Below are 537,768 nucleotides of genomic sequence, written 5' to 3' on the forward strand. Positions count from 1 at the left end.
TCCCTGGAGGTGTCTATATGTAAGCCAGACATTCCATTGGCTGGAATGCTATTGAAAGGATTCAAGGAGTGGATGGCTAAATGAACTACTTGAAATATGTATCATGGTTCTGTGATTTTTCTGAAAAAAAAAAAAAAGGCATATTGAGTAAAGTGAATTTTAAACAAGTTTGAATGTCAGGAATAAACTTAGATCAATAGAGAACAGGATTATAGCTTAACTCTTTGCTAGTCTTAATATTTATCCTAGCCTGTGATTCTATCCTGTAGGAAGCTCCCTATCCATCCCATTGCTTTAACTTGCAATTTCCCCATTGTGTTTGACTCTATCCAATTACCATTCTCTCCTCAAAGGAATCTTGCTGACAAATTCAGATGTTGTTTCTTTATAACATAACAGAATCTATTTGTAGATTGCTCTTCCAGCTTCTAAGACTCTCTTCCTTTTAGTAATTTTTTCTTTGATACAGGCAAAATACTTCTATCCCAATCAAAGCTTCACATAGTTTTCTGAAGTAGGGTCTTTGCTTTTACCTTTCTTCTTTCTCAGTTGCTTTCAAGAGCTTCTTTCCCAACTTATGCAAAAACAAAACAATCAGCCAACACGTTTTTCCTAGCTTGTGTTCTAGTTTCTGTTTTGTTCTCTAGCTTCTTGAGTCATCACATTGCTCCTTTCCTCACTTCATGACATTCTCTGGATTCTTTCAATTTTGAAATAAGTAGGTTTAACACCTACAAAGCCACCCATTGTCTTTTGTTTCAAGTTCCTGCTGAAAGCTTATTCTTATGACCCTATTATTTTCTTTAAATTTGGTAGGAGATAAAAGTCAGTTAAAAAGATTCTAGAAGCAAAAAGAATAATGAATAAGCTCTCACCTAAAAGATGTAATGATGACCCTCTGAAGCTTGCTCATAGAGTAGGATATGGCTAGCACTCATGAGGAGATAGCATCTCATTAATTGCCTGGAGCACAGTTCTCTCTTCATTTTGCAAGCTTTAAAATGGAGTTAATATTTTATTATTGATATCTTTGTATATGAAATTATGGAGCCCAAGATTTGGTTTTCTAATATCACTAAGCTATAGAATATTTTATGTTTTAAGAGGTTTTTTTAAATGTTTCATAATCTCACTGTATGTTCACCATAAACCAGAGGAGTGGGCAAAACAAGTGTTATGATTTCCATTTACCAGGTTAGGTCACTGATGTCTAAAGAGATTACGGGGTTTTATGAAGACTGCAAGACTACATGATGCATCCAGAACTCAAGTTCAGGTCTTTTGTCTCCTGTCCCATCACTGCTCCCTAAAATTTAAATATCATTTCATTTCAAGTCAGACAGACCACTTTATCTGTAATCTTTAAAAATCTTTTCTCAGAATTCATTTCTCCGTCCAACATCTTTTAGTAAAAACCCAACATTGATTGCCATTTGTGTAAATCTTAAATGAAAAAAATCTGAAGATCTCTAGATCTAGAGACATTTAATTTGATTACAAATACATTTTTAAGTCACCTGTTTCTATTTGTTCTAGTGTAACTGTATGATTGGCTGCAACAGACATTCGATTGATAGAATTTGAGGAGCAGTTACTTATTTTCAGTATTTCACATGCACACGTTTGCTGAATACATTGAGGGAAGAATACATTTTAGCTAACTAGGGTATTTAGAAGTGGACAAGAGTAGCTCCAATCATAACTCTTTTTTCTATTTTAATTTCCATGTTCCAGAGAAGCTTGTTTATTTATCACCTATCTCAGACAAACAACCTACTATTTAAAGGGTTTTTAACTTCTCAGAGCCTGATGACTAATCAATCACTGTAAAGTTATTCCAACACGAAAAATAAACATTCTTTATAACTCTGAAGTATTTTTAACTTAATACCAAGGGTTCTCCCTAATGAAATAGCAATTTTTTATAGGAATAAGTGTAGTAAGTAAACTCTGAGTGAAAATTAGAATGAAAAGTTTACATATTTTTATGCTGACTATTGAAATAAGAACGGCAAGCACACACATTTTCACTTTCTTTGTATGAAATAAATATGTAGTTTTTTTAAAAAGAAGAATCTGAATCTTATGGCCCTCCCATGGAAAAATACAGCTTTCCCCTAATATTGTAAGTAAAGAGTTTCTGAAAAATAACAGAATAAAATATATTAAAAAAAAAACAAAAAGCTTTTACTCCAGGCTATTATAATGAAGAAAAAGTGTTACAAATGTGAACTAATGAAGTACAAAGTAATGAATATTTAATTTGTATAATTTACCAAAGTGCTTTTAGAAATCAGAGCTACATTCTTCATAAACATAATGTTCATTAGGCCTTAACTGTAGCTTGCATGCAATTACCATATCCTCCTATACAGCTTCAGCATCATATGGCATTGAGTAAAGCCCCTCTGAGAATATCTTGAGGGCAAAGAGAGAAAAAGAGAAGAAAAACTGTTAGGGCTGTGAAATTTGAATAGCTTAGCTTTGACAAGGAAAACATAGAAGATGCATACCTGGAGGGTGGGCAGCCAGCACTTGTGTAGCAAACAGAATGGCCTCCCCTGGGCTCCCTACCCTTCTGGCAACAGTGTCTTGAAGGGTTAAGCTAAACAAAATACAAAATTAGTTTGATGGCTTAGTAGGACACATTATCACATTCTTAAAAGTAAGAGGAGTGCTGCTTAAAATTTGACTGATAACATAGATTAAGCAGAGCAGTTTTCAGCAGAAACAAACTTGCAATGTGATATGAATTTTAATAAGAGCACTGATGTAGCTCACATAGACTTCAGAGCCCAAGAACCTTCACTCTTGGTCTATTATTATATAATGGAAGGTGATGATTTTTTCTCTTAAAGCACATCTCTTCTCCCTTTCTATTCCTTTATCAAGTTGGCAGCCAAAATGCCCCTGTCATTAGGAAGTGAGGTAAACTTTTTAAATTTTATTTGAGGAAAGTTTTTGAAATAGCTAAAGAAAATCAAACTTATCAGTAAAATACATGATATTCTAATATTTTTGAAATCTGGAAATCACTTTTAATAAGGTAAGTTTGACAGAAGAGATTTCATAACTTTGAAAACTCTCTTTCCCCTTTCCCTTTGCCTTGTTAATGTTTATCTTCATTATTCTGGGTCAACATAATTCAACATGCAAGAAATTATTCAATGTGGCCCTGCAGTTGATCCAGCCTCTAATTACTAATTTCAGCACAAGCCATCCAAGGAGAATCACAGAGCACTTTAAATGTAACAGAGATGCCCTCTTCCTTGGAAAATGGTCTGTATGTGATTATAATAAAAGCATAATAGCACTACCTGAGAGATGCAAAGAGTTTGAGGATAAAATGAAAGACCTGAGTCTAAATTAACATGGAAATCATTAGTGTATAGGCCTGCCAAGGATTTCCATTAAAAATGTTTACAGAAAAATAATTTGACAAATTATGTATTTTATGAGCAAAAATATGCAACCTGCTGCATTTGGCACTCTGTCCTTCCATTTGTGAAAGAAAGGTAAATTGCCTTTGCCATGAGTCACTGTAATTGGATTTCGATTCCTCCAACAGCACTGACGATTAGCTGAGATGCCCACCTGGAAGCACTGGGTGACAGCTGGCAGGTATGGCCTTCAGGGAGCTCGTGTCTATCAGGCTTAGATCCTATTCGAGTGAAGGGAGAATTCTCAGGAGAGCATTTTGGCAACTTTAAGTTATCATTTAAGAAATCTATTGGCAAACATCTTTCATTTAGCTTGTCGTTTGGAGAAGCAGGGAAATGCAAACTCACTTTAGAACAGGAATAAACTCATAATTGAGATGGCCAAAGTGAATGCATTATGCGACTAAGTCCTGGAGGAAGAATTTGATAGGATATTGGATTCTACACAATAAAAGGATTATGGAATTCTAGTGCCAGAGATTTTAAAAAAAAACAACCCTCTCACCTATCTTGACCTGAATAAATGAATTGGAGGATAAAGACTACCATCCAGATAATTTTATAGACCCCACAACATTTTATAGAATTGGAAGGAATCTTAAAGAACTTAAGGGCACTCAGTTTAAAGCATAAGCAGAAAGTCTAGTTGGGGACACCCAGTAGTCAAATGACAGCTTGTGCCATTATAGCGTAGGAATGAGTGAGATTGCCAAGGGACAGAGTGAGGAAAATCCTGAAGGCAGAGGAAAGTAAGAGAGAAAGAGGGGTGATATTCACTGTGTCTGAATTGAGGGGAGTGGAGGCAATTCATGTAATATGGTATTTATCTTCTCAAGTAGGAGGCAAGACGCCCATTTGCTGAAAGTGATGAGATGCACATGCACTTGCGAACTCTATATGAGTGGAAAAAGCAGGAAAGCTGTTTAACAAAAATTGCGTGAAGTTAGAGTCAGCTAGAGATAAACGATTGCCCAGCAGTCTTGATAGGCCCGCGGATGTTGGGTAATGTGGATTGGTTGTAACGGCAGCTGGCACGATTGTGTGGTTTTTTCCTAACAATGCTCAGCTGTCAATAGTAAGAGAAGAGTGATCTGATGATTGACATTACCCAAGGCTGGAAATGGCCATGATGGATATTTTCAGGTTCGGAGTGACCTTTAAAACACCAAATAGCAAGAGTTAACATATATGTAGGATGTACAGGGTAAAAAGATTTAGGCAAAATCAAGCTGTCCTCATAAACAGTTCTGACAGTCATGTGTCTCTTTTCCTTGACTGTACTTGTCAATTTTACAGTCTTATACAGTAGAGCTACTCTTAACTAATGTTATCTGGAATAGCCATTTGGTGGGTTAATTTAAAAAATTCTATTAAAGTGAAGAATCATAAAAAATTAGAGTATACAAACATCATTTTATTTTACCTTAAAACATGTTTATTCTCCAAAATGTTTAACGTAGAACATAGATTTTTTTTTAGGATATAAATCTAATCATATTCATAAGATCTTTTATCCCCTCTTTTACATAAACCGTACACATAATATATCATCTATAATTTCCATACACTGCATCTGAGTTCAAAATTCTTGTGGATTTCTCTAACTTTAAAATAAATGCCACAATGATGATGCTGTGATGGTTAATTTTAGGTGTCAGCTTGACTGGGCCACACAGAGCCCAGACATTTGGTCAAACATTATTCTGGATATGTCTGTGAGGGTGTTTCCGGATGAGATTAACATTTGAATTGGTCGACTCAAGTAAAGCAGATGGCCCTCCCTAATGTGGGTAGGCCTCATCCAATCAACTGAAGACTTGAATAGAACAAAAAGGCTGAGTACAGTAAGTTCCCTACATACGGAACGAGTTCCATTCTGAGAATGGTTCGTAAGTCCAATTTGTTCGTAAGTCCAACAAAGTTAGCCTGTAATAGGTTTATAATACTTTTCACACAAATAATACATAAAAAACAAACAAAAAATAAAGAAAACATTTTTAATCTTACAGTACAGTACCTTGAAAAGTACAGTAGTACAGTTCAACAGCTGGCATACAGGGGCTGGCATTGAGTGAACAGGCAAGAAGAGTTACTGACTGGAGGAGGGAGGAGAGGTGGGAGATGGTAGAGCTGAAGGATTTTCAGCAATAGGAGATGGAAGGCAAGCTGCAATTTCATTTACACTTGATGTTGATGGCCAGGTCCTTGTTCCTTGCTGGATTCAGTTCGATCTACCCTCTCGAAAAATGATCCAGTGATGTCTGGATAGTAGCTCTTTTTTTTCTCCTCATAAATGACACAGTAACACTGGATTGCATTCTGAATGGCTGCTGCAACCTCGGTGTACCATTCTACATTTGGATGCTGTGCCTCAAAAACTAACAGTGCCTCCTCAAATAAAGAAAATCCCCTTGCTATTTCCTGTGTCGTGAATCTCTTCAGTTCTTCAGTTACTTCTTCCTCTTGTCTCTCTTCGTCCTTTCTCTGGGGCTCCAATTCCATCAGGTCTTCATTAGTAAGCTCCTCGTGTTGCACAGCAAGGAGTTCAATGAACTCTGCAGATCTAGCTTGAAGTAAAGATACTGTACTACTGTACTCTATACAGTACTGTACAGTAAAGTACACAAAGCATAACCACTTGGAAAGGATGCACGCATGTGACAATGTACGCCAGACACATGAACTAATTTATGTGATTGGACATGCAAATGCCCTTTCACATCTTTGAAAGTTCGCAACTTGAGGTTTGTATGTAGGGGACTTGCTGTAAAAGGGAATTCCTCCTGCCCGACTGTTTGAGATAGGACCTTGGCATATTCTGATCTCTGGTCTCCAACTGAAATATTGACTCTTCTTGGGTCTTAACCCTGCTGGCTTTCAGACTGGAACTACAAATTAGCCCTCCAGTGTCTCCAGCTTGCCAACTGCAGATCCTGGGACTTCTCAGCTTTCATAATTCTCTGAGCCAATTTCCTAAATATCTTTCTATATATGTAATGTATACATACACTACTGGTTCTATTTCTCCAGAGAACCCTGACTAATACAGATGTCTAAATTTTTAGCAATTAATTATTCTTTATAACCCTGTCTTTCCAAAGCATTCCATTACTCATAAAAACAATTTTCTTTCTTCCCACACTCACATTTTACTAGTATACATGCTCTTTAATTAAAAGATGAAACTTTGATAACAGCTACACTGTCATGATCTGTTTGAGAATAAATTCAAGCTGTGGAAACAGAAGTATGTGGAAGATCCAGTGGAAGAAAAGAGTTCTGGCTATAAATGAGGGGAGAGGGTAAACCCAATCATGAACAAGCACGTTACCTTGAAAATCAAGGTAAGGTATTGTAACCCAGCCTGGTATGCTTCTCAAGATACTAGATCAACAACCTGTGGAGTGGTGTATTAGATCTTCCACTTCACTTTTGGAAAACCTGTCTTATTTGTGTAAAGGAAGACTGGGGAGCCAAGGCTTTGAGGTTTAATAAAGTCATCATCTGGTACTGCAATCTACTGCCAAAGATCCAAAACATTCCAGACCAGCTCAGGGTTTCATTTACTCCTTATTCAGGCCACCTTACTGGCGTCCACATATATTCTCTCTCTCTCTTTCTCTTTCTTAAAGTCTTCAGGACATATATCCTTCAAGGCCATAGCTTTTTAAATCTTTTCTTGTGGAACACTTTCTCTCCTGGTGAGAAATTCAGGTACCCATGCGGAATGGATTGTCGCCATTCATGCTGCCACCATCAAGACAACGTGGCTCACAAGATGTCTCGGTCTAGACCCATAATACACTGCAGTTTTGGTGAAAGGAGGAAAGGTGTTTTGAGGTGCTATGGAAACTAAACTAGGAAGAAATGATCAGAGCATCCAAGCTGGATAATGAACTTAGAAAAAAGGGAAGGACCAAGTGTTTGAAAGTGAACGGAAGAGGTAATGGTTAGAAAAGAATCTTTCCCTTGTGAGATAGCAGAATAAGTGATTGAAAGTGATGATGAGGCCTGTGGAAAGAATGAGGAAACACCACTTGGAAACATATTTGAAACGAATTTGGAAATCACAAGGCCAAGGATCTGTGAGGCGAGTGTGTTTAATATTTTCACATAATGAGCTTATTGTTGATTAAAATTTTCAGTTACTTTTTATGCTAGTGCTTTCAATAGTAGAAAATATTTTCATCATAATACATCTAAGAAAGCTAGGATTTTATGTTTCTGGATAATTACCCCAGATCTCTACTTCAGTTTATGGTGAGCCTATGTAGAAGCCAAAAAATCAGAAGTCTTAATTCATTGTGATTTTCTAATCTAGGAAGAATATAAAACAAGGTCCCTTGAATTCAGCTAATTGCCCATATACCTCAAGGTTAGACCACTTAAAATCACATGAAGGGAGGGCTTTTGAGAGGGAAGAGGTATCTTCCAGGGTATAATCTTCAAAAGTTCTTGTTTGCCTAAATATCTTTTGTTTCTGACTAATAAACTATTGCAATCTATGATCTAAATGTACCAAGTGTGGGGCTTAAATAGCCTATTGACAGTGTCGAGTTCAAAATATCTATTGCTCATTAGTAGAATATACATTAATAATTAATTCATTATGATTTAGAAATCATTTAAATAAGAATGAAGCCATTATTAAAGGTCATTATATAAGATGTCTGCATCATTGCCCTTGGGACCTCACTGTTTTTCAGGGGGATCAGTACTAGGAAGGCAGTAGGCAAATGTGGAAGTCAATAGAAACTTCAGCCTGGAAATCAGGAGAGAAAAGTAGGACCAAAGAATCAGTGATTGTTACGTGATCAATTAGGTTGATTTTGTTTCCAGGACATCAGTACTTCCATCGAGCTAAATAACAATTTCCTCCCCAGTCTTTAACTCACAGGCTTAAAAACAATGGTCAAAGACCCTTTTGGGACATATTCAACCTCCACTGCCCAGATATGACTTTAATTCCTGCATGACCCTGGTTCTTTTTCCTATTTTCCTAGCTGGTTATGTGAAAATCTTTCTTGTCCTTTCATGTGTTTGAGGTCTTCTGCTGGTGTTCAGTTGGTGTTCTGTGAAAATTGTTCCATTTGTAGATGTATTTTTGATGTATTTGTAGGAGGAGGTGAGTTCCACATCCTACTACTCCCATCTTGATTGGAGCCCCTGCATGACCCTGGTTCTGACAGCTTTAGAAAACTATAAAATTGCACACTGATAATAATTACCTAAAACTGCTGCCCACTCATTTGACTCTAATCTTGACACTGCAACTTCCTGTTGCCTGTAGCCTCTTGAGTCCCACATTACACCGTATACACCAGACACACTGGAAATAGAAGGAGACATTTGAGGCACTCCACTCCCAAACCAAGTCTTCAGTAAAAATGATGCTCCAACGTACAATCCAAACTTCTTTCTTTTAAAATATTCTTTTGAGAGTCAGGATCTTGGGGCTGGATTTACCACAGCTAAATAAAGATGAGGGGAAAAAAGCTATATATATATTTCCAAAGTGTGTGTATAAATATATATACGTGATATATGTATCATCTGTATAATTACTTTAAACTCCAAATTTCTTGTGCCAATATATAAATGACAGACGTGGTTTACATTTCCTAACTTATAAAATAAGAGGGATAAAGTATTTATTTCCCTAAGTGCTTTAAATCATAGCTAATGATAAGTAATTACAAGTAATTTCTCAAGATGAAAAACATCATTTAAAAACATAATTTTTTATGATTTAACTTTTTCATTGCTCTAAAGAGGGTGCAGACATATACCTTCTATTACTGTGGGCAAACCCCTTTCCTTAAGTCTCACTGTTTGAAATAAACTTTGTCTCAGTCTAGTTTGAGGAAAGCTCAGCCTTGACTGGTAACCTTGACTGTTACTACCTTTGTGTCATTTAAGAAAGGAAACTGTAGCAAAAAAAAAAAAAAAAAAAAAAAAAAAAAAAGATACAAGTGAGCTTATTTACAAAACAGAAACAGATTCACAGACTTAGAAAACAAACTTCTGGGGAAGTTCACCAAAGGGGAAAGGTCAGAGGGAAGGGATAAACTGGGAGTTTGGGATCAACATATACACACAACTTCACTACATTATTTAAAATAGATAGCCAACAAAGACCTACTGTATAGCACAGGGAACTCTGCTCAATATTCTGTAACAACCTAAATGGGAAAAGAATTTGAAAAAGAATAGATACATGTATATGTAAAAAAAAAAAAAAGAAAAAAATTGAATCAAATCAAAACCCTATAAATAAATCACATATGAAAACTGAGCAAATCATCATTGTCATATATATTAAAAAAATGACATTTCAAGTCAATGAAGAAAATATGTATCATACACTGAATAGCATTGTGACAATGTGGGAAACTATCTGAAAAAAAAAAGTTGGAAATAACCTCATATTTTATAACAAAATAAAATTCTGTTGAATTAAAAATAAAAAGCACAACAGTAATCGCTCTGGGTCACAAAGCACTCTTTGAACTTTTGTTACTAATCAAATAACAAAATGAAGCTAAGCCATAGTTTGGGGAGCCAAGAGTATGATATAGTGGTTAAGAACACAGGCTTTGGAGTCAGACAGACTACTGCCACAGGACACTGCATTATTATTCCAAAATATTGCCCATGGGGGATACGCAAATCCTATCACTTTCTTGGTCAGTGGAATGTGAGCGGGAGTGATCCAGGTCATGGTCAACCACCTGAGCTCTTTCTCCTCTGCTCTTTCTCCATTATTGGGGCCAATGATGTCCCAGATAAAGGCTACTCCTTCAGCTCTAATCCCTGAATGAAGGGGGAGTGAAGCAGGGCCACAATTCCCTTGTAACCAACACTAACATAAGTGAGAAATAAACTTTAATAAACTTTGTTAGTGTAATCCATTGAGATTTGGGGATATTCTTACCATTAAACTAGCCTGTTCAGAATGATACAGAAAATTGTCCTGGAAGTAGAATCTCTGCCGTTAAAAAATGCCTGAAATATGTGACCTGTTTTGGGACTGGTCAGAGGGTAGCAAAGAAACTGTCATTGCAGGCGGGAAGCCATTGAATGCAGTAGTGAAACAGTTAGCAAAACCGTTGCCCACAGTAGCTTGGAAAGCAGATAATGTATTTAATTAACTTGTAACTTTAGGTGATGAGATGGGAAAATAGAATGGTTGTAGCATAAACTGGTCACTATTGGTTGTATTTGATAAGGTACTTGAAGAAAGAGGTGAGCTCAAGAAAGAATCAATTGATTTATAAGAAGAAGTAAAAAGGAATAGAGAGAATCCAGAAATTCTGGGACTTGTGTTAAAAACCAAACATGACAAAACTGAGAAAAGCTTTGAGCTACAAGGACTGACTAAAACCCCAGTTCTTGGCAAAAACCAAATCAAGGGTGTGGCTTCCATGTTCTTTGTTGAAATCTGAATCAATTCAGCTGGTCTCCAGGAAATTCTTTCAAACGGAAAACATGGCTCAAGGAAAAGAGACTTCCAGACTATCCCACAGAAGCCTGATAGGCTCAAATTATTAGCTATTAAAGGGGACATATCTGGAAAAGAACTGGTGGTGTGACTACTGGCATATGGAACTGACTGGAATTAAGCAGATACAGAGCTAATCTTCTGTGGGCAAGAAGCAGGCAGCCAGAGCTGCACGACCTCTAAGGCGCACCATTTCCAATGTATTTTTTAGATGAAACCAAGGAGGAAAAGGAAAACAAAGGATCACCTGGAGGGCAGAGACAAGGTGACTGAGAACACTGAGAGCCGTCTCCTGGAGAGCTACTTCCAGGGAACAGAAACAGTTAATAGAGGAACGTTCCCCACCTCTAGGGTGAGGGACTCTTGCAAAAACTGCCCAGCGTCATTCCAGAATTCTTGTGGGCCAAGGACCGCTGTGTGGTTTCCCTTTGTCTTCTTTCCCAACGGGAGAATTTATTGCCATTATCCTGTTCCTATGCCGTCAGTCTATGCCAAATGTGCAGTGATATGCTGATAAATGTGGTACAATTTTCTCTAGTGAAAAAAGCCCCACTGTATAGCATCTGCCTCTTTCTGTGGTGTAAATACTCCAATGACGACCAATTTTAAACTACCAATGTGATGTTTGCAAAATTCCTGAAAATTTTAACAATCGACTCTCCTAAGGATAAGCTAGTTCCAACACACCACTGGTGTGAGGATGAAGCAGACATATTTAATTTGACTGACCAATTGATTGATTGTTCATAGGTCTCAACAACCACAGGAGCGATACCCAGACTAGGTACAGACCCTCACAAAATCCTAGACTTTCAGTCTGGTCTTATGTCAAGATAAAATTTGGGCGTTGACTCCAATAAAGGAAGAAGCAAATAGTTGTAACCCAGATTATAGACTTTGGTAAAGTGTGATTGTGTGCAAACTACGTGCTGCCTCTCTATGGAGGGATGATACATCCCCACCCCACTGAGGTCAGACTTGCTCAGGTGGCTTGCTTCAGGCTGTGAGAAGAAGGGACATGAACTTCTGAGCAGACCATAAGGTCCCAGAGAGGGCTGCCTCAACGGGTGGGATCCTGGAGTGAGCAGGGCAGGGAGCAGAGCCACACCAGACCCGCTGCCAACAAATAAAAAGTGCACCTCTGTAGTTAAGAGCCATGGAGTGTTTATTGTCTGATTGTTTTTATTTTTTGTTTTTAACTGCAGCATAGTCTGATGATATAGTTACTTAATAGCATTGCTAGGATAATTACTTCTTCTCTCAGCCTCTTCTGTAGGGAAGGGAATAATGATACCTACCTCATTAGGGTTTTTGTGATGACTGAAAAAGTTAAAATTTGAAAATGTCTGACACAGAGGAACCCAGGAAGTGAAATTTGTTGTGATCTGGGGATGAAGATGTTGATGATGTCCTATCCCTGGAATTTCGTACTGTGAAATGTTGTGGCGTGGGTAGTATGTAGTGAGAAGCATTAATCTTCAGGAAAAACCCCAAGGGAGCTTTCTGTTTAGAGAAATAATTGCCCATAAAAACCTCCAGATAATAAGCATTTTATCAGTATTAAATCTTGATGAAATCAAAATACCTGTGCTGGAGCCCAATATTATCACTTAAAATCCAGGTAACCTTGGGCAAGCACCTAGACCTTCTTGAGCCTCTATCTTTTCTATTAAATGAACAGGATAAAATCTGCCCCACCCAACTCAAGGGATCTTTATCAAAATGCATGAATTTTATCTGAAAGCGCTGTATAAACTGTCAAGTGCTATAGTAATGTAAGAGCTTATAAATACTTAACTTACTATCTACTTAGTTTTCCCTATTTATGTTCCACATTAAAAAACAACTCCTTTCTATTTCCTGCTTTTCTAAGGAAAAAGACTGAATCTTTTGTTGATATGTCAGTTTCTGCAAAGAAAAATGCCATTTGACTTGTGTGCGCTGAAAATATTATTCTAGTTCCCCCTTTACCAAAACAACCTAAAGGAATACATTCTGCCAGATCATCCCTAATGAGCTGGATGGAGCACGTGTGTTCCCACAGTGAGGAGATGAGGCCAGTTTCCTTTGTGTACCTTATAGGATGCAGTTCCAGAGTGGATACTCCAGCTTGTTTTTGTAAGAAAGTTGTAGCCTTTGAATGTTGCAGGCTAGTAACCACCTCTGACACTTTCCTGAGAGCTTCTAGAAAGTAAAAGTGGTACAAGAATTGGTATCACAGCCTCTGGGAAAATTCTTTTCAAATTGTGCCCAAATTGTGCCAATATATATCTGATTTTAATGGGTATGCAGTTTCATGATCAGACTTAATACTATTCTATATATTTCGAGAGGATTTTTTAATAAAGAAAAATAGATTTTAAGAAATGATCTTTGTATTAAATAAGTCTGGCGTCAGACTGACTTGAATTTATATCCTGTCCAGGCTGCTTACTAGCTGTGTGATCTTATGCAAGTTACTTCACCTCCCTGAACTTTAGTCTCTTCATCTGTAGACTAGGAATAATAATAGGATCTATCTCATAGAGCTGTATGAGGATAAATGAGCAATACAAGTGAAGTATTTAGCACATTCCTGGGCTCATAGTTAGAGTTCAATACAAATTCTGTCATACTTTACTGAGTTACTCATTTTTGCTTATGTAAACAAGGAAAGTGGTTTTGTTTTGTTTTGTGTTTAGACTTTTACTGCTTATTTGCTTTAGTAACTCTTTCTTCAAAATAGCCATTTTTTCCTATTTATTATTACTGGTATTCACAGCCACTAACTGGCCTAAAATGTTATTTGAATAGGCAACATTTCAGGCTTGGTTGTCTCTATCCTAAATTGTGTGATGAAGTACAGAAACACACACTACTCTCTCACACCAATACGAATCTATAGAGAATGCATCAGAAAAATTTTTTTTCAATTTTGTATATTGCTGTTCCCTGTTTATGTATTCATTTTATTGGTTGATTCATCTTTATTGTTAATTAAACCCTTAAATTACTATCCAAATTGGAATTCAAGTAAAATGTCAAAGGCATTTACATTTCAAAACTAGACATTCCACAAGTACAATTAATCTCAGAGCATTAAAATGAAAGAAAAAATCACATGAGTGTTAGAATCCTAGATCCAGCAAGAGAAGTAGCTTGTGAAATAAGCTGTGTGGTAGCGAGCTTTAGCCAGGGCATGAGGCAAAAAGTTCTACCTATGGAGAATGTTGGGGGTCCCCTGCTGAATGAATGGGGCTTGGGAAAATAAATAAGGCTGAGGAAAATAATGAAAATGAAACCTTCCTCCTTACCTCATTTTCAGACCAATTATAAATTATCTTTGATCATAATCTCCAATATTAGAAATTTCATCAGTTTATTTTTATCATGTGCTAGCATATTCTTGCTCCTTCCTGGGAATAAATGATCTGTTTTGGTCTAAGCCTTTCGTTTTGCAAAATTACTATTCCTTTTGCATCTCTCCTGCTGCTCCATATCACTACAGAATATTTGTTAAGTACAGGAAAAATTCATGTTTTCCTCCTGCTTGTCAGGTATAATGTGGAGGAAGAACTAATGAAAACCATTTTTCATGCTTATTCAACAGAGACCGTTAAAATGAAATGAATAAAATGCTTTTTGCTTAAATTGAAACCTGCCCAAATGTTTCTGTAGAGAGTCTTTTTTTTTTTTTCAAACTAAACAAGCTGACCTCCCATTTGTTTAGATAACCATTTCTCACATTTCCTTGGGAGTGACTTACTCAAGATGGTAAACTCAACATGTTGACTAGGTCTTTACAGCACCATTAACCATCTGGACTGTGAAAGAAGTGGTCCAATTCGAGGTGAGGAGCACAGACTCCGTGATGCAGTCTGTCACCTCATGTCACTCACAGCTGAAACTGCCTCCAAATTGGCTTCTGGATGAAGAAGAAAGGCAGACTCAGAAAGCAGGGTGGTATAGATGGGGTTCTGGTACCTCTGGCTTCATCCCTCAGTAGTGAGATGGTGTCCTGGTACCTCTGGCTTCATCCCTCAGTAGTGAGATGGTGTCCTGGTACCTCTGGCTTCATCCCTCAGTGGTATTCAGTTCATTCTTATTTTACTTGAGAACAGGTCTCTGCAGTAGGACTCTTTGCTCAAATCCATATTCTGAACTCCCTGAATCCGGGTATGATCCAGATTAGTGGCTGCAGACAGGGTTTAACAGGAGGAATGGGGAGAGACAGAGAACTGGGAAGCTGGCTCAGAGGCTGCTGGGCTTGTGTTGTTGAAACCAAGTTTGTGTGCCCAATGAACAGTGAGACCAAACAAACCGAAACACCTGAGCTTGGAGCAGAGAAAATTTACTGCAGGGCTAAGCAAGGAGAATGGGTGGCTCATGCTCAAAAAGCCCAAACTCCCTGATGGGCTTCAGCAAAGACTTTTTAAAGGCAAAATTGGCAGAGGGAAGGCTGCAGAGTGTGTGACTTTCTTCTGTTTGGTTGGTGGAGAGGTAACAGGGGGTGTTCCAGGAATCTCAATCATCAGCCTTCTGGTTCCAACCAGTCTGGGGTCCACAAGCTTTTGCTTAGCCTGAGATTACCGTCCTCCACCTGGGTGGGGGCCCCAGGTCCTGCAGAAGTTATGTATCAGATTGTTATGCACATCCCCTAAGGAGGACCCAGGACCCTGCCCGTTGCTGTATGATTGTTTCTTGACTGCCTTTCCTCTGTTTCTGCATTCCCACACTTCCTTAATTGTGGATTGTTTGAATCTGCCATTTGGAACTCAGGGAAGGCCTGGGAGGTTGAAGCCTTTTTCCTCCAAACAAGAAACAGGGGACAAAGAAAGACTTTTGTACCTGGGAGGGCCCCACAGGGTCCTGCTCAGTTTCATTTGCACTTGAGGAAAATTGGAACCATATCCTTCAGAGGCCAAGTGGGAATAAGATGAAATCTTGGCAAAGGAGGTGGGTGCTATGGGGGAACCAGGTATAGATAATGGGTTTGGAACCAAAGGAGTGAGAGCAAGTGAATTTAGAGTGGACTGTGGGAGGCCGAATCCACAGTGATTCATCAGTCTCAAGAGCATCTGTGGGAAAGGAGACCATTCAAATAATCAAGACTTTAATGGCAAGATCATGATCAATGAAAATGAGATTTCTTAAAACCCAACTTTCTATTTCACACCTGCCCTTGTATCTACTCAGCTGACCATGGCTTGAGAAAAACATACAAACACGCTAACTGGTTTAAGTTCATGAGCTCAAGTGGTTCCTCGGAGCAGCATGGAAGTAATATTCTACCCCCAATCCATTTACTCATCCACACTCTAGGTGATAAGTCATCATCTCTTCTCTCTTCATTCTAGCTCTAGGGGATAACTTTGATTCCTATTTCACTGAGAAAATAGAAGCAATCAGAGGATTGTCCCACATGTTCCCACCATCACCCCTTCCCACCCACCTACGTTTGTGCCCAGACACTTTGTCTTCTTTCTACTTCAGTAGATGAAACTATTATTTTCCACTCAGAGGTGAACCCCTCCCACCCTCCCACCGATGTATCAGATCATATTTCTTCTAATCTACCTGAGACATCATCCCAGGCATTCCCCCCTGCCCCTCCTGGGTATTCCTCTGTTCTCGTTCTGATGGATCATCCTCAACAGCATACATCCACTTTGAATTTCTCCATATCCCACTCCAACTACCACCTAATTTTGCTGCTCCCAAAAAACTTTTGGCTTTAGTCTTCCCCATTCCACAAAATGGCTCCTGTCAAGGTCAGCAATGACCTCCAAGTTGCTAAATCCAATGGTCAATTATCAATCCTTATCTAACTTGGTCTATCAGCAGGATTTGACAGTGTGGATTTGACTTTCACCTTGCAATACCCTTTTTGCTTGGTTTCTGGAACACTGTACACTGCTGATTTTTCTACTAATTCATAGCTGTTCTTCTCAAGCTCCTTTGTCTGTCCTTATTATTTATCATACTTATAAACATTGGAGTGCCTTAGAGTTCAGTCCTTGGAAATTTCCTCTTCTCTACCTGCATTCACTCTTTAATCTCTTGTGTCACATTGTTGTAAATACTATCACTATGTTGCTGGTTCCTAAATCTATTTGTCTCTTGAACTCTAGACGCATATACCCAACTGTCTATTCAACATCTCAACTTGGATATCCCATGAAAAATTTAGTGTTGTAAAACCAAACTCTTGCTATGCCCCTTGAACATGTTACTCCTGAATTCTTCTCTAATCAGTAAATAGTAACTCCATGCTTTCAATTTTCTTCCTATCTAAAATCCCTCATTTAAACCATCAGTATATCCAATGTTCCTACCTTCAAAATATATCCAGAATCTGACTCCTGCTACCAAAATGGTTCAAATAATTGTCATCTCCTTTCCTGGATAATTGCAATATTCTCTTACTGGCTTTGCTGCTTCTACATTTGTCCCAGTGGTAGACATTCCTAGTGTTCATTGAAATCTGGTTTTCCTTTCCTCCTGGGAGGACTGTATTTCTTGGATCTTCTGACTAGTTCTTCGCAATGGAGTGTTAGTAGAAGAAAAAGTCGTCTGTGGACTTTCCAGTTCACTTTCTCCTTCCTAATGAATATGTCAGCTGTGTTAAAATAATAAAGCCACAAGTAGAGGCTGGATCATCGTGGATCCAGCTGAATCACCATGCAGAGGATGGCCACCTAGAGCATCACCGGACAACTTACTTCACATTTCAAATGAATGTCAGTTAAATCATGTCTCTGTATTTCACTCAGAGTGAAAACCAAAGTCCTTAGAGTAGCCTACAAAACCTGTATAATTTTCACCATTAGCTCTCTGCCCTTATCTCCTACTACCCTTCCCTTTGCTCACTCTGTTCCAGGCACACTGCCTCTGCATTAGCCTTAGGACACCATGCACAATTTTGCCTCAAGGCCTTTGCTCTTACTGTTTCCTCTACCTGCAATGTTCCCAAGATATCTGTATTGCTTGCTTCTTCATCTTCCTTGGGTCTATTCAGAAATGATAGATTCTCAGAAAGGCCACAATTTATCTAAATTTGCAACAGCTTAGAACTCCCCAGCACTTTCTGTGCCTTAGTTTCCTCTTTAATATGTTTAGCTGTGTGGCATATTATATATTTTACTAGTTTGTTTATTTATTGCCTGTCTTCCCCAATTAGAATGAATGTTTCATCACAGCAGGGATAGTTATCTTTTCTTTTTTTTTCTAATGATCTTTCATCAGTGCCTAAAATAGTGCCTGGTACATAGTAGGCAGGCAATAAATGTTTGTGAAATGGATGAATAAATAAATGAAACCTTCTTTTTCCAACTGCAACATCTGAAGATGACAAATGCTTATTTACATGCTTTGGTTGGAATGGGTACAACATAATAGCAGAAATTCACATCCTGGCCTACCTATAATGCAAAGGTAATGCACAAAGAGTTCCAAATGAGAATCCGACTCTTCATATAATTTAGATCCAAGCCAAAGAGTGCAAGTTGTAAATTCTTAACTACTTACAATTAAAATAAACTGCAGTAGGCAAGGACTTAATATTTTTTTCTATAATTGAATCTATTCATTTTTATAATATACCTACAATGAAATCTGGAAAGGATATTACACAGTCCATTAGTATATAATAATCATGCAGAAAATATATTGCACAATAAATAGAGTAGGGAATGAGGCGGAGATTATGTGTGTGGTGTGTGCACATGTAAGTGGGCGGTCAGTAAGTGATAATGAATGTCCCCTTCATGTTAAAGCTGTCACCCATTGAAGTTTTTTGCTATTTACACAGAGTTATTTTCACATCCGCAGTTTAATCGGGAAAATTCAAGACTTTAATGTGAAAAATGACCAAGAAAGTTCTTGGGGATACAACATATTGCCAAAAATGCAAATGTTATTAAACAAAGGTTTTTCTTAAAAATATTTTTAATTGCCATTTTCCTAAAAATGTTTAATGAAGTCTGCTAAAGGGTTTCTGTAGTATATAAACAAGCTGCTATAATGAACCATTGGGGAAGAACTTTTTTCTTGGGTTTTATTTGGATTTAGAACCTAAGAGGTAAGAATATGCACTTGAATTGCATGGAAAATCAGACCAAATAGCATAAGGGCCTTCTGCCTAGCAAATGAGATGGAGTTTCTCCAGCCTACCAGCCCAGAAGTTACTTCTGACCAACACTGCCTTTATATTCAGAAATCAATTTTCAGCTGAATTTTTTGGAGTATAAGGATTGTTAAATTGATCTATGCCCTTGGGATTTTGTAAATATGAGCTATTTGCCAACCAAAAAAGACAATGCCTGTTTTTTTTTTAGAATTAGTTATGAGACAGTGTGGGAGTAGTAGAAGGACACCTGTGTTCTAGAACTTGTTCTGCAGTAAACAAAAATGACATCAATTTTTTAAGCAGTTTCTTTACCAAACAGGATGCAATGGCTATTTTTATTGACTCTTGGGGATTTTGTGAGCTCCAAAGAAGATAACAAATATTAAGGGCTATTCGCAACTCTCTAGAAAAATCCAAAATGATGTATATGTTGTCATTTATAGTTGGAGATTCTGGTCACTTTCCAGAGTGGACTTTCCCTCCAAACCTAGGCAGAGTCTGATCATCTTTACTCCACGCACAATAGTTTGTGGGATGATTTAGAGAGAAAGAAAGAGATTGTTTAGAATATAATTAGAATATAATATTCACTATCATCCTTTGGATTCAGGACAGATATGATGTCTAAGAACAAATGAAATCTTATAGTTTGTTTATTACATGAACAAATTTATCATTCAATCTTTTGTTCATTTCTTGTTGGCTCTCTAATTATGGCTGCTTGCTGAGCAATCATTAAGATCCTTGCTTGGTTCTTCTGACGTGGTCATTCAGATATGCCTAAGTGACCAAAATGTTTTTACACAACAAGCATTATCAGGTTTCTACATGTGAAGAAAATCTAAGGTAAGATTATAACTGGAAAATGCCTACCAAATGAGAAAGAATATAACCTCCAAAATGTCACATAAAAATATTCAAGACAAGAGTTGCTGGATTTTAGTGTATAAGGCTAGATAATTAGTAGGAAGTTTCTCTGTAGGGGATATGCATCTAGTGTTGGCAATCTGTGTATTTTCTGAAGTTTTTAGAAAAAGTAAATAAAAATTACATTCCTAACAACACGAACAATTATTTAAAATGATCTTTCCCCATTTCTCCTATTTGTTCTTCAACCTGTCCTAATTCTTCCCTTTACTCACTGTTTTTCTAGATCTATTATTTTCTTGCACAGAAAGCTCTTTGCATTTTCTAACGTATAAATGTCTGGTTTTTCTGGGTTTCTTTTTATTCTCTTCAGACCAATATGACAAAAAGCTTAGAGAGTTTACATAGAAACTTCCCATATAGTAGGAGAACCTGCTCCATTACTTAGACAAAGGCCCTTCTACAACTGGAAGTCTATAAACAAATACAGATTAATTTTTTTCCCTACTATGTTTGTAAGATATACAGAAAACCTGAGAATTTTTCACTGTGGCCCTCACACCTAATCTCTTTGCCTGCAGATGCTCTTCATCTGCAAATGTTGTGCATGATTTTAGCCCCTAACTCTTCCCTCCCACCCATTGGAATAAAGTTTATACTGTTGGCTGCTAAGCCACAGGATCAATCCTGCCTCTTCCAAGAACGTTCATTGACCAACTATTCCCAGAGGTAGATGAGCTTTAGTTGACCCTTCCACCTTAAGCCTTATATAAAGTTACACCCTCTTGCCCTGAGTTAGAATATTCCTTTAGAACCTTCTCGTGCATGGCATTTTTGCAAACAAGCTTATGCTAATGGTGCTTTGGTTGATTTTCTTCCATATGCTTATCCAAACAGAGTGGGAGCCACAAGAAGTAATGTACTGTTCTGTGGTGAGTTTGGTGGGCTGAATAATGGCTTCCAAATATATTGAGGTCCTAATCCCTGGAACTGGTGACTATTACTTTATATGGCAAAAGAGACTTTGCAGGTGTGATTAGGTTAAGGATCTTGAGATGTGGAAATTATCTTGGATTATCTGGGTGGACCCAATGTACTCACAAGTGTCTTTACAAGAAGGAGGCAGAGGGAGAATTCACACAGAAGAGGAGAAGGCAATGAGACTATGGAGATGGAGCATAGAATGATGCAACCAAGATCTCAGGAATGCTGGCAGCCACCAGAAGTGGGTAGAGGCAAGCAATCTCTTCTCCTTCAGAAACTCTCAAGGGAGTGTGTCTCTGCTGACACCTTGAATTTGGCCCAGTAAAACTGATTTTGAACTTCTGACCTCCAGAACTCAAAGGGAATGAATTTTTTTAAAAATTTTTATTTATTTATTTATTTTTGGTTGCATTGGGTCTTTGCTGCTGCACGTGGGTTTTCTTTAGTTGCGTAGAGCAGGGGCTACTCTTCGTTGTGGTGTGCAGGCTTCTCATTGCGATGGCTTCTCTTGTTATGGAGCAGGGCTTTAGGCATGCGGGCTTCAGTAGTTGTGGCACGCAGGCTCAGTAGTTGCGGCTCGCAGGCTCTAGGGCGCAGGCTCAGTAGTTGTGGCGCACGGGCTTAGCTGCTCCACGGCATGGGGGATCTTCCAGGACCAGGGATTGAACGGTGTCTCCTGCATTGGCAGGCAGATTCTTAACCACTGTGCCACCAGGGAAGTCCCATGAATGTTGTTTTTAAGCCACTGGGTTTGTGGAAATTTGTGGCAGCAGCCGTAAGAAACTAATTTGTATATAGAAAGTCCTAGTAAGTGGCAAACCAAATATTTTGGAGATCGGATATTGATAAAACCAACTGTGCATCGCTGGGGACATTCTTTATCACTTAATTACATTTCCATTTCCTTCTAAACTGGTCCATGTGTACTTATTTGTCATCTAAGAGAAGAAGAAAAGAGCTTTGTTTTTTGTGTTTTGTAGAATATAGTCTAGAAAAAATGTTTTTACACATCAAGTGTGCAGGCCCATTGCAAAAGAGAAAGTGGTAGATTGCACTACAGATCTCCAATATCTATCCCCTTGAAATCAGTCAAAGCCATGTGTCTTGCTTTAACTAATGACACGTGCCAAGAGGTCTCATGTGTCCCTCCCATGTGTAAGCTTAAGAGACAGTATTTGCTTCCTCCTTCTCTTTTCCTTTTGCAGGACTTACTAGCAGTGCTCTATGTCCCCAAATGAGGCTGACAGTGAAGAGCAGAGACCCCGCTGCCCACCGTAGGCATGGAGTGTGAGCAGGAAACACAAACAACAACAGCTTTGGTATTTCAAGCATAAGATTTGGTGACTCTGTGACTGTAGCACAATTTAGACCATCTCAACTGATATGCAGAAATAGCCTTTCTTGTCCCCAAATCCACCTCCAGTTTTTAATTCTGGAATCATCTCAAGCATTCATATATATTAGATAGAAAGCCCTGTCCATGTTTATTCCACAGTATCTCTCAAAATATCCTTTTCTATCCATGACCACTGCCAATACCTGTGTTCAGCAACTTCTCGTTTCACTCTTGAATCACTACAGTTAAAGTGTGTCCCTACATTCAGACCCTTCTCTGTAAGGTATCTCCTGCTAACAGCAGCCAGATCACTCTTCAGAAAATGCTGCCTACCTTACACACCACCCCACGCAAAATTCACAGTGGCTTACTCTGGATTGAATGTGTACCCTCCAAATTCATATGTTGAACTGCCCTCCCCCCCAGTGTTATAGTATTAGGAGGTGGAGCCTTTGGGAGGTAGTTAGGATTATATCAAGGCATGAGGGTGAAGCTCTCATGAATGGGATCAGTGCCCTCGAAGAGTCACGAGAGAGCTTGCTTCCTCTCTGCTGTCAGCCACGTGAGGATGTCGGCAATTTGCAACCCAGAAAGAGAGTTCTCACCCGAACGTGACCATCCTGATCTTGGACTTCTATGAGAAATAAATTTATGTTGTTTATAAACCACCCAGCATATGGTACTTTGTTATAGAAGCCTGAACTGACTAAGGCAGCTCCCCGTTACTTATAAATTAAATGTCTCATCCTTATCCCTCTTACAACGTAGCCATAGCTTTCTGTTCCAATTTTATCATCCTTTACATCATATTATTTTTTCTCCACATCAGCCAGGCAAGTCTCCTTGCTCTCAATGAAATGTGTCACACAACTTTAGTTTTCAGTTCTGTCTTTGGAATAATACTTTTTATCTTGTTGTGTTTAATCCTAATAGGTGAATACCGCCTAAGTCTGGTAATATTTTGAAGTTTATTTCAAGTATTAGGTAAAGGTTTTCTAGTTAAACAGCTAATGTCTTTGCCTGAGTGAGAAAGAAAAGAGAGCTGGTCTGCAGACCAACCCTTTCTGGACTTAGAGCAATTTATCAGCCTGATGTGTGATGGCCCTCTCAGTTCATGTAATCACAATGCATATATATATGATTTATCAGAGCTGCCACAAATTATTGCTATGCTTAATTTATTCAGAATCTAGTTCTCTATTTATGTATCTAAATGACATACTAAACTCAGGGAAAGAAAAAAATCTGTGTTCAATAAATTGAAACATGATTTGTTATATACCTCATAAAGTTTAGTGGCCTTTAGCTAGAGTCTATTTTTGATTGAACAAAGGGTTTAATTATTATAACCAACACCATTTCAGCATTATCTTCCCTTTGAAATATTGCAGTTAATTTTTCAGTCCAAGCAATTACTTATATGTAAAAAAAAATTGGCTACCTTTGAGGCTTAAATTAAAGATGATAAAAATTAGCCATCTAAAACCATTTCAATTTTATGAAAAATAAAACTGAGTGCAATGTTTCAGCTTGAAAGCTCAGATGATCTTTAGGGGAAATTAGTGATGTTGCTAATAGTGGTTCCAATTTATAAGACACTAGAAGGAAGCAATCAAAGAGACTAAAACAAGATAAATAATCCTTAAAATGGAACAATTAAATAAAGATCAGTTGTGACAAAAACCATAAGATAATTTTCCTAGGCTTTAAAAGGCAATGTCTTTCTTTTTGTTAATTAGAAATAATCTACATATTATAATATGCAACTATTTACCAGGCAACAGAGTGTTTTCTGTTTATATAAAAATGAATGCATTTCCAGGTGAACTTCTATTCAACAGGGAAGGTGGCTAGGGTGATAATTTCTCATTTCTCTTGGTGTAACTTTGATAATCTCCAGGCTCTCCATCATTTTCTTCTTCAAAATTAAACTACATATATAAACCATGTGCATCAGAATTCAAAGTAGTGCAATATATTTTTTCATTTGGTACAGATATTAAAATACCTGCTTATTTACACACACAGCAGAGTGTAAATATGAAATGAAAAAAAAGTCACATAGGGTTCTCTATGTGAGAGAACCCCTCATATATTCTCCTTCATAACACTCCTGCCTGTATTTCAAACCTCACGAAAGGAATACTATTTACTGTGAGCCTGACAGATGTTGAACGTGCTGCTGTTACCTCATTTACATATGCAGATTAAAATGCTTCACTTTGTTTTGCACTAGCTTGATCTCTTAATTTTGATAATCTCAAACTGTTGTTATTAGGTGTACATGAAAAAAATAGTCAATTATTTCATAAAGAAATTTATCCACATAATATTTATCTATTCCTACATAGAATATATTTTAAATGTATATATTACTTTATTCTCTGTTACATTATAGAGAGTCAGAATGATAATATTAGAAGCTCTCTTGATTCATATTGCTTTAAAATTCATGCAAATGGGCATAAATACTGGTTTTGCACTTTTATTTAGCATTTTCATGCATATTTATTCCCACATAAGTAAATACTTGTCACTTTCAAATTCCTTTTTTTCTTTCTGAGAAAGTAACAGGCCAGGAAATGAAACGGCAAGCAAAATAAATTTCTAGACTCCACATATTTACTTTATTGGGATAAATAAAGTGCTGCATTCTAGTATAACCTTCTTTCCTCAGGATATTACGGCTAGGAGAACGACAATAAGGGCTGCACTTACAGACCTTGGCTCGAGGTGGTCTTCAGTTTGTTCTTGGGGTACCAGCTCCCTGGTACCTCTTTCATCTCGGACCCAGAGATTCCTTCCCTGTCTGTGTCCCTTCTATGGGGTCTTCATGATCCTCGCTGAGGCCATTTGCATTCCTAGTCCTCAGTCATAGCGCCCAGGTATTTCATTCTGGATAGACCCCCAAATCTTGTAGGTAAAAGGAAAATTTTTCTAAACATGAGAGCTCTTTCAAACATTCTTTGTCTGCCTGGTCTTTTTGAAACCTCAGAAAGTACTCTTCCAGCTTCTGGCTCTCTTTTAAAGAACATATCCTAAATCCCTCCAAGAAGCAGGCTGGATGGCAGCAAGAGTTAATTGTGTGACTCTACCCTGTATCACAGTGTCTGCCTTCTCAACAATCGCTCACATCTGGACACATGTTTTCTCCCTGAGAGAGCACTTCCTGCCCTCTAGGTAGGGTATTTTCTTTCCCCTTGTAGGGGGTTCTTTGGTCTGTCTTTGTTATTTTGAAAGTCTGAATTCCAGGCCTCCACTGTTTCTGTAGGAGAGATAAAAAGCTCTCTTGTACACATGGTTGCTGGGAGTATTGTGCTGCACTGAAACTTCAGCCACACTGGCAGTCACTTCTTCCCCTTCACTTCTCAGAATCTGTAATCACATTCATTTTAGGTTGCCAAGTTGTTCTGTTTTGTTTTTTATTATGAAAGTCACTGATTGAATTTCCTCTATGAAGAAGGCATTGGGTAAAAAGACAGAGCTCATAAGAAGATACTAATCTAAAGAGGAGAGAGGAGATATGTGCAGACGAATATAACAAACGAAGTTAGCATAGGCTGTCTTATATATCAAAGGCCCGATAAAGAAAATTAGTGTAGCTGCTGCTTAGAGGAAAGAGAGGTCATCGAGGGCAGGAGTGGTTTCCGATGAGTTCTTAGAAAAGTATGTATCTAACTGGGTTTTGAAGGATAGATAACACTTTAGGTTTAGTGAAGGCAGAATCATACTTCAGGCCATGGAAATTTGGGGAGAAAATGTGAAGTAGGAACATATATGTATGGGAAACAAAGAATAAGCTGAATTTCAGAATGGATAGAGGATTTGTTTAGTAGGAAACAACACTGAAAATATTGGTGGGAGATGATTCATAGAAGACCTCGTATTGCAAGCATTTAGATTCTTAGGCCAAACTGTGTTCCAGTCAAACTGTGGTCCCATCCCATGAGATCTTAATAACGATTCTCACAAAATGGTTCCAGAGTTAAAATGTCTGAAAAGCACTCTATTACTCTTTTAGATACTCACAGTGCATTTTAGCACAGTAAAAGTTCTGAGAACTGCTGCAATAAAGAAATCTGTTAAACATTGTTTAACCCAGAACTTCTCAGACTTTTTTGACCATGGAACATGCCTTTTTTTCCCCCACGGAATACTTTTTGCCTTTAGCAAAACTACTGTCCTAGGGAACAAAGCTGCCTTAAGCCCTATACGGATTTTGCAGGAATTTGAGGAAGGAACTATTCCCCTATATAAATGGAGATCTACAACGCGGGATACCTGCATAATCCTGGAACCATTTGAATTTAGCAGGTTTTTTTTTTTTTTAACATTTTCTTTATAGAAATTGAGACTGTAAATATTAATGAATCGAGATATATTTATGACAAAACTTTCCTGTGCAAAACAATGGATCTAGGTGCTACGTGGAATGCATATACAAATATAATTGGTTACTACCCATAATAAACTTTAAGCATATGAGACGCATAAGACAATTTCATAAATAACTATAATATGAGGAAGAATATAATGTGTGAGAATAAAGTTACAACAAAGTGCTGTGGGGTGAAGATGTGGCAGAAGGGATGGACTTTCTCAAAAGAAGAGCATTTGGAATAAGAACATGGCTCAAGGAGGAACCAGGAGACACACTGGTGGAAACGGAGTGGGTGAAGAAACCATCTGTTTCTGACCACAAATATGGCAAACTAGCATCCTAACCCTCACACTTAGAGGGTTGAGTTTGACCTACACAGTGTTGCCAACGTTTAAAAATTCAGAGATTACATAAAATCTGGCTTTCTAGCACCTGTTGCAAATAACAAGACTTGTGAACAATAACCTGAAGCTGGGTAGAAACTTCCTCTTTAGGTAGAATTTGTGGACTCTAGGTTGCCATAGTCTCACCATAATCTGTTATCCTGGGACCAAGTGTCTGGAGCTAATTATCATCTAGGTGACAGCTGTTTTTCTTACAGTATAGGTAAGAAGAAAGTGAAACTTTTCTTGTATCCATGTTTCCATCAAAAGTGGGAAAATTAAGGACAGACATGCGGGTCACAAATTTCAAGAACAATGGTCAAGACCATGTTAGCTGCAGGAGATAAGAATACTCTTACATGTTTGATAGATGTAGAAATGCAACTGTTTTGAAAGAATGTAACACAAGAGACCACTTCAGTCATTTATGTCGTCTGCTTGCTCCCTGTAAGCATTTGAGCTTGACTCATGCTGTAAGAGAACAAGGAAAGTGCTCTCAGGGAGTCAAAGGGAGGAGAGGATTTCCAAAAACAAGGATCATCCTAGAAAGATCAAGTGGGTTAAGAGGATTGAAAAATGGCCATTGGACTTGAATATTTGGAGGCCATTGGTAAATGTAATGGTAAAAGTTCCCGTGGAATATGAGGGTGGAAGCCAATGATTGAGGAAGATGAAAAAGAGATGAAGGAACTAGAACCCATGAGAAATGCTTAATGCAGGGTTTCAGTGGAAGGTTTTTTGGTTTTGTTTTGATTGTTTGTTTTAAATGTAGAAGGGCTACATGAGTCTTCAGGCCACTATCCCTCTGCCTCTGGGGCATTCCCTGCCAAGGGAATCTCAAGCACAAAGATTGTGGTCAAATGGTAGAAAAATTATTGTTTTCATTAACCTGAGAGAACTTCCCAAACCTCTTAATGCAGAGCTTAAATTAACAACTACCTTATAGCATATAGTTTAGGTCTAATGCCAAATTGGAGCTTTCTACTTCTTTTTCCTTGTGTCCATGCCTATTATTCATCTCAGATTTGAGAATAGGATTTTACCATTGCATTGCAAGAAAAAGCGAATCTGAAGTTTATCCACTACTCCAAGGGTAAAAGGAACAAGATTGCAAGAGAGTAAAAATTTGCCCCAATGACTGGCTGCATAGTCTATGGTGGGAAAATGACCTATTCCTTTGAGAGATCAGAGAGGAGATGACCTGTACTTTTCTCTTTAAGAGTCGGGGTCTCTGTAGCTAAAAGGAGAAAAGGAAGCAGGAACAGGATGAGAAAGTATCTGAACTCTAAACTTCAGTACTTTCATTTTACTCGCTAGTAAAACGTGGCCCAAGGAATGTTTGGATCTGGGCAGAAGGCTATTCCCCACAAAAATAACTTATATTCAATGTACATGACACTTCCTGCCCCTCATGACTGTTCAAGATCACCAGTATGTCCTTATCAAGAGACAATATACTAAGTGCATAAACCAGTTGCAGAAAGACAAATGTTGCATGATCCCCCTTATATGAGGTATCTAAAATAGCCAAATTCATAGAAGCAAAGATTGGTGGAATGGTGGTTTCCAGGGGCTGGGAGAAGGGAGAAATGGTGAGTTACTAACCAATGGGTGTAAAGTTTCAGTTAAGCAAGATGATAGCCCTTGAGATCTTCGGGACAACACTGTGCAGCACAATGTATTGTACACTTAAAAACTTAGTAGGGTAGATCTTTTATTGTGTTCTTTTCACAATAAAATGAAATAAAATAAAATTTAAAATAAAATAAGACAGTAAAAAGACAGCTTAGCGTAGTGACGCTTCCAAAGCAACTGACTGCAGTTCTACCACTTGTGAGCCGTGCAACTTTGCCAAAGACGCTACTGTCTCTGAACCACCTTACGTCTACATGGAAGGCAGTTATGAGGACTGAATTTGACAGCAGATGTAAAGTATTAAATGTATGTTTAGCACATAATAGTATTCAATAAATTATACACATTTATACCACATATTTATATGTGATTTTATAAACCTTAACAGTGGTTTTTCCCAGACCATATTCTATGGAAACTACTTTCGATAAACTTATCTGAGAAAAATTGTTTCCTTACTGGGAAAGCAATGTATTTCACTGGGGGAAGAAACTGAGGTTGAGAAAGACTAAACACTAAACCAAAGCCTATAATTAATAAATGGCAGAACTGGAAATTGTCGTCTAGATGTGGGGTCAGTAAATTACCATCTGCTGGCCAAATCTGTAAATACAGTCTTACTGGAACATGTGCCCATTTTTTTATTGTCTGTGGTTGCTTCTGTGCTCCAATGGCAGAGTTGAGTAGTTGCTACAGAAACAGAATGGCCTGCAAAGTGTAAAATATTACTACCTGACCTTCCAAGAGAAAGCTTGCCAACACCTGGTCTAGAGTAGACTAGCGTAGGAATGAAGTATAGTGAGCAGACATTGGAATAATCCCTATCACCAACAATGTTCAGTGAGATTTCAAGTAATTCAAGTATTCTAAACCCTACCTTCTCATGTAAAAACCCCCAATCTTGCATTTTCTCTTCATTAACCGCTGTGGTGCCTTTTTAGATGCACATTTGTATGCTCAGCAGGTATCTGAATATTATATCCTTAGGAGCAAAAGTTTACACTGAATTGGAGTGGTTATAATAATTCATTTTCAGTTTCTGCTTTACCATTCACTTCTACAGGTATTTTACTGCTGGTTTATATCTTGAAAGTTCCCTTGGGTACCACGATTATGTTGAAGATGCTTCCAAACATGGCCATTCCTCATCCTGAGACCCTGCAGGGATTGAGCCTCCAGCCTTCTTTCTCTGTCTATTTGTAGCTTTCTCTGGAGACTCCGTAACAAGGAGGGCACAGCGTGATCAGAGTGATGCATTATCACAAAGTCAAATCAGATCCGAGACAAATGAAGAGTGAAAGAGATTAATGGACTCACTACTTAGAACACATGATAACCCAGTGATTTACAGTTTCCATTCAAAGGGGAAAAGTGAGATTGGAAGAGTCTGCGTAGACTTGTGATAATTTTGCTCTGGAAAGATTTACTATTCTGCCTTTTGCCTCTTTTCTGGACAAATGGCATTGCATGTTACCTGCTTGATTTAAGACTATTTAAATTTTTCTGAATTTAGTACTATCTTCCCTTCCTTCACAATTTCTTATAAATAAATTTGCACAAAATCAAGAGCAGGAGCAAATTGATTTAGGTCATTTGTTTCTTTGAAATGAAATAAAACTGCTCCTACTTCACAGAACTTCAGATAAAAGATGCCTGTTTCTGATGGGTTTTGCCTGACTGCCAAATTGGAAAAGAAAAATTGAGTCCCAACCCCATCATTTACCATCAACCATGTGACCTCAGCCAAGTTACTGTGCTTCTTACAGTTTCTTTATAAGTAAGATGGAGATAAAAACAGTAGTTTTCTCATATGCTTGCTGTAAGAATTAATGCAATAATGCATGGGAGGTGCTTGGCACAATGTCTAGCAAAAGTAAGAACTCAGTAATTTTATTTTTTTATTTTTTCAAAAATTTTTTTATTTTTATTTTTTATAATAACTTTCTTTTTTAATTGGAGTATAGTTATTCACAATATCATGTTAGTTTCAGGTGTACAGCACAGTGATTCAGTTATACATACATATACATATATATGTTCTTTTTCAGATTCTCTTCCCTTATAGGTTATAACAAGATATTGAGTGTAGTTCCCTGTGCTATACAGTAGGTCTTTGTTGGTTATCTTTTTTTTTTTAATTCAATGACACTTTTTATTTTAACTGTATCTATTTTTTAAATTAATATTTATTGGAGTATAGTTGCTTTACAATATCGTGTTAGTTTCTGCTGTACAGCAAAGTGAATCAGTTATATGTATACATAATATATCCACTCTTTTTTAGATTTCCTTCCCATTAGTACACCACAGAGCATTTAGCAGATTTCCCTGTGCTATACAGTAGGTTCTCATTAGTTATCTATTTTATACATAGTAGTGTCTACATATCAATTCCCAATTGCATATCAATCTCCCAATTTGTCCCCCTCCCCACCTTGGTAACCATAAGTTTGTTCTCTACATCTATGACTCTATTTCTGCTTTGCAAATAAGTTCACCTGTACCATTTTTCTAGATTCCACATATAAGTGAAATTATATGATATTTGTTTTTCTCTTTCTGACTTCACTCTGTATGACAATCTCTAGGTCCATGGCACTATTTCATTAAGAACTCGGTGATTTTAGACCAAGACATGCTTTCTCAATTCTTTAAGACCTGACAGCTGAAATGACTGAAGGAATTTTCTTTTTCATGTAAATTTCAACTGAGAGAAGGTGCTGGACAATGTAATCTTGGTTGATAAGGGAAAATTAAGGGAATGGAGCATTATTTTTTTAACCAACAAAATCCAGACTGAAGTGACCTTTGTTGTCCCTGCCATTACGGTGATATGTGTTTGTCTTCTGCTTCTTTACTGCATAAATACCTGAAAAGTCAAGCGTAGAATATCAGAAAATTCATTGTTTACATAATTTATCAAGAATTTCAAAATCCTTTAACTCAGAATTTCTTAACCTGGGCTGGGCATCCAGAGAATAGCTTTCTGGGGATCCACAAAAACCCTGAAGCTTTAGGTAACATTCTCTGTTTACATTCATTTTCTTGGGAGAAGTTTCATAGCTTTAATAAGATTCTCATTATGGTCTTTGATCTATAGATCAAAAGTAAAATTCAATGTAGTATCAGAGGGCCAAGAAACTTTAAGAACTTTGGAATTTTGTGAGTATATAACTCTAGCTAAGAACTCTGCACTTTACAATAATCTTTTTTTTTTTTTCAAGTAAAACTGATGAAAAAGCACTTCATACTGCGTAAAAGGCAACAAAACAGCCTAATAAAATAAATAATTACACATCTGTGGCACTGATGAGCCAGCTAAGTATGTTCAGGTGACACTTCTGTGGAAGGAAAGCTAATTCATTATAATTTAACAGCACTTTACAATAGATGCTTAACAAACCAGGTAATAAAACATAATCAGTAGAAGCCTTTTAGAAGCTAATGTTGGATATTGCAAAAACCCCTCATATTATTTAATGATTGTGTATCCCCTTCAATTAACCATTGCTACTCTCACTGAGAGGCAATAGGAATTGTAAATCCTCAACATTTTGCTCCAGTGTCTATTACTTTCAGTTGGGTTTACCATATGCATATGTAGCCTTTTGTAAAAGAGTTCCTTCTTTTCTAATCTGAAGGAAGTTCCTTGCTTAACTTGGGTGGTGGTGGAGGGGAGGGGGTGAGGCAGGCCTGGGGGGTTGCAATCAAATAATTAATCTCCAGCCTCCCCTGTCAAGAGTAGCCCTGGAAAGTTGATTGGAGAGCAGCTGCCATCTTTTGAGTAACTACTGTATTGCGTCTTCCCGAGACCAAACCTTCTATAATGGAAGTGTACAAAGTTTTATACACTACCAAATGTAAAATAGATAGCTAGTGGGAAGCAGCTGCATAGCACAGGGAGATCAGCTCGGTGCTTTGTGACCACGTAGAGGGGTGGGATAGGGAAGGTGAGAGGGAGACACAAGAGGGAGGGGATATGGGGATATATGTATACATATAGCTGATTCACTCTGTTATACAGCAGCACCTAACACAACAATGTAAAGCAATTATACTCTAACAAAGACGTTAAAAAAAAAAGGCAATACGGTCTATGGGAGCACAGAGGTTGTAATTTACTCTAATTGAGTCATGTTCTTGAACTACATAAGGGAAGGGTTTGTTTATGGCTTAGTCTTCCCAAAAGGAGAATACTCCGTATGCCTTCTTCTCTGGCCTCATTCCCCTTTTCTAGTTGAGAGACCCCACCCACTTTTTTTTCTTTAACATCTTTATTGGAGTATAATTGCTTTACAATGGTGTGTTAGTTTCTGCTTTATAACAAAGTGAATCAGTTATACATATACATATGTTCCCATATCTCTTCCCTCTTGCGTCTCTCTCCCTCCCACCCTCCCTATCCCACCCTCCCTATCCCACCCCTCTAGGTGGTCACAAACCACCGAGCTGATCTCCCTGTGCTATGCAGCTGCTTCCCACTAGCTATCTATTTTACGTTTGGTAGTGTATATATGTCCATGCCACTCTCTCACTTTGTCACAGCTTACCCTTCCCCCTCCCCATATCCTCAAGTCCATTCTCTAGTAGGTCTGTGTCTTTATTCCCGTCTTACCCCTAGGTTCTTCATGAGTTTTTTTCTTTTTCTTAGATTCCATATATATGTGTTGGCATACGGTATTTGTTTTTCTCTTTCTGACTTACTTCACTCTGTATGACAGACTCTAGGTTGATCCACCTCACTACAAATATCTCAGTTTCATTTCTTTCTATGGCTGAGTAATATTCCATTGTATATGATGGATAAAGAAGATGTGGCCCACCCACTTTTTGAGGAACTCTGTTATGCCCTGAAGGAAGTTATTCCTCCTTTCTGGTCCCTTCTTGTGTCCTGCAAAGTTGCAAGTTAAATGTGAAGGTGTCAGTCCTGTAAGTGCAGCTGAAAGGAGGTGCTCCAATACCAGACCAGTCTCCTGGTTAGAAAGTGGCACAGCTTATTGGCTCATTAGCTTTCCTAAAAAAAAGCAAGTCCATTTTGCCACGTTTCTATTTATTTTCTCATCATATGAAGAAAGAACAGAATTCCTATGATTATGACTTTGAACTTGCCTCTAGCAAAACAATAATATCACTGTTATTGTGCTAGTGTATTGGGAGAGTGTTTTTCCAGTTCATTTTGTCACCAAAACGTCTATTCCCTAAGATCTAGAATTATTTGAAAAACAATAACTGTCATTGTCATAATTTACATAGGAACAAACTGAAGGATTATAAACACAAGTTATTTATTTGACCCATCTCAGAAACCCAGAGACTGCACTTATTCTAAAACCACCTAAATATTTTCTACTAAACTAGTATTTGGATGCATGACAGAGACTATTCAATAAGAGTTACTTTTAAAAATTCAGACATCTTAGAAAAAAACCTTGTACATGTTTTTAAATTTCAATTTTTTAGGTTAATAAGGAAGTGCAATAATAATGTAGTCAGAGAGCAGTAGATTTGGATTTAGATTCTGGTGTGTGACAGGTGGCAGTGACCTTGGTCAGCTTATTTTATCTATCTGTAGTCTCTGTAACCCCCAGGTACCACGCTGCTGATAATATCTAGTAAGGGAATACTAAATGAAGTAACTGCTGAAAGTCCTGAGCACACAATGCCTATTGAATCAGTGTCATTTAATTCAATATAGTTTTTTATTTCTAAAGGAAATAAGGTGTTCAGCCTCCATTGTTTCTGATGTGGCCGTAAGGCTAAGTTAATGCCAAAAGTACAAGGTGGAAGTGATGTGTACCACTCCTAGGTCTTGTTATCAAAGGGATTATGAGGGCACTTCCCCAGTCCTCTCCCCACTTCTTGCTGACTGAAAGATAATGAGAGCTAGACTAACCAACTGGGACACACAAGTGGAAGCCATGATGAGGAAGGGAGAGCCACCCTACCAGTCTCAGACCCCTGTCTACATGTGGACTGTCATGTGATAGATAAACTTCCAGCTACGTTAAGCTGCTGTCTTATCTCTTTTTTCTTTTCCCTCCCTTCTTTCCGTCCTTCCTTCTTTTCTTTCTTTCCAGCAACTTAGGCTGTACTCTATTACAAAGTCCAAACACCAAACACAAGGGAAGGAGTTGTCAAGGAAGTCTCTGTTTTTCTTTTCTTAATGAACTTATTTATTATGAAGCCATTAAAGCACCTTTTAAGCATAAAATGGTATGAAAAAATGCTTGTTATATGAAAAAAGCAAAACCAAAATCATAATTAAAACCATTTTAAAAGCACCTAAATAAGAGAAAAAAAAAAAAGACTGGAGGGAAATATAATAAATATAGCCATGTTTGTATTTAAATAATGGCATTATGTTATTTGTTTTTTGCTGTGTTTTCTAAAATTTTCTAAATAAATTTATGTTATTTTGTATTGGGAAATATTTTAAAGATTTTCTAAGGACATAGTCAATCTGAAAAAATTTCTTTATGAAGATGTACATCACAATACTGTTTTAAATGAAGAGAATTTGGCATCTAACAGTAGGCAAGTGGTTAAATAAATTACATGAAGTGATATACAGGTCCCTAGCAAGAAGTAGGGATGGTAAGTCCTCCTGGGAGTAGGGACGGTGTGATTCACCCTCATCCTTGAACTCTCGGTACAATACCTGACACACAACAGGCAAAAGATATGTCCAACGAGTGGACAAAGGAATTAACTAATGAAAAAAGAAACGGTCCCACAATTCGCACATATTTTTACCACATGATGCTACTTAAAAGAGGATGCAATATTTTTAGTTGGACATCTTATACATACTGCTAAAGGAAAAAAAAAGTTTCTTAAGAAAAAAAAAGATTCTTTTCATCTGTAGACGTCTTCACATTATCCTACCAAGCTCACATTTTCCCTTTCCACATCACTCAGTGCTTCTTTGGTTTTATATTAGCTTTGTGCTGAAAATTGAAATTGGAATATTAGAACTCATTCGGGGAGCACACTAATTTAATTAAATATTAAAAGCCAGCTGGTTTTATGTTATGTGGGCAAATTAGAGAATTAATGATTTGGTACACTTTCTTGTTCCTGTCAAGCTACAAGAACATGAAGAATAGCTCATTCATACTCAGTTACAAAAGGTGAGATTGAAAAATTAGGTCTGCTCTATTAAAGTGTTTCCATCTAGAGTCTTTTGAGAATAGGGTAACTTATTTATAAAATGCCTGTGAAGGCATGAGTCCTGGGCCAATGTGAAAGAACCCAAGAGGCCTTATTATTAGGCACCTCGAGGAAAGCCTCACGTGGGAAAACTAATCCACTCGAGAATCTTGAAGTACTGTTATCTTTTTGCGCAACCTTGTCGGGAGTCAACTGGGTGCCTGTTGATGTCAATTGACTCTGTAAGCTGATCAGCTCCTGTAAGACTTGCGAAATATTTTCTCAGAAACACACACTGTGAAACACACTCATTTCACACTGTGAGTGACACGCAATCAGTAGAAAGGATTTTCAGTCTTTAGTAGTAAAGTAGCACTGTAGTAAAGATTTCCCAAACCTCTTGGTCTTATGAGTACATACATAATACACAACGCAATACAGTAAGAGAGCAGAGAGTACTCTATTCACCACAAGGTAAGATGCCAGACTTGGTGTCCAGTGTCCTTGGTTTGTTAGACTCACGATCGCCTCACTTATTCTGGATCTTTTCCATTTTCCTCTTATAGTAGTTATAATCTTTATTATTTCTGCCTCTAAAAGGATGATGGGGAGTGCTTCAGTTATATATTGCTGTATAACAAAACTTTGTGGCTTCAAACAAGCATTTTATTTGTGACGATCCTGCAATCTTTACTGAGCTCACTCCAGTGGCCTCTCAGGCAACTGCACTCAGTGTGGGCCACCTGGGGTTAGGCTTGGCTAAGACGTTGGAGCAGCTGGGACTCTCTCTTCCTGTAATCGCAGGACTCTTCTCCAGATGGCCTCCCTGCATGGTCTGTTCACCATGGTCCCTTAAGCAGAGTAGCTGGACATCTTATGAGGTGGCTCAAGGTTTCCAGGACCATAGACACAAAGGCTGTCAGGTCCAGAATTTGTACAGTAACATATTTGCCAAATTCTCTTGGCTAAAGCCAAACCATAGTTTTCTTTCAAATTCAAGGGAGGAGATGCTACAAGGGTGTAAACATGAAGGATGTGATTCACTGGGGGCTGCCAATGTAACTGACTACCTCGGTAAACTTAGACAATGTCCTGCTGGTTTAGTACCTACACCTTCTACATGTAGTGCTATTTCTTTCTTTCTTTTCTTTTTTAATTTTTAAATTTTATTTTATTTATTTTTTATACAGCAGGTTCTCATTAGTCATCAATTTTATACACATCACTGTATACATGTCAATCCCAATCGCCCGATTCATCACACCACCATCCCCACATCCCCCGCGGTTTTCCCCCCTTGGTGTCCATACGTTTGTTCTCTACATCTGTGTCTCAACTTCTGCCCTGCAAACCAGTTCACCTGTACCATTTTTCTAGGTTCCACATACATGCGTTAATATACGATATTTGTTTTTCTCTTTCTGACTTACTTCACTCTGTATGACAGTCTCTAGATCCATCCATGTCTCAACAAATGGCTCAATTTCGTTCCTTTTTATGGCTGAGTAATATTCCATTGTATATATGTACCACAACTTCTTTATCCATTCGTCTGTCGATGGGCATTTAGGTTGGTTCCATGACCTGGCTATTGTAAATAGTGCTGCAATGAACATTGGGGTGCATGTGTCCTTTTGAATTATGGTTTTCTCAGGGTATATGCCCAGTAGTGGGATTGCCAGATCATATGGTAATTCTATTTTTAGTTTTTTAAGGAGCCTCCATACTGTTCTCCATAGTGGCTGTATCAACTTACATTCCCACCAACAGTGCAAGAGGGTTCCCTTTCCTCCACACCCTCTCCAGCATTTGTTGTTTGTAGATTTTCTGATGATGTCCATTCTAACTGGTGTGAAGTGATACCTCATTGTAGTTTTGATTTGCAGTTCTCTAATAATTAGTGATGTTGAGCAGCTTTTCATGTGCTTCTTGGTCATCTGTATGTGTTCTTTGGAGAAATGTCTATTTAGGTTTTCTGCCCATTTTTGGATTGGGTTGTTTGTTTCTTTAATATTGAGCTGAATGAGCTCAATAACTTTGGAGATTAATCCTTTGTCCATTGATTCGTTTGCAAATATTTTCTCCCATTCTGTGGGTTGTCTTTTCGTGGTGTTTATGGTTTCCTTTGCTGTGCAAAAGCTTTGAAGTTTCATTAGGTCCCATTTTTAAATTTTTGTTTTTATTTCCATTCCTCTAGGAGGTGGATCAAAAAAGATCTTGCTGTGATTTATGTCAAAGAGTGTTCTTCCTATGTTTTCCTCTAAGAGTTTTATAGTGCCTGGTCTTACATTTAGGTCTCTAATCCATTTTGAGTTTATTTTTGTGTATGGTGTTAGGGAGTATTCTAATTTCATTCTTTTACAAGTAGCTGTCCAGTTTTCCCAGCACCACTTATTGAAGAGACTGTCTTTTCTCCATTGTATATCCTTGCCTCCTTTTTCATAGATTAGTTGACCATAGGTGCGTGGGTTTATCTCTGGGCTTTCTATCTTGTTCCATTGATCTATGTTTCTGTTTTTGTGCCAGTACCATATTGTCTTGATTACTGTAGCTTTGTAGTATAATCTGAAGTCAGGGAGTCTGATTCCTCCAGCTCCGTTTTTTTCTCTCAAGACTGCTTTGGCTATTTGGGGTCTTTTGTCTCTCCATACAAATTTTAAGATTTTTTGTTCTAGTTCCATAAAAAATGCCATTGGTAATTTGATAGGGATTGCATTGAATCTGTAGATTGCTTTGGGTAGTATAGTCACTTTCACAATATTGATTCTTCCAATCCAGGAACATGGTATATCTCTCCAACTGTTGGTATCATCTTTAATTTCTTTCATCAGTGTCTTATAGTTTTCTGCATACAGGTCTTTTGTCTCCCTAGGTAGGTTTATTCTTAGTATTTTATTCTTTTTGTTGCAATGGTAAATGGGAGTGTTTCCTTAATTTCTCTTTCAGATTTTTCATCATTAGTGTATAGGAATGCAAGAGATTTCTGTGCTTTAATTTTGTATCCTGCTACTTTACCAAATTCATTGATTAGCTCTAGTAGTTTTCTGGTGGCATTTTTAGGAGTCTCTATGTAATCTGCAAACAGTGAGGGTTTTACTTCTTTTCCAATTTGTATTCCTTTTATTTCTTTTTCTTCCCTGATTGCCATGGCTAGGACTTCCAAAACTATGTTGAATAATAGTGGTGCGAGTGGACATCCTTGTCTTGTTCCTGATCTTAGAGGAAATGCTTTCAGTTTTTCACCATTGAGAATGATGCTTGGGTTTGTCATATATGGCCTTTATTATGTTGAGGTAGGTTCCCTCTATGACCACTTTTTGGAGAGTTTTTATCATAAATGGGTGTTGAATTTTGTCAAAAGCTTTTTCTGCATCTATTGAGATTATCATATGGTTTTTATTCTTCAAGTTGTTAATATGGTGTATCACATTGATTGATTTGCATATATTGAAGAATCCTTCCATCCCTGGGATAAGTCTCACTTGATCATGGTGTATGATGCTTTTAATGTGTTGTTGGATTCTGTTTGCTAGTATTTTGTTGAGGATTTTTGCATCTATATTCATCAGTGATATTGGTCTGTAATTTTCTTTTTTTCTAGTATCTTTGTCTGGTTTTGGTATCAGGGTGATGATGGCCTCATAGAATGAGTTTGGGAGTGTTCCTTCCTCTGCAAATTTTTGGAAGAGTTTGAGAAGGATGGTTGTTAAGCCTTCTCTAAATGTTTGATAGAATTCACCTCTGAAGCCATCTGGTCCTGGACTTTTGCTTGTTGGATGATTTTTAATCACAGTTTCAATTTCATTGCTTGTGATTGCTCTGTTCATATTTTCTTTTTCTTCCTGGTTCAGTCGTGGAAGGTTATACCTTTCTAAGAATTTGTCCATTTCTTCCAGGTTGTCCATTTTATTGGCATAGAGTTGGTTGTAGTAGTGTCTTAGGATGCTTTGTGTTTCTATGGTGTCTGTTGTAACTTCTCCTTTTTCATTTCTAATTTTATTGATTTGAGTCCTCTCCCTCTTTTTCTGGATGAGTCTGGCTAATGGTTTATCAATTTTGTTTATCTTCTCAAAGAACCAGCTTTTAGTTTTATTGATCTTTGCTATTGTTTTCTTTGTTTCCATTTCATCTATTTCTGCTCTGATCTTTATGTTTTCTTTCCTTCTGCTAACTTTGGGTTTTGTTTGTTCGTCTTTCTCCAGTTCCTTTAGGTGTAACATTAGATTGTTTATTTGAGATTTTTGTTGTTTCTGGAGGTAGGCTTGTATAGTTATAAACTTCCCTCTTAGAACTGCTTTTGCTGCATCCCATAGGTTTTGGATCGTCGTGTTTTCATTGTCGTTTGTCTCTAGGTAGTTTTTGATTTCCTCTTTGATTTCTTCAGTGATCTCTTGGTTATTTAGTAACGTATTGTTTAGCCTCTATGTGCTTGTGTTTTTTATGCTTTTTTCCCTTTAATTCATTTCTGATCTCATAGCATTGTGGTCAGAAAAGATGCTTGATATGATTTCAATTTTCTTAAATTTACTGAGGCTTGATTTGTGACCCAAGATGTGATCTATCCTGGAGAATGTTTCGTGTGCACTTGAGAAGAAAGTGTAACCTGCTGTTTTTGGATGGAATGTCCTATAAATATCAATTAAATCTATCTGGTCTATTGTGGCATTTAAAGCTTCTGTTTCCTTATTAATTTTCTGTTTGGATGATCTGTCCATTGGTGTAAGTGAGGTGTTAAAGTCCCCCACTATTATTGTGTTACTGTCGATTTCCTCTTTTATAGCTGTTAGCAGTTGCCTTATGTATTGAGGTGCTCCTATGTTGGGTGCATATATATTTATAATTGTTATATCTTCTTCTTGGATTGATCCCTTGATCATTATGTAGTGTCCTTCCTTGTCTCTTGTAACATTCTTTATTTTAAAGTCTATTTTATCTGATATGAGTATAGCTACTCCAGCTTTCTTTTGATTTCCATTTGCATGGAATATCTTTTTCCATCCCCTCACTTTCAGTCTGTATGTGTCCCTAGGTATGAAGTGGGTCTCTTGTAGACAGCATATATATGGGTCTTGTTTTTGTATCCATTCAGCAAGCCTGTGTCTTTTGGTTGGAGCATTTAATCCATTCACATTTAAGGTAATTATCGATATGTATGTTCCTATGACCGTTTTCTTAATTGTTTTGGGTTTGGTTTTGTAGATCCTTTTCTTCTCTTGTGTTTCCCACTTAGAGAAGTTCCTTTAGCATTTGCTGTAGAGCTGGTTTTGTGGTGCTGAATTCTCTTAGCTTTTGCTTGTCTGTAAAGCTTTTGATTTCTCCATCGAATCTGAATGAGATCCTTGCCAGGTAGAGTAATCTTGGTTGTAGATTCTTCCCTTTCATCATTTTAAGTATATCATGCCACTCCCTTCTGGCTTGTAGAGTTTCTTCTGAGAAATCAGCTGTTAACTTTATGGGAGTTCCTTTGTATGTTATTTGTCATTTTTCCCTCGCTGCTTTCAATAATTTTTCTTTGTCTTTAATTTTTGCCAATTTGATTACTATGTGTCTCAGCATGTTTATCCTTGGGTTTATCCTGTATGGGACTAGCTGTGCTTCCTGGACTTGGGTCGCTATTTCCTTTCCCATGTTAGGGAAGTTTTCGACTATAATCTCTTCAAATATTTTCTCTCGTTCTTTCTCTCTCTCTTCTCCTTCTGGGGCCCTTATAATGAGAATGTTGTTGCGTTTAATGTTGTCCCACAGGTCTCTTAGGCTGTCTTCATTTCTTTTCATTCATTTTTCTTTATTCTGTTCCACAGCAGTGAATTCCACCATTCTGCTTTCCAGGTCACTTATCCATTCTTCTGCCTCAGTTATTCTGCTATTGATTCCTTCTAGTGTAGTTTTCTTTTCAGTTATTGCATTGTTCATCTCTGTTTGTTTGTTTTTAATTCTTCTAGGTCTTTGTTAAACATTTCTTGCATCTTCTCGATCTTTGCCTCCATTCTTTTTCCAAGGTCCTGGATCATCTTCACTATCATTATTCTGAATTCTTTTTCTGGAAGGTTACCTATCTCCATTTCATTTAGTTGTTTTTCTGGGGTTTTACCTTGTTCCTTCCTCTGGTACGTAGCCCTCTGCCTTTTCATCTTGTCTATCTTTCTGTGAATGTGGTTTTTGTTCCACAGCTGCAGGATTGTAGTTCTTCTTGCTTCTGCTATCTGCCCTCTGTAGTGCTATTTCTACTATCATGTTTTAAATAGCTGTGATCTTTTTTAACAATCATCACTAACAAGTTAAATCATTTTGCCTAAAGGTTGTATCATGGTGTTCCCATTCCTGAAGAAAACTCCTTTTTAATACTTTCTTAAGTTACTCTGGTTACTTTGGCTTGCATATAATGACTGGTAAGTTGACTGTTTTGGGTGGGTAAAGCTTTGGATAATTTTTAATTGATAGTTTTAGCTTGAGTTAACTAAGGGATAAATCTCCATAGTTAGGGTCATGTATCTTTTACTTGACTCAGAAATAATTCCTCGTGAGAGCAAAGCCAAACCTAGCATGACATCCTTACTGCTCTGAGCTGACACCATCATTTTAAATTGACTGTCTGATTATATTTCTTCTCATGGCTCCACATTTTCTTCTGGATAAAGACTATAATTTTTTAAGATGTCTTTTGTCACTACCCATGACCTCCCCTATTCTCCCTCATACCCTTCCTTTTGGCTTGAAGATTTCCTAATTATTTGTCAAGTCTCAGCTTATACAATGCTTCCTCTAGAAAACTGCCCCAGACCTGCTCTAAATCAGATTACATGCCCTAATGTGTACCCATGAATCATAAACTTCCCCTAGTTTTTATAAACTAACACTTGTCACACCATATTGTAATATTCTTCTTACATTCTGTACCTTTCTCCCCCACTAACCTCTAAGCCCTGTGAGGACAGATGCCATGTTTGTTTTGTTCATTCTTGTATTCTTAACATTTAATATGGAAATAGGAACACCATAAATACTTGTTGAGTGACTGAATGAATAAATCTCAGGACTACAATATCAATGGCTGGTGTTTTTAACTCTTCTTACTTGAGTCTGCAATACAGAAATAATGCTTGGTTTTCTTGTTCGCTTTAACTCCTTCTCACTCCCAAATCTCAAATCTCTCTAAATGCCAACAGTGTGAATAGGAATGTATAGAAGCCCTTTCAGGATATTTATGTTTTAAAAACAGAGTGCTTTTAAACTCAGACAAATCTCTGATTGATGGATTTAGACAGTGTAACAAAGGATAGTTTAATAAGAATCAGACAATGCCCAAAGGTTAAGGAGAAGGCAGTTGAGTGATCCATTGGGTGGGGAGTCTTCTCAGACTATTTAATTTTATCCCAAAGGTATATTTATTCTTTGTCTAGGGGTTGTGTCTGTCCCATGCTGCATCCTTTTCCTCCTGACATGTACTCTTTGCTATCATGGTACCACTAGACTGTTGTAACCATGAAAGTCATTCACAGAAAGATTCAAGAGATATTTTGTTTCTTGTGGTCTTTCAGATCACTTTCCAGATAGGGAAATTTATGGTAAGGTAGTGGACATTATTAATTGTCTTGCCATGTGTATTTGTTTTCTAAGACTGTTGTAACAAAGCACCACAAACTGAGTGGCTTAAACAACAGTGATTTATTATCTCATCAGATAGAAGTATGAGATCAAGGTGTTTGGCAGGGTTGGTTCCTTCTGAGGGCTGTGACAGCAAATCTGTTCCATGCTTCTCCTCATGTTTCTGGTGGTTTGCTGGCAGTCTTTGGCTTTCCTTGGCTTCTAGAAGCATCATCCCAATCTTTGCCTTCATCTTCATATGATATTCTCCCTATGTGTGAGTCTCTCTCCAACTTTTCCCTTTTAATAAGAACACCGGTCATATTGGATTAGGGTCCACCTTAATAACCTCATTTTTAACTTGGTTACCTCTGTAAAGACCACATCTTCAAATACACTCACATTCTGAGGTACTGGGAACTAGAACTTCAACATATGAATTTGGTGGGGATGCAACCCATAACACTGTGTACATTTTCTCTTTACTCTGTCCTAACGATAGAGCAATCATATCTACTCCTAGGAATCTCTCTCATGCAGACCACTAATCTGATTAATCTACAGACAGTCCCATGCTCTGGGCCACGGTGGGTTTAAGCCTACCAGTTCGGCATTATATGGCCACAGATTGCTTTATTTACTGCCATGTGGCCTAATGAGATGGCAAGAGATTTACTGACATTGTAGGAAAGAAGTTTCTTAGCTCTCAAGAAACAGCCACAAGAAGAGGTGAAAGGCCAGCTTTGTTTGTAAAGGGGCAGACAGTGCCTACTTCAGGCTTTGTGGGCCATGCAGTATCTGTTGCAACTACTCAACTCTGCCCTCACAGCGAGAAGGCAGCCATAGACACTACATAAATGGATGAGAGTACATTCCTTTATACAAACATGTGACAGGCTGGATTTAGCCCACGGGGCATAGTTTGTCAACCCCTGACATAAGATGTGAGAAGATGTTCTTTCTTCCATTCTGAGGATGAAGCTGACACTCAGTGGACAAGGATGAAGAAAACAGAAAATAAACTCTGGCTCCACTCAAACCACACCTAGTTATAACTCTAACTTTGGACTTTTTCAGTGACTTTAGTCAGTAAGTGCTCTTTATTATTCAAGTTGATTTGGGATGGATTTTCTTATGTTTACAAGCCAAAGCACTCTAACAGGTAAAGGAATTCATCCAGTCCAAAATAATACGAAAACTTAAGGGCAAACGTGAAAGCATAAGCTTGTCTCCTGGGCCTGACAGACTCTTCCTAAAATGAGAATGTTTAGGCTGAGCCTGAGACAAGTGAAATATGCATAAAGTCACAAGAGATTCTTACTCGGGGAAAAAAAAATATGTGGCAATTTATGAATCACTTGTGTAATCATTTGCACCCAGCTTCTTGAAATAAGCAGAAGAAAACATCCATAAAACAACTTGGATTCCCAGTTCTTGTACATAAATACATACCTCAGAGTGCATAGGCCAGTGCCCCAAGTAGATTCTCAACATATACTTGGTGATGATTGATTTCTCACTTCGAAATCTCCTTTGTTTTTTTGAAATGAGGTTAAAATATTTTTGCTATCTATGTATGATAAAAAAAGATATTCACTTTTCTGTTACTGGATATAAAGAAAGTAAAGCAAGCATCCTCACCAAGATAAATCATAGGTCAGAGAGAATATTTTTGCTTTTTAAGATTATTGCCAGCATACAGCAGAATCTTAGGGGTATAAAAGAAAAATATGAGCAAAATAGCCAATTCGATGTTTGAAAGACAAAGGAACTTAGAGGGAACATAAAAAATAATGATTTTTATTTTGCATACTCTTATGGTGCTATACAGTCTAAAAGGTGTGGTGAGGACAATTAGATGAAATCTTCCTTGAGGTGTAAAGAGAAATGCAGATTTAAGTCTCCTGGACAGGCATATTCTCAGCACTCAAAATGAAGAAAAGCATTTAGTTATAAATTACTCAAAGCACACACATCATACAAAGAGATATCACTCCTGACAACAAAGGAAAGCAGCTCACAAACGAATGAAGCCAAATTGTAGCAGTTTTACCTTTAGGCTTCATAAAATCAGTGCAAAAGGGCTTTGAAATTTCATAAGGATGTCAGTGATCCTGAAAAAAACTGACTTTAGGAAATGATTGTACTGCAAAGATCAAACAGAGGGTTCCATAGGTTTTCAGGAAGAAATAGTTAGTAAGTTACTGGTAAACTGCCATTTTTAGGGAGGAAACTGCTTGCCAATGTCAGGGTCCGGCTACCAAGGTGGCCTCACCATCCCCTTCATATTATGACCTTTGCATGGCTTTTTTCCCAAGGGGCTGTACAGGAGCAGCGTCCTCTAATGATGCATTAACAGGAAGTTTTGGAGAAACTTGCTGTGCACATGAGCATCACAAGACATGGCTTTGCAACTGTGGTTTTTAAGAGTGAGCAGAATTATTAATTGAAGAAATTAAACATGCTGTAAGAGAAAGTGTACTCATTCTTGAAGGATCCAGGCTTTAGCTCTAGCGTTTGCTGGAAGTAAGCCACTGATGAAAATGTTTCAGTGGTGTACATGTTGGGCACTGTTTCTCTCCATTTCTCCAGTTTCTTGCCAAAGAAAAACACCTGAATGCTGCTAACTCTCATTCAGAAGATAAAGGGAAAGGGTCCATGTGCCTGATTTGTATTTTGCACATGTATCAATTGCTCGGCTGCCGAGAGCGTCTGTTCTATCGGAAAGTGTGAGTAGAGTCCTCGTAGAAATTGTGAATTGGGCTAGCTTAGGAAATTCTGTAACTACTCTGAAAAAACAGGGTGCCCATAATGCACTTGTAAAATAATGATTTTTCTCATTATCCTTCCCAGTTCCCCTTCCCTCCCTACTTCCCATTGTTTTGCTCTCTTCCCCCACCTCCTCTTCTTTTCTTCCTGGAACAGTAGTGCTGCTGAATACTAATGAGGCAATTCTTGGCCCTACCCCATTCATTTATTTTCAGGCAATTAATTCAACTTTCTGACATCTAGCCAGAATGTTATGCAGGTAATTTGTGGGTCTGCTTAATTTCTCAGGACCCTGTGGTTATCAGCCAGCAAAGCTCATTGTGAAGATGAGCTAATCCAGCTGGTAGGCAACTTTGATTTCCACTGGTAATACCATCCCATCATTAAAGCCACTGAGTCCTTGAGCTTGGCAAGCTTCCCCTTTTGCATACTTCACTTTCTGATTACAAATGGTTTGCAGCTTCTACATGTTTGCCTCAAGAGCTCATTTTCTCCCCTGAAGGACACTGGGCCTGATGGCATCATTAGCAGTTTTTCAACATAAAATTTCACAGGGCTGTGATAGCCCTTCCTGGCTCTCCGATGTTGTGTATTTGTGACCAAGGCAAACCAGTGCATTCACTCATCCGCCCTGAAAGCATGTGGAATGCAGCATAATAAGTTCTTGGGGAGGTTGAAGGAAGGCAGAAATATAAAAGGGAAAAGACATGATTCAAGCTCTCAAGAATTTGCCGTGAGCTCCTTGAATCAGTGACCTATCCTGCTCATTGCTAGGCATATAATAGGTGCTCATTAAATCTGTGTTACTTTCTCTTGTGAATGAATGAATAAGATTGTGAGGTGGGAGAAAATAAAACATATACATGTGAAATATCTTAGAGAGTAATTATGGAACAATGTGTGATTTGTGGCAAGAATATATATCTTTAAAACTTTTGCTGAGGGCAATTAAATGGTAGTGTGGGGTAGTCAGGAACTCTTCTTAAAGAATTTGGCAAAGATCAGCTGGGAAGAAAAGAATCTTTCAGGAGAAGAAATAATTTGAGAAGACAGTCGAGGATCAAGTGAAGTAAAATTTGAAGGACTTTAAAGAGTTTAGAAGTTAAAAGAACAGGGCTTGGAGACTGGGTTTAAATCCCATTGTAGCCTTGATTGATGTCTGATCTTAGGAAACTTAATTACTTCTTTGGGCCTCAGTTTTCTCATTTGTAAAATGGGGATAAATCTACATCATAGAATTGCTGTCAGAATTAAATAGAAATAATAAGAGATAATTTAGCATGGGGTATAAAATATAATAAAAATAAAGAGTAAATACTAGGTTTATTAGTATTAGTTTGGAATGAATGGAGATTTCTAAGTCATGAAGATGAAAACGGTATGTAGGATAGTCAATAATTTTGAGGCATTGGAAACAGATATGATAAAAAATGGGAAACCACTGAAGACTTCATATCAGAGGAAAGAAAATGATATTTAAAGATGATATTACAAAAAGGCAAACTACTTGCTATAGGCAGGCAAACTAGCTAGTAGGACATAGTGATTGATTGGTGAAAAGGGGAAAGCATGGTAGCTAAAAAAATGAGAAAGAGAAGGTGAATATGAAAGATATTGCATAGGAAAATTTGGCAGAACTTGGTAATTGATTAGAAATGCAATGCTGCAGAATGTAAGAAGTTAAGTCAAAGATAGGGAGATAATGATAATCAAGGATCAGAAGAAAGGTGATTCCACCTATTATGATGGATTAATTAGTAAAGAGTTTTTATTTAGGGGCAAAATAAGACAAATGGATATATCAGATAAGGTGAAATTCAGTTAATCTAGATCTCTATGGATTTATTTTCTTTTTAATTTGCACACCACACATTTCACACTTCTTGGTATACAGTGCTATGAGTTTTGACAAATGCACAGAGTCATGTAAATACCACCACCTCAGCCTCACGCCCCACAGATTCCCTCATCCTGCCTCTATGCAGTTGACACCTCTACCCAGTCCTAATCTTTGGAAACAACTGATTGGTTCTTTGCCCATATAGTTGTGACTTTTCAAAATGGCAACATACAGTAGGTAGCATTTTGAGTCTGTCTTTTTCCATCATGCATGAGGCATTTGAAATACATCCATTTTGATGTAACATCAGTTCATTCCTTAATATTACTGAATAGTTTGTTTATCCATTCACGAGTTGAAGGATTTTGAGATTGTTTCCAGCTTTAAATTATTGTAAATGAGACTATTTTAAACATTTGCATACAGATTTTACTGTATGACCATATAGTGTTCTTTTCTCCTGGGTAAATATCTAGGAGTGGAATTTCTGAGTCATACAGTAAGTGAATGTTTAACTTTATAAGAAACCATCAAACCGCAAAATGGTTACCTCATTTTGCATTTCCTCCAGCAATGTATGAGAGTTCCAATTGCTTTGCAACCTTGGCAGCATTTGGAATTGTCTGTTTTGTTTTCCTTAGTCATTCAAATAGATATGTGGTAGTATCTATTTAACCGTGGTTTTAATTTGTATTTTTCTAGTGATAATCTATGTTGAACATCTTTTCATGAGCTTAATTATCATCCTTATATCTTCTTTGGTTAAGTGTCTGTTTAAATCATTTCCACTTTTTTATGAGGTTGTTTTCTTAATGTTGAGTTTTGAGAGTTCTTTATATAATCTGCTAATAAATCATTTGTCAGATATGTGAATTGCTAAGCCAGTATGTGGCTTGTCTTTTCATTCCCACAACAGTGTCTTTCTCAGACCCAGAGTTTTAAATTTTGATGATAGCCAGTTTATCAATTTTTTTCTTTTGTGAATCATGATTTTAGAGTCATATCTAAAAACTCTTTGTATTTTTGTCAAATGTTTTTATTGTATATATTGAGATGATCATGTGGCTTTTCTTCTTTAAACTGTTAATATCCTGAATTTCATTGATTTTCGAATGTGGAACCAAGCTTGCATTCCCAGCATAAACCCTACTTTGTTGTCATGTGTTATCCTTTTTACATATTGGTGGATTCAATTTTGATAGCATTTTGTTAAAGATTTTTGCTTATTTTCATGAGGAATATTGATCGGTAATATTCTTTTCTTGTAATGTTTTTGTCTTTTATTTTTTTATCAAGGTAATGCTGGTCTCACAAGATTAGTAAGTATTACCTTCTATTTTCTGTGAAAGATTGTGTAAAATTTATATTAATTCTTGTTTAAATATTCAGTAAAATTTTCCAGTAAATTCATCTGGCATGGAGTTTTCTTTGTTGTACAGCTTTTAACTACAAAATCAATTGCTTTAATAGATTTAGGACTATTCAAGTTACCTATTTCTTCTTGAGTGAGTTTTGATAGTTTGCATCTTTCAAGTGGTTCATCCACTTTAAGTTGTTGAATTTATGGACATAGAGTTATTCATAATATTCCCCGATTATCCTTTTCTACTGTTATACTTATAAAAATGTATCCTCTTTAATTCCTGATATTGGTAATTTATGTATTCTCTTTTTCTTGGCCACTTCAGGTAAGGATTAATAAATTTTATTGCTCTTTTCAAAGAACCACTTTTTTTGGTTTAATTTATTTCTTTATTGTTTTTCTGTTTTTAGGGTTTTTTTCCCCCTTTTACCTTTATTATTTCCTTTCTCCTGCTGACTTTGGGTTGGATTTGCTCTTCTTTTTCTAGTTTATTAATACGTAAGTTTAGGTTATTGATTTGGGACCTTTCTCTTTTTTCAATATAAGCCTTTCATGCTACATGAAAATACAGCAGAGAATATCTGAGTTTTCAGTAGTATCTAGTTAAAACTAAGCATTTGGACATGGATTTCATTTAATTTGAATGGAGTTTCTTTCAGTCAATGGGAAACAATGCTTCCCATAGTTTCAAATACACACAAAGCAGCAAAGAGTCATGTAAATGCTGCTACTAAATTTATTCAAGTGCTTCTTGAATACAAAAATAAGATGACCATTATGGAAAGAGACAAGTGAAATGAATCCTAGCCACCTCGGTTCTGTCCGCTAATCACGGAAGCAGGTACTTAAGGACATTCTCAGGATCAACTGAAACTTCAGGTTGAAAAACTTAAAAGTGCAACGTATGAAACTCATAAAAAATGATACACTTCACCCAGACTCTAGAATCAATAAGAATTTAATAAAGTTAATCAAATAATTGTAGTTCAATTGCACATAAATTTGAATTGTTTTCCCATTAAAGAATGTCTGTCTGTAAATTATTGCAGGGAAAGCCATTTTCAAGTTAATGTTTCAACCATTAGAAAATACAAAGGGCATTTTCCTTAATTAGACACAGCTCTCTTTCCTTCTAGTTTATCATTACCTTTGTTAGGTGGAATCAGATTAGTACTCAAATTTATTGACATGTGTGATTCAATGACACTATTTGTTTAGAGTTCATCATATACCTGGTGGAATAAACTCATTAATTATAAATGAATTGTTATGTAGTCATCATCTAAAATGAGTCAGTGCTGTTCTCCAGAGTCATTATAATGAATGTGAACACAGCTGGAATAAATATCTCTGTGAAGGTTACAGGCTTTATTCTGAAATATTTAAGGTTCCAGCTTCTTCTTATTTTTTGAAGACCTCTTGTTCAGGAAAAATGACTTGACCTCCCTTTGAAGAAGATTGTTACATGCATTTACTTTCTATTTTATCAAAGCTATGTATATTCCATTGTGGCATCTTAGGAACTATGGGAACATGGAAAAGCCAGGATTACCCTGGCTGTTTTTGTTTGGTCAGTTTTCTGTATTCAAGAGGATCTGGAGAAGAATGACCTTTGTGGTTTCTGACGGCTGCTAAGTGATATTGTTATGATACAAGATTCTCCTATCTTCAGTCCTCTCCCTGATTTCTCACTGTTTCCTTAAGAATGGGGAATCGTATGCCGCATTAAAGAGTCAACCTCATCTTTTTGGTTTTGAGATTTACAGTCCAGCTTGGAATTTGGTGCTACAATTCTTTCTAGTGTCTAAAGGCGAAAGAAGGTAGGACCTGAAAATGTAACGATGGGTGGAGAGATTCACCAGGATAGTGTTACAAAACACTGCTTTAGAATTATGCAAATGCATACAGTATTCCAGAACCTTGCTTTTAATCAATAGTCACCAATATGTCATTATGACATGCATGTTATATACCAATTAATGTTCAAAATTGGAGAATACAATCAATAATCAAAGGAATTATATTTCATCAGTGCACAAAACTATTCCATTTTTCTAGGATGTGATAGCAGATTAGCCCATTTCACAGTTAACACCACCATGGAAATGTCAGGAGAGAGTCCAGAGTGAAACAAATTGACTTAGCTTTACTGTGTTATATGTTATATAACTCAACCATGCAGCTTAAGCTCCTGGGTGTGAGAGTGATGAAATGATGTGTCTAGAAGGAATTCCTGGGATGCAAAATCACTTTTCATCACCGCCCCCTTCCCTACCTTTCAGACTATCTGACAAATTTGCCAGGACATATTTTTAGAATACAGTGATAGTCAGATACATTGAGTATGATGGGCATATGGTCACAGTGTGAAGCTTCTTTTAGGAAATGTTTTTCTTCATCTTATGAAAAAACATGGATATTGTATCAAGCAAGTGAATGGTTTCTGTTTTTTGAATCCTTGTTAATAAATATTAAATATTATTTATTCAAGTGGCAATACTTCATTAGACATAAAAAATTAAATATTGAACCGACAAGAAATTAAATGTAAATACTTATGTTTGTTAATGAAAAAGGATCAGGGAAAGGAGGGAGGCAAGGAATATATCTGTAAATAATATTTTTGTTTATAAAAATACCACTATGTATTGTTACATGTATTCACTCTCACTGGTGCCTTTATTCTCTGTCCTTCCCTCTTTCCTCACTCTCTCCTTTCTGGTTTTCCCCTTCCTCACAAGCCCCATCGCCTGGCCTGCTTCCTGTTGTCGAATACAGTGGCAGATTAATGCCTCTGTCCTCTGAGACTTTCCGTGATGCTCTTGTCTTCCCTGCAGGGGTGAAAACTACACCAATTATCACTCTAAATATTTATGTATTTGATAAGACATGGTCTTAGTGAGCTGAGTACGGAGTCTATTGCCTAAAAAATCAAAACAAAAAATAAGAGAAGCTCTTCACAGTTACAGATGGGTGGTTGATGCACATAGGAGAGAACAATTTATTGCTCTTCATTCATTCATTCAATAAATGTGTGTTTTAGTATCACTCTGTGCTTAACAGATGAAGGTACTGGGGATATAAAGAAGAATAAGGTTCTACGGGAGATTAAATGAGTTTTACATATCATTTTTCTTTGAGAAATCAGGAGAAACTTAAGAACAAACAAATTGAAAGTGGAATGAATGAATAACCTGAAGTAAGTTAGGTAAGTGTGGTTTTCAAAATGAAATGTCTGTTATAGTCTCCCCACAACATTCCTTCCGGAAGCGTGGGGGAGGAGTGTGGAGTAGGGACCAAGCCCTCAGACTCCCGAGTCACTGCAGTGTCCGTGCCCTAGCTTGTCATTTACTATCTGAGAGATGGTATGATTTCTGAGGGGAGTGATTTTCTCTGTTTCACTCACTGATGTAGCCTAAGTGACTGAAACAGTAGGTGTTCGATAAATGTGCAAAGAGTATTTGAAGAAAGAACTGAATTTGGGTTGTAACTTCACCCCTCTTCCTTGGTGTCTTCATGCGTAGAAGAAGTTTCTCCCTAATAGAGTTTGAGCCTTAAGTGAGGATGGAAAGCTTAGAAGAGTGTCTGGCACAGAGTAAGGGCTCAATAACTGTTAGCTCTGTTGCTCTTCAGCAACTGTTCATCATGCATGTACTTCCTGCCAGGCACCATGTTGGACAGTGAGTACATGAGAGTGAAACAAACAAGCATACACAGTCCTTGCCTTCCAGGGGGAGCGAGGGGCACAGACAGCAAACACACACACACACATGTATAATGACAAATTGTGATGAGTGCCAGGAAAGAAAAGAACATGGGAGGTAATAGGGAGGACAACCTAACTTGGATTATGAGTCAAGTGAGATGTCCTTGAAGAATGATATTTAAATTGATACCTGATGGTTGAGAAGAAATTAATACAGAGTAGGTGAGAGGCACGCTCCATAGACAAAAAGAATAGGGATGTAGGGGTGCAGGTCCCAAAGCAGTAAAGTGATTGGTGCATTCAAGAAGAAACGGCACTGTGTACCTGGACTGCACATCTCTAGACTTTTATACGAGAAAGAGAAAGACTCCTTTATTGTTAAGACCACTGCTGTTTCTGTTTTGTTGTTGTTATTAGCTCCCAAACTTAATCATAATTACTCTAAATGCCCTTCTCCCCCACCCTACCAGATTTTTTAACATCTCTAAAATCTGAATGCTTCTTACAACTAATGACATCTTACAATAATTACAGTGTTCTTGCCTTTCTTAGTGGAACATATAATTATGTAACCTATTTTAATTGATGGCAGTTTATATTTGATGAAATAAGGTGACATATTGTAACCTATAATACCAAACATTGTAAAATATACACAAAGATAAAAATAAATTTTTATGTAAAGAAAGTAAATATTTAAATATTTAATTAAAAATTTATTAGTGGCATAAAACTTCTTAGCTCTCATAATATACTTAGAACAATGTGGTTGAATATGTTTCATTATTTAAAAAATTTTTTGTTTATTTAAGTACTTGGTATTATGTCATAATTGAGAAAGATACTTCACAAGGATATGTACATCTAAACTAAAGAAGTTCAAGATGAGCTACACTTACTAAATCACAATATTCATTATTTAATCCCAACCAACAGTAAAGCCAACATTTTTGCTTAAAGCCAGCTCATAAATTTTCATCTTTCCTTGTGTCAATCAGTTGTTTTTGCAAACTAAATAGAAGAGGCTGAATTTTTACATTGGTTTAAACTCAGTGTAATTCATTCTATTTAGAAGATTTTTTTAAAGTTAGAAATTTGTTTGCAAGAGTTTCAAATATGCATATATGCAAATTTTTATAGAAGACACACTTACATTATTATTGTCAACAAAAACACAATCCATATTTCCCGACATCCATTTTTGACATGCGAACTTCGTGACATAAGTCTCTTTTGAAAAGCAGTTATATTTTTCATTTGTTGGCTGCCTTCTTGTCAGAGTTGGTAAGATTGTCATAATTTTCCCCTTGTAATGTGGCTAAGAGCTTTTCTCAGATGCTAAGGGGAGGATTAGCTCTACTATTTTCTTTTTCATTTGTGCTGCATTTTTAATCCTCTATCCGATGTGAGTGTATGTGTGTGTACTGGTGTGTGCACATGTGTACCTGCACAGTTCTTACTCAGGAATCACTTAGAACCACTTGTCCACTTTGTGAATGTTATTTTTAATTATTTATTTATTTATTTATGGCTGTGTTGTGTCTTCGTTTCTGTGTGAGGGCTTTCTCTAGTTGCAGCAAGTGGGGGTCACTCTTCATCGCGGTGCGCGGGCCCCTCACTACCGCGGCCTCTCTTGTTGCGAAGCACAGGCTCCAGACGCGCAGGCTCAGCAATTGTGGCTCACGGGCCTAGTCGCTCCGCGGCATGTGGGATCTTCCCAGACCAGGGCTCGAACCCGTGTCCCCTGCATTGGCAGGCAGACTCTCAACCACTGTGCCACCAGGGAAGCCCGTGGATGTTATTTTAATTAAAATGATATAATTAATACAAGTGTTTTCTTAGGTAAAGCATGCCTATATGTCAATACCCAGTGTATGAACACGGCCAATAGAATTGTGGTTTTCCCTGTGACATACCTGAATTGAAACCTGAGTAACAGACCTGGTGAAGGTACGGTGGTCTATTTGAATATTAAATATCAGTAAAGTCAAATTCCTTTCTTGTTTTTAGATAAAAATTAAATATTAATGAGTTCTAAAGTTTACTTCCCACATCCTAGTGGATTGATTGCCTAGTACACCTCTGGGGGTCAAGACACTCTGGAAACCCTGGTTTATAAGAGAAGTTCCTTAGCTTTGAATTCATAGTATTCCTCAAAGTGCTTCCCACTCACATCTCCACATTTATTCTTCATTTTTCTCTTTCACAAATCTCCAGAATTCTCTAATATATCTTCTTCTTCCAGGATACAGTGAAGATAGTGCTGTGTTTCTCCAACTTTAAAGTGCATACAAATCACTTGGGGATCTGGTTACAGTGCAGATTCTGAATCAGTAGGTCTGGGGTGGGGCCTGAGATTCCAAAACTCTAATAAACTCTCAGGTGATGCTGCTGCTGCTGGCCCATGGATGACTTTGAGTAAAAAGGAAATAGAGGTGAAAACACTGTCAGAAATACATTTTACTAATTCCTTAATTTGGGAAAGCCACACCTTGACTCTCAGGTTTTTCATACCTATCCTACAGTGTCCATTCATTTATTCATTTTTTAATTCATTCAACAAATATTTATTGAACACCTAATATGTATCAGACATTATGACAGTTGCTGACAAATATGAGGTTTCAGGTATCAAGGAGTTGAGTCTAGTGGATTGTTGGGTGAACTAAATGACTTATCTTAAATGGATGCACATATCAATATATTTATATGCATGCCTACATTTAAGTAGCATGGATACACAGATACATGTTTCATAACACACACACACATATATGTGTATACATACACACACCTTCCTACCTGAGGCCTTTGGTTCACATTGTCCCTTCAGAATGCAATATCCTACCCTCATCTCTTTCCTTGCCTAATTCTACCCCACTTTTCTTCGCCAAGCCTTTTCTTTTCCCTCCAAACTGAGCAAATGCTCTTTCTTCTTTTGTTCCTGCTTATTTTGTGCACCATTCATCAGACACATAGAAAATGATGAAAAGGTTATTACTTCTTTTTTGATAGTGGTGTTTGATTCTTAATCTTTTTAGGGGAGGGATAATGTCTCATATTTTTGAAATATAGTTCATCACATTTAGAAGAAGCTCAGTCAATATTTACCAACAATGACCATATTATTTTTAGTTTTTAAACATTATATAATGTGATGTCTAACACTAACTCAGATCTCTTTTTTATTATTCATTAGTTTTCAGTTAAATGGTAGTTTTGCTCACAAGTTATAGTATTTATATGATGAGGTGAACTCATAGAAACAGAGAGTAGAATGGTGGTTGCCAGGGGCAGGCGGGTAGGGGACATGGGGAGAGGGTGATAAAAGGGTACAAACTTTCAGTTATAAAGTGAATAAAGTCTGAGGAGCTAATGTATAACATGGTGACTATAGTTCATAATATTGTATTATATAAATGAAATTTGCTAAGACAGTAGGACATAAGTGTTCTCACCAAAAAAGAAAAAAAAAAGTATATATGTGAGGTTATGGATTAGGTGTTGGTTACTCAGTTGTGGAAACCTCTCACAATGTATATGTTTATCAAGTGATCACATTACACACTTTCAATATATTACAGTTTTATTTGTCAATTATACCTCGATAAACCTGAAAAAGAACTTAAAAGTATAGATTACAAATGACAAATGTTAAAGAAACCGTAATGAAACATACTTTAAATAAGATGTTGTTTTAATGGTTATCCATCTGATATCCATTCTATTATTGTTCCTTGAAGATCCAGACCATCTTTTATACTCTGATTAACTCAGAGTGCTCATCTTACTCTTATGTAGTAATCACACAATCCAATAGTTGAAAAATAAATATTAGAGACTTTATTTTTGACAATTCAAGTTTTTCATTATTATACTCAACCACATAGTACAAGAAAGAGACAAAACAGAAAAAAAAAAGAAAACGTAACAGGAAGGTCTTCCTTGCATTATGTCATTTTAAAATGAGCCTCATATTTTATGTCCTGTTCCTTTATTACTTAAAAAAAATTTTAATTAGAAAATTTTAAATGTTTGCTTTATTTTTTGAAATTTTTCTTTCTTTATACAATTTTTAAGGTTGCTTTCCACTTACAGTTATTACAAAATATTGGCTATATACCCCGTGTTGTACAATACATCCTTGAGCCTATCTTACACCCAACAGTTTGTACCTCACACTTCCCCACTCCTATATTGCCCCTCCCCACTCCCACTGGTAATATTAACGAGTCTGTTGTATTACTTAGATTCCACATATAAGTGACAGCATATGGTATTTGTCTTTCTCTGTCAGACATATTTCACCTAGCATAAAGCTTTCCAAGTCCATCCATGTTCCTACAAATGGCAAAATATCATTCTTCTTTTTTTTGGCTGTATAGTATTCCATTGTGTGTGTGTGTCTGTGTGTGTGTGTATATATATATACATACCATACCTTCTTCATCCACTCTCCTGTTGATGGACACATAGGTTGCTTCCATATCTTGGCAATTGTAAATAATGCTGCTATGAACATTGGGGTTTATGTATCATTTTGAATTAGTGTTTTTGAATTTTTCAGATATATACTCAGGAGTGGAATTGCTGAGTCATACGGTAAGTCTGTTTTAGTTTTTTAAGAAAACTCCACACTGTTTTCCACAGTGGTTGCACCAATTTACATTCCCACCAAGAGTATACAAGGATTCCTTTTTCTCTACATCCTCACCAATATTTGTTATTTGTAGACATTTTTTTTAAACATCTTTATTGGAGTATAATTGCTCTACAATGGTGTGTTAGTTTCTGCTTTATAACAAAGTGAATCAGCTACACATATACATATATCCCCATATCTCTTCCCTCTTGCCTCTCCCTCCCACCCTCCCTATCCCACCCCTCTAGGTGGTCACAAAGCACCAAGCTGATCTCCCTGTGCTATGCGGCTGCTTCCCACTAGCTATCTATTTTATGTTTGGTAGTGTATATATGTCCATGCCACTCCCTCACTTTGTCCCAGCTTACCCTTCCCCCTCCCCGTGTCCTCAAGTCCATTCTCTACGTCTGCGTCTTTATTCCTGTCCTGCCCCTAGGTTCTTCAGAACCATTTTTTTTTTTTTAGATTCCATATATATGTGTTAGCATACAGTATTTGTTTTTCTCTTTCTGACTTACTTCACTCTGTATGACAGACTCTAGGTCCATCCACCTCCTACAAATAACTCAATTTTGTTTCTTTTTATGGCTGAGTAATATTCCATTGTATATATGTGCCACATCTTCTTTATCCATTCATCTGTTGATGGACACTTAGGTTGCTTCCATGTCCTGGCTGTTGTAAATAGAGGAGAAATGAACATTGTGGTACATGAATCTTTTTGAATTATGGTTTTCTCAGGGTATATGCCCAGTAGTGAGATTGCTGGGTCGTATGGTAGTTCTATTTTTAGTTTTTTAAGGAACCTCCATACTGTTCTCCATAGTGGCTGTATCGATTTACATTCCCACCAACAGTGCAAGAAGGTTCCCTTTTCTCCACACCCTGTCAAGCATTTATTGTTTGTAGATTTTTTGATGATGACCATTCTGACTGGTGTGAGGTGATACCTCATTGTAGTTTTGATTTACATTTCTCTAATGATTAGTGATGTTGAGGATCCTTTCATGTGTTTGTTGGCAATCTGTATGTCTTCTTTGGAGAAATATCTATTTAGGTCTTCTGCCCATTTTTGGATTGGGTTGTTTGTTTTTTTGATATTGAGCTGCATGAGCTGCTTGTAAATTTTGGAGATTAATCCTTTGTCAGTTGCTTCATTTGCAAATACTTTCTCCCATTCTGAGGGTTGTCTTTTTGTCTTGTTTATGGTTTCCTTTGTTGTGCAAAAGCTTTTAAGTTTCATTAGGTCCCATTTGTTTATTTTTGTTTTTATTTCCATTTCTCTAGGAGGTGGGTCAAAAAGGATCTTGCTGTGATTTATGTCATAGAGTATTCTCCCTATGTTTTCCTCTAAGAGTTTGATAGTGTCTGGCCTTACATTTAGGTCTTTAATCCATTTTGAGTTTATTTTTGTGTATGGTGTTAGGGAGTGTTCTAATTTCATTTTTTACATGTAGCTATCCAGTTTTCCCAGCACTGCTATTGAAGAGGCTGTCTTTTCTCCATTGTATATTCTTGCCTACTTTATCAAAAATAAGGTGACCATATGTGTGTGGGTTGATCTCTGGGCTTTCTATCCTGTTCCATTGACCTATATTTCTGTTTTTGTGCCAGTACCGTACTGTCTTGATTACTGTAGATTTGTAGTAGAGTCTGAAGTCCAGGAGCCTGATTCCTCCAGCTCCATTTTTCTTTCTCAAGATTGCTTTGGCTATTTGGGCCTTTTGTGTTTCCATAAAAATTGTGCAATTTTTTGTTCTAGTTCTGTGAAAAATGCCATTGGTAGTTTGATAGGGATTGCATTGAATCTGTAGATTGCTTTGGGTAGTATAGTCATTTTCACAATGTTGATTCTTCCAATCCAAGAACATGGTATATCTCTCCATCTGTTGGTATCATCTTTAATTTCTTTCATCGGTGTCTTATAGTTTTCTGCATACAGGTCTTTTGTCTCCTTAGGTAGGTTTATTCCTAGGTATTTTATTCTTTATGTTGCAGTGGTAAATGGGAGAGTTTCCTTAATTTCTCTTTCAGATTTTTCATCATTAGTGTATAGGAATGCAAGAGATTTCTGTGCATTAATTTTGTATCTTGCTACTTTACCAAATTCATTGATTAGCTCTAGTAGTTTTCTGTTAGAGTCTTTAGGATTCTCTATGTATAGTATCATGTGATCTGCAAATAGTGACAGCTTTACTTCTTCTTTTCTGATTTGGATTCCTTTTATTTCTTTTTCTTCTCTGATTGCTGTGGCTAAAACTTCCAAAACTATGCTGAATAATAGTGGTAAGAGTGGACAACCTTGTCTTGTTCCTGATGTTAGAGGAAATGATTTCAGTTTTTCACCATTGAGAATGATGTTGGCTGTGGGTTTGTCATATATGGCCTTTATTATGTTGAGGTAAGTTCCCTCTATGCCTACTTTCTGGAGAGTTTTTATCATAAATGGGTGTTGAATTTTGTCGAAAGCTTTCTCTGCATCTATTGAGATGATCATATGATTTTTCTCCTTCAATTTGTTAATACGGTTTATCACATTGATTGATTTGCGTGTACTGAAGAATCCTTGCATTCCTGGCATAAACCCCATTTGATCATGGTGTATGATCCTTTTAATGTGCTGTTGGATTCTGTTTGCTAGTATTTTGTTGAGGATTTTTGCATCCATGTTCATCAGTGATATTGGCCTGTAGTTTTCTTTATTTGTGACATCTTTATCTGGTTTTGGTATCAGGGTGATGGTGGCCTCATAGAATGAGTTTGGGAGTGTTCTTCCCTCTGCTATATTTTGGAAGAGTTTGAGAAGAATAGGTGTTAGCTCTTCTCTAAATGTTTGATAGAATTCATCTGTGAAGCCTTCTGGTGCTGGGTTTTTGTTTGTTGGAAGATTTTTAATCACAGTCTCAATTTCAGTGCTTGTGATTGGTCTGTTTATATTTTCTAATTCTTCCTGGTTCAGTCTCAGAAGGTTGTGCTTTTCTAAGAATTTGTCCATTTCTTTCAGGTTGTCCACTCCATTGGCATATAGTTGATTGTAGTAATCTCTCATGATCTTCTGTATTTTTGCAGTGTCAGTGGTTACTTCTCCTTTTTCATTTCTAATTCTATCGATTTGAGTCTTCTCCCTTTTTTTCTTGATGAGTCTGCCTAATGGTTTATCAAATTTGTTTATCTTCTCAAAGAATCAGCTTTTAGTTTTATTGTTCTTTGCTATTTTTTCCTTCATTTGTTTTTCATTTATTTCTGTCTGTGCTTTATGATTTCTTTCTTTCTGCTAACTTTGGGGTTTTTTTGTTGTTGTTGTTCTCCTTTCTCTAATTGCTTTACGTGTAAGGTTAGGTTGTTTATTTGAGATGTTTCCTGTTTCTTTAGGTAGGATTGTATTGCTAACAACTTCCCTCTTAGAACTGCTTTTGTTGCATCCCATAGGTTTTGGGTCGTCGTGTTTTCATTGTCATTTGTTTCTAGGTATTTTTTGATTTCCTCTTTGATTTCTTCAGTGATCTCTTGGTTATTTAGTAGCGTATTGTTTAGCCTCCATGTGTTTGTATTTCTTACAGATTTTTTCTGTAATTGATATCTAGTCTCATAGTGTCATGGTCGGAAAAGATACTTGATCCAATTTCAATTTTCTTAAATTTACCAAGGCTTGATTTGTGACCCAAGATGTGATCTATCCTGGAGAGTGTTCTGTGTGCACTTGAGAAGAAAGTGTATTCTGTTTTTTTTGGATGGAATGCCCTATAAATATCAACTAAGTCCATCTTGTTTAATGTATCATTTAAAGCTTGTGTTTCCTTATTTACTTTCATTTGGGGTTATCCATCCATTGGTGAAAGTGGGGTGTTAAAGTCTGCTACTATGATTGTGTTACTGTCGATTTTCCCTTTTATGGCTGTTAGCATTTGCCTTATGTACTGAGATGCTCCTATATTGGGTGCATAAATATTTACAATTGTTCTATCTTCTTCTTGGATTGATCCCTTGGTCATTATGTAGTGTCCTTCTTTGTCTCTTGTAATTGTCTTTATTTTAAAGTCTATTTTGTCTGTTATGAGAATTGCTACTCCAGCTTTCTTTTGATTTCCATTTGCATGGACTGTCTTTTTCCATCCCCTCACTTTCAGTCTGTATGTGTCCCTATGTCTGAAGTGGGTCTCTTGTAGACAGCATATATATGGGTCTTGTTTTTGTATCTATTCAGCCACTCTATGTCTTTTGGTTGGAGCTTTTAATCCATTTACGTTTAAGGTAGTTATCGATATGTATGTTCCTATTACCATTTTCTTAATTGTTTTGGTTTTGTTATTGTAAATCTTTTCCTTCTCTTGTGCTTCCTGCCTAAAGAAGTTCCTTTAGCATTTGTTGCAGAGATGGTTTGGTGGTGCTGAATTCTCTTAGCTTTTTCTTGTCTGTAAAGGTTTTAATTTCTCCATCAAATCTGAATGAGATCCTTGCTGGGTAGAGAAATCTTGGTTGCAGGTTTTTCCCTTTCATCACTTTAAATATGTCCTGCCACTCCCTTCTGTCTTGCAGAGTTTCTGTTGAAAGATCAGCTGTTAACCTTATGGGGATTCTGATGTATGTTATTTGTTGTTTTTCACTTGCTGCTTTTAATATTTTTTCTTTGTTTTTAATTTTTGATAGTTTGATTAATATGTCTTGGTGTGTTTCTCCTTGGATTTATCCTGTATGGGACTCTCTGTGCTTCCTGGACTTGATTAACTGTTTCTTTTCCCATATTAGGGAAGTTTTCAACTATAGTCTCTTCAAATATTTTCTCTGTCCCTTTCTTTTTCTCTTCTTCTTCTGGGATCCCTATAATTCGAATGTTGGTGCATTTAATGTTGTGCCAGAGGTCTCTGAGACTGTCCTCAATTTTTGTCATTCTTTTATCTTTATTCTGCTCTGCAGTAGTTATTTCCACTATTGTACCTTCCAGGTCACTTATCCGTTCTTCTGCCTCAGTTATTCTGCTATTGATTCCTTCTAGAGAATTTTTAATTTCATGTATTGTGTTGTTCATCACTGTTTGTTTGCTCTTTAGTTCTTCTAGGTCCTTGTTAAATGTTTCTTTTATTTTGTCCATTCTATTTCTAAGGTTTTGGATCATCTTTACCATCATTATTCTGAATTCTTTTTCAGGTAGACTGCCTATTTCCTCTTCACTTGTTAGGTCTGGTGGGTTTTTGCCTTGCTCCTTTATCTGCTGTATGTTTCTCTGTCTTCTCATTGTGCTTATCTTACTGTGTTTGAGGTCTCCTTTTTGCAGGCTGCAGGTTCGTAGTTCCCATTGTTTTTGGTGTCTGCCCCCAGTGGCTATGTTTGGTTCAGTGGGTTGTATAGGCTTCCTGGTGGAGGGGACTAGTGCCTGTGTTCTGGTGGATGAGGCTGGATCTTGTCTTTCTGGTTGTCAGGACCATGTCCATTGGTGTTTTGGGGTGTCTGTGAACTTATTATGATTTTAGGCAGCCTCTCTGCTAATGGGTGGGGTTCTGTTCCTGTCTTGGTAGTTGTTGGCATAGGGTGTCCAGCACTGTAGCTTGTTGGTCGTTGAGTGGGGCTTGGTCTTAGCGTTGAGATGGCGATCTCTGGGAGAGTTTTTGCTGTTTGATATTACTTGGAGCCAGGAGGTCTCTGGTGGATGAAAGCCCTTAACTCAGCTCTCCCACCTCAGAGGCACAGGCCTGACACCTGGCCGGAGCACCAAGGCCCTGTTAGCCACACGGCTCAGAAGAAAAGGGAGAGAAAAAGAAAGAAAGAAAGAAAGAAAGAAAGAAAGAAAGAAAGAAAGAAAGAAAGAAAGAAAGAAAGAAAGAAAGAAAGAAAGAAAGAAAGAAAGAAAGAAAGAAAGAAAGAAAGAAAGAAAGAAGGAAAGAAAGAAACAAAGAAAGAAAGAAGGAAAGAAAGATATTAAAAAATAAAAAAATTATTAAAAATTAAAAAATTAGAAAGTAATAAAAAAAAAGGAGAGAAAGAAAGAAGAGAGCGACCAAACCAAAAAACAAATTCACCAATGATAACAAGCGCTAAAAACTATACTTAAAAAAACCTTCAAAAAGTGGACAGACAGAACCCTAGGACAAATGGTAAAAGCAAAGCTATACAAACAAAATCACACAAAGTCCACCACCTCAGTTTTGGGATGATTCGTTGTCTATTCGGGTATTGCAGAGATGCAGGGTGCATCAAGTTGATGGTGGAGATTTAATCCGCTGCTCCTGAGGCTGCTGGGAGAAATTTCCCTTTCTCTTCTTTGTTCTCACAGCTCGTGGGGCTCAGCTTTGGATTTGGCCCTGCCTCTGCATGTAGGTTGCCCTTTGGCATCTGTTCCCTGTTCAGACAGCATGGTGTTAAGGTAGCAGCTGATTGGGGGGTCTGGCTCACTCAGGCCAGGGGGAGGGAGGGGTACAGAATGTGGGGCGAGCCTGCAGCGGCAGAGGCCGGCACAGCGTTGCTACAGCCTGAGGCACACCATGTGTTCTCCCAGGGAAGTTGTCCATGGATCACGGGACCCTGGCAGTGGTGGGCTGCACAGGCTCCCGGGAGGGGAGGAGTGGATAGTGACCTGTGCTTGCACACAGGCTTCTTGGTGGCTGCAGCAGCAGCCTTAGCGTCTCATGCCCATCTCTGGGGTCCGCACTGATAGCCGTGGCTCTCGCCTATCTCTGGAGCTCGTTTACGTGGTGCTCTGAATCCCCTCTCCCCCCACACCCTGAAACAATGGTCTCTTGCCTCTTAGGCGGGTCCAGACTTTTTCCCGGACTCCCTCCCGGCTAGCTGTGGCGCACTAGCCCCCTTCAGGCTGTGTTCACACAGCCAACCCAAGTCCTCTCCGTGGGATCTGACCTCCGAAGCCAGAGCCTCAGCTCCCAGCCCCCCGCTTCCCCAGCGGGTGAGCAGACAAGCCTCTCAGGCTGGTGAGTGCTGGTCGGCACCGATCCTCTGTGCGGGAATCTCTCCACTTTGCCCTCTGCACCCCTGTTCCTGTGCTCTCATCGGTGGCTCCGAAGCTTCCCCAACTGCCCCCCTCCCCCCACCACCCCCCGGTCTCCGCCAGTGAAGGGGCTTCCTAATGTGTGGAAACTTTTCCTCCTTCACAGTTCCCTCCCAGAAGTGCAGGTCCCATCCCTATTCTTTTGTTTCTGATTTTTCTTTTTTCTTTTGCCCTACCCAGGTACGTGGGGGAGTTTCTTGCCTTCTGGGCAGTCTGAGGTCTTCTGCCAGCCTTCAGTAGGTGTTCTGTAGGTTGTTCCACATGTAGATGTATTTCTGATGTATTTGTGGGGGGATGGTGATCTCCACGTCTTAGTCCTCCTCCATCTTGAAGGTCTCCCTGTAGACTTTTTGATAATACCCATTCTGACAGGTGTGCGGTGATATCTCATTGTGATTTTGATCTGCATTTCCCTGATGATTAGCAATATTGAGCATCTTTTCATGTTTCTGTTGGCCATATGCAATAGTTGGGGGAAAATGTCTATTCAGTTCTTCTACTCTCTTTTTAATTGAGTTGTTTGTTTTTTTGATGTTGAATTGTATAAGCTATTTATATATGTTGGATATTAATCCTTTATCAGTCATATTATTTGCAAATATTTTCTCCCATTCAGTAAGTTGTCTTTTTGTTTTTGTGTTGTTTTCTTTTGCTGTGCAAAAGCATCTAAGTTTAATTAGATCCTATTTGTTCATTTTTGCCTCTACTTCCTTTACTTTAGGAGAAGTATCCAAAAAAACATTGCTGTGATTTATGTCAAAGAGTGTTCTGCCTATGTTTTTCTCTAGGAGTTTTATCATATCTGGTATTACATTTAGGTTTTTAACCCATTTTGAGTTTAGTTTTGTATATGGTGTTTGTTAGAGAACTTTCTAATTTCATTCCTTGACATTCAAGGAGTCAAACAAACTCTTTATGCCTCTTCAAGGTATCTTTCACGAATCATCTGTATGGGTGTGGCAGGAATGTAAGCCTTCATGACACACACCTTTATCACTGCAGGATCATCTTAAAATTCTATATCATCTTTCTTGGTTTAGAATCACACCAAATATCAAGTTTAGATCTAGTTGGTCTCCTATATTGAGAATTAGTGAGTGCATGGTTCATTCTCTTAAAAATAATATAATTTAAAAATTGGCGATACCTGTATATCATAAAAAAATCTAGACGGTCTACAGTGAAATCTAGTTCTCAGTCCATCCTGATTCATATGAACCAAAATTCATACCCCAAGATAATCCTTGCTGTCAGTTGTCATGTATTCTTTATCAGCTAGCTATTGATATATAACAAACCATCCCAAACCCAGTCACTTAAAATAGTAAGCATTTATAGTTTTATGAGCCAGCTGGGCAGTTTTCTGGTCTCAGCTGGGCTCAGTCATGCATCTTTGGTTGGGGGGGTGGTGTTGGTCAGTTTGTGGCTGGCCTGTGATGACCATGGCTGGGACAGGTAGGATGATGAGTACCCCAATGTAGCCTCTCCTTAGCGGGCTAACCCAGGCTTGTTCCCATGGTGGCAATGGCAGGGGTCTGAGAGAAAGAGAGCAGAAGCACAAAAGGCCTCATGAGGCCTAGGTTCTGAGCTGGCACACTGCCACTCCTGCTACATTCTAATACTTAGGGCCAGCCCAGATTCAAGGGCTGAGGAAATAGATTCCATGTCTTGATGGGAGGAGCTGTAAGTTACCTTGTAAAGGCACAGATACAGGGAGGGGTAAAGGATCAGAGATGCTTTTGCTATCACTCCACTGTACCTTCAAACTATATGTTATGAGATATATATATATATACACACACACACACATACATATTTATGTATGTGAGGGTTTTTTAATTTTGTCTTTTTTTTTTTTTTTTTTTGCTTTAAATGTTAACAAATAAACATTTATGAGCACATGCTGCCAGGCAGTATTTTAGGCACTTTTCTTGTATTTATTCATTTAATCCTTCCAAAAACTCTAAGAGATAGGTACTTAATTCTTGTTTGCATTTTACAAGTGAAGATGAAGAGATGTTAAGTAACTTACCTTAAGGTCAACCAATTAGTAGGAGTTTTAGCCAGGATTCATTCAAGCAGACTAACATGAGAACTTGAGTTCTTACCACTGTGGTACTCTGCTTTCCATGGACCTGATAACACATACTCTATTCATTATTCTGAACCTTGGTTTGTTCACTTAGAACTAGATCTTTGAGAGTGTCGCTAATTAGTACATATAGGGTTTTCTCATTATTTTCAATGAGTATACATGTTTGATTATATGGATGTATATAAATTATTTAACTAAGCCCTTACTGATGGACCTTTAGTCTGCCTCAAATCTTTTCTGTCACAAAGAACATCTCATTAAGTATCCCAGTATATTGGTTTATTACATGAAACCAGAGGGTCAGTTTTACTGCTGAAGACACAATGATTATGAATATTTACATCTTGAATATCACAGTATTAAAATTTAAAAGTAGAACTACTGCAACTATAAAAAAGGAATGAACAGAAATATGATAGCATTAGAAGATCTTACACAATGTTCTCAGTTATTTTCAAATAAAATGCTCAAGGAATAACTAGGGCATGGATAACCTGAATGATAACTAAACCTGTTTAAATTGATACTCATCAAACTTTATACTATATGAACAGCAAAAGCATTTTATTTCAAGTACCTATGTGATGAAATATTAGACAACATTCTGAACTGCATTCTATTAAAACTGGAATGAATACTGAAAGTATGAACAGAGAAAAACCTGAATCATTTGGGAAACATTATTCTAAAAAATTCTTAGGTAAAGAAGGATCTCAAAACTGCTTAAAATACAGAATATCTAGGAAAATAATCATGAGATACAGCCAAGGAAGAAAATTCACAGGATTTAAAGAGGAAAAATTACAATTACAAATTAATATTTAACTCAAGAAATTATAAAAAGAAGAAAAATATACCTATGTAGAGCAAGTAGAATAATTAATGAGCATAAAAGCAGTAATGAATGAATTAATAAATAAAGAACATTGAAAAACAAATGTAAGAATTGGTAGTTTGAATAAAATTATTCTTTGAAGAACCATAAAGACGATAACCAAAAAACAATAAGGGAGATAAGATACTAATGATTCTGATCAAGTGAAAAAAGAAAAAGCAAATAAAAAAATAAGCATTAAAAGTTAGAAATAATTGCAGATGTCAAGATTAATTTGGTTATAAAGATATATTTTGATTGCATTTATGATATATTTTGAAAACTTGGAAGAAATATCTAGGAAAATAGCAAAATTTAATAATATCATGAAAGAGATTACCAGAGTGAGCCAGAAGATCTTTTTTTAAAATGTGCTGGGTCCATACAGTTTCAAAGTGAAGTCTTTTCAACCTTCAAGGTACAGATTGTTCTTATGCTGCTGTACATCCTCCACTCTAAGAATCAAGCTTCTCACAATTCCATAGAATTGAAATCAGGACACATTGAATAGCATATAATGGCTACATTTAATGTTGTCTTATTTCAATTTTTATTTAAAAGTTTCTGTTAAATTAATAATGTACTCTACAATGGGTAAATTCATAAAAGTTGAGTATGCTATTCAAACAGAGATAAATGTCTGCAAATAATCCTGTCCCTTTCCCCCTCAACATGCACACTTCATGTCCATGGACTATAAACTTAGCTGTCCAAAGAAAATTTAAAACTAGTTGTTTCATAAGTGTGTAATTTTCTCCCAATAGACTGGAAATCTTAGGTGAGGGATGTGCCTTTTGTTCCTATTTTTACACCCTATTTTACACCTTACACCTACTTTACACCCACCATAGTGTAAAAACTAAAATTTGAACAAATACAAGATGATATGTGCTTTTGAGACAATGAACAGCAGAAGCAGTTAGTCCAAAAAACTTAGTTTTGAATTCTACCTCTGCCACTTTGTATCTGTGGGTTTAGGACAAATTAACTTCTAAGCTTTAGTTATTCTGTCAGCGGCAAAGCCCATTAACAATTCCTGGGGAATAAAAACAGAATCTGGGTAATAAAATGATATCTAAGCTTTTTTCCCTTTGTGCTTAGCCTAGTTTTACTTACTCGTAGGGGAACATGTGCAGAGGTCTCCGCAGCACTGAGAGGAGGCGCACGGCTGCACATGCCCAGAGAGAACTCCACTCCCTCCCCACCTGATGAGATCCCTCCAAAGCAGCCCCGCCCACGGCCTGCCTGGGAGAGCGTGGGCCTCATAGCCTGAGCGCGCATCTCCGTCATTCTCTGATCAAAGAACAAAGCTTTCCTTTGCTACGGAACAGAAGAAGGACCTTCCTTGGGTTCCAAATGGGGGAGGGTCGGTAACAAATTTATCTATAAAATGTGTATGATAATAACCTAGAAGGAAAGTATTAAACATGAGGATTGAAATATATAAATGGAAAGCATTTAGCATTTAACACAGTGGTGAGCACACAGTAAGAGCTCAATAAATGATCAGGAAGATGGTGACAGACTCTATTTATAATTTCAAGTTTGCATCCCCCTCGATGGGAATCTCCACGAGGGCACGGGAGTTTGTCTTGTTCATTGATTTATCAGTTATACTTAAAGTAGTGGTTAGCACATAGCAGGCATAGTATAAATACCTGTTGAATGAATGAATACATTTCTAGTATTTGCCAGACATGATTTGCTTAGTCTGTCTTAAAATAACTCAATGGTAAGTATTTTCATTATTGCAACACTGAGCAAGATTTTATTTCTTCTATGGTTAATAAAAGATTGGTTTAAAAGGATTTGATAAGTACACATTTATCTCTTATATGTGCCATACCTTTAGTTCTTCTGGCAGTTTTTCTCATTTGGTGTCAAAAAATATATATGTATTGCGCAAAATTTTCTATCAATATTTTGTAGTAATAAAAGAAGCTGAATGAAATACACTGGAGACCGACAGAAGAAAAAATATAGCCCAGCATCTGGGTAGCATGATTAATTTTTTTAACACAAACTTGTTCATTTAGTGTGTGCCTACATTCATCTTCCATCACTCCATTCTAATAATGAGTTTCAAAGATGAAAATAATTATTTCACCAAAAATATACTTAGTGCAGGGGCTGTATTAGTTTTCAAGAGGCATGAGCCATCATCTGCTTGCAAATGTCATCAAAATCCTTCCATTTAATGGTCATTTAAAAAGCCATCCCCCCCTTTATTCGGGATGAATGTGAAGGTGCCTATCCAGGGAGAGCACCAATCAATTTAGTAGTTAATGATTATTGTTTCCATTTCAGAGTGTTTACATTTTCCTCCAGCTTCTCCTAGTGTGGTATTGTACGATTTATGGGAGAAGTCACCACTCTTTCAGCATATGTGAGCATTTCTTTGCCTCTTCTTCGTGGAAACATTTAGTTTTAATTTAACAGAGAAACAACAACAACAACTAGAAATGTCTTTCCCCACCCCAGTGAACACAAAAAATTAATCATCTCAGAGAGTCTGCATTAGACCCAATGCTGCATAATGCAAATATGGCACAAAGTCTATCTTTACATTTATTTGCCAATGTGTACAGATATGCTTCATATAAATTAATCTTCCATTTCATTATAAGAAAAGAATTACATCTGTGGTCAAAAGTACTGGTGGTGGGGGGAGAGTTAATCTGATTTAGTGCAGCATGTGAAAAATTAATTGAAAGTCAGAACTCCATAGTGTTTATTATAAAGTAATTTCACACCAGCTCAAGATTAGCATGGTAATGGGTGACAATAGGTCATCACTATGTTAATTGAAAGACAGCACGCTTTATAAAGGGCAGGGAGAAAGAGAAGGAGAAAGAGAAGAAGAGAGAAAGAGAGAGATTATTTTAGTGGCACAGGATGTAATATGAGTAGGTGGTGGTATGGGATGAAGGGCATGGAAAGGATGGAACCTCAGTGAAAAAGATAGGCTTTTGCAAAATCAAAGGTCTCTCTTTGGGTAGCCTAAGCAAATATTATGCCTGGTGACATGAAACTTTGAGACTTTCTGAGATCCCTGGAAATTGAAATGTTTTCCAATTACTGCACCTTTTAGCTGCTGTCCTCTAACTGAAGACACTGGCTTGCTCTCTGGTAGTGATGCCGGAGCCAGTGGAGAAAAGGAAAATCCCAGCAGGTGCTTTAATTTCTCCTCACCTTTTGTCCTTGGAGGACACAGCTTGGCTCTCAGAGACTCAGCTCTCACCTGGACAGATTAGTGCAATAGCATTAGTGGTAAAGTAAAGGCATCTTTCGTTCACCAACCTTAATAAAGCCAAGGGTTAATGAAGCCAATAGTGGAGGACAAATAACAGAAAAATAACCTGTCATTTTGCCATCATGCTGACTGAGCGGCCAGGTCAGGCTCAGCCTTCTAGTTGAGGGCAGAATCCACTGAGCATCCATCTCTGCGGCAACCCGCGGCCCAGCACACTCTGCCAGTCTCACTGACGGGCTGTGCAACCCGGCCCACAGCCTGCACGTCAACGGCTGAAATAGGGCATCTGTGGTATTGGCAGAATGGGACGAGGTGCTAAAGAAGTTTCAGGGCCAGGAGAACAGGCACAGACACAGACCACACGCTGCGTGTAGTGAGAGTGAGAACTCTGCGTTGTTAACTAGGCATTGTCCACATCTGGGCTAGTGGCTCATTAATGATTTAAATAAGCATTTCCATCAGAGCAAACAAACAAACAAACAAACAAACAAACAAACCGAAAAGGTAGAACAATGGAACACCTATTTAATAAAGCTAGGAACTGGCTCAAAGACTTAATTCACAGAAACAGATAGGAGAGAAAGTAGCTGTTCCTGTAGCTGGACAGTGGGGAGTGTGGTGTGTATGTAAGTCCAGTGTATAGGCAGGAGAGGGTGGTGGCCGGAGCAACAGGAAATCAGTGACTTTTATTTATAAGGAGAAGAAATCATCTTTTAGAATTCCGCAGCTCTCTGTGGTACAAGCTGACGAGTGTGACTTTTCAGTGTGCCCTTTCTTCAGGAAAGTTTGCAACCCAGGCTGACATAAGCTGTTGTAATATGTTAATTTTGACCCAGCTCTGCTACAAATACTAACCATGATCTCTTAGACATTTTTACTAAAAAATATAGTCCTTTCAGACATAGCTTTAAGCACTAAGTATCCCCATGATGTGTACTAACCTTTCCAATGAAGGTCAAAATTAACAAAAACAAAAAGCAAAATGAGGAAAGAAAAAGTGGTGTAGAGAAATGGGAACACCATGGAGATTGTTAACCGGGAGGTTAGCATTCCAGGCCTAGTCCTTCCTCCTTCATCTTGCAGGAAGGAAGATTTGTTCTTTGGATGAGCATGGTGGGAGGTCAGCTGGAAATTACCTGGAAAAAATTGAGTAGAGATGAATTCAGAGAGAATGGGATGAATTTGGAATCTCCTGTCAAGGAACGAGGTGTATTAGAGGCTGGAAGGAAATGGGAAAAGCAGGCTGAGAGTGTCCTGTGACACTGGGTCGACAGCCACTTTTTCAAAGGCTGCCCATATGTCCAGGGGCTGACTACAATGGGTCACAAGCTCCAATGCCAATTCTACCTACTAGAAGCGAGTAAGAGTGAAGTAGGTGCTCCTGGGGATTGCAGTGAGCTGGGGAAACAGGTAGTGGCTATTCAGCCCCCATGGTTTGTTGCTACACAGAAGTATGGGCCAACTGTGCCTGTATCTTCTGACTTTTCAAGAGGAGACAGAAAAAGAAAATTTTACGTGTAATTTCCCAATTTCTAAGTGTGTATGACTAATTTAAATTGAAATTACTGTGTGGACCTAACAAGGACTGTCTGTGAGCAAGACACAGCTTTAGGCTCACAGTTTGCCACTGTGGTACAAGGGGTTTGGCCCTGACCCTCTCATTCTTTGGAATCTATTTGCTGGAAGATAGATGTCTATCCTTCAGTGTATGTGCTTGCAGAATTGTTGTTCATTATTATTATATATTATCATATTTTTAAATCTAAAGGTTAAATGAATTTTTCCCTCTATGATTAGTGACTCTCAATTGTCAATTCTCAGGTAAAATAAAAGGCAAAATGTGGAATATGGGTCCTGTGACACACAAAACTGAAGTGCTGAATGAGAAAGCAATGTTGAAACTCCAATGTTGTATCTTTTGTTCATTCTTAAAGAACAAATGTTCTTTGTTGTAGAGCAGGAATTCTTAATACTGGGCTCACTCATGAGCTTCAGCTGGGCTCTAAGTTCTCTGACATGGTACACATAATGTTGAATGTAAATGTGGATTGTGCACTTCCATTTTTGGAGGGAGAGTCCATAGCTTTCACTGGCTCCCAAAAGGAGTTCATATCTACCCCACAAAAGATTAGTATCTGCTGCTCTAGATCCTATTGATAATCTTCAACTATTTATGCTCCAGAAAAAAAGTACATTTTCTCTGTTTCATCTGTGTCACTTGAAGTTCACAGAAAAATTAAAATGACAAGGAGCTCTTCTATCACTCTCTTAGCATAAAATCTAGAGTCCCACATTTGATGAATGTGTCAGGTCACCAGGACAATTATTGGTAAGTTATTTCTGAACAGATCAAATTAGTTTTTCATACACTCAACTAGACATGCATTTAAAACTTGGTAGAATCCATACTTTCCTAGATTTTAAACTTTTTAGGTAATATGCTAGGTGAGCATTTGTCATTCTTTTTAGTTTCCCAGAATCTGAACCCCCTTCTTAGATTTTGAGAATACATGGAATTAATTAAAGGAATTAATTAAAATTCCTGCATAGAATGGGAATAAAGGGTAAAAACTCAGCTTTGAATAAGTTCAATCTATGATTATATTAAGGTAATCTTCCCAAATAACTTTCTTCAAGAAACTAAACGTACTCTGGAGGATATAACATCATCCAGAGCCTCAAGTTCTTTTGCAGTTTTTCACACACACAAAAGGTATGACAGACTTTAAAAATAATAGGATAAAAAAGGTAAAAACTAGCCAGAAATCAAGAGACAAAAACAAACAAACAAACAAAACCATTGAAACAGGTCCACAAGAAATATGGATATTGGAGTAGACTTAAAGTGAGTATGATTAATACAAGTTCCAAAAATTATATGACAATTGAAGAATTTTGGAAGAGAGCAGTAATACATCTTCCCTTACTAAAATGGAAAATCTAGAACTGACAAATATATACCTCCAAATAAGAGGTCAGCTGGTGTGTTTACTGGCAGATTAGATTCACCTGGAGAGAGAATTATTCATTTAAGTAAAGTACAGGTTAGGAGAAAATATCTTGACTAAATCAAAAAGGGACAATAGATTGGAAAGTTCAGGAAAAAGTGTTGGAGGTATGGGATGCCCCAAAAAAGTCTAACATATAAGTAATTGGGATTATAGAAGGAAGAGAGAGTGAGAGAGGAAGGAAAGGAGAGGGAGAAAGAGAGAAGGAGAGGGAAGCAGAGAGAGAATAAATGAATGGAAGAAAAGAAATATTGAAGGATCAATGTCAGAAAATTGTCCAAATGAAAAAAAGACATCAAGCAATAGGTTCAAGAGGTGCTATGATCTCAAAGCAGAATAAATACAAAGACAACTACATAGAGACATATAATAATACTGCCAAATACCAAAGACTAAGAAAAAAAATGTTAAAATAAGCCAGAGGAAAATGTTATAATACATTTTAAGGAGCAACAATAGGGCTGAGAGATGACTCATCAACAGAAATGATGCAAGTCAGAACACAAGATGTTATTTTCAAAGTGCTGAAGATTTTTATGTGCAGCAAAAGTAGGATTAAAATAGGGCAAAACAGATATGGGCCTCTGCTTCCAGTCAATATGAAGTATCAGGGACCATATTTACCCTCCTGTCTGAAACAAACAAACAAACAAATCCCCCAAATTGGAAAAGATAAATAAAACAAAAGTTTTGCAGACACTGGACATAAAGGCAATGAAAGAGTGATCCCTGAGAGATGTGAAACAAATGAAGTAAGCACTATAGTTACCCCAGCTTAATGACTTGAAAGATTTTCCAGCTGAGAGCACAGGGAGGAGAAACCCTCAAAAGTTAATGATAAAAAACACAAATAATCCAATAAGGAATGAGCAAAATATTTGAATAGACTTTTTCACTGAAGAATATATAGAAACTGCAAATAAGAACACAAAAGAGCTTACCATCACTAATCATTAGAGGAGAGACTATCAAAACCACAATTTTTATCTGACTACAAAACTATTAGAAAGGCTGAAATTAAACCAGCAGATCATACCAAGTGTTGGCAAGGATGTGGAGAGATTGGAGCTCTCATACACTTCTGGTGAGAGTGTAAAATGTCATAACTACTTTGGAAAAGTTTGGCAGTTTCTCAAGAAGTTGACATATGCCTACCATATGAATCAAACATGCCATTCCTAGATATTTACCTAAGAAAAATGAAAGCATGTACCCATACAAATATTTGTACACACATTTTCAAAGCACTTTTATTTTTATTAGCCTTAAACTAGAAACAGTCCAAGTGTCCATTAAAAGATAAATGGATAGATACTTTGTGATATATCCTTACAATGAAATACTACTCAGCAATTCAAAATAATGAACTATTGAAACACATAACAAAATAGATGATCTTAAAATAATTATGCTGAGTGAAAAAGGCCAGACAGAAAAGAATACATACTTGCATGATTCTATGTATATAAAAATCTAGAAAATGCAAGCTAATGTGACAAAGAGAAGATTAGTGATTGTTTGGAATGGGAGAGCATTTAGGGGCAGGAGGGAGATAATACAAGGGCCATATGAAAACTTTTGGGATTTATGGATATGTTCACTCTCTTGATTGTGGTATAGTTTCATGGGTGCATATGTATGTCAAAACTTATCAAACTGCATGCTATAAACTGAATATCTTCAGCTTTTTTTGTCAATTATACTTCAATTAAGACATTAAAAATAAAGGAAAATGGAAATATATTAAAAATACAATAATGAGATAATTCTTCACGAATATAATTGAACTAAAGAAAACACAAAAGGGATTTATTCAGGTGAAAGGAAAATTATCCCAGATGGAACAGACAGATGTAAAACAGAATGAAGAACGATAAAATGTGTAAATATGTGGGTAAGTGTAGATGAATAATTATTGATTAAAATAATAAAAACAATGTCAATGGCCATTAAAAATGTATGTAGTAATACATATAAACTGTAACATAAAGATGGGAGATGGCTAAATGGAGTTAAAATGTTCTAAGTTCCCTCCATTGTTTGGGAAGTTGTAAATTATATTAGACTTTAGTAAGTCAGCAATGCATATGGAATAAAATAGTAAACATAATAATAAAACTTATATAGAAGGAAATAATCACAACAATAATAAATTATTCTAATGAAGGCAAGAAAAGAGAAAAAATGGGACATAGCACAACCAGAACAAACAGAAAACAAGTAACAAGATGGTAGATTTAATGCCACATATGTCAGTAATTATATTTAAATTAATAGGACTAAATATTTCTATTAAAAATCAAAGGTAATATTGGTCTATTATAGTCTGGATAAAACAACAAAACTTAGCTATAGGCTGTTTGGTGTAGATTATGTAAAGATTAAAGTAAAGGGATGGAAAAAGATAACTTTACATACACTAACCAAAGCAGGCTAGTATCATTTTAATAATAAAAAACAAAGTAAATGTTAAGGTAGGAAGAAATACTAATGATAAAGAGAGACAAAAAGTGCTATTCTACCCAAAATTATCACAATTCTAAATTTGTATGGATCTAATAATATAGCCTCAAGATATGTGAAACAAAAATTGAAAGAACTAAAAGCAGAAAAAGTTGTAAACACAATCATGGAGAGAAATTTAACATACTGCTCTTTCTCTTCGTAAGTGGTAGAACAAGCAGCAAAATGATTAATAAAAACAAGAGATAGCAAGAATGTAGAGAAATTGTAACCTTTATACACAGCTAATAGGAATGTAAAATTGTGAAAACACTTTAAAAAACAGTCCAAAGTTCTTCAAAAGTTTACACATAGAATACCATATGCCCCAGAAATTTTATTCCTAAGTATATAATCAAGAGAAATAAAAATATAACCCACAGAAAAACTTGCATATGATTGTTCATAGCAGCAGTATTCATAATGGCCTCAAATTGGAAACAACTCAAATGTCCATCAAAAGATGAACGGGTACATAAAATGTGGCATATCACACAATGAGGTGTTATTTGGTCATAAAAAAGGAATCTAGTTCTAGTACACGCGACAGCATGGATGAATCAAAGAAAATTATGTTAAGTGAAAGAAGCCAGACCCAAAAGACTGCATATTGTATGATTCAATTTATATGATCTGTCTGGAATAGGCAAATCTATAGAGACTATAAATAAATTAGTTGTTGCCTATGGATGGGAAGATTGGGGAAATATAAACTTTTTTTTTCTGCAGAGATAAAAATGTTCTAAAATTAATTATGGTAATGGTTGCACAACTGTAAATATACTAAAAACCATTGAATTGCACCTTTAAGGGGCTCCATTGTATATTACGTGAATTTTATCTCAATAAAGCTCTTCTTTTTGTAAAAAGGCAATGGTTTCCACCTGGTTCTCATAGGACACTTGCTTTTGGAACTCACTGCCATGTGGCAAGAAAGCCCAAACTAGACACCTGGAGAGGCCACATGTAGGTGTGAAAACTAACACAAAATAAGAGGGTAAAGGAAATCAATGTATAATAGAGATTATTAAAAATGACAAACTTGGTTTCTTGAAAAGAATAATAAAACTGATAAATCTCTGGCAAGACTGATGAGGAAAAAAAAAAACTAAAGAAAGTTAAAGTTATCAAAAACAGAAACATGAAGGGGAACATTGCTATAGATCCTACAGACATTAAAAAAGATATTAAGATGTTCTAAAGCCCTTTAAACAAATATATTTGAAAATTTAAATGTAGACAAATTCCTAGAAAAAGTTTGCACATATTCAAGAAGAAATAATCCCATATTTATTAAATAAATTGAATCTATAAATAAAAGCCCTCTCTCTCACAATGAGAACTCCAAGTCCAAATATATTAATTGTTGAATTCTATCAAATATTTGAGAAAGAAATACTTTCAGTTTCAGACAAAAATATTCCAGAGAACAAAAAAGTGGCAATACAACTCATTTTATGAAGGCTGCATAACGTTCATACCAAATCCTGTAAATAACATTATAAGAAGGGACAATTACAGAACAATCTTTTTAAATATAGATGTAAAAATTCCTCATAAAGTATTACAAGACCAAGCCTAGAAATGATAATATTTAAGACCAAGCTGAGATTATTTCAGCAATGCAAGTTTCCTTTGACATACAACAGTTACTTGATATAACACGTTAATAGAATAAATGAGAAAAATCATACAATTATTTCAATATATGCAGAAAATGCACTTGACAAAATTGAACATCTATTTATAACTAAAAACTGCTGGTAGAGAGGAGGTTCAAGATGGTAGTGTAGGAAGATCTTGAACTCACCTTTTCCCACAAACACACCAAATCTATAGCTACATATAGAACAATTCCTCTGAAAAAGACCTGAAAACTAGCTAATGGCTCCTCTGCAACAAAGGATAAGAGGGCTACATTGAGATGAGTAGGAGAATCAGAGTCATGGTCTTGCCAAAAACCCCACCCCTGGAACCATGACCCACAGTTGGGAAAGATCTCACAATACGGAGCTTCTCCCTGAGGAATAAGGGATTTGTGCCTCACATCAGGCACCCCAACACTTGGAACCTGCATCAGAGAGATCAGCACCCAAAATGTCTCCCAGTTTTGCTAAAGCCGGAGGGCATGCCTCAGTCTTGTGCTCTCCCACTGCCTCACTAAACCTGGCAGGTGCATGCAGCCCACACAGGGGATGCCCCTTGAGTGCCTTTTCCATTCAAGGCTGTCTTCCTCTGTCCAGGACCCTGACCACTGAGGTTTTCAGTTCAAATATTGGTCCTTGTCCATCTCTCTGTCAGTGTGGCACCATCCAGTGGACTTCTCATTTGTCTCCCTCAACTCACTGCAGCCCCTCTGACCTCTTCCCTACACTTCAGCCAAGACGATTTTTAAAAGTGCATTGGGAGCCATTGAAGATTTTCAGTTCCAAGCACTTGAGGAGATCATTGATCAGATCTGCAAATTTACAAGACACTACCGAAAGAGAAAAAAAGGTAAGCCATAACTAGAAGATATTTGTAATACACATATCAACAAAAGGTTCATATCTTAATAAGAGAACTACAGACAACCCAAAAGAAACACAGGCAAAATTACTGAACAGGACCATCACTAAAGAGGATATCCAACTGGCTGATAAACGCATGACAAGTGCCGAACTTTATTATTCATTGAGAAAATAAAAATTAAATCCACAGTGATACATTTCTATATCCCCACCAGAATGGCTAAAATCAAAATACCTGTCATTACCAAGTGGGATATGGTTGATATTAAAAATTATTGGCAAGGAGGATACAGTCGAGCCTTCATATCAGTGGGTTCCACATCCACAGGCAGGAAGGGCTGACTGTACTTTGCCATTTTATGTAAGCATTTATGGATTTTGGTACCCATGTGGGGGTCCTGGAACCAATCCCCTGTGGATACCAAGGGACAACTGTGTATGATACCCTTATCACTGATGGTATAAATATAAACTGGTTAAATTACTTTGAAAAACTATTTGGCAATATCTTCTGAAGTTGAACATATGCACACTCTATAACCCAATAATTCTATGCTTCATTTTTATAACAGAAATATGTACGTTTGTGACCTAAAAGATATTCATAGCAACATTATTCTTTTTTTATATCTTTAAATTTTATTGAAGTATAGCTGATTTACAATGTGTTTAATTTCTGCTGTACAGCAAAATGACTCAGTTATACATATATATATATTCTTTTTCATATTCTTTTCCATTATGGTTTATCACAGGATATTGAAACATTATTCTTAATAAACAAAAACTGGAAACATCCCAAATGTTCATCAAAATAGAATGGATAAATAAATTGTGGCATACTTATATAATAAGTATCCTTTGAATATCTAAAAACCCTCTGAATTTCAGGACTCCCTATTCCTGTTTCAAAGTCATATGAATATTTTAAAGTCATATGTGTATAAATGGGAGGGGAGAGAGTGTAAAGCTTTTAAGGTATTCTCAAAGGTATCTGTGGCCCCAAATAGGCTAATTTCCGTTTCATGGGTTGATCCAATGAGTACGGGCTAGTGTTTCTCAAAGAATACTGATGAGTGTTTTAAGATGTTCAATGGAAATAGGAGCCCATGATCAAAAATGTTTAGGTAACACTGCTAAATACAACCTCTCTTTTGGAGATTAGCATACTTAAGGCTTTCATAGAAATCCTGCTGTGAAGAATCATGTATTATTTTCGTCATTTTAGTATCCGCAAACTAGTTTGACAAAGGAACTGAAATCCCCTTCCTCTGACTGTTTTTATTTGTTTATTTGTTTGTTTGTTGCTTTTGAAAGATATCTGATATCCCAGTGGACTGGTCTTTCTTTTGAAATATTTTGGAAAAACATTGATGTATAGCAATTCTTGGTGTGAGGTAATTAAATGAAAGACTTTATAAAAAATGCGTAATTGAGAGATGACTCAATTAATTAAGCTACTGAGTGCAAAACCCAGGCATTAGTTGAAATCATCCAGCTCTTGTTTATACACAATTGACTCAACAATCCTCTCTGGTTTTAAGAAATCCAATTCCTAGTCAGTGTGTATAGTAGACCTTCCTGATGTTTGGTTGGGCTGACTGAGGAGTTTAAGGCATAGAAAAGCAAACATCTTAAAAACTCTTGAGATTCTTGGTCTCAAAAGTCTTTCATCCCCTTGTGCACTAAAACTTTTCTAGCTAGCCACCTCTTGCCAAAGGCTCCTACTTCCTACCATGTGGCTCTGACCATTATCTCCCTCCCTCCCGTCTGTCCAGAGCTTTTCTCTCTCCAATTCACGTTTCCTGTTTTTAAACTATGGAGAGTGGTGTAGTCATCACCTGTCTTTTTCTATCTATGACCTAAGATCTCATCTTTTACTCTTGAAGGGCTTTCTGAGCTCTGTTCTAAACAAATTCCTCTTTTCTGTTTTTATTTTTTCTTTCTCATTAGTCAACAAGTATTTTTGAGTATCTCCCATGTACCAGGCATACTGGTATTTTTTGACTTTTTATTTGAGTTGTAGCTCTGTGTCATTGCAGCTTTCTCTGATTTCTGTTTCCTAACTCTATAGTTTTACATGCACACACACAGCTAGGTATTTATAAATCTTTTTCATAGAACACAACACTTTTTCTTGGGATATAACTAAGAAACATATGGACAAAATATGGAGAAAAATATGCAGTCATGACATTCCCTGTGTATAATGTTAAATCTTTCTTTAAGATACAATAGCTCACATGTTTTAATTCAACCATTTCTTATGTGTTATTGTTTGGCTTCCGGACATAGTAATTTTTTTCTTGGCCATAAGACTGACAAAAGTGTTTTATATTTATTACTTTATCCAATCTTCAATACCGTGAACTCACACAGAAAGAGAAGGAAGACAAATCACTTCTTTCCATCACCCATCTTTCTCACCTCTAAAAATAAATGATCACAAAGTTGTCTTTTCACTATGACCACTTTCATTTTGTGATTTAGAAATTATCTTCCTGAGAATGTGTGTTAGATTCATTCATTGGTTCATTCATTCACTGTTTCACTCACAAAGCATACCTTGAGCACCACCAGGAACTATGTGAGGCAATAGATCATAAAATCAGTCAGTGATGGTCTGTGCCAGAGGATTGTGGCTTTTCCCCTTTCAGGATGGTGCCTTCACTAATTTGGGTGATCTTTTATTACTGAAACAAAAGATAAACCTCAAATCTAATAATGTACCTAGAAATTTGATTGATAACCACAGTTTTAAGTCTGAGAAAATTTTCACTTAGAGATTGATGTATCTACAACTAGAGCATTCCTTTCCACATGACTATTTGACTTTTTTTTTTTTAATTTCAAAATTCCCTAAAAGACCTGATAGAAGTAAAGACCATCGAGTTAGATTGAACTTTACTTCATGGTAAGGGCACATTTATGAGCTGAATTTTCTTCCAGGATAATGAAATTTCATGTGAGGCATTTGGTGTTCTGGGATTCAAAAAGGTTATCAGCCAAGCATTTATAATAAAAGTCCCCCTGCTATTCCCTTGCATGCACTGGGAAGACGGGAGCGCTATCAGTTTGACATTTCTGTCAGAACTGGTATTTGAACCACTGGATGATTCTGACAAATGCCACTGCTGTCATTGGCTCACTTTTAATTATACCTGACTGAAGCTTCCAATGGCAGCAAGCAGAAAACTTAATTAGTTGGAGTTAGAGCCTGAGCTGGCTGGAGGATTCCCAAACAATGTATGGGCTTTCAGTGGAGAAGTGACCATGCTGAAATCCACCACCCTTGGCAGGAAGCTGTTCTGGCTGGACAGTTTTCAAAGCCTCTAAAGATTATTGACGAATTTAAATTGCTTTTGAGAGCACATTATATTTATTACATTTATCTATTTGTTTTTCCTCAGTAGTATATGACAGTAGGAGAAATAAACAAATACAAAAAGGAAAAGGAAAAAGGCCTGCTTAGAAAATCTTTATTTCCATGAGGTCTGGCAAAAGGAATATATATATATATATATATATATGTATACATATATATATATATATCTGTATACATATATATATGTAGGTGGATGCTCTGTTCAAGAAAACAACAAAGCAGAATGGAATTAATGCCTCTATCACATTTTTTTAACATCTTTATTGGAGTATTATTGCTTTACAATGGTGTGTTTGTTAGTTTCTGCTTTATAACAAAGTGAATCAGCTATACATATACATATATCCCCATATCCCCTCCCTTTTGCGTCTCCCTCCCACCCTCCCTATCCCACCCCTCTAGGTGGTCACAAAGCACCAAGCTGATCTCCCTGTGCTATGCAACTGCTTTCCACTAGCTATCTATTTTACGTTTGGTAGTGTATATATGTCCATGCTACTTTCTCACGTTGTCCCACCTTACCCTTCCCCCTCCACGTGTCCTCAGGTCTATTCCCTACATCTTTATTCCTGCACTGCCCCTAGGTTCTTCAGGACCATTTTTCTTTTTTTTTTAGATTCCATATATATGTGTTAGCATACGGTATTTATTTTTCTCTTTCTGACTTACTTCACTCTGTTTGACAGACTCTATGTGCATCCACCCCATTACAAATAACTCAACTTCATTTCTTTTTATGGCTGAGTAATATTCCATTGTATATATGTGCCACATCTTCTTTATCCATTCATCTTTCGAGGGACACTTTGGTTGCTCCCATGTCCTGGCTATTGTAAATAGAGCTGCAGTGAACATTGTGGTACATGCCTCTTTTTGAATTATGGTTTTCTGAGGGTATATGCCCAGTAATGGGATTGCTGGGTTGTATGGTAGTTCTACTTTTAGTTTTTTCAGGAACCTCCATACTGTTCTCCATAGTGGCTGTATCAATTTACATTCCCACCAACAGTGCAAGAGGGTTCCCTTTACTCCACACCTCTCCAGCATTTACTGTTTGTAGATTTTTTGATGTTGGCCATTCTGACTGGTGTGAGGTGATACCTCATTGTAGTCTTGATTTGCATTTCTCTAATGGTTAGTGATGCTGAGCATCCTTTCATGTGTTTGTTGGCAATCTGTATATCTTCTTTGGAGAAATGTCTATTTAGGTCTTCTGCCCATTTTTGGATTGGGTTTTTTGTTTTTTTGATATTGAGCTGCATGAGCTGCTTGTAAATTTTGGAGATTAATCCTTTGTCAGTTGCTTCATTTGCAAATATTTTCTCCCATTCTGAGGGTTGTCTTTTTGTATTTTTTATGGTTTCCTTTGTTGCACCAAAGCTTTTAAGTTTCATTAGATCCCATTTGTTTCTTTTGGTTTTTATTTCCCTTTCTCTAGGAGGTGGGTCAAAAAGGATCCTGCTGTGATTTATGTCATAGAGTATTCTCCCTATGTTTTCCTCTAAGAGTTTTATAGTGTCTGGCCTTACATTTAGGTCTTTAATCCATTTTGAGTTTATTTTTGTGTATGGTGTTAGGGAGTGTTCTAATTTCATTTTTCACATGTAGCTATCCAGCTTTCCCAGCACCGCTATTGAAGAGGCTGTCTTTTCTCCATTGCATATTCTTGCCTCCTTTATCAAAAATAAGGTGACCATATGTGCATGGGTTTATCTCTGGGCTTTCTATCCTGTTCCATTGTTCTATATTTCTGTTTTTGTGCCAGTACCATACGGTCTTGATTACTGTAGCTTTATAGTATAGTCTGAAGTCCAGGGGCCTAATTCCTCTAGCTCTGTTTTTCCTTTTCAAGATTGCTTTGGCTATTCAGGGTCTTTTGTGTTTCCATACAAATTGTGCAATTTTTTGTTCTGTGAAATATGCCATTGGTAGTTTGATAGGGATTGCATTGAATCTGTAGATTGCTTTCTCCATCTGTTTGTATCATCTTTAATTTCTCTCCTCAGTGTCTTATAGTTTTCTGCATACAGGTCTTTTGTCTCCTTAGGTATGTTTATTCCTAGGTATTTTATTCTTTTTGTTGCAATGGTAAATGGCAGTGCTTCCTTAATTTCTCTTTCAGATTTTTCATCATTAGTGTATAGGAATGCAAGAGATTTCTGTGCATTAATTTTGTATCCTGCTACTTTACCAAATTCATTGATTAGCTCTTGTAGTTTTCTGGTAGCATCTTTAGGATTCTCCATGTATAGTAACATGTCATCTGCCAACAGTGACACCTTTACTTCTTCTTTTCAGATTTGTATTATTTTTATTTCTTTTTCTCCTCTGATTGCTGTGGCTAAAACTTCCAAAACTATGTTGAATAATAGTTTTGAGGACAACATTGTCTTGTTCCTGATCTTAGAGGAAAAGGTTTCAGTTTTTCACCATTGAGAGTGATGTTGGCTGTGGGTCTGTCATATATGACCCTTATTATGTTGAAGTAAATTCCCTCTATGTCTATTTTCTGGAGAGTTTTTATCATAAATGCATGTTGAATTTTGTCCAAAGCTTTTTCTGCATCTATTGAGACGATCATATGGTTTTTCTCCCTCAATTTGTTTGTATGGTTTATCACATTGATTGATTTATGTATATTGAAGAATCCGTGTATTCCTGGGATAAACTCCACTTGATCATGGTGTATGATCCTTTTAATGTGCTGTTGGATTCTGTTTGCTAGTATTTTGTTGAGGATTCTTGCATCTATGTTCATCAGTGATATTGGCCTGTAGTTTTCTTTCTTTGTGACGTCTTTTCCTGGTTTTGGTATCAGGGTGATGGTGACCTCGAAGAATGAGTTTAGCAGTGTTCCTCTCTCTGCTATATTTTGGAAGAGTTTGAGAAGGATAGGTGTTAGCTCTTCTCTAAATATTTGATAGAATTTGCCTGTGAAGCCATCTGGTCCTGGACTTTTGTTTGTTGGAAAATTTTAATCACAGTCTCAATTTCAGTGCTTGTTATTGGTCGGTTTATATTTTCTATTTCTTCCTGGTTCAGTCTTGGAAAGTTGTGTTTGTCTAAGAATTTGTCCATTTCTTCCAGGTTGTCCATTTTATTGGCATATAGTTGATTGTAGTAATTTCTATGATCTTTTGTATTTCTGGAGTGTCAGTTGTTACTTCTCCTTTTTCATTTCTAATTCTACTGGTTTGAGTTTTCTCCCATTTCTTCTTGATGAGTCTGGCTAATGGTTTATCAATTTTGTTTATCTCCTCAAAGACTCAGCTTTTAGTATTACTGATCTTTGCTATTGTTTCCTTCACTTCTTTTTCATTTATTTCTGATCTGATCTTTATGATCTATTTCCTTCTGCGAACTTTGGGGGTTTTTTGTTCTTCTTTTTCTAATTGCTTTAGGTGTAAGGTTAGGTTGTTTATTTGAGATGTTTCTTGTTTCTTGAGGTAGGATTGTATTGCTATAAACTTCCCTCTTAGAACTGCTTTTGCTACATCCCATAGATTTTGGGTCATCGTGTTTTCATTGTCATTTGTTTCTAGGTATTTTTTGATTTCCTCTTTGATTTCTGCAGTGATCTCCTGGTTATTTAGTAGTGTATTGTATAGCCTCCATGTGTTTGTATTTCTTACAGATTTTTTCCTGTAATTGATATCTAATCTCATAGCGTTGTGGTTGGAAAAGATACTTGATCCAATTTCAATTTTCTTAAATTTACCAAGGCTTGATTTGTGACGCAAGATATGATCTATCCTGGAGAATATTCCATGAGCACTCGAGAAGAAAGTGTATTCTGTTGTTTTTGGATGGAATGTCCTACAAATATCAATTAATTCCATCTTTTTTAATGCATCATTTAAAGCTTGTGTTTCCTTATTTACTTTCATTTTGGATGACCTGTCCATTGGTGAAAGTGGGGTGTTAAAGTCCCCTACTATGTTTGTGTTACTGTCAATTTCCCCTTTTATGGCTGTTAGCATTTGCCTTATGTACTGAGGTGCTCCTATGTTGGGTGCATAAATATTTACAATTGTTGTATCTTCTTCTTGGATTGATCCCTTGATCATTATGTAGTGTCCTTCTTTGTCTTTTGTAATAGTCTTTATTTTAAAGTCTATTGTTTCTGATTTGAGAATTACTACTCCAGGTTTCTTTTGATTTCCATTTGCATGGAATATTTTTTTCCCACCCCTCACTTTCAATCTGTACATATCTCTAGGTCTAAAGTGGGTCTCTTGTAGACAGCATATATACGGGTCTTGTTTTGCATCCATTCAGCCATTTTATATCTTTTGGTTGGAGCATTTAATCCATTTACATTTAAGGTAGTTAGCAATATGTATGTTCCTACTACCATTTCCTTAATTGTTTTGGGTTTGTTATTGTAGGTCTTTTCCTTCTCTTGTGTTTCCTGCCTAGAGAAGTTCCTTTAGCATTTGGCGTAAAGCTGGTTTGGTGATGCTGAATTCTCTTGGTTTTTGCTTGTCTGTAAATGTTTTAATTTCTCTGTTGAATCTGAATGAGATCCTTACTGGGTAGAGTAATCTTGGTTGTAGGTTTTTCCCTTTCATCCCTTTAAATATGTCTTGCCACTCCATTCTGGTTTGCACAGTTTCTGCTAAAAGATCAGCTGTTAACCTTATGGGGATTCCCTTCTATGTTATTTGTTGTTTTTACCTTGTTGTTTTTAATATTTTCTCTTTGTATTTAATTTTTGATAGTTCAATTAGTATGCATCTTGGTGTTTTTCTCCTTGGATTTATCCTGTATGGAACTCTCTGTGCTTCCTGGGCTTGATTGACTGTTTCCTTTCCCACATTAGGGAAGTTTTCAACTATAATCTCTTCAAATATTTTCTCAGTCCCTTTCTTTTTCTCTTCTTTTTCTGGGACCCCTATAATTCAAATGTTGGTGTGTTTAATGTTGTGCCAGAGGTCTCTGAGACTGTCCTCAATTCTTTTCATTATTTTTTCTTTATCCTGCTCTGCAATAGTTATTTCCACTCTTTTATCTTCCAGGTCACTGATCCGTTCTTCTGCCTCAGTTATTCTGCTATTGATTCCTTCTAGAGAATATTTAATTTCATTTATTGTGTTGTTCATCATTGTTTGTTTGCTCTTTAGTTCTTCTAGGTCCTTGTTAAACGTTTCTTGTATTTTCTCCATTCTATTTCCAAGATTTTAGATTATCTTTATTATCATTACTCTGAATTCTTTTTCAGGTAGACTGCCTATTTCCTCTTCATTTGTTTGGTCTGGTGGGTTTTTACCTTGCTCCTTCATCTGCTGTGTGTTTCTCTGTCTTCTCATTTTGCTTAACTTACTGTTTTTGCATTCTCCTTTTTGCAGGCTGCAGGTTCGTAGTTCCTGTTGCTTTTGGTGTCTGCCCCCAGGGGCTAAGGTTGGTTTAGTGGGCTGTGTATGCTTCCTGGTGGAGGGGACGGTGCCTGTGTTCTGGTGGATGAGGCTGGATCTTGTCTTTGTGGTGGGCAGGACCACATCTTGTGGTGTGTTTTGGGGTGTCTGTGACCTTACTATGATTTTAGGCAGCCTCTCTGCTAATGGGTGGGGTTGTATTCCTGTCTTGCTAGTTGTTTGGCAAAGGGTGTCCAGCACTGGAGTTTGGTGGTTGTTGAGTGGAGCTGGGTTTTAGTGTTGAGATGGATATCTCTGGGAAAGCTTTCACCGTTTGATATTACGTGGAGCCGGGAGGTCTCTGGAGGTCTAATGTCCTGAAGTTGGCTCTCCCACCTGAGAGGCACAGGCCTGACACCTGGCCAGAGCACCTAGACACTGTCAGCCACACAACTGAGAAGAAAAGGGAGAAAAAAAGAAAGAAAGAAAGAAATAAAAAAAATAAAGTTATTAAAATAAAAGATAAAACAAGTATTAAAAATAAAAAAATTAAAAAGTAATACAAAAAAGAAAAAAAAAGGAAAGAAAGAAGAGAGCCACCAAACTAAGAAGAAATCCACCAGTGATAACAAGTGCTAAAAACTATACTATACTATACTAAAAAAAATAAATAAATAAATTAAAAACTGACAGAACCCTTGGAGAAATGGTAAAAGCAAAGCTATACAGACAAAATCACACAAAGAAGCATACACATACACACTCATATAAAGAAAAAAAGGAAAAAAATACATATATCTATATATATAAAAAAAAAAGGAAGAGAGCAACCAAATCAATAAACAAATCTACCAATGATAATAAACTTTAAATACTAAACTAAGATAAACGTAAAACCAGAAACAAATCAGTTGCAGAAAGCAATCCCCAAGTCTACAGTTGCTCCCAAAGTCCAGTGCCTCAATTTTGGGATGATTTGCTGTCTATTCCGGTATTCCAGAGATGCAAGGTACATCAAATTGATTGTGGAAATTTAATCCACTGCTCCTGAAGCTGCTGGGAGAGATTTCCCTTTCTCTTGTTTGTTTGCACAGCTCCTGGGGTTCAGCTTTGGATTTGGCCCCGCCTCTGCGTGTAGGTTGCCTGAGGGCATTTGTTTTTCCCTCAGAGAGGACGGGGTTAAGGTAGCAGCTGATTAGAGGGCTCTGGCTCACTCAGGCCAAGGGGAGGGAGGGGTATGGACTGCAGGGTGAGCCTGTGGCGGCAGAGGCCGGCATGACGTTGCAACAGACTGAATTCTCCCAGGGAAGTTGTCCCTGGATCATGGGGCCCTGGCAGTGGCGGGCTGCACAGGCTCCCAGGAAGGGAGGTGTGGATGGTGACCTGTGCTTGCACACAGGCTTCTTGGTGGTTGCAGCAGCAGCCTTAGCGTTTCGTGCCTGTCTCTGGTGTCCGCGCTGATAGCCACAGCTCGCTCCTGTCTCTGGAGTTCGTTTAGACGGTGTTCTGAATCCCCTCTCCTCACGCACCCCAAAACAATGGTCTTTTGCCTCTTAGGCAGTTCCAGACTTTTTCCCGGACTCCCTCCCGGCTAGCTGTGGTGCACTAGCCCCCTTCAGGCTGTGTTCACACAGCCAACCCCAGTCCTCTCCCTGGGATCCGACCTCTGAAGCCAGAGCCTCAGCTCCCAGCCCCCACCCTCCCCGGCGGGTGAGCAGACAAGCCTCTCAGGCTGGTGAGTGCTGGTCAGCACTGATCCTCCGTGCAGGAATCTGTCCACTTTGTCCTCTGCACCCCTGTTGCTGTGCTCTCCTCCATGGCTCTGAAGCTTCCCCCCACCACCCGCCCCCTCGTCTCTGCCAGTGAAGGGGCTTCCTAGTGTGTGGAAACTTTTCCTCCTTCACAGCTCCCTGCCAGAGGTGCAGGTCCTGTCCCTATTCTTTTGTCTCGTTTTTTCTTCCTTCTTTTGCCCTACCCAGGTACGTGGGGGAGTTTCTTGCCTTTTGGGATGTCTGAGGTCTTCTGCCAGCGTTCAGTCGGTGTTCTGTAGGAGTTTTTCCACATGTAGATGTATTTGCGGGGAGGAAGGTGATCTCCATGTCTTACTCCTCCGCCATCTTGAAGGTCTCTTCTCTATCACATCTTATATTCTCAATATTTGCTTTCAAGGTGTAAATATGTTTATACTTTTTACTTTACATTCCTATGGAAACCTGCCTTAGCAAGCTGTGATGTCAAACTGCTAATGTGCGACATTTAAAAATTAACATGACCCTTGCTTGCTGGTTAGAGTAAAGTCTCCTTTCATTCAAGGAGTAATCTCTCAGAATCGCTGTTCTGAACAGTATTACTGAGATCCCGCTTGACGTTATTACAGCTCATTGTAACTCAGACCCAGTTTACTCTGCTTTTTAAGTTACTCATGGGTTTGAGATACATCATTTGTCTTCACTCACACAGTCTAAGCAGTGCAGAAAGCGTTGTGCTGAATATTGAGTTTTGTGAAATGTCAAGGATGCTATTTTATTATAAATAAAATATGACGATGCTTGACAAGACTGACTGAACTTTTGATGACTCAGCCAAGACTTAGGATCTTCTTCTCTTGTCAGCTGCCTAGTTTGATTCTTTTGCCACTGTCATTGCTGCCTGTAAATCCAGTGACGCCTCAGGAACAGAACATTACGGGATGTGGATTGATTACTTGTATAAAATAACAGCCTACAGGGAATTCGACTTCTGAAGGAAGAAAGGGCAGTGCCGGGCTTTGAAATTTTCTCAAGAAGGTTCCTGTGGGAATAACTGTAATTCCTCACTTTCAGAAATACTAAAATGCTAGTACTTGGCCTAAGTTAGCTTCATTGCACACTGGAGTTTTTGGCCTTAGAACAAGATCTGGGTGGAGCCTGGTCTCAGCATTCTCAGCAACTTTGAAGAAGAACAAATCTTAGGTTTGGTTGTTTAGTCAAGAAATATTAATTTCCAGTGGTAAAATTACTACTGAGTTACTTCTCAATATTTTGCAGTATGTGAGCTAATTTTAAGCATTGTGTTTTTTTCATGCATGTGTTGCATTGGAATGCAGCAGTCTTTTTGAAGGCTAATGTGGTTAAGAGGTACTTAATTTTGATCATTTTATGAGTTTTCAAGGAACATGCTCCTGTACCTCGACTTTCTGGAGTCTGCTGATCCAAACTACGAAATAAAGTTGATGGAGTCCTTTTTCATCATCCCTTTGAAAATGGAATGGAATTAAAATTGGTACTTAAAATTAAATGAGGTGATGTTCCACGTATCAAGTAAATATGAAGTATTTAAAAGAAAATGCTACAGATGACAGAAAAGCACAAAAATTGTCCTGACATGAATAATTCACCAATTCTTGGATGGTATAAGTCACCTACTAATGTGCATTACTTGCCATTTAATAGTGGCTGTATCTGAAGAAATATGGAAATTGGAATATTTTAATAACTTTCTATATGAAAGATGATGAGACTGCCTAAATGATTAAGAGGAAGATATGTTATAATGAACTAAAGCCACTCGAGTGTAAGGTAATTTTAATTCAAATCTCCATCTGCTTATGTATAATTAAGACTCATTTAACAAGTTAATGCCTGACAGAGAGAACTGATAAGTTTGGTATTAAAGATCTTAAGAGAAGTAAATTAAACTGTCGGGTTGAACTGGTCTTTAGTTTTAATTTCTTACACCTTGATATGAATTTCAGGGTCCATTTCTTTATCCTCATTGTTCATTTAGTATGAAGTCAAAGACAAAGAGGGAGGGGAAATGGAATTATCCTTTTTATATTTTAATTTTGCAGCTCCCATCCTGTCTAAGGTGTGACAGCATCTTGACTGATATGAATATTTATACACCTCATATTGTTCATTGTATAGCATCTATATGCCATTAAGATGGTGATTTCAAAGCAACAAAAATATTTATGCACAGTTGAGATTGGCAGCAAGGTTAAATAACCTCAGAAAATAAGAGGAAAACCTTTAAAGTGCCAAAGGGACTGTTTTGATCTCTAGTGAATTTCACGAGCTGGCTGACTGCTCAACTTCCTACTTGAATTTTTTCTACAGTTACCGCCAAATAAGGTCCAGCCATCATAAATATGGTGTCAACCTTTTTGTCTTCTAGCATAAAAATTTAATTCACAGTGTATGACTTCTCATTTAGGAAGAAGATGAATGGATCTTCTATTTACACGCTTCTCAACACTTTCAGGACTAAATTCAAACAGTGGACTCAAGGATTCATGCAGCCTTCTTGGCAGGATTCTCACTGAGAAGCCATGGGTTTTTAGCAATGCCCGTGTGATGCCAGTGCCACTGGGGACTACAGAGTGAAGCCTCAGTCTTCTAGCTCATTGTCAGTCACCACATAGGGCTCTTGTCAGGTTACCGTGATTGACAACTTACACAGGTCACAAATTAAGTCACTGAAGCTTTTTTGAGTACTCTCAAGAAATTCATAGCTCTAATCACCTTCTATTGATAATATGCATTGTCTGATTCATTTCTTATAATTTAAAAGCTAGAAAGTATTCTATTGCTTAATTCTTTTATCTTATTTCCTCTAAAAGTTCAAGTTATTTGCTCAAGTTCACAAAGTTTGTAGAGAGCTATGTCTAGTATTTTGATTGCTAGTTCAGTACTCTTTCCACCATATCACACTGCCTCTTAGATATATCAAATAAACACTCTTTCATACACACATACTATTTATACAAATATGCATTTTTCCATATATATTTATTTACACAATTGAAATATCCATATATTAAAATGCCTCATTTTGTCTTTCATTACTTAGAAATATACCTCAAGAGGAAAGTAAATAGTTACTAGAACTTTCAAACTTTCCTATGTTAGGAAAGCAAAACTCATATATGAAAGAAATTGTGGTTAACCCTCCATGAAGTATATACTATTTTTCCTAAAAAGTGTTTAGAAAGCTGTGTCTCCAGCAACAAATTCAACAACTTCAACAAATTATTGAAAATTTGACTAGCCACTTAGCATGTTTATGTTCAATAGACCTATTCACCGCCAAATCCCTCCCTCAATAATAGGCCTCCCTTGGCATGTGTAGTCACTGCAACTGGGGATATTCCTCAGAAATAGTGAGATCCTAAGGTAAATATTTATTTTTTCATGCAAATAGATATTCTCATGCATTGTTTTTGAGAATGCAATTGTTAATAACTTTCGGGAGGTCATTTTAAGAACATGATTGAAAAGTCTTTTAAATGATCATATTCTTTAGTCCAGCAGGCTTACTCCTGGTTATTTATCCAAAAGAAGTAATCCAATACACACATAGAATACATACATACAAAGTATACATAGAATACACACTCAGAATATAGACATACATAGAATACGTACATAGATGTATGAACAAGTATGATTATTGAATCGTTATTTATTATACCAGCAGCAAATAGTAAGAGAAAGGAAAAAGGGCGATTGTTAAATAAGTTATGGTTCAGCCATATAATGGATACTCTAAACACTGAACGTACTACATATAAACATTTATTGTTACAGATGGATATTTAAAATATATTGTTAAGTCAAACATTAGGACATGAACATTTGTATCATATGATCTGATTTTGTAAAAAAAAGTTATACATATGCATAGAAAGTTTTAGAAGGACATTGTTTTAGGTGGGTTCTTCTGGTTGCAGTTAATGGAAACTTCTTCAGGTTAATATAATGGTGACCCATCACGAACATACACATGAACATAGGGAATATAGGAATCTCAATCACACAGTCAAACCTCATGTTAAAACAGAAGAAACTTTATACCAGTTATTACTAAAAAAGCATAAACTGCAATGGTCAAGCTTTATGGAGACAGAAACTAGATAACCACTCACAGGATTGTCCTACTTTGAGAACACATGCATCCCTACTATAGTTCTTCACCATTATGGAGACTCCTTTCTTTTCTCTGAGTGTCTATTGGCTTGAACATCAGCTAGTAATTAACTGATGACCTCCTCAAAGCTCCAGTTGAAATTTGATTGATCCACTTGATCACTATTCTTATTTGGACAATGTTTATATTCTAGGTTACTTCTTAGACAGATGGCTGGCCTGAAGTTTGGATACATTTGGGTTAGATGCCCACCCTCTGGTCCAATCAGTATGGTTAGAGGTGACCTATAAAGATGGACTACTTTATAAAGCCTGCCCAACGTCACTAATCATTAGAGAAATGCAAATCAAAAGTACAATGAGGTATCACCTCACACTGGTCAGAATGGCCATCATCAAAAAATCTACAAACAATAAATGCTGGAGAGGGTGTGGAGAAAAGGGAACTCCTTCCACTGTTGGTGGGAATGTAAACTGATACAGCCACTATGGAGAACAGTATGGAGGTTCCTTAAAAAACTAAAAATAGAGCTACCATATGACTCCAGCAATCCCACTACTGGGCATATACCCTGAGAAAACCATAATTCAAAAAGAGTCATGTACCACAGTGTTCATTGTAGCATTATTTACAATAGCCAGGATATGGAAGCAACCGAAGTGTCCATCGACAGATGAATAAAGATGAGGCACATATATACAATGGAATATTACTCAGCCATAAAAAGAAATGAAATTGAGTTATTTGTAGTGAGGTGGATGGACATAGAGTCTGTCAAACAGAGTGAAGTAAGTCAGAAAGAGAAAAACAAATACTGTATGCTAACACATATATATGGAATCTAAAAAAAAAAAAAAAAAGGTTCTGAAGAACCTAGGGGCAGGACAGGAATAAAGACGCAGATGTAGAGAATGGACTTGAGGACACGGGGAGGGGGAAGGGTAAGCTGGGACAAAGTGAGAGAGTAGTATTGACATATATACGCTACCAAATGTAAAATATCTAGTGGAAAGCAGCTGCATCGCACAGGGAGATCAGCTCTGTGCTTTGTGACCACCTAGAGGGGTGGGATAGGGAGGGTGGGAGGGAGATGCAAGAGGGAGGGGATATAGGGATATATGTATAGGTATAGCTGATTCACTTTGTTATACAGCAGAAACTAACACAACATTGTAAAGCAATTATACTCCAATAAAGATGTTAAAAAAAAAAAGATGGACTACTATAACTCAATAGCAAAAAAATAAATAATCCAATTAAAAATGAGCAAAGAACTTGAATAGGCATTTTTTCAAAGAAGTTATATGAATGGCCAACAAGTACATTAAAAAGTGCTCAACATAACTAATCATGAGAGAGATGCAAATCAAAATCACAATGAGTTATCATCTCAAGTGTGTTAGAATGGCTATTTAAAAAAACAAGAGATAACAAGTCCTGGCAAGAATGTGGACAAAAGGGAGCCCTCCTACACTGTTGGGGGGAATGTAAACTGGTGCAGCCACTATGGAGAACAAGATGGAAGCTCCTAAAAAATTTAAAGATATGACTACCACATGTTCTAGCAACCTGAATCATACCTGGTGTATATCTGAAGGAAAAAAAAAAATCACTATCTCAAGGAGATATCTTCACCCCCATGTTTACTGCAGTATTATTCACAGTAACCAAAACATGGAAACAACCTAAGTATCCATTGACAGATGAATGGATAAAGAAAATGTATATATGTATGTACACAATGGAATCTTTTTCAGCAATAAAGAAGAAAGTCCTGTCATTTGTGACAACATGAATGGACTTGGAGGGTATTATGCTAAGTGAAATAAGCCAGCCAGAGAAAGACAAATACTGTATGATCTCATTTATATGTAGAATCTAAAAAAGTTGAACTCATAGAAACAGCGAGTAGACTAGTGGCTCCCAGGGCCTGCGGGGTGGAGAAAATGGGAAGATATTGTTCAAAGGGTATAAACTGCCAGCTATAAGATGAATATGTTCTGGGAATCTAAGGTACAGCATGGTGACTATAGTTAACAGGACTGTATTGTATTCTTGAAAGTTGCTAAGGTAGTAGATTTTAATGTTCTCACCACACACAAAAATTGGTTATTATGTGAGGTGTTAATTAGTCTTATTGTGGTAGTCATTTTGCTATGTATACATGTATCAAATTAAAATGTACACTTTAAACTTAGTGTTATATGCCAGTTATAGATCAATAGAACTGGTAAAAATTTAAATAAGGAAAGAACAATAAGGGATGTTCTACTAAACTGGGTCAATTGTTTCAATAAACTGGATCGTTTGCATACTAAAAATAAATATTTCTTATAGTCTTTGGATGTTCTGAGTTGGCATGAATAATTAATACTGTAAGAAAATAAATTCTGCCCCCCCATTTTAAAAAATATCAAGTATTAGTAATTATGTGGAATACTGAGAACTCACACACTGCTAGTGGTAATATAAATTGTTATAATCACTGTTTCATATCTCTAAAGTTGAACATATGCATAATCTAAGACCCAGTAATTCAACTTCTAGGTATATGCCCAATGAACAAGTGTGTACCACGTATAGAAGAATGTTCAAAATATTAAGTGTAATAATCAGTAATTGAAAACAACCCAAATGTTTGTCGGCTATAGAATAGATATAGGAATTGTGGTCATCTCACAACAGAATACTGCATAGTGATGAAAATAAACAAACTACAAACACATATAACACCATGGATCAACCTCACGAAAAAAATGTTAAATAAAAGAAGCCAGATCCAAAGAATACACACTGTAGGATCCCATTTATACAAACTTTAAAATAGGCAAAATTAATCTGTTGTGTTAGAAGCCTGAATAGTGTTTACAGCTGGAAAGGATGGAGGGGTAATATTTGGGAGGTGGATTCTGGAATGCCGGCCAAGTGTTATTTCATGACCTGGATACTGGTTATACAGGTGTGCCCATTTTGTGATAATTTAGACTTTTCTATGTGTGTTTTATTTTGACACAAAAGTTTAAAATGTAAATCATTAGTAAATAATTTTAAAAAAACTACTTAGAAGGGAACTATGGATGCTTTAGGCACTCTGAAGCTTAGCTTGTCCAGGAGAGATGCACTGTAAGACTGACAGTGGTTATTTCTGATGGCCCATCGATGAGTCTCTATTAAAAATAGGCCTTTTCCCTAGTGTTTTTCCCCTTATAAGTTCCCTAGTGCTGTCAAAAATAGTTACCTCATCCCACATCTTTGTAATCATCAATACTTCCTTACTGGGCAAGTATAACAACCTAGCAACTATTTGGTTTCCTAAAATAATGATTTCAACAGGTACTTAACGCTAAGCAACTATAGATGATATATTGCATTCCTACATTACTAAGGTCTCATTTTCCATCTTCAAGGAGGTTATGAATATGTTCACACACAAACAAGAGAGTAACTCTATTCGAGAATCTTATTTGGGAGTTTGTTTACTGGAACCATATCTAGTACCAAGAACCGTATTAGTTAGTTAAAGCAGGAGAATAGAAATTGCTTAAAATAAAAGAGTTTAATAAAAGGAATTCACCAAGGGAGATGAAAAAGTGTGACTGAGACAATCCATAAATTAGAAACAGTGGGAAGACACTATCATTCCCAGGCAGGTGTTACAGGCATTCAGGGGCTAGGGTCCCTTGGAATCTGGAAGCTTGGTTGGCCTTGTCTGGTGGGAGATGTGGCCATGGAGGAGGTGCAGCTTCTGCCAGAGCTGTTGTCCCAGGAGAGAAGGAAGAGCCAGAGGAGGTGGAGGGTAGAGCCCAGGGAGGGTTGAGTTTCAGCCTCATTTGCTCTGTAAGTTCCTGGGATGGGCTTGGTCAATGTGTTCACATGGTCACATGTTTATGTAAAATTTGTAAAATTAAGATTATAACTGTAATCAGTTAAGACTTCTGCTTTTTTTCACTCAGCTTTCTCCCTGTCACATTTCCCTTCCTGTCAGGTGGTGATAGAATAGCCATGGACATTTTGGGGCTCAGACTAAAGAGAAGGTGACTTGACAGTATATATTTTTTTTGGTTTATTAGGATATGTTTTCATGTTTCGCAGTTACTTATGTGTATAATTAGGTTATTTCTAGCTGTCTTGGCATAGGAATAATTTATAGAAATATCCTCTGTCCTGACTCACTGTGTGACATTATACAAAAGAGGAGGGCCAGAACTCCTATTGGGCTGTGAATTTGTTCTTCACTTCCTAGCAGTGAAAATATATGAGTCGTGGGTGAGAAACAAGCTTTAAAATATACAGTTAGAAGCGAATCTAGGGTCAAATTTTAAAAATATTTTTCAGCTTATGTGAGAAAGAAACTTAAAAGAGGCTTTCCTTAAATTCACAACAATCCTAAAAATTTAGACGACATTACCAATAATGAGTTGAGAAAATGAAATATTTTAAACTATCAGGAATCAAATAATGTTGATCAACTATGATAAAGGAAATATTATCTTTTTATTCTCACCATACAGGTAATCATAAAATAATTGTCATACAAAGAGAAAATTAAAGTAGACAGCCAAAAACATAGGTGGAATGGATATTAAACCTGTTTGACAGATAATTAATAAAAATTAATTAAAAACTTTGTGATTTGACATTTATAAACTTTTTAAAATTTGTAGTTATTTGCATTTTCTTTCCACATTCTAAATACATATTTGGTTTTGTGCCTAATTTTGAATTCAGAATTTTAAAATTTATCTTTCTAATTAGAACTTTTGAGTGTTTAAGCCACAGGTCCCACAAAACCTGAAATATTCTCCTGAAAGAAGAAAAATGCCGTGACTTTTCCTTCCTTCTGTCCTCTATTCTTCTGTCATTGCCTCCATTGACTAAGACCAGCTGACCTGACAGCTTTAGGACATACAGTCCATGAGAATTTGAGGAGTAGGGGAAGAGAAATAGGACCAAGATGTCACAGCAAGGAAGTGGGTGAAAAGGGTCCTTTCATATTCTGCTGATAGCAGTTGAAATAAAAATTGTGCCACCTCTGTGGAGGGGTAGTATTTATGATCACAGCCATAGTAATTCCACTTCTAGAAACTTATCATGAAATGATATATTTATAAGTTTATTAATTAAGACATTGATTGCAATAGTTAAAATTAGAGACAGTATACATAAATAGGTGATAGATTAATATATTTATGGTACATCAATACAATGGAATATTATTCTCTTTAAAAAGGAAGACAATCAAAAGGAATGAGGAGACTATTTATGGACTGATACGAAATGATACTAAGTAAAAAGTGGTTGTTCAGCTATGCTGTCATTGATGTAAATAAGGTTCATAATCCTTCAACTGAAATTCTAAAATTTATAAGTTTCTGAAAACAGAACTTTTTTTCATAAATAATTGGGTTGCAAAACTTGAACTGAACTTGCAAGGGGATATTTATAACTTAAATAGTCATATGTTACAGTAAAAAATATTAATGTATTTAATTTTGGGGTGCTTTCTCAGATGCTACTGGGAATGTTTCTAAAACCTGTTCTCTAGTCTTGAAGGTGGCTCTAAAGAATCTGCGGAGCTGGGAGGGCATGTGAATGGGATGATCTAACCTTCCATTCTCAATGAGGCAGAGATGTGATATTTGCAAACCAGGTCCGCCATATAAGCAGGACAGAGCACAGGAGGAGGAAGGGCAATGGCAATTTGACATACCCGTCACCTCCTTGACACCAACAGGTTCCTGTTCACTGTTCCTCTCCTGGTAACCAGACCTTTGTGGCCATGGAAGGGCCTTGGTAAAAGACAGGGAACCAGTGGATGGTACTATGGGCGCCCCCAACATGTATTCCTCGAGTTCCCATCTCCTATTCTGAATTCCATATCTCCTTTTTATATTGCCCATTAGACACTTTTCCCTGTATTGTCCTATTGGCACCCTAAAATCAACATACCTGAGACTGAATTATTCACCTTTTCTGCCAGAACATCTTTCTCATGCTAGGCATGTCCTGCTGAGTGGTACCATCATTCACTTAGTCCCCAACCAGAAAGCTGGACAACTCCTCAAACTCTTCCCCCATCTGCTTATCTTCCATTCTATTTTCCTTTCAGTTCCCAAGACTCAGCTATTCTACTTCCCTAGCAGGATTGCCAGATAAAATTTAGGATGCCTAATTAAATGAAAGTTTCAGTAAAACAAGTAACTTATATAAGTATGTCCCCAATGTATACTTACATCAAAAAAATTATTCACTTTTTTCTTTCTGAAATTCAAATTTAACTGGGCATCCTGTATTTTATTTTCTAAATCTGTAACCCTAGTCCTTAACATCTGTCAAATCCTTTCTCTGTACTCACTGACTCTTTCTTTGTCCAAGCTCTTGTCTCTTCTCTTCTGTATCATTGGAACAACCTCCTAACTGATTGTCCTTCTTCCAAATGTTTCCCCACCCAATATAAATTGCTAACAGACTGATCTTTCTAAAACATACATTTGATCACTTTAACTCTCCCACTTCTTTGCACATGAAACCCTTCATGACTTGGTCCCTGCCTAACTGTCCTATCCTTCTTCTAATTTAATTCTACACGTTATGTGGAGAAACTAGTCAATATGTCTGCTAGATGACCACAGAGGCTCTCCCTCAAGTAGCCCAGCAACAAGCTTTCTCATACTAGGAGGGCTGTAACCTTGACTGCAAAGCTAAGAGTTATCCAGTTGGAGGATGATTCCTTTCCCTTTTCATCTTCCCTATAAATACGCAAGTGTCCATGTATATGCCCCGTAGTGGGATTGCTGGGTCGTATGGTAGTTCTATTTTTAGTTTTTTAAGGAACCTCCATACTGTTCTCCATAGTGGCTGTATCAATTTACATTCCCACCAACAGTGCAAGAAGGTTCCCTTTCTTCCATACCCTCTCCAGCATTTATTGTTTGTAGATTTTTTGATGATGGCCATTCTGACCAGTGTGAGGTGATACCTCATTGTAGTTTTGATTTGCATTTCTCTAATGATTAGTGATGTTGAGCATCCTTTCATGTGTTTGTTGGCAATCTGTATATCTTCTTTGGAGAAATGTCTATTTAGGTCTTCTGCCCATTTTTGGATTGGGTTGTTTGTTTTTTTGATATTGAGCTGCATGAGCTGCTTATATATTTTGAAGATTAATCCTTTGTCAGTTGCTTTGTTTGCAAATTTTTTCTCCCATTTTCTGAGGGTTGTCTTTTCATCTTGTTTACGGTTTCCTTTGTTGTGCAAAAGCTTTGAAGTTTCATTAGGTCCCATTTGTTTATTTTTGTTTTTATTTCCATTTCTCTAGGAGGTGGGTCAAAAAGGATCTTGCTGTGATTTATGTCATAGAGTGTTCTGCCTATGTTTTCCTCTAAGAGTTTTATAGTATCTGGCCTTATATTTAGGTCTTTAATCAATTTTGAGTTTATTATACCTGGAAAAAACCATAATTCAAAAAGAGTCATGTACCACAATGTTCATTGCAGCACTATTTACAATAGCCAGGACATGGAAGCAAGCTAAGTGTCCATTGACAGATGAATGGATAAGGACGTTGTGATACATATATACAATGGAATATTACTCAGTCATAAAAAGAAACGAAATTGAGTTATTTGTAGTGAGGTGAATGGATTGCTTTCTTATTTTTCCTTTTGAAAAATCTTTATTTTCTTCACTGGTAGATGATGAATTTACTTAAGATAGCTCCATAAGAAATTGTGGTATGGCTGCAACAAAAGGAAATTTGGAATAAAATGTTTCATTATTTATTGCCAAGTTTTAGAATGTTAGAAATAAAATGGGTGTCAGAAAGCACTTATTCCAATATTCTCATTTTACAGATGAGAAAATGGAGGCTCATAGAAGGGACATACTGGCTCAAGATCACAAAATTGATGAGAATTGTTCTATGCATGAATCATTACTCAAGGCTGTGAGACCAGGGAAGGCTTCCCAAAGATGGTGATAACCCGTAAATTCCCACTCCCCTTAACCCTCCTGTGTTCCTCACTCTGTCACCCTACACTAATAGCTTTATACAGTTAGATTTCTTTTCACATGCTCACATTTCATCTTCCCAAGACAAGAAGTTTATTAATGCCCCATGTAAAGAATCTAACACAGTGAACATTGTAGGCTCTCAAATATGTTTCCTTCTCTTGACTGTTTTGTACTATTTCTATTTTTTTGTGTCCTCCATCTGATTGATTTTCTAATTAGCATTCTATTTCAAAAATGAAGTCAGACTAAATTAAATGGACACAAATAGAAATCTATGCTCTACTCACTGACACTACCATAATGAGAACATCAGGGTAGAGCTAGTTTCTGGAAATATTTGAGTACATTTTGCTTCACAGAGTACCTCACAAATTTTCCGAGATGTGTTGGGAAGCTGCATCCCATCTAATCTATTCTTATCACCATCAACGAGGTAAAGTTGAATAAGTGTCTTGGTTTATTAAATTGCTTATTCAGACATATTTTAGGATTGAATATCTAGCATTGACAATGTTTCATATTAAAATACCAGGCTTTAAGAATTTGTGACAGTTCTATAAATGGATATCCAATAGATTCTTTACAAGTGTCACTTTTCTGATCATGGACATGGCAGGCAGCATAATGGAAAGAGGTGATAATAAACTTGAGGCAGAATTTAGTTATATATTGGTTAGCTCTAGAGAAACAATCATAGACTTATTGATCAAAATCAAAAATCTACCACCGTAATCCTCATCACAGACAACACACAATTCAAAAAATAGGCTGACTGGTAAAACAGAGCAAAATGAAGAAAGTCAGTGAAACCGTGAAACTTAGATTGGGACTTGAACCCATGGGATGGGACTCGAACCCACCCTAAACACAGATTGGGACTTCAACCCATGGTCTTTTAATTGAGATCACACACCCAGTCCCAGGACTTGATGAAGCTCAGGTTCTTTATTCTTCTGCAATGTCTCATTGCAGAAAGAATTCAATGAGAGACAGAGTGATAGGTAAGAAGTGGATTTATTTAGAGAGGTACGCATTCCATAGATAGAATGCGGTCCATCTTAAAAGGCGAGAATAGCCTTGGGAGAAACACAATACACAGACTGAGTGTGGGCCATCTCAAAAGGCGAGAGGCTCTGAAATATGGGATGGTTAGTTTTTATGTGCTGCGTAATTTCATAGGCTAATGAGTGGGAGGATTATCCCAACTATTTCGGGGGAAAGGGCGAGATTTCCAGGAATTGGGTCACTGCCCACTTTTTGGCCTTTTATTGTTGGCCTTGGAACAGTCATGATGCTGGTGGGTGTGTCATTTAGCATGCTGATGTATTACAATGAACATATAATGAAGCTCAAGGTCTACTGGAAGTTGAATCTTGTACCGTCTTCGACCTAGTTGGTTCTAACCAGTTTTTGTCATATCCTCAATGGCTATGTCATTCTTTTAAAGGTTGTGCCCTGCCCCCTTCCCTCCTGTTTCATCAGCACCTCTGATGACAGAAAAAACTGTGGCAGTGTCTGGACTTCTGTTTGAAGCAGAAGCAGATGGAGTTTAGTGAACAAGTTGCTGTTAACGCTCATGTCCATTCTTAGTTAACTTAGATGCTGCAAGTAGTAGAAAGAAGAGAAATTTGGGGGGCAGACCATCACAGATTTGAATCCCTAATCTATGGCCTACTAGTTCTGGAATTTGTGGCAGATAACTAAAATTATATTAGCCACAGCTTGCTCATGTGTAAATAAAAATAATCTCTAATATCTACTGAGTGCCCACTCTGTGCCCACACTCATCTAGCTTCTTTATATGTATTAACTCAATTAATTCCCAACCAATGAAAAAGTCTACAATTATCTCCCCTGTACCCAGCAGCAGCAAGCTTAAGCAACTTTCCTAAGAATACACACCTTGTAAGTGGCAGAGCTGGAAGGCAGTATGTAAGTAGTGGTTACTAATAAGTTAAAAACTTGTGGTAGGGTACTGAATAGTAAGCAGGACCCTAGTTTATAGCTGGCCGGTGAACCCAGGAGCAATGCTTGTTGCAACACAACACTGTTGACTGGGACATGTAAAAAATGCATGACACTAAAAATCCTGAGCAGCTGTTTGTTGGTAAAACAGAAGAAATGCCAGAAGGATATATGTGGCATTGGTTATTAACTGTGCAACACACTGCACTCATGAGAGACACATTATGGAAAAAAATATTAGACACTATTGGGTAGAAAGCCAAGGGAGTGATAAGACAATACCACCTATGTGTGTTCAGAAATAAGTGGCTGTTAGCAAGAGTTAACGAAAGTCTCCTGGAAAGATGGGAAGACGTGGACAAAGAGAAAGGAGAAGGGTTTATTTGACATGGAAAGCACCACAAGCAGTGTGGCTCTGGAAATGAGAATGGCCATGTTTGAAAAACTGTAGGGAGTCCTGTCTAACTAAAGCAGAATTTGAGTGGGATGCTAGAAGTAGCACAAAACATACCCCAAATAATCAGCTTTATGGGCCCATTTACTCAGTTCTACAAGGAGACTTCTTACAAACCTGCTACGGTGTAAACTGGTCCTGCTGAAAAGGGGAGCATACTTGAGCAGAAACAGCAAAAAACAAAAGGATAAATAAATCCCCAAATACTACTTCATTGAGGACTATTTTGGTCAATTATTTTTGTCCGTAGTTTGCTGTAGCTATTATTCACTGAAATTCTGAAGCCATTTCATGCATATTTACAGGAGCAAATGGTTTGTTTTATCTAGATTTTAAGTCCTTTTACTATACCTCCAAAGATATACATTTGGAAAATAATGACGAGAAACTGTAGAGAGAACAGACTTCAGGTAAGTGGAAAATAATTTGCTGGAAAAAATTTTTTTTACTTTATTTTTTAAGAAGTGAATTAGTCGGTGAACCTATTGCAGTGTTCAAATTTATTAATCAAAAATTAATAGAAATTATTTAATAATAATTATTGTGTTTTGATATCATAACAATTCTATTAATGATTATTCATAGAAATAGAAAAATAATGGAAATTAAGTAATTAATAGAGTACAAATCAATAGAAAATGAAGTTTAATTAAATTTTAATTAAAATTGGAAGAATATTAGTTTGAAGGTGCATCAAATTATTCATCTACCTAAGACACAGGTTTCTTGAGGTCTGAGTTAGAAATTCTTCCTGGAGAGAAGTGTGAAATCAGGTGGACAAAAAGGTTGAGGTTAAATTATGAAGTCCTTGATAAATGTCTCAGGCACCCAGATTTTATCCCATGCTCAGGACAAGACTCCTGAAGGTATCCGAGCACAGTGAGGAAAGTAATATTTAGGAGGCCCAGTGTTGCTGCCACATGTAGGAGAGACTGGAAAGAGTGCCCAGGGAGAGCAGGTCTAGATCTGTGGTGGTAATTAGGCATGAGACGGAGACAGTCTAGCCCGAAAGGTGACTGAGTAAGGGTATCGAAGACAACCTGAAATACTTTGAAGAAAAATTCACACTGCTTTTTTGCCTTACCAGATAAAAGAGAAATTCAAGAAGACTCAGGTGATAAGCATGACAGAGCAGGCCAACAGTGGCACCAACGCAAAATAAAGAATTTGAAGTAGAGAGCAGCAGCTCACTGGAAGCATAAAAATGTGTTTAGATGGAAGATTTAGACACAACAACAAGACATAGATTAAATCAGTATGTAGCTACGGAAAGGTTACGTTAGAGGAGTCCATATTATGTGCTCCTAAAGGGACAGTCTGCACAAAATAAGGTGGCAACAATAGTCTTCTTCATGGCACACAGTGAAGAAAAGCCCGTAGAATATACATTGTTTTCCCCCTCCTTAGGTCATTCACATACGGATCCTAACACCAATTTCTGTCAATAAAAAATATGGAATTTCAGGGCAGAAATAGAGACACAGATGTAGAGAACAAAGATATGGACACCAAGGGGGGAAAGTGACGGGGGATGGTGGTGGTGGGATGAACTGGGAGATTGGGATTGACATGTATACACTAATATGTATAAAATGGATGACTAGTAAGAACCTGCTGTATAAAAAATAAATAAAATAAAATTGAAAAATTCAAAAAAAGATGGAATTTCTAATTACTTAAGCCTAAGTAAAATATTTTTCCTCTTCACATTCACGTATGTCTTCTGAACTAAAATAAAATATCTCACATACAGCCAATTACTTTTCTTTGCTGAGCAGCAGATTTATTATTCACTTACTAAAAAAAAAACATGTTTAGCACAAAGATATGTTATATAGAAAGGTAAAACATAACACTTCTCAGATTTTCACTGATTTTTGAAAAAGACATTTCTCAACTCATAGAATTGTATAAACACAGACATGAAAAACACCAACAGCACATTTTTAAAAAATTGGCAAGCACACTTGGCCTTAATAAAAATAAAATTAAACTGCTGACTTTGGAAACACTGCATTCTGTGAGATGTGTACATGTTTCTTCTGGAAAAAAATCTACATGTTGGCTCCAAATCCTATTTATCTATAGGAGTAATTTGAATTCAATGAATATTTAAACCCAGTTGTACCAAGAGGATAAACAATACCATAGGTATTAGGTAAGGAAGGAACTGAGCTTTTAAGATAGACAGGCATTCTTATTTAAAACCATCTGGTCAAAAATTAACTCTAGGTGCACTCAGAGTAGTTTTATCGATTGGATTAGCAATAGCTAAAGTTAGAAGTGGTGAAATTTTCAATTGCCTTAAGTTGCTATTACTATCACTATCTTAAAATTTTTGGGTCCAGCTTTTTATTATATGTAAATAAGATTCATTTCTTTCCATCTATGTATTAGCCCTTTAAAAGGTAAGAACTTAGAAGGGTAGATGAGTATGGAAAACAGTAACAAAAGGACCAATCTGTGAGATAAGTGAATAAAATAACTTAAATAGCATTCATTATTGTTTAAATGGCATTCTACCAGAGGTTTATAAAGACAGGGGTGACCCAAGGGCCAAACTCCATGAACATAATATCTGTGCAGGGAGACAATAAGTTCTGTCTATGTGATTCAAATAACAGAAGAGTAAAATTTCCAAGGTAAAATAAACTGCAGGTGCATCATAGTGTATGCCAAAATGCTGAGAAAACCCGGTGTCATCAAAACAGACTCCAAAGAGAAAATGTATATGTGATTACCTTCTAAGAGGGGTGTAGGATTTGGCATAGAAACCCCAGACGGGAGAGTAGCATTAGATAACCTCAGTGAAAAGGGGCAAGCTGCTCAGGAGCCAGAATAACTCAGAGAAAATCTAAAGAAGAGGGGCAATAGGTAAGGTGGGCAAGTTAATGGAGGACCAGGAATATAAGGCTGAGGCATCAGAGTCTGATTCAAGAGCTAGTGAGGAGCCACTTTATGTTTTTAAACAGGAAAGTAGCTTCAAAAATGTTTGGATGTTGTGTCTCCATTATGTTAAAACAAACTTTTGCGTTGAATGAAAATTTGATCAAACTCATGCATGCATTGATCTGGCCTTTCACTCTGGAGGCATTATGACTGATATATAATATGGTTGATGTTTATATGATAAAAAGCCAGATTAAAAAACCTATCTGATAATTTAATAAGCTCACTTTTTAATAAGGCGTTTATAGTTGACTATGCTGAAAATGATTAAAACGATAGTTTCCAAAAATTTATTTCCAAAGGATAAACTAAATAAATGCACGTAGAGCTGTGGACTGAATTGTGTCACCTTCCCCCAACAAATTCATATGTTGAAGCTCTAACCCCTAATGTGATGGTAGTTGGAAATGGGGCCTTTGGGTGGTAATCAGGTTTAGATGAGGTCAGGAGGGTGAGACTCTCATGATGGGATTAGTGTCCTTAAAAGTAGTGATACCAGAGAGCTTTTTTCTCTTTTTCTCTCTACCATGTGAGGACACAGCAAGGAGGCCATGAGCAAAACAGGAATAGAGCCCTCATCAGGGAGCTGAATCGGTTGGTGCCTTGATTTTGGACTTCCAGACTCGAGAGCTGTGAGAAATTCCTGTTGTTTAAGCCACACAGTCTATGGTATGTTGTTATGGTAATTTGAGCTGACTAATACAGTGTCCTTACAAACAATCCCAGATACTTCACTGATCTTCTCTGTCCATGTCATCCCCTAAATTGTTCTTGGCTTTTCCTTACGTGGGTGGCAGTCAAGGAGAGCATGAACTCATATTTATTGAATGCTTAGTCAGCATCTGTTAGATACTCTATACACATTATCTAACTTAATCCTGGTAAGAATATGGGACACAATAATCTGTGGGAAGTATTTCAGGACAATTTCTTGAAAAAAAAGGGATAGAAAATGTATGCATTTTACAATCCACAATTAGGAGTCTTCTAAATAGTATACATATATAACTAATTTATATCTGGTAACCACAGTGAACAATGGAAATAAAACACTCCTTGATAGCTTTTCTCAGGGATAATAATTTATTTCTCTTTTATTGTCACAATTACCACAACTATCTAGCTACATGACCAATGTCACTACATACCACAGAAAGATTGTCCACCTACACTTTACTGAGACAAAGACAACGGCCATTTATGTGTTAAATGTACAACGGGATGTTAAAAAGAGGTGGCTTTTATGTATAAGACAAGATGTGGCACATGATTTATCAACAGGTTTGATTTCATATGTATTATGCCAAGAAGCAAGCAGAGAAATGTTTTGGCATTGAGTTGTTATTAAAGTAGAAAATAAGTAAACTAGAGAAATAAATCCAGATCTACAATAGATACATTAAAATAGGAAATTAATTAGCTCCTCAGTATTTTTGTTTTTTTTGTTTTCTTTCCTTTTGTTTGTTTTTATATATAAATGAGTAATACGAATATATCACAAGTTAAAGAAAAATCTCAGCCAAAATGAAGGTGCCAGTATATGAAAAACAAATGAAAAATTAGCAGGTATTTTTGCTTACAAAAAATTTAAACTATAAAGAGTCACAAAATATATATAAAAACGCCACATTGAACGAGGCAAGCATCCTCTACCCAAACTGGTAGCACCCTCTGAAAGTCAGCTGCCTTCCATCCATTCGGTCATACCGTGGTGACTGACAAAAAGGCATTAGGAACACGTGTGCCATCAGGGGACTTGGCCCCATGGGTCATCAGTTCTTGGATTGTCATCCAGTTGTCCAAAATTTTCTTGTTTCTCTTCTTCATCATCTTTTTGTGACTCAGTTCAATGATGTTGACCTCCTTCTTGCCCTCGCTGCCGCTCTGGGGACTCTCCTTGAGACACTCCAACCGGCTCCGCATCATGAACTCTCGGCGGCGCCGCTGCTCTTTGGCTCGCACCAGGTGTTGCTTCCTCTCCTCTTTGCTCCAGTAGCGCCCCATTTTCATCTCACTCATGGTGTCATCATCCGTCGTCATGCCACTCCGCTCCTCCTTGATCTTTAAGGCACGCTCCTTCAGAATGCGGTCCCTCACGGGTCTCTTGGTGATGTACCGTGTCCCGTCACTCCTGATTTTCACCTTCCATTCCATCTTGGGTTCTGAGCACTTCTGAGACTCCTTGCACACGCTCACCAAGCTGAGCTGACTCTGAGCGAACTCGACTGCGGACTTCTGTTGAATTAACTGCATGTAGCTTTGATAATGCCGGGCATGTGCTGGGATGTTTGCATATCTATAGGAGGAGCTGTGGTAAGGAGAGAGGTAAGGGATGTGTTCACCGCTGGTCTTCTCTGGATCAGAAAGCTTGCTGCTTTCTGAAGTCTTCTCTTTGCCTTCAACGCCGCAACCTTGTTCAGTGGTTTTGGCTTTGGTTGACTCTTTACTACTCTGTCCAGAAGAGGACTGATTGGCTGCCATTGTGCTTCTCAGGTTTTTCTTATTGGTGAGGTTGATCATTCTTGGGAGGGAACTGTCAGGGGAACGGTCCACAGTGAGTGGAGTGCTTCTGCAGCTTTCAGCTGTGTTGTAAGCACTAGAACTGTCTTTGTCTGACTTTTCTGGGTGTTCGAGGATGTCATCTAGTTTTCCCCTCTGCGTATCTATGCTGGTGTTACAATTTCGGAATCCTCCATCGTGCAATGCCCAGATGTCTCCATACTGGTCTGTCACTTTCCGGAGCCTGTGAGCCTGCATGATATTTTGGCACTCAAGTTCAATGTTTCTTAGTTCTTCATTAAGCAACTGTAGTTCGTGCTCCACTCCCTCTCGTCCCCCTTGATTGCATTCTATTGTGCTGCTTGAGTAATACAGGTCATACTCTCCATGCTTCCGAATCTTGCATTTGAGCTCCAAGAGCTGCCGAAACCTTTCGCACTCCTCATCTTGGTTGCCAATGCAGTCTGAGTCAATGTATTCACCGGACACGAAGCTCTCATTGCACTGAAGTTCAACGCTTCCCAGAGTGTCTTGGCTCTGCCCCAGCTCTCTCTTGCTCTTCAAAGATGTGCCATTGGGATCCTCGGCTGCATTCTCCTGCTCTGAGCTCTCATCGTTCCGCAAGCTTTCATCTGTGCGCCCCACTCCACTGTCCTTCTCATGGTTGTTGGATGAAGATGTTGCCGTGTCTGTTGTGCCTTCTTCTTCTTCTTGTTTTTTTGGCTAAGAAAATAAAGTTGAGAGAAGAAAGAAAGCTAATTATTTTGAAAAACACCAGTTGTTGGAAAACTTGCTTGAAAAAACAGTGCTTCTTGGCAAAAGTGCAGTTCCTAGAAAGCTGCCCTGATTTTAGTATCCATAACAATTTTAGAAATAAAGGCAATTAGCTCATGGCAGCTTTTTATGCTTGAATATAAAGAAAACAAAAGCTGCTTGAACATGGCTATGCTACTCACTTGAGGATAAATAAAACAGGACACATTTAAGTAAGTGATTCTTGTCTTAAGGTTTTCTCTTAGTTGGGAAACTGAAGGGAAGGTGTGTAAATGAGGTGACTTTATAAGTTTCTGTGGTGACAACACACAAAAGGATGAGTAAGACAGAGTGCCGAAATAGTCTTCAGAAATAGGAAGGCCTAGAGTTCAGAAGCCACATCATCTTGTTACTATTTTCTTTTTCCTGAACTTTTCTCAAGTTCAGAGGAGACTTCATTAGATCTAGTAATACACTGATAATGATAAGCCAAACATCACAAAATTTCAGGAATAGGTTCGTTACTGGAGCCCGGGACCTTCCATCTATAGATGAGGAAACTTAATCCCAGATGGATGTAGCTTCTTAGGCTAGAGGTCTAGGGCGCCAATGCCATCCCCCAGTGCCAGGATTTCTTACATGTCCAAGATGCTGTATTCTTGCATACAGGTACTTTGACCTCAGTGCATCTCCAAATCACGTTGCTCAAAAGCAACAGTAATGTCTTCAGACTCACTTGGGTTACTTTAAAAGATTTTTCTACTCTTAACCAGTAATTTCCTTCAGAGGTGAGTTTTATTCTACTGAGAGTAAAATGACGGTTCCCCTGAAAATCTGAGCAGCACTGATTGCCAGACATGGGCATAATGTCAAAAAACATATTTTGAGATAGGTATGTAAATATATGTGAACTTCACTCCCTGGTAATTTTTGGCTTTTCATGCAGAACAATTAACTGTCACTGCCCTAGGAAAGTGCACATCTAATTGTTTCTCTTTGAATAGGGTAAAGTTACTCTTTCTTCCACCACTTCTCTTATAAAAGTCTACATGGCAGTTTCTAGATTGTATTCTCCTTATGTCTAAGTTTACTCACTATTTTATATATATATATATATATATTTTTTTTTCCTTTAGCAGGAAATTATATAATTAAATATAATTAAGCTTGTTAGTGTCAAAGAAGGACAGAATGGGTGATAAAAGGTAAAACAGGTCTGGAAGGTTAAGATAATTGTTGTTTTCTTCCACCTAAGTAATGGCAGAACAAAGTGTAATGAACTGGGGGGAGAACATGAGCATGTATCATGTTACTCTAGGATTCTCCATCTTTCCCTAAAATATTTTTCCTCATTTCTTAAGAACATACTGAGAATGATTTAAAATGTCTTATTGATAAAAAATAATATTATACATAAGTAACTATAACTAACAATGGAAAGCTTGATACATCCCTATGTCCCTTGCTATAAGGTGACAACAGCATCAAATGTGGTGACATCTGCACACTGTGCCATAAAACTCCCAGAGGATATTATTGATATTGGACATTTGAGTTTATATACCATATAACTTACATTTGTATTTTTTCTCCTATCTAATGGTAAGCTGAAAAAATACAGGAGGGCAGTATTTTTTCTTATTTTTCATGCAATAAATGATACAGACAAATTAGTTAGCAAAATGTGTGTTAACAACAGTTACAGGACCAAGGACAGCATGTGAAGTAAACCTTCAGATGGATATGTATTTTAGTTTTTAAATATGGATATGCAATTTTTAATTGAATTTCCCTTTTGTCACTGGTTTATGAGCACATGTGAAAACAGTTTTCTATTCTCAAACCTAGAATTCCTGGTTTCTGATATAATACTACTCTATAATTTATCATTTCCCTATGGAATTATTATAGCGACAGGCAATGTTTCTACCAAGGCATTTCTAATGTAGTATTATTGTTTATAAGGGCAAAGGACTTTTAAAGGTTTCTGTACTTCTCATCATTTTTCAGTCTCATGGTGAAGAAAAATTTCTACACAATGAAAACCTCACCTCAGAGACATCTTGTGTTACCTCAAAAGACCTAGCATTTGTATTACATCTGATGAGTAGGCAGCATCTGACACCATATCACTTCACCTGGACAGGATTTCTCCCTTTTTTCTTTATTCCAACATCCTCCTGTCAATTTTGTATCAGGTCACATTTTTTATCTAAGAGAGAAAAAGCCTGGAGCAAGGACTTTCTTGCTTGTAACCAGCAGCTGCCACCAAAAAATATCTTTATTTGTGGCCAGTGTTGAAGTCATACATTAAAATTTCAACCTGTCCTCTTTATATTGAAAAGCAATTGCTACAGTAGCAGCATTGCTTTTGAGCATGAACTATTGTTTGTGAAGTGGCCACTGAGCATCCATGGTGAGCACAGAGTGTAGCACACATGGCTTTGTCAACTGTAGTTTGCAACCTAATAATTTATTAGCATATACTCATGAGCACGCAGGCACAGATACACACATGCGCGCACACACACCTCTGTTATGGGATGCCAGCATGTCAATGCATCTCATCATTCAGTCTGGTAAAGTGATAGGATTTTTATGTTTTATATTCCTAAGCCTAACTGTCAGGATTTTTTTTTTAAATTACCTTTTAGGGTGAGTTAAGAATTAATGTTGAGAATAGGATGATAATTAAACAAATAAGCAGATTGACAGCGGAAGTGTTAATAAAATTATATCAGGCAAATGAATGACATGAATCTGACATAAAAAAATCTAGGCTATATTGATCTTGATTTTATTTAGTAGAAAAACAACAACAACAAAAATGAAAAGAATACTAAGACTCGGTTTGCCACAAACCACACTGTTATCTTTCTCTAGTTATGAATTACTTAAAGGCAGGAACTTTGCTCATTTTCTTTGTATTCTCAGGATCAAACGTGGTACTTGAAACATATTAGGGGCTGAGAATTTTTTGTTGAATGAATATATGACCTTAAGACAAAATGATGTCAATAATCTCAAGTTGAACTACTCTTAATTCAGGAGTATAAAGGTGTAATCATGATACCAAATACCCAAATAAGGTTGATGGCTTACATCATGTCATCATCTTCCTAAAGTTGCCTAAATATTCAAATACATACATTAATATTTTAAAATACAAAATTACTTTTTTGGGGGGGAGGGGTTACCTCATGAGATATAGTTTATCTCTAGCTGGTATATTGAGAAGCAACATGCATTTTTACTATTAAATTTCCGAATTAGGTTGAACAGTACCTGGGTCAGCATTTGAATACTACTGTACTCTCCACAATGGCCCCTAAGCTTCCCAAAGTAGAAATATTCTTAATAGAAAAAAATTGTATTTATTCCCTCTTGCTTCATTTGAGATGATCATTTGCTTTCAAAAATTACCATCACAGAGATGTTTGGTCAAACTCTTTGATTTTGTTTTTTTATTCCATTTGTGGTTACACATTTAAAAAAGAACTAGCATCATTTCAAATGCTGGAGTTCAGATTGTGGCCCTACCTGCTCCATCTCACCGGCAGTGCGCTGCATTGCTTCATTATGCTGTTCTTCCAACATCGACAAGTTTAACTCCTCTAAATATTCATTCCTTTCATCTTCCAGCCAGCCTTCATCCAGCTGCAAAAGAATACATTAGTACATTACATTCGGTTAGTGAGAACTCAAGCTAAAATAGGGTAAACTTAAATGGTGACACCTGACCAGTTCCTTTCATCATAATGATTCTCTTCAAAATACCAGCCTCCTATAGTTCACCTCTCAGAAGGAAGAAAAGGTGATAAAAAAAATTGGACTCATGCCTTTTATCCTTCCCTGAAACAGAGCTACAGATTTTCTCTCATAACTGAGTAGACCTCACAGCACAGAACATCACCGTCTTTCAAAGTGTATGAAAAGCATACTGCATAATCCACAGCTGTCACGCTCATTACTCCCAACTGTCCCCGTGTTAAAGAACTGCAATGGTACTAATAGGGCTATGAGACAATCGGGCCTTTTTCCTTAACAACAACCCTCAAAGCAACTCCACACAAAGCACCCCCCACCAACACACACACACACTGATGCTACACTCATTCTGTTTTTTTATTTTTAGGCGGCTGACTTTCAAGTTAACAAGATGGCTGCTTGCCACAAATATGGACATTTATTTTATCTGAAAAAAAAAAAAAGGAAAATTCTAAGTTACTCTCAAAAAAGAGTGATGCTGTGCCATGACTATTGTGATTCATTTCTCAGACCCAATTCCAAGGAAAAAGACCTTAAATGTTGCACGTAAGGGTGAAGGAGCCGTGTGAAGCATGCAGGGTTTTCTTTGTGGGTGCTGAAGGTAGGTATTCTTGTGGCAGTCTTACACAAACTAAACCAAACAAATCCTTTTGGCTTCTCAATACAAAAGGAAGTGGAAAACTGGTGGTTACCTTGCTAATATGATAAGTGTTGACAGTCAATTTAGATAATTTGCCTCAAAGTGGGTTTTTGGAGCTGGATTACATAAATTAGCTGTCTATGCTGATTGAATTAACTGAATTATTGTCAAAGCTCCCCTTTGTGTTACAAAGAAACAGCAGCTTTCTAGTGAGTCAAAATTGACAACAGTGGGAGATGTTTTCACCACCGGACAAATGGGTAAGCACCAAACAAACACAGAAAATAAGCTTGTCTTTAAGAGAACTGAACTTCTAAAACTTAAAAACAAACGAACCTGAGAGGACATTAAATTGCACCAGAAGAGGCATTAGCGTCTATGTATCACATTCATTAAATGAAGGCAATCATAGGTTTCTTTTTATTTACTAAAGGCTACCTAGATCTTAAATTATTTCAAACTTGACTGGGCCAAAAGCATCAATGCATTTATTCATCCTCATTTATCTCACTGTGGCCTGAATAACTTGACCAAGTTCCACCCCAGTGACTTTGATATGCAGATGAGCTATGAAGATTAAGCTGACTAAAAATTTAAATTCAGTCCAATTCATAATTGTCCAAGTTTTACATTTTTTAATCCCTTTTAAGTTTCATGAAGCTGCAAATGCCAGGCTCCAAAAGAAATTACTTAAAGCTAGAAATGTTTATTTTTTATAAGCACAGCAAGGACTTTTTCTTTAATCAGGTCAAAATAAAATATCTGCCAACACTGATACAGTGAATGATGGAACAGAGTCTTTTGAAATTGAAATGAAGGGATGGGGAAGACAAAGAGAACAAATGATAGATATTAATGCTTTCCTATAGCTCTTTTCTTATTAACTAACCCCACAGATCCCTGAGTTGCCATGTGTAGTTAGTGTGTGTCTACTTTGATTAAGGCTTCCCTCTAGACTGGAGGTATACACAGCACACCAAGTCAGGAGAGATTCTTCTGGCTCACCTCCCTTCCCTGTTGCATTTCCCTTTCCCCTACACACACATTCATGGCAGTCTGAGTTCAGTGCTGTGGCAGAGACAGAATTTTCCCTTGAGTTGAGCCGTGGGAAAGGGGGGACTGCCATAATTATACAGGGGGATCTGTCTGCACAGTAGAGGCTCACATGTGGCATTTCAGAGAAAGAAGCAACCTGCACTGTCTCAAAAGTTCTCTACAGTTCTTACAAGAGTCCTCTCTGCCCCAATGTCCCAAGGGGAATAGGACAGAATAGCAATATCTTTAATGGTCTCAGGAAGAAAATGGGCAGAAAATGAAAGTAAGTTGACAGGGAATGAAAGAAATGAGTTATTTAAAAATATTTCACGGTTGCACAATAGCTGTCCCCAGCAACTCTGATCATTTCCGAGAATGTAGAGAGAATTTGAAACATTAAAAAAAAAAAAAAAGGCTAGAAAAAGCACACTAAAACTTCTATACTGTCTCTAAATAAAATACACATGCAAAAAATGCAATAATGAGATATACTGAAACTGATGGGAAAATATGGTGATATAAATACAAGTTTTATGTTGTTTTTGCCACCTTATAGCATGTATTGCTTAAATTACATTTTTAAATTATGGTATTAAAATGCATTTTCTTTCCTTATTTTTCTGGAAATCTGATTTTCTAAAGGCAATTAGCTGCCTTCCAGTGTCATGACAGCTTCTTCAGGATCAAGGGGCTAGGGCAGATCTTGATTTTGACAGACGGGATGATATGCTACAGAGTCAGACAACCATCTTTTATCAACTGTGGAAAGAAAGTATTGTTTGAAAATTCATCCTCCAACATTGACTCTTGGGTTAGGAGTGTAACCAGATATTCAAAAACGCCAGTGGTTCTACCAAGCATACGTAGGCCATCAAAGATTAACAGGATCTGGTTTTATGTTGTTAATTTCTATTTTTTCCACAGTATGTTATAGCTGTTATGTGGCATAGTAAAGGAAATGCTTTAATTCTAAATTAATGAGGTTCTCTAGCAGTTACATGGAAAGGGCAGGGAAACCACATTATAAAGTTGAAATATCTTTTCTACAACAAGGATGACTATTGAGTACTCTTCAATTTACCATTAATTTCACTAATATGTATTTAGCCCCTTTCTTCTGTTCTTTTTCAAGAAAATGGGGTCATTGAGATTAACCGGTTTGCAAAATCTCCAGGTAATTAGTGCAATTTCATATGTATTTTAATAATTCACTCCCACATAGATAGCACAGCCAGTTATGGAGTTTCCTTTCCCACTCCTAGGACCTCAGGTGTGTAACTTTAGTCTGCCCTAGGCTATGGCAGGCTTTATGGGAACCATTCAGAATGGTCAAGGGCATAATGGAAATATATGCGGAAAGGGTGATCTTTTAAAACCACTATATTCAAGACAGGATTCGGTCTGACACTGAAATACACTTACTCAATGTAATTTATAGATAGTATGTAGTTATTGAGTCTGAAATATATCAGATAAATAACCTGAAAGACAAATGGTGATATAACCAACTTCACTCACTGAAGTTGGTTATCCAGCACTGACAGATGGATAGAATGGTGACAATGTAATGTTCTTTCTGCCTTGTGGTGGGGGATACAAAGGATATAAAAAGAAGTACCAATAGTACTTTTCTTCCACCATTACCTCTCCTTTACTTTCATGACATCTCCCTCTGTAAAGATATTAAAAAATTCTTTAAAAGCTCTCAATTTGTTTTTGTCACACTAAACTTGGAAAAAATTCATTTACTATACATGGAACTACACTGTACTACTTAAAGTATTTTATTTGATAAAGTTACTCTGAAAAGATTTAAGTTGATAGCTAGATATGCTAATGTTTCTCTCATTAGAGATTCTTTCAAGATACCTTAATATGCCAATTAAGTATTTTTAGATGAAAACCTAAAGCAAGGATCCACACAGAATTAAATATCATGTAAAGTCAATCATTTTTCATTTATGAATTAATTTAAATAACTGGCAAGTGGAAGGAGAGAGTAATGATTCAATTTTGTGTTCTTTTAAAAAAAATAAGATGTTTAGCTGCCTTTCTGTGAAGCAATATTAAGGAGTCTTTACTTATAATTGTTTTGATAAGGTTGGCCAGTTGGGAAAGATGACTCAATTATATTTTGTATGCCTGGTTTTACAAACATCCGTGGCACTGATCTGTTATAGAATAGCAGACAGTGAACCTAAAGTGCAGTCTCAAGACTTTTGCTCTCTCTGTTCTGACCTGACTCTCCGGCCTTGCGACCAGCAGCACGATTCTCCGGCACTCATCACTAGACAGCAGGGCCACCGCCGCCTCTCGATCCTGGACGTCTTCCCCATTTATCTAGAAAACAAATGAAAGTGGCGCATTAGTTTCCATTTCCACAATGCTGCACACAATAAATGGCAAATATCAGCTCATTTATGGTAAATGTATGGACATGAAGCTCACACAATGGGCTCGTCTTCAGCCCCTCAGTGGTAAGTGCCTTCACTCAATTACGCGCTTACTGTAAGAGCCGTATCGATCCCTGAAGGATGGCGGACATCAGAGGAAGCAGTTATGTTCATAAATGTCCAACCTGCGCCCTGGCAACATACATCTAGCAACACAATTAACCAGCCCCTGACAGGTGACGTTCATCTTTCTCCGCTCAGAGTAATGGAAGTGTCACTCTGAGATAATGGTGCTGAGGGAAGTAGGACCAGCAATACCACAACTGAAATCCGTCATCCTGCGTGCTTGCTGTGAGCCAATTAGCGAGCTGCCGCGTTATCTCTCACCGGGCGATGCTCCCGGGCTGCTGCTGCTTGCATTTTCATTTAATCATTTCGTATTTGCGTGTGGGTCTGACTCAGTTGCCCCAAATCACTCTCGGGGTATCTTTCAGTGCTTAACTAATCAAACGAAGAACCAGTTCATCAGTAACATCGTCATCTACTCCAGCTCCCTTCTCGGATCTATCCGCTTCCCTAAAACAACAAAACTAATGAAATATCTTAAGGCTCATCTCTTAAGTATACTTAAATAAAATTTTTAAAAAATTAACATAAAATTAAAAAAAATTTTTTTAAAAATAAGAATGCTTACTGAAAGAAGCCAAGCTTGAGTAAACTTTTGATTAAAACAAAAGATTCTAGTGGTGTTTGAAATGTACCTTTTTCTTTTTTCTAAGTTCTACAGGGAAAATAAGGTTCCTAAAGTTTGTTTTTTAAACTACATTTCATGTTCAAATGTATTTAGCTCTTATTGATACACTTTTTTCTTTGGATATTTTAAATTTATTTTATTTTATTGATTGCTCAATTCCATAGAGATGAGATTTTTGATCCATAACACATAATCAAAAATGTGGGAAGAAATTTCGATTGAAGAGGTCAAGTAATTCTATCTAAAATAAGTATTAATTATTTCAGAAAGTGTGGCTGCATTGACCATTTTTTTTCAATAATTAATCTAACATCTTTCACTGAGAATTTCTGCTTAAAAGCATGAAGTAGACTCCTGACATTTTCTCCTTGTGGGTCTCTGGGATTCTGGCTGATTCATGAAGACAGACATAATTATCTGAAGACAAGCTCAGGAATCTCAACTGTGGACCACAATAAATGATTATTATTCTTAGACTCATATTTAGCACAAAGAAAGCAGACAATGATAGTCAAAGGGAGGAAAAATCACACAACCTCATGCTGTATTTTCTTACTGTGATCAAATGAATAGCTCCTTAGTTTGTCACTTGTATGTGTGGACAGGAAATTCAGCTTTTATAACTTTTAAGTACATTTCCTTTTTTTTTTTTGGCAATTCTCAAATAAAATTCACCAAATTAGAAAATGAAAACTTTGATCCTAAACTGGGGACTAATGACCAAGAAGGATATGTTGCGGGGTTTTTTTTGGTAAATGTATACCTGAAAATTTTGTACTGAGTCCAAGGCCTTTTTTTCTTCAAATACACATAAATTGGCAGTGATGGATTCCACTACACCTCCCCCACCTCAATTGCGTGTAGTTTAAAAATAATGATTTCTTTCGGTTTTGAGGGCTTGTATCCATTTCATAGTAATTCTTAGTACTATATCTGTGATGCATCTATGCATCAATTATGGACCTTATCGTTCATCTTCCCTCCATTGTAGGCATTGATCCTAAGGAGACTGAGTTGGATGATCTCACACAACTTAACCTTTTCTGTTTGAAATACAATTCTCACTACTACTTTTTCACTTGAGTATATGCATACTTCCAAATTCTTCATCTAAACTTTACTTACCATTAATCTAAACACTCTTCATTCATGTTAATGTTATTGTTCATTTCCTCTATTAAAATGCAGATAATAGTGCCTTTCTCAGAGGACTGTTATAGGATTAAAAGAGTTAATATATGTGAACAGTTTAAATAAGTGCCTGGTATACAGAAAATGCTCAAGCTTGCACATATTACTGTTAATGCTATTGTTGTTATTATTATTACTATGATTATTTATATTTTAATCCCTCAGAAAGACTCTTTTCTTCTAAACAAAGCAAATATATTAAAATTCATGTGGGGGGCGGTGGTGGTGCGATGAATTGGGAGATTGGGATTGACATATGTACACTAATATGTATAAAATGGATAACTAATAAGAACCTGCTGTATAAAAATAAAATAAAATTCAAAAAAAATAAATAGAATAAAATTCATGCATAACATTGAAATCCATAGCAGGAAACATGGTTCTAGTTTAAAAGATATCTATCTCATATATATTTTTAATTTTTAGAGGGCCAACAAGAAACAATATGGCTGCATTTGATTTCCTTTATAGTTGGTGTTCTCTCTCCTCTGTGAACTCATACTACGAGAGCTATGGTCTCCAGTCCTGGCATTATGTTCTTATTTTGGGAGGACAGATCATACGTTGTAGAAACAGTTTTGCATCCAGAATCATATGTGGAATGAAAGAAATCTGCCACAGAAAACTGGCATTAAAATGTAATCTTTGTTTATTTTTCAAAATAAAGTCCACCTTAGCCACCTGGTTGGTAGATCCCGTTGTACTCGGGACATTACTTTGATACCCAGATTGATATTGAGGCAAAAAATGCAGCCATGGGTTTCATCAAAGATGCCTCTCAAGGAATGAAAAAGACTTGAGGAATGGAATCAGAGAGAGCTTTCCACCTTCATTTGCTCTTGTTCCTGAATGATGGCTCATAGCTACAGGATTGCTTGTGGGAAAGCAGCTTTCTGTGCCTGGAAACGTCATGCAGACAGAAAGGTGAAGGATCCAGAAACAAGGGGAGGGCATAGATGAGAATTGGAGTCAGCACAATTTAATGGAAGACTTCCATTTCAAGAAAAGAGAGGGAAAGAGAGCAAGGAGGAAGGCAATATTTAACCTTTGTTATAAATGAGGAAAAACTGCTAGATAATATATCTGTTTCATTTTTTGTGCATGGTATATGCAAATATTAGTTTCAAAATGGATATTTTCTTGGTTTAGGAGAGATTTGTGGCAATTATAAAGAGAAATCAGCCGAAATTCCACTTTAGGCCTAATCTCCTGTACGGGCATATGAGTGTGTGTGTGTGTCTGTGTGTAAAACCCTAAAAGTCTAGAAATATATTTATATAGCTTTTTTTGCTTGAATATGTCAATTTTTAGGTTTCCTGTATCAGTGTACCATAGGCAGGTAGGCAACTACAGTTCTTGGCATTCAACCACCTATAGAATTTCTTATTTGAAAACCCAGGAATCTTAGGCAAGAGAAAAAAGTTTTATTTCAAATGTGTTTATATTTCAGTGTGGAGAGAAAGAAGGTAAGTGAAGAATAGAAATACAGAGGTGAAAAGAACAGAAATAGGGGGAAAACAGTTATCCAAAGGGAAGAAAGTAAGAGTAGGAAGAAACGGTGAGGACTAGTTTAGGGCAGAGAAAGAAAGAGAGCTGATTAGAAGTCTTATTGTTCCACTGTTTGAGCTTTTGCAGGGTTTTGTCAGGGAATAATCCTTAGAAACATGACTGACTTTTCTGGCCAACATAAGATTAGATTGCTTACATGGAATAGTATATGCCAAAGAGAACGTGAGACTAGAGCACTCTTTAGACAGCTGATCATGTATGTCTTTAATTTTTCTCCTGACTCAGCACGGCAATTTTGTAAAAGAACTTCCCCATATTAATTCCTGGGAACACATCTGATACCACCAGTTTGTGGCAAAAGCACAGCAAATAGAACTGTCAAGCACTTGCAGAGAAAAAACACATGAAAGCTAGAATGTGTTCTCACGAAGGTGGATCAGGGTTTCTCTTCTGTATGATCCCTACCGTCTAACAATATCATGTGATTACCTGTGTGTGTGGTGCCATTAGGTGAGGTTCTCTGACAGGACCGTGGAGCACTACAGTTAGAAAATTTTAGCTACACAGTGAAGGCAGGACCATAGAAATACTCTACTTAGGTCATTGTGAACAGGAAATTAAAATCCCGATTGCTCTAATGAGATTCATTTAAATCAAAGCCAGCCAGGAAACTTAAAGGATGAGAAGAAATCCTCTCTTTCTCCCACTCTCATCTCCCTGGGAAAGGAGTCATTAATTGTTCATTACAGGGTATCCCATAATCTCCTTACCAGCCACACGGGAGCTATTTGTCTATCAGTACAATTTTGTCACAGTTTTCTTTTATATAATTTTACTATCACCATTAAGATTCTTTGTTTCCTGTGTGTGTAGATAGACTTGAATTCTAGGCTTTTTAATGTGACAGGTATTTATTCATTAGATGTGACGTATTTGTCACTAAACATAAACTAATCAGGCAAACCACAGCACTTTACCAATCCTGCTGTTGTTTTTTCAATGAATCAAGTCCATTAAGGAATGCCTTATTATCCAGAAAATATCTTATCTGAAAACTTTACCTGCCCACGATATAGCCAAGAATAAGGAAGTGTCAAAATACATAGTATGCATCTGTGGAAACACATGTACTTTATTTCTATCAAACTCTACCCACAGAACTAATAGACACCATTTTACTAACTGTATTTGTGTATCTAGCCTATGGGAGGTGGTGACCTGGAAACTAGGAAGGGAGCCAGTGAGTGCACAGTAGTGGCTATGGGGTGTGGTGAGTAGATGGTGAGAGGAAGAAGTGACAGCTGGAAACAGCAAGAGGAAAATGACAAAACATAGACCCAATGCATCAGAAAAAGTAGCCAGCTAGGGTCATTTAATATCAGAGCACACAATCTTCCAGATCTTTCAGCCATTGAGCATTTTACTCTATTACATATAACATTGTGTGATGATTGCTGGGTGTGATGTGACCCTTAGCATCAAAGGAAGGTTACATTCTTTTCAGTATATTTAATTGGAGATGTTAACAAAGTGAACAACACATTTAAAATAATTTCTAAATCAAAAACTCAGTGAAATATTTTTGAAGCTTTCAGTATCTGGATGACACATGAAGATGGTACCCCTTTTTATTAATGAGGATGTATATGTATAGCTTTACTGCAGATTTTATTCTTCCATCTATCCTATCACTCTCTCTACTGAATACTTGTGTTTCATTCACTCGTTTACTCACACGAGTGTGAGAAAAACATTGAAAATATGGTAGCAAACAAGACTAAGTCTTGGTTTCTTGATTCACTTTTCCTGCCCCTGAGTTATCCAGTGATTTTGTTTAACTACAGGTCATCACTTAGGGAGCTCATTAAAGTAGAAATTATGTATTCTTGAAGTTTTCTGAAGACTAGTGGGACCATAACCTCTAATTCATACTTTTATTCTTTCCTCATTGGAGCCTTGGTAGAGGGTCCTTGATGAAAAAGGAGTTCTGTGGCCTCTCGCTAGAGAAGGGAAGGGGTATGGAGAAGTGGTGTGATTCGGTGAGTACCCACTAAAGAAAGGAAAGAAGACCAGCAGAAGGCTGGGCAGAATAGTCCTCGTGTGGCACAACTTTCTCATGACAACGTCGCATTGTACTGTAATCATCTGCGTAAGCAGCTGTCTTCCTAATTACACAGGGAATGCCCCAAAGGCTGCCATGGCATCTTGTCTATTTTTATTTATTTATTTATTTTTGGCTGTGTTGGGTCTTCCTTTCTGTGCGAGGGTTTTCTCTAGTTGTGGCAAGCGGGAGCCACTCTTCATCGCGGTGCGCGGGCCTCTCACTATCGCGGCCTCTCTTGTTGCGGAGCAAAGGCTCCAGACGCGCAGGCTCAGTAGTTGTGGCTCACGGGCCTAGTTGCTCCGCGGCATGTGGGATCGTCCCAGACCAGGGCTCGAACCCGTGTCCCCTGCATTAGCAGGCAGATTCTCAACCACTGCGCCACAAGGGAAGCCCATCTTGTCTATTTTTAAAGCCCTGGTTCCAGGTAGAGTGTTGAATCCAAATGTATTGAATTAAAAGAAACATTCGTTAGGGGTTCATATCTAGGAAGGAGAAATGGGAACAACAGATCTGTCATAACAACTAAAAGTTTTGCAGAATGTTTTAACAGTTTGTAACTTCTTCAATTTGTCATTTGAGTCCGCCTTCCTGTCTTGCAGTTGTGATCTGCAGTGACACTCAACCCCCAAGGACCTCTGTTCTTATTTTGGGTTAAACTGGACATAAGAGCTGGGGCACTGTGTGTCTTCCTCCAGCCACCCTTTATGAGAAAGGACTCAGAAGGGATAGAGCAGGTCAAGGCAGATTTAGGACAGAAACTTTGGCTTTTGCAGTTTTTCCTGGTTTGGCCGGGAACTCTTTCCAGTCTACACACCCCCTATGAGGTGCTTACCACCTCTATTTTTAAACTGAAATTCAGTCAGCCTCTATGTTTTCACATTCCGTCCTCCACATGTCCCCAGAAACTCATTTATAAATAATTAAGACTTCTTCAGACTTCTAAACTTTCATAGTAATGGAACACTGGGATCCCTGTTTACCTAATTTATTGTGGAAAAGGCAGCAATAACTGCTGCTGATGCTAGTAACAACAGCAGTTAATGCTTATTACTCACCATGCACTGTGTGCTAAGCACATCATATGCTTAATCATATCTAACCTTTGCAACAATATATTTTACTATTATCATTCTTTAAGATGAGGAAACAGGCTTACAATGAGAGGTTAAGTAAAGTGCCCAAGTAAGTGATGGAGCTGAAAGCTGAAGTCGAGGTATCTGAGTCCAGAGATTATGTCTTACTCACTAATTATTAGCTAATAATCCTTAATAAATGGCGCTATCCTTATTTTTAAAAAGGTTTAAATGATCACTTTTAGTTTTGTGGATGTTACTATCCAGAAACAAAGACAAATTGTTTTCTCTAACATTTTTCAAGGAACAAAATAAAATTAAAACTATTGGACAGATAGTAGGAAATTAAAGGAAATAACCACACCACATACTTGCAAAATACGATCCCCTTCTCGAATCCGGCCATCTTTGGCAGCAATGCTGTTTGGATCTACCTGTAAGGGAGAGGACACACAGCTTCCAGTGGATATGCAATATCCTCCCAGGAACTTAAAAATATGGTTTTAAAATATATTTTAAAAAACGTATTTCAAGTTTTTCTATTGATTTATAGAGTGCGTGCCAAATTTTTCTTCTGTCAACTGATTCTAAAAATGTAAATGAACTATTTTAGAATTAATTACAATAAAATTAAAGAGTACTAGAGCACATCTTGATTTGTACACCACTTTTCTCTCCCTGCCTCTCTATGTTTCTTCCTTCCTTTTATCCTTTCTCCCCTTTTTATTTTATTTCATTTTATTTTTTTATATCTGTTCACTCATTTCTGTATCCCAACTGTCAGACATGGTCTTCAGCTGACATGATCCTCAGCTGATGTTAATACTAGGACCCAGGAAATTTACTTTCTGCTAGGGTGATTTTTAAATCCTGTCTTAGCTGTCTGAGAAAACCTGATAGCTATACTCTAAGTCCATACTTATTAAAGGGATTTCTGTGTTATGAGCACATCAATTTATAAAGAGATTTATAATCTATGTAGCTCAAGAAGTGAAAAAAAAATCCTATCCATGTAGATTATTACTAGACACTACTTTACATATAGGGTGAAGTATATTAACTGTCACTTATTTTAGAATAAATAGATATTTAAAGCTCTATTAAGAGTTTATCAACATTTTAATGGGCCAAACTTCAGTGATGACTTACTGTTCACTGGGGGTAATTCCATCTATCACATTTCACGTGAAGGCTTCAAACCATTTATTGGAGTTTATTCTAGCAAAGCCTTTTTTTTTTTTTTTTTTTAAGCAAAGTATTTCAAGTGTAGGGTAAGGTTGATCCATCCTATCCAGATGTCAGATATTACTTTTTAATTAGGTGGCCAGCCAATAAATGAGTTTTAAGTGATCAATCAAGAACAAAAGACACTATAATTACATGTAAGATGTATAGGGAAACATTTTTTCCAAGTAATTTTGTTCTGTTCCTGTGGCTTTTTTATTATCCCTGAAAAGTAAAGTTACAAAGCTGACATGTTTAAATAGTAAACAGAGACTTACTTGAAAGAAATAAGGGATGATTAATTAATTGTATCCTATTTAGAAGCCATTCACAATCTAAAACTTTGTCTTCAGAACAGTAATCAAACTAATATTAAAATTCTGCATTTGTACCTCCATACATACTACAAAGGATAATGCTGCAGGTGTTTCCTCATATTTCCTCACCATAAGCAGAGGGGTTATCATAGTTGTTTATTTAAAAGAAGTATATAAGTCAAGTATTCTCTGGAGATTTTTCCATAGTGAGAGCCAGTCAGTAGATTCTTTGGTCAACTGATACATTTATAGAGCTGCGTAGTTTTCTAAGTTCATTAATTATATTATCTCTGCCAGAGTCTAAACACCTCTATAAAAGTAATGTGATAAGCATTGTCATACTAGGTTTCTAGGTGAGGAAGCTGAAGCTCAGTAAGTTACGTAATGTTTTCAAAGTCATGGCCAAGAAACTTTGGAACAGCACAGAACAGCAATCAGTATTTACTTTGGGTTCATACACATACATATATACATACATGGTTTCACACACATATATGTGTGTATACACACATATATGCAGGAGTTAGATAACATATCTATAGATACTTGTATATACATATATGTGTTTGCATGTATATGTGTAATTATAAATGTTTGTATGTGTGTATATATATATATCTCACACACACACATGCACATAATACCTTACTACTTCTCATAAAATGATTCTTTTGGGAGTTTCAAAAAATCACCTATAATAATAAATTTTGCTTCACATTTTTTCAAAGTTATTAACACTGAGGGTATTTCACATTTACGTACCTCACTTTTTTTAATTGAAGTATAGCTGATTTACAATGTTGTGTTAGTTTCTGGTGTGCAACAGAGTGATTCAGTTATACATGTATGTACATATTCTTTTTCATATTCTTTTCCATTGTGGCTTATTACAGGATATTGAATACAGTTCCCTGCGTAAGTACCTCACTTCTTGAAAGTGATTAGGGGGCGGAATAAAACAAACCAATGGATGCACTTCTTGGATATGATATTTAAATTTATTAATTCTGTCAGCAGAGTAAAATATCTGATTATTGTGAATATTAGATTTAAAAGTCAATGCTATTGTTAACAGGACAGATAAAAGACACAGTGGGAACAGAAGGACAAACGTTTGCTGATCAAAAACTTTGCTCGGCTTCCTGCGTACTTAAGGGACTTTATTCAGATTTAGACAATGTTACAATTTTTGCACTTCTCCTTACTGGGATTCTGTGGTGAAAGCATCCACATTAAATAGGCTGATAATAATTCCATTACTTGGGCAACATAATTTACTTGCCTAATTGAAAGTGACAACTACTGGCACACGGCCAATTCTTCCCATTCCAGCCTCCCAAGGATTTTCTCATCGTGAGTCATTTCACTCCACTGCTCGCTGTCTGCCTCCCCTAACCTCTCCTCCATGGCATTTCTCACCTCGCTGACATAAATGCCGGTGTCTTCTTCATCATCCGTTCGGTAACAGACTGTCAGGCCCAGCTTCTCTTGACTGTTAACACGACACAACTCGACCTCCTGAGAGAAAAACACACACAGAACGACATTTATCTCAGAGAGAAATCAAATCCCGCAGCAGGATGGAGAACTCACTGATATTCTCTAGGCCATCCTGGGAAGTCCTCATAATTACTGCTCAACATCTGAAATTAACCCATGTTACCAGAATCCTCACAATTTACTCTCAACATGTATATCTGTATATTCAGGCCAGTGTTTTAACTTTTCATTGTAAAGTTGGAGATGTGCAATTTTTTTGTATTAAATCATAAAACTTTACAAAACCACAATGAAGTTTAAATAAAATATGTAGAAATCAAAAATGTGGAATCAAGAAAATATTTGAGAATGTTAAAGTAGGTAGCAAAATGTTTATGAAACTACTGAGAGTACTGTGTTTTTATTTGTATTTTAATAAAACAAAATAAAGTTCAAATAAAAAGAGACTAAACTGTATATCAATTCTTCTTTTGAGTTCTATACAACATTATAATAAGCAAGAGTTCTGTGTAGCTCAGGCCAAGGTTTTCTATTATCCTGTAGCAGCTCTCACCCTTGGAAAGAAATGGGTTCATCCAGGCTGTAGGGAGAGACATCAACAGTCATATGGGCAGAGGCAATGATTCAAAAATGTAGCAGTAAATGAACAAGGAAACACATTTACTGAAACACATGGCTAAGGGGCTTGAAATGTCAGTCCTTAGGTAATGTATATTGAATCTATTTCCTGATTTATATTCAGTAAAATAATAATAAATTTCAGTGTATTTCATTTTTATATAATGAAATAGACTTGTACTACTCTCAGAAGCAGATGACTTTTAGAATAAATTGCATAAGTCCAAGCACTGAAACACAAATTGGTGCTCTCATCATGGAGAACGTGTTCTTATTGGATGGAGCTTATAAGGCCCTTTAGTAAAGAATCAGATGAGGAAGAACAGAATAGATTTAAACTGGAAATGAAATCTAGACCATCTTTCTAAAACTCAGGCTTTGTGGGAGTTACAAATTTGTCTGTCTTGCTTAATGCTCTTTCTCTTGTGCCTGGAACAGGGGACAGTTCAGTGTGGGGACTCAGTTAATGCTGGTTGAAGGGTGATGGCTTTTATTTCAAAATATATCCTAGTGTTTATAACTTTTTGTAAAACAATAATTAAATAATATTTCCTCTTTAACTGGAGGTAGATTTTGTGTGTGTGTGTGTGTGTGCGCGTGTGTGTGTATGAATGAAGGGAATAAAATTTGTTAATAAAGTATCCGTTTAACTGTACATGATCTGAAATAGTTACCAGGACTAAATAACGAGAAACTCACTTAATTTCAAACTAGAGGATATTTTCCAGTACTCTCTGCTACATATGAAGAAGTATCTTCCCTTTTAACTTTGTATTTCAGTGAAGGTCTTGTCATTGGAAAATAACCATTTATTTTAACGACATACTATATAAACCAAAGGTAAATCCTTAACAAGGATAGACTGTCATAAGCTCCAGTGACCAATAATTTCACAGCTAATAGCAAATAAAAGAAAATTTAAATCTTCTATCCTGAGACATGTACTGCAAATTGGTGAAGTACATGAAACCATGAAGAATGCTGACTTTCCACCTGGTGGACAAAGACACTCTAAATCACACTACAGAGCTTAAAAAGGGCTTGGTGTATGTTGAACAAGAAGAAAAAAATTCTTTTCACCTAGAGGAAGAATAGCAAACAGTGACATGTTTTGGCACCAGAAGCAAAAAGTATACACCAATCAAGGGCATTTTCAAAATTGGCAACAATTAATGCCTCTAGAGGGAAAGAACACTTGACTAAAACTGTAACATTAAGAAGGAATTATAGCAACAAAAGAGCTCGATTATAGCAATGAAGTATACAGTTAAGGAGTAAATAAGCTTGTGATTCCTAAGAGGCCTACAAGGAAACCTAAACACCCCATAAAGAATTGAAAGTGGGACCTTTAAATTAAAGCAAATGAGCTGGATTCAGAGCTGAAATCCATTGACTTTCGATGTCCTTCCAATAGCACCGGAGAAACACCCCATCCTGTGGGAAGTTGTTTCCAGAGGGAAGCATTCCTTTCGTGAGTGTTTTCTCTACACTCTCCACGGTGTACTAGGGTTTGGTGTTTGTTTAGAAGATGCATATCTAAATATTTTGTAGTAAAATGGAACCAATCTATTAAAATAAAAAGGGTAGAACCACCCATACAACATCAATATCACCAAGAATCACAGGGAAACAGAAATCTGAGATCCTGAGGTCAAAAGAACTTTTCAATATTGTCAACTTATTGAACCTAAGCAAAACCGTGAAGCAGGTCTCAAAGTTACCCACAGCATCTTTGTTTTCAACATCACCCCCTCCCCCTTTTAAGATACTGGGCACCCTCCTACTATTTCTTTTGCTTCCTGGAGTTCCTGAGGTTGCCTACCTAGGAAGCCATTGGGATTTCAGGCTTGCCATCCTAATTATCTCCTAGAAAAACCTGGTATTTGGTGTAGTCTTCCATTCTCTCACGAGTAGCTCTTGAGATATAAAGATAATTGATAAATAAATGTTTCTTAAAGGCATCATCATTAGTAATTATTTAAAATGTGGCCCCATCCAGGGTTTGGTTCACACCAATAAAGACTGAAAATACAATTTTTATTACAAGCCTTAATTCAAAGGACTGAACTTATGGAAGTAAGATTCCAGGCTCCAGAGGAGGCGCAAGTGAGATTTCTTGGATCCCACAAATCACCGAACACTAGCCCCAAGTGCGGACTTGCAATTCTTTCTTTGGTTGAGAATGTTTCAGATACTACATATTTCATATTGGTACACAAAAGCATACATTTTAGAATCAAAGTTTCTTTAATTCTATGACAAAATAACTTATAAGCAGCTACCTGTTGACAATTTTGTTTGTATGAGGTAAAGGTGGCTTTGTAAAGGCTGCTTATCTGAAAAGAATACTCTAACCCAGGTTTAATTTAGTATTCCCTTCACAGTGCACACAAGCCTCTGACTTCTGAAGAAACAACCTTCTGGTAATAGAGAACGTTTTCCCTAACAACTTTCATACCTTCCCCTCTGTCATGAGGAAGCTGTTTGATGAAAAACATAAAAGTGAAATGCTACCTCTGTACATTTTCTTCACGGAGACAATTCTTGGGTATCTACAAATCAAAGGCAAGCCCACACGGATGGCACTGCTAACCATCCATAAGTCATTTGTGACTGGAGTGGAAGAATCACTTCATATACCCGATGAAACCACATTCATTTTGGCTTAAATGTGCTTTAAGATGCTATGTTCTGGGAATATGTACAGTCCCTTAAAAAAATCAAATCACAGTATCTAATCCTGTGAGAAACTGATTATTGAGATTGAGGGTGGAGTAGGAGATTAAAGTTAGTTAGTAAAGTTTGCTGTGAAATATCCTTCGAATTATAGAAAGAATGGGATTTTTACATAAATTGGTTGCACTACAGTGCTGTGAATATTTTATATTTTTTTATGATTGGGTCTAAGGTGGAACAAGGAACTTAAAAAGAAAAAAAACACACTTTTGCTTTTTTAGATGGGATTCTCTTGGTGGAAGAAGAACTGAGGCTTGAAGCTGCCTGCAATGGTTTTTTAAGCAAATTGTTTCCACACTCTAAAGAGCTCTGAGGCCCATGGCATGAGTGAGAAAATTCAGAGGCAATCAGTACTACACAAGTCAGAATGAAAACCAGGGCTAGACAAGATGGTCACTGATATCAACTGACAATCCCGGGAGAGGGGTCTATTGTGTCCATATCTTTCTTTTAATTTTATTTGTTTTTTGGTTTTTATTTATCAGACAACATATCCATTACTACACAAGCTTAGTATTAATCATATATCATTGTCTTAAATTTTGTAATGTTGATTAGTAACTAGTGAAATACCATGCTTAGTTGTTCCAACAAAACCTTTATTAAGAATGAATTAAGTAGGAAATATGAAAACTTTAACCCTCACAGCTAAGAGAAGCCTAGATACTCTACTGTGAAAATATTGCTTCAATTCACTCTCTCCTGGATAGTGGAAGTCAGGTATAAAACTCAGTAAAAAATAAATGACAAAACTCCTGGAATATCCAAATTGCTATGACTACAACATTTCAGGCTCGGACACCCCAACTCCAAACATTCAAAACAAGTTGCTGCAACTAGTAAATAAATTACATTTTATAGAGACATTAGGGTAAAAGTGAAAGCATGTGGTCCTGTCTTTACACCAACTCCCCTAACCTCACCTCCTCACTCAACCACTTTCCCTTTTCAATGATATTGTTGTGAAATATAGGCAGTGTTTAATCCTATCCTATTCTTAGCGACTTTTTCTTTCTGAATCCTTTGAGAAATAAAACTGCCACATTTTTCTAGATCTAGGTTGTCTGCTTCTCACTGTGGACTCTGAATTGCCTTAGGAAGTCTTAAATTACCCATTTGTAATCAATTTTACACCCTAACAAAGAAAAAGATGTTAATTTTGTTTATACTTTTAACTGGGGCAGGGAATGGATTCAGGAGGCCAGTAATTAAGAGTCCATGTCAGGAATAGAAATGGGAAACTTAAAATCAAGATGAGTGTCAGAAGTGGTTTGTATTTTTTATCGTTACTTCTGCTGTGTCAACTGGAGAGTCAGGCCAGTGGCATGGGCACCTGCCCTTTAATGGGCTTTCACCCAGTCCTGCTCTGTCTATACCAAAGAGCAAAGGCAGGGCAGGAAACCAGAAAAACGTGCTGTTTACATCAGACATGTTTTTTTTCTTCCTTCCTATTTTGATGTTGTATCTTTTGAGAAAGCTGCACTCGTTTTTAAGTATTAGGATCATGTGGTTTACCTTTGTAAGAATCCAGAAATTCAGGGTTTTTCACAGTTGACTCTTGAGATTTGAACAAAACATAAAATGATCATTTATTAGCTTACGAATGGCACTGCTAAATATCCGTAGTCATTTGTGTCTAGATTTTGTGATTTATATGTTAGTTGTTGGCGGGTCTACATCAAGATAATTCAACATATCATAGCAATGTACAGAAAAGACTACTCACAAAATGTCATTTCCATAGTTGCTTTACTTCTAAAATATCCACTTTAAGCAGCTTCCATTTCCACTCCATTTGTGCTTTCTCACTGGACCTTGAACCTGTTGACCCTTCCACTTTTCACTATCAATAATTCCCTCACACCCTCCCCTCTCTCCTTGCCCAGCTTGGAACTGCAGTTAGTCATGATACTCTTATAAAAATCCACAACCTCCTCATTGTTCTCTGCCTTCACTGTATCACCCAACAAAGGTCAATCACTGTTGAGCCCAACTCTTCACTTCCTTGTGTTCCCACCTAAGCGGCTGTATGGTCCTGGAGGAAAAGGCACAGCCATGCTAACTACACGGACTGCTTTCACTGTAAATTCATTCCCACAAACCTCAAATGGGCCATCAACACTGCCCGACAATCGCACATGCTTCCCTCGTCAAGCTGCTCCTCTTTCCTCAATTTTCCGACACAACCTGCCCACTCTCAGTTGATGACCTCCCCTCAGAACCCATTGGATGCTAAGAGATTCTTATTACCTCAACTTTCCACTCTCCCAGATGAGTATTTCACACCCCTTTTCTCTGCAACTCTGCTATGGTGCCTTCTCTCTCTTCACTCGTAGCCAATCATTCTATTCCACACTTCGTGGAGAAAAAAGAAGCCATGAAATGGAAACCACTGTATCTTCCCTCCACTCAGCATATTAATCTAAGTTTATCTGTATCCACCCTGGAGGCAATAATTCTGTTACAGTGGAAGAAAGATCACCAATTCTATCAAAGGCCAATGCTTCCACTCACACTTGGTAAACCATTCCTTTTTTTTTTTCTTCAAATTTTTTTCCTCCTGGAATTATTCCTTCTCTTTCTCCTGCATTATCAGTTTCTCTTTCCCTATGAGATCATTCCCATTGCCAGACACACACACACAAAGGAACAATATCATCCATATGGGTTGGGGCGGGAGGAAACCCCATAAAGATGATGGTCAGCTCTAGGTTGAGGGCTGTTGGAAGAATCAAATAAAAATGCCTTGGAAGACATAATAGAATTGACTTGGTGCTTACCAAGGCCAAACTTCTGAGCAGAGAACACTGACCATGAAAAGGCACAGAGATAGGGAACAACATATCATGTTAGAGGGGCCTTAAGTAATTAATGTGTGTGAAGCTAAGGGTTGAAGATTGGAGTGGGTGAGTGGGCATGGTGAAAAATAAAACTGGAGAAGTGGCAAGATCATAGAAGAATGACAGCACTATATTGAGTATTTTGGACTCTGTAAAAAAGTAAAGAAGACTCACTGAAAGGGAAATAACATAGTCTGATTTGCAGTTTGGAAAATGGCTTCAGCAGTAGCATGGCGGGTGAGTTGGAGGGGTTAAGAGATGCAGAGACAAGTTGGGAATGTGACCAGTTCATGCAAGAGAAGGTAGGAGCTTGAATGTAAACCGTGTCATATAAGTCCTTAAAAAATGTTACTATTATTTCTACTTTATTGATGAAGAAAATGAGGCATAGAGATAAGTAACTTGCCCAGAGTCACACAGCAAGTCAGAAGCAGAGCTGGGATTCAAGTCCTAACTAAAGGACTTATCCTGAATTCTCAACAGTTCCTTGCTCTGGTTCCATTTACAGCTCTTTCTCATTTTTCAGTTTTCAGCTTAAATAATATCCTGGATAGTATCCCTCTCCATCACTCTTTCTGAAGCAGGGTCTCCAAAATTTTCTACAGAAATTTCACCAATGCTTAGTAACTTCTTGACAACTATGATTATTTATTCTTTTTTATTAGCAAATTTGTATTTTATTAAGTTGCTTATTTTTATTGTTGGTTTCCTTTACTATTCTATAAGCAGATATTTTCTGTTATGTTTATTATATCCCACAAGCCTTAGATATGAAAGAAGGAAACTCAGCTCTTGAGGACAGTGCCATGCCATCTTCTTTGCATTCCTAATACCAGCAGAATCTGGGAATTTATGAGAAGCCCCCCAGGCATCTGCTGGATGAGTTAACTACTATAGTGAAGTTGGATTTAGGCTATAATTGCTTTGGCTATGTTTGTACCTCAGTATAATTTTATTAGATTAAGTAGAATAGATTCAGAAAGCTGTTCAAACAATAAATGTGACTGACTCTCTTATAATCTCTGCCAAAAAGATAATTAATCACAGTGAACTAGAAAAATCAAGCAAAATTAACTATAAAGTACTCATTCTAAGAATTCTTCTAGCACATTTAGTTTTTATTCACTTTATTCACCTGTTACTTTCTTAGCACTTGCTATGTGCCAAGGGCCTCATTTAGCACTGGAAACTTTTATGTACCAACCATTATGATAAATGTTTTGGGAATACTGTCACATTTACTTTTATAAAAATATGACAGGCTAATATAGTGTATCACAGTTATTTATGGTCCAACCAGCATTCATTCTCTCTCTTTTTGAAAGCATGACCCTAAATTTCTTGTGCAGAATCACACCTTCTTCTTTCCTTGTCTATATGTCTGTTCAACACTGATTTCAGCTTTAGGGGCAGTCATGTGACCTAGATATCAGCCAATGAGTGTATTTTATTTCCTTAGCTGTAGTGATCATTTCAAGGATGGATATTTGATACGGTTCAAGCCCATAAATATCAGACCTGAGAGTTTTGTTGAAACTATTGGGAAAAGAACACTTGCCTTCCCTGTCGTACTTGAACCTGCAAGACTATAGGAGCAGCTCAAATCTTCGTCTTCCCACAATATATAGAGGCTGGGGTTAAATGTAACAAAGAGGAGATAAAAGCCAAAAGATGGAGAAAGACTAAAATTTAGTGGCATCGTTTGAGCCCCTGCATCAAGTTATACCTGAAATAGTAAACTTATGGAATTTTCAATTCAGAGAGTCAATACATCTTCCTTTTCTCTGTAAGTATTTGTTTTGAGCCTTCTGTTTTTTGGATCAGAGTCCCAATTGATTTTGGTAGATAGTATAAATTTCATTTTGTAGATAAAACAATTCAGGACCAGCATTAAGTAATTTACCTAAGGTTACTTAGCAACTATTTGTCTGAGTCAGAAATTGAATATATGGTTTTTTTTTCCTTTTACTCCAAAGCTTTTTTTTTCAATCAATACACTCTTTTAGTCCAACGATGATTTAAGAGCTCATTATTAGACTGAGGCTTAAACACTTAAAGAACTCAGAAAAGTGCAATGGGCTACATGGTAGAAAATAGATGAGTCAAGGGATGAACCAAAACAGGGAAAGTTCCAGAGAGAAGCTACTTTCACGCAGTGGGTGAGAAGTTCATTGCAGCTATAGCAAAGGGTTGCTGAGGGGAGTATTAAGAGATGATGCTAGAGAGGTGAGTTAGGACCAAAGTCTAAAAGATCTCATAACCAAAGTCCTGGGCAGAAAAGGGAGAGGGAGGTCAATATGCAAAATTTGGGGCATTCCAGCTTCTATAAACTACAAAAAGTTATGAAACTAGGACTGCTGAGAGAAAGCAAGGACTTGATTTTCTGGTATTCAACTGAGGCAGAAGCATAAATTTCTTCTATTTTATTTTTAATATTGATTACATTTTAAGAAAATTAATATAATCATAATTTACTCCATAGGATTACTTGGAAGGAAATTTTAGACATAATTTAACTTGTCCTCCAACTTTTATCAATAGCAATGACTTTCCCACATTTACCTGGTAATTTAGTGGCAGAGCTAAGATAGAAGCCAAGTCTCCTGACTTTCATTCAATCGCTCTTTTTTACTGTTATCTCTTGGTTCTTATATTATTCTTTACGTAATTCTCACCTGGGATGGTCAGTTGGGGTGTGCAGGGAGGAGAGTGTGATGGGAATGGGAAAATCACTGCAGGAAATGAGAGAAGCTGATGGAAGTGGGTTACCTAAGTGAAATGTGTGGAAGCAGGAACAAGGTTGACAAGTGATGTTAGCTGTAAGGTAAACTGAATCAGGGTGATGATACAGGACTCGAGGAGAAAAGGGCTTGAGTTGACATTTTTTTTTAACTATTCTTTCAACCCTTTGTGTCTATAGCAGATTTAAAAAGAAGAAATAGCACACTAAACTTTTATATAAAAGTATTGTCCATTCTCTGAGAGGCTCAAACACCTATTGTCATTCTCATAGTACCGCATTTCACCTGGTCCTGCTGTCTTTATTGTATCTCTACTCCTGCCATTTATAAGCTCTCCTCTCTTTGAATTATGGAAACTAGCTTTTTCAAAAGAAAGTGTTAACAGCATTTCTTTGATATTGGTCATGTGTATTCTGAAAAGTAAATAGTCGAAAATGACAGGGCGACCCTTTGTGCCATGGTAGTCCTTGATTCAATGATTGTAATTCTTGGTTCCATTCACTGCCATGCTTTTGAGCTTGGCCATGTTTTCCATAAAGGAGATCAGCTAAAGAGATACCATTTACTATTTGGGGTGCTGTTTTAAAGTAAAAAAAAAAAATCATTTTGAAGAGCAGACATTTACTTGAGAAAGAAAAAAAATCTTTTACTTAAATATAAGACAACCTATAGCTACTCTGGGTGTCAGAGTGAGCATAGTAGAGGAATAAAAGTAAAATCTACACATTCACAAAATGATCCTCAGGAGCACCTACAAGGGAATTGAGTAAACTAGGACTGAAATAGGTTATAAATATCAACACTGGGTGACAGAGTTATCACTGCTTTATCTAAGAGAAAACAACATCATTTGGAAGCTAACCTTTTGGAATATTGGAAGCCCTGTTAAATATTTGGCACAGAAGTTGATATACAGCCTATCCCTTGACAGGTATGATATATAGATAAGAACAAAGTGGCAAAGAAGGCAGAATGAAGAGCTACACGGCTGTGGTCTAAGGTAAACCCAAGAAGGAATATATTTATGTTTGGTGGGTAGGACTAAAAGACTGCTCCAAAGGACCCAGAGTTTAGTAGAGATGGTAGATTTATTGTGAACCAAAGTTAAAGAAAGGAAAGAATCTGGGGCATGATAGCAAAGACTACTTTTTGAACTTGAATGGAGACAGTAATCTAAACTGATCAGATAATATTCCATTTATCATGCTCCATGTTGGGTCAATACGTTGATATGCAATGGAAACTTTTTTGCTAAAAATAGTGCAAACCCACTGTTTTCTTCATAGGTAGGGAAATTAAGTGTAAAACTTACACAGAAACTACAAAGATTTTACATTGTAAAACATTACATAGAATAAATTTGTGTTCCTGGAAGTGGATCAGAGGAAGAAGTCTTTTATGTTATTATATTTTTATACCTAATATTTAAGACCTTGGTTGAAAATATGATGAAATAATGAATTAAATTTTCTTCTAACTACAAAAATCCAAAATATCGTCTGCCTTACCGTGACCATTAAAAAATACGGTATTTTATTCAAGCATCTCATGGTCAGTAAGTAACTTGTTCCACAAGATTCGTTATGAAGAGATGTTTGGTGTCCCACATCTCCAGATTAGTAACACAGTGAATAATAATAATAATAAATTTCTTTGTAAATACATAGTGATTAATTGTAGGTAACAGGCTGATCCTGAATTCATGCATTATTTCATATTTGGTAGGTTCTATGTTTTGCCACTGACCATTATCCAAAGTGTTCAAAGAACTCATCTGATAGCACAGATTCTAGATTTTTCCTTTTCTATCCCTTCTTTATGGAGCCAGCTCTCCTAGTTATCTTTTAAGGCCAGTCTGTTGTGATACATGAAATGCACTGCATCTTTATTGTACTGGCAATAAAATTCTAATAACATGCATTAAAACCAATTAGTAGACCTGAATATCTCCTGATCTAATGAATGAGAAAAGGAGGGCCTACATTAATCTATTTCAGATATTATACTTTGAATTCTAGACTGGGAGACGCCCGTGTCTCTGTTGACACAACAGAAATTTGTCAATCCTTTTCAGAACTTCTCTTTATTTGAAAAGCATTTAGGAACTTTTCCAGCATATGTTATTAAGGAAACATAAAAGGAAGATTAACAAAGCAGAAGAAGAGGGGAAATAAATAAACCTGTTGACAAAATGAACTTTATTTCCATCAACTGGTTATTGGAGCAGGAAATACAGCTTTTCTAATGAGGCATTGGGCTATGATGGCGAGTTTTCTTCTAAGCCATTTTATAGTGGGGGCTAGGGAGCTTTTCCTGTGGTCATCATAACAGGAAAATGTACAAGACTTTTAAACCTGTCAAGATCCCATAAAAGTTATAATAATTATTCCCAAATTATTTTTTTCCTGTTCTTTTTCTTGTTTGGTAAAGTAGCACTTTCATATAATCAAATGTGTTCACGTTACAGCCATAGATATTTCTGATCTAACCAAGGAAAATAAATCCTAAAAACATTTCTCTTACAAAATTCAACAAAAGGTTAAAAATGTGGAAGTTAAAGCTTTGCATTTTATTCAACATTTTTACATTTTCTCCAAAAGCTCAAGATAGTTGGTAAGTTTTTTTTTTTCTTAAATCAGGAAGCAATGCGAATGAAGCAACGGACAAAGGATTAATCTCTAAAATATACAAGCAACTCATGCAGCTCAATATCAAAAAAACAAACAACCCAATCCAAAAACGGGCAGAAGACCTAAATAGACATTTCTCCAAAGAAGATATACAGGTTGCCAACAAACACATGAAAGGATGCTCAACATCACTAATCATTAGAGAAATGCAAATCAAAAGTACAATGAGGTATCACCTCACACTGGTCAGAATGGCCAACATCAAAAAATCTACAAACAATAAATGCTGGAGAGGGTGTGGAGAAAAGGGAACCCTCTTGCACTGTTGGTGGGAATGTAAATTGATAGAGCCACTATGGAGAACAGTATGGAGGTTCCTTAAAAAACTAAAAATAGAACTACCATATGACCCAGCAATCCCACTACTGGGCATATACCCTGAGAAAACCATAATTCAAAAAGAGTCATGTACTACAATGTTCATTGCAGCTCTATTTACAATAGCCAGGACATGGACGCAACGTTAAGTGTCCATCGACAGATGAATGGATAAAGAAGATGTGGCACATATATACAATGGAATATTACTCAGCCATAAAAAGAAACAAAATTGAACTATTTCTGGTGAGGTGGATGGGCCTAGAGTCTGTTATACAGAGTGAACTAAGTCAGAAAGAGAAAAACAAATACTGTATGCTAACACATATATATGGAATCTAAAAAAAAAAAAAAAAGGTTCTGATGAACCTAGGGGCAGGACAGGAATAAAGACACAGACATAGAGAATGGACTTGAGGACATGGGGAGGGGGAAGTGTAAGCTGGGACGAAGTGAGAGAGTGGCATGGACATATATACACTACCAAATGTAGAATAGATAGCTAGTGGGAAGCAGCTGCATAGCACAGGGACATCAGCTTGGTGCTTTTTGTCCACCTAGAGGGGTGGGATAGGGAGTGTGGGAGGGAGATGCAAGAGGGAGGGGATATGGGGATATATGTGTAGGTATAGCTAATTCACTTTGTTACACAGCAGAAACTAACACAACATTGTGAAGCAATAATACTGCAATAAAGATGTTAAAAAAATGCAATAAATATAATATTTCACTTTCACATTTTTCAATAAAAATAATTGTAGTTTCTTCAAAAAAAAAAGAAGCAATGTATGCATTTGAAATACAACCATTCTTAGAATGGAGAAAGTTCATTTGGGAGAGGTATGTGCATTTTAAATATTGGAGCAGCTTTCTCAAAATGTACATAACATTATTTACAGGTATAATTTCATGTATACATATTTTCTAAGTTTGGTCATAGCTCCTTGTCTGTACCTATACGATTCATAATTAACAATGACTTGCAATGTTTATTACATATTATCCTATGATCTATTTTTTAAAAATGGAAAATAAGTAATGGTATGGATTTTTCAGAGCTTGTAAAGTTTTGTAAGAATGCACATATTCTCACATATATGTATCAATTTTTATTCTAGATGGTATAATTTCCCCAATGACTAGTGCATAGGTGTATAATTGTATGTTTGTATAACCATGATGCCAGTTTGTGGCATTTAAAGTAGTAGTAATTTATTATATTGGATAGACAATTAAATAAATAATGATCAGATTAAATTATTTATTTATTTTACATATTTATTTATTAAAATTATTTTATGGTTATTTGCCCAACTGCTTTATGAACTGCTTTTTCCTTGGGCCTTTGAAGAATAGACATGTTTCTCTATTTGTTGTTAATGAGATCAGTCTGAATATTTTGACCACTTGAAAATTAATTTCCATCATTGCATTATGTATTCTACAGCCTGATTTGATAACTACATACAAAAACATGGATCATCAAAATTAATCTGAAGTATGTCAGCATCTGTTCACTACTGCATAATTTATAATAGCAAAGTATCATAAATGTCCTCAACGTCCACAATATGGTACTTCTAAAATAAATAAGGGAATATCTGAATGATGGAATATTAAGACTCTGGAGAACTTTCATAACATGGGAAATGATCATAATAAACACTAAATACTAAAGCAGGACACAAATTTATATAACATATAACCATCTCCCTTTTGTGTGTTTTTTTAGTCTTATATTCAAAGAAAAATTCCTGGAAGAAAATATGAGTAGTTAGCTCTAGTTGCTGTTATTATGATCATGATTCCTTTCTTTTTAATATATCCTTGTATTTACAAGCATATTTTCTGTGAGTATATACTTACCTAGAATCAGAAAAATAAGCATTATTTAAAAAAAACAAATATTAATCATTGAAAACAAATGGGTGCTCTGTACATCATGGAAGCTGGCAGATCTCGATTCCTTCCCTTCTACACAATCATCTTATTTACTAGAAAATACTAACTAAAAAGCAAGGAAAAAAAAGTAATTCGATCAATTCAGTGAAGTGAGAAGAAACTAAACATAAACATCAAAGAAACACTGTGTGAGGGTAAGAAGCTCAATGGCAGTACTATGGGCATTATCTTCATCTAAAGGAGACACAGACACTAAACCTTGGTTGTTTTATAATGTCCCAAATTTAGCCAAGCTTTTCAGTTATGGAGCGTCGGAGCCTGAAGTTCTTTGTGGTTGTACTAGGGCCAAATCTACATGAACACGTCAGACTTATCGACTCTCCACAATTCTGATCTTCTTTCCCAACTTGCTTAATGACATTACCATTGTGTCAGTCAGCCCCATTTAGGTCTTCACCGTTATTTTGTATTCTCCAACTGTGGCCTTTTACAGATAATGAACATTGCCTATAAAATGATTCTCCTTTCTCCTTTTCTTTCTACTCCCTTTGTTGTTGCTCTGGTTCAGTCTTGTAATTTTTCTTCTCTACCTGTTCAATCCCCTTGAATCATCTGGAAGATTACTGCTTGATTAATCTTATTAATATGTCTTTAACACATTATTTCATGCTCAAAAGCATTAATGGTTCCCACTGATTACTGAATTAAGTCAAAAGTTCTCAGACTGACTCTCCAGACTCTCTGTAATCTGATCCCAAACAACATCTCTTATTCTTCTGCTTAAAGATCTGATGACCTGGCCAAACTGGAGTAGAAATCATTTCCCAGATCTGTCAGACTTTCTTCCTCCTTACCAAAATGTATGGTGCTTCATTTACTATCCCTATTAAAATTCTGCCTATATTTAACATCTAATAAATTATGAACTTCCGAAAGGTGGAGGAAATGTATTCAACTTTGTATCTCAGTGTTGATAGTAGGAACTTGCAAATAGTAAGTACTTGTGCCTGTTTGCTAAATAAATGAATCCATTTCAAACCACACCTGTATCACAGTCTCTTTATCACCCAGAAGTACTCTTCATCCCTCTGGGTACACAGTGGTCTCTGCATCTCTAATTCAATACAAATCATACTCGGCCTTACATGTCATTATGGAAGACAGAGGCATTCCCAGTTTATAGGCATTAGGATTTCCTTGCATCTGGCCATGTCTAGAAGACTAGTATAGATGAACCACTAGGACCTATTTGTAAGAAGGCTTAAGAATCTCCCTGTGAAAAAGGATACAAAGACTCAAAGAATAGGACTCAAAAAGTAGGACTTCTGTGTTTGACAGTTATGTTGTGCTAGGTACTTTGAAGAGCCTTCCTGCTGAAAACAACTAATGAGGCTGACCTACTTCTTTTATTTATTTTTAAAGTATTACTAGGATGACAAAATAACAGTAAATACTCAGAGGACAAAGCAAATGAGTGAAGGTGAGAATTTGGAATAGAATAATCAGGAAGCAGATTTTATCCTTGAGAGTATTTACTGATTTAAGTGAAGCTAGGCCTCAATGTCCACAGTTTCACAGAGCACAAAGAATAGGAGACAATGTCCAGAGCCTATCCAAGATAAAGAGTCTAACAGGAGACCACAGGAAGGAAGCTGGGAGGCCCAAGAGCGATTGACTTAGTGTTATGGTGAAAAAGAAACACAACACCTCTCTCCCAGGTCATTGCAAAGAGAACTGTTTATCGTGAATTTTGGTCTTGAATGAAAGGGAGAAAAGTCTCACTTGAGAATAAGCAGTAACAAGCTGGCCCCTACGCAAACTTCATGGATGTTTGCACCTCCAATTCAGACTACCTGGAGGGGTAACGGTGGTATCTACGACAGTTCAAGCTGATAATTAAATTTAAAGTAGTCCTGGGAGGGTGATATCCCCAGGAGTCTGGCAGAAACAAACTCATGCTTTCTGGCTGGAGAAACCCAGGTCTCAAAGTGTGCCAGGGACAAAGTTGGAATTAAAATGTGCTTAGAGTCAAATTTCACAAAGTACGCAAAGAAACAGTACAATATGAATGAGATCCAGCAGGAGAAAAAAAAAAAAATTAAGCAGGAATCATAACTGGAAAGACATTGTGAATATATACAGAGAGATTTAACATAATGAAAGAAATAGGAGCCAGGATGGTAAATATGAGTAATGAGTATAAAAATAACTAATAAAAAAGAATAAGAACTTATAGATATGAAAATTATAATAATTGGAATTAAAATTTAAAGGATGTGTTTAAGAGCAGATTAGACAGACCTGAGGAGAGAATCACTCAACTAGAAATTAGTGAACTAGAAGATAGATTTGACAAAATTATCTAGAATGCACACAAAGAGACAAGGAAATGAAAAATAGGAAACAGGAGTTAAGAAATATGGAGATAAAGGCTGAAAATACTCCAGAACTGATGAAAACCACTAATCCACTGAAATCAGGAATCAGTACATTTATTGTGTACTGTACCTGTGTTATCTGTATTGTGTATCAGTAAAGATACAGTGGAATGGTACTTTTGTTGTGCTGAGATAAAACATCTGCTGACCTAGAGTTCTACACTTGGGAAAATGTTTTTTACGAGAGTAAAATAAAGATATTTTCAGATAAACAAAGAAACCAAACTATTTTGCCAGTAGCAGACTCTTGCTAAAGAAAGCTAAAAGATGTACATTAAGTTCAGAAGGAAAACTCAGATGGAAGGTCTTAGATGCAAAAAGAAATGAAGAATAAAGAAAATCTAAACAAATATGAAGTGTATATAACAACTCATACTATATAATGGCTTAAGGGGTTAAAAGAAGGCCAGGAAAAATTAAAATGCTTATAAAGGTATCATATAAGTCAGGAAGGGTGTGGTCTGCTCAAGTGTTCTTGAGTCCCTATACAGTATTCCTGTTAAGGATGAGGGTAAAGATATTGTTAATTACAAAGAAAAAAAAAATCAATACACTAAGTTTTATAAAATAAGCACTAAAACAACAGAAATAGTTTATATTACCATATTGTAATCCAGCAGAGGGGAAAAATTGGAATGAGAAAGATAGACAATCAATTTACATTAAAGACAAGAAAGGATAGAAAAAGAAACAGAAAAGCAAAAACGAAGCACAGTATAAGAAAATATAATTATGCCCAAATTTATAAATAATTGTGAGTGTAAGCAGACAAAATCATGCAGTTGAAAGACAAAAAAATGACAAAATATAAATGCAAACAGACCACCACTGCCGCTAGCACAAAAGAACAGCATTCCAGCTATATAAAAAGTGTACAAGAAAGGCTTGCAAAAAGACATTGTCAAAAAGGCATGCAAAATATAACAATTCAGAAAAGTTGAAAGTAAAAGTTGGCAAAAGTTATGCCACAAAATACTAAGACTAAGCTGGTGTAGCTATGTTATTAGTATAGTACAATGTATTGTAGAACAAAGATAATTGCAAAAAATGTCACTACATTTTTTTTAAAGAAAAATTAAATTGACCAGGAAGAGAGAAACATTCTGGGCTTAGCTGCACCTCAAATCATGACCTAAAATTGTAGAAAACAAAAATGACAGAATTAGAGATAGAATTTGACAGATCAATCACTGTAATGGCAATTGATAGATAAATCAGCCAATGTAATTTTAAGGATAAAGAAGATTCGAACAATATGATTAACAAGCTTGATCTAATGTATAGCTATAGAATATAATTCCCAATAAATGCAGAATATATATATTATTTTCAGGCATGAATTGACCTTTTATGAAAAGGTTCACTTTAGCATAATAATAATAAACACATTAAATTCAATTTGTGCTAGGCAGTGTTTTAACCACGTTAGAATACATTTAATCCTCACAGCCCTAAGGGTTTGGTATATAAATATCCCCATTTTATATATGAGAAAACTGAGACACAAAGAGGTTAAGTGATTTTCTCAAGGTAACAACTAGAAAATGGAAGAGCTGGGATTAGAGTCTGTGCTCTAATCTGCCATGCACCCAGGAACACTGCCAGGCTGTTGGCAGGAGTTAGAATTGTCTCAATTCTGAGCTCTCCTTCGTTCAGGACAGTGAGTACTTCCGAGGGAGAAAGTACAGAGACAGGATTGGGAGGGGGCATGCAATATCATGGTAATGTTCTTTTTCTAGAACTGAGTACTGAGCACACAGGTATTTATTGCATCTCTGTTTGAAGGAAAGTTGACACTGTAGCATAGTATTACTCAGACTATTTTTAGACCTGATATCACAATTGTATGCCATTGTCCTAAAAGTGCAATGAGAACAAGTGAAAATAAAAGGTAGATTTTAGCTCTTTGTAACACCAAAAGCATAAAGATAGGCACTGGTTACTTTTTCTCTTGGAGGTAACCCTTGGAACACGGCGTGGCAGGTACACAGTGATCCGACAATCTGCCTGGGCCAGTAAGAAATGGAGAGAGGGAGAGAGACCAGGCCCCAGAACGTCAGGTCCAGCAGGGGATATGATCATCATAGTTGAAGTCAGAAAGAAGGAAAATGCCAGATTTTATGGGGTAGCAACTTGGCAGTTTGAGAGTACATATGTGCCATACCATGAGCATTTCCAGAAGCTTCTGGAAGGATTTTGAGGGGTGATTTGAAGAACCCAAAAAACTAGAGGAGAGGGTACAGCCAGAAAAATACTGTTTTATTACTGCCTGTGCTTTTTTCTAAACACAGGCATTTTCTAAGGAAAGTGGGTACTGTTATCTATGCACTTAAAATGAATAGTAGATATTAATTTGCTGAGGGCAGAGATTGTATATATTTTTATCATAATAATATCTTACATGATATAAAAAAATCATGAATGAATGCAAAAATCCATCAGAACTCCTAATAAAGCAACTTTTAAGTATATCTGATACTAGATATTAGGGATACCATTTTTAAAAACAAAAGAAGGCACATGACTTTTTGCAGAAAAAAGTGCCATTTTATTAGTCTCCTAATACCATTAGGTGTATCCAAATTTAACTCAATAGCTAATTTAGGACAAGTATGTGGGTTTGGGAAGGGGGCTGTGCAAGAATGTCCATGAATCTATAAAGGGAACAAGAAACGTATAATATAAAGAGATAGTAATTTATGTACAGATGGAAATCCAGATATACACGCACACAAAATCACACCCCTCTGGAATATATACCAGCCCTAAAAGGCTCTGTCCTTTCCAGCTTGGCGATGCCAGTGGCATCCAGCACCCCAGGTAGTCGCTCCTTCTGAATGCTCCTGGCTAAAATGCAGAAATTCTGCAAATTACTTCTATAATGGGCAATGGAGAGGAAAAACTGGATGAAATTCAACATAGGAAAAGCCAGTTTAAGTACTATAAAATGTTTTCTAATAATGGAGTCTGTTAGGCTTTGGAGTAATCTCAGCAGGAGATACGAAGGCTGTATCATAGGAAGGACTTAAAAATATCAAGGAAAAATTCGATTTCAACTGTTTCAATAGGGCAAACTTCTGCAGCAGAGGAAAGGCAGTACCTTTAGAACATTACCAGGGTTACAACTATTGTTGAAAACTTATGTGTGACAGAGAAAACCTTGCAATTCGCTGCTGTGTACAGGAAGGTCAAGGGCATTGTAGTTTCAAAAAATCATTACTTGCTTTCTAGGGAAAAAATCAGTTTAATCTTCAAAATATGGTTTCCTGAAGTAAACAGTATGAGACAGGATGGTCTGGTAAATGAGAAGCAGTGGACACCTACCATAATTAGAGTTTTACTAACTGCTGCTAGCATCTCATTTAAAGAGAAAGTTCACTTTAAGAATTTTTTTTGTTTCCACTGTGAATGCAAGTTTTATTAATGACCACACTATGGGTAGACCACAGTCCGCTGTTACTCTATTCAGATTTTGGCTCTTTCCTTCCTAGATTTTTGAGCAATGTGTTCATGTACGTAGATAATCACAATCCCATTTGTAAAGAGGAAAGAAAGAAAACGTTTATTGTCCAGAACGGACTTCTCATCAGCGCTGGGGTGGTCCTCTGAGACTTTCATTTCTTTCCTTCACAAAAGCAGAAGATGAAGTTTAAGTACCTTCCTGTGGATTTAATTTAAAAATACCAGCCACTCTATTGTTCAGAACTAAGTCCTTTTAATCAAAAAATGGCTTCTTATTCCTCAGATACCTTCCATGCATGAGGTAATGAGCATTTTAGGATCTTAGAAGGATGCTTCACAGTAATCCCTTGGGCTTTTCTATTTCACAGAATTTACTACTTATTTTGCTACATGCCTACAGAGAATTGGTCAAGTTCATGCTTTTCCTTTTAAAGCTATTGAAACTCTTCAGTTGTGAAAACAGCCTAATGAAAGTGGCCGCTTTATCCTCTCCCTGCACGTGCAGACTACTCTGGAATGAATATATCACGTAGGTAGGCATAGCCTTGATGCATTTGGGGGCTATCTGGGTGGAAATAGAAAAGTCTTGAAGCAAGACAGACCAGTCTAGAGGTAAACAGGCTGCCGGTGCTGGCAGCTGTGCCGTTACAGAGAAAACTGCATTCCCCAATGCGGTCTCACATATCAATTTTGACAGGTGACTGTCTTGACTCCCCAGAACATTTTTCAAAGAGGACAAATCGTGCTGAATGTCAAGTTTGCCAGAATGACTTTGGTTAATAGTTGGCTGTAAAGAAAATAGGGCTCATAACCACCTATCTGTCATGCAGGGGAAGGAGAACACTCTACCTAAATAATTTTTGTTTATTTTTAAAAAGCCAACTATTTATTTATTTGAATCTATACCATTCCCACCATCTTAGTTCAAGGCCTTTTCATTTCACACATAGACTATAAAAATTTGGGTCTCTTATTTGGGTTTTGTTCCTTCAAATTTGTCCTCCACACTCCTACAAAAATGGGTTGATTTGGGAAACAATCTGATCCCTCAGGCCTCTTGTAACATGGAGGTGTCTTCCCATTGCTTGTACTATAAAGTTGCCTGTAGTATAAAGTCCAAGTTCCCAGTTGTTACATAAAAGTTGTTTCCTTATCCAGCCCCTGCATACCTGTCCAGCCTTATCTTGTGTCTTTCTTCACTTCCCAAAACACTCTCCAGTTAGACTGAACTATTATGAACCTGCTGTGTTTGTTGATGCCATCACACATTTGTACTTACTCTTGCCTTAAACATTGGCTTGTTCCAAATTCTCCTCAGGTACCATTTCCTCTCTGACCATTTCCCAAAGAGTTAGTCACTGGTTTCTCTATACCACTTCTGTATTTTATTATTGTGTATGTCTCAGAGTAGTGTAATTATATATATCTTCCTATTTCTCTAAGCAGCTTTTGCAGGAAAGCGCTCTCTGCAGGAGGCCCCTTTGTCTTGTCACTAACCTTTAACCAGGCACCCCCAAGCTCTACTTATCTCCAGGCCTAAGCACACCTTTCAAATCTTTTGATCACACAGTACTTTGCCTAACTTGTTGGTTCTTCCCGGAGATCAAAGAAGTAGAAATGAAGAATAAGTAATTAACAGATGGCCAGATCTCTTCCCTAGCTTCCCCTTCAGTAGTCTCAAACTGTGAACAAACTGTGAGAACAAACTGTGTGAACAACATAGCATCTAAAGAAAGATCACAAGAGGTTGACAAGCCTGCACGCAGTGGGGGATGGCAACGACTCTGACCTCCATCTCAATGATTAACTGAGCTTACTTCCTTTTTTCCTTTTAAAAGCTTTCACGGCCAATCAGAATCTTTGGAGGTGGTTTTTGGGGGACACCAGAGTCCATCATTTCCCCAGATTGCCAACATTCTGATTACAGGCAACTTTCCTTTCTACGAACATTTGTTTCGCCCGCGTGTATTGATTTTCGAGCGGCAAGCGGCCAGACCTGATTCGGTAACATTTCTACATCTAGCCTGTGAGCTCCTTGATGGAAGACAGTATCTCATTTATTTGTGGCTTACCAATACTCAGCATAGAATCTGAGATTAGACACATTGCTCAAAAATATTTATTTCTGAACTTAACTGGGTCACCATGGTTACCAGAAGCTGAAAGGAAAACATCTTTATATCATAGAAGCGGGAGTCATTAAAACATCTTTGGGTTTAAAAGCAAAATTTAATGGCATATGAAAAATAAAATGTAAAAAACCTGCATGTTTAATTATGTATTATGGGAATACCATGATCTGTGTTGTATGCAGAAGGACTGAGACCTTAGAGTGCAATTTTATTTTATCTTCTGATTTTTTTCCAGCTTTGCTGAGATATTATTGACATGTAACATGTATAAGTTTAAGGTGTGCAATGTGGTGATTTGATATATGTATATATTGTGAAATGATAACCACAATAAGGTTACTTAACACTTTCATTCTGTCATATAATTACCTTTTTTGTGAGGAGAACATATAATATCTATTCTCTTAACAATTTTCAATTGTATAATATGGTGCTGTTAATTATCATCACCATTAGATCCCCAAAACTTATTCATCTTGTAGCTGGAAGTTTGTACCCCTTGACCAACATCTCCCTATTTCCCCCACCTCCCAGCCACTGGCAGCTACCATTCTACTCTATTTATTTGAGTTTGGCGTTTTTAGATTACACATATAAGTGAGAACACAGTGTTTGCCTTTCTCTGTCTGACTTATTTCACTTAGCATAATATTCTCAAGGCCCATCCATGTTTTGCAAATGGCAGAATTTCCTTCTTTTCATGGCTGAAAAATATTTCATTGTATGCATACACCACATTTCCTTTATCCATTTATCCCTTGATGGACACTTAGGTTATTTTCATGTCTTGGCTATTGTAAATAATGGTGCAATGAACATGGGGGTGTAGATATCTCTTTGAGATAATGATTTCATTTCCTTTGGATATATACCCAAAAGTGGAATTGCTGGATCATGTGGCAGTTATTAGGGTGCAGTTTAAAATCACTGACTACCATGTGCGTGAAATTGTAAAACTAAGGACTGGGATAATTTTCTCATGTCAGGTTTTTGTGAAACTTAAAAAGCAATGAAACACTTAAGTAATTTAGTAAATGTTGGCAAATTTTTCTTTAATTTGCTGTAATTTGAGTTTAATAAGAACATCTAATATTGTGCCAGGCCTTTCCTTAATCTGCTACATTCTAATAATTACCAAGTCTTCAAGTTTGCTTCTGATATATATGCTTCCATCCTTGACTTTCATTTTCCATTGCTACTACTACTACTAGTGTTGTCCTTACCCTATTCTGAAAAGAAAATTTATACTTTTCATCTTACTTTTAAAATACACACACACACAAAACATTCAACACATAAATAATTATGAGAGACATGCAAAGTTGGAAGTAAAGGGCCAAAAGTTGAATGGGAGAAACTACCATACATTGATGCTTTCCTCTTGCAAAACCCCAGAATGTATAAAAAAAAGTATATATTGAAAAGAATCATAATCATGCTTTCAAATAAGAAGGGAAACCCTTGATGGATTAGAAACTGTGAGAAATCTCTGAAGGATGAAAAGCAGAAGGGATCACATAAAAGCCTGAAGCTCAAACAAGGGAGAATGAGCACCAAGGGTTCGATTCTAAAGTAACAGTGAACTAGCAAGGCTCTGGGCTGGGAGCCTCCAGACACACAGGAGGGTGGTGGTGCACTGCACACTAAGGATTCCTCCAGCTCCATTCTCCCTGCCAGCTTGGAACACCAAGAGCCACGGGGCAGTTTGCTTAACTCTCCCGAAAGCTCTAAGAAGTAAGCTTGTAGTAGCTCCAAACTTAGAGATAGGAAACTGAATTAAGCCCAGGTGGAACTGTTCTGGGATTAGGAGGAAAGGCAGTGTGGTATTATGGAGACAAAGGAAGAAGAGCATTTCAAGAAGATACACATGGGCAATAGCACCAAATGCAGCTGAAAGGTTAGGGAAGTAGATAGTATAACTGGATTTGGTCATTCTGTTATTACTTGTCATCCTCATATCACATTTTAATGGACTGAGAAATAAATGAGATTTTTCAAAAGTGGCAGAGAGTCAAACTCCTCTTTTAACATGTTGAAGAAAAAGAATAGAGAAGATGAAAGTCAGAGATCCAAACAGGCTTCAATAAAGGTCTTTCTTTTTTTTTTGCTTTTACATAAAGGACTTTTGAATGTGTTTGGGTCCACTGTGACACTCAGAGCATCTCTCTTTGTGTGCAGTTCATAACTCATGTTTCAAGGGCTTGCAGACCCTATCATCCATAAGATGTGGGGTTTCTTTTCTGAAGGTTCATTTTCTCCTTCCTTCTCTTTTTATTTTTATTTTTTTTTATTGGAGTATAATTGCTTTACAATGTTGTGTTAGTTTCTGCTGTACAATGAAGTGAATCAGCTATATGTATATATATAACACCTTCCTCTTGGACCTCCCTCCCACCACCCCCCATCTCACCCATCTAGGTCATCACAGAGCACTGAGCTGAGCTCCCCGTGCTTTATAGCAGGTTCCCGCTAGCTATCTATTTTACACATGGTAGTGTATATATGTCAATCCGAATCTCCCAATTCATCCCACTCTCCCTTCCCTACCCCGTGTCCACATGTCGGTTCTCTACGCCTCTGTCTTTATTTGTGCCCTGAAAATAGGCTCATCGGTAACATTTTTCTAGACTGTACATATATGTGGTAATAAACAATATTTATTTTTCTCTTTCTGGCTTACCTCATTCTGCATGACAGACTCTAGGTCCATCCACATCTCTACAAATGACTCAATTTCGTTCCTTTTTATGGCTGAGTAATATTCCATTGTATATATGTACCACATTTTCTTTATCCATTCATCTGTCCTTGGACATTTAGGTTGTTTCCATGTCCTGGCTATTGTAAATAGTGCTATAATGAACATTGGGGTACATGTGTCCTTTTGAGTGATGGTTTTCCCAGGGTATATGCCCAGTAGTGGGATTGCTGGGTCGTATGGTAGTTCTATTTTTAGTTTTTTAAGGAACCTCCATACTGTTCTCCATAGTGGCTATATCAGTTTACATTCCCACTAACAGTGCAAGAGGGTCCCCTTTTCTCCACACCCTCTCCAGCATTTATTGTTTCTAGATTTTTTGATGATGGCCATTCTGACTGGTGTGAGGTGATACCTCATTGTAGTTTTGATTTGCATTTCTCTAATGATTAGTGATGTTGAGCATTCTTTCATGTGTTTGTTGGCAATCTGTATATCTTCTTTGGAGAAATGTCTATTTAGGTCTTCTGCCTGTTTTTGGATTGGGTTGTTTGTTTTTTTGATATTGAGCTGCATAAGCTGTTTGTACATACTGGAGATTAATCCTTTGTCCATTGCTTCATTTGCAAATATTTCCTCCCATTCTGAGGGTTGTTTTTTTGACTTGTTTATGGTTTCCTTTGCAGTGCAAAAGCCTTTAAGTTTCATTTGGTTCAATTTGTTTATTTTTGTTTTTATTTTCATTACTCTAGGAGGTGGGTCATAAAAGATCTTGCTGTGGTTTATGTCAAAGAGTTTTTTTCCTATGTTTTCCTCTAAGAGTTTTATAGTGTCCAATCTTACTTTTAGGTCTTTAACCCATTTTTAGTTTATTTTTGTGTATGGTGTTAGGTAGTGTTCTAATTTCATTCTTTTATATGTAGCTGTCCAGTTTTCCCAGCACCACTTATTGAAGAGGCTGTCTTTTCTCCATTGTATATTCTTGCCACCTTTGTCATAGATTAGGTGACCATTAATGTGTGGGTTTATCCCTGGGCTTTCTATCCTGTACAATTGATCTATATTTCTGTTTTTGTGCCAGTACCATATTGTCTTGATTACTGTAGCTTTGTATTATAGTTTGTATCATACTTTGTACTATAGTTTGTATTATAGTCAGGCAGGGAGCCTGATTCCTCCAGCTTTGTTTTTCTTTATCAAGATTGCTTTGGCTATTCAAGGTCTTTTGTGTTTCCATGTGAACTGTAAAATTTTTTGTTCTAATTCTGTGAAGAATGCCATTGGTAATTTGATCAGGATTGCATTGAATCTGTAGATTGCTTTGGGTAGTATAGTCATTTTTACAATAGTGATTCTTCCAATCGAAGAACATGGTATATTTTTCCATCTGTTTGTGTCATCTTTGATTTCTTTCAGCAGTGTTCTATAGTTTTCTGAGTATAGGTCTTTTGCCTCCTTAGGTAGGTTTATTCCTAGGTATTCTACTCCTTTTATTGCAATGGTAAATGGGGTTGTTTCCTTAATTTCTCTTTCTGATCTTTTGTTGTTAGTGTGTAGGAATGCAAGAGATTTCTGTGCATTAAATTTGTATCCTTCAACTTCCACAAGCCTCTTAGATAGTCTCATCCACCAGAGGGCAGACAGCAGAAGCAAGAACTACAATCCTGCAGCCTGTGGAACATAAACCACATTCACAGAAAGATAGACAAAACGAAAAGGCAGAGGGCTATGTACCAGATGAAGAAACAAGATAAAACCCCAGAAAAACAACTAAATGAAGTGGAGATAGGCAACCTTGCAGAAAAAGAATTCAGAATAAAGATAGTGAAGATGATCCAGGAGCACAGAAAAAGAATGGAGGCAAAGATCAAGAAGATGCAAGAAATGTTCATGGAAAAAGAATGGAGGCAAAGATCGAGAAGATGCAAAAAATGTTCAACAAATATCTAGAAGAATTAGAGAACAAACAGAGATGAACAATACAATAACTGAAATGAAAAATACACTAGAAGGAATCAATAGCAGAATAACTGAGGCAGAAGAATGGATAAGTGACCTGGAAGACAGAATGGTGGAATTCACTGCTGCGGAACAGACTAAAGAAAAATGAATGAAAAGAAATGAAGACAGCCTAAGAGACCACTGGAACAACATTAAATGCAACAACATTCACATTATAGGGGTCCCAGAAGGAGAAGAGAGAGAGAAAGGACCAGAGAAAATATTTGAAGAGATTAAGGTTGAAAACTTCCCTAACATGGGAAAGGAAATAGCCACCCAAGTCCAGGAAGCACAGCTAGTCCCATACAGGATAAACCCAAGGAGAAACACGCCGAGACACATAGTAATCAAATTGGCAAAAATTAAAGACAAGGAAAAATTATTGAAAGCAGCAAGGGAAAAACAACAAATAATATAGAAGGGAACTCCCATAAGGTTAACAGCTGATTTCTCAGCAGAAACTCTACAAGCCAGAAGGGAGTGGCATGATATACTTAAAGTGATGAAAGGGAAGATCTACAACCAAGATTACTCTATCCAGCAAGAATCTCATTCAGATTTGATGGAGAAATCAAAAGCTTTACAGACAAGCAAAAGCTAAGAGAATTCAGGACCACCAAACCAGCTCTACAACAAATGCTAAAGGAACTTCCCTAAATGGGAAACACAAGAGAAGAAAAGGACCTACAAAAACAAACCCAAAACAATTAAGACGATGATAATAGGAACATACATATCAATAATTACCTTAAACGTGAATGGATTAAATGCTCCAACCAAAAGACACAGGCTTGCTGAATGGATACAAAAACAAGACCTATATATATGCTGTCTACAAGAGACCCACTTCAGATCTAGGGACACATACATACTGAAAGTGAGGGGGTGGAAAAAGATATTCCATGCAAATGGAAATCAAAAGAAAGCTGGAGTAGCTATACTCATATCAGATAAAATAGACTTTAAAATAAAGAATGTTAGAAGAGCCAAGGAAAGATACTACATAATGATCAAGGGATCAATCCAAGAAGAAGATATAAGAATTATAAATGTATATGCACCCAACATAGGAGCACCTCAATACATAAAGCAACTGCTAACAGCTATAAAAGAGGAAATTGACAGTAACACAATAATAGTGGGGGACTTTAACACCTCACTTACACCAATGGACAGATCATCCAAACAGAAAATTAATAAGCAAACAAAAACTTTATATGACACAATAGACCAGATAGATTTAATTGATATTTATAGGACATTCCATCCAGAAACAGCAGATTACACTTTCTTCTCAAGTGCGCACGGAACATTCTCCAGGATAGATCACATCTTGGGTCACAAATCAAGCCTCAGTAAATTTAAGAAAATTGAAATCATATCAAGTATCTTTTCTGACCACAGCGCTATGATATTAGAAATCAATTACAGGGAAAAAACCGTAAAAAACACAAACTCATGGAGGCTAAACAATACGTTACTAAATAACCAAGAGATCATTGAAGAAGTCAAAGAGGAAATAAAAAAATACCTAGAGACAAATGACAATGAAAACATGATGATGCAAACAAAACCTATGGGATGTGGCAAAAGCAGGTCTAAGAGGGAAGTTTATAGCTATACAAGGCTACCTCAAGAAACAAGAAAAATCTCAAGTAAACAATCTAACCTTACACCTAAAGAAACTAGAGAAAGAAGAACAAACAAAACTCAAAGTTAGCAGAAGGAAAGAAATCATACAGATCAGAGCGGAAATAAATGAAATAGAAACAAAGAAAACAATAGCAAAGATCAATAAAACTAAAAGCTGGTTCTTTGAGAAGATAAACAAAATTGAAAAACCATTAGCCAGACTCATTAAGAAAAAGAGGGAGGGGACTCAAATCAATAAAATTAGAAATGAAAAAGGAGAAGTTACAACAGACAATGCAGAAATACAGAGCATCCTAAGAGACTACTACAAGCAACACTATGCCAATAAAATGGACAACCTGGAAGAAGTGGACAAATTCTTAGAAAGGTATAACCTTCCAAGAGTGAACCAGGAAGAAATAGAAAATATGAACAGAGCAATCACAAGTAATGAAATTGAAACTGTGATTAAAAATCTTCCAACAAACAAAAGTCCAGGACCAGATGGCTTCACAGGCGAATTCTATCAAACATTTAGAGAAGAGCTAACACCCATCCTTCTCAAACTCTTCCAAAAAATAGCAGAGGAAGGAACACTCCCAAACTCATTCTATGAGCCCACCATCACCCTGACACCAAAACCAAAGATACTACAAAAAAAGAAAATTACAGACCAACATCACTGATGAATATAGATACAAAAATCCTCAACAAAATACTAACAAACAGAATCCAACAACACCTTAAAAGGATCATACACCATGATCAGGTGGGATTTATCCCAGGGATGCAAGGATTCTTCAATACATGCAAATCAATCAATGTGATATACCATATTAACAAATTGAAGAATAAAAACCATATGATCATCTCAATAGATGCAGAAAAATCTTTTGACAAAATTCAACACCCATTTGTGATAAAAACTCTCCAGAAAGTGGGCAGAGAGGGAACCTACTTCAACATAATAAAGGCCATATATGACAAACCCACAGCAAACATCATTCTCAATGGTGAAAAACTGAACGCATTTCCTCTAAGATCAGGAACAAGACAGATATCCACTCTCACCACTATTATTCAACATAGTTTTGGAAGTCCTAGCCACGGCAATCAGAGAAGAAAAAGAAATAAAAGGAATACAAATTGGAAAAGAAGCAGTAAAACTGTCACTATTTGCAGATGATATGATACTATACATAGAGAATCCTAAAAATGCCACCAGAAAACTACTAGAGCTAATCAATGAATTTGGTAAAGTTGCAGGATACAAAATTAATGCACAGAAATCTCTTGCATTCCTATATGCTAATGATGAAAAATCTGAAAGAAAAATTAAGGAAACACTCCCATTGTATCTTTGCAAGAATTTGTCCATTTCTTCCAGGTTGTCCATTTTATTGGCATATAGTTGGTGTAGTAATCTCTTACGATCCTTTGTATTTCTGAGGTGTCAGTTGTAATTTCTCCTTTTTCATTTCTAATTTTATTGATTTGCATCCTCTTCCTCTTTTTCTTGATTAATCTGGCTAAAGGTTTAACAGGTTTTTTTATCTCCTCAAAGAACCAACTTTTAGTTTTATTGATCTTTGCTGTTGTTTTCTTTATTTGTATTTCATTTATTTCTGCTCTGATCTTTATGATTTCTTTCCTTCTACTGATGTTGGGTTTTCTTTGTTCTTCTTTCTCTAGTTGCTTTAGGTGTAAGTTTAGATTTTTTATTTGAGATTTTTCTTGTTTCTTGAGGTAGGATTGTATTGCTATAAACTTCCCTCTTAGAACTGCTTTTGCTGCAACCCATAGGTTTTGGGTCATTGTATTTTCATTGTCATTTGTTTCTGGGTATTTTTTGACTTCCTCTTTGATTTCTTCAGTGATCTCTTGGTTATTTAGCAGTGCACTGTTTAACCTCTATGTGTTTGTGTTTTTTACAGTTTTTTTTTGTCCTGTAATTGATTTGTAATCTCATAGAGTTGTGGTCAGAAAAGATGCTTGATAACGATTTCAATTTTCTTAAATTTACTGAGGCTTGATTTGTGTCCCAAGATGTGATCTATCTTGGAGAATGTTCCGTGTGCACTTGAGAAGAAAGTGTATTCTGCCACTTTTGGGTGGAATGTTCCATAATATTAATTAAATCTATCTGGTCTATTGTGTCATTTAAAGCTTGTGTTTCCTTATTTATTTTCTGTCTGGATGATCTGTAATTTGATGTAAGTGGGGTGTTAAAGTCCCCCAGTATTTTCTTGTTACTGTTGGTTTCTTCTTTTATGGCTGTTAGCATTTGCCTTATGTATTGAGGTGCTCCTATGCTGGGTGCATAAATATTTACAATTGTTATATCTTCTTCTTGGATTGATCCCTTGATCATTATGTAGTGTCCTTCCTTATCTCTTATAACAGTCTTTATTTTAAAGTCTATTTTATCTGATATGGGTATTCCTACTCCAGCTTTCTTTTGATTTCCGTTTGCCTGGAATATCTTTTTCCATCCCTTCACTTTCAGTCTGTATGTGTCCCTAGGTTTGAAGTGGGTCTCTTGTGTATAGCATATGTATGGGTCTTGCTTTTGTATCCATTCAGCCAGTCTGTGTCTTTTGGTCAGAGCATTTAAGCCATTTACATTCAAGGTTATTATCAATATGTATGTTCCTATTACCATTTTCTTAATTGTTTGGGGTTTGTTTTTGTGGGTGTTTTTCTTCTTTTGTGTTTCCTGCCTAGAGATGCTCCTTTAGCATTTGTTGTAAAGCTGGTTTGGTGGTGCTGAATTCTCTTAGCTTTTGTTTGTCTGTAAAGCTTTTGATTTCTCTGTCTAATCTGAATGAGATCCTTGCTGGGTAGAGTAATCTTGGTTGTAGGTTTTTCCCTTTCATCACTTTAAATATATCCTGCCACTCCTTTATGGCCTGTGGAGTTTCTGCTGAAAAATCAGCTGATTGCCTTATGGGGATTCCCTTGTATGTTATTGTTTGCTTTTCCTTTGCTGCTTGTAATATTTTCTCTTTGAATTTAATTTTTGTTAGCTTGATTAATATATGTCTTGGTGTGTTTCTCCTAGGGTTTATCCCGTATGGGACTCTCTGCACTTCCTGGACTTGGGTGGCTATTTCTTTTCCCATGTTAGGGAAGTTTTCGACTGTAATCTCTTGAATATCTTCTCAGACCCTTTCTTTTTCTCTTCTTCTTCTGGGACCCTTACAATTCGAATATTGGTGTGTTTAACGTTGTCCCAGAGGTCTCTGAGACTGTCTTCATTTCTTTTCATTCTTTTTTCTTTATTCTGCCCCTCAGCAGTTATTTCCACTATTCTATCTTCCAGCTCACTTATTTGTTCTTCTTCCTCAGTTATTCTGCTTTTGATTCCTTCTAGTGCATTTTTCATTTCAGTTATTGTGTTGTTCATCTCTGTTTGTTCTTTAGTCCGTCTAGGTCTTTGTCAAACATTTCTTGTATTTTCTCTATCTGTGCCTCCATTCTATTTCTGAGATTTTGGATCATCTTTACTATCATTATTCTGAATTCTTTTTCAGGTAGGTTGCCTCTTTCCTCTTCATTTATTTGGTTTTGTAGGTTTTTACCTTGGCCCTTCATCTGTATTTTTTTGTCATCTCATTTATTTGGTTGGGTGGGACTGTGTCCCTGCCTTACTGGTTGTTTGGCCTTAGGCTTCCAGCACTGGAGTTGGCAGGCAGTTGGGTAGAGCTGAGTCTTTGTGCCAAGATGAGGACCTCTGGGAGACCTCACTCTGATTTATATTCCCTGGGGGCTGAGGTTCTCTGTTAGTCCAGCAGTTCAGATTCGGTTCTCCCACCACAGGAGCTCAGGCCTGACCCCTGGCCTGTGAACCAAGATCCCACAAGCCATGCAGTGTGGCCAAAAAAAGAAAGAAAAAAAAAAATGTAGCAGAACAATAACAAAGAATAAAAAATAAAATAAGATTAGAAAACTAGCATATATATTAGAAAAAATAAATATATAATGAAACAAATACTGGAAGGTAAAACAGAACTGCTGTAGCAAAAAAAAAAAAAGGCCGGAAAAGGCTTTGGCTGTGGGGGGTGGAGCTTAGGCGGGGGTGCTTAGTTGGGGGCTGGGTTTAGGTGGGGGTGGGGTCTAGACTCAGGACTTATGTGGCAGGAAAAGGCACTGGGGGGTGGGGGGCGGGGCTTAAGCTCAGAGGGGCAGGAGGGGGCCCCGAAGTGCCTTTGGCATCGGAGTGTGGAGGATCAGCCCTGGGACCTCAGCAGGCTCACTGGGGCCCGACTGGGTGGGGGAAATGCTAGCCATGTTCCTCCCCCATCCTCTTATCCCCTAGGATTCCTCCCCATTCACCTCTACTCTTCTTCCCCTCCTCCCTCCCTTGCCCCCAGGACCCACAATGCCAGAGGGGGCCCAGGAGTGCAGAGGACCAGGCCTGGGACACCAGCAGGCTCCCTGGGGCCTGAATGGGTGTGCAAAACACTAGCCCCATTCCCCTCCAATCCTCTGAACCCCCAAGGGTCTTTCCCTGTCCCTGTTGATCCCCTTGTGGTGAGTGGGACTCTCCAGCTGTGGGAACCCTTCCCCTCCCCCAGCCACCTCTCAGGGGTGCTGGTTCCATCCTGCCTCCACTTCTCCTCCCCCCTCATTCCCCCCACATCCTACCCAGTCACTCAGGGGTTCCTCCCGTCCCCTTGGGTGTTGAGGTCCCTCACCAGCATCCGGTAGGTGCCCTAGTTGTGAGGAGACATCAACTCTCTCTGCTTCCTTCTTAAATATTATTCACTCAAGGTGATGAAATTGAGACTTACAATGGTTAAATGATGGAAAATACATATAAATACACACACTCAAAATATAAATATAAATATATATCCCAGTCACTGTACTACAGGTTCTCATATATTATGTCATTTAATCTTAAGAAATACTTATTGTTAATATTCTTTTCTTCACACAGATGAGGAACCTTAGGCAGCAAGAGGTCACACAAGTACTAAGCAGTGGAGTTTGACTTGAGCCCACTTCAGGCTGATTCCTAATACATCTAAATATAATTTTTCCTCCATCAGAGTGATATAATTAGGCCTTTGCTTGTGAGTAATACAATTTTTAAGGGTTTTCTTCCAAATTAATGGGTAGGTTATTTATAAGGGACAAAAATGAGGACCTAATGAAGGTAATTTATTTTATACAGTTGGAATATAAGCAAAATAATTTGGGTGTCAGAAAATCTTCTAGAATCTTTTTCAGGTGATTGATCTAATATCTATAAGACATTGATCACCTTCATTACTATATTACAGAAGTCTATACTGTGTTATATGGCTACCATAGTTATGCATGCATTCAAGACCTATAAGAAAAGTGACAAGAAATGACACTAAAAATAACTTCCCCACACCTGAGAGAAGTCCCTGAGAGAATATCTGGCTTTCTCTTCTTTTGACAGACATAAAGAATACAACCTGCATATGGAATGGCGAGTCTGGTTTCGAGTTGGGATAATGTTAATGTATTTCCTCTTCTGAGAATCAGAGAGTAAAACTAACTGAATATTCACATGTGCTGCCACCTCTGTGAATTATTATGAGTCCTATAGTTTACCTATCCTACATCAGGTTTTATTGCATTACTAAAAACTGTTTAAGGCGAATAAAAGCATATCACTGGAAATTTTTGGACTTTTAAGTTAACACAGAAGAAAGTCAGTAATGGGAACTCTGATGATCATCTGGGATATCTGAAGGAGAGAAAAAAGGTTTGAGTCCCTTTCACTTTCATTTTGAAGGAAGAGATTATATTAATTTCTGTGCCTATCAGACAGGAAGTGATTAAATCATTCTTAACTACAAACAATAGTGTCTTCACTCAGGGAAATCATAGTTTTCTTACAAATTTCCCAGCTAAATTCTCTCATGTTCTTTTTTTTTTTTTTCTTCAAAGAACTTAAAGAACTTTAAAACATTAAAAGAATTTAAAACTTTTGCTTAAGGGAATTCACAACTGCCTTTATTTGGCAGGTACTCACGTATAAGTGAATGGAAGAAAAAATTCTTTAAGGATTATGAACTCCCTGGCTGCAAAAAGGCTCAACATCTGTTTGTGGATTCTCTAGTTACTCATAAACATCCCCTCAAAACACACTATCCTTCCAATGGTTATTTAGGACTTTTAGACCTCTCTCAGAAGATAAATTACAAGTGATCACTTTTTAGGATGTGTTAGTTTGGGTTTGTTTATAAAAGAAAAGTGAATTATTGAGTATGTGTTCTTTTCTGGAGTGTATAATTTTCAAGAGTATAATATATGCCAAAGGGGAATATGAATAAGGAAACAAAATAATGAATATCTATTACTTTTGTTATAATAAATGTTTTGCTTCTTTTTTTAAGAAAAAGAAGAAATTTTTGTCCAGCATCTGCTAATAAGTAACTGTGCTAGGTGAATCTTTAACCTTCATGGGCTTTAGTTTTCTCTGTTAAGTAAGTCAGATGTGCTTCTACAGCCTTCCTATGGTTCAAATTCCACCATGTCAAAGATGTTCCATATAAGTGGAAACCAAAAGAGACCAAGAAGAGCTATATTTAGATCAGAAAAAATAGACTGTAAGTCAAAAACCATTACAATAGACAAAGCAACTTATTATATAATGATAATGGGGTCAATTTGTCAAGAGGATATAAAAATTGTAAAAATATACACATGTAGCAGCAGAGCAACTACATTTATTAAGCAAATACTAAAAGACCTGAAAGGAAAAATAGAGAACAATACAATAATAATAGAGGGGTTCAATACCCCACTTTCAACAATTGACAGATCATCAACAAGAAATCAACAAGGAAACATTGAAAATCAGTAAGGATATGTTGAAAATCAATAAAGCAACATTGATCTTGAAATACAATTGACCTTTGAACAACACAATTTTGAACTACAGGGGCCCACTTACATGTGGAATTTTAAAAAATTAATGTGTATTACAATACTACACAATCTATGGTTGGTTGAATCTGTGTATGTGGAACCATGGATATGGAGGGTTGATTGTACAGTTACACACTTTTATATATATTTGACTGCATGGGGCAGTTGCTGCACCTACCCCCCATCCCACTGTTGAAGGGGGAACTGTATACTTTAGATCAAATGAACCTAATGCACATATACAGAACATTCAATCCAGCAGCTGCAGCAGAATACACTTTCATCTCAAGCACACACAGAACATTGTCCAGAGTAGATCATATGTCAGATCACAAACCAAGTTTGGCAAATTCAGAAGACTGATACCATACCAAGTATCTTTTCTGACCACAATTGTATAAATGTAGAAATCAATAATAGGAGGAAAGATGGAAAGTATACAGATATATGGAAATTAAAGAATGTACTGCTGAACAACCAATAATGAAAAAAAAAAAGATGAAATCAAAAAATTTCTTGAAACAAATGAAAATGGAAACACAACATGCCCAAACTTACAGGATGCAGCAAAAGCAGTCCTAAGAGGAAAGTTAGTGATAAATGCTGACACTAAGGGGAAAAAGAAACTAAAAAAAAAAAAAAAAAAAAACCACCTAATTTTACACTTCAAGAAACTAGAAAAAGAAGAGCAAACTAAGCCTGAAGTTAGCAGAAGGAAGCACATAACAAAGATCAGAACAGAAATAAATAAAATAGAGCCCAGAAAAACAAGAAATTATCGGTGAAAGTAGGAGGTGATTTTTTTAGAAGATAAAAAATGGACAAATTTTTAGCTAGACTAAGAATAAAAAGAAGGAAAAGTCAAATAAGTAAAATCAGAAATGTAAGAGAACACATTATAATTGAGATCACAGAAATACAAAGGATCATAAGAGACTACTATGAACAATTACACTCCACAAATTGGATAACCTTGAAAATATGGATAAGCTCCTGGAAACATGCAATCTACCAAGACTTAATCATGAAAATATAGAAAATCTGAACAAACCAATAATAAGTAGGAGATTGAATCAGTAATCAAAAACTTCCCAACAAAGAAAAGCCCAGGACCAGATGGTTCTTCTGGTGAATTCTACCAAACAGTTGAAGAAGAATTAATGTCAGTACTTCTCAAAATCTTCCAAAAAATTGAAGAGTAAAGAACACTTCCAAACTCATTTTATAAGGCCAGCATTACCCTAAAAGCAAAATCAGATAAAGTCACTACAAAATAAGAAAACTATAAGCCAATATCCCTGATGAATGTAGGCACAAGAATTCTCAACAAAATACTAGTAAACCAAATTCAACAGCACATTAAAAGAATCATACACCATGATCAAGTGGGATTTATCCCTCAGATGCAAGAGTGGTTCGGCATACTCAAATCAATAACTGTATACACCATATTAATAGAATTAAAGATAAAAATCATAAGATCATCTCAATAGATGCAGAAAAAGCATTAGACAAAATTCAACATCCTTTCATGATTAAAAGCTCTCAACAAATTGGGTATAGAAGGAATGTACTTCAACATAATACAGGCCAAATATCACTAGCCTACAGCTAACATATTCAATGGTGAAGGGTTGAAAGCTTTTCCTCTAAGATCAAGAACAAGACAAGGGTGTCCTCTCTCATCAGTCCTACTCAACACAGCACTGGAAATCCTAGCCCAAGTAATTAGGCAAAAAGAAGAAATAAAAAGCAGAAAGGAAACAGTAAAGTTGTCTCTGTTTGTGGAAGATATGATCCTATATACAGAAAATCCTAAAGATCCCACTGAAAACTATTAGAATTAATCAGTGAATGCAGTAAAATTGCTGGATACAAAATCAACATAGAGTAATCAGTTCCGTTTCTTTACACTAACAATGAAATAGCTGAAAAAGAAATAAAGAAAATATCCTATTCACAATAACATCAAAAACAATAAAATTCTTAGGAGTAAATTTAACCAAGGGGATGAAAGATCTGTACACTGAAAACTGTAAGACTTTCGTGAAAGAAATTGAAAAAGACACATATAGGTGGAAAAATATTTCATGTTCATGGATCAGAAGAATTAATATTGTTATGTCCATATTATCCAAAGCCATATATAAATTTAATGCAATCCCTATCAAAATTCCAATGGTATTTTTCACAGAAATAGAAAAAAAACGTAAAATTTGTATGGATCCAGAAAAGATCTCAAATAGCCAAATCAATCTTGAGAAAGAAGAACAAAGCTGGAGGCATCACACTTCCTGATTTCAAACCATGTTACAAAGTTATAGCGATCAAAATAGTATGATGCTGCTATAAAAACAGACACATAGACCAGTGGAACAGAGTGAAGAGCCTAGAAATAAACCCAAGCATTTATGGTCAACTATTATTTGACAAGGGAGGCAAGAATAATCAATAGGGAAAAGACAGTCTCTTTGATAAGTGGTACTGGGAAAACTGGGTATCACATGCACAAGAATGAAATTGGGTCCCTATCTTATACCACTCACAAAATTAACTTCAAACAGATTAAATACTTAAATATAAGACCTGCAACTATAAAACTCTTAGAAGAAAATATGAGGACAAAGCCCCTTGACATTGGTCTTGGCAACTATTTTTTGGGTATGACACCGAAAGCACAAGCAACAAAAGCAAAAATAATTAAGTGGGACTACATCAAACTAAAAACTTTCTGCACAGAATAAGAAACAATCAACAGAATAAAGAGGCAATACACAGAAGGGGAGAAAATATTTGCAAATCACAAATCACATAAAGGGTTAGTATCCAAAATACATAAGAAACTCATACAGTTCAACAGCAAAGACAACAACAACAAAACCACAAATAATCTGATTAAAAATGGGGGTAGAGGACTTGAATAGACATTTTCCTAAAGAAGAGATACAATGGCCAACAGGGACATGAAAAAGTGCTCAACTTCACTAATCATCAGGGAAATGCAAATCAAAGCCACAATGAAATATCAATCACTTCATACCTGTTAGAATGGCTATCGTCAAAATGATGGATAACTAACGTGTTGGTGAGGATGGGGAGAAAAGGGAACCCTAGTGCACTGTTAGTGGGAATGTAAATTGGTGCAGCCACTATGAAAACCAGTATGGAGGTTCCTCAAAAACTTAAAAACAGAACTACCAAATGATCCAGCAATCCCGAAGGAAACAAAAACAAGATATCAAAGAGGTATCAGCACCCCCATGTTCATTACACCATTATTCACAATAGCTAAGATATGGAAACTACCTAAGTGTCCATCAGTCCACGAATGGATATATAAAATGTGATATATATGTGTATATATATATATCGTACATACACATGATACACACACACACAATGAAATATTATTCAGCCATAAAAAGAAGGAAATCCTGCCATTTGCCACAACGTAGATGGACCTTGAGGGCATTATGTGAAGTGAAATAAGCCAGACAGAGAAAGGCTATGATGTGTTCTCACTTACATGTGGAATCTAAAAAAGCCAAACTCAAAACCAGAGAGTAGAATGGTGGTTGCCAGGGGCTGGGGGTTGTGGGGTATGAGGAGATGTGGGTCAAAGGTACAAACTGCCAGCGATAAGGTGAGTAAGTTCTGGGGATCTAATGCACAGCGTTTTGATTATAGTTAACAGTACTGTGTTATATACTTGAAAGTTGCTAAGAGAGTAGATCTTAAATGTTCTCATCACACACATAAAAATGGTGATCATGTGAGGGGATGGATGTATGAACTAGCCTTATTGTGGTAATCATTTTGCAACATATGCATGTATCAGTCATTATGTTGTATATCTTTAATTTATACAATGTTATATAGCAATTATATTGGGCTGGCCAAAAAGTTCATTCGGGTTTTTCCATATCCTACAGAAAAATCCGAACAAACTTTTTGGCCAACTCAATAGTTCAGTAAAGCTGGAAAAAATACAGATAGATTTATGTATAAAGCACTTCACTGTAGCTTTTTATGATAGCCAAGAAAATCTGGAAAAACAAATACCCAACAAAAAGGTAAATTTTCAGTTATAGGAAAAAAACAATGTACATAAAGAGGGAAACACATTAAATGTTGACTGTGGTTAATTCAGGTAATACAATTGCAGATAATGATATTTAAATTTTTTATTTTGGACTTCAAACACATAGATGAGATTTACCATAATTCTTGGCCCATCTGTATTGTACATGCAAGTTTCCCCTTTACCTATATTAAATTAGATTATTTAATACATAGTGAATACCAGTGGGCTCACCACATAACTGAGAACTAGGGCATCACCGATAGCTTATGTCTTAAGGGAGAAAAGGGAGAACGATATGCCAATACAAAACACATCCTCTTTAAAGATTCCAACATTTTTTTCAGAGATAATAAATTGGTGGAAAAAAATCCAAACTAGAATTATTTTCTGTATTTTTCTAATTAAAAAATAAACACTGTATTTAAATAAAACCATTTGTTTCTAGTGCCTACAGACTGCATCTGACATTCTGAATTGGCAAATGTATATGAGTTAACTTGTTCTAAACACTAAAGCTAAAGCCAGGACGAGAGGGTGTGCTGCTTGCTACAATTGGTACAACAGACCAGACTATTGTACAGTCTGTACAGACCAGAACAACTACTCACAATGTGTAGTCTTACGTGTGTGTGTGCTCTCTTTATAAAAACCCATAAAGTGTCGGTTGATATGTTTGAAATGTTAAAATATTTGTAAAATTTTTAAGGATTTGACTATGCATTTGTGTCACTTTGCTTGTGTATTACATGGAAGAACTAGATGCTGACAAATCATTCCATAACCAACACTGGTGGCCTCACAGAGCTCACATTTGAGGATGCTGTGATTGAAGAGGTAAGTGGTCCCCTCAAGAAACAGCTAGACTGGGACCAGACTCCTAGTTTGGATTCCTTTCACTTGATTACATTGCTTCTGAAAGGAACACTGGAATGCTTATCTGTGATTTGCTTTATATTGGAAAAGATAGCTCTTCTTTCTTTGTCCCTATGAAAACTGTTCTTTGAAAGCAGAATAAAAGTCATTGGGAAAATATGATTTCATATGCAAATGTTCACCTTAAACCCAACCTTTCACGCACACCTTGCAGTAATGCAAGGTAATCATCTGAATGTGTATCACTGAGTATCTTCAAACAAAAACTGAATGTCAGCATTTTGATAAAATTCATATACGTAGCGTAAGGAATCTTCATTTTATATCTAGATTCCTAGTCAAAGAAATGTGCCCTTTGTTACATTGTTTAATCACCAACTTGCAAGGTTCAATTTGCTTTTCATTGTTTTCTTAGGAAATAAAGTTTAGTGTTGTCATAATCAGTGAGGCAAAAGACAGATTTGCCTCATATTTGTTTTATGAAATTACATAACCAAATTAACAGCCATACTAATCTCATTTCTTTCAGTAAGAAATCTAAAAGAATTACAATAACTTTGATGACTATTTCCAACTTTGTGGCATTTTCTCTCTAGTCACTCCTTAAGAAGGCCTTTTTTTTAAATAGAAAGTCATGACTTAGAAAAATTGTTCAATTAGTAAACATGGGTATTCAAATTAGGAACTTCTGAGCCATCTCTGCTTGGACTATTAGGATTATATGAAATGGGATTACAAAATCTCAGACTCCATTAAGGCTCAACAAATATAAAAACTAGGACAACCATACAAGGTATTGTGCAAAAGGACATTTTTGAAAATAGAAGAGGATGCTATTCATAATTAAATTTGAATAGTAGTCGTACATGGAGACAGTTTAGGGCAAACCAGGGCATATGATTATCCTAACACAAACTGAACCCCAGTCATTCTTTACCTACATAAATTAGCATGTTTATTTACTAGGGTCCTCCAGCTTATAAGTTTGGGGTAAAACATGCACATATTCTTTGTTAGAAAGGCAACCGAAAACATCCAGATTTTCTTCTTTTATGATCTGGCACAAGAGTATGTTAACTGTTTAACAACTGGGCTGTTAGCTGAATTATTATGGGAAAAAAACCCAAAGACTTTCACACTTTATTTCAAATTTCTCTTCTACATCAGCTCTCTTCTTCCTTCCCTTCATGTAACCCTTTGTATTTGTTTTCAGGACTCATAAAATAAGAACAGTAGCAGCAATGGGCAATACTTTGTTCACTTATCAAGCAAATGCTGCTGAGTGCCCCCCATGAACTAGGGCATGTGCTAGGCTTTCCAGGTGATATAAAGATAATTAGAAGTGGTCACTTCTGTTAAGAAATAAAAACTATTTAGAAGAAAAAGATAAGTACATAAATAACTATAACCCAGGAAATCACGACAAAAATATTTATAGAATGTAGTAGGGGAGTTCAGTGGTGGGAAAGCGATAGTGAGAAAGGTGTTTCAGGAGCAAAGAGGCCCATAAGTAAAGGCACAGAGAAAGGAAAGCACACTGCTAGAGTCTGACCCCAAGATGCCTGGAAAAATAGGGTGATGACAGACTACAAAGGATCTTCAATGCCAGTCAGAGAATGTTAGAGTTAATTCAAGGAATAGAGTCCTACAACATGATGGACAGGGGAGTGATCCAATGAGAAGTGCATTTGAGAAGGACTGGTCTGGCATGGGAAATAGGATGGACGGCAGACTAGGGACTGGCCCCTGGAGACCAAGACATAGACTAGAGATAGAGAAATGTCCTAGACAAGGGAGGAAACAGTCGTGATATAAAGGAGAAACATGCCACAGAAAGTCTGGACATATAAGCCCCAATATATGACAACCAGACTGGTTTGGCCTCCATGATTAGGATTTTAATCTGATATAATTGATATGGTGAACTGAAGTGAAGATGCTGGTGTCATTACTAGACACTTCGCTAAACCAACTCCAAACTGACAGAACAGCATCTTATCTTAAATGTTCAAAGTAATAAAAATATGTTCACACTTCATCTAGATTAATTTTCAATTCAGTATATTTCCCCAAAGAATGAAACTTATTAAGATGATTCTTTTTTTAATGGATGATTTTATTGCCCCAGTGGTAAGTGGTACAAAGTTATTTTAAATAGTTTATTAATAATTCTAAAATGGGACTAATAAGTGGAAGGAAAGGGATTGGTGAACTATAAAGCATCCATTCAATTTAAGAATTCTGAAGATTCTACACTTTCACACTCTGCACACTATTTTCTCTTTTCCCTAATGTATACCACAGTGTATGGATAACATATAGTCTCTTTATGAGTTATGTTGCATACCCAAACATATTCCTGCTACCACTGTTTTTCAAACTCCTTGATACATTCCTCAGAGACTGTAAGAGTCAGAGCTGTCTACTTGGGGAGACTGTCAGTTCTCTGTCCATTATAGTGTTTCACAGATTTGCTGAATGATCCCTTGATGAGGAACTTACAAACGGGGTATAGGAGTGGATTAGAGAACATGTCAAAGTCATATCAAATATGAGATTCTATGAGTTTATAAGATATGATTAGCAGAAGTAAATTTTCATGGATACCATTAAAAATCTATCTCACTGCATATTTCTTTTTATTTCTCCCTATTTTAACCCTTTCCTTAAAAATGTTTAACTGGAACAAAAGTGGCACTAGAATTTGAACCCCTGACATAAAGAACAAACACCTTTGTTCAGAATAGCCAAGATATGGAAACAACCTAAGTGTTTGTCAATAGATGAATAGATAAAGAAGATGTGGTAAATATATATATACACACGTATATGTATATATATATATACACACACATATATATAATATAGAATAGTCCATTGTATGTGTATGTATATACATACAATGGAATATTATTCAGCCATGAGAAAGAAGGAAATTCTGTCATTTGTGACAACGGGGATGGACCTTGAGGGCATTATGCTAAGTTAAATAAGCTAGATAGAGAAAAAAAAACATGCATGGTATCACTCATGTGGAATATAAACAAAACAAAATAAAGTCAAACTCTTTAGAGTTTCAGAGAGTAGAAGAATGGTTTTCAGGGGCTAGGGGGGTGAGGTAAATAGGGAGAGGTCAGTAAAACAGTACAAACTTTAAAAGAAAAAAAGAACAAATAGCTATTAGGAAGGGAGAGGATATCGGTTATATCTGCATGGTGGTCTCAAGCTCCTTTCCAATTCCCTTGTGCAGAAGGTGGAAAGGGATTGTGCTGCTCAAAGGTTGGTCCATGGAGACAATAATGGGAATCCTCATATATTCCTGCATCAAATATTGAGCATCCACTATGAGACAGGTGATGTGAGGCAATGATGAACACACAGGTAAGGCCTCTGCCCTCACAGCCTAGAAAGGAGCCACACAGCTCTATATGTGTGCACTAGGGAAACTTTTCTGAAAGTTGGCTCACAAATCATGAAGTTGCTCAAAAAGATATGATTAAAATCTCACTAATGCTTATCCTCTTGTTAACTACTTTTTTGAATGAACATCTTCCTGATTCATAATTCTCTTTTCTTTAACTATGCAAGAGAGGGATTATGTACTTAAATTCTCACAAATATTCTGCACATATTCACAGGAATCCAGCTCTGGGAAATACATTTTGCAAAATGACACTTCTCAGCATAGCACAAGGGTTTACTTATGCTTTACATAAGAACTGCCAAGAGGAAGCTAATTAATATGCTAAATGCTCTTTCTTGTTTGTAGATACTAGCCCAAGTTTGGGTTTCAGTTAACATTATATAGAACTCTGACACATACTTGTCTTTCTCTCTTTTCTACCTTTAATACCTCTCCAAGCAAACTTCTAAATTCTCTTTCATAGTGATGACAATGTACACACAAGGGCAACTCTATGTGCACTTAACTCAGGCTGTTGGGTATGTTTCTTCAGCTTAATCTTAGGGGGGGGAATAAAAACAACTTCAAGCAGCATTTCTAAATGATAAAAATCACCAGGCTTAGAAATGTTGCTTAAATTACTTGCTTGTCTTGGCTAACATGATGTTTTATACTATCCAAATGTTGTACTTATTAATTTTCTGACTCTCCTCTATCAACACTGAGTTTTGAGAATTGATGGCAAATGGTGCAGAAAATTCAATGTCTTCCTTGCATTTCGACAGTAGCAAACATACCTTTATTAGGAGTTGGACAAAAGAGCTCTGTTTTCTCAAAGCCTTTCCCTTTAAATTATTTCTGGTAAAGGCCGGATTTGAGATCTGCCTCTGACTTGCTAAAGGCTATTTATGATTTATTTCAACCTTTAGCTGGCTCTAGGAAAAGAAAAAAAAATGAACAAAGTTGAAAATACAGAAAAAGGAGTGCTTAATCCTTGGTATTTCAGTGGAAATAAGAGTCGGCACCCTGACTCTTACGATGGATGCATTGAGTAAATTTTGATATTTTAATTTTTTCCCTCAAAAATGAAATTAAAATCCTTTACATTTTTAATTAGAAAACAGTGCCATCATTTTTAAAAAGATCAAATTTCAAGCTGTGAGTCTTTTAATACAGGCTGGTCTGCTGAGACTTTTCTGAAGCACTGGGGGGAAATTTAAAACCCAGTCAAATAATTTTCTGAGGCAAAGTGGTGATAGGCCATGGTGAGATATGGGTGTCATAAAAATTTCATAGTGGTCCCTAACACACCAGAGTCACCATAGCATTGACACATTGACTATAATATCTCCAAAGAGGCATTTGCTGTATATCATGGCTCTGAAGGGAGCTGTTACCATCTATCAATGCAATAATCTGCGTGTTAAAGAGTCCCTAAATATGTATTTACAAGATAGTCAGATCTGTTTTGGTCTATTGGGTCAATAATCCACACACTAAAAGTCCCTAAATATGTATTCACAAGATAGACAGATCAGCTTTGGTTCACTGAGTCCATAGTAAGTAGGCCTTTAAAAAGGTGCCTAAATAGTTGCATAGTTTGTTTTTCAGCAAGTTCAGAAATTCAGTTCTGTACTCTTTTTGTCTTTTAAGAGTAGATTTATTATGCTAGTTCCAGTGGATGCCAGAAGCTGAGTTTCACTCTGGCCTATGATAGTTTGCTTTCGAAAAGTCAGAAGAAAAAACCCGCCTGAGCACAAACTATATTAAAGCTACGAGGCGAGGAATGGAAGTGCAGACACACAGGCAAAGCCCTCCGGGCCAGGATGAATGCTGTGCTTTCAGACTATGTCTTACCCCTGCCTCTGTCACCGGTCAGCTTCCAGCCTCCCCCACCTCCTCCGACTGCTCTGCTGGAGGCTCTGCTTGCCCATCTTAAAGCTCATTTCGGCAGCAGAGGGATCTTACGAGGGCTGCAGAACCCGGCCCTGCTCTCCACCAGCGATTCTTTCTGAGTTCACCTCCTACCGCTGCCCGTCGCCCTTGCCTCTGCCCCCAGAGCACACCGGCCTCTGCCGTTCCTGGAGCCCACCAGCTGTGGTCCTGCTTCCGGTCCTTTGTACTTGCCCTTCCCTCTGTCTGGAAAGCTCCTCTCTCAGAATCCACAGGCTAGCTCTTTTACTCTCTTTAGGTCTCTTATGAGAGAGGCCCTCCCTGACCACCCTGTATAAGAGAGCAACACCTCGCCCCAACACCATGCATTTCCTTCCTCTGTTACCCACACTGCTTGCTGCCCACTAGCAGTTAATCACCATCTGATATAATATGTCTTTACTTACTTGTTTCTTGTCCATCTCTTTCTCCTAAAGGTTAAACTCCACTGGGGCAGAGGCTTCATCAATCCCAAACTTAGATAAGAACCTGGCATATTTTTTTAACTGCTCATTAAATATTTATGGTACAACTGAATGAAAGCAGATGGAAAGGAGTCCTGTCTCTACTTTTCCAATTGCCTATTGATGTGTTTTCATGTTTAGGTTGAAGAGGAATGAGTATCTCTTTCTGAGATGAAGTCCTCTGTTTGGCCATTAGACCTCCGTTTTCCATAATACTCTCTAAGTGGCACAAAACGGGTCCTTCCTGAAGGACCACTGCATCCACTGCATCCCCACTACTGGGTTATAACAGAGTTCCTGGAGGAGCTGGGGTCATCTGAGCCTGTCACAGAAACACTTGACCAGCCTGCTTCTAAGTGTAATACTGTGTAAAGGCAGCATTTGTAAATCTCCCTGTCCACAGTCAGCTCTGGTGATAGCAGTGGACTGACTAGATCTCACAGTCTCATCTGATGCAAACAAGAGGGATGGCGTGTGGCACTCTGCCACGTTAGCATAACAGACTGAGGTGTACTGGGTAGAGCCATTCTCTCCTAAGCTTGGTCAATTATCCTTGGGGTATGCCCCAGTGCCTCCACCCCTACTTTTAGCCATGCAGATATTCTCAAATGTATCCCTTCTCAAGACTGAAGCCTGTCACAGTAACTTCTTCCTTATTTAAATTTCATGGGAATATTCTTTATTTCAATAACTCAGAAAGGTGACTTTGGCAAGAGAATCACAGCTGACAGCAAAGCAATGACTATGGCGGTGTGATTAGTAGAGGCTGCAGGCTACAGAAGGCCTGTCTGAGCATTTACCGCTGTCATCACACTGATGCTGGCCTCTACTAGAGACTGGTATTGGTCGGGAAAGAGGATGCAGTTCAGCAATAGTAAGCACTATAGAATCTGTCTGTATTGTAATAGTCAAAGATATGCTAATTAATTAAAAGAATTTTTACTGTGAACCTGCTTAGCCTAAGCAAGTCTTTCTCCCATGTCCTCCCCTAGCGCACAGATGTATTTTAATAAAGCTTTAAGGCACAAATGAAATAAAAAGCTGAAGTGATCTAGATAAATCCATTCCCCAAACCCAAAGCAATTAATTAACTGAAAGAAAAACATCATTTAATCTTGAATTATTTGGATAAGTGACTCTGTAATTTATTTTGCATGAATGGGCAAAACTTAATGGCTATTTCAGTGTATACCAGTACTTAAGCAGACTTACAAAATAAAACTTTTCAATCAAGTTAATGGAGAGGAGGGGATAAGAAATTAACATGAACAACAGGCAACAAAACCATCAACTCAGATACTAGGTATCATCGCACACCCTTCCAAATTCTGGCTGAAAAGAAATAATGATTTCTGTAATCCCCAGCGATGACTTTTGCAGGGGCAAGATTTCAAATAAACATCTATTTGCTTTAGGTGAGCTTCACTGAATCGGCCTTATTTGATTTCAGATCCTCCTAAGGGAAGAGATTTCAGGATTTCCTGGTTGTAAAATGGAAAAGAACATTTTGCTGAACTTGTATGACATCATCGAAAGCATTAAAAGGGCAGATAATCACAGGTTCTTTGCCTGTTTACCAGAGCTTCTTTACCTCCTCAATCTACTTTATTTCCAAATGTCAGAGTAGTATGAAACCTTTCAAAGATTTATAGACTGCAGAAGCAGAGGAAATATTAGGATAAATTCTTTAACTTTTGTGAAAGCTTTTAAGTAATTAATAGATGGGCTTTTGGAGTTGTTTCATAACACAGTACAGATACTCTGACAGGTACCGTGTGAAGGCTAAACATGGTTTAACAACAAAGGACATGAGGTCACCTCTCAATCTAGAAAGTCAGGGAAACTGCTCTTTAGAGTACCTGAGTCATAAATAAAAAAATTTTTTTAAAAATTGAATTTGTGAAGGGGAATAAAAATAATATAAGATTTAGTTTATCAGTTAAAATCAAAACACTACACAATGAATGAAAATAGTAAATACAATCTCGGTTTTAAATATAATTTCTTTTCCAAAGTCTACTTGGAAATTCTCTTATATTACAAAAAGAAGAAAAAAAATGTAGCTGCCATAATATTATTTATACAAAGCAACAAAAATGTGAGCAAATTATTTTCAGGCTTGTATTATAAAACTCTTTTCCAATATACTTAAAATACTAGTGCCAAATAGCTGAAACAAATATTTAAAAGCTCTTACCTTAGATATATAATAGACAAAATAGTTCTCACAGTAATACATTAATTTTTTCTTTGTTATGCAAAACGCCTCAACCATAACTTCATGAAGAAATGTGAAGTGGTGTGAAAATGATCTTACCTCATATTCAAAGTCCTCTGTCCTGTCTGCATCAGCAGGCAAGCTGGAAAGATACTCATTGTCCTCATAAAATTCACGCTCCATCGGATGAAGAGAATGGCAGCTATGGGGAATGTAGCAATATGATAGGAATGGATCAAAAGGGTTGTTCCCACGATTAAAACTAATTTTAGAATTTCACTTTAGTTTTCACTGCTCGCCAATAAGACCTTTCGTGATCTAGCCTTTAAATGAACTACACCGCAGAAAGAGCAATTGCTTTTCTTTCTCCCCCTATGTGAAGTCCATCAATTTGATTTTCTGAGAGAATACTAAGATAATGGCTCACGGTCAGAGCTTCATTCTGTGAAGGGGCAGATGTGCGACCTCCCCCGGCCGTGGTGCTATATTGATACTCTGGCCTCCTTCCATTCCATCGAATGGACTTGCTCCATGCATCGGTGTGTGGCATTTGAGACTGCAGTCTACCCAAAGGTGGGTATTTTATAACAAAGTACTCCCAATTTCCTAATTACAGCCTCAAACCGGTTCTGAAGTCTGATTTTAAACGTGCAGTCGGCCCTCCGTGTCCTTGGGTTCTGCATCCTAGTATTCAACCAACCGCGGATCAAAAAATCGAATCTTTAGTTTTATTCCCAACCTTGAGGCTATCCCAGCTACCTCGCAGGAGCCATGTGAGGGCCCAGTGGATAGATGAATGTAAAGACAGATGTTTCCAGACGTGGTGGGCTCTGTACCGGGACAGTGGGGGGAAGAAGCGCGGTAGCACGTGAGTGCTGGTGAGTGTGGGGCAGGGGCCTGCTGACTGCAAGGGGCACTTCAGGAGGGAGGAGGACGAGGAGGAGGATGAAGGCCGTGGTACCATGGTAGGAGTGATGCTCTGCCTCCTCAACGTAAATGGCGCTGTGTATGCCAACCTCCCACCACCCTCTGTCTCTCTGTTAAGCAACTTAATCCTGGTGTGGACAAATAAAGTTGTTATCTGTACCCCCCTCCCAAAAAAAATCGAATCTGAGGTTGGTTGAATCCTTGGATGCGGAACCCGTGGATGTGCAACCTGTGGATGTGCAGGTAGGGTGGGCACTGTGTTTTTCAGATTGTAAATCGTACTCACATTGCCCCCATTTCTTAAGATTTCCTTCCTCATTCTCCCTCATAACCCACATCTTTCTCTCTTTGATAAAGGACATGTCCACAAATATTAAAGAACGTCCATGGTGATAACTCACTGGAAACTCCTATAAGCCACAGGTTTTCATAATCCCTTTAGAAAATTTCTCAGGACAAAGAGAACTGATGGAGTAAAGGAAATGAAGAGGACCCAAGGCATTGTATATTACTTCTATGGATCCTTTAACTTTGGGGAAATGTTTTACATAATTTATAGAAGTGCTTTCAAAGTGCTATATGCCATGATAGAGACACTATACATTATACAATATGAAAGCTAAGCACAGTTGAACAGCAAAGGGCATGAGGTCCTCTATAAGAATTTCCAAGTCAGTGAAAAAGCCTAAGTGCAATTAACCAAGTTGGTTTCAGGTGAGACCTCTAAGCCCAGCCATTTTGGACATTATAAAAAAACTGGAGTTAGTAGCATAAATTAGTCCCCTCATCACTAGCTGAAATGCCAGAGAGATTCATCCTGGTGCCCTCACACAGTCAGTGTAAATATTCTACCAGCCTCTTCTCACTATACTCTAATATTCTCTAATTTTCACGCAAATAGCAAAAGCAGTACAGGTAGTATCTTGCTTGCTGGTCTAACAGGTGAACCCTCCTAGCTTAAAGCTGGACTGGCTTTTTTTCTAACTTTTTATTTTATATTGGAGTATAGTTGATTAACAATGTTGTGTTAGTTTCAGGTGTACAGCAAAGTGATTCAGTTATACATATACATGTATCTATTCTTTTTCAAATTCTTTTCCCATTTAGGTTGTTACATAATATGAGCAGAGTTCCCTGTTGAGAAGCCCATTTGGGCTGGTAAAACATCAGAGCCTGCTGTTTGGGGCATCTGATGTGTTTCCTTGGTCTTTGACTTAGTAAGTAGGAAGCCCTGCTGTGAAGAACACCTTATTAATTCAGTAAACATTTACCAAGTATCTACCAGATGCCAGGCCCTATGCCAATTGCTGGAAATCGGTTGGTGTCTTTTTAATTGAGTAGAGCAGCAAAGTGGGAATTTTAATATAGTGAGATAATTAAGGGGAAAATAGAGACACTATGAGAGTACCTACTACAGTCCTAAGAAGTCTGCTAGAAGAAGTTACCTTTCAGCTATGATCTGAAGGACTTGGGAAGAGGACACAGCGTACTGGTTAAGGGAGTGGGCAGTGGAGTCAGACCTCTTGGGCTCAGGAGCCTGGCCCTATCGCTTCCTTGCTGTATGACCTTGCCGATTACTTAACATTTGTTTCCTCATCTGTGACATGGGGATGGTAATAATATAATGTACTCCCTCAGAATGTTTTTATGAGGAGTAAATGAGTTAATAATTGTAAAACACTTGGAATACTCCCTAAAACATGTTAAGTTAGCTAATAAATGTTAGCTATTATTCATTCAAGAAAGTATTTATTGGATGGCTACTCTGTGTCACTCTGTACTAATGAATATTGTATATTTGTTTGCTTGTGTATTTTTCATCTCCCCTGTAGAATATAAGCTCTAGGAGGCAGTGGCTTTATTTTTTGTTCCCAGTTTTATGCCCAGTACCTAGTTCCAGTGCCTGACACAAGGGATTATTTAATAAGTAAGGGAAAGATGGCTAGAATCACAGGTCAGACAAACAGAGCCCCTGTCCTCCTGGAACTTGAAGTTTCAAAGAGTGGTTTCCAAAGCATGGCTGCACATTAAAATTGCCTAGGGAAATTTTTGAAAAATTCTAATGCCTGGGTTTTGGCCTGAGGTGGGATTGATCTGGGCATTGCATTGATACTGCTTTTCAAAGTTCCCACGTGATTCTAATGTACACATGTGAACCACTGAGATGGACTTAAGCCACTAAAGGGCAGGCGGGTGTCATGACCAAGTGTACAGTTTACTAAATGGAGCATGGATTGCAGTAGGCAATGAAAATGCAGGCTATGGAGACTACTGCTCTTATAAATCAAGCTCTCAATAGTGTTTGAATATTTGCTTAAAAGTTCACAGAACAAAGTGTGTGGAGCAAAACAGACTTCCAAAGCTGCAAGGGTAGCATTATTTGAATAAACTATCTCTAACTGCCTTTAACTCAGGTAAAAATTGAAAAGAAATATTCCTTTAATAATTCCTTATTTTGTAGCTCTATACTTCCTCTTGGACAGCCAGGATCTTTGGTTCACATCTCAATATATCAGGTAATTGCTTCCTTTGGAGAATTGCACTTTAATAAATTTCCTAGCTTCTCCTTTAAAGAAGAGAAAAGCAAAAGAGAAAAAGAGAGAGAGGCGACCCACAGAGAAGAATATAGTGCCAACATGCCACTTCTGGGTCTGTCTTAACAAGGTTTTTGGCAGCTTCGGTGAGAAAAGCTATTTCCCTGACCAATGCTCATGAGCTGTGTGAGGCTTGTGATGACTGGAAATATGAAGATGAACTAATCAGAGCCAGACTTTTTCACTCAGCATCTCAGCAAGTATGATTCCTGAGCTGAAACAACCGTGCAGGTCAGGAAAAGTAAGAGCAGGACAGCTGAGAACTAACTGGATGGAGACACAGTTACAGACACTTTCCAAACAGAACTGAGAGCTTGTCTCCATAATTGTCAACTTGCTACAGTGACTGTTTCTTCCCAACACCTACTTTCAATGACGAATGACAACAAATAGGGCTTTGGGAGAAATGACAGAAAAATACCTGTCTGAGAGCAGAAATGGACAGATGTCGGGCACTGGAGGGGTGGGTGGCCTAAGTTTGGCCAGGGCCATGATATGTTCAAAGGTGATGTCCGTCTGAGTGCTGGCATTCACAAGCCGCACTTCTGGGGCCGTCCCATAGGCTGGTTTACTGAGAGGTGTTCGCCTTAGCACCTGGACCACAATGGGCTCCTTGGCATTTCGAAAAGCTTCCACTGCCTCTTCATGGGTGGCCTTTGAGAGATCCTTCCCATTGACCTGCAAAGATAAAAGGACATTGCTCATCTCAGAGGAAAGAACAGAGAGGCTGTCATGATAGATTAAAAAAAAGTGGGCAGGGGAGGCTTAAACCAGCTCTGCTATGAATTTTGTAAAGGAATATTTAATCAGACATTGACATTTATTGAACTCTTCACCAGCAGGAGAAAGTGAAGGAGACTAGGAAAACAGTTATTTCTTATACCTTTAGGAAGCACATCATCAGAATTATTAGTAAAGATTTCAAAACTTAAGCAGCACACAAGCTTCAGAAAATGTTCAAAATCTTCAGCTAGGTAGAAATGTTAAGTATATCCTTTTTAGAAAATGATCTATCAATCTCTGGGTGGTATTTTCAATATTTAATCAGTCTTACTGACTTGAAATCTAATTTTTGGGGATATTGTCAAATTTCTTTCATATTCATCATTTTTATCCAAGACCAGATTACTGCTCATGTGCATATTATCCTAAATCCTTGCTATTCAAAGTGTGGTCCATAGGCCAGCAGCATAAGAGGATAGAAATGCGGAATCCCTGGCCCTATCCCAGACCTACTAAATGAGAATTGGCATTTCAACAAGATTCCAGCTGATTTATATGCACGAGAAAGTAACACTGCTCTAAAACACCTCTGAGTGAGTATACCATGTCCCTTGCCTCCTCGCCTGTTTTCATTTATGCCAGTTTATGACTCTCCAGCGTAGCCCTGGACATGACAGAGGAAGAGGTGATGTTTGTCTTTGCCCTCCATCACTGCTTCTCAGTTGGGCCAACCATTGGCATTTGGGAGATAAAAATTATTCTTTTAGTGATACTCTCCCACACCTGCTTATTTAAGGCCATTGATGTTCCCCCATATTTGTGGCACCCAGAACAGCCCGCTCTTTTCTCATCACCCTCTTGAGGGGCAGTACAGAGACTGCTCTCAAATTGTCATCAATTTATTACCCTAAAATAGGTCCTGATAACACAGCCTCTCAGTGGAAGGTGTGTTTTCATAAAGGACTATAGAACCCTGAAAGAACTTCACAACTCCCACCCCAAATGAATCAATAATATTGGCTTTTGCAAATAGGAAGACATACTTGGGAGTACAGTACTGTGCTCAAAACCCCTGAAATTATACCATTTCTAGACAACTAAACTACCCGCCTGTTGGTGAGGCTCTGATAACTGCTATGCACCAATAAATCCTTAGAGATCCCTGGGTGCCTTCAAAGAAGCAAAGGGAATCACTGAGTTGCAGCCAGAAAGTGATTGGCTGACATTCAAATGAGCACATTTTCTCTCCCTGAGTAGACAAAGAATATGTGCGTGCTCAAAGCAAATGTGGGGCATTTGGGGGTAAACGATACAATGCCAGGTAGAAATCATCATGTCATGTAGAGATAGCCTTAATGACCCGGAGGAGCTAATTTGCTCAATCGACCCTGAAAGAGTTAATGTGCCTTCAGAAATTGAGCAATTAAGTTTCCTCACCAGCACCATATGACCCAGTACAGTTCTTGAATAATTAGTAAGAAACATCAGTTGGAGATTTGGGTGTGTACCTACCAATGTGCACACTCACTAATCTGTGCATTTACTCTCTCATTTTTTTCTCCACGAACTAAACTTAAACATTCCCACTGAGTTTTGTCTGGCACAACCTTGGAATGGCTTGATGACTTTGGGCATACAGGAGGATGTGAACGCGGGACACCTACTGACCAGCATTCATTCCTACTGACAGGCACTCTGGGCTGAGGCCACCACTCCTGAGGACCTGCAGTCAGCAAATGATAAGAGAGATTCCAGAATGGAAAAGCACAACCTAAAATCTGGCCTCTCATGATGAATAGCGTCATCCTCTGTGTCTCATATTGTGGTCAGTATTTATAAATTCCAGGGTTATGGAAGATGATCCAGTGGTAGATAATATTGCTCTGTCAGTATCTATGTGTTAGGGAAGAATTGCCCTTTTGTCCACACGTTTCCTGCTTCATGGTGTCCCTTCAACTTAGTGAATATTCACTCGTACAAGATTTCATACCCTTCCTTCTCTGAAAAGAACTCCTGGTCACAATCTGTTATCAACTATTTAAAATCTACTGGAATTATGTCAATAATGTTACCTTTTCCTATAAACCTTGCATCTGGAGTAACTCTTAACAATGGCAGAATGAAAGAAGACAGAGCCCTTTTTGAAGGAACTTCAAGCAATATCTGAGGGTAAAGGGAAAATAATTTGTGGCCATGGTTTCTTCCAGTCATACATTAAATCCTACTAATGCATAAATTGTGTGTCATTAAATAATGAACAGACAAATGCCATTATTCTATTTCTTCCCCCAGGTGGCTCAGTACCTTGTCTACAATCTAGTCTTGATATTCCTTTGTTTCTTATTTGTTTTAGTGATCTTCAAAGCAAGAATAATTTTTAAAAAGTGAGTTCCTTACTGATAATGATTATTTATTTTATGTTCCTATAAGGTAAATAAGATTATTTGTGCAAAGTTCAGAAAAGTATAAAAATTTCTGCAGAAACATAAAAATTGCTGGAGAGTATTTTAGGCTGTGAAATTATTAGTTCTTATCGTAATGCTTAGTATATGCAGATATTAGCTTTCATACAGCAAGATCAATAGCTATTGATTCTAAGAACTGTACATTCATTCATTTACAATCATGGCATTTATATGCAAATTTCATTTTTTTTCCTTTAAGATAATCAAATACAGTCTTAAAAAAGGACAGTCAATATAATCTCAAGTATCTTACCTCCCCATTGGGAACCCTCTTTTCTTCCAGTTATCATGCAGCTGACCTCTATTTTCATAAGCTATTTAATATCTCTCGAAGTAAAGAAGTCTATGACCTTTAAAGGCTCTGCTGCGCCATGTGATCCCTTAGAAAATGTAAGCACTGATGATACAAAACACTTTTTTTTTTTTCACTTAACTTGAAGTTCATCAACATACTGTTAGCCTACCAAAAGGTCACCCTTTTATAAATTATGTCTTTCACAACAGAAAAAAAGATTAGCTTTAATTGGGATTTTCTGGCAGATGCTTTGCTCAGTTATCATCAGTTTCAGCTAGGGAGAAGAATAATGTTGGAAGAATACCTGAGGTTTTAATCCTATAGAAAAATTCTGTAGTAAACTAACAAATAAATGAATAGCAAAACTTTGTTTTTTTCCAGATGGTTAGATCCTAAACCAACAAGGTATTTGGTATTTCATGGTGTCATATCCTTATCATTCTATTTCTTTTCCATCATATTCTCTCCGTCCCTCCCTTTACTCTTCCTTCCCTCTTCCTTCCTCTCTGTCTCAATCTTGGTTTTGTATGGAGAACATATGTGAAATGAAACTGGAGAAGGAGAAGCCGTCTATTAAATGTGTTCCAGTTAATACAGGTAGTTAAGAGTGTCGATCCAAACTGTTCTAGGTGCCTAGTAAACAGAAGGAAGCAGAAGTGCTGGAAGTTGATTTTCAGGAGAAAAAAACTGGATGAAGAGTGTTGGGAGCAAAATTGATGGGAGGAAATGAAAGGTAATTTGAAAATTAAAAAAGATATACCAATGTATTATGGGGTGTGCTTTGAAGTGTACATGCGGAAGGGTTTCAAGAAGCCTGGTGATTTGATTTAAGCAGGGTGTAGAGAACAAGACCTTTTTCTAAAGTGGTTGTTAAATGGAATGAGTGAGAGGTTAGAGCGTCATAATAAACAAGAGAAGTATATGAGATAATTCCCTCTGTTACTCTAACATCTGGCTTTTTGAGAACTGTGGCCAAAACTGATTTGGTTCTAAAGCTACCTAGCAACTAGAGTATAACTGAAAAGACTCATGTGATTGCTGTTTGATAAGAGGCTTGCGGCCCCAGAGTGGGGTGACTGGACTCTGAAATGGTGATTAAGTCACCTGATTTGAGGTAAATGAGAAATCAGGCACATTATTGATAAAGAGGTTATCAGAATTGGTAACAACATAAAAGAGGAAAGGAAGGTGCCAATGATAGAAGTTGAGGAGAAATAGAGACATGTGGTTATCCTCATAAAAACTAGATTTGGGATTGGAAGCAAGAGGAAAGAGTAGCCCTAATCATGCCAAACTTGAAGCAGTTCTAAGACATTCAGATAAACTAACAAATAAACGGATGATAAGTGACTAAAAGAAGAACTAATCATGGGAAGCCATTTCCAGAGAAGGTCTTCATCTCAGCCTTGCACTTACTTTATCAATTTAGTTGATAAGTTGAAAAATATACACATTTTTACTGCTATGAAAAAAGTGTCTTGTTTCTAAAAAATTATTTTCCATTTTATTGATAGAGAGAAGTGAACAGGAGAAAACTAGTAACTTTTCAGCAATTAATGCAAAAAAAGTATGAATACATTTGTTGTGGCAGATGGGCTAATTAATCCATAAGCAACTTGTGAATGTTAAGTAAAGAATATAGCTTTTCATATGTAAACCAAATCATAGCATCATTTGATGAAGCTTCTGTTTAATGAACAATCAATTTACCCTTTGGGACAAATTGCAAAATCTGGGCTACTTGTCAACAACCTCCGCAGTGTGACTGGTGGCCTCAGCTTGGATATGGAGCTCCTCTACTTGGATTAGTCCTCCAAATCCACACACATGCAAAATTTTCTTGAGTATCAGAAAGCAAACAGGCTTTTCTCTTTTCCTTTGGAAGTGCAAACAACTGCATAAATGACCAAGTCACCCTGGTGAGGTTCCATTTCCAGAGTCAGCTGTTTGGGATGATTAGGGTTTCCAAACCTCCGTGCCTCTTATAAAAAATAAGGGTGTTTAAGCATCTCTGCCTTTTATGGGAGAATACATATGGGAATACTCAATAGAAGAAGTATAGAATACCAAGGATTATGTACAATTTCAAGTTGAGAATAAGCAAGCATAAAACACTTGAATATTGTTTTTTTAATGTTTATAAAACTTTATTGTTTCATTCATTCACTTATTTTCAGCTTTATGGAGGTATAGATGACAAAATTCTGAGATATTTAACATGTACATGGTGGTGATTTGATATATGTATATATTGTGAAAGGATTCCAAACAACTAGTTAATTAACACACATTAATTATCACTTCAATTAATTACTTAAGTTTTATTTAGGTGAGAACATTTATGTTCTACTCGTTTAGCGAATTTCAATTCTATAATACAGTGTTATCAACTACAGTCCCATGTTTTACATTAGATCCTCAGACCTGAGCATTGTAATTCTGATTGGGCATGACAGTTTACAAGAACTCCCACCCTCATGAATAACTGTGAAATTAATTTTGATTAGAGTCCCTCTGTGAATGCTGATCAAATTCTCTACTTGATAATTACAAAGGTGTTGTAAAAACATGGCCTAATAACAGTTTATGTAAGGAAGAAGCAATATTTAAATTGCTACTAAAATGTTTGGTATGAAAGGAATTTAAAATACTCTGAACTCTATATTCATGAAAACACTTGTCATATACAATCTATAAAACAATTTTAAGGAATTTAAGCATATTGCTTTTTTCTAAACTTGGTATGCGTGATTCTAGGTGGACATCTGTTATGTAAACTGAGGACAGCACAGCATAAAAAATATTTATAGTAAAAAGAACTCACAGAATAGGAATTGTGCAAAATGTTATGAAGAAAACCTGGTGAGAGATTGACTAAAATTAATTTTGACCATTTTAAAAACATTATCAATGAACAAAACAATCACTGGTAGGTTTGTGATAATCACATAATTTTAGAAGTTGAGAACGTAAGAAATGTAAACCAAAAAGTCTACGTAGTTCAGTGTTCTTTTGACAGTGCTGTTACTAGATTTTGGGAAGAGAATATGGTAATTATCACACAGGATCTAATGAGCAGACTTATTCAGAAGTGATCCTGGGGCTCCTTCTGGCTTGTCTGGACTACAGGGTTGCTAGCTTCATTTTCCTGGTGTGTGGGGTGTTGCAGCTTCCCTTGAGCTCCAAAGGCCCCCAGTGCTGCATAGCTGGCTTTCCCAGAAAACTGGAAATAACTGACTTCTAACTCAGACAGCCTGAACCTTCTGTGTTTCCTTACTGACAGTGTGCCTATAAGAGAACAACAGTGGGGTGGGGTCCCTCCACTGGAATACAGACCCAATGCATGTCCAACAGTTTCAGGTCCCCTCTGTGCTGCTGACTCCTGATTTGCATGTTCCCCCAATAGAAACTAACCTAACCTATAACTCGTGACATTGTAGGATTTGCCCTTATGGACCCTGTGTGACATAATACACATTTACAACCTAAAGAATTGAATTTACTCAAAATGCTTCCATATATAACATTAATGAATTGCAGACTTGAATGAGATATTTAAAAAGCCTAATATTACGTTTAGTTAATTGATTGTGACACTGTGAGGTCACTACGGTAGGACAGTATACTATTTCCTGGTCCCTTTCATAATACATTTTGATGGTGAGGTGTTCCCAAATGCAAGCAAGACTCATCTTCAACTTCTCTTATTAAGATGTTATAGACCCATTATTTGTGAATTTGTCAGAGCTGTTCTTGACCCAGTTTATAATTTTGGTTATAGGAAATCTTGGGGGTGCATCTTTCATCTTTCATCTTTTCCCCCTATAATCTTTTCTCTGTCTTAATTTTTGTATCCCTTCTTCTGTATTTTGTTTCTGTCTTTATTCTCATTGCCACACTTCTCTTCCAAGCTTTCCCGTTTGGGATTTAACAAATCTGAAGAGCGGTTTTCTATATAAATTATTCCTGTTATTAAGGAACAGGTTATGATAGTTTTGATTCTTACTGGGGGAAATAAATTAAAATATATACAACATAGTTTTATTTACCTCATTATAAATGAATTTATTTTCCCTCCCCTCAATGAAAGAAATGGAAGCTTCTCCTCTTTGGCACATGAGCTGGTGTTTCTTGGTTTCTCCCTGAGATCCACAGTCTACTCTTTTCTACCCAGCTCTGTATACCCTGGGATGCTGATAACCGTATTCCATGTCACCAGGCTCCCTTGCTTTACGTCTTTTGTTTGGTTTGGCCAATAGTAGGAGAGGTAACGTTCTGTCTTTATCCAGCCCCTCCCCACCTGGCTTTCAGGATGGCAGCTCTTGCCAGGTTTGGTTCACACCCTGGCTTACACTCCTCCTTCATGTCTGTGGGTAGAAAGCAGTTCTCTGTCTATTGCTATTCCCTGTGTTTGTTCTCTTAGCTCTGCTCATATCTCTGTAAGTGTTCCTTCATACAGCCTTCTTCAATGAAACCCTTTGAGTGTGCCTTCTGTTTCCTTCTGACTAACTAGACATGAAACTTCTCTGATTTGAACAATAACAATAACAAAAATATGGTAAAAGCTAAAATCTACCACCTTTGCAAATTAACTTTACTATCAAAATGAGTTGCATTGAAAAATACAATTTCTAGTTTCTCAGATTCAGCAAAAGTCACACATTTTTAAGGGAGAACTAAAAATATAACTTTTATTGAGATCATATAGCAGATGTAAAGTATTTGTATATTATATGTGTACGGTTATATTGTAGACAGTCCCTCAGTTTGGCTTTGTCTTGTGTTGTTTCTTGATTAGATTCATGTTGTATGCTTTTGTCAGCAAGGCCTAGAAGTGTCTTTCTCAGTCTATTCTATCGGGAAGCAATGGATTTTCCCTTTTTTAAAAAATTGTTATTGGAGTACAGTTGATTTACAATGTTGTATTAGTTTCAGGTGTACAGCAAAGTGAATCAGTTATACATATACATATATCCACTCTTAGATTCTTTTCTCATATAGGCCATTACAAAGTATGGAGTTCCCTGTGCTATACAGTAGGTCCTTATTAGTTATCTATTATTTATATAGTAGTGTATATATGTCTATCCTAATCTTCCAGTTTATTCCTCCCCCACCTTACCCCCTGGTAAACATAAGTTTGTTTTCTACATCTGTAACTCTATTTCTGTTTTGTAGATAAGTTCATTAGTACCCTTTTTTTAGATTCCACATTATTGGTGATATTAACCTTTATGAATTGATGAGACAGAGAGAGGGAGCAAGAGATGGGGTGGGGAGGAGAGGAGGGAGAGAGAATGAATCTAAAGTACACGTAAGAGGTTAATGTTAAATTTTAAAATGTTAAAATTCTAGATGAATGGTATTTGAGAATTCTTTGTACTACTCATAACTTTTTGATGAGATTGAAGTTACATGAAAATAAAATGTCTCAAAATATTGTTATATTGTTATTAGCTACAAATGGATTTATGCTATAATCATTTAGAGTTAGCAAATAAGAAACTGATGGATACCAGGCTTCCTACAGAGTTTGTTTCTGTGTTTGCATATCTTTAAGAGGAATAAATTCTTACTCTGAACTGAATGTCTTTTTTCTTGGGCACACACACACATACACACACACACACACACACACACACCCCTACAGCGAAAAACACAGATTGCTATCACCAACTTTATCATTGTCATAACAATTCATCTACTGAGTATCACCTGAAATCCTGTTCTCCTCCAAGCTGAGCTATTTAAAAAGATAGATGACTGCCTTCTGGCTAATTGTAGGAGTTCTTTCATTACTATAAAAAGACTTTTTATATCTCAAGTGACTCTATAAGCAGTGAATAATGACTTGAAGTCTTTGGAGAAGAGTCCACTGATGAAATGGTAGGATAACAACTACTTACTGACCTTTTACTTCCTAAGATAATACTAAGCTGATGTAGTTGATTATTAATAAACCTATCCATTGAGCTTTGACACATCAGATCCAAGTATGTTAAACTTAATGAGAAATTCTGATGGAGACATAAAATTTCCTGCAGCAGGCCTAAGGGTGTAAAGACATAAGGCATACATAGGGCAAAGGCTGTTAAAATGAACTCAAATTGTTTCATTGGGTAGAAACTTCATTGTAATTAAATGACCCAGATTTTCTTTAAAAATTACTATAAACAGCATCAGCAACTGAGGATTCGAACAGAGCTATTCATCTTTCATGTTCCCTGAACAAGAGAAAATGTGCTCTTAGTGCTTGGACAAGATCTTTTGGTCCCATTTTTGTGATGAGAGCATATATGGATATCAAGAACATAACTTTGGGTCTCAGCCACACTAGCACAGTGCCAAATAAGTGCTAAAAATAACTATCAGTTAAATGAAAGGAATATTAGTACTCCACATAGTTACTAATGAGGGATGAGATAGTGAATTACTAGTAACAGGGCATCAGTCATGACAACATCAAAGATGCTGAGGACATCTTCACCGGAGGTTTGCTGTCCCCTATCTGTAAGAGTGGTCTAATGCTTAGCTATTTAAATGCTTCTCTGAAACAAACATTAAATGACAAGAAGCTGACTGTTTTGTCTAGTACTGTAGTTTAAGGGCCCCAAACGTGCTTGGCACGTACTTGACACTCAAAAAAATGTGTTAAATAAATTTTCATAGATTTCTCTATCAAGATTCATGTTAAAAGAAATGTGATTGGATTTGTCATTAAAGTTACTTGTGTTTATATGCAAACTACATGCCTTTCACTGCCCAGTTCTATTTTGTAGCCCAGTTATCCATATTATTCCTTTTACTTAAATCTACTGTAAAAATGGATTTGAGTGGCAAGGAAAGGCATCAACTGCTCTGCTCAAGAGCCCCACCCACCATTCAGTGTTATAGTACAAAAGAACAAGGACGTGGGAATCATTCAGGACTGGGGTCTGAACATCGTTCTCAATATCAGTTGTGTGGCTTTGAGTAAGTTATGTAAACTCTCTGAGCCTCAGTTAATTCATCTGGAATAGAAGATGATAATACCCACTCAGATAGTTGTGGATGGGATCACATAAATAATACAGCTAAGGCAGCTGACATGCTATGATGTTGATTCATGCTTCCTTCCTTCCCTCCCTTCCTTCCTAACTCTTGAGTGACAGAGACCACGTGATTCTCTGGGGATAGAAGATAATACCTGTGCTTAAAGGCCTGGCAGAGATAATGACAATACTACCGGTTAGCACTGAGCATTCCTCACAAAATACCAGGAGCTGAGCAAAGTCCTTGGCCTTTACTATCTTGTTCACACCCAAGAACAGTTGTGTGAGGTAAGAACTTTCTCCCCAACTGAAAGCTGTGGAAGCTGAAGAGCAGAAGGTATAAGGAAAGGCACCTGCTCTCACAATCTTCTAGGACAAAACAACATAGACATCTGTAATTGTAAGCAAACTTGTAAAGAGCTGACATAAAGGTACTAATAGAGTGCTATGGAAGCTCCAAGGGCCAACTATACTTGGGAGTATTGTGATTTGACTCCAGGACTTGACATTTGGGGTGGTCTTAAAGATGCAGAGTTTCATAAGTTGCAAAGATGAGAGTAAGGAAGGGAATCCCAGGGCAAAGGTGTAAACGAGAAAGTGCTCTGGGAACCGGTAAGAGATCTGGTGTGACTGAGTACAGAGGCATTTGGCTAAGTGCAGGACAAAGAGGCTGGAAAGGAGGCTTTGACAAGATCCCAGTGTCTTCAATGGGCCATGGTCAAAGGTAAGGTAAGGTAAGGTCAAACATTTCCTTGTTTTCATTAGCCTCCGGAGGGGATGTGTTAATTTCTTCCTCCCTGCAGTCATTCACAGGTGAGCCTGGTCAGGATGTTCCCTGTGAGCTAAACAACACCTTTCATCTGAAAGGTAGCATGGTCTCATTTGGGTTTGGGGAAGGTAACTCTGAAGTCTATGGTGAGAAGTAACTAAATGAAAGCAAGGAAACCGTTTAGGAAGTTACTTGGAGAGAATGATCAGTGCCTGAATCAAAATGGGGACAGTGTGGATGGTCCAAATGAAGGAGGCTGGATAGGGCTGTAAAATGGTACTCTGATACTCTCATTCATGCATATTCCAATGGGACCTATCAGAGTGGCAGATTTTCTACTCCAATTGGCTAAATCTACCCTGTAAAGAAATACAAGCTGTAGAAGTTGATTTTTTAAGTATAAAGGTATAAAGGCATTCTGAGTAGATGTTATTCATCTCCTATGGACTTATATTTTCAGTGATTATTGTAGAAATCAAAAACTACCCTTCCAATGTTCTGAAACTGCCTTTCTGCTTAGTACCCACCTAGCAAAGTGGGTAACTCTCTCACTATAAACACCATACGCACTCACTCTCTTTCTCTCTCTCTCTCTCTCTCTCACACACACACTCATATAAACTCACAAACTCACACACATACAAACACTTTTATACTTTCTACGATCCTCTACCTGAATCATTTATAGCTTTGTGTGGGATATAAACTTAGAAAGATATTTTACCCAAGTGGATATATAGGAGTTTTAGAACATGGGGATTAACACAAGGAAGTGGAACTTGTATGATATATAACTGCCTCTTCACTACCAGCATCTCTAACCTAGTGCTGGGAATATGAAAGGTTTTTCATACCAGTTTGAAAGGATAGGACAAAAATCTGAACAAACAGCCATCACCTTATTAGAAGCGGGAGGTTTAAATCATTTTCAGCAATCAATTCTGCCATTTGAATTCATTCTGACACTTGTTGAGCTCAACTGATGACATGAAACTACAAAAGGGAATAAAAAGGGAATTTCCCCAGGGAAATTCACAAGCTTTTATATCCACAAGTAAAGCCACCTGAATTTGTGCCCATAACCTTCCTAACACCATGTTTCCAAATTCCTCAAATTCATGAACTTTGAAAAGTAATATTTTGTTCTATATTTATAAAAAAATAGATAGCTGCCTGAGGCAAAAGATGAAGTGAAATGCATTTAAAATAGCAACCGATACTATTTTATATAAAATAGCTGGAATTTGCCCCAGTAATTTCATTAACTTCGTTGTCTCTATGTGTACCTTGAAATGGATAATAAAGATAATAACAATAATAAAAATTTGTTGAGTGCTTACTGTGTGTTGCATACTCCACTCAGTACTCTCTCCTCCTAGAGGTAAAGGAATTATTATTAAACCCATCCTCTAGATAAAGACACTAAACTTGAACAGCTTGAGCAATTTCCACAAGATCACATAGTTCCTGAGTGAAAAAAAAAATCCCAAGATTTTTCTTAAAATTCCTATTAATTCTTTTTACACATCAATAGAAGTACAGAGGCTCTAAAAACTGAACAAGAGGATTGGTGGGTTTATTCTTCTATTTTCTTTTAGTAAATAATTCATAAGACTACAATTAAGTAATCAACTGTAGGCAGTCACAGGTGTAGATAATTGTCTCAACATCTGTCCCTAGGACAAGAAAACTCCAGTTGAACAGTGAAAAAAGGTTTCTGTAAAATGAATAGTTTAGACAAGATGCTATTCAAAGACCTTCACAGTCCTAAGAAAATCTATAAAAGTATACATAAGCATGAATATGCACTATTCTTATGCAACACTGAAGTCATTTAAAACTTTGTTCAAAAGAACCCCCCACCCATTTGTTTTCTATAAGTGAATCAAGTAAAGCTCAGACATGAAGGTGACTCAAGGACCCATCAATGTGTCATTGAACTTTTACCTTGAGATGCCCAGTTCAAGGCCCAGCCTCGCACAGGTGTGACACAGTTTTGTTACTCCCTCACAGCAGTTCAGTGGCCCACTGAGGTGTGATGGATAAAGTTGCCAGAGAAAAGACCACCTGGGTTCTCTTGTGTTTTTACCTCAGTGGACATATTACAGGAAGTGGTTCACACAGAAAGAACTTCTCCAAAACAGCAGCTGGACTGTATGAAAAACTGTAACCAACTCAAGGTTTTGGGTCTCTCTAACGGCATGCATGTAAAATTAAACAACAGTATTTGGGGGCACTTTTTGAAAACTGTGTTTTACACAGCCCTATCTCTCCTTCAGGAAGCAAATAAGACTGAGGACCAGAGCGAATGTAATTGCAGATAGAGTCATTATATTCTTAAATTTAACCTGCCACAAACATTTTTCTGTACTAACAGTGTTGATTTTTATTTTGCTCTGTTTGGAAGAGTGGGGGAGACAGGCATATTTTTGTAATTTTAGTTCCTTCAAACAATTAACATATGTACGATTTTCAAATAATTTTCAGCAGATAAAACAATCCTGCCAAGGCCTGGTAAAAAGCTCTCCATTGTTCCATGTCTGCACAAATTGCACTGCATCTCCAATGATTTTATGTACATTTAATCACTAAAGATTAATTACATGGCATACGGAAACCAGTGAAACACTGAAGAGATAACTTCAGTCTAAGTGCACATGCAACTAACTTGAGGCTTTTTAAAACAATTTTAATTAAAAGTACTAGAAGAATCATCGGGCTGAAAATATTAGGAGCTCTGGGATGGATGAGCTTAGCATAGCTAATTAATTGTATATTTAATCAAAGTAGCATTTGGCTGTAATTAATAATCTATTTTCCTCTGGTAATAAATATTGTAGTTCTGTAAAAACAGAGTTTATAATTTCCAGAATGCCATATGCACAGAAAAGTGGAACAGAAACAAGCATTTCCACACCAGCTTTCGAGCTGAGCTTGATTTTGTTTATTTAGAGAGGATGTTGTCTATATCTTTTTCATTCGTTTTAAATGTCATCTTGCAGTAGCAGCTTACAAATAGCTATCCCAGAGTGACTTGGACATTTCAAAGGTGTAAAGAATAATCCAAAAGGAGTGACTAGTAGAATGCTAAATGAAGTCTGATTTTTCTTGCACCACAAAGATCTCATATTTGAGAGAACTTGAAGTAGTTCCATTTTAATATGACTGCTAGGATGGTGAAACTCAGCATTAATCAGTGCCTTCCCTTCATTTCCTTTTAAATGGCAGAGCGGGACTCAGAGATTTCTACCACCTGCATCCCGGTAAAATGCTCAAATCACAGAGCCAAGTTGAAACACCCTTTCCTTATGATAGATTTTACTCTGAGTGCCACACACACACACACACACACACACACACACATTCCTCTCTGCTCTTCAAGATTCCCTGCTAAGCATAGTATATTTTTGTTCTTATGACCCTTTCATTAATTTGGGGGAGAGAAACTCTCTAATAGTCACATGCTTTGCATATGATCTAAGATTTCTTTCTTCTTTTCTTCTTGCAAGCGAGATATAAATTCCAAGAGTTTTGCATAAGTAAGGAGATAACATAAAAATTAATCTTAGATGATGGGTTTTTCCTATCTTTTAAAGATGTTTTAATACGTGAAAATTAATTATCAGTTTGCCATTATTGTTTCATATTTTTAAGATTTTAATGGTAGCATGTAGGAGTTACGGGTGGTTGAATAAATAAATCTTTAACTTAAAAAGCATCTTTTAACATCACGGAGAACACACATTTTTGTATGCATCTGATACAATTGCTTGATACACTAATCAATTCATAGCATACATTCCACTTTTCTGGGGGTTATGTGGTTTTCATATGCATATGTATGAATGAAACAGATATGAATTAGATAATTAAAATTATATCAAGTGAAAATATCTTTATTCAGTCTATAGTGGGCATTAATAAACATCTAGGAACCAGACCAAGAGAATAAAGTGCAGAGGTAAAAATTTGCCTGTCTCCTGAGGGCCACCATTAATATCATATGATCAAAAGTAGCTCTTATTAAATACATGAAGATGTCTTCAGGGCCTAATTAGTTTATAATATAACATGCAATTTCTAAAGAGAACAAAAGTGTTAAAGACAATTTAAAAAAACTGCACAGGTAGCCTTTTCCTTTTAGAATTAGGACTAGTTGGTGACTCGTGACACAGGCTCTCCCAATGTCCCACTAAAATTATCTATGAAGGAACAGGAGAAAATAGTTCACTTGGACAGTGAAAGGCAGCATTATTCACTATTATTTTATTTGCCTCAATTTTCACTTACTGATTGAACCAACTTTCTCTGAGGATTCATATGGCACTGGGATAACTTAGGCATGTGGTGCGTATGTGTGTGTGAGTGAGCGTGTGTGTGTATGAGTTAAGAGCTACCCACTGGACACTCAGAAAAGTAAAGTGGCAGATGTGCTGCGCCATCTGGAGAGAAACCTCAAAGACCCCAGCAGCGCCCACACTCATCCTGGAATATTCTGTGCCCCTCACAGTACAAAAGCCTACTCTGCTCTGTCCTGTTGGAACCTTCAGAAGATTATTCTAATAACTCAGACCTGAGGTTATGTACTATTAGGGTTGAGAAGATGGAACTTAAGAAATGCAATTCCACCAAGAGGTAGATGGCAGGAATTTCTTGAAATGTGTGGGGAGATTCGCAAAACGGAAGTTCAAAGTAGAGGATCTTAGAGGACAGACAATCCTAAAGACAGGGTCCTCAGGTGAACTCATGAGATGATGCTCCTGTGGGACTTTAACATCTTTTTTTTAGACTATGTAAAGATGCCATGTTTAAAAGTATTCTTCATTTTATGTGTATTTGTCATAAGTTATTTACTTTTCTTTAAACCTTCTTGTCATGAGAAGAGAGAAAGGGAAGAGAAAGGGAGGAAAGAGTGAAAGCAAGAGAGAATGAGAAAGAGAGAGAGAGGGAGAGAGAGGGAGAGGCCTGAGCCATAATTACATACTTAGCTTTTCTTTACGTCCAATGCTGCACATGACATCCTTGTAAAGAAGGGAAAGTACTATTTCCCTAACCCTAAACCTAACCCTAACCCTAACCCAGAGAAAGTACTATTTTGAGGGTTTAGGTTGCTTAAACAGTACATGACAAGATATTCATCAATGTGCCATTATAATGCACAAAGGCAAAGTAAAGTAAAGGCAAAAAGTATGACTGTTCAGCCCGAGGTTTGATTCCAAGCTTTGCCCCTTGGCAGCTGTGTGACTTCAGGTTGATCATATGACTTTTGTGAACTTTGGTTTCCCTATCTATATAACTGGGGATAATAATGCTGATCTCTAAAAGTTATGACAAAGCAATGAGAAAATAAATAAAACAACCAGTATGTGAGATAGAGTAGGAATTCAACAAAATATGGAAATTATTTATATTATTTTCTTATCTTCATGGCATTCAAAAGGGTTCTCTATCCAATGTTTATCAGAGAGTGATAATTATGGCACGTTTAGACATGTTGAGAAAGCATGCTCCGGAGATTTTTGGATGGTAAAAATTTAAAGAAGTAAAATGTTATACAGAGAGAGAGCATTGGATTAGTGGTCAGAAGACCTGAATCCTCATTCTAGACCATTTGTTACCAATGTACACTTGGAAAGTCACTTAAGCCCTCAAAACCTCAGTTTATTATAAGTTTCAAATACATGTGAAGTCAGTACAGATAAGTTAGTGCTTGATATTTGCAATCTATTTAGCAATTTATAAGCTAATTGCCTCACCAATATTTATCTCCCTACTCACAGGAGATTTAAAGATGATCCACATCTTAAATCGGAGGTAAATATTGGTTTAATTGATTTCTTCCAAGGTCATACAACAAGTGGGATTAAAGCCTGGGCTGGCTCTCGGCATTCTTGTTATGCCACCACGAGGCATCTCTCCTTCATTCTCAACCTGTTGCCTGGATTAGTTAATTAATCCCTGTACAGCATAAAGGAAATGGTTGTTAATTTAAATCCAAATATTACATTCTTAGCAAAACTGCTTATCAAAGAAGGCAATGAAAACAAGAAGAGAGATTCTATTATTGATTTCCTAGTTCTGATAAGTATTTCTGAGTTAACTAGAAACCAGAGCACAGAACTATTGGCTGAACTGGGCCCTTGTGAAATGTACAATTTGATAACTTTTAGAAAGCCCAGGATCACGGTCAACTGATGTCACCATGACATTTTTACTAATTTCCTAAACTTATCAAATGACAGCTTCAGAAAGTTAAGAGTTCTGTTTAGAAGAAAAATCTCAGTAAAATATCCAAAATTTATGAAGTCTAAGTCTTTCAAAATAAAGTAAAATAACAAATTTAGTTTAAAGAATGGCGAGTTGACTTCCTCTTGTTGCTTAAACAGTGAGTAAATTGATGAGATTCCAAACAAGGAGGTAAGTTCCATTCACATCTACTGCTCCATTACCCCTGCAATTACTTTAATACAGGAAGCATGAGAGGAGCAGCTGGTGGAAATGATTTCCCAGGTGACTGGACTGCGGAATAGCACAATCGCCTTTAGGCTGGGCTTTCTCAACAGTGGTGCTGCTGGCATTTCAGGCTGGGGAATTCTTCCTTGTGGAAGCTTTCTTGTGCCTTAAAGACGATGAGCAGCAACCCCGGCCTCTACCCACTAGATGCTAGTAGCATCACCCCTCCAACCACCACCACATACACACCACCAATTGTGACAACCAAAAATGTCTCCTAGAGGGTGAGATCATGCCTAGTTGTAAGCTTCATTTTAATGACACTTTACTCCATTAAGGTTGAAGAATGCTGGCTCTAATAGACACCTGGGTTTATTATAAGAATGTTGAAACGCTGCTTAACATAGAAGTTGAAGGGCAGAAATTGACCTCTATTTCATGGATTTTTAAAATTTTATAATTATATATAGTCATATTTTAAGGGGAAAAATTGACCTGGAAAATAACCTGAGTAAAATAGCAAGCAATAGTACTTATAAAAAGGTCTCTGGGACTTCCCTGGTGGTTCAGTGGTTTAGACTCTCTTCTTCCACTGCAGGGGGCATGGGTTTGATGATCTCTGGTCACGGATGTTTCACATGCCATGCCATGGGGCCCAAAAAAAAGGGGAGGGGGCTCTCATTATGTTCGTTCTTTTTCTGCCAGTCAAGAAAAGTTAAATGTGATTGTCAGGGTTCTTTCATCGTGGTGTTGTCCTGGTATAGAGACCCAGAAGTTGTCACTTGTCCATCAGCTACTATATGTTGGATTCTTTGAGTTATCATTAAAGTGGTAAGATCACGCTTTGTTGGTGATGGCCAGGTGACAAGGATCCCTGCATTCCAGGTGACCTGAAATATTTATTCCAACAAATATTGTGTTTCAATAATTTTTCATTATAGATTTTATTTTCTATATTTTATTCAATGTATAATTTCCTCTAAACTTAAGTTTTCCACATCCTCCCCAAGTAGTGAGGCCCACATTTGCTTGTAATATGCACCCTAATAAATAATAGCTTAAGCATTGTTAATATGAATTGAAAAATTGTTTGAGAGTCCATGTACTCTTTTTAGAAATGCTCTGCTCCACATTGATTATCTGAACACTTCATGGCATTGCTGACTTGGGACAGGATTTAGGATGCTGGATAAAGAAACGTGGAAGGGATAACAGAATGTACTTTTGCAGGACTAAAAGGCTGTGAAGCATCACCAGATTAACAATAATACCTGGTAACATTTACTATGGAAATAGTAGTTAACTATTTGGAGCCCTTGACATGACTACGTACTGTTTTTTTGGATGCTAATGGAAAGAAACATAGCTGACTCATTTCTTATTCATTCATTCATATATAATGCATTTCTTTCTAGATTTAAAAAGGCTGCATACATATGTATTTTCTAAAAGGCTACAAAAGTCAATTATTATGTTTACCCAGCAAGGAACTACTTTTTCAACTTTAGAACTCCAATTTGAGAAAACGCTCACCTCTCAGCTAGGAGACATTTTCCATCTTACCTCATTAGGGTGGTTGACCATGATATAGAAAAGGGTGATCAAGTGTGACAAAACCTGTGCTCTGTCTACACTAGTTGCTTTCACTATAATTTTAATTGCTAGATATCAGAGCTTCAAATATTTCTACTAGATATCAAGAGACAAGCCTTATAAATTAGAGAATATTGTTGGTATATAACCAAACATGTAAATAGATATTTTGCATAATTAGCTAATTTTTGGAAACCAGCATATTTTTAGAGTTTACAATATTAAACATTTTAATACATATAGTTGAGGTTCCCTGCTCATAGTCTTTCAAGTTCTAGGCCTATTTAGAGTCAGTTACAGTAGAATAGAAGGCAAATGATGTTATTAAAACTCAAAGCTAGGGCTTCCCTGGTGGCGCAGTGGTTAAGAATCGGCCTACCAATGCAGGGGACACGGGTTCGAGCCCTGGTCTGGGAAGATCCCACACTCCGCGGAGCAACTAGGCCCGTGAGTCACAATTACTGAGCCTGCGCGTCTGGAGCCTGTGCTCCGCAACAAGAGAGGCCGCGATAATGAGAGGCCCGCGCACCGCGATGAAGAATGGCCCCCACTTGCCGCAACTAGAAAAAGCCCTCGCACAGAAATGAAGACCCAACACAGCCATAAATAAATAAATAAATAAATAAATAAATAAATAAAAATTTTAAAAAAAATTAAAAAAAAAAACCTCAAAGCTAACAATTATAATTTAAAATATAATTAGATGTTGAGACCTTTCTAGGGTGTAATGCTATGCTCCTGTCACAGCACTGGGAATACTAATTAAAATGAAAAATTAGAAAACAATTTTCCTGAGTCTGTGATTAGTTTCCTCTTCCTTTTTTTCCCTTCAATTTTCATTCATGAATTCACAAAAAAGAAATTACTGAGCACCTGCCATGTGCTAGACAGTTTTAGGCACTGAGGTAATATAAGTGAACAAGTCAGACAAAATCCCTGACCTCATGGAGCTGACATTTTAATGAAACAAGCATACAATAAATATAATAAATACTTCATCTACTTGTTAAGTGCTATGAGAAGATAATTATCTGTTACTTGCTAAGCAGAAAATAGAGCAGCATGAGGAGAATTGAGAGTGGGAGAGGGGAGTTGTAATTTTTCTTTCTGTGGTCCGTGTAGGTCTCATTGAGAAGGTGCTGACGTTTGAACAGAGACCTAATTAAAAGAAAAAGGAATGCTCATGTGTCTATCTGGAGGAACTTGAGGAGAAAAACAGCCATTCCAAAGGCCCAGAGGAGGAAGCATTCTGTGCATCTGTGGGCAACAGAGAGGAAAGGAGACTGGAGAAGAGTGAGTGGGGAGAGGAGTGATGGCTGAACTCACAGTAACTGGACACATACTAGTACACTGTATGGCTGTGGCTTTGACTCTTGGTTGTCTTTCCGGGAAAGCTTTCCCCACTTTTCTTACTTTGGTTTCTTTTCCCTATTTTCATTCTCCACTTTCCCATCTTAGTCAATCTGCCACCTTCATTCTCTGTCATCACGCATATTCTCCCAGCTGTTGCCTTTTCCTCCTATTGCCATTTCTCTTGCCATCTCCTGGTGGACTGTACATACAAATAATGAGGCCTCATTCATGCATCTCTTACTCTGTGTCCAGCACGAAGCATTAGATACAATCTTGTTTATTTCAATTTTTACAATTACTCTTTTAGATTACTGCACCTAAATGTTACATATTTCTGCTTATGTTGCACAATAAAGATTCATAAGCAATAGGATTTGAACCTCAGTTGGGTTGATTCCAACTCTCAGATGTTCATCCTGTTTTTTCTGGCTTTTCTATCCCCAACTCAATGCAAGAAGTATTTCAAACAGTGGATTTAACAGAATAGGAGTCTTATCAAATTTATTTTTCAGTGTTAGAAGAGGCCTTGGAAGTCATACTGTCTAACCCCCCCTCAGTATCTGAATCTCTTTTATAGCATCTATGCCAAGTGGTCATCTAGGCTGTATATGAAAACTTTTGGCAATAAAGTATAAAAATGTTTTAAAAATAGCACTATGTTATAACATAGGTCCACGCTATTCCATTGTTTTGCCTTACATAAAACTGGAAACGATTGGCTGTGATTTTTCACATATTAATATTGAAAAGTTACCATTGCCTTTTAGTTTTCTCTTCTTTCTTCTAAATGGTATTTCGTCTTAGTTTATCTCATTAAGCTTTAAATTTGAAAAATATTTAAGGTATATTCTGGTTAAACTTTGTTTTTGAAGTTAAGTTGTAGCCAAGGCAGACATAGAGATGGTTAAGCTGCCTTGCCTCTAATTATATTTCAAAATAAACACAAATAGTAATGTAGGAAACAGGTGGCAGTAAAAATAGTAACACTTCTAGTGAGTCCTGGCATTCTGGGAATTTCCTGGCACATCATTTCCGTACTGGAATTAATACACAGGAACAGTCAATCTCAAGGATCTAGTCATCTCAGGATAAGTAAGGGGTTCAGGCTGTCTGATTTGGCTTGTGCCAAGGACAGGATAATGCAAGTGCTGCCTGCCCAGAGATAGGCTTCTTCCGGCTCCCTCTGTAGCCTCTTCTGCCATGGTGCCTGAAATTCCTCTTTCTCCTTATCCTCCCCACCCACAGCTCCAATTAAAAAATAAAAACAACACATGTTTTGTATGGGAATAGTAACAGATTAACATTCACTGCACTTTACTGTAGATGAGTTAATCAGGCCCACTTGTGTCAACACTAAGATTTTAAGAAAACTGGGTCCAGAGCAAGTATATTTTTCTAGGAAGAGGTTGGGATTGGAGAGGGGGGCCATTTTTGAAGCTTGATATGGATGATTAGGGAGTCAGACTGGGGAGCATGGTAGGGACCAGTTGTAGAGGCCAGAGGGAGGTTGTGGTTTGAATGAACACAAAAAATCAGTGGGTGGACTGCTGTGTAGGCACACCTGACCTACTGCATGCTTTTCTTCTGGTGTTTGTCTCCCTAAATGTCTATGAACAGATGAATGGATAAAGAGGATGTGGTACATATATACGGTGATGATTTCAGAGTAAAATGCTAATGTGTTCTCAAAGAATATTTGGACCTGAAACTTCACCTGAAAAGTTAGGAAACAGAATCATAAGGGCTAAGTGAGTAGTGCAAAGTCACAGTTTGTAGCAAATCTGGGGAACTGAAATCTGTCTGGTCTTTGGACTCCTTGGCTTGGTCAGGGTTATATTAGGTGAGATGAAAATAGGGAAAATAATAATTTAAATAGCTCACATTCATTTAGCACTTACTAGTCACCAAGTGTTAAATATTTTCCTCATATGTATTCAGCATGTAATCTAGCAAAACTACAATGAGATATCACCTCACACAGGTGAGAATGGCCATCATCAAAAAGTCTACAAACAATAAATGCTGGAGAGGGTGTGGAGAAAAGGGAACCCTCCTACACTGTTGGTAGGAATGTAGACTGGTGCAGCCACTATGGAGAACAGTATGGAGGGTCCTAAAAAAACTAAAAATAGACTTACCATGTGATCCCACTCCTGGGCATATATCCAGAGAAAACCATGGTTCAAAAGGATACATGCACCCCAATGTTCATTGCAGCACTATTTACAATAGCTAGGACATAGAAGCAACCTAAATGTCTATCAACAGATTAAAGGCTAAAGAAGATATGGTACATATATATATATATATATATATATATATATATATATATATATATGGTGGAATATTACTCAGCCATTAAAAAGAATTAAATAATGTCATTTGCAGCAACCTGGATGGACCTGGAGATTATCATACTAAGTGAGGTAAGTCAGACAGAGAAAAACAAATATTATATGATATCGCTCATATGCAGAATCTTCAAAAAATGATACAAATGAACTTATTTTGATAGAAATGAACTTATTTACAAAACAGAAACAGACTCACAGACTTAGAGAATGAACTTATGGTTACCAAAGAGGAAAGGTGGGGGGAGGCAGGGATAAATTGGGAGTTTGGGATTGACATATACACACTACTATATTTAAAATAGGTGACCAGCAAGGACTTACTGTATAGCACAGGGAACTCTGCTCAATATTCTATAATAACTTAAATGGGGAAAGAATTTGAAAAAGAATAGATACATGCATATGTTCAACTGAATCACTTTGCTGTACACCTGAAACTAACACAACATTGTAAATCAACTATACTCCCATATAAAATAAAAACTAAAAAAAAAAAAAACTCATTGTGGTAGAATGACCCCTCTATTATACTATTTGAATGGGTGAGAAACAAATGGAGTGATTTTAAGTGGCTGATCTCAAGTCACACAGCTAGTTCATGAAGAGTCAGGTTGTGAACCAAAATTCTTAATTACTGTACTGAAATGAGAAAAGGCACTGGTATTGACAATATCAAGTTAGTCAATTGGTTGTAGTGGGAAGAAGCCAGCACATAAATGACCTCTTCAGTCCTGCAATTTTGATTAAGGTAGGTTCAGGTTCAAAGTTCACATGGATTTGCTTTGATCTCTTAGGATTATGTATTTCCAAATATATCTTCTCAATTTCACATTATGATAGAGCAAGAAAACTCAGCTGTGAGGAATAGCACTCCTTCAATTTTGCTTTAGGACACTCAAAAGTCATCTATATAATGCAGATCATTCTTCTCTTTCTTTTACAAATAAGTTGTTGAACTTTTTTGATGGGCCTAACAAGAAGAGCAGGATCTTACTCATAATCTCTTAACATATTTTCAACTATTTAGCTACTTTAAAAAATGTATTTTTTTTCAGAGTGGGATGCAGAATAAAACTTAGAAGAAAAAAAATAAGCACAACAAATTTAGATGAAAATAATACAAGTTCAAATGACAAACGAAGAGGGCTTCATTCGCATAAATGTAATGTGCATACTACTGGACCCTGAATAAGTCACAAAGAATTTCTACTTGATTGGTTGTTTATTTTTTTCCTTTGAGAAGGAAGGTCAGAGCAAAGGTTAGATATTTTAATAAGCTGCCCAAGAACCTTTGAAAGAAAAAATGACTTGCAGCTAGATGTCGTAATTTAGGGATCCTGATGAAAACCATTAATTGTCAATGTGATGCTCCCAATTGAACACATAGAGTCGATTTAGTCTGAGTTCTTGCAGGATCTGGGAGGATCATTAGAAGAAGCTTGAGGCTAAGCACAGATAATAGGAGTATTTTAATATTCTTGGTGCTTTTACAAAGGAACAGCATACTATACATCAATTGTACACACTGCTCTGAAGCTCTAGATGGGGGCTGGGGTAACTCCAGATACCGTCTCCTTTCTCCTCCCCAACTGCTTCAACAACAACAACAAAAAGGTGTTTAGGATGCTGTTTTCCAGAAGTCCTAAGTCACCATAAAAATCTAAAGAAATCTCAAAAGAGACATATATTGTTTTTTATTCTTTTTGAGATTCTTCCCTTTGAAATCTTGTGTAAACTTATTGAGAAAATGAAAATAAATTGCCACTTTTTGGAAAACCTTAAACAATGAAATTTAAAAATAAAGAAAAACCATAATCCTTGGTTATGGAGGACTCCTACTCTCTACTCTTGGACAAAGAGGATAAAATACAAAATGTTGAGAAAATTTAAAAGCTCAGCTGAAATACAGGCTATCCTTTCGATTCTCCATACACTGTATCTTCTGAAAAATTCCACTTTGTGACAGCTCCTCAAATGCTATTCAGTTGAACTTTGAACAAACATGGGGGTTAATCTGCATATAACTTATAGTCAGTCCTCCATATTTGTGGTTTCTCTGCATCCGTGGATTTCACCAACCATGGATTGTGTAGTACTGCAGTATTTATTATTGAAAAATATCTGTGTATAAGCAGACCCTTGCAGTCAAACCTGCATTGTTCAAGGGTCAACTGTACATACATAATATATAATGTCAGGATGAATTTTCTCAAAAGGTTAAATATTTTTCCATTTATATAAATAGAAATAATTGTATAATTTTGAAAAGTTCTTAAAACTCTTAAATAGAGTTGATCCTTGGCTAAACTTCCCCCATCCCCTATAGGCAGCCTCACTGTCAGAAGGCCAATTTATTTGTTCTGTCTCTAGTTCCCCTCTCACTATATGCTAGGTACACTCCCTTCCCTATTCTGATTAGATTTTTTCTTCTACATCTATCATCAAATTTTTTTGCTTTGAGACTCAGAGACAGAGTAGAAAACACCCTGGCCTTGGCCTTGTAAGTAGGACTTAAAAATTCATCTCTCCTACTTAGTTAATTTTGATAACTCTGTAACCTCTCTGAGCTTCAGTTTCTTCATCTGTAAAATGGAAAATACTACCAGTCTCACAGAATTGCTTTGAGAAATAAATAACAACATATGTGAAAGTAGCTAGTATGGTAGGTACTTAACCACTGTTACTTGACTCTGAATATTACTGGTTATAGATATGATTGATTGCCTGCCCAAAAGTCATTCCCTTCTTCCTTTTTGTAGAACCCCAGCTCCCATAATGGAAGCTAAATATTTCAGATACTTCTTTTCCAGCTTTCTTAATAGCTAAGAGACAGGCATATAATCACACACTGGCCTAAACTATTTCTGGGGAAGTCTACTGAAGTATTTCTGGGATTTTTCTTCTTGAGAAAAGAGAAAGATGGCGAGGAAAAACACCTTATCTGCCTTCCCAGCTTAAGTTTAGCCATGGGAGGATGTGATGCTTGGAGCTACAGTAGACATTTGTGACAATGAAGAGAAGGCTAAGATAAAGACAGGAAGCCAACCCAAGGCCTAGGCATCATTGACCCACTGATCTAGGCTGGGAACAATTATTCCTGAAATGTTTTCATGTGATCAAAATGAAGTTGAACTCCTATATTTAACCCACCTTTAGTGAGGTATTGTGTTACTTGTAGCCAAAAAGCATACAAACTAATAAAACTTTTTAGTTTTATATCTATAGATATAAGGTATTATGAAAATCAATTCATTCTTCTTAACCTGGTAAATTGATCCTTAGCATCCATGAACACCAAGTAAGTGGCTAATCTGAGTAGGGCAATGTGATAGATACTAGCGAGACCATAGGTCTAAAATATGGTTTCTGGAGACCTTCAAGATGGCGGAGGAGTAAGACGTGGAGATCACCTTCCTCCCCACAAATACATTAGAAATACATCTACATGTGGAACAACTCCTACAGAACACCTACTGAACGCTGGCAGAAGACCTCAGACTTCGCAAAAGGCAAGAAAATCCCCACATACCTGGGTAGGGCAAAACAAAAAGAAAAAACAGAGACAAAAGAATAGGGACAGGACCTGCACCTCTGGGAGGGAGCTGTGAAGGAGGAAAAGTTTCCACACACTAGGAAGCCCCTTCACTGGTGGAGACAGGGCGTGGCAGGAGGGGAAGCTTCAGAGCCACAGAGGAGAGCGCAGCAATAGGGGTGCAGAGGGCAAAGCGGAGAGATTCCCGCACAGAGGATCAGTGCTGACCAGCACTCACCAGCCCGAGAGGCTTGTCTGCTCACCCGCTGGGGCAGGCGGGGCCTGGGAGCTGAGGCTCTGCTTCGGAGGTCAGATCCCAGGGAGAGGACAGGGGTTGGCTGCGTGAACACAGCCTGAAGGGGGTTAGTGCGCCACAGCTAGCCAGGAGGGAGTCTGGGAAAACGTCTGGATCTACCTAAGTGGCAAGAGACCATTGTTTCGGGGTGTGCAGGAGAGGGGCTTCAGAGCACCGCCTAAACGAGCTCCAGGGATGGGCATGAGCTGCGGCTATCAGTGCGGACACCAGAGATGGGGATGAGATGCTAAAGTTGCTGCTGCAGCCACCAAGAAGACTGTGTGCAAGCACACACCACTATCCACACCTCCCCTCCTGGGAGCCTGTGCAGCCCGCCATAGCCGGGGTCCTGTGATCCAGGGACAACTTCCCCGGGAGAACTCAGTCTGTTGCATAGTCATGCCGGCCTCTCCCGCCACAGGCTCACCCTGCATTCCATAACCCTCCCTCTCCCCGGCCTGAGTGAGCCAGAGCCCCCTAATCAGCTTCTACTTTAACCCTGTCCTGTCTGAGCAAAGAACAAATGCCCTCAGGCGACCTACATGCAGAGGCAGGGCCAAATCCAAAGCTGAACCCCAGGAGCTGTGTGAACAAAGAAGAGAAAGGGAAATCTCTCCCAGCAGCCTCAGGAGAATTGGATTAAATCTCCACAATCAACTTGATGTACCCTGCATCTCTGGAATACCTGAATAGACTACGAATCATCCCAAAATTGAACAGTGGACTTTGGGAGCAACTGTAGAATTGGGGATTGCTTTCTGCATCTAATTTGTTTCTGGTTTTATGTTTATCTTAGTTTAGTATTTAGAGTTTATTATCATTGGTAGATTTCTTTATTGATTTGTTTGCTCTCTTCCTCCTTTTTTTATATATATAGATATATATATATTTTTTTCCTTTTTCTCTTTTTGGGAGTGTGTATGTGCATGCTTCTTTGTGTGATCTTGTCTGTATAGCTTTGCTTTTAGCATTTGTCTTAGGGCTCTATATATTCATTTTTTTTTTTTAAGTATAGTTTTTAGGGCTTGTTATCATTGGTGGATTTGTGTTTTGGTTTGGTTGCTCTCTTCTTTCTTTTTTTAATTCTTTTTTTATTACTTAAAATTTTATTTTTTATTTTTAATAATTTTTAAATTTTTTTATTTTAATACCTTTACTTTATTTCCTTCTTTTCTCTCTTTCTCTCTTTCTTTCTCCATTTTCTTCTGAGCCACGTGGCTGACAGGGTCTTGGTGCTCCGGCCGGATGTCAGGCTTGTGCCTCTGAGGTGGGAGAGCCGAGTATAAGACATTGGTCCACCAGAGACCTCCCAGATCCACATAATATCAAACGGTGAAAGCTCTCCCAGAGATCTCCATCTCAATGCTAAGACCCAGCTCCACTCAATGACCAGCAAGCTACAGTGCTGGACACCCTATGCCAAACAACCAGCAAGACAGGAACACAACCCCACCCATTAGCAGAGAGGCTGCCTAAAATCATAATAAGGCCACAGACACCCCAAACACACCACCGGACGTGGTCCTGCCCACGAGAAAGACAAGATCCAGCCTCATCCACCAGAACACAGGCAGCAGTCTCCTCCACCAGGAAGCCTACACAACCCACTGAACCAACCTTAGCCAAGGGGGCAGACACCAAAAACAACGGGAAATATGAACCTGCAACCTGCGAAAAGGAGACCCCAAACACAGTAAGTTAAGCAAAATGAGAAGATAGAGAAACACACAGCAGATGAAGGAGCAAGGTAAAAACCCACCAGACCAACAAGATAAAGAGGAAATAGGCAGTCTACCTGAAAAAGAATTCAAAGTAATGATAGTAAAGAAAATCCAAAATCTTGGAAATAGAATGGAGAAAATACAAGGAACGTTTAACAAGGACCTAGAAGAAATAAAGAGCAAACAAACAATGATGAACAACACAATAAATGAAATTAAAAATTCTCTAGAAGGAATCAATAGCAGAATAACTGAGGCAGAAGAACGGGTAAGTGACCTGAAAGATAAAAGAGTAGAAATCACTACTGCAGAGCAGAATAAAGAAAAAAGAATGAAAGGAATTGAGGACAGTCTTAGAGACCTCTGGGACAACATTAAATGCACCAACATTCAAATTATACGGATCCCAGAAGAAGATCAGAAAAAGAAAGGGACTGAGAAAATATTTGAAGAGATTATAGTTGAAAAATTCCCTAAAATGGGAAAGGAAATAGTTAATCAAGTCCAAGTAGTGCAGAGAGTCCCCTACAGGATAAATCCAAGGAGAAACACGCCAAGACACATATTAATCAAACTATCAAAAATTAAATACAAAGAAAAAATATTAAGAGCAGCAAGGGGAAAGCAACAAATAATATACAAGGAAATCCCCATAAGGTTACCAACTGATCTTTCAGCAGAAACTCTGCAAGCCAGAAGGGAGTGGCAAGACATATTTAAAGTGATGAAAGGGAAAGACCTAAAACCAAGATTACTCTACCCAGCAAGGATCTCATTCAGATTCGACAGAGAAAATAAAACCTTTACAGACAAGCAAAAGTTAAGAGAATTCAGCACCACAAAACCAGCTGTACGACAAATGCTAAAGGAACTTCTCTAGGCAGGAAACACAAGAGAAGGAAAAGACCTACAATAACAAACCCAAAACAATTAAGAAAATGGTAATAGGAACATACATAACGCTAATTACCTTAAAGGAAAATGGATTAAATGCTACAACCAAAAGACATAGACTGGCTGAATGGATACAGAAAAAAGACCCATATATATGCTGTCTACAAGAGACCCACTTCAGACCTAGGGATACATACTGACTGAAAGTGAGGGCATGGATAAAGATATTCCATGCAAATGGAAATCAAAAGAAAGCTGGAGTAGCAATTCTCATATCAGACAAAATAGACTTTAAAATAGACTATTATAAGACACAAAGAAGGACACTACATAATGATCAAGGGATCAATCCAAGATGAAGACATAAAAATTGTAAATATTTATGCACCCAACATAGGAGCACCTCAATACATAAGGAAAATGCTAACAGCCATAAAAGGGAAAATCGAAAGTAACACAATCATAGTAAGGGACTTCAACACCCCACTTTCACCAATGGACAGATCAACCAAAATGAAAATAAATAAGGGAACACAAGCTTTAAATGATACATTAAACAAGTTGGACTTTATTGATATTTATAGGATATTCCATCCAAAAACAACAGAATATACTTTCTTCTCAAGTGCTCATAGAACATTCTGCAGGATAGATCATATCTTGGGTCACAAATCAAACCTTGGTAAATTTAAGAAAATTGAAATTATATCAAGTATCTTTTCTGACCACAATGCTAAGACACTAGATATCAATTACAGGAAAAGATCTGTAAAAAATACAAACATATGGAGGCTAAACAATACATTACTTAATAACCAAGAGATCACTAAAGAAATCAAAGAGGAAATCAAAAAATACCAAGAAACAAATGACAATGAATACATGATGACCCAAAACCTATGGGTTGCAGCAAAAGCAGTACTAAGAGGGAAGTTTATAGCAATACAATCCTACCTCAAGAAACAAGCAACGTCTCAAATACACAACCTAACCTTACACCTAAAGCAATTAGAGAAAGGAGAACAAAAAACCCCCAAATTTAGCAGAGGGAAAGAAATCATAAAGATCAGATCAGAGATAAATAAAAAAGAAATGGAGGAAATGATAGGAAAGATCAATAAAACTAAAAGCTGCTTCTTTGAGAAGATAAACAAAATTGATAAACCCTTAGCCAGACTCATCAAGAAAAAAAGGGAGAAGACTCAAATCAATAGAATTAGAATTGAAAAAGGAGAAGTAACAACTGACACTGCAGAAATACAAAGGATCATGAGAGATTACTACAAGCAACTCTATGCCAAAAACATGGACAACCTGGAAGAAATGGACACATTCTTAGAAAAGCACAACCTTCTGAGACTGAACAAGGGAGAAATAGAAAATATAAACAGACCAATCACAAGCACTGAAATTGAGGCTGTGATTAAAAATCTTCCAACAAACAAAAGCCCAGGACCATATGGCTTCACAGGTGAATTCTATCAAACATTTAGAGAAGAGCTAACACCTATCCTTCTCAAACTCTTCCCAAATATACAAGAGGCAGAAACACTCCCAAACTCATTCTACAAGGCCACCATCACCCTGATACCAAAACCAAAGATGTCAGAAAGAAAGAAAACTACAGGCCAATATCACTGATGAACGTAGATGCAAGAATCCTCAACAAAATACTAGCAAACAGAATCTAAAAGCACATTAAAAGGACGATATACAATGATCAAGCGAGGTTTATCACAGGAATGCAAGGATTCTTCAATACATGCAAATCAAACAATGTGATATACCATATTAACAAACTGAAGGAGAAAAACCATATGATCATCTCAATAGATGCAGAAAAAGCTTTTGATAAAATTCAATACCCATTTGTGATAAAAACCCTCCAGAAAGTAGGCATAGAGGGAACTTACCTCAACATAATAAAGGCCATATATGACACACCCACAGCCAACATTGTTCTCAATGGCAAAAAACTGAAACCATTTCCTCTAAGATCAGGAACAATACAAGGTTGTCCACTCTCACCACTATTATTCAATAGAGTTTTGGAAGTTTTACCCACAGCAGTCAGAGAAGAAAAAGAAATAAAAGGATTCCAAACTGGAAAAGAAGAAGTAAAGCTGTCATTGTTTGCAGATGACATGATACTATACATAGAGAATGCTAAAGATGCTACCAGAAAATGACTAGAGCTAATCAATGAACTTGGTAAAGTAGCAGGATACAAAATTAATGCACAGAAATCTCTTGCATTCTTATACACTAATGATGAAAAATCTGAAAGAGAAATTAAAGAAACACTCCCATTTACCATTGCAACAAAAAGAATAAAATACCTAGGAATAAACCTACCTAAGGAGACAAAAGACCTGTATGCAGAAAACTATAAGACACTGATGAAAGAAATCAAAGATGGTACAAACAGATGCAGAGATATGCCATGTTCTTGGCTTGGAAAAATCAACACTGTGAAAACGACTCTACTACCCAAAGCAATCTACAGATTCAATGCAATCCCTATCAAACTACCACTGGCATTTTTCACAGAATTAGAACAAAATTTTCACAATTTATATGGAAACACAAAAGACCCCAAATAGCCAAAGCAATCTTGAGAACCAAAAATGGAGCTGGAGGAATCAGGTTCCCTGACTTCAGACTATACTACAAAGCTACAGTAATCAAGACAGTATGGTACTGGCACAAAAACAGAAATATAGATCAATGGAACAGCATAGAAAGGCCAGAGATAAACCCACACACATATGGTCACCTTATCTTTGATAAAGGTGGCAAGAATATACAGTGGAGAAAAGACAGCCTCTTCAATAAGTGGTGCTGGGAAAACTGGACAGGTATATGTAAAAGTATGAAATTAGAACACTCCCTGACACCATACACAAAAATAAACTCAAAATGGATTAAAGACCTAAATGTAAGGCCAGACACTATCAAACTCTTAGAGGAAAACATAGGCAGAACACTCTATGACATAAATCTCAGCAAGATCTTTTTGACCCACCTCCTAGAGAAATGGAAATAAAAATAAAAATAAACAAAAGGGACCTAATGAAACTTAAAAGCTTTTGCACAGCAAAGGAAACCATAAACAAGAGGAAAAGACAACCCTCAGAATGGGAGAAAATATTTGCAAATGAAGTAACTGACAAAGGTTTAATCTCCTAAATTTACAAGCAGCTCATGCAGCTCAATATCAAAAAGAAAATGAACAATCCAATCCAAAAATGGGCAAAAGTCCTAAATAGACATTTCTCCAAAGAAGATATACAGATTTCTAACAAACACATGAAAGAATGCTCAACATCATTAATCATTGGAGAAATGCAAATCAAAACTACAGTGAGATATCATCTCACACCAGTCAGAATGGCCATCATCAAAAAATCTACAAGCAATAAATGCTGGAGAGGGTGTGGAGAAAAGGGAACCCTCTTGCACTGTTGGTGGGAATGTAAATTGATACAGCCACTATGGAGAACAGTATGGAGGCTCCTTAAAAAAATAAAAATAGAACTACCATACGACCCAGCAATCCCACTACTGGGCATATACCCTGAGAAAACCATAATTCAAAAAGAGTCATGTACCAAAATGTTCACTGCAGCTCTATTTACAATAGCCAGGACATGGAAGCAACCTAGGTGTCCATCAACAGATGAATGGATAAAGAAGATGTGGCACATATATACAATGGAATATTAGTCAGCCATAAAAAGAAACGAAATTGAGTTATTTGTAGTGAGGTGGACGGACCTAGAGTGTGTCATACAGAGTGAAGTAAGTCAGAAAGAGAAAAACAAATACCGTATGCTAACACATATATATGGAACCTAAAAAAAAAAAAAAAAGGTCATGAAGAACTTAGGGGCAGGACGGGAATAAAGACACAGACCTACTAGAGAATGGACTTGAGGACACAGGGAGGGGGAAGGGTAAGCTGTGATAAAGTGAGAGAGTGGCATGGACATATATACACTACCAAATATAAAACCGATAACTAGTGGGAAGCAGCTGCATAGCACAGGAAGATCAGCACGGTGCTTTGTGACCACCTAGAGGGGTGGGATAGGGAGGGTGGGAGGGAGGGAGACTGAAGAGGGAAGAGACATGGGGATATAGGTATATGTATAGCTGATTCACTTTGTTATAAAGCAGAAACTAACACCCCATTGTAAAGCAATTATACTCCAATAAAGATGTTAAAAAAAAAAAAAGAAAAATTGCACTGGAGGAATCAGCCTTTGTGACTTCAGACAATACTACAAAGGTACAATAATCAAGACAGTATGGTACTGGCACAAAAACAGAAATATAGATCAATGGAACAGGATAGAAAGCCCAGAGATAAACCCACGCACATACAGTCACCTTATTTTTGATAAAGGAAGCAAGAATATACAATGGAGAAAAGACAGCCTCTTCAATAAGTGGTGCTGGGAAAACTGGACAGCCACATGTAAAAGAATGAAATTAGAACACTCCCTAACACCATACACAAAAAAAACCTCAAAATGGATTAAAGACTGAAATGTAAATCCAGACACTATAAAACTCTTAGAGGAAAACATAGGCAGAACACTTTATGACATAAATCACAGCAAGATCCTTTTTGACCCACCTCCTAGAGAAATGGAAATAAAAACAAAAATGAACAAATGGGACCTAATGAAATTTAAAAGCTTTTACACAGCAAAGGATCCCATAAACCAGATGAAAAGACAACCCTCAGAATGGGAGAAAATATTTGCAAATGAAGCAACTTACAAAGGATTAATCTCCAAAATTTACAAGCAGCTCATGCAGCTCAGTATCAAAAAAACAAACAACCCAATTCAAAAATGGGCAGAAAACCTAAATAGACATTTCTCCAAAGAATATATACAGATTGCCAACAAACACATGAAAGGATGCTCAACGTCAGTAATCATTAGAGAAATGCAAATCAAAACTACAATGAGGTATCACCTCACACTGGTCAGAATGGCCATCATCAAAAAATCTACAAATAATAAATGCTCGACAGGGTGTGGAGAAAAGGGAACCCTCTTGCACTGTTGGTGGGAATGTAAATTGATACAGCCACTATGGAGAACAGTATGGAGGTTCCTTAAAAAACTAAAAATAGAACTACCATACGACCCAGCAATTTCACTACTGGACATATACCCTGAGAAAACCATAATTCAAAAAGAGTCATGTACCACAATGTTCATTGCAGCTCTATTTACAATAGCCAGGACATGGAAGCAACCTAAGTGTCCTTCAACAGATGAATGGATAAAGTAGATGTGGCACATATATACAATGGAATATTACTCAGCCATTAAAAGAAATGAAATTGAGTTATTTGTAGTGAGGTGGATGGACCTAGAGTGTGTCATACAGAGTGAAGTAAGTCAGAAAGAGAAAAACAAATACCGTATGCTAACACATATATATGGAATCTAAAAAAAAAAAAGAGGTTCTGAAGAACCTATGGGCAGGACTGGAATAAAGACACAGATGTAGAGAATGGACTTGAGGATATGGAGAGGAGGAAGGGTAAGCTGGGATGAAGTGAGAGAGTGGCATGGACTTATATATACTACCATACTTAAAATAAATAGCTAGTGGTAAGCAGCCGCATAGCACAGGGAGATCAGCTGTGTACTTTGTGACCACCTAGAGGCGTGGGATAGGGAGGGTGGGAGGGAGATGCAAGAGGGAGATGATATGGGGATATATGTATATGTATAGCTGATTCACTTTGTTATAAAGCAGAAACTAACACACCATTGTAAAGCAATTATACTCAATAAATATGTTAAAAAAAAATGGTTTCTGTCCTGGAGAGGCTCTTAATTTACTTGGAGAGATAGGGTGTGTACATAAAAATGATAAATAAAAAAAGTGCTACATTAGTGATGCAAACGATCAGTGCTATGGAACTTAAGTCTCAGGATTACTGATGACCAGGGAAAAGTTTGTGGAAGCCTTGGATTTGAGCTTGTTTTAAAGGAGGCTTTAAGGAGAATGTTTTCAAATGGAAAATAAAGGAAAAGCTAAGGGAAGATGCTGGATCAATGGCACACAAGATGGAAGATTTTTGATGTGATAAGACCAATTTGCCAGACTCAAGTTTTCTTGTAGAGGAACAGGGAGAGGTAGCAATCACAAGATCGCAATGGTTTAAACACCAAGTTAATGAGTTGGACTTGGTTGTGTAGGTAATATGGTTTTGAGTAAAATGAGTAACTTTCTTCATGCTTGAGGGAGTTTAATTTGGCAGTACTCTGTAGGCTACCTTGGCAGGAAGAGAGTCTGAGGGTTAGAGAACCTAGGTGTTGAGCTGAATGTCTAAATATGGGTGGTTAGAGTGGAGGAGAAATGAACAGATGACTAGAGGTGCTTTGATGGGTGACATTGGTAGGAACTAACAGATCATGACTTAGCTCACAGGAGAACAACTGCCATGATGGAAATATGAGGCATTATGGGAAGTTGTGGGATAGATATTTTTGGGGTACATGTGCTTGGCAGCATTCTTTCACCACCACATACTTCTTCATGTGCAGCTCACTTTCATTTACACAGAGAGGAACAAAATGGAGATAATTCTGTAATATGGCTTATTAGAAAAATACTATCTGTAATTTAAGATTTTGTTTTTGTTTTTATATTTATTTGCCTGACATCATGAGGTTTCTCAGTCTATCAAACACAGTAACTATTTAGTCATGTTTTGAAATCTCTTATCGTCTCCATTTTACCCCCTGTTGAAATTTTATCTGTCCCCCATTCTACACAATATCAGCAGTGCCCACATAGAGCTCTCACTGGAGTTGATCAGAGTGTCCCTTTCTATTTCTTCTCCTTTATCTTGCACTGTGCTGATTATCTGAAAAGAATATCTTCTAGGGGAAGAGTTAAGAAATTATAAAATATTTATATAAGAGCTTCTATTTGGTAATTGAGCCTGACACTGGGAAACACTTATATAGCAATGATGTTTTTGTAAGTTTGTTTTTGTTTATTACCTTCATTAAAGCTACATTGTGCAGAGGTACAAACACAGTAGAAACCTTCCCACAGAAGATTTCTGGATATTTCTGGGATGAGAAATAAAACCTACTACTAACAACTTTATATCTTCATAGCATGTTATGTTTTGATATTCAATCTAGAATAAGTCTCAAAAAGATCAAAATCTCAGCAAGATCTCTTACACCATTGAAAATCTATATTCTTAGTACAATAAGCATACATAAAACAAAGTGGTAGGAATTCTTTATCCAAGAATTCCAAATCTCTGTTCCAACTTAACTTGACTGTGGAAAATATCCCAGCCATCTGGTGACTTAGCAGTGAGCTAATGTCAGCCACACATGTCTTGTGAACAGTATCAAAACTAGGATGGGGTTGATAAACTAGCCTCACATCGGAAGGACACCAAGGCCACTGAGGCAATAAACAGGCCAGCTGCTCTCTCAACAGGCGGCTGGTGAAGGAGATGGCTGCTGTGAGTGGAGAAGAAACTGCTGACATATTCAAAACCATGCCCTTGACCTTCTAATCACAATAGGTAACTTAGAGAAGAAAAGTTCCTGTACCAATATATCATGAGCATGAAACATACAGACTTGAAACATGCAAAGAACTTCATGGTCCCAAGAGACAAACCATTTTGGTTCATGGAAATTACTCTATTCATTTGATCTAGTTTTACAAAGTTATGGACCAGTGATGTTCACTCACATTTAATAGAAGAGTTATTCAGAGTAGATAAACAGTCAGGTGGATCAAATGAATTGTTTTAAGGATAGAAAAAGTATTTTAATATGTGCATATGTTAATTTCCACGTTTCTCACAATTTCTCATTTTTTTAAATGTAAAATTGTTATTGATATCTTGAACAAAGGGACATGTCTATATCTATGTTTCTTTAAAGAGATCTATACAAATGGCTGTTCCAGAATTTCTTTTGTCAAGCCTTTTTGCATCTAACCACCTTTCCAGAGAGGAGGCATTCTTCTCTGTGTCCAGCAAGAACTCACGTGTAGGGAGGCTCTGGACACATGATAGGATAATGTCAATGATCATGATTCCCATGCAACTTAGGGACCTGCTACTTCAGTTGAAACTATTTCTTCCTGCTCACTGTTCAGTGAAAATGGTGAGCAGCTAGTTAACCTCTTTCATAAAACAATCTCATGCACATGAGGAGTTTACTCAATCATTCTCTCAGCCATATAAGAATTTTGAAGTGATAATGGAACCAAGTCAAAGTGGATAGATATATATTATCATAATACTATCATAACTATATTCACTGATCTATTAGACTGTAAAAAAAAAGAAAAAAATATTGTGTCATCTACTTTAGTTTCCTGAGAAATCAATATTGCCCCAGTCTCGAGAGGAAGTCAGATTTTCCTTCTGTGTATCAGTTGAAAACATATACCCATGTTCAAGTCAGGATGTAATCACATTCTTTTCATCTGCCAGTGTCCTCATTGTATCTCATTAATATGCCATTGGTAAAAGTCGTATTTCTTATCCTGAAATCTTCATGTCAATTGTGATGTTAAATATTTGAATGGATTTCATAACAGAAACAAAACTTTTTTTTATAACTGCTTGATTTTATTTTGGGAAGGGAGGTAGGTATTACTTTGGTCCTTATTTCTTAACTCATTAGAAACTAAAAACACTAGGATCTTCCCTTAGAATTCTGACTTGGAATATCACTACTAATAGCTAAGCCTTGGCACTGAAGTGTGTTTCTGAGGCAATATGGTTTTAACAAAAAGTTTATCAAGCTTTAGCATAGCTCCATCAATTTTTCCCAGGAGAACTCCCTAGATATCATCAATGGTGAGAAACTGTGTGTGTGTGTGTGTGTGTGTGTGTGTGTGTGTGTGTGTTTCTTATATAAGAGAACAAACTCATCGTGATTATACAACATTTTAGCTTTTTTGACCCAATTATTATTGGGTCATTATTGTTAATACAGTTGTATTTGTTCAATAAGAGGTTTTCCATAAGTCTGTGGAGAACATGAAGGAAAGTTTGTGTCTTGTCAGACTAGTTTATGTCTTTCATATAAATTATCAACAGGTGAGAATGTTTGAAAATGCATTAACATATCATAATAGGAATAGTCTCTGGAATTTTATTCTTTTGTAAAGAGTAAAAACCATCTTCCCAAATAACAACATAACTTAAATAAGCTAGAGTATGTGTAGGGCTCTTTAAATGAACATATTTATTAGTGTAATAACATTCAAGGTACCTGTGGATGAAATATCTTATTTGGGGGCATAAAACCAGTGGTAAAGAAAAAAAGACCAGAGCAGCCAGATTTGTCCTCTTATTTATAATCATTTAGGTTAATTTGCTCACTGATAAGCAAGAGAATAAAATGATGAAATAAATTTAATCTCATGCTCACAATGGAGGGCCAACATGTCACAAAGCCAAAGGTTTAAGGAAAAACCCTCTCTTACTTGAAAAACACAAGAACAATTCAAAGATAAGCATTTCTCAATCAAAATCATTATCACGAATATGGTAAAAGTCCCTGGGGGCTTTTCATGACGTCGCATTTATCACTAATATTTTTTATTTGGCTGTTTTATGCAGAGTTGGTATATTTAGCAACTAACCCTCATTTATACTTATATTCATATTCTACACCATGCCAATTCTGAACCTGTATGAAATACGTTTACATTTATGTGATTCTGTAGCATAAGTATCTGATGCCTAAAATGTTTTAAACAATAATAATAAACAAAAGGAATTAAAATTCAAAACGTATGCTCCAACCAAGCCCACTTCCATACCTTTTACCATACTTTTCAGCTATTCTTTTTTTTTTATAATATCTTTATTGGAGTATAATTGCTTTACAATGTTGTGTTAGTTTCTGCTCTATAACAAAATGAATCAGCTGTATGTATACATATACCACCATATCCTCTCCCACTTGCATCTCCCGCCCACCCTCCCTATCCCACCCCTCTAGGTGGTCACAAACCACCGAGCTGACCTCCCTGTGCTATGCGGCTGCTTCTCACTAGCTATCTATTTTACGTTTGGTAGTGTATATATGTCCATGCCACTCTCTCACTTCGTCCCAGCTTACCCTTCCCCTTCCCCGTGTTCTCAAGTCCATTCTCTATGTCTGCGTCTAGGAATAAAGATAAAGACTTAGCTATTCTTAACAGACATGTGCCAACATCTCTGCTAGACAATTTCACCTTCAGTACTGCTGAGAATCTGCCCACTAATGACCATAATGAAACATGCTTTGTGTGAGAGCCTGTTCATTTATTTTCATTCCCGTGAGTGCCATCAGAGACCAGAGTTGCAATCACGGCTACTTACTATTTAATTCTCAGCCAAATTTATGGTCAAATTGAAAAATGGAGGCAAGCAGCCTGATGCAGGATGCTTTTGTCTGAAGTGTCCTCCTGGAATCATTATACTTGCATTAATCTTTAATCTGCAATTAAACAATCAGTTCTATGTAAAAGATAGCTGCAAACAGATCTCTTGCATGTGTCCCAGACAATATATCTTAATGGGAGGTGGGGGGTAGGGTGAGAAAAAGGTGCAATTAGGACTAAATTCGTCACAGATCCTGGTTCAGTGGGCGGTTATTTATGGAGCTCAAAGTTCCTCATGCAAAATGACTTTTGTTTATTCAGATTGTTCACCAAATAACCTCCATGTCTTGCAGTGTGGGCTGGGCGGGGGGCCTGCAGGGTAACAAAATACAAATGCAAGAATGAGGATGAAGGAAGGAAGCTTGGCCTGACTGAAACATGTCTTTGCAGAAATTGTAACCTGCCTTGTATCTTCAGCTTCCCAATTAAGAGGCCTGCTTCCTAGCTTCCACAGAGGCTTAATTGGAGATCGAGGCTGCCAGGCAGACCTGGGCACCACAACCATTAGCAGGTAGTTGGGGACACTAGGTGCTCAGGCTTGTCAATTTCCCTTTGCTATCAGAGATGTCAACAAGGTGCCACCTTCCTGTAAGAGTGAAACACCCGAATAAGAGGAGCTTTTTATAAATAAAACAAACAGAGCTCTTTGAGTACACCAAAAGTTTCAGGGTGTCCTTGGGGAAGCAGTACTCTGAAGGGCAGGCAGTATAGGTCTTTCTGCCTGGGGAAAACAAACAATAGAAGAGGACCAAGTGGGTGAAGCAATAATTAAGTAAAAGGGTCATCTGTTTCAGATTTGAGTGGTCCCCTAATTCAGTTTTTATAATGAATGGCACTTAACCACTAGTTCATTTGGGGTCTCATCTAACAACTTGGAATAAAAATGAGATTCGAACCTCCTAATTTTAATTTCTAATTGTAATTCTACTCCTGGTTTGTTATGATGGTTCTTTAGCAATGCACACATCCTATGAAAATGAATGGTTTCCATCAATTTTGTAAAGAACAACAGCTATTACAAATTTGAAGTCAGCCTAGGAAAGAGAAACAAATCAGGCATAGAAATTGTGTTGGACCAACCCCTAAAAAGACTGGCTTCATTTTACAACCACATTTCTACAGGTAATTTTTATTTCACTATCTTATTTCCTTCTTCACGTATAATGTTTTCATGATCATAATAATTATAGAAAAATATTGGATTTATAGGGGATACTAAAAGACTATTTCTGAGATATGGGATCACAAAAGGCCGTCAACCATAATCAGCATTTGGCCACGCTCTGCACACACAGGCTTGTGGTGTGTATGGGGGGTTGCAGGTGCTAAGGGGAATCCTTGGAAACTTGAAACACAACATCCTCAAGGAACTGAAATTCTCTATGCGTGAAAGTATAGCTTAAAATACCAAGTAGCATGCAGCAAATGAATGGTATAGACAACATATATTCCTAGAGGCCAAACGAAGAAAACAGAGGGAGAAGAGAGAGAAGGGAATAAGGAGAAAGGGCTCTGTAAGTATTCAGTTCAAGACATCAGGCAAGAACTCCAGTTTCCTAATGCATCTCAAACATTATAAGCATAGGAGAAGAATCATACCTTTCATGATATCATGTATGAAGAAAACCCCCTAAAATCTGAACTGCGAATACTGTGCCATCAGTCTGCTTTTCAGGGTGGTTTTAGATTCAGAAGGTCATAGTGTCAAAATGCATTATTATTTATAATCAAACAATAAAAGTCACTCTCAGTACATGAATGTTCTTATGAAAATTTACTACAATATCATTTAGAGCTGCAAAGAATTTGCTTCTCCACACCACTTACAGCCTGGCAATCAAGTACTCTAGATAAACGTAATTAAAGACACAAAAGTAATAGACATGTATTGATTCCAACTAGTAAATCATTAAGAGAATTCTAAGGTAATATTTTGTTAAACATCTGGTAATAAATTTTACTCTACAGTATCACAGATTGCAAGTTTTGATTCTATTAAGAAAAGAGAGCTGCAACCATAATCTCCAGAAGAAAGAAAATTGACATCTGGTTCTCATTTCGTTACAATTTTTTTAGAGACACAAGACCGCAGCTATTATTATTATCTGGGCAATTGCTATTCATTCAATCATATTTTTTTGAGCATCTACTATGTTTTCAGGTCCAGTGCTTGGCATTGAGGATTCAAAGGGATGAGGCCTGGAAATCCCTTTTAGGCAGGAGAAAAAGATACAGAAACATGGTGTTGAATATGACATGAGTACATCCCATATAAAATGGGAACTCCAGGTATCTATCTGTAAACGTTTACTGGATATTTCCTCTTGTATTTTCCAGCCCAGACACAAAATCTGTCTCAAAATATTTCTTGCAACTTTCTCCTTTTTCAGATAGTTGTATCATAATTCTTGCTAGTCAGGTGTACATCCTCATAATTCGCTCCTTCACACTTACCTTTCATATCTAATTAGTTCCCACATCTGCTTTATTCTGCCTGCATAATATCTCATATTTTTTCTCTTTCTGCCCTCACAACCCTGCCCTAATCCAGGACTCAATTATCTCAGTTTAAAATTATAGATATAGGGACTTCCCTGGTGGTCCAGTGGCTAAGACTCCACGCTCCCAATGCAGGGGGCCTGGGTTTGATCCCTGGTCAGGGAACTAGATCCCACATGCAGTTAAGAGTTTGCATGCTGCAACGAAGAGCCCATGCACCGTGAGTAAGACCCGGAGCAGCCAAAATAAATAAACAATAAATAAATATTAAAAAAAAATGTAGATATAATCTTCCACCTGACCTCCCAGGTAAGTATCTAAGAATACTTACATGCCACTTGTTATGTAATTATCCTGCTTAAAATCTTTTAGTGCCCTGCTGCTCCCCCCCCTTCCTTTTTTTTTTTGCAAAAAAAAGAGCATGTAAGAGCACAGATCCTGAATGAGCAAGGCTTCCTGTGTTTGAACCCTGGCTCCACCATTTATAAACTGTAAGACCTTGAGCGAGTTAGGTAACCCCTGGGCACCTCACTTAACTCTATTAGAAGATGAGAATAATGATAATAGTACTTGCTTCACTGGGTTGCTGTGCAGTTTAAATGAGTTAATTTTTGTTAAGCACTTAGATCTGAGCCTGTTAAATAGTAATTGCTTTAAAAGTGATTAAAAGTTGTTTAAAAATTTAGCCTTTGATAACACCCCCTCTCTGGATCTCAGCTTCTTATCTGTTTAGTTGATCTTTGATTTCTCTAATCTGCTAAAATAGAAGGTGTCAGTACCTGGCACATAGTAGGTGCTCAGTACATGGTGGCTATTACTGGTTGTGACTCAAGGCCTTCAGTCCAACACTGAGGACTTGACACAAACTGTTTTAATCCATCTTTCTTATCTCTAACTACATGAAATCTTCACTCTCACTGGATGATCCCTTATCTCCTCCACATGCCATGGGCCCTCTGTGGTGTTCGTTTCACTCCACTGTTTCCACAGCCTGGATAGCCTTTTACTTTTGCATTCATCCAAATTCTGTTGTTCAAATTTCCATTCAAGGCTTACCCATGTCAGTGAAGTTTTTCTAGATACCCTGATTCTCAAAGACTGTCTCTCCTTCAAATTACAATCCTGTTTTGGTCACTTTGAAGGACTTTATTATGTAACATTAATAACTTGGCCACAGAGTAGGTTGAGCCCTATCAGGGTATCAGCATGGACATGGGAACTCAATCCCCTGAAAGATAGAGACAAAAGTCAGAGGCTGGAGGCGGGCATAGTGGCTGGGGATTGGGGTGGGTACGGGTGCCTGGCTTGGAGAAGGTAAGTATATAACTACAGACTTTAGCTGGAGTGCAAGCCTAAATCTGGATGAAAGATCAGAATGTGTGAAGTTCTTGCAGGGTCCACAGGCAGAAGTTACTGAAGTTAGGCAGGACCATTCAACGTGTCCATCGGAGGTACAGTGAAGTTGCTGGGCCCTTTTTGAAAGCCTGGGTGCTCATTCCTGCCCTTGTGCATATACTGGTTTTACGGAGAAAACTCTCTGAGTCAGCATCTGGACACGACTTCACTCTGTAAGATCCCCCGAGGGGCGTCATACATTTACAGGTGTGTCTGTCTTGTTCCTATACTCGCATCGTAAGCCCTCATGAAGACCATGTCTTACTCCTTTTGAATCCTTTCACCTCCCCATCATAATTTCTGACCTACTCTTTAACAAATACCTGTGGTATTCAGTTGGCAATAGCTTGAATCTTATAGAACTGCCAATATGCGACCCTTCTTTACCCTCAAAATGACAATTTCATATGGTTCAATTGAATACATTTTTAGTGTTTTCCAGGTTACTTTACTGAAAAAAACCCAAAACTCTGTCATTTTAGTTAAATTATAAGGCAGATTAAAATAACACTCAACTTTTTTCCCTTTCCTCAATATTACCTGTTATGAGAATCTTCTAAAATCAAAATATTTTTCAAATCAAGAGAAATAATGGTTACTATAATTTGTCTTTTAAATGTAGTAATGAACTACATATGCATTCCATTCGATTATTGGTTGCTCAGTGATATCAGTCTTACTTAGATACATTGCAAAAACTATTCTGTAAAAAGTACCGCAAAATCAACATTTTGGTTGTTGTTAGCAGAGAAGCAGCTTTAGTGTGGCTCAGAGCAAGTTCTCTGTTGTTCAGCTTCATGGGTTCAAATCCTACTCCTCTAGTTAGCAGTATGATGACTCTGGGCAAGTTATTTAACTATTCTATGCTTCAGCTTCCTCACTGTTAAAATGGAAATAATATCACTACCATCTCATACATCTATCAGGAAGACCAAGTGAGTTGATACGCCTCAAACTCTTCGAATCACACTTGGTACTTAGTAAAAACTCTATAAATCTTAGCTAATGTTATCTTAACATAAATCACGGTAAAAAGGAGACCTAGAGATTATCATACCAAGTGAAGCAAACCAGAGAAAGACAAACATCATATGATGTCACTTATATGTGGAATCTAAAAAAATGATACAAATGAACTCATTTACAAAACAGAAATAGACTCACAGACATAGAAAAAAAACTTATGTTTACCAAAGGGGAAGTGGAGGAGGGGAAAATCAGGAGTTTGGGTTTAAAATATACACACTAATATATATAAAATAGATAACCAGCAAGGACCTACTGTATAGCACAGGGAGCTATACTCAATATCTTGTAATAACCTGTAATGGAAGAGAATGTAAAAAGAGAATATATGTGTATATATATATATATATATATATATATATGTATGTATGTATAACTGAATCACTTTGCTGTACACTTGAAGCTAACACAACATTGTAATTCAACTATATTTCAATAAATTTTTTTTTAAAAAGGGAGGCAATGATCCTAGAATACTTCTTTTCAAAATATTTCGAAGAAAGTGAATTACTTTTTAATATTCCTGAGGAGGTAAGATGTGCCCTAGCAAAGATATCTATCCAGGAAAGTGTATCTATCATCTTTTGTCACAGGTGATCAACAAATAGTGCTGTGTGATATGAGATATCTTAAAGAAAATTGGGTGTTTTTAATAAGTTTTACAGAATAATAGTTGTTAAATGTATGTACATTTTATTACTTGAACTGACATATTGATGATATCATTTGTCACTTATCAATTATATTAACATTTATTAGAAATACAATTAATCATGCTCAAGGGGAATCTTAAGTATTAAAATATATTCTTAAAAAAGCAAATTGACCTCTATAAAGAAATTTTTATAAAAGCAGAGCATTCTATAATAAATGAAGTATACTCTTAGCATATCATATCAATGACTTATGTTTATAATCATCACTCTATAACAATCATAATAATGAAGATTATGACTATGATACAGAACAACATAAGAGCTAAAACAATTTCAACCTGCATTCATTAATACATACAACTATCTCTGAGTTTCTATATAAAAGTCATCACAATCATCATGATGAACATCATCTAAAGCCTATTTAAATTCATCAAATATTTATTAAATACCTACTATCTAAAGGGGAATGATTCAAAAGACAAACCAAAAGATAAATCCTTCTCTCTGCCAAAGTAAAGAATAAATCCTTCTTTTAAAAAGCTAAATTAAGCTACCCTACAGATATAGCATCAGAAATAATATACTGTAGAAACTGAGTTTCACATTTCTCCTTGACATCACTTGTTAGATGTGACAGTAAATAGCTGAACCAAATAAACTAATGAAACATATTTAAATAACTTCAGCAAAAGTGAGAAGAAAAAGAACATGGCATTGGTTTAAAAAATTACTCTTATTCTTCGGCAATTTTTTATATTTTAACAACATTTGAGTTGTTTAATGCAGGCTGCCATGGGGTACACTTTGTCACTAAGACAGTTTCTTTGTCACTGTAGTTCTGCATGTGCAACTTTTTTGGGAGGAAAGGGAGCATTTCAAACCACCACTGTCACTGAAAACAATATTCAGAGCACATGATTAACTCGATCGGAGTGTCGTTAGGAAGGTAATTTGCACATTGGCGGAGCTAGATGATTTTATCTGTGTATATGCATATTCTTATCTATTTGTGCATCTTCCCTCATCTTCCCGGCTGCTAGCTGAGGTGGCTGGTTATCTACCATAAAGTCATACTGTCCCAGTGGGGGGTTGTGGTTGCAGGTACTGCTGAGCCAGAGTCTGTATTTCCTGACTCTCCCCTGGTGTCCAGATGTGGCCATACGGCTTGCTCTTGCCCAAAGGGTAAGAGCAGAAGAGATCTATATCATTTCTCGTCGGGACTTTTTTAAGAAGGGGATGGGGTTTTCTACTCTCTGCCTTTTCCCTTTCTGCTGGCCGGAAGTAGAGGATTCTGAAGTCACAGGGGATGACAGAGACACAGAATGGAAGGAGCCTGAGCCCCTGAATCCCACGGACGAAGGTCCCGCCAATACAAGAGAGTGACCAGTCCCAAGTTAATTTTCTTTCTCTCCTGCAGAGGCTCTTTATAAGGATAATTTTGACCTTTCTTATCACCACTATCACAAATTTATTAAGAGTGAGGATGATTTATTTAATTATGTCCCTTGGTGAAATGTTGTAGGTAGAGATCTCAACTGTGGCCAAAAATCTAAAAGGAATTTGGAAATTTTCTGGCAAATTCATCCAAACAAAGCTCACTAGAGACCCAGAAATAAATCTATAAAGGCCTTCAAGTAGTCAAATGTCAAAACCTCCTAGTACCAAGTGATGCAATAATGCAAAAGGGAATCTATAAGATCTAATTCTGAGTCTACTCTTATTTTAGAAAATAGCTTAGCAAGCTTTTTATCTGATTTTTCAGTCTGTGGCACACAAGAATTAGCAGATACCCTAAGAGCAGTAAAAAATGGACCTGGTTTGATTAATGTGTAGGAAAAAGAAAAAAAATTCAATTTAGGCAGCAATTTTTCAAAAACGATTACAGAGTCTACTCAGTAAAGGGAACACAATGATACAAATCACTTAATTCTGTTTATTTTCACTTACAGCCAAGTTGGAACTTAGAAAATAATTATGCACGTATAGAGTAAGATGCACATCAATTAAGCCAACTAGCAACAAGGTAAGTTGATATTCTTTGATTTTATACATTTGGTTAATAGATTTTTCACTAATTATATAGTATTCCTTTTGTAATTTCTCAACTATTCTAAGCATACTTTTCTTCTGTCGACGGAAAAAATGCACAACCTAAAAGTTAGTTGAGAGTTATATTTTATTCAGTGGACAAAACTGAGGACTTAAGCCCGGGACAAAGCATCTCAGATAACTCTGAGAGACTGCTCCAAAGAGCAAGGGTTGGGGGGAACCAGTATATACAGGAGTTTCTGCCACAAAAGACCAGGTGGTCAGAACATCAAAAGATTACTGTCAGTTAAAGAAAACCATCTCAGGTTGAGGAATTTAGCGCTTTTCTACGTATGGGAAGATGCAAAGTCTGGGCTCATTGAAATCATTCCTTTGATCTGCACCTCAGGGCTCTGGGGCCAGTATCCTGTGCTTCTTACCCTGAGTCTCCTCAGGGTGCACTGCCAGGGGTGACTGCAGTGGCTGACTGCTAGATGGGGGCAAATCCTGCCTCCATCCTGAGTTCCCTCAGGGCTCACCATCGGGTTGGCTGTAATGCGATGGCTTGATGGCTGCAGCATCCTTTGCTTACTGATTTGGCAGGTGGAATTTTTAGTTCACATTTCAAAGACATTAATCTTTAGCTGGCTATTCAGGCAAAACGATGTTAGTTAAATACTTAGAAGAAAAGTCTGTTTTCTAAACACTGCCCCTAATTCTAAAGAGAAGTACTTCTTCACCTAGTATTCTTTGCTGTAACGTTCAGGGAAACTAGTACCACAAAGTAACTGAGAAAAGGATGGCTATGACTAGGGGAAATGTTGAATGATTTAAGTAACGAAACTTGAAGGCAAAAACCAAAAGGGAGCAAAAAGAGGTTTACTAGATGGTTTGTGATAGAATTGATTCTGATTGTTTCTAATTAGTCACTGTAGATGAGGGAAAGAGATTATGGAATACATTTAGTTTGTCTGCTATACATTTAGTTTGTATGTTATACATTTATGCAAAGGTTACATTCTGATAAGTGTATGTTACATTTATGTGTGTGTGGGGAAAGACCCAGAAAGTTTAAAATTTAATCATAGTTCTTGCAACTCAAAAGGAAGCAGCAGAAAAAGAATTTACTTGAGAAAGTGTTTCTATTATTTAAGAATATATACTTGCAGTGGATAAATGGCAGTGAGCAAAGAAGATATATTTTTAGCAGAGGAAATTGATATTTTAGTCTTTCTGGTAGTTTCCCTTTTAGTTAAAGTTCAGTCAAGAATGTCTGCCCTTGATGTTAAATTAGTTCATATTCAACTGTTTTGGGGCTTTGTGCACAGAGGGCAGCAATACTCTGGAGTATTTTAAAGAGAAAAATTCCCTCATTTCCTATGGGTGAGAAAGTTTCTTTCTAATGCCCACATGTCTCCATGAATGATTTTTCTGAATAGTTTATATGATTCAATCACTCTGTCCAAGGGATAGATGATTAAGTTAGGAAGTCTTTCTAAATATTCACTGACTCATTTTTGGTTTTCACATTTCTGCAGATGAGCAGCAATTTCTCTGAAATTGTCCCTTTCTTCTCTGTGCTCTCATGGTGCACATGAAGTATCAAAGTATGGTCCTTTGCAAATATATATATATATACTGTTTCCTCCTCTATTAAAGGAGAAATTTGTATTTTTCCATTGATGAAATGTAATGCTTGGCACTTAGTAGATGTTCACTATATGTTTGTTGAGTGAATGTTAGAATATCAAAGGTTACAGAAGGTATATGCTACTTAAGCAATTTAAAGGAGCAAAGAAACTTTCAGTGAGAATAGCAACTAATTTACCAACAAAAAAGGGGAGCATACGATGAATTAGGAGTGATTTGTGGAATAAGTGATTTCTCACTTTATATTAGCTTTTACTTGGCCAGCAAGTGCTGAGTCCCTGGGGCATTCTGCATTATGAATTGGGAGTCACCAGTCATCACCAGGCAGCAGATCCAGACAAGGGATGAAGATATGGCTGGTAACAGCTCTGGGTCACAATCTTCTATTTTCTAGTTTGTGGTAACCCAAGAGTGGGTAAATTCAGTAATCTCTGCTGTGTTCTGGGCAAATGGCTACACCACCTGAAAGTGACAAATATATCCAATTGCTTCCTCTGAAAAAGTTTACAACCCAGAAATTCCCTTACGTTCAACCTCATACACTCAAAACCTCCTTCCGTTTTGTCCTACTGAGTAGGATAGGGAAAAAAATGAGTTAAAATAGCATTTTTGTAGCACTGAGGCAGACAGTCCAACTGTGAATCATCCTTTAACACCGTTATGTAAAGGACATATGAGATATTAATCTCAACTATAATGGTCTTTTAAAGTGTATTATTATTAAAAATATTTTCCCTTAAACCAAAAAACCTCATTAGTTTTTGAGGTCAATAACATCTAAAACATTCTTTGCTGGGTCAACATTTTCGGCACAGTTATGATGTAAAGAATGAAAACTTCCCACCCACCAAACACTCACTCTGTCTACTACTGCCCTTATATGTCATCGAAGGACACAAATAATATTTGTGGTTAGGTATGTCACTCTCCCGTCAGGAGCAAAGCTATTTTGTGCTGTAATGCAAATGACTGCATTCATCAAAGGAGCTTTGTTAGTTATTCATTGTGTTCCTTATCATTCCTTTCCCAAACCCCAGCGATTCTGTGGCAAGCACAGAGGTGCGTCAGGAGCAGCGTCAGCCACTGTCAAAGGTGTTCTTATCAGGCGAGGCAGGGTGCTTGGGGAATGACCTGCCAAGTCACTGCAGCCTCCTGTCTTCCGATCCCTTTGTGCATAGTGGGATTCTTTGTCCTTATTCTATGATCTGCTTTTCTCAGCATGGTTCATGGTGCGATCCCCACAAACACATCTGGAAAAACACACTGGAAATTGAAAGGATCTGTGAAAACACCAGGCTCTTTTTTTTATCTTTTACTTCTTTTTGGTTGAAATGGATTACTTTGTCCAGCCTTCCCACATGGATAAGCTTCGTTGTTTTCTCTCTCTCTCTTTTATTTTTTAAGCACAAACATAATAATTTAAAGATGCCCTAAGACTCAGAGAAGCCTAGGAGGAGTGGAGAGAAGGAAAGCCCAAAAGGGATATTGACAAGTGGAGAAAGGGTCATCTAACGTCTCTGACAGAGGCAGGCACAGGGGGCTCTTTCTCATTACATCTAACACAGCTTAACTGAGTTCAACACGGCCGTCTCTATCCTCGGGGGGAAGGTTTTCTTTTTGGACAGGCACTAGAGATTAATCCTTCTGTAATTTCTCCTGCTTTTCTAACTGTCAGGGGATTTGTGTTGGAGATAATGGCGGTATTAATGCCTAACCTAGGTGTAGAAATTGCCTTAATATAACAGGGATCACGAGGAACACACCAATAATTGCCCCTGAGTGATAGCCCTTAAAGTAAATGGCAATATAGGAGGGCCCACATCCAGCGGTCTTTAATGAAGTTTGGGGCTTTTCTGATGAGATTCTCTACACAATAGGCAGAGAATCCAGGCTGCCTCATGAGTTTTAACCTCTAGCCTAGATTTAATATGGCCTTATTAAAGATCCTGGCCAGGGCATTCTGGCATGAAACGTAATAAAACAAGACACAAAATGTGCTGTAATTAAAGCAGTTTGGATAGTAGTATCAGATACTTAATAATGAAGGATTTTATCAGACAGTTGTGCTGGACAATGAAACAAACAATTCACTGATAATGAACTGATAAGGGCATTGAAACCAAGGCTATTTTTAAAAGAACACCCAAAACGGCCGTGCATATGTTTTGTGAAAACACGGTGCATTATAACTTAAGCTATATTTAAGTGTCACTGGGTGAGATTCTATAAATTAACAGTTGGCAGGAAATTGAGATTGTCTTAAGTAAATACTTTTCACATCCTCCTCTTCTTCCTCACCAATGCCGCAATGAGCTAGAGGCAGGGAGAGACCAGTTAGTGCTACAATTGTCCAGATGTAAAGCACGACTATGGCAGTGGGCTAAAGAAAGGGGAAGGACGGGGACCATTTAAGGAGGATCAGCTGCTAAGACACAAAAAGAGTCTCTAAATGATGCTATTATCATACTAATCTAACAATAAGCAAACAAGCATATTTGCGATCTTTTTCAACATAGAAGCTTTCCATTTCTAAGTTTGTTAACATAATATTTCTTCATAGCTTTTCTTTGGCCAATTTTTTGGAAACATGCACATTTTCTTAAGTTTCTTGGTTTAGAAAATAATTTAGAAAAAAAAGAAAAGTTAACTTTAGTTATCAGGTGTAGTGAGTTATAAGTGGAGTCTCTGTGGTTGTTCGTTGATGTGCTTGGGTGTCATAATTTAACCATGTCTGTCTCTGCTACATTGATCCAGTATATGGTCCCTCTTCACCCCACAACACAGGGGCAAACCATGTAGGGAGATGTTTATAGGTCGCTCTCATGCCCTTAAAGAAAAAGAAGTATAATTTGGGGGCATGACAGTTGTCCATTCACACTCACTCACTATCTTAGCAGACAAGAAGTAAAAGAGACACCATAACATTCATTCACTCATTGAACAATGAAATTCAACCCAAGTGGTTCTACACAGGCTACAGTTACCACATAATATCTTCATTATCACATGCTGTCTTTCCTTTTTCTAAGAGTGATGAATGAATTCACCAGGTGAGTTAGTTAAAGAGAAAAGTATGGAAGTTAGTACTTTGTTGTTCCTATTTACAAATTATCTACAGCAAAATTCTACAGCAAAATATGTCTTTAATTCAGAAGAGAAAAAGTAACGATATATACCAAAAAAAGTCTTAAGGAAAAAGCCCATGACAAATATTTCAGAATGCATCTTAATTGTGTTTATGATTTTCTAAGTATTTTAATCCCAGGTCTGGACTGGCACCTCCCCAGACACTGTTGACTGAACAAGTGGCTCCACTGAATGGCATCATAAAGGGAACGGTGAGTAGGCACAGGTGGCCATTCTGTTCACTTAACTTGTGCTCTTCTGTTTTATAGAATTGACGAACATATGAAAGCCACATGCTATTTTTTCTGGAAGCTAGTGCAGTGGAAGCCCAGAACTGGGTTGATTCTCTTGGCCTTCAGCTGGGCATCATCCATGGAACAAGTTTTGCTCCTGTGTTCATTCAAGACTGTGCTGGCTTAACTCTGCTAGTTGAACGTGGCTGGTGTTATGGAGTGTGGAGGACAAAGCAGCCACTTCCGGAAGTAACTGAATTCTATTCCCATAATGTCCCTGGAGATGCCAATGCAACCTTCACCATAGATTCACTGTGGAAGCCATGAAAGCCCGGGTTGTCTCCATGCCCCAGGGCCATGGTGCCTTCTTCCAGGTTAGCTGAGCTCCCAGAATCCCCCTTATGTTTGACCAGATTGGAGCCTTGTGTTAGATGGAAATGGCTAATCTATATCTTACTGACACAAATCTTTAAGTACTGGAGGGAAAGTATATGGTCCTCCATCTTATCAGAGACTGTGTCTAAGTCCAGGTGCTTTCTGATGGTCAATTCTATAGGAATAGGAAACAAAAATTTACTTTAATGCCAAATGGGTGTGAGTAACCTACAATTTCTGTTTAAATTTAAATATATGACAGTGTACCCTACACTGATTTATCAAGGGAGTCATATGTTGGATATAAATGTGGTCTTGACCATATAATATTCTATATAATTCTATGGTTCTATACATCTGTTGTGTGTACTGTGCTCTCCAAGGGTTCAGAACTGTGGGTTCTCATTTGTTTACTTAAAGATTATATCCACAATGAATAAGGCGTTGTACTAGGTATTGTGGAAGGAGCGAAGAATCCATGACAGGGCCCCTCTTTCAAGGAAATATAAGGATGAGTCCCCCAAATCTGAATAACTCTAATACAGGTCAGAGTGTGATGAACTTCATTATTAACTAGGAAAGTATAGTTGAGGAGCTCAAGAAAGACTTCAGAGCTGGGGAGGCATTCCTGAGGTGGAAAAATGTGTCCAGCAGAGAACATGGAATGGGCAAAGTGCAAAATAAAGTCAGAAGTCAGCCACCTGCCTAGTTTGCCACTGTATATTAGGGAGAATTGGAAAATATGGCTTAAGAGAAAAGTGGTTTTGATCATAGCACTGAAATCTTAAAACACTTGTTAATCATACCTGGTTTTGTAATTTTATAGGCAAGTGAGAGCTACTAAAGTTTTCTTGAGCAGGGGAATGATACAGTAAGATGTTTTTTAAGAGTATGTATTTGGCAATGGGGTGACAAGGACTCACCGGCTGCACTTACTAATGCTAGAAGTGAACTCGGGGTACATGACCCCATCTTGGCTGCAAGGAAACTGGGAGGTGCCCAGCCCAGGATCTGGAAGTGGACAGACCCCCAAGTACTTTCACACCCAGCCAATTGCTCTTGCTAATATCACTGCTGAATTACTGTAATTCCTGTGTTTTCTTATTTTATAAGACCGTTTCCTAAAAAACAAAATGACAGAATTACTGACACATAATTGTGTTCATCATTTTTTTGTGTGTGATTTATTCTCTCTATTGCAAAGGACCCCCTCAAAAATTCGTTTATTTTTTACTTGATTTGGCAAAGTTTGACAATCAATAGCTGTGTCTTTTTCTCACAGGTTGGCTAGGAATTCAGGCAGAGGTATGCCTATCCTTAAATATAGTCCAGGAATCTTCTGAAGGAATAGCTAAGTGATGACCACTTTTTTTTTAACCTGGATAGCTTCATTTGTTTTACTCAGGTAGAGAAATTAGCAACATCTTGTGACTAATGATCAATGACTTCTAAACCATGTCAATACCTTTTTAGAGTTAAGATATAATGAAAACTTAATGAAGTCTTCCTGGTACATTAACTTTCTATGAGAAATATACATGAGAAATGCATGCTCAGCAGTCAAGAGACTCATGTGAGTTTTATAGGTATTCCTGACTTAACAATTTAGTTCCACAAACACTGACTGAATATCTATTTTGTTAAAAGTCCTGTATTAAGCAAATCGATGGGATACAAAAATGATATATGAAGTGGAGAGTTCCCTCAAGGACTTTTCAGTATAGAAGTTAATTTATTTGTTTTTAATCCTAAACAGATTTGAAAATCAAGTTTAGAAGGCTGCCTACTAGTTGACAGAAAAGACAGACATTGTATAGTCATATAAGACTGAATATAATCAGTGCCATTATTCAAATCTAACCATTGGGAGCACAGTGTGAGGTTAACATTGAACGTGAACATGAATGACATTTTAATGAACACCTACTGTGTGCAAAGCACTCTTCTGTGGGATTTGGGGTGGGGTGCAGGAATGAAGCAAATATGAAAAAGAATAGGTCGTGCTCTGGAGAACAAAGACAGGCATGCACTCAATTAAAATACAAAGCACCTGGTGAAAGTTCCATAAGAAAGGCCCAGGCAATATTATGGATTTTGGAAGGAGAATCCATTGATTCTATTTAGAGCTCTGAGAAGACATCAAGAAGCAGGTGGCATTTAAATTGGGTCTTGAACGTGAGATAGGATCTTTAAAGGTAAGGAAGTAAGGGAAGGACCATTTCAGACTCATTCCCCAATTCTTTTATACGGGTAAAATCTGGCTAATATATATCTACATTAAATGTTCCTAGAGGTAGATATCACTTGGGAGTAAGACTTGGAGGTGCGGTTGTCGGGAGCCTCCTATCTTATCTCTTTAGGGAAGTTGTGCCCATGTAGCTCAGTGGTCGCTTTTGCTGTTGCTTTTGTGCTCGACATTTGTTTGGTTGACATGGGCTGTCTCCCTGCAGCCCTAGTCAAATGACTGGGGTCTTTTCAAAGCCAAGGCCAGGAAAGTTCCCACTTTATTACACAAGAAACTCTGCAGAACATGATCCAGGGTAAAGAGACACTATACAGCTGTCCTGAGGAGACCCCCTGTAGGGGAAGGAATCCAACCTAACAATTTGAAACTACGATGAACCCTAAAGACCCACTTTGCTGTTCCTCAGTCCAGCAACAAGAAGGTGGTGTCTGCTCACGACAGACAGACACATCTCCACATCCCATTCATCTAGGGTTATGTGTGCATTTTACAGCAAGACGGAACTCTACTCTTTTCTTTCCCACTCAAGAAAGCATAGCAGAATGCAAGAGAGTAACAATGCAGTTATAGGATAACACTTCTCTCCCTCCCTCCCTCTTTCTCCACACACAAACACACACGCACATACACGTGCACACAAACATGGTTTGTGAACATTAAGTACTTTTATACAATTATTAGTAACGTGTTACTTGGAAAACACTGCACAATTTCTAAGATACATTTGGATATTTCAAAAATGTATTCAAATAGGCTCTAAGAAGATTCATACAGACAGCTTGCTTTAATTTTTTTCTCAAAATAAAATCCAAGTGAATTCATCTGTGAACAATTCACTTTCTCCAGACTTGCCTTGTTCAAATTGAACAAGAAAAAAATTTCATTAGGAAATGCCTCTCCATTAAGCTTCATTTCCAGTGTGTTAAAATTTATGCATTAGAAAGTTTGAAACCAGTTAAATATGTTTATTTTCATTCATTGAAAAATTAAAATCTTGAAATACTGCATAGTTAATGTGTAACGTTATAAAAAGTAGCAAGTGTATATACTTTAACCTATTCCTAATACCTATCTAAATATTTGAAAAGGAGGATATTTATTCAATTCAGGAATTAACTCTTTGTCAAAGCTGCAACCAATATATAAATAAAAAGGCAGCAGTAAAAACATGTGCTAGGCAGGCTATGTTTATGATATCCTGACAGAAAGTGTATAAATAGGGAAAATTTACCACTCATTCACGAGAGCCTAATGAAGCAGAACTAACATCTCACGCACACGATCAGTCAGGTTGGGAACGTGGGCAATTTCTCAATTTCATGCAGAATAGCATTGTTCGAGTCACATCTCTTGGAACAAAGGTCATTTTTTCCCCTCAGTTAAAACAGTAAAACTGTAATTGTTCCAGAAGTTTTCACTTTTCTTAAGCTAATGTTAATTTAATGGGTATTCTTTTTCTACATCCCTGACTGTAGGTAACGCAGGGCTGTGCTGTCTCCAGAATCAATCTGTCCCATGCATTGTGGCTCGTGAAGTGCATTTAATTGATGTTTATTGCAAGGGAAAATGATTTATAGTGTCTAATAAGCATTCACGATTTAGAGCCTTGTTGTTCATAACAGCTTCCTGAAATAACAGAATCTTTGGGTGCATAAATCTGTTCATAAAGGCTATTAAACACATTGCATCTCTTTAGCCAGGGAATCTGATTCAGCTACAGACAGGATGAGGGATCCAGCACCAGCTATTTGCTTCTTTACTTAAGTCTGGTAATGGCTAATTGAAAGGTTGCAGTGTGTAAGAAGGCTTAAACATTGCCCAGATTTTAGACAAAGGCATGCTTCCAATTTCTGAATGTTCATTTCTATTTCCACAAGCTGCATTACTGTGTTGGCCAAAAGAGGCATATGGAGTTTCAACGACTGTCTAAGCTGCACATTTTTAACTTGCCCATGAAAAGACATTTTAAAATTTGTTACATCAGCCTGGATCATATGCCAGGTGTCAAGACTTTCCCCTAGTAATTTCTCAAGTTGTTTTGAAATGTTAACGTGAAAGATCAGGACAACAAAGCTCCAGGATACACTAAAGAAAAAAAAGTAATAAATACAAACAAATCACCTCGTTTAAACCTGGACTGTGCCGACATGATTTTGGGCAATCGGATATTTAACATGTTCAAATCAGTGAGCGAAGCTGCCAATATTTGTCTGAATTTTTGACACACACTGTTCTATAGACTCTTTGAACGCAGGTCCCATGCCCAGTCCTCACTTATTCTTAAAGACCTGTATTTCCTCTTGGTGCCACTGCCCTCTTCCCAGTTCCTCCACTGTGAAACATCAGAAACTTCTCTGCCGCCTTTTTCTCCCTAACCTCCTCCACTGGACTCAGTCACCGAATCATGATGCTCTGGCCTGGCTCCCTCTCGCAGCCACCCTTTCCAAGCCAGCCCCAGTCCCTCCTCTCGGTTCTCTTGATTTTTCTGTAATCTCTCGTCTCCCTCGTTTGCTTTCCTCACCATTCCCACTTGTAGGAGCCTTAGGGGCCTCCCTGGGGCTCACAGCGTCCAGCCCATCCTCCTCAACTTCCCAGACTCAGCCAGGCAACTCTGTTTTATATATTGAAGCTCCTTATTTCATTTGGAAAACAAACAAATGAAAAGATTCGATTCCTAAAAACTGGTACGAAAATTACACCTGTCTTGCTAATAGTAACTTCCACTAATTTTAGCCAAGCATAGATCTGATTTTGCCACTTCTTTCTCAAAAAACAACATCTTTTGAAAGTTTCTAGCTACATATAAAAGAAAACTCACCCTCCTCAGCTTGACCCTCAGAATCTCCCACCACCTGCCCCTGTCTTGCTTTTTGGTCACTTCCTCCTCTTGCCTTTCCCCCAACAGCACACCAGCACAGTCTAGATTCCCCGAATTCTGATCCTTAACTTTCACTGTCCTTATGGCCAGAATGCTGACCCCCATCTGTTTGATGTTCCAGCTTGAAACAGCTTGAATTACATGTTCTTCATGAGGTTTCTGTGTGTGGCTGCCTTAGTTACAATCCCCCTCCTTTTCCTGGTCATCAGTTGCATTTTGTCTCACTACAATGACTTATCCTAAGGATGTGAAGCCGCTGGAGGGTTCATTTCCTGTCTTATTCACCTGTGGAGGCCCCACTGTGCTAGCAGCCTTGCACCAAGAATGCACTTAAAATCTATATTGCATTTAATTGGATAGTCACTATCAACCATTGGGTTAATTTACTACTCATAACACCAAAAAGTCACTAATGCACTTAATTATTTATAAGAGATAAATTTTAAAAGCATAAATTAAATTATTTTAATTTAATTTAAAACAAATGCCATGTTTCTGACATTGGTACAACAAATATAAGCACTGATGGAAAAAGTCTTGGTTCCCTAGAAACTGTAGTTATAATCACATGACTCAAATGGCTACAATAATCCAGCCATTTTATTCTACTACAGCTAAAAAGAGGGGGGTGGGAAGAGATTATTCATTGCTTCATGACTTGAATGTTTCTTTCTTATAAAGCTTGAGGAAGTTTAAATGTTTATTTTAGTTTTCCATGGAGAAAACTTGAAAAAAATAATCTTTAAAATCCAAGTACCTTTTCCTGTATGGACAAGTTAGTTTGTGCATTTCATTGTACTTCTATTCCACTTCAAAAAACATCAGTAGCGGCTTCCCTGGTGGCGCAGTGGATAAGACTCCACGCTCCCAATGCAGAGGGCCTGGGTTCAATCCCTGGTCAGGGAACTAGAGCCCACATGCATGCCGCAACTAAGAGGTTGCATGCCACAACTAAGGGGCCGGTGAGCCACAGCTAAGGAGCCTGCCTGCTGCAACTAAGACCCAGTGCAGCCAAATAAATAAATAAATAAATATCAAAAAAAAAAAGAGAGTGGGAATGATTTAAAAAAAAAAAAAAAGCATCAGTAGCAAAACATATTTGAGAAAAATGCAGCCGGAATTTTACAGATGAGCTAATTTTCTGAAAAACAGTACTTTCAATTGTACAACTTGAGCCTCAGTTACATTGTAATAAAGGATGCAGCATAATTCAATTACATAGTGTTTATATCATATTCAAATTAATCAATTTCCATACCTCTTGGAGGGTCTACTTTTTGCCTAGCAGGGGCCTAGGTGCCACGGGAACAATAAAGTACTAAAAGATAGAGGAAGACAACATTTTCACATGTGAATAATTAGACGTGGATCCATAAAGATTATGAGACAATATATAGTATAATCAGATGCCAAAGGGCTTAGCAGATAAAGGCTCATCTATATTCAAGGGAAACAGTTCCTCCTCCAGGCCTATCTCTCTCTGGAATGGGTACCACTCTTGCCACACGATGGCTGAAAGTTTGGCTCTGCCTTCTCCTTTGACCTCACGTTCAATTAGTGTCAAGAAGCAAAAATTCTTAACTCATTCTTCAAAATGTCTCTCACTCTCCCCTGTTTATCTCGGTTCCCACTGTCTCACTGTACGAAGTTTTTATCTCACTTCCTAATTGTTTTCTCAAATTTACCTGCACCCCTCCTGCTCAATGATCACTGGATCACCTGCTCATTGCCTAGATAAGCCAGTTCAAATACCAGTCATGATATTCAAAAGGACCTTAGCAATGGCCTTCATTCATTCAATCAATCAACACATATTTTTTAACAGTTATTATATGGGAGGTACTATTCTAGGCACTGGAGATATTCTTTTTATTGAAACATTTATTTTATTAATATGGAAAGAATCCAGAAATTGGATCTCTTACCGGCTGTGTAATCTTGAATTATTCTCTCACTTTCCTAACCTCAGCTGGTTTCCTTCCTTACAGAATGGGGAAACAATCCTGCCTGTCCTACTTCGATCCCAGAATTACTAGGGAAACTTAAACATAAGGTAGGGCATTGAAAATGCTTTGCAATATCTAAAATAATAATTCCCCACTAATCCCATTAATTTATACATTTTGGAGTTATTCTGAAAAGAAATACAGTCAACTAACATAGGGAAGAGAGAAACTGGTTCCAGTTGAGGTGATTGTGGAAGGCTTTCAGGATTCAGTGTTCTCCGAGCCAGGTGTAACTGGTATAACAGGACTGTGTCCTGCAGATAGTGGAAATCTGTCAGGAAAGACTTTTGAGCAAAGGAGCCTGAAGAACAATGTACTGGCCGCAGGTGGAAGATGACTTGAAGCGCAGAGACCAGGATTGAGATACGTTAAGAGTGGAGAAAAGTGTGGATTCAATAAATCGAGAAGATTGGCAGTAAAGGAAAGGAGGAGTGGAGGTGAAAAATATTATAGAGGAAGAATCACAGAATTTGACAATTTGAATACGTTGGTTGGGAGAAGAGAATGTGGGACACAAGTGAATAGACAATGACTCACAACTTAGGACTTGGAGTGAATGAATGGCTTGTGATACTCTTACCAGGTTAAAAGAGTACATTTATATTCAAAGGAGATTGGTTTACTATTGAATGATGAGTCTGAATTGCACATACTTTGGAGTAAATACTGAATATATATAAAATAATACTCACATAATAGAAAATATTATTAGAGCCAAAATGAACTAATGAGGCCTTGGAAGAAACAGCACTTCACAAGTATTCCTCAGATCAATGTATGTGATTGATGGGCGGAATCCTACAACTGCGGAAGAGTGTGAAAGGAGGTTCAGTACAAACTGCTTCTCTAATTATACTGCTATTTATTTTGTCATTTTATTATTTTATTTTTGTTGTTACAGTTGAAAGGGAACTGTTTTTCTCAGAATGCCCCAACTGATGATAATTTTTTGAGGTCTAGAAACACAACTCTTTTGTATTTGGATTAAAATGAATTCATTCTTTATTCCCACCACTAATGTACAATGACCCAGATTTCAGGCTTTCAAGATCTGTAAGTTATAAAATGGCAAGACTGGTGTTTTTTTGTGTATGTGTGTGAAATTTCACTACCAAAATATTTACTAAACACTTTTCTGTGAGGGGGTTCTTTCAGTGTTCTAGTTTCTAAGACACCTCTTTGTAGGCTACTCCATAAATTCCTATTTTTAATGCTTGTTTCCTGAACTTATATTTTATTTCAGTTTTTAAAGAAGCAGTACATGTTTTAACAAAATACCCACCGCACAAAAGAAATCAACAGAGAGATTTTTTAAAATGCTAGGATAGAATAAAAATTGAACTGTAAACTTTAAGGCTATAAAATCTTAAAGTCTATTGCACTGGATATGATTCCTTAATCAAATCCAGTGCAATAGCCTCACTGCACTATCCAATGCAGTAGTCATTAGCCACATGTGGCTACTGAAATTTAAATTAACTAAAATTAATAAAATCAGAAATTCAGTTCCTCAGTTATATTAGCCGCATTTTTTTTTTTTTTTTTTACATTAGCCGCATTTTAACCAATCGATACCCACCTGTGGTTAGTGGGTTAGTGGCTACCATACTACTCAACAACACAGATGTAGAATACTCCCATCAACACAGAAATTTCTCTTGGATGGTGTTAGTTGAGACCATTTTTTTACATAAGTGAAAGGAGCTGACTGTAGTCTGATTAGTTCCATTTGCCCCAAAGTTGGTCCAAGTATTTGTATAGCACATGAGCATTAACATTGCTAAAAATGTAAATGAGCTAGGCCACATCCAATTTGACAGCTGTTCACAGACATGCTCCTATGGTCAAAATCTCAGAATAGCTCCTGCCATGCTTGTGACCAAGGTCAATATGGAAGAATGTTTTTTACTTTCCTGACTTTCCTTGGACCATATTATCCATAGTATTCAAATAACCCCTTTGATCCCTGGGCAGTGGGATTCTCTTAAGGTAATTCCAAAATAATTCATTTGGTCAAATTATTTTAAAAAGTGTGAATTTCTCCTGTCACTTAAGAAATAAGTCCACACTGTTTCCTCTAACTCAAACACAGGAACATGAGGAGAAATGAGGTGTAGAGGCCAAAGCCTGGTAATTGCAAGTGGGCAGGTTTCCTTCCCCTCAACACATTAGATGTTGTAATTAAACAAATGTTTTGCGAGCACTGCAGAAATACCTTGCTATTCTGCAATTTGTTGAGAACAAAGATAACATTCAACAGATCCAAGAAAAACCTAGGATGATTGGGCCTTCCAAAATCACTGTGATTTTGGCTTCAGTTTACAATAATAGTAAATTTAATTATCAGCTAGCACAGAATATAAAATGAGCCATTACAATAGCTTATCAGGGGGGAAAAAATCTGACATTGAAGGCATCTGATCTAATTGATTCTAGTACTGAGAAGTCACCAAAATGACTCCTGACTATAAACAATGTAACAGCTATTAATTCGCCTTATAAAGATCAAACATTTCAGAGGGAGGTTGAATTTTAAAGCATACTGAGTAATGTGCTCTTATAAATAGGAGACTCTGTTTAGTAAACCTAGCTAATTAAAGCACTTAATAAATGGCGGAAAACCCACCAGTCTAAATCTCTTGTTGGTACTAGAGAATTCTCATTTGCTCTTTCAGAGAAGTAATCAATTGAAGGGCACATTTTTCTTCTCTTTGTTCTTTCCCATCAATTTTAATGGGTACAGAACATCAGTCACACAAAATGTAATAGGACAAGAAGATGGATGAGTATATTTGAAGCCACTAGTCACAGGACAGAAAATATCCTGATGAGGTGACCGTGGCAGCCCAGAGTTCAACAATATAGCCTGGGCAATATTTAGTAAGTGAGACTACGTTGCTCCACGATTTGGTATTAGCAGTCAACAAAATCAATCTCCAAACACAATTTATTACATTCCTACAGGTCAGACTTTCAAAGTCACATTCTCAAAATATGCTCCAATGACACTCTTAACTCCAGAAAATGATTTAATCTGGCAAAAGGTGGATAAAGAGAAGAAAGACAATCTAACCTTAAGGAACCTGACCTTGTCTTATAAGTGATTAGAATTCCTTTGGAAGGGGGGTTTTATTATAGCCTAGAAATTATGCCCCTATATTACAGGATGAATTGGTATATGCGGTGGATATGAGAGACCCCACCTTCAGAACCGAGGCACTCACTTACCCAGCCCCTGGGGGCGCTGGGTGCTGCTGCCTCAGAGCTTTGCCCTGCTCTGGGTGCTGCGCTCAGCCAAAGGGAATCAACGGCCTTGTGCAAAGCTATGCCCACTCACCAGGAGCCGCCACCTCCAAAGATTAGATGATGCAGGAGTGCAAAGTCAGGTTATGGGAACAATTCTGAAGGGTCATCCCAGCTTCACAGCAACCCTTGCCATTATCTGAGGTCTCTGTTGGGATTGCATTCCAGTCTACTTTTCCTTCTGCCTGATCCTACTGCCTTCACTCCCACACAGGTGTTGTTCCTGAGAAAGCTCTTAAGCATCTCATGTACGATTCTTTGTCTCAGAGCCTGTTTCCCAGGCCATGTAACCTGACAGTATATATAATCAAAGAGCCATTTTTCTTTGTAGAGAATTAAGGTAATTTAAATACTGGGCTGAATGAAATAACCACAGATGTTCATATTCACAATTGGTAAATAATGTACTGTGACTTTGCTAGGATTTACACAGACAAAAAGATGCTTTTTTATATAACTTAAAAAATTTAAACCATATGATATTTAATAATTTAAATGCAGTTTGATTCTTGCGGGCCTCTGTATCTTTATGTAATCCAGGAACTAATCGAAGTGTATTAAAACACACTCAGGGGCTGAGGTACCATTTACTAGTCCTGACAGTTTCCTTTTTGAGGGATTCAAGGCAACACTAGGCATCGTATATATGACCACCCATTGGTTCCCACTTATGAATACTATGATGTTTTTAGTAAAATTTATGTAGATATTTCTTTAAGGTCCTGTTAGACATTTGTCTCATATGCACTGTCTAAAAGCAACACTTTATAACAAGATATCTAAAACTCAAACTAAATCTATTTGAAAAATATCAGCGGAAGATTCTACATCTCAAATTACTAGTGTTTTTTTTCCCTCTCTCAGGATTTTCTGTGATCTATGAAACACAGGTAATACTGGCTGGAAAGCCATGAATACTTCAAAGCCATCAAAGCAAACTTCAAAGCAAGGGCCCAGTTTTAAAATGATTTTCTGGTTGTTGTGGAAAGTGAGAACCAGGTATTTATGGGGCATAAATAAATAAATAAATAAATAAATAAATAAATAAATAAAGGTATTTATGGGGAACCGGGTATTTATGGGGAAGCTCTGGGGAGCAGTCATCAGTACATTGATAACAGTGTTACTGGGTAGTTCAGTGATGCCAATGGTCAGTTCATCAGTCACGAGGTGTCACTTAGCCAGAAAATGATAATCCATCAAGAAGATCATCTGATGAATGTGATCTTACATAGAAATTGCTGGGGAGGCTATTTATGTATAGCATTTGCTTTAAATGCTTTTATCACTGTTGTTTTTAATCAGTTATGAAACCACAGTTTCATTTTCCGGAGATTTAGGACCTAGCTACCTTGCTTTCAAGAGACTGAAATGACAGTATGAAAGATTCGTAAGGCCACTTCTTTCTAAATTAATATTTAACTTAGTTTTAACAAATTTTTAGAATACTTAGTATCCAAATGGATCCCACACATCTGGAAAAGAATTAACAGTCACAGGCTCCACTGAAATATACCTGTGAATAATCTACTGTGCACTTGAGCATCATAGAAATGAATCTGTGATTTTTAGGCATCTGCTAAGATAATTGGTTTTTACTGGTGATTTTTTTTTTTAAACATCTTTATTGAAGTATAATTGCTTTACAATGGTGTGTTAGTTTCCGCTTTATAACAAAGTGAATCAGTTATACATATACATATGTTCCCATATCTCTTCCCTCTTGCATCTCCCTCCCTCCCACCCTCCCTATCCCACCCCTCTAGGTGGTCACAAAGCACCGAGCTGATCTCCCTGTGCTATTCGGCTGCTTCCCACTAGCTATCTATTTTACATTTGGTAGTGTATATATGTCCATGACACTCTCTCACCCTGTCACATCTCACCCTTCCCTCTCCCCATATCCTCAAGTCCATTCTCTAGTAGGTCTGTGTCTTTATTCCCATCTTGCCACTAGGTTCTTCATGACCTTTTTTTTTCCCTTAGATTCCATATATATGTGTTAGCATACTGTATTTCTTTTTCTCTTTCTGACTTACTTCACTCTGTATGACAGACTCTAACTCCATCCACCTCATTACAAATACCTCCATTTCATTTCTTTTTATGGCTGAGTAATATTCCATTGTGAAAATGACTCTGCTACCCAAAGCAATCTACAGATTCAATGCAATCCCTATCAAACTACCACCGGCATTTTTCACAGAACTAGAACAAAAAGTTTCACAATTTGTATGGAAACACAAAAGACCCCGAATAGCCAAAGCAATCTTGAGAACGAAAAATGGAGCTGGAGGAATCAGGCTCCCTGACTTCAGACTATATTACAAAGCTACAGTAATCAAGACAGTTTGGTACTGGCACAAAAACAGAAATATAGATCAATGGAACAGGATAGAAAGCCCAGAGATAAGCCCACGCACATATGGTCACCTTATCTTTGATAAAGGAGGCAAGCATATACAGTGGAGAAAAGACAGCCTCTTCAATAAGTGGTGCTGGGAAAATTGGACAGGTACATGTAAAAGTATGAAATTAGAACACTCCCTGACACCATACACAAAAATAAACTCAAAATGGATTAAAGACCTAAGTGTAAGGCCAGACACTATCAAACTCTTAGAGGAAAACATAGGCAGAACACTCTATGACATAAATCACAGCAAGATCCTTTTTGACCCACCTCCTAGAGAAATGGGAATAAAAACACAAATAAACAAATGGGACCTAATGAAACTTAAAAGCTTTTGCACAGCAAAGGAAACCATAAACAAGACCAAATGACAACCCTCAGAATGGGAGAAAATATTTGCAAATGAAGCAACTGACAAAGGATTAATCTCCAAGATTTACAAGCAGCTCATGCAGCTCAATAACAAAAAAACGAACAACCCAATCCAAAAATGGGCAGAAGACCTAAATAAACATTTCTCCAAAGAAGATATACAGATTGCCAACAGACACATGAAAGAATGCTCAACATCATTAATCATTAGAGAAATGCAAATCAAAACTACAATGAGGTATCATCTCACACCGGTCAGAATGGCCATCATCAAAAAATCGAGAAACAATAAATGCTGGAGAGGGTGTGGAGAAAAGGGAACACTCTTGCACTGTTGGTGGGAATGCAAATTGATACAGCCACTATGGAGAACAGTATGGAGGTTCCTTAAAAAACTAAAAATAGAACTACCATACGACCCAGCAATCCCACTACTGGGCATATACCCTGAGAAAACCATAATTCAGAAAGAGTCATGTACGAAAATATTCATTGCAGCTCTGTTTACAATAGCCAGGACATGGAAGCAACCTAGGTGTCCATCATCGGATGAATGGATAAAGAAGATGTGGCACTGGTGATGTTTTATTTCAGAAGGTGGAAAGGAAAAGACTAAATTAAGCCATCTAATCTATGCCAGTTCAGGAGGAAATACTTCCCAACACTTTTTAGTCTACATTTCACATCCAGTGAAATATGACTGTATTGCATGGAGTACTGTCATTGACTTACTTTCTCTAGATTCTACCAACTGCATTAAATATTATGTAGTGCAATTCTGAAAAATTTTTTAATTTTTATTTTATTTTTACAAACTCTTGAAGGTTAATTGAGAGTAATTTACCCTCAAGTAGAGACACCACCCTTATATTTAGTTCTTAAAATGATCACCACAAACAAGACAGTAAAATCTCCTTCTTCTTTGCCTCCCTCTTTAGATTACCCTAGAATCTGGATAAGACTCTAGTCTGACCTAGAATATGTCGGGCATTTCTGTTACAGTTTAGAACTAATTTTGTGGCAATAGAAAATTAATCCTGATTAAAATCCTGAGTTTTTCAAATTCAAAAACTTAACTTCTACCCTTTCTGTGTTTTCTATCTCAAGTTATCTGGGGGGCACTGAGTTAGTTTCCTGAAAAGCTTCATTGATATTGGGTACATGAGGGGCATTATCTTTACTCTCATTATATTCTTCATGGCTCAAAGAATATCCTCACTTTACAAGTAATAATGTCTAATAAGTAAAATAAATATGGTTTTGAGTTATTGAAAAAATCTATTTTTAGTATATTATTGAATTGGACTAGGTTTTACTTAAAGCTTAAAGTTTTAAAAATGATTTTCATGGTCTTCTTAGGCTACTCTTTGTTTTATATGACCTTTATTGGGATAGCTGTACTTGGACAAATTCTCATATTGGTGCTAGAGTAATTATGAAACCAAAGGCAACATCATCAGGAAAAATTCAGGCATTTTGCAGTGTATTTTATAATGATCACTTTGAATTCTTTTTATAGTAAGGAGGGACAGAGGTAAAATGAATATTGTAATAATTTAGCCATATTTTACTATTTCAGTGATGGATATAAATCATGTAAAATAAAAAGAAGTATGTATTAAACTATTTTTACACAAAATAGCTAATTCAATTTTTTTCTTTTTTTTTGAATTTTATTATTTTTTTATACAGCAGGTTCTTATTAGTTATCTATTTTATACATATTAGTGTATATATGTCAATCCAAATGCTAATTCAATTTTACAGCATGGAAAGCAGCAAATGAAGAAACATGACAGTTACTAAATCAATAATCAATTATTTCATCACACACAAAACACTGTTTTGCTTTATATGATGTATACATATTATATTTTAGACACTTTATTTTTATCTATAATATAGTAAATCATTATCACTATGACATCTCATGATACCTTCCTCCTCTCTCTCTCTCTTTCATAGAACTAATATTGTACCTTGCATTATAGTTATTTGTGAACAAGTGCGTATTACTGGAGACTGCGGGACAGTAAACACCTTGAGGGCAGGGATCCCATCTTATTCTGCTTTTATATCACCTTCAACAAATTGCCCTGTACACAGAATTCACTTGGAACTTAGCCATTTATCCTTTACTCAAGAAACATCTATGTGGGTACTGAGTTAGATTGAAAACAGGGTTTTTGCCCACCAGAGATTCAGAGACTAGTGAAAATCACAAACAAGTAAATTGAGAAAGGATACCATTTGGTACATGTTATGACAGAGGTAAGCACTGGTTACCTTGGAAGGAAAAAGGAGGGGGTATTCTTAAGTTCAGGGACTCCAGGAAGATTTCCTGGAAAAGGTGGTACCTGACCCAAGCTTTGAGGAGGGCTACAACTTAGTGAGCTAAAGGGCAATGGGGAAATTCTAGGAAGAAAGAACAGCAAGGTATATTGGCCAGTTTGACAATTGAGGAATAAAAATTGTATCATTATCCATCATGACTGGCAATTTTGAGAAAAGGACCTGATATGCTGAATCCACCTGGGTAATAAAATCCCCAATTTGGGAGAAAAGGTCAGGTAATAGGAGTGCAGCAGGGGTGAAGGAAGGGCCGATAGAGCTTGTTTGTTTTTTTCGTTTAGAAAAGCAATGACAATTTTTCCTTAGTTTTAAGATGTGAGTTCTCCCCAATATCTTCTTGTTTCTGAAATGGGGATGCAGCTTGCAATCAATACGGATATTAAAGGTGGTAGCTTGTCAACCCTGCATGCCCCCAGCTGTCCTTACACTTGATGATGAGCCTTGCAAGTAACAATACCGTAAAACAGATGACATCTTCAAAATCAAGAAAATACATAATTTTGTAGTTTCTCAAATCATCTTGTTTTCAAAGAGAACTCAGTGAATACTGGAGACAAAAGGTTTCTTTTGTGAATGCAGTTGTAGCTATATCCCCACTCCTATTCCTTGACACGATCTGTATTAAATACCAGGCACTGTATGATATGGTAGAAATGCAGAGATGCAGAAAAACTAAACATAAATACAGAAGGACCTGACTATATTTCAAATTCTGGAGGAGCTTTGGGAAGAATAACCTACTCTGTCTTGGGTTCAGAGAGAACTTCCCAGATGGTGAGCCTTGAATTGAGTTACAAAGGATTAGGGTTTTTATCAGTATATGTGTAGGGGTATGAAAAACACACTAGGAAAAAGGGACATTTCACTGAAAAGCAAAGAGATGGGGAAAATCACGTTGTTTTCAAATAAGAAATTATAGTTCGGTTTGGTGAAAATTTGGGCTGTTAGGAATGTATGAGGAAAGATAGCAGATTGTGAAGGATCATTCATGCCAGGCATAGATTTATGGGAAAGTGGGGAAAGGCTTTCAAGCTCTCAAAAGTGGGAGTGTCAAGTCACTTTCCCATACGGATGGGCTCTCATAGGTGAGACAATTTGATTTAAGCTGTTAAAACAGATGGGGAAAGTGGTAGTAGAGAGGACCTGCTTCTCTTCATTATACTGAAAAGGCCATCTCTGTAGAACCCTCTGAGGAGAAATATAAATAGCATCTATTATCCCCCTGCCTTTCTTCATCCTTTCCTCCCTCCCTCCCATTTCTTCTTCCTTCTTCCTTTATCAGACGTTTATTGAGGACCTACGATGTGCCAGGAGCTCAGTATTTATGGATCAGTTTAGTGAATAAGTATGGAAAGCTCAAAGGGAGAAGAATATTTGATATTTATAATAAAATGAACATGGACTTTGGCATTAGGCAAATCCCAGTTTGAATTTCAGGTGTTCTACTCGCTGACAATATGAATTTGTCATTTGATTACTTTGTGCCTCAGTCTTCTCATTTGTAAAATGGGGACAATATTAGCTAACTCACAGGGTCACTGAAATGAGATCATAACCTCAAAAGTTACCATTTATGGCATCCCCACAATATGTTATGCCCTTTAAATATATCTCATTTAATCCTCAATAAAACCCTTCAAGGTTGATATTAATCAATTAAACAAAGGCTCAATGAAGTTAAGTAACTAATTCACAGTCAGAGAGGAAATAAGTGGTGCTATTGCTTCATTCCAAAGGCTCTGTTCTTTCTTCTGTGCTCAGTGCCTCTCCTATGTATCACATTGTGCTTGGGCACTACTTTCCACGTTGTCTTAACAGTGAGGTTCACAACTGCATAGGCAGAACCAACTTCAAGCAAACAAAGATATGAGCCGCTAAGGAAATACAGAGCACGTTTAAGGAGTGAATGGCAAAATCTATCCATTGCAAATCAACTTAGCATGGCTGCGCTCTTTTAAATAAAGTGCCAAGAAAACAATATTTACACATATTCTATCATTTAAATTGACTTCAGAGACGCTATTTGATTGCATCCTTATGGTTTATAGAGCCCTGCAGTGATGTCTGGCACCAAGTCCATTCATTTTTGCAGGAAGATCAAGATACTCAACTATCCTCATCCCATATCCTGCTTTGGTCAGGCCGTTTGTCCCATTTTCCCTAAATATGTCCAATTAGTCATATTCTATGACTTTGCTTTTACAATAAATCCTGGACACCAAACATACTACATTGACTGACTGGATATACAATAATTATGCTGAATTTAAAAATAAACCTTGGCTCCTAACCTAAGCCACTCTAAATAAGGACTACAATCATAAAGACCCTTAGATTATCCTTACCCATATAGAACTGCCCTTTCTCTGTAATGTCTTCTGTGTTAGGGTTGTACATTTCCACATTTATCTTCTAACTGCTTTGTGATAAAACACTTTGAAGACTGGCTTCTTAGCTTATGCTTCTTTTGCAACCTCTGTTGCTATCTAGCACAGTACGGAGCACAAAGCAGGTACAGAGTAATTATTGGTGGTTATTCAAAGTTTCCCAAACTTTACTTCAAAAAACATTAATATCTGAATTCTACCATAATTCAATTATAGGAAAATATTACTATCACTGATTACAATAGTGGTCTTTAATCCGTGGATTTATTATTTTTTAAACCATACTTAGTAATTCTCTTTGTTCATATACCCTTGAAAAGAATTTTTAAATTTTTTATTATTTAAGTAAAGGTACCTGAGACAGACCCTTAAGAGCCTTAGAAGTAAAAGGTTAGTTCAGAAAAAATCTAATTTCCACTGAGATGAGAGCAAGTTTCTAAAAATTTCCTACAGTATTTCTAAAAAGCTCCATAAAGCAGAAGTAGGGGGATGTTCTTCGCTAGGACCCAAACTACCATTAAGCAAGATTTATAGCTTGTTACAAAATGGCACAAATTAGCAATTAGATGTTATATGTTGGAGCACAGGAGAATATGGGGCTGCTACCTTTTAAGCTTTTTGTTGAAAGAAACAAAGAACTCTTCATAATAAACTTTAAAGCTGTTATTCCACATTGGGAGTGAAAGAATTAAGAGAGAAGGAATGAATACAGCTGGAAGGGAGATGGAGATGGAGCAGGTTATATGGATGACTTTGGAAATGTTGCATTAAGATATGAAAATCACAGTTGTATTTGAATTACCTAGAATTCTAAATCTGAAGACAAAATTACCACCCAGTGGTACCTAAATCCTTATTAGTCACAAGAAGAAGACATTTATTAAGAATAACACCTAAAATTCTTACGGTGTATGCCCCAGAATGGATTATGAGAGAAAACAGTGATTGAGGCAGAGCCTGTTCTGGGCAACCTGCTCACTTTTCCTTCACGAATTATAAACTTTTCAAGGGCAGAATCCTTCATAGAACTACAGTCTAGGGCCTCTACTTGAGTACCTAGTGATTTAATTTTTGTATCTTTCTTAACCATTTAATAGGATTGATTGAATACCTAGTAAATGACTTGTAAAAATTCAATATATGAAAATATACCCACATAAAATGAATTTATTGAACAGTGATTGGCTGTTGTGCAAAGATTTTTCACTATCAGTTAATCTTCGTAAATAGTTCCTCTTGTAAAGTTCTGAAATCACAGTTTGCTAAAGATAAGCAGCCCATTTGCTACTATCTAACAGGATTGGAAGTGAATAAAAACGTGCATATGTTATGTAATGATGTAAATAAAATAATGTATTTTAGAAATATTTTCAACAAATATTGAAATTAAAGAATTTTCTAATCCGATTATCCCACTTAACTAGCAAATTCAGGTGAGTTGAAGAGTCAAATATCAGCATATCTGTTAGCTAAGTTTTCAGCAACATGTCTCCTTTGTGTGTAACATGGAACCAGTGAATATGTTTTCCTCCAGTATTTCCTCTAAATAGAAAGATATACAACTAGAGGTAGCTGATCTTCTCCTGGGTCTAGAACAATTCAATAAGTAGTGAAAATTTGAAGAAATTAAAGGTATACATTTAAAAAATTATGTGGTATTCTGATCCTTACAGTAGAGAAAGGCACTTCATTTATTAAACCTACCTAAATCATTAAAATATTTATTTTTATTCATATCAAAAATGTTCTAACATTTAAGGCTTTCTTCAAAAGGCTTGGATAAGGTAAAGTCTAACTAAATGTACATGTTTTATTTTTTAATCACTATATTATCACCACCCTATGAACATCATAGTTCAAATGTGAAATCAATTTATCTTACTTTTCAAAGTAGAAGTAAAGATGACTTTCATTTTTAATATTCACAATTTTAGGCAATTTTACATTCTAAAAAAATCAGGGCTAAAAAAATTCGTACTCCAATGTTAGTAGTAACTCCATTTTTTATATAATCTGTCTTATCCCAGAGAAACTTCTTGAAAGTGCAGTCGACCTCATCTTTATTTATTTATTTATTTATTTATTTATTTATTTATTTATTAGTTTTGGCTGTGTTGGGTCTTCGTTGCTGTGTATGGGCTTTCTCTAGTTGCAGCGGGCGGGGGCTACTCTTCATTGCGGTGCGCGGGCTTCTCACTGCGGTGGCTTCTCTTGTTGCAGAGCACGGGCTCTAGAGCGCACGGGCTTCAGTAGATGCGGCGCGTGGGCTCAGTAGTTGTGGCTCGTGGGCTCTAGAGTGCAGGCTCAGTAGTTGTGGCTCACGGGCTTAGTTGCTCCGCGGCATGTGGGATCTTCCCGGACCAGGGCTTGAACCCGTGTCTCCTGCATTGGCAGGTGGATTCTTAACTACTGTGCCACCAGGGAAGCCCTTGACCTCATCTTTGAATCCACCGCTTTCTGGATTTTGTCCACATTTCTCTATTTAGATGCTCTGTAATTGTCACCACTGACCTCGCTCCAGGTTAGGTTCTCCAGGAAGTCAACTCTGAGACAGAGTTTAGTGGGTAAGAGCAGAGGAGCATTCCCTCTGTGGAAGGGAGGAGAAAGAAGCAGGATTGGGCAGAAGGGAACTGAACTATGATGCAGGCCCAACAACAGCTTCAGGGAGCTCTGGAGCTCGAGCTGCCTTTCAGAGGGTCCCAATTCAGGCTGAGATGCCCAGGCCCGTGTAGACTTGCCTCCATCTGCCATTGGAGAGAGTGAGCCTCCTGGGAGGGGAATAACCTTGGGTGAGGGGCTCTCTGCAGATAAGACAGTCCCTGAGGGGCTGACAGTGCTCTCAGCAGCTGGGGCAACAAGTCCTTCCTGAAGAGGCACCCAGGCAGCATACCACATATTTTCCTATCCAAAGACACTGCAGTTCTTATCCTGTCTGATCACGTTGGCCACTCCTTTTTAAACACCTTCTCTGCTTGGCTTCTCCCACTATTCTTCTCCTCTTCCTTCTCACTCTATAACAGCTTCACTTTTTCTCCTTTTCTTTCTTCTCCTTTTTGTGTTTCTTAATATTGTATCCCTGGTTCACAACTCTCCTCACTGTTCAGTTTTTCTCCTCACTTTTTACATCCTTCTGGGTGATCTCATCCACCAAACACATATATGCCAGGTTTTCATTTTGAATATTCACTGTCTGCCAGCGTTGCTCAGATAGCCCATGATGAACTCAGTGGCCTTCTCTCCTCTTTCCAGAACTCACTTCCCTTCTCTTATTTCTTCTCTGTAAATTTCACTATACCTCCCTGGTCTCACAAGCTAGAAACCTAATGAATTTACCTCCTTAGGGTCTCAATTCTGTCCTCGCTTTTACATGATTTCTATCACTAACTAACTCTGCAACAGCCTCCAAATTAGCCTCCCTTGTAGTTTTGCTGTGGTACCTACCCCATCCCCAACCCAAGCCCAATGTCCCCAGACACACACCACAGCCAAGTCTACACTCTTAACTCCTAACAGAGTGATTTCTCCCTCTTTAAAAACAAACGAACCAACAAACAGACACAATCCTGGGACATGGGATACTCTCCAAAGCCTGGTCTTGCCCACCACCTCTCAGGCCATGTTCTAGAGCCTGCCTGCTACTTGAGGTTTTAGTAACACTTGTCACTTGTAGTTCCCCTACTCCAGGTCCATTCACACCTAGCACCTGTTTGCCACCTCCATGGACTTCTTTACCCTTCCATCTCTTTGATTCCCTCTCCCTTCTCATCCCCCCATTGCCCCCCCCCCATCGAGTCCCTTTGCACTCCTCTAGAAGTCTGTCAACATCTCTGTTAATTCAACATTTTCACTTATCACATAATATGAAAATTCTCTGCTTATGTGTCTTTCTTCTACTGCCATAGTGTGTGCTTCTCAAAAGCAAGGACTGTCACATCTGTCTTTGCATCCCCCATGGAAAAAATGAGGACTTGGCACATATTGGACAATCGAAGCTTACTGCAAGTAGTTTATTGAACTGAACAGCATGGCTAGAGTTTAAGACAGCTGCTAATTGGTTGACAAAAGCAAGACATTATTGTGATGTGTCCTCATTTTTTCCTCTGATTGTAAAGGATAGATAACCTCATTCAAGAAAATTAAAATGAATGGAGAATTTATTATAGAAACGTACTGGAACTGGGGAAATGAGGCCTCTCTGAAGACCTGCTATTTATTACTTACGCTTCTCTTTCTCATGACCCATATGCTCGTAGAGACACTTTCTCAAGTGTCTCTGATTCTCAATATATTTGATCCTCGTAGATCTGGTGGACCACAGACCCTCAAGCTTCCCAATCTACTTAAAGCCTTCTCCCTCTCTTGATCTCTCTCTTTCTCCCTCTGCATTCTAAACCCCTTAGTAATGGCCTGTTTCCCAATAAATATTTCTGAGACTGAAAAAAATCTAATTGCACCCTCAACTTCATGTACTAGGTGACTGCTCCTGGTTTAATCAGCTGTTAGGTATGGGGCAGAGAGGAAGGCAGAGTGATATGGTCTTTCACTAGAAGCTATGGATGGGGCAGAGGCTATGGTCTTTCAAGGAACCATGGTGGGACTCAGTGAGTGTCTGCTGGCAGGGTGGGGGTTAAAGGACAGTCAAGCACCTGACCTGCCTTCAAGGAGTGCACAACTCAGTCACACACACTTGACGGTAATACCAGACAGATGAATGTAAAAAAACAAGAAACTCAAAAAGTGCAAGCAAAATGCTATGAGAATTCCAAGGTGGGAAGACATCAATTTTTAAAAAATCAATAATTGCAAAAAGCTCTCTGCCCAAGGAGACATTCAAGCCAATGGGGCAGGGTTTGAATAGCTAGTGATGGAAGAAAATAGACAGTGGTGGGAGTGGATATAGAGGACGTTCCACAGAGGCTGAAGGAAAAGAACTACATTACAAGGGTCTAAGTTGGGAAGCCAACATAAAGAGAAAAGCAAAAAGATTGGTCTAGAGAGATTATAAATTGCCCTGGGGGAAGATCAGTGAAAGAGAAAGCCAGAAAGGAACATAGCGCCAACTCAGAAGGTCCTTGAATATATTGGAACAAGAAGTTTTACTTCATTATATAGTAATTGGGAGCCATTGAATACTTTCTAGAAATATTGTTTTAGCAACAGCAATCAGAGTGGACTGGCACACTGGCAAATTCTAAGTGGAAAAGTTGTTACCATGATATCAGAGAGAGTCAATAAAAAGAATTGTGATTATGGGAAGGCAGGAATTGATGCTGGGGAACATGCAGAAATAAAATAACCAGAAGGTCACTGTGTGGATGAAGAAGTACCTATTTTAATTCTGTGTTCCTGAGTTTCACTGGTAGCAAGAATGATGGTGAGACCTTCGCTAGCACCAAGGAGTGTGGGGGAAGGATGACATTTGGGTAAAGAGGTTAAGACATTATGAGTTGGGTTTACATAGTATGAAACAAAATAAATTTCTGAGGGATATGGGACCTTCCAGTTGTGCCAAACCAGTCAATATTTGCCCCCATTTGGAACATGTTATTCAACACCAATGAACACCCCATTGATAAATTTCCATTATTTAATCAATCAAAAAGTTACATTCGATTTATGTATGAAAAATCAAACTAAGAAGTCAACAGATTTAGATATTACCATACAATCTCCCTCATAAATAAATCTGTTTTTAGGTCAGAAATGCCTAACAAGCTACTGCAGCTCTCTTGGTCCAGCTGGCTATTTAATCAGATTAGTACAAAACAGGCAATTTAGTTCGTGTCAATAGAAGGGCCTTGTTCAAATTACCCATTTATTAATTCTTAAGAGGTTAATAAATAACCTACTTTGAATAAAATAAATCACTGCAGATAACAATTGTGTTCCTGGCACACATAAGTGTTAATAGATGCATGAAAATTGCTTGGTATGAAGGTTACTGGATCTACACAAACCCTAGATTCTTGCATCTGTGTTCACACTGGAGCCGGATTGGCCCAACTCCAGCTGAAAATAATTTTCTTGAAGCAACATTCTTTTTCTTCTGCCAACTGAAAGCCTTAACTCCTCTGTAGGAAGAAAAAATATCAACCAAATTTAAACTTGACCTCATTTCACACCTAGGTACATTATTCTGATTGTTTCACTAGACTCCTCAGTGAGCACATTTGCTTTTGTTTACTGGGGTTACAAATCTGAAACTGTATTCTACTTGGCCCATGTTATCAGATAGCAAAATCTAGAAATATAGAAAGAAAATTTTAAAAAGCTCAATGTCATAATGATTCTGTTATAGAGAAATAATCTTTTTGCTCTTGGTCATGTAGGTAGTATTCACTGCTAGTCTTAAATTTTCATATCCCCTGATAAACTTTAATTTGCCTTAGCTTGTAAGAAATAATAACAAAAGAAACAAAAAGGCAGGTGACCTGAGAATTACGTCTATAAATAAATACATATGATTTGGACCATCAGGTGTTGATGTTTGTGTGAGCTAATTTGCTTTAATACACCACCTAGAAATACACAGGCTTCCAATCCCAAGTCACTTTTGTATATAGTATCCTCTCTTCTGGGGGCAGCTATGTGCCCTCGTGAACACCTGGTTAAGAACATGCTTACTTTCATGTGTGCTCTGAGCTGGTGCTCCTCCAAATAAAAATAGAAACTAGTCTGCAACACCACACGGGGCTCCAGTGTATGATATGAGCCTATCACTGGTTTCCTTTGATATCTTATCTATTCCATTAACTCAATAAAATAGAGAGCAAAGTTAAGGACAAACTGTAGGAGGGCTCCCCTTGGAAAACACACACAAGACCTTTAAGCTGGGGTTTTAACTTATCGAATAAAAGCCAGTTAAATGGAAGCTACTACTTCGTTTTCACCCCCTTTATTAAAGATCGTAAGTACTACAATTCAGGAGTAGAGAAAATAAAATAAATATATGAAGGAGTACAGGTGGAAGCAATAAAGAGTATGGCTTATCTATTTTCTCAAGATTTAGGAAGCACTTAAAGGCAAAACTACAGACAAGCACTTTAAAATTCTACAACAAAGGCTCCTTAACAAATACAGTGGTCCTTTCTGGATGCAGAAATCTGGCTTGATTTCTTAGCAGAAGATAAACAGCTTAACCGAGGCATAATCAGGGAAGATGCCACCTACCACTTCCTCCATATTATACTTCTTTGTCAATTTAGTAATTCAGAGAAAAATTAGATTGATTAATCCACTCCCCTGCTCCTCCACCACCCAAAGAAAAACAATAGTATAACTCAAACTCTTATAAACCAAACTAAAGGGAAGTGTTCCACCTAGAGACTGTTTTCGTGAGTCCAAGCAGATGAGAGCTTATCTAGGAATGAAGATGATTTTAACCTAGGCTCGCAAGTTTGTAGTAAAAAGAGAAGCAAAAGGTATTGCCCCTGGTGTAATTAACAATGTTAATCTTCTTTTTCCTCTCTGTGGTGATAAAGGAGTCATTTTTATATTTAATTAATGCAGAGGATCATTTTGGAAAGTGGCTAATGAGCCTCTGATCACATTACCATGAAAATGTGCATTAACATTGCAACTAAGGAGGCTGTTTCATGTGTAGCAAATCCACTTTGTAATTAGCCCACTGTGAAATGAATCACGTCAGGGGGAAATCTTAGGGAACCAGTAGGCAGTGGGCACTTGGCGACTGCTGTGCCCACAGACCACCAACATCCCAAACATTGTCTTTCATCAGCAATATCATCTAAAAACAAAAGTAGTAGTGTGTCACATCTGGGACAAACCGGAAGAAGGGAGAAATAAACTTTATTTTGCCAAACAAGAAATTTGGACTTCATACACCCCCAGGGAAACCTGCCTAAACAAAACGGTGAATTAATAGAATTCTATGAAAACTCTGAAGGCTGGGAATATCATTTTCTTATTTTTATTCTGAAAAGCCCTCAGATATACATTAAAGGGACATCCAAATTTACACACATTTTTCCTTTTTATTACAATACAAATATTGTAATAAGCTCTTGAAATTAATTTCTAGTGCTACAGACAAAAAAATTATAAAATGGATCCGAGAACAAATGATAAGAAAATTCCTTTATCCACTTTTTTAATCCAAGCCGAGACATAGCATGTATTTTTTCTCATAAAATACAAATATACCAGGTCTTCCTCTTAAAACCAAAGCACAAATTCCTAATTAGTCAAATAATTCCTCTGACTAACAAGATTTGGCAAGAAACTTTTCCTGTCTATTCCAAATAACTGAGCTCACAGACCTATTAAATCCCAATATTTATGCAATGATACATTTGATTTTCAAATGTCAACACTATTCCAAAATGAAAGAGGGGCTTCAAAATATTACAGACATGGATATCAGTGTTACTCCTTTTACTTAACTGACATCTTGGCAGTAGATACAAAAAAATGTTAAAAAGAATCCCACAGGAAGTCATCTGAAGGGGGAGTGGCAAGGAAGCTGAAAACTGCCACCCCAAACCAAAATAAAAAGCCCTCAGCCAGCAAGTCTGCCCTTCATTCTGAAATCTACAGAAAGAAAAAATAAAGCTAGCCACAGTTCATTTACCATTTTTCAGACAAACACAAAGCCTGGCTATTTAGTTGCTGGTAACAGACCCTGCACTCACCTGGGAAACTTCATACAGCAGTTTGTAGTGTTCCTCTCTTTTCTGAAAAGTGCACAAATTGCAGCCCATTCTAAGAAGCAGAGAGAGAGAGCAAATCTTCTAATTTCCCCAGGACTGAAAGGCAAGTGAACTGAAAGGGAATCACCCTCCAGACTTGACTACTGTTTTTCATCAGTCACTTCAGTCCAGAAACACAGACAAACCGCTGTTAGCTGGAAGCACAAGCCAGGGTGCTGTGTAGCAGCATGCTCTTCTTCGCTTTCCCTAAGTATCTTGCACTCACGGATACACACACAGAGTTTCCAGTCAGTTCATGGCAACACTCCCCCTGTCTCTGCATCAGTGCACATGACTACACAGATTCCAGCTCATGAATATTAATAGTGCCTCATTGATTATTTATGACAGAACATGTTAGCAGGGAGGGGTGTCATAGCTGCTGCTGATGACAGATGAATATTCACTAATTAAGAAACAAATGTAGTGTGGTTAAACAAAATTCACTTGTGTCAATACCATCTCTGTTTATTAAGGATAGAGGGGTTGAGCATAGGGCATTTCAAAGAAGAACATACACTTAATTTCTCCATTAATGTAAGCTTTTAATATGGGAGTAAGAAATTCAGAAACAGAAATATTATACTTAGTTCACATCTCCATGTCTTGTCACAATTAGAAGAAATATTTTCAGTATTATTAAGTCTAGGGGAAGATGGATAGGAGCAATTATTTAAATTTATAAAATAAACACAGAGGCAAAGGAAAATTTGGGGAGTGATGTGGGAAAGGAATAGAAGACGGGGGGTGTCATTCAGAGTTTTAATCCTGATCCTACAAAAATAACTGAATAGTTCATATGTAAAGACCATTACTTACTAGGGAGGAAATAAGGCATAATTTCTTAATCTAAATAAAGAACATTTAATAAGCAAGTATCAGTAGATATACTTGCACAGATAATAAATATTTTAATTAGATAATGGGGCATATCTATTGAATGTAAATTTGCAGCCCTGTAATACATGCAGGTCTATATTTAAAAATTAGATAAACACAATGCCTTTTCTGAGAAAAATTTCAAATGCATATAGTATTTATGCTAATTTTATTAAAGTCATATATAATATTTCAGAAAGCTGACACTGGTAATATTTAAATTCTAATGTAATGCACATTGACTCCACTTATGCTTCTATACTTAGAGTTCATAATATACAAAGGTGAACACAGACTTAAAAACTAAACTTAAATGTTTAGATAATAGAAGTAATGAATTTAATTTCATACTCTCACAATATATATATTGTATTGCAAGCTGGCATTTTTTGTCCCTTAAAGATATGCTGCAAACAGCTAAAGCAGATAATAAAAGAAAATTCCTTTTGTTCCTGTACTGACTTATCCACAACCTCTGCTAATTAAGAAGTATGTCCTTGTACCAGCACATCTTTAAACTGGACAGGATAGCAGGTGGGTTCCAAAGCAAAAATAATTACTTGGAAACTGATGACTCTGGTTAGGAATTACATTGGATCCTGAAGATTTTTAATTGCTCAATACTTATGGATAGCTACTTTTGGGGGTCCAATTTCCTAAAAGTGCTTTGTCAAATGTTTAGAATCGATAACAGGAAATGATTCTAATGAGTACTAATTGTTAACAAATTGGCTTTGCAACTAGCAACACCTCAACACCAGCAAGGGGCCAGGAGATGAGCAATCATCTGCTGCTTATCAGTCATTTCCCTTGGGAAGTAATAATCCGATTTTCTGGGCCTAATTTCACCTAACAGCCTGGATGAAAGCCAAGCTAAGAGAAGTAGATGAAAGCGGCATCATAATTGCGGACCTGATGTGAACAAAGTTTACCAGGACTTCCTGCAAATTAGAAACCACTTGTAGTAAATATTAATTATTTTGATTCCTTTATGAAAAGGATATTTTCAAGGAAGTATTTGAGGGGACCTTTGTGAAAGTCAGTTGTGGCCACAAACAGATGCAACCTCCTCAGGTGCAGTTGTAAAATATATATGTTTGATGCTTTTTAAAATTTTAATTTTCTTTGAGTCTCTACACCACTTCCCATGAAGTGTTCTTATGCTAGAGATCACATCCTCAAAGCAAGCATTGACTGTTTTTTGAAGGATTCTATATTGCTGAGCTGTGATAGAATTAATGACTCTCAGATGTTTAAATTCTGTGCTTTAAAAAGTCAGATCAAGGAATTAGAATGCAGTAAGGCAAGGATGGTTCACTCATCTATCAATGAAAGTGTTTGCTTCCTTCGCTGATAAAAGTCTTTATACAACAGATTTTGAAAGCTAAGTAGGAAACAATCATTGAAGCTATGGTTGCTTATTGGGGCTTTCTTATAATATTTTATAGTTGGCTTGTAAAGAAAAATTAAATAATCACAGCTTTAAAATATTTTCTTAGTCATAAAAAAGTAAAGAATGAACAGTGAAGTAAGAAATTTCAAATTAAAGCTATTCTTTCAGCAATAGCTTTCTTTGCTGTTTTCTTTACTCATTACTATTTCTGCTATTCTTTAATTTCTATCTCAGGAAGCAAGGGTAGCTTCTCCAATCATTTATCAAATGCTGCCCTTGGCCCATGCACCTTGGAAAGATTCCATCTTTTGCTCCTAATGGGTTCATCCTGAAGAATTGAAAGGTAATTTGAAAAAAAGAACTATAATTCCAAATTTCTCTAAATTTCAATAGAGAATGAGGGTTAGATTTTTCCAATGACTAAACTGTGAAATCTTGTATTAGAATATAAAGTTTGAAGCAGATAGAGACAAATGAGTTAACCTGAACAATGTTTTAACAATGCAAATAGATTAGATATTATCTGTCTTAGACAGTAATAATATGGAATAGTATGGGTTAAAAATAAACAGAGAATAGATGTTTATCTTCACGAATACCCTTAGGAACAAATTCATCAAAGTGTAAAAATATATGTTGGGTTGGGTATATATTTCAAGATATAGTTGTTTATTTTAATTGCTTTTAATTTATGTTAGTTTACTCCCCTCAAACGCAGTGGCATTCAAAATAGGAGATGTTCATCAAGATCTGGACTGCTATATAAGAGGGCTCAGTGAGAAGTAAATGAAAGAAAGGAATCCAGCATTTATCTTGCTTTTCCTATACAAACGGTACCACTAGACTAACCAAATAGTAGATGAGAGGAAGTTTCTCTTTATAGAATTATGCCAGCTAACAAACCAAAAAAGGAATGATAGAGCATGCCCATGCCAGCAGCCTTTAATTATTTAATGGGCCTATTACTGAGAATTAATGGCTGCTGACATGACACACTCACGCACACACACAGGAGATAACTGGACATTGTGTACCACCTGACAGAAGAAAACGACACCTTTCCAAAAGCGAGTCTTTCCCAAAGTTGAGCAAATTACATGGAATGTGGAGGACCAAGGAGCATGTTAAATTATGCCATGGAGATGCGGTCAGCCAAATTCAGACTGTGGGCAACTCAACATCGATAGATACACATTCCAGTTTCTGAGAGAGAGGGAGAGAAAGAGAGAGAGAGGAAGAGAGAGGGAAGAGGGGAAGGGAGCTAGAGAGAGGGAGATATGATGGCTAGGAAGTCTACGGATTAAAGGAGACTTTAATGACATTTTATAGACAGACATTACTAAGCTATATGTTTGGGTATGCAAATCATTTGGGTGATAAAATGATAAATAAACCTAAGAAAATGATTACCAAAAAAGTCAAGAGGATGGTTACTCCTTAGGGGGAGAGAAGGGGCTGTGTTTAGGAGGGGACACCAGAAAGTTTCAGCGTGGCTAACAAAGTTCTAACTCCTGATCTGGGGAGTGGTTTTACTAGGTGGTCATGTGATAATTCATTTAATTGAGCTTTGTTTTATGTGTTTTCTATATTTTTGCTACATTTACAAGAAAAGATTTTAAAAACTAATTAACAAAGAGGGTGTACCTGTGTTCCATCCCTGGTGGTCAATACAGTACACAGTTGCAGGCCCTACCAGACAGAGATGGACAGTCCAAATGTGCCTATTTTGAGCCACCGATCCCCTTGAGTCTGTGACAGCTGCCATCAGTTGCATATGATTCTTTCTCTATTGCCTTTGCAATGACTCGGGCTGTTTCTCCTATGTGGGTGTGGACGTTCGGTAAGTAACTCCATTCTCTGACCCTCTCTCTATCCTTGCCACAGTCATGTGTGGATCTTCTAACTAGGCTGTGACTACCTATCTTGACACCTAGTATACAAATTTCCACCCTAGTCTCAAACTTGCATTCATTTTAGGGATATATCTGGGCACTTTTGAGTAGACACTTAGCTGCCTAACATTTTCTAAAGTTAATATCTTATATTCAATCACAAAGAACTGAGGCTCAGAGAAACAGGGACTTGCTCAAGGTTAAACTGAGTAAAGAGATCGGAACTCAGTTCTCCAATTACAAATTCTGTGGTTGAATTCGATAGCTAGTTTGCTGAGCTATCTCTCTTGTAGAGGAAGCTAGAGCTACAACAATATGCCTTTACATGATCCTGATGACAGGAAATGAAGGCTAGCCCTTCAAAGTGCTGAAATGAAGTGAGAAAGAGAGAGAGAATGAACAAACCTTTAAAAAGATAGATATAGCCTGAAATAATGAAAGTGATTTGTAGTTAAAAATGTAAACTTTATCAAACTACTGAAAAATTTTTAATATGTCACAGCTAAATCACTTCAGTTAGCTAAAACCCCTCCACAGCCTTCATTGGGTGTGGTCCCCGAGTGCGCAGTAGAAAGTAGAAGAAAGGACAATTCATCCCGGTTTGCCTGGGATTTCCCTGGCTTTTAGCTCAAAGTTCCCTATCCTGGAAGGCCTACAGTCTCGGCAAACTGGTCCCTGGAATGCACACCTCTTTTTTCTGTCTCCAGCAAAGCCAAATGGCTGTATACGGGTCCCCATCTCTTCCTACTGTTGACCCAGATTTTACTTCATCCTGCTTATTCTTCAGAAACACAAATCAAGCTATTGTGGTTCAGTTTAAATGCTCTCTCCTTCCTGGACTCTTGGAGTTGAAGTAGTGATCCCTTCAACTTGTGAATTCTCAGTGCATTTTATCTGTATCCATCTCAAGACACATAACACTTCTACTTTACATCATTTTTACATACATGCCTTACCCCTCTTATTGGACTATGAGACATGTAAGGACAGCAGTAACATAAGTCCTGGGCAACCTGAGATGAGTTGGTCAATTGATCTTTGACTTCCTCAAAATAGTAGCCTGGTGTCTTTCACACTGCAGGTCTGCAATAGAGGCATAGTGAATGAATGACTGTTATTGGGATATGAGAACAGACCTGATTCTGGCAAAGTGACATACATTTGTGTTTCTACTCTATACCTAATTTCCAGGTGACATTTTTCCCCCATTAGGGCTGGTTCAAGAACATTAAGTCAAAGGACTGAAGAATCATAAGCATTAAGATAGATTTAATCTGGTTCAATTCTATAAACATAAATTCGAGAATCCGTGAAATAGAATTTTTTGTGCCAGGTACACAAATAAGTAAAGTATGATCACATGTGTTTTATCAGTTATTTCATAGATATATACTATGTATACATTTCAAGTTATACTTTGTTCCACATATTAGTCACATATTCATTTATTTATTCCCCAAATATTTATTGGGCACTTATGTCTGGTGGTATGATAATGCAAGGCGTTTGAAATTATACATCATCTCATTTGATGTTTACAATTTCTCTGAAGGAAACATGTCAGATATTATCCCTTATTTATTAATGAAGAAATTATTAGATGTTGAAATTCCCAATGCCAGGAGACCTAGAGCCTTTGTCTTTTGGCTCTAAACCAGTGTTTTCTCCAGAACACTATGCAATATCAACTAATATCATGAACTTACAAAAAATGCTTCTGTTGATAGTACACACGTGACATCCACTTGCTTAGTTACAGCTCCAAGGACCAGTGTGTAATGGAGCATCCTTTTCACACTGTAATCACTAGGTGACCATCTTCATTTTGTATCATTGCTTGCAGAACTAAGAGTGCTTTACCAACTTATGAACTCCTAAGAATGTCAAGTTATTAGACTAGACTCCAATGGAAAGAAGGGTGTGGATTGCAAGGAATAGGACTAGGGTTCCATTTGAGCTTTGTTACTATTACCTGCATCACTTTGTGCAACTTACATACTCTGAAATAATACTTACCTTGCAGGCTGACTGTGAAGATGGAATGAGATAAAATACCTGAGAAGGGATTCATTAACCGTGAAGTATTTGGTCCATATTGGGGCAATGGTTCGGCATGGGTTCTAGAATCAGTCTGCCCTGGGTCAAGTCCCAGCTCCCCTAATTTCTATCTATGTGATGTTGGGCAAGTTATTATTTTTTAACCTTCTCTGTTTCTTTGTTTCTCATCTCTAAAGCAAGGATAATAATAGCATCTACCAAACAATTACTGCAAGGGTTAAAGTTACTGTGATGATAATGTGCCATGTATACCTGGCACATAGGATGTACCCCCATCCCTATTGGCTACTAGTAATCATACAAGTAGTGTGGTAATGATAATAATGATCTTTGTTTCCAATTTCCAGGTTATCTATTTCTAATTTTTCTCTCATAATAAATCTCTATTACATTATTTCAAATTTACTTCATGGAAACATCATAGCCATACTTCTGTCCACCTTGTTTGCTATTGTACACTTGCATGTTGGTCATTCAACAACTTCTGAAAGGCTGTTTCCCAGCCCCTTGTATAACAGAAATAGTGGCGCATTTTGTAAATGCATAAAAATTTTTTCTGTGTAAAGAATGTAATGTAATACATTCAGAGTAATAACCCTGATGTTATATTTACTTCTTTTAATGCATAATGTGTAAATAATGTGAACATAAGTGTACAAGAAACTGATGATCACATCTGAAGCAAGATTCATACAACTGTGAAATAGGTAGTTCTTTGAGAAATTTAACGACTACTAATCTAGCCCAGTATAATATTGGCTTTCTTGATTTGATCATCTATAGGCCAATTGGCTATGTACATTCCAGGGTATCATGTTTTGGTAATGTCACACTGTTTAGCAACGTCATGGATAGTATGTAGGGTTTCCCAGCACACTACCATCACCGTTTTTAGTTCTACAAAAGTGACCAAGTAAATGCTCAGCAAATCCTTTCATTTACCAGAATTTTTTGAACACCATGATGGGTAGAGAATGGTGATAATTCTTACACATTTTTGAAAATAAGAGCTAACACTTATTTAGCATTTTTTGTATACCAGTCATCATTCTGACACTATGTTTTATTAATTTGGTTTAATCCTCATGTCAACCCTCATAGGTGAGTACTATTAATATCTCCTCTTGACATGGGTAGAAAATGGGTCACATTAGTAGTAAATGGGGGAGCTAGGAGTTAAACCCAAACAGTCTGGGTCCACTGCTTAATCAGTATTTTATACTGATTGTCACTCAGAGATAATCATCATTATGACAAATTCCTAGATGGTTAGAACAAGGCATTCTGGTGATGCTTGTAGCACACTGAGATGGAAGAATTTCCCCAAGGACCAGAAGTGTAGTCTAAAATTAACTCCCAGGTTCCAAGTTGTATCCTCAAGCATGGCTGCATAAAATAGATTGAATAAATCTAAGCAATTTCATAACCTTACTCCACTCCACTGGTGATGGAGGATTGCTACACTGAATATGTACCAACAACCATAGAATATCTTTCCTTCTGTAATAAATATTAATAAATATTAAATGCATTAATAGTAGGGCAGTCATATCTCGATATTAAGAAATTATCAACAGTTGCTTAAGTAAATTTGGAGGTTTTGAGAAAAGTGAAGGTATACAGATCTGCTGATGACTCCCAAATTTGAATCTCCAGGTTTAATTTCTCTCTTAAGCTTCAGAACCCCTTATTCATTGACTAATACATTAACATTTGGGTTGTCCATAGCACATTAAATTCAATTTATCAAAACGTAAGCCATAATCCTCTCCCTCCAAAACTGCTGCTTTACAAGTGTTCTGCATCAAAGAATGGCCTGACCATCCCCAGGGGCTCAAGTCTGAGGTCTGAGCATCTGCCTTGGCTCTTCTCTCTCCCTACACCTAATGACCAAGCACTGTCAACTTTAACTGCTATATCTCTCTTCCTTCCTTCCCAGACCACTCTCCCAGGTTCAGGCTACTACCTTTTCTCAGCTGGGTTCTTCATTCACTCAAGAGCATTTGGAGTTTAGAATCATATAAGGAACGACCTGATGGGTTTTTGCTTCTCTCTGCCTGCAAACACACATTTATAAGCCCTTCATTTTTAATTAAATTTTTAAAAAATTGAAGTATAGTTGATTTACAATGCTGTGTTAGTTTCAGGTGTACAGCAAAGTGATTCAGTTATACATACATACATATTTTTTTCAGATTCTTTTCCCTTATAGGTTATTACAAAACACTGAATATAGTTCACTGTGCTATACAGTAGGTCCTTGTTGGTTATCTCCTTTATATATAGTAGTGTTTACATGTTGATCCCAAACTCCTAATTTATCTCTCCTCCCCCCTTTCCCCTTTGGTAACCGTAAGTTTGTTTGCTATGTCTGTGGGTCTGTTTCTGTTTTGTATATAAGTTCATTTGTATCATTTTTTGTAGATTCCACATATAAGCAATATCATATATTTGTCTTTCTCTGTCTGGCTTACTTCTCTCAGTATGATAATCTCTAGGTCCATCCATGTTGCTGCAAACGGCGTTATTTCATTCATTTTTATGGCTGAGTAATGAACATTGGGGTGCATGTCTCTTTTCGAATTATGGTTTTCTGTGGATATATGCCCAGGAGTGGGATTGCAGGATCATACGGTAACTCTATTTTTAGTTGTTTAAGGAACCTCCATACTGTTCTTCATAGTGGCTGTACCAATTTACATTCCCAGCAACAGTGTAGGAGGGTTACCTTCTCTCCACACACTCTCCAGCATTTATTATTTGTAGACTTTTTGATGATGGCCAGTCTGACTGGTATGAGGTGATACCTCATTGTAGTTTTGATTTGCATCTCTCTGATAATTAGTGTTGTTGAGTATCTTTTCATGTGCTTTTTGGCCATCTGTATGTCTTCTTTGGAGAAATGTCTATTAAGATCTACTGCCCATTTTTTGATTCTTTTTTTTATTTGATATTGAGCTACCCCCAGTTCCCTGGCCCCTAACCTACCTATCTCTCTCTCCCCCTTTCTTCCCTCCCCCTCCAACATGCACACACATACACAAAAGAAAGTATAAAACAGAATATTGCTGCTCTAGGGGTGGAGAGTACAATTCTGTCAACACCACCCTTTAGGTCTTTTTGGTATCTCTCTTTTTTGACTTTAACAGAGTCTAGACTCTACTTTTCTATCTAGTACTGTGATATATAATCTCTCATCCTTGGATTCTGCTCACCTATTCAGTCATTATAATAATATTCAAGATATATAAAGTTTACTCCTGGATCTTATGGAGTAAACCTTATAGTGAGAGGAAGCAGTAAATAAATAAATAGATAATCATTACATAAAATATCCAGGCAAGTAAAGGGGTTATCACAGAGTGATGTGATGGTGAGTAATTGGGTCATCCTTCTTGGCTACTCTAGAGTCTGGAATATCTCTTTTATTCCCTGCCTGCTGACATACATGCATACATATAATCAAGTAAATATAAATTAAGAAAAATAAGGCAGGTAAGGGAATAGCAAGTAAAGAGATAGGTTCTTTTAATAGGGTTTTCAGGGTGTGAAGTTTTCTCCACCTTCAGGACCCTAAGAAATCAGTTATCTATTGTAGTCCTGGTATTTTCAGACCTACTTCATCCCATTGCCACTTTTTTCTATCATGAAAATGGCCTTAATATGGCTGTTTAAAACATTAGCATTACAAATCAATATGTTAACACCACATCAATTTCTGTTAAACTGATAATATAGAACGCCTGATTGTATAACAATTCTGGCTCAGAACACCTGTCATCAGAATGAGTACCTGAGTTCTTTTAAGACTTTGAACTTATCCAGAAATGTCTTTCAACCTCACTCTAAAAAACTTTCTGGTACAAACTTGAACAAGTTACATACCCTTTAGATGCCTCGATGCCCTCACTATGAAATAGGGATATTCACAGTACCTACCACAAAGGGATTGTGTGAACATGTGTTTTACCTGCAGCCTGCTCCATGTAGCTGCTCAATAAATATTGGCTAACATTATTATAGCTTACAATATCGTCTTGCTGAAGTGTCTAAATTCTGTTATTGTGAAGATATCCAAAAAAGAGGCAGCTATATTTTTGTTTTGTCTACCGTTTTTGCCTATGACTGGAAGGATACTTTGAAACATCAATTTTCACTGGGGAAAAGTTGGATTCCTCTAAGATTAAAAAATGGTTGATATCATAGTATCTGGCAGCCAGGAAGGAGCAGAAAAGAACTACCTGGTTATGGGAGGTAGGACCTGGGCCAAGACATGGACCCTCTGAGTTCCACGAATATTTGCTGAGCACTTCCTCTTTACCATGGCCTGTGCCGGCCTCTAGAATGTGCTATACTTAAGTAGGCTCATTTGTGAGACTTTCTCAAGTGACACATGCACAAGCTCTAGTCCCAGGGCTTCGGGTCAGCAAATCTGGGATGAGACCTAGAAATACGCATTTTCAAACAATCCACAGAAAATTCAGATATGTGCATCCCTTTCCCTCCTCAAAACCTAGAAGTAAGGTGTTAAACCAGGCACTCTCTTGAATGCCTCCATCAGGAGAATTTCTATTATGGTTACTCATGTGATTATGAAGATCTTTGGGTCTTTGTTACTAATTTTAAAAAGTAACTAACATTTCCAAAGCACCTACTATGGCAAATGTGCTTTAAGTCTCACAAAAATTTTATGAGATATATATGGTTATTTTTTAACATAGAAACCTCAGGCTCAGAATATTATGTGATTTGATGAAAGTCACACAGCTGGTAAGTGGCAAAGTTGAGGTTTAAATCCAGATGGGCTTTACTCTAAGACTGTGTCTTTTCCAATAAGATATTTCACTTCCCTCAGGAAGTAAGGTAATAGAGCCCACTTCATATAGCACAGTGTCTTTGGTGAATGTGCTGTGAACGAAGAGCTGTGGGAGGTAGGCTTGAATCAGGTTCATTGCCTCTTTTTGCAGTTCACCAGACATGTCCTAACTATGGGCTATGCCTATGAGCAATTCTTACCAGACCTGTGGCAAGGCTGGGTTTTAGCTTCTGGGAATCAGGTATGTGGTTAAACATGAAGAACTCACCACCCCCTAGAGGGACAGTGAGTGGCCCAAATTAGAGATATTGGTGTCAGGCAAAGGGAATTAAGTGACTGCTTATTGGATTCTATGTTAATGAGATGAGTTTCCGTCATGCACCATAATTGATTAAGTAAAAGTATGAATCCATATACTCTTCTGAAAGATATGAGTCTTCTTTGATTTTCAGTTATCTCTAGATACCAAGTTCAACCTGTCTGGAGCTTAGTTGCTCCATATTTGAAATCTCTTTCAAAGAGTGATGACAAAACACTTAAGGTTATTGAGGTTATAAAGCTAATGGTATCAGAGGATAATGAAGGGTATACCTTGGAAATTGTGGTTTCAGGTTGGAATTCTTAAAATTGTTTTTGTTTTTAATCCAGCTATGTGTAAGCCTCCTTCTTAGCTAGCCTGAAGTAGACCCACAAGTCTAGTGATTAAATCCAGTGAGAAGGGACCACGTGTATCCACCACATGCCTATAAGCAAAACTCACCAGTGTAGTGGAGTCACATGGTGAATATAGCCTAGATCCCAGACTCACTACTTGGAGAAAGACATTCAGATGATCTTACAGACCCGCATCCAACTCTGTATGAAGGAGAGATGCATCTTTACTTCATTAAACCACTAAAGATTTGAAACTGTTACCCCAAAATAGCTTAGTATGACTAAGACTCAGAGACAGCACGTCTGAGTTCATGTATTTAAATAAATACAGTTAGCATGAAAACGCTCAACTCATCATGACTCAATAACAAGTCATGATGGCTTCTGGGGACCTCTTAAGCAATTTTGTGTAAAGAAATATAGCAACATTACCTAGCATAATTGAATGAATATTCAGAAATATCAGTATAAAAATTGTCAGGTTTCCCAATAAGCCATCCAGATTTTCATCAGATCATTTGCTTAACCATAAAGATAAGCTATATTTTTTTTGGAAAGAAGGGAGAATAAATCCAACATAAGGACAGTCTTATATAAGCAGACTAAATATATGCACAGTGTGATCACACAGCACTAATTACCCCTTGGAGCAAAACCTTGCCTATTTTAGAAATACTGATGTTCAGAGTGGCTTTGCGTCTTAATTGCATTAAGACAGCAACTTTGTATTACCAAACAAACGTACCATAAGTAAGTTAAGCTCATTTCTAATCAAGTGATGAATTATTTTTGAATAAAGGAGAGTAGGACCTGAAGGAAACCAGACACAGGATGGAATGGTTTTAGTATGGAATAGGAATTTCCAGAGCATGATGAACTTCTCAACAGAGAGTAATGGAACAACATGGGCTTCAAAACCAAAAAATCATGGGTTTAAGGCCCAGCCCTACAATTTGAGCTGCAGTAGCATGCTTAACTTTCTGAGTCTCAGTTTCCCTTTGGGAAGCAGAGTTAATAGCTTTTGCCTTGTGGCATTGTTGATAGTATTACATGAAAAACTTGCTCCTCATATAAGACCATTTTTTCCTATCACAACTCCTAAGAGTCTTACTGCCTTCTGAATGATTTGGATGGGTTACAATTACTAACTTGTTCAAAATCTTAACAGGTAAGGATGTTAAAATATCGACTTTTTAACTGCTGAGGGTGGAGAGGGTCTAATGGCAAGGTAAAGTAAAATCTTATGATTTTGGGAAAGACTCAATGTTATGAAACTAATATTAGAAGTTAGGAAACATTTTCATGGCAGTACGTCTCAAGAATATACAGTATTATGTGCAAAAGTTCAGAGGTATAGGATTACACAAATTCAGTAAAATTTTGGGAAAATTTTTGTAGTAGAATGAAGCTTAAAGATTTATCTCACTTAAATCACTGCCGAGCAGTGCAAAAAACAAAACAAAAAAAAACCAAAACCCAGAGTTGAGCCTATGTTGCTAACTTTTAGTGAACAAAGAGGAGTTGTTGAACAAATGAAATGAGGAGTAGTTCAGGAAAATCAGAATAAGCATACGTAAAAAGAGGGAAGCTACTGGAGGATAGAAGCTTAGCTAATCATGACTTGAATAAATGTCATATTGACAAATGAAATTCCCATTATGCATGTACTATGTGTGCACACATGCACAGAGATGGAGAATGAGATGTATATGTATATTTTGTGTGTATGCGTATATTCATAAAATTTTGGACACTAGTAATGATTTCTAATGGAGTTTATTACTGGAAATTTATTACAATAATGATAACCAACAAAAGTTCATTGAAGTGCCAGACAATCTGCTAGGTATCTGTGAGACATAGCTCCTTTGAGAATTTATTTCATAATTTTTGCCATGTAATGGCAGATACACAATATTCTCTTCTAATATTAATTAGTAAAATGAAAATTAGTTATATTTGTGTTGATTCTTTTTTTTTGGTTTAATGATAAACCTATTTAACTATTTCCATAGGTGTAGCACATAAAATGGTGTATAATTCAGTAAGAATAAAACTACAAATAAAAGCAAATTGATAACTCTGTCAGGCTCAAGAAATACCAAGGTAATGAGCCAAGAGATTCTAATTAAAAACCATCTGTTAAATTCATTTATTCATTCAACAAGTATTTATTGACACACATGGGTCCTCTGTTAACCTTAAATAATTAAATAAATAAATCATTAAAACAGAATTCTCAGTAGAGATATAGTATACTAATCACTGTGGGATATTAGCTGGTTGAGGGATCTATTTTATATATATATTATTTACTTATAGATATACGATGCATGTATATGTATTTCATTGTTGGTAATTTTTGAGTATTTCTCAGAAAAACATAAGGTAGGATGTATTTAGCGAGGAGAGATGGAGGAGCTGTAGAAAAATTGTCAGTGGAAGGAACAGTGAAAAGATGAATACTTAAGAAAGCATGGGAACATTAAAGGAATGACATGTAATTTAGTCTGCAGGGTAAAGTCTGGAATCTCCTCAGGAGAGATGAACTTGACTATTGGGTGAAAAGTCTTGAGGGTCTGTGTTTGTTCTTTCTGCAGTGGGTAATGAAGAACTACTGAAGATTTTGTGTAAGGGAGTGCCAACATATAGGCCATTATTTCAATCTTTCAAGAGTCTTGAACTGGAAGAAACAAAGAGGAATCTAATAACAGTATTAATAATAAAAAAATAAACCTTTTACAATAGTATGTAAACGGTCATGAAAAATGGGAATGGAAAGAAGGGGTATACTGAGTAAATGAGAGAATTGCTACAGACATAGGTTCCAGGCTGTTTTGCCAAGTGATTGGCAAGGGATAGGAAGGAATCAACAATGAATACATTTGTAAGATTGGGTGTTTGTTTGATTTCAAGGCTATGTCATTAATAGAGATAAGGAGGTCAGGAGGAAGAGTTACTATGGAAACAGATTGGAGTTGGGTATGATGATATTGAGGTACTTCTTAGAATAAGATGTCCTCTATGGAGTTGAAATTTTGATTAGAGAGGACAAAGATAATGATACTGATACGGATGTGAAGTTCACCAATATGTATCTGAAGGTAGTGAGTTGGGAAAATATCAAAGAAAAAGATATAGAAAAAAAAAAAAAAGTGTCCAGAACTGAACCTCTAAAGAAATCAGAAGAGGACGGGACAGAGAAGAAAGTCAAGAGTCAAGGGAGTCGAGAATCCACAGAAATACAGTTTCAAAAATAAGGGCTCATTAATAGGGTCAAGTACGGCTGAGGATTCCAGGTAGGGGTGCAGTGCAGGGAGTGGTGGATTGGAATGCATCAGTCATTCCTGAGAGGCTGATTAGAGGAAGGCAGAGGGATCTGCACAGAGTTGAATGAGGGATGGGGCAAGTGATGCAGTGTTGATAGTGGATGAAGACTATTCTTTCAAGAAGTTTGTAATGGAAAGAAGAGGAAGCTAAAATGTTATTGTAGGAGATGGTAGGATCAAGAAAGGATTTGTTTGTTTGCTTGTTTTAAAATAGGGATGAATGGAAGAAAGAAGAGATTGAAGATGCTAAAGAGAGATGGAACACAAAAGTAGAGGAAGTCAGAGTAAATAGGATGAGAGCATGGTAAGAGCAATAGGTATTGATTGGAGGAAGATTTTTTTTTTCCTCAGGCAGAAGACAGAGATGAGTAAAGATTAGATAATTTAGAAGTGTGGGAAGGGAAAAGAGTTGAACAAGCTCACAGCAGACGTCTTTGCATTCAGCGATGTAGGAAGTGAGGTTACAGTTTTCTTGAGCTTAACATAAAAAAATAGTAAGCTTAACTTACAAAATCAGGAGGTACTCAACAAATAGCAATAATTTAACATACTTCAATGCTGAAGAAAACTAAGTTTCCACAGGAACATGGAAACTGCCCTCTTAGAAGTGACAACTTGCTTTGCTTTTGTCATGATAAAACTTATATCAAGCATATGCAGAACAACTGAGTTTCCAAGCAATGATCTAAAATTGTGACACCAAATATTACCAAGAAGGAGTCCTCATATGCTGGATGCATCTGACGGCTGGCTAGTTTGATTTAAAATTACAATTTGAACAGATATAAACTCTTATTTCTTGACAGTCATTAACCGCAAGTCATAAAAGTGCCATTAATTCTGTAGTAGTCAGCAAAATGCTTTGTAATGATCTCACATTAATGCACCCCGCTCCTATAAAGCCCCCATGGCAGCAAAGGTTTACTCTGTAATACTAGTTGAGTTTTCAGAAGCTTAAAATCCCTGCCAATGCACCTGCTTTCCAGAAGATCATTAGGTAAAAATCCCAAGGCAGCATAATCAACCTGGCTTCAGTTACCTCACCGTCTGCTAGAGAAGAAAATTAATGTTATTCCATGAGTCTCTCTCCCAGGATTGGCTAGTGTATAGTTACTGGGCCAGCTGTCTGAGGGGTGCTTAGGTCTGTTCTAAGCTGACCTGGCTCATCGTCTGTGTGGATCCCAAGTCCCAACATAGCACACTAACACACCGACTGCAGCCTGCACCAGCTGTTCCACGATTGTACAGGTACTTAACAGGATTACAGCACACGGAGCTACTAGTTTGGCAGTGAGCACTTTGTCTTCCAACGACAGCTTTATGGCGACTCTCACAGAAGCCATCCTACTTTTTAAAAAAGCGTAAAACCAAAACACCAGATATAAAACCAGCATTCAGGACAAGAAGACAAGGAGAAAGGAAAGGCTCTTATGACAGGGTTATTGCTCAAGCCCATTTAAGAAAGGATTTCTCTTTTATTCTCATTTCCTATGGAAAAGAGTACAAATTAGCATGGAAAATCCTGCTTTATCTCTGAATGGAGTTACATAGCCTTAATCTGAAATCTGCTTTTCTTCTGGCTACAAGAAGCCAAGCAAGGTATCCCAACAAATTGCAAGGGGAGATTTGTCACATTTGACTGGTTCTCAGACTGTGAGTTGTCAGCTGGATGCTGATCTGAGACAGCAGTCACCCTGCCAATGACACCTACATCTTACACTGGTCACCCGACTATTCTTCTCCAGCCAAGTCCTTTTCCTTTGGCTGCTGCTGTATCCACTCAGGGAAGCAGCAATAGATCAATGCTTCCTTCATATATCAGAGCTGTCCTCCAAGGTGCACTGCAGTGAAATTGCTTTGTTTTACCTAACAGCCAACTCTGAAATTTCGGGGTAGAAAAGTAGCCACAGGCAAAATGTAGTGAATCTCACAGAATCTTCGGTTTAACCATTTTAAATAGGACAAAGTCATGACTATTTATAGAGCTTACTTTTGGATCTGCATGAACCATGATCACACAATTTTTAAAAAGTCAATGATTTTTTACTAGGAATAAAATTCCTTAAGGGCAGTTTTCAAGTTGGTATCCATATGTAGTAACTACAGTTACTTCCTTGTTTTGATGCAAGCTAGAATTGTTAGTGTTTGAAGGTGTATACCACAGTATCTTTCTTCCAGTTACTCTTTCCTGATAATATACCAGCAGAAATGATACCAACGTTTCATTTAGGATGACATTCCACTTTCATTACTGTTCCATAGAATGAAAGCGATGTTTCCAAGTTTTTCAATTTAGATTTTAAAGCATGTTTCTATTTTAAAAAATGTCATACATGCAAACATCAATGTACTTTTGTTGTTTGTCAATGTCAGTTATAAATTCAAATAAATGATAATCTGCTGCAGAAGGATGCTCCTAGAAGCAGGGTAAAAATAACCTTATTAGAACTGCATAAATTCTACTTTGTCATTTAATGTTTAGTTTTTAAATAAAAATACACAAACCTGTAATTATACAAGTTATATGTCACATATATAAGATAAAGGCTGCTTATTATCTGTTGCAAGGATGAATAATTAGGAAATTAAACAATAGAGTTTTGTGTTACATAACTATCAAGGGAGTTAACATGTTGGACTAAGCTTGTCATTATATATATATATGTTTCTATATACACACACATATACATATGTATATGCATATATGTATATGTATTTTTATGTACATACACACACACACATATATATATATGTACACACACACATACACATTATCTGAAAGTGTGGCTAAATCTTAAGACCCACACAATGTGCCATCCAGCTTCAACCTTCAACCCCCTCTACTTACTCAACAAATACTGTACAGTCTTGCCATTCTACAACATTCTCCTGCACCTGTATCCCTGTGTACGTTTGATGATGTTATTTCCTCTACCTTGATTACAATTACTTATCTGAGAATTCAAATTTTATCCCTTCTGTGAGCTTTTTACTTCTTTCTGAAGCTGAACGCAGTGCCTCTATCTCTGTATCTCCATACCATGTTGTAATTATCGCTATTCTAGGAATTCTAACATTACCTCCTTACTTGCCTGCTGGGTTGTGACATCTTGGAGGACAAACACCGTCTCCGCCTTTCTGGCATCTTGAATACTGTCTGGCACGTAACAGATACACAGTATGTACTAATGCATGATTGAATGAAGTGTGTGAAACTAAAATAGTGGCCAAATTAAGCAAGAACATCATACATAAATCTCTTAAACTATTAGCCTTGTCAATGTTTTGCCAATTGCTTTCCATGAAAGTAGCCGATGTTATTCAGTTTGTGTTGACAATGGCACTTACCAAATTTCCTGTGACCAAAAATGGCATTGCCTATAAAATGACCACTAATTTAACATCAGCTTATTTTTGGTGCAGGGAGGAAAGGAAATACTACAACGTTAAAGGCATGTATGAATTACAGGCCTGTTTACCATTTTTAAAAACGTTAAAACATTTAAAAATTGTGTGTCTTTAGCATTAAGGAAATATGGCAGTTTCTTTTCCAAGTAAGAATATTTGGAACTCATCCTTGGTTGGGCTATAGCATTCATCTTGATATTCTGTCTCTGAAAGCGATCAAGAGGTTGCATCCTCACTTGTTTTTATCAAACGACAAAACAAGGTTATAGGGCAGGAAGTCAAATTCAGTTTCTTTTAGAACACATTCTTTAGATGCTGAATGTTTCTACCATCCCCCCAAATTCACATGTTGAAACCTAAGTGCAAAGTGTTGGAATTTGGTGATGGGGGCCTTTGGGAGGTGATTAGGTCATGAGGGCAGAACTCTCATGAAAGGGATCCGTGCCTTGTAAAAGAGATCCCAGAAAGCTAGTCCACCAGGACACAGGGAGAAGACAGCATCTATGAACCAGGAAGTGGGCTTTACCAGACACCAAATCTGTCGGTGTCTTGATCTTGGACTTCCCAGCCTCCAGAACTGTAAAAAATAAATTTCTGTTGTTTTTAAGCCACTTAGTCTATGGTATTCTGTTACAGCAGTCCAGAACAGACTAAGAAGGATGCTTTTATCAGTAAGTTTAAACATCAAGGCACAGGATGCTTTTAGGTAAGGGTATTATGGTAGTGTTTTGGGAAAAGTTTGTACATATTTGGACTCAACTTCTAGAGCTGCTACAATATAAAAGAGCAGGCCTAATCCAACACATACCTTCAGACCAGCTAGAACATTTACCCAGGGAAGAAAAACAATTCATTCCAGGCATTGTAACCCTTTCCGGTTGCTAAATCTGTCCAAATTTCTAGTTGTATATATAAAAAAAAATACATGTTGAGAAAAGTAAAAAAACAAAAACAAAAAAAATGCTTTTAATCAGAAAGTCCCTCTTTTGCCATTCTTGGTCTTCAGAAAGAAGAAAAAGATTCTCTCATTTTCAACAGAAGAAAAATACATCTCTAAAATAAAAACTTAGTTACCAAACTTTAAACTATAGGGATATATAAGTATGTGGAGGAAGCAGGAGTAACTATGAAAATAAATTTAGTACATTTGTTTGCATTTTTAATTCAAATCTTCTTTTCCAATTTATACTATGTTTAAACTCTCAAATTTTAATGGCTTAGCTTAGGAAAAATATATTTGTCAATCTCAGAGGAAATATTTGGGTCTCCATCAGTCATACAGTTGTAAAGTCTTAGTAGAAAACTAAAATAATGGCTTTGCTTCTAGGTCGCATGTCTGCCAGCCAGACTTAGTCTCTTTCAATCTACTTAAAATTTAAAATGAATATAAAGTATACACATATTATACTTGCAAGCACGAAAATAGACAAAACTTAGAATAATTCTATTTTGAGAGTCAAGATCTTGATTATCTAAGCAGATAGTAAAATGTGACATTTTCAGCAAATTCCTCCCATGATAAATGACTGTTAGTAAAACTGAAAGACATACCGTAACTCAGTGTTAAGGTTGCTAAGGTAAAGCATGCCTTCTGGACACAATTCCTCATTTCCAAATAACTGTGTTTTATCTACCACAAGGTAACCAATTTCTTCCTTTAAATACATAAAAAAAAGCATATCTATACTTAACTATACTTTCCCAAAGTTGAAATTTCACCAAAAATGTTGGATGCTTTACAACAAAGGATGTTAGCTTTTACAAATTTGATGGTTGTCAATATTTTCCTATATACAGGCTAAGATATTTATTCATTGAACTTTTATTTGTATGTGGGCTGTGTATACTGCTGGACTCTAGGAAGAAAAGGCAAAGTTCCAAATCAGTAAGTAAATTTTACAGTTTTCTTCATGTACGTATGAAGAAAGTCCCATTGACTTTTCCTTCTGAATATCTCTCAGCTCTACTCTCATGTCGACATTTTTCTTTCTTTTTTTTTTTTTTTTAACATCCTTATTGGAGTATAACTGTTTTACAATGGTGTGCTAGTTTCTGCTTTATAACAAAGTGAATCAGCTATACATATACATATATCCCCATATCTCCTCCCTCTTGCATCTCCCTCTCACCCTCCCTATCCCACCCCTCTAGGTGGTCACAAAGCACTGAGCTGGTCTCCCTGTGCTATGTGGCTGCTTCCCACTAGCTATCTATTTTACATTTGGTAGTGTGTGTACGTCCATGCCTCTCTCTCACTTCATCCCAGCTTACCGTTCCCCCTCCCCATATCCTCAAGTCCATTCTCTACTAGGTCTGTGTCTTTATTCCCGTCTTACCCCTAGGTTCTTCATAACCTTTTAATTTTTTTTAAGATTACATATATATGTGTTAGCATACGGTATTTGTTTTTCTCTTTCTGACTTACTTCACTCTGTATGACAGACTCTAGGCCCATCCACGTCACTACAAATAACTCAATTTTGTTTCTTTTTATAGCTGAGTACTATTCCATTGTATATATGTGCCACATCTTCTTTATCCATTCATCTGTCAAAGGACACTTAGGTTGCTTCCATGTCCTGGCTATTGTAAATAGAGCTGCAATGAACATTGTGGTACATGTTATGTCGACACTTTTTACTGCAACCAACCAAGGTGAAATTATCATTATCTGAACTGTGCAAAACTGGCCCCATTGCATATGCCCTGCCTCCTCCAACAGCTCACACAACTTCCATAGTTCATCTGTAATACAGGTAGATTTTAAAATACAAACTGGATCAGACCACATCCTTACCTTAAGGCTTCAGTAAATTCCTGGTGTCTTAAGGCTAAATACCTAAATCCATAACAGTGTTTTGCAAGGCCCAGCATGATTAACTCTATGCTTTTCCATTCTCAGTTCTTGCTGTTCTCTTCAGTCATAGCCTTCATTCAAGTCTTCAAGTGTGCTCTGCCCTAATTCCCACAACCTCAGGACCTTTGACTATGCCAGTCCTGAACGAAAACCCCTTTTCTTTGTCTCATGAATACCTACTCATCTCACAATGTCTTCTGGGACACCCTTCCTTAGGCTCAAAATGAGATTATTGTCAGTTAGACATCACTGTAGCATTCTGTATTTTTCCACCATGGAAGTTATCATAGTTTTAATTATTTTTGTGGAAATTTAATTAATACTTATCTTCCTAACTAAGTAAGCTCTTACTTCTAGATTTTTAAGTTTTAGATATTATGTTTTGATATTTTACAATGAACAATGAATATTTAGCTCTTTACTCCCCTTCCAACTCTCTGATATTAATTGTTATATCACATTCTCTGTTTAAGTCAATATTTAGTCATTACTTCACATATATATCACAGCCGAGCCATGTGGTATATTCTGATTACATTTCCTTTCTTACACAATGTCTTGTTTTTCCTCTTTTTTGTTTGTTTACTCAGTATGTATCTATGTTATCTCTACAACAGAGACTGCTAGTTGTCATTTGCTATCACACATCCCTTCTTCCAAAGTAAAAGAACTTCCAACTTCTAACTTGGTACATGATTACCCAAAAGCCATTTCTCAAGGGCAGCCATGTTTCTGATCAATGCTATGCAAGTGACATGTCATGTGGCAATTTCCAGGAACCTTCCTAAAATCACTGCTGGCTCATACCCTTTGTTCATTTTTCTTCATCATCCCTTTCTCCTTCCTGCCGTCTTTCCAGCAGAAATAAAGTGGACATGATGACTGGAGATGAAGCAGTCATTTGGACCATAACACGACCTTGGGAATGGAAGCCAGGTATGCCCATATATGTGGTTCAAGGGGGTCTGCTGTGACTGCTACATTACACATAAAATTGTATTTTTGTATACCCAGATATGGTGGGAAATATCTGTAGGAATTATTAGATTTTCAGTGAGGGAACTATAACCCTAGAGATATCAATTAAAGCTGGTCTAATGCAATCTCTTTATTTTACAGCTAAAGAAACTCCCCCAGAGAGATAACTTGTCTTACCTAAGATCATAGAGAAACGAATAGCAGATATTGGACTAGCTTGAGATCTTAGGCTCTTGGCCTTCTTTTCTAACCTTTCTCCTCAACTTCTTTGTCTCCTGTTAACCAACAGAGTTCCTCTGAGCTATTATAACCTGGGAGAAAAGCTGCTGATCGCATTAAGAACTGAAATTAATAGGGGAAGAAAGTGAAACTAGAAGGACATAGCTACTCTATTTTGTTTACCTATAGGGCCTTGTGAAGAATTAACTAGGTTTAAATAAATGTCTTTTGATGTCTTTTACTTGAAATAGCATTCCTGCTTTAATTAAGCAGTATCCAGTGAAGCAATAAACCAATAGAATAAAATAAGCCAGAATTTGCTTACCCTCCAAATTCTTTAACATGCTAAAAAGTCAACCCCATGATGCAATGTCTGTGCTTTGGTTGATGAGTGCCCAATAAATGAGGAATCAATTGATTTTTTGTCAGCCAGTGAGAGAAGTCAGTCTGATCAATGCTATTTCTCATTCACAGGTGTGAGTTTTACTAATCTGACACATGACTAAAAATAGAGAAACACCAGGGGAGGTAGTGTATCTCTAATGTGGCATGTGGGACTGCCATCTTTCTACTTCCTCTTCACGTTTCTGTCTTAAATGGGAAGATGAAAGAAGTGGGGCTAGAAAGGAAGACTGGTGCTGCAGATAGGATAGCTGTACTTACATCAAGGGGTAACACTGGTTTTGTTTGTTCTCACTTTCTAGGCATTAGGTTGGGAGAGCATAGGCTCCCCTTGTATGACATTTCCAATCAGATACGACCAACCCTTTCCCAGGTAGCTTCTATGGGCAACAGTGAAAGAGGCACTTTCTCATGTTATGTCATTTAATCCTGACAACAGCCTTCTCATCTTTAAAGATGAGGAAATTAAGGCCAAGAGAGATTCAACAGTCAGAGCCATTAAGCCAAAACAGGATTCCAAGTTAAATCAGTCTTCCTTTACATCTCACTGCAGCATTCTTCCTCCTAGATAGGGTACCAAAGAGAATACACTTCCTGACCTCCTAAATGCTAAAGAAAAGTCTGTATCAATTAAATTACGAATATGACAACATTTTAGCATTTCACTTCAGACTAGGCCAAGAATACATCAGAAGGCTCAATAGTAAAATGGTGTAGCACTAGATATGTTAACTATATCTGCCTATGATAAAGAATTCCAAGTAGTGGCTTGTATTTAAAGGCTGAGTTATTAGGCAGAAGTTTCAGAATAGTCATTTTTATCTTTTTAATTATGTGTGTGTGTATGTATTTTCCAGGATATGAGAATATAGAGGGTTTTTAGGAAGTCTTATGCTTATGGTTTTCAAGCAAAAACACTAAAGAAGGCTGTACATTATCATGCCCAACAAAACATGAAAAAAGAGTATTAGAAATTCTTCTGAAAGAAAACATGTGTCATTGTTCACATTTTTACAGTGTTTAATTTTCTCAAGAAGGTAGAAAGTCGAAGTGGAAATTTTTTTACTGTTATGGGTTGAACTGTGTCCCCCCAAAAACTATGTTGAAGTCCTAACCCCCAGTACCTCAGAATGTGACCTTATTTGGAGATAGGGTCATTGCAGATGTAATCAGTTAAGATCGGGTACAGTGGGCCCCTAATCCAGTACGACTGGTGTCCTGAGGAGAAGACAGTCATGTAAAGACACAGGGAGAAAGCATGTGAAGACGGAGGTGGAGATTGGAGTTATGCTGCTACAAGCTAAGGAATTACGAGGCTCTACCAAAAGCTAGAAGAGGCAAGGAAGGTTCCTTCCTCGGAGGCTTCAGTAAGAACATGGCTAAGCTGACACCCTGACTTCAGACTTTTGGCCTCCAAAACTGGGAGGCAACAAATTTCTGTTGTTTTAAACCACCCAATTGGTAGTATTTTCTGAAGACAGCCCTATAAAATTAATACATATGTTAATACTGGTTGTCTCTGAGTTTCATTGAGAATATTGAAAAATATCCTTTTAAATATCTGAATCTTACTGGGAATACCAAGGAACTTTTCACATGTTGATGTTTCTGAATCCTCATTTATAAGGTGGTAAATAACTGAAACGCCAAAAAAAAATTGTCAGAAATGACATCATATAAATAAATTCTACAGTAAGGGGAATAAATGTGTCTAAGAATAATAGATGGAACACTTTTCCGCAGGGCTCCCACAGCACCCTAAGAATCCCTGTCTACTTCTCTTTTTCCCCAATGGACTGAGAAGTACTTGAGGATAAAGTCTTGTTTATTGGTAACTTCTGCACTCAGCCAGGTGCCTGGGGACCTGAGTTTAGTACTCAACAGATGTACTAAACGAATGAAGAAATAACAAAATACCATAGACTTTAAATCATTTTTTAAAAATAAGAGGTATTTAAAATGTATTTCCTGGGCTTCCCTGGTGGTGCAGTGGTTGAGAATCTGCCTGCCAATGCAGGGGACACGGGTTCGAGCCCTGGTCTGGGAAGATCCCACATGCCGCGGAGCAACTGAGCCCGTGAGCCACAACTACTGAGCCTGCACGTCTGGAGCCTGTGCTCCGCAACAAGAGAGGCCGCGATAGTGAGAGGCCCGCGCACCGCGATGAAGAGTGGCCCCCGCTCGCCGCAACTAGAGAAAGCCCTCGCACAGAAACAAAGACCCAACACAGCCAAAAATAAATAAATAAATAAATAAATAAATAAATAAATAAATAAATAAATAAATAAATAAATAAATTTATTAGGAAAAAAAAAAAGTTATTTCCTAAAACAAAAGCATGGTAAATCCCTTTATATAAAGGCTATAGATGATTCTTTTTAATATTACTAACTTCAACTTTTATTATATTTCTTTCTTAAATTAATTTTTATTGGAGTATAGTTAATTTACAACGTTGTGTTAGTTTCTGCTACATAGCAAAGTGAATCAGTTATACATATACATATATCCACTCTTTTTTGATTCTTTTCCCATATAGGTCATTACAGAGTATTGAGTAGATTTCCCTGTGCTGTACAGTAGGTTCTTATTAGTTATCAATTTTACATATAGTAGTGTGTATACGTCAGTCCCAACCTCCCAATTTATCCCTCCCCCTCCTTGGTAGCCATAAATTTGTTTTCTATGTCTGTGACTCTATTTTTGTTTTGTAAATAAGTTCACTTGTACCATTTTTTTAGATTCCACATATAAGAGATATCATATGATATTTATCTTTCTTTGTCTGACTTACTTCACTCTGTATGACAATCTCTAGGTCCATCCATGTTGCTGCAAATGACATTATTTTGTTCTTTTTTATGGCTGAGTAATATTCCATTGTATATATGTGCCACATATTCTTTATCCATTCATCTGTTGATGGACACTTAGCTTGCTTCCATGTCCTGGTTATTGTAAATAGAACTGCAATGAACATTGTGGTACATGACTCTTTTTGTATTATGGTTTTCTCAGGGTATATGCCCAGTAGTGGTATTGATGGGTCGTATGGTAGTTCTATTTTTAGTTTTTGAAGGAACCTCCATGCTGTTCTCCATAGTGGCTGTATCAATTTACATTCCCACCAACAGTGCAAGAGGGTTCCCTTTTCTCCACACCCTCTCCAGCATTTATTGTTTGTAGATTTCCACTTCTTATCTCTAGTCTTACATTTAGAAATATAATCAACCCTCTCTTTTTTCTTTCTTTTTTTCTAATTGGAGTATAGTTGCTTTACAACGTTGTGTTAGTTTCTGCTGTGCAGTGAAGTGAATCAGCTATATGTATACGTATATCCCCTCCCTCTTGGACCTCTCCCTCCACCCCCACCCATCTAGGTCATCACAGAGCAGCAAGCTGAGCTCCCTGTGCTATACAGCAGGTTCCCACTAGCTATCTATTTTACACATGGTATTGTATATATGTCAATCCTAATCTCCCAGTTCGTCCCACCCTCCCTTTCCCCCGCTGTGGCCACATGTCCATTCCCTTTTAAAAGGAAAACTATTTGAAGTCAAAATTTATTGCATAATATAAATAGTTTGTTTTTGGTACCACTTGGATTCCATTCATATACTCAAGTAGCTTGGAACATTTATTTGCAGAAGTTTTTCAAATAAAGCTACCATAAGTTTTCATTTTTCAATTAAGCAAGCATCAATAATAGAAATTAATATTCTTCAGTCCCAAAAGTAATAATGAGAGAAAATATGGAGAGATAGAATGAGGGAAGAAAGTTCAAGAGTGAGAAAGAAGGAAGAGAAAGAGAGAAGCAAACAGTAAATTTGCTCAATAGATCTTTGAAAATACCAAAAGATACCAGATTGCTTATGGGGAAAAATGTATAAAATTCTAACTTAAAAAGTCTTCAGTAAACCTCAGTTTTCGATTAAAAGGGTCTTATAATCTTTCCATTTTATGTGCTCATATTCAGCACAGCTCTTTAGAGAAGTACTCCTCCTTTGGATAAAATACCATGTTCACTTTCAAAGACTTCATCTCTTATGTTGAAAAGATGATGTTTTAATCAGCTCCCATACTTCCACTTTGACAACACTTGAACTCTGTAAACTTGCAGAATCACAGCTCCCCATATGATAGCAGTACTTCACTGGAAATGGCTTAAAATAAAAACCTGTTGTGCTGAAAAGAAAGCAATTTACAAGCATCTTTATCTTTATATTTCAAAATTCTTCTAAGTTAAAAACACTCAGTTTTTCATATGTGCAAATCAGTATCTTCCAAAAGTTTCCATGAATGTGAAATATCCCTTTCTTCATAGAATACAAAATGCTTAATTCTTCTCTTCTACTCGCTTCATGGTCTCAGTTCATCATGCTTTCTTGTTTATAATATCCATTTACTAAAATTATTCCTGTCATTTTTTCCAGTTGATAAATACTGTCAAGGTAATTACTAAGTGTATATTTCTTTACTCAGCTAACTGGCCTTATTATTAAACCTCACACTCTAAAAACTAATTGTATGTAAAGCCAACGGGCTGCATGTTTAAGAATTTTAATTATTTTTCTATATCACTTTGTATTCTGTACATAACAGCCAGGTAACATAGCTTCTACAATGATAAGCGGTTTAATTAGAAAGCTAAGATAAGAAAAATGCCTTTTACATTAACGAATTTGTTCATGCCAGTCACGTGATAACTTGGACTCGTCTTTTCTTGCAGAATTTTAAAAACGTTAATATTAGGTGAACCTTACTTCCTAATAGTCTAGCAAAGGCTTTGTTAATATGCCATTGGTTCTTTCTCTTTTGTATATTTAAACATTACAGTTGTAATTAGATTGTAGAACTGAACCTGCCTTTAATCTTTGTGCCAGGCCAAACAAACAAGTTCTTTCTCACACTCCTAACCTGGCACGAGAATCACAAATGTAAGTAGACGCAAAGTAGACGCAGATGTAAGCTGTGCGCTGCCAATAGCATGCCTGCCCTTTCCACAAACTGTCTCAGAGGACAGCCATTGATTTCCTAGTTATTATGAACATGAAATTATTGAATGACAGATGATAGAGTGTTAGGTCCTACAAGTATTTTCCCAAATGGGTTATCTAGCCAGGGTTGCCATGGTAACTCTGCTATTTGACAGACCTTCCCACAAAGAACCCTTTGCTCAGAATTCAGCATCAAATAGCTCTCCGCTTACTACAGGCTCCTGTTATATCACAGAACTTAGAAGCTTTCATATAAAGAAAAGAAGGGTTTTCTTGCTGGGTGAGTCCACTCTGGTCCAAAGTACTAACCTAAAACCAAGCTGAGATATTTTAGCTCAGTTTTTTTTTCCCAAGTGGATGAGGACTTTGCCAAGGGCTGGACACTGTACCATTAACAAAGGCAGTGTTAATTAATAGAAGATAAATTAATGGTTCTGAGAATACAGGGTCCATGGGGAATATAAGTTCTGCATCACAACACACAACTCATTAGGAGGAACGAGGCTCACAAATCAGGCAGTTTTGCATCATCTAAAGGTTGTAGCATTTCTTGTCAGTGCAATATTCACACTGTGAAGACAGAGTAGGGGTTGCATTTTTCTCTTTTATTTTTTTGTTGTCACACATACAGAAAATAAAATAAAATAACACTTTCAGATGAAAATAGTCTTTCTAAATAAAATATTTTAAAAGGTAATTTTTCTAGTTGACGTGTCTCTTCTTAACTTTTGGCTTTACACTCGGCATTTTGGCCATGAGAGGTTTACATGCTGGTATTTTTAAGATGAGTTACCCGGGGTGAGTGTAAAACCATAATTTCATATCAAAACAACTAATTAAGGACATCATAATAGCTTGGTCAAGATGAAGGGAGCTATCCTGCTGCCACAAGTAAACTTTGATTTTTTTCTTTTCAACTGCTCCATTTCCTCATTTTCTTTTCTTCTTGCTAAATATAACTTTGCTCTCAAAAGACATTCTGGAAATGCAGAGCTTTAGTATTCTTACTCAAGAATACTTTGTTAGACTTATCTAACACTTGTATTTTAGTTTTTCTGAAGAATGTATCATCACTCAAAGGGAACAGCAGTTAGATTGAATTTTACATCCATTCAATGTTTTATAGGTGAAATTCCACAGGAATGGATACCAAAGATCACATTCTTCACATGTAGTAGCAACTCATCTTCAAGTTCCTATCCAAATTCTCCAGAGATGCCCAACACTGGTTTTATGACATTTTATAATCTTAAGGAGAGAGATCCAAAACAAAATTAATTTTAATTCATCTTAAGCTAAGAAAAAATGCCACATTCAACATTTTTTTCTTATATGGAGGAAACTCAAGCAAGTAATGATAGTATGTCATGTTTCTGATCATTTTGTACTAATTAGTTTTAATCAAATTTATTAATCTACAGTAGAGATTTAAAATAAAATAGAAGTCTAAATAAACCACAGTTTAGGCAGAGTGTTTGCTATTACAAATTTCAATTAACCTGAATCACAGGAAATTCAATTTTACATTTGTACATGCTGATAACAAACAAATCTCTCTCTCTACAGATTTCTACTCAGAGCTCCAAACCAACATAGCCAATAGTCTACTGGGTATTTCTATTGGGATTTCTACTGGGATGACCAAAAAGACACTTCAAATTTAATATGTTCCATCTTGAACTCATTGAATTAATTGAATTTCTCTTCCTTGACCTTACCATTTCCCCATACCAATAGCTGTCTTCTATACTACAAAACGGTAGGTTTATAATATGATGACTATTGTATTTTGTTGCATTTTATTTGCTTTGGTTTATCTGAAAATTGTGAAAACTCTCAGAAGATGGAGAAAACAGAGTTTTTCTATGTGTAGAGCTGGTGGGGTTTGGGCTGGTACATGAATATGTCAAAGAGGTTAGATCCTGGCCTTTCACAGTATGCAATCAATAGATTTCTCCCAAGATTGAAAAACCAATGTGCAGCAATATAAGCAAAGTATTTAGGAACATGGAGGAAATATCAGAAGAAATATGTAGAGGTCTGGGATGTGGGGATGAGATGGACCATGGGACTCCTCTTTTTCACTACAAACCTTGTCATATATTTCAGTTTTTTAGCCATAAACGTGTACTTTGAAAGAAATAAAACCCATCTTTTTTAAACCTAAAAAAAAGGTAACACCATTCATCCAACTGCCCATCCTAGAACTGGGGTGTCATCTGTGTTACCTCTCCTTGCCTCACTCTCTACATTCAATCAGTTACCAAGTGCTATTCATACCATCGAATTAAAATCTCTCATATTGCTCAATTCTTCTATCCTAGTCCAGGGCCTTCATGATCTTTCCTAGATCATGGTAGATCATGATAGACTCAGTCTCACTGTCCAATACAGACTCTATAAGGCAACCAAATTAATCTTTATAAAGCATAAATCTGGTCAGGTCATCACTTCTCTGCTTTAAACATTCTAATGCTTCTCCATTGCCTTCAAGACACAGTTTAATCATCTTAAACAGCATGCAAGACCCTTCACGATCCAAACTTCACTAACATTTCAGTCTTATTCTTGGTCACTTCAGGATGTATTTTCTCTTAACTCTGGTAAGATTGAACTTTTTTTTTTGTGGCAAATCATATATTTGACAAGGTCTAGTATCTAGAATATATAAAGGGCTCTTACAACTCAACAACAAAAAGATAAAACAACTCAACTTAAAAGGGCAAAGGACTGGAATAGATATTTCTCCAAAGTAGACATATGAGTGGCCAATTGAACTATTTTTTTAGGTTCCGAATTAGTACATGAGTTCTTTTGCCTCCAAGTCTTTTCATGTATTGTTTTCTTTGTGGTGTAGGATATTTTAAAATATCAAAATATTCTTTGCATACTCAAGAGTTTGCATACTCTTGAGTTCTTTGCATACTCAACCCCTTGTACCTCTTTGTTGTCCCCACCTTTCAATTAATGTGGATAACTTCCTTTTTTTATTCTAAGAAGGAATGATAGAGTAGTAGGTCAAAAAGTTGAAAAAAAATTAAAGAATACATTCTTGGCATTTAAGTTTCAAAAGTTTAATCTTGGGGATGTGACAGACAGTAAACAGGGGGGAAAAATCATAAACTAGACAATGTATTTTAAGAGAATTCTTTGAAGAGCAGCAGAGAAGTAAATGAAAGAGAGCTACACCTAAAATTGTCCATCACATTGAATGAGGATATTAGGAACGATGACTCACTTAAACTGTCAACTGAAAACCAGGTCAGAATGAGGAGTGCTCAGCAGATAATAGGTAGATAGAAGAACACATGGAAGATCAGATCCGATACCATTTTCTTTTTTTCAGTTTTATTGAAATATAATTGACAAATAAAATTGTAAGATATTTAAAGTGTACCTGATGATTTAAATATGTACACATTAGTAAAGGATTTCCCCAAGTTAATTAACACTTCTATCACCTCACATATTTACCATTTAAAAATCTTCTTTGGTGAGAACATTTAAGTTTTACTCTCTTAACAAATTTCAATTAAATATTACAAACCATAGTCACCATGTTATACATTAGATCCTGAAACCTTATTCATCTTAGAGCTTAAAGTTTGTACTCTTTTACCAAATTCTTTCTATTTCCCTCACCCCTCCCTCCCCCATCCCCTGGCAACTGTTTTGCTACTTTCTGTTTCTATGAGCTGGATTTTGTTTTTAGATTCCACGTGTAAGTAAGTGATACCATGCATTATTTATCTTTTTCTGTCTGGCTTATTTCAGTTAGCATAATGCCCTCCAGGTTCATCCATATTGTGGCAAATGAAAGGATTTCCTTCTTTTTAAAGGCTGAATAATATCCCTGTGTGTGTATATCTATCTATCTATCTATCTATCTGTCTGTCTATCTAGCTATCTAATCTATCTCACATTTTCTTGACCCATTCATCCATTGATGGACACTTAGGTTGTTTTCATACCTTGGCTATTGTGAATAATGCTGTAATGGGCAAAGATAAGTAATACATAAGATACTGACCCTGCCCTCAAAGGGCTTAGTATTTTCTGTTAATATTTTTCTTATACAAAATAGAAAATAATCTTTTCATCTCTGATTAATCCCTGGTGATCAAAATCATCGACAATTCTGATTTTTGAGAGAGTATTAGTGCTCAATAAATTCAAATACTTTTGATGCTCCAGGGTGAGAGGAATGGGAAGAAGTTAGGACTGTAGTAATAAGGGAGGGGCCCATCCACTGGGCATAAGACTTATATACTGACCTCAAGGGGTGCAGAGAATTTTTTACATGAGAGAGAAAGGAGGAATAGGCCCCATAGTTGAAGGACACAAAATGTGCAAGGGCCCTGAGGAATTTAAGGTTTCAAAAAGTGAAGAGGGTGGACTGTTTCTGGCTGAAGCATAGTTTGGGGAGAACTTCAGGAGATTACATTTAAGATGAAAATCAGAGACAGAGTCATTTTGTGATAGCCTATAGACTTTGGACTTCATCTTGCAGATAATGCAGTTGGTATCAAGGAAAGTAGCATGCTTGGGTCTATGCTGGCAAGGAGAAATTCTTGCCGTACTGAAGAGACTGGAGGACATAATCCATAAAGAGGCTATTAGAACAAGCTAGATAAGGTATGAGGAGAGCTTGCCTAACAGTGGGGAGTGGGAGTGGCAAAGAGGGGATGGATTTAAGAAGCCTTGTGAAGGCAACAATCTGTCTCAGTAAAGAAAGCTGAGTCAAGGGAGAAAGAAGCTGAGGGACAGTCTGAGATTTCTGATGGGATGACTAATGGACAGTGAATGCAGGTAAAGAAAGCATTTTGTAAGTTACACATGAATAATAAAACTAATCAGTTTAGCACATGGCACAGTATAAGGGCAAGTTAAAGAAACAATTGAAACGTGTTTATTACAGATGTTAGAGAAACTGATGTTATTACCACGAGCTACTGGAGAGAAGATTTCCATTTCAAACAGCTTCCCTTAGTTCTCATAGACATTCATGAAATGTTTCCTGAATAAGGGAAATTGTATATTTATTTGTTTGGCTATAAGCATGCAAAGTGCTAAGTTGATGACAATCTATGGCTTCATGGACATTTTAAATTTATCTAGCAAGCAGATCCAAGTAATCATAAGGACAAACTTTTATCATTTACATAGAAAATCTGAATTGCCAGTAAGTGGATTTTTGCTACACCCAAAGCACGTTATGGCTAGCTACCTTTTTCAAATGTACACATTTAAGTCCTTAGGAAGAATTTTTTTAAATGCTTATATCCTAAATAAATGTGAAAGCCAACTCTACTATAGAATCCAGAATCTCAAAAATACAATAAAAAAGAAGCCTAATTACAGTCAGGTTTAGATCTACCTCAAAAATACAAAAGATATAGATGCAAATAAATCAAAGAAGGCATAATTTTAACCAAGAAGCTATATTTCTTCAGAACTATTTTAGCTTCTTGGACAGTTTTATTAAAAAATCGTTTTATACTACTTGTAAAGCAGCATCTGTTCCTAAAGACACTTTTATAGAACAGGTCTTAATGAAATTATTTTTCAGTGAGGATTAGTTTAGATTTCACTGTAAGAAAGGATAAAATGATGCACTAAGGAAGTTTTATGAAGTTATCTTCCCCTGGCTATACCCCTCCCTCACCCCCCATCTCTACCTCTGGTTGAAAGCTGTAAGCATTTTAGGGCTGTGTGACAGTCCCAGAACAAAACAGAACATATAATAATATATTTTCAAACAGAAAAAAAAAAAACTAAAAAAACCCATGAGGTCTTAATTTCTAAAGTATGCCTTCTGCCCAGAGTGCACCCTTGACAGTGCCTCGAATGTGTTGCAAATCACTTAAGGCCAATTATTCAGATTTAGATGAATCTGAAGGCTCATCAGAAGAGTGTTAGTCAACTATTTCACATGAAGGCCAATTACATGTTTTCTATATCATTCCCTGACTACCCACTAGAATTTTGCTGATATTAGCCTATCCAAAATGCCTTTCTGGGACTTAGGTACCAACAGTGTCTATTACAAAATTCATCTATGGTTTCTGTCAGATTTAAGTTAAATGCACAACAGGGGGAAAAATAGCTGCCAGAAAACAGCAGATTCAGTAGATATAGAAACAAAGAGAATGTATCTGTGTATTGTTCTCAGAGTCTTGCAACCAGAACCTGAGTTATCTGATAACAGCTTCATAACTGAAGGCTGCTCCAATATCCCTTTAGAGAAGTTGCACAATAGCTCCAGTTTAAAAGAGAATGCTATTTTACATATGAAGCTGGCACGGGGGTCCAGGACCTTCTATTCCTCTGCCCTGTCTCGCCTCCTCCTCTTTGCCGGGTCCTTTGTAGGATGCACGGAATTTGCATTTTTAGGCTGAGGGAGCTGAAGCATCTATCCAAACAGGAATAAATGGATTTTACCCTAAAACTGAAAGGCCCACGGAACAATTAAGAAAGGAATGCAAGGGGGAAATTATTGCTTTTTTTCCTCTTCTGTTGATATTAATATCGTACATCACCATGGGTTGGAATAATTTTAAAACCTACAGATCTGTAAAAATTTAAGTGTATAGCATTGAAAAAAAACAGGAAGATGACTGTCAAAAGTTAGTAAAATAGGCAGAAGAAATAAGAAACAGGATAAAGGGACACAATTTACCATTTGAATTTTGATATTCTTTTATCATTCTTATGTGAGCCTACGTTTTTACATTACAACATCTGTTAACAGTAATTTTTTTTTTAATGACGATAGTTTTTTCTTTCTTCTTTTTACATACCTTGGTCAGTTTTATTTTTGACAATCAAAAAGCATTATTTGTGTACTAAAAACAATTCATAAATTTTAACGGATCAAATAAAATATCAGTATTCTTGTATATACTGATATATATTATATATATATTACATAACATTATATATACTATATATAATACTATTGTAGTAGATATATTATATATACTAGTACATATAATAAACACTTTATTTTTGCACCTTTCTTGTTTTCTACTTTTTCCTAAGACCCAATGACTCAAATCCTTAAACATAATGCAAATAAGGAAAAATACTGAAAGAGCTTGTCTTTGCAACTGCTTGTTTTATAGCTGAGAATGTTTTATGGATACATTTGTGCAGACGAGATGAAAATAGTCTCTTTGAGTTTAACCTAATAAAATTACCTTAGAATTAGGACAGTAAAGGAAGATTCTCAAACTAGTTAAGTCAACTTTCATGCAACCAAAAAATACTTACTGAGTACCTTATGTGTCAGACACTCTTGTAATTTCTGGAATAAATACTTTCATATTGTAATTTATTTGTATGAAATAAATGGGGAGAAAACTCTATATCTTTGAATTTCTAACCCCCTGGGAAATTGACTAGGCTTCAATTTCAATATAAATTAAACTAGTATATAACATTTGATATTTGACAAAAGCACAAAAAGTTTACTAACTGGAAGTTATACAAAAGTTATAGTTTATGGCATTTGTAAGTCATTATAATTCTTGATTCAAATTAGAACAGCTCAAGACATCATGCATCTTTTTGTTATGATTTGATCTGTTCATTTCTTCACATGGTGGTCTAAGATTTTCTTAGAAAAGGAACAACAGATCTAGGTTCTTCTTATTTCTCTCCTTTTACTTCCTTCCCAAATTTGAACTAGTTATTTTTCTCCAATCACTGACTTCACATATTCTTTGTCCCACTATCCCACCCTTTATGACACCTTCAGCAAATCCTGTAGTTTCCCAGTCACCTTCTGTTATTAAAAGTTCTATCTAACCTAATTTAAATCTCTAGTCTCATGACTGCTTAACTCACTCTTTCTCAATGCCAGCCAGACTTGAGACCTGGGGCGACCTGGTTTGGGAAGCAAAGGGGTTTCACCAACATGGGTATATTTTAAAATTCAGTGTCATGTTAAGAACAGAGGAGTAATAGTGTTGATAATAAAAACCAAAATTCAGAGATCATATCTTATGTACCAGGTACTTTGCTAGAAGCATTATATTTATACCTCCACTCTTTACATCATCTCTGAGGCACAGACATGGTTAATAACATGCCCAAGGTCACCCAGCTAGTTGGCAGCTGAGTTAGGATTTGAATTTGAGTATTCATGGCTCTAAAGCTTGTGTTTTTTTTTACCATATACCTCTTTTCTCTAAGTGGCCATTTTGTGTACCTTTTACCATAAGATACAGTCCAAAGGGGCAGAATAACTTATATTCATGTAATAAAGGAGTAAAAAGAGAATATAAGTGCCTTATAAAATAAACTACCACTTTTTAATAATAATCAAAATTCTGTAAGGGTATAGAGATCAATATATAATAGCACAATTTTAAAATGTCCATCAGCTAGAGTTATTTTGGTTTTTAAGAGCGGCAGTAACCTGGAAAACAAAATGAGGGTTCTTCAAGTTTCTCTGGCACTTTCTCAAAACTGAATCTATTAAAAAATACTGAATTCTAAAATAATTAAACACAGCATTTTTCCCCCAGCTTGACTTGTCAATCCTATTAGACCAAAGTCTAATTAAGAGCAGAAAAGTGGTTATTTTATCTGCCAAATGAAAATAATTTAGTGCAAGTTAATAAGGGTTGGCTTATTACTGATTGGCCATTTTGATTCCAGCTTGTTATAATAGCAGAAATTGCTTTCAAAAGATATACTCATTTTGCCAGTCATTTGTAAGCATGGAACAAAGAAAAAATCCTTTGTTGTGCCTATTTTGGGATTGAAAATAGGATGAAGATACAGTAGAGTACAAAGCTAAACACACCCTTAGAAATCACAACTCTATCTAAGGTGAAGGAAGAAGAAAGATAATAAAGTGATTCTAATATTTCATGAGTGTGTTATTTTACCACAAAGTCATTCAATTAACGAAATCAAATATGAGAGTGATTTAAAAGTAGAACTTGCCAAAAAAAAGTACTTTAAAACAAGCATTTATTGCTTACTAGTAGAATGTATATACCTGCCAAATTACACATGCCACTTTAAAACTGCCTCACATGAGCAAAAGAGTAAAAACTAATTATCATAAAAACTGTATTTGTGCAGTTTTTATTTATATTACACTGTAATGATTTCTAATTAGTATGTTTCATAAAATAACATTAGTAAGACTGACCCTACAACTTACCCTCAATTACCTGACTTTCTCACTGAGCACTCTATTTTGTAACTTTCTTAAAATATGTCCTAGATTCTCTAGGATAGCATATGAATAGACAATGGAAAATGCCACGGACATAAAGAACTTTTTCATTTACTTACAAAGGCGAGCTGGGAAGTAGATCTTCCCCAGGACAGCTTTCTGATGACACTGCAGCCCTGCCAACTCCATGACTGTAACCTCACAAGAGACTTTGGGCCAGAAAACAGCCAGCTATGTTGCTTCTGAATTCTTGACCCACAAAGACTATAAGATAATAAATGTTTGTTGTTTTTAACTGGTAAGATTTGGGGTTTTTTAAAATAAATTTATTTATTTTATTTATTTATTTTTGGCTGTGTTGGGTCTTCATTGCTGCGCATGAGCTTTCTCTAGTTGCGGCGAGCAGAGGCTACTCTTCGTTGTGGTGCACGTGCTTCTCATTGCGGTGGCTTCTCTTGTTGCGGAGCATGGGCTCTAGGCACGTGGGCTTCAGTAGTTGTGGTGCGTGGGCTTCAGCAGTTGTAGCACACGGGCTTACTTGTTCCACGGCATGTGGGATCTTCCCAGACATAGGGCTCGAACCCGTGTCCCCTGCACTGGCAGGCAGATTCTCAACCACTGCGCCACCAGGGAAGTCCCTAGATTTGGGGTTTTTTACATAACAATAGAAAACTAATACAGATTTTGGTGCCTGGAGGTGGAGTGCTGCCATGAAAAGCAAACTCAAATGTGGAGGCAGCACTGAGACCATGCAGTGAACTTTTAGGAGTGTGCTAGTAAGAGCCTAAAGTGCCTTAAAAAAACTGTCTCGTGGTCTTTGATAGGACTGTAGGGGAGGATTTGCAGCAAAGTGAAGTAAATGTTACTGGAAATTGGAGAAAAGGAGATCCTTGTTATGTAGTGGCAGTAAAGTGTAGCAACCTTGTTACCTTCAGTAGCTTGGAAATAAATGAATTATCTAATAAACTGAGTGGTCTAGTAAAAGGCATGTCCAAGCAAAGTGTGAAAGTTGCTTTCTGGTTTCTTATTCCTGCTTAAATTGCAAAAGTATAAAGATGAACTAAAGGAAGGACTGTTAAAAGGAGATGGGAATTGATAGTTTTGAGAATTCTTACCATTTCCATATGGCACATGATACTAAAATTAAGAGAAGGCTTCTGAGAAAAGATGAAATCCAGGGTACTGCCAAGAAAACCTGGTCCAAAGATGAAGCAAAGGCTATCCCTGTGAGATATTGCCTCAATGTACTATTCAGTCAAGCAAAAGGCCTCTAAAGAGAGCAGGGATGTGCCCACTCTTCCAACTAAACAAGACTTCTAGAAAGATTAAGGGTGTAGTGTTGTTCCTCAGTGTTCACAAAGTAGAGGAGGGTTTATCTCAAAGATAATTTTGAGTGTAGCCTTTGTCTAACAGAGTAGACACCAGTAAGATTCATGAAGTTTTGAAATAATTATATATTTGGATACATCATCAGCTTAGACTGAAAGGGACAGAGAGATAGCACAAAATGGAATATGACTTTTTGACCTCCAAAGTTCTGCTTGCTGGAATCAGGCAAAGAAAACTACTCAGCTGCAGCCATGTACTAACTTGCATGAAAAATGAAGGATGACTGAGAGCCCGAAAGTGGAGCTGAGAGCTATGAAGACTCATTCCCAGACCTTGAGACCTAATCAAGGAACTTTGGAGTTGCTATGGACCAGCGACTCCTTTATGTCTCCCATTTCCCCCATTTTTTGAACCGGAATGTCTATATCAGTTACCTAATACCTGTGATACTATTGTATTTTGGATGTGTGGGGAGCAGATAACTTGCCTCTTTAGTTTCATAGATCTACATATTAAGAGGAACTGTACTCAAGAAACTTTGTTTAAGATCCATAGTGGAGGAGATTCATCCATACCTAGACTTGATTTAGATGATGAGATTCTGGATTTAGAGCTGATGCTTTGAAGCACTTGGGGGGCCTTGGGAGAAGTGAGTGTATTTTGCTTGTGGGTGCAATGTGAATAAATTTACATCCAGAAAGTGGACTGTGGTGGTTACGCACATTTCTTGATACTCCTCCCTTCAAGAGGTGGAGTGTATTATACCTCCCCTTGGGTGTGGGCCGAATTTACTAATTCACTTCTAATGGGTAGAATATGGCAGAACTGATGCTATGCTACTCTTAAATTAGGTCACAAAAGACCATAGTTTCTGGTTTGGGTGCATCTCCCTCTCTCTCTCTCTCTCTCTCTCTCTCTCTCTCTCTCCCTCTATATATATATATATATATATATATATATATATATCTTTCAGATCACTTGCTCTGGGGGAAGTCAGCTGCCACGTCATGAAGTCACTCAGGCAACCTGTAGTGAAGCCCATTGGTAAGGAAGTGAAGTGCTTGGTCATCAGTCAGTGCCAACAACCATGTGAGTGACATTGGAAGCAAAATCTCCCCAGTTGAGCCCTCAGGTGAGACTGCAGCTTTGGCCAACAGCTTGGCTGCAATCTCAAGAGACCCCAAACCAGAATCAGGCAGCTAAAATGCTGCCAGATTCCTGACCTACAGAAACAGTGAGAAGATAATACTTGTCGTTTTAAGCTGCTACTTTTTGGAGAAATTTGTTGTTTAATAATAATAATAACACTAAAACAATACACTGTTCTTAGAAGGCGGAGACAGTATATTCAGGGATTTCTGAGTCAAAATTATATAAAGTCTTACAGCTTCCACTTATTCCTCTCAGAAGGCTCACTCTTGGAACACTGTCTTTGGGAGTCTCCTGATCTGCTTCATAAGAAATGTGACTGCCCTAAAACTGTCACTGTAAAGATGCCACATGTAGGTGCCTGTTTATCAGTCCTAGTTGAGCCCAGCCACAAGACCACCCCCGCTAAGGCACCAGACACGGGAGTGAAGTGGTCTTAGTTCCTCCAGATCAGCCCATCTTCCAGCCAAATATCACTACATAATCTTAACCCAATAGAAAGAGAACATTCACTCTTCAGGCCTTGCCTGAATTCTTAGCCCAACAAAGTCATGACATATAATAAAATGGTTGCTGTGGTAAGCCACTAAGTTTGGAGGACTTACTATATAACTACCTCTATAGTTACCATTTCTATTCTAGGATAAGCATTCGGTTACACAGTGACACAGAATCAGAAAAGCCACCATTTCCATACCAGAAGAGTTCCAAACACTTTGCTGAGCTCCTAGACCCTTGGAAGCCCACTTTCCTTTTTTAATTAGGAGTAGGCATCCCACTATTCAGTTTTCCAAATATGTAATACTTACTACAACTAATTGGGTTACACCATAGTTACAAATAGCCATGACAATGAAGTAAGCCTTTTAAATAAATCTAATATGTTCATGCATTTACCCAACAAACAATTATTAGCCTCAGACCAATTATAGTGTTGAAAAGAAAATAATTGTTACATAACCATTACTTGTGCTAGGTGTTGTATACAACTACAAGAATCTAACATGATTTAAAAAGAGGGGAGAGTGCTACTTACTATATGGTAAATCCTATCAATTAAGATAAGCACTCAGTGAAGGAACCAAAGAGAGGAGCTGAAAGGATTTAGTAGAATAGAGAGTGTTTTCATTCCACAGTTACTGGTGGTAAGGAGACCACTATCCTAGTATTATCACAGTAAATACACGATACCCAGGGCACTGCAGGCACTCAATACATCTGAATGAATTTTGAATGAATGCATATAGCACATGCTAGTAGAATTCAGTGACTAAGTGTATTGCCTTGATTCTTGTTTACAGGCTAACTCTAAAGTTAGATAAAGGGATTTTTTTTACACAATCCGGGCTACCTCATCTTGTGGTTTGGTGGTAAAGCCACAGCTAATAGTAAACTGTTATTTTGCAATTCCTGTAGCTCCATTAGGAATCTTGCTGAAAGAAATGGCTGGTAAAGGATAAGGCTCCAGTGTTCCTGGATTTTCTGACCATACGCCATTAATCTTACAACTATTCAATCGGTGATAGATAGTTCTCTTTCTTGGTAACTTCTAAGATGATTAGGATTTACGTAAAGGGAGGGCATTCTGTAAGGAATAATGGTGTAAACATAGATCCAACAAGAGGAACACACAGAGAACATTTTGGGAATAAGGAGGCTTTAGGTACAATGCATTTCAAATAGCTTTTTGTGAACCATTGGCAAGCTGTGCCATCAAGTTAGTGTGAAATAACCAGTCTTTTAAATGAAATATTGAAGTAGAATAAAGTATCAAAGAGCATCACAGAAAATAGTAGGTCTCTTTTGAATAATATTTAAGTTGTGGGTGTATGCTATATCTCTGTGTATACTGAGTCCCAGTGAATAAGCTTTTCCTTCTCTGGGTCATGATCGAAGTAGTTTGAGAACCACTGTTCTAGGCGAACGTCAGCAGAAGGAACTGGGGGATCTGGAATTACGGAACCAAAGCTTTTATTCTACTCTTTAATCAAAGCAAATCCTTCAGGACATATTCATGATTTAATTCATCCCTAAGCATTAAATTCTCAAGAATTCTGATATCAGTACATTTTATACGGCCTAATTTTATTAAGAATCACAAAATACAGGTTTCTTTATTTTAGTGGATATAAGATCTATAACATCAAGCTATACTATAACTTTCCCAATTTTTTCAATTTTACATCTTCTCCCTAAAGCCCTGTGCTACTATAAAAGATGTAATATGATTTGAAACAAACATCACTCCAGGGCTTCCTCATCTTCATCACTTGTTGGTTTTTGACCTTGACACTTATTCAATTAGAAGTGACTCGCCCATCACGCACTCCTTTGCTAAAGTCAGCCTTTTCACACCAAGGATAAGGCTATTCAGTTAGTAAAGATTTTTCAATGAACCCAGGGCCAAAAAAAAAAAAAAATCTGACAATGTTAGAGCTTATAAACTAGTGATTGGGGGAGGGGTCCATTTCCCAGACGCTATCATTCCCCCAGTGTTATGACACTCAGTGAATTGATGTTATCAGGAGGGTCCACAAATAATCTGTAGGCAAATAAATTGCTTCAAAATGTCCCAGATTGTGAGGTTATTTAATCTGTTCCCTGACGTGTGTCTCAAGTACATAAGGTGGCTCAAGCCCTTCCCAGTTATTGTGTCAATTCTCCCTTGGTCTCAGAATACAGGTGAGCAAAATGTCCACATCACATACTGGCCATACCGTAAGCTGGGAGAGAGCAGGACTTGTTAAGATTGTCAAGTACCATTCACAAATTTATGCCTGTGGAGTTGTTCCCCCTGGAAGGGAACCAAATAACTCATGCTTTTTGAAAATTGCTTATGACAGCTTTTCAGTCTGCTTTAGGCTGGCTCTCCATGGTGATTTGTATTTTCATATACTGCTCATACATTAAAAAATTTACACCTGTCAGGTATTGACAGAGTGCCTCCATCCCTAACCATTTTCAGCGGGGGAATGCTTTGCTTCCAGACATTATCCAAATAAGTTTCTATCAAGAGTGAGGGTGACATAACAGGTGAAGTCATAAGAAATATGAAGCATATAAGTATGGAATTTTAATAAGAAACCAAGTCTTTGGACTTTTTGAAGGGATGGAAGTTGCAATAGTCCTAGGACATTTGAAATTGTACATCCAGTTATGGGCTGATAGTGGGGAGCAACCATAATTGTAGCTACAGTGTAGAACTTGCAAAGTTTGTTTTATTGTTCATGATGGAATCATATTACCTCTCTGCATCTGTGACTTATGTTTAGCATTAGAAAAAATAAGACTGTCCATGGTATCTTCTTCTTTTGTTTTAAAATAAATGACAATAAATACTATTGCCAAGCTGTTTGTGTCAGTTATTTGGTTTTACTCGCTTCTGAAATTGCTTACACCACAGGGGCTTGTAAATTTTCACCGACTCTAGACCACTGTTATATTATTCTTATCAAACAACCTCCTGGGAGATAAGAGTATCCCAAGTATCAAAGGGATAACGACATGTTACTTAGCCCAATTAGAAGGATGTGTGTGGTCTGAGCCCCATGAATCGTCAGTTTGGAAATATGAAAAAAGCTTTTCCTTTTTTGGCTCAGAAATTCTTACCAATCCTCAGGTTACCAGCCAAAAATATCTATTTTTCTTAGAGAGTGTAGGGCACGATTCTTTGACAGAGTGTACTTTTTATTTTTTAAATGCTGTAGGATCAATGTTATAATCTTGTCTGGCATCAAATAGGCACTATTGACTGACTGACTGAATGAATGAAGGAATCAATCAATCAATCAATCAATGTAAGATGCATAATGATGCTCTAAAGCAATCAGGTGTATGTTGCATGACAAGAACACTTATCAGGCAGGATTTTAGGTGCTTAGATATATCACATCACCTTTAGTCTTCCTGAAACTTTTGGAGTTGAGTGTTGCTATTACTTCTATTATTATTATTTCCCTTTTCTAGGTGAGAAAATTGAGTTTGATGTATGATTCTAATCCACTTTAGCAGTCCCTGTTCGCTTTACCTTTACTATAAACTATTTTAAGTGCTAAGGAAAAGCCCCTCAAGCCAAGAAATAAGGGTCAGCTGTTGTAATAAACAGTAGCTAGGCTGAGCCATCTTCAGAAGTAGCTAACTCCAAGAGCACAGGACAGAAGGGCCCCTCCAAGACTAATTTTACAAAGTTAGAAAAATAATTTTAACAACTTAAAATTATCCAGAACTATTAAATTCTCTCTGAAGACAGTATTAATTTCACCTATATTGAATCAAAAAATAGGAAGTCTCCAAAAGAAAGTTTTTGGCAGTGTTAAATCCAGCCTTGTTAAAGGGAGAAAAAAAACACTGTCAGGAGAAGGTTACTTCTGGGCTTAATAAAATTGTTTATTCTGGTGTGAGTGGCACAGGAAATGCTTACCATATCTTTCCACAGCTTGGAAAAAATATCCCTTAAAACTGTCGCTATGCTGAAACTGATATTAATAACTTAAAATTCTGATTCTTCCATCAACTTGAAACACTCTGTTTATTAAGGGACCCTCCCAGGAGGTACTTTGAGGACCGGAAATTGAGTACCCCATTTCATAAAAAGGCTTTTCCATGCAGCTCCAATACCCTTCAGAAAAAAAAGTAACATCTTGGTGAATGTATCAGTCTTTTTTAAAACTGAGCTAGCATTAATCAGCTCAATATACTCTAGGCAAAATTAAAATCTGAGGAGATATTTACCTATAATACAACACAACAAATATTATAATACAAACATGTACAAAGTAATAGCAAACACTGATAAAAGAGTGGTTAATCCATGTGAAAAGAGAAAATTTTATAGAGCAGGGATTATTTGAGCTGATCTTGAAGGAAGAGAGGGAGTTTTCCCAGATCCTTTTGGGCTCCAAAGTTTTCTGGAATGTATCTTTGCTAATCATGAAAACTCAGTGTGACTTGGTACTTATGAATGCATTCTCAACAGTCATAAATATTTCAGTTGGTGCTTTAATCATAAAATATAGAGTGTTTATTTCTATCAGCTAACTACTTTAAAATGCTCAGCATATTTTCAGAGCCCATTTTTCTGCCTTTTTCCCCTAGAGTGCCTCCACAGAACAGCTTTGCTGGAGTTATTGCCTTGGCAGAAGGGAGGAAAATTTCTGGAGTATCCACGTGGCAAAAGCTGAATAAATAGTGTGCTTCAAATTTCCAAGCTGGGTGCCAAAAGTCCTCATTTGGTGCTCTAAAGAGCAGAAGGGCACAGAAGGTTCTGTTTGATTGGCCTCACACATCTGAGGGTCTGAAGGCATAATCAGGCGCCTGAGGAGTCATATTTGAGGCTCAATGCATTACACTCAATGAGTTGTTACAAAATCACAACGTTAAAATGGAATTCACTTAGGTTGGACCTAAGTGAATAATTGTGCTCATTTACTTTCTTTCTGGGGGGAAACCCCAATGAGGAAAGATGAGAAGAAAAGGTTATGAATCACTTTTTTTTGTTTGTTTACAAAATGACAACCGATAAAACAAGAAGAGTTTCATTCAACGTCAGGATAAATGCATTTGTTAGCAAATGAACTGTGTACTTTTTAATATTCTTTAGTGTTTGCCTTTTCTTAACATGCTCTTGTGACATAAAGCTATAAATGAAGATATAAATTAAAAGCCCAGTTGTAGAAAAACATTGCTTGTATTAAAAAAAAAAAACACAGTATATTTACACCTAAATTCCCCCATCTTTTGGGCCAGGCTTCCAAAAAGGTGCCAAATAGTACAACAGAAAAAGTACACTTTTGAAAAGTAAAGAGACTGCTGATACTCCTTATGTGAACTTTACCAAGTAATTTAAAGTCTCACTATTCTCTTCTGTATAAGGGCTAACCTTAATTTGCAAGGTAGGTCTCCAAGAAGAATCAAGATTTTGGTGAGAATATGGACTGGCCTTTAATAAATATTTGACAAATGAATGAAAGAACCTTCTGTTTCAGCAAAACTCAATGAGGTTCTCTTCCCTGAATTTGCAATTCCTTACTTCGGTTGCCCATTTGCTTGTGCCATTCTTTAGTTCAATGCATAGGAGATTAGAGCAGGGAGCATCTACCACTAACTAGCTGTGTGATGATAATCAAGTTGCGTAACTTCTCTAGGTCTTAAACTTTATCATTTGTAAAAGATAGATAGCTATATTCAATGAGTGAGTACACGTAAAGTATTGGGAATTGTGCTTTGGACATTTGGTTTACTTAATTTTAAAACAGTATAAAAAAGTTAAGACCAGGATTCTGAAATTAGATTTAAAATAAATAAGAATCCAGCTATATATTGTTTAGAACATACACACTTAAAGACTCAATGATATAAGAAGTTTGACTGAAAAGGAAATAATAAAGAGATATGAGTGAAATAAAAACTGAAAGGGAACTGATACAACAGTATTGATCGCGTACAAAATAGACTTTATAGTAAAAGGTCATTAACAAAAAAGAGCAATTTGATTTATAAATTAAATGAACAGTGCAAGAGTAAAAGGTAACCATATTGATCATACGTGCACTTAACCACATCTCCTCACGAGGCATAAAGGAAAATTTTAAGGGAATTGCAAGGAAGAATTAATAAATCCACAATCATACTGTAAGACCTTACCATACCATTCTAAGAAACTGAAAACAGACAGAGAAGTAGTGTGAATAATACAAAGTAGAATTACATAATTAACAAGCTTGAGCTACCATATGTGTGTGCATATTAGTGTATGTGTAAGTGTGTATGTGTGAATGTACACATGTATATATATGAATATGCATGTATATTATATACACATAGACACATATTTATGCTCACATGTACACAAATGAGAAGGAAAAAGAAATAACTTTGTACCCCCAAATTATAGAAACATTCTTTTAAAACTTACTAAAAAAATCACAAATGATTATAAGTACATTACGTTCGTGATTAAGGAACTATCAATAAATATAGAAGAATCAACAGAGCATACAACATGTTTTTTGACAAAAATGTGATAAATTTGAATGGGTGAGGGCACAATTCATAAGTTTGAGACATGAAAAGCATACTTCTTAAAACTTCATGATGAAGAAATAATTATAAAAAATTATAAATATTTGCTTGTCATAGCAATGACAATTCTGCATATTAAAGCATGTGGTATGCAGGTAATGCAGTATATAAAAGGAAATATACAGTCTAAAAGGCATATATAGAGAGCAGGGAAAAAGAAGGGAAAATTAATATGTGAATAAGTATTTAACTTATGAATCAAGGAAAACACCACTAAGTAAACCTGAAAGAAACAGAATTAGCAGAAAATAAAGAGTAGAAATTATTGAAACAGGAAACAAAGAAAGATTACAAGTATTCAATAAAAATAATATGAAGAGACTAGCAAAGAAGACAAACTGTTGACAATATTGGACTAGAAAAAAAGAAAAATATATAGAGAATGGTAGAAAGGAAGATGGGGACATTTCTATTTGCAATTAATAGAGTAGTTATTTTACAAACACCAGTTCAGTATAGACACTGTAAATAGTGGACATATTCTTGAAGAAATGAAACTATGAATCACTTAGATTGGCTTAACAGCAAGTAGAAATGTTAACTAAGACTATAAAGATGAGAAAATCGAATCAGTAGGTAGGAAAAAACCCTCAAACATCACCAGCCCCAGTTTTACATGAGCATTTTTTTTTTTTTTTTAACCAAAGATGGTAATCTCCATCTCTAACAAACTGGTACAGTAAATAGATAGTCTAGTACAACCTGATACCAAAAGCAAGCCTGGATATTGGGATTGACATATATACACTAATATGTATAAAATAGATAACTAATAAGAACCTGCTGTATAAAAAATAATAAATAAAATAAAATTCAAGAAAAAAAGCAAGCTTGGACATGCATAAGAAGTTATAGATTATGAACAAGTAGTGTCTACCCTTGAAATGCAAATTGTTTAACATTAGAATGATCTTTTAACATAATATCCACTATTAGCAAGTTAATATTGTAAAACTACATGTTAATTTCAATGGATAATAAAATTCTTTAAATAAAAATCAATGTTCATTTGGATTAAAAAATCTTTTAAAAAGAGGAAAAAATATAAGTTCCTTAGCTGTGAAAATATATAGCACATATTCTTAGAATTAAAGTGTTGAAAGCTGAAAGATTTTTCTTTAAAATCAAGAATAAAAAAGAGATGTTTGTCATTACTTTTGTAATTGTAAAGTATTTAACACTGCACTAGAAGCCCTAGCCAGTGCAGTAAAAAAGAAAAATATATAAGAGGGAAAATAATTGGAAAGGGAGAAACAAAAATCTCATTATTTGCAGACAGTATAATTGTATGAATGAAATATCCAAAAGAATCTATAAATTCACAGATTATTAAAAGATTTCAGCAAAATTCATTGTATATAAAATCTATTTATGAAAATTATGCAGTGACCTGTGTTTAAGTTCTGGTTTCCACAAGTACAAGCTACATTGGTCATGTGATTTCTGAGCATTTAACATAAACTCTTTGAACATGGATTCCTAACCTGAAATACCAAGATAATACAACTTCCCTTGAGGGTTGTGAAGATAAAATGAAGTCTTGTTTGTAATATCTAGAAACATTATTTTCCCTTCTCTACAAATTTCATATCATAGGCCATAATAAAGGTAGAGTCATTAGATTACTCAATATCCTTTTTATATGACACGTTAATAATTATCTAACTACAAGAAAAGAATTGCAGAAAATTTTCTCATAACAGGAAGTGAATACAATAGGTATAGTATTTTTTTAGCAAGAGACACTGATACTTGAAATCGGTTAGCTGGCTTTCTTTAAAGTCAAAATAGAAAGTTACCTGAGAGATTGCTTCTGTAATTCAATCTGGAGTAACCTCTCTCAGTTATATAAATATATGCCAGCTGGCTTCTATGTCCCAGAAAAACACCCAGGAAAAGGGGGCTCTACATTCTGGACAAGAGCAGCCCCTTGCCCTCAATTATATTGCCATCCACTGGAGAGAAGATGAGAAAATACAGAAGCACCTGGATGGAAAAGGTAAAGAGCTCGCCTTCCTTTTTAAGGACTAATATTATTAAAATCTTTTGAATGGATTGAGATAATACAACAGAAATCTGCAGACAAGAAAGATGCCAAAAGCCTCTAAAGAAAACTTGCAGGTAAGGAAAGAAAGAAGGCTGAACTGGGCCCTGTGCTCAACCTCAAGGTGGTCTTGCATTGAGTTCTTTGAATAATAATTATAACAGCTAGTAGCCTCTGTTCTAAGTGTGCAAGTGTATGTGTGTGGATATAACTCATTAGACCTCACCAAATACTTACCCTTGTACAACTCATTAAGGAAGGTACGATATTCTAGCTGTCTCATGTAGCATGAGTCTGAAGCCCTTTCTTATCCTGTCTCTGGGCACTGTTGGTGTGCTTGGGGGGATATGGTTGAGTTAGAAGCATAAACTCAAGAGTGGAAAGTGCTGGATGGAGTGGGACTATCTCTTCCAGGGAAGCCATTGTGTCCTGCACAGGGATATGGACCGACAAGAATGTAACCACAGCTGTGGACAGGAAGACAACAAACTGTGCAGGTCCTGTTTTCAACAGTGACACCTTGTGGCAGACAGAAGTCAAAGCAGTCAAATGGTGAGTGTGGATCTGACTCTTCAGATCTCCCTTCCTCCCTCACCTTCTTTTTAAAAGTAGGATTGGGCTTTTTGACTTTTTTTTTCAAGAGGAGAGAGAGAAAGAGGAAACTGGGTGTCTTGTTTATTAGATCAGGAGGCAGTTTAAGTGCTTACAGTGACTATTAGAATATTATGTTAGAATATTAGAAACAGAGGGCACCTTACTTTTTCCCTGCACTGTGGTGTGTACAGGTTTCTTCTGTTGTCTTAGCAAGCACAAACTCACTGCCAATTATGGTGAAACATTTCTCTCGATGGCTTGGTATCACTCATCCCTTCTGCCTCATGGACTTACTTTGGGATTTTTTTTTCTTGTTTTTATTTGTTTTCAATACCTAAATAAGAGATTTTATATTATGATTTAATTTATTGGGTTGGCCAAAAAGTTCGTTTGGGTTTTTCTGTCACATCCTACAGAAAAACCCAAACGAACTTTTGGGCCAACACAATAGTTTGTAGTTTCCTCAAATCCTCTTGAAAATAGGCAAGACATATATTAAAAATAGTAAACTCTTCGGATTTTCCCACAGTGGTAAGGAAAGGAAGACACATATTCACACATATTACATACACCCAAGCTATTTTATGTTAATAACAGCAAATTTTCATTTCTTTTGTGAAAGTGTTCATAAAAGATAAATAGAAAGAGGAAAAGGCACTGGTGAGACACTGTGGAAGTTTACACAGGCTTGCGAGCAAATGTAGCATTTTTTACCAATAAATTCAAGATTCATATCGTAAGCAATGATGGACTTGAGTCTTCCTTATTTGAGACTCACGTGTACTCAGGGATGTAGGTGCAAAGTTGTACGTAGGAACATAGAGGTGATTTGTGTGTGTCTACGCTTCTGCCTCTTGTAATCTTGCTGAGCTGAATTTGCATGCCCTCTAACCTAGGGAGAAATGGAGCTCAAATAGCTCCACATAGGTCTAAATCACCTTTCCCAGCACCATTCACGTTCCACGTCACCCCACCTTGACCTTACTGCATTCTGACCCACTCAGGCACATTTCAAATAATTCAGACTTATGCTAGAGCATTTTGAAAAGAAACATTTATTTCAAAAACAGTTCATAATTTCCTAATATCACAAAAGATATACATATATATATAGTAATAATTACAATGTAATCAAAAATTATAATAAATACTAAGGTAATTTTCTTATGGTAGTAAATACTGAAAGGGCTTATTGTCTTGTGCAGATGTTTAGAATTAACCTTTCTTTGCCTATCCTTTCTTCTCTATCAAACTCAGTAATACCCATTTTATTGCTAGTCTTACTAAGGAAACAGGTTACCTTCAAAAGGAAATATTATCGTATATTCCATTAAACACAGCAAAACTTAAAATTTCACATAAAAATAGGTTATCGAATTACATGGTAAATGTGTCACTTGTTCATTGTCCAGTACACAATATATTTACAGGAAAACTACCAGGAACTTCTCAACTGTATCAGATCTCAACCTTATATTTAGATGCAGTCATGTATTACTGCTGATAATGTGATGTCAGTGAATAGATTGGAATTTTTCACTGTCCTTTATCAAGATAAATTGTTCTGTCAATAGCAAATGGCTGGCAAGTATTAACACTCTGCACACTATATGACTTTTCATTCCCTGCAAAAATTGTATTTAATGTTTTTGCACAAAATCTATGGCCATGACTATCCTTATTACCTATTTAACTACCTTTTAAAAGGAGGATTTATTTCAGCAAATTAGGACCTGGGTAACAAGATGGTATCATGCATCATAAACTTTAAGTCAATACAAGGCAGGACACTTGCAGTTTGAATGGGAAAATACCTTGCTCTCATCTCTTGGTCATCCAATAGTATTAGCAATCTGTGTTGGGAGCAGCTGCTCAGAGCAGAACTTTATCTTGGCCTCCTTCCATCTACACTGCCACGGTGTCCCACAGTAGCAATTTGCTCATTGGCCTATTACTTTCAATAGGTATTCCAGTAATTGGCTATTTCACACTTGTAAGGCTTGAACTGGCAGAGAGCAAAGGCCAGGCAACCAGCCTGTCAGGGTCTAGCAAGCTGGTCGTTCATCAATTATAATCAGTTTTACAAGAGTGAGTGAATCCTCAGAAACCTTGTTTGCTCTGATCAGTTTTGCTACTAGTATAATTTGACCACAAACTGAGCTGCCTTTATCTGAAGAATGAAAAAGTTGTCCTACAGTGACAAGCATGTTTGTTTATTCAGACCCCTGGAGAGACTGATTTGGGCTAAAAGGGGGAAGGGGAAGTTTTGATAATTCTGGGTTCCTTCTGTTTTTCTAAGCACTTACTGTCTGTCACACAATACACTTTGCCAAAAAATAAACATTCAGAGGGCATCCACATAATTTATTTTTTAATGATAGATTATTCAAGAAGGCCTCATCAAGTTCAGAGTTTAAGAGTTAAATTTCTCAAAGGTGAGGTTCACTCTGGCCAAAGAGGTTGGGAGTTTTTGCAATCATAGATTATTTTAGAAATATCTATTTAAATGCAATTTAAAAATACACTGTAGTAGCAGAAATGATGTGTGCTTATGCATACTTAAGTTCTCAATGACCTGATTTAACATGATCTAGGATAAACTAGAAAAACTGTCTGCTAGAAACTTTGGGTCCATAACCGTAAATCAGCATGGGCCTCACTCACATTTAAAAATAGCAATTTTTCTCTTGTTAGCCATTCCCAATATCTTCTGCTATTTCTCATATCACTGAGCTCGAAGAGAACAGAAACATCTGGCACAGATCTAAGTTTTCAAGCAAAAAATATGTGAAACGGAGACAAGAAGTAACACATTTAAAATCCTGATCAGTTTCAACTGCCCTCACAATTTCAGGGCCTAAGCATGAGGGTCATTGCTAATTTACATAATTCACCCTAGGGGGCTAGAAAAACTTCATTTGTATAATTTAGAAAGAGGGTTCCATTTAAAAGTGCTTCTTAACATCCCGGATTTATATTTTTTTCCCCCCGCTGGCATCTCTTTTGCAAAAAGAATAAGCTAATGCCTACTTGGAAAGCATGCATACAAAATTTCTAATGGAAAAAACTGCTCTTTATTATGATGTCTATTTTTTGCCGTCGATCAGCACCTATGATTCCCATACAACAATCCTATGCTCTCTCTTCCCAAAGGCCCATTCGGTCTGTTGACCAGCTGGTGACAAGGTGATCTGTCATCAACAACTGCCTTGAGCACAAATAAAATATACAATCAAAAATTTGACCTAGTTAGTAAAGATTTTCAAAAAATTCCAACTTAAAAAAAACATAAAGGGTAGGTGATTTAGCAAGCTGTTAGAGATGCTCAGAAATCAGTTCTAAATTTTGAAAAGACATGACTACAGCTTTTAATAAATCTACCTTCAAAGAGTTATGCACTCTTCCTAGTTGAATAAGTGAAGTGACACAGATGCATATCTAATTGTAATACATCACAGGATAATCTGTCAAGTCCCCAGTGCTCAGGCCCTGTCACCCCTCTTCATCCATTATTTATCCACAGCCTTCATTGCCAGCGAAATCTCTGTGAAGTATGTAGTATTTTCGCTACATACTTAGCAAAAACTTTTGGAAAGCATGTAGTGGATAATGATCGTTCAACACTGTGTAAATTGTTTCTGAGGGGGAAAAAAACAAAACATTTAAAAAGCACCAGGATTATCCCAGACAAAATCATACATTTCATTTAGCCAGAGAATACAGTGGCTGTTCCATACTAACAAAGTTCATTTGGGTGAAACCATAAGGCCCCAAATGCCTTTTCTTTGCTGTAGAGCAATCAAATCTCCATGATCTTCCTTGTATCATGACAGGAACTGGGGAGATCTCAAAAAATGCAAGCCTGAGCTTATAACAACATCACTTCAGTAGTAGGCAAACAGATGAAGGGCCCAATGTAATCATTTTTTCTTTTTCCCTCTTTTTTTAAATTGCTAAGTTGATAAAGAAGTTGGAAGAATGAGGAGATGTACATCTTGACCACTTTCTTGGTGTGGAAAGCCTGCCTCTGGCAGTTACTGGAAACTTGTAGTCTTGCTTTTCTGCCGGCTTTTTCTACTGGCTCCGGTGCACATCTCTTAGTTGGGAACAGGGACTTGAGAAAGCTTCCCAAACAAATGTATCCTGGCTTTACAATCAGGATCACATGGTGCTGTTTTTTGTTTTTGTTTTTGTTTGGTTTTTTGTCTTTTTAAGGAATCACTGTCATAATTCACAATAATCGTATTTTTTTGAAACATGCTCTTAAACAATGAAGAGGAAAAGACATAATTTAAAGCACTTGAACAGTTCAGACAGATACTCTGATTTAGTCAGGAAGGGGTGATAAGAACAAAAAGCTGCTTCAGGCATGTAGTAGTAGAAAATTAAGGTTCCTGTAAATTGGGTGGCTCTATTCCTCTCCCAGTCCAATCACTAGCTTTATTGTTTGTCAATAAAATACCAGATAAAAGACTAGTCTCCAGATAAGTCAGCTGTTGCCATTTGGACCTTGTGATACTTTATGTTCTCAGACTGTGGTGTGGCAGTTGCTGATAATACCTTTACATCACTAACAGGTGCCCTAAGGCCCAAACCTTACACACTTTCCTCTGGAAAGAAAGACCATAATAAAAGAACAGAACATACATACCATACACAAGGTAAGATTAGGCAAGTAGCTGTTTTATGGCTTTGTAACATTTGAACTAGAGCTCTGAAACGTGCTTTGTGATTAATAAAAGTCACAATTAACGTAGGAATATGACAGCTGGAAGCAGTTCTGGTTCTTGATGCAACAACTAAGCTGCTTCCCACAGCCTCACACAATTCCCCCTAAGCAGAGCCCAGTCTGTCCTGTAACAGCTGCTTCCCATCACTTCCCTGGACAGAAGGGCAGTGGATGACACACCTTCGCTATGGAGACCCATGCATCTCCTTGACAATGTGCAGGAAATCCCACCATGTGGAAAAGACAAGTTTGCTTCTTTCCTTTGAAGATGTACGCTAAACTTACAGGATCATTAGGCAACCCTGAGAAAGAACAGATTTTCTTTCTTTTAAAACTTTACTTCCCCTAAAGAAAAAATAATTAAACTCCATCTTATGTGGCTGTTAGGATAGCAGCACTGAGGATATGAATTCAACCTTGTCTCATTTGGTATGAGGTTCTCGTATTTGAAGAGCTAGTATTATTATTATCATTATCATTACTACTTTTATTATTATTTTAAATTAGAAGCTGCCTTCACGCTTAGAAATCCAGATTCTGTTCTCTAAATCCAAATAAATTCTCCAAGATTGAGAAGACTAAAAAAATTGCAGGTGAAATAAAGTAATTTTTAAGTTTATTCTCACTTTGCAGGGGCTGGAGGGAGTCTTGGCTGTATTTATTGAGGCAGTACTAACAATTAATTTAGGAAGATGGTGCAACATGAAAATAAAACTTCTGATTGAATTTCAAGGACTCTTCTGTTTAACTAGCTTCAAGAGTCCTTTTTTGATCATAATAAAATTATTTGCCATATGGTTCAGATGCTTGTGATCCCCTCTCAATGAGAGGATTATGCATGAGATAAAATGCCTACTGTAGCTGCAGCCAAGCACACAGCTGGCTCTGATAATGCCAACAAATGGCTTCATCTATCTCAATGTCACGTAGGAGCTGGTGCGATGTGAGTCAGCCCCGAATACAATTAAAATCTACATCATCTGTGAGAAAGGTGATGGAGGTTCTGACATCAGAGCTGAGCCAGATCCATCCTCTTCCCAGAGCAACAGAAGAAACGTGTTGCCCCTTCACCCTGTCACATTAATGATGCACCCTGCACATCCCTTCCTCTGCACATTAAAGATACTAAATCAAGGAGCCTCCGATTTAAAAGTTTCACCTTTATCTGACATTCAGCAACAAGATGTACAGTTTCCAAACTAAAGTTGTGTATTCCTTGCTTCCCTTCTTTTCCTGATGAGAAAATGCCATTTATGTCCACGAGTGAAATATAAATAGAAAAGTTTATGATCCATGTGGCCTCAAATTGTGGCAATATGCAGAAATTTCCTTGTTTTAGTTCCACAATGTTCAACCACACTAATAAAATCAGGTTTGAACATCCATTCGTTCCAGAGAGCCAAATTTTATTGCTAAAACATCCATAACTCATAACAAGCAAGCTCAATACCAATTCACAGACAAGTCGCCTGTTTTGCATGTCTTGAGTAAAAATGAAAAGTGAAGTTTGTGCAGAAATTTTGCCATTTTGCTCTATTATATTAGAAGGAAACCTTGCCAATATATATGGAAACTATGCCATATTCATTAGCATGTCCAATGACTTTCCATTAAAAGTACATGGAATAACACCTAAATTTCAGAATGAGGTTACTTAAAGTGAATTCTATAATTTGTTCATTATTTATACACTTTTGTTATGTACCTTTTTCCCTACTGAGTGATTATTCTTAAAAGACAAAATTAATAAACCGGGGCTTCCCTGGTGGCGCAGTGGTTAAGAATCTGCCTGCCAATGCAGGGGATACGGGTTCAAGCCCTGGTCCAGGAAGATCCCACATGCTGTGGAGCAACTAAGCCTGTGAGCCACAACTACTGAGCCTGCGCTCTGGAGCCTGCGATCCACAACTACTGAAGCCTGCGTGTCACAACTACTGAAGCCTGCGCACCTAGAGCCCGTGCTCAGCAACAAGAGAAGCCACCGCAATGAGAAACCAGCGCACCGCAACGAAGAGTAGCCCCCGCTCGCCTCAACTAGAGAAAGCCCGCGTGCAGCAACGAAGACCCAAAGCAGCCAAAAATAAATAAAATAAAATAAAAAATAAATAAATTTATTAAAAAATTAATAAACCGTACACTAGTATGCAAACCTGTAAACTAGCATGCAAATTTCTCATGCAACTGAAAGAGGAAGGTATCCACACCAAACAAAATACCCTATACTTTACAGTCAAAGAAAAACCTGTGTAAGATGCTTGAAAGTCCTTAACATATAAATATATGTGTTTGTACACATTATATATCTACATATATGTAGATATAAGTTACATACATATTTAGGTATATAAATAATTCTTTGGAAAAATTGACGGGTTCTTTTTGTTGTTGTTTTAATTTTCTGACCCTGAAGTTAGGTAGAAGACCTCGTGTAACATAAGGGAGATAATCATCAATGGACATGAGATATTTCAGATGTCGTCTTTTGCACACTTTCCCTGTCTTTGATGGTCTATCATACGCATAAGAGTAATTTTTAAGCAAGCCTCTTTCAAGTAGTCTACTAATGTGACAATTATGCCTTTAGTCTATTCAGTTTATGAAAAATGTATAAAAAGCAAGTCAGTTATTCATTAATTTTTTAACCAAATAAGCTTATAACTCACTATGCTGTCTTAGGACAATTTCTATAGAATTCTTTGTAGTCATCTTATACTAGTGGCTTTCGACTTTGGCTGTACCTTAGTATCACTTGTGGTGTTTTTAAAAGTAAAGATGCCTATGACTTACCCCCAGTATGCTGGAACTGAATCTCTGAGACTGGGGCCCAGACTTCTGCATAAGATTCCGCTATAAGGTTCCCCAGATGATAGCTAATGAACCATGAAAGATGGAGGCCTGTATCTAAACATTGCCTAAAAGGTATTTTAAATGTATTATTTAGCAGCTATATGAAATATACAGCACCATTAGAATAACTGTATTATTTACAGACATTTCTTGCTTTAAGCAAAATACATCACATTTCTAATATAAATTTATACAATCCTGTAAATATTTATTATAATGTTATGATATGTTTAGCTCTATACTAGATATTGTATGGTAATATAAAGAAGTATGACATAGTTTTTATGTTTATTGAGTTAATCATCTCAGTAGGAAACAGACATACACCATATTAAGTATTAACCAAATATAGTAATTGTCATATTGAATGATGCTTACAATAAATGCCAAAAGGCAGTAGACCTAGAAAGTACCAGTGTGCAGGCATGTGTTGATTATTCCCCATGGAAATCTTTATCAAATATTCCTTTAGAGAGCAAAATCCACTGCTGCTTCTTAGAAATGATTTTTTTTTTTAATTGTCACACAAAACTTCTGGGAGAAACCTATCACACAAAGCAAGATACCTTATCAACTATATTTTAACTGTTAGTCTTAAGTTGCAATAGGTCCTAACTTGATAAAGGTTTGGTTTATTAACCCCAAATGAGAATTGCCTATAACAGATCGCCTTTTTGAAGACAGAACTAAAAAGGTATTAGGAACGTGTGTGTGTGTGTGTGTGTGTGTGTGTGTGTGTGTGTATTTATTTATTTATTTTAGATATAAATGTAGTAATTTGAATATGGAAGTGTCCCATTTCTAACCTAAAGTAGATATTTAATAGATTTCTAGTCTTCCAATTTCATTTCCAAACTCTTCTCCACCAAAATACAGTTAACCAGTCCTTCCTTCAAAGAATTAAAAAATACTTTAGAGATTTGGTGATTGAAAATGCCTTTGAAGAAAGTAGCAGGAACATTATTCTGTATAAGAAATGTAGCTCAGAGATATTGACAGATTTGTGATGTCACCTAGTTATCAGTAAAATATAAATAACCACTAGAGAGGGATAGAAAGGTCTTAGGTAGTATCATTAAGGGACCACCGTTTAGTTCAATGTTCTAAACTTTTTTAGAAAAATCAATCCCAGAGCCTCCATTATTAAATTAAATAATTTAAATAAATTAAATAATTAAAGGCATAGTTATTTGAGAAATTTTAAGTAATGAAACCCAGAAGAAAAAAATCTCTACTGAGTGGCTATTTGTAAAAGACAAAATTATAACCTCACTTTGATATGTGTTCACAATCTGTAAATTAGCATGAAAATCCCTCAAACAACTAGAAGATAAAAATATCTACACAAAATACGCTAACCCATGGATTTGTGCTTTAGAGTGAGAGAAAAACATAAGAAACATATAACATAGAAATATAACTTAACAAAAAATTAAGAAAATCCATAAATAAGAACATGCAGTTTCCACATATGGGTGACCTACAGCAGCTGGGGCAGGACAGCCTTCCTGTGAGGGAGATTAGCAAGTCAGTCAACCTCTCCCAGCTTGAGTTTCCTCATCCACACAATGGAGAAAAGTGAGTGGGTGTGAGGATGGAGTGTATGGGGACTGCCCGGGATACTACCTGGCACATTTTAAAACCTCAATAAAAGAATAATAATAATAATGATGTTTTTAATGAGAAGAATAATTAGGAAAATTATTGGTTACACACTGGAATATAGTATTTAATCAGAAGACTCTCTTCCTATGCCACAGAATTGTATATGAGTTCTGGCAATCCTAAATATAATTCTTCTATTCAGCATATATAACTGGATGGAAGTGGCAGCTGGTAACAAATAGCTGGAATAAAAATGGTATGCAAACGGCTATAATTCAGAGGCTGTGCTTTTTGCCTCTTTGCGCTATTTCCCAGACTCTTCATGTTTTCAATATCAAATCCTACCAATGGAGCTCCTCTGAGCTTACCATGCCTCCATCTGAGGCATTACCACAAGTCAGCAAATTCACATTGTTCAGAACAGAACTTTTTCAGGTTTGGATCCTTGGTGTTTCACATCTTCCCTTCCTCCTGATTGCGCCCAAGGCCTGGGTCAGGGTAAAGGTGTCATCCTTTATCTTGGTGGGAGCAAAAGACATCAAAACTTTCCTCTTGGGTTTCATGCAGCCTGTAGCTTACCAGGAACTAGAGAGGGTATTCCTCCCTTAAAGGGTGGCTAGGTGGAATGCAGATTGTTAGACAACTGAGGAAAATCCCAAGAGCAACTCAGAAACTGATCCTGTGTCTAATGGCTGGGTCCTGAAACATTTCTATGGTTGCATGGCTATTGCTACTACCCAAACAGCCAGCCAAGGCTAAAAAGGCCACCAAAGAGTGGACTCTACATATTGCCTTACAGAATTCAGAAAGTTTCCAGTATTGTTGCCGGCCTCAGCATCATCCTTAAATACCACATGCAGCATGTGCTTAGGATTAAAGCCTATGAATGTGCAGAAATTACTCATCAACATATAATAATTTACAAGGAGAACACTATTCACATATTGTCAAACCTTGAGGACAGGGTCCATGCCCATTTCGCTCACCTTTGTAGTCCTAGATTCTAGAAAAGTTTGAGATCAAGTAGATGCTAACTTGTCAAGATAATGAGTAAATGAATATAATACCATTCTGGTTAGGAGAACAGAGGATGGGCTTTAGAATAAGACACATGTAGATTTAAGTTCATAGATTCAACCTCTTATGGCTTCGGTTTCCTCTTATGTATGATGTGTACAGTAATATAAACTAGCTTGTTGGGTTGTTGGGATGAATAAAGTGGTTTGTACACAGTAAGTGAACTAGAGCACACAGTAAGTGCTCTAAACACCTTGATATTAGTCTAGAGGGTGTGAGTGTGTGTGTATTTGTGTGTGTGTGTGTATGTATGAGAGGGAGAAGGTGGGGAGAGAAAAGTTAATGTAAATCTTTCTAGATTTGGAGTCAGAATAAATGAAATTACCTTTTAGGGTTCTGTTTTTCATCTGCATAAAATGTAAAAACCCTTTAAACAAACATTTTCCAAAGAATCCTGAACAGAAAACTGCTTGAGAGTTTAGCTCTCACCCTGATTCCCTAAGGTAACCTGTGGATTTGCCGAATGGTAACGTAAGTATTTGAGCTGAATCTTAAAATCACTCAACATCATTATTTCCTAACAAAAGAATAATGAGATATTACTTTGGAACATTTTCCTGAATAGACTCCCACTTGTTACTCATTCTTCCCTTTAGTTGTTCAAGGATAGAATTGACTACGTGAAGGTGTTAGAGACAACTCTCTACCAGATGAAGTCAGTTCTAAAAGGTCATAATAAAATTAGTAAAGGCAGATGGAAAATGTGCAGATAACAGCTGGTAGCCCCCAAAGTGTGCACACTGGTACAATTGTGATAGCAGACATTGCTCTTTCATCTCTTTTCTTTCTCTACATGCATTCTTTAATTCCCAGGGACACAGTTATCTTGGTGGTTGAAATTCAATCATATACATTACAGACTGATGGTTGGGAAGACATCATTAGGTTCTTAGCCAGTATAGAATTCTACTTGTCGATATAGGTTATCAATGAGTAAGCATGAATAGAATCCTGGCTTATTAAAAATAGCTTTTGGGCCTTGGACATAGATTCTAAAAGCTATCACTGCCCAACATTGTTATTAGCCTACAAAATTTTTTATCACTTCCTCCTACCAATGTTAGAGAATAGAAAATACAAATTATATCTAAAAAAATAGAGAAAAGTTTTATATCCTCTTGTTTTAATCAGTTTTCCGCCATTCAATTGTCATAAATTCAAATTTCTAAATGATGCTTCAATTGGATTCAGTTTAATTTATCCAGCATTTAGTGTTTCAAAGATATCTAAAATATAAATTCTAAGCATGTTTAATATATGTTTATTCTTACATCTTCTTCTTACATACATAGTTGAATCCATAGCTGTATCAGAGATATTGGCCAGAGCAACTCAAAGAGAGTAATTATTTTAGTGAACTCAATTCTCAGAATAGAAACAAAACAAAAGAGATATTTGAATTTTCACATGTAATTTTCCCCCTCACATTTATATTTTTGAAAGTCTATGGAGGCAAGAATCCAGTTGTAAAGACATCGTGGGATGACTGTTGTACTGAATAATGGGATGCATGTAATGCAAATTCATTTGTTAAGCACCAAATAACCACTCTCTCCTGGTTAGCGTTTTTCTCCCCTCTTGGATAACTATGAATTAAGCAAAAGTTTAACTCCCTGAACAAGCTCCAGAAATCTTGGAGGCACTAATATTTTTTGATCACCTTCTTCCATTTCCATTTTTCATTTTGTAGGACCCAGCTGTCTGCTTACAAGACTACAAAGATTTTGTTTAATACTGTATCAATGTTCTTGGTTTACCATTGACAGATTTGAAAAGGTTGTTGAAAACTGAATGCATATATGCAAATGTTTTGTTATTAAATGGAAACATTCCAAGAACTCAAATGATCCATGTGAAATTTTAATTATAACTTAACAGCTGCTTGAACTAATTGAAGGATATCAGAAAGGTGATTTCCTTCTCATTGTAATTAAAGAGTTAAGCCTAATTTGCTGTTGTCAGGACAAGACTAAATACCAATCTGGTCTGCCTAATTATATTAAAAGGTAAACAGATAACTGCTAGAAAAGGGTAGGGCCCACCCTAGACAAAGACAACAGGTTCTCGATGTGCCATCGCCACCCATTCCTATTGGAATATGAGCAATGACCTTTAAGCAAAGTAGCAACTGTTCTCAACTTCTGCTCTGAAGGCTGCAGTTTCATCTTGCAGCATCATCTGTTCATTCCCACTTGTAGCCAATTTTATTTTCTTTCAATTTCTCAATCTTTTCCCCAAGGGTCCTCCGTGACCTCATCACTTATGAGAGAAGAAAACTGAGGCAGAGAAAAGGCAAGAAAATCTTCAGAGCAAACAACTGGCAGAAAACAAGACTCTTGACTAAATAGTATGGTGCTTTTTCCCACCACTCTCTGTGCTTTGCACCTACTAACATGGAATTTATCTAGTTTTCAATTTACTATATTACAGTAATGGGGGAATACATCTTGAAGTCTTTTTAATGGTATGCTGTCACTTGCCCTTTGTTCTGGAAGAGCCAGAAAGTTGTGTTTTTGAATTTTTTTTTAACCAGAGTGTTATGGAAGAGTATCCTTTATGAGCAGTATCATCCTTTAATATCTTAACTGAAAGGAGCTAAAGCTCCTATTCAGTAGTGCAAGGAGTTTAGATGCAAAATAAATGAATCACTTTAAGCCTGATATTTCATACTCTTTATAAAACCCTGTCTCACTTTCTGAGTAGGCTTCTAGATATGAAAACAGGTGGAATTCGGCTGCCAAGGGTTCTGGCAATCCTGATGCTTCTTGGATGATTCTTCTTGTTCTTTTTTTATGAATTCATTTTCTTTCTATCAGCCCATAACATAAGGATAGCCAGTATTTGTTTCTGTCTTTTTTTTTTTTTTTCACTGTCTAAAAAAGAGACTCCTATGTAAACTCATTTGGAGTAGTGTAGGGGACTGCAGGGGGAGGGGCTTATTTACTCATCTTTGGATCTTTCTCAATGGACACGTGTCTCCTGCCCCCAGATTCAAATACATATTGCAAGTGAGGCAAAGCCGAAAACAGAGAACCACTGTCAGAATGAACCACTGTCCGTGTGTGTGGTCCATGTGTTAGCCCTCAGGCATGTCAGAGTAGCTTATACAGAAGGCCAATGCTCTATAATTCTTTATCAGAGCAATAATCTCTTTACTTAGAACAGTAACACACACATTATTATATTATTAAACTTTTGACTCACTTTTCTAATCTATGCCCAGTCCCATATTGTTATTGCCTAATTATATATTTGTTGCATCTACTCAAATTCAACCTGTTTAACTTCTTCCCCTGAAAACCAGCTCCCTTGTTAATATGACCCATCTCTCCTATATTACCTTTCCAGCTATAGCCTCTCTCTCTCAAATTATTCAAGCTGCGTAACACTGACATTAATCTTCATCGAGCATCATTTAGTAGGTAATTCCATCCTACTGCTCAAAACCATTCAACACTGGGAATTTCCTATAAAGTTTAAATTCCTTAGGCTGACATTAAGAGCTCTCATAATTTTACCCTAAATTCTTCCACTTGGCATAATTCTTAATTTTAAGCATCACAAAAACTACTACTTAAAGTAGAAAGGCATTTGTTAGAAGACTCATTGGGTTGCTCACGTAATAGTTGAGTAGGCCTAAGAACCTGGCTCACAAAACAGAAATAAAGAAGAGAGGCCAGGCAGCCCAAACCAGCTCCAAATCATGCCATCAAACTATTCTGGCGAGGACACTGCTGCTTCGACCATTGACCACTGGATGCCATAGCTTGCCACTCCTGTCACCAACACTGCTGACGTCAACACTGGGTACACTGCCATTGCTGCCACAGAAAATGGATGTGGCCTCTTCTACTACCAGAATGGATACCTCATTACAAAGGTGCCCCGTTTCTGATCCCAAGTCCCAGACAAGGCTTCTGCTTGGACAAACCTATGTCTGTGCCCAATCTTTTGGTGTAAGGGTAAGGAGCAAGTATCTGGACTTTCCAAGTTATAGAGTGAGAAGTAAGTCTGCTTGCTACCAATGCTCATATGGGGGAAATTCCCCAACCGGGAACTCAGATGGCAAGGAGAACAGAAAATAAACAGTTAAAGAGAGAGAGGACAAGAGAGCTTTTTGGCTAACTAATGTCCTAACCAAACCATTAACCCACTAATCTATGGTATATTCAGTCCTATTCCTCCTCACCTTCACAAATCATTGAATTAATTATGATTCTGCATATTAAAACATCTAGTATCTCACCAAAAAATAGTAATTCCTAATTCATGAATAAGTACTACTTCCATTCCAGCCAAAATGCCTTTTTCTCTATCTTCACATTTACCCAACCTAAGGATTTACTTGAATTCCATCTTGTCCAAGGAGTTATCTCTGAACACTCAACTCAGTGTTAGCTGCTTTTTCTAAATTCCTACTGCATTTAATCTGTATCATTCATTTTGGTGTTTATCATTCATACTGTCACACTGTTAACTATCTGTTCATGTGTGTAGTTTTATATCCACAGATTGCAACCTTCATGACAATAAGACCATGTGTTATAATACTTTGCAGCAACTCTGGAACACATCATCATATTTTGGGGAGAGAAGCACATAATAAATGCTTACTGATTGCCTGTTCTGCGGCTGAAGTAGGTTTTCAATTAAAATTTTAATCACCCACCTCCACATACTTCCATTCTATAAAACGAAAAGTGTAGAAAAAAATATGGGTTAATAAGTTAACTGTTTTTCTGTTAATCGAGGCATTATCATAATAAGCCTCTAGAATAATTTATTTTGTTCTCATATAATTTTTTTTACTTTAAACCATGTAACAAAAGTTCTGTAAGACATAAAGGGAAAGAACTGAGAAAAATAAGTTTATCCAGGGCAGAAATGCCATGTTATTTAAATGTTAGCTCTTGCCCCAGAATTTTTTTTTTAATTATTTTTTTATTTTATTATTTATTTTTAATTTATTTATGGCTGTGTTGGGTCTTCTTTTCTGTGCGAGGGCTTTCTCTAGTTGCGGCAAGTGGGGGCCACTCTTCATCGCGGTGCGCGGGCCTCTCACTGTCGTGGCCTCTCTTGTTGCGGAGCACAGGCTCCAGCCGCGCAGGCTCAGCAATTGTGGCTCACGGGCTTAGTCGCTCCACGGCATGTGGGATCTTCCCAGACTAGGGCTCGAACCCGTGTCCCCTGCATTGGCAGGCAGATTCTCAACCACTGAGCCACCAGAGAAGACCTGCCATGTTATTTAAATAAAAAGAACTCAAGGTCTCTTATCTCGAATAGAATAGGAGCTACCAGTCACCCAGATAAATCACCCATCACTCCCTTGCCACTGGCTCTTACCGTTAGCTTCTGACATGCTTAAGTCTGTCCCGTATAAATCAACAGGTGCACCTTCTTGACTGTCTGTCCTTTTGCAGGATGACGCTCTCCCTCATCCTCTTTCCTTTCATAGCCGCGCTTCTTAGACGTGGAGCCCGTGCTCATTGTCTTTGTATCCTCAAAACTGTGTAAGTTAGCAACACTACTCCAGTTAATCTAACACTGACTTCACCATGTAGCTTTCATTTGTGAACCTCAGTGCACCTTTCTCAGAATTTCCCTTAACATGACCATTAGGTGTAACCAGATCCAATGGCCACTCCCACTGTTTGAAAAAAGTCTCCTCCTTAGCTTTCATACTGTTTCTTTCCCAGCTCTCTTTCTTCATCTCTCTTCCTTGAAAAAGTTTTAAGAGCCCTCCCCTACTTCAATCCACCTGTTTAATAGTGGATATTCTCCATCTTGTCCGTGAGGTCCCCCCAAATTGTTCATCTTATAAGCGTATCAAATAAACACACTGTAGACCTTAAACTTTCAAAATGCTCTATGCCAATTATATGTCAGTAAAGCTGGAACAATGGAATACAAATATTGGATGTTTCCCAAATTATTGTCCTTCACCTTTTCCCCTCGTACTTTCCCATCTATTTATATATCCCAATCCCCCACTCATTTCTAACTAGTTTACCTACAAGGGTTACTGCTACCTAACATAGAGCACTCCTCACCTGTTCTGTTTTGTTAAAATGAAATTGATAACACTTCTCTAGAATTTCTGATACAATGCCATGTCTTACAGTGACTATCACCTATATTGTAATGACTCAGGTCTACATCTCTAGCCCAGATTTCTCTCTAGAGCCCAAATCATATATTCAGCGGATTCCTGGTTAAAAACTTAATGCCCGTTGACAACCAGAATCTTGTCCAAGACCCAAAACTCCAGAAGAAATGCACCTATTTCACCTCCTTTAGATTGGACTTTTGTCAAATATTGAATACTGCCCAGAATCAGAATAAAGCTTTGACACTCCCCAAATTACGGTTGTGATACATATAGATCCCTCTCAGGTATGGTGCAGATGAAGGGACGAAGGTGGCACCACTGTTTCCACCCTGATGAGAAGTTAGCCTGCTCTGGGTCAGACAAACTCAGACCCAGTTTGGGGCTGGCTTCAGTTATTCTGCTCCCACATTCATAAAGTAGATATAATAACAACATATCTAACCTGACTAGGGGAATAGATTCCAAAAATGTATACACAGTTCTAAGCTATTAACACTACATTTTAAAAAGTTATTACTGTTTCCTATATGCTTTCCAGAAAACCATGTTTTATCTGAATCTCCTTTTGGGGGCTACTGATTGAGTAAAAACAATCAGGTAGTTATGCACAAATTAAACTAAAATGTATTTGTTCCAGAATCCTATTATTTTTGTCATTGTGTAGCATTTTTCCAATTAAATTTATCAAATTTGTAAGTTTATATAAATAATGTTATTTTGAACCCTTGAGAGTATCTTTATTTAACCTATTTTGAGCACTTTAAGGACTTCTTATCTATCTAGTTTTCCAGTCAAGATAAATTATGAACAATTTTTACTCTCTGTGCCATCTTGTCTAGGCACCAAAGTCACAGCAATCGCAGGTTTGTTGAAACTAAACTCTGGAATTGCTTCAGTTGCCCGTACTGTTAGGGACTAAGAGTAATTATATCAGTAAGGTTTGGAGCACACCTGGTGATCTAAGCATACAGCAGGGTGCTTTCCGTGGGTTTCCCCTCTCATCACACAGACTGCTAAAAAGACATGCAATCAAAGGTCAAGATCTAATAAAATTAATAATTTTAATGCTTCATCAAGGATGTTCTTAAGTGAAACTGGCATTTTATTTATTTACGGACTTAGTTTTAGCTTTCACTGCAAGTCTGTAGCAGTAGGAACACACTGACTATTAGCACAGTTTGGTGCCACTGCCTTGATTCCTGTTAACGCACAGCAGTTTCATCCACCATTGCTTCTGCATAATCAGCGCGATGTCAATACAATGAAAAAGGCAAATACTGTCTGAATATTATTAGGGAAATTGTCTTGACCTAGCAGGCCACCTAGAAGGGTCTCAGGGACCCTCAGTGCTCTGCCAATGCTTTTAGAACTACTGCTCTATGGCACAGAGCAGGTAAGGTCTCAAGACAGTCCACTCTGGAAACCCCATGCCAGTGAGACTAATCAGTGATGTCCCTGATCTTCATTAAATCAGGAAAAATCTGCCAAAACTTTATCTTAATTTTTATTTCAAAATTTAAGTCAAACATGAATAATATCACTTCCCACAACCACAGATGATCTTCCTTGAATTCCCAACATATGGACTCAATCCCTTGCATGTAGTCCTTGTCATATTTTACCCTAAATTTAGTTATTTGTGTTAGGTCTGTTACTCTTTGTTAGGCAGAATACCTTCAGTACAGACTTATGAGATTCTAGGAAATAATTCTGACTATATGCCTTGAATACATAACAGTCACTCACATATATTTGTTTTTTGAATTGATTTATATAATTGGCAAAGCCAAAAAGAATTAGGGAATTCCTTGGTGGTCCAGTGGTTAAGATTCCGTGCTCTCACAGCGGAGAGCCTGGGTTCAATCCCTGGCAGGGGAACTAAAATCCCACAAGCCGCGCTGCACGGCCAAAAGAAAAAAAAAAATAGCCGAAAGCCAAAAAGAATTAGGCCTACACCACAAGGTGTCCTTTAAAGAGTGTTTCAAATAAAATTTAGCAATATATTTAAGAGCTAAAACTACTTAGAATAAAACAGGAGTATATCTTTGTGACCTTGAGTTAGGTAATAGTTTCTTAGAAATAACATTTAAAGCACAAACAGCAAAATATAAAAGATAATATAATTGGGCTACTCAAAATTTAAAACTTTTGTGCTGCAAACAATGCCATCAAGAAAATGAAAGACAATCCATAGAATGAAACAAAATATTTGCAAAGTATATATCTGATAAGATACTTATATCCAAAATATATAAAGAAGTTTTACATCTCAACAATAAAAAGAAAAATAACCTAATTTAAAAATATGCCAAGGATTTGAATAGACATTTCTCCAAAGAAGATATGCATATGGCAAATAGGCACATAAAAAATGCTCAACATCATTAATCATTGGGGAAATACATATCAAAACTACAATGAGACACAAGTTCATACTCACTAGGATGGCTATAGTCAGAAAGACACACAGAAACAAGTATTGGTAGGATATAGAGACATTGAAATCCTCATACACTGTTGGTGTGAATGTAAAATGGTGCAGCTACTACGGAAAACAGGTTAGCATTTGCTTAAAAGGTTAAATATAGAGATACCATATGATCTAGAAATTCTACTCCTAGGTATATACCAAAGAAAAATGAAATCAAATGTCCATATAAAACCTTGTACATATATATTCACTGTAGCATAATTCATAATAGCCAAAAAGTAGGAACAACCCAAATGTTCATCAACCGATAGGTGAATAAACAACATGTGATATATCCATACAATGGAATACTATTTGGCAATTTAAAAAATAAAGTACTAATATGTGCAAGAAAATGGATAAACCTTAAAAGTATTATGCTAAGTGAAGGAAACCACACACAAACGACCACATACTGTACGAGTTTTGTAATTCCATTGGTATGAAATGTGCAGAATAAGCAAATCTATAGAGACAGAATGTAGGTTAGTAGGAGGATGTTGGAGGGAAGTGGAGAATGACTGCTAACAGTGTGGGGTTTCCTTTAGGAAAACAAAAGTGTTCTATAATTAGATTGCAGAGATTATTGAGCAATCCTTTAAATATACCAAAAACCATTGAATTGTATACTTAAAAAAATTATTCAGGCAGGACCCACCAAGCTTTTGGTTAGTGAACTATAATCAATGTTTATCAAATAAATATAACAATATTTACATATCGGTATTTACTGTATTAGAAACTAAAATTTAGAACATTAAGAAGCTGCATAAACAAATCCTCAGAGATAGCTAAACTGTTGAACTGAAAATAAAATAAATTTTAATTCATTTTCATTCATAAATCAAATATAGTCTATAGACCACTTTTTCAGGAGACAGGTTCAGGATCTATTTTAACTAGGTAACATTGGGTAAGTTAACTTCTCTGTGCTTGATTCATCATCTGAACAACTGGAAATTTGCCATATTCAAGATTTAATGTGAAAACAGTAAGCTTTAGCACAAAATATTTTCTTCTAGTAATACACATGTAATGATATATTTTTAGAACTCTAAACATTTGATAATCAATGGCATACCTTTTCACAAAAAAACACATATATATGACGCATAATCCAATGGGAAACTATTGATCATGCCCAGAAATCTACTTTTCAGTTTTAGTATCTGGACTGCTTTTTAAAACAATTCCAGGAAGAATTCCAATACAAACATTTTGGGCAAAAAGAAGGAAGGTATACGCATTCCCATACTGTGTTTCATGGTTAAAGAAACTGTCTATAACTTTTTTTTTTGACCCCTCTCTCCCTATCTTGACAAAAGTAAATTTAAAGCAATTGAGAAGATAAATGGTTCCTCATATAAAGTGGGGGAAGGGAAACTAATTTGGGAATATGACAGCAAAACACTCATTTGTCATGACTACATTGAGGTATCTTGGAAAATGACTAGAACCTTGCTGTACATTGTGTGACTGGAAGAACCAACGTCTGTTTTCTTCCCCTTCCTTTGTCAAACTCCACCTCCTGCTGCCTCGGTTCATTTCCACTGAAGGTTACTAGCAATATTAACTCTCCATGGCAGTCAAGTCAGGTGCCCAGCAGCAAGGCAGGGGAGATGGGTAGGGAACTGAGAGAAGGAGCAGGAAGACACACCGACCAGGAGGGGGACGGTGGGTCATGAATTTGTAAGAACTAATTTGTCTAATATTCAGTAACAAAAGGACCTCGTCTGCACTGTGCATTAATGCAGCATCAATCACTGGGTAACTGCTCCACACACATAATGAGAATATTCTCTGGCCAGCCCCGTGGTCTGTACAGACAGCTGGGGAGATAATAACCCAAATGGAATTTTTATTTTAATGCAACTCCCATCCTTTAAACACAAAAATGAAACAGATTAAAGTTGGTAAAAATGTAACAGCCTTTCATAAAAGCTTAGTGTGATAACATATTTATTCCAGCAGTGATGCCTGAAGAGCCTGAAATGTCTCCACTTGATTGTTGGAATTCTCCAGTTTAATGGCCCTTTTCTTTTTAATTCATTATGAGTTGCTTTAGTCTTTCCAGTCATTGTGTCTAATAACATTGGCTCATCTGATTACATTTCATTTTTTTTCCCTTCTTTTTTAAGGATGCTTGAAAACTGCACTTCATTTAGATTAACTTTATTTTCAAATCAAAATTATACCCGTATTGATACTTATGTGAAATATTTAAAATAGATATTTACTGCCATGTTACATACACAACAGTTGAAAAATAGATTAATTACTACAAAAATTCACAGAAAACAGATCAGCTTCATTGCAACAGAAATTTAGGTCATCTGTTAGAGAAAAAAATTCCCCCATCTCCTATTTATTTTTCCACTTTAAAAAACAAAATCTAGGCCAAAAAGTAGAGATTTTTTCACTTGTTAGACTGCAGCAACTTCTCTCCTAAGGACACTTTACAAATAAATTTGAAAATAGACATGAATAAACAGAAAAATAGCTTTTGACATTTAATGATTTTCTAAGAAATAGTCAGCAACTAAGAAATCTACCTGAATTTTTCTAAATGTAGTTCATGAGGCGCAATGAAATCAGTACATTAGGGCGTTCAATATGTTGTCACTAGAGAAATAATGAACTCTCCATTGCAGAAATATTTCTAAAGGACAATTTAAAAAGGGACCGAGAGGAAATATGAAAAATAGTAAGCTTAACAATGACAAACAGAAGGAAAAAAATTTAATGAGGTCAAGTTGAAAATATAATTTAAGATAAAAAGCCTCATTGAACTCTTCCTGCTGTTCTACTATAACAGAATAATATAATCAGCTTCCTTGATCTGTGGTATAGGTTCCAACTCACGGAAGCTGCTTTAGCATGAAGCAATCACATATAAAATGACTGTGTTAATAATGAGTAAACATATACTATCTTATAATATTTGTGTATTTTAGGACTGAATAATTAAATTTTACAATAATATTTTAAAATTTATTTTTAGATCTATATACCATAAGGCTCCCAGAAATCCTTGATATCTTTACATGACTTGATACAAATATTTTAACTAACTTTTTTATTAAACCTGAACAAATCTTTATTAATCAAAGCACTATGAAATGATTGATTAATAAGAGTAATTGATAACTAGTCTAATAATTGGTCTATGTTTTTACCATGAGTTTCTAATTTTGCTTTAGTTTCAGCATTAAAAAATACCTTGCTCCTTGAAATAAAAATAAAAATCCCCTCCACACACTGATTCTAAGGCAAGTTTTTCCCCTACAAAATCACCAACATGCATGTACTTGTGTATTTCCACAAACAAAGAAGGATAATAGTTAAATTTAATTTTCTGTAGCCCATATTAAAAACAGTGTGTTTTCTCACTTTAAAATATAAAATTACACTATAATGTGAACATGCTTTTCCAACTCTGTACCTCATCATCTCTTTTGAGAATCACTGCTTTAAAGAGAGGCCTAATTTGGTCAGACTTCTCTAGAAAACAGTTGGGAATTGGATCAGAAGTCTTTGATCCCAGCCTCCAATATCGCCCCCAATGATCCCTGCCTCCTGGTATGTGAGCTCCTATGTAATCTCTTCCCGCACTGTACCAGGGTTGTCTGTGTTAACCATAGACTATGGCAGAAGTGATGATATATGCTTTCTGAGATGGGTTTATGAAAACACTGTAGCTCTTATTTGTCTAATCAATCACTCTCTCTCTTGGATCATTTACTCTGGGAGGAGCCAGTTTCCATGTGATGAGCAGCCCTATGTAGAGGACCCTGTGGCAAGGAACTGAGCCCTCCAACCAACAGCCAGGAAGGAACTGAAGCCTCCTGACAAAAGCCGTAGGAGTGAGGTAGAAAGCAGATTCTCCAGCCCCAGTCAAGCTTTTAGATGACTGCGGCCTTGGCCTACACCTTGACTGCAACCTCATGGGAGACAATGAACCAGAACTACCCAGCTAAACTGCTCTCAGATTCCTGACCCTAAGGAACTGTGTGAGATAAATAAGTCTTTGTTGTTTTAAGTTTGTTATGCAGTGATTGATAACTAACACAGTTCCTGCTAGCATTCTGCAACCAAAAGGAATAGGTATAGTGCTAAAGAGAGTGATACATTTCCATTGCTAATAGATATGTTATCTGTCTAGTGCACTACAATTTGTCCAACCTGGTTAATAGAGCCAGGGTATGGATAATTCCCTCCTTTTCCCAATGCAGGACTATGCCTGCATAAGTTATATAACTAAAACCAAAAGAAAACAAAACAAAAATGACTGATCTATTGTGACCCATGGCATTTTTGCTGCATACACTACAAAGAATCCTTTGAATAATATTCAAAATGGAAAATTAACGCTACAAGAGTTTCACATTAACATTTTCATTCTGTTAAAATAAGTTCAAAATGCTAACCTACATACATTGCTTGTGGACCTCATAATTTTGAGATTTATGAGAACCAGAATAGTTGGCACTAGATAAACACTAGATGAATAAATGAATGAACTAATTTACTGTATTCCTAGGTTATATTTTATTATTGAAGTGGAGTGTGGAAACAAATGATCAGAACAAACATCAATCAGTCCTGTCTAAATAACAAAATTATATGCTGTAGCCACATATCTAGATATGGTATATGTCTAAGAGAACAAGGTTATAGAAAACCTTTCCTCCAGTTATTTTCTTATTGTGAATAGTCATCCACGTCATATTTGTAAGAAAGCGAATTCATTAGGAAGAGAATGAATCCTGAGGCCGCAACTAAGTCATCTATGTTGGTAGCCCAGCATCCATTATAGTCTTGGTATTGTCTATTCCAGGAGAGGACAGGGTCAAAGATTGTTTAACTCTATTGGATTCCAAGGAATGACTTCATTTTCATCCTGGCAGGTGACCAAGGAAGCTGAATCCTGGGATCAAGGTCATCTGAGAGGTTTTCACGTAAACAAAGACATGGCTCAGACAAAGAAGAGCAGAAACTGTAAAAACTGACACAAGATGATAATTATTGTAATATGATAAACTGGACAGGCTATGAAAATCCTCTGAGCTTCCTCTGAAGAACTCACCTACATATAAAATCAAAATCCAGGGGCAAGGCTCCATTGTTCCTGCAGCCTGCCCACCCTTGGAGTTCTGAATGCTACATGCCATCCCTAAATTCGCGAGTTACTGTACAGAACTAGGACATGGCCAGGTTGGAGACCCCATACTTCTTAGCCTTAGGTAGTCCAGTCACCTTACCCATTTTTGGTAATATTGCCCTTCTTCTTTGAGGGACGCAGCTCTGACCTGGACCGCCTCTACTTTGGGTACTGGTTAAGAAACTGAAAACACTTGGCAGGGATAGAGAAGCGGAGTAGAGATCACATTTCTCCAGTACAGAAGTGAGTACAAATTTACAAATTCTCAAATTCTCTCAGAGTCAGATTCACATATATAAGAGAGATGATGCTCTGGACACATCAGTCACATGACTATCAAGTTCAAATTCTTCTTCTGGCTGCCACTTCCCTGTACGTAGCCCTGTTTCCTGGGAAGTAGTACCAGCCTGGTCTTTACGTGGAGTTGGCCACTGATTGGACCAGGTGGGGAGTGCTGTGGTATTTGACTCAAGGGTAACCAATCCCTGAGCTGGCCAGTAAGCTATAATGGTCACTGCAAGAGCAGTATAAGGGCACTACTGCGCTTTAGGCAGAATAACACCTTTTTTTTTCATTTTTGATTTTACAAGTGCTGACACACTTGTAAGAGCATTATTCTCCTTTCCCAAAGCTTCTATTTTTCAACTCTTTCTTCCCTTCTCTGTATCTCACATGTCAAAATGAACCAGCCTTTAGTTGACACACTATTCTAGGGGATAATGTGTAGAATCAGGCATATTATTGGCCACATTTGTTGAATAGTAAGAGCAATAGATTTTGTCTTTCATAAGCACACAATAAATATTTCTGAACGAGAACTGTTAAATGAGGAGAAATATCTCCTTAATTTGCATGCAGATATTTAAATCTTTGAAAGACCTATGATTCTTTCTAAAAGAATACTTTTTTAAATGCCTTATCCTATAAGTATTTTTGTGTATGCTATTTCCGAAAAGAACTCTTATTCCAGTTAACATTTTAATAAACCATGCAAGGCCTTTTTTTTAGTTAAAATTCTCTGGGTAAATGAACATAAGCATAAAACTATAATAATATGAGTAGAAATTAGATACCCAGGTAAAGCTACCACATTAGTTTGGTTAGGATATCAAGAGTCATGTTCATAGTCATGCTCTCCAATAAAATTCATATGTCTACATCTTGGGCACATTAACTTCATGTATTTTCCTGAATATGGTGGCTATTTTCCCACCATTGAGCAAAGAAATATCCATAAAGTAATATTAGCCTCTTCATTCTCAGTGTAGTAATCCAGTGAAAAAACTAATATCCTGGGCAAACATTATAAATATGTTTTATTGTATACTACAGAGTGTTTGCATATCTTAAAATCTTCAATACCTTCTTTCAACAGCAAAACAAATCAGGTCAGACATCATTAATTAGCTTTTCAAAAACTCCATAATTAACCTAGCTAAGAGTTACTGCTCCTTTTATCAGATTATTTTAATATATTATAAGGAGTACAACATTTGTGATACATAACATAACATGGTAGCAAATGGGCATAGTGATTATTTTATGGTTCTGTTTTGAACACCTTCTTTGTCAATATACAAAGCTGCTTTAGATGTGTAAATGAATCCTCTGCTGTCACCATTCAGAGTATTGTATAAACAGTAGACTTTCACACAAAATACCTTTATGTTTAATACCTTCATATTTTCATTTTTACTTAACCAATTTTTTTTTTCAAGAATGGTCTATCAAGATCATTAGTGCTCATTTTATTTTAAAACATTAGGATAAGAATTCCAAAGCACATCAAAGTCACGGTGCTGTTTTTCCAAGAAAAGACCGTTACGCAGACACAGGGTTGAAAGAGTCACATACATGGACTTTTAAATATGTGGTAGTTTGAGAAAAATTTATTAAAATGGCGGTTTCTATTAGGGATGCTGACCAATTTAACTGATCTAGAACACAAGGTTACAGTCTCAGTGACAAGTAAATTAAAGGAAAATCAGATGTTCTATAATCAGTGATTTATCTTTTCGCTTCTTCTTGAACCAAGGAATTAAATACAGCCCCCGTTAGTCTAGTTATCTATGATGTGCAAGGCAGACAGGATCCATTGTGTACCCACTGTGAGTGACAGCATGAATGACAGCTTTTGCCAGTCAAAGCTGTGATAAGGACTGGGTTCTGAGAGAAGCTCCTATTTGAGAGCCATCTGCATTGTCCCAGCCATCACTTCTGGCAGGAAGGCTGATTCGGAGATAAGAAGGTGATGGTACTGAGCTTATTTCAGAGAAGGATCTCAGCAAACTAATCAGTGCCATCTGCATTTAGAACAACACTCATCAATTTGGCTTCTTTCTTCCTTTCTTTCTTTCTTTTTTTAACTTTTCACTGAATACTTCCAAAGCTTCATTACATTTTGTGTGCTACCAAAGACAGACTCTCAGTATTAAAGAGCAAAGAAAACCAAACCAAACAAAAACATGGAAAAGATCTGAGAATAATGAAAACGCAGCAGCAAGAAGGCCTGTGAAAGATACTATTCTGATGGACTCAGATTGGTGAGATGCTAGCAAAGGCTGCGTTACAGGCTCCCAGAGACTCAAATGCTAATTAAGAGGCAAAGGTTTACTGAAGTCTTCCAGAGAAAGGATGGCCTCTGCCCAAGAGGTGTGCATAAGTGAAAACAATAACAAAAATACTATCAATAGAAGGGTAGACATGAAGCTAAGTAATAGAGGTCCCTGTCAGCAACTTGAAAGCCCAGTGGAATTAGAAAGAGGGAAATTTCACTTTGGACTAGTGTTGTAGAATGCTTAATTGTCCAAATTGTCAGTCAGTTTGCACCTCACACAAAAATAACTAGATATGAGAAGTGTATCCAGCTTGAGCCAACAAAGATTGTTGGGGTACCGTGATAGTCAGATCAAAGCAAAGTAAAATATTATAAACTACACAAATCATGATATGCTTTCATTCACATAGCTCTTCTCAAATATAAACTATTTAATAGGACTTGGAAACAATTAATGTTCAATAGCCAGTGAGAACTGGAGAGATTTTTCTGGTGGAATGCTATGGGAATAAAAGATAACAAAATAGTCCATAATTATTTTTTCTTTTATCAAATTGCAAGCCATACTGGGGATTTGCCATGGAGGACAGAGTAAAAGCAGAATGAGAGTGAAGAAAGTCTGAATCGACTGAAGACAGGACAGGAGGCAGAGTGGAAGACTGGAAAACAGGATCCAGCGTGCAAGCAACAAGCAATGGTCTGAGAACCAAGTGGCAGAAACTGCTGTCAGACCACTGAGGGGCAGAGCTCTCCCTAGTCATGGACCAAGCAGTCTGCTCCAACAACTGGCAAAGCAGAAGTTCAGATGGAGTCCCACCCAGGTTCAAGGTTGGGTGGCGGTAGATGAGGGGGTGTGAGACGCAGTTGTGCTGGAGCATGTGGCTGCCGAGAAAGAAAGGGTTACAGGGAGGCCTGGACTGCAGCATGGGTCTGAGACGTAGGCTTTCCTCTCTCAGAGCTTTACCTTACTGATACCAAGTGGTCCCAGAGCAACCTAAAACCCAATGAACACATTCTCCTTCAGAAATGTTAATTCTCTACCTTTACCTTCCCAATTAAGGACTAAGGCAGCCATGTAGTGGTTTAGAGGCACTAGCTTTGAAGTCAGGCTGCCAGTATTCGAACCCTGGTTGTCTCACTTACTAGCTGTCTGTCTTTGGCAAAGTTACTTAAATTTTTGTTGCCTCAGTTTACTAAAATGGGGATATTATTAACAGTCCTTACTTCTCAAAGGGTTATGTAATGATTAAATGAGTGAATCCACGTAAAGCATTTTGAACAGGAACTTGACTCACAGTAAGTTCTCGATAGCTATTTTCATTGTTGTTATTTTTGTTGTTGTTGTTATTTCATGTACTTCAGGTCAATGAGGTAGAGAAATTTTCCTTCTTAGCCCTACCTATCCCAATTTCCACTTCCAGACCATTTCTTCATCCGCCTCTTGCAAAACTTGCTATTCTGCCCTCACCACCTCTTCGGAGCCATTGTTACTCATTTCTTGGTCATTTCCCTTGATTCATGAATTTAGCTCTGGGCCTTGTCTTCCTTGTCATACAAACTTTATCCAGTCTTGATAACTTGATCAGCAATCAGCCTTATCGATCCAATTTAATAGACTCTCAAGTTCTTGGCCTCCTTATCTCAGATGATCTTGTCCTTCACTGCACCTCAGCATACTTTCTCTGGATCATACCCGAGATTTCATCATCAACAGAATCTGCACCGTCTCCAAATCTGAAATGCAAACATTCCGCTGTGGAATCACAGCCTCCTATACTTTTCTCTTCCTTATTCAAATAGTACTCTCTTTACAATGTTATGGTCCCCAGGGTACTGGACCCACCAAGTTTTCATCTTCTATCAACTTCCCCCTGGCTTCATTCTCCAACGTACAAGCCAAAGTTTATTATTATAATCATACTTTCAACTACATGGTTTCTCTCCTCCTTGATTGTACTCTCTTTGCAAAACTCAAATTCCAGATGAACACAACCATCTGCTTTCTTAATATTCCTTCCTGAGTAGTTGAATGTAGCTGGAGAAAATTATATAACCAGGCATACTGTTTTTACTTTAACTTCATGACTTCACATCTCAAATGGACTCAATACTACTCAGCAATTCTTCGATGTTTATCAATTCAGCTCACTTTCCAATACCTGAGATGACTATTTTATATATTAGCCTCTCTCCTTTCCAAACTCACTCTGAATCACTCATAGCTAATGGCCCCACCTAATATTTTACTGTGAAAATAATAATTACCAGAGCAGAGTTCCTTATAAACACATCTGCAAACTCACTGATAAAAGAAATTTTCACATATTGAGGTATGGGGAAGTCATTCTGACTTATGCATGAGTTAACTTGAATTTTACGTTAACTAGAACAGCCTGTTTGTGGCCTATCAAACATACATTGTACATCTGCTTTAGTTATTAAAGAAAAGGGAACATTGACCAGAAGTAAAGAATGCCCATGTTAAAAATAAAGATTAAATGCCTCCCTTCCTGGGATGCCAATGCTGGTACTCCTTCGATGATAAGATTCCCTTACTAGGTGCCAAGGCCATACTGATTAGCTATGTATGTGCTGGTATGTTTGTTTTTTTGAAACCTTGAAGAAATGTGTCCCTGACTTGTTTAATGTTCTTTCTTCTGACAAGATATAAACCTGTGCTGAAAACCATGCTTCTTCAGAGCAGTTCCTCAGGGTAATCTGGGAAACTGGCTTCTGGGCTACAGTCCTCTGTTTGGCTCAAATAAAACTTTTTCCTACTCTTATTATAGGTTGTGTACTGATTATTTTTGTTGATATCACTTACATACCCACATACCTTCTCTTTTTCCCATCTTTTATATCTAAGAAATATAAAGGCCAATCCTTTCATAAATGCTCAGATTCCATTTTGGCTTCTCTTTCAAGCTTTTTATTCCCACTTCTAACTTAGATCCAATAGTTTTCACGCTTCAAGTCCACAGACATTTCGGGGGTATAATTACTTCTGGGTTTATGTGGTCGTTGATATATTTGTATTGAGGCATGTTCATCTGTAAACAGATATATAATCCTAACTAAAGTATATGAAATAATTAAGAGTATTTAACATTTCTAAAACTATGAGACAGGTCTTCATGAAGCAAAATAAAAGAAATATGGTACGAACATACCTGCTGCTTCTCTACTTTTAATAATCATCAAATTCAATTTCTCAAAGTCTAAAAATCCCCTATATTCACTCTAATTAGTTCACTGCATTGATTATACTTCTCAGATCAACTGGGGGTAATTTGCAATTTGTGATGTGAATTGGTCTTTCCCAAAGACTATTCAGTTTTCAGATGTTTTAAGTTTGACTTCACTTTAGTAATTGTTTCAAGTTTTTTGGTCACAGTTGTAATGGAAGAAAATAGCTACCTTAAAACTACACAATATGCTATGATATAAAGCTGAATACTTAAAACCTTTTGATGACATGAGCTAAATGCAGTATCAAAAATATTTTGGGAGGTGACTTGTTGAAAGATTATCGCACCGAATGCATACCAAGTCATGAGGATGCATACTCTGCAACAACACTTCCTTTCCAGAAATGCAAATACAGATATTAATCATCCCTACTTTGAGAAATGTAAGAAAAGAATGTATTCTGAATTACTTTGGACTGCTGGACAGTATTACTTTGAATATATATATATATATATTTTCACTCCCAGATGGACCAAATGCTTCGCGGCTTTTCTTCTTCTAATAATAAGAATAGTAACTAGAACAAATGGAAGTTTACTCCAGCATACTTAGCATTGTGCTAAGAGCTTACACGCTTTAGCTCTTTTAATTCTCTCATCAACCTTATAAAATAGGTACTATTAGGGCAAACCATAGTGTCTGGTGTTATTGTTTTTACCATATATGACCTATACACCTGAAATTTTATATGATTTAACCTAACTTTACTACCCTATTTTACAGATGAGGATACTGAGGTACAGGGAGGTGGAGTTGATTACTCAAGGCTTGCGTCACACCCAGGTCTGTATGGCTCAAGAACTGGACTTAACACTCAGAATGGTATCTTAGCAACACTTGAAACATCAAGATAACCCTTTTTTTCTTACAATGGGAAACTTTCATCAATGTTAACTAGAGTTCTGCAACATTAGGTTATCAATGGTTCAACTTGTTCAGATTTTATCAGATAATTCTTCATACTTTCTCATCCTGATAATACTCACTATGCTAACTTAGAAGCATGAAAGGAAAATAGTTCTTTAAACAATACATACTAATCCTAAATTATTCATTGTTACTGAAAATCACATAACAAAGGATCCTTAAATGGTCTAGCTTATCTCCTGAGGAAACATGAAAAAGCACATTATGTCTCTGTGTGCTATAATTCTAAGATTAATCAAAGTTCTGGCCTCTAGGCAAAGACTGGCCAGTTGCTATCAGGAGAGAACCAGGTATAAAAGATTTCAGGGAAGGAGTGTGGGTTCACCTTTAGGAGTCAGGTCTGAGCAATTTGAGTACAAACAGTATTTAGCTCAAGTGATAGTTTAATCTACTAAAATATTTTCTTTAGTTTAATCTACTAAAATATTTTCTTTGCATGATGATTTATGTTATATTTTCTCATAAGTTTAATGGAGTGAATTTGTATAAGCAATGCCAGATGAAACAACATTTACTTAAAGAAACTAGAAAAGAAATTTAATCAGCAATTAAGAATCTAATTTTGCCTATTCTTAGTAGTCATTATGTTAGCATTACTCCATGATGATATTAAAGAGAAAAAAAGCACATCAACACTACATTACTACACATACTCACACCAAAAATAACAACAGATATATTTATTGTCATGAACAATATGCTGAACTGACTTTTAAAAACATGATTAGAGGACTGATTAAAAGTGACTATGATGGCTGAATTAATTCCACTAGCTACCATGGGATTTGTGTATATATGCTCTAACAAATATATACTTTTTGATGAACTTTCCTTTTTAAAAGCATAAAGTGGAAAAAACGTATTAGTGTATTAGCATACATGAAGTATTAGCATAGCATGTGTAGGCGTTAACATTGGCTTTAGCCAAGGAAGAGCACACTGAAAACACCGTCCTCTATTAAATATACTCCCACCTGCTTTGGGAGAATGAATAGGCAAAACATAGGCGACTAGGATTGCTTCAAGGGAGGTTCCCATCTCTGATGCCTCCCAAATGAATGAACATCAAGCTGTACTACCAAATAACTAGCAGAGGGTGCTATCAAGAATGTGCAATAGATCCCATATATTTACTTGAGAGGAAGAACTTGAGAGGTGAAATGGAGGTAAGGAGCAAGTCCAGTATCTAAAAGGAAAACAGTCATCTCAAGTTCATCAAGGTGGTTCCATTCTGTGTTACGGTGTCCAAATTTGCTTGAGCTGCAACTATTAGTGAACTTTCCATGAATGCTGCTCCCTGGAGTACTGGTGATAATTCCCTAAGTCTTCACCTCCTGGCTAAATAAGGTAACAAAGAAGAAAAGCCTCACTTTCAGTTCCAAAATAAAATCCACTTGGCTCTACCTAATGCTCCCCATGATGGTCTCTTACCTTCCTGGGTCTCATAAGACTCATAAGATTTGCCTGCTTTCAATCCCTGATACGTTTTACCTTTCCCTGGAGGGAGGATAGCTATATGGAAATAGTAAGTACATCAGTGAAAGCAGCCCCATTCTCTATGCTGGTGGACTTTTAGAAACATCTTGGACACTGCTTTTTAGAGGAGATCCAGCCAGGTATACGCAGAAGTTTGACAGCTAACCTTTTAAACAAGTTGAGCTGTTTGATAACAAACTCCCCAAACCTGTAGTTCTATATTTTTAAATGATGTGTGTGTGTCTATATCAAATATATTTTTCTGAACACATGTCAGCTAGCATACAGCCATCAAATGTCAAGGAACACAAAGCAATCTTACTCTACATTGTGTACAATACTAGTGGCTCTGACAAAAGATTAAAAACAACCATATTTATAACTGGAAATTAGATTTGGCATTTAGATTTACTTTCCATTGTCCTTTTTAAATACATGGTTAATACAGTTGGATAAACCCTCTTCCTGTCCTCTGAGCCAGATTAAATGCAGTTTGGATTCATAATGATATTTAACAGATTTTTTCATATTTGACTCGTATAGGATAGTTTTTTTTGTTTTGTTTTTTTTAATATCAACCATGCCCCAGAATAGACAGAAAAGAAAAGCATTTTGGTTATTTCAGTAAGCTTAAACGAGTATATCTGAATGCATAACTATGTATAAAAATGGATATGTAAGGTATCATATATACGCATGTATGTTTATTGGTATTGTGTGTGTGTCTATATATATATATATCTCAACATATAGTGAGAGCAGTTTACCATTATTTTATATCCCAGTTATATACCATGTGATTTTCATTTTCAAAAATGATACCACTGAGAGGTAGTAGTTATTGAAAAGATTTTGAGCTCTGTACCAACAGGGAGCTAAAAGATAGTGGCCATTTCAACCTTAAACCCCTGGTCTTATCCACTGGTTCAGGGATGGACTAAGAACTCACAGGCTTTTCACTGTTTACCCTTCTCCTTCACAAGCTGCACAAAGGTTTTATTCAAATTGAACAGACCTCTCAGTTTGATTGATGCTCACAGCTACAACCACTTCCCCAAAGTGGGGAAAAAGCAGGAGTGCTAGGAATAGAGAGAAATTTAAAAATGGTCTGAATGATGCAAGGGCAATACTGCACCTACCACCCCAATTCAGCAAAGTGGAATATGTACTAAAATTGGAAAGGAAAAAAGCCTTCTCTTTAATAGAAGGAAAACAGAAAAAATAAAAATAAAGTGGGATTGCACATTTAAGAGAAATAGAAATTGTAAATGACCATATGCCTTTGGAGAGAAACTGATTGAAAAGATGAGAAGATAAATAATTCAATTCAGACACTCATAACCAAGTAATACATCATTCAGTCTTATTTGTTTTCATTTTCCCGCTTATAATCAGAATTTAATTAAAACATTAAAATTATTTTTCATGTATTTTATGAGTACCTAAATATCCTAAATCTTACATTATATAATGCCATTCATTTTAGCAATTGATATTTTGTTCTTTCTTTAAAATTTTCAATTATAGCCTGCTTTTGTGAGAAATTCTTTTCATTCTCATTTTTCAACTCTAGGGCAGGAAGGTATATTGCCTTATCTGATGCATCTGGTTAGGGTTGTTTTGGTTTCACGAAGGAAAAAATACCAGGTAAAAGATAACTGCATCAGAATTATGCTTGACTCTAATCACAGGTGTTTGGTGATCAGAACCTTCTGATGCCCTTGCCCTTGCTGTGGATGGGGTCTGTTGATCTTAAACCTTCTACTTGTTTTTTAATCCTTTGCTGCTCAGTCTTGCAGCTTGACCTTATTATTCCAGTTGCCTGACATCTACACATAGAACAATATATATTTTTTTCAAATTGAGGGGTGTTTTAAATGAGGAGTTGCGGTTGTGAGGTCAATTTAGTGGATCATAACCAGGAAATGAAATTGAATAAACTAGATAGAAAATATTAAAGTCTACCAGCTGTAATAATGGCAAAATATGGTTAGGTAAACTGTGTGTGTATGCTGTGAGGTAAATGTATTACTGTTGGTCATGGTCAAAAAACTTTGAAAATCACTACGGTAGAAGAATACTTATCCACGAAACTAAAACGTCAAAAACATCCCAATAGAATTATCTTAGAAAGCTTTTTCAATTTATCTGATAATAATAAATACTGTATTCAATTTCTCTAAGACACAAACACTTTAAAACTGCTTATTTATTATCATAGTCTATGTTGCATATTAGGAATGATAACATTTGCTAAAATCTTTTTTTGGATCACTTGGACAATTTGTATGTACAATACCTAAACTCCAAAAATAACATTAACTGAGACAGATCAATGGTTAGATGCTCTTGCAAATGATCTTTGGCTGAAACTCTAAATTTGGGATCTTTAGTTTTGCTCATCAGCTAACCTTAGCTAATTTCTCTAGAAGGAGCCTCTATCCTCTCTGGCTCAGCATAGCAGTCAACCTTCTCCCGTTGACATGAGTTTGTTAAGATGAGTTACCAAGTCCTGATCTCCTCTTCCCTAGTACAGCCCATCTCATCTTATTTCCTCAGAGAGTCATTGTTATATGCTTTTTAAATCAACTATTATACTGTTTCTGAGGTTTCAGTTAAAGAAAATAATATGTATAAAGATATCATAATCATTGATGCATACAAACTAATTTTGGTTCCTTCCCTTTTCAGAAAAATCTCCAAACTGTACCATGCTTAAACACATTGGTACAAACAACTCTCAAAGGAATGTTAATTTCTAGCATTAGTTTTTCTAATTTTTTAAAGTAAGGATTCAAATGCCACTGAAGCATCACATCATATGGCATATATTTATTTATTTTTAAGATTAAATATTAACCTTACACTGAAATATTTAGTTTTTAAGATTACTATATAGTAGAGAAATAAAAATAATGATCATGCTATACTATTTGAAACATTTCACAAATATTAATAAAGTACATTTAAATATCCCCACAGCTGATCCTCACTTTAAAGAGAGATATTTGCTCTACTATATTAATTTATAAAATAGATATACTGGTGATGAGTGTCTAGACCAGTGCTGTCCAATAGAAATAATATGAGCACAGGTGAGAGTCATATTATGTAATTTCAAATGTTAAATTTTCTAGTTTCCACATTAAAAAAAGAGGAACACGTTGAAGTTAATTCTAACAATATATTTTATTTAACTCAAAATATTGTCATATCAATATGTAATCAACATAAAAATTAATGCCTTGAAATCCAGCAAATCTCAATTCAGACCTGCACTATTTTAATTAGGCAAACAGCCATGTGTAGCTAATGCTACCATATTAGCAACTACAGATCCGGAAGGTGACTACATGTTTTGATTTATAGGAATATTTACCATAAAGTTACTTTAACCAGCTATTCTTGATGGATGCACCTATGAAAACTGGTGGCTGGATTATAGTAACAGGTGTCTACAATGGAAAAATAATAATACCTTTCTGAAGTCATAAGACAAAAAATGTAGTTAATGGATATACTGTTTCTCAATTAAAATGTATTTTTCATACAATTTGTAACATTTCTGTTCTTTCATGTTTCACAAAAAGCACTAGAACATCCAGTTATTTCAAGAGCCCAACAAACTACTGATTAAACAGTAACCTCTTTCCTGAATTTAAAATATGGCCTAATTTTCAAAAATTGTTTTATATATACATTTGCACAGCTATATTTTTTGTAAAATATATGTGTAAAGTGAGATATAAACAGTATAATGATTAAGGAAGTATATAAGTACATGCTGATACTTGCAAAATCTCATGCAGAGGAATAAAAGAAGGAAAAATTAGATCATTTTTATTTAGAGACAGCTTTTATTTAAACAACATTTCTATGTTATAGTATATTATGACATCATTTTAAAAACATTAGCTGTAACCAAAAAAATTCTTTTTCATATATTACTGAAAGTGTAGTCTTATAAATAAATAATTCATGGAAGTTTAATTACAAGGATATGGATATCTAAAATAGCTAAATACCTAGAATTCAAAAGAAATAAACCCAAGCAGTTTTGTTTTGTTTGTAAACAGTCATGCAGCTAAATTTTTGCATAGTGTTTTTACAACATGCTTTCTGTTTGAGATTAATAATATGCTATAATGTAACAGGTCAACTTGTCATTTAGTGTATTATCTTTAAAATTTTAGAAAATTAAAATAAATTAATATAAATTAATATAAATCATACCTCTATGAGACATTTTATAGCTAGATTTATTAATAAAATAAAACTAATGTGTAGCACTACAAAAATGTGCAGATAATGTTCAGACATTTTATAACTCTTTACTAGAAAAAGAAAAATTTAAATGTGTAACTATAGCATTTGTTTCTGAATCAGTGACATTTTTTGGATAACAAATAATTTTATGACTGATTTAAGGTATATTATCATTTCAATTTGTATGAAAATTTATCTTATTCTACAGCTTGGTTATGATTATTTCTTGCTTTCATTTGTCTGAACAATACAATAAGAAGACCTATCTCTTCATCTGGCCAAAAATATTACTTTTTCATCTTCTGTTTACCTTAGGAGCATTCAATTTCAATAGCTTCATTACTTTTGACTTTATTCTATTTCACTGTTCTTTTATCATATGCTTTTTTAGATGCCTATCAAACTCAACTAAAGGTCTTATGTAAATTTCAAGAATGGGATCAATATTTTCATATAATACTAAGAAGCTAAAATATTTGTATTTTAAAAGTTGAATTTGATCTTTCATTCCAATAACAATGAGGAATTATTTTATTTAGATGTTTCCTTTTTAAGGCATACTCTGTCCATAAAAGAGCATCATCTAACTCTTGTTAATTTGAAGCTGCAACTGAGATGCAAACCTTGAGGGTAAAGGATAGCGCTTTATCCTACTGGGCTTAAAAGAAATGCAATATTTTGATAAGATCCAGAAAGTCCTAAGCAAAAGTAATGTAACCACTAATCTAGCCACCTTCATTGCTACTCAGACAGCGGAATGAGGAAACACGTTTCTTTACTGGACTGGCCTTATTTTTCCTCTGCCATGTTTTTCATTATCCTAGCAATGCAGTAGATAATTATTTTCAAGATTTAAAAAATAACCTTTTTTTTCAAGATTTACAAAAAAAGAAAAAGAAAGTGATCAGACTCCAGATTCCTTTAAATAAACATGTTTCTAATGACTCTCATAGAGTTAACATTACCAAAATTAATTTTACACATTTCACAAATGCATTTATTTTTATAAAATGAGCTTCAGCTATACATTTTGGAGTACATTTCTAGTATGAGTATAAAATTGCCCAATAGGCAATCCCCAAAGTTTAGTTACAAAAGTTTTTGGTAAATGGTAGCATTGGTGGACCAACCCATCCATGAGGCATGTTATAACGAACCAGTTTTAAATATACACATTTGGATTCTCTTGCAGGAGGAAGAGCCAGTTCCATTGGTTTATAACCATATCCACCCATGTGAAGATAAAATTTTAAGCTTTCCAACCAGTAATCCCAATATAATTATTCAAATTAGAAAATTATAACAATTCTAAACTGTTCTTGGTGATGAGACTGAATCTGTTCAAAGAAATTAAAGGTTAATATGTCACATTTATACATGTGATCACTGTCTTCTTATGTATTTATCTTCTAAGAGAATATAAGACAGTCTATTTATTTAAAACACAGTGCTTAAGGCATATTAGACTCCATCCAAAATACCAAAACCAAAACAAGTAAAGAGGCAAACAAAGCAAAGGAGTAGATGCTATTAGGTGAATATACAGATAAATAAGTGAACAGTGAATTTGACTTGGATTTTTAGGAACTAAAGCAAAGCAGATTTGGGTTAGGTAGTTTTCATTTTGCCATAAGAAGATACACAAAATCTGTCTACAGAAAAGAACTGTTTCCTGGGACTAATGTCACAAAAGAGATTTCTGGGTAGGTCTGGGCAATGTAAAGAACGATGAGTCTGGGCAATATTTTATTTTATTTTATTTTATTTATTTATTTTTTTAACATCTTTATTGGAGTATAATTGCTTTACAATGGTGTGTTAGTTTCTGGGCAATATTTTAAATTAGAGTATTAAAATTTCACCCAGAGATAATGTTGAAAGGATTCTAAGGTTAGAAGCAGAGAATATGCCACTAAATCATCCCTCAGTGAAGGTGTTTCTGTGCCATTGAGGTGATGTGGTCCAGGGACATGGCTTTCTGGGTAACTCAAACACTGTAGGGCAATTTATTGTATATCTGCATAGCACAGCATTTGTCACATAAACAGCAGACACTATTTTTGAAAGGTGCATGTGAGAGTTTGTTTTGCTCATGTTAGATTTTCTAGTATGTGAGAAAAATCTTAGAAACATGCCGAGAAGTGAAGAGGATTTTTTTATTTTTAAATGTTTTGGGGGTAGGATTATTTAAACTTATAAAAGTTTTAATATATATATCATTTTTATTACAAAAATTATATATATATATATTACAGAAGTGACATATATGTGTGTAAATATATAGTGGAAATGCTATATATATATGTGTATATATACATATATACATATATATAGTGGAAATGCTAGAAAATGCAAGGAACAAGAAGAAAATTAAAAATTACATATAATTATATCACCTAGAAATAACCATTGTTAAGTTTTTGGTATGATATCTTCTTGACACTTCCATAGTTATAGGATTATTTATTCTAATGAACTTTACTCATATGCTCTTATGAATTTTAATTCACAGATTGTCATTCAAGTGGAGAGATGATATTTCTCCCTTGTGTTGTCACTTCCAACCTAACGAAATTTTCACACGTTCAGTCTTTCAAAGCTATACCAAGCCAACCATCTCACTGTTGATATCTGCCTGCCTCTGACTGCAGGATAGCCTGGAGTCAGCTGCAAATAAGCATTGCTCCCTTCTGACCAGGTACCCATTTATTGGTCACCGCAAAGAAAGCAAGGAGTGATAAGGAGACACCTCAAGGCAGCATGAACGGCATTTTTTGCCTAACTGATACCCTCCATTCCCACAACATCCTGGATAAAAAAGCTTTTCCTGAATATTTCCGATATAAAGCTGATAATCATAACTGGCTTTCAGCAGCAAGAAATCTGAGTATTTGTTGATAGATGTAATGAAAAAATGGAATCTATTTAGTCAGCACACATTATGGGACATGAAATGACAGTGTAGTGTCAACACTGTATCTGATTTTACTCCAGTGACACCTCTAAGGAAACTGGTAGCACACCACACAGGTCTGGGCATCAAGCAGCCCCCTTGGAATCCTCTTTGAGCCGCAGGAAGTGTCAATGGCAATACCCACCAGTGAGTCCCTGGACCACGGCCAAGGCCCTGGTGCTGAAATGATGTTCTCCCTACCTCAGGCCCCAGGTGGGACTACTGAAGATGCCTAACAGCAGGCACCCGGGTGGCAGCTGTACAACAGGCGAGAGCAGGGTGGCTGCAAAGCCCAGGAGGCAGAGTCAATGCCTAAGGAAGTGCAGATGTACAGTCCAAAACCGTGCTGCAGAGCCGCCAGTTGCTGGGAAGCAACAGGAGGGACCCACCTGAGACAAGCATCAATGATGGAGTGGCTCTTTTTGCAGAAAAGGGGAGGGCAACCATCAGATTGCAAAGCAGGGGCCAGACTCCTGCAAATGAATCATGGGCTCGCAGGGGAGATGAACTTGTTTCTACCTTTAGGCATACTTAGGAATTATTTTTCAGCCTCAGTTTCCTTCACTGAATGAACCAACATGTCCTATTTGAGAGGAAAACAAAACCAAACAAAACAGGAATTTAAAGGCCAGCTGACTGCGGAATTGATGGGCTGGTTATTCATGGGAGGGTCTGCACAGATGCTTCTGGGTTTTTGTCTTTAGGTGGAAGGAGAAGGAAAGAGAATTGTGGCACATTGCTGGGGAAAGACAGCAGATGTGGGCATTGAGGAAGGAAAGTGGCTGATTCTGAGTGGCCCTGGAGCAAGTGGTTTGTGCAGAATGATGAGGAAGGGACTGTATTCATGTGAGGCTGTGGGGCTGTGGCCACATACACTGGGAACCCAGGCCCCAGAGACCTAGTTCATCTCAGAGTGAGAGCAGATCACGGGCCCTCCTCTCTCTCCTCTCTGCAAGCCAGCACAGCCGGCAGTATAACAGTGAACAGTATAATGGTGAACATCCTGGGCGTTCACTGTTATAGCCTCCACTGGGGGATGTAGATTTCCACAGAAAGCATCAAAGGCGACTTTGATGAGCATGAATAACCTTCCAGACTCAGAGGAACTAGGAAGATTTGGAAGGGAGGCTGAGATGCTCTGTGAATGCGGACTGCTGGAAGAAATGTCTTAATTTAGGCAGTAATGTGACCTTGATCTCACTTGCTCTCATAGAATGGTGAGGCCTGAGGCATTCCGCTTACATGTAAACATTCAAATGCTTCATGTGTTTTTTGGCCATTTGTCTGTCTTCTTTGGAGAAATGTCTATTTAGATATTCTGTCCATTTTTTGATTGAGTTGTTTGGTATTTTTTTGATACAGAACTGCATAAACTTTTTGTATATTTTGGAAATTAATCCCTTGTTGGTCACTTATTTTGCAAATATTTTCTCCCATTCTGCGGGTTGTCTTTTTGTTTTGTTTATGGTTTTCTTTACTGTGCAAAAGGTTTTAAGTTTAATTAGGTCTGTTTTGTTTAACATGACTAATTATTAGAGAAATGCAAATCAAAACTACAATGAAGTATCACCTCACACCAGTCAGAATGGCCGTCATCAAAAAATCTACAAGCAATAAATGCTGGAGAGGGTGTGGAGAAAAGGGAACCCTCCTGCATTGTTGGTGGGAATGTAAATTGGTACAACCATTATGGAGAACAGTATGGAGGTTCCTTTAAAAACTAAATATAGAAATACTATATGATCCAGCAATCCCATTCCTGGGCATATATCCAGAGAAAACCATAATTCTAAAAGATACATACACCCCACTCTTCACTGCAGCACTATTGACAATAGCCCAGACATGGAAGCAACCTAAATGTCCATCGACAGATGAGTGGATAAAGAAGATGTGGTACATATATACAATGGAATATTACTCAGCCATATAAAAGAACAAAACAGTGCCATTTACAGCAATGCGGATGGACCTAGAGATTATCATACTAAGTGAAGTAAGTCAGATAGAGAAAGACAAATATCATATGATATCACTTATATGTGGAATCTAATAAAAATGATACAAGTGAACTTTTTTACAAAACAGAAACAGACTCACAGATCTCAAAATCGAATTTATGGTTACTAAAGGGGAAACGTGAGGGGAAGTGATAAATTAGGAGATTGGGATTAACATATACATACTACTATATATAAAATAGGTAACTAACAAGGACCTCCTGTATAGCACAGGGAACTCTACTCAATGTACTGTAATAACCCATATGGGAAAAGAATCTGAAAAAGAATGGAGATATATATACATATAAAATTGATTCACCTTGCTGTACACCTGAAACTAACACAACACTGTAAATCAACTATACTCTAATAATTTTTTTTTAAAAATTCATATACTTGTTCTAGGTCATAGTTGTTCTGAGATTAATTACACAAAATATGTGATAGGGCCCAAAGCAGGTCCTGGAATAAAGAAGTTACTTAATATTTTCCAAGAAGCACTGCAATGAGCTCTACATGCATTTTCCATTTTAATCTTCAGAGCCACTTTACAAATTATTAAATAATGACTACTAACGTCTCTGACATAAATTTCAGGGAGGTAATAATCTACCCAACATCGCACAATTGTAAGTAATGGAGTCAGAACAATCAGAGGTTTCCCTGTTTTTCTGGTTTTTTGTTTTTTAATTTTTTTTTTTTTTTTTCGGATTAGACTTCTAATTCACACATGGAAGTGGGAGGGGAGGTAAGGGAGGAGGTCATTAGAATATGGGTCTGCATAGTTTGAGAAAGCATAACCGATACATCTGTTGTTTTCATTATACACATTTTAGAAAGTAAAGCTTCATTTTGTTTAAAGATACAAATGAACTCATATACAAAACAGAAACAGACCCACAGACATAGAAAACAAATTTATGGTTACCAAAGGGGAAAGGCTGGGGGAAGGATAAACTAGGAGTTTGGGATTAATGTATACACTCTACTATGTATAAAATAGATAACCAACAAGGACCTTACTGTATAGCACAGGGAACTATAATCAATATTTTGTAATAACGTATAAGGGAAAAGAATCTGAAAAAATAGATATATATGTATATGTAACTGAATCACTTTGCTGTACACCTAAAACTAACACAACATTGTAAGTCAACTATAACTCAATAAAAATAAATAAATAAATAAATAAAATGATATTCAACAAAAAAAATAATAAAACAAACTAAAGCTTAATACAAATGCTCTTGGCTGGTGGGGATCCTGAACGACAGCCTGAGAAACACTGTAGGGGTACACGGCTGGTGAATCCCTACATCTCCCCACACTGACTTACCAGGGGACCCAGCACAATGAGAACATCAAAATGTTCATTTTTATTTCTCTTTCTGTACTGGGATAATGCGTGGTTTTTATTTTCTTCTTTGTTTTCCCAATTTTCCACAGTAAACTTGCATCTTTCCTAATCATAAAAACAGTTATTAAATGCAGATTCAATTTTTAAATTTAAGACCTTTATTATAATATGGAAATGATTTTTGAGCAGTCATAGTGAAAAGGTAGTTAATAGCAGTATATATAGGTAATTACATAAACATGTCTATAAGAAAAACAATAAAGGAAAATACACTAAATCCCAACTCATTTTGATTGTCCTTTAAAAACTGCCCCCAGTACCCAAATCTAGGTATTAATAAGCCATCTAAACAACAGTATTCTTGCAGCTATATCAACTTTTTGGATTGCTTTTTAATGTGATATTCAATATTTATTAAATAAGCAATGCCATGAAAAATACATTAATGAACAAACCACTTATTATTTTAAGGGAAAGAGAAAAAGAAGGGTAAAGGGGTTATATCTGCCTCCATGGGGGACATCAAAATCACCTGTGGAGTATTTTAAACCCACAAACTTGCATGAACGTTTTGCACCACCTGCTACTATCTTTTCCTAGATTCAGATAAACCAGTGGTTGAAATGGGAAACTTGGTTGAAAAATCTCTCTGATAGGGAGGCACTGTTCCTGATGTTCATGTGTTTGATTCTCTCAGTGTGTGGGATTTGAGAAGAGTGGAAAAGCACTAGCCCAGAAGCTGTGCAAAGCTGTCCAAAAGTGTCACACTGAAAACATGAGAGAGACAGTTTATCTGTCAACTAGGGACAATATGTATAAATCTCAGAGGTATTTTTGTTTATTCTGCTTTGCTTTGCTTTTCTTTCTCAAAGGAAAAGCCCACCTTCTCCAACCCACCTTCCAGTCCCCAAACAAAAAAAAAATGAACAAATGATATTGGATGTTGGATGACAAAAATTTTTCCACCGTAGTAAGATGGTCATTGCTTCTGCTTTGGACCTTATATGCTGCAGTACCAGAGCATTCAGCATTAACAGAGACCCTGAGGAGGGTGGTGAGGTGGATAGCCATGTTTCTGGCAAAGGTTAAACAATGAATGAACCGTAATGAATGGTTAAAGGTACCAGAATTTAAAATGACATTACCAAATCGGGATTCCTGAATGCCATGTGGAATCAGATTTCAACCTCTTTTATAGGAATCAACTGGATTCAATTGTTTAAGAATACTAACAAAGATAGAATATTAGAGATCTTATGAGCCATACAAATATAGCTGCTCTTGTGATTCTATCACTTTCATTGAGGCGTGTAGTTGAAACACTCTTGAAATTGACATTTGCATTACTTTCATAAGTTGAAATAAGTATTATTTAGGTATCGCCTATCCTTGTAGAAAATTCACTGTTCTGAATTACAGTTTATATTTTTTACCTTTTTTCTCCAGTAATCAGACTGGCCTCAGAACTCTCATTAGAAATGTTTCCCAGATTATCTCCTTATGGTGGCTACCTAGTATACAATGAAAGCACCATTCAAACTATTAAGAAGGAAAAAGCAAATTCTCTTAGTCGTTGCTACCTTATCTCACTTTTAATAAAACTTGAGTCTTACCCAAGAGTACTTATTTTTATTGACTTGTTCTCTAACCCAGGGGGGTTAGTAAACGAAAAACAGAAACAATGTAATATGGATTACAAACACTAGGCATGAATATTGGAAGGAAAAGAAAGCATTCAAATCTGAGTAAACAGCTTTCTTATGAAAAAAAGAAAGTGGGTTACAGTTTACCTATTTTAGGGTTCCAAGAAAGAAAATACATTATTTTGAGACTCATTTCTAAAGGATTTGCCTCTCTCCCTGGACACCTCACCCTACCTCACTTCATAAGTCACATGCTGTCTAGACCAGATTCAAGGTTGACTCTGAAAAGATTACATTCACAGGGTCACCGGGAGTGAAGGCAGGGGCAGGAGCTTTCAGCCTGGAGAATGGAGCTTTGATTTATGTTGGGTTGCAAATTTAAGTTCTGACCAGGACTTTTCTACCTTTCCAGTCCGAAAAGCAAGAACTACAACAAAAGAAAAAACAACCTGCAATGTAATATAAATGAGTACAATACCTTAGAATAAGGGCAATCTACTTAAATAGGACTTTATATGGTTACAGGATAATTACTGTATTTTACAACTCCTGCATAGTACTGTTATAAATCCTATCACTACATGATCTTTATTTTTCCCAGTATTACAAACTTATTCACATGAAAACTTCACTTACAATGTATTAAATAAAGAAAAGCACACAAATTAGAGCTCTTTATTAACCAAGATTAAAAATCAAATGATAATGGTAACACATAATATTGAAATCTTTATGTTTATATTTATTTCATTGCTTATATTTCACTTCAAACAAAGGGGTTATAATGTTCACTTGCTCTCACAACTTTCATATACCTTTTCATTTAATTCAAAGGTCAAATGCCAGTGGTGTGGATCAAATGTATTAAACAAGAGTGGAAAAAAATCAAATGTCATTTGGCTTTTTCACTATCATGATCATGACAGTAGAAAGAATAAACTAAACTGGGTTTTATATACTGGTCAGCAGAAGCGGTTTTCATTGTTAGGAAGTAGGCATGCATGAGAACAAGGACACGGAGAGTTCATAAAATGTCAGATCACAATGAAATATATGCTCTCTCATTTCCCGTGAGTTTGGCTTCATATGCTTTCAGACTGAAGATATGTATAATATAACAGAATGGTGTTCAGAAAAGAGTGAAGAATTGTGTGAAGAATTCTCCCAAGCGCTCAGGAACACAGCTTTGGCTTGGTGTACACCACTGGGTACCAAGCAAATGAGATCACTGAGAATCATCATTTCTGCCTCGTGACCTCTGCCTGCATGAGCTACCATTCTTAATGACTTAATGGTAGTGTTCAACTATTTTTCATGGATATCTAAGCTCTAAAATCTCCTATGAAGCACTTTATTTCCTTTCAGAAGATTTAGCCTGGACAAGTACCATATGAAACTTAAAGACCTGAAACAAAGTACAGAGTCTGGGTGCCTCAATATTGGGAGAATCTGAATAGGGGAAATATAAACAAAAAAAATCTTACTCAAAAAAAGTAATTGACACAAGACAGAGACCAACTATCCCACAAACAAAATCTTTACAAAGCACAACTTTTTAGCCACACAAACTTTCCAGTCTTCCCCAAATGTTTCACATTCTTTCTGATGTCTAAATCTTTGTTCATGCATGGAATGCCCTCTTCCTTCTTTCTACTTGGAATATTCCCACTCAACGTTCAGTTAAAATGTCACTTCTTTGGTGAAAGACCCTCACTGCTCAAGAAATAACCACCTCCTTGACTATGTTACCACCACAGTCTACATCCTTAAATTGTACTACTTATGCTATATTGTAATTTGTATTGTCATTTTCCTGATTTTAAGGCCTTCAAATTATGAAAAATAGATGGCAATTTCTGGGACAAGAAGTAGCGAGTGGTCTCAGAGGATTCTTTTTCCAATAAACAAGGATAAATAAAGACAGTAAAAGAGAAAGGGCCTTCCCAGCACAGGGAACAGAATGAGCAAAGTAGAGGTAGAATTAAGAACCCATACAGGTCTTATCAACGGTGAGACTCCACTGGAGATAAGAAGGGCCTATGAACAAGACCAGCTCATGAGCCTGAACATTGTCTGAGGCAGGAGTGTTCTTTAATTTAAGCAAGGAAATCACAAAAGCACATTTGCATGTATTATGATCATTCTGGCAATAGAGGGGTGGAAAACTGGAGTTGGGAAGGAGAATTTTGAATCCTTTGTAATAGACAAAGGCTGCTGATAGGCTGAACTAATGTAGTAGCACAGTGGGAATAATGAGGAAAGAATATTCAAGAAAGGTTTGGGAGTTAGTACTGAATATGAGATGGGGGATACAACAGGCATTTAAGGATTGGAATCCTTAATTAATAGGATGATTTTCATATTTCTGATTTGGAAGTGAGTGTAAGTGATGGTCTAGTTTATCTAGATGGATAACACAGGAGGGAGGAAATGTCTGGAAATAAAGCAGTACTTTTCCCTTTTAATACCCTGAATTTACTTTGCCTATGGGGCGTCCAGTTGGGAGATGTCTGGTAGGCAGTCAGAGTATCTGGGTCTAACATGAAAGAAAGCAGTGTGATTTGGCAGTAATGCACACTGCAGTCACCTGTCTCTAGCGGCTGTAGGAATGAATTAAATTGCCCAGGAACAGAACAGAGAGGAAGAAGAAAAGGAGCCATATGCCTGGCCTCAGGGGTAGAGTATGTACAGAGGGCAAAGTATTTACAGGCAGGTAGACGAAGATGCTACAAGACCTGAATCCATTAAAAAAAAAAAAATAAGCCTAAACTTTGACTTTGGAAGTTCTTTTTTGCTACAGAGAAATGTAAAATATATGTGTGTATGTATGTGTATTTTTCCATAAAAGCATTTGACATAGAGGAGAGACTGCCCATAATATGAAAATACTCAGAAAAAGTTAAAAATGACAAATGAAGTATCATGTTTATGAAGACATTTTAAACAAAATTGAATGCACTGTACAACAACTGTATTTAAAGTAATACTATTTAAGTTGTTAGTATTTGAATGCGGTAGAAGAAGAACCCTAATGCTGTTTGAGGGAAATCTGATTTTCAGGATAAACCCAAGCATGGCTCTCACCCGACTGGCTGAGGGCTGTAAAAAGTGCGATGCTGAATCAGGGGCATTTTTTTTCAAATCAAATATTCTTATATGTCCTATGTTTAAAAGAAATTGAAATATGTTTATAAAGCTAAGTATTCCTTTGTAATGAACACAATCATTTTCTAATATATTTTCTTTTAAAATTCACTCTATACTTTTTGAGGCTTTGTCTAATGAGAAGACTTGTATAACTGATAAAGATTTGTTTCTGGTTCTGTAGGACATCAATATCCCATATAAGAAGTAAAACAAATCAGGGAATGTTTCATCCAAATTCCTGAATCTGAATATTGGTTGTACAAGCTTCCAGAGGATCAATGAATTTTGACTTTTTATTAGGGCATCGTGTATTCTATAAGACTAGGTAGTAAATTGGGAAGTCAAGTCTCTGAAGCACTAAAAGCTTAATGTATCATTCTAATTCCTTCACAGTGATACCTAATATTTCAGTATTAACACGCTTTAGTGAAGTAGTTCTCAACCCAAGATGCATATCAAAATCACCTTGTGGACCTTTAAAGTTTCAGATATTCAAGTCCATCTCAAATTACTGAAGCCAAACAGGTGTTCTTATATCCTGAAAATGCCAGCACACAACACTGCCCTGCCACCCATTCTAAACAACTAAGATAATGTCTTTTGTGTTGCTAATTACCTTTCATAGGCAAGGGTATAATTTCCCCACATAACAAGGGTCTTGCCTTTGTTTTAATCTCTCCTTGCCTGTAACAGAGTACAGCAGACTCAATATGGAGATTTGTCAACTGATGTGATTTTTTAAAGATTTACTGAAACGAAATTTAGCTATACAATGATGTATTGGAGAGTTAGTTTTGGAGCCAAGTCATATAGCATCCTAAATTGTTGACAAGAATATTTAAACTGTTCAATGCTTTCATCTATTTTTGATGATTCAGTGCAATAAGAAATTTTATAGATGTATGAAAAGAATTTTAACTAGTAGTTATGTGTGCTGAAGTAAATATATTATTAGCAGGAGGTCTCATTTACATTCCAGATCAGAGGAAGTTCATAGTAGAGCAGTCATATGCTCATGAGATTCAACATTAGATCTGTATGTTTCCCTTAATCTTATATGAACTTTGTGAACATGCAAACAACATTTTATGTTTGTAGAACCACTTGCCCTAAATGTAAATGGTTTCCAAGGTAAAGTTGCTAAAGAAAGTGACAAGATATTTTTAAGAATTTGTCTAATGAATAGAACATTAAAACATGGTAATGCTTTAGAAATAGGATATTGTGGGGAAAAAGTAGCATTTGTTTTTTCATAACGCTTATCTTAAGACTTATTTCTTATCTTAAGAAATATTTTGTCCTCCATCCTCAAGAGCAACAATTGACACTGATTACCTAGCAACCATATAAAGCCTAGCACGGTCAAGCTGTGATAATGGAACCATCAATGCAGTTATAATGTACTTAGGTCCTGAGGATGGCGGTTGCAAATGTAACTATGATCCAGGCTAAATCCTCTTTGCCAGTCTGGAAGGGTTAAGAGCCACTGAACAGAGCTCTTTAAAACAGCAAGTCACAGGGTGAGGAAAAGGAAGATGAGGTTAAAAGCATGACATGATCTTTAAAAAATGCTAGATATCGTTAATATGTAAAGTCCATCACTGTATTATTTTTAATCCATAGGCAGACATTTAAATTTTAATAACACTTCAAACACACACACACACACACACACACACACACACACGCAGGAAAGTTCCTCATAGTCTCTCAAACAGTGAAAAGGGAGCTCTTACTTTTTCTTTGCATCTTCAACAATGTTGGATATTAGCATTCTTTTACACGTTTGTCAGTTTGATAACTGAAAACTTGCAGTTAATTGATCATTAGTATGAGGTATTTTTTAAAAGCATGTTTACCATTATGCAGTGTTACCTGATCTTAGCCCTAGCTCATCTTTCTATAAGATTGTTTTAACTTTACCTATTTGTATCAGCTCTTTGTATATTAAGGACATTAACCTTTTCTGTTACTCGTGATGCAAATATTTCCATATTTTTAACTTTATTTTGCTTATACTTTTTTCATTTTCAAGTTTTAAATCGGATTTCTTGTGGTGCTTAAAGATTCCTGTTCAAAGAATATGAAACATGATATTCTATATTTTCTTTTAGTACTTTTATAGTATTGTTTTAAGGAGAGTTTTTCATTTAAATTTAGGTCTTTAATCCTTCTGGAATTTATTTTTATGTATCACTTTAAATAAGAATATAAACTTTTTCCCACAATTAAAATGTCAACAGTAAAATACCTTGAAATACTTTATTATAAATGTGCTCATGGGTTGACAAATTATATTCTGTATAGCAGCATTTTTACAAAGAAACTAATGAGTAGCATTCTCTATTCCCAGAATATTGTGTGAAATATAAAAAGAGAATATGAATCTAATTTCACTAGGTCAACTTTCTTCTTTGAAAATTATCTGGAATATGTGTCACTTAAATATTCAAATATAAGCAGATGGTCTTTATAGAACACAAACACCCACCCAAAACTTTTAAAATCACATGAATATATACTTGGATTATTTACTATTTGAAATTGTCTAAACTTCTGCTTTCTCCCATTTATAAGGACAATCAAGGCGACAATATGGGATTCATTTCTAGTTCTTAGTTTGGAATTTAAGATTGCCTTAGAATTTCATCTTTGATATTACTTCCTGAGATTTCCTGCTTCTGATATTAAAATCTAATTTACAAATGATTCACTTTTTTGAACTGTGAGTACTAAAGGTAAGCATTTTTCTTTTGCACATGTAAATACTGTGGTATATAAGAAGTGAGAATAATCGATCTCCAAATCTCAAGGTTCCTCATCTGATACTTGAGTATCCTAATGTTACATCATAAATCAAGGTGAGACTGAAATGAGAGGAAATGAGAAAGGGTCCATTATAGGGTCTCGTACATAGTAGTCAAGACAATAAATATCAATGCCTTATCTTTTCCATTTCCTGAAAACACATACATTTCACATGGGCCAGGAATACTCTTTAATTCGAGCTTAATGAAAAGTAAACTGAAATAATGACATGAATAATTAAAAAGAATTTAGAAATATTGTCAATTTTTAAGTAGAAAATTCTTATTTTAAAAAAGTCATGAGAATTGCTATTGTTTGAATGTCTGTGTTCCCTCAAAATTCATATGTTGGAATCCTAGCTCCCAAATGATAGTATTAGGAGGTGGGGCCCTTTGGGGTGATTAGGTCACGTGGGCAGAGCTCTCATAAATGGAATTAATGCCCTGATAAAAGAGGCCTCAGAGAGAGTTTCTGAAGCCCTTCTGCCAGGTGAGGTTACACCAAAAAGATGGCCATCGAGGAAGTGATCTCTCATCCGACACCAAATCTGCTGGTGCCTTGATCTTGATGTTCTGGTATCCAGAGCTGTGAGAAATAAACTTATGCTGCTTATAAGCCACCAAGTCTGTGGTATTTTGTTACTGCAGCTCAAACTGATTAAGACAAGAATGTTATCAGAACATAATAATACATAAAGCAGAACAGCAGATGTTTAAGAGCTGGGGTTATGAAGTCATGATCTTAAATTTAACCACTTAATAACTGCAGGTACTTGAGAAAATTACTTAACCTGCCAGAGTCCTAGGTAGTTGTTTTGTTTGTTTTCATTTTGTTTCTCCATATATAAGTGGGCATAATAACAGTGATAACCTTACAGAAGTGTTGTATGGATTAAATGAAATTATGTCTATAAAATAATTATCCCAATGCTTGACACATCATAACCTGTCAATACATGTCAACTATTATTGTTACATATTGACAAAAGATGTTTTAATATGTAACCAAGAGGGGATTTCTAAGATATCATGGAAAGGCTATTGTGGAAGAAATATGATAAGAAAGACAATACAGATGAGTTCCTGGACTGTGTGAAGCAGCTATGGTACAGTGCAAAAAGCTATTTTTTAAAAAACCCAGCTCCCCTCCCCTGGCCCAAGTTCCTGCCTCAGGTAAAAATCTCATCATGTCTTGCTTTAACTATGGCCGCTTAGCTGTTCCCATTAAATCATAGCTAACAATAGTACTATTGTATGTCAGGCACTGTTCATGTACTTTAATCCACTTATCCTCCCAAGTCTTCCAAAATTTTCTCACCATTTCTGGTTTACTGATGGCATCCTTCCAGATTTCCAATGATTCAGTGGATTTTCATGCGTGCATGTGATTTCAGTAGGATTTTTGCAGGAAGGAGAAGAGAGAAACTTTCCGGCTTTCCTCAGCCACCCTGAACCAGAAGTGAAACACCCGAATGATCTTTCTGAGACACAAAACTGATCATGTCATCCCTCCACTGCTTCCATGAGAAAGTTTAGGCTCCCAGTTTATGACATGATCTTGACACTTCTACAGCTCTCTCCTCTTCTCCTAAGCTTTTTGCAGACCCCAAAACTGCCCACTTTGTTTTACCCCTTTTGCCTTTGTGGTTCTGGCCTGTCTGCAATATCCTTCTCCTTTTTTCCACCTGATGGTCACTTTCTCCTATTGTAAGCCGTAACCATGAAGGGAGTTTATGAAGTCTGTTATAACTGCTCCCAGCCAAAGTTGCAGACAGACTCTTCTGTGCGTTTACTGTACCTTGTACATTTTTCTGTTGCGGCACTCACTATTTTCTGTAGAAATTATTTGTTTGCTTGTACTTATCCATTAGTATTGAAGTGACCCAGAGAAAGGACCATATCCTACTCATTTTTATATCTTTAGTATTTAGAAGAATGTCTCTAAAACAGGCATTTTCAATGGGGGAGATAGCACGTTCAAGGGGGCAAAACTTAGGAAGGGGGTTGAAAAAACTTTAGCTCTTACAATGCTTTGTGGCCCTCCAAAGAGCTACAATACAAAACGGATATGCAGTATATCCAAGGTATTAAAATTTCTTAGGGAGAGGGCAATTAGGTTAAAAAAAAGTCTAAAAAAGTCTCCTAAGGTAGAATTGAGAAATACTGCTTTGAAGTAAGCATTAAGTTAAGGTTTATTTTTATTTTTGTTAATATTCAGTAAATATTTTTGAGTAGATAAAGAAATAAATTAAATTCAAACTCTAGTTCTGATTCTTTTTATCTGGGTGACTTTGCCTAAGTCATTTAACTTCTCTTGACGTACTACTATCATACAAGGCTGGTGAAAGATTAAAGCATATAATATATTCGTAAACTCAAAAATATGTAAATAGCATACGCTTTCATGCTTCAGAACTATGTCACCAAAATTCCTTATTTTTTTCTTCTCTACTCAGCAAGTTCTCAAAACAGAATTTTTCATTTTTTTGTGAAGTATGCCCTGATTTTTTTAAGGGAAAACTGCTCTGATGTATATATCTCCACTCTCATAATGTCTTTATGCCTGTGTTCCTTACCTAGAGTGAAAGAACTCTGAGTGCAGAGTTTGTGTCTTATTCGTAGTAGGTACCAAAATGAGACCCATATGAATTCTAAAAGCTGATGAGAGAATGTGAAGTGAGGCACTTGCATGTCTGTCCTCCTGTCATTGCTACACAGAGTGATAATAAAGAACCTGCCAGCTAACTTATCCAGAACCCCAAGCTCACTAAGAGCTGATCTGGAAAAGCAAAAGCATGTCTTCTAGTAAAACCTGCCTTTAGCGGATGTGTGGTATTCTAGATGCATGTCAAAATTCTGCAAAAATCTTTTGAATCAAATGCTCAAATAATATCAGTATTAGCATTATTTTCAAGTAAGCAGGATGATAAGAAATTACACATGGTTCCTCTAACATCCAAATAAAAAACAATATTTTGAGTGATTAGTTAGATCAAATTCTTGTTGAAACCTAACTGAATGTGAGATTTCCAGAGGAAACAGGTGGGTTCTTTACTGTTTTTATTTATAAGCGTCATTTTTATACTTGGATGTATATAGCCTTTGTCTTATGTAGAGATGTAAAAATTTTGGAATATGGTTCGTGGATAAAGAGAACTTCTAGGAAGCCTGGAGGCACGTGATGCATCCATGACTATGATCAAATCGCAGGCCAGCAGGAAAACCCCCTTTGGCACTCAGCACAAAGGACTCTGGGGAGTTTTCTCTAAAAATCTCCTTTGTAATTATGCTGCATCATATTTTGCCAAAGGCATGGTCTGACTGGTGGTTTTACTGATTTACTGGCCAACACTGACAACATTATGAAAATAGAAGACTTGGAGCAGTAATTGTAACTGCCGTGGAGGTCTCCCTGAAGATCGCCTTTATGCTGCCATGAGTTCATGTGCTTCCAGTGGATAATTCCTCAGATCATGTATGTTACGGCTCAATGACTGTCAGTACCAAGGCCAGTGTCATGGACTAAATACTTACAGCTTTTAAATTTTCAGTAAACAAAATTATATACATATTATACTGATTCACATAAATAAGCCAAGACCCGTAATTCTTCTGGGCCCAGTAAAACAGCATCCTCTTGAGCAGGAACATTTATAATATATCTAAACATGTGGCTTACCCTTTAGGACACACATGAAGGTTCACTCAGATCAGCTGCACCCGACGTCATCCGTTATGGATGGGGGTAGGACGGAAACTGAACAATTGATAACCTCAGGGTTATAAAAATTGTAGACAGAAACTATTTCTGCAAGGCTGTGATATCTCACTGAATGTATGGAAAACTTTTAACTTTGTAAAGGAACTTTTTCCAAAACCCACTGTGTAAAAGTCAGCAGGAGTGAAACAGATTTAACTTTCTTTGGGGATTATGAATCTGATCCTATAAAAACTCACTACCTATGGGGATAATTAAGTGTCCATAAGAGGTGTGCAGTGATCGAGTAGCTCTTAACAGCATCCTTACATCTTTAATCCTTACATATTTTAAAAATGATCTGCATACAAATCATCCTCAAAATATCATCTAATGTTGTGCTTTGAAAACTGGAGTATATACCCTTTCTCCTGGATATACATTGATGAACAAAAGGCACAAGAAACCACAAAATCAATATTGAGTATCTTTTGGAGGAGACAATTTTACTTTAAAATGTGATGAATGTGAAAGATATTATTTTAACATTAAATATATAGTAATGTAAGGAATATATAATTTATATGGATCTTTAAGATTAAACAAGAAACGTCAAAGAAATACCACTCTTGAGGTTAGTCCAAATATTCTGAATAAGATATATTATATTCATATATATCCAGATATATATATATCCATATGTACACACAAAAACATACACACATATACATATATAAACAAATATATACATGTATATGCACAAACATTTATATTCATACACAAACATATATACATATATATACACATATAAACACACATACATCATGTGAAACAGTCTATAAATTTAAAAATCAAAACAAGAAAAAAATGAAAAAAGAATAAGATCTAAAATCATCGAGCAGATATTGTTACTTAGTGTGCTACAGTCTTGTGCTGGTTATCTTAAATACATCATTTCAAGTAATGATGCCAACAAATTTGAAAATTAGTAGTAGGCCACTTTTAGAAATGAGCCATGTGAGCTTTAAGTAGGTTAAACAACTTGCCCAAGACCACATGGCTACTAAATATCAAAGCTTGATTTCAAACCTAGTATCTTAGGTGCCAAAACCAACCTCAGGCTCTTTCCACCCACATTTTGGTGTTAGAACTCCTAATATCTAAATTCTGCTAACCATTATCTAACCTTGTTTTCTCTTGCTATGCTGCAGTGAAAAAGAAAAAAAAAGAATTTTGGTAACCATCACTGATAGCACAGCTATTGTATTTAGCATGAATGACTACAATAAGCCCTTGGATTAAGTGAGATATTGAAAACTTCTGAATTATGTAAGGAAGGGATAGAACCCCAATAACTTGATTTCACTTTTATGTAAGAATGATATAAATATCCTGCAGTCTATATATAGTCAGATTTTCCTTTTATCATATCTAAGACAGAAACAACAATCCTCATCATGGCACTACAACAGTGATTCCACCCTTGCACAGAACAAAGGGAACTCCTCAAATATTGAAGATTTGAGAACAGCTAAGTATATAAAATACACTAGAAATCCTGAAAGTGAGTATCTAGAAGGCAAGGCAGTGTATTATGACAGGTATAATGTCGTCCGTGTATCCTTTCTCATCATTTCAACCTCCTTTCTTTCCCCCTCTTTGAAAGCAAACACATAGCCCAACATCCCCAATAAACTCCTGGGTGAACAAGTTTGGGAGTTATTTTGCAGCAATCATCTATAAGCTAATAACTGTCAAAGGACAGAGATTATATCAAAAATAAGGTCAACATTTAGAATTGGCAACAAAAATCATCTCTACTGATAAGAAATTCCTCTTCCACATAATTCAATACTTTAAAAATAACAACAACCCCTTTCACCTTGGCAGCTTTCCTTCAGATAAACAGAAGCCGTAACACAGAACTCATGTTTTGATAACCTTGATCTCTTGAGTCCACTGTCTCTAGACCACTGGGTCTAGAAAGACATATTTATTTCCCCTGAAGCTTCCAATAAAGCACAAGAAGTCTTAGAAGACATAACAGCTCTGAAGGATCACAAAGTTGTACTGCAAAACTACATGAAGTTTTCATAATGATCTCTGTGTACAGCTGACCGGTATGTGAAAGGCCCTAGGGATATTTGACAAATATCTTACGGATTTAATAGGAAAGGGAGAACTCTTGAGGTTTTTATTTCCTTAATGTACACATATCCTGGGGCCAAATGAATATCTTTATTAGAGGCCATTTCTCAAAGAAGAGATAATGATCACAAGGGAAAAAATAAAACCTACATATTATGAAATATTTCTAGTATATGTTCGATTTTAATTAGAGGCATTTCTGGGTGTGCCAGGCAGCTTATTGAACCATTTCACATAAATACATCATACAGACACACATATCTTCAGTTAGAATTGTTAAAGTTATTTTAATCCCTACTGTTGACCATCTGTACTTGAAACATTATTGAAATATGATTCAGGAAAACTGTATGTTAACTCTAGTACTGAGTTTATCAGGCATATCATTTCTTACTATACTATATCCGTTTCTTAAAACTAATATATGTGATTATAAATCTACTTATTTGAAAAGATTTTAAAAAGATAAAAGAAAATACATATTAAAGCAGTAGTTAAAAGAGCTATGCAAAAGTAATGTGGCATTGCTATTACTGTTGTATTTTCCTTTCTGGAATATATTATTAGTAATGCACATATAAAAATGATATCATAATATGTAATACATAAAATATGATACAAATAAACATATAAATTAATAGATAATATACACTTTATCTTGGAATAATACTGGTAGAGGTTATTCAGAGGTCAAAATAGACAAAACAATTAAACAAAATATATGCGTCAAGTCTGTTTTTAACAGGTATGGTGATGTGTACCTATTTTTGAAAGATACTTTTGCTCAAGAAAGCATCATAAAATAGTATTTTCTATCAAATATTATTCTTGCTTCATAAAGATGAAAACTATAAATTGTACTAGATCTTAATATATAAAAATACTTAAGTGGCTTTTAGTGGCTGAATTTGCTGACTTATCATGAAACACAAATACACGGTGAAATACGCTTTGAAAACAAATTCAATTTGAAAATGTAAAAGCACAATAAGATTATTTATAATTGTTTCCCATAAGATTAAATTAAATAATTTTATTACCTGAAAATATGCTCTAAAAGTTATACTCTTTAAGAACCAACGTATAAAAGGGTATAGCAAATCTGTCACTGAATAATGAAGCATAATATGCTACTAACAGATTAAAAGGATATCATCTAAACCTCAAAAACATGAGGATTATAAAATATGTAAACGAATTCTGGGAAATTCAGTTTTAATCTGAAGTCAGAACCAATAATTAAAATAACTTCACAAGCAGATGTAGAGAATGGATTTGAGGACACGGGGAGGGGGAAGGGTAAGCTGGGATGAAGTGAGAGAGTGGCATGGACATATATACACTACCAAATGTAAAATAGATAGCTAGTGGGAAGCAGCCACATAGCACAGGGAGATCAGCTCGGTGCTTTGTGACCACTTAGAGGGGTGAGATAGGGAGGGTGGGAGGGAGACGCAAGAGGGAGGAGATATGGGGATATATGTGTATGTATAGCTGATGCACTTTGTTATAAAGCAGAAACTAACACACCATTGTAAAGCAATTATACTCCAATAAAGATGTTAAAAAAAATAAAGACCTACCCGTCAAACTCCAAAACAAAACAAACAAAAAAAACAACTTCACAAGTTAAATATGTGTCAAACAGGAGCATTCTGAAATTCAAAAAATCTTGATGGTTAATAGATTACAAAAGAGGAGAAAAATATTGACTCCCAAACAAAAAGCCTTGAGAAATGAGTGTACAGGTCAAGACTTTTTAATTGCAGAAAACTTCAATCTCTCTCTCATTTTTTTTTAACTTTCCACTGTGAAACCAGCTCAAAGAAAATTTCAGAGAAAGTTTTTGATTAATTATATTTAGAGGTTTAAGCAGCTACAGAAGATGACAAGCTCTGCTTATACAATTTTAATGGTCATTTGCCCTAGACTGGTATATAAAATGAAGAATTCCTCCAAAAACCCAGGGCCACTAACTGCTTATTGCTCTTACTGAAGGATGCATGGAGCATCTGGCACTAGCCTCTAAGAGAATGCTATTTGGATATTGTCAGAAAAAAAGTGCTGCAAAACAACAGGAATTAGGATCAAGGCTGAAGGGTGGGGGATGCATGATCACACAACAGACTGGTAGGGCTCGAAAGGGAGTGAGGAATGGGCACTCAGAGAACTGAGCTCCACTAAAGCAGTTCAAAGGACAGAGGGGTATAGACTGCCTTCTTAAAGAAAAAGAAACATTTCCCCCAAAATCTTATCTTTTTAATTGAAAAATAATAGAAATTCAAATGTTAATCTGACACATTTATGTTCCTTTCTGGAAGACATTACACTAGTCTATTTCACTGGTTTGGTTCGATTTGAATACCTTTTTAACCTCATTCAAACTTATATTCTAGCTCCATTAGATACAATTTCTCATACAATTCTTATCAGGTAATTTGTAAAGAAATCTATTACAAAAAGCATATCATCATTTAAAAAAATTCATAACACAACAGATAATATTAAGCTTAAAATGTATACCATAGTTCGTGCAAACATCAAATTAAAACATGAACTTGAGTGGCAATGCAGCTATGACATTGTTAAAATTTCAAATATATTAACTCAGGATTATTCAACCAGAATAGCACATTCTTAGACAGGAAAACAGGAATGTATAATATACAAATAGTAAAAGTCTGTGAATACACAAAAAGAACTTTTAAGCTTCAAATGGTCACTGGAAACAATCTTGAAATTCAATTCTTAAAATTACATTTGAATACATCTGTTAACAGTACTGTTCTCTGGGGTGAAATTAATGGGAATTTTAATTTCCTACATTATAAAAATAATCATTAAAGTTTAAAATATATATTTGAACTAGAAAATATGTATTGGGTTTCTCTGCTCTACAGGATAGACTAGGAATAGGGTCTGAAAGGGTAGTGAAAAACAGCAACAAATCTACTTTAGGGGGATTGAAAAGATGTCACCATCTCATCTCATTGTGGCAGTAAGTCTAATGTGGGGCATTTTCCAGGCTGCCTAGAAGCTGCTTCTTGGAATTTCCTCCTCATTCCGGATTCCCATGTCTCTTGAAGTTTGCCTATAATTAAATATCACATTTTCCTTTTTAACCTGTCTATTTAGTCAAAACTTTTGTATTGTTTTACTCCCAATAAATGGCTGTGTTTGTGTATCACATGAACATGGCTTAGGGCACAAGTTACAGGGGCACAGTTTTCCATTGAGGTTGGCTTGAGAATGAGGGGGAAGGAAGGATTCCCTCCTCCCCATTAAAGAGGACTATTTTGTGTGTCCCATCAATGGCACTGGGTAAATAGTGTACATCTTAACAAATTATTTTTTCAATGTCTTACCGCCCTTTAAGCCAGCCAGCACTAGTTTACTGTCTGCCCCAAATTTTAATGTTGTGAGAACGAGTTTAAAGTAAGCTTCAGAGAACAGGCTTTAATTTGTACGTTTGTTGGCAAAAAGTCACAACAACAAGCAAAGGCACTATGACACACTTCACAACAGTGAAGCTGGAGTGAGGACAAGGCCAGGGCCAGAACCAGGGGACTGAGATGCATTATCCCCTAGGCTAAGGATTTTTTTTTCTTCTATTCCAATGTTACTACTTCTGTGCTATTTAGAATTCAAATATTTTAACATTATGATCAAATTTTTTCTTACATTCTATCAACTACTCAAAAGTATGCTACACTTTTTTTTAAAATATATTTTGGGCCATGCTTTTCTTATAGAGTTTTTGTATTTTTGTTTGTGTGTTTTAGTTTTCAAGGGGTGTAGGAGTACCACATTTCTGTTTATTTGTTCTTTTGCTCTTTCTGGCTTTCCTAAGTACATTTCTTTTGTCTTGCTGAGAAAAAAACATATGCCTTTATAGTGAACAGCTTCTAGGTTCTTAGTCATTTTATCTTTGAATTAAATCAGTTTCTACTCTTCTGTTTTATGCTTTCTGGTTGACTTGAGGACTATTTTTTGATTTCTGGATGACAAAACAGGAATGTTTTTGGTAATTGAATTCAATGGATTGGTTCCAATGCTTCTTATATTTCATACTTTCCTCTTTTTTAGTTTCCATGGCTGTTTGGATAGAGTACACCTTGAAGTAAGTTCCTCAGAAAGGGTGAGTGGAAGGTAAACTTTTTGATTCTTGCATTTTGGCAGCTGTCTTTATTTTGATCTCACAGTTTATGAAAGGTTTGATTGGGTGTGGGATTCTGCTTTGAAACTCATCACCTCTCAAAATTCTAAAGGTTTGCTCCATTGTCTTTGCAGTGTTACTAATGAGAAATCAGATGCTACTGTGATTTTTACGCCTTTTTGATGATGTCCACTTTTTCCTTTCTGGAAGACTTGAAGCTCTTTGAAAAAAATTCATGTCTTTGTACTGCTATAGGAAATCATCTTCTATCATTTCTTTGATAAGTTCTTCCCTCCCGTTTTCTCATTTCTCTACTTTTAGAATTATTGTTAAGGATATTTGACCTCCTGAGATTATCTATGTTTGTCTTTTTGCTCTTAGAGATCTCTTCAACTTTATCTTCCAGGTACAACAGACTTTTAAAAGTGTTTTTGTTATCCTGTTTTTGATACACAAGGGCTCTGCTTTAATTTCTGAGATTTCCTCCTGGAGAAGTGTGATTCTTTAGGCTCATATTAGAAATGAGATAATATTTAAGTTTTGATCATCTCTATTTTACTGAAAAATTTAGTTTCAAAGTCACCCTATTTGATATCATAACATTTTAAATAATTTCAAATGTTAAATATTCAAAATAAAGTAATCCCTTTATCATTTAATAATCTTCATAAAGTCATAACAGTTCTACTGTTCTTATTTATATACTTGTCCTTTGAAATCAATCATGTTGTTTATAATTCATATAAAATTATTAGTGGAAATTAATCCTTTTTTAAGAGAGAGGCAAGTCACGATATTAAATTCAAGTTTTGTTTGCTACCATTCAGTTTAATACACACAACAACTTTGCAAAGTATATTTTGCAAATGAGAATAGTCTGAGAGATGGCAAGTTACCTACACATCAAGTGTGATAATGCCAGGACTCACACCCAGATCTGTCTGAATCCAAAACCTCATGCCTCCCCCCATAACACTACACTGCAGAAAGAAGTGGACGTTTCAATGGCATGAAAGATTAAGGTGAATATTTTGCCCTGGAAACACATACTCTTGTGATACAAACTGTAGTGGGAAAAATAACTATAAAACTCTGAGCATATTTATGCAAACATCTTCAAATTAATCCAAGCAACACTATTGTTTATTGCATGGCACGTCTTTGTAGAACACTTATGAAAAGGGAAGACAGATCCTTGCTTATCTGTAATGGTCATATTTTCCAGCTTCAATATTTAGCATTAGAAACTTGTTTTATTGGCTTTATTTTGCAGTACTGTATCATTCTTCATGACATCCAGAATGAATAATTAAACAGGTAACTGTGAAACACTACAGAAATTAATTTTAAGAGGACAAATGGGATCAGGGAACACAGCATACACTGCATTTTACTGAAAACACCTTCAGCCATTACACTAAATAATCCATGTCACATCCTCTGGTAATTTCCAGGGTGATTTCCTTTTGCCAGGATGAATTATTTCTGCCACTACTTGGAGTACAACATACTAGGGATATGCGTTAATGGTGAGTTTACTTTTTCAAAACAGGAGGGGAGCAGTTTAAAATTCTAAGGAAATTCCCCCAAATGCCAGCACCTTGCCATGATACTTATTCTAAATAGTAGCAGAGAGTGGCCATCAGCTTCTGGCTTCATAGACATCCCTGGTGATAGCTCTCAACTGCCATAGAGCAGAAGCACAGGCAGTAGGGGAGAAACTGTAGGTGATGGAGAGGGGGAAAGAACAACAGATTGGTCACTTGAGTGGAGGCTATGACAGATACAACACTATGTGTGCCCTGAACCAGTTTCTTTTCCTTGACAGCACTAGGAAGACTACCTTTCCCAGGACACTTTACATCTTGATGGGACCTCATCATTTACTTCTGTGACTGAATATGGATGAAAGTCATAAATGCTTTCTTCAGGCCTGGCCGTAAAATATTCAAAGTGAACCTCCATTTTCCACTGTCTCTCCCATCTCCCACTCACCACGCACCTGGACTAAGCAGCTGGAAGGCAGAGGCTCCAAGATGGTAGTGGAGACACAAGATGCAAGGACCTCAGAGTTCTGAGCCATATCTCAGTAAAGAGCCACCAAGGAGAGCTGCCTGACTGGAAACATCCACATTGGACTTTTCATGAGCAAGAAATAAACATTTACTGGGGTAAGTCACAGAGATTTGGAGGTTGCTTATTCCAACCTGTAGCTGATCTTGTCAAACCACAGCTCTCTGGGACATTTTTTCCAAGGTTGCTGAACCTAATTAAAGTCACACTTAATGTGCCACATTCTTCTCCAAACTCCTTAAGGAATGAAGGTAACAGGGAGGCATCATGCTTCCATACTTGGAAAGTCATTTTAAGAATTGAAAAGGAGTCTCATGCTTCCAGTGATAGCCAAGGTGCTATCATGTATACTTAAAAAGTGAATTTCTGGATCATTTGGGGTTTGAAGTACTAATTCTATTAAAGTAGTGGCAAAAGGAAGCCCAAACACAGTCAGAAGGCATCCTGAAATGTAAGAATCAAATCAGAAAAAAAATCCCTCAGATGGCCTCAGAAATAAAATGAAATGTTGTAAGTGAGCATCTCTCACTAGGCTATTTATCGCTTCTTTTCTGACCCTTGTGCACTTGATATTCTCACTTCCTACACATACATAATCTCCAGCAACATGGAACTAGCTCTTTGTGCATATGGTCCCCAGGAAGGCCAAGCTCTGGAACAGATTTTTGCCCCTTTGGTAAGAATGTTTGAGCCTTGTAGTAGGAATTAACAACTCTCTGTGGTTGGTTCCTTAAATCTGTTGTTCCGCCCAATTTTCTCTGTTCCTTTCTTCATTGCAATTCATAACTTCATGGTCACAATTATGGATGACATCTCTTCTTTGTCTAAGAACCATTATACCTGATCCACTTTTTTCTCTAACCCTCGGTACTCATGCTCTGATTTCTGCCTGTCTGCCTGCTGATTGTTTCACATATGCTGAAGAGTACCAAATACCACTTAAGTTGATACTGACCTCTTTGGCTTATTTCCCCAATGCCAGCAGATTTCTGACTATCCCAATCCTGGCTTCCTCTCACAATTGGTGCTCAGGGTTCCCACGATGAGACTCTTAGAGAGGCTGCATCTAACATACCAGGTTTGATGTAATGGGGTCTCCATGGAGAAAGAGTAATCCCAGTATTTGCCTACCCTGCAACAGATCTTCCTCATGGTGTACACAAAGTCACCTATCTCTTTATTCCATCCACAGCCACTGTTCGTACAAACCAATGCTCATATAGATCTGGCCCTACTCAAAAACTATCAACATTACATGACTACCATGTATTGAGCACCTCCGGTGTTTCAGGGTTGACTTTTGGCTTTGGCAGAATCAGGATGCGCTATAATTTAAATTATACAATATATAGAGAAAAGAATATTTATTGAGCATTTTAAATCTTATGAAAACTCTGAGAATCATTATTCCCAATTTACAGATGACAAAATCGAGATTCAGAGAGTCTAAGCAACATAACCAGGTTTGCATAGCTACTGAACGAGAACACTGGGGGTTCGATAGTCCAAGAAATGGTGCAAGGTTCACAAAGTCCCTCACCTAGGAAAACAAATAAGGCAAGGTTATGACTTTCTTGGTTTCTTCCATTTAAACCTTATACTTTAGAAGCATTTTTTAATTAGAACATTGGGAGATTGGGATTGACATATATACGCCGATGGGTATGAAACAGATAACTAGTGAGGACCTGCCGTATAGTACGGTGAACTCTACCCAGTGCTCTGTGGTGACCTGGATGGGAGGGAAACCCAAAAGGGAGGAGATATGTGTATACATACGGCTGGTTCAAGTCTCTGTGCACTAGCACAACATTGTAAAGCAACTATACCCCAATAAAAATAAATAAATATTTTTAAAAAAACAAATTATAGTGTCGCTGATCACCAATATATCAAAAATCAATCAACACTTTTAATGGCCATAATATTCCTAGTAACCACGTAAAATGGAACTTTAATGTCTTCAAATTAGATCTGTACAAAAATATTTATAATCCAATAGATAACAATATTTGGATATCTTGGAAATATTCTCTAAATTCTCTCAGAATTTACATTACCCAGGGTTAATTTTAGCATGTTAAAAAAAAAAGAAGCAACTTTGGCAACAAGCAAAATATATCCCATTTCTTAAAAAAAGTCTTTTATTCTCTCATTTAAATTTATGCTTTATGCTTTGTCAAATTTAGAGAGAGATAAAAATAGGATTTAAAAAAACTTTAAGAAGTGAATCAAATTATTTAGAATTAGAAAATTATGAATTTTTAGAAATGAAGGTGAAAAGTCTGAAAGTACAAGAGGAGGCATCCTTGCAAGACCCTGATAAGACTGTGAGGAACAACAGGTAATCATTTCTTTGAAAGATTTTGATGCCTATTTTCCTGGGATTAGGGTAAATATATGAAATTATCCCTCAAAGATTTAGTCTTGAGCTACTTCAGAATTACCATTTCATGAAAATTAATTAAATAATATCAATATTGGATTTTGTATTTTTCAACTCTTTCCCCACAGTTAAAGTGCTTCTCCGTATGTCAGAATGTGTGTCTGTGTTCTAGAACACATGTGTATGAATGCATATGCCTTTTTCCCTAAGGGTGATTTATTTCATGTATATGTGCAGGGATTTTCTGTTTCTTTTACATTTTCTGAAATAAAATGGCAAACAAGGAATTTAACGGAAAATGTGATAAATCAGTGACGTATTTACTTTGATTTTAAAGAGTCATGACACAGGGTAACCAGCTTCAGAATTTCTATTTTCTAAAAAAAGATGTTTTTGAGTAAAAGCATTTTAAGAAAAGCCTCCGTTCATGATGTATAAATATCCCTACTAAAGCATATTTGATATTTTGCTTTGAATTTTTTTATCAAAAAAAAATGTCTCCCATAAGTAGAAGCAATAATGCATCTTAGCCAACCACAGCACTTAAATCATCTTTTATCTGAGCTAATGGTAAGGACGCTAAGAGGATTCTATTCCAAAGCACAGTGGATCTCAAACATCAAATAAATCTCTGGCTACCCATGAACTGAAAGGAAAGGCCCTTCATGAGCATTTCCTACACACTACAGTGGCTTTTCACAAATAAGTAGGCACTCTTAAGCTTAATATATGAAGGCATGCCCTATTTGGTGTCAAAATTTTTAACTATTTCTTAACAATCACTGGAAATCCAGCTTCCATCATGCAGCCAGAATTCCACTTTCTTCTCTAGGGTACGCTCACAAAGCAAAAGGAAGAGGCAAGTTGATGGGAAAGGACTTTGCCCAGTTATTTTCTTTACTATCCCCAATCTGGAGACAGATAGAAGGCAACTGTCTTCAAAATTGCTGTCACCATAGTGTTCCATGCTTTCCTAATTCCTATATTGGACTGCAGCAATCTTTACCGTGGGAGCCAGGTTTGAGGACACGCTGGTGCAGAACAGAGGCCACGAAAGCCATTTGAAACAGGAGAGAGCCATGCCGTGCCTTGCAAGCTGCACCAGTTACATATTTGCTTCCAAATGAAGTCAAGTTGATGTGTTCTAAAAGGCCTTGTATTCCATAAACGCTGCTTTCCTTAGTAACTGGCCATCTCTCTGCAGCTCAGCTGGTATGCAGTCCCTGCATTTTTATTTCAGGATATGAAGAAGCAGTGGGCCTGAACTGTTATTTCCCACCTGTTTCAACCCAAATACTCTTTAGGACTAGTTCATGATCTTTTGTATGAAAAACATGCCCCCTCCACATTGGTGAATATGGCGGTGGATTAAAATACACTATTATTATAGTTTTATGACCCTAATTAGTTTGAATGTTCAAAACAGGCTTAAGTTATAAACCATGATATTACACTGCAGTAAATGGTTCTGTGTGGATGCAGCAAATCACTGTTTCCTTAACTGTTCAGAGATCAGCATGAACTTAATGTATGGATGCTTAGATCAAGACAGCAGAGGCTTGGTAAGCAAGTGTATGCATGAAAAAGAGCTAAAGTACTTTTCAGAATTAATTTACACAGTTGTAACATAAGAAAATAATGGCAAAATGAAATATATATGTCTCACCTCCTCCAGAATAGCTGTTAATTTCCATCTGGTGTTTCTTATAATTTTTTTCATATCTTTGTTACCGTATGAGAAAATTGTAACATGTTTTGAAAAAGGTGTATATTCTCAGCCAAAAGAATGATTTTAAATTGGATCATTTGTATATGTATAACAACCATCACCTCTGCTGTTATTCTAGAAGAAATTAATACATACAGAAGGCTTGGGTAGTCTAACGAAGTCTGTATAAACATGATTCCTGAAATCATATACTATCAAGATTTGCTGCCAACTAAGCTGGGTTGTCATCTTTCAAATGACATGAAGTAATGATGAACTGATGGCCATTGTAGCTCCAAGAAAAACAGTTCCCATAAGGGTATCTATATTTTTAAGAGGATAAATAAGAACAGTAAGGCCTTATTGATTTCTTATCCATGCAAAGATAACTGAGAGGCCAGGTGGTCCCACTTAGAGTGGTTCCACCGTATTACAGAACAACTTTTATTTTTTAAAGAAACACTGAGCCATATTGCAAATAGAGACACAAAGAAAAACTACAGTTCCAATTAGGACAAAATCAGCCACTCCAGGCAATAAAACAACAGGAGGCATCACAATATCGATACCTGAGAAATACTGCCACTTGTTATCTAACCATATCGCTCACTCAAAACATTACCCAGGAGAATTGGAGCCAGTCTAAACACTTCAGAAACCATCCAGAGCCGTATGGCACACTATTCTTTCAGACCTCAGGAGTAAAAGTTAGCCAGAGCCTCCTGACATACTAAAATGATTTATTATCACAGAGCTGAACTAATGCGTTGTGCTTTAGAACTCTCCTGGCAGTCCAGGGGAGAGGCTGCCTTTATTACCTACAGTGCATAATGCCTGCTGAAGAGCTTGTATTATTCATAAGACTGCCTTTTTTGTGTCATCATAATGCTGATAAATTATGAAAAAATGCATATTTTATTTCAATTTATAACATATTGTTGTATACATATCAATACATCACATTACAGCAGGCGGAGGGAGTATTATTGCTGACAGCTGCTGACATGCTTCAATAAAGCCCAAACAAAGGGGCTTCACCAATAATCCAGAGTCACAACGTGCATTCCAAATAAAAAACCACTTCTTTCTCTCACAATATTTAGAGGGGATTTGCAGAAATGTCAGTGCTACATAAGGGAGAAATTTGGCAAAAGCCCTGAGAGATATTTGTAATTTTCTACCCAAATTCACTGCGGTTGGGGGCGGGGAGGGGGTCTTCTATGTTAAACAGTAAGACTTCTGTGGGAAATGCAGGTCCTCAAGTAAAAAACAGAAAGTCTACTTTATGAAGAAGAGGTCCTATCAGAGTTTGCTATTATTTTACTTGGTTTCTTTATCTTTCTTTCCTTGCTTCAAATGGTAAAGTGACTAATTCTAAAACACATTCTGAGGAGGTTCTTAAAAAAGACTAGAGGGGCTTCCCTGGTGGCGCAGTGGTTGAGAATCTGCCTGCCAGTGCAGGGGACACGGGTTCGAGCCCTGGTCTGGGAAGATCCCACATGCCGCGGAGCAACTAGGCCCGTGAGCCACAATTACTGAGCCTGCGCGTCTGGAGCCTGTGCTCCGCAACAAGAGAGGCCGCGATAACGAGAGGCCCGCGCATCGCGATGAGGAGTGACCCCCGCTTGCCGCAACTAGAGAAAGCCCTCGCACAGAAACGAAGACCCAACACAGCCATAAATAAATAAATAAATAAAAATTAAAAAAAAAAAAAAAAAAAGACTAGAGATTATCCAACAACTCAGACTTCCTTAGCAGTTTTCAAGTTTTCAAGGTTTTTTCCATAATAGTTAGACTGCATAGCCAAATGGTATTTGGATCTTTGCAAATAAGTTTAGTAATTTCCTTTTTTGTTCCATGTGTGAAGAAATAATTTAAATGTAATGAATAAAAGCTAATTTGGGGTAACTGATACTTTCAATAAGGGCAAGTTACTTTTAAACATCAAGCATTCAACTGATACAGTTTTGAGCTGAAAATGATTTTAGAGCTCATCAGTTTAGTTCATTTTACAAATTAGAAATCTGAAGTCATAAGTCAAGTGATCTTCTCTGGGTTATGCCTCTAGCAGAGCTAAGATTAGAACACAGGTTTGTCTCCTTCTAATTTAGTCTTTCTATTATTCCAAGTGGCCTTACTGGAGTTTAAAATGCTATTTTATATATAATATCATTAAATGATTTAAATAATGTTTGAATACAATTATCTATTTCTACATATCACAACATCAAAATATGTTGCTGCCTGGGGTCTTCTGCAGAGGCTAGCTAGACTGAGACTACAAAAGCTACCTTAGATGTGTTTTTACGTCTGAGAAACATTTTACTGATTGAAAAAGTAAAAACAAATGCATCATTTCCAAACCTAGATGACATAAAGACCACAGAGAGTAGGTATAAAACATTAAATGATTAATATGGAACAATGTGCCATGTATTTTAAAAAGTAAATTGTCGGACTTCCCTGGTGGTCCAGTGGTAAAGAACCTGCCTTCCAATGCAGAGGACGCGGGTTCGATCACTGGTCAGGGAACTAAGATTCCCACATGCCCGCAGGGCAACTGAGCCTGCGCACCACAACTGCTGAGCTCAGGCGCCTCAACTAGAGAGCCCCTGTGCCGCAAACTACAGAGCTCACGCGCTCTGAAACCCGTGCCACTACTACAGAGCCCACGCAGCCTGGAGCCTGCGTGCCACAGCTAGAGAAGAGAAAACCTGCACGTTGCAACTAGAGAGAAGCCGTGCGCCGCAACGAAGAGCCTGCATGCCTCAAGGAAGATCTCGCGTGCCACGACTAAGACCCGATGCAGCCAAAAATAAAATAAAAATAAATAATAAATCTTTTTTAAAAAAGGAAATTGTCATTGTTTTGTGTATATGGGGCGTCTCATCATATATCATCAGACTCATTTACCATGAAATCCTAAACTGCTGCAATGAAATCGGCGCTTTCACAGTGCTCTCTCACTGCCCTGTGGGTCTTCTGCAAACAACAGCAATGCCCCAAAACAGACTTCTACTGGATGCCCAAACATTTACACAGACGCATGAGCACACCCAGCCAGCCACTCGCCTCCAAGAACAGAGAACCAGAAACTATTTAAACAGAGCCTGCCTTCATTTAATGAAATGGAATTGTAGAACAGCTACTGTACATTATAGAACTTAGAATTTGTGCCCAGTTTATCATCAAACAGGTCAGGGACAAGCTGGGGAAAGTTTTGGAAAAAAAAGAGTTCCTAAGGGGGTTGGAGTGGGTCAAGGCTGTTCTCCCACGGCTGCTGAAGTTTACAGTGAGCTCCCAGCAAACAAAACATGACCTGTAAAGGAGAACTGGGCCTTCTGAGCTATCAAATGCCTTATTTAGTATCTACCTTAGGACCTAAGTCAGATTTTATGTTGCTGTTTTCTACCAAATAGGATGCTTAGCCCTGCACAGTGATAGAGGAAGTCTTCAAATTTTTAAAAATCTTTGTATGTTCCTTGCAGGTGCCCTTTTATTAATCATTATAATCTCTTTATAGTCTCTCCTCAACACTATTAGATGATCTTCAACTCTGTTTCTTTGTTTCAACAAATCTCTTTCTTCCATCAAAAGCATCAGTGTTCACATATCATGGTAATATGTTTGATTTCCACATTTTCAGTTTTAAAAATTCACCTTTCACACAGACTGGACCCTGGTTCAGTTATATTCTCACCTGAGGATATAAAGACTTAAGAAAAAATATTACAAGCTTTCTCTAGAGAAATCCAAATAGAAACTAATTAATTCAATAATAGTTGCTCCTACCTATTACTGGGAATTAGCCCTTATCTTTAACCACCACAGCCATCATTTGTTACGCAATGAAGATTTGTTGCTTCTCATTTAGGTTCATAAATTGTGCCAAGGTGTTTTAGCTTTTTAGGCTTAAAAACTGCCTACTTTGTATGAATAAAATCAAAGCTAAGATAAGTAGACAACACTTTGACAGTTTTATTTCTTTTTTTATTGTTTGATTTGTCATTCGTAAGTAATTTTGAGCTAAAGGAAACCTTAAAAGTTTCTTTAGTTCAACATTCTTATTTTATGTCAAGAATGTTTGATTTGCTTAAAGTGTGACAAGAAAAGTGGTTCAAACTTTATCAACCCAAACACTTGAAAAACAGTGTGCACCCAAACCCTGCAGGAGACTCTGATTTCTCCCCTTTAAATTCACTAAACAAAAATCCTAGCACATCACTATTTTCACATTTGCACTGCCATATTTTTCATGTCCCAGAAATCCTCCAGAGTTACCAGTATGACAGGATATTTAAATGGGACCTGTTCTCCGTTTTTGGCTGAAGGCCCAACAGCGGAGATAAGAGCCATTATCCCCATAACCCAAGTGAATGCTAGATCACCAGGCAGGACTGGCAAAAATGATTTCCAACAACAAATACTGAGACCCTTAATTCAATCCATACTTTAAAGATATTTAGAAATTAGAAAAGCCAGGAAATGGGATGCTTTGGGATAGAATTTCTTAGGCACTGCAGTGCCTCCCCCGTTCCCTCACTTCTAGCTGAGTAAAAGGAGTCTTAAGGGAACCACAGTGGAGAAGGTTTAACTTTGAGTAAAGTGGGGAGTTTTGATTATTAAGAGACCATTTTTGTAATTAGAAGTGTTGAAGCTGTGGGACTGCTTTGACATTTCCTGGAAATAACTGGCCCACCTAGCAGTTTTAGGGACAGCAGAAGGAAAAATACTGCTTTCTATTGCACTCTATTGAGTTCTGCTCTTTCAATGTAATCGTTACACAAAGTAACCTTTTGTAAAGTCAATAAACCTGTTCATTTAACAGACTGATACGATTAACTAATGCCTGTACATTAACCCAGCTCAACAATTAACCTTCTGCACAAAAGAAATTAAAAAATCTCCTTGCATTTAGTGAAAAACATCATCCTGGATAGAAAGATGACAACTTTTCTTTTCACTGCATCTTGTGCCTATTTTTTCTTCCATGGCTTTTGAATATCCCATAAGACTCAGTTTGCAGGATGTATTCATTCATGGCCTTATTAAAGCCTCCACTCCATTCAGTCCTATTACCCTACAGGTCATGCATATATCAAAGGGTAAAAATTATTTTAACTTTGTGTACAGCCAGGGAAAGGGAGGAAAAGAATCACCCAAGTGTCCATGCAAACATACTGAGTGCCAAAGGTCTTGCTGACTTATGGCTACGGTTTTTACATCTAAGAGAGCCATTAACATAATTGGCTTTTGGATCAGATGGAGGCCATTAGGCTTAAATTCTTTGCTGAGGACTAAAATGTCTAACTAATATCCCTTTTATTCTACATTACCTTTCACTTGCTCACATAAATTATCTTCCTGTCTCTCAGACATAAGAAAAATTCATTTTTATCCATATGTGTGTGAACCTGTGTGTGTGAATTCCATCCATAGTCACTAATCTGCCAAAGAGAAATTGATTTCTTATAACAAACATTGCTTTCCCTACACACCTAAGAGCAGCGGAGTATCCTCCGTCGTTGCAACCAGAGCCACTCCCCAACCTTATTTCAGCTGGAGGTTACACTATCGTTGCAGCAGTAACTAGATTAGCTTCGGCACAGCTGGAGATCACTGATGAGTCCGGTTGGTCTAGTCTACTGAGTCGATCATCCACCCACCTGGACCAGGTGAGAAATCACCACAGTGAGCATAAGGTGAAGAAGAGACTGGGACAAGAAGTCTCACCATCTGTTTGTGGACATCACACCCGACTGTGAATAAGCACCTGAGTTCACAACGTTCAGCCTCCAAGCTGCCTCTCCCCTTAGTGGGGAATTTACCACCACGGTCCTCTCTCTGAGCTAAAGTATCCACCCACCACTCACGCCCATTTCAGCAACAGCCCTGTATTTCCAGGCAGTAAGATTTTATATTTTGACATTACAATTTAACGAAAACTCTATGAAAAAAGCAAAGGCTTCATTTGATGGCAAGTAGAGTTTTAGGTCCAAATTCAGATGCTTGGGTACTCTGCCATCTGCTGGCTTACATACGGAATGTTTAAAATTCTTGGGCACTCTCATTACAGGATTTTTCAGACTTTTTCATTGTTCAGCTGGACTTACGAAGTTGAATTTTTTTTAATTGCAAGTTGAAAGAAATACTCAATTCATTGCTAGAAATGAATATTTTAAATAAGTTCTTATTTTCAAATAGATTTAGATTTAGATTTCCCACACGCCCACGCCCAGTTTCCCCCATTGTTAACATCCTACATTAATTGGTGTGATACGTTTGTCACACTACCTAACCGTATTGGTACATTATTAGTAACTAAAGTAGAAACGGATCTTTAAAAATAGCAAATGCTGCTGACTGTGGTTATCCAGACAGACGCAGGGTACCAACCACAGATGGGTAATAAGAGTAGCTACCACTCCTGACTGGCACTGTGCTAACTGCTTTACATACATTATCCCATGTCATTCTCATAGCAACGTACAAAATAGCTATTACTATCCTGTTATCTCCGTTTTTCTAATCGGGAAAGTAAAGATGGTGCTGATGTTAGCCCTAACATTGTAACACTTGACCGTGGGCAAATTTTATTCATAGAACTTTTTATAAATTTATTGCAAGGCTTTAAATCAATGAATACATGGGAAACATTTAGAAGAGTCTATAGCAGAGATTAAGTATAACATGATCCCCAGGTCTATCTGAGGACAGATTCTATACTCCTTAAGCCACTATAATATACTAAGGAGAGTTCTTAAAACACTGTAGAACTGCCTACTTGGCTTTCCCTTTGTATAAACTATTTTCTCTTACGGTTTCTACTCTCTTACTCTCTTGCAGTAGGTCTGTGTTTCTCTCTCTCTTGTTTTCATTATCATTCCTCCTTCTCTCCTGATATTTTAATAGCACAGGTATACAGATGTACACATCTGTTTATATATCATGATCCTTTGGAGGGCCATGAACCATTGTAACATCTGTTTTTTTTTGTTTTTTGTTTTGGTTTTTTGTCCTCCAAGAACCAATTTTGCTCCTTTGGGACTGATAATCATCCCCACTGAGAATATTTTAGGCCTATCACACCATTCACCCTCTTAATAACTATGAAATCACTGCTGGTCAACTACATTTACCAAGATAGAGATATAAAATCTGGAGCTTCCCATGACTGTAACCTAACCTTTACCCAACTCTGAAACCCACAGTGCTCTCAGCGTTCCCTACTCTCACATCCCTCAGAATCACCTTTATTCTTTACATCAAGCCTTACCTTTTCCCTAAATGATTTCCTGAGGATAAATTATGCTCCATTTTTTGTTCTACAAAACCCCCTTTACACATATCACTGTGACCCTGATAGTCAGACATTTAAAAACTCTCTTTTGTGATCAATCATATCTGAGTTTGAATCCTCTCTCCTTTACTTACTATATATCCATAGACTTGTATAAAATAAAATAATATCTCAGGTTCTGTTTTTTTTAAGGTCTACAACATGCCCTTTATCAGAGGAGATAAATAACATAGACTCTAGCATATACCCTAGCATGCACTGGGTAAGGATGTGTACCAGAGGGAATCTGTTTCCTCTTCCCTTCTGTGTCACTCTGTGAGCTTGCTTTTTCCAGTTTTATTGTTCAGTCTATTGCACAGCTCATGCCAATGACTTGACCATTAAGCCATTTTATGGGAAAGAACTGAATGTTTGAACTGTTGGCGATGAAAACTAAAAAATGTTGGAACTTACATTCTAGTGGAAGAATTTCCAGTCAACTACGAAATACACAACATATCAAGTGGTGATGAGTACAGTGAAGAAAAATAAAGCAGGTGCAGATTTATGATCGAGGGAGAATGCTAATTTCTATAAGGTGATCAGACAGGGTCTATGGGAAATGTGGACTTTTTTTATAAGAGACTAATAAAATGAGGAAATGAGTCACACAGTTCTCAGGGATAACTGTCAGTAAGCACATCACTCTCCCTTTCAGAGTTGCCTCAAAAGTCTATTTGATCCTATGTCAATCAAGGTCCTCAAGCTTACTCATGAATTCAGATGTTGAGCATCTTAGTCTAAAGCACAGATCATTCGGCATCCAAGATCCATGGATACTTCAGCTCTCCAGGCTGACGGCGACCCATTCATTAGCCTCTAGTTACAAATCTACTTAATTGTACTGTCAGCCAATATTTTTCTGTCTATAATAACCCAGTGAGAGATTTTGCAAATATTTGGCTGATTTCAGAGTATTTTGTCTACCATATTTCGCTGGTGGCCAGTCAATCTAGTGATTTAATAAAAAGGAAAAGAAATTCATCTTCAGTTGTCTTCAGATATTTATAGGGCTATATGGCTCCAGCAGGCAGAACTCAGGCCAGGGAATTCTGGTTGCAGGGAGACAGTTTTGGAATCATATAAGGAAGCATTTTCTAATGGAGACATCTGAAGAAGCAACAGGCTGCCTGGAGAAATCTGTGCTCCATCACTGACTCAGGTGCTTGAATGAGGTCCAGGGAGCCAACAGGCAGAGATGATGTGGATGTCATATAGACTTCAGGTGGTGGTTAAAAAAATGATCTCTAATGTCCCGAAAAACTATGGTACTATACCGTTGACCCTTGAACAACACGGGTTTGAACTGTACACTGACACTTATAAGATAATTTTTTTTAATGGTTAATACTACGGTACTGCACGATCCATGGTTGGTTGAATCTGTGGATGTGAAACCTCAGATCCAGAGGAATCTCAGATTTGGAGGGCTGACTGTAGATTGTACATGAATTTTCGACTGTGTGGAGGGTCAGCATCTCTAACTCCCAAATTGTTCAAGGGTCAACTATATTTTCTTCCAAAGTATTCTCTAATTCAGACCTTTTACTAATTCAAAGCAATCTTTCTTACTTTCTAGTCTCAACTACAAAGTATTCACAAACACAGAAACAAGCTCAACACTTAAAAGGTTTTCCATTTATAGATATCAGATCTACATATTTTAATTCAAATTGCACTTTGATGCCATGTCAATTTAATGTTTAATGGATTGATTATTTTAAATAATATTTGACATTAAGGAAGTATAAAGTCAATAATTTTAACTATGCAATACACAGAGCAGTTATTAATAAAATATATTCTGTGAAAGAATAAAACCAATTTTTCCTAAAGGAAAACACCAGCTTTACCCATACTCATTAGGATGACCTACTTTTTGACATGTGGTTACAATTTATTCTACCACTTACTGGTGATGTAGTTATCCCAGTTCTCAATGAGAAAAAAAAATAATGTACTCACTTAAAAGGTTATATGAACTTAAATGCCATTCTCACGCAGAAGAAGGCAAGACCCCTTTTATGACAAAGGAGAGGAAAAGCAAAGAGAACCCCATATTTCTATGGCTGGTGACCAAGCTTTGCCTTCATGGACTTACACTTTAGGTCTAGATGCATTAAGAAAAATGATAAATGATAATGGAATGACATTAGGAATAATTGCTGAACTAGTTCTTTGGCATCTGCTGCAGTGAAGGTAAATTTAATGATAAATTGCATGCAATTTCGTGGTTTTTCACTGCAATTAGACATGTCTTAAGATTAGCCAGATTTTTGTTGGTGGAACTGACAAAATATTTTATCAATTAAAAATATGCTTTTATATTCAGTCTTTTTTTTTAGGTATTCCAAAAAGTCCTAAAATGACTACTTCTGGTTCAACATAGTTTTTCTTCAGTGAAAAACCTCATACATTTGTTTCTGCATCACTTTTAGAATAATGTCTAAACTCTGAAGCTCCTTACTAATATCATCCCTTATCATTTCCTCCATCTCTGCCTCATGCCCCATGTTTAATTTGTAGTTAAGACTACTTGTAGTTTTCTATCAAGCCGCATATTTCGTTCTTCTCTGTTTTTGAATTCACTATTTCTTCTCCTCATAATACCCTTTCCTTCTTGATATCCCAGGGGAACTGCATTTTCAGGGTTTAGCTATAGTGTCTTTCATGACCCACCCCCCCTTCAGGTTTGATCATTGTTCCTCTTGTTAGCACTCTGTCTTAAGCATACTTTCATTACCATACTTATCACACTGGACTACAACGCATTTTCCTTACATGAATGTTTCCTCTCTAGATTAAGACACTTTGAAAGCAGAAACTGAATCTCTTTGATATTTCTATCTGCAGTACCTAACGCATTCCCTCATAAAATATATACTTTTGCATGAATAAAATTAATCCAATGGACACTCAGCAGTTCAATTTTTCATGCCAATTAGTATATAAATTTAACATGAAAGACCACTTACTACTAAGCCAGATGAGTTTAAGCAAGATGCCAAGAAAGCGAGGCTTTCAGGGACTCCCAAGACTATAGTTCTCACTGGTTGCAGCAGTTATTTCCTCCTACATGTTTTGATTACTAGGACTTTAATGTAACTTCTGGAAATTGAGATTAACACTCAACAGCACCTATTTTGCTGTTCCCTCACATGTATAACAGTTTAACTAATTCTTACCATGTTTACTCCAGAGGCCTTCAAGAGAAAATTTGACTGCCACAAAGGAGAATAAAAACAAAGTATTTCCTAAGTAAATATTATATGTTATGATAAAAGATAGAGACTTAATCCAAATACGACAAATATTTTTAAACTTTCCAAACAGTGATGAAGTTTGTAAAAATTCAAACTGGTACATGTGCTTTAAAAGCATATCAATTTTTTAACCAGAAGAGTGGGTTACATTTTATTGAACTCTGTAGTGCTTTCACCTTTTGAGGAGATGGGAATAACCACGGGTATAGGTATCTGTTTGGTGAGGCAATTAGATCCATGGCCCTTTAAAACGAGTTTAAGTAGTTGTAAAGATTTAATACTCATTTAATACAATGAATGAGCCATTATAGTTACGATGCTTTAAAATTAATATGTCATTCAGGTCACTATTAGAATCGATACATATGGTCTGTGAATTACATGTTATATGTCTGCCACTTAGGAATATTTTATGTGAAGATTCAGACTGGCAAGTTGCAATTAGATCAGAAATTTTTATAGTCAAAGAAAACAAAGTACTTTCACTAGGTTATTTTAGGTCTGTTCATATACCATTGGCACTTTGGCTTTAAAAGGGGCTGTTTATTACAAATTTTGTGTTTCCAAAGTTAATATTGGTAGAGAAAAAAAGAAGCAAATAATTCACTGAATGGACATTTTAAAATCATTAATTTTTATTGTTTACGTGAGTTAAGACAACAAATTTAAATGTCTGCTTAATACTCTCTTTCATACCAAAAAAATTAGGGACTCATTAAACAGTAGAGAAAAAAAACTGCTTCTTGAAGACTTTCTATATAATAGAGGCTTACGTAGATACAGAAATTTTTAAAGATCATTTGGTGCTTATGCCATAAGATATTTTATGAGATCAAAACAATGAAAACAGACTGGGCTCATGTGTTTTATTTCCATATTTCAGATATTCCCTAATGATAACCACAAGGTTCTCTGAGGGGTATGTATTTGTTTTCAATGCACTTGTAATAGAATGAAGGGAAGCTTTAGCTTACTAACATGCTGTATTTCTAATAATTCTTTGCATCCACTTGCAAATGTGAATTGTCACCCCTGATTTATGTTCATTAATCAAAATGGCAAATGCACGTGGAGTGCGGAACCAGGGTCCAGACTGTTGTCTGAAAATGTGATCAATCATCGCTGACTGGCATTTTGAGCTAAACTATAAAGAATGTGGAAAAACAGATGCTTGCTGGGAATAAGGGAAAGGAAGTTAAGGCCAAGAGGCTAGCATTTTAATTGGCAAGATGCAAAATATTTAAAACAGAATAGGCTGAAAAATCTGAGTTTGGGAAGAAGAGAAAACAAGTATGCCAAACACAAAGAAGACTGACTTAAAAATAAACATATTTATGTGAAAGATATCTTTAAAACAATGCCATGGATACTGAAAAATGCTACCTGCAGTTGTGATTTAATAAGGCCATGAAAATGGAACTTGACCCATATTTTTTGTACACAAGAGAAAGTAGCTAAGTATAATGAGAATCAGCTATTCACAAAACAATCAACTTTGAAGATATTTAATGTATCCTGTCTCTACTTTCTGTTTGTTGGGGAAGGAGGGAGTGGATTTATTATGTCATTTTTTTAATAAAAAAATCTCTAAATATAGTTACTCAAGAACAAATAACTATATTATTTTAATCTGATGAGATGAGACTATGTCTTATACCTTGAAGTATAAATAATATAAAACACAAGAGGAAAAATAATATAAAAGCAAATTCTGTAAGTCAAATAGAATTATTTATAGTACTGGGAAACTACATGTGATGCTTTAAAGGCTTTATATTTCAGATTTCTAAAATGATAATAATTTCAACCTGAAATAATAAACACAGTTTGACCTTTTAATGATCAATTTTACTATACGTATTGTTTTTAAATACAGAGTTGTCTCTAAATCTAAAGAAAAATATGAGACACACTTTAGGAAAGAGCCCTTCTCATTAAAAATATTACTTCCCCACTGCACATACTGAGTTTTTACACCCTCGTTATGGTATGCACACAACAAATATTTTGAGATTTCTTAATCTGAATTTGCACTTCTTGCAATGCATTTCTTGCAATTGCATTTCTTGCAATGAGATTCATCTTTATTCTATACTATTAGGATCTAAAATATCAAGAAGTAGTTACCACAGGAGTGAATGAATTTATTATGAAGTGAATCGATTAGTTTGGAATGATGAATCCTTAAACTGCAATGATGGCAAGATGGAAGCAAATGAAAAGATTCCAATCTCATATCTTTACTGAAAACAAGCCATGACTTTGAGAAAGTCAAAAACTCTAGGACACAATTCCTTTGAAAAAAATTGAAGAGATAAGCCTTTTGTTAGGCAAACGATTTAAGTATTTTTGTGACTTAGTTCTCCTTGCCATTAGAGAATTAGATTATCTCAACAACTCATTTAGCTGGAAAATTTATTGAGTCTAAATTTTTATAAATTGCTTAAATTATGGCCAGGTTATATGCATTGAAAATTTAATTCTAAACAAACACATACTCATGCATACAAACAATAGTTACAGTCAAAAAATTAACCTGGATAATAGCAATATTAACTGAACAGTAGCTTAGGTGCTACATCTATGAGCTCATTTAATTTATAACAATCTTGGGGATGGGGAAATAATTACTACTACTTTGCAGATGAATAACTGACTCACCCATATCTATTCAATGGACAAAACCTGAAACATGAATTCATCCAGGTTTGTGTGATGCCTAACTCTTTCCACTCTCCAACAATGCCCCATGAGAAGTTATTCAAAAAACCCCAGAGAGAGATGGGGCAGAGGTGGGGGCAAGGGAGGAGAAAAACAGAGGCTTTTTATCCTCTATGAGGCATTTAATTAACTTTCTAGAAATTTTATAGCAATATTGTGTGTGTGTGTGTGTGTGTGTGTGTGTGTATCAGCATGCTTATCATGGTTCAAAATCTAGTGTTAACCGATGTTTTCTCCAAGGACAACCCCTGGGTCTACGCATAACAAGTCTTTATTATTACCCCCTTAATCTTCCTATCTTGTGCTTGATTTAAAGTTTGACTTTGCATCTTTCTTTGCAGTCATCAGGAAACAGCAGTCTGATGCAAACAGCCTTTGGTTCCTAAAAAATTTCAACATACAGCATATGAAGCCCTGAACTCTGGCACACTGTGAGGCCACATGAAGGAAGTGACACTGGCCTGACATGATGTTTGTTTTGTTAATACTAAGACTCTCAAATGGCTAAAATAAATGGAAAATGCACTTTTTAGAAAAAGTCTATTTTGAATAATTTGTTTAATTTAGATCAGAGATGTTTTCTCTCCCTCTCTCTCTTTTCTTCTTCTCTTTGAAAAAAGATTTTCATAAAACCAATCAGTCCTCTGTAATTGAGAATGCATCAGAAGCCGTGTAATGCACACTCTGGTAATAAAAGTTCTGCTGGAATCAATTATGCTGGGCTGCAAGAAGCTATCTGCTTCCTGTATGATGCATAACATCCGGCTTAAATAGTATCAACATTAATAAGCTGCTCTTAAGTTTCTATATAGCTTTCTCTGGGGAGAATTTGTTACTGTCAGTCGGCTGTCAAATGCTTATAGTATGATTAATGAATCATATTTAGATGATTGACAGTGAAAGTCTACTTTATAGAACATGTCAATCATTTTTATAGTTGCTCTCCATTTTCGTGGACACCAGCAATACTGTTCTTAGCTTTGGAACCATTATATCCCCAACTCTGTATGCTGTAGGCCACTAGCTACACAGAGACCTGGAGAAGATTTTATTCCATTTCTTTTTATGTTGCTCTAGGCTAAACCCAAATATTCTTGTTTGTCCTCTCCAAGCTCAAGGCAAGCAGCTAGGCGAAGCAGACAATACATTTTAAATGAAAAATTAATGACCGAGGGTTCCTGTACTGAATTGTATTATCCAGTTGATAATTTATAAGGCAGAGTACAAAGAGGAATGCCTAAGTTTCAATCATGCAGTTTTCCATGTTTTTACCCCTCAGTGATTCATTTATCATGTTCCTCTTATGTGCACTCCTCCAATTTAATTTGGATTTTTAAAAATAACCCAATCTCTTCAAATAAAGGATGGCTCCATTAAAACATTAACATTTCTTAAAAGATGATTTTTGACTCCAAAATTCTTCACGCTATCTTGGAAAAGAATGATGTGTTTAACTGTAAATCACAATGTGATTTCCTAATGTGGTGGCTATCTTTAAGTTACTAAATCTTATTTACAATAAAGTTTAATAGGCAGCTATTTTTCAGGGAAAAAAAAATCAAAGTTTTTCAACCCTAGAAATAATTAAAGACCACAAGTAACAAGACCAGAATAGGAAGTCAATCACTGGTAACTGATATTTTTTCTTTTACCTTTAAAATTTTTTCTTTTACCTTTTTCTTTTATCCTTTAAAATCTATATGGTTTGGCCAAGGAAATAATGCAGAAAGCAAAATGATGCCATCTCTGCTCTTTTGCTTCCTCTGCTGTTTCAGTGAATCCAGAGATATGTACAAACAGTGCAACTATCTTACTGGCCATGCAAGGCAACACATGTGAAAAGACTGAATTTTTGTGCAAGGTCTGGCCTCACTTGGTAGCTGTTTGACTTTTGGAAATTGGCTTAACTTCCCCCAAAGTCTCCTCATCTGTAAAGCTGATACAATACTACTTGGGCTCAAGGATGTTTGGGGATTTAAATAAAATAACATATGTTAATGACCTGATGTGGTGCCTAGCACATAACTGGAGCTAATTTTTTAAATTCCTTTTTTGTATCTACCATAGAACCTAGCATAGTAAGAACATATGCATAGTATACATAATGTCACTTAACAAATATTTGTTAAATTTAATTTAACAGGGTGGGATAGGGAGGGTGGGAGGGAGACGCAAGAGGGAGGAGATATAGGGATATATGTATATGTATAGCTTGATTCACTTTGTTATAAAGCAGAAACTAACACACCATTGTAAAGCAAGTACACTCCAATAAAGATGTTAAAAATAAATAAATAAATAAAATAAAATAAACTACAAGGATATATTGTACAACACAGGGAATATGGCCAATATTTTATAATAACTGTAAATGGAGTATAAGCTTTAAAAATTGTGAATCATTATATTGCACACATGTAACATATTTTGTACATCAACTATATTTCAATTAAAAAATTTAAAAAGAAAAAAAAATTAATTTAACCAAGTCAGAGAAGTGGAGAGTAAAGGTCTCTAGCTTCCCCCAGCTCACCATGGTAACTGGCTACTTTGTGTAGGCTTCTTTTTCTATGTTGAAAGGGATTGACAGAATAACTTTCTTAGCCATCTCTTTTCCTTCCCTTTGCCTCAACTCCAATTTTTATCAGCAGCACGTAGAAAGGACATTCCTAATTTCTGATTCAATGGGAAACCCTGGTTCCCTTTCCTCTTTCTTCCATTCCATATCCTTACCTTTGCCTTTTTTTCTCTTTCTTCCTCCAAATACAGGAATGGCATCAAGGTTTCAAATAACATGCCTGTTCCAGCTGGTTGGTAATGGCTGTCTAGAGATGGGTTCTGATCAAGTTCAGTAGGAATGATCAATTAGCAATATCTGCTAAAGGCACAGGAGGGGGCAAATAAATTATGCGTGCCAAGTACTTGTCATTTCTATCTGAATCCTACTACAGCTATCTTTCTGCTTCATTATATGCTGAAAGTCATAAGCAGTTTTTACATTATCTACTTAAGATGACAGCCAGAGGCTAGATAGCTTTGTCTCAGAGAGTTCATAGACCAGCACTGAATTATTTTTAATTAACAGCTTGTCTGGCACCTCAGCTGAAGAATGCCTTGAGCCAACAGTGCTTTAATGCATGGCGATGTCAGGCTGGTTGTCTAAATGTACAGATGGACAGATGAATGGACAAACTAACAGATTTCTGACAACACTTAATAAAAAATTTTGTGACCGTATTCAAAAGAACACAGCTGTATGGTATTATATTAAAAACTATTCATAAACTACTGATACATTATTATTAAAATATGACATCATTTATTAATGATACGAGATTTGAATACATTCCTCAAAACTATTTTACTATTTTTGATCAAGGAGCTTTTCTTTTCCAACAAATAAGCACATTTTTAGATACTTACTCAGGTAACACTGATGAAAAGACCTGATCAGCCTAAGGTGATGGATGAACTGATCTAGAAAGCTGAAATGTCACAAGGACCACCCACTACCTACAATTCTATTTTCACCAGTGTTGGTCTTTGCAAGACTCTTCTCTGACTCATAACTTCCATATGTGAACATATATGCCAATAAAATAATTTTAAATGGTACAAGGATGAATATTTGTCCTTTTCCTAAGATTGATGAGAAGGCTGGAGGGGACTTTTTTCTCCTTGGATCTCAGGCTAGTAGCCTGATTACTGTGGATTCATACACAGCAAGGTGATGGAGGCGTGCAGATTTTTATAATTTCCTGGGCCTTGGACCATGCAGAGAACAAAGGAGTACTAGGTGAGCCACAGGCCCTTCCCCATTCGGGGACTTCTCCACTTCGGGCACAGAATGAGTATTGGCAATGGGTAGAGTGAAACGGAAGCTGTATAATTTCAGTCTTGAAATATCTATTCCTGAGATGGGCATCTCACCTGGGTCAAATAGTAGCCTGAGATCTAGCTTCCTGCTTCACACCTGCTTCCCATGGCTCACAGGTCCTGTGTCTGTAATTAAAAATGTAAATTGCAATCTGGCCCATTATATCCAGCTAGGTGCACAAGTGACATGGGATTCTCAGTTCCATTTAATATCAACACAAAGGAAAAAAAAGAATTATCTTGTTCTCTGGTATTTATGGCATATCATTTGGTTTTCAATTTATGCTAATGGCATCCTTTACAATACATTGATTTAAGTTTAAAAAGTGGTTCAATGAAGTAAACAGTACAAAAGGTACATGGATACGGCTAAAAGTTTGAGGTGCACTGGTCTAGTCCAAGTCCCAAAAACAGTCTAATTGATTACTTAATTACCATCCCTCTTCATCAAGTTCAGACCGTCACCAGCCTTTATACGAAAGGGCTGTCTGTGTCACTCAGATGCTCACCCTTGGCTCAGTCATCAACTATCCCTATGCCGAGAAGAATCCAGAACTGATTCATTACAGTTTCAGAAGAAAACAAAAGTCCTAATATAGTTCTTTAATTAATGCCTAGTGTTTTCTTTAAATGTCCCTTTTTTTTTTTTTTTTTGGTGCAATACACTTTAATCAATAGGATTTAAGACAGGATTTGAGATAGGTCCCTGCTGTGCTCTGGTGTCACATAGAACAGTTTTTTAAAGTAAAATCAAATTCATGACATACTCATAATTATATTTCAATTAATTAAAACAAAGATATATTAAATTATATAGACTATTTGGTTACATGAGTTAAGACTGTATTTTCAAACTTACAGATACAACTTGCATTCATGATTGAGTACAAGTTTAAACTTTATTTATAAACCATATATGTAAAATATATGTTCTTTAATATAAATAATCAATTTTAAAAGACCCAGAATTATTTCATTATTCATATATATACGAATGCATATATATATATGTGTGTGTGTGTGTATATATATATATATATACATATATATATACCTAAATTTTAAAATTGCAAACAAGTTTTTTTATTCAATTTTAAGAAAAATTTTACATTATATTATGTGAAAAATCTTTTAAAATAAAACTTGAGGACATTTACTGTGCTATTTATATCTATCAAAACACACACAGACAGAAATACAAATTTAGAATAATATCTTATTAAACTCTAAATTTTTTTAAAAAGCTTAAAATCAGCTGAGGCTTTGTGTTTCAGATAAATAAAACACTAATAAAGGAAGACTAAAACTAATTTATTTTGTTATTAAGAAGCCCATTTTCAAAACTCTCACGCTGAGAGGCAAGGCAATTTTGCCCTTTCATTACTTTCTCAGCTTCAGAGTAATGTTATATCGCCCTCTAATGGGTTTTTTGAACCGCTACAAACCACTATGTAGATAAAAAGAAATGGCACAAAGAATATATTTTACGGGTGATAAGCAAATTTCCAAGAGCTATAACCAATATAAGGTGGCCTTAACCCCTTTGGTATGATATTTTATTCATGATGATTTAAAACCAATTAATATAGTCACCTTGTAAATTATATGCACTCAGTTTGAGGTTTACTTTTGTAAGGCCACAGTCACTTGATCTTTGCAATTAGAGATTATGATTAGTCTTGCAAATAAAATCTTTTCATTATTTTATATCATATAAAAATTTAATGTATTCATTGTACCTACAGCCTCAAATAGTTATACAGCAGAAAAATGATAGAACTTAAATTAGATTTTTTCCCTTCCTCTAAATTGGGATATTTGTAAGTATGGACACTTGTTAAGTATAGTTCTGTATTTTTAAATAGTTCTGAGAATTCAAACGATTGGGATGCTAGGCCAAAGGTGTAGATTTTATAGGGGCAGTTAATTTCTTGGGCTCCAGCTTGACTTGCCATGTGGGGTAGGCCTTGATCACACATGTAAAAGCACGTTTAAGGATCCATGCAACCTATTACCAGTACCGGGGGAGGGGTGAAGTCTCCTTCATGTATTTTAAGATATGAGATTATATATGGTAAACAGTTTTTTTGCATAATTTGAACTAATAGTTTTAAAATTTAATATAGGCACAAAAATTAATATGATTGCCAATTCTTCTTCTCCATCAGCATTTTGCTTTTACCTAGTTGATGGACTCTATTTTCACTTTTTTAAAATGAATATAAGGTATAACTCAATAAAGATGATTATATTAGTACATTCAAAAAACAAATTAGGATGGCTGAATTACTTTATATGTCTCATTGATATACCTATGTGTGCAAACACACACATACATATTACTTTTGCTTTTGGGAGTCACTAATAGAAATCAGTTATAATTTTGAGGAATAATTAAACTGAATAAATTAGCCCTTTCCATGATTTTATTTACCCAATATTCACAAACAACCATAGTTCCTTGTGGTTTTTCATTGGTAACATGAGGTTACTGTCTAATACTATGTAAATTTTACTGAAATAGAAAATGCTAAATGTGTGTGTATATATATATATGTGTATATATATATACATATATATATATGTATATATATATAAGCACTATATCTATATAGTGCTTTTTATCCCTGCTTCAAAAATCAGGCTAATAACAGCAACTCAATTGACTTACTTATTAATCTTTAATATTTGTCTTTAATTCTAAAACCCCAGCATTTTATCTTACTTACTTTAGTGATCTACATTTACCTCCTACCAGTTTCACCTAGAATCAATCTAAAATGAGGTGTAGTTACTGAGATAATCTAGCACATGTCTACCACGTGTCTAAGGAGGGTAATTTCACTCTAAACCAGGGATTAAACATCCATAGCATGAACGCCATTCCATCTGAGTTTCAAGCCCAAGGCAGGCCTCGAAAATTGAAAGCGTTCCTTTCACAGGGTCTGGAGAAAGCCTAAGACCTGAGCAATGTTTTGAGCAGTTACTGCTTACCAATTCGAGCTAGCATGTGAAGTAGTCTCTGCTATCCCTGCTCTCTTAGTTACTCTTATTTTTCTTTGTTTTTACTTTGATTTAGAACATCTAAAAAATAATATTCGGTCTATGAACGAGTTTCCCCTTGTGTTTCTTATGCCAGTGATCACTTACGGTTTTACTCAATGCTGGTTATTAACCAGAATCTAATGCAACCTTCAAAAACCATCTCAAATTCCACTTCCTCAAGGAAAGGTGTAGCTCCAGTACCTTCTAGCTAGTAATTCTTTCTTTTTCCAGCTTTATTGAGCTATTATTGGCATATGACATATAAGTTTAAGGTATAAAAAGTGATGATTTGAGGAGGAGGGGCAAGATGGCGGAAGAGTAAGACGCGGAGATCACCTTCCTCCCCACAGATACATGAGAAATACATCTACACGTGGAACTGCTCCTACAGAACACCCACTGAACGCTGGCAGAAGACGTCAGACCTCCCAAAAGGCAAGAAAATCCCCACGTACTTGGGTAGGGCAAAAGAAAAAAGAAATAACAGAGACAAAAGAATAGGGACGGGACCTGCACCAGTGGGAGGGAGCTGTGAAGGAGGAAAGGTTTCCACACACTAGGAAGCCCCTTCGTGGGCAGAGACTGCGGGTAGCAGAGGGGGGAAGCTTCAGAGCCACGGAGGAGAGCGCAGCCACATTGGTGCGGAGGGCAAAGCGGAGAGATTCCCACACAGAGGATCGTTGCCGACCAGCCCTCACCAGCCCGAGAGGCTTGTCTGCTCAGCCGCCGGGGCGGGCGGGGGCTGGGAGCTGGGGCTCGGGCTTCGGTGCTAGCCGGGAGGGAGTCCGGGAAAAAGACTGCAGCTGCCGAAGAGGCAAGAGACTTTTTCTTGCCTCTTTGTTTCGCGGCGCGCAAGGAGAGGGGATTCAGAGCGCCGCCTAAACGAGCTCCAGAGACGGGCGCGAGCCGCGGCTATCAGCGCGGATCCCACAGCAGCAGGGACGCGGAGGGAGGAGCGGAGAGATTCCCACGCGGAGGCTCGGCGCCGAGCAGCACTCACCAGCCCGAGGGGCTTGTCTGCTCGCCCGCCGGGGCGGGCGGGGGCTGGGAGCTGAGGCGCGGGCTTCGGTCGGATCTCAGGGAGAGGACTGGGGTTGGCTGCGTGAGCACAGCCTGGGGGGGCTGGCGCGCCACAACTAGCCGGGAGGGTGCCCGAGAGGAGGTCTGCGGCTGCCGAAGAGGCAGGAGACTTTTTCTTGCCTCTTTGTTTCGCGGCGTGCAAGGAGAGGGGATTCAGAGCGCCACTTAAACGAACTCCGGAGACGGGCGCGAGCCGCGGCTGTCGGCGCGGACCCCAGGGACGGGCGTGGGACGCTGGGGCTGCTGCTGCCACCACTGAGGGGCCTGTGTGCGGGCACAGGTCGCTCTCCGTGCCGCCCCTCTAGGGAGCCGGTGCAGCCCGCCACGGCCAGGCTCTTGTGATCCGGGGACAGCTTCCCCGGGAGAGCGCACTGCGCGCCTCAGGCTGCTGCAACGTCACGACGCCTCTGACGCCGCAGGCTCGCCCCGCCTCCTCCGTACCGCTCCCTCCCCCCGGCCTGACTGAGCCAGAGCCCCCGAATCAGCTGCTCCTTTAACCCCGTTCTGTCTGGGCGGGGAACAGACGCCCTCAGGCGACCTACATGCAGAGGCGGGTCCAAATCCAAAGCTGAACCCTGGGAGCTGTATGAACAAAGAAGAGAAAGGGAAATCTCTCCCAGCAGCCTCAGAAGCAGCGGATTAAAGCTCCACAAACAACTTGATGTGCCTGCATCTGTTGAATACCTGAATAGACAACGAATCATCCCAAATTTAGGAGGTGGACTTTGGGAGCAGGATATATTAACTTTTCCGCTTTTCCTTTTTTTGTGAGTGTATATGTGTATGCTTCTGGGTGAGATTTTGTCTGTATAGCTTTGCTCTCATCGTTAGTCCTAGGGTTAGGTCCGTCCGTTTTTTTTTTTTTTTTTTTTTGCTTAAAAAAATTTTTTTTCCCTAATAAATGTTTTCTTAATAATTTTTTCCTTATTTTCTATTTTTAAAAAATTTAAAAAAATTTTTTTAATAAGTTTTTTCATATTTTATATTTTAAAAAATTAAAAAATTTTTTTTCTTCTTAATAAATTTTTTCTTAATTATTTTTTTCTTATTTTTAGTATAAAAAATTAATAAATCTATTTTTAAAAATTAAAAAAATTTTTTTCTTAATAAATTTATTCTTAATAATTTTTTTCTTATTTTTTATTATAATTGCTTTATTTTATTTTATTTTATCCTCTTTTTTTCTTTCTTTCCATTTTTTCTCCCTTTTATTCTGAGCCGTGTGGATGAAAGGCTCTTGGTGCTCCAGCCAGGCATCAGGGCTGTGCCTCTGAGGTGGGAGAGCCAACTTCAGGACACTGGTCCACAAGAGACCTCCCAGCTCCACGTAATACCAAACGGCGAAAATCTCTCACAGATCTCCATCTCAACATCAAGACCCAGCTTCACTCAACGACCAGCAAGCTACAGTGCTGGACACCCTATGCCAAACAACTAGCAAGACAGGAACACAGCCCCATCCATTAACAGAGAGGCTGCCTAAAATCATAATAAGGCCACAGACACCCCAAAACACACCACCAGACGTGGACAAGCCCACCAGAAAGACAACATCCAGCCTCATCCAACAGAACACAGGCACTAGTTCCCTCCACCAGGAAACCTACACAACCCACTGAACAAACCTTAGCCACTGGGGACAGATACCAAAAACAACGGGAACTACGAACCTGCAGCCTGTGAAAAGGAGACCCCAAACACAGTAAGATAAGCAAAATGAGAAGACAGAAAAACACACAGCAGATGAAGGAGCAGGGTCAAAACACACCAGACCTAACAAATGAAGAGGAAATAGGTAGTCTACCTGAAAAAGAATTCAGAATAATGATAGTAAGGATGATCCAAAATCTTGGAAATAGAATAGACAAAATGCAAGAAACATTTAACAAGGACGTAGAAGAACTAAAGAGGAACCAAGCAACGATGAAAAGCACAATAAATGAAATTAAAAATACTCTAGATGGGATCAATAGCAGAATAACTGAGGCAGAAGAACGGATAAGTGACCTGGAAGATAAAATGGTGGAAATAACTACTGCAGAGCAGAATAAAGAAAAAAGAATGAAAAGAACTGAGGACAGTCTCAGAGACCTCTGGGACAACATTAAACGCACCAACATTCGAATTATAGGGGTCCCAGAAGAAGAAGAGAAAAAGAAAGGGACTGAGAAAATATTTGAAGAGATTATAGTTGAAAACTTCCCTAATATGGGAAAGGAAATAGTTAATCAAGTCCTGGAAGCACAGAGAGTCCCATACAGGATAAATCCAAGGAGAAACACACCAAGGCACATATTAATCAAACTATCAAAAATTAAATATAAAGAAAACATATTAAAAGCAGCAAGGGAAAAACAACAAATAACACACAAGGGCATCCCCATAAGGTTAACAGCTGATCTTTCAGCAGAAACTCTGCAAGCCAGAAGGGAGTGGCAGGATATACTTAAAGTGATGAAGGAGAAAAACCTACAACCAAGATTACTCTACCCAGCAAGGATCTCATTCAGATTTGATGGAGAAATTAAAACCTTTACAGACAAGCAAAAGCTGAGAGAGTTCAGCAACACCAAACCAGCTTTACAACAAATGCTAAAGGAACTTCTCTAGGCAAGAAACACAAGAGAAGGAAAACACATACAATAACAAACCCAAAACATTTAAGAAAATGGGAATAGGAACATACATATCGATAATTACCTTAAATGTAAATGGATTAAATGCTCCCACCAAAAGACACAGACTGGCTGAATGGATACAAAAACAAGACCCATATATATGCTGTCTACAAGAGACCCACTTCAGACCTAGAGACACATACAGACTGAAAGTGAGGGGATGGAAAAAGATATTCCATGCAAATGGAAATCAAAAGAAAGCTGGAGTAGCAATTCTCATATCAGACAAAATAGACTTTAAAATAAAGACTATTACAAGAGACAAAGAAGGACACTATATAATGATCAAGGGATCGATCCAAGAGGAAGGTATAACAATTGTAAATATTTATGCACCCAACATAGGAGCACCTCAATACATAAGGCAAATACTAACAGCCATAAAAGGGGAAATCGACAGTAACACAATCATAGTAGGGGACTTTAACACCCCACTTTCACCGATGGACAGATCACCCAAAATGAAAATAAATAAGGAAACACAAGCTTTAAATGATACATTAAACAAGATGGACTTAATTGATATTTATAGGACATTCCACCCCAAAACAACAGAATACACATTTTTCTCAAGTGCTCATGGAACATTCTCCAGGATAGATCATATCCTGGGTCACAAATCAAGCCTTGGTAAATTTAAAAAAATTGAAATCGTATCAAGTATCTTTTCCGACCACAACGCTATGAGACTAGATATCAATTACAGGAAAAGATCTGTAAAAAATACAAACACATGGAGGCTACACAATACACTACTTAATAATGAAGTGATCACTGAAGAAATCAAAGGGGAAATCAAAAAATACCTAGAAACAAATGACAATGGAGACACGACGATCCAAAACCTATGGGATGCAGCAAAAGCAGTTCTAAGAGGGAAGTTTATAGCAATACAAGCCTACATCAAGAAACAGGAAACATCTCGAATAAACAACCTAACCTTGCACCTAAAGCAATTAGAGAAAGAAGAACAAAAAAACCCCAAAGCTAGCAGAAGGAAAGAAATCATAAAGATCAGATCAGAAATAAATGAAAAAGAAATGAAGGAAACAATAGCAAAAATCAATGAAACTAAAAGCTGGTTCTTTGAGAAGATAAACAAAATTGATAAACCATTAGCCAGACTCATCAAGAGGAAAAGGGAGAAGACTCAAATTAATAGAATTAGAAATGCAAAAGGAGAAGTAACCACTGACACTGCAGAAATACAAATGATCATGAGAGATTACTACAAGCAACTCTATGCCAATAAAATGGACAACCTGGAAGAAATGGACAGATTCTTAGAAATGCACAACCTGCCAAGACTGAACCAGGAAGAAATAGAAAATATGAACAGACCAATCACAAGCACTGAAATTGAAACTGTGATTAAAAATCTTCCAGAAGAATGAAGTGGGGGAGGGGCAAGATGGCGGAAGAGTAAGACGCGGAGATCACCTTCCTCCCCACAGATACATGAGAAATACATCTACACGTGGAACTGCTCCTACAGAACACCCACTGAACGCTGGCAGAAGACGTCAGACCTCCCAAAAGGCAAGAAAATCCCCACGTACTTGGGTAGGGCAAAAGAAAAAAGAAATAACAGAGACAAAAGAATAGGGACGGGACCTGCACCAGTGGGAGGGAGCTGTGAAGGAGGAAAGGTTTCCACACACTAGGAAGCCCCTTCGTGGGCAGAGACTGCGGGTAGCAGAGGGGGGAAGCTTCGGAGCCACGGAGGAGAGCGCAGCCACATTGGTGCGGAGGGCAAAGCGGAGATTCCCGCACAGAGGAGCGGTGCCGACCAGCCCTCACCAGCCCGAGAGGCTTGTCTGCTCAGCCGCCGGGGCGGGCGGGGCCTGGGAGCTGGGGCTCGGGCTTCGGTGCTGGCCGGGAGGGAGTCCGGGAAAAAGACTGCAGCTGCCAAAGAGGCAAGAGAATTTTTCTTGCCTCTTTGTTTCGCGGCGCGCAAGGAGAGGGGATTCAGAGCGCCGCCTAAACGAGCTCCAGAGACGGGCACGAGCCGCGGCTATCAGCGCGGATCCCACAGCAACAGGGACGCAGAGGGAAAAACGGAGAGATTCCCGCACAGAGGCTCGGCGCCGAGCAGCACTCACCAGCCCGAGAGGCTTGTCTGCTCACCCGCCGGGGCGGGCGGGGGCTGGGAGCTGAGGCGCGGGCTTCGGTCGGATCCCAGGGAGAGGACTGGGGTTGGCTGCGTGAACACAGCCTGAAGGGTCTAGCGCACCACAACTAGCCGGGAGGGTGCACGAGAAAAAGTCTGCAGCTGCCGAAGAGGCAGGAGACTTTTTCTTGCCTCTTTGTTTCGCGGCGTGCAAGGAGAGGGGATTCAGAGCGCCACTTAAACGAACTCCAGAGACGGGCGCGAGCCGCGGCTATCAGCGTGGACCCCAGAGACGGGCATGAGACGCTAAGGCTGCTGCTGCCGCCACCAAACAGCCTGTGGGCGAGCACAGGTCATTCTCCACACCGCCCCTCCCGGGAGCCTGTGCAGCCCGCCACGGCCAGGCTCCCGTGATCCGGGGACAACTTCCCCGGGAGAGCGCACGGCGCGCCTCAGGCTGCTGCGACGTCACGCCGGCTTCTGCCACCGCAGGCTCGCCCCGCCTCCTCCGTACCGCTCCGTCCCCCCGGCCTGACTGAGCCAGAGCCCCCGAATCAGCTGCTCCTTTAACCCCGTTCTGTCTGGGCGGGGAACAGACGCCCTCAGGGGACCTACATGCAGAGGCGGGTCCAAATCCAAAGCTGAACCCCGGGAGCTGTACGAACAAAGAAGAGAAAGGGAAATCTCTCCCAGCAGCCTCAGAAGCAGCGGATTAAAGCTCCACAAACAACTTGATGTGCCTGCATCTGTTGAATACCTGAATAGACAACGAATCATCCCAAATTGAGGAGATGGACTTTGGGAGCAGGATATATTAACTTTTCCCCTTTTCCTTTTTTTTGTGAGTGTAGATGTGTATGCTTCTGGGTGAGATTTTGTCTGTATAGCTTTGCTCTCACCGTTAGTCCTAGGGTTAGGTCCGTCCGTTTTTTTTTTTTTTTTTTTTTTTTGGCTTAAAAATTTTTTTTTTCCCTAATAAATGTTTTCTTAATAATTTTTTCCTTATTTTCTATTTTTAAAAAAATTTTTAATAAGTTTTTCATATTTTTTATTTTAAAAAATTAAAAAATTTTTTTTCTTAATAAATTTTTTCTAAATAATTTTTTTCTTATTTTTAGTATAAAAAATTAATAAATCTATTTTTAAAAATTAAAAAAAAATTTTTTTCTTAATAAATTTACTCTTAATAATTTTTTTTCTTATTTTTTATTATAATTGCTTTATTTTATTTTATTTTATCCTCTTTTTTTCTTTCTTTTCATTTTTTCTCCCTTTTATTCTGAGCCGTGTGGATGAAAGGCTCTTGGTGCTCCAGCCAGGCATCAGGGCTGTGCCTCTGAGGTGGGAGAGCCAACTTCAGGACACTGGTCCACAAGAGACCTCCCAGCTCCACGTAATACCAAACGGCGAAAATCTCTCACAGATCTCCATCTCAACATCAAGACCCAGCTTCACTCAACGACCAGCAAGCTACAGTGCTGGACACCCTATGCCAAACAACTAGCAAGAGAGGAACACAGCCCCATCCATTAACAGAGAGGCTGCCTAAAATCATAATAAGGCCACAGACACCCCAAAACACACCACCAGACGTGGACGAACCCACCAGAAAGACAACATCCAGCCTCATCCACCAGAACACAGGCACTAGTTCCCTCCACCAGGAAACCTACACAACCCACTGAACAAACCTTAGCCACTGGGGACAGATACCAAAAACAACGGGAACTACGAACCTGCAGCCTGTGAAAAGGAGACCCCAAACACAGTAAGATAAGCAAAATGAGAAGACAGAAAAACACACAGCAGATGAAGGAGCAGGGTCAAAACACACCAGACCTAACAAATGAAGAGGAAATAGGTAGTCTACCTGAAAAAGAATTCAGAATAATGATAGTAAGGATGATCCAAAGTCTTGGAAATAGAATAGACAAAATGCAAGAAACATTTAACAAGGACGTAGAAGAACTAAAGAGGAACCAAGAAACGATGACAAGCACAATAAATGAAATTAAAAATACTCTAGATGGGATCAATAGCAGAATAACTGAGGCAGAAGAACAGATAAGTGACCTGGAATATAAAATGGTGGAAATAACTACTGCAGACCAGAATAAAGAAAAAAGAATGAAAAGAACTGAGGACAGTCTCAGAGACCTCTGGGACAACATTAAACGCACCAACATTCGAATTATAGGGGTCCCAGAAGAAGAAGAGAAAAAGAAAGGGACTGAGAAAATATTTGAAGAGATTATAGTTGAAAACTTCCCTAATATGGGAAAGGAAATAGTTAATCAAGTCCTGGAAGCACAGAGAGTCCCATACAGGATAAATCCAAGGAGAAAGACACCAAGACACATATTAATCAAACTATCAAAAATTAAATATAAAGAAAACATATTAAAAGCAGCAAGGGAAAAACAACAGATAACACACAAGGGCATCAGCATAAGGTTAACAGCTGATCTTTCAGCAGAAACGCTGCAAGCCAGAAGGGAGTGGCAGGATATACTTAAAGTGATGAAGGAGAAAAACCTACAACCAAGATTACTCTACCCAGCAAGGATCTCATTCAGATTTGATGGAGAAATTAAAACCTTTACAGACAAGCAAAAGCTGAGAGAGTTCAGCACCACCAAACCAGCTTTACAACAAATGCTAAAGGAACTTCTCTAGGCAAGAAACACAAGAGAAGGAAAACACCTACAATAACAAACCCAAAACATTTAAGAAAATGGGAATAGGAACATACATATCGATAATTACCTTAAATGTAAATGGATTAAATGCTCCCACCAAAAGACACAGACTGGCTGAATGGATACAAAAACAAGACCCATATATATGCTCTCTACAAGAGACCCACTTCAGACCTAGAGACACATACAGACTGAAAGTGAGAAGATGGAAAAAGATATTCCATGCAAATGGAAATCAAAAGAAAGCTGGAGTAGCAATTCTCATATCAGACAAAATAGACTTTAAAATAAAGACAATTACAAGAGACAAAGATGGACACTATATAATGATCAAGGGATCGATCCAAGAGGAAGGTATAACAATTGTAAATATTTATGCACCCAACATAGGAGCACCTCAATACATAAGGCAAATACTAACAGCCATAAAAGGGGAAATCGACAGTAACACAATCATAGTAGGGGACTTTAACACCCCACTTTCACCAATGGACAGATCATCCAAAATGAAAATAAATAAGGAAACACAAGCTTTAAATGATACATTAAACAAGATGGACTTAATTGATATTTATAGGACATTCCACCCAAAAACAACAGAATACACATTTTTCTCAAGTGCTCATGGAACATTCTCCAGGATAGATCATATCTTGGGTCACAAATCAAGCCTTGGTAAATTCAAGAAAATTGAAATCGTATCAAGTATCTTTTCCGACCACAACGCTACGAGACTAGATATCAATTACAGGAAAAGATCTGTAAAAAATACAAACACATGGAGGCTACACAATACACTACTTAATAACGAAGTGATCACTGAAGAAATCAAAGGGGAAATCAAAAAATACCTAGAAACAAATGACAATGGAGACACGACGATCCAAAACCTATGGGATGCAGCAAAAGCAGTTCTAAGAGGGAAGTTTATAGCAATACAAGCCTACATCAAGAAACAGGAAACATCTCGAATAAACAACCTAACCTTGCACCTAAAGCAATTAGAGAAAGAAGAACAAAAAAACCCCAAAGCTAGCAGAAGGAAAGAAATCATAAAGATCAGATCAGAAATAAATGAAAAAGAAATGAAGGAAACAATAGCAAAAATCAATGAAACTAAAAGCTGGTTCTTTGAGAAGATAAACAAAATTGATAAACCATTAGCCAGACTCATCAAGAGAAAAAAGGAGAAGACTCAAATTAATAGAATTAGAAATGAAAAAGGAGAAGTAACCACTGACACTGCAGAAATACAAACGATCATAAGAGATTACTACAAGCAACTCTATGCTAATAAAATGGACAACCTGGAAGAAATGGACAGATTCTTAGAAATGCACAACCTGCCGAGACTGAACCAGGAAGAAATAGAAAATATGAACAGACCAATCACAAGCACTGAAATTGAAACTGTGATTAAAAATCTTCCAACACACAAAAGCCCAGGACCAGATGGCTTCACAGGCGAATTCTATCAAACATTTAGAGAAGAGCTAACACCTATCCTTCTCAAACTCTTCCAAAATATTGCAGAGGGAGGAACACTCCCCAACTCATTCTACGAGGCCACCATCACCCTGATACCAAAACCAGGCAAAGATGTCACAAAGAAAGAAAACTACAGGCCAATATCACTGATGAACATAGATGCAAAAATCCTCAACAAAATACTAGCAAACAGAATCCAACAGCACATTAAAAGGATCATACACCATGATCAAGTGGGGTTTATTCCAGGAATGCAAGGATTCTTCAATATACGCAAATCAATCAACGTGATACATCATATTAACAAATTGAAGGAGAAAAACCATATGATCATCTCAATAGATGCAGAGAAAGCTTTCGACAAAATTCAACACCCATTTATGATAAAAGTCCCGCAGAAAGTAGGCATAGAGGGAACTTTCCTCAACATAATAAAGGCCGTATATGACAAACCCACAGCCAACATTGTCCTCAATGGTGAAAAACTGAAACCATTTCCACTAAGATCAGGAACAAGACAAGGTTGCCCACTCTCACCACTATTATTCAACATAGTTTTGGAAGTGTTAGCCACAGCAATCAGAGAAGAAAAAGAAATAAAAGGAATCCAAATTGGAAAAGAAGAAGTAAAGCTGTCACTGTTTGCAGATGACATGATACTATACATAGAGAATCCGAAAGATGCTACCAGAAAACTACTAGAGCTAATCAATGAATTTGGTAAAGTAGCAGGATACAAAATTAATGCACAGAAATCTCTTGCATTCCTGTATACTAATGATGAAAAATCTGAAAGTGAAATTAAGAAAACACTCCCGTTTACCATTGCAACAAAAAGAATAAAATACCTAGGAATAAACCTACCTAAGGAGACAAAAGACCTGTATGCAGAAAATTATAGGACACTGATGAAAGAAATTAAAGATGATACAAATAGATGGAGCGATATACCATGTTCTTGGATTGGAAGAATCAACATTGTGAAAATGACTCTACTACCCAAAGCAATCTACAGATTCAATGCAATCCCTATCAAACTACCACTGGCATTTTTCACAGAACTAGAACAAAAAATTTCACAATTTGTATGGAAACACAAAAGACCCCGAATAGCCAAAGCAATCTTGAGAACGAAAAATGGAGCTGGAGGAATCAGGCTCCCTGACTTCAGACTATATTACAAAGCTACAGTAATCAAGACAGTTTGGTACTGGCACAAAAACAGAAATATAGATCAATGGAACAGGATAGAAAGCCCAGAGATAAGCCCACGCACATATGGTCACCTTATCTTTGATAAAGGAGGCAAGCATATACAGTGGAGAAAAGACAGCCTCTTCAATAAGTGGTGCTGGGAAAATTGGACAGGTACATGTAAAAGTATGAAATTAGAACACTCCCTGACACCATACACAAAAATAAACTCAAAATGGATTAAAGACCTAAGTGTAAGGCCAGACACTATCAAACTCTTAGAGGAAAACATAGGCAGAACACTCTATGACATAAATCACAGCAAGATCCTTTTTGACCCAGCTCCTAGAGAAATGGAAATAAAAACACAAATAAACAAATGGGACCTAATGAAACTTAAAAGCTTTTGCACAGCAAAGGAAACCATAAACAAGACCAAAAGACAACCCTCAGAATGGGAGAAAATATTTGCAAATGAAGCAACGGACAAAGGATTAATCTCCAAGATTTACAAGCAGCTCATGCAGCTCAATAACAAAAAAACAAACAACCCAATCCAAAAATGGGCAGAAGACCTAAATAGACATTTCTCCAAAGAAGAGATACAGATTGCCAACAGACACATGAAAGAATGCTCAACATCATTAATCATTAGAGAAATGCAAATCAAAACTACAATGAGGTATCATCTCACACCGGTCAGAATGGCCATCATCAAAAAATCTAGAAACAATAAATGCTGGAGAGGGTGTGGAGAAAAGGGAACACTCTTGCACTGTTGGTGGGAATGTAAATTGATACAGCCACTATGGAGAACAGTATGGAGGTTCCTTAACAAACTAAAAATAGAACTACCATATGACCCAGCAATCCCACTACTGGGCATATTCCCTGAGAAAACCATAATTCAGAAAGAGTCATGTACCAAAATATTCATTGCAGCTCTGTTTACAATAGCCAGGACATGGAAGCAACCTAGGTGTCCATCATCGGATGAATGGATAAAGAAGATGTGGCACATATATACAATGGAATATTACTCAGCCATAAAAAGAAATGAAATGGAGGTGTTTGTAATGAGGTGGATGGAGTTAGAGTCTGTCATACAGAGTGAAGTAAGTCAGAAAGAGAAAAACAAATACAGTATGCTAACACATATATATGGAATCTAAGGGAAAAAAAAAAAAAAGAGGTCATGAAGAACCTAGTGGCAAGATGGGAATAAAGACACAGACCTACTAGAGAATGGACTTGAGGATATGGGGAGGGGGAGGGGTGAGATGTGACAGGGTGAGAGAGTGTCATGGACATATATACACTACCAAATGTAAAATAGATAACTAGTGGGAAGCAGCCGCATAGCACAGGGAGATCAGCTCAGTGCTTTGTGACCACCTAGAGGGGTGGGATAGGGAGGGTGGGAGGGAGGGAGATGCAAGAGGGAAGAGATATGGCAACATATGTATATGTGTAACTGATTCACTTTGTTGTAAAGCAGAAGCTAGCACACCATTGTAAAGCAATTATACTTCAATAAAGATGTTTAAAAAAAAAAAAAAAAAAAAATCTTCCAACACACAAAAGCCCAGGACCAGATGGCTTCACAGGCGAATTCTATCAAACATTTAGAGAAGAGCTAACACCTATCCTTCTCAAACTCTTCCAAAATATTGCAGAGGGAGGAACACTCCCCAACTCATTCTACGAGGCCACCATCACCCTGATACCAAAACCAGACAAAGATGTCACAAAGAAAGAAAACTACAGGCCAATATCACTGATGAACATAGATGCAAAAATCCTCAACAAAATACTAGCAAACAGAATCCAACAGCACATTAAAAGGATTATACACCATGATCAAGTGGGGTTTATTCCAGGAATGCAAGGATTCTTCAATATACGCAAATCAATCAACGTGATACATCATATTAACAAATTGAAGGAGAAAAACCATATGATCATCTCAATAGATGCAGAGAAAGCTTTCGACAAAATTCAACACCCATTTATGATAAAAGTCCTGCAGAAAGTAGGCATAGAGGGAACTTTCCTCAACATAATAAAGGCCGTATATGACAAACCCACAGCCAACATTGTCCTCAATGGTGAAAAACTGAAACCATTTCCACTAAGATCAGGAACAAGACAAGGTTGCCCACTCTCACCACTATTATTCAACATAGTTTTGGAAGTGTTAGCCACAGCAATCAGAGAAGAAAAAGAAATAAAAGGAATCCAAATTGGAAAAGAAGAAGTAAAGCTGTCACTGTTTGCAGATGACATGATACTATACATAGAGAATCCAAAAGATGCTACCAGAAAACTACTAGAGCTAATCAATGAATTTGGTAAAGTAGCAGGATACAAAATTAATGCACAGAAATCTCTTGCATTCCTGTATACTAATGATGAAAAATCTGAAAGTGAAATTAAGAAAACACTCCCGTTTACCACTGCAACAAGAAGAATAAAATATCTAGGAATAAACCTACCTAAGGAGACAAAAGACCTGTATGCAGAAAATTATAGGACACTGATGAAAGAAATTAAAGATGATACAAATAGATGGAGAGATATACCATGTTCCTGGATTGGAAGAATCTACATTGTGAAAATGACTATACTACCCAAAGCAATCTACAGATTCAATGCAATCCCTATCAAACGATCACTGGCATTTTTCACAGAACTAGAACAAAAAATTTCACAATTTGTATGGAAACACAAAAGACCCCGAATAGCCAAAGCAATCTTGAGAACGAAAAATGGAGCTGGAGGAATCAGGCTCCCTGACTTCAGACTATATTACAAAGCTACAGTAATCAAGACAGTTTGGTACTGGCACAAAAACAGAAATATAGATCAATGGAACAGGATAGACAGCCCAGAGATAAGCCCATGCACATATGGTCACCTTATCTTTGATAAAGGAGGCAAGCATATACAGTGGAGAAAAGACAGCCTCTTCAATAAGTGGTGCTGGGAAAATTGGACAGGTACATGTAAAAGTATGAAATTAGAACACTCCCTGACACCATACACAAAAATAAACTCAAAATGGATTAAAGACCTAAGTGTAAGGCCAGACACTATCAAACTCTTAGAGGAAAACATAGGCAGAACACTCTATGACATAAATCACAGCAAGATCCTTTTTGACCCAGCTCCTAGAGAAATGGAAATAAAAACACAAATAAACAAATGGGACCTAATGAAACTTAAAAGCTTTTGCACAGCAAAGGAAACCATAAACAAGACCAAAAGACAACCCTCAGAATGGGAGAAAATATTTGCAAATGAAGCAACGGACAAAGGATTAATCTCCAAGATTTACAAGCAGCTCATGCAGCTCAATAACAAAAAAACAAACAACCCAATCCAAAAATGGGCAGAAGACCTAAATAGACATTTCTCCAAAGAAGAGATACAGATTGCCAACAGACACATGAAAGAATGCTCAACATCATTAATCATTAGAGAAATGCAAATCAAAACTACAATGAGGTATCATCTCACACCGGTCAGAATGGCCATCATCAAAAAATCTAGAAACAATAAATGCTGGAGAGGGTGTGGAGAAAAGGGAACACTCTTGCACTGTTGGTGGGAATGTAAATTGATACAGCCACTATGGAGAACAGTATGGAGGTTCCTTAACAAACTAAAAATAGAACTACCATATGACCCAGCAATCCCACTACTGGGCATATTCCCTGAGAAAACCATAATTCAGAAAGAGTCATGTACCAAAATATTCATTGCAGCTCTGTTTACAATAGCCAGGACATGGAAGCAACCTAGGTGTCCATCATCGGATGAATGGATAAAGAAGATGTGGCACATATATACAATGGAATATTACTCAGCCATAAAAAGAAATGAAATGGAGGTGTTTGTAATGAGGTGGATGGAGTTAGAGTCTGTCATACAGAGTGAAGTAAGTCAGAAAGAGAAAAACAAATACAGTATGCTAACACATATATATGGAATCTAAGGGAAAAAAAAAAAAAAGAGGTCATGAAGAACCTAGTGGCAAGATGGGAATAAAGACACAGACCTACTAGAGAATGGACTTGAGGATATGGGGAGGGGGAGGGGTGAGATGTGACAGGGTGAGAGAGTGTCATGGACATATATACACTACCAAATGTAAAATAGATAACTAGTGGGAAGCAGCCGCATAGCACAGGGAGATCAGCTCAGTGCTTTGTGACCACCTAGAGGGGTGGGATAGGGAGGGTGGGAGGGAGGGAGATGCAAGAGGGAAGAGATATGGCAACATATGTATATGTGTAACTGATTCACTTTGTTGTAAAGCAGAAGCTAGCACACCATTGTAAAGCAATTATACTTCAATAAAGATGTTTAAAAAAAAAAAAAAAAAAAATCTTCCAACACACAAAAGCCCAGGACCAGATGGCTTCACAGGCGAATTCTATCAAACATTTAGAGAAGAGCTAACACCTATCCTTCTCAAACTCTTCCAAAATATTGCAGAGGGAGGAACACTCCCCAACTCATTCTACGAGGCCACCATCACCCTGATACCAAAACCAGACAAAGATGTCACAAAGAAAGAAAACTACAGGCCAATATCACTGATGAACATAGATGCAAAAATCCTCAACAAAATACTAGCAAACAGAATCCAACAGCACATTAAAAGGATTATACACCATGATCAAGTGGGGTTTATTCCAGGAATGCAAGGATTCTTCAATATACGCAAATCAATCAACGTGATACATCATATTAACAAATTGAAGGAGAAAAACCATATGATCATCTCAATAGATGCAGAGAAAGCTTTCGACAAAATTCAACACCCATTTATGATAAAAGTCCTGCAGAAAGTAGGCATAGAGGGAACTTTCCTCAACATAATAAAGGCCGTATATGACAAACCCACAGCCAACATTGTCCTCAATGGTGAAAAACTGAAACCATTTCCACTAAGATCAGGAACAAGACAAGGTTGCCCACTCTCACCACTATTATTCAACATAGTTTTGGAAGTGTTAGCCACAGCAATCAGAGAAGAAAAAGAAATAAAAGGAATCCAAATTGGAAAAGAAGAAGTAAAGCTGTCACTGTTTGCAGATGACATGATACTATACATAGAGAATCCAAAAGATGCTACCAGAAAACTACTAGAGCTAATCAATGAATTTGGTAAAGTAGCAGGATACAAAATTAATGCACAGAAATCTCTTGCATTCCTGTATACTAATGATGAAAAATCTGAAAGTGAAATTAAGAAAACACTCCCGTTTACCACTGCAACAAGAAGAATAAAATATCTAGGAATAAACCTACCTAAGGAGACAAAAGACCTGTATGCAGAAAATTATAGGACACTGATGAAAGAAATTAAAGATGATACAAATAGATGGAGAGATATACCATGTTCCTGGATTGGAAGAATCTACATTGTGAAAATGACTATACTACCCAAAGCAATCTACAGATTCAATGCAATCCCTATCAAACGATCACTGGCATTTTTCACAGAACTAGAACAAAAAATTTCACAATTTGTATGGAAACACAAAAGACCCCGAATAGCCAAAGCAATCTTGAGAACGAAAAATGGAGCTGGAGGAATCAGGCTCCCTGACTTCAGACTATATTACAAAGCTACAGTAATCAAGACAGTTTGGTACTGGCACAAAAACAGAAATATAGATCAATGGAACAGGATAGACAGCCCAGAGATAAGCCCATGCACATATGGTCACCTTATCTTTGATAAAGGAGGCAAGCATATACAGTGGAGAAAAGACAGCCTCTTCAATAAGTGGTGCTGGGAAAATTGGACAGGTACATGTAAAAGTATGAAATTAGAACACTCCCTGACACCATACACAAAAATAAACTCAAAATGGATTAAAGACCTAAGTGTAAGGCCAGACACTATCAAACTCTTAGAGGAAAACATAGGCAGAACACTCTATGACATAAATCACAGCAAGATCCTTTTTGACCCAGCTCCTAGAGAAATGGAAATAAAAACACAAATAAACAAATGGGACCTAATGAAACTTAAAAGCTTTTGCACAGCAAAGGAAACCATAAACAAGACCAAAAGACAACCCTCAGAATGGGAGAAAATATTTGCAAATGAAGCAACGGACAAAGGATTAATCTCCAAGATTTACAAGCAGCTCATGCAGCTCAATAACAAAAAAACAAACAACCCAATCCAAAAATGGGCAGAAGACCTAAATAGACATTTCTCCAAAGAAGAGATACAGATTGCCAACAGACACATGAAAGAATGCTCAACATCATTAATCATTAGAGAAATGCAAATCAAAACTACAATGAGGTATCATCTCACACCGGTCAGAATGGCCATCATCAAAAAATCTAGAAACAATAAATGCTGGAGAGGGTGTGGAGAAAAGGGAACACTCTTGCACTGTTGGTGGGAATGTAAATTGATACAGCCACTATGGAGAACAGTATGGAGGTTCCTTAACAAACTAAAAATAGAACTACCATATGACCCAGCAATCCCACTACTGGGCATATTCCCTGAGAAAACCATAATTCAGAAAGAGTCATGTACCAAAATATTCATTGCAGCTCTGTTTACAATAGCCAGGACATGGAAGCAACCTAGGTGTCCATCATCGGATGAATGGATAAAGAAGATGTGGCACATATATACAATGGAATATTACTCAGCCATAAAAAGAAATGAAATGGAGGTGTTTGTAATGAGGTGGATGGAGTTAGAGTCTGTCATACAGAGTGAAGTAAGTCAGAAAGAGAAAAACAAATACAGTATGCTAACACATATATATGGAATCTAAGGGAAAAAAAAAAAAAGAGGTCATGAAGAACCTAGTGGCAAGATGGGAATAAAGACACAGACCTACTAGAGAATGGACTTGAGGATATGGGGAGGGGGAGGGGTGAGATGTGACAGGGTGAGAGAGTGTCATGGACATATATACACTACCAAATGTAAAATAGATAACTAGTGGGAAGCAGCCGCATAGCACAGGGAGATCAGCTCAGTGCTTTGTGACCACCTAGAGGGGTGGGATAGGGAGGGTGGGAGGGAGGGAGATGCAAGAGGGAAGAGATATGGCAACATATGTATATGTGTAACTGATTCACTTTGTTGTAAAGCAGAAGCTAGCACACCATTGTAAAGCAATTATACTTCAATAAAGATGTTTAAAAAAAAAAAAAAAAAAAATCTTCCAACACACAAAAGCCCAGGACCAGATGGCTTCACAGGCGAATTCTATCAAACATTTAGAGAAGAGCTAACACCTATCCTTCTCAAACTCTTCCAAAATATTGCAGAGGGAGGAACACTCCCCAACTCATTCTACGAGGCCACCATCACCCTGATACCAAAACCAGACAAAGATGTCACAAAGAAAGAAAACTACAGGCCAATATCACTGATGAACATAGATGCAAAAATCCTCAACAAAATACTAGCAAACAGAATCCAACAGCACATTAAAAGGATTATACACCATGATCAAGTGGGGTTTATTCCAGGAATGCAAGGATTCTTCAATATACGCAAATCAATCAACGTGATACATCATATTAACAAATTGAAGGAGAAAAACCATATGATCATCTCAATAGATGCAGAGAAAGCTTTCGACAAAATTCAACACCCATTTATGATAAAAGTCCTGCAGAAAGTAGGCATAGAGGGAACTTTCCTCAACATAATAAAGGCCGTATATGACAAACCCACAGCCAACATTGTCCTCAATGGTGAAAAACTGAAACCATTTCCACTAAGATCAGGAACAAGACAAGGTTGCCCACTCTCACCACTATTATTCAACATAGTTTTGGAAGTGTTAGCCACAGCAATCAGAGAAGAAAAAGAAATAAAAGGAATCCAAATTGGAAAAGAAGAAGTAAAGCTGTCACTGTTTGCAGATGACATGATACTATACATAGAGAATCCAAAAGATGCTACCAGAAAACTACTAGAGCTAATCAATGAATTTGGTAAAGTAGCAGGATACAAAATTAATGCACAGAAATCTCTTGCATTCCTGTATACTAATGATGAAAAATCTGAAAGTGAAATTAAGAAAACACTCCCGTTTACCACTGCAACAAGAAGAATAAAATATCTAGGAATAAACCTACCTAAGGAGACAAAAGACCTGTATGCAGAAAATTATAGGACACTGATGAAAGAAATTAAAGATGATACAAATAGATGGAGAGATATACCATGTTCCTGGATTGGAAGAATCTACATTGTGAAAATGACTATACTACCCAAAGCAATCTACAGATTCAATGCAATCCCTATCAAACGATCACTGGCATTTTTCACAGAACTAGAACAAAAAATTTCACAATTTGTATGGAAACACAAAAGACCCCGAATAGCCAAAGCAATCTTGAGAACGAAAAATGGAGCTGGAGGAATCAGGCTCCCTGACTTCAGACTATATTACAAAGCTACAGTAATCAAGACAGTTTGGTACTGGCACAAAAACAGAAATATAGATCAATGGAACAGGATAGACAGCCCAGAGATAAGCCCATGCACATATGGTCACCTTATCTTTGATAAAGGAGGCAAGCATATACAGTGGAGAAAAGACAGCCTCTTCAATAAGTGGTGCTGGGAAAATTGGACAGGTACATGTAAAAGTATGAAATTAGAACACTCCCTGACACCATACACAAAAATAAACTCAAAATGGATTAAAGACCTAAGTGTAAGGCCAGACACTATCAAACTCTTAGAGGAAAACATAGGCAGAACACTCTATGACATAAATCACAGCAAGATCCTTTTTGACCCAGCTCCTAGAGAAATGGAAATAAAAACACAAATAAACAAATGGGACCTAATGAAACTTAAAAGCTTTTGCACAGCAAAGGAAACCATAAACAAGACCAAAAGACAACCCTCAGAATGGGAGAAAATATTTGCAAATGAAGCAACGGACAAAGGATTAATCTCCAAGATTTACAAGCAGCTCATGCAGCTCAATAACAAAAAAACAAACAACCCAATCCAAAAATGGGCAGAAGACCTAAATAGACATTTCTCCAAAGAAGAGATACAGATTGCCAACAGACACATGAAAGAATGCTCAACATCATTAATCATTAGAGAAATGCAAATCAAAACTACAATGAGGTATCATCTCACACCGGTCAGAATGGCCATCATCAAAAAATCTAGAAACAATAAATGCTGGAGAGGGTGTGGAGAAAAGGGAACACTCTTGCACTGTTGGTGGGAATGTAAATTGATACAGCCACTATGGAGAACAGTATGGAGGTTCCTTAAAAAACTAAAAATAGAACTACCATACGACCCAGCAATCCCACTACTGGGCATATACCCTGAGAAAACCATAATTCAGAAAGAGTCATGTACCAAAATATTCATTGCAGCTCTGTTTACAATAGCCAGGACATGGAAGCAACCTAGGTGTCCATCATCGGATGAATGGATAAAGAAGATGTGGCACATATATACAATGGAATATTACTCAGCCATAAAAAGAAATGAAATGGAGGTGTTTGTAATGAGGTGGATGGAGTTAGAGTCTGTCATACAGAGTGAAGTAAGTCAGAAAGAGAAAAACAAATACAATATGCTAACACATATATATGGAATTTAAGGAAAAAAAAAAAGAGGTCATGAAGAACCTAGTGGCAAGATGGGAATAAAGACACAGACCTACTAGAGAATGGACTTGAGGATATGGGGAGGGGGAGGGGTGAGATGTGACAGGGTGAGAGAGTGTCATGGACATATATACACTACCAAATGTAGGATGGATAGCTGGTGGGAGGCAGCCGCATGGCACGGGGAGATCAGCTCGGTGCTTTGTGACCACCTGGAGGGGTGGGATAGGGAGGGTGGGAGGGAGGGAGATGCAAGAGGGAGGAGATATGGGAACGTATGTATATGTATAGCTGATTCACTTTGTTGTAGAGCAGAAGCTAACACACCATTGTAGGGCAATTATACTTCAATAAAGATGTTTAAAAATAAAAAAAAAAGTGATGATTTGATACATGTATATATTGCAAAATGACTACCACAATAAAGTTAATTAATACCTCCATCCTTTCATACGATTACCGTTTGCATGTGTGTGTGGTGATAACATTTAAGGTGTACTCTATTAACAACTTTCAAATATATAATATCATATTGCTGATCATATGGCTGGGATTTTGTAAACTTAGACCAACATCTCTCCATTTACCTCACCCTTCAGCCCTTCTACCAATCTACTCTCTATTTCTATGAGTACTAGCCAGCACTTCTAAGACCATTATCATTCTATTACATAAATATTATTGTAAGAATTGTACATGTTACAATATATTGAAATCGATTTTTTGTTTTGTTTTTGTCCCTCTCTCTCACTAACTTAAGAATTCCTAAAAAAAAAAAAAAAAAAAAAAAAAGAATTCCTAAAGATCAAACCTTATCTTACTCATTTTGTATACCTAGCCCATGGACATTTCATAAAGACACTCAATAGAATCTCCTTAAACAGAACCAAATGTATACGAGCACATCAGACAGGGACCTCAAGATGGCTTTGTGCACAGGCAGGTGACTGCTTTTCTCAAGGCTCTGCCATAGGATGGAGTGTGGCTATGGTCCTTCAGCAGGCAGAGCTGGAATAATTGTCACATCTTATAGCACTATGTCATCAGTGCCATTTGGAAGTAAAAAAAACGAGTTACAGAAGTCCTGATGTTGGAAAAGACACTAATTTAGGGAACCGGACCAAACATCTAAGGAAATTGAAGGACTGCAAATGGAATCATGGGATGTGACAATGGGAGGATTAAGATGGGAAAAGAAACTGCAATCACAGGATAAATACACAGATTTCAATGAGGAGCCATTAGGTCCATCTTCAACACTGAAGTCTGCCCCTCCTTATCACTGTACCCTATCACCCTTGCTCACCACCATAATAAATACTGCCCTCCCCATTCTCATGCTGTCTGCCTTGGATCTGCTAATGTATGTATGTGTTTGTCTTTCTCACATTACACTTCACTATAATTTGTTGTTTCCTCAAACTGAGATTTCAAAACAATAACAAAGGAAATATAACTACTGTGACTGCTTTTGTAGAAGAATGGGATCTGATTCCTTTAATTCCTAAATCTTGATTAATCAAGCCTATGACTTTTGATGTAGCATAATTAATTTATCACAAGTCATTAGATTTCCAACAAACAATCCATGTGGAACGGGATTTGCCCAGTTTTCCCTGGATGTTTTCTAAAGAAAGCTGTAACTGTTCCTTGCTAAGTACTGCAATTTACATTCTTCACAAGTATATCAAATATATATTTTTTCAAAAGCTAAAAAAAGTTAGTTTGTGATAAAAATCCACATAAATTAGTGTGAGGAATTCTAGGGAATTCCAGAACCGCTAGACATTATGTACAGCTCTAATGAGTCTACAGGAGAATTATTTATCTGTTCAAACTAGGATATGCCATGGAATTCTTGAAGCAACAAAAACATGATGCATCGTTCTGGATCATCAGTTTTACTCAGTAGAAACATATTGCTTTCGTAATTAGAAAGGAGATATACCATGGAGTTTAATTTTTTAAAAAACACAAGATTTAAAAAATATCTTGATTGCAGGGGGCTACTTTGTAGATTGGCAGAACCCTGGGATTAGAAGCTCATTATTTCTGTCCTTAGAGGTATTTCAAGTGGAAAAGTATAAGAAATACTAACGTTTCTCTATGGGTGAAACAAAGGAAAGGCAGACTACAGAAGATCCAAGTTATGACTTCAACTGTTCACAAGTTCTGGTAAGATTCTCTGTGCTTACTTTTAAAAAAATATAATGGTATCACCTTGTCTAGCCTCATAATGCATATAACAGGCCTTCAGTTAAATTTTAATGGAACTAATATACTTGACTATTCCTTCCTATTTGTTGATGATGTAGCAGACAGTAATTTTTAGTATTAAGGAATTATTGATAATTATAATTATCAATAATTACATGAGCTAATAATGGCTACATATTGCTATTATATAAAAATGGAAATAATCTTACATGAACTTGTGTATAACTGAAGTCATAACTTGGATCTGCTACATTCTGAATTTCCTTAAGGCTTGAGTTTACCTTATTCAAAATTAAATAAACTATGGCAATTCCACTCAATAGCACTAGCTTGTTTAATCAGAGACCACCCAGAATATGACACTTCTTATGGCCTTAGTTTAAAGGGAATCAAAACTAATTTTTTTCATATAAATTGTAGCAGAATAGACACACACATCCCCATCTCTGCTGTCATGCTGGAAATTATACCAAAGTTCTCCTAGAAAACAGGGTGTGTAAAATTCACACCTCCGATATACAAGTCAAAACAAAACATGACAAGCAAATCTTCTTAACACTATTATCCAAAGAGTTTACCAAAAAAAAGCTGTCTGAAAAATCTCACTTTAAAATGCGAATTTGTTTTCCATATCTTTGATAGAAAATGCATTAGATTTTTTTTCATTAATCACATATGAAAACAATTTCCAAGATAATTCTCAGATATTCTAAACAAATCAGTTTACTAAAGTATTCAGGGTAGAAAATGACCTAATATGAGTCTAAGCTGTTCCTTCAAGGTCAGTCTTTTCTGAACCTTATCAAAAATCTAGATGAAAAAGATGTATATAACTGACACTTCGATTTCTGCAGATTAACTTGCAAAATAAATAGAATTTATAATCCTAGTAAGTGAAATACTTAGTGATAAAGATATCACAAAAGAGAGCTAAGATTAAGCTGATTCGCTCAAAAAAGTAGCCCTCTAGACTAAATTCACTTATGAAATAATTACGTAGTATAATTAGTTTGGTGAATATATTCACTTTTTTAAAGTTTTATTTTTATCTTAAATTCTTAACATAAATACTTTTTAGAGTTGTCTCTATCGTGCCTTGAAGTCTTTGTTCACATATATGATTAGAGTCTACAAAAAAGATCATCTGAGAACCAAAGTAGGAATCTGGCCCAGGTTTAAACTTACTGTTTTAATTCTACTCTCGAGTGGACCCAACATTCGGTCTAATTTCATTCAACACAAATGACAGTTTTCCAGTTCCAATATTTGTTGATATGCTTGCCCTGTTGAAAAGCAGTATTATAATCTTTAAGGGCTGCATTTTAAAGACTTTAACATGGAGCTATTACGTGAGCATATGTACCAACATGTCTCTTTCTCTGCATCTCCTTTTCTTAACATAAAGATTACTTCTTTCTGTGTATTTGCATTTATGTGTCTTTTTTTGAAACTGTGTCTCTCTGTCTCTTCACTCCCTTTATTTTCTCTTTTCTTTTTTCCACTCTGTCCTTTCTCCTTAATAGGCTCAATATAAAAATGTTTAAATGTTATTTTTCTCTTATTAAAGAATTATGTACTATAGAACTATCTTAAATGCTTAAAATATAAACATGAAAATAAAAATAAGCCAGTGATAGCCATTGTTACCATTTTGGTGTTTGCTTCTAGTCTCCTTTATGTGTGTGTGTGTGTGTGTTTTTAAAAATATATTTATTTATTTATGACTGCGTTGAGTCTTGGTTGCTGCGAACAGGCTTCCTCTACTTGCTGGCGAGCGGGGGGGCTACTCTTCCTTGCGGTGTGTGGGCGTCTCATTGGGGTGGCTTCTCTTGTTGCGGAGCACGGGCTCTAGGTGCATGGGCTTCAGTAGTTGTGACTCGCGGCCTCACTAGTTGTGGCTTGCAGGCTCTAGAGCGCAGGCTCAGTAGTTGTGGCGCACGGGCTTAGTTGCTCCATGGCATGTGTGATCTCCCCAGACCAGGGAACGAACCTGTGTCCCCTGCTTTGGCAGGCGGACTCTTAACCACTGTGCCACCAGGGAAGTCCCTATGTGTGTGTTTAAATGTGTGTTAATTTCTAAAAGTTTGCAATTGTATTCAAAGTTGATGCCTCAACCTGTAGTAAATTAAGTGTGCTCACTGTAATGTTTCCAAAGTCTGCATTCGTATATCATCGTCTGATAACATTAACTGGACAGCAGCCCCATTATTCCCTTTTCTCCTTATCCTGCTTTTTGATCATGATGTATATCACCACCTGACATACTATATATCTGTTGCTTTATTTACTTATTGTCTATCTTTTCCACTAGAATGTGAGCTCCGTAAAAGCAGGGAATTTGATTTGTTCATTGCTATATCCCTAGTACCAGAAAAGTATCATCTCAGCAAATAGCGTGCACTCAATAAATGTTTGTGGGATGAATAAATTAAATGTAGTTTCATAATTTTGTACTTAATTTTAAGTGTAGTATTTATATTTTTAACAAATATTTTTGGTTTAAAATAGTATTTATTAAAGAATTCCTGCTTTTTTTTTCCCACCTTGGGCTATGATCTTCTCATAGGGGAGAGGAAAGATTCCTTACAGCTGTCTATACGAAGAGGACTTCTATCACCAATGACTCTTACTCTGAATCATGTGTAAAATGAGGCATGTCATTTCCAGCATATACTTTCTCTCTTCCCCACCCTTTTCTCTTTCTCTCTCTTTCTATATTTCTCCTTCCCTCACTCTATTTACCTGAATAAGAACATTGAGACTATAGATATTATTAGCTTAAAAGGCCAAAATTAAACAGGACATTTTTGTCATTGGATACTAGAAGGAGGGATAGCGAGTAAAACAATGTAATACCAAAAAACTTGGGTTTTAGAAAATACCAACTACCCAGTATAATCTCCACCAGCTTCACGTTATGACACATGATGGGATAACCCTCAGTTAGAAGTTATTGAGTAGGGAGTAGCTCATTTTGTTTGAATCCAGGCCCTATCACTGGCTGTGTGGTCATGCCCAATTCGTTCAAGTTCTCTGTTACTCTGTTCATTTATAAAAAGGATAATGATACTACTTATCCCACAGTTTGTTGAAAGGATTAAACAAAATGCATCTAAAGCACTTAGCATGGGCATATAATAAGTGCTGACTGTTACTTCCAATATTACTGTTAAATTTATAAACCTAGGCAGTTTCTAAGCTACTTACAATTTTTGTACTACCTGGGTTCCACTCACAGGAAGAGAAAAAAAATGAGTAAACCGATGAAAGGGACAAGCGAATCACAGCTGCTCTCCATTTGAGAACACTGTCTCCATCTGGAGCAACAGTAAAATCAGTTCAAAATGAATGAAATACAATTGAAAACTCAATCTTTTGGCAAATCACTTACTAAATTACATCTTACCACACTTCCCAGGTTTTACTTCTTCCTCTCTGGCCATTTCTTCTTTGTCTCCAAAGGTTCCTTCTCCTTCATTTGGTCATTAAATATTGAATTTCATGGACAGTCTCTTCTCCCTCTAATGTCTGTTCCAGGGAATTCTCAGATCTATTCCCTCTAAGGCCATTCACACCCAGAGCTTCAGTTACGCCCTCTATGCAGTTGACTTACACATTTATATTTTGCTAGACCATAACTGTCTCCAGACTTGCATATCAGCTGTCTACTTGACTGTCCTCTTGTGCATCTCAAGGCCTCTCTGATGGTCCAGAACAATCTTGTGAATTTTTCTACCAAATCTGTAATCTGCCTATCTCAGGTAATGGCACGACCATTCATCCATTCAAATAAACCATAAAGTCATCTCTGACTAATTCCTCTTCCTCCCCCTCTCCTATTCTATCTGTCACTATATTTCAGTGCTTTTGCCCCCCAAATATGTCTTGAATCTACTCACTTCTCTCCACCACCGTCAGCGCAGCCCAGGCCATCGGATTTCTCTCTTGGCTGGTGTCTCCTGAATGGCCTACTTATATTCACTTTCTCCCAAAACCCCAACTAACTTCTTCTCCAAGCTGCAGCCAGAGTGATGTTTTTAGATCTAAATATGCTCCTTAACGCCTCAATGATTTCTCTGTGCTTCAAGGACAAAAACACAACTACTGAACATGACCAATAAAGCCCTTTGAGATTCTGCTCTTATCTGCCTGACCTCAGGAAGGTAGAAAAGGAGTGTAAGTGTGCACTTGTGCCTAGGGAGATCAATCTGTTCCTACAGGTTCTCATAACGCATTTTAGGCATTGCATACCTATGTGTGGAATAGTCAGATGAATGAAGACACAGTCTCAGTGTATAAAAAGTATTAAAGTGTTCTTTTTGTTTACCACCCCTTTTGCAATTTTTTAAAATCAAAGAGCAGTCTTAAATACTTTCCTTTATATTATACAGCATCATCAAAATTTGACTTTGGGAGAGCAGGGCCTTAGAAAGTGCTCCAGAAAGAAACCTTTACCCATTTTAAAATGTCATTTTGGAAAAATTATTTTCTCTTTAATTTTTCAGGCCCTTTTATTTGGAATATTTGCTTAAAATCACTTTTGCATGACTAGGAAAGGAAATAATAAATAATTTTATTTTTTAAATTATCTTTACACCTTTGGCTATTAATGCATTTTTTAAATTCAGTATTTCTTTTTCCTTAACTATTTCTTGAGTGACTATAATTTCCTTTGAGAATGTGAAGATTTAAAAGGCATCATACTGTATAGCACAGGTAACTATACTCATTAATTTGTAATAACCTGTATGGGAAAAGAATCTGAAAAAGAATATACACACACACACACACATAAAAAAACAATCAGTTTGCTGTACACCTAAAACTAACAAAACATCATAAATTAACTATACTTCAATAAAAAATAAATAAATAAAATAAAATAAAAGGCATCATACATACACTTCAGGAAGTTAAAATGTACTTCAACCCCTCCCCAAAGCATCGCAATAGACATGAGGCAAGGTAGAATTTCATCTAATCATTTACTTCTCTGCTTAAAACCCTCCAATTGTGCCAACTACCCTTAAAAACTTCAAACTTCCTTTCAAGGCATGTGGAGTATCCCACTGGCCATGGACAGCCCCAATTTAGATCTGTTGTCTTAGCATACTTATCAACAGTGCCCTTTTCCCCCTCAGGTATTCTGGTTTGGATCACAGACTAAGGATCTGAAAGGTTTGGCCTGTGCTGACCACTTCAACCCTATCCCTCACCATTTCCTCACTTTGCACTCTATACTCCAGCCCATTAAACCTGCCTTACTGAACTTTTCTCTCCTCTAGACATTACCATTAATCTCTTCTGGGGCAATTACTACCCTGCCCCCTTCCCACACCAAGAGAACAAACTCTTATTCATCCATCAGCTCAGATATCACACTTCTAACGTGGTCTCACAGCACTGTGACTCCCTCTTTGAAGAGTATTTTACCTTTTCTGTTTGCTATCATCTTTAAACTCACAAGGACAGGGGATCTGTCATGTTCCCATTACATAGCACAATTTCTGGCACATAGCAGATAGTCAAATATTTATTGAATAAATGAGTATAATGGTTTACTCTTTGTTTGCTACATGCTTTTATATGTCTCATTTGAACAATCCTAAATACTAGTATTTCCATAATGATGTAAGAATCTATGATTCGGAAAGTTTTAGTTGAGTATAACTGTTAAGCATGTATAGTTTTGAATCCTAGCCCTCCCACTCATCAGCCGTGTGACCTTGAGTACTTTACTTAGTGTCCCTAAGCTTTGTTTTTTACAACCTACCTCATGGGGGGTTGGGGAGGATTAAATAATGTTAGGCTTATAAAGTGCTCAGAATAATGTCTGCACTGTGCCTTTTCTTCTTCTGATTTCTCTGGCAGTTTTAAAGAAAATGCTGACTTCTACAGTCAGCACTCAATTTTAATTTTTTTATCTCAATTCTACTCTACTTCAAAACAATTTCAAGTCTAGCTCTTTCAGGGGTGTTATTTCCTACCATTTTGTATTGCAACATGACTTCCATCACATATTCATTTGTTATTACACATTCAATGTCAATTTTTCATTTTTCCTTTCAAAATCAACTTTATTGAGGTAAAATTTACATACAGTAAATACACCCATTTTAAGTATATAGTTTGATGAGTCTGTCAAATGTAGACACCCCTGTAACCAACCCAGAATCAAGATCTGAAATATTTCCAGCACCCCAGAGGGTTTCTTCATGCTCCTTTGTAGTAAACCCTTCCTACCTGCTTCCCAGCCCCAGGCAATCACTGATCTGCTTTCTGTTACAGATTTGTTTTGCTTGTTTAAGTGTTTCATAAAACAAAGTTTCCACGTCTGCCTTCTTTCACTCAGGTTAGTGTTTATGATTTGTCTGTATCAGTGGTTCATTCTTTTTTAATGTTGAGTAGTATTTCATTGTTTGGACATACCAAAATGTGCTTGTCCATTTACCTGTTGGTGAGCATTAGAGTTACTTCAAGGTTTTTGCTATTATGAAAAAACTCCTGTTTTTTTTTTCCTTTTTTTCCTGGTAAATACCTAAGGGTGAAATTACTGGTCATACAGTAACATATGCATAACTTTATAAGACACTGCCAAAAGTTTCCAAAGTGGTTGCACTGCAATGCTTATCTTAAATATAACATTTATAATTACTTTTTTTTCTAAATTTTACAATTTTGTTTAAGGATTTGTTGCTCTATGTTGTAATCTGACCACACAAGACAGTTATAAATAGCTCAGGTAATGGGGGGCAGGGGTCCTGAGTGATTTATCATAGAGCATTTATGTAAAAAGAAAACAATTAATGGTGAAATAATCAAGAAATATCTTAGTATGTTCTAAGCACAGGATTTCAAACAGAGAAATCCTAGTTTCTCTGAAAAAGTTTTTGGAAGTGAACAAATGGCTAAGGCTATACTGGTAACAACTGTCTTTCCATCCCACCCAACTATTTCACTGAAAACCAGTTGTTAATCTTTGCTGGAACATGGAATGAATCAGAAGTAGAATCTAGTTGCAAAAAAATGCTTTATGGGTCTTGGGTGGCTAGAAGGTTGTTTTGTAATGTTTGTATAACAATCTGAACAACTGAGTCAAAAGCAAATAAGTGAATTATGCACATCACACTACCCATTTTCTCCACTGTTATCTATACCATCTAGAAGAATTTTATAAGGGATTAGTCTAAATAAAATTGTCCTTAAATGAGCTTTATATCTCACAACTATGCTTGCTGGGGGTAAACTGTGGGGAAATTTGGTTGATTCCCCATAAAACTTGTTGGGGAAATTTAAACACACACACACACACACACACACACACACACACACCTATCCTATACATAAAGAAAGGGCTTCAGTTACCAAATCCAAATACTGTATCTATGGGTGACCTCTACTTCCTCTTTACCTCCCTACTATCTTGTGCTGTTCTTAGCTTTGTGCGGACTAAATCATAGAACATGTCAAAAAGTGAGAAGTCTTAGAAGCAAAGGAAGGCTGCATACTACTTCAGGCAGCCCATCTATAAAGCACTCTTGGACGGTGGTGAGTCCATTGCTATTCTTCTTAAATAATTTAGGCTAAAAGGAACCTGGATGAGCAAGGGAATCGTGTGTTCAAAGCATCATATTTATGTTCCTGTCACACTGCTAATGACTTCTCTCCAGCCTTAAAACTACTCATTCATCTCCCTTTTAACCCAAATCCCCTCAATTCGGTACTAAAGACAGACCACAGGTTTTATAGGAGTACTGCCATCTGCCAGGGGCCTTCAATGGGTGTATGTACAAATTTATTTTTCCCCAAACAACTTATTTTGACATGTTATATACAATCTTGAAAAGTCACCCTCAACACAGAAACATTTCCTAACTGGTAGCAAAGTACTTCTTCATGAAATGTGCCTAGTACCCATGGTATAACACATTTCACAGTCCCTCTTTTCATATCTATCTGCATGTTCAGGCATATAATCTTATAAAATAATTATCCTTTTTTGGAATTGATTCTGTGTGAGTGTTTCTGTGCATGTATGCATGTATAAAATGGATTACATAGTCATTTTTGTTTGGTAATAACCAAGAAGTTTTTACTTCAAAGCAATTTAAAACAAATATTGGGGAATTGGAAATGCTCACTCATCTGCCAGAGTGCAATGCATACATGGTTCCTATGATAACCTAGGTATATGAATGCTCTCTGGTTATTACCAAACAAATATTGTTATGTAATCTGTGTTGTAGTTACTGACAACATTATTTAAATTGCTCTGGGGCAAATTACTTTATGTTAAGTAAATTATCTGTGTTTCACTTTATTTTTAAAATGTTCTTTTATGTTACAATTATTTACACTAAGGTATCTTCTAATGGCATGTGTGTGTGTGCATATATATATATATATATATATTTTTTTTTTTTTTTTTTTTTAACCACTTCTTCTAAGAATTCAGACTGCTTTCCAGATGTTTGCCTTTATGGTTAATTGTTATATATGAAATATGTTAGGGCTCACAGTAAACGTCAAACACTGCATACTGCAATTATTAACATAAATGACTGGAACTCTTTTTTTTGACAGTCTACCATAATGATTAATTACTGCCATTCTAAGCTCACAATTTCACAGTGGATTTCCTGAGCAGGAGGATAAAATCTCAGCGATTACTGTCTATTATACACTAACTTACTGAATTTAGCCACCAAATGTTAAGTAAACTTTTTTCTTTTCAAGCAATGAAAATGTTACTTTTCTTGCCATTTGCATTAAACCCCTATTTTCAGCATAGCATGGGCAATTCATAAAACCTATGGTGCATGTGCATGATGATGAAATCTAAGCCAAAACATTTCTGATTCCCTTATAGAAAGCCTTGATAACGCATGATTTAGGTTTATATATTTTATCCAGCACTTTGGGTTTTGTCTCACTGGACTCTAAAAGAACTCATCAAAATGCCTTTGGAAGCACATCCATAATTTTCACAAACTATTATTTGCTGAAGCAAAACAAACAAACCAAAACCCAAAATAGTTGCTAACCCTCTGGGCAACATCACTTTAAATATCATAATGAGTTGGTGAAGTAAACCTGCAAGAACTAGCGTCATTTCAATTCATTGCAGCCTGCTGTGTTCAGTTCATGTCCTCCTTCACCCTGACTGCCTAAAACAACAGTCCAGTAAATTTCACATCTATAAACTCTCCCAGCACATGGCCTAATGCCAGTGCTTTCTGTAGCTGAAATGCCTGATGACTGTACAAATGTCCTAATCATCCTAAAATAAACCTGAATCTTTAAAAATCTTAGTTTGAGCCTAGATCTTTTAAAAACAATTTCCAGTACCAGTATTTTAAATTGGCTATGCTGAGCACAAAGGGTATTTTGTTTCCTTTTTAAAAATCTTTAAAAAATATTTTTCAAAAAAATATATATTTTTTAAAAGGATGGAAGATGAGTGGACATTTTTTTTAAAAAAATCTGTTCCATCGATTTACTTTCTATCTTCTTGCAAGTCTACTATGTCAAGAAACACATAACAATCAGTATGTTAGAGATTTATCACACTGTGCAAACTAGTCATTAACAAAGCCAAGCCCAAGGCCAGAGTAAGACAAAAGGCAGTGCTCAGTGAACCCTGCCTCACAGGAGGGGCATTTGCTTATTATGCAAAATACTTAAATGAAATCCCCACCTCCCCCAAAATTCTACTTATATTTATGTAAAAATCAGCTTGTTAAGACACAGATTTCAAGGCTGCACTTCCGAAGACTGTGATTAATTCAGTGAGTGTGGTTGAGGCCCAAGAATTTGCATATCTAGCAAGTTCTCACAGAATGCTGATTCTACAAATCCACATACCACACTTAGAAATGATAGTAGGCAATATGTTTAGCATCTTCTTTCTAGAGCTCTCAACCAGACACCAGACGTGATACATCCTTCCTCTGTATTCTCAAAGCATTGTTTCTTATAATATTCTACCTTGGTCCATAATTACTTGGGAACCTGTTAACCCCTTTACTAAATTTAAATTCTTGGAGGTTAGGGTTTCACCAACATTACATTCCTCATAGAACATTGGATATATTAGCTTTCAATATATTTGTTAAAATTTTTTAAATTTAGGAAGGAATGGATGAAGGGCATATTAATTCCAGAAGGAATGAAAACAAAGTGAGGCAAAATATCTTAGCTGAAGACTCCATATAAAATTATCTACTTATGTTTCAGAGTAAAAGGAGAAATTGTGTAGGATCTCTGTACAGACCGAGGCTGCTAACTTCTTAAACAATTTCGAAGTCATTATCTTCACTATATTTCACATTCAATGGCATAATTGGACTGATTATGCCAACGCCCCAAGGCATTAAGAATAATAGGGTAGGGTTCAAGTCAAACTTGCTGCTTTATAATCCTCACTGAATGAGAAGGTTTACAGAGTAAAGATTAAAATAAGAAGAGAAACAAGCGCCATAGTGAAATTCGTTGTGATTCTAATGCCTGCATCTTGTTACCTGATCTACCTATCAGCCAACCACACATGAACAAACCGAAAAGCTTAGATATAGTCATGACATCATAAAATGTAGCAAGACAACACGCCCCAAACATTTAGGATGAAAACTTCCTTTGAAAATGAAAGAACCCAATAACATGCAGAATATAAAGAATTTCCTCAAGAGGATCAGACTTAGATCAATAGCCATCCATATCTATCCACACAGTACAATCTCTTTGCAAAAACTTAGCTATCATGTCATCAAAGCTTTTCAATCTAGAATGAATTTCGAAATACACTATCAATTGTACAATTCTTTTAAAACTTTGACATGTCCAGTGTGACAAAACAGCTATTATATTTTTAAAATTTCTCTGCAGACAGAGCTATTGCAATGAAGCAGGCAAGTAACACTCAAAGCAAACTGTCAAAGACGTTCTATTAGCCAGAGAATGAACTCTGCAGTTGGTAAAATGTCTCCTGGCTACCAATCACTGCTCAACATGCATGGTATTAGAGTTACCTCCCTAAATTTTGAAGTCTTAAAATCTCAGCTGGCTTTTGACTCCTTATGGGACAATTCCACATCCCTTCATATTGCAAACAAAGTCCTTGGCTACTTTCCCTCAAACACTCCTCTAATTCACTTTATCATCCATCTTGTTTGATTTGAGCCACACCCAAAAACATCAAGCCCTTGCATTCTTCTTCTCTTTTGCAGAGCAGATGGTGGCAAAGGGGCGCAGTGCTTTTCCAACTGTCTGCTCACCACTTTCATGAGTTCTTTTTGCCTCATCTCCTTCAGAGGCCAGCCGAAATAGCATTTTTCCCTTTAAAGACTCCCTGTCCCCATAGGAAAAGTTACTGTCTCATCCACTGTATTACCACAGGATTAAAAAATATTTTCTTATTGAAAATGTAAAGTATTTTTTAAAGTAGAGAGAACAGTGTAATGAATCCACACGTATCCACTACCCAGCTTGAAAAATTATGAACACATTGTTCTATATATAAACAAACCCTCCCCTCCATACCATTTTGAAGCTAATCCTAGATATCCTATCATGTCATCCATAAATATTTCAGTGTGCACAGAACTTCTCACAAGGCTCTACTACAGTTGTCACATCATATTCTAAGTAATTTTTGGCATGTCTGTCTCTCCCTCTTGAAGGCAGAGCCCATATTTTAGTCATATTTGAATACTAAACAATTAAAATAGTGCCAGGCATACAGTCAATATGTTTGTTGACAAAATAATACATTTGTTCATTCATTCATTCAACAAATTTTTATTAAACACTTAATAGGAGGCAGCACTGTTCTGGGTCCTGGAAATAGCAGTGAACAAAACAGGCAAAGTTCCTGTGCTCAGAAATCTTCTCCTCTAACCTGGGGAGGTGTAATAAATTGATAAATATCTAACAGCTAAAGTGGTGACGATGCTATGATATAAAATAACAGGGCTTCCCTGGTGGCGCAGTGGTTGAGAATCTGCCTGCCAATGCAGGGGACACGGGTTCGAGCCCTGGTCTGGGAAGATCCCACATGCCGCGGAGCAACTAGGCCCGTGAGCCACAACTACTGAGCCTGTGCTCTAGAGCCCGTGAGCCACAACTACTGAGCCTGCGCGTCTGGAGCCTGTGCTCCCAACAAGAGAGGCCGCGATAGTGAGAGGCCCGCGCACCGCGATGAAGAGTGGCCCCCACTTGCCACAACTAGAGAAAGCCCTCGCACAGAAACGAAGACCCAACACAGCCAAAAATAAATAAATTAATTTTTAAAAAATTGTTTAAAATAACACAGGCCACAAGGTGGAAAGTAGGGATGCTGTTTTATACGGAATGACCCAGGAAAACCTCTTTGATAAGGAGACATTTGATCAGAGACCAATATAAAGTCAGGGTCAGGTCAAAAGTATACCTGGGGAAAAAGCTTTCCAGGGGAAGGACCAGCACAGGTCTGAGATGGGAGTTGACTTGACCTGCTAAAGGAATGGGAAAGGTGTTGGTTTGCTAGAGGCAGAGTAAGCCAAGGGGTGAGGGGTAGGAGATGACATCGGAGAGGCAACAGTGGCGGCAGGGGTGTGGAATGTGGATCATGTAGGGCTATGGCCATGGAAGGAACTCTGGATTTTCCTGGGATGGGACTCATTGAAGAACATGGAGCAGAGAAATATCATGATCTCTGACATCAAGAGCATCACCCTGGCTGTGGTATGGAGAATGCAGTATACTGGGGCAGAAGAGGATGGAGAAAGACCAGTTGGAAGGCTACTGCAATACTCTAGGAGAGAGATACAGTGGCTTAGTGCAGGTGGTGAGACAGAATTTCATGTAGGGTACGGGAAAAGAAGACAACAGTGATGCCAGTGGTTTGATCTCAGCAACTAGAAGAAAAGAATTGCTATTTACTGAGATGGCTTGGTACCCAAGAGTTGGAAATCAAAAGTTTGCTTTGAGATATGGAAAATTTGATGCCTATTAGCTGTCCAACTGGAAATGCTGGGAAAGCAGATGGAGTCCAGGTTAGAGGTCAGAACTGCATATAAAATATTAGTAGTCATTAAGGCTCCTTCAGCCTTGGGCCTGGCTGAGATCATCTAAAGCTAGAGAGGAAATAAAAAAAGGTCTCCTCTGGTCAGATTACTGAGGAGTGCAATTATAGATTGAGAATACGAGAATGGAATGTGGGATGTTTGAGTAGATAAAGTTACAAAATGGGAACATTAGATACTTTCTTTTTTGTTAGTTATAGGGATATATTCTCTACATGTGAAATCCCATACTATAATCTAATGTACCAAAATAAAAATATATTCTATTTCTATTCTATTCTCTTTTGAGTCAAATATAAGGCAATGCTATCCAATATGGAAATGTAAAAAGCACTAAATCTGCAACACATAGTAAGAAAAATCATCCCCCCCAAATGAAAGTCTGAAAGATAATTTTACTTGGATCACAGTTGTAAATATAAAGTGGCTTCAATAAATCTATTTAGCTTTAAGTGTGAACTCTAAGACAAAATATTTTTAATTTTCTCATATTCTGTAACATAACTTGCTTGAACGATTTTTTTATTTTTGAACTAGTTGCTTTGTCATGATTCTGTCATGACTCAGGAGATGTGGTCATACATTTAAAACATTTTAAGATCTATATTTTTTCTTAGTTTACCAAAAATTGTACTTATTCATTTTTAAAATTGCAATTATTTACTGTAGTAACATAACAATAAGGCAAGCTGACCCAGATGTTAACAATTAATCCAAACCTAAAGAGTAATATCTATATAAATGTTTAAAACTGAAAATATTACATATAAAAATCTGAGCAAGATACAAAGACGTAAAGTCAGTGAATGCTAATAAATACTTATTTCATTTGTCTTGTGAAACACAAGCTTTTACCACCAATGGTTTATAAGAGTAGAAAAAGAAAATTTCTGTAACTCCTAGTATATGTCCTGAACTATACTAAGTGTCTTATTATATATCACTTAATCCTCACAACAACACTGCAATGTAGTTATTACCCCCATTTTACAGTTGAGGAAACTGAGACTCAGAGAAGATAAGTAACTTACCCATAACTACTGAGCTAGTATGTGGTAGAACTAGCTACCAAAGGGTCAATTCAAGCCAATCTGCCAACAAAAGCCTATGCTCTTTCTACTAAGCACTGATTTTTAAGACAGTTTGATTTTAATATGTTTTAGTAGTTTGTTTAACCTCTTTAAATAAATCCAAAATCTAGATGCACAACAAAATCAACAACTGGCATAATAAGAAATATATATTTGGTCTTTGTCCTGGTTCCTGACACACAGTTCCTAAACCTCTTGAAGTTTCCTAAGTGATAGGAGTAATAGAAGCATTATTTTGTTATTTATAACAAGCCCCTTTCAACCATGTGAAATTATGCTAATTATGCTAATTAAGTGACTTCTGGTGGGCCCCTAAATAGCTTCAGGATGGGAGTTGGTCACTAAAGGAACAAACTAGACTATTAGAAGGTTGGAACTTTTGGTCCTACTCCCAGGATCTCTGGAGAGGGGAGAGGAGCAAGAGATTGAGTTAGTGACCAATGACCAATGATTTAATCAATCATGCCTATAAAGCGAGACCTCCATTAAAAAACCCTAAAGGATGGGGTTCAGGGAACTTCCAGATTGGTGAATGCATCGGGGTGCAGGGAGAGTGGCACACCCAGAGAAGGCATGGAAGCTCTGCTTCTGCCCCCCTTCCCCCCCCCAGCCCCTACCTTGACAAGTGCCTCTCTTCCATTTGGCTGTTCCTGAGTTGTACTCTGTATAATAAACCAGTAATAGTAAATAAAGCACCTTCCTGAGTTCTGTGAACCATTTTAGTAAATCACTGAGCCTGAGGAGGGGATTGTGGGAATCCCCTAAGACTTTATAATCGGTCAGTCAGAAGTAAGGGTGGCTTGGACTTGCGATTGGCATTTGAAATGGGGGCAATCTCGTGGAACTGAGCCTTTAACCTGTGAGGTCTGCACTAACTCCAGGAAGTTAGTGTCAGAACTGATTTCTAATGTAGGACACCCAGTTGGTGTCCATACAGTTGAAGAGCTGGTTAGTGTGAGGAAAAAACGCACATATTTGGTGTCAGAAGTGGGGTGAGTAAAAGCAGGTCATAAGAACCAAGCAGAATATTTGAGAGCTCCAGATCTCTACTCAGATATCATCTACCTGCGTAATATAAAGGAAAGAATTAAAAACACTGGGGAGGGAGAGGAGGGCATAGACACTGAATTTCATCCATTCTAAGACTGTATAATCTATACAGAATTGGTAGGTGAGCAATTAGTTGACTCTGCAGCCTGTGTTGATGTTACTACTGTCTTCACTATAACTACAGCCCCTTGGCAGCCTGAAGCAGCTACAATCGACATGTGAATTAGTTGGCTCTTTAGCTACTTCCAGTTAAAGCACCTCCAACGTTTAGATTTTAGCTTCGTACTTTTTAGGATGGTGCTGACGAACTACAGTTATTATATCCCTTAACTTTTGAAACGGGGCCTGGTATGGTCCTCAAATGCACATGTGAGAATCGCATCTCGACATGTTGCTGATGGGGTAACAAGAAACAAATATTTAGGAATGATCACCCACAAAAATACTCTGGCAACCATCTGCTAGAAACTTGTCAGATGCTTACAATTAATTTGAATTCAACTATCATCGCAATACTTACAAATTTTCAAAGCAGCGAGCAAGAACAGAATGTGAAGTACAATTTGCCACATTTTCAGCAAGAGGAGTTGTCACCTGCTCAGTGTGCTAGCGTGCAGTGTGTGCCTTCTCCCAAATATACACTTTAGAATTTTCTAAAAGGGAAAAATTAGCCCCATAATGGATTTATAGATGTTTAAAACACTATTGGATGTCTTTTCCTCTGGAAACTTCTAAGCTCAATAATAAGCTTTATGATTGTTCTTTATTTTTAAGATTTGTCCTTTTAAGAATTTCTTTATATTCTTCAAAATCCTAAGTTATATAACCTTTTCTTTTCACTCTTCTAGCTTTCCAGTACCCTTGCTGCCCAGTGAATTAGCAGAAAACAAAAAGCTATAAGAGAGGCTAGTCTGACTTTCTAAAGCTTCAAAGAAACCCAAAATTCTTGAAAATCGCTTATTCAGTATTTCTTTTGTCACCTTCATAACCCCAATAGCATGTGGCACCTTTTACCTAAAAGGTGCTCAAATTAATTTTTGGTGCATGAGTTGAACACAGTAGATAAAGAAAGCAACTACTTCCCTGTGTCATCACACTATTTCAAAATTGGGAAACAACAGGTGACAGTTTTGTGCCCTGAAGCATTAAACTATTTTACCACTCATAACAAAGCAACACATACTAATAACAGTAATAAAATTATGGAACATTTTAGTTCAGACATTTATTTGAACACCTGCAGCAATTAATATGGCCAAATTATAGCATGCTCCATAAAGATATTCACTCTGAATATGACTATCTTTAGTGATCTTAATTTTACCAGATGATTTATAGTTCCATTTCATAAAGAAAAAGGAGGGACTAGATTTCTTTTTAAAGTATTACAAATAATATTTTCATTTCTTCAACGGTCTCTGGACTGTATACTCTGTTCATGTGAAAGGTCTTGATTTCTAGTTTTCCTAAGAAGTATCTACAAGGGGAAACCATGGCCAAGAAGGTATGGTGATTAGAAAATGATATTGCCTTATTGTGCTTTCATTTTCATGTTTCATTTTGTCGATGATGTAAGTTAGTTCTGGAAATTCTAATCCTTGTCTTTGTTTTTGTAATCTATATTATCATGTATTTTAACTTTTACCTGTGTGCGCATTTGAAATATTATCAGTTCTCCAACTTTAGAGCCTATAATAAAAGCAGAACAAAATATTTTCTTTTTGTCCACCCTCCTCAATAAATCCCATTTATAAAAGAATATATGCCCAGAAGCTGAAAATAGAACTTGTTTTTGACTATGTAGGAAAATCCAAATACCCACAGTCTTATCATTTCTTCCTTATTTAGTTGCATATGCTGAAATTCAGAAAGAATGGTGAGCTGACAGTGAGAAGAAAAAAAACTAATATCTAGGTCAAATTATTTCAATGACAGTGTTGTCAAGAAAGAAAAAACAATCCCTGGACTGTCATATAGTTTGACACCACATCCATGGTCCCTCAGGTCCTGCTGTCCCCACACAGCTCAAGTCCTCATTATCTGTTGTCTACACTATTGAAATAGCCTCCTAACTGATATTTCTGTTGTCAGTCTCTTCTTTCATCTCTAATCCATGTTTTACAATGTACCAGCACTAGTTTCTAACACAGAGACTGTACCTACTAAAAGTCCTTAGGTCTCTTCTTTCTATAGCATAAAATCCCCAAACGTGCCAATATGATACTCAAGGCCCTCTGCAGTCCTGTTCCAAGTTAGCCTCCCACTCCCCCCCCACTCTGGTTCCTCAGTGCTCCAGCCAGGCCAGACCATTTACCATCGCTCAGCCCAAGAATTTGGAAATTTGCAATGATATACTCTTCTCAGATGCATCTGAAATGCCACCTCATTCAGGATGCTTTCCTTGATCTTTGACCTCTGCAAAGAATTGATCTTTCCTTCCTTTGTACTATGAAGGCACAAAGGAGATCATTTTTTCTCTCTTTCATGACATCTGTACATTTGCCTTTATCTGTGCCATATTAAAGCTAGTCTTTCTCATCCATTGGATTGCAAACTACTTTGGTTAGGAGCTCTATTTCAATCACCTCTTCAGTGCCTTTTAATCTGGATACTCAGTAAACATGGTTTAATTGGACTGTGAAAAAATATTTCAGACGAACTTAGAGTTTATTTTCTCTAGGATCAATGTTGATTCCTGAAATGGCTAAGTTACTAATTTACATAGTTGAATATATCTAACATAGCTTTAATTTGACTTTTGAAAATTCAGTAATGAAAAAATGAGTATTATACATTTGAAAATGAAAGTCTGTACCTCTGATGCTGGATTATGTTCCACTCAGTTAAACATGTATCATCTCTCACATGCCTGCTACCCACAGAGCTTTATGTCTGTGTGTGTTTATACACCGATCAGAGCTTGCAAGCTGGTAGCCTCAGAGCCAAATGGGCCTTGAAAACATATATATATGTGTGTGTGTGGTTTGGCCCATAGAGGGTTTTTTAAAAATTTTGAACCAACATTTAACAACTGATACGTTTTATACACAAATTTAGACAAAGAACAGAAAGTCTAGCATTTCTGGGCCCACATACCTATAAAGTAATATACATGTCCAATTTCTCACAGTTCTCACGAGTCATATGCACAGTGTGTGCAAATCAACTTACTCCCCAAGTGGAATCTTCCTGGCCATTCTAGGTATTTTGAATTTGTGGCCCTGGTTAACATAACTGTTTCTCTTCTTCACTGGTTTAACACATATTTACGAAATGCTACAATTTATAAGTTAGACTTTGAACCATACTGCTTGCAACTTTGTTTCATTATTTGGCTATTTTCTTATTTTCCCAGGAAGGGAATATTGTTGCAAAAGGAACAAAATGGTGTATTGATACTTCAGGTGAGAAGGTGGTAGGACCTGAAATACTACCATTGTTGTCAAGTCAAAGAGTTAATATTCAACTGTACAACACTAAAAGTTTTTATCTGAACAACATAAAATTGTAGTGATCTTCTTAAAATCAGTACTCCTAATTCTTATTTTATAATTGATAAGACAGACCAGACATATTTAGGAATACTAATGTCTAAAGGTGTTTCTAATAGACTTATAAAGGACTGTGTATTTAGGTAACCTTCTAACCCCTTCCGTTGTAGGTTAGTGGGGTCATTTACACAGACTGGTGGCTGGCTTCAAAGCTGGGGTCTGAGGAGTGCCAGGAATGCACCCTTCCTTGGTCTCTCAGTCGGTCCACTTCAATTAGTCTCATATTTACTCACTTGTGCTCATTCACATTTCATCTTTGAAGGCTGAGACAGGCTGTCTCCATCTGTCATAGGGTTAAATAACCATCTCCAATTTCAGAAGATTCAATGAGCTAGAAAATACAGCTCTGATCCAAGAAACTTTTAAAGGACACATTTATATAACAACTAAAGAGGAATCCAGAAAAGAAAACATTGTCCATTAGGGTTTTTGTGGTTGTGATTATTCCATCTTGTCTAAGACACAGATGCATGTACAGGTGAACCTCAAAGGCTTCCTATGTACTCATGTGTGACTACAACTCCCTCATCCCAGCAATCCAGAAACCACCATTAAAGGAACTCTCTTGTAAGATGCCTACATTTGTTGGATAAAATGGAAATTTAATATTTTCTGCAAGAGTTCTTTTACACTGTGATTATGAAAGTCCTACTTCATGAATGATATTCACCCATATCCTATGCCATGGACCTGGGATTCTGTTTTGAAGCTCTGAAAAGTATATTTAAACTTTTCTAAGATGGTTTTCTGACTGAAGGTTTTGAGTTTCTCTCTTAATCCTGGCTGCTCATATTCATAATTTACATAAGAATCCAAACAATGAATTCAGAGAAGTTACTCTCTTTCCACATCATTTGAAGATAAAGAAAATTACAGGTCTCAGTACTTGCCAAAATACTTGCCAAAATAATTTTGTAAAATACCATGATCTTATTAGTCCCCTTAAATAATAAAATTATAATATTGATATCTATAACATAATTAATATTATATTACACGTTCATGTAATTTGTTTAAACTATTTACTCATATTTATTCAATTGTGCTCATTCACATTTCCTCTCATTCAAATATTAAAATTATTAATATTGGTTAAAATATTTAAAAATACTTGTTTAACTATATTATGAAATTACAGACAGCCCTAGAATTCTGGAGTTTTAATAGGATATATTATCTAAAATGCTTTCCTATGGTGCCCCATATTTGGCTTCTTGAGGATTCTACTAATCAAGGAAGAGCAAATTCACTAAAGTGGATATTCTTCATAGGGCCAATATTGCTCTGTCATGGAGTCCAGTCAAAGAGGGGTTCTTTGCTTGATCTTGAAATTATTTCTTGGCTATGCATCTCTTCATGTGCCAAACATGTAAGGACAGGAGTACCTTTATTTAGAAGCTAAGTAAATTGCTTACTAAATTAGTAGTAAGGTGTTACTAAATTCTAGGCCTTGATAACACAGTTATTGAACACACCCTTACATATTCAAACACAGTATATGGGAGAATAGCGTAGGGATCTTTTTCACACTGAATGTTCATCAAGGAGTATATAATAATGCACTCTCCCCCTCTTTCTCATCCTTATGCAGAGGGGCAGGAGAGGCTACGTGGGCATCAATTTATACCTGCTTTATTATGGAAGTAAATATTTAGCAATAGTAGATAAAGACAGCACTTCATCAAAACCTAGGGATTTAAATTGGAACACATGCTTCTTAAAATGCAGTTTTCGAGCAGATTTGTAATCTAAGTGGGCTTGCTGCTACAGATACATAATACACCTCTGTGTTTTTCTAAAAATGGCCTCTTAGAAACAGTCAAAATGTTTATGACTATGTTAAGAAACAAAGAATTAATATAGATACATCTTTCAATAAATATCTTATTAAAACAATTATAATTCCCAGAGTTTCAAATGTAATGAACTTCTTTAATTCAGTGATAAGCAGTACCGCAGTATTTTGAAAACATTTCTATAAAATTACCCTGCATTTTGCAGAATAACTTCAACACTAAGACTTTCCATTTCCTTTCATGGAATCATAAATTTTTGGTAGAACTGACCATAACTCAAGATTTATTCTAGCAACTACAATTGACAAATAAGGAATCACAGCTCAGAAAGTGTGAGAATTGCCCATTGTCGTGCAGCAAAGCTAGGGTTGGGAGGTCCATGTAATCATAGCTTTAGGCTTCTCCATCATACGCTATCAAGTAAAAAATAATAATAAAATTTTAAACAGAAAAATGACTAAGTAAATTCTTATAAAGTCTAAGAAAAGATGCCATATCTTTCAGTACGTGATCAGGAAAAACCATCACTCTGGAATAATTATACCTCCAGGGAAACCTATTTGCATGCCACCATAACTCTGACATCAGAGGAGTCAAATTAAATAGATCAGCAAGTTAACTATCTTGCCATTTTTTTTTTTTTTTTGCTATTATATTTAGATCAGAACACAGTAAATCCAATCCTTTCTGCAACAAGTAGTGTCATTGGGAAATAAGGCAATGTACATGCCAAAAAGTGAGTTTTTAAAGGTGATGACACAAAGGCAATTTCAATGTCCATATATTTTTTTCTTAATAAAAACCTTGAAAAAAGCAATTGAGAAATTTACAAAACCCATTAATGATAATAGAGCAGTCTGGTTGCTCAAGGGCTTATCAAGTCCAAACCAGCTCCCAATTCTCGGTATCTGCTCAGCCCTAATCAGTGTTTTTCATTTAAGATGAATGTGCAACTAATGGAAGCAATGCATGCTCATGAATGGATTTCTGTTCTATTCTCTTCAGTATTTTTTTTTTTTGAAAACACACACACACACACACACACACACCTACACACTCCATTAAACCATGGAGGAGGTGTCAGAAATTACTTTAATCTTACCCTAGAAGAATTAGACAGCTCAAAGACAAAACAAAGAGTATACTGTTATCTTTTAATGTGGCTGAAATACAGATTTTCCTGTCTCCTGGGTAAAAACAGATTAGCTGTGTGTAAAAATCAAAGAACTACCATGTATGCGGCTGTTACAAATAAAACCAGGTACAAGAGTTGGGAATGAAAGACAAAAATCTACTTTTCTGAAAATGTCTAAAATAATCAAAACACTGTTTAAGTAACAAATAACTTTGAAAAAGATGAAGGGTTTTCATGTCCACTGATACAGATGAAACATACTTTACTTGAAAGCTACCATTTCCAAGGATGGCAGAACAGGACATTATTTATTCCACCATATTATTACAATATGCCATCCTAATTCATAATAGCCTGCATTTATAAATTATTAGTAATGATACAGTCAATATTTTGACTATATGCCAATGGGGGGAAGCAGAAATAAAAATAATCCAGTGTAGTGGTAACCCAGAAATCACAAATAATTCCTTTGGAATGCACTGTATGACCTTGATTTTACATTTTAGCAGAAGATGCACCTTCCTAACTATGCTTTCTTCAGGCTAATTCATATTTATTATAGCTCTATTGCCTGGACAAAATCCAGTGATAAGGAGAGGGTTTGAGAACACAGGCAGGGGTAAAAAATCCACAGCTGATAAAATCATAGATACATGTGTCCTTTAACACAACATGGCATAAAGCTTCCTACTTGTACATGGGATGCATCATCCCTTAACAAACACTGGAAGGGCATATGTACTTTTCTTTTTTAATTATTAATTAATTTATTTATTTTTGGCTGCGACGGGTCTTCACTGCTGTGCGTGGGCTTTCTCTAGTTGTGGTTGTGAGTGGGGGCTACTCTTTGTTGTGGTGCCCGGGCTTCTCATTGTGGTGGCTCCTCTTGCTGCAGAGCACGGGCTCTAGGTGTGCGGGCTCAGTAGTTGTGGCTCCTGGGCTCTAGAGCGCAGGCTCAGTAGTTGTGGCGCACAGGCTTAGCTGCTCCGCGGCATGTGGGATCTTCCCGGGCCAGGGCTCGAACCCATGTCCCCTGCATTGGCAGGCGGATTCTTAACCACTGCACCACCAGGGAGGTCTGGGCATATGTACTTTACCTGGTCAAATTAAAGCAGAGGGGTTCCCACTTTAAACTGTGCTACATAATGGCCTGCCCAGTGAAACCAAGCAGGATCCTGTGGGGCTCCAGGGCACAGAAGTCTTTCTGTCCCCCATTTTCTCATTTGTAGGGAACAGAAACCAGCCTCCATGACCTTCCTTGAGTTCCAAAGGGCAGATTCGAACAGTTGCTAATCAAGGGAGGAGCAGCCAAGAAACCCCCTGAGGCCAGGAACCAGAGAAGCTCATCAAGAAGATTACCTGAGACCAGATTGAAGGAGTGCAGACCCTGTACACACCCTAATCTTAACAACAACCCCATCCTTGAACCGTTGCTATAAAACTCCTCATCAAATCCTCCCGGGGTTGGGACACAAAGTTTTCAGAGGGCAGGAACGCACTGCATCCCCCTTTGCCGGGCGAAGCAATAAAGCTATTCATTTCTCCTTCAGCCAAAACTCTGTCTCCAAGATTCAATTTGGCACCAGTGCACAGAGGCTGAGCAATCGGCATCACCAGCAGCAACGTCCACTCTGTTAAAAATATTATCAGGTTTGCGATTTCTGGCCTCCACAAGAGAGGGGGATGGTTTTGAAATCAGTTACAGTCCAGTTATAGAGGAACCCTGACATAGCAATGAAAATCAGGTCACTAACTGTTATTGCCAAGAACTACTTGTGGAAATGGGGAAATCACAAAGTGCACCAACTTTACATAAAAGTGTAAGTTGTGTCATGCCTGAACATCCAGTCTGAAAAATAAAGCAATCCTCCTAGTGAGAAATGCAAAGAATGTCACTGACCTCACCTAGGACCCTGAGGAAAAGAAAGTTGGTGAATAAAATGGGAAGTCTCTCAGGCCTCAAGCTCTGAGAGTTCCCAAGGCTTCCAAAGCCCAGCACAAAAAAGGTCACAAATGAAAATTCCGATAAAACAATGGTGCTAGTGGTCACGGAGTTCTTTTAAAGAATAATGTGAAACTGGATGAAAGTAGATACCAGCACTGCATCTATTCCTATGCTCTGATATAGTAGGTAGGAAATAAGAAAAGGAAAAGGTCACAGCCTGACCTTTTAATAGCGCAACCAGACTGCTCTATTATCATTAATGGGTTTTGTAAATTTCTCAATTGCTTTTTTCAAGGTTTTTATTAAGAAAAAAATATATGGACGTTGAAATTGCCTTTGTGTCATCACAAAGAAAGAGTGGAACCTAGTTCCAGCAATATTAACACAGTGTACAACCTTAACAGACACCTCACACTTATTTGAAAAGAAGATCTGCTCTGAAATAGGAAAGCAGATATAATAGAAATTACAAAGCACCAGGAATTCCTGATCTTGAAGCTGCTGACATTTTTGGTTATGAAACAGTCTAAGAATCCTGGTTGGTACTCCTTGTTTGATCTCTGACAGCAAACTTTTCAACCTTTCATTGAACACATTTCTGAGTACCCACCCCAAGGTGATAATCTTCAAGTTGAATGAGCACAATAATACACATTATCTCTCTTAGTTTATCAGGGTAAACATTAAATGAGATACTGTAGGGGAAATTATAAAGCCCTGCATGACATGAGTTGATTGAGGTAATAGGTTTACTTCCAATTCCAGGTAGAAAATTATAATTTGTAAAGGAGAAGAATGTCATACCAAATTGTTCAGAACTCTAAGAATTAAATCCCATCCAGGCGGTAGGGCTGCCCCATGCCTCGAGCACCTCTGGCCCTGCCATGACCGCACCCTGCCCAATTTCAGATACTCAGACTCCACCTTTACGTTCACCTACCTTGGCGGCCCAAAAAGATGGGCATGTCTAAAATATCTTGAGGAGGACCTTCAATATGGCAGACGAGTAAGACGTGGAGACCACATTCCTCCCACAGATGCATCAAAAATATGTCTACATATGGAAAAACTCCTACAGAACACCCACTGAACACTGGCAGAAGACCTCAGACTTCCCAAAAGCTGTGTGGCTGACAGAGTCTTGGTGCTCCGGCCGGGTGTCAGGCCTGAACCTCTGAGGTGGGAGAGCCAAGTTCAGGACATTGGACCACCAGAGACCTCCCAGCCCCATGTAACATCAATCGGCAAGAGGTCTCCCACAGATCTCCATCTCAACGCTAAGACCCAGCTCCAATCCACAACCAGCAACCTCCAGTGCTGGACACCTCATGCCAAACAATTGGCAAGACAGGAACACAACCCCATCCATTACCAGAGAGGCTGCCTAAAATCATAATAAGTTCACAGAGAACCAAAAACATACTGGACTCGGTCCTGCCCACCAGAAAGACAAGATCCAGCCTCATCCACCAGAACACAGGCATCAGTCCCCTCCACCAGGAAGCTTACACAACCCACTGAACCAACCTCAACCACTAGGGGCAGACACCAAAAACAACGGGAACTACGAACATGCAGCCTGAGAAAAGGAGACCCCAAACACAGTAAGTTAAGCAAAGTGAGAAGACAGAAATATGCAGCAGATGAAGGAGCAAAGTAAAAAACCACCAGACCAAACAAACGAAGAGGAAATAGGCAGTCTACCTGAAAAAGAACGCAAAGTATTGATAGTAAAGGTGATCCAAAATCTTGGAAATAGAATGGAGAAAATACAAGAAACGTTTAACAAGGACCTAGACGAACTAAAGAGCAAACAAACAATGATAAACCACACAATAAATGAAATTAAAGATTCTCTAGAAGGAATCAATAGGAGAATAACTGAGGCAGAAGAAGGGATAAGTGACCTGGAAGATAAAATAGTGGAAATAACTACCTCAGAACAGAACAAAGGAAAAAGAATGAAAAGACTTGAGGACAGTCTCAGAGACCTCTGAGACAACATTAAACACACCAACATTCGACTTATAGGGGTTCTAGAAGAAAAAGAGAAAAAGAAAGGGACACAAAATATTTGAAGAGACTATAGTTGAAAATTTCCCTAATATGGGAAAGGATATAGTCAATCAAGACCAGGAAGCACAGAGAGTCCCATAAAGGATAAATCCAAGGAGAAACACACCAAGACACGTATTAATGAAACTATCAAAAATTAAATACAAAGAAAAAATATTAAAAGCATCAAGAGAAGAGCAACAAATAACATACAAGGGAATACCCATAAGGTTAACAGCTGATTTTTCACCAGAAATGCTGCCAGCCAGAAGGGTGTGGCAGGACATATTTAAAGTGATGAAAGGGAAAAACCTGCAACCAAGATTACTCTAACCAGCAAGGATCTCATTCAGATTCAACAGAGAAAGTAAAACCTTTATAGACAAGCAAAAGCTAAGAGAATTCAGCACCACCAAACCAGCTCTACAACAAATGCTCAGGGAGCATCTCTAGGCAGGACACACAAGAGAAGAAAAAGACACACAAAAACAAACCCAAAACAATTAAGAAAATGGTAATAGGAACATACATATCGATAATTACCTTAAATGTAAATGGTTTGAATACTCCAACCAAAAGACAGACTGGCTTAATTGTTTTTGTTACAAAAACAAGACCCGTATATATGCTGTCTACAAGAGACTGCTTCAGACCTAGGGACACATACAGATTGAAAGTGAAGGGATGGAAAAAGATATTCCATGCAAATGGAAATCAAAAGAAAGTTGGAGTAGCAATTCTCATATCAGAAAAAATAGACTTTAAAATAAAGACTATCACAAGAGACAAAGAAGGACACTACATAATGATCAAAGCATCAATCCAAGAAGAAGATATAACAATTGTAAATATTTATGCACCCAACATAGGATCACCTCAATACATGAGGCAAATGGTAACAGCCATAAAAGGGGAAATCAACAGTAACACAATAATACTATGGAACTTTAACACACCACTTTCACCAATGGACAGATCACCCAAAATGAAAATAAATAAGGAAACACAAGCTTTAAATGATACATTAAAAAAAAATGGATTTAATTGATATTTATAGGACATTCCATCCAAAAACAACAGAATACACTTTCTTCTCAAGTGCTCATGGAACATTCTCCAGGATAGATCATATCTTGGGTCACAAATCAAGCCTTCGTAAATTTAACAAAATTGAAATCATATCAAGTATCTTTTCTAACCACAATGCTATAAGACTAGATATCAATTCCAGGAAAAAATCTGTAAAAAATACAAATACATGGAGGCTAAAGAATACACTACTAAATAACCAAGAGATCACTGAATAAATCAAAGAGGAAATCAAAAAATACCAAGAAACAAATGACAATGAAAATATACTACCAAATGTAAAATAGATAGCTAGTGGGAAGCAGCTGCATAGCACAGGGAGATCATCTTGGTGCTCTGTGACCACCTAGAGGGGTGGGATAGGGAGGTTCAAGGGGGGGGGGCATGGGGATATATGTATGCATATAGCTGATTCACTTTGTTATGCAGCAGAAACTAACACAACATTGTAAAGCAATTATACTCCAATAAAGATGTTAAAAAAAAAAAATCCCATCCAGGGTGATAGTCCAGCATAACGCTCCTTCTGTCTAATTTTTAAACTCTATAAAATTATCTCCATGGTAATATTTCATTTGCTCTACATATAAAAGCACAGATATTAAGAAAATCACCTCATCTCATTTTATACGTTGATTTTTGTAGAAATAGTTCAATGAAGTGTTAAGGAACATTGTTTTGTTGACATACTCAAAGGAACTTCATTTTCCCTTTAAGAAAACTCAGGCTTATGCTTGTCAACGACACTACAGTTGCTTGATTCATAAAAATCAGAGCATCATAGTTCCTTGAGTGTGACAGAGCCTGAACAAAGGTAGCCTTTTAATTTAGGAAGATGATAAAATTCTCCTGGGGGTTTTTAATCCCCTCAATTAACAGTCTAACCCACTGCACAATCTTTTTTTTTTTTCTTTTCCTGGCAAAAGGCTTTTCACAATGTATGGTTAGAGTCAGGTTTTTCTTTTTCTTTTGTTTTTGCTTTTGTTTTTTTTTTTTGACCTATTATATCCAAGTTAAACCGGCTAGTCATATAATACTAATGCTGTTGTGAACTTTCTTGGATACTCACAAGTTCTCAGAGTAGTACAAAAATTATATTGTAGTCAGTAAGTCTGACTTATGCCCCAATACTTAATTAAAATTAACCTTCGGCCTAAAGAAACCCTTATGAATTTCCCTTCTGTGCTTTAAGATAATTATGATGACATAAATGGTGAGGTACTGATGAATGGCTACCACTGTTCATCTGATTGGAGAAACACTTGAAAACATCTTCACTGGGCTCTGGCAGATTCTGAAGACAGCTGTTCATAACTGTTGGTAATAAGTAGATATAGAGCTCAGTCTTTCTGGCTCCATGTTAATTCAATCTAGATGACTCTCATTCCTCGTATCCTTTTATTTATATCATAAATAGTATCAAATACCTTTCTTGTATAGTTTAATCAGTCATCTAAGTAGTACTAGTAGTAAATATCTTCTCTGAAAACTACTATATTTTTAGTGTATGATAATACACAGAATCAACTCTTGTGATGAATACATGATGTGATATACATATATATATGTTGTGTATGTATGTGTGTGTGTGAATTTTTTTTGCTTATTTAAGATATAATTTGTGGTTTTTTTTTTTTAAGACATAATTTTTGCTTTTCCCTTTTGTCTCTACTTCTGGATATTTTGTTTCTCATTATCATATTTTACATAGAAGAGAAGTAGGTTATTGTTCATTAAACACCACACAGCATATATCTCATATGTTCATACTATAGATCTTGATGACTTTGATATACCAGTTTGTAGCTTGATAAGTCATTTGCAAATTCCACATTGGCCCTGACAAAACAAGGAGAAGCAATAGGGTTATTCAAAATCACTAGGGATCCTAGCTCTTTGATGCGAGATAAAGAGAACAAACCTCATACAAAATCAAAATTACTTCTACCACTACTGAACAAGGATCTCATACTCTAAACTTCTCACAGACATCTTTTAAATCCACCATTTTGCTTATTTTATTAACCATCTATGAAAAGTAATCTGACATTACTATAACAATAGCTCTCATTCTAAATATGTAGATGGTCTATAGGTTTTGAATCTACAAATTTGGATAGAGAAAAGTTAAGATGCATCTACGTATCTGCAATTTGGGATATTTTGTACCTGCATGATACAAACAGGCAAGCTACTTGTGTATAAAATAGCAAAACAGCAAATACAGAATTGTCAAGGGAAGATTGGTTTGACTGACACAAGAAGAATAAGAAAGAATGCTATAGATAGGCCTTTCGGGGGTAAATGGTGTGATTGAAAGGCAGGAGATGATTTCACCACAGGGAGACAGGTCTGGGAGGATGGGTGAGGGAGGGCAAAGGTCTTTCCTCTTCAGTCACAGTGCATGATATTATGGTAGTCAGCCACTCATGATTTGGTATTTTCTTGGAACTTAACTTTTCTAACCTCAACATTATCAAAATATCAATATGCCTGGCAAGAGTAATACTTCAAGCTATAGGTTGCAAACTGGAACCTCATGGCCAATATTTGAGAAATGGACAAAATTTTTATGACTTGCACTGTTTTATACATTGAAACAACACAAAATCAGGCAGGTCTATGCTTTACTTTATGAGATAACACCTTAAGTCAAGGTTTCTTTACCTTTATTTTAAGTCCATGGACCCTCTTTGGAATCTAATGAAAGCTACATGCCCCCATAATTATATAGTTACCTCAACAAATTTTATTGAACAGCTACTAAGTAACAGTCTCTCATTCAGGCTCTGGAGTTCTTAGCAGTGGACAAAAAACAAAACAAAACAAAACATGCCTTCAAGGAACTTTAGATCCAGTAGGGAATAGACAGAAGATAAATAGCAAATACATCATGTAGTCCATTAGAAGGTGCTAGTGCTCTGGGGAGAAACAGTAGGCAAGGGGGGCAGGGAGCGCCTGGGGTAGAGAGATGCTGCAATTAAGGAAGTGGTCAGACATGTGCTCACCAAGAAAATGCTATTTGAATAAAGCCATGAAGCTCGTGAGTGAGTGGACCACAGAAAGGTTTTCATTTCATAATGCACATAACGGCATACAACACACAATGTTTTTCAGAAAATTTCAAGGTTTTCATGTTAAGAAGCATAATGTCAAATGATCAGCTCAAGCATTTGAAGGCAGCATTTAACCAGGTCCTAAGAGAAAGAGAGCCAGAACAGGTAAACTGAGGACCAGCAGGAATGCCTGGAGAGGTGAAAGTAGCAGGAGAAGAAGAACCCAAGTGGAAGCATGTGTATGCTGTTGACAAGGGTCACCTGCTTCCCAGGTGCCTGGCTCTGCTATAGACCAGAAGAGGAGAAGGCATATGATGCAAATGAAGATGAGATGCCAAATCCTAGAACACCTTAATAGCTGTTACACCTAACACGCAAAACAAGCTGAGACAATGGATCCAGTAAAATCGATAAGAGGAATGGCAAGGGCTTGCACTGACTCCTGACTCAGAGGTAAGGGGTGAAGTTTCTAGGTCCCCCACCCCACACTCAGTGGTCTCTTAACACCCTACAACGTGGAATCATCCATATTGATCCAGAAAGAAGAGACAGGGGAATTAAATTGTTACATGGTAAAATGTGAATTGAGCTAAGTCAGGAATTCTGACCTCTTGTCCCATCTTTACTATTAGATATATTGCTTTAAGAAACAAACGTAAATTCTCTTCACCAATAAAATTGGGATGATCTCCATAACCATAAAAGATCTATAATTCTATGCTTCATGGAAGAGAAATTCTCTTGACTTTCTCTTTCTTTTGTTCTTTAATCCCAATGAAAGCACTATCACTTGGTCACCTCTTCATTAAAACCATCTGAGCCTGTAATTTTATTGTGTCCCTGTTTAGGAAGAGTTCCACTCACGACCACACCCCAGAAAATAACTGACTCATTAATCTTGGCATTAATATTTAATACAATAAACTTTGAAGAGGGTAACAAAACATAATGTTATGAATATGTCAATAGATGAAGTATAACCTGGCACACTTTAGCTGACAAATTCGAAGGCACAATACTGGGTAAGTAACTTAATCTTCAGAACATCAGTTTACCCATCAGTTAGGAGTAAGGCATTCAGTTCCCATGTGCTTTCATGGGAACTGAATGCCTCAATGTCTGGCACATAGTGAGCACCCAAAGACCCCAGCTCTCATCCAAAACCCTATGAGTGATCCTTCAGGTCCAATCATAGCCAACTGCAAACCTTCGCCTGGGACTTCCCTGGTGGTTCAGTGGCTGAGTCTCTGCGCTCCCCATGCAGGGGGCCCGGGTTCGATCCCTGGTGAGGGAACTAGATCCCATATGCCGCAATTAAGAGTTTGCATAGTGCAACTAAAGATCCTGTGTGCTACAACTAAAAAAAGATCCCACATGCAGCAACTAAAAGACCCCGCATACAGCAACTAAAAAAAGATCCTGCGTGCCACACCTAAAAGATCCCACGTGCCGCAACTAAAGATCCCGCATGCCGCAACGAAGATCGAAGATTCTGCGTGCCGCAACTAAGACCCGGCGCAGCCAAATAAATAAATAAATATTCAGAAAATAAAAAACCCCACAACTTTGCCTAGCAGGCCTCATGGCAGGGGTAGGGGTGTGGGGACTGTCCTCACCGCATCAGAATTAGTAGTTTTCTGGGAAGAGCTGCAATGAAGGACTCAGTCCTCCTCCCAGACCAGCCATGTGTATATAAAAATCTGCATCCCGAGCCCTGGAACCTCCTCGGAGGCCTTCTTATTGGAGGGTCTTGGCTGAGGCACTTTCCTCCACTTTGACTCAGTACGTTTCCGATCATAGCCCTTCACCCTCTTCTTGCCCTGGGGACCCACAGGTCCATAAAGAGGCAGGAGTCTTATCTGGGCTGCTCAACAGCGAGATGATTCCCCTACCACTGCACCCACTGACCTTCACCCAGTGCCATTCCATAGGAAAAAAATGGGACACTGGGGGGCAGACAGCTTTTCTTGCCTCTTGCTTGTACTGTAGCAGTAAATGAATAAAGGTTTGATTCTTACTTTGACTCATTGTCCGAATTGACTACCTCTACATCTAATTGCTCAATAACTCTCAGAGTCAATATTATTTTATTTTTACCATTTACTTTAACAACAAAAAAGTGTTCTGATTTGGAATTTATGGAATACAAAAAATATATACTTTTAAAAATAAACAGAGCACCACACAGGTACTATATTCTATAACTTGAGGGTGAGCCTCTAGAGAGGAAGAGGTTATTCATCTTTCTTTCTCCTGTGTGACTGCTTAAATTAAACACAAACTCGGGGGTGGGGGGAGTAGGGGGAGAGAGAGAGAGAGAGAACAAGGCAAACATTGTATGGATGTTTTATGGCCAGGTCTAGAAGTAGTATTACTCCCACTTAAATTCCTTTGGCTACACCTTGGTCATATTGCCCACCTGTATGCAAGGGAAGTGGTGAAATGTAGGCATCGAGTGCACCCACAAGGAAAACAATGTGAAAATGCACACTACTGCCGCAGCCATAATTAGGTTCCAGGCAGAGTATGAAGGAAGATGGACCCTCTGGGTAAAAAGATGCTTTTCTCAATAGTATTTTGTTTTCCTTCCAAATTATGGTTATAGTGGCCCAAAATACTCAAATATAAAGTGTCAAGACCGAAACATTACGGATCAGCTTTCTTGACTCAAGCCCAACTTTTTTCTGAACCTCGTGGTGTAGTCCATTATCTCCTCATTCCATTCTCTTAACCTTTGGGCACTACAGAACTGATGACCAATGTATTACGTATTTCCTTGCCATAGTCTAGGACACAAGATCCAAGTCAGCTTCTGACATCAGCTTCTCTCTGGCTATTTATTTATTCTTTCAAACATTTATTCAAAACAAAGTTTACTGAGTGCCAGATCCTTGTTCTAAACACTAAGGATTCTGTTACGGGCTGAATTGCTTCCCCTTCTAAATTATATGTTGAAACCCTGAACCACAGTACCTCAGAATGTGAATGTATTTGGAGATAAGGTGTTTAAAGAGATAACAGAGGTTAAATAAGTCCATTAGTGCAGGCCCTTATTCAATATGGCTGGCGTCCTAAGAAGAGGAGGTCAGGACACAAAGACACACACAGAAGAAAGACCACAAGAAGATACAGAAGGAGGATGGCCATTTACAACCAAGAGGAGAGACCCTCAGAAAAATATAATCCTGCCAATACCTTGATTTTGGACTTCTGGCCCCCAGAACTGTGAGAAGGTAAATTTCTGCCGCAAGCCACCCAGTCTGTGGTACCTTGTTATGGCAGTCCTAGCAAACTAATACAGATTTCATCTAGGGAAAAAACAGATCAAAGTCCTGTGCATTCTTGGAGCTTGGTTTCGTGGCTCTCCTTTATTACTCCTCCTCCACTCAGCAACCCCCCCCAACTAGTCCTGTCCCTTAGGATCCATATTTGCAGCCTTTCTGGAAAGTACCCACCCTGGTTTATCCTCCCTTTGAGAGCAGAGTCAGACAGGTCTCTAGGTCAAACTGACACAGAAGAGCCTCTAAAATTTTCCCAGTCAATGTTGTAGGTTATATTAGCAGCTAACAACAGCATCTAAAAATGTGCTGACACATATGGAATTCCTAATGAAATTTTTGGAAGGCATTAGACAGCTTTAAAATATTCATTTAAAGAAAAAAATTCCATTTTCTGCAAAAACAGCATATACCTACAGCTAATTTTTAAATATCATGTCAAGGTCACTTCCAGACTTGTAAACTCCTGAAGTATTACTATACGTCTTATCTAGCAGTAAACTTGTCTCTCCTCAGGCAAGTTCAGGTTTGTCAGTTAGCAGCATTAACACCTCACCTAACATATAAACTAATTTCCCTTAAGCATTTGCACCATCTATGATTCAGATTATCAAGGACATTGCCAAGGCTACAACTGATTAGCAAAGAAGTTATACTCCCACTGTTAAGAGTACCATGCTTCAACTTCTCGTGCATCCCACTAGATTATTTCTTCTCCTTGATCTCTACTTTGAAAGTAAAATATCTACAAAAAAATACCATTCGGAATAAATGTTATCTGAGCTTTGAGACTACCCAGCTTTCTTCTCCTTGCCATTCCCCCCTCTAACCTTGACTGAACTCCTACTTAATCATGGAAATGCAGGTCAGAGGTCACATCCTCCAGGAACTTTCCTCAGTCTTCTCCCAGCTCCTTTGCACCATTTCCAGTAGAACTAAGGCATGCTTTCACCCTCTCTCAGCTTCCATAACAGCATTGAGGACACAGCACTATAATTCTATGATGGCCTCGACTCCTGCAAGACACAGGCTGTATCTGGGTATACAAAGCAGCCTCTGTAAATGTACACTGAATAAAGCAGCATTTATTTTCACCCATCAGAATAGTATTATTACTCCTAGATACCGGCTTAAGGTTTAAGAAATATTTCTACAGTTAATTTAAGGTTTATTCACTTTTTAGTCAAATATTTGAATTTGCCATAAAAGGGTAGAAATTAAATTAAAATGCGTAAGGAGCAGTGGATGAGAGATATTTGAGCATACTTCAAACTTTATATGTGATACATGTTTGCTGGAAATGAGCTGTAGTTAATGATAAAAGTAAATTCATTTTATATTATTTTACTTCAGAATATACAACCAAATTATCTGAGAGTGAGTCCTTGTTGAGGAATGACTTCCTACTTCGAATCCTTATTACTGAGATAGCACAATGCTCCATACAGAGGGTGTGTCAGTTCTTTCAAACCTACTACAGTGTCAGACTTTTGTATTATAAGCCGTTATCTAGCCCTTTAAAAATATGTTGAAACAAATGTGCCTGGATGCAAGACAAACATCAGAAGTGAGTGTCACATCTGTGACTACAGCAGATTTATGCTGTGGAATGAACTCTTTTACCTTTAACATTTTCAAAATCAGAGATCAGGTCTGCTCTGAAATAATATTCCTGTTCTTCCGCTTTTGACCTGTTTTAATTCTCTTAGAACATATTTCTGTTCTGTGTCCCATCTACTTCATCCTACCCTCCTCTGATGAAGCGGAAAGCTATCAACTGAAGTACAAATCAAATGAAGCAGTGAGAGAGCAAAACAGTATAGATTCATATAACAACACAAAAGGAAATTAGGCTTTTGCTTTAATTATTCCTACAATTCAGACAAAAGAAAGATTGTTCTTCTAAAACTGACTTAATCCTTTCAACAGCTTCCTTATGCCAAAGGAGCAAACTGAATTGTGGGAAGATAAGGTAGTTGTTTCTAAAACTCACCCCTATCAAAAGTTTCAAGGTGGGGAATGAATCCTTTTTCACAGCATGTCAGCCCTTCAGGAGCTGACTTGCCCAAGTCCTTTCTCATCTGGGCTGGGAAGATGGTGCTCTGTGGGAAGTTTATAGAAATAATGTGGTGTTCCCCTTCATCATTTCTTCAGGGAAGTTGAGGATGGGATTAGAAGGGTCTTGGGGGCACAGAGATGAACTCTGAAAACTGGGAAACAGGCTAATACGCAGCATTATCTTCTTGGCAGCCCACGCTAAGAACGTCTAGGATGGCTGGGGCCTGTGTGTATCATTAAAGAGAAGCAAACGAAAAAAACAGCAAGAGAAAAGGGGACCCTGGAGTAGGGCTGGGAAAATGGTCTTTGTTTTACAGAATAGTTTTCCTTCAGGCTGTCAGAAGTACTTGCTAAACTGAACAAACTTACCTGTATCTTCCTTGACTATTGCACGTGTAAATGTTTTCTTTTAATTAGAATGGGCTAGGGAAAATTTGGCATGCCAACTGATTGGGTCTCCAAAATTCTGCTATTTTCTTCTTCATGTTAAAAAATGACAGTACCTATTTGGTACTTTCATCCAGTTTTGAGATTGCCACCATAGTAAGGGGTAGAAGTCTTAGAGCAGAACCCAGTACAACCTGACAATATGGGGCTCCCAGCTCAAAAGTGTTCAGAATCTCAAGATGGTGACAGCAGAGCACTGAATGAGTGCAGGGCCCTTCGAGGCAGGGCCTGTGTGACTGCACAGGTGCACGCCCAGGACACCAGCCCAGCCGGAGCAGCTTGCTCATCTCTGCATAAACTTTAAACAAAGACAGAATATGATTCGTTGAATTGCTCTGATTTGGGTCAATGACCTCGACTTTGGGAGCCACTTGAGCTTAAGCTGAAAGCCAAGGCACAGCTCTGAGAAACACTCTGCCTCATCTGCTACTTAAACTAGCTTCAAAACAGCAGATTTTGCCCAGGTAAATGAGAAAGGAAAATGCAAGGATCATTCATGGCAAAGGGAAGAAACTGAAATTAGCCTATTTGTTTGGGAAAGGAGAGGATGTTGGGGAGTTAATTTCCTCATGAGATAAAGATGGATTTCCATTTGAGTCAGGCTCCTCCATGCAAAGCATTTACCATGAATATTAGTAAGGCTGGTGACTCCTTTTTATGAATAATAAAAGGACATTAATTTAAACTTAACATGTTGACTCAATGACTTTTTTAAAATTTCATGCTTGATGATTCCATATTTCCTAAAGAAAAAAAGAAATGATAAATATCTGGTTCTGTGCTCTGAGATGAATTATAAATGGGCAGATAAGATTAGCAGACCCAGGGCTTCCCTGGTGGCGCAGTGGTTGAGAATCTGCCTGCCAGTGCAGGGGACACGGGTTCGAGCCCTGGTCTGGGAAGATCCCACATGCCGCGGAGCAACTAGGCCCGTGAGCCACAACTACTGAGCGTGCCCGTCTGGAGCCTGTGCTCCGCAACAGGAGAGGCCGCGATAACGAGAGGCCCGCGCATCGCGATGAAGAGTGGCCCCCACTTGCCGCAACTAGAGAAAGCCCTCGCACAGAAACGAAGACCCAACACAGCCATAAATAAATAAATAAATAAATAAATTAGTTAATTAAAAAAAAAAAAGATTAGCAGACCCAGAATAATTATTGTCTACTATTAAAAAATCCAATGCAAGGCACAACATAAATTTAAAGTTCTGAATATGCAGGTTTGTGATCTAGCAAAACGCATTTTTTAAAATTAAAAAAAAAAGATGAAAGAAAAATATACTCAAAGTTTTTCCTGGTTTCAAATCTCAAAAATTTGAAGGTAAAATATACTTCAGAAGTTATTTCTACCTTATATTCAAGTCAAACACTGATAAAATCTTCTGAAATCCTACCCATCGTTTTAAGGTCCATATGGAGTCATTTGTGAGTCCTTTAAACTCCATCTTTTACTTTTTTTCTGTAAAAACTCCCATCCTCAGCACTTTCTATATTATTACTGGCACTGATTATATGGTAACTTGCATCACGGTTGTTTGTATTTCTTCTTATTTCCTCCTTTAGGAAATCTCTATGACAGTATCAAGAACTGCTTTTTAATTTCTCATTATTTCTCCAGTATTGTCCAGAACAATACTTTGCATATACTAGATGCTTAATAATTATTAGTTGTACCTAATTAATCTGGCCCATGGAAATGGATCTCACTGATTAGTACCAGAGATAAAATTTTTATTCGAAATAACTGAATTTGTTTTGCCGATAAATTTGACAATCTAGAAGACATGGATAAATTCCCAGAAACATATAACATACTAAGACTAATCATGAAGAAACAGAAAATCTGAGACTGATTACCAGTAAGGAGATTGAATCAGTAATCAAAAATCTCCCAATAAACAAATGTAATTTCAATGTGGGCACTGCATTCCCTTATGAATTCTTACTGAAACGAAGAAAGGTAGTATTGTTATACCTAGACCAATGGGGGAATGCCTGTTGTTTATGGCCCTCCTAAGCCTGCCCTGAAATATATGTTGAGTCCATGAATTTTCTTTGTCTCCACTGCTAAACCCCTAATCCAAACCACTTCCATCTGGCATCTGAGCTACTGCACTGGCCGACCAACTGGTCTCCCTAGCTCTGTCTTGATTCTTCAAATCTATCTACAACTTTGCAGCTAGAATAATTTTCTTAAAATGTGAATTTGATCTTTTTACTTCACTACTTAAATACTTAAAGGGTTCTTATTTTTCTTAGGATTAAAAGAAACTGATTTATAAATAGGGTGACCATATAATTTAGCATCAAATTTGGGCACTTTGGATAGTAGAGGCATTATTAATCATTTTGCCAGATCAACAGGGCTTTCCAGGGCAACCCAGATGTATGGTCACCCTGCTTGAGAGATATTGCATGAAGTAGCCCCCTCAAAATGCTCCAGCCCTCACTAAGAGCCATTATTCTACCCAGTTTTCTTTCAATTCCTATAATACACTGTGGTTTTTTTTCCACCTCAGAGCTTTTGTGCATACCCATCTGTTTGTTTAAAAAACTCTGTCTCCAAATCTTTTCCTAACACTTATTCATGTTTCAAGTTATGCTATAAATAACACTCCTCAAAGAAGATTTCCTTGATTCTTCAAATAAAAACCACCTTCACCTTACCATCATTATTTCCTCAGATGGCAGCTCAAACTTTTCTTTTATATATTGCTACAATTTGTAATCTGTAACTTCTGCCTCTATCTTTTTACCATAATTACAGTTCCTTAGGTGCAGTATAACTAGTACCTAGCATAGGAGCTGGCTTATAGGAGAAGCTAAGTAAATATTTATTGAATGAATGAGAAAATGAATATTTTAAAAAAGAGAATTATAGAATAAATACTGTCACAGAAAGCATTGGTTTGATTTCAGACAACTATTTTTATATAAAACACATCAAAAATAACATGGGAATGTCAATCTTTCTATATTTAAAGGGCATAGGTACTCTACTTGGAATGCTATAAAATAAATACACATGGTAGGAAAAAATCCACCAACCTAAACAAGAACCTTCTTGTAGAAATACTAGTTCACCAAAACAAACAAAAACAAAAAACAAAACAGAACAAAAAGCAAGCAAAACACTAAAAATAGGTGGTAGAAAAACACCATTGCATTGATACCATAATAAATCTACACGACAGCAATATTCTGGTCTGAACAACACCAATGCTTAAATATCTATTAAGGAGTTTATGTTCCCATAATAACTGTGTAATCTAGTTACAGCCCACAGAGATTTTGGAACATATACTGGTTTAAGGCAAGATCCAATTAATATCAGATAGGGCTTCTCTCACCATTAGGAGGACTGACACAGTGCCCAGGATAGGTTTATTCTATTCCAGCGTACAGCAGTATACAAGAAAATAGAAAAAGTGCAAATAAAGTTTTCTTTAAAGAAAACGTAAAGACTTAAGGCATATATACTGATTTTAGGAGTCACATACAAATTTTAAAAAAAAGGTTAATAAAAAGCGAGGCCCTGACAGAAAAACGATTAATGTAATTCTTATGGGTTTTTGGTCTCATGAAAAACTATAATCCTGAAACTATATTTTCATTTTGATTTTGGCTGAAATAAATGGTTTTTACTCTGCCTACATTGATCTTCCAACAACTCATCAAATTCAACTGCATTTTCACACATCCAGGCTTCTGTGTCTACTTGCTAAACCATCCAGTTATCAAATCAGTGGAAAGAATCTACAGGTGGCCTTCTTTGTGTATTTCTTTTGATTTTGGTAAGGTTGCAGTTTCAGGATAATAGTTTTTTTATTAAGATTATCTCTCTCTGTTTAAATGATTAGCACTTCTCATGCTAATGGTATTACACAAGCACCTCAGAGAAGATTCTTCAACAATGCAGGAATGACTAGAGAAAACAGATCTACCCAGGCTTTCTGTTGATATAAGTACCATAGAGAGAAAGAAAGAAAAATAATAGACAAATACAAAAGACATAACAACCTTCCCTTATACTCTACAACAGATTTTCTCTGAAAATGAACCAAAGCAATAGAATCTGAAGTTAACTTCTAAGAACAATCCCAGGACTGGGCTGGCTTCTGAATAATTTAAATAATAATAAATCCCAATCTGGAATCCAAAAAGCTTTCTACACCCTGTGATTTTTTCCCCCTCAAGAACCAAAGGGCTACTGACAATTCTTTCAATAAAGTGACTGTAAAGTACCCTTATGTGAAAACTCTGGCAGTTGGGACTACTGACAATGACATTGTATGTGTTTGCTAAGGGAATAAACCATTGTTTTTCTTTTTTTTTAATTACGAATTGTTTGTACTACCTGACATTGTGTAAACATAACTTATCTATAAAACTTACAATGTTTTAGAGATTATATTTGAATAACAGCTTGGCACAGAGAGAAGAACTATACATAATTAGCAGAAATAGATTTCAATGTTTCAGAATGAAAATTAGTTAACTAATTTTGGGACTTTAGTTTCTTCTTAAAAAAAGGGTTAGAAATCTTAAAATGATTTAAGCAGTTCTGGGACTTCAAACCTTCAGCAAAATTCACTGTACCAATCAATACCGGGAACTACACAAAGAACATGATAAGCCTTCCATTTTGAGCACTCTGTAAGTTCACATTTCTACTTGGTTTTCCGAATTCCCAAGAATACTTCTCCAAAAAAAAAAAAAAAAGTAATTTTAAGTGCGTTTTTTACACTCTGGTTTCATTTTCCAACAACTATATACAAATAAAATATTATAAAATATTTCTTACACATATTTAAAATTTTAAAAAACATCCACCAATTGCTGGAAATGAGTAATAGATACAAAGTATGATGCTTCTATTGCATTTTAAAGAATGTTGTAAGATTTTAAGTATATTTTAATACTTCCCCTCAAAAAGATACCAATACTAATGTGAAACAATATTGTTTCCTGAACACTTTCAACAGATAACTTGCTACTAATAACTTGCTTGTTGATAAAATGATGTCTAATTTTAGGATGTCTTTCATCTGTATCCAAATGACCTTGGAGAAGCCTAACAAAGTGACTGCTGATTTTTTATTTAGCTCATTTCCACTCAAAATAAACCACTACTTCTTATGGTTCATTAACTCAGACACTCATTTGTATCCCTGGAGCTCTTTCCAAAATAAGGATAAAAAATTATCCTTATAATAAATCAAAGTGCTGACATATTACTTTCAGACTTGGCAAAGAGAGAGGAAACACACACATGTGCATGCAGACACTAATAAATAAACTTAGGGAAATTCACAGGGTTTACACACCTTCTTAACCGCCTGTAATTTAAGCTGCACACTCCTAAACATCTAGAGTATGAAAAATGAAGGTGAAGAATTCATTATCTTGTACATGTAAACCTTCTGAAAATTTTTTTTTCCAACATAAAGAATAAGAAAAAATATTTGTAAAAATTAATAATGTTCACTTCCTTTTTGTAATATGGCCTCTTTTCCAGAGAATAAACAATAAGCATCTTACTATCAAATTCTTTTTAAGGAGGAAAACGAACTACGGAGCATGTTTCCTACAGATCCAAGGCTCAAGCTTTTATTAAACAACAACAAAAATCATATATCCTTCTTAGTTTTTTACACTACAAAGCCACCTCCAGGTCAAGAATTAATCCAAATATGGTGAAGGATGATAAACAAACACGTTAGGCTGTGATCATTCTGAAAGGTCAAATTTCATCAGCTGCTACTGGTCAAGTAAGTGACAAAGATCAAAAAGCTAAATCCCTAAAAAGATGCAAACAAATATTTCTGACATATTCAGTACAAATCTCTTAGAAAAAAAGTAATGGCATATATATTGGAACAGACATTTCTTTAGTGAAAAAATTTCATATGGAAAGGCATTAGGAATATCAAACTTTGGGAATCACATTTTCAAAGCAGAAAACTCTCTCCAAGTTATTCCTGGAATTGAGTTAAAACATTTCTCTTGAACCAAATAGTCAAGTCTTTATTGTAAAGCTTATACTTAAAGACCTTTATTTTAGTAGGCCAGACATCTCTAGTACATTATGAACTTGGGGATTTAACAGTTGGATCTTGGGAACAGAGAAAATTATGGACACCAGTTTAATGCGTACAAAGCTTAAAACCAACAAAAAACAGGAAATTCAGAGCTAAGTATAAAACTATCTGTAACCTGCTCCACTAAGTGTATATAAACAAACTTTATATACTACAAAGAAAAGACATAATGATCATTGTATTTCCTTGATTTTTTTGTTAAGCAGTAAGCTTGGTTAATATCGTAATTACCTTGAACTTTATTTCCTGGTTTAAAGAATTGTTGGAACTATCAACTGCACAGGTCTCCATCACATGTTAGTTCATGGTTAATAGTCCTCCAAATAAACTTGGACGTAATAAAGTTGATTATGATAAAATTGAACCTTATCAAGTTTAAATCGTTGTTATTCACTGGCATTCTTTAATTGCACCAATATATTTATTACATATTACTGTTAGCAGAGCGTTTGGCACACAATAAGGACTCTATAAATGTGAGGGCCATTGTTAACCTTTATAATCATTATCATTATCATTATTAGATAGGTATAAATAGACATTTTGTACATAATTTAAATTATGTGTTGAGATATATTTTATGAGTTTTCTCTGTATCAGACTTGTAAGTATAAATTATAGTCAGATAATTTATTTGACAGCTCATGTTTCCACCTTATAAAATATTTAGATATGTAAAATATCACTAGAGTATTCAGCATTTTTTACTTTTATATAAAAATCACTTTTCAATTGTTCACTTAACAACCCTCAACTAACCATTTCTTTCAGCTCTAAGATTCTATAGTATTACCATCTGTATGTCCGGGAACCTACTTTTATCTTAGGGCTGACATAGTATGCCTCAATGACCTAATTCTGAATCAGTAGGCTCTGACAGTCCCAGAGTTCTAATTTGGACTCAAAGAAAAATTATACCTCTCTAGGAGGAGATATGCATTGTAAAGTTCTGTATTATAAAAAGAAATCTCCTGTAGGTGAAAGCTTGGGTAAGCAGAAAAACAAAGACTTTTCTTTGATCATTCTTATCTGTTAGAAAGGATTATGCCTCTGAAAAAACAACACCCACACATTCAGCAAGCTGAAAGGGTTTGCAACACAGTGTATCTTGGCCAAAAGTATTTATTTAGGGATCATATTAATCTTTGTGACACTGTAACAAAGAATCTAAGACTGGCTCTACAAAAAGAGTAACATTAAAAATTGACCATGCCAAGATGATCAAATGTGATAACGTCAAAGGAAACACAATTATTACTTCTTCCTCTAAAATAGAGGAAGAAGGGTAAAATAGGAAGAGTATAATTGTTTTGTGATAGGTATGTTTAAAAGAAACAGGAAAGCTTTTTCATCCATTTATTATATATTTATTGGATGCCTCACATATGTTAAGCATAGGGATTTAATAGCAACGTTAGATTGGCTTTACCCTTATAATCTTGTATGTATTAATCCATTCACCAAACAACTGCATTGCAGGTAGTGTGAAAGGTGTTAAAGGTGCAGGAAAAGGTAGGATTTCTGCGTTCACCATAATGCCAACAGGTGTTTCACAAAAAAGGATATTGAAATGGCCAAAAACATATAAACTTGTTTAACTTCATAAGACATCAAGGAATTGTACATATACCAGTTCACTAGATGGATTAAATTTAAAAAGACACAGGATACCAAGTCCTTGCAAGAATGTGGAGTAATTGGAGCTCTGACACTGCTGGTAAGAATGTAAATTGTTACAACCATTTTAACAAATCTATTCGGCAGTAGTAACTAAAGCTGAACACATATATATCCTCTGACTCTGTGATGTATTATACAAATGTACTCCTGGTGTGTGTGTGTGTGTGCGTGTATGTGTGTGTGCGTGTATGTGTGTGTGTGTGTCCATCCTCTGACTCTGTAACATACAAATGTACGGGATGGGGGGGCATGTGTGTCAGAAATGCAGGCATATGTTCACCAAAAGATGCACACAAGAATACTCAGAGTAAGTTACTGTAATAACACAGAGTTAGCAATTCCACTAATGATACAACTGATAACTAAATTGTGCTTTAGTGAAATGTTAAACAGCCATGAGAATGAACAAATGACAGATGCAACGTCAGTGAATTTCATTAACATAATGTTAAATAAAAAGAAGCTATACTCTAAAGAATACCTATTGTGTGATTCTATTTAAACACAATTCAAAAATAGGCAAACTAGGAGGAAGGCAATGGTAGAAGAGAGGAATACAAGAGACTCCTGGTGTGCTTGGAATGATCTGTGTCTTGTTCAGGAAGCTGGCTACATGGATGACTTCACTTTCTGATCTTTTATAGCACTAGACACTTATCATTTGTGACTCTTCTGTGACAAATTTACTTAAAACTTTGTAAATTGCACTGAGCGCCCCCATTTTTGGTTGAAGAGGAACATACTGTAGGCAAGTGAAGACAAGGGGAAACATTACGATAAGTATGATGAATAGAGTAACGGGGTTGTCACTACCTTCTGGCAGTTTTCTATTGTGTTTGCCACAGGCCCTCATTACCTCATATATGGACACCTGTGGTACTCACCTACTCTTTCTCATCAAGTCCCTTAACTTTTCAATCTATTTACACATCCCAGTGAAACCTATTTTTTGATTAATCTTTTAATCATTGCTTTACCCATGTCATCCCCCTGCTTGAAAATGACTGCTTACTCCTCATTGCCTGTACTGTAAAATCTAACTCCTTAGCCAAACATACAATGCCTTCCATTAATTTCACCAAAATCTGAATTCAAATGACTTCTCATACATTATCTACCTTGAATCACCTATATAACTCAATAATAGCAGTATCAAATTATGGTTAAGGGCACAGACCCAAGAACTCTTACTCTGTGACCTTGGTAAATTACTTGATCTCTCTGTGCCTCAGTTTTCTTGTCTGCAAAATGAGGACACTACTAGTACCTATAACACCAACTCATAGAGTTTTTGTGGGGATGAAACGAGTTAATACCTATAGAGCATCTGAAGAGTATTTGACACACAGTAATCAATAGGTATTGATTATTATTTTTTCATTATGTTAATCAGCCAAAATGGCTGCCAAACAAGACATAGTCAATCCTGCCTTGTCACTTGGCTCATGGCATTCTTCCTAAATATGGAAAGCCCTTGCTCCATACTCTCTTCCCTCCCAATCTCTCATTTTTCCTTTAAACTACCATTTCATTCTTAAAGCTTCCGGCCACCATAATAAAAGGGAGGTCTTTTTAGAAGTCCCTCTGTGCTAGTCATTCATCATGTGTTCTTTTGCTTTTGTTTTTTAATATACACTGTCTTCGTGTCTTGATTATAAGGTATTTGAAGTAAGTACAATCACTAACTGGTCTTTTTACCTCCAGCAACAAAAGCCTATTGAAATTCAAGTGTGTTTAATTACTTAGTAAATCATGTGTATAGTAAATTTCACTGTGAAAACTGATTTTCTTTTTTTAATCAGCTTTATTGAATTATAATTGAAAACAAAATTGTAAGACAAAGTGCACACTGTGATGATTTGATATATGTATACATTGTAAAATGATTCCCACCATCTACTTAGTTAACACATCCATCACCTTATTTATTTATTTATTTAGAACACTTAAGTTCTATTCTCTTAGCAAATTTCAATTATCTAATACAGTGTTTTCAACTGTAATCATCATGTTCTATGTTAGATCCTCATACTTCATTCACCTCAGCGATGAAAGTTTATGTCCTTTTGGCAACCTTTCCCTATTATCTCCACCCCCAAAATCAATATACAAAAATCAGCTGCATTTCTATAAATAATGAACTACCAGAAAGAGAAATTAAGAAAACAATTCTACTTACAGTTATATTAAAAAGGATAAAATACCTAGGAATAAATTTAACTGAATAGGTGAAAGACAAATTATAAAAACATTGATGAAAGAAATTGAAGAAGACACAAATAAATGGAAAGATATTTTGTGCTTATGGCTTGGAAGAATTACTATTGTTAAAATGTCCATACTACCCAAAGCTATCTACAGATTTAATGCAATTCCTATCAAAATTCCAAAGGCGTTTGTCACAGAAAGAGAAAAATCAATTCTAAAATTTGTATGGAGCCATAAAAGACCTCTGAATAGCTAAAGAAATATTGAAAACAGAAGGACAAAGCTAGAGGCATCACATGTCCTGATTTCAAACTATATTACAAAGCTACAGTAATCAAAAGAGTATGGCATTAGCATAAAAACAGACACATAGATCAATGGAACAGAGTAGAGAGCCCAGAAATAAAGCCACATGTATATGGTCAATTAATTTATGACAAAAAAAGCCAAGAATATTAAATAGGGAAAGGACAGTCTCTTCAATATGGTGTTAAGAAAAAGAGATAGCCACAAGCAAAAGAATGAAACTGCACCCCTATCATACACCACTCAGAAAAATCAACTCAAAATGAATTAGATTTGGAAGTAAGCCCTGAAACCACAAAACTCCCAGGCAAAAACAACAAAAACAAAAACAAAAAACATAGGGGGTAAGCTCCTTGACATCAGTATTGAGAATCTTTTTGGATTTGACACTACAAGCAAAGGCAACAAAAGCAAAAATAAACAGGTGGAACTACATCAAACTAAAAAGCTTCTGCACAGCAAAGGAAACCATCAACAAAATGAAAAGGCAACCTATAGAATGGAAAAAATATTTAAAATCATATATATGAAAAAAGACTAATATCCAAAATATATAACTTACATAACTCAATAGCAAAAAAAAAACCCAAACCATCTGATTAAAAAAATAGAGGAACTGAATAGAAAAACAGGTACATGAAAAAGTGCTCAACATCACTAACCATCAGGGAAATGCAAATCAAACCCACAGTGAAATATGACATCACACATGTTAGAATGACTATCACCATAAAGGTAAGAGATGTTGGTAAGGATGTGGAAAAAAGGGACTCTCTGTGTACTGTTGGTAGGAATGTAAATTGGTGTAGCTACTATGGAAAACAATATAGAAGTTTCTAAAAAAAACAAAAATAGAACTACCATATGATCCAGCAATCCCACTACTGGATATACATCCAAAAAAACTGAAAATAGGATACTGAAGAGTGAACATCTGTACCCACATGTTCACTTCAGCATTACTCACAATAGCCAAGATATGGAAAAAATCTAAGTGTCCATCAACAGATGACTGGATAAAGAACATATAATACACACACACACACACACACACACACACACAGGAATATTATTCAGCTACAAAAAAGAAAAAAAAATGTGCCATTTGTGACAACATGGATGAACCTTGAGGGCATTATGCTAAGTGAAATAGGCCAAAGACAAATACTGCATGGTATCTCTTACTTATGGAATATTAAAAAAAAAAGTCAAACTCATAGAAACAGAGTAGAAAACAGATTATCTTTTATATGACTAACAAATTTTTGTTAACTAATGATTTCTTTTCTAAATATGATTTCATAAAGAAAATTTATTTTCTTTTACTTCATTATGACAGATTATGTAAGTATAATATTGAATTACCTAATTTTACCCAAAAAAATCCCTTTAAAATTTAATTTAAAATTATATATATTTTCCAACTATACAGTGCTAAATTTTATCCTAATCTATATCATGAACTATAATCATTTCTCTATAAAGTGAGCAGAATAGTCAATTGCTCATTTAAACTGCTCATTTAATCTCATGAGTTGGAGATTTATTCCTACGTCTTTTTTTTTTTTAATAAGTATTTTAATTAATTTATTTATTTATTTTATTTTTTTGGCTGTGTTGGGTCTTCGTTTCTGTGCGAGGGCTTTCTCTAGTTGTGGCAAGTGGGGGCCACTCTTCATCGTGGTGCGCGGGCCTCTCACTATCGTGGCTTCTCCCGCTGCGGAGCACAGGCTCCAGACGGTCACGCTCAGTAGTTGTGGCTCACGGGCCTAGTTGCTCCGCGGCATGTGGGATCTTCCCAGACCAGGGCTCGAACCCCTGTCCCCTGCATTGGCAGGCAGATTCTCAACCACTGCGCCACCAGGGAATCCCCTATTCCTACGTCTTTTATAGCAAGATAGAATTATATAAAATATTGTAAACATAAGGAATAATGTCTTTTCTTTGGGGCACTTTTTATTTGAAGATAATAATGAATCACCTGTGAGATGCTGATTATTAAAGGAGTGATAAGCTTCATAAGAACACTATTAACTGCTTAAGAAAGAGGAGGGAAGCTGATTAAAGGAACTGTCCATACAGCCATTGGACTGTGACGTGGCCACGGTAATTCATAGGTTAAGAGGATCAAATCCACCCAACACATGCCAGCTGCCCTTTGGTCTTCTGTGATGCTTTCTCAAGGCAGTAGGAAAAACAAAATTTTAGAAAAAAAATGGAGAAATATGTATAAAATTCTGTAAAAGCACCAGAATCTACAAGGAGTACAACAGTACATATTCTACAAAAGCACAACTTTATAAAAGTTGCCTTAAATAGTTCCAAACAACAAGCTTAGTGAGTTCTTCCTCAGAACAGCTCACAGCTGGGGCTACTGGTAGTTATTCCAAGCAGCTCTCATCAGGAGAACTTCAAAGAGTCTCCACAGCCACTCCCCAGTGCTCTAGGAAGCTCCGAAGTCTGTCTTTTCACCAAACCATTTACAAGGTTTGGAAACATTGATAACACCTTTCATCTTTTCAGTTCCTCTGTGGTTAATCATGTTTTTGTTCGATTCCATGTTCAGTCCAGTACCATTTTCTGCAAATCTGCTTTGTAGGCAAGCATGTGAATTTAGTAAGCTTTACCAGTGTTCTTCAAGTTCAATGACAAAAAATCTGAAGGCAATCATACACATCTTCAGATCCAATTCAAGCATTTACATAAACAGAATTTGAAACATTGTGTTTCAGACTTGAGTTCTTTCCTATTTACAGGCTAGACAAAACAGTCTAGAAAAATAAAATTGCTTCAGTCCATTTACACTAGATCTTAGGGATTTTAAAACTTAAGAAACAGTGAATCTTTCAACTTCTGATTGACCTTGTGATAAAGATGCAAAGAGAAGGAACAGGGTGTAACAGGGATAGCCTTCAGGGGCTGCCCACCTGGTGCCTCAAAAAATCCGTAGATCTAGACCATAATGCCCAAAATTTTGAGCTTGAGGTCTACCCATTCATTTATTCCATAATTCAAAGATAAATAACAGAGAACCTTTGGTTTGCCAGACACAATGCTGAGAGCAGGAAGGGTGCTAGAACTATTAAGTCCAACAAAATTCTAAACCACTTTTAAGAAATCCATACATTTGGTAGGGAAGAACACCACATAGTAAATAAACAGCAAAGCTTATGAAGCGTGCTACGAAAGTGAGAGGTATAAAAATCTACTGGCAATGGAGAGAAGAAAATAATTCCCCTTAGTGAATTGTGAAGGGCTTCAAGGAGTGGAGGATTCTTGAGGATACTCAGAAATTTGCCAGAGAAAGAAGAGATGTGGAGTGGGGGGAAGGCCAGAATACCAGGTAAAAGGGAAAGAAGGAATAAAGGCAGAGAGACCTGAAAAAAGGGGAGGAGTTTCATGTGACTACAGTAGAGAGTCTAAGAAAGAAAACTGAAAAAAAAGTAAAGATTTTGAAGGTCCATTTTTGCTTCACTGATAAATTAGGATTTTATCCTATTGACAATAGAATGATAATGAAGGGCCTGCAGCAAAGGAGTAAAAAAATAACAACTCTGCCAGTAGTAAGCAAGTTGAGCTGACGTGGTAGAGACTGGGTGTGGGTAAAGTTTACTCAAGAAGCTACTGTGCTGGTTCAGGTGAAAATGATAAACACTTGAGAATCATGATGGCATTATCTCTGGGTTAATTTCAGATATCCTGAGTAGGGCAAACTTTTATCATTCAAATATCTATTGGTATAAGTGAATTTTAACAACATACTTTCCTAAAGACAAATGCTGCAAAGAAATAAGAACATGACAAGGAAGATACCAGATTGCTAGGATTACTGGTGGAAAAAAAAGACGGCAAAATACAGTAAGATATGGCACACTTTGAAATTTTACCTAAAATCAATTCTGGATCTCATTTTAACATAAATCCCAGCGATGTTATAGGGAGGTCCTGGTTCAAGATGTCAACAAAGGAAGATCCTGAACTCACATCCTCCCACAGAATCTATAGCTGTATATGGAACAATTTCCTCTGAACAAAACCTAAAAACTGGTGAAGTGACCACCTTACATCAGGATAATGAAAGGGAAACCACATCGAAGCAGGTAGGAGAGGCTGAGACACAATGTCACCCTAAACCCCACACCCAAATCAAAACCCAGAGCTTCTCCCTGTGGAGTGAAGTGTTCATACCTCACATCGGGCACGCCAACTATTAAGACCAGCACCTGAAAGATGAGGCCCCAAAACATCTGGCTTTGAAGACCAACAAGGCTTATACCCATGAGAACTGCAGGGCCGTGGCAAACTGAGAAAAGGCTCTTAAAGGGCTCATGTGCAGACTCACCCACCCCAGGGCCCAGTGTAGAAACAGACCTTTAAAGATGCCTAGACTTCTTTTCCCTTCTTTTTTAAAAACATTTTTAATTGAAGTATAGTTGATCCACAATATTTCAGGCATACAGCAAAGTGACTCAGTTATACATACATGTATATGTATAATATATATATATAATGTATATATGTATAATACACGCACATATATATACTTTTTCAGATTCTTTTCCATTATAGGTTATTACAAGATACTGAATATAGTTCCCTGTGCTATACAGTAGGTCCTTGTTGTTTATTTCATATATAGTAGTGTGTATATGTTAATCCCAGATTCCCAATTTATCCTGCCCCCCCTTTCCCCTTTGGTAACCATAAGTTTGTTTTCTATGTCTGTGAGTCTATTTCTGTTTTGTAAATAAGTTCATTTGTATCATTTTTTAAGATTCCACATATAAGTGGTCATAGGATATTTGTCTTTCTCTGCCTGACCTTCTTCACTTAGTATGATAACCTCTAGGTCCATCCATGTTGCTGCAAATGGCATTATTTCATCCTTTTTTTGGCCAAGTAATATTCCATTGTTTGTATGTGAGTGTGTGTGTATATATATATGTATATATATATATACCACATCTTTATTCATTCATCTGTCGATGGACATCATTTAGGTTGCTTCCATGTCTTGGCTACCATAAACAGTGATGCTATGAATATTGGGGTGCATGTATCTTTTTGAATTAGAGCTTTTGTCTTTTCCATATATATGCCCTGGAGTGGGATTGCAGGATCATATGGTAGTTCTATTTAGTTTTTTAAGGAACCTCCATACTGTTTTCCATAGTGGCTGCACCAATTTACATTCCCACCAACAGTGTAGGAGGGTTCCATTTCTTCACACCCTCTCCAGCATTTATTATTTGTAGACTTTTTAATGATGGCCATTCTGACCAGGGCGAGGTGGTACTTCATTGTAGTTTTGATTTGCATTTCTCTAATAATTAGTGATGTTAAACATCTTTTCATGTGCCTGTTGGCCATCTGTGTGTCTCCTTTGGAGAACTGTCTATTTAGGTCTGCTGGCCATTTTTTTATTGGGTTTTTGTTTTTTTGATATTGAGCTATATATTAAGCTCTTGTCAGTCACATCATTTGCAAATATTTTCTCCCATTCCATTGTTTGTCTTTTCATTTTGTTTATGGTTTCCTTTGTTGTGCAAAAAGATGCCCAGCCTTTATTTAAAAGAGACTCATTTGCTAATTTTAAAATGTTGATCTGAGTGGCAGAGACCTGCTGGGATACTATCCAGGGACAGAGGTTGTGGGTGCCATCTTTCTGCTCTCCTTCTGCCTCACTAAAGCCGGCAGTTGCTATCTTATTTTTTTTTCCTTTCGAGCAGGTGCCATCTTTATACTGAAGACAGCGGGAGCCATCTTTTTTTTTTCTTTTTTTCAAAGGGTGCCATTTTCGTACTGTCCTTCTGAAACACACCAGGGTGCCAGTAACTCCTGAAGGAAAGCTTCTACACATGTTTGGTGCCCTAGTTTTTATATCAGGTAACCTAGTTTTTGTGGCTATCATCCAGAGAACACCTCTTGATTGCCTGGCTCTAGAGACCGGGGGAGCCTTGTGTTCCTGGGTCCCATGGGACTGTAACAATTGGAGAGACAGTTCTTGGCAAGCTGCCATTCCCAGGGCACTGCACAGATAGCAGACTGAAACATGCCCAGTCTTTCTGAGAAAGAGGCCTAGTTGTGTATCCAGAAGTTTGGCCTGTGAGGCAGGCTTCTGGTTTGGTATACTTAAAGGGGCCAGCGGAGATGCTGTCAGGGAACTGATGCTGCGGATGTAATCTTTGCACTCTCCCTCTGCTTCATTCCAGCTCACTGGTATCTTCCAGAAAGGGGCTTATATCCTTGTATGGTGTCTTGATTTTTGCTGCTAATTTTTGCTGCTGCCAGATGACACCTATACATCACCTGAATCTGATGGCCAGGAGAGTTTACACTTGTCTTCCAACAGGACTGTATATATTTCTGTAGTCTCAAAACTGCTGCCTGAGGGTCTGGCTTCCAATCAGCCTGAATCTAGGTGATGACTGAGAGCCTCCCCTTTGGGACAATAGCTGGTCTTGGCACACCCGTAACACTGTGAGCTATTAAAAATAAAATAGGATGCTTGGACAATCACAAAGGTTTGGGAGACAGCCAAGAGCTAGGGCAAAGTTGAACACTAAGGTTTATCTACACAAGGCCAACACTTCAAAAATGGGAGAGGTGGCTGTTTCATCTAATGCATAGAAACCAACACAGAGAATCAAGCAAAGTGAAGAAAGAGAGAATGAAAGAATAAGATAAAACCTCAAAAAAAACCCCTTAATGAAACAGACATAAGTAACTTACTAGATAAAGAGTTCAAAGTAATGATCATAAAGACACTTAGCAAACTTGGGAGCAGACTGGATGGAACACGGTGAAAAATTCACAAAAAGATAATAAAATAGAAAATACAAGTACTAAAAAGAACTGAAGAATACCATAAGTGAACTCAAAAATACACTAGAATGGTTCAACAGCAGACTAGATAAAGCAGAAGAAAAAAATCAATGAACTTGAATACAAGACAAAGAAACTCACCCAATCAGAGGGGCAAAAAGAAAAAAGAATGAAAGAAAGTGAAGATAGTTTAAGGGACCTATGGGACAACAGCAAGTGAAATGACATTTGCATTATAGGAGTCCCAGGAGGAGAAGAGAGAGAAAGGAGCAGAACACTTATTGGATGAAATCATGGCTGAAAACTTCCCTAACCTGGTGAAGAAGCAGACATCCAGATCCAGGAAACCCAGATGGTACCAAATAAGATGAACCCCAACAGACTTACACCAAGAAACATTATAATTAAAAATGTCGAAGGTTAAGGACAACCAGAGAATCTTAAAAGCAGCAAGAGAAAGACAATTTGTTACACACACAAGACAATCAGCAGATTTTTCTGCAGAAACTTTGCAGGCCAGAAGGGAGTCACATATATATTAAAAGTGCTGAAAGAAAAAATACTTCAAACCAAGAATGCTCCACCCAACAAAATTATCAATCAGAATTAAAGGAGAAATAAATAGCTTTACAGACAAGCAAAAGCTAAATGAGTTCATCACCATTAAACTGGCATTACAGAAAATGTTAAAGTGACTTTTTTAAACTGAAAAAAAAGGTGTTAATTAGTAACAAAAAAAATATGAAAATATAAATCTCACTGGTAAAGGTAAATATATAGTAAAGATAGTGAATTAATCACTTATAAAACTAGTATGAAGGTTAAAAGACAAAGTACTAAAAATAACTATAATTATCTATGATAATTTGTTAAGGAATTCACCAGAGAAAAAGATGTAAGATGTGACATCAAAAATATAAAACATGGGTGGGGGGAGTGTAAAAATATAGAACTTTAGAATGCATTCAAACTCAAGTTTTTATCAACTTAAAATAAACTGTTGTAAATATAAATTGTTATATTTAACCTTCATGGTAACCACAAAGGAAAAAGCTATTGTAAATTCACAAAAGATAATTAGAAAGGAATCTAAGTATACCACTAAAGAAAGTCATCAAACCACAAAGGAAGAGAGCAAGAGAAGAAAAAAGGAACAGAGGAACTACAAAACAGCCAGAAAACAACAAAATGGAAATAGGTACATAACTATCAATAATTACTTTAAATGTAAATGAACTAGATTCTCCAATCAAAGACATAGAGTGGTTAAATGAATAAAAAAACAAGACTCACCCTGTGATAAACCATAATGGAAAAGAATATGAAAATGAACATATATATATATATAAAACTGAATCACTTTGTTGTGTAGTAGAAGTTAATACAACTTTGTAAATCAACTATACTTCAATAAAATACATTTAAAAAAAAGACTCATCTGTATCCTTCCTACAAGAGACTCACTTCACACTTAAGGACACACAAACTGAAACTGAAGGAATGGAAAAAGATATTCCATGCAAATGGAAACCAAAAGAAAGCTAAGGTAGCTATACTTATATCAGACAAAATATACTTTAAAATAAAAGACAAAGAAAGGCATTACATAATGATAAAGGGGTCAATCACACAAAGAGGATTAAATATTTGTAAATATTTATGCACCCAACATAGAAACATCTAAATATATAAAGCAAATATTAACAAACCTAAAGGAAGAAAATAATAATAGGTGACTTTAATACCCCACTTACAACAATGGATAGATCATCCAGACAGAAAATCAATAAGGAAACATTGGTCTTAAGTGGCACATTAGATCAGATGAACTTAACAGATCTATACAGAACAGTACATCCAAAAGCAGCAGAATAGCCATTCTCTCAAGTGCACATGGAACATTCTCCAGGATAGATCACATTGGGCCACACAACAAGTCTTAACTAATTTAAGAAGACTGAAATCACATCAAGGATATTTTCTGACCAAAATGGTATTGAAGTAGAAACCAATTACAAGAAGAAAACTAGAAATTTCACAAATATGTGTAAATTACAAAACAAGCTACTGACCAACCAATGGGTCAACAAAGAAATCAAAAGAGAAATTTAAAAAAAAATCTTGAGACAAATGAAAATGGAAATACAACATACCAAAACTTATGGTATGCAGCAAAAGAAGTTTTAAAAATAAAGGTCATAGCAATAAATGCCCATCTCAAGAAAGAATAAATATCCTAAGTAGACAACCTAACTTTACAACTCAAGAAACTAGAAAAAGGACAAAATTTAGCAGAAGGAAAGAAATAACAAAAATCAGAGCAGAAATAAATAAAATAGAGAGCAAAAAGACAATATAAAATATCAATGAAACAAAGAATTAGTTCTTGAAAAGTTAAAATTGAGAAGACTCAAATATATAAAATCAGAAATGAAAGAGGTGACATTACAACTGATACCACAGAAAAACAAAGTATTATAAGGGACTACTATGAACAATTATATACCAACAAACTAGATAACCTAGAAGTCATGGATAAATTCCTAGAAATACAACCATCCAAGACTGAATCACAAAGAAATGGAGCATCTGAACAGACTGATTACCAGTAAGGAGATTAAATCAGTAATCAAAAACCTCCCAACAAACAAAAGTCCAGGACCAGGTTGCTTCACTGGTGAATTCTAACAAACATTCAAAGGAAAATTAATACTAATTTTTCTCAAACTCTTCCAAAAAACAGAAGTGGAGGGAACACTTCTAAACTCATTTCATGAGGACACCATTGCCCTGATACTAAAACCAGACAAAGACACCAAAAGAAAGGAAAATTACAGGCTAATATCCCTGATAAACACAGATCTAAAAATCCTCAACAAAATATTTGCAAACTGAATTCAACAATACATTAAAAGGATCATACACCATAATCAAGTGGGACTTAATTCCAGAGGTGCAAGGATGATTCAGTATCCACAAGTCAATCAATGTGATAAACCACTTTAACAAAATGAAGGATAAAAGCATATGATCTGCTCAGTAACTGCAGAAAAAGCATTTGACAAAATGTAACATTCATTTATGATAAAAGCTCTCAAGCAAGTAGGTACAGAGGGAACCTACCTCAACATAATAAATATCACATATGACAATTCCATAGCTAATGGCATATTCAATGGTAAAAAGAAGAAAGCTTTTCTTCTAAGATCAGGAACAAGACAAGGATGCCCACTCTCACCACTCTTGTACAACATAGTATTGGAATATTTAATCAGACAGCAATCAGACAAGAAAATTAAATAAAAAGCATGCAAGTTGGAAAGGAAAAAGTAAAACTCTCACTATATTCAGATGACATAATTTTATACAGTCATCTTTTGGTATCCATGCGGAATTGGTTCTAGGATCCAGCCCTCACCAAAATCTGTGAATGCTCAAGTCCCATATATAAAATGGCATGGTATTTTCATGTAAACTATGTACATTCTCCCATATAATTTAAATCATCTCTAGATTACTTACAATACCTAATACAATGTAAATGCTATGTAAATAATTCTAAGTATGATGTAAATGCTATGTAAATAGTTGTGGGTGCATGACAAATTTAAGTTTTGCTTTTTGGAACTTTCTTTCTTTAAATTTTCAATCCACGGTTGAATCTGCAGATACAGAACTGGTGTATACAGACAGTCAACTGTATATAGAAAATTCTAAAGACACCACCAAAAATTGTTAGAACTAATATATAAATTCAGTAAAGTTGCAGGATACAAAATCAATACACAGAAATCAGTTGCATTTCTACACAGTATTAATGAACTATCTGAAAGACAAATGAAGAAAACAATCTTGTTTACAATTGCATCAAAAAGAATAAAATACCTAGAAATAAATTTAACTGAACAAGTGAAAGGCCTGTACACTGAAAACTATAAGACATTGAGGAAAGAAATTGAAGAACACAAATAAATGGAAAGATATTCTGTGCTCATGAATTGGGAGAATTACTGTTGTTAAAATGTCCATACTACCCAAAGCAATCTACAGATTCAAATGGCATTTTTCAGAGAAAAAGAAAAAACAATCCTAAAATTTGTATGGAATCACAAAAGACCTCAAATAGCCAAAGTAATCTTAAGTGATCTTAACCTTTGCTTGAGCAAAGGTGAAGACATCACACTCTCTGATTAAAAACTCTATTACAAAGCTATAGTAATCAAAACAGTATGGTACTGATATAAAAAACAGTCACATTGATTAACAGAACAGAAAGCCCAGAAATAAACCCATGCATATATATAATCAATTAATATACAACAAAGGAGCCAAGAATATACAATGGGAAAAGGACAGTCTCTTCAGTAAATTGTTCTGGGAAAACTGGACAGCCACATGCAAAAGAATAAAATTGGACCACTGTCTTACATTATACACAAAGATTAATGCAAAATGGATTAAAGACTTGAATGTAAAATCTTAAACCATAAAACTCCAAGAAGAAAACATAGGCAATATGGTTCTTGATGCTGGTCTTGGCAACAAATTTTTTGGGATTTGACACCAAAAGCAAAGGGAACAAAAGCGAAAATAAACAAGTGGGAATACATCAAACTAAAAAGATTCTGCACAGCAAAGGAGAAAAAGCAAAAAGGCAACATACTGAATGGGAGAAAATATTTGCAAATCATATACTTGATAAGGGGTTAATATCCAAAACATATATAGAATGCCTACAACTCAGCTAAAAATCAAACAATCTGATTAAAATATGGGCAGAGGAAGTAAACACATTTTTTTTTACAAAGAAGACATACAGATAGCCAACAAGTACATGAAAAGATGCTCAACATCACTAAACAACAGGGAAATGTAAATCAAAACCACAATGAGATATCACCTCACATCTGTTAGAATAACTATTATCAAAAAGATAAGAGATAACAAATGTTGGCCAAAATGTAGAGGAAAGTGAACCCTTGCGCACTATTGATGGGAATGTAAATGGTGCAGTCACTATGAAAAACATTATGAAGGTTCCTCAAAAAATTAAAAATAGAACTACCATATGATCCAACAATTCCACTTCTGGGTATTTATCCAAAGAAAATAAAAGCACTAATTCAGAAAGATGTATGCACCCCCATGTTTACTGTAGCATTATTTACAATGGCCAAGATATATAAACAACCTATATGTCCATGGATATATGAATGGATAAAGAAACTGTGAGATATATATATATATCTCAGCTAAGTGAAATAAGTCAGACAGAGAAAAACAGATACAATAGGATCTAACTGATATGTAGAATCTGAAAAAAAAAAAGTCATAGATACAGAGAACAGATTGTTCAGTGGTTCTCAAAGCTGGGGGTGAGGGGTAGAGGAAATGGGTGAAGGGAGTCTAAAGACACAAACTTCCAGTTATAAAATAAATACATCATGGGGATGTAATGTACAGCATGGTGACTATAGTTAATAATACTGTGTTGCATATTCGAAAGCTGCTAAGAGAGTAGATCTTATAACTTCTCATCACAGGAAAAAATTCAATAACTGTATGGTGACGATTTCAACTAGACTTATTGTGGTGATCGTTTTACAATATATACAAAATATCAAATCACTGTGTTATATACCTGAAACTAATATAATGTTGTATGTCAATTATACCTAATAAAAATCACCTAAATAAAAATAAATGTTATAAGTGCTCTGTTGAGGATTTTTGTAGCAGGGAACAAAAGGGGAAATGGGAGCCACAGTTAGACCTTCTGACAGGGACATCACATGCAGTTATGTAGTGTGCAAACTGCATAGTCATATGTGGTGACCCTGTTTACTTTCTCAGAAGCTTAGTACTCAAAAAAAAGAAATCAAAGTTCATATTTTATAAATTTAAAACAGATAAATCAGTGCTTAACACACTAAAGCTCAAGGTTTTAAAGACCTTTCCAGCCTTTCTTTCGTAAGCTAAAATAAAACTACATTTTAAACAAAACTGTATTTATCAATAATGGAAAATCAGTGGAGTGGCAAAATACTGTGATTAACTGGATAGAAAATTTGAGGGACTAGCTATTGTTACCCTCATAGTCATAGGCACAAAACTGGGAATAAGAAAAATTGAGAAACCTTCGTGAGATAACCCAGTTCAAATTCAAGGCCGAGACCCAAGTTCAAGGCCTGCACCTCCTCCTGAAACCACAATGCTATGTCACACCCACAGATTCTACTCTTTTACTAACCCCTTATCATGATGTCTCAAAATGAAATGAACTACTTGTAGGAGAACAGGAAAACTAGAATAAATCCATAGTGTCATTCCACTCAGACAAGATGGTGATGTCCATTTACGTTCATAACAATTGAAAGAGTAGTTTCACATAAAGGCCTGCCTTGCCTTGTATAGACAGAAAATAGGACCTCTACACCACGGGCTACTTGAGAGCAGAGAATGAGTCTTATTTCCACAACACAGGGTATGTCACCTGACACATATAGGCAGTTAGTAAAATACTTGTTGAATGACTGAATTAAATCATAAGTGTAAAGTTTTCTCCCACAGCCCTTTCTGCATCTGAGGTCCACATGAGTGTGTGAAATGTACAACTTAAAACTTTCTACATTTACTCATTCAAACTGTGGTGCCTATGGAAATGAGAATGACTGAAAGCTGGAGAGAGTGATTTGAATTCTCCAAAAAAAAAAAAAATACAACTCCCCTTCCTCTCCCTGCATTGTCTATCTGCTTTGGAGAGCAAACTACTTGCATAAGCTGAATGAGACACATCAGGCTCTGATAGCGGGTTCCAAGAATCTGCCCTGTGCCAGGCACTATGTGCACACAATAAGTACGAATGGCATAGAAACTGAGGCACAGCTGGCTTATTCAAGGCCACACGTTTTAAAAGGCAGGACAGGAATTCCAGCCAGATCTCCTTGATTTCAGAATTCATGCTCTTACTGCACCACAGTACTTTTCAAGATACATTAAATTATACAATTTATATAATGATAATCATGTATTACAAATGTAATCATGATTACAAAACTCATTACAATGTACTTCTTTACTTGCATTAACAGGATTGCTTTATTTCTTTCCTAATTCTTTCAGACAATCAGTCAATGTAATTTGAACAGTTAAAATACACTTTAAAGATGTGTGAGGATGATAATATTTTATTGACAAATTCAGTGATATGTTTGAATTAAATAGCAATTTGTCAAAAATTCTAATTGCCCACTAGATTTACAAGTGACCTACAAAACTTGTAAATGCTTATAATGCATAAACAAATTAGCATGGCTGCTTTATGAAGTGGTAAATTACACTGTGCCATCAGGCACATACAGGGGTGCCTCATTGAAGAACTGATTCAAAAGCATTCCTGAATGTTTAACTCTGATTTAAATTTCCTGTGTTAATAGCTACAACAAAACTTTGCAGAGTCTTGGGCAAATAAACATAATAACTACCAAAGATTTTCACTTTAGTGGAGGAGAAAGTAGTGACAGAGAATGCAGAATGTCTACCATTACAGAACTAAAAGAAATTGTAGTTGGCAGTTTGGAATAGTTAAGAAGTTCTTGTAGAGACATTTGTAAAGTTCTTTCTGCTAGTACTAAACTCAGCACTTTCTAGAAAGTGCTACACTGACATTATTCCATGTGGGAATTGTTTCTAAAGTAAATGGAAATGTCTTGTGTGTTGCATTTCATAATGAATTTCAAACTAAATAAATAGAAGAGATTTTAATGTATACACTAAAGAAAAGTCTGCTTTCTGCTCCAAACTGTTCTTCTCAAAGACTTCACATCACTCAACCCCGACTCCCTGGTCTTCAGAAGCTGAAAGAAGGATGGACTTTCCTGTCACAGTCACAGGGCATTGGTAGGAACTCAGGAAGGGGGTTGGGGGAGGGAGAAGAAAATGTGAACAAAGAGCCATGAATGACTATCCCCCCTTCTATTCACTTTCTCACTTAGGGGTTATAGTTGTGTAGCCCACTATCAGCATCACAGAAATAATAATAGAGGAATAGTTGCTGGCGGCAGCAGTGAACTTTGACTCTCAACTCCCTCCCACATAACCCTCAGGCATCCTAACATGATGATAAGGACTGTAATGGTATTGCCTGTAGAGAATTGTGCCAAAGCCTCTGATAGTATCAGGGATCTTCTGTGGTCCTTTGAGCCTTGAAAGGGTGAAAAACAGCTTGTAAAAGTTGCTTTTATTCAGATGTACACTCTGGTGAATTCCTGGTCTATGTGAACTTCTGTGATGTTTCAAAATGTCTTTAACAACATCTTCTGTCTTTTCAGTCTCCGGTGATACTTTGACACCTAATGTAACTGAAATATCACAACTGATGTCTTTTCTGAATCTACACACCTAAATATTTTAACAAATGTGGACGTGTAAACATCTAGAAACTGGTAAACATGACTGCTCATGGAGACTGGCTCCAAAAATAAATTTGCCTTGTATTATGTGAAAAATATGACATGGCTTTACCTCATGACTATGATTTTTTTCTTTCATAATTCTTGAATTCAGCTTCAGTAGAATGTGCAATACTAAAAAGCAATACTTTTGGAGTTTTTGTCTTCTGTTAAATTTTAACAAAATTGTTATAGCTAATATTTTTATTAGGATTAGTAAAATTTCTTTAAGTATTAGTAGAACCAAACTTTTAACATATCTATTTCCTCCTTCAAATGAATGATTTACAAAAATTTATTTTATAAATTTATTTCATAAACCTGATGTAATGAGTGCTTTAAGCAATTAACTACACAAAATATTTTTAGTCTATCTTGCCTTAAGTAAAAAATAAATTATCTAACAGTTTCTATTTTTTATTTAAGTTACATATCACTGAATTCAAGGCATTTAGTAATGTGTCAGACTGTGGGAGTTAAGTCATATGGGTAGTTCATAATATATGAACTATTTGTGTACTTTATTCTGCAAACAAATTTATTTGTTGCACTAGTTTTAAATCAGCATGGCCATTTGAAATTCAAAAATTGAAAAAAAAAAAAAAAAACAGTCCATCAAATTAGTTCACTAAAAAAATCACTGAGAACAAAAAAATGGAAAAGAAATTCCTCTAATATAAAATCTGTTTTTCTGTCTCTGCACATTTTAAATTAATCAATATATTTCTTATCAGTTTCCCATTATTATAAACTCTGTAAAGTTGACTGGTACCATAATGGCAGATGAACTAAAATAATTGACAAGAATCAAATATTTCTTACTTTAATTGGTACATAGGGATATTTTACACATATATATGCATAAGAACAAGCATGCTTATTTACATATGTATATGAAATAAGGTCACACAAATATCTATCACTTTAAAAAAGTTGATGGCATCACTGAGCAACTAAATATGAGAGATTTATTTCTAATAATCTTCCTTGCAAAATATTTCATGCTGTTTACCAGACAACATTCCAGAAATATGTATACCACCTAACTCATTTCTTAACTGCAAATGTGGTCACATGAATCCATTACAGAACTATAATAAAAATATGCATAATACCAATTTACCCTGGCATAAAGGATACATTGATAAATCTCTATCATAGAGGCAAATTTCAAGCTCTTGTCATTAGCAGCTAATATATGCACATCAAGGTGAAATAATAATACTGCAGCTGGTTATAAATTATAATTTAGATTTCCATGATTGATCTCTTTGCTCTTTATCTTATATTATTTAAATAAGGTTATCTTGACATATATTTGTAACAGTATTAGATATAAAGATGCACTTGATTAATCAGCCATAGTTTTTATAAAAGTACATCTATACATTAACAAAACCAGTAAATTTTTAACAAATATGCTATATCACAATATAAAAGACAAATTCTTCTTCCTCCTTTTCCATGCAACATTAATGAAGCATACATAACATTGTTACCTAGCTGGAATAAATTATTTTTAAATCCCCAGTATGTGTTTCTGTTATGAGTATATGTGAGTGTGTGTGCTAGCTGAATATACATATCCAGTTCCATCAGCCCTTCTAATAGTAGCATATGTAGGCATTTGTTTTCCATTTAACTGGAAAAACCAAATTGCTAGCAATAAGGCAGAAAGTAAAAAGAACAATTTTTTGTTTAAGTTATCTTGTCCTTTATATCATACTGCACAAACATGAGTAGAAACAGAAAAATTCTAACTTTAGAAACTGTAGCATGTAAATGCTTCCACCAGGCAAATTGTCACGACAAACTGGATAGCATCAGTGAAAGCAGCTCCATGCTTTCTTGGCTACAAAACTGGAAAGAGAAAACCTTGATACAAGAGACCTCTTCAGATAAAAACCACAGTTTTTCAGCCAAAGGCGACTCCTCTCTCTTCCCCAAAGTGTCTAATCAGCTAATTTCTAAATGTTATGAGTCAATAACAAACTATAGGCTCTTCTCTACTCTTTACTCTCATCCTAGGTCAAATTATTCGAAATTCAACTTTTTTAATGCACAAATGATAAATGAACATCTAAAACTTTATTCAAAGTTTAATAAAGAAAAAGTCTCCATCCAGATAGTTTATATAGACATTCAGAAAGATAGTGCAAATGATTATATAATCTAGAAAAAACAGAATTTTTCCAAAAGAATAGTGGAGTCAAGTATACCTTCCCAATTTCTACTTATGCCTTTACTAATGCATTGGAAATAACTCCATTGACAAAACTAACCTAATTTTCAGTTACGCCAAATAATACTATCTCAACCAGTTAAAATTTCAAAAGCACTGAGGCGGTAAATGGCAGTGACCCAAAATTCTATTATCACAGCTCAAGTTTCACTAACTTGTATTTACTTTGTCAACCCTAAATACAAACAATACAGCCACAATGTACATTAGAGAAAATGAAGAGTTCCCACCAAGTTTTTGCAATAGCTGCTTCTTTTTTTTTTTTCATGTAAAAGATACACGAACAAGATAACCATATTAAACTAAGAAATGGTAAAAAGAGAATGTATAAATAATTCTACATATAACATACTAATTACAAGTTTAAAGATAGTAATATTTACTGGTCAAAATGTTCTTCAGCAGAGATTTATCATCCTTTTTTGAGATGTTATAACAAATCAATCCCTTAATAATCACACAATTATCTGTATAATTCATGGGGAGAGGCAATTTATTAAAATGAAATTATTCATTAACACATTTGGAAACTTTGGGTGATTCATTCTTCTATTCCAATATCTAATAATTAAAACAGGTTAGTTATACACTCTAGTTAGATACACACTCTAAAAGCACCACACCAAGGAAAAGCAATAAGTTTGGAAATTTTAAATGTCCAAATATTTCTTCCACAGATCCTATTTGTGCTTTATTATTGTCTTACCTCAATGATTTTGTCATGAATCTCCAAGCCATCTGCTCTATCAGCAGGTCCATTTTCCAAAATCTTTGAAACATAAATTCCTTCCATTGGTGTTTCTTCTTGATTATCCTTTAAAAAATAAAACCTTTAGCAGTAAGAAAGATGTAAACAAAATTTTAAGTTGGATAAAAAACAATTTAGTAAATGTAACATTGCCAAGCCTCTCTAAACACGCAATTCTCTTTCTTAGCTGGAGATTTGGTACTGAATTTTAACTTACTTAACACCAAATAGTCATTAATCAAGATGACAGCTTTAATGAATGAACATCTTTGACAAGATTATCTAGTTACCTCATGTTTTTCAGTATACATAAAAGCTATGGGGAAAGGGCATGAACGAGGTGATAACAATGGGCTTCTAAGTACTATTTATAAAACATCTCATGTATAAAGAGGTATAGCAATTAAAAAGGGCTATAAGTTAAAGAAAACAAAAAGCATATCCACCCTAACTCTATAATTGGTTTGAAATGTGGTCATAGTTCTGAAAATATAACTTAGCCTCACGATGTGACAGATTTGGAAATATAGCTCTGACTGTATCTATTCACAGGGGAGACTGGGAGCTTACTCAAGTGTAAAATCCCAAAAGATCAACTCCAAATTGTAGGAGAACCCATTCAAAGCTAATCTTTACACAGTTCCAGGTACAATGAGACTAATGATTAATTAAACCTCAAACGCATAGCCAATATCATACATATAGGACGTTTTAGCAAGTCACAGAAAACCAATTACCCTGAAAAACTTATTTAGGGAAAATGTCCAATATTCTATAATAATACACTGTATAATTTTAAACGTCATTTCGCTTTATAGCAAGTTAAACAAAATTATTTCTCCTTAATCAGCCTTCTTTAACATGAATTTTAAGAGGCTCTTAAAAGTGTCTAGTGTCATCTAAATGTCAAACACCCTACTAGCATTTATAAAAATATTCCTTAGGGGAAAAGAAAACAAAAATGATATGCTGAAAAGACTTTTATCTTTTTTAATAAATGGCAACTCTTCTAGAAACAGAATACAGCAGTCATTAGTTGCTAGGTTTTTGAAATGCTAAATACAAAGAGGAAATATGTCATTGCCATCCTGGCCTGAACACAGCATATGTCCAACAATGCTCAGACAGTTTCTGTGGCCAACATCTGCAATGCAGGATGCCAAACTTTCAGGGCAGCTGATTGGAAAATGAAAGAACATGATTTTTTAAAAACTTCACCACCTTTCCTAGTTAGGATGAAAATTAAGTTGATGTACTATTTGAAGGATATGAAAGAACATTGCAACTACAGTATTTGGTATAAGTTTATTAACTCATGCATTTTAAAAACAATTGACATCAATGTAGAAAAAAATTATTCATTCAATTTAATAAAAAATTTGATTTGGGGAGCCAAAAATATATCAAATCAACTATCTTTTTTAGACATGGTATTACCTATGTAATTGTGAAAACAATTATCCCTCATTTCAACTTATTTTAACTCTTCATTCATTCATTCAAGATATTTTATAAACTGTCTGGCCTGTGTTAGCATCTGAAAACTGACCAATTTGACATAATAAACAAGAGGTACAAGCAAGCAATACACCTGTCTAAGATTATCAAGTAGAAATTGCCTATATGTGTTACTGTGAAATAGGTTTATTTAAGAAATTTGCCAACAGGGCTGTGCGATGTAGGTAAAATGTGAAATGTACTCTTTTTTTAAAGTAGCAAAGTTTGTTAGCTGTTGTTTTGTTTTATTTTTCTCAAAAAAATTCTCGGTTTGTTCTGGAATATTTATACTGGAACATTTGCATTTTGATGACAAGCACTATTTTAAAGATTAAACCTTCTTTTTTTTGTTTGTTTTTGTTTTTTTACTTAAAATCCACAAATGAAAGCTAAGTCTTCTATTATTTTAAGCAAAGAGTGAGTTATGCATTAACAGGGTGGGTTACCTGATTTGGTTGACCTCCTATAATATTGAATCCCAAAGTGTCATTTTCTCTTTCTAACACAATAGTGAATGGCTTATGTTCTCCATCCTAGAAGAAAAGGGATAAAATAACTGACTGGTTAAAAAATATAAAAGAAAAAAAATGCTACAATAAAGGTGTTTTTTAACTGTAAATAAATTGATTTGAAAAAGAGAAAACCTTAAAATCTTAAAATTAAGGATGGCTGAATTTGGGAGGTTAATTTCTTCCTGAATTTACTTTGAAAGTATGTATTTGAAGGAACAAGCATGCATGTGAGAAAAATAACTATTTTCAAAAATGACTAAATGGCTTTGCATGTTTATACATGCAGCTTTTATCCTAACTCAGCATCTGATTCTGACTCCACTGTAACTTAAACAGATTTCTGATTCAATGATGCAGGTATCCTTATTTTTTCCCTCCATTACAGATGAGTAAAATAAATTGTTAAAGAATCTAAGAATTATTTTATGTAATAATTTCACTTTGGAAAATCTTAAGGGATGTAAATAATAGTGAGCTATTTATAAATTTATTTCAACATTAATATTCACATTGCTACTGAAATACAGGATTTTGTAGGTTACAGTAATCGTAATTTTAAATGGTATTTTCATTTGGTTTTGCATAATTTCTGCAGAATTTTAAAAAGAGGATTTATGCTAACTAAATCAGTATGTACTGCTTTCCTGATGGCCAAATAACAGTTAAACAAACAGGAATTATATCTACAAATCTGCTTGTTAAAAAAGACCAATTTAAACATAAGATGAAATAGTGCAAGGCTATATGAATTTTATTCATGGTTATTCATATTATTGACTATCCTAGGAAATTACATATTTGGCAATTACTTCAGAATGATAAATTTCCATAAACATCATCACCACTGCTACCATCATCACCACCTTTTCCCAGGAACTTTTCCCAGGCAGTGTGCACAGCAGCCCCTGCTGGTAGTGGGAAAACATTTCTGAGCAGCACGGAGAAGCCTTTTGGGAAGCCGTCTGCAGATCATGGCCAGTTTTGCCTCACTTCTCAGAACCACAGCTTGACTTCTTGACTTGTTGCATGGACTTCTCTGTCATATAATCTAGCCTTGCTCCTTTCCACCAACCATTGTTTCCCCAGGACCTTGAACCCTGAACTGGTATTACAGACCATATTTCTGTGCTTCTCTCTGGTCCTCCCATTTTGTAAATTTACCTGGATGTAAATATGAGAGAGAAAGAATCATAGAGAGCATCCAATCTTTTAATAAGCGTGTGCTTCCGTTTATCAGAGTAGAAACAGTTCAGCCCCTCACACTTCAATTATCCTTTTTAGGTTCAAGGCCAGAAGCTTCTAGATTCGTTGCCTGAGTTGGAGGCAATGCCAAGCATTTCCAAATGGGCATCACCCTGGGTTGCTCCTCCCCAGGAGGTTGGGGAATGAAAACAGCTCCTTGAACGGAGTGTAAGTTCTGCTAAATCCCTGCTCACCATGGCAGCGGCCAACAATGTCAAACACTGTGCAGAAGTCCTTCAGAAGAGAAGGAACATCTTTATAAACAACCTCTTGTCACGAGCCGCTGCAAAGAGGCTTGTTTATTCGGTCAGAAAGCGGGCAGTCCAGGAACACAGTTCAGGGCCAGCAGCCTCGACAAAGAAGGGAAATATCCCGGGAGCTCACACGGCTAGTCTGAGCGCAGATAGATGTGAGCTCTAAGACTAGGTTCCCCAAGTCTCACACTCACCCACTCACGTTCCACTAATAATGAAATCTGGAAGCACTTAAGGACTATTTAGGGAAGGTCAGGGTGATGAAAAGAACCCTGCAGGTCTAAGAAATCCCATCTCTTAATTTCTTAACTCCAAGTTATCCTGGTTTCCCGTATCCCTGAGTCCCTGTGCTGAGTACAAAGTGGCTGATATGGGTGGTTTGGTAGGGAAACTAAGTCATGCAGAGCTAAAGGTGTGGGAATGACACGCCCCGGGATGCTAGCCAGCGGGAGAGGGGAGGCAGGGTAGGAGAGGTCCTCGCTACCTGGCTTTCCTTCTCTAACTGGCTTCAGGCCGAGGCCGAAGGTACAAAAACTACGCAGAGAGGGTAGGCAGGAGAGTGAAAGATGGGAAGCAAGGGTCTGGGTGGGAAAAGGAGTTTTCCTAATTCCTCCTTCTCCGCCGAAAAGTTGGAATTTAATCTGTTTAACTCTTTTCCAACCCCAATATAAGAGGAAAGGGGACAATCCTTGTAAACTGCAATACTAATACACTCGAAAGATGATCAGGGCCGTGGATGCTTCTTCCTACCACATAAAGAAGGATGTCACCTTGCGAAGGAATTCTGAAGTGCCAGAAAGAACCGTTCCCCTTTCCACCCCGATCGACCCTTTCCCGGGTGCCAATCCCTCAGCGCTTACCCGGCCGCCGCCGCCGCCCGGGTCCCTGGCGAAGTTGCGGACGTGAGCCATGTACTGGGTGAACTTCTCCTGGTACCTGCGGGCCGTGAGCTGCACCTCCCCCTGCAGCGCCCAGAGCTGCGCCAGCAGCGCCTTCTCGCGCCGCCTCCAGGCCAGGACTTGAGGCCCTGGCGCTCGCCCGCTCCCGCCACGGACTCCCGGCGCCCCGCCGCGGCGGACCCCGGGCGCTGAGCCGCAGCCCCCCCGCGCGGACGCGTCCCCGCCGCCCCGGCCGCCCGGCCGGGAGACGCAGCCCCGGCGGCGGCGGCGGCGGGCAGGGCCGAAGTCGCAGCGCTCGACGTGCGCCGCCAGCTCGCGCAGCCCGACCGAGTGGCCGCAGCCGCGGGCGCGGTAGTCGCACTGGGTGCGCAGCTTCTGGACGAGGCTGCGCAGAGGCAGCACCCGGTACAGATCGCCCGGCGCCAGGGGCTGGCACTGCAGCGGGCACCGGCGCCGCCGCGCCGCCCAGGGCAGCAGGCAGCGGGCGCAGAAGACGTGCCCGCACGGCGTGCACAGGGGCTCCTCCAGCACCTGGCAGCACAGCCTGCACTGGAAATCCGGGTCCACCGCTTCGGCAAAGCGCTCCAGGGCAAAGCCCATGGTAGGGATGGGGGAGAAGGGAGAGCGAACGAGGAGTCCACTTTCTCCGAACCCCTTGTCCCCCCACGAACTACCCCAGGGACAGCGCACCCGCTGCGGTGGCTCGTCGGAGGGGAGGAGAAGGGTGAGGGGTTGTGATCTCAGAGTTTGTTTGGCTTGAAGTTTTCTGGCTCCGACTAGGTCCCCTGACTCTGCCGTATTGACACGAATAGACGCCACCTCCAGTGGCCTCCCTCCCCCCCAACCACCACCCCCCCCCCACTCCCAACCTGCCCACTCCTTAGCTGCTCTGCAATTTAGGTTCTTTCAAATTTTGTCTGCGGAGAGCTGAGGCCAGCTTACAGTGGTCCTTTGGAAAGCTGTGTGCCCGTTTGCCTGAACAGTGAAATTCAAGCAGTCCTCGGGCAGAGCTGGTAATGGGCACAGCGCGGGTGTTGAGAAACAACACAACTCCACCAGAATGAAAGCTCCCTCCGGAAGAGCAGGATTTTTGTTCGGTTTTCCGCCGAATCATCATCGTCCCCGCACTCAGTCGTTCTTCAATAAACGTGTTTGAAATCGATGCACTTCTGTTCTTTCAAATCAACTACAAAATCATCAGCTAAGTGGCTGCGACCGAAGGAAATCACTGTGAGGTATCTCCAGAGCCAGGCTTCTCAAATCACCATCCAGAAATCGGGTGAGTGTAAGCGAGGCGGGATGATGACTGACAGCAAAGACCGGGAAAAGGCCAGGTGCTCGCCTTAGGACACCACCCTCTTAGGGAGAACTTGAACCGCCCTTCAAGTTCTCCTATGGCGGGAGTACGCTAGGATTCTGTTACCTGGCAATCTGGCTGCAGGTTCAATCGCCACACCATCCGTCTTCTACTTCCACAGGCATTTTACCACTGGGAATGGGAATGTGATCATTTGGCTACCTGGAAAGGAGAATTAAAGGAAAGGATGATGAAAGAAAGAAGTGAAATAATAGCAATAAAATAATGAACCGCTTCCCTCTATTTGTCTTGAATATACAATTTAGGTCAAACTGCCCCTCCCTCCAGTATGACTCTTCAAAGTGTGTAGCAGCCAGGCCTTACAGAAAACATGCAGTAAGGGAACCCTCCAAGCCCTCCGGCCCCAGCTTCCTTCACCATCTTCTGAACCTTAGGAATGCAAAGCAACGCTATGGCCGGGCTACACACCACTTATTGCCATTATCCTGAAGCTACTTCCACATAATTTAGGATGAGCTTCCTAAATTAGTCATTGATGATTTCTCATTGTTCCCAGAAAATCAAGTACTTTGGTGTAGTGCCAAAATGTATGAGTTGAAACACATGAAAGAGGCTCCAGACTTTTTTCTTTAAATCCTTGGCACTAACTGAAGAATTAGCAAACGCTAATTGTAGAGGTGAATAAGAATCTTCTGAGCCTTTTTTCTGTTTGAAAGAGGAGATTTCATTAGAGTAGTTCAATAGCAAGTGAGGATCCTGGGGTGGCTTGCCAAATATTTAATATGTTTTTAAACCTGCTTCAAAATAAAAAGCTATATTTCATATTTTATGCATACAGATATATGATAAAGTAACGTTTGCCACAGTGCTCTACATTTCACCCTCCCCTTTGGCCAACTAAATAAACAATAAATTCCTGAATAAATAAGAAATCATTTAACAAGAACAGCATGTACATATACTTGGGAATTGGGTAAATCAGGAAAAGCAGAACCTTATTGAATTTATTCAAATAATTTGGGGCCAGAGGCATCTATTCCATCTTTTTAGGCTGTTGGAAAAAGCTACGACTTACAGCTATGACTTTATAGATGGAGATTAACAATTATTGTTTCACAATAAAAACAATGGCAGTGAGAACATTTTTTAAAAGAGAGCATGAAGAGATGGAATCTAAAAATATTCTAGTGAGATACTAGGAAAATTAGACTTGCAGTTACTTGAAAAGAAAAAATAAAACAGTGGTTGTGTGATGCCCTTGGTCCAGCCATGCAATTCTTGTAGCAAAAGTTAGGAATGTGAGCAGATTATGGTATGAGTTATTCCAGGATATATAACATTTTGATTGTTAAAGAGAAGATGGATGTCAAAGACCTTGTCCACAAAGAATAACAAGTTCAAAAATGAGAACATGTGAAGTGAAGCCAAGTAATGAAGCAGGCCAAAAGGAACTAGGGAAAAATCTTTTAATTCTGAGAAAATGCAAGCCTGAGCGTGTCCAAAAGAGTTAAGTACCAGGAGAAAAATATTACAACAGTTGAACCCTAAGGGAATGGACACACTTAAAGTGAACCCCATGGACTCTTCCCATCTGAAAATCTGTGACATCAGTTGAGCCAAATAGTCTGATTTCACTTCCCAGACTGTAAAAGATTATTCTATGTATAAGGAAAATAGTAATATCTAGGAAAAGCTTGGGTGAGCTGGAAACTTGAAGCCTAATTAGATTGAGGTAATTAGCGGATGTAAGCAAAGGAAGCACTTGGAATAAGTTTTAAATATGCAAAATATTTCAGCAAAACAGATCCAGTAATATTTGAATGTCTTTTGACAAATGAGACAAATTAGCGCCTTGCATCATTAGCTTGGGCATATCCTTATGTTTTCATTGATCATAATTTTCTTTTAAGAATGCCTGGTTAGTGAAGTTTTCAGGCTGAATAGCAACATTGGAGGAAGAGCTGAAAGGTAAGCTGCTGTCTTCCTTCTTGTCTAGCTGTCCTGCTGGTTGTGGCCAAGACCATGCCTTTCCCCTTTCTTATAAGCTTTCCTTCAGACTGAACTTGAGAATACGCGTGGCCAACTGAGAGACAAGAGAAAGACAGTAAATAGACTTAGTTCGTCTCCAAGCCACGGACTCTGGCTTGACTCAAAATATCTTTAAGTAGTCAGTATTTGGTTGGGAATTTTCAGCTTGGGAACTAGTTTTTGCTTCAATTCACTGTCAAGAATCATATATTCATGAAAACAGATTAAAAAATTAACTTGCTATATTCTTTGGGCTAATTTCTAGAGCAGTAATGAAACTAAAGTATGCCCGTGTGTGTTTTGAGTGAGAAGAGGCAGGGTTCCAACCCAGTTCTGAGTCATCCCCACTGCCAAGGATGAATAGGGAATCAGAGAGTTACTTATTGCTAAAAGTCAAATGTTAAAAGACCAAATACTGAAATACTATATTCCAAGACTCACAAATGATGAATGGAGACGTGAAAAATAAGGAAGAGATATTTTTTTCCACCCCATGCATAGATAGTACTTTAAACCAACTCATTTGTGATTTGTGTCATGTTGTCTCATGCATTTGATTAAGAATCATAAGATCAGGAAGCTTGGGGAAATTTTTTCAAAGAAAAATTTAAATAAGTCATTTCTTTATTTCATATATGTTCATATAGCATAATTTGGTACTTTTAATACAAGAGTAATTTTTAAATCTTCTGTTATAAGAACGTGAAATCTCATTTATATTTTCTTTTCTCTGATTCCCTGACCATTTATCATGAATTAATGTTATGGGCTATAATCAAATACATTGTCCCAAAGTGCCCTAAATTTAAGCTACAACTATATAATATTACTCTGATAGGTAAGACAAAAACAGCCAGCTGCTTCAGGTTAAAATAGTTCCTGTGGAATATATTTACCTGTATGATTGAAACTAACGTTCACTTTTGTTCTTATCTTGATAGTTTTTGCATCATAATCTAGAATCAGAATTGTACCTAGTAGCATAAATAAATATGTTCATAAAGCATAAGATAATAAGAAGTTCAACTTGAGACTATTTAAAAATTCCAAACTTGATAAAAACAATGAAAGATGCTTTAAAGTTGAGTTTTTGAAAGCCTATTATAAACAAGGCAGGTATTTTTATAAGATAGGTTGATAACATACTATGCCAAATAAGAGACACTTTGGGATTTGTGTTTTACTCTTTGGCAAATAGAGAATTGCTTACACCCAGAGAACAGAGAGCAGTATCATTCCTTACAATCCCTGTCTTTAGGGGTTATTTGCTATTATCTTGCTTTTTGACTGCCTTTGGCAAAATGAAGAGTTAGAAGGGGCATCATGACAGTACAGAATGCTATTTTTTTTTATGATTTTATTTATTTATTTACTTATTTATTTTTGGCTGTGTTGGGTCTTTGTTGCTGCGCACGGGCTTTCTCTAGTTGCGGCAAGCAGGGGCTACTCTTGGTTGTGGTGCACGGGCTTCTCATTGCGGTGGCTTCTCTTGTTGCGGAGAACGGGCTCTAGGCACGCGGGCTTCAGTAGTTGTGGCACGCAGGCTCAGTAGTTGTGGCGCATGTGCTTAGTTGCTCCACAGCATGTGGGATCTTCCCGGACCAGGGCTCGAACCCATGTTCCCTGCATTGGCAGGCCAATTCTTAACCACTGCACCACCAGGGAAGTCCCAGAATGCTATCTTTAAGAGGAATAAAGTGATATGAACAAAACAGTTATGCACACCAAATGCAGTAAATGATTTACAGTAACTGTGCAGTCTCTGTGGAAACGAATTGTAAGAAAGCGAAATGGAGAATTTGAAGAAAACCAAGTTAAAGTGAGATATTAAATTAAAAATTTTGGCACCCTTCAATTCACTTATGGCCTAACTTTCTAAAATCACTGAGACATTAGTTAAGGTAACATTATTATCCTATTTAAGAGAGGTCTATTGTGAGAGATGGTTTGTACTGGAAAATATATTAAATCCTGTATTTAATTAACCTTGATATTTTTGCTATATCTCTGTGGGTCACAGTCACTGACAAAGAGGGAAGTTATCAAAAACAATTATAAGAGGTAATGTGTAATAACTCTTTACTATATAACAGGCAATCTTTACATGCAAAATCTCTTTCAATTCTCCCAATGACCATTTTGGGTATATACTATTATTATTCCCACAAGTTCCCCAAGTTTACACAAATAGAAAGTGGCAGATCCTGGGATAAAACCAAGATCTGCCTCATTAAAGACCTTTCACTCAAACACTACACTGTAATGACTTTTTTTTTTTTCATCTTGACTGCTGAGTTATTTTAGGATAAAATGTGCATATCAAACCTGATTGTGAATTGAAGCTATAACTGTGTCTATTTGAATTCCACTGTTCAAAGGCTACCACTTTTTTGTTTTCCTTTCTTTAAGGAGGGAAAACCTAGGGTCATATGTATTAGAGGTCTTTAAGTAATTGATGTGAATGGGAATATTTATGTTATTAATTGTTCTGTGTAATACCAATGTGGTTATATTTTTAGATCACTTTGTCCCATATAACTGGTCTCAAATAGCTGGGAGTTTTCTATATAATAAACCAATTGTCTCAGTTCCTTAAATCCTGGCTTAATCAATCACTATATATTTTGACTGAGCTCTTATTTTCTGTTTAGTTCTTCAGGGAAAATTTTCTGTAACTGAATATCTTCTAGTTGTTTCTCCACAAAGTCGCAAAATTTTGAGATATGGTAAATTCATTAAATAAACGTGTTGCTTAGTGAAAGCCAACAAATTATTTTGTTGAATGTCATTTTTGGTTTTTACTACTTGTTATAATGATGTGGGGACCAGAGCGTAAAACTAATAATGTAAGTAGGGTTTGAAGACAACACTAGGAAAAATGTCACTAATCACATTTACCCTCAGTACAGTAGCTCCCCTTTATCTGAGGTTTTGTTTTGCATGGTTTCAGTTACCCACTGTCAACTGCATTCTGAAAATATTAAATGGAAAATTCCGGAAATCAACAATTCATAGATTATAAATTGCACAGCATTCTGTGTAGCGCCATTCCACTCTATCCCACTCGGAATCCCCAACCATCAACATCATCATGGCTTGATGATTCAGGATAACCAGAAACAGATGATCCTCCATCTGAGGTGTCATCAGAAGGTCAACAGCAGCCTAATGCTATGTCACAATGCTTATGTCATTTATCTCACTTCATCTCATCACATAGGCATTTTATCATCTCACATCATCACAAAAAGAAGGATGATTACAACAAGTGGTCTTTTGAAAGACCACATTTACATAACTTTTATTACAGTATATTCTCATAATTGTTCTATTTTATTATTAGTTATTATTGTTAGTCTCTTACTGGGCCTAATTATAAGAGATGTATATACAGTATTCAGTACTATCTGCACATTCAGGCATCCACTGGGCATCTTGGAACATATCCCCAGTGGATAACAGGGACCACTGTAACTCTCCTTTGGGTTTCTGAAACCACTTGTTTGTGCATTTTCCACAACTCAAAGGTAATCCATAAGTAGTTAATATTATTTATTAATAATTTATTACATGATAACATAAATTTTTTATTTATTTTTTATACAGCACATCCTTATTACTTATCTATTTTATACATATTAGTGTATATAGATCAATCCCAATCTCCCAATTCATCCCACCACCATCACCCTCACCACCGCTTTCCCCCTTTGGTGTCCATACGTTTGTTCTCTACATCTGTGTCTCAACTTCTGCCTTGCAAACCAGTTCATCTGTACCATTTTTCTAGACTCCACATTTATGCGTTAATATATGACATTTGTTTTTCTCTTTCTGACTTACTTCACTCTCTGTATGACAGTCTCTAGGTCCATCCACATCTCTACAAATGACCCAGTTTCGTTCCTTTCTACGGCTAATACTCCATTGTATATACTTACCACATTTTCTTTATCCACTTGTCTGTTGATGGGCATTTAGGTTGCTCCCATGACCTGGCTATTGTAAACAGTGCTGCAATGAACATTGGGGTGCATGTGTCTTTTTGAATTATGGTTTTCTCTGGGTATATGCCCAGTAGTGAGATTGCTGGGTCATATGGTAATTCTATTTTTAGTTTTTTAAGGAACCTCCATACTGTTCTCCATAGTGGCTGTGTCAATCTACATTCCCACTAACAGGGCAAGAGGATTCCCTTTTCTCCACTCCCTCTCCAGCATTTGTTTTTTCTAGATTTTTCTGATGATGCCCATTCTAACTGGTGTGAGGTGATACCTCACTGTAGTTTTGACCTGCATTTCTCTAATAATTAGTGAGTTGAGCAGCTTTTCCTGTGCCTCTTGGCCATCTCTATGTCTTCTTTGGAGAAATGTCTATTTAGGTCTTTTGCCCATTTTTGGATTGGGTTGTGTGCTTTTTTAATATTGAGCTGCATGGGCTGTTTATATATTTTGGAGATTACTCCTTTGTCCATTGATTCGTTTGCAAGTATTTTCTCCCATTCTGAGGGTTTGTCTTTTCGTCTTGTTTATAGTTTCCTTTGCTGTGCAAAAGCTTTTAAGTTTCAGTAGGTCCCATTTGTTTATTTTTGTTTTTATATCCATTATTCTAGGAGGTAGGTCAAAAAAGATCTTGCTGTGATTTATATCAGAGTGTTCTTCCTTTGTTTTCCTCTAAGTGTTTTATAGTGTCCAGTCTTACATTTAGGTGTCTAATCCATTTTGAGTTTATTTTTGTGAATGGTGTTAGGGAGTGTTCTAATTCCATTCTTTTACATGTAGCTGTCCAGTTTTCCCAGCACCCCTTATTGAAGAGGCTGTCTTTTCTCCATTGTATATCCTTGCCTCCTTTGTCATAGATTAGTTGAACATAGGTGTGTGGGTTTATCTCTGGGCTTTCTATCCTGTCCGATTGATCTATATTTCTGTCTCTGTGCCAGCACCATATTTTCTTGATTACTGTAGCTTTGTAGTGTAGTCTGAAGTCAGGGAGTCTGATTCCTCCAGCTCCATTTTTTTCCCTCAAGATTGCTTTGGCTCTTTGGGGTCTTTTGTGTCTCCATACAAATTTTAAGATTTTTTGTTCCAGTTCTGTGAAAAATGCCATTGGTAATTTGATAGGGATTGCATTGAATCGGTAGATTGCGTTGGGTAGCATAATCATTTTCACAATATTGATTCTTCCAATCCAAGAACATGGTATATCTCTCCATCTGTTTGTGTCACCACTGATTTCTTTCACCAGTGTTTTATAGTTTTCTGAGTACAGGTCTTTTACCTCCTCAGGTAGGTTTATTCCTAGGTATTTTATTCTTTTTTGTTGCAGTGGTGAACGGGTTTTTTTCCTTAATTTCTCTTTCTGATCTTTTGTTGTTAATGTATAGGAATGCAAGAGCTTTCTGTGCATTAATTTTGTATCCTTCAACTTTACCAAATTCATTGATTATCTCTAGTAGTTTTCTGGTGGCATCTTTAGGATTCTCTATGTATACTATCATATCATCTGCAAACAATGACAGCTTTACTTCTTCTTTTCCAATTTGTATTCCTTTTATTTCTTTTTCTTCTGTGATTGCCGTGGCTATGACTTCCAAAACTATGTTGAATAATTGTGGTGAGAATGGACATCTTTGTCTTGTTTCTGATCTTAGAGGAAATGCTTTCAGTTTTTCACCATTGAGAATATGTTTGCTGTGGGTTTGTCATATATGGCCTTTAACATGTTGAGGTAGGTTCCCTCTATGCCCACTTTCTGGAGAGTTTTTATCATAAGTGTGTTTTGAATTTTGTCAAAAGCTTTTTCTGCATCTATTGAGACGATCATATGATTTTCATTCTTCATTTTGCTAATATGGTGTATCACATTGATTGATTTGCATATACTGAAGCATCCTTGCATCACTGGGATAAATCCCACTTGATCATGATGTATGATCCTTTTAATGTGTTGTTGGATTCTGTTTGCTAGTCTTTTGTTGAGGATTTTTGCATCTATATTCACCAGTGATATTGGTCTGTAATTTTCTTTTTTGTAGTATCTTTGTCTGGTTTTGGTATCCGGGTGATGGTGGCTTTATAGAATGAGTTTGGGAGTGTTCCTTCCTCTGCAATTTTTTGGAAGACTTTGAGAAGGATGGGTATTAGCTCTTCTCTAAATGTTTGCTAGAATTCACCTATAAAACCATCTGGTCCTGGACTTCTGTTTGTTGGAAGATTTTTAACCACAGTTTCAATTCCATTGCTTGTGATTGGTCTGTTCATATTTTCTATTTATTCCTCATTCAGTCTTGGAAGGTTATACCTTTCTAAGAATTTGTTCATTTCTTCCAGGTTGTCCATTTTATTGACCTATAGTTGCTTGCAGTAGTCTCTTATGACGCTTTGTATTTCTGCGGTGTCCATTGTAACTTCTCCTTTTTCATTTCTAATTTTATTGATTTGGGTCTTCTCTCTCTTTTTCTTGATGAGTCTGGCTAAAGGTTTATCAATTTTGTTTTTCTTCTCAGCTTTTAGTTTTATTGATCTTTGCTATTGTTTTCTTTGTTTCTATTTCATTTATTTCTGCTCTGATCTTTATGATTTCTTTCCTTCTACTGACTTTGGGTTTTGTTTGTTCTTCTTTCTCTAGTTCCTTTAGGTGTAGGGTTAGATTGTTTATTTGAGATTTTTCTTGTTTCTCGAGGTAGGATTGTATTGCTGTAAACTTCCCTCTTAGAACTGCTTTTGCTACATCCCATATGTTTTGGATTGTCGTGCTTTCTTTGTCATTTGTCTCTAGGTATTTTTTTGATTTCCTCTTTGATTTCTTCCGTGATCTCTTGGTTATTTAGTAGCGTATTGTTTAGCTTCCATGTGTATGTGTTTTTTACGTGTTTTTCCCTGTAATTTATTTCTAATCTCATAGCGTTGTGGTCGGAAAAGATACTTGATATGATTTCAATTTTCTTAAATTTACCGAGGCTTGATTTGTGACCCAAGATGTGATCTATCCTGGAGAATGTTCCATGTGCTCATGAGAAGAAAGTGTAATCTGCTGTTTTGGGATAGAATGTCCTATAAATATCAATTAAATCTATCTGGTCTATTTTGTCATTTAAAGCTTGTGTTTCCTTATTAATATACTGTCTGGATGGTCTGTCCATTGGTGTAAGTGGGGTGTTAAAAGTCCCCCACTATTACTGTGTTACTGTCGATTTCCTCTTTTATAGCTGTTAGCATTTGCCGTATGTATTGAGGTGCTCCTATGCTGGGTGCATATATATTTATAATTGTTATATCTTCTTCTTGGATTGATCCCCTGATCATTATGTAGTGTCCTTCCTTGGCTCTTGTAACATTTTTATTTTAAAGTCTATTTTATCTGATATGAGTATTGCTACTCCAGCTTTCTTTTGATTTCCATTTGCATGGAATAACTTTTTCCTTCCTTTCACTTTCAGTCTGTATGTGTCCCTAGTTCTGAAGTGGATCTCTTGTAGACAGCATATGTATGGGTTTGTTTTTGTACCCATTCAGCATGCCTGTGTAGGTGTCTTTTGGTTGGGGTGTTTAAATCATTCATATTTAGGTAATTATCGATATGTATGTTCCTATTACCATTTTCTTAATTGTTTTGGGCTTGTTTTTGTAGGTCCTTTTCTTCCCTTGTGTTTCCCACTTAGAGAAGTTATTTTAGCATTTGTTGTAGAGCTGGTTTGGTGGTGCTGACTTCTCTTAGCTTTTGCTTGCCTGTAAAGCTTTTGATTTCTCCATCGAATCTGAATGAGATCCTTGCCGGGTAGAGTAATCTTGGTTATAGGTTCTTCCCTTTCGTCGCTTTAAATATATCATGCCAATGCCTTCTGGCTTGTAGAGTTTCTGCTGAGAAAGCAGCTGTTAACCTTATGAGAGTTCCCTTGTATGTTATTTGTAGTTTTTCCCTTGTGGCTTTTAATAATTTTTCTTTGTTTTTAATTTTTGTCATTTGATTACTATGTGCCTCAGTGTGTTTCTCCTTGGGTTTATCCTGCCTGGGACTCTGTGTGTTTCCTGGACTTGGGTTGCTATTTCCTTTCCCATGTTAGGGAAGTTTTCGAGTATAATCTCTTCAAGTATTTTCTTGGGTCCTTTCTCTCTCTCTTCTCCTTCTGGGACCCTATAATGTGAATGTTGGTATGTTTAATGTTGTGCTAGAAGTCTCTTAGGCTGTCTTCATTTCTTTTCATTCTTTTTTCTTTATTCTGTTCCCCAGCAGTGAATTCCACCATTCTCTCTTCCAGGTCACTTATCCGTTCTTCTGCCTCAGTTATTCTGCCATTGATTCCGTCTAGTGTATTTTTCATTTCAGTTATTGTATTGTTCATCTCTGTTTGTTTGTTCTTTAATTCTCCTAGGTGTTTGTTCTTTAATTCTTCTTGGTCTTTGTTAAACATTTCTTGCATCTTCTCGATCTTTGCCTCCATCCTTTTTCTGAGGTCCTGGATCATCTTGCCTATCATTATTCTGAATTCTTTTTCTGGAAGTTTACCTATCTCCACTTCATTTAGTTGTTTTCCTGGGGTTTTATCTTGTTCCTTCATCTGGTACATAGTCCTCTGCCTTTTCATTTTGTCTATCTTTCTGTGAATGTGGTTTTCATTCCACAGGCTGCAAGTTTGTAGTTCTTCTTGCTTCTTCTGTCTGCCCTCTGGTGGATGAGCCTGTCTAAGAGGCTTGTGCAAGCTTCCTGATGGGAGGGACTGCTGGTGGGTAGAGCTGAGTGTTGCTCTGGCAGGCAGAGCTCAGTAAAACTTTAATCTGCTTGTCTGCTGATGGGTGGGTCTGAGTTCCCTCCCTGTTGGTTGTTTGGCCTGAGGTGACCCAGCACCAGAGCCCACACTCTCCTTGGTGGGGCTAATGGTGGACTCCAGGAAGGCTCACGCCAAAGAATACTTCCCAGAACTTCTGCTGCCAGTGTCCTTGTCCCCACGGTGAGCCACAGCTGACCCCTGCCTCTGCAGGAGACCCTCCAACACTAGCAGGTAGGTCTGATTCAGTCTCCCATGGGGTCACTGCTCCTTCCCCCTGGGTTCTGATGTGCACACTACTTTGTGTGTGCCTTCCAAGAGTGGAATCACTGTTTCTGTTGAAGTACCACATTACTCCCAGTCCTGTTGAAGTACCACAATCAAATCCTGCTAGCCTTCAAAGTCTGATTCTCTAGGAATTCCTCCTCCCTTTGCCAGACCCCCCAGTTTGGGAAGCCTGATGTGGGGCTCAGAACCTTCACTCTAGTGGGTGGACTTCTGTTGTATAAGTGTTCTCCAGTTTGTGAGTCACCCACCTAGTGGTTATGGGATTTGATTTTATTGTGATTGCCCCCCTCCTGCCATCTCATTGCGGCTTCTCCTTTGTCTTTGGATGTGGGGTATCTTTCGTGGTGAGTTCCAGTGTCTTCCTGTCGATGACTGTTTAACCTAGACATGTCTTTAAAGTCATCAACATTAAGTATAATACTTTTATTGTGCCTAGGTTTAACATAAGCTAAATAAAATCTTGTTGTATCTGTTGCAAATTTGTCAGCAAGGAAAGTAACTTGATGTGAAGAAACTTTTAAGGAAAGAAAATGCAAATGAGATAAGAGCTTTAGGTGAACTTTTAAAAATAATTATATTTTAGGAATGTCTACCTAAAATTAATCTCTCCAGATATTTGACAACTTGAAAGTTAGAACTGTGATAAGGTAAATTATGTGATGGAAGGTTTATGGAAAGTGGATCCCAAGAAAAGAATTTTGTGCATGGTCAGGATTGACTAAGTTTAAAATAAGTTTAATCAAGTAAATGAATTTTAAAAGTAAGCCAATGCAAAACTTGAATTTGGCTTTTCTCTCTGTTAAGAAGACAAGTTTTCTTAAGATGTTGATTTGCCTTTGATAACAGATTTTAAGTTTCTTTACCTTTTAAGTGATCTGTTCTGTATTTGCCTTTGAAATCTTTTATTGTTACTTTGGCTAAGTGAATAACTGTTGTTTCACAGTGACCTGTTATCCTATCTGAGTATTTTAAACACTTTTGATATTTTTTTTGACAAATCTTCCCAAATCAAATTTTAATGAAGTTCCTTTGACCTCTAGCTAACGTTGGGATGATTCAAAGGACCCCTGAAACACCCCAAAGAGAGATATTAACTAATTAGGTTGACTTGATATATTGAATTCCATGGGAAATGTTGTCAAATAAGTAATAAATCTTCTTAGGTTATATAGTATGGCAAATGATATAGGTATTCGAGAGATTATATGGAGTTCCTAAAATTTGATATGTCCTGGTAAAATGTTATCAGTCATAATTCTAATTATTATCTGAAAATGTTGTATGTCACAGCAGTAACCAAGTTACTTTGTCAATTGCATTGTAATCAGATTTAAATGTGCCTTCTTAAGTCTTTTGTCATTATAGACAATTTATGGTTTCACTCTGATGCCTTTTCAAAAATGCTTCCTCTTCAAGAAGATTTATAGAAAGGACTTTTGGCTAAATATAAGTTTCTGACTTTCAGACCATAATGTTGAATGGGGTAAGAAATTGAAAAATTCTAATGGGAAAACTGTTGGCTTCATAAAGCTATTAACAAAAAGAATTAGTTACATAGGACTGAGTGATATGGTGAATATGGTTATAATTTTTATGGTTTCTACTGAAAAATGACTGGTTTAAATCTGGGTTTTCCAGGTATAAGGAAAACCTTCCCCTTAAACTAATTATGACTTACAGTAATTTGGTAAATTATACCTTTGTAAGCAGAATTGAAACATTTATCTTTTTCTCTCTTCCTGGTTGATCCTGCCAGTAGCATATGCTTGTCTGGAAGATTAAGCCATGCATGTCTAAGTATGCATGGCCAGTATAGTAAAACTGCAGATGGCTCATTACATCAGTATGGTACCTTTGGTCACTCGTTATTGCAACTGGATTATAACTAGTTATACTCATCATTGTTTTCATTTGTTCTTTGTTTCCAAATTGTTTGTACTTTGTGTCCCCCTGCTGCACTATGTCTTTGCCAATATTACTAGATACATTGCTTACATCCTGTCTATTCTATAAGATTGTTGTCTCTTACAGTACCCAATGTGTAACCAGGCCTCCAACAAAATTTCTATGGCTAAACATCTTGAGAAAATAGATCACTTTTATAACATAAAATAATTGTAATAGTCTGATTCTAGGTATGGGAGGAAGCAACAAGGGAAAATGTCTCCTGGACTATAATTAGATAGAGGATCCAGAGAATTTTTAATTATCAATAAGGCCTAATCCAAAAACTAGCACCTGGGGTGGCATATCAAGAATTTTCACCTGATCTGGGATGAGCCTCCTAGAACCACGGGACAAAATTTGATCATGAAATATCTCCCAAATATTGGTCAAATTCATGACCAAGAGGAGAGGATCTGAGAAATGGAATATTTCCTGCCATATCAGTCATCAGAGATTATAACCTTCCAAAGTGAGGAAAGCCCTGAGGAAACTCAGGAAGGAGAAGAATATCTGCCATCTAGCAGCCATCAGACAGCAGCCACTCCTTATGGTGAGCCCTGAGGAAACTCAGGATATGAGAATACAGGATACAGGTCCCAGATAGCTGAGGTGCATATCAAGGGAATGATTTCAGTGAGCCCAGACTCTTGCAACTTCTCATACATAGAAAAGCACTAAACTCCTTAACTTGAGATGCTGCCTCCTGGGCTTGAATCCCTCAAAATTCCCGCCAAATAAATCATAACTCTCATCTTTTAGGTTGTGAATTTTTTTAAGTCTACAGGTGTAAAGGACACACTTTCCAGAGGAACAAAGGAAACAACCTTTGGAATGCTGGCACAGATGGTGGACACTCCCAGAAAGATCCATCTGACAAAGCAATTAGAACAGTTGTCACCCCTTTTTCCACAAGATTGTGGAATGGACATTGACAGTGGGGAATTGTAACAGGGAAGAGTCAAATCTGACTACATGTTGGATCTGTTTCTTTTACTTTAACCTTTGCTTCCTGTTGCTTTTATTCACTAAAAGGATACTGTCTATGCACAATGGCCTGCCTCAGGGAACACTGCCCCTCTGCCTGAATATTAAACCAAAGTGCCTTTGTTCAGGGGAATCATCCTGACCCTGTCCACATGTGGATGGCTGCAAGAAAGAAGAAATTAACACATCCCTTCCCCGAGGCTGGCCATTCCAGGGGATATTTGAAAATCTTATGGCCTTTTTACTCTACTTCCTCATCTCCTCCCCTACTCTGTTCTATAAAAGAAACTAGCATCCAAACCCCAATAGGATGGTTTTTTGGAGACACTAGTCTGCCATCTTCTTGGTCTGCCGGCTTTCTGAATAAAGTCATATTCCTTGCCTCAACACCTCATCTTCCAATTCATTGGCCTGTCGTGCAGTGAGCAAAGCTTGGACTAAGTAACAAAAGCATTTCTAAGAGGGAAGTTTATATCAATACAGTCTTACCTCAGGAAACAAGAAAAATAACAATGAACAAACTGACCTTACACCTAAAGCAACTAGAGAAAGAAGAACAAAGAAAACCCAAAGTTAGTAGAAGGAAAGAAATCATAAATATCAGAGCAGAAATAAATAAAAATAGAAATAGAAATGAAGCAAACAATAGAAAAGATCAATGAAACTAAAACTGGTTCTTTGAAAAGGTAAAGAAAATTGATAAACCCTTAGCCAGACTCCTCAGGAAAATAAGGGAGAGGGCTCAAATCAATAAAATTAGAAATGAAAAAGAAGTTACAATATACACCACAGAAATACAAAGGATCTTAAGAGACTACTACAAGCAACTATAGGCCAATAAAATGGACAACCTGGAAGAAAAGGACAAATTCTTAGAAAAGTACAATCTCCCAAGTCTGAACCAGGAAGAAATAGAAAATATGAACAGATCAATCGCAAGTACTGGAATTGAAACTGTTATTTAAAAACTCCCAACAAAAGTCCAGGACCAGATGGCTTCACAGGTGAATTCTATCAAACATTTACAGAAGAGTTCACACCTATCCTTCTGAAATTATTCCAAAAAATTGCAGAAGAAAGAACACTCCCAAACTCATTTTATGAGGCTGCCATCACCCTGATACCAAAACCAGACAATGATACCACAAAAAAGAAAATTACAGGCCAAAATCACTAATGAAAATAGACACAAAATCCTCAACAAAATAGCAATCTGAATCCAGCAACACATTAAAAGGATCATACACCATGATCAAGTAGGATTTATCCCAGGATGCAAGCATTTTTCAATATCCGCAAATCAATCAGTGTGATACACCACATCAACAGATTGAAGAATAAAAACCATATGATAGATGTAGAAAAGGCTTTTGACAAAATTCAACACCATTCATGAAAATATTCTCCAGAAAGTGGGCATAGAGGGAAAATATCTCAACATAACAAAGGCCATGTATGACAAACCTAGAAATAAACATACCTAAGGAAACAAAAGACCTGTACTCTGAAAACTATGAGACACTGATGAAAGAAATCAAAGACAACATAAACAGATGGAAAGATATGCCATGTTTTTGGATTGGAAGAATCAATATTGTCAAAACGCCTATACTACAAGAATCTATAGGGAAGCAAAAATAGCAACAGGAAAGGCAAATATATAGTAAGGATTGAAGATCACTTAAATAAGACAATATGTAGATTAAAAAACAAAACCATATGATAAAAGTGACTATAACTACAATAAAGAGTAAGAGGGTAAGCTTGAAAATGTAAAAGAGTACATCAAAAACCCAAAATGTTGGGGAGGGAAATAAAAAATGTAGATCTTTAAAATGTGTTTAAGCTTAAATAATTATCAGTTTAAAACAAGTAGATATAATTATCAGTCAACATACATGAACCCCGTGGTAACCACAAATCAAAAACCTAATATGGATGCGTAAAAACCAAAAAGAAAGAAACTCAAGCATACTACAAAAGAAAATCATCAAACCACAACAGGAAAAACAAAAAGAAGAAGAAATGCACAAAGAAGAACTAAAAAAACAACTGGAAAACAAGGAAGAATGGCAATAAGTACATACCTATCAATAATTACTTTAAATATCGATGGACTAAATGCTCTGATCAAATACACAGGGTGGCTAATTGGATAAAAAAAAAACAAGACTCTTCAATATGCTGCCTACAAGAGACTCACTTCAAGGCAAAAGACACAAACTGAAAGTGAAGAAATGGAATAAGATATTTCGTGCAAATGGAAATGATGAGAAAGCTGGGGTAACAATACTCATATCAGACAATATAGACTTTAAACAAAGGCTATAACAAAAGACAAAGAATAGCATTGTATACTGATAAAGGGATCAATACAAGAAGAGGATATTACACTTGTTAACACATATGCACCCAGTACAGGAGCACTTAAATATATAAAGTAAATACTAAAAAACATAAATAGAGAAATTGACAATAATACTATATTAGTAGGAGACAAACTTATGGTTACTAAAAGGGAGGGGGGAGGGACAAATCAGGGCTGTGGGATTAACAGATACAAACCACTATACATAAAATAGATAAGCCAAAAGGATTTCTTATATAACATAGGGAATTATACCCAATATCTTCTAAAAACCTATAATGGAATATAATCTGCAAAAAATGCTGAATCACCATCCTACATACCTGAAACTTAAGCAATATTGTAAATCAACTATACTTCAATTTAAGCAAAAAAGAATCTGTGAAGAGAATCATAGTAAGTGTTAACTGCTTGACCTAGGCACAAGATGTATTCCTAAAAATCAGGGAAAATAATCCAGCATGTCTTCTTAAAAGCAAAATAGAAAAAAGTTAAAAACCAAAAACTGTGTTTGAGAGAGAAACGTCAATTTGACCTTATTTTATAATATTTATTTTTCTTTTCTGTTTAGACAGGAGTCACATTAGACATAAGAAATGAGGAAGTAATAAAAGTTAAAGGAATCAATACATTTAATATCTGACTCTTAAAATGAATAAATTAAAATTGGTCTCATTACATTATCCTCAATAGTATTTTATAGATTAGTAACAATGATTCTTCTAATTTCTATAGGATTTGAGTTTTTACAAAGCACATTTACATCCAATATGTCTTTGATCTTCTCTAACCTCAACTGTACAAGGAAGGACAGTTATTATTATCACTGTTATACAGATGAGAAAACTGAGTGCCAGACCTTTAAATGCATTGTCCAAAGTCACAGGCTGGAATTTGAACCTTGGTCATCTAATTTTAGAATTTGATTGATGCTTTTTTTTCCATATTTAAACTATTTAGCTTCCCCCTCCTTAGTTTTAAAAAGGTTGGCACCAAGAACTACTGCCTTTTTTGCTTCTTAAATATCTTCTCAAAGTTGAGGTTATACACAAAATAGCTATATTTTTAAACTTTATAATACCTATTGACCTTATTTTTTCACAAAGCCTATTTTTATATAAATGGCAATTAGACTATTAAAACACTTTCCCCCCACCCTAATATTAAAAATAAAAACCAACAAAAAAACCCACTCAGTCAGGTATGTTTGACCAGAAACCTCTTGGTCTCTAATATCAGTGCTATGTAAAAAAGTTAAGTCAACTCAGTGAGATGGAACATTTCGGCCAGATCAATAAACTGAACCATTGGATTTAATTCAGAAACAAGTCACCTGCAATCCTCCTACTAACAATTCTTAGACTCTGGGTATAAATTCAGCTTCAGTTAGGAAGTAAAGAAGGGGCATAGCTTTCTATTTAATAAAATACCTGTGTTCTAGCCTGTGAGAATCTTGACCTCTAAAGAATCTTTTGTTTCATAAAATATGCATTTTCATTATTTAACCTATTCTATAAAAGCCTGCATGATGGTGGAGATTTTTATCTAACTTTGTTCACTGTTGTAACTCTGATGTCTAAAACAGTGTCTGGCACATGGTAGATATTCTACATATATTTTTTGAATGAATGAAGAAAATTCATAAGCAAAGATTTAGTAAAGAAATTGGTTTCCCATCTACTTTTAAATAACATGGATATGTAGGCAGGATTTGGGTCATTGATAGCAGTTTTAAAATCTATTCCTCATCTGTTCTTCACCCTATCCTCAACTCTGACGCCTCCACTTATTTGGCATAATCCCTACTGCCTGCAAACTCAGTGATGTAGTCAGGTGAGGATGGAATCCTATCTTTTCCATAGTCTTTCATCTTTTCACTAACCTCCGATAACGTGTTTTTCTACCACCTATTCTAACTGCCTTCCATTAATCTGATAAACACTAACATTGACTTCTTTTCAGCTAAGCACTTACTGCATTACCTCCTGTAAACAGTTGGACCCCAGACAGGCATATTTCTCTAGAACAGCTGCTAATAAAGTTAGAAGCAGTCTTGTGAAAATTGCAAGGAAATTATCTAAATATTAAATTAATATACATGATCTAAAATGAAAAATAACATGCAATACAACATCAATCACAACAGAATACTTATTGCTAAACTTCAAGTTAACATTCTTTGCTAGATATTAGTAATTCTACTTTATTTAATTATATCGAACACATTGCCAAAAGAAAGTTAACTGTTGTGTTTCTGAAAAATTCTGTTCTCATTTGCATGCAAATTTAGGCTGCTGTCTGATGAACTTTGGCATCTACGTTTCCGTAGGTCTTGTTCTACTGGTATGCACTTTCCAAAATTAATGTTCTTTAGTTTTTTTCAATGTCTAAATGAATTATGGAACTTATCAAAGAGAAAAATTGGTTAAATAGTCATATTAAAATATGCATTTTATGCCTTTATGGATAAACATACTTTAAATTATTTAGTATTCAGAAAATAATCCACCAGAATGGTTTTAATTGCGTAGTCTTTTTGTCCATTGACTAATAATATCTCTCAAATTTAATTGTTCTGTATATATTATAGTTGGCAGTGTTCAGCTTGAGCTTAAAGCCTAATCTAATAACCCTGTCTGAAGCAGATTTACAACAGAGAACATTTTGGAGGGAAACCTCACTACCTCCTTTTTCTCAAATAGATTATTTTGATGTGCGCATTGGTCAATAGCACACTCTTTCTGTGTTGGCATTAAATTGCACTCAAATTTCTATAACTGATAATAATAAAAACAAAATATCATTATTAACTATTTGAGAATATATTCCTTTGCTTTATGTCCCAACTCCAGCACTAAACTTTTTATCTCTCCCCAAGACCTATAGGTTTTGTATCATTTTTCAAATATCTGAATGCACTCATTCCCTTTACTTTTTAAAAGGAGTCATTAATTCCTACATTTTCGTATAATAATTTATTTTTAAACAGATACTCCCTACTCCATTTCTAAAATGCCGTTTTAAAATTATGTTTTTAATCAACCTCACAAACATCCCTGAATAAATCATATCTCAGCAACTTCAAAATTCTGCATGCCACCTTTCCTTCCCTATATAACCCTGAATTGAACAAAATCACAAGTATTTTAACATTTAAAATAAAAGATATTAATTTATGAGGATGTGAACCTAAACTTATCTGATTCATAGTGAAATGAAGCTTTAAATTTTGCTCCCTACGGAATTCTTATAGGCAAACATTTCTTGAATTACATCCAAATTAGTTTAGTTTTTCAGTCCAAAATAACTTTTAATAAGATAGTTTTACACTTCTGAGATAATCTACCACATGCACTTTGAGGATAAGGTTGAATATACTTCCTGTGTTCTTCCAGTTTCAAACCTATTCATGTTAAAAGAGCACGTGTCACTAAAATCGCTCAGTCTAATGTGGAGGTCATAGCATAGCTGAAAATCTGGTTCTCTAGAGAAGTTTTGGCAAATTATGGCCTTAGGTCAAATTTGACCTGCCACCAATTTTGTAAATACAGTTTTATTGGAATAAAGCTCCACTCATTTGTGTTTGTATCGTCTATGTTTTCACACTACAATGACAGCAGAGACTGTCTGGCTCCCAAGGCCTAAAATATTTATCACCTATAGGGTCTTTACAGAAAATGCTCTAGAACATCATATAATTACATCAAGATTGCCATACACCTCATTATCCTTATCAGAAGATTATTTCTATTTTCAAATTCTTATGTAACCCATTGATACTTTACAAATCAACTGATTGTATTATTTTTGTCAGCTACATAGCTCAGAAAAGTAAACAGTGCACATTAAAAAATTGTAAAAATGTTTTAAAGAAGGAAGCAACAGTGTTTCTTAAAAAAAAGAAAATCAACCCAGGGTCCATGATATATCATACAGCAGAAGGTAGAATTTTAAATGTTTCTCAGATGTAGAATAGTAGAATGAAGAAAATTGCAGAGGAATATGTGTTTGGGTCTAATGGAAGGAATTATACAATGAGAAAGCTAGCCTTGTAAGCAGGCGTTTTTATTTCTTTACTAAATAATTTAAAAATATATTTTTGGAGTAAGATTAAATACAAATAATTTAAAATTTAATCACAACAAAGAACTAAGTAAAATATTTTAATAAATTTATGATCTAACATTATTTACATGTTGTAACTAATTTAATTTTGTATGTTAAAAAGTGGATAATTTATAGAGGAGATGAATAATAATTAGTTGAAATAGGGAAAAGAATTTGTAGTTAAATATTGGTGCTAAAGCAGTAAAATTCAATATCTCAAGTTATTTTGAATAAGGATCTTGCTTAGTCTATTTGAAATAGTTAACCTAACTCGTTATACTCCAGAAGAACAATTTGAACCTACCACAAATAAATTAATAAAAAGATAAATAAATAAGACTTTATTAATCTCTATGGGAACTGCTACTTTAAAGGTCATCTATGACTCCCATGTTGGTAAATTCAAAGATTAATTCTAATTCCTCATATTTCTTGACTTATCATCAGCATTTGACACTGTAGGTCACTTTCTCTTTTTTTCCCTTGTTGTCTTGGTTCCCTCCAGGATCATGCACTCACCAAACTGTCTTTCTACCATGCTAGTCACATCTTCCCAATCTCCTCTGTTGGTTCCTTCTCTTCTCCCTGACTTCATTGGTTGAGTACCCCAGGGCTCAGTCTTATACCTTTAAATAGCATCTACCTTCCAAACACTACCAGATCTGTATCTCCAGGCTAAGCCTCTTCCTCAATCTTCAGCATCTCCGATTGGGTATCTAATGAACATTTCAAACTCATATCAGAGTTCCTTATTTTCTCACCTGAATCTGCTCTACTCCCAACATTCAGTATCATCCTTCCAGTTGCTCAGGCTAAAAAACATGTAGTTATCCTTGATTTTTCTCTCTCATACTCCATTTTAACTTCTTCAGAAATACTGGGTATAACATAGAAATACACTCATAATCAGCCATTTCTCAACATTGCCATAGTTACCAGTCTGATTTGAGCCCTATCACCTCTCATCTGGATTGTTGTATGTTTTCTCTGTAAGTTATATAGACTTATTCCACATAAGGGCTGTTCAGTTAATCATTTTTTGTCCAATCATGCTTGAAAAAACTTTTTAGACAATAATTCCATATATACTTTTTTCTTTTCACTCAAACACACACTAAATATGTTATAATATGTTATTTTCATCATTTAACATGAAACAGAGTTTCTAATCAATGCCTGTATTTGGAACAAATTTGGATTGAATGTCATAATTGGATGAAACTAAAATGTTTTTCTTTGCAAATGTACACCAATAAGCAAGATAAAAAGATAGCATCCTCTAAATCCTTCAGTTTATTTGACTGCATGCTATTTTCATGTGTTTCAAAGGGTCTGTTTACTCTATGGTTATCATCAAATACTTGTGACTCTAATATTGAAGACCTGCTCAGGAGGTGATCACCTGATTTCCACAATCTTCCAGAGAATGACTTCTTTGTACCCTTCTTCCACTAATTTCACCAACCTTAATCCACTAATGTTCTTTTCTTTGGGAAATAAAATAAACCTCTATTATCTTTTTATGTACAAAATATATTTATTTACTTTCAATTTTTTATGATATAAATTTGTTTTCAGTTAACTGATACATAATTCTATCTATGAAAGCTGTTTGGGGTATTTTGGGTGGAATGAAATACCTAATACTTTTTCTCACTAGAATTAATGAAAACGTTTTTTCATTTACTAATTTTTCACCTAGCAGAAGAGCTTTCAGGAACAAATTAAAATTATTGAGAAAGAAATAGGTGTACTTGTATAAAGGGCTCATTTAGAAATAAATGCAGAAAAGGTCTCCACGTCATTCTTAAATGTTACTGTTTGGGTGTGGTTTTTCATTGCCACTCTCAAATAACTCTTAGAACTATTATAATTTAGAATTTAAACACAGATGTAATTCAGAAAAATGTAGTTTTTTGCTTTCCAAATTACATGGAATGCCTTGGTTTCCATTACACTTTATACTCGTTGCTCTTTAGAGTCTGCACTTATATTCTGTGCATTCATGTGTGCCTGAATATACCTCACCATGTGTTGGATGTATATCTAGATTACCAATAAAAATACATATGAGCCTATAGGCATGGCAGGCGGGGGCTACTGATAGGGGTGGGTCTTAGAATGGTCGGTCAATATTTACTGATTGGCTACAGTGCATTAAGAAGTGAAGGCTAGTGGGAATAATGCCTAACTTTATCTTTAAAATGTGTTAACTTGATGTAGAAAGCATTACATCAGTTAGAGCAGCGTGTTAGATTTTGTAAATCTGACTTTAAGCCATTAATCCCTTATTTTCTTTTCACTTAGTTTGGAAATCTGAAAAATAATGACTCCTTAGATAAAAACTGTTGGTGTTTACTACTTACCCAAAGTAGTGTTTCAGTTTCCATCCATATATATATATGGAGCTTGGAATGAATTGTTTTGTTTTTACTTTTTTTAGAAATCCATCTTGAGTTTATATTTCCCCACACCAACTGATAGTCTTGGTAAACATAAAAAAGAGGTTGGATTGGTGGAAAACTCTCTAAAATTCTTATTTTTAAGGGAAAATAGGAACTAAGATCATACTCCTAATGCAGATGATTTTGATTGTCTAATTCCAAACTAGATGATTCTTCTTACTGGTTGCATGTTAATTGTAAGGTACTTAACACACTGAAAATTAATTTTTCCCTCTGAGACTTTTTAAGTTATGTCTATGCCAATGTAATATTAGTCAATCAACATTACAGAATATGGCCTTGTACTAGTTCAAGATCATAAAAGTTATTATTTAATGCGTGCCCTAGAATATCAATATCAATTTTTATTCCAGAATTGTATACAAGGAAAATTGTGTCTGTGTTAGTGGTAGAGCAATAGTTGGAAATTGGACTTGGGAGTGAAAAAGATTGAAGATTAAAAGCCAGATTGGCACCTAAAGAGCTATGCTTTATTTTGGTCTAAGTTATTCAGGGCTTATTATTTTCTCATTTATAAACTTATGAGAAATGCCTACCACATTGGTTGGCACATAGTAGACATTAAATAAATACCTATCGCCTTTTTTGGAATGTGGAGCAAAAGCATTGAGATCTGAGTTTGCTTCATTAAAATGCATTTCAGAAAAGGGGAAAAAATAAGCTAAGTTAGCAACTCTTTGGTTTGGCATTGTGAATGCTTGTGGAACCTTGGTATGTAGACTTGGATTATTTGACTTATCCAAAAATCTAGGTAAGAAATGAAGCATCAAAGTGCTGGATTAAAAGCGGGCAAAAAAAATAAGTTAATACTTAATGGTAGACAGAAATCCTACCAAGATGACCATGCGTGCATGGCTGCATGTACTTAACAACATAGATTTTAAGAGATTTTTACAAAAGCTTAAAAAATATTTTTAAATTTATTGTTCTTACTGCAGATTACTTGTGGCAATGAGCAACTATCATTTCCTCTCCCCTTCTCCCAGCTCATATGGAAAAACAAATTACTTGCTATATAAATAGAGGTTATCAGCGTAATGCTAATTGATGGTATAGCTGCCAAATACCAAGTTATATTCTGACAAAGAATATGACTAATGTTACTCAATAACATTTCATCAATCACAAGTCAGAAAATTACCAACAATCAGTATTTTCTTTGGATCAGTTATGCAACTTAATAGTGGCAGTTAGCATAATTAAAGGCCAGCAACCAGATAAAAAGTCTTAGCAATTTTTTAACTAAGAAACAATATGTATTAAATGATGTTTAAGTTGACTCCAAAGTATGGGTTAAAAATCTCACCAATATGATTAAAAAGCTTTCAAGAGTATTTAATGAGTACCTACACAGTGCCCATAAAGGACACTGGAGGAGATATAATGGTAGAGGATATAATCTCTGTTCCCCATGAATTTACAATATGATTGGGTAAAGAAAATGAACAGATTTAAAACAAAAAGCAAAAGCTCAATGGCTGAAAATGAACTGTTATAGGAGATCTAAGGATAAGCAGAACTATGTGAGCTGGAATTATTGGAAAATAACATTGCATAGAAGGTAAACTTCAAGAGGATGTGTGAATGGAAGGCATTTCAGTGGTCCATTTTGTCCCTACAAGCTGACTTTCTAAATGAGCACATAAAAACTTAGGTAAACAAGCATATAAAGATGCAGCTGTGGGGCTTCCCTGGTGGCGCAGTGGTTGAGAGTCTGCCTGCCAATGCAGGGGACACGGGTTCGAGCCCTTGTCTGGGCAGATCCCACATGCCGCGGAGCAACTAAGCCCGTGAGCCACAACTACTGAGCCTGCGCGTCTGGAGCTTGCGCTCCGCAACGTGAGAGGCCGCGACAATGAGAGGCCCGCGCACCGCGATGAAGAGTGGACCCCGCTCACCGCAACTAGAGAAAGCCCTCGCACAGAAACGAAGACCCAACACAGCCAAAAATAAATAAATTAATTAATTTAAAAAAAAATGCAGCTGTGTATCCCACCAACTGTTTAGGACACAAAAGTTCAATGCAACAAAAAAGTATATAAGTAGTCATGCATTTTGTAGCCATTAGCACTTAAATGGCAATTGAAATTATGAACACAAGTATGAACATAATTGATAATTGTGAAATTATCAACACAAATTTGAGTAACAAGATGCAGAGGCAGGAACAAAGAACCCAGGATGGAGTCCTGTGTAAAATATGACAATAGATTTTGAGAGATGCAGAAAAATCATTCATCTTAGGTGCCAAAAGTAGTAAGTAGTTAACACTATCAAGGCAGCTTAAGCAAGATAGGAAGTAACATTGGATCAGCAAACAGTAAGTCATTGGTATCATTTTAGAAAAGGAAACAAAGACCAGAATGAGTGGATTTGTTGAAATAAAAAGTATTATCAATCTTTGGAAAAGTTGGATAGTGGAATAAAAAGAGAGTTTGCATATTATCTAGAACATTCTGGAAGTATTCAGATAGCACTCCTATTCTTTCTAAAACAAAGATGACCATTGCAGATATCATTGCTTTGGTGACTATTTTGGTATATCATAATAGAGATAAACATCTTCAAAAAATAAAAACTTTTTTTCTACCATTAAAAAGTAGAGTGATAAACGTGAACACAGTAAACTGGCCCTTCGGCATTATATAGAATAACAATGCTGATTCTGATGGTGTTTTTCATACTATGAAGTAGTGTGATGGAAGTCTAATCCAATTTGTGAGAACAGAGCAACTCATTAATGTTAAAAAGAGCTTAGGATATCATGGGTTTGTTGTTCTTTGATGTACCTCACGAACTCAAATATGCAAACTTGAAATGTTCGGAAAGAAACAGAAAAAAAAATACAAGATATTTAAAGGAAAACTAAACTCTAATTTCAGTAAAGTACATAAAGCTATATAAAACTAAAACTAAATATTAGAATTGGAGTCAGTCTATCTTATTCCTTTTGCTAGTTATAATGTCGTCATGAGCATATCTCTGGAGACAGAGTGCCTGCATTTGCGACTTAATCGTTGTGTGTCCTCAAGCTAATTAACTGCATAACTATTTGTGCCTCAGTTTCCTCATCTTTAGACAATTAAAAGCACCTACCTCTTAGGGTTGTTGTGAGGACTAACTCACTTAAGTTTTTAAGTCAGTTATTGACACAAACTGAAAGTTGAAAGTGTTTGCCATTCTACTTATTTGTTTCTTTTTATTGAGTCCAAGTTTCCCAAATGATTTTATGAGGTCGTGATGTTATTTCTGAGAGGTGTTAGTACACAATTGTGTTAAATTTATTTTGGACTGCTATATGATTTTTTCATATATCTTTATCTTTCAGTGTTTGTATTATGGGGCCATGTTCTCTCATCCACAACTTGGAGCATATGCACTACATCGTTATGTAATAAAAGGCCAGTAGTGTTTTGTCCTCAGTTTTCATACCTTGCTCTTGGAAGATTTTTGTGTCTCAAAAGATAGTCTACTAGCCACCTGCTGCCCATATATGGTGCTTATTAACTGTATGCATTCCTGGGTCCTCCCACAGAGCTACCTAATCATAATTTATTGGAGTTGGAACAGGAAAATATATTATTTGTATAAGCTAGTATATTGTATGTAAGTTGAACAAATTCAACTAAAATTTGAGAACTACTGACGTAGATTATTTGGTATACTCTCTCACACTTACTCTCAGTTCTTTTGCTTATGTTCTCTTTCATATATTCTTATATTATCTTTCTTCATTTTCTCTCTTTGGCATCAAGCTTACAGATAGAAAGAAAGCAGTGTTTTAGTTAACCAAGAAATAATTTTATATGCTACCTGAGATTTTAATCATAAAGTTAGTTGTGTATTTTAAATTGTCAACTGCATTAACTAGGTGTCTGAGTTAAACAGTATAATATACTCAAAAGAACATAAGGCAAATAGCAACTAATCTGGTATAAAATATAGTATGAAGCAGTGCAAAGCCACTAGCATTCTTGCACATGTTAAGTTCCTATTATGCTATCAAGCTCTGTGCTAAGTATGTTACATACATTATACTATTTAATTCTCATGACATTCTTTTTTTTTTTTTTTTTTAAGATCTTTCCAACATGCAACAGCTGTTTTTTTTTTTTTTAATTAATTAATTAATTTATTTATTTATTTTGGGCTATGTTGGGTCTTCGTTTCTGTGCGAGGGCTTTCTCTAGTTGCGGCGAGTGGGGGCCACTCTTCATCGCGGTGCGCGGGCCTTTCACTATCGTGGCCTCTATTGTTGCAGAGCACAGGCTCCAGACGCGCAGGCTCAGTAGTTGTGGCCTAGTTGCTCCGCGGCATGTGGGATCTTCCCAGACCAGGGCTCGAACCTGTGTCCCCTGCATTGGCAGGCAGATTCTCAACCGCTGCGCCACCAGGGAAGCCCCTCTCATGACATTCTTAAGAAGAGAGAATTAATATTTAGAGATGAGGAGCCTGAGGTTTAGAGATTTGAAGCAACCTTCCTAGAATCACCCAGAAAGAGAAGAAGATGGAATGCCAAACAGGTTGTATGATTTCTAATAATGATCTCAAGTGCTATGATATTTTTTGCATGGAAAGTATAGACACTTAAAATGGATTGACCATCCAGTCAAGCACCACACAATGAATATATAGGTTTACCTCTATTATTTTCTCATAAAAGACTTCACTAAAATAAAGGTGAAATAATAAAAATGTACAAACACACAGTACAGAGAGAAAGGTACAGTGAAATGGTGATATAAAGATGTGAACACATTTTTAAAATTTAAAAGAGGATGGAATTGTTTCCAGGGAGAAGAAAGTTGAGTACAAATGTCAATGAAAAGCAAATTGATTAACACCAGAGAACCCTGGAAAGGCTCTAGAATTGGAGGTACCAGGAAGCAGGGTGAGTTGAGGGATAAAAATGGGAAAAGTTGAAATTTGTTATGAGGATGCTAACAAACCAAGTGATGCTAGAAAGTGCTTCTCATACCTTTAATATATCTTGCTAAAGATATAAAATAAAAATGTATATGGCCCTCAGAGTGGCTGGCAAACATCTACATGAGTTTGGTGAAACATTCAATATCTTTACTTGTATTTAATAATCATAAGGAAAACAAAGTGGGAAATATTAAATTTGTATAAAGATTTCATAGAAAATATCTTAATTTTTAATAATGAGGTTGTCACTCTGAATGACTATTTTTGTATCAGTTTTTTTTAATTAAAATGACTTCATGAAATTTTTGATTAAAAATGTAAATTGTTAGGAAAAACACCAAATTATAATTTATCATCCAAATCAGGACACATTTAAGTGTACAAGGGGGTGCTATTTAATTACACTGGGGCAACAGGTGTAAACAAAGCCTGTTGAGCCTAATGCGAGATATGATTACCTTACAATGACCCTACCCAGGCTCCAACTGGCCATTTAAAGACTTAGGAAATCAATATCTCATGGAACATGTGAAATTCACTTGCAGTACTTAATTGGGAAGCTCAGCTCTTATACTGAAACAAGGAAATTGTGTAAAAGTAAACAAATAATTGTGAGGCTTCAAGAAGAATACAGACAAGCATACACACCACTAAACCTGCTTTCCCCTTCACTCTCCAAACATTGAAATACTCAATCGCTCTCTGAGAAACCTATCAACTGATAAGGTTTACCCCATGCACACAGAACTTTCAATTAGCATTTTAGTGCCCCACACTTAAGTACTTTGAATAGATAGACAAGGATTTTCAGACATTTGTGGAGAGATTTTCACATGAAACACAAAGAACAACACAAGCTTTCTGAGAATATTAGAGAAAGAGAAATATTAGAGGAAACAGAAATGATGCAGGCAGTAGAAAAAAACCATTATAGGTAATATCCTCAGAAAAATAAGATAATACTTTGTATACTTGAAAAAAGAGCATGCTGCCTTAAAAAAGAGACTTGAAGGGAGAAAGGGGATATGCAGAAACAAGCAAGAGCCTTGTTATGAGAGCAGAAATAAGAAAGAACCACCTTGAAGTTAGATAATGAGATAAAGAAAACATTAGGATCAGCCTATGAGAGAAGCCCTGAGAGGTGTCAGGGAAGCAGCTGTGTTGCAGGTCAAGAGGACAGCAGTGTGTTTGGAACTCCAGAAGGAATACAGTCTTCCCTTGCTATCCTCAGGGAATTGGTTCCAGAACCTCTCTCGGATACCAAAATCCACAGATGTTCAAGTACTTTATATAAAATGGCATAGTATTTGGATATAGTACATTCTCCCCTATACTTCAAATCATCTCTAGATTACTTATAATACCTAATACAATGCAAATGCTATGTAAATAGTTGTAAATGCAATGTAAATTCTATGTAAATAGTTGCTTGTGCACAGCAAATTCAAGTTTTCTTTTTTGAAAATTTCTGGAATTTTTTTCAAATATTTTTGATCTGCAGTAATAAGGGAATAACAAATAATAAAGACAATTATTAACTCCATAAGAAAAGGTGCAGTTGCACAAGAAGAAAATATGTATCTCTTGGCTCTACAATGAATAACATTAACAAAATCATCATAAGGTGTATCCTGAATACTGAGCTGACCAAAATAGCTTGGAAAGTGAGAGGAGAGAAAATTGGTAAAGGGGATTGTAAAAATACTAAATTCATATATTCCATATTAGAAGTTCAGTAGATAATATCTTAAATGATGTCTGTACAAATATCTTATTTATATTTTAGAGAAACCACAAAAAATAGCTAAAGAATTTAAAGGGGTTGCATTTAAGATGTGGAATTTGATGATAGTGTGACAAGGAGTTCTTGTTATCAGCTTTAAGCTTTCTAGCAGTGTTTTCTTTTTTTAATTAAGAACTCATGTCATTCTGATACAAACAAAAGTAATACAAATGTATATGAAGCCATTAGATGGTTATGAACAGGGACTGTTGTGATCTGGTTTACATTTTAAATATCAATAATATATTAAGTGGAAAAAAGCAGACTTATAAATGCATATGTATGGAAAGATCTCTGGAAGGATATATAAATATTTGTAGTCAACAGTAGTTAACTTTGGGTGGTTGAATTTTGAGTGATTTAAAAAATAATTAATTGTATTTAAATTTTTTCTTTAACTAACTTGTATTACGTACGTGTCTAATACCTGGAAGAAAATGCCTAAAGTCAGAGATTCCCAGACAAGAGCTGACAAAACGAGTTTAAGCTTCAGGACCTCTCGCTTGCCCCAGGCAGGCATTTTGTATTCATAATATTGTTTTCTTTTGCTTAAATAACAACTACCGCCACATATTGTATAAACTTTAGGCCCATAAAACCTAAATCTGACCTTAGATGTAGGTTCAGATTCTAGCCCTATCGCTTACTAGTACATAGGTAACTCACTTTCTTATTTCCGTGCTACAAAGTGTTTGAATTTGGCACTGACAAGGAGAAAGTCAGAACAAGGGTGGGGAGAGATAGAAGGCAAAAGATGTTGTTACAAATGCAACAAGCTTTAGTCAACAGTGGTAAGTTTTGCCAATATTAAAAATGCAAACCAAAGTTTAAAATGCCGGTATGAAACAGAATTAGAATAACATTTATGTACAGTACAGTATCACTTATGTCTTTTATTAGACAAATATGGAAAGTTTATAAAATAAATTATCCATAGGGGGTAAAATTCGTATTTCATATACAATTGGCAATGGTAGTCCCACTGTTAATTTTTTATTAAAAAAACTAAAAATCTAATAAACTATTTTTATACGAAGTTGCTATATTGATCCTTTTATGTAGTAAAAAATAATAATGCAAATTAGGATATACAATAATCTTACAATATTATACAGTGCCATGAAAATAAAAACATAACAAAATTTGTCCTTTATAAAATGTATATTTTGCATTTACTAATGCAAATGTAGCACACTAGTGACTACTACACCATTAATATCAGTTCATTTCCATGCTTTTATTGTCCAATTGTCATAGAGTTGCAATTGTAATGTTGCTACAAAAGAATTGTGCTACACCAAAAAAAAAAAAAAATGAAGCAGAAGTTGTGGGCAATAGGGACGTAAAGAACAGAAAAGATAGATAAGGTGCTGGTTTGGGCAGAGTATGTTGTGGTATGTCATAAAATATTTGTGTATTTTTCAAGCCAAAAACATTTTCTACATGCCAACTAAATATTGTCACTTGCCATCTGCCTCTACAAGGATTAGGTCACTAGCCATAGCAGTTGCTGACCTTCAACACACCCGGATAGGAGTTCAGGGTGGAGGTCAGGAATGAGGCAGTCTGTGCTCTGGGAAAAACTGGCAGAATAGGCCTTCAGATAGTTAGATATTTTCAGGAGTCTTTATGAGTCCACTTTCTTATATCTCCTCATATCTAAAAAGGCACTGAAATCATTAACAGAGACATCTGCTCCTCGTGACTAGCAGCAACCTTCTGCCAATATGTGTGCTTCATTGCACATATCTGCCTTCACTAAAATCACATATATACTGACTTCCCCCCTACCTCTTCAGAGCAGTTCTCAGAGCTCTCTGAGAGGCTGTCTCCTGGGCTATAGTCCTCATTTGGCCCCAGATAAAACTTAACTCACAACTCTCATGTTGTGCATTTTTTTTCAGTTGATATATACATTCTGTGAGTTCATACCAATGCCTTTATTCAAGTTTGGCAAACATCAGGGAAAAAGTAATTAGTACCATATACCTCCCATGTCAGAAATATAAATGAGATGCCAATACACTAGTTACTTCTGAGTGTTGTCTCTGATGGTATGTCGATTTCAAGGATGTACATATATATATCTTTATTATAGATATAATAATAATATTTTAAGATGAATTGTGTGTTTCTCACCATTCTAGCCTTAAGTCCCTGCTGAATGTGAAATAAAGGTTTTGCCTTGGAACTTCCAAAGTCTTTACTGTAGCTACTCTGATTTCATGGTTTTTTTATGGTTTTCTCATAATTATTTACATTCTGCTTTCTTGTTTTAACTTAATGTGTGTATTTGGCTTTTATCTATGAATGAGAAAGATCTGATCACTTGTGAAAACCTTATATACCGTGTTAGTTTCCTAAGGCAGCCATAGCAAAATACCACAAGGTGGGTGGCTTAAAATGATAGAAATCTGTTGTGTGTCTGTGTCCAAACTTATCTTTTCTTATAAAGTAACTAGTCATTGGATTTAGGACTCAGACTAATCCAGGATGACCTCATCTTAACTTGATGACATCTGCAAAGACCCCATGTATCCAAATAAGGTCACATTCACAGATACCCTCAGCATATCTTTGGGGGTAAACAATTCACACACATCTCATACCAAGCATTTCAGCCCCCCTGAGATATTGTACAATCAACTTCAAGCTTCTTATTTTAATTGGTATATTTTTCTAACTTCCAGAAAAAAATAAGGGAAAGAAAATGTTTTGTAAAGTTTCAACAGAAATTCAATAAACCCAACATAACTGTCATCTGAATGTGACTTTTAAAGGATTTTTCTTTTTTTCATGATATTGAATATTACCTAATTTTCATGAGTACTTTTTTGATTTTGCTGATTCATTTATGTTAACAATTTATGAACAAGTATCAAAGGATCAATAATGGCTCCTCACTTTACAGGAAAGAAATATGGAGAAACCTTTTAGCATGTGTTAGCACTAAATTACCAATCTATACTTCTTTACTAATGATGAAATTAAGGTGGTTGCTAAGGACTGAATCTAAGGTTTACTTTGGAAACTTCCACTAATACCTTTTTATCTCAAAACCCAATTCATGAGTCACTCTCAGTATCCCCTTGAGGTGGGATGAAAATGTCTATTACAGCTAAGTGGTTGAGACCAAAATGACGTTCACACAACAAAATAAATTCAATGGACTCTAATAAAAATCTCTTTGTGTAACAGATCTTAATACAGAAGTGCAAGTGCTTCATATTTGAATGTTACACTGAAGATAGCCTCTTACCTAATCTAAAAAAATCAGTCTCAAATTAGCTAAGTACCTCCTTTCTGCTTTATAACTGTGTTTTACTCTTTTGTTCCTCAAAGGAAGAAATATACATGTGCATATATTCTTCCTGATTTTTAAAATTCTGTATCAAATAACACCTAAGTGTTAGTTAGCAAAAGAGTTAGTATTTTTACTTCTTATCTGTCAAAACACTAAATGTCTAATTATCAAATTGAGATGTTATAATATTGATATATTTAGTTGCTCTTTTCTGAGCTTTCACATTGAATATTTTTATATTTCGTAATATTGCTCTCAACACTTACCCTCAACCCTTGTTTTGCTTTGAATACCAAGCATAGGTTAGGATTTCCACAAGAACATTTTGAGTTCCTTGACAGCAGGCACTGTGACCTATTTGTTGTTGTGTCAATAGCCAGCACATAGTAGGTGGTTGGTAAATGTTTTTCGATTGAAGGAATGACACTACTGTGCTTATAATGGAATGTTTGCCTGTAGCTACAAAACACCCTCTTAATTCTATGAGTTTAGATGTGGGGTGTGCAGAATGTATCTTCCTAGGCATCTATAGACTTGTTCAGAAATGCCCTTGGCATGACTTTTAAACCCAGAGGCACCTAGGATGGTTCTGTCACATTTTAAATAGAATATATTTCTGTTTCAGTCAGGGTCCAGGCAGGAGACAAATGGTACACTCAAATGAGATGAGTCGGGAGAGTTTAAAGAAGAAATCATTTAGAAATCCTTGGACAGAGGTAAGAGAATAAAACAAGGTTTTGTGGCTTGTTTGTGGCTGGGGTGGGGAGAGGACGGTTGTCGCGTCCAGGCCTCAAGGGACAAACAGAAGGGGCACAGGAAGGAACACAGCCATTGCAACCTGCGTCCATGGAGGGAGAGAGTCAGAGCGTCTGGTGAAGAAACACCTGGCCTCCCGCTCCCCTACTTCTGGATCTCCTGTTGGGTCCTTTACAGGCCAGAGCCAGCTGGAAGCCAGAGGACATGCAGTCAACAGAGGGTCACAGAACAGAGTGAAAAGGGCAAGAAAGTGAATCTGGAGGGACAGAAGGTCAATACCTAGCTGAGTTTTCTTCTTTATTGTTTGATGTATAGGCTAAGCAAAAGGATGAAGACAAACTTTTTAGGCACCTTCTAGAGGATATTTATTTAGTGAGCATAGCTGAGGTCTAGAACGTAGTGCTAGAGACAACTTAGATATTTTCTAGTCCAGAACATGTAAAATTGGTATTCTCAAGAATTCATCTATTCAGTATTTATGTGGCGTGTGTTATGTACTAGGTACTGTGCTCGTGGTAAAAAGACAGACAGGCCCCCGTCCCACAGAGTTTACTTTTTTAGAGAATGTGGGCAATAATAACTAGAAAGATAAACGGGAAAATTAGAAGCATCACAAAGCAAATAAGCAAGGAAAGAAGATAGAGAATAACTGAACCACTTTAGAAAATCACAGGGAAACCTCTCAGAGAACCTGAAGGAAAAGCAGGACCCAATGCAGGGTTTTCCAACCCTGGGTAGGTACAGGCGATCAGCCACTTGTGAAAGTGAGTTAATGGCTCCAAAATGGCATTGTTTTCATTTATAACTGATTGAAACTGGTCAGAGTGTACCATACATACTAAATAGGCAAGTGTTGTTTTGTGAAGCTGCTTTTAGTTACATATATGCATGCCCGTATGTGGGCTGGGTCGTTAATTAAATTCTATCCCTACGTGGATTACAAGCTAACACTGTAGAGGCTGATGTGACCCAGTCTGTCACCAACTTCCACCCTCTAGTACCTTCCGTTGTGCCTTTTGGAGCATGTGGCAGATTGGCAGTCAACTCCTCTTTTTCAGTAACTTCTTTTCTGAACATTCTTTCTCCTTTCTTGTCCTAAATGAAACTGGCCATCTCCTACTGATGCTGTACTCCAGGCAGAACTCAAGAGTGGAAAGGTTGTTTGTGTTTTCCCTCCATATACCTCGGACTCAGAGAAGAGGAAGGCCTACATCTTACTTGCCCTGCCGCATGCTGCTTCCAAAATGCCTCCATCCTTCCCTTTCAAACGCACAGGTTTTTTGAAGTTTATGCCAACAAACTTTATCAACTTTACCCTCCTTTTGAGTTTCACCTGCCAACCTCCAGCCACTCCCCTTTCATTCAAGATGACTTGAGCCCTTGCTCCCTTTCATCTTCACCACATTTACTCTGGGGTAGTTCTTGCTGACTCAGTATCTGTTTAGATATCTATCTAATCCCTTGGCTTCTTAATTCTTTGGCCTCACTTCCACTTTTTTTCTTTAACCTTATCTCATTTACCAACACCCACAGTTTTACCCTTGATATTTCGAATTTTTGAAAACTCAAACGCTGCCAGAATTTCTCTTTCAGTCTCTAGAATCTACCTAGCACCTCCTACCCATTTAACTTGCTTATTCTAGTTCTTCTACTCCAGTAATTCTTTGTCCTTATTGAGACTTTTAATTCCTTACTTCTTTTTTTTATATCAACCATACCCCTCTAATTCTCATTGCTATGGTTATACACCTTAGATTTCATGTCCAATAATTAAAATCACTTTCTTGGAAAAACCCATAACTATCGTGCATCTCTCTCCTTCATTTAATTCCTGGGTGAGAAAGCTCTACCTCTGGTAAATCCCAGCTATTCCCCTATTAATACTTGAGCAAATAAGTGTTGCTGGACAACTGAACCAGTTGGTCTCACCTTATATTCATGACCACAGATCTCAAGTTAGCACTCAACGTTGGTCAGGAATCCTACATTCTACCCTAGAAGGTTTGGTCTCCGGTTCTCTAAAACAGTTATTTCAAACTACCTTCTTTTCCTACTCTTAGCTAATGTCCTCATGGAGAAAAATAGAATGAGGCAGGATCTCCCACACATTCATAGCCCCAACTCTACCACTTTCCTGGCATGGATACCAGCACCCCGTGCTTGTTCCCCCGTTACAATAGATGAGATGCTCCCACTCAAACAAAGGTCACTCCTTCACTCACTCCCTGGTCCCACCCCCTACCACTGTCTCAAGAACCTCACTCCTACAACTATCTCCCCTCCCTCCTGCATCATGTTGCACCGTCTTTACTGTTCAACGGGTTCATTCTCAACAGTGCAGTAATATTGTGGGAATTTACTCCTTTAGTTCCTCCAGCCTATTGAATGTTTCTGGCCTCCTTCACAAGAGAATCTTGAAAGAGTTGTGTCAATTCAACTCCTCCACTAAATCATTTCTGATTCTCTCCTCAACTTGCTCCAGTACAGTCTCTCTCCCCATCACGATCCTGACACTGACACTGTCAACAAATCAGAGTCTTCAGCATTTCCAAACTCAGTGGTTATACTCACATCCTCATCTTACTCAACTTCCCAGACTATTCAGCATAGGGAAATACTCCATCCTTCCTGAAACCCTTTCTGCTCTTGGATTCTGAAATATCACACTCCAGTGTTTTCATTCTACCACGCTGGCAACTTTCTCAGTTTTCTTTGAAGACTTTTCTCCTTGTCCTAATCTATAACTGGCTAGGGGTTTTTCTTCTATCTGTACTTTTTGTCTAGGTGATACCCTCCAGCTCAGGACTTTAAATACTATCTATTTGATGATTAACACTCAATTTATATCTTTACCACAGACTGTTCTGGACTGAAGACTCAAATATCTAATTGCCTATTTGACCTATCCACCTTGATGTCTCATAGGCAACTCAAATTCAGAATGGTCAAAACAGAACTCTTAAATCACCCCACTAAACTCCAAATTTGTTTTTCTCACAGTCATACCCCATCTCAGAAAATTGCATCTTCATCTACATAAATGCTTAATCCGAAAGCCAAGGAATTATTCTTGCTTTCTCCTTTTTCTCCATCTTCTATCTCCAATCTATTAACAAGCCTTTTCTCTATCTCCCTATGTACCCTTTCTTACATCTACAGTAGTACTAGCTTGGTGGTAAGAGTTTCCATTTTCTTTAACTTGAGCTATTTCAGGTTATCTGTGACCTGATTTCCTTGCTTTCCTCTTTCCTTACTAAAATCCACTTTGCAAGTTAAAGTGATTTTTTAGCACTTAAATCAGAGCATGTCATTGGCCTACTTACTATGCTTTAATGGGTTATGATTGAAAGTAAAAGAGAATTCCAAATCCTTAACCTGGCAAAAAGATCCTACCTCCTCTGGTCCCTGTTTCTTCTCTATCTCACTGTTAATATTCTTGACTTCAGTCTCTAAGCTCCAATCACATTGACCTTCTTTCTGTGCCTTTAACATGCTAAATTTACTCTCTCCTGTATTCTCAGCTTGGAAAGTTCCTCCCCATAGTTTCATGAGTTTTTCTTGTCACTAAATCTTAGTTTAGATGAAACTTCCTTATAGACATCTTCTCTAAATTCCCCAGTCCAAATTAGTCCCCAAGACATTCTTTTCCACATTCCCTTGATTTATTGCACTACAGCCTTAATCACTGTCTGATGTCTTCTTGTTTGGTGATTGTCTATTTTTTGCATTAGGCTTCTGGTTTCATGAGGGCAGAGCCTGCATTTTCTTTCTTACCCTTTTGCTCTCTGAACCTTCACAATGCCTCCCATATCATAATTCTGTAGTATATTTTGTTGAATGAATGAATGGATCAGGACTTTCCCTGTTGCAGTCTGATCCGTGTTGTCTTCATGGCTTCACGTCTTTCTTTTCCTCTCTCCTCCACATAGCACGTCTACTAGAGAAATTCACAAAGTATAGATTTAATAGCTTAAAATCTCTCTTCCTCTTTTAAGCCAAATTCTAAATTCTGGTGGGAGGCATGCTTATATATTCAACTTGGATCAGGCAGCACTCTGGTCTAATGAACTGTAATCAGGAGTGTGTAGTTATAGACATAGAGTATAAATATAGCTGCTAGAGGACCAACTACTATGGATGAGAAGTGTCAGGGAAGGGAGGTGCTGATAAAGGATTCATTATAAATAGGGTAGACATCCCAAAAATGTCTCTGTGACCTAAGCAAATTCTTTTATGGCTCATGTCTCTGTGCCTGTTGTGTCATCTGTCTGGCATGCCTCTGTTTGACACAACTTCTCCTTCTCCAACTATGTCTCTACAGCCGTGTCTGACCCTGATGACTGAGATCTAAAATTCTCACTAGGTCTTGTTTGTGTTAGTTGGTCTGATATCTGGACTGCCTTTGAAAGTTGTATATACCCATTACATAAGACTAATGGCTTCTCTATAGAATTTTATTAACATGTCTGTCTACCCAACTAAACATACTGCTTCTAAGGCAATAGATCATGTCATAAGTTTTGCATATTCATGGCTGAGCAGAGTGGAAGTCCCTAATTAATACAATTTTTTCACATGTGGCAGAACAAGTAGGCAGGTAGAAAATTAATTATGTATAATTGTGGTAGCAGCGAATGGAACAGTGAGACCAAGGAAGGAGGAATAAGAGAGGGCTAGGAAAAGGAAGTTTTTGATTTATGTATGCAAAGATTTAGTGATCATGACATTGGAAAAGAGACTTCATGGGTGGAGTAGAGAAAGAATAAGCTGGATTTAGTGACAGAAGGAAGGGACATATAGGAGACATGACAATATTTTGCTGCCTAGCAATTCTATCTCAACATCTACCCTAAACATCTTAGAAAAAATACCAGGAATGAAATAAAATGTGCACAATATCAGTAATATAAATTGAGAATCATAAGCCATTGTTTTATTTGTTCTTCATTGCTGCAAATTATTCTAAATTATCAAGTTATATATGCAACATGCTCTCATATTTGCTAACAGTGAGTTTTTTCTACTGGCAGGGGACAAATTGTTGAAAAAAGTTGAACATCTATGAAATATATATTAGAATAAAAAGAAATAAAGACATGTTAATTAAAATAAATAATAGAATAAATCAAAAATAAAAATCAAAGAAAAGTGAAAAAATATGACCCTCATGAATGTCAGGTCCACAAGGTCCAGCCTTTTAATGGCACTGGAAGTGTGTTCAAGGAAACTCCAGTCAGACTATGTGGATTTGAATCTAGCTGTGACATTTTCTACTTTTGAACTTGGATAGTTTATTTAACCTCACTAAGCCTCTCATCTGTAAAATTAGGTTTTGAGAGGATTAATTGAGAAAAATTCATATAAAGGCTGTATTTGTCAAATTTGGGAGGTTGTAACAAACTCGGTAAAGTTAACCTAATTAAAAAATAAAAGAAAAGAGGAGGAAGGAAAAGAACATACTGACTTATGTTACTGGGAAGTCTAGACACAGTTAGAACCAGAGACTTGAAAAATATTCCCTAGGTTTGTCTGTGAACTTAAATCTCAGGCAACCTCTTTCTGCGTGGATGAAAAAGAGGGATGCTGGCAGACCCCAACTTGTATTCTTATATCTCATAGTCCAAAAGGAGTTGAGATTTTCTCTATTAGTTTTCAGAAAGACTCTGATTAGCCTAGGTCACATGCCTGCTCCTGTACTAATCACTATATCCTGAGGAATAGAGAACTGTGGGTTAGTCTTATATATGTCTTTAGGGATGGGTGAAGCATGATAATTGACAGTTCCACTAGGAACATATGGAGAGAGAAAAGATGGTCCCCTAAAGGAAGTGATAGGGTAGACCAAAAATGTTCACCACTTAATAAATTGCCTTATCGATGAGAAAAAAAAGGATTTATAAGCGAGGATGTATATCAAGTAGGGAGAAAATATTACCATTCTTTCTCTCTCCCCCTCTTCCCTCTTTCTCCTCTCCTTTCCCGCCTCTATCTACTCTCCAAAGTTTTCTCTTGGGTTATTCTAGTCAAACCGCATTTTACTGAGAAATCATTTTACTTCTGCATCTCTCTATGGCAAACTTTGATAAATGAAATCCTGGCTGAAACGTTATGGTGATTCTAGTTGTGGAGTAGGATGGTGTGGTAAATCTCTGTGGTGCATTAACATCTTTGTATCTGGCAAACTGAAATTGAGTTGCAGAAGCCAAACAAGTCAAGTTTAATAAATATAATTTCTTCTCACAATAGTCATAGTGTTAACATTTACAAATATCCCTGCTTTAATCCAGCAGCTAGGTGGGAAATCATTACGATAATTTGTCTCTTTAAAATATTTAGAGATTATTGGTTCTAAAAGACAAAATTAAGCAAAGCAGAAGCAGGGATTTTTGCTCTTTTCTGACTGATCTAAGAGCATGTTGTCTGAATTAAACTAAGCATCTTGAGTTTGACCTTAACTGGAAGAGTATTACTTGAGAACTCTTCAAACTGAGCAGTAAACATTCCATTGTGCAGACCTAAACCTATAATTTTAAATCTTTGTAATATGGGAATACCTGACAACATTATTAAAGCTTTTTACTTGCAATGTAAGACAGATTCTCATCATTAATTGAATATAAACATTAGCTTGTTATCCATCACAAAAGCCCTTTGAGGAAAGGTTTTTAATTTTTTTCTTGTTTTTCTATCTTCTATGAAGTCTATACTTCCCCCCAAACTTGAAGTGCATTTTTTCCCATTGTTTCTGGATATTTTTTTGCATGCAATACTCATAAAATAAACCTTTTAATAAAATAAACTGTTAGATATGGAATTATCTCTGCTGAATAATCAGCAAGGACTTTCTTCAGATATTTAAAGATAAAATACTGGTAGCCAATAAACAGAAGGAATTCTAATCTTAGATTTCTGTGTTTAGTTGGATGGGACTGGGGTTGGTGGTGGTTCAAATATGTTTGTATAAAACCTGGGGAGCATGTTGATTCCTTCCTCTGCACCTTCTCCTTAATAAGGCAGATACTAGCAGCCACAGGGAAGGGCCTCAAAACTGGGGCCATGCCAGGAAGAATGACATATTATATACTTTTTTGTTGTTGTTGCAAATTCTTACCCATTGTCTTCGTTCAGCTAAGGAACCAAAAAAGAACAGGATCACCTCACTTTCTTAGATAGACAATCTGCACAAAATCTTATCTGTCAGTGCTTCTGCAGATAAAACTGCCTTGGGACAAAGTTATGAGGTACAATCTTTTAATACAGGGATATTATCAATCTCAAAATGTAACACAAAGATAAATGAAAATTTCTGACATTTTAAAAGCCTATGATATAGACAATAATAAAGAAACAATTTGGATACATTAGAAATGCGCTTGACTGGGAGATATGAGATAGGCAGGCTTGGCTACCACCACTTTACCCTGGAGCTGGTCCAGACATGTACCTTAGGCTGTTCTTTGTCTGCAAAATAAGGGTCCAGCTGCCATGTTCTGCAAGTCTGCTCTGGTTCCTACATGGACTGGAAAGTACCATTGGGCAAATAATTGAGCCTATCCTCTGCTTCTTCATTGGTAAAATGGGAGTAATAACTGCCTTGAGTGCCTCACGTAATTATTGTACAGTTAAGTGGGATTATGGGTATGAAAGCACTTTACAAAATAGAAATCCACTCAAATGTAAGTTATCATTATTATTAAAGAGGAGTAAAACAGGAAATTATTCAGAAGAGCCAGATACTAGTATTATACTGTCTAAGAAATCTATCACTGGGAGTCATCATTTGGAAATTCATCATATGGAGAATCAGCAACATTTTCTTATTATTGGTTTACCCATTCACTCTTCAATTTATCCTTAGTATTTCTAACTCTCTATTCACTCTACTGCCTATCCTTTCACTCTTCCTCCAGTTACCTGATAAATATTCATCCATTTACTTTTTTTTAAACCAATGCATATTGAACACTTACTGTGTGGCAGGTTTTACATCCTCTTACATATTTTGTATCCATATGTAGTTTTATGTGTGATCACTTACTCTCTCCACAGTGGTTTGTCACATTCACATATTCAAATTTCCACTTTCTTCAAATTTTCAATAATTAGTGCATTTGTGCTCAAGCTCTTCTCAACCCAGGCCACCTGTCTGTTTCCCTTTCATGGGCTTTTCCTTAAATTATTTTTGACTTAATTTTCTTACATCCCTTTCTTGTAACCCATTAAGTGGATCAGAAAACATTTACTGAGCACCTACTAAAAGGCTAGGATCAGTGCTGAATGCCGAGATGAGAATCCCTAGAGAGCGTATAGTCATAGAGATGCTTAAAATACTCTCATGTTTACCCTATATATATCTGTTTACCCTACATCTAGAATAATATTTATTTTTATTCAATGTAAACAAGTTATGACTACCTCTCAAGTTTTGCCACTTTTGTGCTTTAGCCTTGATGTTCTTCTTCAAAGTCAACCTACTTTTTTTATATCCCAATACCTATTCATTCGTCAAGAATCAATTCCAATATCACCTCCAAGAACTTCATCCTTGGCTTCCACAATTATTGAATTGTGTTTTCCTCCCTACCCATTTGACAATTATTTATTTGTTTATATTATTATTTAGAAGTTTTAAAATTTCTCACCATGTGGAGAAACCTGAGAGGCCAGGCACTCTGTTCTATGCATTTTATATTCCAACACCTTACTGTTGGTACTTAATAAATGTTTGTTAAACCAATGAATGAATGAACTAACACAATAATACAAGCTGGGTATTTAGAGGCAATATATTGTCAAGATGTAAGAATCAGATCTAGATTGGAATTCCATTTTTGACACTGATTAACTAATATTAACCATGGAAAAATGACCTTATCTTTCTCAGTTTCAACGTCTGTTTAATTGGGATAAGTTAGGGATCCTAAGATGCTTAGCACAAATGCCTTGCATATTAAGTATCCAATATATGTTAAGCGCCACTTTAATATAATAATATATTTTATTGAGAGAATAGCTAATAGGGTACAGCTGGTATACAGCACCTCTAAACAAGAGGGATGAACCAAAGACATTCCTCAAGAACCTAGAGAAGGAAATTCCACATGGTGTGCCATATTACAACCCTTTGGGAAATTGCTATCACAAGAGACAACCCAGGCTTTATGATGGATGAGGTGGTAACAAAAGGACCTGAAGTGAAGCCAAGCAGCAAACGGAGCTTTTCTTTTTTTTTTAAAGAGCTATTTATCAGCTCTAATCTCAATCAAGGGGTGATCTTTATGAGGCTGCACTGAAGCTATTGGTCACCTGGTGAACTTTGTAGTTGCAGATGTCCGCAAAACTAGTGATCACAGCTAGTTTAATTCTTCTTAATACAAAGTATACAGAATATTTATTAAGTTAATTTCTCCCCATTATTAATCATTCTCCACCCCCTCATCAACAAAAAACAGTTATTAAGCCCTTACATGTGGGACTGAGTAAAGGATTGTGCCTTTTATTAGAACATGAGATATGCTTAGAAAGAAAATTACACACCTCTAAAAGGATGTGAAGACATTCCATTGTGTTTGTCTTTTCTCAATTTTTATAAAATTAAAATTGTTGCTATCAGTGCTAAACAGTGTCTTTTGTGTTGTTGAAATCTCAGCTTTGTCAATACAACAAAACTTTAATACAGTTTGTAATAATTCACCATATGATTGTAGCTGGACTAGTTTTTAACAAACTTGAGTATTTTATTCTTAAAAAGTATTTGCTAACAAATTAATACTATAACCCAAATATCAGGTTGGAAACTGAATATATTTAAGAGACTCTATTCACTCAAGGCAATTTAAAATATTCACTCATATATGGTGTGCAGTCAGAGGCAATCAATCCCATCACCATTTACTCAATATCAGTTTTTGATGACTCTCTGTTCTACTTGGAAATATTATTAGGCAAACACATCAAGTTAATATCCCACCTGGGGAAAAAAAACCCCAAAACACAATTATATACCCAAAACACATGAAATAATTTTTGTACATTTAGAACTTATTAGAAAAAATATTCCAAAATTAAAGAAATACTTCTAAATTATTTGTTGCTGAGATATATTTTAGACAACACTGTGAAAAAAAAAATCAGTTTCTTGACCTGCTTTAAATAAACTCCCATCCTATTGAAACTGTGAAAAATGGATGTTTAGTCATTATTGTAGGCAACATCTAAGAAATTTTCGTGTCTTCCCTGTCGGGGAAACATCCCTAACTATAATCTCACAGGTGATCATTTTCCAAGCAGGCAGACAGCCCCTGAGCTGAAGTGACTGTCATTCAGCACCCAGGGTAGAGTCTGGATGGACTAGCCTGACCAGGGGCTCATTGTCCTGAAGGCCAGTTGGGTATTGCAGTGTCTAGATTAGTTTCCCAAAGGTCAAAGTGGGGTCTGGAAAATATGTTCTGCTTCACAGTATTTCTTTTGAAATGACAATCTTACCCTGGAGTCTTCTCTGTGTTTTAGGGCATTTCTGTGCTGAGGTAGAGAAGGGATTGAGTGAGCTGGACTCTGCAATGCCCAATCTTATTTCAATCAGAGTGACTCTACTTTTATATCGGATTCCCGGTAAATTGCCTTATGAAGAAAGGATTCACTGAACAAAAGAGAAAAGAAGTGTGTTAAAAAAAAAAAAAAAAAACTACTACAGAGTATCAGAGAAATGACTGTTTGGATAAAAGGTAGGTGCTACTACATATTTTTTAAAATCTGCAAAGCCAAAAATATCTTTCATCATATGAAATACCTAAGACAAGATTACTAAAATTAGCAATCAAGCAGCCTTGTTAACACTTAAAAGAACCTATATTTGTGGTGCTCTTACAGCATAACACTTCATGGTCAAGAATTTTTTAAATAACAAGTCAAAGCTATCTCTGTAGGTAGAAAATTTAGTATTCAAAGATTTTAGAGAAAAATGAGACTATGAGTTATTATTCCTCTTACATATATAAGTGTATTTTTCTCATCCTATTATCTTTTTCCATGATTATTTCCTTAAAGAGAGAAGAACACTTTATTTACAACATACAATGCTCACATTTGGGTAATACCTCAAAATCCAACTATTACTTTTAATAATCGTGTTATTAAAATTATAAAGAAAAAAGAGGAAGAAGAGGAGAAAAAATCCAGTTTAGAGGAAAAAAATAACTATCTATAGTTTAAAAAGTCATCTGTGGCATCAGAAGCTCTCTTTGAAACCCTCTCACCTAATATGTACTATGACTTCTCTGAACCTCTGTTTCTTCATCTGTGAACCAAAGTTAATGACAACTTTTAACGTGGAACGCCGGATACTTTTCTAAGTATATTGTGTTCATTAATACAATTCTCACATAACCCTATGAGATAGTTGCTACTATGATCACCATCTTTCAGAAGAGGAACGTTGAAATCAGTTGCAGTGAAGTACCTCATCCAAGGTCACATAGCAAAGAATGGTAAAGTAAATGGTAAAGCTGGGCTTCCAACCCAAGCAGTCTGACTCCAAGGTTACACGCTTTAACAGCTACCTTACATTGACTCTATGGGGAGTTGAGCCCAGGCATTAAGATTGCTGTCTTTGTTCTTTACCCCTAGTTCAATCACTTATCTAATCATTCATTCTACAGATATTTATTTACATCTATTAAGTCTAGGTTACAATGAGGACAGAGCTCAGAATGAAAGCAGGAGAAATGGTCACTCTCATGATGCTTATGATGTAGCGGGGGGGAAACAAAACAAACAAAATCTATATAATATGTCAGATGATAATAAATGCTAAGAAGAAAAATAACTTAGGAAAAGGGGACTGAGATGATAGGAGGAATTTCTATTTAGATAGGTTTATAAAGACTTTATCTATATGGCTTTCCTGATAGAGTGATGTTTGAAATAGAAATAGAAATAAAATGAGTGAATCTTTCAGAGCAGTTTGAGGATTATGTGACGTAAGTACAGCAAGTACCTAAAACAGTGCCTGTCTCATCATAGGGACTGGCTAAAAGTTTCTTTCTTCTCCCCTTAGAGTTAAAAGAAATTGAGAGGGGGAAATTTAGCTCTATGAAAAGACAAAGTGTTGATGGGAAGTTTGTTGATTCAAACTTTTTTTTTTTTTATGAAATAGTAAAAAATAAACATGATCAACAGTCCCCAAATTCCCTTGAGTATTCAAATTTACAAAAGCAAATGCATCACAAACTGAGAAAGGAAGTATAAGCTGTGGGGTGTGTGTGTGTGTGTGTGTGTGTGTGTGTGTGTGTGTGTGTGAGAGAGAGAGAGAGAGAGAGAGAAACAGGGCAAAAGAGCAAAAGTGGATAGGGACATTCAAAGGTTTAAGCAGAATGTACTGACAGACTTGTGAGCATTTCAGAGCTTGAAGCATCTACTGGGCTAATAAATAATGTTTCTGGCAGATCAGAATTCAGAACTTTTGTGCAGAGATGGGAAGACGAGTATTTGCTTCTGGATTTCATCCTGCTCAATTAATATCATATATATATATATACATATATATATATATATATATATATGTATATATATATATATAACTCACCCAAATCCATAAATCAGAGGTACAATTACCATTATTTTTCTAATAGTGCCATGACTATCATAATGCCATGCAGAGAAATTCAAGTTTCCTTTGGGAAAATTATGTGAACATTAGAATTTTATATGACTAACTGGAGAATAAACATGGAAATATAATAGCTCTAAACTTCTTTTTACAATATACAACTGTAGCTATCATATCAAAGCATCTAACTTGACTGAGTCCACCGGTGCATTTAGGGTGACTTCATTTCACGGTTTTGGTATTAAATTAAGGTGAAATTTGTATAAAAACCCACCTGAAATTTAATACAGAACCCAGGTGCGGGGATTGTTAAATGGCAATTACTTTGGAGTTCTTGGCATGGACAGATGGATCAGATGAAGTTAGTGTTAACTTATATTACATGGCTGCTGTTATTTCAACTGCTTCCTGATATTCACACCCACCATATTTAATCTGTACATATGTAGTCGGTAGATAAAATGCAGGGAGGTTTGAGTATTGGAAGTTTCTGGATATAAATGTGCTTTCGTTTCTCTATGGTAACAAAAGTTCTTTGCAGGAGGAAATAACCAAGGAAACTCTAATCCAGGGGACAGCTCACTGTTGAATTTATTTCAGGATGTGATGAATCTTCTGGCTTCCCCAGGGGAGCTCCTGCAGGGAGTGGGGGTGTCAGGGAGAACGTGCCTTCCCAGCACTTCTTCCCTCTGCTCTTCCGTCTTGTCCTTTCCTTCACCCAATACCTATCCCTTTCGCTTTTGCGAACCTCTGCATGTCATGTGCTCTTGCCCAAACTGTTGCACTCCTCCAGACTGAGACTCAGATTATTTTATCTGAGGAAGGAATTCCCCAAGCTTAAGGCATAAGGCATGCAATATTTCAGTTACATAATAAAATTTGTTAGTCTGACTTCAGGCCACAGCTCTTTAAAATAGATCAAATTAGGGCTGTAAAACTGGAAACTGTCAGAAGGAACAGTGTGTCACTCCTTTCCATGGCTGAAGCCTCTATTCATCTTCTCCCTGAATTTCTCCATAAAAACTAGGCCTAATTTGTTTTTGAAAGAGGCAGTAAGTAGTATGTACTCTGCACATCCAGAGAATGGATTCATTCTTTTGAAGCACAGTATTATTTTACTTAATAGGTTAATAGTAAAATCAAATACTAATAATAAATGTAGTCCCTCAAATCAAGCTGTATAGAAGGGATAATTTCTGATAGTAGATCTAGCCATATCTATCTCCAAAAGACTAAATTATATGAAACTTTTTTTTTTATAGTATTTATTTATTTATTTTTGGCTGCATTGGGTCTTTGTTGCTGCGCACGGGCTTTCTCTAGTTGCGGCTAGCAGGAGCTACCCTTCGTTGCAGTGCTGGGGCTTCTCATTGCGGTGGCTTCTCTTGTTGCAGAGCACGGGCTCTAGGCACGCGGGCTCAGTAGTTGTGGCGCACAGGCTTAGTTGCTCTGCAGCATGTGGGATCGTCCCAGAACAGGGCTCGAACCCGTGTCCCCTGCATTGGCAGACAGATTCTTAACCACTGCGCCACCAGGGAAGTCCCTAAATTATATGAAACTTTAAAATCAAATGTCTTACTCATTAACAGAAAAAAGCATAGAAGATTTGGCCCCTTTATTTTTAAACATATATTCCATATAAATTTTAAACAATCATTTAAATTGAATTTCATATTTTAGTAACCAAGTAACATTAAAAAATACAGTGGCTTATCACAGAGTGCATGATCTGGGTAATAGTATTGTAACTATGGAAACAGCTTTTATCAAAAACACCGTCAAAGGCTTCCCTGGTGGCACAGTGGTTGAGAGTCTGCCTGCCAATGCAGGGGACATGGGTTCGAGCCCTGGTCCGGGAAGATCCCACATGCCGCAGAGCAACTAGGCCCGTGAGCCACAACTACTGAGCCTGCGCGCCTGGCGCCCGTGCTCCGCAACAAGAGAAGCCACCGCAGTGAGAAGCCCGTGCACTGCAATGAAGAGTAGCCCCTGCTTGCCTCAACTAGAGAACGTCCGCGTACAGCAACGAAGACACAACACCACCAAAAAAAACACCAAAATACTGTCAAGACACAGACCTTTCCATGAGTGTTGCATTCAATGTGCACTCCCCTTCTAGCTGTGGTATGACATTTTTTCATTCCTTGTAAAATCTAAATACTAAATATAAATAATGCTGACCATATAGTTTACCCTGTAACAGATAGTTTCCATCTCAGAAAGCTACATTTCTGATTTTAGAGTAGTATGGATCACTAATACATTTAAATCATATCTTAACACTTAGAGGAAACTTATTGCATATCCTGTCATGAAACTCAAAAGAGACAATTTGTTATTCTAAACAAAGCATTCTTTCCTTTGTAGTGGTGGCTTAAGCCTACAAATTTGTTTCAAAAAAGGTTCCTTTATCTCCATGGACATTCATTGTAATTTTGAGGTACAGTCCCAAGTCCAATAGCCTTTTGTCAAGGGAGATAGTGGGTAAGTGTATGAATTTAATGTTAAATAGGAACCGTTTTGTTGTATTTTCAGACCTGTGAATCACTTTCCAGATTCACTTCTAATCAGTTAATATATCAATCAGCCTGCCTTTTGAGGCATGTACAATGTATGGGAAAAGCAAAATTTCCTGTGCCTAATTATAATCTATTTGGGCCATCTTGAAATGTGAAATATATGTGACAAAATATAATCAAGTATTAAGGGGTGTGATATAATTGGAAGGGACTAAATGAATTCATAGGAGTAAATAGGCTGCAAACACTGGCAGAGAATTCAAGGCCGCCTGCCCTTGGTGAGTGGGCAGAGAATGAAGATGCAGGAAGACAAGGAAGAGATTTCAGGAGAAAGACACTAAGCCTTGGAGGAGAGGTGGATCTGGTTAAGAACATCCTCCAGAAATGGAAGGAATTGCCCTCACCAGAATTTGACAGAAAATGAAATTAGACTGTTTGAGTGGGGGTAGATAATAAAGGACTTTGAAATCTTGGTAGGGAATGGACCTAAAATAGTGGGCTTTTTACAGTCAATTTTTGTAGAATTTTCAGCAGGTACATGAAAATTATATATGAGAAATTTTGACATGGATTGGAATGGAGAGAAACTGCGGTCATAAGACCTAAAATCAGGTAGAAACTTGTTTTTTTTTTCAAATTTTCAGATAATAATCATAGCAAAGAATTAACTGCCTGTGGAGAGATAAGTTGGAAAAGCCATCAAAATCAAAGGAAGGTATAGTTATTCTGAACTAATAGTTACAGACTAGTGGAAGCTTCAAAAATATTTGGGGAATTTATCAGGCCAACCAGAGATGTATACTGTTTGTTTCCCAAATGTGGCCTGGCTACTTCCTACTGCCATATTTAGGATCTGCAAACTGATTGAGCATTATTTTCTTTGGAATGCACTTACTCTTCCTTGTTATCTATAAAAAT

At 36.8% G+C, this 537,768-nt stretch overlaps 1 protein-coding gene across 2 annotated transcripts; it reads right to left on the reverse strand.

Moving 5' to 3' along the window:
- Window positions 1–108,654: 108,654 nt before the first annotated feature.
- Window positions 108,655–487,283, reverse strand: PDZRN4 (PDZ domain containing ring finger 4). 2 transcript variants are annotated; one of them, XM_061204814.1, is made up of 10 exons: window positions 486,645–487,283; window positions 484,223–484,309; window positions 482,238–482,345; window positions 179,753–180,009; window positions 175,910–176,012; window positions 127,636–127,734; window positions 125,047–125,109; window positions 117,887–117,988; window positions 113,746–113,862; window positions 108,655–110,175 (listed from the first exon to the last, which is right to left on the reverse strand). In XM_061204814.1, exons 1-10 carry the CDS (start codon window positions 487,281–487,283, stop codon window positions 108,655–108,657), a joined length of 3,096 nt encoding a protein of 1,031 aa, XP_061060797.1. The 2 variants fall into 2 exon arrangements, with proteins under 2 accessions (XP_061060797.1, XP_061060798.1); XM_061204815.1 differs by lacking the exons at window positions 482,238–482,345; window positions 484,223–484,309; window positions 486,645–487,283 and adding an exon at window positions 258,863–258,931.
- Between the last annotated feature and the right edge of the window lie 50,485 nt (window positions 487,284–537,768).

The sequence above is a fragment of the Eubalaena glacialis genome, chromosome 11, assembly GCF_028564815.1.
Source record: "Eubalaena glacialis isolate mEubGla1 chromosome 11, mEubGla1.1.hap2.+ XY, whole genome shotgun sequence".
Taxonomy (NCBI): domain Eukaryota; kingdom Metazoa; phylum Chordata; class Mammalia; order Artiodactyla; family Balaenidae; genus Eubalaena; species Eubalaena glacialis.

Excerpts from the sequence above, each read along its gene's own strand:
- PDZRN4 (XM_061204814.1), bottom strand. The coding sequence starts at position 487,283 with ATGGGCTTTGCCCTGGAGCGCTTTGCCGAAGCGGTGGACCCGGATTTC. Across the intron at positions 127,735-175,909 it reads CAGAGGACTTTGAATATGAG|GAGGTCGAGTTGTGTCGTGT; the intron begins GTAAGATCATTT and ends TTTTTCTCTCAG. Across the intron at positions 113,863-117,886 it reads TCGCAAGGCCGGAGAGTCAG|CTGGATGAAGGCTGGCTGGA; the intron begins GTCAGAACAGAG and ends ATTCTTTTGCAG.